The following is a 576,716-nucleotide window of genomic DNA, read 5'->3' as shown; positions in this document are numbered from 1 at the left end:
AATGGCAGAGAGGAAGGGACAGATGTTTGCATAACATGGCAACAGTGTCTGTTCTTTTTAATGGAATCCAAACCTGCCATTTGTTGACACTGATGGGAAGATTCATTTTATTCTCAGTGAACCTTATTGCCCACAATATTTGGCATCTCCTTTGTAATGTTTGCTCTGAGTTAAAACCTAAATCTGATTTAGACATATTGTTCAGATTTTTGCTTTGTCTTTCTGTTTCAATTACTCTTATTTTCTTAATTATATGTTTCTAAAAATAAACATTTTCAAGCTGACTGGCTCTTCTTTTCCTGCCCTCTCTCCCTAACAATTTTTCTATTTTCTACCTCCTTTTTTTCATGTTTCCTTGACTTTGACTTCAGATGTTCTATTTGCAAAATCACAGTTTGCAGTCAACATATCAGAACTGCCTCCTTTCCCTCTGCTCTTTGAATATGGAGATAAAGCTTTCCTAGTTCATGTGGATTCAACATGATTTTTTTTTTTTAACTTAAAAATGGAAAGAGATAATACGGAACCAAAGAATATTTAAGTTGGAAAAGACCTCTGAGACCATGGAGTCCAACCATACACCAGGAAAATGTCAGAGTTTTCAGGTGGATGTGGTTTATGGGATGTTTCCCCTGATTTCCCTCTGCACAAGGGTTTATACAGCTCCTAATGCAATGTTCAGCCAGAGCTGCTTCCCAGCTGACTCAGTCAGCACTTGGGCTGATGGATAACTCCTTTTTTCTTCGATTGTCCTCTCAAATAACACTGAAAGATTAGTAAATGTCTTCAACCTTCATTGATTTTTTGTTAAAGTGAGTTAACTCCTTGAGCCCAGCTGGGTTGGAGAAATAAAAATTCTTCAACTCCCAGCCATAATTTTCTCATCATGGGTGTTAAGCCTTGGCTTTAAAGTAAAGCATAGCTGTTTGAACACTTTCTCCTGAATCATTTTATTTCACTCTGAAGGAGGTGTTGGTTAGTTACAAAATGTGCACAAATAAAGTAAGAATGTGCAGCAAGAGAACTGCAAATTTCTGTGTTTCTTGCCTGACACTGATATTGCGTATCTTGGGAATAGTGGGTTAATTTTATTTACCTATGTCTAAGCAGAGCTAAGGGCCCTTCCTTCTTTGTGGTTATAAATCTGAAGTACTTTAACACTTACCTGTAAACAGAAATGATACTGGGGGAAAATGCATCAAGAGCACTAATGAGGCCTGAGTGGCTTGAGGAAATAAATATTTCATTTGGTTTGGGTGAGCCAACGTGAGCTCGTTCTGCACCCTTTCTAATTTCATCTTGGATGTTCTCGTGCTGAAAGCAATTGGAGCCCTGACAATAAAGAAGAGGCTCCTGATGCTGAGTTCCTGCTTTGGAAGGTCTCACATTTGAGTACCTGGCCCCCAGAGAGGCAGAAAAGCAGAGAGCAATGGGCCAATCTCTCTTTTTTTGGTGTGTATTTATTAAGTGCTGTCATTCTCTGAGGCAGCCTGGCCCTTTAATGATATATTTCTATATTCTCTTGTCAACTGCCACACTGCTTGCACCAGTAAGTAAACGCCTTCTAAAGGTGCCCTGGGGAGCTATTACAGAGCAGCACAAATAATAGAAATTTGATATTTTGCTCTGCTGTCATACATTCCTCCTGGCACAAAGGCAGGTTTAATACATCTGACTGCACACTTCTCACAGTGTGGCAGGTTCAGTTCAGTTTTCCTAAATCTCTCTTAATACTATAAATGCTTGTTGCGGCCACTGATTCTGAATTTTTAAATTAATTTTCTTGAAAATAATTTAATATCTAGTGGCAGTTTTTGGGACTTTTTTCTGAGTTTTGGGGCAATGTCCACTAAAAGCAAATCTGGGATGTGTGGGGTTTGCAATTTTTGCTCTAAAATAGTTTTAAGAATTGTTCTTGAGCAAGCAGGAACAGAAATGTGCAACAGCTCAGGGTTAAAACTGTTAACTAATAAACAGAGAATTTGCAGTGACCAGTTCTCAGCCAATTGAACTGAACTATACTTATGTAAAATCATTCACAGGATCATTAAAAATAATGAACAGATGCAGAGAGATAGTTTCCTATTTGCAGACCACTCTAGAATAGAGAAAAGCTTTAAGTATTAGTTATAGACTGCTGATTTGAGCTTTAAAAATCCCCCAAACTACCTCATACTTTTGAATTACATCATAAAACATGACATTTTTATCACTATACTAGCTTTGTATGGGCCATAGGTATAAGCGAATATAAAGCTGGGCACTTGGTAAATGAGCTTTATCTGTAGCATAACTTAGGACTATCAGTTTACAGAGTAAATAATTGGATTGTGTTGAAAGAGGAGTTAATTAAATGAAACAGCAACCTGTCCCCTTGTATTTACACACTGAGGGCAAATGTTGATTTATTTCATTCCATTCTTGTGTCATCCCAGTCCTTTTGTCCCAGCTGAACTCTGTTAATTGGGGTGTAAAGTGGTGACACCCAGCACACCCAATACAAGGTGTCAGAACTCTTTTTCTCAGAGGCTCTGGAAACTTGATGTGTGTTTGATAAGAGCTGTGTACAGAAATTATATTTCAAAGCTCTTAAATGCCCAAATTCATTATTTCTGTGGCTTCTGGATCTCTGTAGTTTTATGGATCTTGGATTTACTTGCATCACTGCAGGACAAAAAACTGAGAATCAGTGTTTTACTTTACTTGGTAGATGAAGTTACTGAAGGTGAATTTTGTAGATCTCTAGAAAATCATGTGCATGTCAGGTTTCTTTTGAATCTGGCAGGCTTTGAGGGAACTCTGAAGGACCTCATGTAGCTTTCAGTAGTAGATTCTTGTGTTCAACTCATTGTTCTGGCTGGAAATTCAAGGCATGTGTGGTTCAGAAACAGATTTGGAAGAAGGAAAAATCTTTCAATATCATTAATCAGTTTCTTCTCTGGTCTGAGAAACAAAGTAATCTGTTATTCTCACCCTATCAAGTTTCAGGGTAACATGGAACAATTCTTTGTGCGTGGGTAAAATTGTATTCTTAGTTGGAGGTGTTATAACAAAAGCATTTTTGTGTTGTATGGATTCAGAAAACTGGGTAATCTGGGGTGAGAATTGGCAGTGGGAGTTGCAGAGTGAATGTGGGTGGTTACTGAGCCTGAAAACTCTTCCTGATCAGGGACAGCCAAACTCTATGACCTTGAAGAGTCCTGGAAGAGTTACAGGAAGAATTTGTTCCTAATCATAAGATAAACTTATATTTAGGTCTTTGTGACATCACGAGAAAAAGGTTTTCTATAATGTCACTCTCTGTGCTGCTTTGTCCTTCCCTCGTCTCCATGAAGGTTTAGAATTACGACTGAAACATTTAAGAACGTTGAAAATAACATCAGTAATATCAACTTTTCTCTTCAGCAGCATGTGCTGTATTATGTAAATTAAATTATAATTTTCACTGCACGTTTTCCATAATAGCTCCAAGCAAGGAAGTACACTTGCATTTCCAAGAAATTTCTGTATTTGTGAACTACACAAATGTTTGATTGGTTTTCTCTCCGCTCTCTGAATCTGTGTTGTTGGCTTTTCTAACCAGGCCTTGATGATTGCCTTCAACAATACATCAAAAACTTTGAGAGAGAGAAGATCAATGGGGAGCAGCTGCTGCACATCACTCACCAGGAGCTGGAGGAGCTGGGAGTGACTCGCATCGGCCACCAGGAGCTGATCCTGGAAGCAGTTGATCTGCTCTGTGCATTGGTAAGTGATTCCTTGCATCACTCATCTTGATCAGCTGCATTTATAAATTTACAAACCAAACTAAAAATAATGTAGAGTTTCCTCTGCAGCCACACACTCAAACAGCCACTGTGGCTTTGCTTCAATAAAGGCCAGACATGTCCTGGCTTCTCTCAGCTGCACAGAAACTATATTTATCCATTTAATGATTATGTATGATGGTCTTTGATTGCTTTTCCTCTGACTTTCTTGGTCCTGCATTCAAATGCTGTTGACTATCATTCCTGGCATCCATATGGTTCTGTAATTATGTGCCATATGCCCTCGTATTTCACTGACATTTGCCACACTGCACTGAACCAAGTAGACCTGAGCGGTTTAACCATGCCAGCATTCAAAAGGATGGTACTACACAGCCAGAAGGTAAAGCTAATTAGACTGGAAGATTGTTTAAAATGAGCTTTGAGATGAGACTGGAGTGGTAAAATTGACTTTATCTAAACTGCAGACACGTGTGTCGACTAAAAGTAGGGTTTGGGTTTTTTTGGCAACCATTTGGAAGAACAGTTTTTTCCTATTATTAATTATTAGGTTATTAATTCAGTTAACCTATTAACAACATATTTGATATCAAAAAGTTCTTTTTTCCTCTGCTATTTTATTCCTGCCAGCTAATAAAATGAGACGTATTAAGTCAATGCTAAAGAAAAATTAACTTACTTTTGGTTGTGTAGGTGAACAGGTGAAAGAATATTGAAAATACTGAAAAGTGAAGTAGTAAAATTACACATGACAGTCACAGTATTTTACTCCTTGATCAGGAGTTCTGCTTTTGCATAACTGGGTTATCCTGTGGGATTTTGATGAAGATAAATTGTTTCCGAGAGGGAAACTGGTGCTCAGAAGTAAGATAGAAAACAAGCGAGGTATAATGCACTTGATCTTTCATCTTCTTGATTATTCGTCTTCTTCTTGCCTCTACCTCGAATGTCAAAACGCACTCAGTGTGGCTTTCATTTGGAGGGGCTTGAGATCTGCCCCTCCAAATGAAATAACTTCTTTGTCAGAGCAGGGAAATGCTTTAGGGACAGGTGTGTGCTGCAGAACCCAACAACCAGTGCCTTTTGGAAACCTCTGAACCCAAACTCCAGAGTTTTTCCTTGCAAACTTCGTGTTCCACACAAAAGGAGCCTGCAGAGCCTCCAGTGTCAGTTGTGTCACCCAGCGAGCAGAGCACGCCGTGCCCAGACACTCCTCGGGAACAGCAGCCCCGAGAAGCTTCCTCTGGAAAAACATCTCCCTTTAATGAAGTGTGTCCCTGAGGAGGACCCTGCTGACTCCTTTATTGTGATTTTTTTCTTTTCTAAGCACAGAAAATGTACCTCTTGCTGCTGGTCAATAGTGCAGCTCTCGCTGTGCTGTCTCGCGACCTTACTTTGTCTTTTGAAGCAGGATGGGGATTTTCCAGCTCCTGGTATCATTTATTTTGCCTCCTGCCTTTCAGCCCTTACCCTTCCTTTCTCACTCTGGCTCTAAAAGGCCTTTTTCTTTTTTTTTCCTGCTTCTAAATGTTTCTCTCCCTGCCTATTCCATGTGCTTTCTGCTGGGCGAGTCTGCTGCCTGCAGCTCTGCTCTTGGGGGTGTTCTCCTGCTTCTGACATTTCTCCTTGGCTCTGTGTACATCATCTTCTTCAATTCTTTCAGGACCACATAAAAGTTTTACCAGATTGAGTATAATATCTATTTTAAATCTCTACTAATTTATTAGGATTTGGATCCATGTAATCAAAAAGTATTATTAAGAACCTCACTTTAATTATCTTAAATAATGGCAATAATTGAATGAGAGGAGATCTGATGCTGCCTTTATTAGCTGAAATACATTTCTAAATTATCACAATTGTATTCTTGTTCCGTGCTAACTCTTGAAAATTTAATAGATTATTGCACTGACATCTGACTGCTGGCCAAGTGACCAGCAAAAATTGTGACTGGGAATTGCTCACTGATATGGATGTTTAGACCAGCTAGTCTAAAAAAAACTGAGGAAGCATCTTGTTTTAAATGTAATTTTTGAAGGGGCTACAGAGTATCTGTATTTTTTTAACGCCACCAACTAGGAGTTAACATATAGGGAATTGTTGAAATTAGAATGTCTTAAGGAACACATAATTTTGTCCCTGATTCCCTGAATTGCATTGTAAGCAAATATAATACAGTTTATAGGCAGCTAAAATATTTGAATGGACTCTGTGTGCGCTGGGAACTGTGGACAGGGTGCAGAGCACAAGCTATGCTTGTAGATTCATAAATATAAATATTTTCAACTTTTTTATGGAAAAAGGGGACCGGAAGAACCAATTCCAACAGTCTGGTCTTAAAATCCCACCCGTGGAGGGGAGGTACCAGCAGGAGTTTGCTCTCCCCCTCTGGCCCTCCCTCTGTTCATCCTGGTGTGTGTTCCCAGGCCCGAGCACCCAGGATGGATCTGGATCTGGGATAGCTCTGCTCCTGTCCATATCCACATCCACAGCCCTGCTTTTGCTCTGCCTGTCAGCCCTCCCTGGCCATGTCAATGAGCATTGATTTTTTTCCATGCATGGATTTCTGGATTGATTTCTGGTTGGCAATTGGCAGTGCCCAAGTTCCATGACCTATTTCTCTCAGGCAGCATTAGCAGGCTCTGCGCTCCATCCCAGAGGGCTGGGTTGTGTAACGCTGAGAGCAGGAGCAGCTCCAGTGCCTGTAGAAATCCCCCAGGAAACGCAGGCTCAGAGGTGATCAGGAAGTCACCTTGGGCAGGGGTTTACCTGCAGAACAGCTCTGCTGCTCCAGGAAACCCGGGGAAATTTGACTGCCTGAGCTCCAGCCCTTGGGACACGCTGGAATGTGCCTTTCCCAAGGATCTGGCTTTTGTGGGATGGTGAGTGGGGTTCTGGTGGGGCAACACCGAGAGTGGTGCCTTGGCTGCTGTTCCAGGGGTGCCAACACTGGACAGCCCCCCAGAACCAAATGCTGACCTATAAAGAAGGTTCTAAGGGCAAGAAGAAACTGAAAACAAAGGAGGAAACTCCTGAGTTTTTTATTCCCATTCCCAAACCACCTATTAGCCAGATTCCAAATCCAAGTTATTAAAGGCAGGGACAGTTTGCTATCAAGCATCAGCCCTTGACATGGTTTTTATATCCCCTTTTCTTCTGAAAGCAAGCTGAATTCAGAGCTCTCTTCAGCTAGGCAATGCAAATGAGAATCCTGGCAAGGAAAGATTGCATGCTGGAAGAAGATGACTTGCAGTAGGAGAGAAAGAAATATAAGAAATGTGAATAGGGAATAATAAGAGGATTCAATACACCCATGCAATGTGGTGATATAGAAGTGGATGTATTTTACCTGTAAGTTAAATAATTTCAAATGCTAAAATAAACTCATTTATGAAAGGGTAAATTCAGAGTGCAAAAGGTGAGAGGAACTTTCTGTGCAGGAAGGAAAGTACAGGCAGTGTCTTGGGGTTGCTGAGGGATGAATTCGTGTGCTGTGAAATGCAAAGCCACAGGTGAGCTTTACTTTCAGCTTCAGTTCTTTGACCATTCTGGAAAGACATTTTTGAGTTGTGCTTTAATTATGAAGAAAATCGGGAATGATGGCTGTGGGGAAAAAACCCAACCTGGAACATCAAAGTCCTTTCTTGCTAGGTTGGTCAGAAACTGCGCTGCAATTATTTATTTGAAGTGACCTAAATAACATTTAGGGACTAAAAATCATGGGACACTTGGATTTGGACTGTAACTTTATTAAAGTTGAAATATTAATTTTGATATCTATTGGAGGACTTGTTGCACAGAAGCTGAATCTGATGCAGTAGCAAGGTCTGGGAAAAATAACTTTTTGATAGAGGGTAAAATATACTGGAAACAAGAAAAAGGAAAATTTTTGAGGTCAACGTGGGTCACTGTTCAAATCTGCAAGTAAATTTAATTTAATTAGGCCAGTATTGGAGTCAGTATATTGTTAAAGTCTGCATGAATTAAAATATAAACAATCTTGTGGGAAGAAAGACTGATAACGAAAGGAAGAAAAATGAATGGGAAATGAAAAGAATGCTCCAATAGAGATTGTATCTCAAGTAATTAAAAGTACTGTTAATTCACAGGCATTCAACTTGTGAAATAAAGCCTTGTGCTGTGGAAAAATTTCAAGGAGAAATAAAGACTAGAAACTTTGTCTGCAGTTTCTGCAAAGCCACAATCCAGGCAGGGTGGGTTTTCCACCAGAAGGCACAATAAAGTCACCCGTGGTCAACATGTTTGTAACAGCTGCAGGAATTTAATTTGGTTTTATATTTACCCTTTTTTTTTTTTTTAAATAATGTATGGGACACAGCTACCAAACAAATTAGGTTTTTTTCCCTATAATTTTTCTAACATATTTCTTTATTAGGCACCTCCCTAACAAAATTACAACAGCAATAGGAATTTGTTGGTCAGGTGGAAAGCAGTTTGCAGTGATTTATTTTGATAAAATGGTGAAGGTGAAGGTGATTTTGATACCATGGTGAAGGTGAAGTCTTTCATAGCTCCCTCTGTATGATTGATAATGTTGTTCCTTCTAAATTAAAATTAGTCAAGTTTTTCCTAAATTAATACTATTTAATGGCCACACCTATAATGATCTCTCTCGAGATCCTTTCCATTCTTCATTTTGCTAATACACTTTTTGATTTGTCAGTTCTGTGAGTATAGTAGGAAGTATTTTTTCCTACTTTACCTGATTTGTAATCGAGTTTCATTTTTAGCAAGTCATTCAATGTGTCAAATACTTATTTTCCACCCATAGTTCAGGGGTTATTCAAAGGTAATTATTCTAGACTAAAATCTTCATTTTATATATATCTATTGATGCTTGAGTAGATGGAAAAAAATCCTATTTCTTTGGAATGGAATGCCATCCCTATTGGTGAGAGATGCAGAGATATTCCATCTCCTCAGTGCAATGAGGAACCTGGCACATACATTATTTTTGTCTTCACAAACATGTATGCATCCAGAGAGCTTTATTAATTTCAATTGGAAAAGAAGTTCAGCTTTTGGCAGTCCAGTGCTATTTATTATGCTGTGCCCAAACATTGAATTAATACTATTGAATTGAGCTGGTTAATTATTGCACATATTAGAACATGTGTATCATCTTCTGCTTAGTCTAATTAGCAGCTTCATTCTTTCTCAGCCTTTTAAATCATGCAATTTGGAAAAAGAATTGATTTTAAGGATTGTCTGGTTTTGTTTTTTTTTTCTTTTAAAAGTCTGTTGGCAATTTTGGCATTTTCAGATTTCTCTTAGGATGAGGACACTGAAGGAAGATAATTAAGTTTGTACGAACAGATCAGAGTAGCCTAAAGTCCTTCTGTTCACAGGGGTTTTACAGCTGTGTGCACGACTTTTGTCTTACTGGGGAGAGGTAAGAATTTCATGGTCTTCCTAAGCTGGTGTGCTGGAAAAGTTTGGATGTAATTACACATTATTTGTGTCGAGTAGTCACCAAAATGAAATCCTTCCTTCCTGAAATCACCACACTAAAGGCAGCTCTGGGGGTCGATCTAAGCAAAGAACAAAGTAAAGGGGAATTTTTCTTGATGTCTTCTCAGTGTTCTCATCAAGGACCACTGATTCCACACCAGTTGTTCCATGGCTTCCTTAGCACAGCAGGAATATTTTGGGATACTGTAGCAGCACCAGCAGTGGTGGTATTTAAGTTTAGGAAGCAAAATATTCAGAGGTACCCAAGCACAGAGCTGTTTCAAAGGGAATTTAGAACAAAAGTGATTTTTGGATTTGTGTTTGTGTGCTAAATTCATTAGAAACTTAGGCTTGGCCTCTTTAGAGAACTTTATCCTCTCTGAATTTGTCACTCTTGTGGAGCAGCCATGGCCACACAACCTCTGATGAAGGCACAGAACCCTCTGGTTATGGGATGTGTGTATATCCTGTAGCCAGACACAGATTGGAAATGGTCCTATTCAGGTATTCCAGTGAGAATTTCATCCCTTGCCATAATAAGAGGTGCATGAAGTAGAAATATGAGAGAATAAGTTGGCTGCATTCTACTCAAATTTCAGCTTCCTGCACGCATTCTGAAGGGGAATGCAGGGCAGCTGAAATCCAGGAGACCACATCTAATTCTTGCCCACAAACAACGATCCTGGGTTATCAAGCTTCAGATAAATTACTTCAGACTATATCTGTATTCTTTCTACTTATGGTTTTGTTTATGTTAAAAAAAAAAAAAATCAGGAAAAATACAAATTTGTTGTGCCGACTCCTGTTAACTCCTTGAATTTATGCACATCATTTGCCTCTGGAGCAAGTCAGTGTTAACAGGCAAATGAGAGGAAACAGACTTCTGTTTTTCCTGCCTTTGGACATAGCTGAGAGATTTCTTCTTGTCACACAGTAATTCTCTTTCACAAAATGGGGACAAACATGTTCTATTCGAAGTGTTAAACCTGTTCCAAATCTTGTAATTTTCTTCTGAAAAAGCATCTGTTTAAGTACCAGTGAGAATGAGCATCCTAATCCGTTGCAGGCTTGGCTGGTGAATAGGCTCCTACAGGAGCTCCAGCATGCTTCTGAGAAATAAATGTACTTATTTCCATTTAGAAATTTATAAAATAATCCATTCATAATAATCCATTACTGTATTTCACGTTGGTTCTGTCTGTGGGTAAGCCCGGTGGTATTCTGATACTGAACATTTCATTCCTTTTCATACCCTGAGTTCCTGTCACTCACTGGTAGAGAACAGCACCCCATAATAAGTACAATTAAATTGCATTGCTACTTATTATGCCAACGCAGTAGCAGAAATTTATGCAAATGAATAGGTAGGTAATGACCTGGGGTTAAAAACCACATGTATATAACACCTTAGGGCAGGGCGGGAGGGCTGAAATTCACTTCAGATAGTGCTGGGATAGTATAAAGGTATTATATTATAATTTCTGTATATTCTTCTACCCCTGGTTTAGGAGACATTAATGGAGCACTCATTTCTGACATCATTTTGGCTTCTCTTGAGGTTTGGAGCTGGAAGTCAGGGATTGTGTTTTTAATTTGTGTGCTTCTGGGTGTCTGGTTTCTCCAAGGCTGATGGTGGGATCCCAGTCACTGCTGGGGATAAAGGAATGGAAATTTTCCCTGCACAAGGATTAAAGCCAAACCTTTATAGCAACACCCTGTTCCGTTTCGTGGTGTTTCTGGTGACACCAGCTGCCCCAGCATGGCATGGTGTGCTGTTAAGGGACTGTTGATTGCTTCTTTTGCTTTGGTTTCTCTGGGTTTCACAGGCATCCTTTCCTGCACAGTAATCCAGTCTGCCAATACCTGTGGTGAGCAGAAAGCTGGAATGCCAACTTTAATGTTTTAACCTTAATTTTAACCCAAATTGCTCTGTGTAAGCTCTCCTGTGCCCCCAACCTCAGACTGGCCAAGATTTGGATACTTGATTCATCTGCAGCAACGTGGAGATCCCCTGTGGTCTCCTAAGGATGCTCACCCAGCCTTTGTGGAACAATTAGCACTGACATATCCAATTAATTTTTATGAATTACTGCTTTTCTAGAATCTCAGTGTGAAGTGTATGGAACAGCCTTGCAGTGACACATGAACAAATTGTGCAGCAGAGCATTCACATTTTCTTTTCCATCATTTTCTTTGTATACTAAAGGAATTAGAAAGAAGGATGGTTGTTACATTTGCATCCTGTGTCATCTCTTACTTGTGATAAAATGTGTTGCTGGATTTCTACATTTCTTTTAATCAAATACATGCAAATCCTACCAAAAATTTTCCTAGTAAAGCATAAAAATCCAGATGTTGCAAAGTTTGCTGTGGTTTCATAAAAATGCCTCTGAAACACCAATCTTTTGTGCAAGAGTTAAGCTGAGTAATTTTAAATTTTAAATTCTGGAGTGCCCAGTGGTAACTCTTTCACCCTGATCTTTTATTGCAAACACAGAAATAAGACTTCAAGCAGGGCATATGAAAGGAAAATATTGGTTTTCTAAAATCATGGCTTGGAGCACCGAGGGCTTCGTGCTTTCTGTCAGAAACTAGCAGAGGTTTGGGTCTATTGCATCCTAACAACCCTTAATTGTACACTACTGCATTAAACATCTGAATATATAATTTAAATCCATTAGCTAGCTGAGGTTGATAATCCTGCCTTGGCAGCTTTATTAAAGGTCTCTACCAAAGCTGTGTGAATTCCCACACTCATCTGGGTGGGAGAACCACCCAAATGGGAGCAATTCTCAAGGTAGGTGAGGTTTTCTGTGGTTGTGCTGCCCAGTTTATCCCCACAGCACCTCTAAGTTTTGAGAGTTTTGTCTAATCCCAGCCAAACTCCGTGGAGCTGTGAGTCCACGAGGATTCCTGCCAGTGCTGGGGTCCCAGAGTGACATTCTGGGAGGAAATTCTCCTCATCCTGGAGGAGAGGCATCAGCCCTTGGCCAGTGACAGTCAGAGGGGGCTCTCCCTGGCCCCAGGGCCTGTGCAAGTGTCCTGGGAGCCACGTGGAGAAAGGGGTGTGGGAATGAAGAGGATGCAGACCGTGGGAAATCCGTCCTTTTTAGTGCCACTGCTGCCTGAAGAGTTTGTTACCCCTTCCAGAGGGATGCTAAAGCAGCGTGGATGAAGATCTGTGCCTGAATCCTTGGAGCTGGAATGCTACAGGCACTGAGGGGCAGTCCATTGACTGCAGCTAGCTAATGGAATATTGATCCAGTCCTAGGTAATTATGTTAAATAGGAGGGCGAATATTAGATCATAGAGGATAGAGGATTCTATTTTTAGAACAAAAAGGAAGAATAATACACACCAGAGCAGGAAGAGATAAACTTCTCCCCTTTAAATGGAAAAACTATTGTTGCACTAACAGAAAATTTAAAGTTCTTTAAGATAACCTGAGAACTTGGTGATATGCAGATATTTTCTTGGTTTATTGAGGTGTTCAAAGTCTTAACCATCAAAGAAATTGCTGTGTCTAACAATCCACTTGAAACACACTGGTAATTCTTGGTCTTTAAATGAAAAATAATTGCACAATTACTCAAATATTTAGGTATAAACAATATTACGAACATTTAAAATTAGCTTTTAGTATTTTTCTATGACTTTATCTTTTTTTTCCACTGGAAAGGACTATGTTGCCTTTATTCTTTGTGTGTTTCATTTGCAAAATCTTCTTTCTCATGCAGAAAGAAATAATTCCCTTTTTTTTAGGATCCTGATTTGAGGTCTGTCCCATGCAATGCATGGTAGCAAGCACTATTCCATGGAGAATCTCTGTGCCAAGGAAATACAAGGAGTAGCTCAGTGAAAGTTCAACAAAAGGACATTTTCCCTACCAAAAAATCCCTTTTCTAATTTGCCAGGAGGGATTTCTTTAATAAATTCCTAGTAAGATATTTTTCATACCACCGTGTTACATTATCAATGTCTATGAGCTGCCTGAACTCCTGAGTAATTATCTGTGATCAGTTATTGTCAGGGATAAATTCATCTGCATGCAAATATCTGAGCATACACATGCATATTCATGTCACTGTTGTTGACTGAGTTGCTTGAGCAGCCTTCAGCAAATTCACAATCCAAATAGATAAATGAACTTTTTTCATACTCTCATTAATGCCCATTCAGACGAATCTTGTTACTAATTTAATTTCTATGTGCTGCTCTGAATTGTTATGAATGTGTGCAACATTCCTCCAGAACTGGTGTGGTTTTTACATGGAACTACCACTTCTGCAGGGATCTAAGTTAAACGTCTGACCCAAGTGAAATGGTCAGTGTTGATGTACTATTTCCAAGACCAGCTTATAATTTATTCCCTGAACTTTGAATAATTCACCATTGATTCAAATTCTAATTTTGTGTTATGTACTGAATCTTTTTTTCTCTGTGATCTTGCATTTCTGCCTTAAAATTCAAGAGATACTTAAAAAACAGGAAAATGAGGATTTCTAAGATTGGATGGTTGGTGCTCACACAAAACTATGAAATAAATAGTGAAGTTTAATTGATCACAAGGGTTTAGTAATAAATAATAAAATTTTGTGGTTACTGAACAGTGCATTAAACATGTACAGCTCCCTTAGATGCTGCAGAGAAAGGTGAATAAAGTGCACTTAAAGGTACAGCAAAGGCTTGAGATGCTTTATCCTTGCCAGTGGAGTTCCCTGCATTGGTAGCTGGGAGTGTTAAGAAGAATTTGGGTGTAGTTGAGGTATTTCTGAGACAGAACATGACAACAGTAGCATGGTGCACACTGGGGAGCAACAACAGCAGGTTGTTAATGACTCATGCAGGCAGGAATTGCTAATCATTTTTAAAAGTGAGCAGATCACAGTCCAATATGGTTTTGGAGGAAATATCTACTGTCAGCCTTTGCTCTTGTTTGTTTATCACAGTATCCCCAGTCAGCAGATTGCTCAGAGCTTATTTTCCTACACATATGGAAGAGGTCAAGCCACCCTGGCTGTCTGGCTTGCATATGTTTTGTAATTGAAGCCATATGCAGATCAGTCCATCCTTAATACTGAAATAGAATATTGGAAACAATTATCCCTGGGATGTGGAAAGAAGCCACAAAGCACCCGAAGCCCCTCTATCCTCCTGGGTCTCGCTTCTGTGCCCACCAGAAAGGAAATGCTGCCACAGCTTTATTTCCCTGCTGGTGTTTTCCTGGGAGTTGACACTGAAGCTGTTAAATGTGCCCAGATGTCAGCTTGGCACAGGACAAATGCTGAGTGGATGGTGCAATGCACCCACCACTTTGTCAGCATGGTTCTCAGAAGGTTGTTATGGTCATGAGAAGGTTATTACGGTTATGAGAAGGTTTTGGTATTTCATGCTGCTCTGATATTAAGGTCTTGCTCATAAAAATTATGAGAAAGCATTAAGTGCGTTTAGAAACAAAGAAATTTTTTAAAAATGCTAATTCACTTCCAGGGAGTTTAGATCTAAGCTCTTGGTGAAGACACAGCTGAGCAGAAAATGTGAATTAGAAGCAGAGTGGGAGAGCAGTCAGGAACAGCTCCAAGGGATGCTGCGAAGGTGCACAGGAAAAGCAGGAAAAGCATTGTCCCAGAGAAATTAAAGCACAGGTTTGGATCAATCTCTCCTGTTTCTGAACCTGATGGTTCATCACCTCTGCAGAAATAACTGTTGGTGGTTCAGATATGTGAATAATCATTCTCCACTTTACAACTGAAATGAGATATGAACTCTCTTCTCTTAAAATTTTCCTTTCTTCAAGCTCTGGTGAGAATGGGCACTAAACAGCCAAATAGCTGTGTCAATGTTTAGGTATTTAGATTCTTTACACACAGAATAAAATTCAAGGACTTGCTGAATGAGCCACCTAAAACTACGAGAAGTATAGGGAGGTTTCAGATGTTAAAAGAATTAAAATTTCTTCAAGGCGGGGGGGAAGGAAGAAAACCAAAAGATACTTGGGAAAAAATGTAATTAAGGTATTCCTCAAGCGTGGTCAGCAGACTCAGAGTGGCATGAACTTTAAAAATAAATGCACTTTCTTTGTACTTTACACCATTATGGCGATCAGGAGTCTGCATAACTGAATAGCAGATCCCACATTTTATAGATCTTATCCAAAACTGACATTGGTGACGTGTCCTGATGTGCTGGATCAAATTGTGTGACCATGTAGGACAGAGAGAGAACTTTAAAATGCATTTTCAGAACATGCACACCCGTCACACAAATATCTCTGTCAGGCTGCTCAGTGGGTTTGATTGATTTAATGCTGTAGGACATTTTAAAAGTCTCTTCTGTGTGTAATGAGTTCACTTTCCTCACACCTTTCTGTGGTTTAGGCACTCATTCCACAGCAGTGGATCCTCTCTCCAGAGATCCCTGGGCAGCCCTCCATAACCAAATGAGGGAGATGTTCCAGTTTATCCAAGCTCACCCTGTTAGGGGGAGTATTTGTTTATTCCACAATTGGAAGCACGGTGCTTCTTTTGGATTAAGCAGACCAAGCAGGCTTGGTGCAGTTTGCTCAGAGATCTGTAGCAAGAGCTGCAATGTAAATGTTTAGGCAGGAGATCAGGGATTCTGTTAATTCCTGATCATCTTAATCAGCCCAGGGCAGAAATTGGTGCACTGTGCAGCTTTAGGCTGGCCTAGAGCGGGGCAAGCCTTGCATAATCTGAGATCCTTGAGCAGAAAATCTGCACCTCCATCTCTGACCTCATCTGCTGCTTGGCTCTCACCAGGCTCCCAATTCTCTGACTCTGAAGTCTTAAACATAAAGTTAACAATTTATTGAAATACCTTATTCTGAAAAAAATACCTCTTTCAGTGGTTGGACTTCCAAACTTTCTGAGTCCAATTTCTAAAGGAAAGACTATCATGTTCTAAATCTTATCTGAAATAAAAGTCACTTTTTTTTTTAGTCAAATTATTTCCAGGGCACCTTAATTACTCTGGATGACGTTTATATATATATATATATATACACCTATATATATATATAACTACTGCAATGCAAGTGCTAAAGCTTCTTCTGAAGATAAAATATAATGCAAATGTTAATTTTTAAAAATAGGTTAAAATATTTAATCTTACTTCTAGATCTCCTTAATTTATCTATTTACAAGATAATAGGAAGGTGTAGGGAGTGCTTAGAAGCACCGTGACAGGTTCCAAATTATAGACTCAGGAGACAAAGAATTATGACACAATTTGCTCCAGCAAGGTGGGATAATTATAATGGAAGGGAGAACAAGGGGGAGGAAAGCTGCACATAAAAAAGCATCGAGGTGTTTCAAATAATAGACTCTAATTTGTATTATGATGTTGCATATTTGCATAGTATTACCATAGTTATTAATGAATTCCATACTTTTATTTTGATGAAATGCCACATTCTGTGCACATAAACTGTGCTGTGATCCTGCAGTTTAACTGAAATGATAGGCAAATGTTGTTAGAGAGGCAGAAGGATTGGGTTTATTTTATATTTATTGTGTATTTATTATATGTTATTATGCTAATTTACTGATTTAGAAGGAGAAAAGCTTTTAAAGAAAAAGCTGAACCAAATTTGGACCGTATTTTACTGGAGCTGCATTCCCCAGCCATAAAATGGAAATTATTTTCCTAATACATATATAGTTTTCAAAACAACAGTGCTAGGATTTTATAGATATATATAAAACATACATAAATTATTGAATATGTCAGTGTATAAACTGTGTGAACTACATCTTACAAAGTCTCCTTAATAAAACCCACAGTTTCTTTGATTTATTTTAACTTTTTCTCGAGTGGTATCATAACTTGCATCTGATTGTAATACCTGTCCCTTTTTTCACCATTCAGGAAATTTTAAGTTTTAGGATCCAGTCTCTAGACCTGAACTTGTGCAGTGATTCATAGGATCACTAATGAAAAAGTTATTTGGCCTTTTCCAAATTGCTATTCAGATAAAGGATGACCAGCCTGTAAATTCTTTTTCAAGAGGAAAACCAGACAGACCTGGTGGAAATGCACTGCCTCACCCACTTTGATTTTATGTTATTTCAATAGCTTCAGTTTGAAGCAGTTTTATAAAAACATCACCAGAAAATTTTTGTGAAATCAAAGAAATTTTTATGGAGACAAGTGTTTCAGAATCAGGTTTCCACTGTTTTAAAGGCTGTTAACCCTTAAAAACATCCCTCCAGAGAGGAAATTTAAAAGAAAAAAGTGTGTTTTGACAGTTTTCATTCTATGTGTGTGTCAGAAGTATTCATGGTAAAATCAGTGTATGATTAATTGGGATTTTTGCTTTTATTAACAAACAGGCTGTGTTTGCCTGGTTTTAGTAAGAGCTAACTGGCTCCATGCTATCCCAAAACCTGTCATTCCTGTGGCAAAGCCGGAGCAGCAGACAGAGCCCTGACACAGCAGGGAGGTGCAGGATCCCATCTGGCCCTCTGTGTTTTCCCAGAGGAGAATCCCAAACCCCAGAGCTCCTCTGGGGATTGTTCCCAAGTGGTCTCAGAGGTGTGAGGAACCCCAGGGAGGCAGGTGTGAGACAGGGGGTGGCTGTGGCAGCTCCGGGCCCTGGGGACCAGGAAGAGCCTGGAAGGGACCAGGGGGGGCAACAGAGCATCCCCATGGAGCTGCTTCAGCTGCTGCAGGTCCACAATAAAGCAATTTTTGGGTGATCTGAGAATGGGTTGAAAACGAGGCTGGATTGGGGAAGAAGTACCTGGAGATGGAGCTTTTAAATTCCCAAAAATTTAGAGGATTCCTAAAACTTGTGCGTGAAATGTAGAAATGGAAGTGCAGCACAATATTTAGGTTGTGGTGTTTTAAATGCCTTGGATGTGGTGAATTCCACGTAAGGTGCTTGAGTTTCAGTCAGTGCTGTTTCCTTTCATCTCCTCTGTCAGATCTCCTCCTCTGCCCTTTTATTTCTCTTTTCTATTCAGTGAAAATTGTAACAAAGTACCACCTACAGAAAAAGCTGTGTATGCATCCACGTGTTTATATATTTCTACATATATTTATATATATATATTACACTGACTACTCACACGAATGACAACATCAAGAAAAATTACTATAATTAAAAAGAAATCTGTTTTGAAGGTAAGCTAAATTCATTACTTATGCAATATAAACTCTTTAGCTAAAATTACACCTTGTGCCTATTAAATTTCCACGTGCATGCATTATTTTTATCTCTGTATGTCACATTACAGCAAAACAATTTCATTATGGCAGTACCTGTAAGAAAAAATGCTGGAGAGTTTTCCACAGAAGAAATAAACTCTTCATATATTGTAGGTATTTCTTGCTTGGTGTTTGATCTTCAGGTGCTGGTGTTTACAAAAAACTGATTAGCACTTGGCTGGTTTTTCCCCATTATATTCATTATTTTTTTCTTGATGTTGGCTACAATAATTTGGCCTATTTTATCTTAGTAGCTGCAATTCTCCCAGATTGCTTTATTAGCATAAAATCCTCCTTTGTGATGTTATTGCTTACCTGCAGTAAGGTGTGAGAACACCTTAAGCCATAGCTGAAGATTTTTTTTCATTCCACTTCTTTGAATATGTAAAAAGTTCAGATCTTATATTGTCAGATGGATATGGAATTTGCTCCATTATTTAAAAGTGGAACTTCAAACCAGAATGTACAAAACAAGCAGAGTTTTTAGCTGGAATTGTGACACAGACACAAGGCAGGAAGGTTCATGGTGACTGTGTGTTTAGCTATTTCTACATTTTGGGTTCCTGACATTAAAAAGAGGCATTAAATATCTATTTGGAGGCAGATTTCCTATATTTCAGCTTCCAAAATTCCAATTTTAACTATAGCGAGTATTCAACAACTTCCCTCTTACATCCTATCTTCTACTCTGCACTGGGAAAAACAGGAATCTGCTTCAGGTTGCTCAGAAATAAAATGGCATTTTCTCCTGTCACCTGAATTCTACCATTTCTGACAACAGCCACCTGTTTTCTGTACTTCAAAAAACCCGGTCAAGTGTGAAAGCCCTGGGGGGGATCTGTCCTGCCTGTTCCCTCACCACCTCCAATAACCCCAGCCACCAGCACAGCAGCTCAGACCCAACAGGGGAAGAACTAGGACGACAGAGAGCCTGGAAATGGGAGAATTAGAGGGGAAATAGCTGAATATAAATCTGTGTTCTGCAGGCAGCCAGCAGAGTTATCCTAAATCAGCTGCACACCTCACTAAGAAGTGTCACTGCAAGCACAGCTTCATCTTGGCATTTTGCTAATGATGATTCCATAATGAGCTTGTCTGCCTCTGATCTCACACTTGAGTTTAATTTCTGCCTCCTGAAATCCTCCTTTCCAACTCCTGTCGTGGAATGGGGCGTCAGGACTTGCTGAGCTCCAGCCTAAAACACGGGATCAGCCACTGAACGAGTCAGATAATCTGTGTAGCTCTTTAGAGTGTGTGCAGGTAATAAAGCTGTCAGTGGAGATACAGAAGTTCTTACTATTTGATCCATGCTTTTATATGAAATAACTTAAGTATTTAACAGATTTTCCAGTCATGTCTTTCTGTGTTCAAGGCGTGCTGTTACTTTGGCCCTTTCTGCAATGTTCCTGTCCGGCCCCTTCTTCTGAAACAGGGTGTTGGTGACTTTAGGCAACGTTCTATTCTCATTAGACAGTTTCCTGATCCAGATTTCAGGATAATTTGACTAATTATGTGGCGGTGTGATTTTAGCCAGGCAACATCTGGGGTCATTTTGGTAGTCAGGATTCATTCCCTAAACTTGTGTATCCATTTCCACTAATTGAGTCATTTGATGATGAAACAGCCTGAATCATCATGAAACAAAACCAGGGAATAGAGGAAACCTTTCTTGTTTATGTTTCCCCGCTCTTGGGATGGAAAATAATCCTGCCTATGCTAATGGCACCCTCTTGTCCCTTTTAGAGGCTTTCTCTTTTATTTTTCTGTCTTTCTTTTCAAACCAGAAATTATTTCTAGGATTTACAGTGCAAGAAAGAAATCACCTGAATCTCCTGCCAGGAGACAGAACTTTCCAGGCTCAGGAGCATCATTTCCATGGTGTGGCTCACAAGAACAGCACATATTTAACACAGGGGGAGCAGAATGTATGGCTGTGAAAACTGAAGTCTGGCTTGGCAGCTGTGATAATGATTTAGTCTGGCAGCCCTGGGACTCTCTCAGTTACAGCAAGTAGATGAGGTGCCTACAGGAATTAGAGGAGATCTGGATACTGGCACTGCCATCTATGCACCACAAGGCTCCTCACCTGCCTAGTCACTGCCATAAACTACAATTCCTTGTTTTGAAGCAGTTTAAATCTGGGGTGTACCCACTTCCTGGCTCTTTTCTCCTCTGGAACAATCTCCTCTATTCCCCATCCCCTTGGTTGCTGACTCTGGAAGCCCAAAAGAGGCCACAGCTTCCCTCAACCCTCTCCTAATATCCTGCCACAGTAGGGTTTGGTGTTATCAGAGCATCAGGATGAGGGGATACTTTCAAGGTTTATTTGTAACCACATTTTCCCTGTTTGGTAGTTGATTACAGCTGTTTGATTTAAAAATTAAAATCTTGGATGTAGACACGCTTAAATCCAGAACAACCCAATGTCTCTGTCTTCTACAAAGGTATTGATTTACTGTCACTTTCATAATATTTTTATCTTTTCCCCTTTATTGTGCCCCACTCAGTTTCAAGCAAACCACTAACTTGCATCAGCACTTCTACTGTGCTGAACAATTTCCTTTCATCTTCTGATTATCTTTATGGATAAATTTTATCTATGCTTTGCTGTATTTTAAATTTTATATTGACACTAATCGAGGTTGTCATTGGCATGTAAGCAATAAACTTCAAGATAAAGCAGAGAACTTGTTCACTAGGTGGATTTCCTCACATACATTTCCTGCTCAGTCCTCTGTGTTTTCCAGTGACTGGAGAAGATGACTGGCTGATTACACTTGCTGGGATCTAAAATACCCTCTGGTACTTATAGATTCAGTGGTCAAACCGTGTCCTTCCCTGCTTAAACTCTCTTAAAAGCAGTGACAGGTTTCCAGAGCTTTTATGCAATAACAAGTTATTGGGAGAGGGTTTTTTTCCTGCTTGTTTCCACGGGAATAAGCAACCAGGAGGATCTAGTTTATCATCCTTGTAATGTGTTGCTGAGTGTGCAGAATGAAACTCGTTCTGAGGGGAAACCAGGCCCTGCCCAGCTGGTTGATAGCTGGAAAAGGCATCCCAGTGCATCCACTTAGTCATCATCTTGGCATGAGTGGAAGTCGAGAGAAAAACAGAGCAGGGGAGGGAATTCCTTCAGAGCTCTAATAAAAGAAAGATTAGATGTGATATTAAACAGATGACACATTAATATCAAATACAGCTTGCTCTTTAAACTTTTCCAAAAGAGGATGGCTTTCTTTGGTGACACTGTTGCTAACTGCACAGTAGTTATTCTGGGAAAAAAGCTGAGGAGAGTTTTTTGTCATCTGTAGCACTTTAGTCTTGAACTGGATGGTCCAGCCCCCACTGACTGACCGTGGTGCTTTAGCTGTGATATGGGCCTAACAGTGAAATTAATTCTCTCCCTGGTTTTTAAATCAAATTCTTTGCAGTCAGCTGAGATAGCAAAGTGTTTCATTCCTCATAGATTTCCCTCCAAGCTGGAGGCAAGGCCTTGATTTATTTCTCAGAGTGAACTTTGACAGGGAGAATGGCTGGCAGGAAGGCACGGTCCCAAGTGCCAGCTGTCAGAGGTCCAAACCACTTCACCAAGAGTTTGTTTGTGCTTTGTTTCCTTTCCATACAACCCCAGTTTATAAGTTTTTTATTGGTCGGTATAATTCTCTTTTCTGGAGTCAAAAATTATTGTTCCTAGTACAAGTATCCATGTTAGCATCTGTCAAGACGCGTATTCTTTGCAATTCTTTATTCTCTGCTTTGAGGAAGAAGTTTAGGCAAAAATATTGATGTGTAGTATTCATGATCAGTCATCCTCTGTAACACAAGCATAGCTGAAATTAATAGTGGGCAATCAATTCAGACTCTGAGAGTTGATTTTGTTTAAATGCTCATTAAATTCTTTCATGTCCTACATCCTGTGGGGGCTGTCAGAAATCTGGGTTCAATTCAGCATGTTTGAGACTTTCTGTGTAACTTTGAATTATTTAATGTATTTGAGCTGAGATATCTCTGTGCTTGTTATCTGGGTCTAAGTGGGAAATAGGCCTGGTGATTAAAGGACTGAGACATGGATGAAGGAATGTGGATAAAGGATAAAGGGAAAAGGGACTTGTGTTTGGAAACCTTCAATTAGATTCAACCCTTCTCCCTCCATCAGAACTAGAACAATGGACAAAAATCCACTAAGAACTGTTAAATATGAAGCCCTGTCACTGGTTGGAGTCTCTGAGCCACAAGCAGCTGTTCCTGCATGTTCTCTGCTCAGACTCTTCCCTGAGCAGCCGTGGGGAGCAGGAGCAGCATGCCTTCGCTCTGACCTGGTTCAATGGTTCCGTGTTTCATTCCATGTGGGACAGCTGCTCTCCAGCAGCAGCAGGGTTCAGGAGAGGGTGTTCCTGTAAAAGCCTCTCAGCAAGGCCGTGTACCACCTTATTCCTGATCCACAGGGCAGGGGAAAGGGATGTTCTGCTCAGGTGAAGGTATTCCAAGGGCTGGGATCCAGTGCAGTGGGACTGCTCCATGCCGAGGTGACAGACACCCGTGGGCCACAGCAGGGAGGGGACAGTGCACTCCTCACCTGCACTTCCTGAGATTGGGACAGATCTTGAGGCTCAGCACATGGGATCCTTTTTGCCTGTCCCTCAGGGACATGGCTGGACACACGTGAGCCATGTTGGACTGTGAGTGCTGGTGATAGCAGAGGTTGTGTCACAGACTGGGCGCATCCCATGTGTCCTACCCCAAATACTCTTGTTTAATCTCGACCCAGGTATCCACAACCACCCTCTCAGCCAAGGCCAACCACGATGTTTCACTTCACAGTTTGGTTCGTGTAGCTGACCACACACTCTGTCAATCTTCTTTCCCTCAGAATTATGGTTTGGAGACTGAAAACCTGAGAACTCTGTCTCACAAGCTGAACGCCTCGGCCAAAAACCTTCAGAACTTCATAACGGGTAGGAGGAGGAGTGGCCATTACGATGGCAGGGCCTCCAGACGACTGCCAAATGATTTTCTTACCTCTGTAGTTGACCTGATTGGTGCTGCCAAGAACTTACTCGCCTGGCTGGACAGGTAAATAACTGTTCCTCCATCCCTTGTGCATGAGAATAATTCCTTGGGGAGTTTTCTATTTGTTCTTTCTTTGCCTCTTGTACTCTTTTATGCTAATATTAAAATGGCAAGTCTGGAATTCTAGCTCTAAATTTTTACAAATTTGTCAAATATTGGAAGCAAAATTTAGTACCCTTCTCTGTCAGGAGAGTCTTAAAATTTGCTCTAGTTACCTTTTGAGATTCTTTCAGCTGGATTTCATCTGAAATGAATATTTCTGTGCTCTTCTCACTGCCACACCTGGTAACATCATCAGAAATTTCAGAATGAAGGGCAAGGAAGAAGAGCTTGTGGAGTTTGAGCTGTCTTTCAGCCATCAAAAAGACAGAAAATCTGGAGTTGAGTAAATCAATTAAGAATGTTCAAAATAAAAGATAGCACTTGTCTGAAAATTAAATGTTCTTATTTATCAGGAGTAGGCTGGATGTGTTAGGTACAGGTGTGCTGGTTAACGCTCAACAATCAGCCACTGGTGTTTTATGTTTCTGAACTGAGAATTTGATTAAAAGTATCTCTGTGACTGTGGCAAGAGAGAAACAAAAACATAAATAGCAACAGAGCTTTTATGGCTTGTTTCTCTTTGGAGTTATAGCAGTAAATAGCTTTATCTGGAATCTGAATGCTCTGGAATGTATAAATGGCACCTTAGAAATCACAGTGAGAGTGAATCACCCTCCTTTACAGGATTTGTATAATCCTGGTGACATCTTCCTAACCTAATGCCAGCAGTCATATTCTCTCAGGCTATGACCTTGTCAGTTCTTATAAATTCAAATGGGGTCAGATTCAGCCAGAATTTGGAAAGCCTGAAGAAAATCTGAGCGTGCAGGAAGCTGTGACTAAGTAAGCATTACTGTGCTCTCTGAATTAAGGTGCTGATTGCTGCTGAGGAGTGATGTCATACCAGAAATGCCATCTTTTTAATGAGCAGTACAAAGGAAATCTGGGCTGCTTAGAGTTATTTGAAAGCTCCTATTTCTACTCTCCGTAAGAACAATAACTTCTGATGTTCTGACCAAAATCCAGTTTACCTCCTGCCTGCATTTTCTCTTGTTCCAAAGGTGTATATTACAAAAGTTGTGCGACTTGCTGCTGGAGATTAAAATGATTTGGTATTTCTGTGGTGTGGAACTGATCCCTATATGACATATATCTGCTTATAGAGTAAGTTATGGTCCTTAATGCTGTATAAACCTGTCCTTCCCCTGTCCCAGGTCTCCGTTTGTCAGCGTGACAGAATATTCACTGCTGAAAAACAACATTGTTCAACTGTGCCTGGAACTAACAACCATTGTGCAACAGGTAGGAGTGGCTCTCTTCTGCTCTGAGTCCTCTTCACATCACTGCTTAAAAACTGCAGTAGCAAAAGTAACTACAGCTTTTACATCACCAGAAAAGTTGTTACAGCATTACTTCTCTGTTCTTTCCATACTCTCATTCTCTGGGAGGGACAGGAAGATTTTTGGACTTTGGTGATGTTCCTGGATAGATTGAAGGACCCTGTGAAGTTAAAAATAATCCACTTTGCTCTTGAGTAGACAATTTCATGTCAGGTGATTTACCACCCTGCGAGTGTTGAACAAAAGAAAAGCGTTGAACACAGTGGGAAGCAGTTTAACTACTACTAACAGGTTATTCCAGATTAAAATATGAATGATCCAAAATGTTTCGGGGACAAATCCTTAAAATACTTACAAATATATCCAGAATCTTCACTGTGGCTTCTTCACTGAGAGGAGAGCCAGTAGCACGGAGGTTGTTTAGGGATGAACACGAAATATTCCTAACATTAAACCAACTAACTACAGAAGAGATCATGGTAGCAGCGCAATCATCACTGACACTCATTAGGTAATTGTGACAAGGTACAGTCCACCAGAACATAAAAATAAGTTATCTGGTCTTTAGTTCTATATAATATATAGAATCATAGACTGTCCTGAGTTGGAAGGGACCCACCAGAATCATCAAGTCCAATTCCTGGCCCCACAAAGGACACCCCGACAATCCCACCCTGTGCCTGACACCCTTGTCCAAACATTCCTTGAAGTCAGGCTTGGTGCTGTGACCTCTATAATAATATAATAGAACAATAAAATAACAGTGTGTGACAGTGTCTGCCCCAAAGTAAGACAAGAGGTGACACACAGGTACTGAAAGATGGAGGGTGAATTAGTTTTACAAATATTTACAATGAGCCACCCCCCTTGTGAGGGGCTAAAATATTGATGAGACAAAGGAGTGTTACTGGAATATGTGGAGAGGGCAGAGAAAAGGCAGGGCTGTCTGGGAGTGAATAAAAGAGGAAAAAGATGAAAGGGTTGTAGGAGGGAAAGCAAGAAGAAAGCTTATCTTAAGCTCCAGTTTTGTAGGGACTTTAAGCTGGGCCTGTCTCCAATACAGAGGATTTCCCTGCCTGCCTCTGTCCTGTGCTGCCACGGTTTTCCATGCACCCTCCCAGCAGCCCAATCACAGGACTCACTCAATTTCAAATGCTTTTTGGAGTAGTAATGGAGTAGTTGTTCTGAAAACTGTTTTTCCCCTCTGCTTCAATTTTATTTCAGTTCTTAGAGCTAAAGAACTAAGGCTAATAAATATGTATTTTACACTATTGTCCTTAATTTATAATGTTCAGCTTTATTCTTCCTGGGAATCTTGTCATTCATGCATTTTTGCAGCACAAAACAAAGATCATTTTTCTCTATTCTTAGTTTAGAAATTCCTATGTCGGCATTTAATTATTTATGTATCTTTATTAAGCTTTTTCTTACGAGGTGCTTATAGCACTAGGCTATTTTTGATTTACAGACTAAGCAAAATGAACTTCTCTACAGTATAAAAACTTTGGATTCTGATTCTGTCCTTCAGCTGATACTGCATTTTGTTTGTGTGAGTTTGATTTTTCCCTGTGGTCCAGGTGAAAATAGAGTAATTTTGAATTGCTGTCTCCACTTCTGTCGTTCACTTCTCAGCTTTTGGCAGATGAAATTCTGTTCTCCTCTGCCAGCAATAGTTTGGTTCTTTATTTTTTCCAGTTCTTCAGCTCTAGTCTCAAAGCTGTCCTCCTTTTGACAACTTAAAAACAATCTTTTAGCATAAATTCCAAGTCATTCCAAGAAGAAAAATGCTTGGTTGGTTCTTCAGGTTACGAATCAAGTTTTGTCTTTTCTTCATCTTATTGTGAGGTCTGACTTGTTTGATAGTTGTCTATTAAGATCTTTGATGTTTTATTAAACTTAGCACCAGAAAGAGCAGATAAAACCAAATCAGTCATAGAGAGACAGCTTTGCAGTCACTAAATCTGAGGAAAATTGACCTTAATGTGTGAAAGCAGAAATGTCTCACCTAAACAAGAACTGCAGGCTCAGCTGTTGGCTGGAATATGAATTAAAAGGCATAACTAATAGAAACCTGGGTCTCAGATCCTTTCAGATACTCCTTGTTTTATGAATTATATACATCTTAAATACCTCATTCAGCCAGTGTGAAAGCAGCAGTCAAGGGTACGGATTTGGCACATTAAGTGAGGAATATCTTCGACATTTTGTGCAAAATGAATGTGTTTTGTGTGCATAGCTTGCAGCTGCCACTCCAGGTGGATTTTCTTAACAGGGTTACCCTGTAACCTTAGTTAAATATAGAAAGTGCTTATGAATCTTCATGCTCAGATGTCCTGTGTGATCTGAGTGACATAACTTAGATCAAATTTATTTTAATGTATCATTATTATTTATGTACCATGCAAATGCTATGATGAATAGTCACTTGTTTATACAGTATCTTCACATGCTGGCTCAAAGAAAACCTCATTCTCTAATTTTAGAGGAGTTTTACAGCTGTCCCTTTATGTTTGGAAATGTACTTTATTCTGCCCAGGTTTCTTAACCCTTTTGATCACCTTCACTAAGCTACTGTAAAAGAATTATGTCATGCAGAGAGCTGCAGAAACATCCTGATTTTGAGGTGCAAAGTCCCATCAAAATGTGTCTACAATATGCAAAGAAGCAGGCTAGAACAGAGCATTGAGATATTTGAACTCTGCTGACTTCACTTTGAGTTGCAGCTCAGTTTCAAGGTGCACTCACTCTCCTTCCTGCTCTGAAAAGGAATCCACCAGAATAACTGAACTAAATTTGGGGTTGCTCAGGGCACCAAGGCTGCCCTGAGGGAAAGACAACTGGAGGAACTGCGGAAGGACAGGGTTGGATTTTTGTTCATAAAATGCAGCCATTGGTTAATTTTTCATTGAGTAGGAAGAGTTCCCCAGTCCTAGTGGCATCTGGGTTTCTAATTTTTCCTCATTATGTCAAAGATGCTTAAATCTGAAGTAGATGCTTCCAACACACTCATTAACCTGCATGAACAAACTTTCTCTCAACAAAAAGTCTCTATGTCTTACCAAAGGATGTCAGAACAACTCAGCCTAACTTTTTCCAACAAAAGCCAAACAAAATTTTGCTCGTTCTCCCCTTTCTTACTGTCTAATTAACCTCACTGAACTGAATTCAGACACCTTATAATGGATTTTTGCCCCATTTTTAGCCAAATAGAGTGTGTTTTGGATGAAGCCTGGCTTTTCTGGTTTTTTAAAGCCATCTGGTTTGCACTGCAATTGACAGGAATTGTTGTTTCTTAATAACTTCTGTACCTGGTGTAAGTTTTAAATTGGCCTCACCCGAGAAGGTGGTTAGACCAGATAACCTCCAGAGGCCCCTTCCACCTGAATTATCCTCTGATTCTGCAACTGCCATGCAAAACCTGGGTGTTATTTTCAGTTTGAACTTTGCAGACTTCAGCTTCCAGCCCTTCCATCTTATTTTGCTTGCATTTGCTGAAGAAAATTTCATCAAACATCTGTTCACTCTTTTCTAAAAATAGATTATGATCAAGTCTCTACCTTTGAACCAAGTAAAATGAGTCAGTTCAGTGTATTTGCCGTTGTAGATTTGCCTAATTCCAGAGCAATCTCTTTCTTTCCAACGTGTGAATTTCAGAAGTATTTAATTTTGTGCATGCAAGCAATGTATTTTGAAATATCCCTTTGTCATACCCACCACTCAAAGACTGCTGTAGAATTTTCCTACAGTGTTGTGGTGGGGAATGCTCCTTTATAGGGTCTCAGTTTCTTTTCAGTAGTTGACTTAACTCATGCTGTTTTATTGAACTAAGTTAATGAACGAAGTATTTTAAATTTTTTAATGTGTTAGTTAAGTGTCCTCAAGAACTTGCCATAAAACATTCCTTATGGTATCTGCAAATTCCTGTGGCACTTGCATTTTTTCCTTCTTTCAGAATTAGAAATTAAAATTTTGAAGAGGGTGTGGGTGGGCACGAGCCCCACTGACCTTTTCTCTTTATGAATATGCAGAAGAGCAGTTTCACTTTACCAGAGACCAAGGTGTGCTGTACCTTTCAATTTAGGATGTTCAGGACAGTGCAGACCCTGCCTGGTTTGCAACACTGCTGCTGTGACTGGTTTTGTAATTCCTGTGTTTTATCCTTTTACAGAGGGGAAATAGAACACAGATATTAATTTTAAGGTTATTTTAAACTCTAAGAAGAAATATCTTTATCATGTCATCTTGCTACTGGAGAATGTAGAAAGAATGTGACTATAACTATTATTTATTTTCTAAGAAAAATAGATCAACATTCTATAAATGGTACTCCTGGAAGATTATTTTTTTAATGAGATCCCTAGTGCATTGCTATGTATCAGAGAAAAATAAATCAGAAGAATATTGTGACCTACATATCTCAATATTTTAGTATAACATTGCAAGTGCTTTTAACCTCTCAGTTAAACTAGTCTGATGTATTTAAAAAAAAAGTCAATATGCATCTATTTTGGAAGGAATCCCAAAGCCATTAACATTTTTCATGCTAATGTAATCTTGAATGTGCAACATAAGTACAGCTAACATTAATTCTGCTCTACAAAACAGTAAAATTTCAGTTTTACTATACATACGTCTTCTATTCTTTGACCTGAAGTAATTAAGTTTGTTCAGAGGGAGGCTCATATTGTATTTCTAGCACAGAAATTAAAGGAATAATTTAGACAGGAACATTAGCTCTGAAGTCAAGCTGGAAGCCCTGCTGTGATCATTTTGTTCTCCTGGTACGTGGAGGGTTAAAAGGAGATGGCAGATGAGCTGTTTGAAGTGTGCAAAACTTGCAGGAAAAACTGCCTTGGGCATTGCCAGCCAAACTGACTAATTGAATTCTTTTTTGTGCTCTAGAAAATAACAGTATGAATACAGAGGAAACATCAAAGGGATACTTGACCATGAAATGCTAATATAAATTCTTCTGTGTTCCTTGGCGCTCCCAATCTTCTGATTTTGACTTCCTTATTCTGTAGCAATATTCTTTAAGCTGTAGTCACTTAGAAATTAATTTCTCCACAGAAGCAGCAGTCCTCCAAACTAAATATTGACCTTCAGAGCTGAGGGAGGCGCAGTTCCCTGGGCTGAGGGCTCAGAGCAGCTGCCTCAGATGGGCTCAGGGGCAAAATCCTCGAAGGGACACCAAAGGGAGGAGGTTTGGGAGCTGGATGGGAACAGCCAAGGGTTTGGGCTGCTGGAAAAGGGGAGCAGAGACCTCCGGAAGGTGTCCCAGCCCAAGCTGAGTGTCCAGAGTACAGGGAATGAGGGGGTTGGAATTTTGTGGGAGTTCTGAAGCACTTTACTCTGGTCCCTAATATATTAAAATCCAGTAAAAAGAGGAAATCTTGAGAACTATAGGGAATCTTCAGCTGTTTGAAGGGATAGCACAGAATATTCTGAGTTGGAAGGGACCCACAAGGTTTATCAAGTCCAACTCTTAAGCCCATACAGGTATCAAACCCACAACATTGGTGTTGCCATCACCAGGCTCTGACCAGCTGAGGGAATCTGAAATTACTTGAAGGGATATTTCAGGTATTATCAGTAAGTTAAATTTTACTTGAAAGCTTATTCAAGGAAAAAAACTAAATAAAGAAGACAGGTTTTTTCAACCTCTCCCATATCTTGCTCTGTAGAAAGCCTTTTCCAATGTGGAGTAGCACTTGGAGAAGGATTTAATAATTTCCCAGCATAATAAGGGGAGAGGGAGCCTGGCAGGGGGCTGAGGCCAGGCCAGAGCTGCCCTCGGAGGGGACCAAGACTTGAGGGGACCTTGTTCTAATCTCACTCTGCCTGGAAGAGTTCTTTTTTGTATTTTCCTTTTTATTTTATGTTTAGCAGAATATAGCCTGAGATTTGGAGTGTACCTGGCAGGAGGAAGTGGGGCAGAGCTGTAGGGGATGGTTAAAACTTTGCCATGGCTGTGTCCTGATTTCCAGAGGGTGGTACTGAGGGAACTTCCCTTCCCTCAGTATTAATAAGCAATAGATCCCTTTTAGCAATTTGTATGGTTTGTTTCATGAAAGAAAAGCAGTATTTTAGCCCCTGTAATAGCCCTAAATGAAAAAGCAAGGTAAGGGTGATGCTGAAATTATGGAGTATAATATTGATTATTCTTAAAATGATAGATAAAATAGAAAGATGACTACTCCAAAAGTAACATGTAGTAAGGTTTATCAGGAATATGTAAGAGACTGTTAACAGCATAAACCCTTCTTTCATTTCTTAATAGGAACTTTAATGTGACATCATTTAATTGGTTTTTTTTCTGTTTTACCACAGGATTGTACGGTGTATGAAACAGAAAATAAAATTCTTCATGTGGTAAGTAATTCTGCTTTGGTGCTCTCTAATCTTACCCCACACACTTAAATGATTCTGTAAAAAAATAAGGCTGCTAGAGGAAAATAAAGTTCCTTACTCTCTGGCATAATTTCTGATGAATTATATCAGTTGCAAAAAGCTAAAGTTCGCCCCACAGTAATGCTCTCTGTTATAGCTACAGTCAATTACAAATACAAAATTATTGGTTTAGGTTTAGAAGCTGCACAGTATTCTGGATGGTTAATATTCCTGCCAGGATTGCTGGTGTGGAATTCCAGCCATCACATCCATAGATCACTGGTTGTCAGACTGAGCATTTTGTGCCTTCAGCACTCAAAAACATCTGATGACAAAGGGGAATGGAAGAACCTTATTCAAGATTATTGACTAGATATTGGCCTTTAAGTTCAAACACTTTATATTTTCCTGGTACCAGCACGGAAAACCTGTACTGACACGGAGATAGAGTTAAAGCCTGTGGTGAAAGGGAACTCTCAAAAGATTTACAAGTTCAGATAAGCTTTTGACAAGCGCTGCCCAAGTGCCTGACTCTTTCTTTCCTCTTTTTTTCAAAGCCTTTTGCACATACTCTGCTTCCAGTGGGGATTAAAATCTGTCATAAAACATTGATGTGCTGTTAAATTTAGAAAGCATGCAGTGACTTTTAGAAAAAATAAAGCTTACTATTGCAAACCTGGGTATGAATAGAGCTTTAAAAAGCACCTGATACCTTCTGGGATTTGGAGTGCACACACACACATATATACACAACTTTTAGCCCACAGTTCTAACTGTGGCAGAGACACCTTCCGTAGACCAGGTTGATTTGATTGAAAACTTCTTTGTTGTTTATTTTACTAAAATAAAAAGTATTTTTATGACACTACTCTAAGGTTAAAGCATTACAGTAGAAAGTGCTCCCTCTGGGATTTAGCCTGCATCTAATCTGTAACCAATGCTCTCAAATTTTGAGGCTTAAGGACGGTTTTCTGTTGGAAACTTTGATATTTGAATATGAAATTTTTTTTGATATGCCAGTGATTCAAAAGCTGGATCAAGGATGTGCTCACACACAGTGCACCCACCACACTGGATTTTTGAGTTTCTCCATCTCTTCTGGGAGAAGATGAGACCCAAAATTCTGCTCAGGGGTTCCGGCCCCGAGCTGAAACTGCTTGAAATAATTTTGGTAATGGTGACCTTTAGCTGCAGTCACACACACCTCAGTGGGATGCTTTTCATCTTGCAGCTGATACAAAATCCGGATGCCACAGCCAGGGCTCCAGAGCTGTCCTTGGATTTCCAGATGAGTAACTGCACAGTGAATGGAAATACAACCTACAAATTCAGGCAGTTAACTTATTCATTGTGACAACTTTATTTGTTTAACTTCTATGGATAGTGTCAAATGAGATATTAGAAAGCCTCATGCTTTTGTGAATGCCTGAAACAAAACTTCCCTCAAGGGATTTCACTGGAATTTGCTATAATTAGGAAAAATGAGAGTATAGTCCCCAAAGCAAAATAGATGCACACCGCACAGCCCCGACCAGAAACCCATCCTGAGACTCAGCTGAATGAATTCTTTCACATTAGGTTCAAACATTTTTAGGCGTAGCCTTTTTGAAGGAGTGCTTTGAGCAACACACTGAAATTTGGGAATAAATCTCTCCACATGAATGTTGTCTGAGAGTTCAGCTCAGCTCCTCTCTGACCCACAAATTTTGCTTTCACAGAGGGATTTAATCTGTCAGACCCACAGCTACTGTCCATGCAAGGGGGCTCCTGCTTTGAAGGTGTTTGTGTGGATTTGCACCGATATTTTGAGATCTTTAGCTGGAAGACAGGATAACAAAATCATTGCATAGTCATAGTGATGTGGAATATCAGTTAAAGGATATGTTCAAAGATGCATAAGAATTTTACTTCAGGAAATGGGTTAACTAAGGCACTTCTCTGCCAGGGTAATTTTTAACAAAGGAAATTTTCCAAGTTGTAGAGCAGAATTCACCTAATTGTCACAGTTGGCAGGGATGATGTCATCATTCACTAGCCAAAATAGGTTATTCAGTTGCATAAGATATTTATTTTTACATGTTTCACTCAGCTCCCATTGTATTTATAATCATAAGGATAAACTTCATTGGGTTTGTTCTTTTGTTTTCAAAGTGCACATAGTTGGAGTGGAGACGATAGTTTACAGATGCAGATACCCTTCTACAGCAGAACTGCACATACAAGTACATTTTCTTGACATTTATGGATATTTTCCGTTCCCTTAACCACTTGCTCTTGACTTTCATACACCTGTAGTTTTTACAATGCTACGAATTAAAATTATCTGTTTATTCTTGGTTAGTTCTGAGAATAAGAACTTCTTCACTTGTAGTTCCGGTTTGATACGAGGGATTCTATTGCCTTGTTTTTCTTTGTAGTGTAAAACCCTGTCTGGGATTTGTGACCACATCATTTCGCTCTCATCTGATTCTCTGGTGTCCCAGTCAGCACATCTTGAGGTCGTTCATCTCACCAGCATTATGCCCAGTGAGGGGTTGGTAAGTAGCAAAGCAGTTTAAACTTTAAACTCTTAGAATGCAGAGCACGAGCCTCAGTTCTTTAGGGTGATTTGGGTTTTGAGTTTATCAAGAAACCAAGATGTATTTTTCTGCAGTGTCCTAATTTTTTGGTAAGCTGAATCAGATTTCTAAAGGTGGTTTAATTGACATTTATCTAAATAAAGGGATTGATTTGGGGTTTCTTAAATTAAAACCTGTTTTACCTAGGGCATCACGTGCAACTGTATGAGCAGTTAAACCTGTGATCCTTTGATAGCCAGATTGCTGTGTTTGGAATATACTGAAATAATCCCCAAATGCAAACACCTACAAATAAAATTAACTAATGTCATTAATGTTCTTCCAAAATGATCAGTGGAAGGTTTGTGTCTTGGACTTGCATAAATGTAATTATATGCCTCCCTAACTATCAGTTCAAATAAAACTTCCAGAAGTATCATCCCAGGAGCAAAATAAATCCCTTTTATTTGTAAATTGTTGCTCACTGAGCAGCCTGGTTGGATGGCTCTGGACATCCCAGCTGCTCTGCATTAGTGATGGGTCACAGCAGTGAAGTGTTCTGCAGAGATAGTTTCATAGTTATTTGGCTACAGCTTTTAAATATTAATGTACTGATATATTTTTTTGGATGGATTTTCGTGACAGCTCAGTGGTCAGTGGGTAAAGATTTCTGTCCCCCCTCTGTAGTCCCTTACTTTACAACCATTTGATGTTGGTGGGCTGTAGAAACGTAAGGATTGTGCTTGGGAACCTTAGATCCCAATAAAAGCTGGAGTGGAAGGTGGCACTGTGGGCGCTGGCCTGTTCTTCAGGCTCTCCTCAAGAGCCAGGCTGCTTTCCCCAGCACAACCTCCTAGACTGCCCTCAGCTGCCTTCTTAGAATTGTTTGTATTTTCTCCCTACAAGAAGAGTAATTCAGGAATGTTGTTTCTGGGTTGAAGGAAGCAGTTGGAGGAGGAAAAAAAGGAGGAAGTGGGGAGTGGAATTGGCAGCCATGAGGCTTATCCGCAGAAAATCCCATAACTGACGAATCAAAATCCATTTGAGTGTCACTCTTCACCTTGTGGCATGTTTCCTGTTTGTAATTCAGCGTGATTTACAGATTTTAAATTTCTGTTAGTTGAGACACTTTGTATTATTTTGACATCTTCCTCTTTGTTCTGACATTGAATAGCGACGAACGTCATATGCAAATACTGTCAGAGTTACAAGGGCATAATTACTCTGAGGTATGCATATTAATCTGAGAATGACATATTTTAATAGCATGAGGGGGTGTTGTGTGACTGCACAAGTTTACTTTATTCTTAGGCTGATTTAGTCAACAAAGAACATTACCACAGCATAAACCACATTCAATTTTCATTCCGTGGCAGCGCAGATGCTCAGCCCAGTGTGTAATCCTGAGCACAGATACAATTTCCTTGCTGTGCTGCTGCATCCTTATGGCCAAACATGTTCTCTTTATGGCCCAGTTTCCCCTCTAGGTCTGATTTCTGGGTTAGTGTAGAGTACCCCAGAAATACAGGTCAGTACTTGTGCAGGAGATACGCTGTGAATGTCCCAGTGCTTTTGACTTGCATTAAGATTACTACACCCTCCAGGCCAGCACTCTGCATGGCTTTCCTTTCCATGCAGAAATGTGATGTATTTCTGCTGGTCTAATTAGGGGGAAGTTCATTATCAGTGCTGGAGAGGAGGTGAACACAGAGATGCATTTTCCTCAGAGATGCTGGAGCACAATAAGCAGGGCTTGGTGGTGCTAATGCTTCCCATGCAGTGATGCCTCTGGATCTAGGACAGAGGGGTAGACTGGTGGAGGACAGGAGGAGTGGAATCTACTCCAAAAATAGCCTGTCCTGTGGGGAACTGAGACTTCCTGGTGTGCAGTCTGAGGCAGGTGTCTGTCAGGAGCTCTTGGCAGGAACTGCCTATAAAGTGTTGGAGTGTGATTTAAACTCTGGAGTGACCAGGATGAGAGGTATTGGCTGAGATGTTGGGGCCTTTAATGTGGTTCACATTCCCCTTTTTTCTGGTAGGACTTGAGGCAGCCAGGACCTGCTGGGATGATCCTGGTTGGGTGGATCTCAGGCTGGAGGAGCCCCTGTGTGGCTCTCCGTCCACAACGTGCCCATGAGTTAAGGTCCAGCAGAAGAGCAGTGAGTGGGCACTGCTGACAGAGGACATGAGACAAATACTGCAATCAAAATTGCCTGACAATTTCTCCTTTTTTTTTCCTTTTTTTCCTTAGATGAAGTGAAATCACAGTGAATGAGTGAGTTTTCTGTGCCTAATTGTGAAGGCGCTGTAACGTGTTAGGTTGGAAAGTTCCTTGTAATCCATTTTGCTGACACTGTGTTCTGTTTAGAAGAAAATATGAAAAAGGACTATAAATGGGAATAAAAGAAAAATCATGTGAAAAGGAAAAGAAAACATTAATCAGAATCAAATATAGAACAGAGTAATGAATTACAAATGACTTTCTCATGATTATATAGCGGATTTTTTCCACAGGATATCTGCTCCATTCAAGAGAAAAAATGAGCACTATTCAGTGAATGGAAAGTATTCAGAGTTCCATTTTTATCCTTATCATTCAGTGTAGGGGTTGAGGCCTGATTTACCACACTTCAGCTAAGCTCTGCAGTCCCTGGAGTTACTAATCTCATCGTGAGTTGTTTTATTTATTTTTGTATGGCCTTACTGAGTGCTTCACAGACACTAATTAATTCATCCTCACAACACACTTGTGAAAAGGATACTGTAATTTTAGTTTTATAGGTAGGAATCTAATGCACAGCAGTTGGTGTCAAAATCACCAAAAATGTGTTTTTCAAGAGCGGCTTACTGCACAATTTTTCAGAACATTTGTTACCTTTATAGCATAGATTTAAAACACAGTTTCTCTTGGGTTTAAGTGTAGCTCTGATTTTCAGAGCTACTGAGAACAGGGTTCATTCAAGGTTGGCACCTAGAAAACAAACACAATTATTTGCCATTGGTGAAAAGTGTGTTGTAAATCACTCAGATTTATGAAAGAATTCATTTATCTGGAATGACATTCAGCTGGCTAAATTATGAGTCTTCCTCTATTTTCAAAACTCCATTTGCAGAATTTTTATTATGTGCCTTCTAATTTCTTCCCCAAATGAGCCAGGAATCCTATTGACATTGCATAAGCTCACACATAAACGGAATTAATTTCCAGGTCCAAGTCCATGCAGTTCCTGCACAGAGTCAGAACTCCTGCAGGGCAGTGTCTGTGTGTTTAATTGTGTAAATAAATTCTGGATCATAAAGCATTTTCACAAAGGGACTCTAAGTCTTTGGAATGTGCATCTTCAGTTCTAGCATTTTCTAACTTTCCGGCTGTGCTTTTACGAGCTTGATAGCCACCCTTTGTTTTTCCCTCGCTAAAATACCTTCTTTTGCAGTCAGCTTTATTAAAAAGTGCCCTTATCTCAAGCCTTCCCAGGACACACTCTGTGCTGTGGTTTCCCAGCATTTTGCTGGACAAAGGAATTTGCATTGGGAACATGGTTTGGGTTCTGTTCCAAGTCCTGCATGCTCTGTTTGCATCCTGATCTCTGCGGGCATTTGTTGGCCTCCAGAAATCTATTGGGTTTTTGTACCTCTCCTTTTCCATTCCTTCCTCAGCTTCACCAGTCAAGCTGCTTCCTCCTTTTCCCTATTTTGCCACTGATTTTTCAGTGGCAAATACTGAAACACCTTACGTGTATTCTCTACTTCATTTTGAAGTAACTTTAAGGATTGTAAAGCACTTTTTCTCCTGAACTGCAGTACTGGGTATGGTAATACCATTTATGTCTGAAGTGCACAGCATAATCAGCTCTAACAAGATGTCTGGAAGGCAAAGCTTTGTTTCAAACAATCAATCTGACAAACTTCAAATAAATTCCTGTACTAAAAAAGTATTAAATTGTGAGAATCACCGTTAGCTCTGGCAGAACACACGCACATAAATCTGTATGAAATCGAATAGAATAAAATAACTTTGTGATTTAAGAAAATTGCCTCCCCACTTTAAATTTTTTGGCTTGATGGATCCACAATAAGCCCTTGAGCCAGGAGTTCGGGTTACTGTTGGCAGCTCCTGAGCTTGCTGCGAAATCCTTGGGGATGAAGGCTGATGAAAGGCTGGGAGAACCTTGCTATGATTTACCTCATTCTGTGCCCAGAGCCAGCTTTGGAGCAGTTTTGCTGTCACATAAGCAGCAGCATTTTATTGGAAATGGTGGATATAGAGATACAGAATGGGATCATAGGATGGTTTTTGAGGTTTGGGGCTTTTTCCCCCCCCCCCCCCTCCTGCTCTTGGATGATTGGGGATTGTCCATAGTGGGAGATTATTACAGCCAGTATTATTTCAGACTAAACTTTTTCCTTTTTTAATCTTCTGAACTTGATGTCCAGCCCGTATATTTAGAGATACTTCTGTGTAACATGCAGCTTTAATCTTACTTGATGAGATTAATGATTCCCCTTAAACAGGAGATTCTGAGCAGGGGGGCAGTTGGGGTTTTATTGTTTGGGTTTGTATCTTCTGATGTCTGTGAAATGTTTTCTTCTTTCCTTCTGGAATAAAAGAGCACTTTTATCCCTCTTCTTTTCACTTTTTTATTCTTTTTCTCTCTTGTGTCTGAGCTTCCCACTGCTGACAGAAACAGTGTAGTCTGACATACTTTAATTAATATGTACACTGCTAATATCCACAGCTTTCTTAATTTTTCTGCAGAGGGAACTTTTCCTGTTTCATTCTAAGACTTTAAGGACAGCAAAGATTGTGGGAATAAAAATTTTTATGAAACCAGCTGTGCAATGATGGAAAAACAAAAAAGCTGAACAAACAGCCAAGCTGCCAGATGAACAGACCGTGTTTTATTAAGGATTATTCATCTATCCAGTGTCCAGCTACCCTTTCAAATAGTGCTCCTCTTTCTGTGGCATTTGTAATTTAAGGTGATGGAACCCAATCTTTCCCATTATCACAATAAAAAAAATTGCAAGGAAGGCAAAAAGAAAAAGTAGAATATGAAGACAGTTTTTTTGTGGGAATATGCCTGGCCTAAAACTGTCAGGGTGTTCAACTAATTATTTAGAATTATTTTTAAAGGCTTACAGAAACTTGACAAATTTCCATCATGCTTGACATATAAAGGCTCTCATAGCCTAAAAGCCAAAACAAACCAAATTCTGCCCTACAGCAGAATAAAAGAAGTTACTATCTTAAGTTATTTCAAGAAGTGGAAGTTGTCTTGCAGGAAGAAAAGTAGAGGTGTTTAAATTTGGGCAAAGGACTTTAACATATAAGGCAGAAAAAAAAAACATTTTTGAGAAGGACTTTTTAATGGTATGAAGTTTTAAAAAAAATTCAGTCACCTTCTCAAAGCACTATCATGGTGTTTGTTTAAATGCATCTGTGTAACTTTGATAGTTGAAAAAAGATTAAAGAACCATTTTTTATGTTTGGGGCAAAAGATCAAGGAGTATAAGAGTTCCCTGGTCGTTTGTGGCATTACAAATCTGCATCTTTGCTGTCACTGCTTCCCTGTGCTGGAATAATTGTTGACACTTAAAAACACACTGCTGTCATTAGATCCTGGTTAATTAACCAGACGACTCTGCAAGAAAATTTTCAAGGAAATTCCCTTGACAACTGGATATGCTCTTTTCTGAGGGAAAGTCTCTTCAAAATGGGATTTTAAATGGCTGGTGCCTTCCCATGTTTTCAAAGGTCAGATTTTAATTAAAAACCTTTAATTCACTTTGTCACTAGGGGACAGGGACAGTTACTCAGAAACAGTCAGGTTCTTGATTTGATGCCTGAGAAGCATTTCCTTGTTCTCTAACATAGGTCAGTGTCATTCTTCAGAGTTTCATGTCTGACACCTCAGTTATTAAAGAGCCACTATTTTTTTCTAAGTGTTGACCAGTCTATGCCATCTTCACAGAGTGAGAGCCCTTGACTCTTGCCTTATCTTGAGATAAGGGGTACAGCATGTTACTGTTCTCTCTGAGGTCATTGTTGACATTCAAGAATAAACCAGAGAGACTAAAAAGCCATTCTTAAAAAAAAAAAAAAGTATATTAATCACTTTGAAAAAGGACTCCAGTGATATTTTGCATCTAAGGGCAGGAAACAGACCAGTAAGGGGACAGAAGAAAGATGAGGAACTGAGCTGCTGGGATGCAAAGAGCAGAGTAGGTCAGGGTAGGGAAGGATATGGTAGGAAAGGCCTGGTTAGACAGGAATGGACATTCCTGAGTTTGCAGAGGTAGACAGACAGCTGGATGGAGAGGGCAGCAATGGACACTGGAAGGAAAGAAGCAGGAGAACCCTCCAGAGTAGAACTCAGATGTAGGTGCCACTCCAGAAGGGTCTCTGTCACATTGGCCAAAGCTGTGCATGTTCCTGGTTACTCCGAGGTGACCAAACAATTCTCTGGGTACCACTGCCTCAGCAGATGAGTTCCACCCCTTCTGTCTGGATCCTGATCCTGGGACTGGATGTGAGAAGGAAAAAGCTGTGGGAAGGTTGGGTTTAGGGCACTGAACCCAGAAGGGGAGATGAGCTGCTGGGCACAGGGGGAGAAAGGTGCTGCTGAGGGCTCTGAACAGGCAAGAACACATAATTTGTCTTCCTATTTTACAGCCAAAACCTGTGAACAGTTTGTGATCAGTTTGTGTAAAGTTACATGAGAATAATTAGCTGACAGGAGAATATCTGCATTTCCATCAGACTTCATCACAGAAATGAATAGGGTCAAAATAGCAGATAAGTGGATACTCTTTTTATAAATTACTTTACAAGTTAATTAAAGATTATGCTTATGTAAAAATCACAAAATCACAAAATAGTTTGGGTTGGAAGGGACTTTAGAGGTCATCACATTCCAACCTCCCACCAGACCAGGTTACCCAGAGCCCCACCCAGCCTGACCTCAAACACCTCCCAAAGTGCAGAATATTAGAGAAGACTGTGACTCCTCGAATATGCTGAATCAACGTGATTGCTTTAAAACACAGGTGAAATAGAAAATAATTTTAAACAAAATATTTCCAAGAGTTCCAGTGTCAGCAGTTGTCACAACAGGATCTGGGCTTGGAAGAAAAAGGATTGCTGCTTCAGTTCTACAGCTGCAGCATTAAATCACTATTTGCCCTGAACTTATATTATCTAACAAAATTTTTCAAATGTGTTTTAATTTTTTTTTTAGGCTTATTAACCAAAAAAATGAGTGGATGAAACCATACTGAACATACAGATAGCCAACAGCCCATTACATCGACAGAAAGGTCCAGCTCTTCGCCTAATTTAGACTGTGAATACTTGTGTGCTTTTTCAGAGGTCACAGAGTTAGCAGCTCCAAAAATTGAAAATAATAATAAAAAATTTTTGCAGTTTTGGCTATTTCTTATAAACCAGAGTAGTTAATTTAAATTTTTCACTGGAAGTTTGATGAAAGTGAGCCCCTTAAAGCTTTTCATTTGTATCTATAAACTATTTTGTGTACAAGTATTTATATGAGCAAATTAAACTTTTGAAATACAAAATATGTATGTTTAAAATATATCTGTTTTATAGAAAATAATTTGAATTCTGAATCATTTGAAGCAAAAAATTAACGTGAGAGATTTTATATTTTTTTACCTAAAATAATCTTTCAAGCTTTTCAGGTAAGAGATATGTCAAGGGGATACTCTGCTGCTGTAATGGTCAACAAGAAACAAGCTCATTATTTTTCTCCTGGGAAAACAAGGATGAAAGCTCTTTGTAGGATAATTTGAAGGCTATGAGTCATTCACTAAATTTTTTTATTTTTTTATATATTCTTAAATTTTAATAACTAGGATGAAAGAGCAGATAGAAAAATGTAGGGTAATTCTATGTGGTTAGTCAGGTTTTATGTCTCTCCGATGGCATCTGTTAGGAGATAAAATTATAATTTGATTTTTTCTAAAAATACAGAGGTTAACAAGAGTCTAAGAACTTCAGGAAGAAAGAAGTGGTAAAATTTCGTGAAAAGTTTAGGACTCTGCCCTCTTTTGGCCTTAAAGATTTTGATCTGTTGGGTTTTTTGAGTGGGAAATGGATCTTGTCAAAGCAAGTGGGATGTTAGGACCGCAATACTAAATTTGTTATTAAAACTGTGGCTGGAAATGTGTTCCTGAAGCTCACCACATGCTAAAAGAGCAGCCTTCTGTGGGGCAGGAATGTTGTGTAACATCCTGGTGAAAAGTTCTCCATGGAAATCCAGCATACCTCACTCTAGATGGACAAAATCTCTTCTCCGGATTTTTAATGGACACTCTACATCCCATTGTCCATGGGAACCTTCAGTTTCTCAGGATCCAGTGCTCCTGTTTGTGTCTTTGAGCTGGCAAATAGAACTTTGTCAGTAGCTGTTGAAGGAACCACAGAGCCTACAGAACAGCAAACACTGACAAAATTCAACAGCTCTAAAGAGGGAAGTACTGAAAGGCCCACCAGCAGCTTCTTTCTCCCAAATAATCCCATGTTATGAAGCTGATTTCCAGACTGGCGAGATTTAATTTGGCCGTCTTTGGTTTTTACAAATGAAGTCATTTATAAAGCAGCCTTATTTAAGAGAACAGCTAAGCATAAGGAGTAAAATCTAAAGCAGAGTTTCCTGTGCAACAGAGCTAAGCAACCAGCCAGCAATCAGGTTTAGCCAGTCTTTATTTTTAAGATTTCAGTAAATTTTAAAACTTGCTGACATGGAATTAGTTTACAATAAAGTAGAAGTCACATTTTCTCATGAAAAATCCAAACAGCTCCCACTAGAGGAGGTTACTCAGGGCCTTGTCCAACCACGATTTGATCATCTCCAAATCAGAGATTCCACAGCTTTGCCAGCCTGTTCCAGGGTTTTTTCTTCCTCATGGTGAAATCGAAAAAAATTCCTTACCAGAGTTCCAACTTGTATCTCTTGCTTCTCATCCTCCCACTGTCAGGAAGAGTTTGGCTCCATCTTTCCTTAACCTTCCAGTTTAGGCAGTTGTGGACAGCATTATCACAACTTTGTAGGATTTTTAACCTTTGGGTTATTCTCGAGGGCATGGGAGGTGGTGTTTGTGTGACCCACCTTGCCTGAAGCATTCCAGAATCTGGAAACTGCTTTCTCTGAACAAAATGTTCTTGGTTATTGCTGAGGGCTCTAAATTTTGGGGTTGGCAGCACAAGGTGAAGCAGAACTATTGAAAGAATAATAAATCAGCAGCACAATGTACCAATTAGATTAATTAGATTTCAAAATGTGATGGATAACCATGCCATGTGAAGAGATGGGAAGCTCGAGATGACCTCGCTCTTGAGAGGGAAGCACACGAGCCACTGAGCCTCCCTGACATTTGAGGCTCTGAGTGTGTTCAGCTCCACAGATCCCTGCTCTGCTTGTCTCTCTCCATCTTGTCAGTCGCCTCCTTAAGCAGAATTCTTGATGGACTAATTACAAAGCTCCTGTTAGTTCACTAAGCTCATTTTCCCCCATAAACTGGCAATATGAGCACTGGCTCCTGTCTTTTCTGAGTTAGGCTATGGCTTCGTTTTTACTGAATCAGGAACTCTTTGCAAATGGGGCATTTAAGTTTAAAAACTACTCCTGCTCATGCTTTTGATTTCAATACTTCTTTTATGTCACTTGAAATAAAAAGAGGTCATGTTAAATATTTCAAATACTGAATAGGCACAGGTTTTTATGCTGATGCTCAGTGTTCAACTCTGTTCACTTTAGAATAAAAAACCATTAAGTGAGAAAACTCTGCTGTTTATAGTGGTCTTGATATAGATTTGTTAAACTTAGATTTGCAAATGTTGATTGACCGCAGTTCCTTCCAGTCTGCTCAAATGTTATGGTCCTTAGACTGGAGCAAACATATAATTTTAATTATCATGCAAATGTCATGTATTTGTTTCCTACGAATGTTAATTAAGCTTTTTGCTCTTTTTTCCCCAGGGAATGTATATTAAATCAACATATGATGGACTACATGTAATCACAGGAACAACTGAAAATGTAAGATTCTTTATTGTAAAATACTTTTATCATGCTTACAATTATTTTCTGTGTATCTGCAGTGCGTTTTGTAATCTGTTAGCTTGCTTTAAGCCAAGCCACTTTTTATTAATATCTTTTTTCCTTTTTTTTATGTACATGCATCATATTACCTTTTTAAAGACTAAGAACCCTTGAAAATAGATATAGAAAAGCAGCTGTGGTGAAATTATTAATAACTAACAATATAATAAATTAAATTCTCAAACTTCTTTCCTCAGTGATTCCTCAAATAATCCTCTCTAACAAAATTCACACACTTTCTCTCTGGCAAAAGTGGTTTCCTTTATATTAACTACATTGTATTTTATGTTTTCCATCATTTGTAATAAAAATACAGGAAAGATCAATTATCATTTTCATAGTTGTGCCAGAGGTATTAAAATAACTGAACCAAAATCACACAGAGTTCTGCAGCTCAAAGATCTGTGTGAGAGATCCCGGGGACACTAAGGAAGAGCAGCACAGCTTCTGAACATCTTCCTTTTTTACTTAACGTGCAGTTCATAATTATAAATTTGAAAAAATTAAATTGACTTCAACTGCTGCCATCTAATTACTGTGACAGACTTCATAATAAGACCCTTCTGGTTTTCGTCTTGTCTTTTAGTCACGCTGTTCCCACTCGGGCTTGGGTCTGTTTGACTGCTCAGAGCTGGGCAAGTGACAAGTTTAGATTTTATAAAGCTGATATTGAAATTATGGATTGCTGACACCCAAGGAACATCAAATGAGCTCTGTGAGATGTAAATCCTGGCTGGCAACTGCCAGTGCTCTGCTGGCCCATATGGGTGAGCTCCATGTGGGATATTTTAATTGATTTATATATATTGAGTGGTATTTATATGGGTTTTGTCAGTGCAAACCCATGGAAAGCCAGACCATTTGTATGTCACAATTTGGGAAGACAATTCTAATGCAAATTAAACTTGAGATTTGTTTGTTTATATTGTCACCACTGGCAGCATTTAGAAGTCTAAAAATAACTATGTGTGTATCTTGGGTCCTGAAAATTATGACTGATCCGTCTTGATTATGTTGGACAGATTATGTTCATAGTCATTGAATTACTCGTGCTGTAATTAATCCACTTTTTTACTGTAATTCTAATTCATTTCAGAAATATAATGCAGTTTGCAGGGGAAATATTGATATATTTACAATTGAAATTCACAGGAGGAGTTACTAAATTGCCAGACACTAGAATTTTTATTTTACCTACCAAACTTTTTGCCATGACACCACCAGAAGAAGTTGCTCTTTTGGTTTTGCTAGAAGTGTAATCACATGTGCAGATAAACCAGCTTCAAAGACCTGTAACTTCTGGTGTTTCAGCAAATTGATTTTTCATTCCTTTTGAAGGGATATTTGACCTCAGAGCCAGTGTTTAATTAGCTCAGCCTCATCCAAGTCAGGAAAGCAGCTAAAAAGAGAAAGAACCAGGCCTTTGCTTTTCCAAGTAACGTCAGCTGAAGTTAAACATTATGAATGGTGGTGGTTTCTGCAGTTTCCTGCTTACCTCTCACGGCCCATTTAAAGCCAAAGAGTTGTATTCTCATTGAATTCCAGGAATATTTCTGTTACATGTTTGCTACTGGGCAAAGGAGCAGCCTGCCAAAATTCCAGCAGTTTCCATGAAAAGGAGAAAGTGGCTCTGGAGCCAGGTAGTTCTTCACCTCATCCTATAAAGCGTGGGAGTAAAATCCTGCTTGTTGTAGTGCAGAAGGACCCAGGGGCAGGAGGTGAGGTCTGACTGCACTGCCCAGGGTTTAGCTCAAAGCTGGAGCTCAGGAGTGGCCAAAGCCCTGATTTGAGATCAGGCAGGTGAGGAGCTGGAACGAGGGCGGTGTTGGGCAGAGAAAGGCTGGGAATGGAAAACCAGCAGTGGGCAAAAGGTAAAAGCTGTGCTTGGAATAGCCCAGCCACACTGGGGATCACCGTGGCCAGTATTGGCTGTTTGCCCTATAGGCTGATTGACTGATTGGCTAATCAATGACTTTTCCTGCTCTCAGCAGCCGTGCCCTGCAGTGCCACTGTCAGCAGGGCCTGGCCCACGGGGGGCCATTTGGCCCCTCAGAGATGAGTCTCTCTGGCATTTTATTCACAAATAATTGCAGTCATTTCCTTGTCAGTGGCAATTTGGGTTTTTCTTGTATTGCCTCCTCTTCTCTTTGTTCCTTTTATTTGTTTTCCTCATGTTTTTAATCTCCATCCACAAAAGGAGTGAGTGGGACTTCTGGTTGAAGACAGTGCAGCTGAGGAGCTCTTGCCTGCAGTGAGGTCATGACCATAAAATTCTACAAATCACTTTCAGTTCAGATAAATCCTTTCTTCCTTCGCATTTGACACCTGGCTCCTGTGTTTATTGTGTTTAACAATTTATGTTTTCAAGAGATGTCCAGGAACTCAGCTACAGTTTGGTAACAGCTGTTTCTCTGTGCAGTTCTTCAGCAGGATTAGAGCCAGGACACTCCCTGTAGCTGCAAGGGGCTCCATTTCTGCCTTTCTTAGGAGTCTGTTTGCTTAGCAGGGAACTGAAACTGTTTCTTGAGGATTATTTTGCTTTAAAAGTTTCTGCACCGTTTGACAAGGGACAATCATTCCTCTCCTCTCTCTGACCCTGTATCTAATGAGGAGAATAAACAGCCCACCTTGTCCAAGTCTCCTGGCTGAACAGCCAATTTCCACTGGGATTTATTTTCCAAGGTGATGTCTGAGCTCTTTAATTCTTTGTGGTTATTTTCCCCTGGATGCCAGGTTGGTGTGCTCTGTGTCAGTAGAACACTCTTGTAAGCCAGTGCACAGTGCAAACGAGTTGCCTTGAATTCTCAGCTCTCTACTCCTGAGCCTGCTCATCTCCTCAATGCCCCATGGATTCCTCTCACAGATTTAAGATTTCATCAAAGCATCTAAAAATTATTTGTAAAGTAGTAGTTGGGCCATGTTTGAGTGGCTCTTCAATGGGTTTTAAGCCGTTTTCATGTGCTCAGAACAAGCTATATTTAGGATAAGGGAGTTTTTCAGCTCCAGGATCAGGAAATTCTGTGAACAGTGCATGTACATAAAATCTCCTGAAGAGCAAGTCCCTTATAACCATTTGTAAATTACCACATTCTGTATTCAAATAGTTCATTTAGCACTGCCTTGGAAGTGCTGGAGCTGGATTTGAAGGTATAAATACCCCGTGTGTGCAGAGTATTTTCAGTGCACTTCAGCAGTAACACTGCTCTGTAGAGGAATGAGCCCTGATTTATGTCTCACACGTGGCTGGTCCAGCCCTGTCCCGGGGTGTGTTGTAACAGATTTAATTCCATGTGATGTGAATTCACCCAGGGTATTCCCAACAAGGTTGTGACTGCTCAGCTAAAAACAATAGAATAGCTCAACCAGCCAAAAATGGCAGTGGAGTTCTAGATTACTTCACCAAATGTTATAAAAAAAAATTTTGTTCCTTATGAAAATGAACAATTATTGTTATTTGACAGCAATAAGACTTCTTCAGGCATGGCTTTCTTGCCTTCTTCAGCATTCATTGTTCAATTCCTGCTCTTTCCAACCACCTCCACACCCTCTCTGTAAAGTAATTTTTTCTCTCTTGTCCTCAGTCTCCTGCTGACCAGTGTAAGAAAATCCATGCTGGTGATGAGGTGATCCAGGTCAACCACCAAACTGTGGTAAGTACTTTGGAAATTCTGTGCCTCAGGCTTTGCCTGTTCCCACTGGTAAAAAGGTACTAATTCTTCTTTGCTCAGCTATATTATTATTATTATTATTATTATTATTATTATTGTTATCATTATTATTATTGTTGTTGTTATTATTTGTCTTTTCAATCATATTCGCTGCTTATTCTTAATAAGAAAAGACCCAAATTGAGTCCGTAATCAGTCCAGAAGGATTAAGCCAAATTTACATTTTGCACAGCTGCTGTTCAACATCATGCTCTTATTGTATAAGGAGATCCAAGAATATTTCCTTGAAGTTCTTAGACTTCTCATTATACACTTGCCAGCTGGTTTAACTTCTCCTCTTGAACAGGATTTTGCATTCTGTTTAATGCAGGATCCAGATTAATAATGCAGAAGTGCTGTAACAGCCATGTATTCTGAATCTGTTGGGTGGAAGATATAAAAATGATTAAAGTGTTGATAGAAATCTGCCAGGTTTGGGGTTTGGGCATTCTTAGATGGAGATTTATTTTTAAGATGCCCACAAGCATGTGCACGCAGAAGTGGATGCTGAACCTCAGTATTGCAGTATGTAATTTAAATATAATTTAAATAGCTCCAGTGTTGCTGGAGCTACAGGTGAAAGGAACACTGGTATTTATTATTTCTTAGGCATGAGTAGTGACAAGGACAATGAAAACTTCCTAAGAAACTTCTAATTTAGCTATTTCACTTTCTCCTGGTGAACCCCATCTCCAGACACAGCAGCTGCAAATTAAGAAATCTCTTTCTGTCTGTAATTGGTGTGAAGGGGAAATATGAAAGTCTGGCTCTTAAAATCTTACGATTAGAGAGCAAATATTTTCTCTTGAAAAGAAGTATAACTTACTCATTTACAATTTAAATGTTAATGCAACACAGAGCTCTTATCTGTATTAGAGAGTTGTCATAGTTACAAGTTGAAATATGTATCAGACTGGGTTTCTTCATCAAACACTCTCTTCATGTGACAGATCTGATTTAATCTTTACTCCCATAGGTGAAATCCCCCATTCAGCTTCTCAAGAACTGGCTTTTTTAGCAACTCTTTTTTCCATGTCTGTTATTGCAGCAGGCTCAAGGTGGTTGATACTTGTAATCCCTTTCCACCTCAGGGCACAGGACCAACAGCTGAGTCAAGTGCCATAAAAGACTTTTTTTTTCCTAAAAAATCCCCCATAATATATTAATTATTCATTCTGAAGTTTCTAACAAGCTAAGGAAAGAGATAAATGGCACTGGTTCTTTTGGAAATTTATTCTTCCTTTGAAATGGCTGGGAAAGTCTCACTACAGCGTCTTCAGTTTGGAAAATCAGGCAGTAATAGTGTGTGTTTGCATGTTTCAGAGGTGTGTGTCCAACTCTCCCTGCTCATGGATTAGAAGTTTTAATATTTTAAATATCCCTTAGATCTTCAAGTGTGTCCTTTAAGTCACTTCTGGCACTCCTTGCTGCAAACTACCCTTAGCTGTGCTCCTTCTTCACCTGAGTTAACACCTTATGACGATCCATATTTTGCTTATAATTAGTATTATTTCCATTAGTGGACTAGAATAATTCAAAGGCAACAGCTCATTAAATTTCCACTTAATCATTATTCTAATATTAGCACAACCAGATCATAAAAAGGGGTGTAACCCATCTGAAATTAATGGGGGGGGGGGGGGGTCAGAGAACTTGCATATCTCTGGTGTTCCCACAGGTTTTCCAGAGAAGATTTTATCTGGGTTATCCTAACCAAGACATTTGTTTAAGATTACATTTCTGCAGCATTTTGATACCAATGTTTTCTATTATATCAAATATAAATCCCCTTCAATACAATGTGTTTGGAAGAACCTGTTCTGAAGATGACTGGAAAATGTCATTTTGTACTGCCACTGGTGGAAATACTTCCCTGAACAGAAAAAGTATGGATCTCTTTAAACAGATTCCAATCCTGTAGCTGACTACCAGCACCATTTAATCTGATTTTGGCTGAGCTCAGCCAGTGTATTTTCTAGATAAATTCATATTCATTTAATATGATCATTTGAGTTTCAGAACTTTCACTGCTGTTCCCACAACCTGTAATAAATTGCTCCGGTAGTTAATTATTCTCATTGCTGGGGGGAAAAAAGTCATTTTATTTGTAGTCTATATTTGTCTGGCACAAGCTTCCAGTCCTTTGATCTTGATATATTTTTATCTATTAAATTGGAGAGCAGGTTTCTCTTTTAGGTATTTTCAGGATGCAATCAAATTAACTCATCACTTTTTTTTAGTAAGGCAGATAATTTGAGCACTTCCAGTTCGTCATCCTAACGCATGACCCTCCTCAGCATCCTCTTTAAATTCCCAACTGTAGCACTCTGCATTTTTCACAGGGAGCTATGGAGCTGTCCAGGGCAAGGATTCACTCATGGGTAGGGCAGAACTCTGGTGCTCAAAGAGTAAAAATGAGACTACAAGGCTTGGAGATGTTCCAGGGGAGGGTTAGGTTGGATTTCAGGAAAAGGCTCTTCCCACAGAGGGTGGTTGGGCACTGAACAGCTCCCCAGGAAATGGTTATGATTTTTTAAAGTTTTACTTTACTTTTTCAATACCTTTTCAATGGAGTTGGGAGCCAAAAAATGTTCAGGAAGTATTAAAGGAGAGCTGCTTCCAAATTATGTAATGCAACAACTGAAGGAGTGAGAAATAAAAGCCTTTCCATGTGGAATCTGGTCTAACCAAGGAACACTCTGTAATACAATTACAAAGATCAAAGAAGAAATAATAGTACTTTAAGCAAGAAATTAATTAAATCAGGCGATTCGATTAAGATCATTTAATCATTATCCAATTTCCTTATTTGCTTTTCTGCTTGTTCTTCTTGCTTATAAGATTTTAATAAAACAGCATAAGAAACTTGAAGAATAAGTTATACATTCTAAATTACTGCCACCCTAACTTTTTATTTTTCCCCTACAATAACAACAGGCACCAATTCTGCCAGTGCCTTATAGATTTTTACTTCCTCTCCAATAAAATTATACAGAAGTACTAAAGATGCCACTGTAACACTTCTTTGTTTGCAAAATTAACCATGACACCATTTTCCACTGCTTAGTTGAAATGGTAAATTTCATATTGTAATTCTTTTTCAGCATAAATTTATGAAAATTAAATTGTGTTAATGTTCCTTTTTGGATAGTTTTTCAGACAGTGAAAATATTGAAAATCAAATGATCAAAGAAATATTGACTCATCTACCTGACCACCTGACCATCTGTAAAATATTTGATCTACTTCTGGATAGAGAAGTGATTTGTAAACAAGGGAAAACTGAATTTCTCTGTCTTCTATTCTTTTTTTCTTTTCTTTTTTTTTTTTTTTTTTGTGAGGGTTAGGATTTGAAGGTTATATCATAGGACAGAGAGCAATAATAAGGCTTTTAGTAATTCCTGTTGAAAGCTCAATGTTACTCAGGAGCACCTGGCAAGACTCCAGGAGTCAGAATGTAGTAATTAATCCCAAACCAACTGAGCACCATAGAGCTGATGGGACTGAAAATGGCAAAGATGAACTTGGAATTAATCAGGAACAGGTTTCCAGGAGAAACTGAGTTTGGTTATCATTGTCTTGACATTAGTAATACCTTGTCTGAAATAAAGCGTGATTCTCAGGTCACTTGCAGGCATCAAGGGTGTTAAGTTAGATATGAGCATTAAAAAAATGTAATGGGTAAAAAGGAAAATGTGTCATCTGTCTCAGAGGAAGAGAAATTATTTAAGGATTTCAGTTTGGTTAACTCAGCCAGCTGGGTCTGAGACAGAATTCCTCTTTCTTCACGGACAGAGGCAATAAAGACCAGAAAGAGAAACAACTCCTTAAGGCATAAAACAATGCTGTGACAGAGCAAGAGGCCACAGAAATACCTGTTATTCTGTTGTGTTACGTGTTTCTTATACTCTCTTTAAGCAGCTGCTGGTTTTAGCTGAAGTAGTTGCATTTCCACACTCGGTGAGGTTGTTCTTTGGAATGATGGAACCTGTGCCTTCAAAGGCAGGGAAGAAAGATGGGGACAGACCTTTTAGTAGGGCCTGTTGTAAAGGGGCACTGAAAGAGGGAAGAATTGGACCAGATATATGGAAGGAATTTTTTTTACAGTGAAACACAGGCACAGGGTGTTCAGAGAAGCTGTGGCTGCCCCATCCCTGGAAGTGTCCAAGGCCAGGTTGGACAGGGCTTGGAGCAACCTGATCCACTTGACAGTGTCCCTGCTGCTGGCAGGGGGTTGGACTAAATGACCTTTAAATGTCCCTTCAAACCCCAAATATACTTTGATTCTAAATACATGATCAGCAGCCTAATGCCCTTTCATACTGTTCATTGTCAAATTACATGCTTGAAATTAAGTGTGTCAAGAGCCTGGCACAATGAAATCATTTCAGCACTAATTTATTTGTGTGAAGACAGTCATTGAATTAATACCCTCGGTGTCTGTTTGCTGAATTGTGAATATGAGTCCTAATGAGAGCTCATTTTAGGTGGAGGTAAATCTGTAAATGTAGTGCCAGGTCACACCATCTGTGTTTCAGCACACTCTGTGTTGGGAAATGCAAGGAGGGGGAAAAAAAGGACAAAAGATGTCATGAGAATTCCAACTTCTTTCCCCAAAAGACATCCTTCTGTTTCCAAACAAAGTGCCACATGTTACTTATTCTGCAGATTCTGCTTTTCAGAAGGGCTCAGTAAAGCCTCTCTTCCTGTTGTAGACCTTGCTTCTTCTTGGATTCTCGCTGTGTTTCTCCATTAGTTAATGAAAATAGCTATGTAAGATAATGGGGAAACATTTGGTTTTCCATCATCAATTATTGTTAGGAGCAGCTCGAATATTAATGAGTGAATCAGCTACAGGTGTTACTGACGAGCTTCCCGTTCAGTGACAGAAAACAGTCTTATGATCTTCCAGCACATTTTTGTCTAATAATAATTTCTGATTTCCATGTTAATCAAACCAGCTCCCTTGATTAATTCCCTAATGAGGCAAAGCGAATTACAGACTTAAAATACGAAAAGATGATAGCCTGCTTCCTTAAAAAATGTTGGGTTTACACAAGCTGGGGTTTTTTTTAATGCAAATATGAAGAGAGGTCAAATTTTGCAGGTTCAAGTAAATATCCAGATGGCTTTGCTTATGTATTTGAAGAGTCATGAGAGGAAATGTCTGTCCTGGTTCCTGTGAGGGGTTACTGCAGTCGGAGCAGAATTACTTGTTTTCAGGTTGTGTGCAATAGAGTAGGATATAAATATTTAGAAAATATTTGGCACAACTGATTTCCAGACCAAATGCCTGACATGGGAGCTTTTAAATTCCTGTTAGTTATTGCTCTGTGTCTCTCCACCCCAGGTAACAGCAAAGCTGGCAGGTGATACAGTGAACAGAACAGGCACAAGTCCCCCAAGCAAATTAAGGTGTAACCTGCCTTCCTTCTGTGAGGTGCACTCAGTGGTTCTGGATTTCTTAAAACTTTCCTGGTTTTCAGAGTCCTGATAGGGTTCGATAAGGCAGTGAAGGAAGTGAGGAACCCCATTCCTGCCTTGTCCCCAGAATTTTGAGGGAAAGCAGAGAAAGGAACAGATGCTTCTCTCCCCTGTGCACTCCCCACTATCTGAGCTAAATTTTACTTCTAAATTCCTACCACAACAAACACATATAATGTGTTTGGAGGAAATTGGCAGGGAGGTGAATAACTGCTGTGGGGCTTCAGACCACTGGAATCCTCTGATAAACTCCACCATGTTCAACAGTTCAGCTGTTTTCTCAGTTCCTTTTGATAGACAAATATATCATGCACTTAATGCCTCTGCAGACACTCAAAAATGCACTGGTTTGTTGGGGATTTTTTGTGCATCTGTAGCATTAGGAATTTTTTGGTATGAATTTTTCATACAGAACTGCAGTGAGTCATCCCCAGGCAGGTAGTCTTTATTTTAAAAAGGGAGAAAAGGTGCTTTTCCAGCATGAACAGAGCTTGGATTTATAGCAATGCTGAAATCCCTGCTGCTGGTAGGATGCATTCCAAATCCCATTCATGCAAATCCAGACCTTCTGAATGAGAAGGAGCAAAGTCATTATGGGGAGAGCCTAAAGAAGATATGGGAGAACTAAAACCACTGGTTTGCTGTTATTGACAGTGGGTTATGTTTTTCATGTTCATCTGAACATATTAGATAAGCAGTCCCAGCTACAAAATGATCAGGTTTGGGTCTACAAAATTACCTCAGCATTGTGAAATTTTCTGGTAAAGGAATTTATTATTTTTGGAATTAATATTTTTGGAACTATTATTTTAAAGTTGCTATATTCTTAATTTTCCACCACATAGTTTCTCTGAGGAAATGAACAAACTCTTCAATATAGACAGTAGTCCACAGGGGTTTTTTACCAGGAGGTCTTCTTTCCAAAAGGAGGATGTACAAACAAATAAAAATTAATGATTGTAGCAATCCTAAGTGTAAGCCACCAAAATTTTAAATATCTGCCTGTCTCTGACAATTTTGAGTAAGTTCTTTTGCATTCTTCTGGGTTTCTTCCATCTTTAGCATCTAAATTAGCATCCATTTTCATTTATGGAGGAAAATAAAAAGTATCCCATTAGTCTTTTATTTCATCATTGTTCTAATTTTAATTGAAATTTCCTTGCTGAAATATCTCAGAATTTTGTAGAATTTGATTGACTGTATGTGTTAAAAATCTTAAAGGAGAAAAATACCTTTCTGGTGAATGCATCTTACCAGAGCTAGAAATTAGTAATTGCTTTAAAGACTGATTCTTTAGGAGTAAATGTCAAAATCTGTCTCAAGGACTGGTTTTCAAATAAGATTTTTAATCCACTGTAATGACTTCTCTTTTTTCAAAGATATTTTTAGTAATACAATTTATAATAACTTGTCCAAATTCCTCAGAGCATTTTATCATGGCCCAGTAGTAATGACTGCAGACTGTTCTCTGATAGGTCTTGGTATTTAATGGTTTTGTCATTAAGGTTCTCATTGGAATAATTTATCGTTAACTTAATTATTTATCATTCTTTTCTAAAAGGAGCTCACGGAACTGAAAGGATTTCAGCAATCTGAAAATTGCATCAATCTATAAAAATCAAAGAGAGTTCCATTTGATTTCTGTAACTGAGTAAAAGAAAAGAAATGTGTGGCCCCTGTCCTTTCATAAACACAGCCCAAACCAGAGGAGGTTTTTGAGATGCAAGCTGCCACCCTTCCATTTGTTTGGATGTGAACCATTTACAAGTACTACTGTCTTCTGGTTTCCTGTGGCCAGTGCATTTTTAGAAGGTTTTCAATAGAACAGCAGCATTAAAAATAGAATAGAACTTTTAAAAGCTATTAAAATCCTGTCTGGAATTCCAACACATATTGCAGTTCTGTCCCAGGTGGATGTTCCCAGTGGGATCCTGGCTTTGGCCCACCGTGGAGACAGCTTGGAACCTTACAATCTGTATCCCAGACTGTATCTCTGTTTTCTCCAGCCCTTAGGAGAGGGTTTTAGTTCAAATCTCTTGGAGGTATTATTTTCCCTCCACCTTCTTGTGTAATCAGATATTATCTTCCTCTAAAAGGAAGTCATTATAAACTGCACCTGATGTAGCAAAGGAGGTGAATGTAGACTGCTCTGTGTCTAAGCACCTAAATGTTTTATTTTCTTGGTTTTTAATAGCAGTGGGAATACTTTGGTCAGAAGAGAAATTTTGATTAAAATGTTGTTAGTGAACTCTGACAGGTCAAACATGGCAAATATAAAAATATTTACTGCTTGCATATGTTGCTGCTGTTCCTGTTCTGGGATTCACTAAGCTTTTCATTCTTAGAAGGTCATTTTATGGCTGATGCAGTTGCCTTGGGAAGGTTGTGTCTGGAAATTCCAGCTCCTGCTCAGTGCAGGTCTGCTCAACACCCGGGCTCAGATTTGTGGCAGTCACAGCATTTATGGCAGATCTTTATTATGGCAATGTATTACTGCTCTAAGAATCTGCTCTGATTGGGACAGAAAAGGCAGGGGAGAAAGAAAAGCCCTAAAAATAATTTTTCTGTTTTCATGTATAAATAATTCACGGTAATTCTTATTTAAGTTATCAAGATGATTAAAAAATGTCTCTAAGTACTTTTTTTCCAAGTGGCACTTACTTTCAGCACCAGTGATGTCCTTTTTTAGGGGTCTGTTTGCAATTTACAGTGACTTGGAGCCTCAGCTGTGTCCAGGGGCAGTGGAGATAACCCAATAAATGATCATTTATGTCCAGTCAGGATCTTACAGCTGTTACATACACGCTACCTGTGATGTTCCAGCACAGTCTGGCTTCCTCCTCAGCACTCACTGTTGCAACTCAGAACCCAGATTGAAATGATTTCATGACTTCTAGGATCTCATCCTTTGATTTAAAATGTTCAATGATGTCGGACATTACTGAAAGGGTAACAGTGTTCACTTCTGCCTTATTTTGTTCAGGAGCATAGCTAAGGAAAAAAAATAAAAATCCATCTGCAGCAGCATGACTGCAGTCCAACAGAGTTTATAAAAACTGCGTATGTTTGCAAGGAGCAGGTTGTAATAGACCTTGTTGGTTAATAGAACATTTCCTTCATATTTCAAGTCAAATGGAAAGCTTCCAAAATTCAATTATGGACTTTTTCCTTAGGTTGGCTGGCAGTTAAAGAACCTAGTAAATGCACTGTGGGAAGACCCAAATGGAGTGATTTTAACCTTGAAAAAACGTCCTCAGAATACCCTGGTTTCTGCTCCTGCCCTTCTGAAGAATGTGAGGTGGAAGCCTCTTGCACTGCAGGTAAGGTGGCTGCTGCAATGCTGGTGTCGTGGTAAATCCTTTATTCAAGAGAAAATACTGGAATTTTTCCTTCCAGTGAAAGGAATGGGAGCCTGTCCCAAACTCCTTTGTAGCAGAGTGCTGAGGTAAATCAGTGTGGCAATGCTGTATGGGTCAATCAGATTGTTTTCTCCGTGTTTTTGTGACTTTGGGAGGCAGAGGAACTCAGAAAAGGAAAGAACATTTACAGATAATTTCATGAAGAGCAAGGTTCAGTGGCTGCTCTGACTGGCAGAGGCAGCAGTGCCTCCCTGTTTCCATTCTTTCACAGCCTGTCAACTACTTGTTTGTAATCAAGTGTGTCAGATCCATTACATTCCAGAACTCTGCTTCTGTTCCACGCCTCTCATGCAGCTGGAGTTTTTGGTAGCAGGGATAATAGAACCTCTAGTATTTTCTGGGTACTCATTCCTTGAAAACCTGTTGATGCAAAAATAAAAAAGGACAGCTGTGAGCATCACAGGTAGTTCTTCCTACAGCATCAACAATATGAAGGAGAAACTGGCTGAAACACTGAGCTCAAAATGTCATTGTTAAAGGAAAGGATTTCCAGTAAGTCAGTAACCACTGATGGTTGTCTTTAATGCCATTTAACTTCCTGTAAGAAGCTGATGCACTTCCATAATGTGGAAGCTTCTCAGAGCTGTTTTGTTTGGGTCACACAATACATGAATGTGTTTCTGAAGGATTTTTAAATTAATGAAACAAAACAAACCCTTCAAGCTTATCCAGGCAGGTTTCCTCCCTGCCTGGCATCTTCTAAATCTTTCATTTCTCAGAGTGCCTGAATCCTACACAGTGGCTTCACTTAAGGAGTTTGTGTAATCCTTGCAGCCCAGGAATGCTGACAGTGGGATTTAGGGCCACCTTTCTCTCTCTGTGACTGCCCCTGGGGCAGAGGAACGGGGCCCTGTGACACCCAGAGGGGATTTTTCTGTCATAATGCTGAATAGGAATAACATCCTTTGCTGTGACAAGATGCTCATGCATCCACTTGTGAACTTCAGATGGAGCCTTCAGGGGCAGCAAAATGGAAATTGCACTTGCACAGGGCTTCCAGAGAGATTCTCTCTTTATATTTGTACATTAAAGAATCACAATTCAGGAGCAGTGCTGGACCTGGAGGCTGTGTCAGTGTGAGCAGTGTGTGCTGTGTACACTGAATGCATGGCACAGCATTTTCCATTAAAAATGCCAGCCTTTGCCATGATAGCCAGAAAAGTGAAAGTGCACCGAGCTGTTTTTGTGGCATTATCAGTAGTTCTGGTTTTGTGATGTGTCCTCTTCTAATGAGCCCATGAGGAGCAAAGGGTACTTTAAGTGTCATCCTTCCTGGGATGTATTTCTTCCGTATCAGAGAATAGTGAGGTGAGATATTTAAATAAAAATATAAACCACTTTGGAAAACAAAATCAGCACTTCCAGTGTTACCTCTTAACAGTAGATTCTGTTACAAGATGTGGAAGAACAGATTTAGGTCTTTAATTCTTCCTGCCACAGAGACAAGCTCAAGTGTTAGGGCCTGGATCTGTTTCAGGAGGCAGGTTTTGGGTTTGCCTGTTTCCTGCAGCTCTCACCTGGATCTGGTATTATTTATTATTGTCAGTAATGACTTGGAAACAGCCTGATTAAATTTCAAGATGCCACTAAAGCCTGTGCTTCCTGGACAGCTGACACAACAGCTTGTTGCTGCTGGAAGCAGTGAGCTCACTTCCCTCTCCTGTTGGCTGCAGTGTCCTTGCCTTTTGTTGACTTTGGCAGTATTTAGACTCTAGAGCAGATTCATGTTGGATTGATAAGAGAATTTCTGGGTTTATTTGTTTGTTGTTCTGGAGTTTTCTGCCTCTGATGGATTAAGTTGGCTCTCAGAGAACAGGCTTTGGGGATAAGCAGAGAGCACAGCACCGACAGGATGGTTTACACCGAGACAAAAGCAGGGTATGGAACGACCAAACAGTGACAAGCTGCAGAAAAACATCTCAGTGAAAGCAGATTAAGAGAGAAGACAGTTCATCAAAAGTCAGGCTGACACAAAAAAGGGATGACACATATGGGTGTGCTCTATTTCCTGGTGTGTTCCAGGTACAGATCCATACGTATTAACTCTGCATGTGCTATTTTCACGGTGCACTCTGAATATCTATTTATGGATCCACATGTGGAGGAATTTTTTCATTCTGATTTAGTGCTGGTAAAGAAAAAAAAAACAAAACAAAAGCAGTAAATAATTAGGCACAAAGGAAATAGGATTTAAGATCTTGAAACCATATTTGTTACCTCAGGTTGGTGCATAGCAGGAAGTTTTAAATAAAAGTTGTCTTGTTTTCTATTGTTGCTTAAGGCACTTATAGATGTTATTAATATTTTTTTCTACAATAATTAAGTTTAAAATTATACCACATAGGTAATTTATGAATTATTGATGATACAGAATCTGTGAGGCCTCATAAAATTTATTACTTGGCCTTGCTGTAGTATTCCTTTGCCGTAGAGAGTTTCCCTTGATGCTCAATTAACAGCAGGAGAGTTTTCATTTGCCAGGTCTGTGCTCAATTATCTTTCAGTGAGATTTGTGACACCATTTTCTCCTTTTGTCTCTGGCTGACATTATGTGATAATGTAGAAGATAACTTGAATTTTTAAACTCTCTGATTATTTTCCCACTCAGGACGAAATGGATTTTTTTTCCTTTGCAATGACAAATAATGCTCTGGTTTTTGTTAAAGTGAGCACACTACAACTTCATTCAAATAAAATACAACATTTATTGTATTTTTTTCTTTTTATTTAGAGAACTTTTCAATTGGAATAATCACTCCTGTCACAACTAATTGATCCAGAATTATTATTTAGTTTATTTAGTTTAACAATAAGCATAGAGAACTAATATAATTTGGACTCCTTTGCAGACTGACATTCTTATGAAAAAACATCCTATTTTGGTATTTAGGAGTGCTTTTACTTTCTGAACTACATAAAAATAATTTGTGTTTACCTCTAGAGGATAGGAAGTTCTTATTTAGAAAAATATTGGTGTTTATAGGTTTCATCCAAATTTCAAGTTGCTGGGTTCTCCTTCCACCTGTAGAAAACTGGTTGTATCTATTTAAGCATAATTTTTATAAATAAAAATATTTTCTATTTCTTGAGTATCAACACAGACCGGATCTTGGTTGAAGAATATTCTTTGTTTATATCTCTGTATCCTGCACAGCATATTTGGTTATCATCCTTCTAGTCCTTGCAGACCATTGATTTGAGCTTCTCTACGACATCTGAATCAAAAAATTGCATTTAACATCATGTAAAAGTTTAAAAAGTAAAAATCTGAGAGGATATTTATTTACTGCTTAGGTTAATTTCCATTTCTTTGCTATTTACCATGGAATGGGTATTTGTATCACCCTGGCTATGAAGCCAAAGGACAATGAATTCTACCTTCTTAAAAAATCAAGATGTTCTGTCCTTACTAACAATAAATCTTCCACTGAAACCAACATGATCATTTCATTCAGTACAAATATTCCAGAGCTCTGTAATTAACTTCTGTATTAATGACATTTAATACAGTGTGTCCTTTCTCCTCATATAATTGATTTTCTGCATTGATTAAGGATCATATTTTGATTGAGTCTCAGATTTTCCCTTGAGGTGGCTTTTAAATTAATTTAATGGTCGTTTATTAGTTTCTTTCATAACTAGTCTTGAAGTCTAGAGTTTCACTAGACACCGTTTTGGAAGAAACTTCAGAAATTCAAAAAAATGGCTAATCCAAAAAAGACGTCAAAATTCCTAAAATTATGCCCATCAGTTTTGTTGTTTCTTGGAGCACAGAAAGCATTAATTTATTCTTCATGTGCCTTTTTGATTTTTACAGCCTGTGATTCCAACCAGCCCCACAAGCAGCTCTACAACCCCTACGAGTACGATGGGCATGTCCTCAAAGATGGACAACTCCGCACTCCAGGATGTTTTCATTCTCTCTCCTATGTCAGGACTTTATGGCCCCAGGTATTTATGTCCCAAGGAATTTGAGGTTTTTAAAAATAAAATTTTGCACTTTAATTTCATTAGATTAGTAAAACAAAACCAAAACAAACAGCCCCTCCATCAAGCTAAAAAATTAATAAAATTAAGAGCTAAAAATACATTAAGCATCATATCGTTGTTTTGAGTGACTTAACTTTCCCTTAGCTGAGCAAAACCTGGGTTTAGTCCTAAATCGAGGAAGTATTTAAAGTCTTTAATCAATTAGTTTTATTTACTTTTGTGTGTCCACTTCTATCTTATTCTTGAGCATTTCTCCAAGGCAAACCCTTTTCTGCTCACATTACAACAGTTCTTTATGTTCTCCTTCAGATCCTAGAAAACTTCTGAATATCTGTTTATCTTAGAATTCAAGTGGCACCTAATGATGGTTTTGTTAATTTACATTTGTTGAATTGCCTCTTATAAAGTTCTCCCACGCAGCATTTCAGTTGCAAGACTTTTTATTTGTAGTGTTTGGGAGAGGCAGTCGCACGCTTGAAGTTTACCTTAAATGGTTCATTTCTCCATCATCTTCTGTTTTTAGGGATGAAATTGGAATAATGTCTTGTGATGACATCAGCAAATTTGGGAAGTCTGGGATGAAGGGCTCCGAGTCTCCAAACTATTTCCTGGAGCACGAGAGTGGGAAATACTACACCCTGATTGAAGGGGAAGGCCACCCCGGGGGCCCTGAGTACGAGAGGAGCAGAGCCACAGGTGTGAGGAGAAGGGAAAAAACCCCCACTCATGGTAGGCTGGATTTCTTCAACCTTCTTCCACTTGGCCACATTTACAAAGGGTGCTGTTAACTCTGCAACACTCCCAAAAATCAGTCATTCTTTGTCAGACCGTGACCTGTTGGCTCTGAATATTAAACAAAAGTTGACATGAAGGAATAATTAGAAAAATTACACACTAACATTCTTGGTCAGGAGTACATCACTTGTACAGTTTTTTAGCAGTACATACTGAAATGTTGAATTGATAACTGAATTTGTATTATTTGGGTAGCCAGCATCTTGATTTCCAATTTCCCCTCCCAAACTCCTGGAGATTATTCCACTTGCAATGTTCTGGGCTGTTAAACTTCAGTGCAGGGCCTGACTTTTGGTATGAAAGTGTCTGTAAGATGGAAGGGCCTCCAAAATTCAGCACTGCATTAAATGCATGAGGAGTATCCTACAATGCACTCGTTAGTGCTGGAATTGTATTTCAAAATCTTAGGATGGGGACTGCTTAAATATATAAAATGCTATTAAAACAATGATTAACTCTGGTTTTCTATAGAAATTTTGTGTGTATATAAATCCCTATTGAGTGCACAGGTGTACAATCACATGTGCTCCTATATGAGTATATGTATCTATATAAAAGGTATTGTTGAAAATTAAGTGATAATTTTTTTTGTTTGTCTGTTTAAACTGAATTGCTTGGTGTTTAATGAATGTGAGAAAAATACTGCTGAAACACAGCAGTGTTTTGTCCGTGTATTTTCAGTGGCTCTATTTTTAAGGCAGTAGGATACTTTTGTAAAGCCTACAGATTTCAGAGAGGAGATTTCTTTTGAAAACTGTAATTATACCTGATTTTGAAACTGACATTATTTCTGAGCCTCAGAGAAAGAAATGACCATAGTGTTCTCTATGGGTACCTGCTATCTTTATAGATATATATACATATCTATTTATACATGGCAAGCCATCAGTAAGTACTTTATTCACCTGCTCTGAGACCTTTTTCTCCTCTCATTCTGTTGAAAAAACCCCCACAGCTTCCTAAGTTTTTGTCTTTGAAATTTAAGAAAGGGAAAACCTCTCAGAAGCTCAGAATAGTAAAGGAAAACGTGTCTGTGAAGAACACAGGTACTGAAATCCTGCTGCAGTTCAGTGGAGAGAATCCCAAGAGTGGTCCTAGTGGAAAATCCAACAGCAGCTGAAAGGGAGCACAGTGGGGGAAAAAAAGAAACCCGTTAAAGCTCTGCAGTCACTGATTCTGCTGCCACTTAGTCTGGTGTGGGGTTTGCTACCAGGAATGTTCTTAAATGCGGTTTCTCTGCCTCCTGTTCTTGGTATTTATCTTGTGTTTATCAGTTACACAGAACTTCCCTCCTGCTGTTGTAATTTGCTGACTGCAGCTGGATTTCTGGTAAAAATGGCAAGTAAGATGGACTTGATGGTGTGTGTGTGCACACAGAACCTTTTCAGAGTAGGAAATCTTAATAAATCTTTGTTTTAGGCAGGATATTTTTAGGAGCTGCCTCAGTCATATGCTTTTTGCTTGAAAGAGCTGTGACGTTAAAGAATAGGATCCCATCTTAAGACCAGTAATGTTCACTCTTTATCTCCTTGTGAGCTGACATCATTTTAAAACAAAATTAGAATGAAAGATAAAGAGAAATCTCAACTGTGATTAAAATTGGAGACAGATGGGTGCCTTTGGCTTGCTTTCATAAATTCTTACTGCACAGTGACTTAAAATATTGGCCTCTCTGCCTAATCCCAGGAGTACACAAGATTTTTTTTATCTATGATGGACAATTCTGATTGAAATCCAGAAGGAATTTGATTTTGAAATCTCCAAAATATACCTTTCTCTCAAAAATGACTGCTAAACCAGAATTTTCGAAACTACAGATTTAATTAATCTGTTGATTAACAGACATGAAAATTACGTTCTACTGTAGTGGAATGTTTTGTACTTTCTGATGGAGAGGTGACATAAATCACCAAAGTGACAATGTGTCTTTCAGTAAAAAGACAGGATTTATGCCAGCTCAAATAAACTGATGCTGGAACCACAGAGCCATGGGCAAAGAAAGGAAAATAAAATTTCTGAAGCCTTTCATGGCCGAGCAGTCACTTTCATTATTGCTTGGGCTGACACAAATCTCTGCTCCAAAATTCCAGGCTTGACTTACCAGAATTCCAGGCATTATTAGAAATAAGTCTCCTGTGCAGCTGGTAGGTGGATGGATACTCAGGCAGGCGATGGGTATTGACAGTACATGCAAAATCTAAGAAGGCGATTAAAACACCCATTTTTTCAAACTATTCGTGAAAATTAATCTTGTATTTAACAACACTGCAGTGCATTTTTTGTTTTACTTAACATTATACTCTATTATTTGTCTGACTCTAAAATGCTCTGGTCTAAAGAGCTCTTGTGGCAATGAATATCAAACCTCCTCTGTTTATGTGTTAGAGGCAAAAACATCATAAATAATAATTATTTTTTTCTTTCGCTTTATTCTGATTTCCTTGTACACAACAATTTTTTGCTCCTCAGAAAAATATCCAAGCTGCAATGTCAAAACAATTTATAGGTTACTTTTCATTGGGAAAGGACTTGGAAGTGAAATAAGGAGTTTACAAAATCACTTGTTCATTTGCCTTGTGTGATTCCTGTCCTAAATTTCTATTTTTGATGTCTGTTGTGCTGTGGTATCTGTACTTGTGTATAAATCATTTCAGAGCTTCAGACCTTGCTTTCTTTACAGAAAAACTGCTAAGTCTGGATATGTTGATCTTCACTTTTTATATGCCTTCCTATTTTCCTTTTTTTAAATTTAAAATCTTGTTTCTCAGCCTTTTTTGTATTACTGATTATGCTTTTTTCAATTTATTGAAGGTTTTTTCTTAATTGATATTGTTCATCTAAGGATTAGGAGTTGAAGCATACATTTGTGGTTAAAGGTAGTTTCAGCTGTGAGGCAGACAATGAAAGTACATATTTTTCCATAGGATTATTTATACTAAATTTCATGGCATGCACAAAAATGTAATATGGGAAAATCTCAGCACTCCAGATATTACCCCTCCACTTTTCAGAAGATCTGAGGGTGTTCCTGGTTTGGTGCTCTGCAATCCCTGCTCTCCTGATGCTCGAGTCGGGAATGACTTGGGCACATCAGGATCTCCCAGCCACAGTGCCATGAAATCCCATTGATTAAAACCCTAATGGCTGAATCATCTTTGCCATGGTTGTTGTCACCAAACTGTGATCCAGGTTTTCTTTCTGAGCCAGTGGAAATTAATGTTCCTTGAAATGAGATCCCCTCCTTATTCGCCGTGTGGTTTCCCAGGTCAGAGGGGTTTTACATTTCCCTGACAGATCTCTGTTGTTGTGTCTGTATTAATGTTCTCTCTACTTTTCCTACAGAATTTTCATCCACTTAAAAACTGCTTCTTACTTTATTCCCAACATGAGTTTAATGAGTGAGCAAATTTTTACAGAACAGAGTTTAAAAATAAATTTGTAATCTGCTTTACATTTACAAGGAATTTTACCAAAGTTGGTGGTGCTTCCCTCGAGGTCGGGGTGATGAAGAGGAGGCTCTGAGATGTTTCACTGACCCTGAATGCCACAGCCCTAATAATGGTCTGCTCTGAGGGGTCATGTCACACCTGGAATTTACAGACATTTCTGACTCTACAGCCTTCCATTCCTAGTCTTCAAAAATTATATTGGTTTTCCTTGCCTTGTTTCCAGGAGATTTGAGGCCAGTTTCGATGCCTACTGAGTACAGCTGGATAGGGGAGTCCAAAGAACAGAACATGTACAAGAGGGGAAGCAGAGGTGAGTATTTTTTTTTCTCTGCTGTTCTCCAAGATGTTTTTGCTTCGTTGCTTAAGGAGCATCACAGGAAAAAATCTCTCTTTTTTTTTTTGAGTGTCACAGAGGATACAAAAGAGCCTGTTGTGTGTCTGTGCTTTTGTGTTTCTATTTCTGGAAATTAAAAAGTTTGTATTAGTAGGAGGAATTTAATTCTAGTACAAAGAAAGATAAACGTCAAGGGAAAAAGAAGACTCAGACATGTTAAAAGCAACCGGTTCTAAATCTTCACAGCTCTACAAAACAATAAGTGATGTTACAGATGTAAGGTAACATCCTTTGAGAACATTTTGATCAGTATGAATTAAAATTTGGAACAGGAATCAGCAATTGTGCTGTCGGTGTTCAGACCAGCAGTTCTAAACTTCCATTGATCCCAGTGGGAATTATGAACTTTGCAAGAAAGAGGAGTGATTACACAGTTCCTTTTTTCCTTTATTTCCTCTGGTGAAAAGAAATCATATAATTCAAAAGAATATTCTTCAAATATACAACTGTATTTATTGTGACACCAATTGTTAAAGATTCTTGAATACTATTTTTTTAGAATCTTTTAAGCATGGTCTGGAAGCTGAGAGGAGTTCAACTTGACTCCTAAAAATGTGACAAAAAATGAATTACATTCTTGAAAATCAATACAGGATTTTAAATTACCTTTTTCAGTAAAATTCCATTCCAAGAGAAAATAAATTTCATTTAAGGCACAAGCCTTTTCTGATTTATCCCAAATCTGTTGATGTATGTTTAGCTCATATTTCACTGTTACAGACAGTAACGGACTTGTTGCCTGGCCAGCTCCCATTTTGAAACTGTGCCCAAATACACTTCACATCTCCTTAAAACCATTATTCCAGCTTGTCAAGTTCCTTGAAATTACAATCCTGGCCTCTGGAATGGCCCCAGAGATGCTCCCTGCATGATACAATCCAGTCATATTTTCTGTGTCCGCTCCCTTTCACCTCCCATGGCAGGGGGTGGTGTCAGTAAACGTGGGACGGAGTGCAGGGAGAGCCCTCACAATTCCCTGGATATTCACACGACTCTTTCCAGTGTAACAGGACCAAGTGATGGTCTCTGGCCAGCCAAAATGGTTCTCTGCTTGTTTCCTCTTCCTAATGTTTCTTTTTGCCTCTTTTCCCCTCCAACCACTGACTCTGAGAATTCACTCCTGCGGTACCTGAGCGACGACAAGATCCTGGTGATCCAGGAGGAGCCTCTGACACAGAAGGACAACAAGCGGGACACGGGCCGGAGGTCCAGGAAAAAGGGCAAACCCCCAGGGAACCCCAGCTACCCCCTCAGCCCCTCCGTGCTGGCCTCCACCATGAATGTCAGGCTGGAGCCCGGGCAGCAGGACGTGCTCAACTTCTCCCTGGCAGAGAACAACACAGTTCCACTTTATCATGTGAGTGCCTCACAAACACCTCCCTGCATGAACCACGTGGGAAACACTCAAATGTTCTCCTCTTTGCATTGATCCAGGCATAAAGGCACAGTCTTCTACTCCATGTTTTAATGCTGTGGTTTTTAGCCCAAGAAAGGTTGCTCAGTGGTGGTGTCGTGACAACTTTGTCCTAAGAGTCTGTTTTTCAGTGTCAGTATCACGACAACTTTCTCATAAAAGTCAGGACAGAACAGGAAACGACAAGGCAAGAATCATTTGCTGTCAGATGCTTTAATAAAATAGTGCTCTTAATTACTCAGTCTCACTGAGTTTAGTTTAATTTGACTGAATTATCTTTGAAGGTTCATAAGGATCCTGCACTCAGCCTCCGGTAATGGTTTATTAAACATTAATTTATAAGCTTTTGTATTTCCACTTTGATTACTGTGTCTTGTAAAACCAGATGGGTTTAATGGAGTTACTGTTTATTTAAATTTTTTTATTTTAATTGTGGATTTAAATCTCTCTGACAGAGATTTTGAGTATCACGAAGTCAAAGCAAAGGATTTCAAACCCAGAAAGAAAAGCAGCAGGCAACTTATTGGAATGAATGAGAAAATTACTATACAACTCTGCAACAACCTCAACAATATTTCATAACTTGGCAGATGAATCAGATGCTTTCAGACAGTTTTTGGAAGTCTGTTGATGATCTGTTGGCTCACCTGAGTTCTGATGGGAGGGAAATAGGTCATTTAGGGTAAGATGCAAATTCCACCCTCGATTTCAGGACTGAAGTTATATTTCCTTGCATGATTTCCATACCATCATGCAATTAATTGATGTGATAAATTAGCAGTATGATATTGTATGATAATAAATATTTTTAAATACCCGAATGACACAATATGTCAGCTCTAAAGGGTCTGAAGGAAAAGCAGGAAACTGGAAAAGAGGAGTTATCCTGGGAAGAGACAACTTTACCTGGAGTTGTTGGTCTACCCTAAAAGTCAGTGCAGTCCCTGTTCACAAACTGTTTAATGTGCAGTGATTACAAAGGAGGGCACAGGTAAAATGATTATTCATGGACTGACAGAGTGGTATTAATTCTTTTATCACCATAAATTTTTTGAGCAGAATTAAAAGAGACCTTTGCAGTCCTTCAGGAGATAATCACAGGAATCCGAATATCTGAGGCACTTTGTCAACTGCCTTATAAATATACAAGAGGAACTGAGTCGACAAATACACAGAGTTGCTGACACAGATTTTGTGGGTTCTTGCCAGCACAGAATCATTCACATTAACGTCTTTCCACTTGGAATACTGAAAGAATTCTGAAAAGCCAAGCAAAAAAATGGGCATGTTTATCTTGAAAGAGAGCTACCCAGAACAAAAATGTTAAATATCAAGGAACATTTCATGGCAGCTTGATAGCAAAAAGGAAGAGAAAAGTAACAGAGTTGTTGTGTTCTTAGATATAAATTTAAGTAGGTTAGCTCATTTCCTTAATATCTAAAGGTGTTACCAGGATTTTCATAGGCATTTTAATATATAAACTTCTTTTGGATAATGAGATTTTATCCTCTCAAGAATCCATTCTCCAAGGCTAAGGTTAATCAAAACAAGATGCCTCTAAACCTTACCTAATTAAATCACCTTAAAACAGCTTTTGCTACATTTGTATTAGAAAATTTGACAAAACTGGTTTAGCTTGTCTTCTTACTTTTGCTCTGTGTTTTTCAATGGAAGGCAAAAGTGCAGAACTGTTGGAATCACATTTCCATGAAATCCTCTCCTCTTAACACACGCCCAGTGCAACTTCTGGATATAGATTAAAATTTCAGCCCAGAGAAATGCTTTGGGAAATGGAGATGACAAATAGGATTTTCATCATCTTTAGCGAAGGGAAGGTGATAATGCTTTGTAATCAAACAAGTATGGCTTGATGGAAGGAGGAATCGAGCATCATTTAGCCATTGCTTAATTTTCTAAGCACTTACATAAATATGTGGCAGAAAAATACAAAAAGGCACTTACTTAACAGGAGTTTAAATTTCCAGACGTAATAAGTTTTGCAAAATTGGTAATTGCAGAGATTCACCACTAGATTAATGCTTTGGAAGGAATGTTGATTTGGAACCTAAAATTAAACAATTAGCCTGATTTCATAAGTTGCTGGGAGGATGCAGAGTTCCTATATAAAATGGATATTTAGGTAATGCAATATTGGCAGCATGCCCAGGATATAAAATGATGCATGAAGCCATGTTGCAGTAAAATATTCCTGTCAAGAAACACTGCCCCCTTCCAGGATATATTTATAACTCTAATTTAATTGATATGCAATATCACAGAACCTAAGCAAGAGTCAATTACAATTAGCAAGGCTGTTATAAATAATTATTAATTAATAGAGTATCTCTTGGAACATGGCTTTCTATGTTTACTAATACTTCACTTCTGAAGTGACATCATTTACCGGGTTGAGCCCAAATATGGCCTTACAAGGATAGAGTTAAAACCTGAATATGTTTTTATTTTGTATTACCAGAACTCATTCTGAAGAAAATTAACTTATCCCACAGGACTCCAGCTCAGTAGACCAGATGTACCCAGGAAAGTGTTCGTTTTGCATTTCTGACCATAAAACAAAACACAAAATGTCTTGAAAAATCTTCAGGATTTTACAAAAAGTTGTAGCAAACTCTGTATTTCCTGCTGCTCAGGTCCATTTTGCACTGTGGCAACCAGCTTCCATTTAAAAAGAGAATATTGAAGTTCTCATTCCAGATCCAGTCTGGAAATCCACACAGCATTCAACTCTGTGGTTTTATTGCCTCAGACTTGCACGACTTTCTGAAGCTCTGAAACTCAATTTGCTGGTTACCACATTAAATTCTCCAATTGGATAATGATCTCTCATCTCGTTTTACTTGGTGATAAATGTTCTGGGCCTATTATCTACAAAGTAATTGGATATTTTGCTTTGTAGTATCATATATTAAGAAACTGGAGAACAGATTTGAATTTCTATTTTTTTTTTTTTTTGGTGAATTAGAATTCATTGTGTAGAAAAGACTTAATTTGAATGAGTTTTAAGATCAATTCTTTCATTTCAATGTTCCCTTCACAGTAAAACAGGAATAATGGCTGCTTTAGGGTATTCGTTGAGAGTGCCAGGAGTCACTTTTTATTTTAAAGAGAATTTGAAGCAAGATGGTATTTTAGGGTTAGCCATTGTTACTCAGCACTTGCTTAACTTGCTTTTTATTCCCTTCTTGCTGATCCCAGGAAGCTGGTAACTCATCCCTTTGGCGCAGGGCGATGGAAATGCTCTTTAACTGTTCCTGGAGCTGCAGAGGCGGCTTGACAAACGATATAAAGTTTAACAGCACATGCTGAGAATTAAAACCTGTGCAAAACCAATGTAACTCTGGGTGTTGTGTAATGGGTGCATGCTGGGATGTGCCAGATGTTCCAGATGCTTTTTTGGGGTGATCGGCAGTCTGAGTGCTGCTGTGATAAGGATAATAATTAAGGCAGTCTGGGAGAATCACACATATTCAGCTCCACTGACTGAAGGAGGAGCTTTTATTGCCAATTTTGCAGGAAAAGTGCTCATGTTTTATTTATTCCTTCCTGCTCTTGCAGAAAGAAACAAAACTGTGCTGTCAGGGATGAGCATTACTTTCTTCGGAGTTTTATTTCCTTTCTGAATTGCTGAATAAATTCCACCTTTGCTTTTTATTTAAGTATCTGTAATATGGAAAAACCTTCTTCCCCTACCTTGCAGTTATGCTGAGAAATCACTCTGAGGAAGATTGTGTGGATTCTGCCTGCTCAGAGAAGCCAGTAGAAGTATTTCTGGCTTCTGTAGCTTCAAAATGAGCCTGCCCAGTTGTACTGATTGTAAAATAATACACATTGCGACTGTGCACACGAAGGCTTGAGCTGACAAGTATCTAGCCCATACTTGAAGATGGATCCTTGAGTAGCAATGTCCAATAATGTATTTCTTTCGAGTTCTGCTCAGACCTGATTCTCTAAACTACACTCTTCATTAATCTATAAACAGCTCAAAGGGGGGAAAAGGTATTTTTAAAAGGTATTTTACAGTATAAGGGAAATAAAATATTAAGGAAGGTTCTTTTAAGCAATAATGTCATCAGTCTTTAGGTCTCCACATTCATTCAGTAATCAAGAACTTCATAACTGACTTGGATCCACAAAAAAAAAAGACTAAGCCAGTGTTAGCCCAGAACTCTGGTTGTCCCTGATTTCTGTAAGAACCAGCCCATTGCAGAACCTCAGGAGAGGGGCTGGGATTTTGCTTGGAGCAGCCTGGTTAGGATGGATGTATTTGCACTGGCCTGTGGTAACTCCTTCAGCGATTCAGCCCCAAGACAGGCTGCTCATTCTTGCAGCTTCCAAAAGTTTAGGCTGCCTGCTTGGCCTAGAATTCCTTGTGTTTGTAGTTATATCAGGACACTTTGCACAAAGCAAATATGAGGCTGTCTTTATACAAACATATGCAGTGTTTTCATAAGTAATTTTGCTCTATTAGAGCATATTTAAATGCTGATATTCTGCAGTCTTCAAACAAACCACTACAAACTACCAATGCAAGTCAGCAAACGAAGCATTCATTAACCTGCTGTGACTTCATGGGTAAATTGCCATTTGTAAAACATTCTGGTGTCCTCTGACTCCAGAGAACCACAACACAACTAAGTTGTACTGTATTGTGTTATTTTAGCAAATGAATTTATGCCTCCTTTTTTATTCTTTTGCTGGGCTACCAAAAAAATGGTTTATATCTATATATAGCCTAAAGCCAAATTTAACAGCCATCTGTTAATAAATATTAGCTGCAACTGATATTATTGCTATGATAATTGCAATATTTATCCTCCAGAAGTTGCACCAAATAGAAATCTCTCCCTTACCACACAAATACCATGTCCTGCTGCTGAAAGGATCAGTGTGTAAGGAATCCAGCCGAAACACTTTGGAGACACCTCTGATTTCTTCTCTCCACTCATGGCTCAGCCTTGCTCCCTGTCCTTTCCCCTTCCCCAGCAGGAGAGCACAGACGGGGTTTTGGAGGACAGAAGCATTTCATGGCAGAAAGGTCAGCCCTGGACTGGGCAGGGCCACAGGTAACCTGTTCCCACGGGAATGGGGAAAGTGAGGAAAAGGTAGGGCAAGGAGTTGAGTGTTTTTCCTGGCCTCACCCTTTGCTGCCTCCCCTGTTCCCCACCCTGTGCTGACAATGCTCATCATCACCCCATAATTACAAATTCCAAGTGGATCCCTTCCCTCTGCCTTCAGTGAATTTTCTCACCTGCCCTCTTGCTTTCTTCAGCACAAATTTGAGTACCTCAAACCGTACACAAACGTAGATTACATTAGGTGATTTCCTGTCTGTTAGCTCTCCCCTCAACGAGGGTGAGCGGAATGAAAACCTCAAGGGCTGCTTTTATTTTTGGCTCAGCATGATAATTGTGAAAGTAGATTCAGTGGGTGAAGCATCAGCTCTCTGAGGCAGAGAGATGAGTAAAGCCCCTCGTAACAAGGCCACTGTTTGACTGATTTTGAATAGACCTGATATAAAGGAATCTTCAGGGTAATGGATGTGTGAGTTAAGGAAGCAGAAGAAGAAATTTCTTTTTTTTACTTTTATTAATAATAATTCAGTATCTGAGTATAGAAGAATGGAAGAACAGTACAACAAAGAATCTTTTGAATCTTTGCTTCTGAATAAATGATATATGTAGATGGAATGAATCTTTTGAATCTGCATCTGAATAAATGATATATCTAGCTGGAATGATTATATTGAATTTGCCCTTTGAGATTGGTAACACACAATATGAAACTATTCTAATCTCATTACTGACTATTCCTGTCTCTTGCTTTAGGAAACAACAAGTAAATAATGAGTGTTGAATATTTTCACATGATCTGTGCAGCTCAGGGTTCTTCTGGTCTCAGTGGTTTATGTGATTACTTGGGAGAAGAAATTCTGATTCAAAGGAACAAATTTTTTTGTTATAAGTTATTTATAGAAGTTTCAGGTAAATGGGACTTGCTACAGGATTTCCTTTGGGAGAGGAACCTCAGATCTGCAGGTGGGACCACAGAGACCTTTTGGTCCTTTCATCTCCACTCGTGAAAGGCAGAAGCAGATCCATGGGAATCCCTGGAGCTGACTAAAGAAGGCAGATAGGTGCCAGTGACCTGAATTTCACAGAATTTGTGCTTTATAGTCTCTGACAGCATGACAAGACTTGTGCCTCCTGAGCCTCCCACATGTCTGCTACTCATGAAAGTGGCCTTGTAGTAAGATGAAGTAAAGTTTTAGTTTGGGAACTAGGAAAAGGCAATTTCTTTCTTTTTTTTTTTTCAAATGTCACAAACTGCTAAGAAGCAACTACTCAAAAAAAAATTATATAAAAGGTTGCTGAAAATGCAGGCAGGAGCCTTCTACATGTAAGTCATTGTCAGCATTGTATGGGCAGGTAATTACAATGACACAAGGAAATTAATTTTAGCTACAGGTAGACATTTATAGAAATGTCAGAGTGTGGGGTTTTCTATGTATAGTATCAGAAATCCTTTATAAAGGTTGACATTTCAAGCTGGCAACAAGATTGTACTCCCAAGAGGGCTTCTTTGGGGAGAAAATCAGTCAAATAAAAGGTGATAAATACGTGACAAAGGTCTGTAGTAATCCTGAATGTTCACACTTAAATACTGGTAATAATCTCTGTGTTAGTGATGAGCTGGTCAGGAGCTGCGATTTTTCTTTTAATAAATTAATTATTGATAAAAACTTAAAAAGTAGTAATTATGGGTTTTATGTTTCAAGGACTAATATCAACAATTTTTTCTCCCTCTCTGTATTTATATAGATATTCTTCTTTGCTCTTTTCTAAATTGCAGTGAGTGAACTAATAATCAGTTACAATAATCTAAGAGCTGTTCAATGGTTAAATCATATTTTTCTTTTTCACACTGTTACAGAGCTTTTTTAAATTTCCCTGCTACAGACTATGCTTCAGTTAATTAGATTACATTATTCAATATCTTTGGAAATTAGTGCTTGGTAATGCAGAAAAATTCATGGTGTTGAAAGACTGACGTCTAGAAAAATGTGGTTTATTATCAGAAGCAAATTTCTCTCTAGTAAGACTTTTTTCAGCCTAATATATGCAAGTTCACATCACACTTATAATTGCTTATGAAATACACATCTGATCAAAAGAAATCTGGAAACCACAATCCAGCGTGTGATAGAGGTGGGGTTTGTGCATTTTCTTGGGAGGAAATAAATAACTGAGTTCCTACAGCAGTGAAAATTTGTAATCCAGGTGCTGCAAAGAGCAGCCAGAGCAGGGTGAGGGACGTTTATTTCAGCTTTGTCAGGGAAGGGAGCATGGGATGGGTCCCCTTTGGGAGAGAGTGATAAACCCTGACTTGGAAACACTTTGCTTTTACTTTGGGAGCATTTTCAGAAAAGAAAATTAAGAAATAGAATGGGAAACACTGACTGAATTAGTAGTCCCACTTTCAGTTGCTAAAATTAGAAACCTTAGAAGTCAGAGGGATAAGAGAAGGAAAGCTTTGAGCCTTCTGGTAGGAATAGACTCTATTTTTATAACAGTAGCACCAGTAGTGCTGCTGTCAAAGTTCTTTTGCTCGCTTGGCCACACAATATTTTCCTGGGCTGTCCCCAGTATTTTCCAGGGATGCTCAGACTGGTTCATTTGTATTTAGCAGTGCATTTTTAGCACCAAAACAACATCTCTCAAGCAGATATTTTGCTTTAGCTGTGTGCTGTTAACGCTGCCAGTCTGCTTCGAGAAAATCTATTTCTACAGGGTATTTCCATTTTTTTTAAGTTCTCTAGGCTACATTTCAGCATACTCTGAGGAGAATTGAGGCATTTATGGCTCTCAGGAAAGCTTGTTACGGGTTTGTGTACTCAATCACTCAGTGGGGAGCTCCTGCCTTTGCCTGGTTTCAACAAGGAATGTCAGAGAACTCCCTGCTTTTAGTGTAAGGGCACCATTTCATTACTTTTCATCAGATAAGGTCTTTTATTTGAGTGGGGCCATCTTTGCTGCTCACATTTGCTGGAATAGTTTAGCTGAAGCACACTAAAAGCAGATAACTGGTTCTGCACTGGGTTCCCCAGTGGCAAGGGAGACTTCTTGAAGAAGGAGGTGGCAAAATGTGTTTGTCCCCTGAACATTTTAGAGCTGCCTTAGAAACCCTGCTGCAGAGCTACAGTACCTGTGCAGAGCCCTGGGGTGCAGCAGCCCCAGCAAATTTCCTGTCTCTCCCATTTCAGGTTTGTAGCTGTGCTCTGAACTCATCTCTGATTAAATATTATCTGTGATTAAACATCTGCTGCAAGCCTCAAGTAGTGGCATTGAAACACAAACATTGCACTTACTAAAATTATCAGTTTCCTATTTGGTTATCCAGAAAGTCATAGTCAAAGATTTTGCAAGTGCAGATTTCTGCATTTATAAACAAATACACATTAATTTTACAACCTATTTGGGGGGTTTTTTTGTAATTTCAGTTTTTGTAAATTTCAATTTCTATCTGTGGGAAAAAATTCCCCATCATAAAACTTGTTTTAAAGTAACTTAAACTGTCAGAAGATTTTATTCTTAACCCTGAATCAGCTGCTACTTACTCCAAGAAGACAGGTTCATTTCCAGACCTCAGAGGAATAACCAGCGTGGTTATTCAGGTCATTGAAAATGGTAAGAATGCCATCAAAGAAAGTTTTGATGACAGTTTGTCCTTCTGAAGTTCTGTATTCTGTGTTGCAATAATTGTTCTTTTTGTTTAAACTCCCTGTCAAATATTAACACTTTTGCAAACATTCTAACAAATTTTAGCTCCCTTCTTTTAAAGAGCTTTGATCACAATTACACAGCATCTGAAATTAGTTGCTAAGTGCAGATGGAAGTTGTTTTAAGCATGATCTTCATTTTAAAATAACTCTTAGCTAGAAATTGAAATAAGTGTTCCATTTCCTTTGCTTTGAGTTGCAGAATGACTGTGGTTTACCTCTGTTGCTTGTTTCACTGTGCTGAGAGCACCAAGGAAGTCTGGTCTTTAGTTGTGCTTAATGCTCTTTATTTTTCTTCTGCAGAGAGCAGGGGATACAGTCAGTGGAGATACTGAAAGGTAATTACTTCTGCTATTCTATACGTAAATGTATACACAGTATATCTGTGAATTAAACTTATTTCTTTACTTTTAGAAACTTAGTTGCAGTTTTTGGAGAATAAATTTTTAGGTTTAGAGATATCAGCATCAATATCTTTTACTAAATGTTCATTTGCTAACATCAAACATAAATAGAGATTACAAAGGTTTAAAAAACTCTTCAGATAAAAGTTTATAAAATATTAGCTATGGGGAAAAATCATATTCTTACGTCATCCAACCCATTTTTTTACTTTTGAAATTCCATATTTCAGACTCACTCTGAGGATGAAAAATCTGATGTGTGTCTAACATGATTTTTGTGACAAACAGGAAGAATGTTTCAATGAACATCTACACCCAATTCAGTGTGTACAAAATTACTGCTTATATTTGTGGTTTGTATTGGAGAAATACTAAGAACGGGGTCTTCAGTTTGGCCTTTAGGTCTGAATTGAATCAATTTTTTCTAATGAAGAAAACAGCATTTTTTGTCTTTCATTTCTTTGCTATTTATCTGATTAAGTATCTTCATATTCATGTTGCATCCAAAAGTCACAGTAAAAGAACGTTTGAAGTAACAGCTACTTTGATTCATCATATATTCTGATTAAGTTTAATTGTAATCCATGATAATTATTCTTTTTTACATTTTTTCATCCTGTATATGGCCCAAACCTATTTAAGAAGCTGAATAATTAATTAGATTTAGAGTACTTTGACCAATCTAAAGGACTTACTGCTGCTGATGATTTCCTTCAGTGCTATAAACACCACTGAGTTACAGCTAAAATCTGAGGTACAACACTATCAGCTGTTGACCACCAAATAAAAGCCACCTCATGCTTGATTTTTCAGGGCTGTCACCATTTTTACCTCTTTGTGTTTTAAACATCTCAATGCAGTTGAAAGGCATTGTAGTGGTGACAATTTGCTGGTGTTTCCCTGGGCGTGTTGTGCGTGGTTAAAATGGCATTTAACCAAATGCAGCAGCACTGTTTTCAGAGATTAAGGTGAGCTACAGGTGAAATTCCACCTCATCTGACATCAGACAGTCCTATGTCTCCAGTGCCACCATGGCAGTAGTTCATCACCTCAGCTAAGTGTTGGGGTTTGCTTTTACAGGAGGTTAAATGTATTAATATTTTCATCTTAATATTTCATTCCACTTCACAGCGTCCATTCTTTCCAGAGCTGCCTGTGGGGAAAGCAGGTTTTTCTTGCTCTCTTTGAAGTAACAACTGCATTTCACCTTTTGCCTTTACCTCTTACACCTGAGTTTTGAAAACCTCCTGTTTTCTGTAAATCTGACTGTTTTCATTTAGTCTTTCAACTCTTTCACAGGTTCTCTTGTCCTCTTCTTCTCCCACGTTTGTTTCTCCTTATTTTTAGTCTGGCTGTGCCTTCCCTCAGGTCCTTCCTGCCTGACTTGCTGTGTAAGAAAAAAACCCCACATCCTTCCCAGAAACAGTCACGTCTCACCCCTTTTCATTTCCTTCTCCACACCCACATTTTCGTGCAGCCACAAGGAAGAGCTGCAGAGTTTTGTTCTTCCAAGCAATTTTGTTCTCCCCAGAGCGAAGGGTGCCTGATCTTTCCAAGTGGGTTGCACATGCTCCGTTTGGCAGGGACATTGCAATCCAGATGGAACATCCCTGGTGGACAGGACAGGGCATTTGCCAAGAGATACTTTCCAGGGACATATGACTTGATGAAACTTTGGCAAACTTTCGTAGCAAAAGGCTATGCTTTTATATTCTTTTGCAGAAGAATCCTTCTCCCACACATTTTAGATTTCAGGCCCAAAACATGACCATATTATATCTTTTCAATGTGTTGAAAAATATTTCAAGAGGCAGAATTATATCACCTTCTTAATACCCCTTTTTAAAGTGATTTAAACAGCTTAAACCAAAATAAAAATCATTTTTCAGATATTTACCCCCTAGAGTTAGGCTTTGGGGACCACGAGACAAACAGTGTAGATAGATAGACTTATTTGTGTGAAACACCATTATCTTCAAGAACTGAAAGAGGGGAAATCTAGGTCCAACATGTGAAAGAAATTCTTCCCTGGGAGGGTGGGGAGGCCCTGGCACAGGGTGCCCAGAGAAGCTGTGGCTGCCCCATCCCTGGAAGCGTCCAAGGCCAGGTTGGATGGAGCTTGGAGCAACCTGGGATGGTAGAAGGTGTCCCTGCCCATGGCAGAGGGTGGCACTGGATGATGTTTAATGTCTCTTCCAACCCGAACCGTCCTGGGATTCTGTGATTTTAACTGTACAGGGACCCATAGAGTTTCTGGGATCTTATTGTATCCTTTGTTCTTGAAAAGCCAAAGAGTGGGAAGTTGTTTCTTGCATGTAGTGGAGCACCCCACAGGCTGCAGGGAAGATGTGCTGGAAGCTCCAGCAGCTTTGTGAGAGCTATGAGCCTGCAGGATGTCACTGGGAACATGGAGCTTTTTTAACTCATTTGATGAGTGCAATGTAGAGCAAGCCTGGCACCTCTGTTACAGCCTGGAGCAGAGCAGAGGTCAGGGATCTCTGCCTTACAGCTCTGGGTTCTTCCAAACTCTTGGCACCTGAACACCTCATACCCGGCCCAGCTCTGCGCCCAGAGCAGGACTTTCACAGCACCCCTCGGCGTAGGGCACTGCCCAGTCACACACAAACCTGCCCTGGCTGACAGACAAATCTGAGCTCTCTGCACAGTTCCTGTGGCTGCAAGCTGGGACCTCACTCCTGAGCAGGAGTCGTGATTTAGGAAGGTGCAGCCTGCAGCTGGAGGTGGAATCCCTGGATGTGTGGGTGCACTGAGGTTTTAGGAAGGCAAGCTGAGCTGCCTGTTCCTGCAGCAGCAGCTGATTTGTTCCCCTGTTTGCCAGGAGCCTTTGCCCCGTTGGGGGTTGTTTCATGGATGAGGAGGAGGTAACAGGCGCCCAGTGTGGAATCACTGCTGCAGCTTTCCTGCAGACAAACACCTGACTCTGCTTAGCAGGGCTCTCTGTGGGCTTTGATCTTCATTTCACTTTAGGAGAAGTTTTTTCCAGTAATAGGAACCTTGATACCTGTGGATTCTGGCCACGGGTGTGTCTTGTAACCGTGACATCCCGGTGGAGACCTGGGTGCAGACCTCTGCTTCACTCAGCAGCCAGGCCTGCAAGGGGGAAGAGGCAGAAAAACGGCATCATTCACACGTGGCACAGCTCCTACTTGAATAAACACTTTTTCTGAATATTTGCTTAGTTTTTGTGTGAAAACGCTGCTCAGGGTCTTTCCCATAACACATTTTGTCTTTGTAAATTATGCTTAAAGATTATTTTAATCACAGTCACGGCGGTGTGCTTTGGGAATTACTTTTTTTTAGTTGTGGTTAATGCTGGAGAGATAAGAAGAGATGAAAATTTTAAAAATTACTTTCAGCCTTGACATTTTGCTGTCAACATTGCATGTTCAGATGCACCCGTACTGCAGAGGCTGCAGAGCTTTACAGGTGCACCTGAGTTGCTCAAAGCATCAATAGCCCAGGGCAGAGACCGGAGCCATCCCTGAGCCAGCGTGGAGATGAGGAGGGATTTCAAACCTCACTACAAAATACTCAATAATTAATCTGCAGTGAGAATTTACTTGTTGTGACAGGAATATGTTACATAAGAGATGAAAGTTCTACTAATCTAAATGTAGATCATAGACCAGGTAAGGTGATTAAAAATGGGTTCCTGTGACCAGGTAGAGAAATCCAAAATGCTACATGTGTGTATTAGTCCAAGTTCTGAAAAAACGGGTAAAAAGGAGACCTTTTTATCCACAGAAATTCAATATATGCCCCACGAGTAGGCAGAGCATGTCCAAAGTCACAATAGACATTGCTAAAGTCCTTCAGGTTTCTGCCAAACAGGACTAGCTCAGAAATCCATTCGAGGAAATTGTAGGGTAGAATAAGTATTTTAGAATGAGCCTGTAAACATAATTTAAATTTCTGCAGTTATTTTCTTAATGTTTTGCCTTTTCTACATGATATTATTTATGCAAGGAAGGTTTCTGCAAACATACTGAAATAATTGTTTGATTTGATTCTTGTTTTCTGTTTGTTTTAATTGGTATAATCTTTTTAGATCCTGCAGTTTGTTTCAAAAGCACAATTGTACATGAACAAGTATTTAGTAGATCAACTGTTTTAATTGATTTGAGAAATATTAGTCCAGGTGTCTTTAACCTGTATTACTGCACATCTTCCCTCTTCTTTTCCCTTCTGCTTCTGTAACAACAGCTTTCCTGAAAACAAAGCTGAGGAATAACTCAACCAAATATGATACAGAGTATTTCAACCAGAACACGCAACATACTGGGGTTCCTCTGTGTCTAAATTAATTAATTCTGCCGCTTTCATACAGAAAATTTACTGGTCTAGGGAGAAGAAAATATCAGTATTTCCTTCTTCTGTGATCTGCACATCTGAATACTTCCAGATTAATTAGATTTGGGGATGGGTATTTGATGAACATAAAATCTTTTAACAAACAAAACAAACCTCCTGCAGACTGTTGAAAACTGTTGCCAAGTGAAAAAATTACACTTGTTGCACACTCGAACAACTATTCCTGACCTGATTCCCTGGCCAAGGTTTCAAAACCCTGGAGCAGACTGCTCCCATAACTAATTCCAGACTGCTTCCCTCACTTTACAGCATTTCTGCTGCTGAGAGTCTGTGATTACTGCAAGGAGACCCATTACTCTGGTTGCACAGAGGCAAATAAAACTTGACTAAGGACTTTTTAGATACCACCACAGCTGCACAGTTCAGGTGGTATATTGACTGAGAGAGAGGGTGGAAGCATCAAAAGTGATGCTTTCCTGATGGGATTAAAAAGAACACCCCGAAATCAGGGGGAAAGTGCCCAGAAGGACTGGACAGCATTGATGGCACTGTCAGGGACAGGCAGAAATGGGGCATCAGTGGCACAGTCAGCCTTGCAGCACTTTGGGCATCTCTCCACTCCCTTCCCAAAGGTCTGAAGCTGAACTTGTTTGGTTTTCATTGTTTCTTTCAATCCATGTCACCTACAGACAGCTCAGCATGTCGTAGTCTTGCCTATTAACTTTTATGAATTTAATTTCAATGTTATGTGTTCCATCCCTTCACTGCAGCCTGGAAATTTCCTTTGCCTCAGGACTGATTTCTAACCCACAATACAGAAGTTGTTTCTGCTGGTAAATTTGATTCCTCCTAACAATGGAAATCTTCAAATGAGAAAATGCAACTTCCTGCCTTGCTGACTTAAAACAACTGTTGTTATTATGACCAACAGAATTTGGCAACATATTGAAAATTTCCACAATCCTTTTATTCCTTTTTCATTTTTCCCCTCAATCACCTTCCCAAATCTGCATTCCGTTTCTGTTTAGATGACATTTACAAAAACATCCACAGTTTTAAGGATTCTCCTTTTCCTCACTTTGAGAGCATGAGGCGAATTGTGTGTTTAAGAATTTCTGTGCCAGATCAGACAAATCTGACCCTGATTCAGTGTCCTATTTCCATCATGGCCAATCCTGTTTGCACTGTATGAGGAAAGGCCTCTGGTGCTGCTGCCCTGCTTTGTTCTCCAGTCTTTAGAGAACTCACATATATCAGAGATAGTATTTTTGCATTTTAAAGTGTCAAATTTTTGGTATCTGTAGCATCCTGCAGCAAAATGTTATAGAACTTTGTGCTGCAGGATGCTGGGGATATATTTAGAAATGCACAGAGTGTGTGCATGTAACTATGTAATCAGTTGGGGTTTTTTTCCTCTGGTTATTTGACATCTTTCTTCTCTCTGTCTTAGATATGCAAGTTCTGCCATTGACCATCCAGGAAACACATCCATGAGGAAGGTAATGATTTATAAATGTGCTTTAAATAAGCAAAAAGCTCCTCAACTGCTCAATTCACTGCCATATTTTTTAAAGATGCTTAAGATATCCCAGATCTTGACATTTGTCTGTGCTGTGAAAGGGCTGAAAACAAAAATCCAGGGATAATTTCGATGTTGAGGAAATTGGCTGCTGCAACCACACCAGGCCAGTGTGTCTGCAGTAGTTTTAATTAAGTTTAGGAACCATGGTGTGTGTTCTGAGGTATGTGCTCGTTTGGGGAGGAGAATCACACACCTCGTTAGGCTGGAAGGCACGTCTGGAGGGAGGCTTACCCTGAAGGTAAAGAAAAGTTTTAAAACTCTTAGAATATTTAAATAGTACCAATACAATGATAGGGAGATTGGGGATTAGGATTTTCAGATATTTTTGTGGTACCAACTTCAAGGCGCTCCATTTTCAATGGAAATAGCTGCACGTTGTTCTATTCTTTAGCATTTTGCAATTATTTGATACAAAGGACAAACAACAGAACCTTCATTTGTAGAATGTCAGTTCTTCATTCTGACTTAGCACTTTTTACACTGATTAGGTTGGACAGGGCTTGAAGCAAGCTGGTCTATGGAAGATGTCCCTGCCCCAGGCAGGTGCTGGAATGGGATGAGCTTTAAGGTCCCTCCAAACCCAAACCTTTCTGTGGCTGTAATGACTCAGTTCTAAGTAGTTTACCCTAAAAATTCCTGAGGTTTGAGCCAGTGGAGATACAAGCAACCCATTTTGCTTTCCATTTGGTGGTTCTGTGACAGCACTTCTCCTACCCACTGGTTACACTGAGATCTCCTTCATTTACTTTCATGTAGCATCCATTCAATTCTAGCACATTTTTTTAATTTCCACTGTGCTGTTTTTTGGGTGGGGGTGGCAGGGTGTGCATTCTCTCACTCTGGCCTTGTGTTGTGGTTTTGAGATAAGAATTGAAGTGCTGACAGCCCCAGTGAGTCCTCCCATCATCTGTCTGTCTCCCATAGCAACTCTGAGTCATTTGGAGTTGTGAGTTCTGACTGTTTTCTTACAGTGTTTGCCACCAAGTTAATTATATTATAGTGGTTCTTTTATCTATCAGAATATGGAGCTTGAATTTTTACGTTAGCACTGCTAATTAACTACTGATTCCCAAGGTATTGCAAACCTTTCACTTTCTGGTTTCCTTGTTTTGAATGCATTCTATGTGTGCATAAACAGAACAGTAAGAATAATTAACTTCGCTTTTTAGAAGAAAGATATTTTTTATTTCAGAAAGATATTTTCAGCTCTCCCTGATTTGTCGTGCTTGTTTTTTTTGTTATTTTTAAAACTATTATATTAAATGATGCATAGCAGTTTCTGGTGAGTATCTCCTCAAGATGTTTCATTTGTCACGCAGTTCTTTAAACTTAACCACATTTCATGATAAGGTTTTATTCCTTCACTACATTTCTCTAGCCTCAGTTGGGGAAAAATTTGGTGATGTCTTTTTCAGGAGCACACCTGCTTTACCCTAATGCATTTCTCTGGAAAGAGGAACATTGAGCAGATTGTTTCAGCCTCAGCCACCACAGAACTCCAGTTGACACAACAGGGATGATCAATATTGCTGCTGTGATTTGCAATACATCAACAAAAACCCCCAGTGTTGCTGTGCACATTTGAGACTTTCTCTCAGACTTTTGCTGTTTCATTTCTGTATTTTGCTACATTTCCTCCAGCACAGGAGCATCAATCTTTGTCTTCTCCCGTGCTCAGAACAAAGAGACACGTTTGCAGAGATGATGTTAAATGGGGGAGATGTGCTGTGTCAGTGACACGCTGCACACACACTCCCTGAGCTATCCCTGCCGGAATTGCCACTTTTGTGTGGGACATTCCTGTCCTGGGGCTGGCTGGGAGAGCAGGCTGAGGTCAGGAGAGCACAGAGAGCTGGTGCTCTCTGAGCCAGCTCCCTCGGGAGTCAGGGACTGCTGATCCCTGCAGTCCCCACAAAACCTTCCACGACATCAAGTGCCTAAATCACAAGAGGGTTATAAACAGGGCTGTGCATGTCCAAACCCACTCCTCCCTCTGCCACTTTCATTTAAAACAAAACTTTGTCTCTCTGGAGCTGGAGTCTTATTATCACCTGTTTATTTTCTAGAGTTCTTAAGCATTTATATATTGGAGGCAAATCCTTACCAGTTTTTGAGTACCATCCCTGTTTTAAGGTTTAAATAAAGAGATGCTTTTAGGGTTTTTTTTTTCAGAATCTGTAGCAATTTTCTAGTGCTGCCACAAAAGAAAGAAAGCATTTTTTTTTTCTCCTGAGACTTATTCTGTCAACCACCAACCCAAAAAACTTGTTTCTAAGGTAGGAAGAATGTGACTTCAACATGTCATTGAGCACAGGATTTTGCATATAATGTTTGTGGTGGATATTTCTTTTTGAATGCATATTTGTATAATTATTTCATTGATACAACAAACTTCAAATACCTGTCATTTTATTAGCTCATTCACGGGAGTTTATATCTTTAGTTTTCAAGCTACTGCACAGCTATTCATGCAAAGGATCCTTCATGGTTTCATTGCAATTTAAATTAAGATTTTTGTAAAACAGGATTTCAGTTTGCAGATCTAGAAGAGAGTTGTTTTCTTTATGATGTGGATGGCAGTAGTAAGAGAAAAATGACAGAAGGGAGATCCTGTGATAACTGGTGCTATGAGAACCCTGGAGATGGGAGTGAATGAAAGCTCTTACATGTTATTGCTGTTACCTTCACTGGTGTTTCATAATTGATTTATTTTTTTTCCTTACAGTCATTCCATTACGCTTCCCTCAGGGTAAAAAGCAGAAAATGGTCAAAAGGTAACTTCTTTCAGTTAACGTTTTGAAACTAGAAAATGAGGCTCCTTCTCTGATAATAAGTGATCTGTATCAATAGTTCAACTGAATTCAAATATTTCTGAATTCGATGGTAAACAACAAAGGAAAATACCAAATTAAAATACCAAAATAAATGTGTTATAGGTATAATATTGCTTGGGTGAGTGGTAAAATTTCCTCTTCCTTAGGAAGAAGGCAGGCAGTATCTATGAGCAAATTGATGAGAACTTGCTTGTGGAACACCGCAGAGCAAAGGCTGGTGTTTTATGTTCTCTAAATTTCTTCCCTGCTTCACAGCTTTAGGACAAATGTAATTCCTGTAGCATCATAAACTTGATTTTTCACAGAAAAGAAAATGTCTGATACGTTAAGGAAATTTCCCACAGAGTTTATTTTCAGGAAAAGAAATGATACCATATTTATTAAAAACGTGATTTTATTAATATTTACAAGGCACTCTAAATTTTTAAGCCTTTCAATTAGGATTCATTGAAATAACACCAAGAAAAAAACCCCTATACCTGGTGCCTTTAACAGGATGCTGTAAAGTTAAAAGATTGTTGTTCACTTCAGGATAAAAATCATGTAAGCATGTGCATTGTTATGGAAGTGAACAATCTTTCTTTTTTATTGCTTATAAAAATTTGGTTTAAAAATTCCCATAATTTGACAGGGTTTCTGCTGCTAAAAGGAAGATATATGGAAAAATGTAGTGTTTTCATCTGTGCACAGATTGTGTCATATTCTGAGTTCCTGACTGAGGCTAAATAAATACATTTTTGCTTTGGAATGATGCTGCTGATCTTAATCAGAAAAAAATGCAGCCCTAAGAGGAATGAACCCTCTAGAGATTAAATAAAGCATTGCATAAACCAGACCCTTTTCATTTTGTGCTCACGCTGAAACCAAAATTGCAGGGCACTGTTGAGTTTGGAAATTGTTCGTTCCGAATCTGGAGAGGATTTGGCTTGGAGGGTTTTGAATTAAAAATCAGTGGTGTGTTTAAATGGAGCAGTTTCCCCCCTCTCACTGGGTGTCTGTGTCACCCCCGTGGTTTTCCCAGGGAGTTCCCTCTCCAGCGTGAGCAGGAGGCGCATTTCCTGCAAGGACCTGGGCCACGGGGACTGCGAAGGCTGGCTCTGGAAGAAAAAGGATGCCAAGGGATATTTCACCCAAAAATGGAAAAAGTACTGGTTCATTCTGAAGGATTCCTGCTTGTACTGGTACACAAACCAGAATGTAAGTACACACCATGCTTGGAGAAGACAAAAATGAAACCTTAAGCTTTATAATTCGTTTTACTAGTAAAGTCTTTCTACTGTGTGGTCGGATGAACTGCCACTTTAATTGCCAAGTCTGGGGCACTCTGGCTGGAAATATTTCAATTGAAATTATTTTTTAAAGTCTCCAAGTCCATGTTCAAGCCTAATAAAACAGCAGATGTTCATGGTAGTCTTTAACAAGTGAGTATGTATGTAGTTAATCCTTTTCCACAGATTTATTTGGACTAACACTCAGCTCTCCCCAGTTTGACTTGGGGGGGGATGTGTAAAGTGTAACCATTTGTGTTAGTTAAGCGTTATGTGCAGCAGATGTGAAAATCTGAATTTGTAAATCTCTTTATCTAAAAGTTATTTTCATATCGATGTTCCTCTTGCTTTTTGAAGAATTAGTCTGGAGTTTGCAGTTTTTCATGTGTAAAATGCTGCTCTTGGTGTAATTTTCCTGAAAACCACTGGGCCTATGCTGGTGCAATCTGCATAAATGTAGGGAAAATAACAGAGGGGAGAAGCCCAAAGTGGTTCAGTGCTGCTGTTCCGTTTGTGTGCAGCAGCCCCAGTGCTTGAGCTGAACTCTGCAGCCTGCTTTGGTTACTGATCTTTTACTCCATGTCTCCCATTTTCTTCCAGAGGATGAGCTTAGTGGAATAACTCTCCTCAGTTTTTGTGTTTTCTGTAGCCCAAGCCAGGGCTGTTGAGGCTGTGGGTGATCATGGCCCAGAGGTTTTGTGCTGTTTGACGTTGCCCGTGCCAGGTGGGGGGCTCTGGGTGTGTCCCCCTGACTCTCAGGCTGTGGCTCACAACCAAGCCATAATTCACTGTGCTCTTGCTAATACCTTTCAAAAACCTGACTGGTATTTATATGTCTCCCTGCTTTTCCTGCTGAATTGCTTCAAAAGAAGCAAAAAGTGACAGGATACATTTCCTGGTTATTACCTCTCCATTTAATCAGAGGTGACCTCGCCAAGGAATCTCCTCAGGGGCTGTCAGCAGGGCACGTGGTCTGACAACTGTGACTTTAAAGAGAGACATCCACCAAACAGCTGTAAAATGTAGATTTATGATGAAGAACCTGAGACCTCTCCTCTGTTCAGGTGCTGTGTTTGGGGCTGGAAGGTTTTCTGTGATCTTCAGCAAAGGAAGATTAGGATGGCTGTGCCTCCTTTGAGAAATTACCAGTTTAGTTACCTCAGAAAGGTTACTGACATTGTGCGATGAATTGAATATTTCATAGTAAAAACAGTATGTGCAAAATACATCCAGTATTTCCTTTGACTGGTCTATGTTCTTTGTACAAAACCCAAACAGCTGTTGCTCATTTCTCTCTTCCTTAATTCTATGTTCTTTTTCAACATCACTTTTTTTTCCCCTCATTCAATAGGATGAAAAAGCAGAAGGATTCATTAGTTTACCCGAGTTCAGGATAGACAGAGCAATTGAATGCAGACGAAAACAGTAAGTGATGATGCAATTATTCTTATAAAGGATTGTTCTTGGAAGTTTGCTATACATAGTACTGAACACTTGTAAAGTCCAGAGAAGGAAGTTACTGAGAAAAACCTTGAAATCTGTAAATATATTATCATAGATCCACTTAAGCTTTTCCTCTTTACTGTAAAAGATACAATGTAATGTAAATTCCATTTACTGGATTAAAATGAATATAATAACTCTTTAGTCATCTTGCCAGATAGTCCAGTTACAGCTTCAGTTAAATAAGTAAATCAAAAAGCAATGAATACTTTAGTAAAGAGATAAAATTTTCTCAGGTTCAGTAGGGCCATATTTTCCCATAGGAAATATCATAACAAATATGATAGCAGGGGATGGTGAATATAATCTTAATTTTCTCTTTTATGGAGGAAGCTTTACATGCCCAGTATTGTGTTGCTCTCAACTGCTAAAATATTTAGGTTCCATATGCAAAATGAACACTACATAATGTGCATATTGCTACTTCTACATTCTGCTACACTAAAAAGCATATTGTAAGCTTTCCACAATTAAGGAATATTTAATAACAGACATTCTTTGGAAACTGCTTCCAACCAGTGTTGCAATTGCAATCAACAGGTTTAACAGAGCAATTCCAATGCTTTGAGAGTAGCACTTTGCTGGTATCTCCTGAATTATTTGCATTTGTCTTCTGTATGCTCTCCTACTTTTAACTAAGCATCCTGGATTTTTCCTGCGCTTTTCCAATGACTGAATGCAGTTTTGGTCTGAGGAAGCAAGCCTTACAACTATGAGCACATGTACAATAGAAATATTGAAGATATGAATTACAATAGAGACTGCTCATCAGAAAATCAAACCTCTTCAGTTGCCTGTTGTTGTCTGGGGATATTATTACTGTGTCAGAGAAGTACAAGACAGTGCAATTTATACTTCTATTTCTCCTTTCAGCTGAGGGTATCACTATAGAAATTAAACATGAGCTGAGCACTATAAATACCTGAGAGCGATGAGTAGATATTAATAATGATATTGAACAAAATACAGGAAAAATAATACCCTTTTGTTAGAATATAAAGCACTTAACAGATTTCAGTGAATTAACCAAGATCAAACAGAAGGTCATTGTGCACAGCTAGAAATAGCTTCCAGAGCTTTCCTCAAAGCATGAGAACACAATCCCTCAGAACTCAGCTTAGAGAAGGATTTCTGTAGGGTATATGCACAGGGAAAAGTCCGATTAACTAAAAGTTTGCACACGACTGAAAGCTGAGAACCTTCAGGCTTGGAATCCTTTCAAGAAGAGGCAGGTCCAGAGGTAAAAGTATAATGAAGACATTAATAGTATATTCCCTTTTTTCCTGAGCTGAATTTCCATTTGATTTCTTCCCTCATGGACTACTGTTTATATATTTCCCCCATCACAAAAACTGCACCTTTCACTGGCCACTGTTTCACCTGAAAGTGTGTGCAGTGAAATTCAGTATATCCAGCATGTGGGAATGCGGGCCCTGCCTGTGTCCAGCCAGCTCCAACCCACAGCCACTGTGAGCACATCTGGAAAGGACTCCCCTGTCCTCTTCTGGATCATCCTACAAGGACAGGAGTGAGTATCACTCCATTGCCTGATTCCACAGAAAAGCCCAAATCACAGTGTCAGATTTCCTTCAGCTCTCCATTTTGGAGAGCTAAGGAAGAAAGAACATTTTGGAACTGTTCTGGTTTGGCCAAATTTAGAAGTATATCCTCTGAGAGAAGGCAGGTTACAACCACACCTCCCCCACCAGGTTTGGGAAAAAATAAATTTTCTTCAAAGGAAAGTGAAAGAGATAAAAACTATTTATTTAACAAACACACAGGAAGAGGATGATGATGCTAAATAATAAAACCTCCCTCTCTGCTGAGAGAAACTTGGGAAAATTTCAGAGGCCTTCCCTAGATCTCTCTCTCCCCCTCCTTGGAGCTGGGAAGGGGTGGTGGGCCCACCTCCAGGGCCAAGGCCTCGGTGGAAAGTCCTCCCAATGTATTCTGATGTTGAAACTGTCCAGCAGAGAAAAAAAAAAAAAAGGAAAAAACAAAGTCCCAGGAAAACAAAAGTTCAACTCTCTGTCTCTCTCTGGAGAAAGAAAAAGGAGCTGAAAACCTGGCTGAAAGCAAGCAGGGTGCTTTCCCCACTCTCGCTCTGCTGCCGCAGCTGAGCACAGAGCCCTCGCTATCTCTGTGTCCTTGAAAACAAGGAAACAAACTGCTTAGAAAGTTCCCTCGCTTTTGTCTCTCCCCCCTCTCAGGCTCAGTTTAAAGGCACAGAAAGGCACAAAGTTATTTTCTGGGCGTGGGGCAGCGATAGGGGATACACATCACAAAGTCACCCCAAGACAGGAACCCAGTTTGGATTTCCTCTCAGATCTCTGTTCTTTTCAGAGCTATTGATGTGAAATGTTCAAACCCTTTTGAAACTAAAGGATTTGAACCCTTCCTGGGATAATTAATGGATTTCTCTCTCCCACTGTTCTGTTGGATGGGGAGTTCTGCTCCCCAGCCTGGCTGTTCCTGATGTCCATGGCACACAGTGATGGAATAGCCTTAAGAAAGAGTTCACAAGAATATATATAATTGAATGCATTATTCGGTATGGTTTGATGATTTGCCTCAGTAATGCATTTAATGAAGGTACCCTGATCATCACAGGAACCATGGCATTATCTCAGACTGGTTCAGCCCTCCGGGCTATAGGTGGACGTGCAATGACCTCGTCCCTGTGAAAGGAGGCTTTTTGCATTGGTGCTGAAAAACTTTCCACTGCTTTTAGGCAACACCTGCATCCTCCTGATTAAAAGTGATCATACAGTATGAGAAATTACAGTTATTTGACTTTGTATGCTGTGGCATGACATGAATATCATGTTATTTTCAAAAATACTGATAATCATAGGGCCCCACAGTGATGCTGATCCCCAACTATAAAAATTAATTGAGCTACAGGTATAATTAATCCTTATCAATTGGTGCTTTGCCTGAACCTTCAACAATTTCCACCTAGTGAAAATTTTCATTGCCTAGTTAATGCAAATTTGGGTCTTAAATTTATCAAGGATATGCCACAGTGTTGGCACTTCATATTGAAAGTGTGCAGTCAGAGCTCTACACAAATGTCATTGATGTAGTACAGGCAGACATGAAGGTATAGCTTAAATGTTCCTGCAGTTTCAGTAATTTTATTACTTCTGAAAAGATCTTGACAGTCTTTGCAGACAGCAAAGCCCCCTTGAGCCACCAGTGGGCCCCCACAGGGAAGAAACTTCCTGGGCTGTGTTAACTGGAGTGCAGCCAATGGACGAAGGGATTATCCCTTTAACTGGCACTCACTACACCACATCTTGATTATTGCAGCCAGTCTGGGGCCCTCCAAACCAAGCCAAATGTAAATATATAGATATCATTCTTCTGAATTATTCCTATTTATACATCTCAAATTGCTTCCCTGGAGACTCCAGTTCCTAATGCTAGGAATGTATCTAAACACTTCCCTAATAATAATCTTAGTGACACTGCTGGGAGATGAAGATGGATTTATTGTCATGTTTTGAAGCCCTGACACAGAACTGCAATACATTTAAATCACAAGTTTGCACAGAACTGGGATCTCCACTTCATACCAATAAAGACCTGTTTTCTGCAGTCTGCAGATATGTAACAGTGCAATACATTATTGCAGCTTTAATATTCACTACCTCAGGAAATTATCACAATATCAGGCAGAAAGACCTTAAGGAACATTCATATAGTAACCAATTAGAGCTGTTTGCAGGGACTTGGCACGTGGGAACTCCTTTGCAAAAGCAGCCAGACCTGCAGCATTTTACTGATTTACCCCTGAAAAATCCTTGCTCTTTCTGCATTTTATGACACTTTCACGAGTTCTGTAACAGTTGAGCCAGGAGCCCTGCAGACAGTGCCTGACCTGTTGCATAGCCCTGATCTCACCTCTCTGTGCTTTAACTGAGGCAGGGTTCCTGTGAGAATGTAATATTCTAATAATCATAGGATCCCAGCCTGGTTTGGGTTGGAAGGGACCTTCAAGATCATCCCATTCCACCCCCTGCCATGGGTAGGGACACCTTCCCCTAGAAGAGGATCCACTAATCATAGATTTTATCACACTACAAGAGCACAGTGGAGCCAAATTAACTGTGTTCATCACACTAACTTGAACCCATTAACATTGACTTGAAACCCCAATATTGGCATTTGAATGCCTGTTTGTATTTAAATTTCCCGTCTAGGAAAATAATCCTATTTACAAGCAGAAACTCCACCATGTGATATTCTCTCAGGATTAGCCAAGAGGATTAGGATCTTTAGATCCACCACATAATCCTCTCCAATCCGAGCCAATCCCACTGGGAGATGGTTGGGCAAGAGGAGCAGGAGAAGGTGCAGATGTTGCAGAGAGTTCAGACCTACAGTGTAACTATGCAGGAGTGTTTGTTTAATCATGATTTTCTATTTTGAGCGTTAAAAATGTAGTACTGTAAGGAATTTCTGTTGCAGGTACAGTATTTGCTTAATCCCTGTGTAATTAAAGATGTCATGTACTGCTCTAACGCATGTGTCTAAAGACAAACACAAAACTATTTCACCTTTCTTACCCTCAGGCAGGCATCAGCTCTTTCCATAGGATCAGCTGGAGTTGCTGGTACTCAGCTGGCATATGGGGTTTAAAAAGTTCCACTTTAAAAGCAGAAGACTAAGAACGATAAGAATTTGTGACACTAAAATCATATTATACTAATCAGTTAAAAGAAAGCATAAATTTGATCAGAGCATACCTAAAACTGCATTTATATAATGATCAAAAGAGAGATAATTAACAAGCTTGTGCCATCTAGTGGGCACCACGAATCCCTGGGTGGGATTTCACAGTCACTCACTGCTTTTATTTGCGAAGTTCCAGCAGCCAGGGCAGTGAGGCTCTGCAGTGGAAATTATCACTGACCAGATGCCAAAAGAACACTTACATACCTTGACAGTCTCCTTTTATGGAATTTATTATTTAACGATAACCCTCTGTGCAAAGATAACCTTACCCTCATATCCCTAATCTCATGGAAAAGGAAACTGCACGAAAATACAACTCTGCTGTAGGACTTTTGTTAGGAAAGCTGTTGCTGGATGCATTTGTATTAATGATATTTATAAAAAAATCACGTGCCCAGGTGACGCTTCTTCAGCTTTCATCTTGTCTTTGAAAACTGCAGTAAGTCATAGTAATTAATAAAACACTCATTTGCATTTAAGCTATTAATAGTGGAAACGTTGCATCACAGGTTCTTCATAATTCCATGTGTAATGATTCCTAATCTAGTTCTTACCTCTGGTAATTACCATACAAATGTCAGTATTTTAACCTAAATGTTAGGAATGATAGTGTGGCATTTGCCCGCTAATCAAATTAATAGTCTTTAATGCTGGGACCTTCTTGGTTTCCTGGGTAGCAAAACTCCTTTTCATTATACCCACACAAAAAATTCGTAAAAATTGTAATTATTGTTCTTAGCAGTTTTCAACTGCCCAGCCAAGGGAGAACTCAGGGATTAGACCACATGAAAGCATTAATAAAAACCATTATCTGTGAACTATAATCACCCATGCCATCTGATTATTATCCATTATTCCAGTGATTCTAGCTCAACTTGGCAGCACTCTGTATTTCTCTTTGTAAAACACAGAACAGTCATCTAAATATATCAGAAGGGGGGGGGGTGGAATCAAGCACTTATCACTTTAGCTGATCTTTGGAATACAACTAAGATGTACTTGAATATACTCAGCAAGACTTTCAAATTCACCCAAGAATTTTTTAGATGTAGAACATCAGTGGTTACCAAAAGGATTTGTATTTTTAAATCATTCAAGGGGTTTTTAAATTTTTGCAAAGTATGAGGCTCACAAATGTGGATGAAATCAGATCAGGAGGAATCCATCTATAAGTTTAGGCAGCAAAGCTCAGACTGAAGATTACAAATGCCTATGAAACCTGTAACATGCTGAAGACCATAGAGCAGGACAGTCTGGTGTATTTGCAGACAAATTGCTTGAAAGAAAAGGTGGGTTTTATCCTTTGTGCTCTTTTTATAGTGCCTTCAAAGCATGTCACCCCAAAATAAAGAGCTTCTACTTCGCAACCGACTGCCTTGAAGAGATGAACAGGTGAGTTATGTGTCCTCTTTGTTGTGGGATGTTCTTTATCCTGGTGCTTCAATATTTCATCTCACACGGGAATATTCTCCTGGAGCCTGATGAAGTGCTGGCTCACGGTGTTCTCAGGAATTAGTCTTCCATTAATTTTAGTTAATGCATTACATTCTGTGATCACTTTGCTGACATTTCCTGCCATGACACAGTCCTGCAAAGGAAAGTTACTTGTGTTGGTCTCATCAGTGTTAATTAGTATTTTTTCTTTTGTTAATGGCCTTAAGGTTTATCACCCTTGTGACATGTTGTTGGTAAAGCCTGGAAGTCTTAGTGGGATCCGTGTTTCTGGTATATAAAACAGTGTACCCATACCAAAGCTTGTAGGGATGGTGGGACATATGTGTGTGTGTATATATTCCCTTCCAATCCCGAGAAAAACCCAACACCACCGAGAATCAGCAGTAATTCATTTTATTCACCACATCACTGTCTCAACAAGGAGCAGAGGCAAGCAAAGTCCCTTTTTTGGTGTTGCAGTGAGCTTTTAAATGTCCTTGGATGTGCTGGGAGGACATTCCAAACTTCTGACTGGACAAGGCCCTGGACAACCTGATCCAACATTAAAGCTGGCCCTGCCGTGGGAGGGTGTGGGAACAGACACCTCCTGGGAGCTCCTCTAACCCAAATTATTCCATGCTTCTCCTTTGTGATTCCTTGGTGAAGGCAGAGGTTGGGTGAAAGTGGTATGGGGCCTTAGATCCCAAAAGGCAGAGTCAGATGTCCTCCCTCTTCCAGTTACATCAGAAATTTGTTTATTCCTAGCTGAGGTGGAAAGCACAAGGACACCTGGGACAAGGTCACTGGGAAGTCTTAAATCTTTTCTGGCACAGATAACTAAAACTTTGAGATGTTTTTCCTTACAGTCATTCTTACTGCTTGCCAGCTTGGAAAGATGGTTACATCTGGGTTTTTTTCTTTGGAATATTAAGGCCTAAAAATTGTTGTTATATTGAATGTTTATGTTCTGTGGCTTACCCAGCCCTTCAGGAAATTTTTGGTGTCAAAGCCTGGCTGGAGTGAAACCGTTCAGGCCTGTTTATCACACACTAATGAGGACAATGAGCTTCAGTTATCAGGAGTGGGATACTTTTAGGGTATAAGTTTGCTGAAAATTTTTTTTCAAGGTTTTTAATGTTCCATTGCTCAGTTCTGTAGTGTGGCTCAGGTTTTATTGGACATAACTGAAGTGAGGATGTTTTGCTGGTTTAACTCTGCCTGGTCTCCCTTGATTTCAGCTGCTGGGGTAGCTCTCGTTTGTTGAAGTGCCATTGATCATATCTATAAATTATACATAAAATGTTCTGACTCAAGGAAAACCAGGAAGTCTTGACATACATTCGATGAGCTGCTTTTACAACATCCATTGATTTTTCCATGGGGAGCCCAGGAAGCTGCCTGTATGGCAATGAGGCCTCTGAGCAGAGGAACAGCTGGGAAGGTGCCAGCACGTCTTTTCATACCATACCATCCTTCGCGTCACTTACTTTGGAATTTACAAGAGACTTTTTCCTGATTTTTTGGGTCTGCTTCCCATGGAAGAAGGTAAAGAGTAAATCTCTACTTGAAGTATTCTGGGCAGTATTTTCCCTTCAGCAATGCTGTCCCTGTAGAGCAATTGGAATTCACTCCCCACCCAAATGATGGATAACTCTACTGCTGCTGTAAAATCCCTGGGCATCCCTGCAGCTTTTACAGACTTCCTGGAATTCCTTCTCCCAGAGATCCTGTATGAAATTTGAAAGGATGAAGCAAGGCTCATAGATGAAAAATGTGTTTAAAATACTGATTTTACAAATCTCTCTCTTCCCGTCGAATCGCTAACCCTGTAATGTGAGGAAAGCCCTGTAATGTGGGCAAGTGCTTTATAGGGTTATCTCCCACTCCTGTTTTCAGCACAGAATTTAACTGGATTTTCCCTGCTGATGGAAGGGGGATCCCTTGTGCTGAAAACAAAGGAGTCCTAGCATGGAAAGGAACATTCTTCATTCACTGTGAGGGGAATTTTATCCTTTCTCCAACTGCCTACCCCAGCAACTTTTGTTTTAACAGCTCTTTTTAGAGTTCCTTACCTCAGATTCACCGTTTATTAATTTTTTTCCACTCCAGAATATTTTAATGTGCCTTTAACCCTGCATTGCTGAAGGAAGAGCTGGACCCCAGTGGGTAGGGATGGATTATTCTGCAGCAGACCGAGGCACTCAGCTGTGGCTGAGTTTTGCCTGCCGTGTTACTTGGGTTTGCAAAATTCATGCTTGTGCTGTTTTGTCAGGTCTTACACGAGCAGAGCCGTGTTCTTAGAAATGAATTAATAATGAACTTGATGAGCTCATCTCTAGCTTGGTACTCCGAGCTTGTTAAAGGCCTTATTTCCCAGAAGTGCTTCATCTCCTACCACACCACACATAACCTGTTTATGGCTTTAATTAGCATTGAATTTAATATTCAGTTGTTTTACAATATCTACTTTATTTAAAACTTATATACCATTGAAGTCTGCAGTGCAGTGCATTAACAATCTCATCATGGACTCTAAATATTAAATTTTTTAAAGTTTCTATTTTAGGCTGAATAATTTGATCACATTTGATTTGAATAGTTGGGTTAACTTTGCAATTTTAATAACTCCCATAAATCTTCTGCATTCATTCAAAAAATATAACGAATAGTTGTTGCTGAAACAGAATGATGATTGATTTGTACAGGGGTCACTCTGTGTATTTTTTTCAAGACATGAAAGATTATAGCACAATATTTCTCTTAAAATAGAACTGTTTGAAAATTGAAGTATTCTGAATTAAATCTCTATTGATTATAAGCAAATTTTATGGTGTCTCCTACCTACTTTTATGTGTGGAGTAGAGCCAAGTGAGTTACTCAAGACTTTCCCTAAATCATGCTGTTTATTACTAAAGTTAGTTCAGTTTTTTCCCTTTAATTTTGGGCATGTTGGTGTCCTTGACAGGTCTTGGCCAAATCAGATGGTGAGCCAGGATTAACACATCTTTTACAGTTTCAGTGCACTTTGACTTCACTTTATATAAAGTAACACCTAAGAAAAGCTCTTGGCAAATAATATTTCAGCCCTGAGCCCCTATTAGACATTTTCCCCCTTAAACTGGACAAGAGAGCAGGAGACTGTCAGATCTGTCTGGCCTAATTTAGCATGTCTTTATCAAATAGAGCTGAGTAAATTGTTACAGAGCTCTTACTCTCAGCCCCTTATCTGATGAAAATCCAGGAGATAATTCTGAAGAACATGAAAGGTGCTTTTCAAACAGAAATCTCTGAAATGGAGGTTCCCAATGGTGTTGTAAATAAACATAAAGAGCACATTTTCCCTTCTTCCTTCATGTTCCCATAAACTTGTTTCAAATTCGTGCCTGAGGCCACGTCAGCCCTCTAATTTATTGTTCTCACATAAAAGCTCCTAAGTGCAGCACAAGTAAAACAATTTTCTGATCAGAATTAGCTGCAGGCCCCAAGGACTGGGTGAAACCACAATGTTCATGGGAGTGAACAGGGTGATAGTGGAGCTGCGTGCCCTGTCAGGGGAAAATACTGCACCAGGAATTCCTGGGACTGAGCTGGAATACTCCAAACCTCCTTTTCTGGGCAAGTCACCCGGCTCCTCCTTTCTACAATTTCTGAATGATTTACTCTGGACCATTTCCCCCCTCATTCAATTGGAGCCCCACTGGCTGATGCAGTTTGCAGTGCACAACTGTGATTATCCAACCCCATCCAAATCAGCACTGGGGGGAGTTCATCCCTCGTGCAGGAGGCAGGATCTGCACTGGCTTTCAGCACCAGTTCCAATTACGAAATTAACTTAATCAAATTCTGCTGTAAATAGTGCCAGTGTGAATTGATAGAGTTCTTCTGGGAGCCAAGCAGTTCAGCTGCATTTCATAGATGACATTTAGTGATTCCAGCCCTGCACCTCTCTGAGATGAAGGCAGTGTCACAGTCCATGTTGTGATGTTATGCTGGAGATACTGAGTTAGCTCTGCCAAATCGGAAGATTTAGTGATAGAAATAAGTAATAAAACCAAGAAATTTTATCATAATGAAATAGCCAGACATTTAACAGCATTATATGGCCTATTTGAGCTGATTTTTTAAAAACTATGTGGAAGCAGAATTACGTAATTTCACAAGTAAATCATCCCATTTCTTTAAAAATTCGCCCCTAAACCCCACCCATAATTCAGGCTATGCTAAGATCAGTTCTCTTGTTTGTAAAGAATGTTTTCTTTCTCCAGAGCTTTCTTTTGGGCCAATCGTTTGGTGAAAGCTGGAGTAAAAGTTTGAATAAGTGAGGAAAGAGAAGTTCCAGTTGAGCGAGTTTATATAACTATTTTGGTAGATTTCCTTAGTGTTTCTTATTGGTTCTCTATCAAAGAGCAGCCTATCAGTCATTGTGTGCATTTATTCCCTGTGATACACGACTATATTTGTACAGTAAAGTGCTGTTACCTGAAGGGTAATTTATTTGCTACAAAAGCAGGGAATTTCTTTTGTCTATTACCCACTGGGGAAAACAAAAAACAACCAAAAAAAACCCACACCAAACCAGACTTCTGTGTGCAGAGGCATAATTGTGCATTTGTTTGACAGAGAAAAGTTAAAAACATTAAAAATAACTTTTAAAAAATCCCATTAAGTGCATGAAGTAGATGCACATGTAAAGAGGGCACAGATTGGTTCATTTGTCAATTCTTAAGCTGTCTCGGGCTTTTTTCCTGTTTTTCCAGCCTGACAAATCTAAGAAGACAATGCATGAAACAAGATCAACAGTCATGTCAAATTATCAAATCAGAGAGTGCTCAGAGTTTATCCCATGAATGATTTTGTTTAACAAATCTCAGCAACTGTGACAAATCAAACAGCAGAAACAGAGGCTGCTGAGGGCTGATACACTGGGAGAGATGAGGTCATGGGGAAGGATCTGCTCAGTGTTAAATTTCACTGGGAGGTGGTTTGGGGCTTCTTTTGTGTGGAGGAAAATCAAGGCATCATTACAGCCACTCCTATTGCAGAAACTTTTATTCTCTTAAACGAATATATTACCTGCATAATCATAGAAAACAGTGAAAATAAAGAACCTTAGGAGCCCAGATGGGAAATGCATTGTTTTTTCAGGTGTTCAGTATGAGAGACTGGTCAGAGAAGTTAGCATAACAAGTACAAAATCAACTTTTAAATCTACTTCTGTATTGCAAAGAATTTTACTGTGAATTCTGGAATCTGATTATCCCACTGACATAAAAAATTATAACACAAAGCTTTTTGATCAGAAATTAATTATAAACTGCACTGAATAAATTCTATGTATGAAATAAATGGTTCAAGAGAATCTCTGTTTTAATGAACTTGAAGATAACTTGATTCAAGTGAAATTTAGCTTCCACTTTCATTCTAGTTTTTCCTTTTGACCAAATAAGCTCAAGTAGAGATGCAATCTCAAAAATTAAGATATATTTCTGCACTGAAATATTCCTAACACAAAGCAGAGGTGACCAACAAGGGCAAGAATTAATGATGAAAAGATGCAAGAAAGACAGGAAATATATTTTCTTTATTCTAGGACATATATGTTATTTATTCTATCTGTTAATGCCTCAGGATTTCATAGACTTAATTTTCATTGGAACATTTAACAGAGAGAAAAGTGGATTGCCTTTTCTTGAATTTACATCTTTTCAGGATATATAATTCATTTATATTTTTATTTTAATTAGATAGTTTCTTCTATAATCAGCCACCTCGTATGTGCAGTAAGTGAGGATATTAGCAAATAAAACTTTTCTGAGCCACAAAACTCACTTTTTCCCGACCTGTTCTCTATGGATTTATGGAACAGTTCTAACTATAACCTAAAAATTGTAACTTTTCACCCCTTTTTTATAGGAAGTGAAAAAGGTTATCCTCTTGCCATTGGTTTCCATTCTCCTATGGTAAAGAAAATAGTTCTCTCAAATTTATGACAACTGAGATTGTCCAAGTTGTTTTATTCTTTTATTTGGTCTTTTTCACCCTGGGCTGTAGAAAGGAACACCCAAGGGGGTGAGTGGGATGCCACTGTGCAAACTAATTGCCTCCAGTCCCAGAACCTCCCACTGACCTTGGACTGGCTCAGGCCTACAACAGCCAGGAAACAGAAATTTATGTATTTGTACATTGAGGAATGGCATATTCTTGGTTTTAATACAGTGTTAGGAGAGCACAGCAATGTGCAATTGTTTCCCAGTTGTTTGGCCTGCTTTAATATTTCCCAGTGGTTGCATCAGTAAGTGAATGTGCTCCCAGCTCCTGACAATTCGGGGCATTTCAGGCATGATTCACTCTTCAGTATCAGGCTTTGACTCTTGCAACAGCTCCTCAGTTCCTCACTGCCCTGGTGCCTTCACTCATCACGGCTCAGTCCTGGGGCAGAATCAGACTCTCAGAAGAGGCCCCGGGCTGTAATCCCTGGGTGATAACCAGAATTATCTCAGTAAATTTAACTTAAATACTACCAGGCAGCTCTATTTTATCCCAAAGCAATGACAACAGTGCCTGTTTGTAACCAACAGAATTAATTAAAGCCAAGTCTGATTTATTTAGAATTTAACTGAGACAAAGTACAAAACTTACTTGTGCATTTCAATGACTTTACTTGAGGCTCATCTTTCCCTGCCTTTGGTTCACTGGAGCACAGGCAACAAGAAACAATTAACCCACTTCTTGGTCCCCTGTAGGTTGTTACAACGTGCTGTGGTAAGACTGTGATTACATCTTATGGGGATCTGTACAATACTGGAGGTAAAATGTTGTGGCAGAGGATCCGTGGGATATTTAGTGCTGCTCCATGTCATCACAATTTCCATCCAGAATGCAAGCCCTGTGCTCTGATGGGTGGCCCAGACTCAGTGAAACATGCTGGTTGAGTTGCTTAATTATCAACAGGAAAGAGTTGTTGAAATTATCCAAGTAAAAAGGCAGGATTTGTGGGGAGGGAGTCCAGCTTTCTGCCCCGGGGTCGGGGTACAGGGATGTGCCTGCGAAATCCCAAAGGTGCACCTGCCAGGGCAGCCCAGGTCTCCTTGTGACCACGGGGAAGTCCCAGAGCTGTTGGGGCACAGCTCTAGAAACCAATTTAGCAATCCAGCTCCAGGGGTTGTGCTGGCCAGGTGCAGCACATGGAGCCCTGCAGTGCCTGTCCCTCAGGGGGATGTTCATCCTCCATCCCTTGGGAGTCCAGCTCTGGCAGGAGCTTCCAGTGCCCACCTGGAACCCAATATTTGCCCTCAGGGCAGAGTTCAGAGCCAACCGCCTGTGTTTCCAAGCTCTCCACAAAGAGCTTTTTATAACCTTGACTGCAGTTTTCTGAAAAATGAAAGTGGTTTACTCATCAAGGAAATTCATCAAGTTTATGCAGGGTTCCTTTTGAACTGAGTTTGCATTTCCTTGGGGAAAAAAAAAATTAACTGTAAGAAAATGAGCTGTAATCTCACCACTTGTATACCTCCTGATTAACCTCAAAAACATTCACTCATGCTTTTTCTAAAAACACAAAACCTAAAATGGAGATTCTAGTTCTTTTATCAGAAGAGATTGTATCATGATAAGCCACTGAATGTCATCAGATAACCCTTTATGTTGGCTTGACAAAGAGCTGACTCTGAATTGTGGTAAATGAGGTAAGAAAGCCCTTGTAACTATAGCTGGGGATGATCTTGGCCTTTGGAAGAGAAAAGCCTGAGCAGCCTTAGAGAAGGAAGATTAACTTCGGCTAATTCCAGATTTGGCCACTGAGGCCATATGTGTAAAGCTGATACTCTGGGTATCCTAAGAACATCCCTGTGCTCTGGAAGGTTAATCCTAACACTTCAACTGGTGTCTATATTTGCTTCCAAGATGTGACACCTTCAAATTAACAATGAGCAACAAAAGAAATTTTGCAAGAAATTTAAGGCAATACAAATTTCCTTGCACTGACCACACAAATGGCTGAGTTGGTTTTAGCTTGGAAAATGGTAATTAGTCCTAATTTATCATTGGTGCTTAAGCAGAACCTCAGCTGAAGGCATTGAGCCATCCTGCTTAATTGCCAAAGGCATATGGCAAAGTATGACTAAAACTATTTTGCTCCAATGCTAATGAGTTTAGAAATTCGGGAACAACTGATTAAGAACTGGTGAATACAAATGCTTAATAACGAGCAAGGACTGATGTCATTGCCATTCCTGCAATGAAGGATCTGCCTTGCAAGGGAAGCAAATGCCAGGCAATCAAGGCACCGTGTGCTGAGGGAAACGATGCTGGTGAGCGCTGTGCAAAAGCTCTTCTGTAAATCTGTTAATCCATTTTAAATGTACTTCCCTCATGATAAAGATGAGTTATTGACATGCTGATGCAAACAACGGCTGGAAGCAGTCCTAACCCTGCAGCTGATATTTGGGAAAACTAATCATCATTTCCATTTTCATCTCATTTGCTCACTTCTGGCTTAATACTGAGAGGCAAAGCAATACAATTGTACGATTCTTTATTTTCATAGTTTTGCAAGTAAATTAAGCCCTCTCACAATTCCCTGTAAGAAGTAAATGTCGTTGTCCCCTTTGGATACTTAGGAAAGTCATAAGATCCATAGAAGGATTTGCTGCAGGCTGTGCAGTGAGTCAGTGCTGTATCCAATATTACAAATTAAGATCATTTCTCGAGCCTCTGCGGAGCTGCTAAGACCAGGAGATCAATATGTGCTGAACTGTGCACTATTTTTAGTGAAGAGTTCACTCTTCCTTCATTTTCTGCCTCCTTGCTGTGCCTACCATCTCCCACATACCACCCTCCTGGACAGTAACAGTCACATATGTCCTTAAAAGCTTTTTTTCTCTTCTAGTACAAGAGGGAAAGAATAATACTGAATAGTTTTCTTGTTTTAATCTGCAAAACAACTGTCCTTTTGATATTTCATGTACTGTTCACTAATGTCTGACTTGAGGCCTGTGAAAGATGTTTTTGCCATTATAATATTCGTTAACCAGGAACATAATTATTAACAAATTTGATATTGCAAATGTTCAAAATGGAAAAAAGAGCTGCTTCCAGATAAACTCTCACATCAACATACTGGGAAATTAATGGCATAATAAAGAATTCAGTCACTCAGTGAGGGAATGGTTAAATACATCCCAGTCATTATAGATGTCACTATTAGGGCTTTTTTTCTTCAGTTATATCTCCTTGTTGATGAAAATAAGATAATTCTTGATTTTCCATTTGCTGAACATTGAGAAGTGACTTTTCCCTCTGTGTGTTAATTTCCTTCTTTCCCCAGTTTTTCAATTATATACTGTATAAACATCCAGGTATCTTACATAAAGAAAACTCAAAAGGTATTTTCCCCAAAATAAATGGTAATATTTTCCTAATGAAGGAAAAAAATCGTATTTTCTATCAAACTAAATAATTTGGGGACAAAGAAAGAAAGCAGCACATCCAATGTGAAATGCAAATATTGAAGTACTTGCAATTTACCAAGTCTTGCTTTAGAAACCCAAAAATTTGTATTAAATCAAGGGAAAGCAGTGTTGATATCACAGCTCAACAAGAGGAAATGTTTATATCACCAGCATTGTGAATCCAGACGAGCAAACAACCAAACTGTCAATAGGCTGTTTTAGCTTTCTGAGGATACAAATTCAATTCAACTTATTTCCCAATACAGGTTTTCACACAATAATTATCATCATTGTATTTTATTTTCTAGTATTTTGGCAATTCAGCCAAGTTCTTGAAATAAATAGAAGAAACAATCAGAATAAATGTGATAAGCTCCTTTACACTGTGTCTCTGGAAAACCTTCCCCACACAGTCTTCACATGCAGCTTGGAGAGGGTTTGATTGTGTTTAACGTGGGGACAGAGCTGGACATTCCCTACAAATTTTGATTTATTCTTTGCTAAAGTGGGCATGTTTGGGTGTGTGTGTGTGTCACACTTTCCAGAGGACCTGAGGAGGATTGATGTCCTAATTCCTCAGATTTCTAGGCAGCAGAATAAAATGCCAAGGGCTGATTCTGCATGAGATGAACATCCAGAGGAACACGTGCAGTGTGCCTGGACTGGGACATCCTTCACTCCCAGTTATCAGCCACCCAACACATCTGAATCACTTTAACTGCCTGAACGGTGTTTTGTGCTAAGCATTGTCTCTGACTTTTCCAGATGACACGAATATGTATGCCTTCAGATTTATGTGAGATATTCCCTTTAAATACCTCTCTTCCTCATTTTTATCATTCTATTAGATGGATGAATCGTTTGGGTCTCGCAGCAATTGGTTACACACCTGATGACAAGGATATTCACCCAGATGAAGGTAATGCTTCAGTGATTATAATTAGGAGAAGAGAGCAGACAGTACAAATCTGTTCAGTATTTCAACAAAGCTGGAGAGGTCATAACTGACTTCTTTATCAACATATGGCCATATCTTTTCAAATATCAATTTTAATAAGAATACATTTCCTTGAAGAACTACATTTATTGGTGCCACCACTAAAGAAAATAAAATCCTGAATAGTAATTTTAAGGAATATTTTAAAATAGCGATAAAGAGAATGCGGGGTTTAGGGTGAGGTGTGATCTCCCAGATCCCAGCCCTAGGGATGCTCATTCCCCTAAAACCAGTGCAGACATCACAGACTTCAGGGCAATGTGAGCTTCAGCAATATTTGTTTGCACGTCCCGAGCTCAGGTGCCAGCTTTGCCCCTTCCCCATCACCCACAGCAGAACCTGTTATGCCCAGTTAAATTAAGTGTTCAGGCTTGGCTCTACTTCGGCATCTGGAATGAGGTTTCTGTTTGAAAGTCTGTGACCAGAAGTTGGTTTTATGTGCACAGGGAGTCAGGTGCCCAAGCTGCCTTCTGTAACACCTCCCTAAAGCATTCAGAGGTTCCTGCACTCCCTGTGTGATTGAGGTGCCAGACCTTTCCACCAGCCCGTTCCTGAGTGGCTGCCGAGCCCTGCGGGTGGCTGGGGAACGTTCACCTCGCCATGGAAGGATGTTGTTAAAATGTGGGATCTGCTTTCTTGTGGAAAAGCACCCGAGTGAAACGTGGAATGCTTTATCAGCAGATTACTGGAGTGAAAGCGATCAGGACGACATCGATGGCTCCCTCACCCTGAAGCAGGAGGGCTCCTCCACGCTGTGTGACACCTACCACCGAACACCCTCAGTGAGTCACACACACTGCACGGACCGTAGGTCACCAAAGGACATCTGTGTGCCTTGACTTGCACGTCCCTTGTTCTGGGATATTTAAATACCATAAAGGCAGTGGAACAAAGCCAGATGTGATTGTAAAAATGAAATTACTGCTGTTCCTCATGAGCCAAGACTTGGATTTTTCCATAGCAAATCAGTTAGAAAGGAAGGAGAGGTAAATGTGTCCTGACACAGATCTGTCACCAGACTGGAAATATGACCTTTTTTTGTAGGATTGGTGAAACTACACATCATAATAGGAATAGAATATTTTACCTTCACTGCAGAATATGAAAAGAATGTGGTAGATGGGATAGTTTGTATTAATTGAGATTGGTTTTCAATTATGAATATTGGATACTGGATGCTAGAGATTAAGATCAGCTCACATTCACACAGTAATCATGTTTTTGTTCTTTTTTGAAAAATAAATCTTTCTAGAAAGAGGTTTTTTTTACAAGACTGTGTACAATACCATAGTAGTGACAGTATTGCAAATAGAACATTTCTATTAGACAAAACACAGGCAATTATGATAATTATTCTATGATTCTAAGCACAGATAGGACTGTTCTCTATTTTTCTTTCAGATTTTTCTTCAGCGTGAATGACACGATCCTCACACAGCCAGAACCAAAGAAAGAGTGACTGAGACAACAGCATCACATGGGTGAAGTTCAGACTGATTTTCACCCATGTGATGCTGTTTTATCAACTGGGATACAGGTTAAGCCCCTCCCTTTCTGTTTTTCCACATTTTTGCCTTTCTCTTTGTTTTGAATTAAATTTGTACACAGACCCAGCAGAATTCATTCAAATCGTTTCACAAGTTCAACAGTCCCCCAGTCAAAAATCTTCCTGGGTGCTGAAGTTTTTGTTGTTTGGGTTTGTTTTTTGGTTTTTTCTGTTTGGCCCCTAAAAAAAGAAAAGAAATCCAATTACGGTTTCTTTTGGAGACTTACACTGTCCTCAGCTGGACTGAGTGTAAGCTGCACAGGTCTTCAGGAAACCTGCACCAGTGTTACACTGTTCTTTCCATCAGGAGTTGCTCGTGGGCAGAGAATGTGCAAAACAAGAATAGGGAGTGGTAAAAACAGCACTTGTATAAAAGTTGTCGCTGCTAATTCTCTTCTGTTTACAGTGGTTCATGTTATGACAAATCAAATCCATCTGATTACTAGATACCATAGAGTGCTTTACACTACAGTCTTTTTCTTGGGTCTGTTCAAAACATTGTCTTATGGGCAGATGTTTTTGTATCTTTCCAGGTGAATTCTTCAAGTCCATTCCCTGAAGCCAAACAAAGTCGACACTTTTCCAGTGAATCCACGTATTCCCACTCTTCTGCCGAGGACTCCCGGCAGGATGTAGCAGGCAGCACCCAATCCTCGGGGTGCAGACTTCCCTACCGAGAACGGCGCTCGTGGCAGGACCTGATAGAGACTCCCTTAACCAGTTCAGGGCTCCATTTCCTTCAGACTGTCCCTCCGGAGGCGGAGTACATGAGTGCCCGGCCCGGAATGTCCCCAGACAAACGGAGACAAGCCACACTGCCCGTCCAGAGGCGCCACAATTTTGAGCAGGATGGGCCCTTTCCCTTGGTGGAATGTCCGAGGGGACACAGCTCCTATGGGCGGCCCCAGAAACAACGCAGCCAAAGCCTTCCCCGCAACAGAGATGTCCGGGGGAAGGGACGTGTAAAGTCCATCGAAGGCACTGATGACAACCTGGAAGAGAAGGTTCCTATCAGAAGGCACAATAGTTTCTGTGCAGAAGGTAAGCTCTGGGAGATGTTCTCATCTCATCTGCCATCAAAATGCAGAGCAGTGCTGCCATTATTCTCAGCAAGGATTTTGTGGCTGAACTGCTGGATGCTGGCAAACACAGAAGTTTGTACTTGAAATGCCAGGATGTAGCACTAAAAAATTGAGCTTTGGGATGATCCAAATATTCTCATTTCAATCAAAACAAACATTGGAGAACTGAGTAATAGGTTAATATAGTATTGCAGTTGCAGTACTGCTGCTTTTAGAGACCTCATCTGAATGATCAGGTTTGTTGTTAGGTTTCTTTCTTTCCTTTCAGAAAACGTAAAAGAAATTGAAGAAACCCCAGATGGTCTGCAAGAGCTCTACAGAACTCTGGAAGAAGCCAGTCTGTCAGCTTTTGGAGAGCAGCGGCCCTCCACCAAGCAGGAGTTCCGCAAGTCCTTCGTGAAGCGCTGTAATGACCCAGTGATCAATGAAAAGCTGCACCACATCCGAGTTCTCAAGAGCACTTTAAAAGTAAGGCTTTATCACTGATTTTGTGTGTAAGGAACATAAACTAGGAAAAGTATAATCGTGGAATCACAGAAGGGTTTGGGTTGTAGAGACCTTAAAGCCCATCCACTGCCACCCCCTGCCATGGGCAGGGACACCTTCCACTATCCCAGTTTGCTCCAAGCCTCGTCCAACCCAGCCTTGGACGCTTCCAGGGATCCAGGGGCAGCCACAGCTTCTCTGGGCACCCTGTGCCAGGGCCTCACCACCCTCACAAGGAAGAATTTCTCTCCGATATCCCAGCTAACCCTGCCCTACAGCAGTGTGAAGCCATTTCCCCTTGTCCTTAATCTCTTTACATTTTCTATTGTTAATGCTTTTTTTGTACCTTACAACTAAGTTTTAAAGAAACTAAAAATCCTTGAAAGCAAACATGTTCCCACTTAAGAAAAAAAAGACACTATTTGTCACTCTGTGCAGGCAAGTTGTAGCACGTGCCACAGACTGAGCTGTCAAACAGTTTATACTGTAATAGTTCCTGAATTTAGGTAAATATTAAAGTTTCCATAGTAGTTTCCCCAAGACTTGGCATTAAAGTGAAAGAAGAAATAAGGTGCTGAAATACAAAATTTCATTTTGATGTGTCCTCTGTCTTTCTGGAATTTGCCAGGCAAAGGAAGGGGACCTCACAGTTATCAACAGTCTTCTGGATGATCCCAATTTAACATCAAAGAAGTTCAAAGATTGGAAATTAAAGAACTATGAGTTTTTCCTGGACATTTGTGAGTACAGTGCTGCTGGGAAGTCTCAAAATGGAGCCTCTGAACTGGCAAGCTCAGCCCCAATGCTGACACACACACACTCCTTCATCGAGACTCACGTGTGACAGGAGCCTCAGCCTGAGTCGCTGCTGGGTGCTCTGAAAGATGCAGTCAGAAAAACACTGGGTATTTATTGCTAAGGTACTCAGCAGTACTGTAAATACTTGGGTAAGAGAATAGTGCCACAGGATGCCTACTACATTGCATGATAAGACAATAATATTCTTTATGAATTCTTTTTGTTTGCTATTATCAACCAATGTCCGTATCAAGCTCTGCATTAGAAAGAAGTGGTGCAGAAGTGTAACTGAAAACAAATACCAGTATATTTAAAGTACTGTACTAGAACTCAGCTTATAGTATGAGCTCCTACAATCATTTTATATATTTAGATATATATAAATACATATCTATGTATATAAAATGTAACATGGTAGTTGACATTTCCTTTTAAAATGCCCTAAAGTTCACATTTTCACACAATTTTTCTTGAGAAAAAATATAAAAATGAAGACATAAATACATTGGCCACTCTTAGAGATGAACATTTATTTTTGCAACATTTCCAGGTAGTGACCATCTTTGCAAATAAAAGGACAGAGTTATCAAAATGTAAACTCAATCCCTATAGTGTGCCTTAAAATGTACACTGTACATCTAAGAAATAGATCCCAGTCTGGCCCTATGGGCACTCTGTACATGCCATTTAAATACTGTGTTTGTAATGTGCTGTGCCTGCCTTTCAAACGAAGGAACACGAGCAAGCAGGTTTGGCACAGAGGTAAGATACGAGTAGAACAATATTGGTTGTTCACTAATGCTGCAACTTAAACTGGTTTTAATAGAATTTGAAGTATTTCATGGTGAAAGAAAAAAAAACATCTGCACTGAGTAAGGTACATACTGCAGGTTTTCATCGTTTCTTCACTGTGAATTTAAGTGACACATGACTGTGAGTCACAAAATTCAAAAAAGCATGAGAAAAAAGCTAAAAAACCTCCTAAACTAATCAATTACATTCTGTGATAGACTGACATCTATAGCTGAGTTAATTATTCAAAAATTATGTAATGTCTGGCAATAATTTTTAACTGCTAGCAGTACATTTGCAAGTGGGTGAAGTTATTCAAAACATCATTCGAAAACCAATCTGTATTGATTGGTTTGGGAAGACACACAAGTCACACAGTGTATTTCACTTCCTTGCCTGGGTGAGAATGGTTTGTAAGAATCAGATTTTGGGCAAAATACTTGTATTCTTGGGGGGAAAAGAAGATTGCTCTGAATGCTACTGAACATAGATTTCAAAACCATTCACAGTTTGCTTTGACTCTGCTTGCTAGAATAGCTCTAAAAGGCAGAACGAAGGGGATGTGAATACAGCTGATGTCATTTCACTGAAACAGATTTCATTGAAACAGATTTCACTGATAATTTTTTCACAAGATAAACCTAATTGTCTCTCATACATCCAGGACTGTAAAATCCATGTAGTTCAGCATAAGAGAGGAAAAAATGTTATCTCAGTGAGGTCCTAATATCCAGGGAGAGATTTTATTATTCCCAAAGTCAAACCCATGTGAAGGTGTCCTGGGTATTAATTCCATCTCCGCAGAGCAGCTGAGGGGGGCTGACCTTGGCTGGACAGGGGGAAAAAATGTCATGGAAAAGCTCCCAGGTTGAGATAAAGACAGGGAGATCACCTACTAATGGTTATCGTAGGCAAACCAACTTGACTTGGGGAAAATTCATTTATTAACAATTTAAAATACAATTGCATAGTGAGAAACAAAGACAAAATTTAAAACACCATTCCCTTGCCTCCTCCCTTCTTTCCAGTCTCAATTTCATTCCTTCATTTCCAGTGAGCAACAGCGTAAATTATAGAATCCATTTGGAAATTAACTCATACTATACATGCAAGAAGTGACGGATGATCACCAAATTAGTTAAATAGATTGAACTATCTAAATTCCTAAAGAAATTTAAATATGACTTTGGTTTCAAACCCAAAAGATGGTTTGTGCTTTCATAATGAAAAGATCTATATTATTTTCAAATAGCTTTCCAAAAGGATTTCAAATGCCACTGTATTGTCACTCAAGACAGAACCAAGCATATTCAGTGAAGTCACAGGAAAACAGAGAATACTACTTATAGCTGAAAATGATAAATATAATTGGGAAGATATATTTCTCAGAAATGACACAAGTAGCAGGGAAAATAGATTATCTCAGTTTTAAGTTTAAATACAATTTCTGAAATATGAGTAGATGAGATAAATAGTTGAGAGTTCACACTTTCGCTCAGCTTATCTTTAAAAACCTTCCAGTGTCATGAGATCATTGTTTCTAAAATTTCTTGGAATTGTGAGTTTGCATTCTGCTCTTGCAGAGCAGCTCTCAGCAAACCTGATTTGCACTGAATAGGCCAAATAAATTGTCCAGGAGATTCATGAGATGAAATGAGATGAGATACACTGCAGAAATTCCCTCTAATGGGCTTAAGATTAACTGGGAGAAAAGTTTGGAACATTTGTCTGGCATTGCTTGTGCCTTAAAGCAAGCAAAATCAAATTGCTAAATTAAGCAATACAAAGACTTTATTCTTTCACAAATGTCAGCTGGCATTTGGAAGCCGTTTCACAACAACTTATCATACCCCTGGCACATGTACTCAACTCCACCCTGCAGCCCTTCCCTCCCTGCCATGGGTTTCCTCCTCCTGGATGTAGGTGCCAATCTATATGTACTGCAGAGAGTAATGTGCACAGTCACCACAGCACAATTATTTGAATTTTCACCACCTTTGAACTCACTGGAATGCAAAGTGCAATACAGATACTGTATTTAAAAATTCATGCACCAAATCCTGCTCATGTGTTAAAATATGTCTAATTCTCCTGGACCAATAGGTGCTGAAACACACTGTACAAAGCAGCTGAAATTGTTGTGGTCGTTTTGATGCCGTATTTTTAAATAAGAAAAGAACGAGGTTTGGCTGTTGCATTCATCAAGGGAAATAAATAGCACCAGTACAATAGATTTATTAATTTACCAGTTTTCCTGCCTGAATTCTCAGGTAAAACTTGGTTTTTAACATATACAACAACATGGAAATGTTGTTTGGATATGATTTATTTAACTGGATCTTATTAGTGTCTTCATTCAGGATTCCTGCAGGTAAAATGTCTCAGCCCATAGACTTTTTCTGACACCCTACAAGCTGAGTCTTTTTGTTACTGGCTATTTTTCATTACAACTGATTTAATGCTCCCCCTGAGCTACTGATTCCCCTCCTTTTTTAATACTGTTCTGTATTCAGTGACATGTCAGATCTTTGAAAGTGTCTTAATAGCTCTCTCAGCATCACCTCCTGAGAGAACTGAGACATTTTTCTTGGTTTCATTATTTTAAGTGAAAACTACCCTGAGCTTGCTCTAATTGACATGAACAAAAATCAAAGGAGGAGGAGGGGGTTCGTATCAGTATATTCAGCTCTCGGCTGCTGCCTTTTGAGCTGGAAATGTGGTGCTCCACTGGCTTTTTCCAAGGAAAAAGAAATGAGTGTTGCAGAGAATTGTACATGGCCACTTAAGTCTACTCTTACTCCTCTCAGCAGTTACAGCCTTCCAGACCAGAACACTCATTCTCCAAGGTCTTGTGAAGGACAGTACAGGTACCTTTGAAGGGGTTACTTTACAGCGGCTCTGAGAAGGGCTAAGCCTCCTCAAAAGTTGTAGAATTCTGCTGCTGACCTTCAGGAGATTTCACTTTAAATGTTAATAGGACTTCTGGGAGAAAAAATAACAATCAGGTAGAAATTGTTTGACTCAACACAAATCTGAGGAGAACAAGAACATTCTTCTTATTTTTGTCTCAAGTAATGCGAATCAGGCCAAGATTATCACATACCTTATTTGCCATATTCTCTCCTCATGTGGTTTTACTGTCTTCCAAAGTGGTAAAAGCATTCTTTTCTGCCAAAAAAATAGCAGTATTTATGACCAGGGTGATATAGCTGGGGGCTGTTGATCCTTGAGGAGGGACAGCTCTGCCAGCAGAGCTATTCTGTGATAATTCATCAACAGTTTGTACAAACTCTTCATGCAGTGGGGAACAAAGTCCTTCAAAGATGGTTTGTGTAAAACAACCCCTGGCTAAGGCATGATGCAGCACAACAAAACCAGCCCCCTCTGCAATGCCTGTCAGCTGCCCCTGAACTAGAGGATACCACCAGACAATTTAATTTACAGTTTAAACACTCAATTTGTCAGTATAAGCAAGTCTTGTGTCTCTACAGATATTCTGACTGTCCTAGAGAGATTCCTTCAGGAAGAGAGCATAGGCCTGTCTGTATCGCTGGGTCTCAGCTCGAACACCCCATTCAGGGCACACCCGGGCTCCCTACATTTAATGTTAGAGAAATAAGTGGTGGCTTGGTCTCATAGAGGATTTTATTCTCTCCTCAGTTTTCACAGTAGGGAAATGGTGCTTTTAGGGCAGCCAGAAGGGCACAGGTTTTCCACAGTAGATTTTCCATGTACCACATGCCTTAGGCCACCGAGACAACACATCACTTTCCCTGCTGCCAAATGATGTTTATTTACCACTAGGACAAAAAATGGGTCATAACAGGAAAGACTGGAGAAGCAATATTAGCTATTCATTTATATTCAGTATTAAAAAGCTCTTTTTCTTCCAGAATGTTTCCCTCACTAAAGCTGAGGCTCAGGGTAGGTTTTCCAGGCAGGATGGTGTGGGGAAAGGTTCTCCGTCTCCTCTCTCAGATGAATTCATACTGAGTGGCTGAGGCTCTCCATGGGTGTTATGTGGGCACAGATCTGAAAATCCCATCTAAAAATCGCACCTGAGCCACATCAGCTGATGTACGGAAATTACATGGCTATTTAAACCAAAACTAGTGGGTTCTATTTTCTTAGTTGATGTTTATAGGTATTTTCTTTGCTCCCATTACACACAAGCAAAATGTGATGTTTCCGATCAGTTCCACTCTCTAACGTGGGGGCAGGGGACTCTCTGCTCTGGATGTAACTAATAGTGAAAGAAACATTTTTTAAAGCTTATTTTCTACATTTTACGGGTTTTAACACTCTTGCACATCCAGAAGGAGGTTTATAAATAATATTGTTTAAGCTTCTATCAGGTTTGAAGATAGGTGATATACTACTGGGACCTCCTCTTAAAAAAAATAAAAAATTAAATCAGACAGAAACTGCCTTCAGGAAAAGAACCATATTCATTCTTAATGCAGGCCAGGCAGATATACCTTTATTTTTATTGAGCACATACATGCGTTAGAAGTGACAATTAGGGACTTTAAGCATTAATGCCACTGTATGAGCAGTATTTTAAAGAAAGCAATGTTGTAAAAATGATCAAATACGTCAACAACCTGCTGTTTGACCAGCTAAGCCCTGTAGCTTCTGTCCTCACATTTCTAGAATATTGTTCATCCTCAGGAGTTGGTGAGGGTATCAATACAGATCTTTTTACTAGCAGTAAATGCGTCTGTCCGAATGCTGCAGATTAACTAAGGATGTCACATTATACATATTAACTATTGCATTTTTTCACTAGCAACCACAAAACAAGTATGTCTTAACGAACCGTGTTCACTGGCCAAAAAACCAGTAAGACCCTGTTACCAGTTAAGACTTCTGTTTTACTGAGAAACAAGGATTTCAGCTTAAAAATCTGACGAGAAAACAGGTTAGGATATAAGAGAAATGCACTAGTATTGATGAACTTTTTACATTTGACACATACTGTATTGCAAAGACAATATCCTTGTAAGATCATTAATTGCTGGGCCATAGGTGACTTCTAGGTTACTAAATAGCTAATAAACCTTGTATAGAGCCTTTTTTAGATAACGCTTACATGTATGGAAATGTATGACACCCTTGTACTATGGCTTGCACTTTACTTGCATTAAACTGTGAAGTAGGCTGTAGTAATGTCTTTGTATATTCAGGGGTTGAAATACCAAAGCACTGGAGTATCGTACTGCTGGTGTTCAACCTGTCCAACATGCTGACAACGTGTATTTTGCAAACCCCACCAACTTCAGATCTTTGGCAAATAACGCTATGGGGTCTCCATGGTCTTTGTTTCTTTGTAAATATAAACATTCTTACCGTTTCTGTAGCAATAGGAGGTTATAAACCAAACTTTCACTAGGACTGTTTTCAATAACAAAAAAAAAGAAAAAAAAAAATCTATAGCGCCTTGTATAAAAATCATGGAGACTCCATGACCTGTGGGCATTTTTGTTTACAAGCAGTATGTATATATGTATTAGAGGCAGAACTGTTATTTATCACAAAGTTATATTGTGGATGATTCTTTCTTAAATAAATATATGTTTTCTGTCGTTAAGAAGAATAAGTATTTTAGAGCCATCTCGCGAAGTTTGAAGTGTCAAGCTTCACATACGAGTAATCTTCCATGTTTCAGCCTTGTTTTTCTAATCAGCTGGGAGATGAACTAAGAGGCAATGGAAAACCACCTGTCCATGCCAGGGAAAATGTTGGAGTTGTAAGTTTTTGAGCATTCTGCAACTTTTCTATAATTCCCATCGTGCTTAATGCTTTGATGAGCAGATGCTCCATCGGTACCACAGTAAATCCCTCAGCTCATGGATGCTACAGAGAGAAAACCAATGGTTCTAGACTAATACAGGTCAAACGAGGTTTCAACCCCTGGATAATACAGTATTTCTTCAGTTTCACAACAGTATTTTTAATTTTATACTTGTCTATGTTGAGAGATGATCCAATAGTTTCTATAGGCAATGAACATTAGGTTTCTTTTTTCCCTCTTTCCAGATGAGTTCTGTGTGAATTACTGTAACCGGCTGCGTTTTTTCTATCACAGATTAATAACTTGTTAACTTTTTGTGTGTCTACAATGAAAATTTATGAATGGAAAACTTCACTGTGTGTTGCTCACTGGGCATATACCTCATGGTACATTGCACAGACATGTAAGTTGTAAGTTGCACTGCAACATTTAAAAAAGGAACATATTGCTCTTTTTTCAAAGATATTAACTTATTTAAGAGAGATAGTCTGTACATTATTAAAAAAAAACAAAAACAAAAACAAAAACAAAAACAAAAACAAAAACATTTATTCTTCCTAAATTCAAAGCTTTTCTTTTGGGGGGGAAAAAAAAAAGTTGTAAACTTCAGTTGTAAATTTGGACTTCAATAAACGAATTATCTGCACTTAGATTGTGCGTTTCTGGAGGATTTTGTGTGTTCTGAGGGTGATCCAGGCTGAGTGCGATGCGGGATGAGGGGCATCCTTCCCGGTCTGAGGGCCATGCCGGCTGAGGGGGATTCTGCACGGTCTGGGCGCGATCCCTGCCCTGGCTGAGGGGGATCCCTGCCCACCTTGGGGCGATCTTGGCTGAGGGGGATCCATCCCTGCCCGCTTTAGGGCGATGCCAGCTGAGAGCGCGATCCCCCCCATCCCTATCCGCTTCGGGGCGATCCGGCCCCGGCTGAGGAACATCCACCCCTGCCCAGCTTGGGGCGACGCCGGCTGAGGGCGGTCCCGCCCGGTCTGAGCGCGGTCCCGCCCCGGCCCCTCGGCCCCGCCCGGCGCGGCCCATCCCGGGCGCCGTACGCGGCGCTGTCCAACATGGCGGCCAAGGTGAGTGTCCGCCCGCCCTCAGGCCGGAGCTGCCTCCGGCCCCGCGGCTCCGCTGCCCCTCAGGCTCCGCTGCCCCTCAGGCTCCGCTGTCCCGCGGGCTCCGCTGTCCCGCGGCTCCCGGGGCGGCTCCGTGCGGCCCCTCGGGAGCGCCCGGCCCGCCCGCAGCTCCGGCGGTGCTGGGGGAAGGAGCCGCGGGTGCCGCGGAAGCCGGGGTCCGGTGGAGGAGTGGGGCAATGAGGGGTCTCTGTGGTAGTGTGGGACCTGAGGGGGAAAGAGCTGGTTCGAGAGGTGGTTAAATTATGCAAAAGGAAATAAAGGCAGTATTTCTCTTCTGGTTATTCTGCATCTACTCACAGCCCCCGAAACACCTTCAACTCGAGGAATATCGAGATGATAGTTTGGTAGTAACATGATAAAGTGCTAGTAGTGCTGTACATCACTAAAACAAGGCTGTTAAAATCACGCTGTTACGAGCTAACAGGGTTACAAGTATCTAAAATAACTCGACTTGTAGGAATAATACAGTGTCGTTAAACAGAGAAAAACGTGCATGTAAAGCTCTAGGCTTTCTCACAAACGTTTAGACAGGTTTTCCAATGTTCACAGTCAAATTGATGAATAGGTTGCTCTCACATGAATCTTCCTATTTACTTTTGGAAAGCATTTAAAATGTGTGTATATCTGCAGAGAAAACTATGATGTCAACAAGGACAGCCAGAGAAATTAAAATAAAACATTTACCTTAAGTTTGTTATGGAAAAAGAAATTCTCTTTGGCTTTGCTGTCTGGCTGGGTGATCTTGAAGTAGTTTGGCTCAGTACATAAATCTGAATGATTCAGTACCTTTAGTGAAGTGACGTAATTTTATGTGTGTTCTTTACTATTTACTATGAAAGATTAATAAGAGTTTTATTCTTCTTAAGATTTCACTCTCTGTGGGTCACCATCTGGCAGACCAAGATTAAAACCAAATCCATGGAGGTGAACTGGGAGGATGCTCTGTTCCACTTGTGTGTGGGTTTTTGGTAGTTGTCATTAGAGATTTGTAAATACACACCTGAATTAGGATACTGGGTTTGGCCCCCAAGCTTCTGGCAATTGTCATGTCTTGTGTAACTTCTGGGAAAAATAAACCAAAAGGAGTGAGACAGTTTTCTGATCCACTGCAAGACATCTCAGCGGTAGGAGAAAGTCGTAAACCTATGACTCTTTATTCTTTAATTAACATTTTATCATGGAAAATATGATGTGAGGTAGGAGCTAAATTTTAATCTTATTTTAACCTGGCTAGTAGATTCCCGTTTTGTGATAGAGAACTCGTATATTTTTATATATAAATCCATGCATCAGATTTTTGCATATACTCCACTCCTTTGATTACATTTGTTTTGAGGCTGTTCCTGCTTTCAGAGCAAGTTTCCTGACTCATGCTCCAATTCTTGAAGCAAGTACACAGAATTTGTAGTTTCAGTGGGAAACAATGTCTTGGAGATTAGCATAAATTAACTATATGGTTTTATTATGGTTTAGTTTGTATTTTGCATCTTTTGAGTGCAACGTAGTGAATTCTTTGTAGTGATGCAGCTTTTTAACTTTTTTTTTTAATAGAATCTGTATTTTTTATCTTTGATAAGATTCCAGCACTTTGAAGCAGATTGTTTGAAATGCAAAGACTTAAAGCCAAAATTATCCAGGTACATTTGACAGTTTTATTATTATATTTTGATTGGTCTTACTCCAGTTCTACTATTAAGAGGCGTAGCTGTAACAATTTTCTGCTAGAGAGTGTATAATGCATTTCTTCAGAAAATAATTGCTGTTCAGGCTTCTCATCAAAAATAATGCCATGTCTGTCTTTGGTGGGCTTTTATGCCTAGGGGAAAAAAAAAATCCTTCAGTTGTAAGTACTGCAGGTCAGGAACATGGCAGTGGTGTTACAGGTAATATTTTAACTCCTGCCACTGACATTCCCTTCTGCTGGTGTTTAGCTCTGTGTCCCTGCAGAATTCATCTCCAGAAATGTCACCTGGCCTCATGGCTTTTGTAGCTGCAGCAATTTCCTGAATTCATCCAAAAGAAGATTTTTATTTCTATCTAAGTCAGTTATCAGCTGATGCTCTGAAATCATTCTACTGGCTGAACATGTAATTCCAGGGTGTTTCACAGCTCTAGCTTGGTGCAGGTGTTTTTCTCTGTGCTTCTTTCTTAGTGTTTGATATATCAATATGATCCTGCCGTTTCTTAATTCTCAGTGACTTCTGTAGAAGTTTTCATAGGTAAAATGCTTTTTGATTTCTTCAGCTAAACAATATATGATTTTCCTTGCTTAATACATAATGCCTCTTAAGAAACTTTTAATAAAATAATTTCGATAAATGAATATGAGAAACAGCTTAGCTAATTGAGTCTTTTTAGTGCATCTCATGATTAGATAAGGAACAGGATAAACAGCTCCATGCAGTGAAGCCTCTTTAATGCAGTCAAGGTGATGTTGCTTTTTCTTTCACTCTGGTTCTTTGTGATTTCAGTAGAAAAGGGTGAAACCCTCTTGGAGTAACTGTGCCAGTGTAAATGTTAGCCAGTACAGCTGTTTCCTTGGATCTTCAAACATTTATGTGTTTGTCTGCAGGCACACAAAAGTAAAGCAATTACTGTCAGTCAGGAGCTAGACCACTTTCATCATTCCCAATATAGCTTTCTCTTTTACACTGAGCACAGAACTCCATTGTGACTTTTAAAAATATATGAATTTTTTTAAGTGAACAGTACAGCTTTTCCATGCTTTGTCACTTTTAAATTCAGTTGTGCTTCTAGTGTCTACTGAAAATTGGTATCTTGTTCTGGTAGCATGCTGTACTGAAATAAGCAATCTGAATTATGATAGGTTTTAAATAGTTTTTCTTTAATAATTCTTTGAAAATACAGAGATTTTGAAGACACACACCTCTTCTAGATGATCTTCTGTAGCTCAGACTGTGGCATTTTGCATTTCTTATCAGAGAGGCAATTATTGTGCTAATTGGGACTTACTTTGATTGTCACCCTCCTCTCTCACGTGGTCTCTGTGTCCTGGGCCTGTTGGGTGTCACAAGAGCCACGATCCTGGGCTGGGCACATGAGCCAACAGAGCATCCCAGTGGCTTTTCCTGCTGTTGGGCATGGAAGGAAAGATGGCAAGTGGCCCTTGGAATGGCAGCCAAGAGCTCAGCTGTACTGAGAGTTTGATGTTGCTGTGTAACCTTCACTAACGCTGGATGTTAGATCTTTAGTCAGCGTGTGACTGACTGGATTCATGGCCAGCCCTGCTGGTGGCAGTGTGGCTGATGTTTATTTTTTGTATGTAAGGCTTTTCTCTGCAGATTCTGGCAGTGGAGTCACCTCCATCTTCCTTCTGCCCACATCCACACCTCCCCACACAGCTGGGGCAGCAAGGGAAGCACACAGACCTTTAATGTCACGAGTTTTGGTATCTCCCCCTGCGCCACTGCAGACACAGACGTGCTGTGGGCTCAGTGTCTGCTCACACACCTGGGGATGGCCCTCCCAGTGAGGAGAGGGGCAGAGCTCTCACAAATTCCTGCCCAGGGTCACTGCCCTGCTTGGCAGTCTCTGGGGGAAGAGGAGCTTGCTCTGTCTCTGCAGCAAATAAAATCAACATGTTTTTGCTGAAATGAGTCATTCATTGACTTGGAGTTCCTGCATGCTGAGTAAATTACATCTGAATTTATCCTAACAGGTGAAGGAAGCATCAGTGTGCCTTTGAGCACAAAGTTCTTCCTGGTATTTTAGACATAAAACTGTTGTCAGGGATCTTTAACTTTTTCTTTACGATTATAATTTGAGAAAATCTTCGTATAAGTCAGAAGGCATTTCTAAAAAGCATAAGGCTTAAAAAAGGTTTTAAAAGTGACTTGTTTAATCCCATATTTGATGAAGCCCAAGGGAAATTTTTATTTCAGCATTAAGACTCCCTTTTTTCATCTCTCTGTCCCAGGTGGCAAAGCTGGCAGCTGTTTGTTCTGGGCTGCCATTTGTATGTATTACTGTATATGCAACAACAGAAAAGGAGTCAAAAAGTCAGCTGGTGAAGCCAGATAAGGTATGAATCCTCCTTTTTGTTGGTCTTTAAAATAATACTGGAAAGATCTGCAGAATAGCAGCTCTTTCCATTGAATTATATTACTCAGTAACTAAAATACATAGCAAAGTAATACGTGATAATAAATAGCTGACAACTGTAGCTCAAATAAAGCACAAAGTGTTACTAAATTAGTAAAGTTTTATCTCATTGTCATTATTACAGTAGTTCAAAACTGAAGTCAGAAAAGGTAAAAATAGAATACTTTCTGATGCATCCTTTTGTAATGTGCAGTTTCTGGTAATACACACATCCATCTAATTATTCTTGCTCATGCCTTTGCTGAATGATAGTTTGTCATACTCAGTAATTTTGCTGCTTAGAATCTGTAGAGTTGCTTCAGTTTTCATTTCTAAAGAGTGAAGTCACACTTGAGTCAGTTTGGAACTCTAAAAGTTCATAATTCCATGTAGAGGTTTTGTTTGCCATATTGAGAACACTGAGCATTTGCAGGCTTGAAAAACCCCATTCAAGTGCAGCAGCTACTGAGAATAGAGAACTCTGTCCCTGCTGTACAGCTGTGCCTTTGTTTCCAGCTCCCAATTTACAGTGCACCCCCTCTGAAGTCGAAGTACATCGAGGAGCAGCCTGGGCACCTGCAGCAGCAGCTCTCGGCAGTGCGACAGACGACCGGCCGCTACTTTGGGTGGTGCCAGGTAAGGAAAGCCTGCACCCAAGGCTTCCTGCAGTTCCTCAGCACTCGACTCACCGCTGAAAAAACAGGTTACTTCCCCCTGGAGGATTTCTTGCAGTCTCTTGTCTTGGCATAAGATAATTTAGGATGGAAAAATGAGCCCTCCTTCTACAGCAGTAGTAAATTCGTGCTGGTGGAACTTGAGGACGTTTTGGAGTCTGAAATTCCAGGTGCAGTCCATGGAGAAGGAGCTGCTTTTAAAGGGCAGTACCTGACAAAAAAGACAGAGTGCCTCTCATGTACCTGTTGCAGCAGGGTGTTCCTCACAAGTTGTCAGAAATACCTCCCAGCTCTGTTACTGCCTGTTCCAGGTGGAGAGGGAACTGTGGGGCCTGTCACTGCTCTTGTACCTGCTGGGAAGCAGCAGCTTCACCCTGGCTGTTGGCAGGAAGAGATTTTATGCTTGTGTTTTGCTTTTACATAAAAATGTAGACCCTAATAGTTGTAAAAAAAAAATTCAAAACGTCTTCCTGTATTTTCTGTAAATTATTAATTCATTGGTCTGTCAAAATGTTGTCAGTGACTGCATGACTGAAATACTCTTGTTATAAATCTGTAGCAAACTTTTTCATGCCATTAATCAGTGAGAGTTCCTGACACTGAGTAGCAGTGACCTCTGGCGGTACAAATTCGGTGGTGTTCTTCCAAACGGTTTTCCTGAGAGACTCTTTAGGGAAGAGATTGTATTTTATAATTGAATTTTCTTATATTGTACAGTTGGCGTCCAGGTGTTTTCCTACTCTGCAGTTCCTGACATGTCAGTTTTGAAAGTGAGCTTACATTAGAGATTTTTTTTTTAATTAATTGTCAAGGTAAGTTTTAAAAATATAAAAATGTTTGTCACAAAGAGGGTAGATCTCTGAACAGCCTTTCTAGAAGGTCACTGATCTGGTTTGGGTTTTTTAAAGTTACACAATAATTCTTTGTCTCGTGCTGAGATATATGTGAACAGCTACTTTTGCAGAGATTTTACTTTCTGGTTTCATTTTTTTTTCTTTGTAGAGTGCTTTTGTCTTTGTTAAAAACGGAATAGTGGATGCAATTCAGTTTGGAAAAGGTAGGCAAGTCACATACTTGTCTCATTTCATGTATATTAACTCTCAGTAAAATCAAAGTTTTCATCTTTATTTCTTAAGTGGGAAATAAAATAAAATTACTAATATTGAATTTCCCTGCTTCTTTTTTGTCTTCTTTTTTTTTTCCATTTTGTAGATGCTTATGTTTACCTGAACAACCCTCCCCCAGACTTTCTTCCCAAAGCCAGTGTAATTACGGTGTCAGGCTTGGCTGGTGTAGTGCTGGCAAGAAAAGGTAGGGTTTGCTTCTTTCATTATTGGTCTGTGGGATATGGAGCATGTAACAATTTCTGTGGTCAGAGTACTCTTCTGAAACATTGGCAAAACCCTGTGTGACTAAAAGAAAAATCCTCCCTGGTAAATTGAAGGGACATTATTCATTGCTGTTAGAAGCTGGCTGAGACCTGACAGAGCAGGATTAGACAGACTAATAATACAATTGTTCTTCTCATTCTTCAAAATATTGGAAAACCTAGTTGGGGATTATTTCTCTTCCAGAATGTCAATGTCTCCTGCATTTAATTGCTACAACTATTTAGTTTGCATTTCATTATTGTCTAATTATTCAAAATACTTGGCTCTGTACAGGTTCTAGGTTTAAGAAAATTGCTTATCCATTGGGACTTACTGCTGTAGGATATTCTGTTTGTTACCCAGCTCAGTCAGTGGTCATTGCTAAGGTAAGTTTCTGGGTTTATCTGTGGTCAGTTCCAACATAGTGAGACAAGTTTGGATCCTTTAAAACTGGTGCTCCAGTCTACTGTGCCAGCATTGCCAGAACACTTTTTTGCTGATCAGGTTTTGATTTCATTTGGAGTAGGTGGATTTAGCATGGGAATGTTTCCTGTGGAGTCCTAATACCAATTTAAACATTATTTACAATTTGCTTGATGTAAGGGAAATATGCACTAGATGTTGAAAAGCCTTAGTTTGGGGTCAAGCATGTTCTCATGCAGACATGACTAATTTCATTTGAATGGCATGTGTGTCGATGTATTTTTAAAGCTGTTGTTAAATTATGTTTTTCTAAAAAAATAGGTAACAGGGAAAAAGTTACTTTGTGCGAGTCATCAAACCTATGAGGCTGTGAGGTCACTGTGGGCAGAAAAAGAAACTGTCTCCAAGGTAGGACTTGGGAAATAATGATAACTCACACATTGAGAGGGAGATTAGAAAGTTGTGGACTCCTCTGCTGATGTTGTTTAACGTTTACTGATTGTGTTAAGCAAGGCACAAACCCCAATCTGATCTTTTAGTCACTTCAGTGTTTAATTGCTCTTACACGTTTCACACCCATAGATACTGAGATCCCCTCTGTAGTGCACAATACATGCAGAGTGCACAGGAGAAGAATGAGTTTCTCTTAGAGCTCATTTTTTATCTTGACATGAAGGATCCATTCTGATTCAAGCTTTGGTCTTAAGCAGCCCCTGAGTTTAGGCTAAAGACACTCAGGATTACAGTAGGTATGAATGGCTTATTCTTCTACAACCCTTTCAGGAAGTCTGTTTGAATTACCCTGTGATTTATTTCTTTTCCTTGTCCTGTCCTCATTGCAACCATAGTAAATAAATGATCAGTAACCTCTTTATATTGACCTATTATGTATGAAAAATGTATCATGGTTTTTGACATTCTCTTCTCCAGTAATAACTTTCTCTTACAGAGCAGGCTTTCTAACTCTGACATAATTCTTGTTCTCCTCTGAATTCCCTCTAGTTTCTCTGCTTTTCCTGTTTTTAGGGGATTTTGTGTGTGGTTTGTGTTTTTTAAGTGGAGTGGTCAAAATAGGACACAGTAAACAGCTGAGGCCTTGCCAGCAGAGAGTAGAGGGCAATATGAACCTTCTGTAAATTACATATGGAATTTGGGTTAGTAATCCCGGAATGAAACACGGGTTTTATCCAACCTGAAAGGATTTTTTTCTCAAGTGGAAATTTATAAAACCTTGACAAAAGTAGCACTTCCTGAGAAAAATTTCAGCTTTGTGGAGTAATTTTTCCTTGCTCTTTTCAAAGAAAATTTCAATTTCTCAGTTATACTAACATGTAGAGGTAAATTTACAGTGCTCACTGGCATGCAGTCCTCACCTTTTATTTCCTCTGAGAAGCACAAATGGAATTCTGAGTTTTGAAACTGAGATTCAGATAACTGTCATTAAATAATAGCAAAACAAGAATTGATGTGGTACAGACACTTCTGCTAACTTCATTTTTTTCCCTGAGTGAAGCCTGTTCCCAAGATATATTAGTTTTCATTACTAAGGTGTTAGAATGATTTATCTTTCTATCTTCTGCTAACTAGGGGTAGTAAGTGTTCTGTAAACACTCAGTGCTGTTTCAGTCTTGTGTAAGGCTAAAGGCTCCTCACCTGGAAATGAACTTTTTGGAGGGTCTCAAGTAAAACCACAGCTTCACTCCTAAGTACATACTCATGTCAAATTCCCTTATACATGAATTTATTCTATTTGATCTGTGGGGTTTCATGAATTTTACTTTTTCCATCTGTGTCCCTTGTGTGCAGCTGACTAGTTGAATATCATTGTATGATGTCATATCTGAAAATAATTTCATAAAAGATAAGCTTCTAGACTTGAAAGCTTTATTTTGCAATAATGTATTAAGCATGTACCCATGTGCTTTCTTTTATTAATGTTTGGTTCACAGCTGCAGCAAGAGTCAAAACCAATTATGCAAGAAGATAAGAAAAAGAAAGGAACTTGTAGTACCAAACCTGAGTCTGCTGTTGAGTCAAGATCATTGAACAGAACAGAATCTTTGCCAGTAGAGTGTTGGAGTAATGAAAATCCAGTGCCATCATCAGGTGAATTAAACATTTCAAGTGTAAACTCAGGGCAACTTGCAAATCCAATTAGTTGACTTAATTCTGTACTTACTCTTGCTCTAAACTGGAGCAGACTGTCAGTGCATATTATTCTTGAGAGCATATTTTACATGCTGTCATTTAATACATATTTCAGAGCCTCAGGGAGGTGATAATTTTCTCACTGTGGGCCCTGTCGCAGTATCAGAATTATATATTGTCTGTTCTCTCTCAGTAATGTCAGACACCCAATGTTAATGTAAACCAGATTCCTTTGTAGGCCAAAATAAGGAGTAATCCAAATGCAAAACACACAAAAAGGTTTTAATTTTGATTATAATTAGAAGATTGAAGTCTCAAATGGACTTCATTACTTTTAGCCTCTGCTAGCAATGCAGAGATGATCCATAGTGGAAGGAAAGAGGAGTGAGTATATGAGAAATGAAGCATTGGATTTTATTTTCCTGGGTTTTTTGCAGTGGTTCCTTGTGCATCTTAAATGGTTGAGATGATCAACTGATCATGTAACAGCCTATTTAACAGATAAAAAAATTTGTAGTCCAATTTGTAAGAGAAAACAGTGGAATTACCTTATAAAGGACAACTAAATTTTTTTTTAAATACTGTTACTTTTTGTAAGGGCAATTTCTGAATTTTATTTGTTACAAGGAAATAACTTGGAAGGAAGGAATTGGTTTTTCTGGAAAGCAAGCAGAACATACTTGAGTGAAGGTTTTAATCTTTTTTCCCTTTATTTTCACTATAGTATACATTCACATCTTTGCTTTGCACCTGAATTTTTTCTGATCTAGCTTGTGGAATGCTTTGATCTGTTTTTACATTTGCTTCAGGCCAAACTGTCTTTATTGGGTTTGTGTATTTAGATCTGTCTTTGCTTTCATAGGTGGAATTAGTTCATGTCCCTAATACAGCCAAAAATATCCATGCCCTAAATGAATCTGTGTTGTCAGAGATGTTTATTTTCTCCTTCGAAATGGGGCAAAGTTTTCAGGAGAATGTAACACCCTTTGTTAGACCAAGTGATGTAGCTGGAAAAGAAGTAGATAAGGAACAGGGGACACAGCCTTGGAAAACCTGCCTTTACATTCCCTTAGAGCCTCTGGAATTGCAGTATCATTAAATAAGTCAGCCTGTGCACTGTCCTTCAGGGTGAGTGGGGGGGTTCAATGTTTTACTAAACTCAGTTCATGGGTTTTGGAAGTCATGAAGTGAAACCAGGTAAGAGTGCTTGTCTTCCTTTGGAATTGTTGCCATCTGGCAGCAGCTTCAGGGAAGATCTGGCAGGGTTGGTTTTGGGAGCCAGCTCTGCTCCTGGGAGCACTGGGGCAAGAAACACTGGAGATTTTTTTCCATGCCTCAAACTTTCTTGGGCAAAGCATCACAATTTCTTCTCTCACTCTGCTGTGTTAGAGGTGGTATTGGAGAGTGGGAGGAGGTCCTGCTCTCCATCCACTGCTGTGCTCAGCATTCCCACATGCCCTCATCCTCTTTTATCACATCTTAACACACTTTGAACTCGAACAGAGAGATTTTGATCTTTTCTTAGTGTTTGGTAATACAGAAATTCTCAAAATGTAACACTAAGCTTTTTTTCCCTACAGCTCAAATATATGCATATTTTTAAATGATATTTCTTTACTATCTCTAACAGGAACAGTGAAGACATCAAAATTTAAGCCTGATGCAAAACTTGTGGACCATGGTCAGTCCAGCCCAGAAGATGTGGACATGTACAGCACCAGAAGCTAAGCCAAGTCTGCTTTACAAACTGCAAAATATTACAGATAAGGGGGAGGGAAGAAGGGAAGGAATAATCTTTACAATACATACTCTGTGAGGTATAATTTAATCAGATATTTTCTTATCTCCCGATTTGTATTATTGACGTACATGATTCTGTTCAGTGCTTATTTTGTTCCTGACTCCATATAAGCAATGGGAATTCACTCAGTGTCATTAGTGAGACACTGAGAAAACAAGATTTGTCAGTGTCTTCTCCCAATGAGGTTTCTCTGTGCCAAACTTGCTAATAAATGTCACTTCACAAAGGATATTTGAGAATGCAAACATATCTCTGCTTTGGCTCAGATGTTCATTGATCTGAAAGAAGAATGTGGGGGATGGGGTTTGCAGAGGCTTCTTCGTCTTTTATCTTTCAGCTCTGGAACAAAGTGCAAGTTCCTGCTGGTCTGAGTAGCCTTAAAATATCCATGGTTGTATCATGTGAACAGCAATGGCTTTAATGCTTGTGTAGAAGAGTCACAGAATAATTTGGTACTGTTTGCCTTTTTCACAAAGGTGAATGGAAACAACTCTGTGTCCTGCACACCTCTGGTGTGTTCAAATGTCACTGAAGCTGGGCAGAAACATACAACTGATCTCTAAACGTCCTTTCTAGACTATGCATCAGTTTTCACCTACTTCCAATACTTGGAAGAACTGTGTATAAATTTCTTAATCCATGAAACTGATACTGAATTTATATAAAATCCATTAGAAATGTTTAGGAAGCTGGAAATTGGTAGTTTCAAGGTTTAAACTGCTGACAGACAGTAAAAACGCAGATGTGGTAGGCAGCCAACTTTTTCTTCTCACAAGTTTGTGTGCAGTACCCATTGATTTAAATTCTGTGTTTTTCCATAAGAATAATATTAGAAATTACATTTCCTAGGATGAAACTTTCAAACACTGCTTTTATCATTATGTATATCGCTGTACTTCTGTTCATCTTCCATTTCTCTTCATTCTGTTATCTTTCAATTAATGAAAATTTGCTTTGCTGTACAATTGAGGGGGAAGCAAGAGAAACCATATGAACAGGTAGTGTGATTGGAAGGCTAAAGCCTGAAATGCTGCTGTTCTCAGCACTGGGATGTGATGGGATATTTGCTCCTGTTTTCCTGAAGAAATTTCACAACCTGATTTGTTTTTCCAAGGCTGATAATGCAAAGGCAAATGACCAGTGAAATACAGGCAGAATTCCTGGTGTCCCTGTGGGATTAGCAAAGTTATGAGGAGATGCTACAGGATGGAATGTGCAGAAGGCACAAATGGTGAATGTGCAAAAGAAGTAAAGCTCTTAGGATGGTTCAGAAACAAACTGATATTTTAAAATCCAAATTTCAGGCAATGTTGGACTTCGAGTCCAGTGCAAGGTGAAATCAGAAAATGGGAGTTTAAAAAGAAGAGTTCTATCAGTTAAACTTGCCTGGGGCAGCTGACAGGATTTAATGTGTTTTGTTTCTTTAATCATCTCTTAAAGGCCCAGGCAACTGTCAGAATTCAGGCAGCTATCAGAGGATATTAAATCAATCTTCAGAGAGCTCCTGGACATGACACATTCAGTGTTTCATCACGGAGAGAGGAGTAGAAAAATTAGGTAGCTGGGCTTCATATACCATTTCCAGGGAAACAGATGAAGACGTAAGTGAAAATCGTGAAGAAATTATCATTTTCAAGGGCATGACTGGATGCCAGAAATTGTATTATCTGTCTCCCTTTGATAACATTCTGGATAAAAACATAAAGGAAAACCCATCTGCTCTGCTCCTAAATTGTTAAATATTAACTTTGAGTGATGTGCTACCACAGCAAGTCAACAGGAAAGGTAAGATGCTGCAGATTTGCTTGGATTTTGCAGGAGTTTACTGTGGTGAGATTTTTCAGGACATAGTGAAAACTCTGCCCAGGAATTGGTCTCCTGGGAGCAGGGAGAGGAGCGGCTTTGGATTGCTGTTACGGAACCAGCACATCTGCCCTTCCCAGGAGAGCAGGCCTTAGGACACTGGCGTGGTGCCAGAAACTGCTCAGGGACTTCCCAGGTTTTGAGGGCATTTCCACTCAAAGCTGGTGGTGTGGGTGGGGGTATCCGGTCTGCAGAATGTCCACGGGCTCCTTGGTTGGGCAGGCAGGAGTCAGGTGTCCCATGCAAGCCCCTTCCATTGCAGCCCCTGATCTGGTTCATGCTGTGCATGGCCCTGGTGTACAAAGCTGGGGCTGTATTTCAGTCCCAAATTACTCCTTAGGGCAACATTGGTAGAGAACTAAACTTCAGAGTTAAACATCTTCTGGGACATAACTTAAAAGTAGTGTTCCTGCCCACTCTGATGAATGAACAGGATAAGGGATGCAGTTCTGCAGCTCATGGAATGGAGTCCCTGTGCTGTGTCATTTCTTTGAGGTAGGTGAGAGGAGTGAGCAGCACAGGATTATTCCAGGTCAGGGTTTGCCAGGTGGCTGCCCCATCCCTGGAAGTGTTCAGGGCCAGGTTGGACAGGGTTTGGGGCAACCTGGGATAGTGGAATGTGTCCCTGCCTGTGGCTGCGGGTGGAACAAGATGGGCTTTAAGGTCCTTTCCAACCGTCACCAGTCTGTGATTCGCTGGTGATGCTGCTGCTGCTATTACTGTCACTTTTTAGCTTAGTGTTTTCATCAGCTGAGATTTCTCTTTCTCCTCAAGGTGGGGTAATTTTCTGTTTACTTCATTTTTATCACCAGTTTTTGTTTACTATCCCCACACAATGGGGTTAAAATTAGAGGGTTTATGTTGTGAAACAGGTACAGCTAAAGACAACTGTTCCCTAACTGCAGCCAAAGAAAGTGGGAGAAAAGTATGGGAAATTTTGTATTCTGGCTGGGTGTGCTCTCTGCTTTCAGTTCAGACATCTGAACCTCCAGGGGTTATATAATACTTTACAGCTGACTGCAAGGAGCTGTAGCCACATGTCTATATTAGTAATTTCTAGTAAAGGTGCTATGCAATGGCTTTAAAAAAGCAAATTCACATCTACATGATGCCATCCTGGGTAACCATGTGCCTGACTTGGGCTCTTGAAGATTTCGGACCCAACAGACAAATCTGCTACGGTGAAAAATTAGCATAAAACATGGGAAAAGTTTTATTGTGAGACATGGTTTTATTAATTTGTAGCAAAACACTTTGAAATGCCTCTCAAATGTATCCTTAAAAGTCACTTAAAGTTTATTTCACAATGCAATAATACAACAACATTATAAAAGTAAGAATGTATATTGTAATTTTTATATAAGTTATGTATTTGTGAAAAATTCAGTGTCTTAAAGAATGGGGTCACATGGTATTTTATAATACAGAAATAGGTTTAATTTGCTGCATGTTTTTTTATTTATGGTTGATTGTATTCAATATAGAGAGATTTGGAACTTGTTGATATTAATATTTTTTTTAGATAAAACTGATTGTGATACTTTATTTTGTCATATTGCTGTGAAGCACCTGGAAATAAAGGGTGATAAGATACTTTTTAAAAAGTACATTTAACTTTTGTCTGTTGTTCCATCTGTAGAAAAATTGTCAATTCCTTGCCTTTCTTTTTAAGAGTTCATTTCGGTAATGACTTTGGTTTATTAATGTTGGGGGAAAAACTTCACCCTTGAAGTACTGAAACTCTTCTGGAAGAAATTGCTGAAGTAACACTAAGGACAGATTAATGCTCGATGTCCTAAATTTTGAGAAGTGCTTCCATTTTCTTTTCTTTGGTTTTTTTTCTAAAGAATGGTATAGTTCAGGACTTGGAAAAACTGAAGCTTTTATCCATGCTGAAGGAATGACACTGTTCAAGAAGGAAACAGGTAGTAAATGTGTTTACCTCAGTGTGACTCTGTGCCAGTCTTCCAGGTAAAGCAATTTGCCAACCAAGAGTCATAAATTATGTAATACATGGCGTAACCTAAAGAGTAAATTACTCAAAAGGAGGAAAATTGTGTAAATGAGTGATGTGGCTGTTTTAATGGCAGATTGTCACTGTGATTCATGAACAGCTTGGGAAATACCGTAAAGGTATTGGAATGCAGCACTGTAGTTATCTTGTAGTGAAAGTTTGCAGTATTTCTGAACCACAGTGAAATGCTGAAAATGTACTTTGAATCCAAAATGATAGTGGGGTCCTACGAAGCCTATACTTTTAAAGGACAATCTGTAGGCACTGGACTGTGTGTGGTTTTTATTTTAAAGTGCAGGGATTCCCAGAAGCCAAGCTCAGCTATGTGCTGGTGGTAAGCTGCAGCCAAGAAAAGCTGTGATTGAAGCCATTCTAGAAGTCAGTGTTGCCTTTTATCCTGCCCCAGCATTGATGTGCTTTTGTTGTGGACCAGAGCTGGAGTACAAACCCCAGTGAAACCCTGGGTTCACAGTGGGCAAAGGCAGAGCACCATTGTTCAAGGTGCAGTTAGTTTACAGACATGGGAGATGGATTTTGCTGGAACAACTGAAAGAAATTCCATTGCTGTGACCAGGGAGTGGGTGTAAACTGAGCCTGTCATGGTTTCAAGCCTTGGTAACCTTTTCTGGGCTCTATTTGTAGCAGTCCTGATACCAGTGTTTGGGAAATCTGTAGCTCGTGCTCAGTTTGTGTCACTCTCAGGACCCCTGCAATGCTGCAGGAGGAGTGTTCTCCAAAGCCATCTTGAACCAGATCTGAAATGAATTAAGATTAAACATCATGAGCAGTTCCATCTTCCACCACTAATTTTGGTCAGTAACTTTGGTTTAGTTATATGTCTCTCTTTGAAGAAATTAAATTAGCCTGGATGTCGTTACAGAATGCATAACTTGGCACTTGATTCTGCTGAGTTCCAGAAACTCAGACAATAAGAGGAGGAAATGGGTGTGCTGTGGAATACAAATCTCTGAGCTGTTCAGGTCTGCTGGCACTGGGTTCATTTGCTGCTACCCAAGTGGGCACTGAAAACAGAAAACAACTCACAGCCTCAGCAGCCCTTCCTGAGGCCAGGTCCAAACCTGCTGCATCCAATAAATGCCAATGATGTAGCAAAGTCAAGAGTTTAGGGTTTGTAACCTGCCTCATTAAAACATCTCACCCAAAGAAAAGCTGCCAACTGCATTTCTGCATCCTTGAATCAAATCTGACAGCCCCAGGTAAAGGTGTTTGTTTATCACCCAACGTGAGGCACTGGCACTGAGCAGCTGGGAGCTGGAGCCAGAGGGGAATTCCCTGTCAGCCAGAAGAATGGAGCATCTGCAGGAACTGCTTCTTCACACTTCTGCCTTACATCTGAAGAAGGATGATGCAATTTCTTTCACTGAGGTAAAAATATTTACCTCATACCTTTGTTCTGGTGTGTTGTAAAGCAATCTTCTGGCAGAGCTGAGAATCTCTTATTTACTGCTGTAATATTAAGTGCTGTTGGGCTTTAGCCAAAACAGTATTCTCTCAAGAATTTGCTAGGCATTCATTTTAAGAGATCATTATTTATCCTTTGAAAAGCAAAGGTTAAAGTTTACCTTTTGCTGTTAATGTAACTGCGGTTGGCATGTTTGCATAAGCAGCAGCTCCTGTCAAATTAGGAAACCCATGTTGGGATTTTATCAGTTATGGCTTAATTTTGAAAGCACCATCCTAAGAACAATGCTTGTGCTAACTTCAATGCAGTTAAACTCCACAAACTTGGGGTGTAACCTGTGTAGTGTTCAGGGTGACCACACAGTCAGGATCTTCTTGTGCAGTGAGTGTTGAGAATTTTTCAGGACTCATTAAGTAATAAAGAGTCAAGATGACAGAAGCTGTGCTAAGGTGTGAGTTTCTGTCATCGCTCATCCTTGCCAGAGGGGTATTTTCTGTTCTTTTCTCAGAAAAATGAAAAATTAACGAACAAAACTTAACAGCAGATGCATCCAATTACAGGATTCCCTCCTTCCCATCTCATCTCCCTTAGATGGCTTCAGGACCATAGCTTGGTCATGTCTTTAAAAAACAATGTCTGTTCCAGGAAATTGTCTGCAAATACATTCCAAGTTTGTTATCTGTAAAAGGTTATGTAAGCCTAAAAGGAGAAGAGAGAAATGCTCCTGGCAGATACCTCAGTGTGTTGAAATTTAGGTCGTTAAATGAATACCTCACATCTGATTTCAAAAATTCAGAAATAGCAAGATTAATGAGATATTTTTATAGAACTACTCAGTTTCATAAAGGAAAACATGGTGAGTAAGTTATCGGGACATTGTATCAGTTTTAAGTTAATTAGTAATTCTTTATAGAGAAGGATGCTGTAAAACAAGCTCAAAATCCACAATCCACAGCAGCAGAAAGGGAAGTTCATTCTGCTGCTGGCAAAGTCTGGAAGAAAAGGTCTTTTGTCCCATTTGGCTCCAGGATGTCCATTCTGAAAGTCCTGCCGTGTGTCCTGGTCCTGGCCAGCCCCTTGCTGAGTGGAGCTTCACGACGTAAGGCCTGCTGGAATTCTGCTTTGTGACTTGTCAGAGCAGGGATGTGGCCATGTCCACTCCACTGGGGAGTGCTGCTGGGGCATTGCAGTCCCACTGGGAGGTATTGCTGCTTGGGAATTCTCCTTTGGCTTTAGGCTGGGTTTATTTTAAATAATGGGAAAACAGTGCAAATGTGAAAACCTTGGTGAGACAACTGCTGTCCTGTGTTTGGTGTCACAGGGAAAAGGTTACAGCCATATTAACTACACCTGAAAACTCAGTATCCTGGTGGGTTGGGATCATTTTGAGTCAGTCTCTGAATTTCAGAAGGGTATTTTTAAATAAGTTAAATGGTTTGGTTCTTTTTCAGTGGGAAAAAACACTTGGTATATGGGTTTTAAAAAATCATACACTTTTTTTATAGCAAGTGTTCTTAGACTTTTTTTTTATACTAACAGGGAGAAAATCATCAATAATTAAGAGCATGACAACCAGAATGCACTGAAAGGTTATTTTAAGTGAGAAGCTAAGTAATGGAATTGTCTCTGGTTCTGTTAGAGTAGACCAATATTAGCCTGCAATTATTTATTGGAATATTTCCTACAGATTTTATTGATAGATTTAATTTATTTTAGGGTATCCCTAAGCCCATAGCGATGTAAACCAGCTGCAGTTGTTATTTTTCTAATAGAGTTTTGGTTTGTGGTCTATTTTTTTATGCTACTCTAACCCTTCATTTGCCAAAAAAAGTTACCACTTGAAGGCTAACTTGGCATTTATGTAGACCACAGTATTTTGAAGGGCTCAGCAGTGAGTTCCTTTATCACATGGAATATTAGAGCATTAAGACCAAAGGACACACTCTCCCTCTCTCCCAGCAGAATCACAACTGGTTATTTTCTGCTGCCTTAATATTTTTTGGATCATTGCTAAAAGAATTGTAATTCTGTTACTCATCAGAGGGGTGGCTAAAAACATTGCTTATCTCCTAGATGAACCATGCCAAATGCTACTTGGGATTTTTCATTGTTCTGTACATTATAGCCATAACACGTGACCTGTAGTTGGGTTTCTTTGGAAAATGTTTCAGTGCTGATGCCCTCTTGAGAGGAGAGCGTGCAGTGTATGTAAATGGATTGGTACAATTGGTACCTTGATCACTGTAATCATTTAGATTTATCTCTGATAAGCAGCAAATGTTGGATTAGATGGACTTGGAGAGTAGAAAGGAAGGAGGCTTCCATCTTTTTCTGAAATGCAGACTGCTCCCAGCACAGTCCCTCTGGCTAATAAAGCATCAATCATGAGTTTGTTCCTGGTGGAAAGTCCCTCTTGCAATGGCAAGAATATTAATTCTGCTCTGGCAGCGCCTGCTGGGCTTGGAAGGGTCTGCTCAGAGATCTCAGCCAGTTCTGGCTCTCTGGCTTCGTTCCAAATGTGGATCTTCTCACTGGGAACAGTTGTACACAATTATTCTTGGTTCTATTGGCAGTTTGGGGGCTTTTTTGAGTGTTCAGGTTGGTGCCTGGTGTTGAGTCCAAGTCCTGAGCAGGAGAGGAACAGGTAGCAAAGGATGTAGGGTGGGAGTGCCAAATGTGCTGGCATTTGATGGCTGATTCAGGCTGCTGAGGGAGTTATCTTTAACCAGCCAAATACCTGTGAAATACTGTAAACACTCAGATTCTGGAACATAATTTACAGCCCAAAGTGTTTACACAGCAAAAGGGATACAGGAGAACCAACATTAATGCAAACCAGATCCTTTTGTAGGCTAAACCAAGGAATAATCCCAATGCAAAACATACAAAAAGGTTTTAATTTGGCTTATAATTGGAAGGTTGGAATCTCTAATGAATTTCGTAACTTTTAGTCTTTGCCAACAATCCAGAGATGATATATAGTGGAATTCAGACATAACCACACTTCAATGATATGATAAAAATCATAACAACACAAGCCATACAATTTCCTGGCCAACTGGAAGATGGATACACATTCAGGGTAAAGTAATTTAAGCAGGTAAATTTTCATTTCTTGAATAGATTCAAAATTTTCAAGGGACAAGTCACTGGAAAGTAAGATTTAGTATCATCTACAGAGTACATACGAAGCTTAAATTTCTGGTGTAATTAGCAACACAGCCCACTGACAGTATGTTACTGTGTAATTGCATTAAATACTTGTTTTGTCTTAATTCACAGCCAACTGCACTGGAGTTGGGGACTTTGAGGCCTGTCTGGGTAATACAGATGAATTCTGTCCTAGAAATATTTCTTGTCAGTGTAAAAATCAAGAACCTTTTTGCAGGTAGTGTGTGGGCTTGATTTGTTTGTTTAAATATACAGCATATAAATGTCAAATATATTCTAAATGATGAACTAAATTTAGACTCTGCAAAGTGATCCACGAAAAGAGATGTTGATCTTCATTCACAATCTGCATAAGTTTATAACTCTGGTACAAAGCATCAAATCCAGGATCTGGGCATAGTGTTTTCTTTTTAAAAATATGTGTGGGCCATGTAATTCCTAATGTACGTAATCACTGTAATCCTTAATTTTTACATGCTCCCTGTTCTTTCAGCTATTTTTCTTTAGAACTGAATTAGCTTAGTGTAATTGCAAGTTCATTTTTTCCCCAGGTTGATCAAATTTTCTTTTAAGTTAAAAAAATAAAAAGAAATTAGATCTCTTAATGTTCTGTTCTCCATTACATAATTGTTTTTTTTTCCTTTTAAAAAATCAATGTCATAATGACAGCTAGAAATGTGAGGTTTCACTTCCACTCAGCAGCTTTGCCATGCTCACAGCTGACAAAGAGATCTTTGACCTGAGCCAGGCCCTGACTTGGGTACTGAACCCTGTGCCCAGCAAAGCTTCTTATCTTGGACGCCTGAAATGCCAACTTGGACTTGGTTACCCCAAAGCCTGGCAAAGTACTTTTGCATCAAATCTGGAAATAGATGGGTGTAACTAAGATAAAAAACACCTTTAAACAAACAGGAAAAATAGCGAATCTCTTGGTCCCTGCAGTGTTGAATAATAAATAATTATATAGCAAAATATTATACATTTTGGTATTGCTTACTTTTGAATTAAAATGATGTTGCTGAAAATTAATATTTTTATTTGCAGATGTGATTACTTCAGAATGGGCTGGAAGGAGTACTGGTACATGGGCCCCAAATGTAACCACCTTTGGAACACTCTGGATTTCATTTTAGTGGCTACTGTTCCTGCAGGGATACTGATTATCATAGTGGTTGTAATATTTTGCGTTGTCTACTGCATGAAAACAGAAAAAGCTGGGTAAGTGACTGTGGGTGCACTTATAAGGAGTTTTATACTCAAAATGGAAGTATAGCAAAAGGAGTCTGGTATTCTGGTTAATTTTAAACCTCTGGTTGCCATACTGCCAAAATAATATTTATACAATTTAAAACTAAGTCAAAACATCTTACCTGAGCACCCAGCACTTACTCAGCATTTTACCACTGCATGCAGAACTTCACTCTCAGTCACTGGTTTTTTTTAGGGCTCACCAGGCAAGCTTTAAAGATTGATAAGTACATTTACTACTTAAATTCAACACTACCAAATGTGTATTTCTGATTTATTTGCACTTAAGGATTGGCTTTTTTTCCACAGGTTTAAAAAAAAAAGGAGTAAGACCGCTAACCATTGACAAAAGGCTTGGTGTTCCTCCCATTCTTCGGTCTCAGATATCAGCAATCTGAGCTCCTTTTTGCTTTCAACACTTTTTCCCAGTGACACCTCTCCCAAGTACACAGACAATATGGGTCTGTTTTCCTTTCACTGAGCCCCAGTAATGTGTCACTGGTACTTCCTCAGACATAAGCAAGCTGTAATAATACACAGCTCTTGTAAAGCCATTGGCATGGGACATCTATGCAGCACAAAAAACATTTTTCAAGACTCTCACTATTGCTAATGCTCTAAATTCCCCTTGTTCCCCTCACCAGGAAGCAGGCAAAGCTTCCATCCCATGGAGCACAGCAGAACCCTGCATTCAGTGCTGACACAGCTGCCAGCCTGGGGCACGGGCACCGTCAGCCACCCGGGGTAAGAGATGTCAGAGGGGGGCACAGCACAGCCCCAGGCCAGGCCAGGCCTGCAGGACTTAGTGATTCAGCACAATGGGATGTGAATAGCAAAAAAAGGGAATTCGAGCTTAAAGTCGCCCTAGCATTTGATTTCAAAGATCAGCTGAATGCATGTGAGAAAGTGAAATTCTTCATCAAGGATTAAGTGAATCTAATTTGCATAGGAGAAAACAAAGAATTAGGGATTATTTTAACAGAATGTTCAAACAAGTATTTCAATTTTTGTCCTGTTAGAAGACCAGCATTAAAAAGAGATTACGCTCTGCTGTGCCAGTTTTCTCCATTAGACAAGGTGTAGTAGAGATCATTGCTTGAACTAGTGGGTATCAAGAGAAAAGATGGATAAATAGCGTTAAAAACCAATATGAAATACAAAGAATCACTGAAAGGGAATATTTGTGTGTGCGTGTATTCATTTCCTCATTTGGTACTTCAAGGGATTATTTTACATATTAAGGAGCACACAGTGTGTGAGAAGGAGACATTGAATGCTGTCTGAGGAAAGGAAGAAAATAATCTAGTCTGCTACATTATTTTCTGCTAAATCCATCTGTAAAGTGTCAATATCTTGGCAACGCAGCAGGTCTCAGCCTGCCTTTACCAGGAGATGGTGCTGTTCAATTTTTAACTAACTTGGAATTTAGTCCTGCTGATGCTGTTGTTCCGAAGGTGTGAATCAGACCCAATCCTTCAGTTCGGCAGGGAAGGAAACCCTTTATAAAAGGAATCTTTCTGGGTCAGGGCTGCAGGACTTAAGGCTTCTCACACCCTAGACTGTGAGTTGTAGTTCAGACATTATATTTTGTAAGTGAAAAACTGGTTTATACCTTCTAACATACTGTACCTGGTGAGCTGGTTATTCTAATTCGTTGTCATTTTGCTCTGTGTAACCACCTGATCCCCTACACACAGGTTGCCTCGGTTGGGCAAATTCCAAAAGCTGTACTGAAAAGACAAGATTTTAATGATGCCTCAATCCCAAATCAAAGGGAGAATTACAGGTATGCTGCTATTTTTCTGTCTTTTGTGCTCATTTTCACTTTATACCCTGGTTTGGAGACTCAGAATGACTTTGCAGCTTTGCCAGTGGCACAGCAAGGGACAAAGGTCCAGTAAATGGCAAAGCTTAAAGCTTTTGACTGGATTATTCACATACGAAATCTAAAATACTGCTTTATCCAGAGGCTTCTCTGGTTTTCCTCTAATCCCAGAGGCATTCATTTCATTACTGTTTAGAAACGAAGCTTCTGTACTTGTGCTTCCTCACTTGACCCCCCCCCCCTCAGCACCCAGCCAACTGCTGCAGTTCTTACTGCAACTTCTGCAGAGAACTTGTTTGCCAGGGTGCAGCTCAGTGAGAGCAGAACAGTCTCCTCACATGTAGCAGGGCTCTGCTGCAGAGACAGGCTGGAGCTTGCTCATATTTCAGTCCCTCAAGGAGGTCTGGTTTTTTCTAAAATAAATGTTCAAAATGTTGAAGGTATAGCTATCATGAATTTAAAATACTTTGAAAATAATTGTAGCAATATAGAAAATTACATACTGTGGCATTGTTTGTTGTGACAGTGAAAAGAAAATAAAAGCTTAAAGAGAATGTTGCTTCTATAAATCCACTCTTCTCTGTTTGCAGGATGAGGGCTTGACAGTAAAATGAACTTAAAAGACCTTTTAGATGTTGTTGCCTCAATGCCATGCATCCAGTAGTGAGCTTTAATATTTTTATATTGCAGTTTAAACTAACCCTTTGTGCAATTTGCAGTATATTATAGGGTTTTAATAACCTTTTTCTCTTTTGCATAGTCCTGTGTATGTTCAGCCTCTAAGGATGGCAGATCCAGCATCAGACTATTTCCCTCACTCCCGAGCCCAGCGAGATGGGTTTGACTATCCCAGGAAGGATTTGCCTTATCCAGTTTATCCAGAGGCGAGACAGTACCGGGTATGTATCAATTACATCCCTCTGCATATTAATTATATCATCTATCCTGGTACTGAATACAAATCATCACTAAATTGACTGTGTTTGTCACTAAGTAAAGATGTGAGCTAACAGAAAGCCTACAGCCACCTTTCACTATGCAGGTGTTTTCTTCAGGAATATTATAGAGCCTGCTGAAATGTTTTTAAATATTTCCGAAGCTGTTTCAGTTTGTGTGCACACAGTGCTAATGCTTTCAGTTATTTGCATGAAAATCATCTCCCAAAGCTCTTGGTGAGTGCACACTCAGAAGCAGCACATACTAACAAAACAAATATATATAAATGTAGTTTGATTAGATACAGATTATTTTAATAGCAAGCATACTGGGGAGTGTGTGTCATGCTACTGATTTAATTCTAATCTCTTTACAGAGATACTAAGAACAAGTGCTTCCTATATCAGAAATGTCTTGGAAAGCTGCATAATTACTGGGCAATCCAGGTGCTGAGAGAGCAGCGAGACCCTGGTGGGACACAGAGGAAATTGCCATTCTTATTAGATAGCACTAAGTTATTGCAAAGAAAAGGTATAGAGGATAATTGTAAAAGAAAACCTGATATAACATGACATTAACATCTGATTTATTTGCTATGTAATTGGTGACGGCTTCCTGTGAATCCCTGATACTGGAGTGCACAAGGGTCTGGCCCTGGTAGTGTGGTACAAACACAGCCAAGGATTTGGCTTCCCTCTGTCTCAAGATTTAGCAAATATTTACAGGCCCATTCCCTGTCCTTTGTCTTTTTTGCTTTGTCTTCTTTCTGTGCTGATCCCAACAGCTGGAACGGTTTGCCTTTAGTACTGCCCTGGCTTGCTTTGTAACTTTTTTGTAAATGAGGACAATAAATGAAGCTATGGAAGATTGACCACCTTGCCACTAAGTAACAAATTAAAGACACTGAAGGCTGGGATTTATTTCCCATTTTCCAAAAAGTCTGAAGCACATTATATTGCGATTTATATAAAATGATTTTCATTAGTATTAGGTAATATGTGAAACTATATGACAAAACTAGAATATTAAGGATTTTAGAAAGGATTTTTTGATGCTTGTTTTCCCCTCAGTGTAACAAAAACTTCAAAGTGGCCAAATTTCACTGGGTTTACTTCTACTGCTGCAAACTCTGTCAGAAATAAAAGTGAGACTCGTTCCCTCTCTTATCTTCAGAAACACACAGAAATGGTGTTAGCACATTTATTTAGATTCCAGACTATCAGTTTAAACCATTCTGACCTCAGAAATTCAGATCCAAAGGTGTCAGAAAACTGTGTCAGTGAATTGCTTTTTCTGTCACTTCTCAGCCTCGGGTAGTGCCACAATCTGACAAACAGTGGTGGTTGTTGACCTCAGTCCGGCTCTGTTGTACCAGCCTCAGAGTGACCACAGAATCTGAGTGTTCAGTTTGATATTCCACCACTCCTCTGAAAAGGAGTAGGAGGCACAGATAAGGCAATGCTGTCAATATCCATGGTGCTGGCAAGAGCAGAGCTGGCTAAACTGAGTCTCTCTCACTCTTTGCCCAAGTGTTCAGTTTTGTCGTTACCTTTTTCTGGTATTTTTCCCTTCATTCCTTACTTGTGTTGGGCAGTTTGAAATTATTTTGTCATAAGAATGTCTGTCTCTTGCTAGAGCTAGACTAAACGACTGGAATGTTTTTCTTACTGAATTTACTTTGGGGTGTGCTGTGTTATGTGGCTTTACCATTTAAAACAAAAAATAAAGGGGAGGAGGGTCAAATATAAGTCTCCAAATTCTCTGCTAAGGAGATGAAAGTCCAGGAGGATTAATCTTTTGAGAATTACAGAAGCTCCATGGCTCTCTTGTCCTGAGGAGCCCAGAACTGGACACAGCACTCCAGCTGTAGTCAGTAGGGTCACCTTGGGATGCCCCATCTCAGGTTGTCCACCCTGGGTTGCCCACCCTGTGTTGGCCCAACTCACAGACCCCAGGTTGCTCTGGCCTCTAGAACCCCCCAGACAGCGGGACCCCCAGACTCCCTCAGGTAGCTCTGAGCAATCCCCTCTCAGCATCTGAAGGTTTTGGGTCACATTGCTCTGGAATCTGCTTTTGCCTTTACACTTTACTTGGAAGCACAGCTCCAGCTTTTGATTCCTCTGAGGAATAGAAGGCATGGAACAGGCACCAAGCATTGCCCGAGTCCTCCTTTGCTCCGATTTGTAGCGTAGGCTCTTAATGTTGTAACAAAGAGTAATGCAAAGTTTCCAAAACAAGTTATTATCCTTGTTATGAGAAGGTTCATGTCTGTATCCTAACTACTTTTATATATTTAAATACTGGTTCAAGTTTGTATTTACCTGTCACGTTTAACCAGGTAAGTCGGGTTTTCACGCTGGCAAAAGAGACCCACAGAACTGAAACCATTGTCCGAGCTATTTAAATGTTGGGTGTTTTATTGACTAGATTGTTCCACTGCCCTCACGGGGACGGGAGCGTGGGATCTCCCCTCACTGCCCTCACGGTGCTCCGGCCGGGAGCGGGGTCCCCCCGCGGTGCCCTCACGGTGCCGGGGGCGCGGGGGGGTCTGAGGGGGCGGCGGCGGCTGCGCCTGCTCGGCGCGCGGGGGCGCGCGTGACGTGCGGGGGGAGCGGAGCGGGGCCGCGCGCGCTCGCGGCCGCCGCCCGGCCCAGGCTGCGGGCGGAGCGGGCCCAGGCCCGGCCCGGCCCCGGCGCGTCCCGCGGGCCCGGCGCACCCCGGGCCTGCACAGGTGAGCCGGGGCGCGGGCACGGGCACGGTGGAGCCGCGCAGGCCGCGTTCCGGTACGGCCGCCGCGGTCGCTGCGGGCCGCGGCCGCCCCTGGGCGGGCGGGCGGGGGAGCCCCGGCCGGGCCCGCCGGTGCCGCGCCGGGCGGGCGGTGCGGGCGGGCCCGGCGGCGGAGGGGCCGCGCGGGCGGGCAGAAAATGGCGGAACACAAGATGTCGGCCGGGCTGGCGGGGCGGGGAGGCCGCGGCTCGGGGCCGTGGGACGGCGTTATCCCGGCCGAGACCGGGTTATTCCCGCCGTGACGGCGTTATCCCGGCGCTGTCCCCGCCTCCCGGCCCGCACCGCCGCGGGACACTCGCTCCTTTGTCCCCGCGCTCCCTCCGCCGCCTCCCCCCGCCCCGGCGGCACCGCGGGCGCGCCCGCGCCGGGCACGCGCGGGAGGGAGGGAGGGAGGGAAGAGGGAGGGATGCGCCGGGAGCCGCCGGGATGTGCTGGGAGCCGCTGGCGCCAGCGGGCACCGGCAGCCCGGCCCTTGGGCAGCCGCCGGCCGGCTCTGCCCGTGATTTTTACCACGGGAAGTTTTGTTGGTGCGACGCGTAGATGTTATTTTTTCTCCTATTTTATTATTTATTATTTTGTATGAAGAGCCTTTAGCGCGTTTCAGGCAGCAAGACAAAATCTCCTTCACTGGTTTTGTCTGTGGCGTTTTAAATGGATTTGGAGTGTAAGTGGTCGTGGTGCTTTCTAGGTGGACACAATAAAGGACTTTAAAATGGATATGCTGGTTTTTCATACCCAGTCTGTTCTCTGCCCAGGGTCTGTGTTAACCTGCGTTAATCCGTTATTTTATTAATTGGGGTTTTCTAATTAAGATTTCTGCACAAGCAGGACGTTTCTCATTGCGTTTCTGTCAGTTGCTGCATTAAAATTAGGGGGAAGAAATGAAAGCCGTGAAGTGTCATCAGGGGAGGATAATGCTTTTTTCGTCTTCAGCTTGAATGTTAAGAAATTAAATGATTACACAGCATCTGGTTTGTATTTTTCAACGGCGTAGAAGTTTATTTGTTGTTACATTGCTCTATGTCTGAGCCTGGTCCTTTAGGTTTTATGCAGATCTCATATGCAGCTTATGAATATCCAAAACACCAGCAGTGCATGATGTTGTGTTTTCCTTTGGAGCATGTAAACAAGATGTAAATTATTTAGAAGAAATCCTCTATTTTGAAGGAGACATTAAGGTCTGACCATGCAATTAAGCTTCATGTGAAAATGCACCACCTGAACCTACTGAGAATAAAGGTGTGTGTAAATTGGGGAGATGCTTAAGGTTTGCAGGACCACACAAAATGTATTCCTAAAGCTACATAAATAAGGAGCATGTATTTAAGCTGTAATTGGCATGTTGTAATTGTCATTCTATAGAAATGTTGTTTATGTTATACACATTTTAAATATGGCAACAGTGCCTGGAAGCCAGCATAGGGATTGGGAGTTTCCTCGTCCCCCTGGGAACATGAATGACACCCTGTTTTTCCTGGGAAAGGTAGAAGTGCTGAAGCATTGCTTGCTATCCCTCCTCCTTAAAGTGCTTTGCTGAAGATCTTTGCACTTGGAGTGTTTTCTTAAACTCTCTCTAAAATGAAAGTGTTACTGGTTATTTTGTGATACTTTTTTTAGGAAGAGTAAGCTAAGAACAGATCAATGTGTATCCTGGGAACTTCCACCAGTTTTTCAGTTGAGATTTGCTATTAGGTCATCCCAAACTGCCAACCATTATCCTTGATTTTAAAAAATACCATGTGCAGAAGTAGTTTACAGTTGTCAGAGAGGTCAGATATCCCTTCTTCTACTCTGAAATTCATTGCTTGTCTCAGCTGAGCGCCATCTAAGGAAGAGCTTTGGCATAAAGAGCTGAAATAGGTTGAAATGAACCTCAGGCTCATTAGAAAGAGAACGGTTATTTTTCAGAAAAGCAAAACTATTCCAGATACAGACATGTTTAAAAAATTTAGCTGTGAGACACTGCTCTGGGAATCTTGGTGTAGGTTGGATGAAATACTTCATTTTGGGATCTGATGATAATGTGCTCTTTCCTGGGCCAAGATAGCATGCTGTAATGAAAAAAAAAAATCAATGAAAAAATTAATGGAATGTTGTAAAGTGAATATTTTATTGGCTGATGCTAATAAAACATTTTCACTGTCTTTAAATACCCAGAGGAGAAGGGGAATTAAGAGGAAAAACTTGAGATGTTACAAGTCAGAGGAAGAGAGGAATGGATAAGTTTGGGATTGTGACAGGGTGTGGAATTGTGGCTTTCTGCCTGATTTCTCCTGTTGCAAACCCGTGATTGGATCTGCCTGTGGTGGTGTGGGTGTGTTACACAGTGTACTACAGGAGGAAGCTGAGAAGAACCACAATTAATCACTGCGCTGCATTTTTTTTTGCTGTTCCCAATAACAAGATTTGCCTGCATATGTGACATGTGAAACTGCATCATCTGCACTGCTGCAACCTGTGAGCAGAACCACCCGGTTTGGGGGGAGCTGTGCGCCTTATCCATGGCTAATTCTTCCAGCAGTAGCAGGAAGGGCTTTTCCTGCTATCAGTGCATTCCTTTAAGATTCCAAAGTTGATATAAAAAATAAATTTGTGATTGTGGGGTTGATTCAAGTCCATCCTTTGTCTGCAGTGAGGGTTTACAAAAACATTCTTCATAGGGTTGGTACAGCTTCAGCAGGGTTGTCGCCTGTGTGTCGTTATCCATCTCTGATTTTAGGGGAAGTTTAAGGGATTGCTGGTACTCCATGCACAGAAGGTGCCATTCCATAACTCTGGTTATTTTTCTAGTCCTGTTAACTACCAGGAAAATACTTTTTTAGTGATAAATTGCTTTCCCTGCAGAAATTTAAATTATAGTCCTTCTTTGTATTGAATTTTTCTATGTACCACAACATGTAATATGTGGTACACCTACTTATTTAATCTGAAAACAAGTTGCTTATTGAGAAGGAAAAAAAGTCTGGCATATTCTTCCTGTAATCTCAGATTGATTTAAATTAAGATAATTTTTCATATCCATTTACACTGAAAAAAGGATTCTCTGAATGTAAAGCCTGTGGTCAGGAAATGTTAGATACTGCCTTAATTCTCAAATAGTTAAATGAGCCATTTATGGTCTAGAGCTGCATCATATTCTGTACTAGCAAGGATTCATTAGCTACTGTGAGAATTTTGGATGTCTGTGGTGATAATTTGGGAGTGATGGAGCATTGCATTGAGGTTCTGGAGCTGCTCTGTGATCCTTACAATGCTGAAAGAATTTGATTTTGGAGTGGAATTGAATTAGTAAAATCCTTGACAGCTTTCCTCATGGATAGTGTTTGAGTTTTTTGGTAGTCTTGAATCCAAACCTCTTGGGGGTGGATCAGTGGTTTTTCCTTGCAATTGCCATCACTGGGCACCTTTGCTGGAGTAGCTCAGGAGTTACGTGAGGTCCTGGCTCTTCCTGGCCCCTTGGCTCTGCCTTGGAGGTGTCTCAGATTTTGGGCACTTGTTCCTACAGCTTGGCTTGTTTCATTATTCACCTTCCTTGGCTGTGCTGGCTCCTGAGGTGGAACTCACTGCAGTGGGGTTGTCAAGTGTGTTCTACCACAAAGTAATTGGAGTTTCCATCGAGGTTTGGATTTAGATGCTGATATTTAACGAATTCTTGTGGTAGGATACTGGTGATTTCTTTTATGAGATCTAGGAGAGCAAAACCAAGGTTGGTGCTGCAACAGGAAAGCACCATACTTTGGAGACTTACCCATGAAAGATTTGTGCTCCCTGCTCCTCTCTGCACCACCCAGGTCACGTAGTTCTGAGCTCTGACCCTGCGGTCGCTTCCCACAACTCCTAAAACTCCTCGTCTGCTCTGTGATAGTCACTTTTTCTGATTCTTGGATACGAGAGGTCAGGAAAGTACAAGATTTTAGCCTTGTGCAAGAGAGATTTTTTTAGGCTGGAGATTTTTCACCTGTGAAAGTCTTGAGCTCTGTATGATCCAGTATGTGCTTCTGTGGAGTCACTTTGTCTGCACTGAGAACTCGTGTAAAGTCTTTTGGGTTGCAGCAAGTTGCAAAATAATTCAGAATCCCCACATTTCAGTGTTTGGTAGCAATGCAAATAACTTGCTGGAATGCTGATTTTATCCTTCTCTCCTGTGTTTTATGGGAACAGTCTGTCAAATGATACATCCTTTCTCCTGCTCTGGGAGTGACTTTGTGTAGCTGTACCTTGTCAAAGAGATTTGGCATCCCCAATTAAATTTACGTGTTAAAATTGGTTTTGAATGGTCTCATTTATCCAAATTTTGAAAGAATTGGAAAAAGTGATACTCCCAATACTTTCTTCTTTGTAGCTCCAAACATCCAGAATCACCAGTCTTGATAATTAGTTAATGAAGCTGTACAGACAGGGGCAGAGCAGAGGTGATTGCTCTGTGCACAATTGCTAATATTTATTGTTATGCTAAGGTCAAAAAAATAGAAACCAAAATAATGAAGTTAATTATATGAAGTATTGCTGATGTTTTTCTTGAATTTGCGGGTAAATACTTCTCTGTGTTTGTCAGTGTAACACATCAATCCAGTAAAGCTGATCAACACAAGAACACTGTTAAACGTAAGTTCTCGGTTTTGTTTTATTGCAGTTATTTGTGAATGAATTTGGCTGAATATGGATCCAGGTGGCGGGAGTCTTGGATTGCAAACACAGGAATCCAAAATGCCTCACACTATGATCATGCAGGATTTTGGTAAACATTTTAACTATTAAAAATAGTGAGTAAAATCCAGGAGATGGCCTTCTCAGGTATTGGGAAGGACCATGTCTTTATACCAGGATATTTGCATTTGAATTACAACTGAATTACTGAGGAATGTTAATTTTTTTTTTCATTCTGATAAGAACCATTTCCTTGAGTGTTTTCAAGATTAAAACTGCTGTTTGTGTGTTAAAATAGTTCACTATGCGTTCTTGGTTATGTCTAGAAAAGTAGTCTGCAAATACGACTGGCCAGTCCAGTCTGTTGATAAAAACCAGGTTTCTACCTCCAGCCATTCCTTGTGATGTGGCAAGTTGTTGGAAATTTTACTAAAAATATTGCATACAACCGAGTGTTTATTTTTAACAAGGCCCATGCAGTCCAAAGGATGAGTCCTTTTACTGTAACAGCAGTTAATGGTTTGTTCCCACACTTTCAGTGTCACGCAAGAGTTCTGTGAAGGTTCACGTTGCTGCTGCAATGAAATGTTTGCTAACTGGGAATTTTTAAAAAAAGAGACTGAATTGTAAACTGGCCTTTAGTTTTTAACAGATCCTCATTGTAAAACCTAAGTTTGGGACAAACTCCACATTATGTCTTGAAGTGGTATGTTTTGTTTATCTTGTACAAAACCGGCTGCTTTGGACAGTGTTTATCAGGTGAAATGCAAAATGTGGACGTTAGGATGTAACAGATTTTTACATCTGTGTTTAACTTGTCTGTGTGACAACTCTATTCCTTAGATAAACCAGTTGCTGGTGCAATAATTGTAACATTTTTCTCCTGGTTCATGGTTGTTCCCTAGTGGCTGGAATGGCTGGCACTGCTCACATCGATGGAGACCACATTGTTGTGTCAGTCCCCGAAGCTGTCCTGGTTTCTGATGTGGTCACGGATGATGGGATAACTCTTGATCATGGCTTGGCAGCTGAGGTGGTCCAGGGGCCCGACATCATCACGGAAACGGACGTTGTCACGGAGGGCGTCATCGTTCCCGACTCCGTGTTGGAGGCTGATGTTGCCATTGAAGAGGCTTTGGACACCAGCGACCATGTTTTGACTTCTGACCTGATCACAGAAACCGTGCGAGTTCCTGACCAGGTGTTTGTGGCAGACCTTGTCACAGGCCCTGAGGGACACTTGGAGCACGTGGTGCAGGACTCTGTGGCCGGGGCCGACTCGCCCACCATGGTCTCGGAAGAGGTGCTGGTGACGAACTCGGATTCAGAAGCCGTCATCCAGGCAGCTGGGGCTGTCCCTGGCTCCACAGTCACCATCAAAACCGAGGATGACGATGATGGCAAGAGCACATCTGAAGACTACCTGATGATATCTTGTAAGTTCCACAGAGGTAGATGGAAGCAGGAGGGAGCTGAGCTGGAAGTGCTCTGGTGGGGAGAGCTTCCTATAACTGAACTCTTGGAACACTCAGGGAATAGGCTGGTGCCCAGTTAATTTCTGGTGTCTGAATTTGAGGGTTTTGATGCAAAGTCACTGCTACAACAAGAAAGAGAAGGACATTGATGCTGCTGAGTGAGTGAGTGTGTATGTTTGTGTTTCTGAAACTAGATATTCCAGGAAATTTGAGAAAAACACCTTGGAAAGTTAAACATTCAATTAATTTTGAATATACTACTTTTTTTTTTTTAAAACACCTTGGGTATATTACAATGTTATGCAGATTCGTGTAAAAATAATATGTTGGGCTTAATCAGGAGAATCCACAAGGAAATAGTTTTTTTAAGATCTCTAACTCAAAGTTTTCTCAATGTGTCCACAAAATACAGTTTGTTTAGTGTATTAAAAATTATAATAGGCATTTCATTGTCTGTTGTGCTGTTCCGGGCTGAACTTGGAAATAAGGGGTCGTGTGCTTTAATGGATTGGCTCATTAACACATTTCAGTTCCCACGCAGCATCCAGCTCCATATGATCCTGTTGACAGGTAGCTGAAGTTGGCTGCTGAAAGAACCTTGGGTACTTTATGTTTCTTCAGTGGTTACATTATACCCAAGGTACCAGTTGTTGCTGCTACACAAATTTGATAAAATATATGATAGTTAATTTAAATTTTTTGACTTGCCCAAATCACTTACTGAAATGTGAGTAGGTCAAAACAGATTTTATTTAGTCAGAAGCAATATGTTAAAAAAAAAGTCAATGCCAAGTGTGTCGAAGTGTCAGTCTGTTACAACGAGCTGCATTTATTAAAGATTTCATGAGAGAGGACACAACTGATTCATGATTATAATGATTTCACTCTCTTATAGTATTTATGTCCCGTATGCAAGGTGTATTTTGATATTTATTTTCATTCAGTCTAGGATGAACAGCAATTATTTTTAAAGCTTTCCATCATTACTGTGTCACTAGCAGAAGTCAAAAAGAGGGTTTTTTGAAAAAGAACTTCAAAAATGAGTCTATAAATCAAATTAGACCTACAATAGAAAAAATCCTGTGTGTTTGTAACTAAGAAACACCATTTTTACAGTCAGTTGTTTCACTGAACAAATTGCTCCTTTCTGGCAGAGAACTTAGGATGAGTTTATTCTGTAACTGGTGACTTCCCTTGTCATTTTAAGTGCAGTCATCTTTGGGATTCCTTTTGAGACAGAGGAGTGTGATTGATGCTGATGATACTGCACTTAGACCAGAGCATCTGAAGCTTTCACTTACCTGATGGCCTCACGTGTGTCTGACACATTCATGGTTTTGTCAGGTGCTCTCAAGCTTGGCTTTCACAATGTTTCAAAGCCATTTTGAGACCTAGTTTTCAGCAAATTAAATTTTTATATATGTATAATCGTGATGTGCCTGAATAGTCACAGTTGAAAGCTACATTATTCATCTAGGATTTTGTTTAAAGTAATCATTTAGATAAATTAAGGCAGTCATAGAATCTGCTAGGTTGGGAGAGAGCTGTAAGATCATTGAGTTTAATTGTTCTCCTAGCGCTGCCAGGGCCATCACTGATCATGTCTCCAAGGGCCACGTCCATATGGCTTTTGAAATCCCTCCAGGGATGGGGACTCCACCACTGCCCTGGACAGCTGTGACAGGACTGGACAGCCCTTTCCATGAAGGAATTTTTCCACTAGCCAAGCTGAGCCTCCCCTGGCCCAGCCTGAGGCCGTTCCCTCTCATCCCGTCCCTGTTCCCTGCGAGCAGAGCCCGACCCCCCCGGCTGCCCCCTCCTGTCAGGGAGTTGTGCAGAGCCACAAGGTCCCCCCTGAGCCTCCTTTGCTCCAGGCTGAGCCCCTTTCCCAGCTCCCTCAGCCACTCCTGGTGCTCCAGCCCCAGCTCCTTTCCCTTCCTTGGACACGCTCCAGCCTCTCAATGTCCTTCTTGTCCTGAGGGTCCCAGAGCTGTCCCCAGGACTGGAGGTGCCCCAGCAGTGCCAGCACAGGTGATGGGCACTGCCCTGATCCCACTGGACACACCATTCCTGATCCAGGCTAGGTGCCATTGGCCTCTTGCCCACCTGGGCACCCCTGGGTTCATGTCCAGCTGTTGGCATCAGCACCCCCAGGGCCTTTCCCAGCTTTCCAGCCCCTCTGCACCAGCCTGGAGGTTTCCATGGGATTGTTGTCACCCAAAGGCAGGACCTGGCACCTGTGAACCCCCCCAAGTGGCCTCAGCCCGTGGATCCAGTCTGTCCAGACTCCCCTGCAGAGCTTCCCAGCCTCCAGCATCAACACTCCCCCAATTTGGTGTCACCTGCAAAGCCAATCCCCTCATCTGAATCGTTGATAAAGACGAGCTCTGTTGTGTTTCCTAAGTTTTGAGCCTGTGTTGTGCCGGGAATGCCAGCCTGACCCTACAAAGTGTCTGCTATTGTGTTTTTGTCAGCAGAAATGAATCATTCTTATGCAGTTTTTAATTTTTTTTCTTACTGTTCAAATATTACCCTTGAATTTGTTTTGTTTATGGAGATAATGTGTTGTGTAGAATAGATAAAGGCCTCAATTTATCAAGCAGGTCAAAACTTCTTACTTACATTTTTTCAATTGTCAAATGTTGTAAATAAGTAAATTTTACAGTATTTCATTTGGGGTGTATACAAAGGACTGTTGAACTGTTTTATAATGTAAATCACACCAAAGTGGTACTTTTAAAGAATTTCAGAATACTTAGTTGTCTTTTAATGAAATTTGGCATCTGAAAAGGGGAGATTTTACATAAAATGCCAGATATACCCTTAGGGAGTACTTTGAGTTGTTCTGTGGAACACATGTGGGAACTACCAAAATACTACATTTTAGGGTATGGAGCTGACTGTGGAATTTTAATTTCCCTTATGCTTGTTGGGACTTACAGCTTAAATGATAGAACCATAGAATGGCTTGCATTGGAAGGGACTTCACTGAAAGGTGATTTTTCACCATTTTGAGGTGACGTTCCCATGTAGATACTTCATACACTTCTGGTAATTACATTTTTTGGGTAAATACTATTTGGACAACAGTAAGTTCATCTTGATAGTTGTGTGATTATCTGTGTATGATTTTGTGATTGGAAATTTTCATTGGAAGATTATCACCACTCTGCAGATAAATTCAGCTTTTTCAAACCAGCTTTATAAGCATAGGACTTTAAAAACCTATTTTTGATACGTTCACAACACAGATACCGCAGGGTGTTCACGCTCCCTTGCTTTAAACCATCAGAACACCTTGATAAAAAGGAAATGAATCCCAAATGCGGTGGTGGGCCCCTGACCCCAGCCCTTGTCAGAGTGAGATGGAGCTGGTGAGCAGCACATCCCGAGGTGCAGGGGCAGTGGGCAGTGGAGCTGAAGCCTCCCCTCTTTTGTTTTTCAGGTTTGCGATATTCAGACCCACAGCGGGTTGCCAGCCCCCGCTCCGCGTGCCGGCCCCATGCACTATTCTGGTGACCTCAAAGCCACCACTGACCCACACTGGAGCTGGCCCGGGGGTAAGGTACTGTGCCACCAACACCTCCTTTTTAGTGTCTTACACTGTTGCCTCATTTGCTAAACATTTTAGGATTCCTACTCCTCTATTTGAACCTATGGGACTTAAGTAGATCAGACATTAGAAAAACCCGGAGAATTGTCAAAGCATGGGACTTATCTTGCCCTCGTGTTGCTCCTCTGGTGGCTGTGGTATCACCAGCATAGTGCATGTGAGGCATCACATGGATTGGGAGCTGGCAATCCACGGTGAATCTGGACATCACACACCTGAAAACAGCCAAGCCAGGTAAGTTTAACACTGGGAGTGTGCTGAGTTTTCCTTTAAAGCTTCTTCACTCAGGAGGATTCAGCATCTGTTTCTGCAGGTTCTCTGTTGTGTTTTTTCAGTTAATTTTAAGGGACGTGATAATAACATGTAGTGCTTCTGGTGGGTGAGTCAGAGCTGGAAGACACTTTGATATTCCATTGACAGAAAGTAAGCATTCCCTGTTCCCAGGAGCTATACCTGGGAAAAGCAGCAGAGAATTTAGCACTGATGGGTTAGCAGTGATTGAAGGCATCTTACCTAGACAATAGAATGTTTTCATGAACTGTTTTAAAAAACAATAATGTTTTGTAACAAATATTACTTGTCCTGCTGTGGTGTTTTTCTCTTACCTAAATCTGTTTAAAAGGTAGATGGAAACCATGAAATTTGCTTCATATAAGACAGCAATTTAAGCAAAAGCAATTGCCAGTTCTGTGTGTTTTGTTGTATTTGAAACAAAAAGCAACATCTTACAGATAACAGTCTATATTGGTATCATTTTCTCAGCCCAGTTGATATTTTCCAAATTTTGCTATATTACACATTTGCTTTTTTAGAAAAGTGATCCCAGAGGCCCTGGGTACACAAACTCCCTGATAGGTTTCCATTTTTTTAGCTTAAATTGTAAAGACTGAGTTTTTTTGAAAATACACAGGATGGTTAATGGTGTGGAAGTAACCACAAAAGTTAAAAATACTGCTGTAAGTTTGCCCCTCTAAAACAGGACTCCCTATTTTTAAAGGATATTGAAGATTTGAGGGCTTTACCTGCAATATTAAAACACAGTATTTGAGTGTACGTGCTGTATTAGTGTTTTGGGGTTGGTTTTTATTTTTGTTGAAAACATTCTTACAAAAATTGAATAATTCCTCATGTTTTTCCTTTATGTAAAGTTTATTGCATTGCATTTGATGTCCTGGTAACTGTCTAAAATTGTGGGATTTTTTCTTCCATTATTTCACCAGCCCCATAGTGGTGCACAGTCACTGTCACACAATATTAGTTAAATAGTTGGAAATTTTACCATAAAGAAAACTTCCTAGCACACCTGTGAAAACTGCCCTGTCCAGCAGGGAGTTGCTGTTGTTCAATAACCTCCCAGGACAAGTACTTATTTCTGTTAAACTGGTAACATGTTATGTTTATAAAATGTATAAGTTTAGAAGAAGTTGGTGTTGCTTGAGTTGCAGATTTGAAAAGAACTTTATTACCACCTCGCAGTTCTAAATTTACAGGACAGATTACAGTTTGAAATACTCTTTTTGGCAGTATGTGTAGTCATAGAGCTGGGTGTTTAATCCCTCCTTGTACTGGGAGTTACCTCCGGTCCTTCCAACACTCAGACATGCAGTGGGAGTGGTCATTGTATTAAATTAAACTCATATTTATCATTTTTCAGAACATGAATAAAAAACCTTTATAAATGTTAAAAGCCTTGCAGAAAGAAAAAAAAATAGTCTTTAATAAATTCATGCTTAGTAAATGTATAGAAATACTTATTCCAAGATAAGGGTATTTCAGCATCCCCACTTTTTTCTCTTCTGCCAGCCCCATTCTGGCAGCATAACAAATGTCAATTAGCAGGTGCAGTAATGCTCACACAGTGGATATAAAGGGGTATTAATGGTCTGCTGCTGGGAAAGTTGAGTGTCAAAGGAATATTGCAGGTCCTCTGTTGTGGCTCCCAGTGCTTGTGCTCTGACTGTTCCCAGTGTCCTGCCAGGTCACACGACCATCATGCAGCACGTCGGACTCTCACTCCTTGAGGTGTTGATGTTGCTGGCATAGATTTCAGTAGAGATTTAGAAAGGTTTTTTAATTAAAAAACAAAAACTCTCTTCCTGAGGAAATTTTTTTTCCCTGATCCATGTTTGATACTTTTTTAGCAATGGAATTAATCTGCTAGTTACAAAAAAATCCCCACCAAACAGCTAAAGCAGCATTTTTAAGATGTTTTCCTAGAGGTTTCAGGTTATAGAGCCTGGTGCTGATAACAGCAAGGGTGTGGGATCAGTCCCCATATGGACCATTCTCTTCAGAGTTGGACATGATGATCCTTGTGAGTCCCTTCCAACTCAGAATATTAATTTTCATCAAAGTATAGGCTTCATAGAGGTTCTAAAATGAAACCACGTATTTACTTGTACTTACTTGCATTTTATCTAGTTCTGTCCTCAGTAACTTCTGTACTCACCTGATGCAGTCCAAGATTTGTGAATAGACATGACGTTTCCCAGTGCTGTGAGCTGGGTAGGTGTCCATGGAATCCTGTCCATGAGTGGGAAGAGCTTAGCTGGGGATTGCTGAGAGGTGGATTCCCACTGCCCTTGCTGCAGGAGAGGCACCCGCTGCTTCCCACCTCTCGTGATTGCCCTGAGCATTAAAGGCTTAAAGGGACTCCAGTTTAGCCCGGGCTGGAGTCTCAGGGGGTTAAAGCAGCTCTTGGGAGCAGCCACCAGTGCCCTGGGAGCAGGAAACTGGGAGGGGCTTGGGGACCACTGCAGCCATCCCAGGTAAGCTGGCCTTTCCCAGGGATCAGAGCCCTCGGCATCCCTGTGGAGTCAGGAAGCTCTGCTGTCACTTCAGTGTTCCTTTTAAGGACTTCTTTTTGCTTAGTGCACACATACTTTAATGTTATGTGTGCAGTAAGATGCTGTGTCCCTGGAATGTGTTTCATTCAGATTTTGTCTACATTTTGTGGAATTCTCCTCTATTTAGAGGACTTCCGTGGGTGTTCAGCACTGCACAGGTTTGTGTTGATCATCTGCACAGGAGCTAAATTTATCCTCAGAGACAAGTGTGTTGGTACATGTGTCAAAGAGATGCTGAGTTCAGTGCCCTCTGTGCTGGCAATATGGGGTGTATCTATGGACATCTCTGTGAATGCCCTTTTTACCAAAATATGTTGATTTTAATCGTTTGAATGTCAGGGGTTTTTTTAGAAATTAAATGAACATTTTGAATGTATAGGCCAAATAACCAGAGAGTAAGTTGTGTAAAGCATGAGGAGTCAATCTCTCATAGTAGTATTTGGATTTATTGTCACTGCATCTTTTAATCAGCTGTCTATTATGCATTAATCTTCATTATGTGTATATTTTCAAGTGGTGAAGTGGATAAAATCATAATTTCTTTTAGGGAGAAGATACAGTCAGATTTTTGATGCACACTTCTTTAGCTGGGAATATACTCCAAGTCATCGCACTCCACAAGAGTTTCAGCTACTAAATTTTAGTCACCAGTGTGTTGGTGAAACTTTTGAGGACTCTTAGACTGTGACAGGCAATTCTGGGTTAATTTTTAACACTTTGGTATAGATGTTTAATTTTAATTATTGATACGTTTTTGCTTTCTAAGGATAATAGTTTCAGCCATAACCAGTTACCTTATTCCCTTTGATGACAAGCTCCCTCTTGTGTCCTCCATTCTGTAATTCCTGCTATGTTTCCTGAGTTGCAGTAAAATACTGAACTTCTGGAATCTCTTTTAAGTTTCTTGAGATGAGCTGCTTTTAAAGGGCACTTTTGAATACAAACCTTTCCTGTACATGGGGAGAATAGTGGAGAAAATCATGCTATTGATTGCTTTGACTTCTAAAAATGTGTTTGAACCTCATTATTATTCTCTTCTCTTTGCAGTGGATGATGTTGGAGAGAAATTGGACCATATAGGAAGCACTCCCTTGAAGATCAGTACCGAGGTGGCAAATGATGATGTTGCTAAAGATGATGGCTTTGGTTCAGAAGTTATCAAAGTGTACATATTTAAAGCTGAAGCTGAAGATGATGTCGAAATAGGTACTTTGATATCCTATTTATTCTTCCAGTTTCGAGGTCTTTCTGTTTGTTCTTAATTCCACGTAATCCAGTGACTGGAGTGTTTAGTAGAACGTGACATTTGTGGAGGCTGCCCAGATGCAGCAAATGCTGGTTGTGGATTAGTCTCAAGTTCTTTTTTGATTAGCAGGGCTATTTTCAGGCAGGCAGAGCCCAAATGTAGAAGTGGCTGTGTGTCTGCAGCTGTTTTTTCAGCTGCTGCTTTTCTCTAACTTTGCAAGACACGAGTGTGTCAGTACAGCAGAGCCTCTGGAGTGGATCCCTTTTGTTGCTGGGAGCCTTTGGTGGATTTTGGTGATGATTGCAGAGAGAGGGGAGGATTTCTGGGGCTGCTGGTGAACCAAGGCACTCAGAATTGCTCTGCAGTTCCCTTTGCCCACAGATAGACCAGCACTCCCAGTGCTCTGAGGGGATGCACAGCTCACCTGTGTGTGTTCTTGAAAAAGAGAGTCCCCCTCTTGGTTGTCCTTGGAGCTGGAACCTCTGGATCATTCCCAGGCCCTGTTCCCAAAATACTGTGTGTTTCTCTGGGGATGGTCTGTCAGTCTCCAGGGACAGAAGGGACAGACCTTCTGCTCATGCAGCAGCAGGAAGAACCAAAACCTCTTATGGCTGAGAAGTAATTCCCAGCAGGGATGTTCTCTGAGCTGCTCTCAGGGAGGTGGTCCCAGCAAATCATCCCATTCCCTACTTGGGAGCACTCCCTCCCCTCGGCAGGGCTGCTGCTGGCGGTGCTGAACCTTTGCTGCCCAGCATGAGGAGCACATAGAGGAGTCTTGACCAGGAATCCGGGAATATCCACGATTCCAGGCTGTGTTTGGGGCAAGGTTAGGGTTGCAGTCAGGTTTTGGTGGGCATGGACAGCTGTGTGTCTGCAGTGGCAGCCGAGCTCCTCCTGGCACACATGGAAGGCTCGTGATCCCTGGGCAGGGGTTGGTCAGGCTTGAATTTATCAGGACATGCCCAGAGACTTTTTTCCTCATCTCTTCCAGACTATTAAACTTGCATGATTTTATGACAGACCTGGATGTAAAAACACTTAATTGGAGTTTTATGAAAAACGGTTTTGTTGTAAATGAGAAAAAAATACTGAAATCTGAAATTAATCTTACCAGTGGCTTGTTCACATTGACTTAATGTGTGTCACTTCTTTTTGTTCAAGGTGGGACAGAAATTGTCACTGAGAGTGACTTTCACAATGGCCATTCTGTAGCTGGAGTCATTGAACAAGGAGGTGTTGGGAGAATGCAGCGAGAAAAAATGGTTTACATGGCTGTTAAGGACTCTTCTCAGGAAGATGAAGATATTAGTAAGCATAATAAGAAACATTTTTGTTTCTCATGCTGTTTGTACACCCATATAACCATCATTCTCAAGGACATTTTTAATTTTTTCTGAAGAATTCTTCAGCCTGAAGTAGTAGAAAACTAAGCTCATCTTCCCTAAAAATAAAAAACAGGCTATAATTATTATAAAGTGATGTGGGTAATGCACTTTGTGCATACTGTGTGCAATCATTTCATTATTTATATTAAATTTAACATGTCCATGGATGAAGTTAATGAGGTTAGTCATACTTCTTCTTTTTCTATTTTCCTACTGTGAATTAAGCAGCTTTCTGACAAAGAGGCAAATGTCATCAGTTGCAAGTTTATGAATTTGTATATATTGGAAATTTTGTGGGCATTTGTTTTGGATTAGTATTTATTGATACATGTTTTCTCTCTTTAAGGAATGTCTGAATAAGCAATGAACCCTTAAATGCCAAAGGAAGAAAATTAATTTATAATGAGTATCAATCAGAGCGAGAGCAAATTAAATGAAGGAAAAGTTAGGACAGGCAGAATAAAATTAAAGATTTATTCTCCTCCCTTAATCCAGGCTGTGCTGAAATAGCAGATGAAGTTTATATGGAAGTTATTGTAGGGGAAGAAGAAGCCACATCCCTTCCAGACACCCAGCTTGAGGACTCTGGCGTGAATAAAACGTTTGTCCCCGTTGCTTGGGCTGCTGCTTACGGTAGGAACCTGTGCTTCTTTCCTGACAATCCCTGCCATTATTTCCTCCCTCATCCAGCTGCCAGAATCTCTGGGATGACCTCACTTTGTTCTTGGGGTTTGGAAACAGCTCCTGATCTCTGCCATCCAATGATTGCTGTGTGTTGAGTTTCATGGAGTAGAAGGAAAGCTTGTTAGGAGAAGTTTTATCTTGTTTCTGATCCCAGCTCAGATGTACAGAGTGTGTGGGGTTTGATGCTTAATATTGAAGATCTTAAACAAGAACAGACTTAGGTATTTTTCATTAGCTGGGAGGAAGGGGGAAAGACTTCAAAAAGGGAATGATAGGAATAAACATGTAAATATGTTCCTAATAATTTCAGTTTATATATGTGTCTTAAGCCTGTTAGTCCTTCAGGTGAGAAACAAAAAAGATGATTTGTTTTCAGATAGCGGAAGTGTCTTAGGATATATTGAGAATCCTGTCTATTCTTTTCTATTATTTCCTTGGATTTTGGTGTGTTAAATGTTTGTTAAGGGGGTACCAAGTTATCCATAGTTTCTGTTACAATTAATTAAGCAAGTTAGTGAAAATTCCTTGGTGTGGTAATGAGAGCCCAGCAGCTGGGCTGGTAAAGTGCTTCAGAACCACAGAGCTTTGGCACATTACAGCAAATACTTCCAGTGCAAAATGAGGAATGTGCTCCTGAGGTATTCCTTGTGCATCTCCCAGAGCTCCGTTGTGCTGAGAGGCTGATAAGGGCCAAGTCCTCTTATCTGGCTGCTTTACTCCAGAAAGATAAGGTGCTTCCATCTCAGGAGCAAAGTGTGCCTTTCAGATAACCTCTGCATGGGTATCTGAAGGGATAGATGAGGTTAAAAGTTTGCAGAAACAAGCATATTAATAATGGAAAGCAGGAGAGCCAGCAGGGTAAGCATGCAAACACAGATGGGGTGGATAAACCCTCCCAGAGATGGGATTTTGTCTCCTGAGGCTCAAGATTACACAACACTGAGCTGCACATCTCCACTTGGATGGTGTTAACCTGTTACTTATTAGCTAAGTTAGTTTTCTCTCATTATCAGGCTTTCAAAAGCATCATCTTTAAAAAGAATACTGTTTTATAATGACTAAAATACCATTTTCTGCAGGAGATGAAAGAAGGCTTCCCCGAAGATACGAAGATGGTCAAGCGGCAGGTGAGAGCTTTTAACAGCATTAAAACTATAACTGTTTTTGAAAAAATAGACATTTCTGTGTCAGTGCTCCTAATCAGAGATGCAAAGAATGAGCCATAAATTAGATATTGAAGGACTCTACAGTCTTTCTCTACTATTTTGAATTTAAAACAGTTCTAGATGTCTGTAAGCCTTCGAAGGGGGGTGGGGAAGTTGGGAGGCACTGCCAGATTTTTATTGTAGTTTTGCAGACAGAAAAGAGATAATGCAGTTGTTAAGAAGTAAAAACAAATTTAATAAAAATCAAAGAATATATTCAGAAAGGAATCAGTGTTTAAACAATCAGACCCTTGACTTTTGCCAGGAAAAGATAGATAGTGGTTCCTATTAGCACACTTCTTTTTGATGTATGTTGGTGGTAGAGGAATGGGCAATGCTTGTTTTTAAAAAGTAGATAATGCTGCTGTGCAATTCCAGTCGTCAGTCCCAAAGAAACAAGTTGTTTAAGGTTTTTTATGGTGTCTAATTTTTGTTTCTAGGAAATAACTTGGATACACGATTAGAAAACAAAAACGGTAATGCAACACAGTACCTGCAGATTTGTGATAGCATTAGCAGTAATAGAGTGCTCAAACAAAAAACCAAGAAAAGGAGGAGAGGAGAGGCCAGGCAATGGCAAACAGGTAAACACTGGATGGTTACGGTATTGTCATGGAGTGCCACTTACTCCTGTACTATTCCTTTTCTCTTTTTTAAGCTGATGCAGAATTAAAAGCTATAAATGATGATTTGCGTATTTCCTGTGTCCTTCCCCCCTCCAGTTCTGTGCCTAGAAAATGTCATATTTTGCTATTCAGTTAGTACACTCAGGGCTGATGCAATTCATTGGAATGTTGCAAGCTATTAAAAAGTACCCATGGCTATATTCAGTGCACATGTGATATTCCTGATCTGTTTGAGCAGTTTCTAAAACAGAACTATATAAACTATAGGTGCTGTGGATTGGTTGTTTTTAAACTACTGAGCCACTCTCTCTCTGCTGCAAGTGTAAGTGCATGAATCTGAACAGCACTTGGATGATTGAAAACTTCTTAATCAGTAAATGTGTTTCCTTCATAACTTGTTTTTGTTTGTTCAAAAACAGCTGTTATAATAGGTCCTGATGGACAGCCCTTAACAGTTTACCCTTGTCATATTTGTGGGAAAAAATTTAAATCCAGAGGATTCTTGAAAAGGCATATGAAGAACCATCCCGATCATATGATCAAGAAGAAATACCAGTGTACAGACTGTGACTTTACAACTAACAAAAAAGTAAGTTTCCACAATCATCTGGAAAGCCATAAACTTATAAATAAAGTTGATAAAACGCACGAGTTTACAGAGTACACGAGAAGATACAGAGAGGCGAGCCCGTTGAGTTCCAATAAACTCATCCTGAGGGACAAGGAGCCCAAGCTCCACAAGTGCAAATATTGTGACTATGAGACTGCAGAGCAGGGGCTCCTCAACAGGCACCTGCTCGCAGTCCATAGCAAGAACTTCCCTCATGTGTGCGTGGAGTGCGGGAAGGGCTTCCGCCACCCCTCGGAGCTGAAAAAGCACATGAGGACCCACACGGGGGAAAAGCCATACCAGTGTCAGCACTGTGTGTTCAGGTGTGCTGACCAGTCCAACCTGAAAACTCACATCAAAACCAAACACGGCACCGACCTGCCCTTTAAATGTGAGCACTGTCCCCAGGCCTTCGCCGACGAGAAGGAGCTGCAGCAGCACACAGAGCTCTTCCAAGGACATAAGACTCACCAGTGTCCCCACTGTGATCACAAGAGCACCAACTCCAGTGACCTGAAGCGACACATCATTTCAGTGCACACCAAGGATTTTCCCCACAAGTGTGAGGTGTGTGAGAAAGGCTTCCACCGGCCCTCGGAGCTCAAAAAGCATAGCGAGACCCATAAAGGGAAAAAGATCCACCAGTGTAGGCACTGTGACTTCAAAACGTCCGATCCTTTTGTACTCAGTGGGCACATCCTCTCCGTTCACACCAAGGACCTGCCTTTTAAATGCAAAAGGTGTAAAAGGGGCTTCAGGCAGCAGAATGAACTGAAGAAGCACATGAAGACCCACAGTGGCAGGAAGGTGTACCAGTGCCAGTACTGTGAGTACAGCACCACGGACGCGTCGGGCTTTAAGCGCCACGTCATCTCCATCCACACCAAAGACTACCCCCACAGGTGTGAGTACTGCAAAAAGGGCTTCCGCAGGCCCTCCGAGAAAAATCAGCACATAATGAGGCACCACAAAGAGGCCATAATGTGATAGGTGAGCTCCAGAAGGAAGCGATGTAGAAACTGTGATATGCTAATTGGGGAAAAAAATAAATCTCACGAACTGTTTCTCCTGGTTTCAAAGCTTGATATTAAACCATAACTTCACATTCTTTGTATTAAAAGTCTTAAAAAGTATTAGGGTTGGCAGGGGATCTCATAGCCCTATGATTGTTGCTTATCAGAACCTAAAGAGCACTAGAGAATGCAGAGGATGGATGAATGTCTTAAATTTGCAGAAAGATGGATGAATGTCTCCAAGTGAACAGTATTTGCCATTGCTAAGTCTAGAGGACAGGGCAGAGCTGATTGTGTGACCCATTCTGTCAGTCCCAACGTGTGTCTCCAGTATGGAAACAGATCCCTGGTGGGGTGAGCTGCAGAGGCTTTGCAAAGGAGCCCACTCTTCACTTCTTGTGCAGGTTGGAACAGGGAGTTTTAGTCAGACACTTCATCACAACGTTTTCAATTGTGCCTAGAAATTGAATTCCAGAACTGGCGAAATTTGGGGGGTGTCCCTTGTTTCTTTTGGTTTGGGGTTTTTTTTTTAAAACATTTCATAGGGAAACTTTTTGGTTTCCTTTATTAGTTTAGGTCCAAGAAGCATTTTTTTACTGGTTTTCAAAGCTGCTAACCTATTTTATTGCAGGATATGATGTTTAAAATAGAGCATTATGTTATGGTCTCAGAGGTGGTGTTCTGGTGCTAGGGTTAAAGATATATATGTATATAATTTCCCTTTTTTTATCTGAAACTACAGTTGAATGTTGTTCAGTATGGCACATATAACAAAATTAACTTTGAATTTGACTTTTTTTTTAAAGGATAAAAATGGATGCAGCTCATAGTGTTGTGACTCAACACTAATTTTTTTCCTCGCTACTTTAAAGTCTTCTCTAAAAAGAATATTAAAAACAGTTGAAAACTGTAGGGGTTTTTTTAATTAAAATTCAAAGTACTTAGAAGTTCTTTAGGACAGTGTTCTTAACAGGTATGACAGTTACTGTCCTACCTCCTAATATGAAATTTTCCATATAGACATAAAATAGCACCTTTTAATCGATTCTTTTAAAAAAAGATCTATACCATGCTATAAACATGCATTTTCAATCTGTAAGAAAGTATATATGCAGTATTTAACCAGAAAAATCTGCTGCCACTAGAGTTTGGAGGTGGATCTTGAGTTTACAGTGTATACATTTAAAATATGCATCCCTTTAAAAATGCTTTGTGTTAGCATGCTGCAAATCCAATGGCGCTTATATAACGAGCTGGTCTAGGGCTATTTAATGAAAAACCTGGTCATAAATGTTATGCATATAATGTGTATTTTTTACTTTTTAGTTGCTTCATGTTTGCACACAGCTGTTCACATGAGAAATTGTAACTTCATGCTATATTGTGGCTTTGTGTTCCAGATAATGTTCATATTTTGTTTTTGCACCAGATGAGAATCAGTTCCTTGAGAATAAATTTTTTTTATATTTCTAAACTTCAGAAAGTTAAAATTTGGGAAATCTCTTAGACAAATAAGTGTTTTATGTGGCTGTAAAAAATGATGTACACGCTGTAAAATAAGATTGTCACTGTTCTGTGGGATTATTATTTCTAAATGTGTTACTCATCGTAACGGGCATACAATAAAACGCATCTCTTGCACTCCAGATTTTTTGGAGTTTCCTTTTCATTTCTGGTGTTTAGGAAAGTCTCATTCTCTGTAAATATGCCTAATATTTTTAATTGCATTATTCACTAATTAATATGTGATCATGTTTCAAGTAAACAGGTTACTGCAGGTCTATTTATCAGGCTGTTTAGGGGAGAACACTGGGTTTGATTTAACCCTTTGAATGTACAGGTAAGGTATTTGTGTTTGTTTTGCTTATTTCTGAAATACTTATCAAATGTGATACTGACATTCTCTTGAAATTTTTTTTTCCTTTAAGAGCACAAAAGACTTCTCACATATTTTGGGAAAACCCAGGTACGTTTTGTCTTTTTATCTGTGTAATAGAACAGCTTGCAGAATGAAATGGTAAAAACGCTGCGATCCTAAATTCCCTCTCTTTTTAGAATACTTGAATTACAACATCAGTAACAGATTAAAAAGCTGAAGAAGAACATGTGATATTAAATGAACCCTTCATCGAGGATTTCCAAGGGGCTGTGAGCCACTGAACTCGTGGGTTTTGCACAAAGAGCAGAAATTAAGCAGACAGGAACGACTTCATCTGGTTTTTGTTGCTGCTTTTCCTTGCATGCCCAGCAGTCAGAAGGGAAAAAGTCTTAGTGCTTTAAAGCTGTGGATTTCTCACAACGTCAATGCTTTGTTCCTGAATGTTACGTTGACTACATGGACTGAAGGAGTTGTTTCTTCGTAGCAGCCTGAAGATGATCCCTGGCTCTGCCCATGGCTGTGCTGGCTCATTTTTCCACCCTGCAGATGGACCAAATAACCAGGTAATTGTTCTGTATCAGGAGGTCGATTGCTGTTCTTGACATAAGATTTTACTAGAAAGTGGCATTTTAAATCTTCGGAAATGCAAGGATAAAATGTCACCTGAATCCTCAGCAGTTTGAAGGACAGTTCCCAAATCGTTCTCTGTGCCCTTTCCCAGTAAATATTTAAGAGCTGTGACAGACAGGTCAGGGGTGCTTGAGCAAGCAGAGCCTCACACGTGTGCAGGGCTTGCTCTGAAATGTCAGATCTGTTTGGTGCAGCTTTTTATTGGGCTGACAGGTGCAGTTAAAAGTGATTCACATCCTGATCATTAGCTGTGTTTTTCTTTCCTCAGGTTTCAACTGCCCACAATGAAAGGTAATAAATTTGAGAGAAAACACGGAAGAGCAGCAGCAGAACTCTGGAGGTAAAGGTGAGGTACTGGGTGTGGGCTGGTGGCTGCTGGACTTGTTAGGGACTTCCCAGCCAGGGCCCTCTTTGGCTTTTATTTTACAGCTGAGGCAGAGAAACTTCAATACTGCAGAAAGGTCAGTTAAAAAACAGAAGGCAGTTTTCTCCTTTTCACTGCAAAACAAGACTCTGCATTCTGGCAGATAAACACAGGGCAGAATGTAGATTGTTGTAATTATATGAAGTTAATAGTGTCTGATTTTTTTCTAATTTGTTCCTGAAGAAAATGTAGAAGTCTTGGTGGACCTGCCTGAAATGGAGGTGGGAAATGAGCTAAGGTAAACTGCTTCTAACCAGCACTTACAGAGCTGAGTAAATGAGAAAATATGTTTTTATAAACTCCAGCAGAAACCACCTTAGGTAATCAGTTCCAGTTCCACAGCACAGAGGGGACAGCTGAGCCCACAGTAACAGGTACTTTATAGTAAAAAACACTAAATTTGCTTTTTAAATAAATATGGTCTGAAAACAAAACCAGCTCCTAAATAAATGGCTATATGCTTTATCTACTACTCTAATTCAGCTTTTTGACCATGTATTTCTTTGTGTTTTGTGTGAGTACAGTGTGTAGTTACAGCCTCTGCTCAGTAGCGTTTACAAGGTCTGGTGATGTTCAGATTCTTTGAGGAGCTGTCCTTGCTAGGCCAGGACAGAGCTGGCTGGCCTGAGCAGGAACCCAGGCTTTTTTCTAAGCAGGCTACAGCTCTCCTGGCTGCGTGAGGATGGTGCTTCCACTGTGATGGATCAGCTGTATTTGAAAACAGAGCATTTGCCTGATGGTGGCCTTTGCCACGGAATTGTGTCACCACACCCAGCAGCTCCTGGTCTGAGTCCTGTCCCTCCTTAAGGGAGTTCCCTGCATGTCCTGTGCTGTGCCACGGAGTGGAGGAGACACAGGTTGGTGTCACTGAGGGGCTGGTTGGGAAATCCATGGCTGGGATGAGCTGTCATTAACTGTGGCCATTAATAACTCCCATTCCTGCTCTTTGTAGCTTCGTCTGAGCTGTGGGAAACACCCAGTCCTGGTGGGAGCACAAGGAGCACCTGCACCCAGACACCTGCACAGGTAACTGATGGCATTAAACAAACATGGTGCTGTTAGGTTTTGTTTTGGTTAAGATCAGCAAAGGTGAAAAGTCTTCTGCTGACAGTATAATGTAACTGAAATCACTTATTACACTGACCCTGTCCCGTGGCAGGAGCACAGTAACTCTGAGTGTAGATGTACCTTTTAGTCACTGCTCTGCAGAAAGAGGGGTTGCTTTAGAATCTGTTCTAGAATACTTACTGAATTCAGAGGGGCAAGGCACTCCTTGTTCAAATGAGGGTATTCAATTAAAGCCTGTTCTTGTAAAGCCAGGCTGAAGGGGTGGCCCAGGCAGGTGAAAGTGCAGGCCCCTCTCAGCCTGGACACACTCAAAGAGCAGCAGCAGGTTTTAGTTGTGGCTCTTTGCCCAGTCCTGAAGAGCACAAGGCCAGCTGGACATCCAGCATTACCTGATGGAGGACTGGGGGCAGCAGCCAGAAAAGGGACGCAGCCCTCATCCTTCACTTGTGAAGATTCATAGAGAGGAACAAGACACCACTTGCTCCCCCCTCACACAACATGGTTCCAGGACAGACAGACAATGACCCAGAGAGTTAAACTTGGCTTTATTTCATGGTTACACATAGTCTCCAGCATTTTTTCCCCATTAAACGTTGCCTAGGGTCTATAGTATCTGGGAACAGAACTACATGGCTGCAGCAGGAAAGCAAAGCAAGAACCCCACGATAAAAGAGCACCTTTGGATTGCAGCGTTCAAACTTTCCCTGTGATTCTCTGTGCTGTGTTGCTCAGACAACTGCTGTATCATGAACACCAAATCAGTTTGAAAGAATTTCTGTGGTCCTGCAAGGAGCAGAAATTGTAAATGGCAGGTTGGTCTGATAAGGAAATTTAGTCCATGAATGAAAATAGCTCAAAGTTCTTCTATATAAAAATATGCCAAGTTGTTGAAAATTTGAAGCACAGCAAATAAATACTTACAACTGGTTTGGGGCTGAGAACACATCACCTCTGAGGTCAGAAACATTCTCTAAAATGAGCCTTTGCCCAGCCTTCACTGAACTGGGTCCTGCTGGCATTTGCCAGGTCAGAAGCTGGGTTTGCTGTAAGTTTTGTCCTTTGTGTCCGAGCTTCCCAGGCAGAGGCAGGTGTAAGGTAAGGAGCAGGTCCCAGTGAGGTATTTTTGAAGTTTCCATGCAGCCCGTGACTCTGCACTGAAAGCAGCCGTGGGAGGGGTGGGACTGACATCGGGGTCATTCCCACTCTCAGCATGTGGACACAGAACATGGCTACAAGGAGGAAAAGGTTTCAGGTGTCTTCCTTTTGTCTCCTAGACTGCCTCAGGACTGGCTGAAGAACAGGAGTTAGTCAAGAACAGCTGAAGTCCACAGAGGGATGGCATCCCATTCTTCCGAGGGAAAAGTGAGTCCTTAATGTTTTCTCAGCCTTCCTCACTATCAGACTGAACCTTTTTTTGGATGCAGAAGAGCAGAAAGTAAAGCAGTTTCAGTGGTTGTGAACTCCTTGGAGCTCAGAGGTTTCTTTCATTCCTAAAAGAAACAAGCAACTTGTTAGAAGAAATACATAAACCTGTTTCTGTTATGAAACCAAACTACCTCCTGTAAAGCATCTCATTTAATTACCTACTTGTTTTCTCTTGTGAAGGGTCCAAGGGGACCAGTGAGCCGTTCCTCTGTACCAAACACTTCACTTTTTAATTTCTCTATTGATGTTTAATTGCTTGACATTTCACTAGGTTGCAATGCACCTGGGTGAGTTTTAGGGCTCAGTAATAAAACTCTGCTCTTTGCCAGTGACCTGCACTTTCTACTTTCCTAATCCTGCTGCAGGCAAGGTCCCCTTGGGGAGCAGGCCAGATGTGCTACCTGCATCTGCTCAGGCTGTCACAAAACTGTCTCCTGGCTGTGTCCCCCCCTTGGTTGTGTCCAGGTGCTGCTGTGACCTTGTGCCTGCAGCCACCACCACCCCTGCCTGGCCACCCTGCTATTTCTCCAGCCTTTTCCTTGTAGCCAAACTTGGCACCACAAGCCACTGCCTGTAACAGAAATAGCTTCTGCAGCCCTGTTTTCTATTTTTATTCTGAATCACTCCTTAAAATGTCACCACTCTTCTGCATTCCTGGGTTAGTCACTGCCATAGCTCAAGGTGAGTTTCAGGGATGTGCTGCTTCGTATGTTTTAGTAATAGCTTGGAGTCATTAATGCTCCTAATGCAGAGGGAGCACAGCCCTCCCAAATCCCTCCTCACCTGAGAGCACAGCAAGACACAGTCCCTGCCTCCCTGCCCAGTACAGCAACACCCCGGGGCCGGTGTTAGGGCAACGCTGCTGCTTTTGTTCAGGGCAATTACGTGCCAGAGAAAACAACAAAAGGTTTTATTTGTACCACACCCACCAATTACTGCCTGCTCGCAAGAGCCAGGACACTTCCCTGGCTGCAGTCAGTCACTTTGCTTTTTGCAGCGAGTTAAATTACCACGAGGGCATCCCTGAGCTCTCAGTTTGGGAAATACTTGCTTTGAAGTTAAATTGAACGCTTAGGGAGTGCAGAGGGAACAGTCCATCTCCAGGTAAACTCACATGTTTCCAGATCTCTCCAGTCCTCTCAATTACAATCGTTTGTGATTTATTGACAGGTGATGTGACCTTGTAGTCATCAGACAGGAGACCCAGAATAGGATACTGATTCCTATACCTGCAGAGAGTTGAACAGGTTGTTTAACAGAGCCTAAATAAAGGAAATCCCAAAGGATGTGTTTTTAAGAAAGGTGAATAACACATTACTTTTTGGTGATGATGGCTGTCACCCCAGGGGACTGACTGCCGGATAATTTCTCGTGCTTCAGTCTGAAGAGCTCCTGAGAAAACCAAAAGCAAACATTGATTTGAAGTAATGTTTTCTGAAGTATCAATTCAATAAAGTCACAACAAAATACTTGCAGAACTTCATCTCAAAGAACAGTCTGAAAATCTGTTCTTCCAGAAGGCTGGCAGAGGAACAGCATTCAGTTAAAACAAATCCTAGCCCCTATTTCTGAGCCAGGAGAGGACAAAGGACTTCCTGGTAAGGTTTCACCTGCACAGTACATAGAAGTTTAAACACAAAAACCCTTAGAAGAGAAATAACTTGAATTATTTTACCTCTTGCTGTTGTTTAATAAAAGCCTCTTTGTCCTCCAGCAGCGATGTCAGTTCGTGCAGCCTCATTTGCAAGTCACTGTTGCTCCCCTCTCTCCTGGTTATGTCCTGCTGGAACTGGCACAGCTGAGACTGCAGAACAAGGCAGGAGCTCTCAGGTGTGGGGGGCTCTGGGCAGGGCCCCTCAGCACCCACCCGGGCTCCAGGGCTGGCATTTCATTAACACCATCAACAGTGAGACCCAGGCATTTTCAGATCAGGAAGCTGAGCCACACAGTAAATTCAGAAAGTGCTAATTGGACTGAATTCTACCCAGTATTAATTTAATTCTTTTATAACTCTGTAAAGCTAAACCAACACTGAACCAGTTGAATTGGCTTCCAGACACTTTTATTACTGATTTCTATGAGAGACATTTCCTACATACAGCTGTCACTGAGATTTATTTTTGTTTCCTATTGAGCATCTTTTGACTAATTTCTTATGTTACCAGGACACATGAAATATCCCTTTAGGACAGCCTGCTAATCAGATTGATCCCTAGTTTCTTCATGTGAAGAACCGTTGGGGTGTTTTTAAAATCACAGCTTTCTGTTCTACTGTAAAGGTTTTGAGCCATCACCACTGTCTATGAGTAAAGTAACTGCAGAACCCAAAGACACCCAAAAAGTGCTTGCGGTAGATCTCTGCTGTTGTAACTGCAAGAGCAGCTGTCCCTGCACACAGCCAGTGCCAGCAGCGCCCCTTACCCTGAGGCTGCGGATCTCCCTGTCCTTGTCCTCCCTCAGGTTGTTGATCATCTCCACGTAGCGGCTGGAGAGCTCGTCCGTCGTGGTCTGCAGGGTTGGGCTGGAGCAGCTCTGCAGCAAAGAACCAGTTTTTATTTTACAAAGAGTTTTCATCATTAGTTTTCCTGCACTGATCCCTCCGAGTCTGGGACCCAGACTGCACCCAGCCAGGTGAGCCCTCACCTGCAGCTTGAGGCTCTGGATCTCCTGCTCCAGGGCCCTCTTGCTGTACTCCAGCTCCTTCAGCTGGCAGTCCTTGTCCCCCTCACTGAGCCGCAGGGACAGGAGCTGTTCCTCCAGGGAGCGGCATTTGGCAGTGCTGTCCCTGAGCCCTTGCTGGAAAGTACAGGGGGAATGAGCACATGGAATTCCCCAGGGGAGCAACAGCATCATACACACAGCAGGCAGCAGTTACTCAGAGTACCCAAAAGTCAGCAAACTGCCCCTATTTTGGCTGCCTGGAATGACACTGAAAAGGTCTAGATTCACCTGCTGCTGACGATTGTTCTCCCTCAGAGAAGCCAACATTGTTTCATATTCTTTTACTTGAGAATCCTTAAAAGCCAAATCCTTCTTCAGCAAGACATTGTCTGTTTCCAGCTTCTGCAGGACAAAAGTCAAAAGCTCACAGTCAAAAGCTGCAATTTTTCAGTAAACTCTTCCCATAAAGTACAACACATGCAGTTTTTAGTAAAGGGATGTTTTACAATCAAGAGAATGCTCAACTTTCTTGAAAGTCTGAGGTTTAGGTACACAGCACACACTGTAGTGCCTGTGGCTTTGTGCTGGGTGGTGAGCGCTGGGATCCCGGACACTGCCCTTCCAGTCTGTCCCAGAAACAATTTAAATAGAAGGCAACAAAAAAAACCCCAAACAAACAAAACCCACCACAAAACTAAGCCTACTGCACAGACTCCTTGTTCTGGGCTCAAGTTCAAACTCCTTCTCCCTCAACTTTGCATTTTCCAGGACAATGCTGTGACATTCCCAGCAGTGCCAGCACTTGGGCTGGTGTGAGAAACACTGCTGCTTCCCCAACAGGAATGATTTGCTGCCTGCATCCACAGCCACAGAGCTGGGATGGCTGGAGCCCAGAGAACCCCTGGAGCTGCCCAAACCACCCGTGGCCATCCAGGCCCCCCGAGGCACTGACAGAGCAGCCACTGCCATCAGCGCAGCCACAGCCTGCAATGCCAGCCCTGGGCTCCTGCTGCCAGCTGGGAACAGCTGGATGAGCCGTGGGCAGTGAGGAACAGGACTCACCCCCAGGTCATCCTGCAAATGGCAGAGCTCCTCACGCAGATTCTTGAACGTGGAAAGCACAAGTCTCAGGGATTTGTCCGATGTCACTCTCATCTGGGAGGGGAGAAATTGAAAGGGTAATTGGGATTAATTAGGCAGCTTTGTTTACAATATGCCTGACAAGAGGTAGAACAGAAACTGCTTTACAGCTGACATAACTTCTAAAACCATTGCACATCCTTTGAAGTGCCCACAGTTTCTACAAGAAACATTTTCATTGCACTTTGTTCTGCAAATGCCAGTGTTCAATTTCTGCTTGTAACACAGGAGAACGTTGTTAACGTGGAAGGAACAACAGAGTAAGGAACTGCGCCTTTGTACACCAATAAAGTGAAAAATAAATTGTTAATATTGCACAATTACTGTGTGAGCTTTCAAAGCTTTGTGTTTACACTGATTTTTAGAAATTGCTGCCCTGCCTGAAAAGGGGAATGAGTCATGTTTGAGATCTGGCAAAGCTTTGGGCTCAAGGGTGAGGGAACTTAATTAACATTTTTAAAAATTTAAATTGAAAAAGCTCATACAGCCAACTCCTCCCTTTAAAAGGAAAAAGATCCCAAAGATGAAAGGAATCACCTGGATGAAAGAGAAAACCAGAAGTGACCACAGCCCAACACTTTTCTCCTTTGGAATGTTAATTTCAATGTCTCTAATAGCCGTGTATTGATTCAGGTGAAAGCATAAATTGCTGCATTTCATGATACATTTATAATATTTAAAAGAAGAAGAATAGACTTTGAAAGGACACAAAATAACTCCTCAAGTTGTGACTCTCCTGGAAGGGCTGAATATTCTGTGCAAAAACTGTGGTTTTTTACTGTCTGGACAAAAGTGAAATCCTCCTGCATGTTCCCTTAACTTGGAAGAATGAGCTCTCTATCCGTATGGGGATTGGCCCTTGCCCAGTTTTTTATCCCCACTGGTGCTGTGGTGTGACTGAGCCTTCATTCCTAGTGTAACTCAACTTTTTGTTTGTTCTATAATTAAAGTGGAATTTCACTTTTGCTGTATGGTTTTGTTGGTTTTATTGTGTAATACACTACAGGGTAGTTTGAAAGAAGGAATTGAGTCAAATGGTGAAATTTAGACTATAAAAGTGTACGGAAAACCCCACTCAGCAATTGCTTTGTGCTAGAGGTTGCTAAAGCCCAGAGGTGCCATGTGCTTTTCCTGTGGAATTCTCTGTGTCCTTAGAGGAGCCTCTGGGCATTCCCAACTTGGGATCCTGGGCTGTGCAAACCCTTCCCTCCCAGCTCTGTCCCAGTGGCCAACGGGTCTGGGAACACTCTGGGTGTATCCTGAAAACACCTGGTTCCCCAAAAACCATTTTGGCTGCATTTTTTAATCACAGCTGTGTGGGTATAAAACCAGCTGGACACATAGACAACAGGAAATGCCTGTTCCAGCTTTTTCACCTGGAGCTGAACCAGCCTCCTGGGACAGTGTGCCAGCGTGAGGCCATGGAATATTTGGGGGTTGATGTCCATCTTCCTTGTAAGAGAAGCACAGAATAAGTCCAGGTGGAAGGGACTGGGGAGGTCAGAGCAGGGCAGCTGCAAACTCAGTCCAGGCTGCTCCTTCACAACTCCATTCCAATGGATTTTTTTTTTCCCCAGGAAGTAATTCCAAGGTGCAGCTCCCTGGTAGGATCACCCTCCCCCTACCTGAGGGAGCCCAGATCAGGACGCTGCTGCTGAGGCTGCCCTGGATCCTGCTCTGACACTCCTGCCTGGCAAAGGCAGCTCTGAGTGCTGAGCTGTGCTTTTGGCATCTGGCAACAAACAGAACCATTGCTGCTGTGGTTCAGGTGTAAAGGGTTTTGTCCTCCTGTCTGGTTCTCCAGCTCCCTCCCCACCCCTCCCTGCCTGCTCCGTGCCCAGCCATGGGGTTGGGCTGTGTGCACATGGGATTCAGGCTCTGCTTCTGTTTTTAGCACCTCCTATTTGTGTTTGGCTTTTAAAGTAAAGCCTTAATACACAAAACAGAAAGATGAAAGGTCTCTGTTCTCTCAGTGGTCTAAAGCCAAGAGTTTCCAGTGAAACTGCAGGAAAGCCCCAGTAAAGCTCAGTTTAAAAGACACAAGTGGACTGTGGGTCCAGCTGGCACTTCCCTTAACACCACCATTCCACCCCCTTTACTGTAGAAACAGTGGAATGAGGGAATGCAGAGTGAAGTGTGTGATGTACCAAGTCCCATCTCCTTGTGAGCCAACTCCTACTGCACCCAGTTCCTACAGGCTGCCATGCTCCCATACCTGGAGGAGATAACGAATCTGCTGCTTTGTTGCCTCAGACAGTCCTTTGGGAATTAATTCCTCAATATCTTCAGTCTAAGCAAAGAAGGGAGGAAAGGGGAGACATCTTGATTAAGAATTTTGCCTGGTAGATAGCAATGTGGTTTCTTCATTAATTACACAGCTCTGCTATGAAAAACATCCTTAGTACAAGGCAAATAAGAACAAAAATAGATCAAAGTCTATCCAGAAAACTTCCAAAGTCTTTTATATGTGAGGCATGTACAAAGTGAGATGAAGTGATACATGAAGCATATATTCAAATCCTTAAATTTAAAATTTATTTTAAAAGCAGTATTCAAACCAATCCTCTCTCAGGGATTAACAGCTGATGCTACAACTCCCAGCAGTTCATGGTGGGGAAATGCCTTGTGTTTCTGACCAGTGAATGGGCTGCCAGTAAACCCCAGATGACCAACAGGAGATGCTGCCAGGATTCAGTGGCATTTGCTTCCTTCAGGTGAGCCCTGAACAGGTATTTCTGCCCCATTCACACTGAATGCCTTCAAAGGTGCAGCACCTGCTGCTCAGCAGCACTCACAGGCCAGGGAGTGATGGAGCCCTTGCAAAAAAAACATTCTGAAAATACAGGTACCTGTGCAAGTCATTTTCCAGTGAAACCATTATTGGCAGGAGAGACATATTGGCAGGAGAGACTTCCAAAATTTGACGCTCATACTGGAATAATGCGAATTCTTCAAGTTTCCTTTCAGTTATTATCACATTTATACCTGCCTGGCAGTAGGTTTCAGGCTCTGAATGTTTTTTGCCAAGCAGGAGCCATTAACTAACAAAGACCAGCCTCCTTCATTGCAACTGGCTTGGCTAATTTGCTTGAACCCCCCCACCAGTGTCAGGGGACAGCCTGGGCCTTACCTGGCATGTTAACTCGATGTCGTGGTTCCTGTAAAACACAAAATCCAAGGATCTGTTAACACAAAGCTGCTTGAGAACTTTCAAGATTCAGGCCCACATTCACCACTAAAAGATTGATGGACAATACAGAGCAAGGAAGGGCCTTTATCAGCTCAAGAGTCATTACCTTCCCTCTGTGGTGCCAGGCAGTGACTGTTAAACACCACTCCAGCAAGGAATTCCCAGGGAGACCGGAGTCCTACAGCAGCACAGCTAACACAGGCTGACAGTCCCCAGTTCTTTGGGCAGTTATCCAAATTATGGTCAGTTAACCCAATTACTCCCTTAATTGCCTGGATAATGGTTTGCCCACAACTCTGCTGCAATACCCTGCCCCAAGTGTTGACTTGGCACTGTCAGGGTTTTTGTGGTGGTTAAATTCCCTTTTTCCCTCTGCTACAGGACCACTTTCCTTATTCAGTAACCCTTGAAAGCACCCATCGAGACCAGGAGTGAGGGGGAAGAATGAGGGCGATTGGGAGGGAAGGGGGAAGGTTGTGCAGGCTCTGAATCTCACTTCTTCCCACAGATGGTCTGCAGAAAACATGCTTAATGTTCATTTGGGTGTAGAGACTGAGCTTTATGCCTGGTGGCTGTCCTTTAATCCATTAACACATGTGGAAACAACATTTCAACGGGACAGAGGAACTTTGGACATTTGGGTTGTTTCTTCAGGACACAGCAATTGTATCATGAAATATATGTCAGCATGTGCTGTAAGTACTTGTTTGCTCAAGTGTACCAACACGTGTGAGACACAATTCGTAAGCATCAAATTCAATAAATTTCCTTGGCTCACAGCATTTTTATGTCCTCAGTTACTTGCAAATCAGATGAATGTGTAAAACATCCAGTCAATTCTAGCTGTCAGGAAGAAAAAAAAGAGTACAACCAATCCACAAGCACCACCATCCCTGTCAGCTGTGCAGTGCTGGATGTCTGGGACACAGGCATGACAGATCCAGTGGCAATACCTTGTGCCAATCTTCTCCACGTGCTGCAGCAAACAGCTGTACAGGTCAGTGCTCTTGCGGTGCAGCTCAGCCAGCAGCTCCCCGAAGAAGCGACAGTCCAGCTGCTCGGGGTTGTCCTGGGGGCAGCTCACCTGGCAGGAGACAGGCAGGAGATCAGAACAGGCTCCCTTCTTCGGGAGGAAAGCTGAACATGAGAATGCTACAGGTAGAATGGACTTGGGTCTGGCTGCTCTTAGACATTTGCAATTTGTTTACACTTTCCTTGGTGGTGAGTCTTCCATGTCTGCTGGCTTTCAACAAACTGTACAGAGAGGAATTACTTCCTTTAGAACAACAGGCACTAAGTCCTGCTTCCAGAGCAGTGCCATCATTTGTCATCAGCTCTATAGGAACATCAGCCCAAGCTGAGTGTCCCAAGCTGCTTGATGGGAGTGTCAGGCTCTGGAAGGTTCTGCACAGGTCTGACACTGAGGTCCCCAGGGTGTTTGTCACCCAAACACCAACTGGGTGCACAGGAGGGACCTGCTGCACTCCCTCTCCAGCTGCACTAACAGGCTACAGCTATACCAGGAAGTTCCTTTTGTGCTTCCAGTGAATCTGTGTCAACAACTTTTGCATCAAATTGAAATATATTTGAAGCCCTGGTTGATCAGCGTAGGAGGAGAGGAATCCTGAGCTGATGTTTGTCGAGGTTATAAAGCAAAGTGTGTTTTCTCCCAAACTCGAGGCAGAGCTGTGCATCCCTCAGTCTGTGTGTACAGACTGACAGGTGGAACCTGACGGAATTGATGGGTAAAGAAAAACAAAACCAAACAACCCAGCGAGACTGAGCACAGTTAAACACCATGGGCTGACCTCAGTCAGTGCACACCTGAGCACAGGTCTGTGACAACGAGAAATACAACACCTCAAAGAGCCATTTCCCCCCTCAACAGCACATGACAAAACCTCGAACAGTTCCAGACAGACATACAGACCCTGCTTAGTTCCAGGGCTGTGGTGCTGAGAGTTCCAACAAAACCTGCACAAACATAAAACCCTTCTTTCCCAGAGTTTTCTCCCTGCCTAAGAACAAAGCAAGAAGCTCTCACCAGCTCGGGGGCCGTGCTCCTCCTCACGGCGTGTCCCCGGCTCTCGTCGCTGCCCGGGCACAGCTCGCAGGCGCTGCCCGTCTGTGTCTGCTGGCACTGCTGGGTCACCGGCACCGGCAGGGCGGGCGGGCACTGCGGGCACTGCTCCGCCTGGCACACCTGGAACTGCCTCTCCTGCGGACACAACCGGACTTGTTAGTGCTGGACACGTCTGGATGGGGTGGGAGATGAACCTCAATAGCGAATGAAATGGGTCTGTGACTGGCAAGGCTGGTGGTGGTTTCAGATGTTTTAATAATCCAAATAATTTTTTTTTTTTTTTATTCCTACCTGAAAGCGAGTTTGCCTCACACTTTTATGCTGCAGGGTCATAATTCACCATTTTCCTCCAATTTTAGAAGCTGCCAGTGAAAAGCACAGGAGAGACACCTTTCCCAAGGTGGATGTCCCATTACACATGAAAATTTCCTTCAAAACTACACTCCTGATTTGACCTAAATCTAAACATACCCCACTTAACAAAAACCAGAACTATAGTTTCCAGGACTTCCACGATTTTTTATTCTTTTCTTTGCACATCATCTGCAGAAAGAAAGAAGCTATTACTTATAATTACTTTTTTTTCCTTTTTCCGCTTCAGAGACTGGACGTCACAGATAATTCACCTGTCTAAAATCCAGAGTGCCATGAATACTTTGGTTTTTTAAACTGAAGTTAAAAACCCCCCAGGTAAATCACTCTGAGATATGCTAAATTTCAATTTTTTTTTTCTTGTTGGAAATACTTCAGAGCAATAAAATGGAGCAATATTTTTGCTATTGACAAAACACCAGTTTTAAGATGAAATTTCAGACAAGTTTGCCAAATATATATTGTTTCAAGAGTCAGTAAAAAAAAAAATTGTCTTTTTAACTTTTTTTTTCCAAAAATTTATCTTGGTTGTTCTGTTGTGAAGCTACTGCAAGAAACTAATTCACAGTCACTATTCAGATACAGACTGACAGTATTAGAGATACAAAGCAGTTTTCATTGTTAATAAATAAATAAATTCTCAGGAAAAATATGGCAAACATTCCACCTTCTGCTCTCCTTAAATATTGTTTCATTTACTCTGAGAATGTGTCCTAGATCACAACAAGGCAGTTCTCAGATTGGCAGCTACTCCCAACAAAAACCCAGAACCAAACCAACCCAGAAACATCAATTTCCTGCTACCACCTCAATTTTCTTTTTGCAAGAGATAATACAAACACCCAGCTTACTTGCAGGGGATTTAATAGTTCATATTTTCTTATTGTCTTTTCATAGATGACATTATTTCCAGGACAGAAGTTTGCCCCTCTAAGAAAAGGAGATAATGGCTCCTGTAAAACACATAAATAAAAACATCCTTAAATCTTGTCAAACAGCAAACTCAGGATTAGTGTAATTTTGACCAAAACCAGGTAATTTAAAGACATGTGAGATGTCCTTTAGGATGTGTACATTTGAGTGCGTGTCCATTTGGAAACAAAGTGGCTGTGCTTGCATAGGGACTGTGCGAAATAAATACAGTAGAAGCAGTTAGTAGTTAATCAATATTAATGAAGACTTAGGTGCTGAGAGGTGGGAGCCTGACCGGCCATTCTGCAGTGTTTTCAATCCCTCATAATTCCATCTCTCACCCTCAGAGGTGTGAGCTGTGTGCTTTCAAAGTGTTTATCATGCCCCGTGGAGGCAGCTGGGGAAGGAGCTGAGGGAACTCCAACACAGTTTCCCTACCTGATCCGGGTTCTCGATAATGATCCTGCGAATGGTGCCCTGCAAGGAAGGGAAAAAGGTTCAGAGATTACTGCACTTCAACCTCTAACACCTTTCCTGGCAGAGCTCAGGCCTTCACAGATTCCCAAAGGAATCTGATTATGGACATTGGCAGAAAATACTTTGGGATCCACTGGCCACAATCACCTGGAGATGTTTTAAACCCAGGGCCTTCCCACCCCAAAGGAATTGGCCCATGTGCAGCATGGCAAGACACAACCCATCACTGCATTTTAAGAGTTGGGTTTTTCTCAGTCCCCTCTTTGCAGGTCTGAGGTAATTAGTCCATATTTTCTGTAAGTGCAGCAGAACAGGCACAAATCAAAGCTGGATAAGGCTTCCTGGATCCCACGTCCCTGTTCCAGTCCATCTCTTTTACTTTCAGTTTTTCATGTTACACATCTAACTCAGTGGTGTAGATGGAGATACACCATCAATTCTTTTTGTTTCACTAAGGCATGAAAATTTGGATTTTGCTTAAACTCAGAAGTGGACAGAGAAGCCACCCAGCAACCCACTGGGTCACATCCAGTTCACACAACTCCACAATTGCCATCTATGGGAACAATGCCCACACAGAGCATCTGCACATTCCTGAAGGAAAAATGAGATGTACCTTTTCAAATTACAAAAATCTGTCCCTGGCAGCAGCTTTGTTTTCAAATAGATTTCTTCAGGTTTTGCCCCAGTACTGTCTACAAGCAACTGTAGATGCTGTCCTCCACCAGTTCCAACAAATCACACATTGCTTCAACTCTTCACATCCAGGCCTTTACCCAAACAAGCAGAGTTCCCACTGAATCCAATCTAAGGACTGGGCAATTTGTCAGTTTGCAGCATCCTGTTTATTCTCCCTCACAGCACAAACCTCCAATTTTCATAATGAATCATTTCTTCCCCAGACCCAGGGGGAAGTTTATGTGGCTGCAGTTCAGTCTCAGACACATTCTCAGCCAGGTGAGAGCAGCTCTGAAGTAGGTCAGGTTTCCTGACAACTGTTGGATAAGTTTAGGAAGCCTGGAGCACTTTTCCAAACTTCCCAAGGGTGAATCATAACAGCACCAGGAAAGAGAAACAAAAGTAGAAAAGAAACTGTTTTTGTAGCAGTCAAAGTAACTAAGAAATTTCAAAATTAAAAGTGCTGCAGAAACTTGGGAAGCTGCTCAGTGCTGCTCCCACCCCGTGTGCCAGTGGTGCCAGCAGGACTCTGAGTGTGGGGACACAACACCGGGAAGAGGCAGCAGAGGTGGAACCTGCAGCCCAATCCTGCATCACTGACACCTGCAGAGCTGGAACTAAAAAGTGAGATACTCAACAAAGGGATGGCCACTGGTCCTTCCTTCAGCCGAGTCTCAGAGCAGGCATAGCTTGATCCCAGTGTCCGTGCTGGAGCACAGGGAGCTGTGACACAGGAGAGCCGTGGGATGGCAGGGAGTGCTTCATTCCAGCGCAGGGACACCACATGGCCGTTGTGTAACATTAAACAACAGCTTTGGAATTCGCTGAAAGGTTGGAGAAATGTGCCAGGACTAACTCAAAGTCCAGAGAGGATAACACATCCAGGGTGTTCTCAGAGGAATAAACCCACAACTGAGGAGTCTGGAGCATTTTAAGGTGTAACAGACCTTTATCATATTCACGAGGACAGCCTCATTGTATATGCAATATTATACAGAACCTACAAATATTTTGCCTGGATAAAATTATGCTTATTTTCGAGATACCCAAACTCTTTCATTTTCAAAGAACTGCTTTACAAACACGGATTTGCCTGCCCTTTCTCCCGTTCCAGCCAAGCAGGCTGGACTGGCACAGGCTGGGAGGGAACCAAGAGGCAGAAGCACTGTGCCTGTGCCAGCCTGCGCTGCCCACACACAGCTCCCGGCTCCACACAAGGAGGTGCCACCTCCAAGGCCTCTGGAGCTGTCCCCCAGCACTGGGGAGACTGCCATGGAAAGGGATCTCGGGCTGTTTCCATTTTCCAGCATTCCCAAGGGGCATAGCTCAGGACACTCTCAGTGCAGTCACAAGATGCAGTGTTTGGAGATACAGCATTTTCTAACTGGGAGAAGGAAGGGGAAGGTGGGATTCCAAAGGCAAAGCCCAGTGCTGTTGTGGGTTTCAGTGGCATGACTGGGTTTGGAATTTATAATAGCCTGACCAGTCAGTCTGGGTCTATTTTACAGAATCACAGAGTGTTTGGGAGGGACCTTAAAGTTCTTCCCATTCCAACCCCTGCCATAGGGTTTATGAGGAGACTTTCCAAAGATAACACTAACACTTTCATAAATATTTTTTGCAGTCTTTAAGATTTTTAAATATTAAAATAAGCATTTGATAGATTTATCCTTACTGTGAGCCAATTTTATGTAGAAGCAATTGGTCTTCTCACTTTTATTTCAACAGGTTCCCCTTGGCTTCAGCCAACACAGAGATGAAAGTAAGAATTTCATCTATGTCAAAGGCCTTTATCCACAACACATTGTCTTGCTAATGACAAGCAATCCAGTCATCTAATCATAATTTATGAGTTCCAGTTGGCAGGTGAAATGGGGAAATGGCAGGCTGTGTTTGAGGCTGTTACAACACAGACCAGCCCTGGAGCTGGTTAATATTACACCATTTTCATGGGAGCCCTTTGCACGTCACAGAACTGAGCCCAGCCACACAAACACCTGACTCCCAAAATTTCTCTCATGGACAGAAAATCCCTACAAGCCCTGTCAGAGTTTTGGCCTCTGCAAACATCTTGCAAGTGTCATTCCATATATTATCTTTTCATGACCACGGTGAAGGGATTCATACACATAAACCACACTGGAAGGGAATTTATTCTCAACACTTCTCATTTAGATGAAGCAGAGCAAAATTTGCTGTGAATTACTCCAAGGACAAAACCAAGTTACATCAAGAAAGTAAAAAAAACCCTGAATCCTGAACCACAAAAAGTACCAGCACATGTACTCTCCCTCTCTCCAGCTTATTGAAAGTGTACATAATAAACACAAGAGCACACCCCAGCCACATGACTGAAGACTAGCACTGTATCAACAGGGATGTAGATGTCTGTTATTGTTAATCCACAAAAGCTCTGCAGAAGCAAATTAAATATTGCTCAAAGACAGTCCTTTGCTTTACCAGCAGTACAGAGCTGAAACTACAGCTCGGGGCTGCCACTAACCCCAAACTCTCGTGTTACAACAAACACAGATGTGAGCTCAGTATCGGTCCATTATTCACTTTACGTGGCCCTACAGCTCAAAGGGCAACTGATCCACTCTTTGGGAATGCCCTACACCCCTCCCAGGGCTTCTCTCTGGCAACTCCCATTCAGCACCAAGCATGCCACTTCTGCCTTCTCCTAGCTGACTTCCCTGTTACTGTTTTCTGCTTAGTAACTTCCTAATAATCTGTATTAGGCGCCTTCCTTCTCCACCACTGAAACTGCAACCCACACAGAGCCTGACTGAGCTACACCCTCTTGTTTTTAAAGTCTCATCCAGCAAAACACTTCAGCAAGAAATTAGTTTTCATCAGCAGGACATAATGGATTCAGTGACTACAACAGATGTTGAAAATGAAACATCCTCCATAGAGCAGCGACAGCATTTGAGCCTGTAATCCTTGTTCACATACTTATCTAGGCAGAGGAAGCCTGGGACTGCAGGGTTTATGCCAATGAATATTTAACTAATTAACTGCAATTCAGACTGTCATCCAGCCTAGCTGAGCAGATCACTTATCTGGGAGGTGAGAGACCTGTGTTTACACTCCTGCCCTACATCTTGCAAAAGAGGATTAACAACCTGGATAGAGGGAATGGCTCTGCCATAACCAACTCCTACAAAGCCATGACGATCGCAGACTCATTCAGGTTGGAAAAACCCACCAAAATCATCGAGTCCTGCCACTCCCCAGCACTGCCAAGGCCACCACTTGGCCATGTCCTTAAGTGCCACATCCACACATTTTTGAACATTTCCAGGGATGGTGACTCCACCGCTTCCCTGGGCAGTGTGCTCTGATGTTTAACCACCCATTCCATGAAGAAATCTTTTCCAATATCCAACCTAAACCTCCACTAACACAGCTTGAGGCTGTTTCCTCTTTGTCCTTGTAGTAGCCCAGCCGCTTGCTCACTTCCCAGGATTTACATAAACCATGCCGGAGAGGAAGGCAGCCCTCAAACCATGCAAATACTGCTTTCAAAGGAATTCAGGTCTTGTATTGGTCTTCATCCAGATTTTTTTTTGACAGGTAAATATAACACGGGAAAGAAAACTCAGTAAGAGTTCATCTTGAAACAAATGTACGTTGCCGTTTGAGTATAGCAGAGCAATCCTATCAATGTTAATGATATTCTGCTGTATGAGGAAAAACGTGTTGAGAATAAATTCTGATCTCCATTTCTGGTTTTGCAGTCAAATCTGTTCTTAAACTATTGGTTTCTAGTTTCAATACACCAGTTGCATTAAATTCCACCGATACTTTCAAGCCATGCCTTGAATACACTCACAACAAACCTGCTGAACTGCATTGTGAGGGCTTTCCAAGCCCAACTCCAACACTTCAGTCGCGGACCTTATTAAGCACCATCGATTCAAAGAGAACTAATAAGCACACAGGCTTCGTGTTCTATTTACATGAGCAGCCCCAAGTCAGCAGAGCCGCGCGGTGACATCCCGGCGTGGGAAGGGAGCACCCGCCTGCGGCGGGATCGCTGCTCTGCCGCGATAGAACCGGCAAAAACAGCGTTCTGCCTTAAGAGGGTGCCGGCGCTGGGCGGACACGGGTGACACCGCGCTGGGGCCGGTGCCACTGCCCGCATCCCTGCCTGGGGACAGCCCGGCGGAGCTGGGGACGGTGGGGAGCGGCTGCGGCGGCTCTTCCGCCGGGAAGCGCCCGGGGCGGGCGGAGGGGGCCGGGGCTGGACCCGTCCCACGCCCGGGGGAGCCCGGCCCGACCCTCCGGGCGCACCCGCAGCTCCCAGGGTCGGGTTCCGGCTTCGACGGCGCCTCATCCAGGCCGGGAGCGGGTCGGGAGGGGAGCAGCGCCCGAGGGCCCGGGCAGCAGCCGGGTCCCGGGTCCGCGAGGGGAGCAGCGCCCGAGGGCCCGGGCAGCAGCCGGGTCCCGGGTCCGCGAGGGGAGCAGCGCCCGAGGGCCCGGGCAGCAGCCGGGTCCCGGGTCCGCGAGGGGAGCAGCGCCCAGGGGCCGGGCAGCTCAGGGCTGGTCCGTGTCCGCCGTACCTGTGGCGAGTCGCAGCCGTGCCCGCTGTCCAGCGGCGAGGCGGCCCGGGAGGAGCAGGAGGTGCTGACCCGGCGGCAGCCCGGCCCGTAGGCGCGCACCCGGTCGTAGGCCACGGCGCCGTCCTGCTGCTGGTGCGGAGCGGGGTCCAGGCAGGGCAGCGGCCGCGGCGGCTCCGGGCACGGCGGGGGCTCGGGGCAGGGCGGCGGCTCGGGGCAGGGCCGGCGGGCGGGCAGGGTGCTGTAGTGCTGCTGCCGCCGGTAGTAGTGGTGCTGCTGCTGCTGCTGCTGCTGCTGCTGGAGGTGCGGGGGCAGCGCGAGTGGCTGCAGCTGCTGCTGCGCCCCGAACATCGCGGCGGGACTGCGGCGCTGCGGGGCCGCTCCGGCTTTACCTGCGCGGGCCGCGCCTTGGGCGGGCCGCACCTGCGGGCGGGGAGCCCCGGCCCAACCCCGCCCCGGGCAGGGCCCGGCTGCGGCACCGCCGCCTGCCCGGGAACGGGCTCGGACCGACCGCGCTCCCGGTATTACAGCCCCGCAGCCAAACGTCACCCAGCGCCGCTGGCAGAAAAGCAAAGCCCTGTGCTTTCAGTAAAGCCCTTTGCTGTCGTTCTCTTTACAAGGTGTGTAGCGGGAGTGTAAACCCATAGTTATCTGCTACTCGAATGACTTAAATATTCTTTTCACGAGAGGTTATGAACTTCGCCAGAAAACCTTTCACACCTGCAGGAGCCGCGGTCGCCTTTGCCGGCTCGCAGGAGGCTCTGCCTGGGGCAGCAGCTGCCAGGGAAAGGAGCACGTTCTGTACCTGCATCCCTGCACCGCAGAGCACGGGCTGACTTCAGTGACCAGCTGATCTGAGCATCCCAGGATGGTTTGGATTGAAAGAGACCTTAAATTTCCATCCCGTTCCCACCCCCTGCCATGGGCAGGGACACCTTCCACTATCACAGGCTGCTCCAAGCCCCGTCTACCTTGGCTTTGGACACTCCCAGGGGAGCTGGGCACTCTGTGCCAGGGCCTCCCCACCCTCACAGGGAAGAGTTTCTTCCCGGTATCCTATCTAATCCTGCCCTCTGTCAGTGGGAAGCCATTCCCCCTTGTCCTGTCATTCCCAGTACTCATCATTACAGATGGAACACCACGTGGCTCTTATCTAGAAAGGATGGGGCTTGTTACTTATTCAAAATCTCACTCTGCAGAGAAGAATGTGAACTTCGTTTCTCAACCCAGCCTATTTTGCGTTGGATTCCTCTGGCAGTGTCAGGCAAGCCCTAACTGAGAACATTAACTTTGTTCTGCAAGGTCATGTTGCATTAACATAATTGTAGAATCTTGTATAATGAATATCCTTCTTAATGATAAACCTGAAATTCTTAATTTTGTCAGTTTGTTTCCCCAACATGCTTACTGTGCTGTAAGGCCGCATTGCACAGTCACACAGAATAAAATTTCTATAGTACCATGTTAGGGCAAAACACCTCTGAAGTGGTGGAGCAATACCTTCTGCACTGTTCTACACTGGCCACTCACTGAAAGCTCTGTCTCTGAAATTAAAAAGTCTTCACCAATTCTGCTCAACAGGCATTTGGGAAGGTATGGATTTTAGGGTGAGTGCCCACAACAATCCCATATTTTAAGGCACTGTGACATCTAGAGACATATTCATCACATATAAAAAGTTTCACTTTTCCTCCAGGCATTAAACCCAAACAGACACCCTGATTTACATAGGAGCTTTTATAAAAAGCATTTCTGGTAAATTCTATTCCACTGGTTACAAAGGAACTAAATGCAGAGAAAATGTTGCCTTAAAACCTCATTCTTGCTTCACCAGCTTGGAAGAGCTGTTAGTTCCTTCTCACAAGCAATTAAAAAAAGAGCATTTCTTGGAAAGCAGTAAAATATGATCACAACAGCCTCTGTTTTACACAGACCATAAGAAACTGTTTATGTTTCAGTAGGAAACTACAGAAACTGCAGTAATACTCCTCGGGGGTAAAAAGGTGCTGTAATATAAAATGTGGAAACACTGTTGGGTTTGCCAGCTCAGGAAGGTTACCTGCATGCAGCACGTTGCCCTGGTTAATAAAGAAGTTTCTACAAGGGTCAGCAGAAAGCAGGCCCCAAGTCATCCCATTGTAATGGAAATAAGGAACATCTTCCGGAAGGCTTTGTAGATGTGGTGAGGATTATTGGAGTCATAAATAACAACAGTAAGCAATACACGCATGGTGATCTGTACCGGCTAATGAATAGAGCCTCAAACAAAGCTTTTGAATTTTAATGTGACCCAAGTTCCCTGTAGAGCCAAATCCTGGGATGGTGCTGCACTGTGGCGTGCAGGGTGTTACCTGCTCTGGAATTCGGCTGTGACAGCTGGGGCTACAAGGAATAAAACTGCTTTGATATAAAATAGAAAAATACTCTCTTGGGAAGACCACGACAAGAAACAGTGTTTACAACTTTTATACTTACGTTATTTATGGGCTTGGGAAGCCCTCTGAAGGACTGAGGCACAGAGGGTTAAGAAGCCTGGCAGGCAGCAGCACCCCAGAAGCAACTTGATGAGGCAGAGATAAAAATCTGCTTTCAGCTGAAGGAAGGCTTTAGAGCTGGAAGTGAAGTCAGAACCAGCTGGTGAGCAGAGGCTTTGTTTGTGTGATCCTCCCTTTGAAGGCAGAGCCATCCTGCACCTGAGGTTTGGTGGAAGGTGCCTGTCTGCAGAGATAGCCCAGTGCACCCACTTCATCCCTACTGACCTGATCCAGATAGCTCAGTGCCCCCACTTTGTTCCTATTAACCTCTTAACCCTGGGCTGCCTGGGTCAGGCTGTGCTGACAGTGGGACAACACCTGGCAGAGGAAATCAAAGCAAGAAGACGTCTCTCTCCTCCTTCCAAAGGCCGGGACAGCCTGGCTGCAGGGCTCTGCTCTTGTACCAGCTAGAGCTGAGCACCAGTAATTGCCATAAATATGATGCAAGGCATTTTCAGACAAGAGACCAGATGTCTAGAAGTTGCTGTTCAAATCACAAGTATGTCACTGGCTTTGGAAAACTGAGCTCTGTTCAGAAGTGTGTGTTTATAGCAAAAATCATTCAGGATGGTCACAGCCCACTTTATGCAGGTCAGGCCTTGCCTTGTACCAGCAGATTCTGCTCTCTGGGGTCCATGCTGGGGCAGAGAGGATTTAGAGGGGCAGCAGGAGGTGAATGGGGAGGGGGAAAAAACAGATGAGCACTGAGCAAAGGTCTGGCTGGGGAACATCTAATGAGTGTTGGAGTGTTGGCTCTGCGACACCTGGAGCCCCATCTGCCACGGCAATTCTGGGGTACAGAATGCTGAGGGAAAGGATGGCAGGCTGGGTTTGGTTCTGCCTGATCCTTTGCCCTTGTGGTTCGTGGCTCTGCAATAACAATGTGCTCTACTTCCCACAGGAAAAAAATTTAAAAGCACAGGGGGTGAAATCCCTTGAATTGTTTTAGGACAGCACTAGTTGGCTGTCCTGTCCCACACTAGAGCAGCTGCTCAGAGCCCATCATTCCCACTGTTCATACAAGCACTGCTGTGGGCTCACCCACAATGACTTCTTATCTGCTGTATCATTTTATATTTTATTTAGAAATGTATTTTAACAAGGTGCCTCACCATGCATAACTAGCAGGATTGGATCTGAAATGCTTCTTGTGTGATTTTGGAATTGTAATTTTCTTTTTACATTCAGAGGTAAGAAAATCCAGTGAGCAGAAAGGGTTGAACAGAGTTTAGGGTATGGCTTAAAGATTCTCATTTACCTTGCTGGCACTAGCTCATGATCAGACCAAAAAGAGTGAAGGAAAGCCTCTTATCCCATTAATATGTTCCTTATAATAAATTGTGATATCAGTTTTAGTTTATACACTTCAAAAAGAAATGGAAATCCTTGGAATATGAAAAAGAAAAATCTAGATTTTAAAATTGCATTTATTCATTAGTAGCTAGGATGATTTATAATCTAAAATTGTCAAGGAACATGCAAATACACTTCTACTTTTGCTGTGCCACTAGAGAGGAAAAATAATCTTTGTATTATAGTATAACAACAGTACATGGGGTACGAAAACAGAATAAAATGACTTTGTTGTATAAGGACGCTGGGTTTGTGATGGCCCTCAGTATTTTCAACTACTCAGAAGATTGTACTTCATGGTATGAAATGAAATAATACAGTGCTGCACTTACCCTGAAGCAGAAGTCGCTTCTTTCTTCTAACCATTTTCCTGTTTGAATTGTTGAGGTTATTTAACAGTCAATTTACTTTGTTTCAGATAATTAATACTATGCAGGAGATTGGTGATCAAGCAAAAAAACCCTCATTGACCAACTTTTCTCCAACCCATTAAAGACCTTATTCAGCATGCTAAGGAGTGAATGCCTCAGTTGAATGAAACACTGCCAGTTATCATTTAACAAACATCAATCGCAAAAAAAACCCTTCAGAGCATAACATTGTATGACAAATATAACATTTTACCCAATGGTAAGGCTTAGTACAAAATAAAAAGATGATGCTAAACTTTCTTCATGATGCTGCAAAAGTCCTCTGAGCACCATCAGTGATATCTGTGTTATGCTGCCAGTTCTAATTTATAGTTCAGGGGTGCTGGAAGAGAACTCATAAAGGAAAGGGCCTGCAGACACGTGGAGCACACGGAGCAGCTGATCTGTGAGCTAAACGCTCCGGAGTTCCACGCCAAGGAAAGATATTACATTCATTATGACCAAAGAGCAGGAAACCAGTTCAATTCCAAAGCAACAATTTGCATTTCCCTCTCCTGGACAGACTGCGGGAGGAACAATCCTCCTTATTGAAGGAGATAAAGGAGCTGTGCTTGTGACACACTGAAATAAGTGTTGGTACCTTGGTGGTTTTGGGGAGAACAAGACAGGGATTTGGGAGTTTATCTTTGCTGTTACTTGTACATGACTAAAAATGTGTTACAGACACAGCTCGACTGTGTTTAAAGAAAATCTGAAATTATTAAGCACGTAACACAGAAAAGTGTTCAGAATATAAAACTATTAAAAAGTGAGGGAGTAAGTTCTTAATATCTGTAAATAAAATCTGCTATAGATTAGAAACTGTTTTTCTATCCGAAAACCTCTCAGGATGAAAGAATGCCTTAAGATATACTTAATTTCTGATGCATCATCATTTCCATTATTCAACTGCTATGAAATTTCTATGGCTGAGGATGAAGGATGATTGGAATTTAAAATAACAAGTGTAGTGAACTGTTCTTTGGTCAATGTGTATCACAGGCATACAGAGACTAGAACAAAATACCTGAATATCTGAGGAATCTGGGCACAGAAACTGGAACAGGGCTATTTTAACCTGCTTCTACTACTAGACCGTAAGTAACTACTAACTACTTAACTACTAGTAGTGAGATTTTAACTACTCACTACTACTGCTGATGTAGCAGCCAGAGAGGCTGACTGAAATACGTTGTCTCATGTTGGGACCTATAGACCTTTTCTTCTCCACCATAATATTTGGCTAAATATATTATCTATTATAACATATATGTTTTTGTCATAAAATTTGGGGGTTTTTTTTCATAGTTCCTCTCTCTGGGAGTGACCTAAGTTTTGATATATTCCTACAGTTTATGCCTGAAATTTCAATTTTCTGTGAGCAGAGTTTATGCTGTTTAATTTTGATGCAACATGGAAAAGTTTCCAGGTTATGGATGAATTTAACAAGCTATTGGTTTTGCTGAAGTGAAACATTGTGCAGAATTTAATTTTGAAAATTTATTTCTTTTGAGCCCTTCCCACTTTTGAGAAAGCTTATGTTTCTGACTTGTCTCTTACTGGGCAGGTAGAAAGCAAGAAACCAAGCTGATTTTTTTTTTCTATAAAAATCTATAAGATCGATAGTTGCTTCTCTGGGATTTCAGAACCAGAGCTCCTGACAATCCTCCCACATCGGTTTCATCAGCTGATTAAAATGCAGATCTCTGAGGAGGTAACACATTTTTGGATGCTGGGCGTTCCTCTACCCAGCTCATTATTAAGAGTACAACTTTATGCACCGTCAGCAACTTGGCAGCGTAAACATGAAACAGTTCTTTTAAATAGGACTTGGTGTTTTGTTTATGAGAACTTCCATTTTCTGGGAGGCTTTATGGCTTTTATCGCCCATTTGAGCATAAAAGTTTTCGTTATCTTATAAAACCTTTTAGCACAAGAAAGAATTCAGATAGGAGCATTATGTAAAGCCATGAATATTTGGTTTCCTGATCGTGTTGTATGATTTTTGGTGGTTTGGATTTTTTTTTTAAGCCCACAAGCCACCTGACAAGTTCTAACTTATTCTTCCAAAAGTAAGATCCTTTTGCTGATAGGGACAGCGTGTGCTGTTACACTTAATTTTATAACTACTCTTTATTTATGTTTCAAGTTGGAAAAGAGTCAAAATCAAAACATTCCAGCCAAATGTGTATTTTGATTTTATTTTTGATTTCACAATTAGAACAGTTGCAGTTTAAACCCAGAGCTGCTGGATTTTTTGAGGACGGAATTTTTATTTTGACACAGCTCCACCTGGCTATTCTCTGACTTGCTTTACTCTGCCAGCACAGCAACTATTTTGCCCCCAAACTAGAATGTAAGAATTAATTGTACCCCAGTAAAGCTAACCCTGTGCAATGCTGCTGGCAAAACCAGTCACTGCCCCGAGCCAGTAAAATGCACCCAGTTTTAGGAAGCACAAACATTTATCCCACAAGTTTTTTTACTTCAGTATCTCACCCTGATTAACATTTCAGGAGTCATGTTGGCACACAGTGGGGTACCATACTGCTCACCATTTTGGGGATTATTGCCACTGACTCAAAGCACTTTGTAGTTTTAACCACTCCTTCAGATTACTCTTTTCTCAACTACTATAGATTTCCTCCTGGATCAGACAGCCACATCCAGCTGGGTCGTAAATGATGTTTTAAAACACCCTATGGATATGGAGGGTTACTTGTTTATAATGAACAAGGTTATACTTTGCACCTTCCTCCCAGGTAGGTCTTTATACTCACACAGTCTGTATAAAGCTCCAGAGCAAGAACAAAGTCCACGGAGCAGTGCGAGATTAAAGAGTCTTGGCTTTCACTAATTGCCTTCTGTTTCCTCATTTACAGAAGCGTAACAAACGAGTGGTTTCCAGTCATCCCTGGATATTGGCTGCTCTGAGCAAGCAGCACTCGGAAGGGGTTCCCTGTTGTGGGACTGCTGATGATTTCCATAGGTATGTGAGTCTACATGTGCACAGTACCAACATTCCGTGTGTTGCTGCAATCTCCATTAGCTGGTGCTTTTATGTTTATATCAGATTATGTACTTTTTCCTTAAACATTTTTCCATTTCACTAAGATGCCACCAGATTGTGTTTTCTGCATAACCTCATTCACACATTGGTAATACTTCAGCTTTCCTGCTCTGCTTTCTGCTGTCTGGTTCACACTTAATTGTTCTTTTACTATTGTTACTGTATTTACTATTCTTTTGCTATTTTTATCTGTGCATTATTACATTTGTCAAGAAGAGTCTTCACTTGCATAATTTGTCAGGTATACACATGCTAAAAAGGCACCTTACCACCACAGAGACATCAAACAAGCCTCTCTCTGCCTGATGTGCTATTGCTGCATTAGTTCAGTGCTAAAGAGTCTGCTTTAACACTCGGTTTCTCTTGTCCTGAAACAATGGAATAACACAAACCCTTCCTACAGCACCTTCTGGAGCTTATTGGTGAAATGTCAGCTCCATTCTGCCTGAAGCATCTTTTGGTGTTCAGAAAGACGCATTTTCCATCTCAATTTATCTTGAGATAAATTATTTTTATTATTAAACAGGAATTAAGTTGCATCTCTTGAGAGAGGAGTCATGTTAGACCCTTGTTCTCTCCATCCTGGTGGTTGGAGCAGTGCTGAAAGAGGTGAGGAGGTGTCCACAGGCCTGTGCATGGCCCTGACCTGAAGGCAGCTGAAATTTGCAGCAATGTCTGCACTCCTGTGGAGTCACTTCAGTCCCTGACCCTCACAAACCAAGACAAACAGAATATTCATCAGCACCTCACTTCCCTACTTTGTGCTGCTCTTGGACCAGGGAGCAAGTAGGACCTTCAGTCATAAACAGGTTCAGGCTTTAGGACAATTAGGAGAGGCTTAAAAACTTGAAGCTAAAGGAGGCTGTTTCAAGACTGCCCTGTTTGCATAAAATCTTAATGGCAACATGAGATATTTGGGAATATCTGGAAGTGAGAATGGTCCTTACTTGAGACACAGCTGTAGATAATCAACCTGAGATGTTTTTACTTCCTTTGCAAGGCAGGTATTGCTCTTCTATGCTTCCATACCATCTGAAAAAGAAGATGTATTATTTTAAGATAAGAATATTGGATTTTTTTTTTTTCTAAATTAAAACCAGAAGGATAAATAAGAGGTGGCATGTTTCAGACACCAGCTCTGCCCCAGGGGATGGTCTGTGCCATACCTGGCTTTGTTCACTTACCAGCTCTTAAAGCTACTGGTAAAAATCTTGCCTAATAATAGTAATAGTAGTAGTAATAATAATATTAGTTTTATTGTTATTATTATTTTAATAGTAATAATAAACAACCATATAACTGTATCTGAAAAGATGTTCCCCCATTCCCTGCAGCCTAATTTCTCTGTCTCTAAGGAAGATTATCCACAAAGCAGGATGAAAGCATTTTACACCACAGAGCACGGGGCTAAAATAAACTCAGTGTAATAGAAAGAGGCATGTGCTTTACAGACAGTGAGAGTGAAGAGAGAGAACTCTGCTCCTCACAAGCTCCTAATTCACAAGCTGCTAATTCTGTGGTCAGTACAATTTAGACTATCACTCCCAGAGCTCAGTGATTGCCTCATTATTTTAATTGCAAGTCAGCTGCTAACCCAAGTGATCAGTCAGAAGGACACAGGACAACCTTCTACCTGTGGCCAAAGTAGAAGGTGACATCAGGAGTTCTTCCTAAATGATCCATCAGCCCCTCATCCATCCACCTACCAGTGCTGTTCCAGAGACATGGCTGGTCTGTGAGTATCCAGCCTGTAGCTTTAGGAACTGGGAAGAGTTCTGGAAAATCATCAACTATCAATAATAAGTTTTTCTAATGACAGGAGCAGAAGAAAGAATATTCTTCAAGCAGGAGAACTAGTTCAAACCAGTTCTGCAGGAAGCGTCACGCACCAAAGATCAAGAAGAATGCTAATGTGCAATCATTGAACAGAATAGGAGCCAAAACTTGATATAAGGCACGTAATGAATAATGCTATACAATCAGCTTCTCTACACCCACAGCCTCTCTAAATTTATAAGCCATACATGCCATTGGATGGAATTTGAATGCATTTCCCATCATCGAAGGGTACCATCCAATCTGCTCTAACACAGGACCATATTGGGGCTGAGCAGACCATTCTGTTTGTTAGAAACCCACCAGAATGTGCTGGTATTTATATCTCATAAAAGCTGTTCAGTAAACACAGTACAAAGACCTCTGATTTCACCGAATGCATAAACACGTGCAAAGAATTTCATTCTAGGATTTGAACACGAGAGAGCTCTCTGTCAAATGAGCTTAACCATCATTCCCCCAGCCCAGTGAATTAAACACCTTCCCACTTGGAAAAACTGTCCTGGCTTCACCGATTAGAATTTCTGAGCTGAAATTACAAACTCTGAATTTGCCTATCACAGTTATTTCAAAGGAAAATGGAGTATTAGTGACAACAGTTTGGGGGTTTTTTTCTCCAACATCCTGATGTTGTCTCTGTCCTTTAACATTTCTGTGTGGGCTTACATTTATTAGGGTGTTTTTATGGATGGGACAGCTCAAGCCTGTAAGAATGACTGTTATAATTTCATTTATATTGTAAAGATTCTTTGTCAGTCTTGGAAAAAAGAGAAAGAGGAAGAACTACAAAGCACCATGACAATCTCTGCTGTGTACAATTGCTAAACCTGCTTCTCCCAGCCACTCAAACTGAACTGTAATAAACCAATAAACCAAGAGAGCAAAAGCATGTCAGGGTCAGAACTCCTGCCTTGACAAGGAAAGGAAAGGAATCTCTGAGGCTGAAAAGGAATGAGGCACACTTTATTTCTGTTCCTGATTCACTGACAATGGAAAGTGGAAGGACCTTGAGGGATCAGCTACACCTAAATGCATCTTCAAGTCTGTCAGTCCCTTTCTAGCAACAGCAGAACCTCTGTAGGCAATCTACCTCATGGCTCAACTGTTGTCATCAGTCTCCTCAAGATTATCTTAAATTTCCCTATCTGCCTCTTAAGACCATTATTTCTAGAGCTGCTTGTGGTGAACAGAGGAGAAAATGCTATTTTCTCTCACAGGTTAAAGACTGTAAGATACCACATTTAAAAATCTCAAAGACATTTGCACTGAAAAAACTCAAACCAAAAGAGAGTCTCTAGAAATACCTGACAGAAGGAGAAATCAGCTCTCTTGGCAGGCTCTCGCTCTCTGGGCAAACCAAACACATGCAGTCAGAAATAGTCAGGGGTTGCAAAATTACTCCAAAGAATCCCCAAATCTCTTCACTTAGCCTGGAAGGTGTTTGGGTTTGCCCAAGGAGTTACAAACTGCCCTTAGGCCAGGCAGGGTGTTTGAGAGCTGATTGCAGGGCCAGGTGATCTGGTTCCCTGGATGTTCCCTTCCTGCAGGACAGACCTCCCCAGGAATGTCAAACCAGGAACCTTTGCTGTCAGAAACCAGCAGGAGCCCAGCACAGCATTAAAGCAGAGTGATTTACTCCAACTTGCAGGCTGCAAAATGGGAAAGAGCATGACAGTTCAGATTTAGGATTTGAAACCTTCATAGAATCACAGAAGGGTTTGGGTTGGAAGGGACCCTAAAGCCCATCCAGTGCCACCTCCTGCCATGGGCAGGGACACCTCCCACTATCCCAGGTTGTCCCAAGCCCCGTCCAACCTGGCCTTGGACACTGCCAGGGATCCAGGGGCAGCCACAGCTTCTCTGCAAACTAATGACCCTCAGGGTGTCATAATTATTTTTATAATTATTTCAGAAGAATCTTGTTGCAGGACACAGAGTTGATACCTCAAAATCCGTGTGTGTAATAATCTTACACAAACCCACAGCATCACTGTAATGATGAGAGATTTTATTCTGTTTAGTATTTGTAGACAAACAATAAAATATAATGTCGAGAATCTTCAACTTTTTTCCTAAATTTTCCCAGTTATTGATTACGATTTATGTTCTGTACCTTACTTCTCTCACGGAGATTGAATTTTCATTACAATATCCAGAAGTTGCCTGGTTCTGAGATTCTTAAAATATGAGCAACACTTGAAAAGAACTCTTGAATTTGGAGTAGCTTTGTCACTACTCATTGAGCCAATGACTGAGCAGAATACAGTGCAAAGGGAAAGTGAGCGAGCTGACAGAAATTGCCAGAAAAGTATTTATAGAGGAAAATATAGAACATTTACAAAATAAAATAATATTTCACATAAGCGATCCAGCTAATTTTAATAAAATATTTGGATGTCATTTAGTTTAATAATTCAAATGTTTATGGTCTGGTAACACTAGGACAACAGAATGGAGCAAGCTGTGCAACTTTCTTCCTAGACTAGAGCAGAGATGCATTTCAGAATCATCTTAGCCCAGTGCATTGGGAAAGATAAGTGACAAGGCAACTTCACAGTGGCTCAGACTCAGAAAATTTTGGTTTGTTATCTTGGTGTTGTTTTGAGTCGATGGCAACAAACCTCACTCTTGTGCAAGCATTTTAGAGAGAGAATTATGGGTATAATTCAGAAATAAGGTGCTTTGTAGGGTGGAGTTAAACTTCAAAGGCGGTGAAATAAAGGCCAGTCATCACTACACTCACAGCTGTCCTGTTGTAATTAAATAGCACATTAATTGCCAAGTGTTATGACATTTAATCAGCTATATAAAAATAATAATAGTATAAAAATGATAAGCATCATCACCAAAGTTATTATGAGAATGAGCTGAGATCCCATGCCCAGTGTTTCTAAAAGTTCTTACAAACAAGTCATTCCAGAGCGTCAATACTGTCCAAAATATTTTCTTGCAATGTATCCTGATCAATTTCTTTCTTTAGTGAGAATTTTTGCAGAGAATCCCACGGTTCCTACTCACCAAATGAAACAACAGCTATCCTCTGCCATTGTATTGGATCTATTTATCCCTATAAAGATGTGAAATAGGTTTTTTTTCTCTTTAGTCAGGACACATTAATGAAAAATTGTAATTTTGCACCGTATTAGAGAGGGCAGGCCAAGTAAAGGGATGGCAAATGATTCATCACAATGCATGAATAATATTGCAGCTCCAGACCCCAAATAAGATTCTTGACTTTTATTCTCTGATTTTTACATCACTTTCCCACATAAGAAACTAGATTACATGTATCCATTCCTTTCTTCTGTAGCACAGGAGTACATAAACTGTCTTTCAATAAATGGGTGTTTAAATCCTATCCTCCAGGCGTTTGGAGAAAACATGAAAACAATGAAAATACGACAGAAATGTCAAAAAATCAAAACCACCCCCCCCCCCCCAAAAAAAAACCCCGAACCAAAAAAACTCCCAAAAAACCAAACAAATGAAAAACCCACCAAAAAAGCCAAAATAAAAAATGTGCATGTTTTGAAATATTTGTGGTGAAAAAGACAGGATGAATCAATGGACCTCAGCAGTTCCTCCTGCAGGTTTCGTACCTTTTCCTTGTGCATTCCCAGTTCTTACAGCTTAGGCAATTCTTACAGCTGCTTATTTGAAGCAAATCTCTTTTGTTGTGAGGTTTTGCCTGTTTGGTTTTGAGCGAGCCACTTCCAACAAGCACCAAAACCACCAGTGAAATGCTTGCTGCTGGTTAGGAAAACCTTCCTGGGCTATTACCAAGAGTTCTTGGAAAAGGAAGGTGCCCGTTATGTTCCAGCCACATTTCATAAGGATAAAAACAGGAATGGGGAAGCATTATTAGAGGGAATCAGCCATTTTGAATGCATGGATACAATGTCAGCCAATGCCTGGACTCCAGGAGCCACCCTGCCAGGGAGAAAATTCCCTTTCAGGATAACGGGAAGGAATGCAGTCATGAGGAGCCACAAGTATCTCCCAGCTGGGTCCATGTAACCACCCAAAAATGCCCCTGCATGTTCTGCAAACATTCCATCCCTCCCCTGACACATCCCCTCAGGAACACTGCCGGCTAGCAAGGAGGTGCCTCCACAAAAAAGAAGCTTTTTCAATTATTTTAAAGAGCAGCCAATTAACCTCCCTTTATATCATATATTCATGCCAAATAGTGACAGTAAGGAATTTTCTTGTGAACTTGGTCCTATCATCAAGACTACTAATTTGGCAAAACAATTACTTCCAACCATTTCCTAACACTTCCCAGTTAACTGATTTTTTCTTGTGTTCTCATGTGCATAGCAGCCAAATGAGAGTCCTACCAGCAGGAGCGTTTTTACTGGATGTTATGTGCCATTTCCCACACTTTGCACTGGTGCTATATTTGTTATTTAGAACAAGCCCAGATTGTTCCTGGAACTGTGCCTATAGAAACTCCTGCTGTAATGTGTTTATATGATCTATAATTACAGGCAAGCTGCAACCTGTCCACAGCCACTGCAGAGCAAGCTGCATTATCAAACACATGAGCCAGTCCCTGGATTAACTATTCCATCTGATAAATTCCCTTTCTTCAGCAGCTGATGCCAGAGAAGTCAAAAGAACACAGGCTGCATTTTTGGGATGGCAAATATATAATATTCCAATATATAACATTCCAAGCCAGTTAAAGGACATTCAAAACTACCAAATTCTCCCCAAAGCCACAGGGATGTCAAGGCACCAGGCTGAGGATTAGACCAAGATTAATTAATGTCAGGCATTTGCATTTGAAAATACTTGTCAAAAACCACAAAAAAGATGTAGGGACAACCATGGTCCTCACCTGCCAATAGAGCTTCACGCAGTTGAGCCTGTGCACACAAATATAAACTGTAAAATCTGGTTATAATCCTAGCAAACAACAGATTATTACAGGCTTTGATCTAAATACTGCGTCAAGATAAATAGTTAGGACAGTCTCAGTACCTGCAGGGAGAAAGATCTTTCTAGAAGTAACATTTTAGTTAAACAGAAGAGTGGAGTTGAAAGGTTTAATTACTAGAATTATTTTGATGTACTTCACATACATACCCTAATACCTTTTCATACCCAATATTTTATATTTTTCTGACACCAAGCATCTAAACAAGTATTTTTTCAATAAAAACTGTAAATACATGCCAGTAATTTTCTGTTCATTCATTCTGACTCAAGGCAGCAAGTTATCGGGAAGAATTTTTAAATCATCTTAATAATTATAAACACTTTTAATCCCATCTATTAAATATCTCTTTCATATGTGATGTCTGAGACAGATTTATAAAACCTTGCTTCAGTACTATCTAATCTTTTGCTCACATGCCATTGTCTAACCTGTTGCTCTCTATGCACCAGCACAACTCAAATAAAAGGCGTTCTGATGGTATTTTTGGTATTCATTCCCATTAGCAGAGGAGCTGAGGCAGAATATGACATGGAAATCACTGCATCCAAAGTACAGAGGGACAGGCAGGGCAGGGGCTGGTGGTGCAGTTTGCCATTTTATATTTTTTTCTTTCTTTACAAATTTTGAGTGAAATTCAAGCCTAAAAGATGAATTTTGCAGTTATGAAATGGATGTGGCCAAAGGACCACCAGCACAGCTGGTGTCACTGAAACGAGGTGCAGATGGCAGAAATCTTGCAGCAGCAATCTTACAAAATTTGGTAGGAAAACCGCACAATCTGCTTTATCAACTCACCAAGGGCATTCCTGCACATGTGGGAGAACAAATTCTGCTCTCTCATATCTGACAATTCCCAATTTTCAGCTCCAGCAATGGTTCTTTACATGTCAATGAAACATTATTTTGTTGGTTTAGTCTTTCTCTATACTTGTAATCAAGTGCAGGAAATAATTCCACAGGATTTTGATGTGGAGTTCCCATGGTGGTTTGTGTTTCTATTGCATATGACATTATTAAAGATTGTATAAGAAGTTACCACATGCTGGTACCTCTGACACTGTGGAAGAAGGAGAAAGTAAAGAAAAAGTTTCTTCCTGAGGTCACTGTGATTGTAAGGGCATCACAGACACGTCTGACATTTAATCTCCCGCAGGGAAATTCCCAAAGAGTTGCACATTAATACCTCAATTCTGAGCTCTTACAGCTCCAGCTCTTCCTTCCCAGCTCTCTGCAGGTACACAAAGCTACACGATGTTTTAGTCAGGAAAATAGCCCCACTGTAGACGTCATTTGTTTTTAAATTAAAATTTTCTACAGCTGCCTGATGTTCCTATGAAGGAAGTCTGTCTTGTATGTATTATTAATGACATTTGAATCAATATAGAAGTATCATGCATGTCATTTCACTAGAGAATGGTAATTACAAATACACCCCATTATCTCTTAATGGCAGGAATTTCTGTTTACAAACATGGCTAATACTGTGTATTTAATGCATTTAGGTTTATTCTAAACATTAGAAGAACCTCCATATGAATTATTATAAGCCATTCCTACAGAAAACCCCACTATCTGAGTGTGCCAGGTGGTGTGCCAGACCCATCATGGTAAGGCAGTGAAGATTCTCAGCTGATAGGAAAATGTGTTTATATGGGATCAGGCTTTTTTCTCTCGAGTTCTGTTATGAATTTTAGGTTATCCAAGGTAAACCATCTCTACCTCTTGCCTGCACTGTACTGCAGAATTCCAAGTCCTTGTAGTAAACAATCCCTTCTCACATCAGAGGCTCCAGGCAAAGCTGATCCAGCTCATCCCAGCAGCTTCAGCTGGGGGACTTTTGATGTCCCTTTTGCTACGATGTGTAAATACTTAAATATAAATGTATGGATGAGTGAATATGGATTTATAAAATAGATTAGGCAAATTATTTTCTGCAATATTCCTCCCCCTTACAATCTCCTGGAGCATGATCTTCTCGCAGCTGTTTTCTGAGAGTTCGCAGATCCACAGGGGCACTTTGTGACCTCAGTTACAGGGCAGTAAATACAGAGTAACTGCCCTGGAGTTAATGGAATTACTCCCCTCAGAAAAATGTAAGTTAAGAATTTTTTCCCTTCTCCTTTACAGTGGCAACTGAATTTCGCTGATCCAGTGAAGACCGGGAACTGTTTCTGATTAGATTTTATACCAGGAATACAAATGTCGTGTTCTCCTTGTCTACCCAGAGCCATTAACACTAAACTGGAGCTGGTAAATGTGCTACAGAAACCAGAAACAAATACAAATCCCACCTCCCACGTTCGGGCACACCAGCAGCTCAGCAGTGCCAAAGCTATCCTGACTTCTTGGAATAATTGTGCTGATGTGCTCGGAGGGCTCCCAGGGACTGGGACAGCGAGTGCCGCCCTTTGTGTGGAGGCACATTTAGATAGAGAGGAGGTCATTGAAGATAATTCTGCTTATGAAGATGGCTGCTCCTTTGAGTCAACCAATTTTTTAATTATGTGTTACTCTTCAGGTGGAATTTTGGATGTTATTTTCTTTGGTATCTTTATGACTCATGCTTCAGTTGAGCAAAGCAAGCTTCAATTTGCTAATGCAAGTGTGTACAAATTTGAAACTGGTTAGGTTGGGTGTGTCTGCCTATAGAAACACATTTTCTTATAGTTTTCAATGGATGTTACTGGTGCAAAATTATCTGGCTACATCTTAGCTGAATTTAAGCATTTCATAGTTTGAATACCATTCTTTCAAAGTTAATTCAACTGGGTAATTGCTGAGGTTCAGAAAAGGAAAACTGCGTGAATTGTGAAAAAAAACAGTAAGTGAGTAAGAAGTCATCTATCTTGATCAGGTCACAGGGGTTATACAACCAGTTGGCATCACCTCACATCTGCTGCACATGCAGGCCAGCTTCCCTCGCACACCCTGTGGAAAGCAGGGGACAAATGAAATGGTTTTCATTGAGAAAATTAAGAAATCATTCTTTTTGTTTTCCTTCAGGCTGTAGCCCATTGTTTGCAAGGCTTGGAGCAAGCCTGCTCCCTCTTCACCCTTCTGCAAAGAGGCGGGGGAGCAGAGCCCACAGCTCATTCCTGTTGGGATGGGAACATTTCCAGCATCGTTAGCAGGGATTCACAGTCCCTTTCATGCAGATGTCACAGCACAAGTTAGACAAACCCAGCAGCAGGGAGCAGTGCTGCTCATGGCTCTGCTCTCCCATCTGTGCTCCTGAGCTGTGGTGCAGATGCTCCCACCCTGGCAGGGGTGACCTGTGCAGTGCAAGAGGAACGGCTCAGGTTCTGCTCCCAGCCAAACAAGGCATCAGCAAGCCCCAAAAGAAGGGAAGGAAAAAGGTGGTTTGATCCAAGCCCTCTGTGTAATCCTCCCGCCCTCCCCTCCCAGCTGGTCCAGCTGGGACCATTACCAGCTCCTACTGCTGTGGTCAGCACAGTACAAAAAACAAATTCAAGCCTTCTTGAGGAATCTTACCAACACAGTGGGGCTTTTGGGGAAAACCGCAAAAATACAGTTTGCATTTAAATGTAGGTCACTCTCCCCGGTGCATTTCCTGGTACTGCAGAAGTTCTGATTTATCACACACCTGCACTGTGTTGTAGGAGAAAAACAAGGCTTACAAATCAATATTTCAATGTATTAACTCACTGCTTTGCAATATAGTTTGTTTATTATTTGTAAATGTACAAATATGTGAAAATTAATTGTACCATTTGCTTTCTCAAAATAAATATGTTTTTTTATCTACCAATCCAAATGTTTCCAAAGAACTGAGTGATTAATATCGTCTCTAAAACTGTGATTATGTCAATAAACATAAAGCAAGATATTGGACTAAGTATGACTCCAACTGTGAGTGATTTATAGTGATAAAAATACACAGATGCCATCTGTACCAACAGAAGAACACTCATCACAAATTTGTCTGATGGTAACACTTCTCTCTCATTTATACTGAAACGAGCACTATTTCTTTTCCAATGGTACTGACAGTAAAATATGGCCACTTTTCAAGTGAGTAACCTACCAGCAGGGGAAATGCACTGAAAACTATGAATTAAACTACTTCTTTGACTCTCTCCAGGCCTCCAGGATGTATCATTGAATGCTCACCAAGTATTAAACCCAGTTAGCCAGCCTAGCTCTGCTAACTCAGTAGCTGCTTCCACCCTAAGAGGTTTTCTGGGGGTAACCTCTTACCTTTTGCAGAGAAAATCAAAACAAAAAAAAATTCCTCAACCAAAATAGTAAAAGCTTTAGGTTGAGAAGCCAGTTTAAGTCATTAGTCTGCGTGTCTGATGCTTGCCAGCATCTTTGCCAGTTCAGCATTAAGCAAGAGGGCCATGGGGTATGCACTGGGGAAACCAGGGCAGGCAGTGAGCACTCTGTGATAAATATCAGTCAACTTCAAATGCTGACAGAGACATCAAAACAAAAGGAGAATTTAAATAGAATCTGCAGACAGAGAGCTTCCAGTGGCAGCAGTTGCAGAAACAAAGATACGATACCCAAAGCAGTATTAATTTCTAACCATGAACCAGATACCGAGACTTTGAGAGTGGTGAGGGGTTACATCATTATTACCATTATTACCATTATTACCATTAGTACCAGGTGTAATAAACCCATGGCAAGTGCAGGGGAAGTTCTGGCTGGATCCCCCTGAGGATGCACAGCTCAGCCTCATGTTCCCAGTCCTGGCCTGACTGTGACCGTGCCCAGACGTCCGGAGGAAGGGAGATTACAAACGCCCACAGCCTCTCAGAAATATTTTTCACTAGCAGTGTCCTAAAGTATGTCTGCCTTGGGATCTAAAATATGGCAAGAATGTAAATTAAAGTGCAAAGTAAAGCTGTATTTATTTCTGATTTTTGTTCTGTCGCTGTGCTTCCACCCCCACTTCTGTCAGTGCTCCAGCCCCGCAAAATTTCCTTTGTATCAGAAAGCTGACAGATTTAGCTCCTGAACACTTCCAACTACTTTGCTTGCTGAAATTTAGGAAAACAGAACAGCTGTCATTCAAACATACTTTGCAAGTAGCAAGCCTGTTCACTTTCTAATGTTTACTGCCCAAAAATCAACACTTAAATGACATGTCCCACTGACATCATAAACCCCACACTCTGATCTGACAGACACGTGGAACAAATGTGTGCCAGGGCCTGGGGTTCCAGAGTTCTCTCACAGCTGATGTTGGGGATATGTGTAATAACCTTTTCTTTACTGTTTTGAAATGTGCAGAGCTTTTTGGCGCAGTGGTCACTCTTGGTCACGTTATGAATTTGCCTTCTTGGCGTGAAGGCTTGAGGATAATTCCACCTGGAGCAATTCACCTCACAGGCGCAGCCAGAGGAATGCAAAAGGAGCAACTTGCCACAAGCCAAATGGCTGAAGCTGCTTGTTTCATGTAGATTTAATGGTTCTGGTGTCCATCAGGACCACACCAGGGAACTACAGTCAAATCCAAGATCTTTTTCTCCTAAACAAGCTGTGAGATCAAGAAGCCTCCCCCGAGCAGTGAGCATTTGTTCATGAGCTCGCTCATTCATGATTTCACATCACAGTCCTCACCAAATCTTCTGAAATGAACTGCACTGAAAGCCACACATAATCCCATTTATCAAGGACTACGGAAAGACGCAGTTAAATCTCAGTTCTTGATAGCTTTTCCTCTAAGAAACAAACCAATTTTTAGATTCCATAGAACTTTCACAGAAATTAAAAATAAAATCATTGACTACACACTAGACAACCCCCAGCAGTTTAGTTTCCATCATTTAAGACTTGCTGCTCATTCTAGGGGGTGGATTTTTAATTCCAACTTTGATGCTGCTCTGCTCATTAGCAGACTTTCCATACCAGCCAAATGCCACTTATGTGCCAGCAAGACATGCAAAAATAGGTGATCTGAAATTATTTTCCCTAATGATGTTTTCTTTCTGGATGCAAAGAAAAATTGTGTCTGAATGTGTATCTGTATAATGCAGTTACATGGCTTGACACAAACAGACACAATAACTACAATCCTAAATTAAATAACTGCACATGAAAATTCCATGAAAATTTAGTCCTGGAATTTAATATCCCTTGTTCACCTGTCAGCAACCAGCTTCATGGGCATTTCTCTGCTGGTTTGTAAGACAAATTAGTGCAATGTTCATTTTAAAGCAGTAAACATTCACTCTTAGCATGGCTGACTGTGGATTTTTACTAAAGTTAATGCAAATATCCCAGGAAGCAGTAGACACTGTTCTATTAATGTGCCTATAAATATGTGCTACTGATTAAAAGTTGCATAATTTTTTATTCTGTCCATGCTGCAAAATACTTTAATCTAAACCTTTTTCTTGAGAAAAGTGAAGGAAGACTGCTTCAGGTATCTGCACTTATCAGTACCCCCATCCTGAGAACAACACAGCATGAATAAATTAAAAATGTGACTGAAGACTGGAACAAAATGCTAATTTTACATTGTTATAAACCTACAGAGATAAACTGCATCCATATACCAACAGTACTTTTACACCTCCAAATTAGCAGAACAGGTCCTAAATACCTTTTTGCTTAAGGCCAGGTTGGACAGGGCTTGGAGCAACCTGGGATAGTGGAAGGTGTCCCTGCCCATGGCAGGGGGTGGAACTGGATGAGCTTTAAGGTCCTTTCCAACCCAAACTATCCTGGGATTCCATGATTCCATACAGGAAAGAACAGACACATGAAAATAAATGTCACACTGCAATTTGGATATAAAACAACTCAGAGCATGAAGAATAAGCAAGGTTAACAAAGAGTTTGTTTCTGTCTTCTGAGGAAGCAGAACAAAGGTAATCATTCGATAATCTGTAAAATCCCATCATGGCACTCATTGTGGGTACCTAACTCTGTGCTGCTGACAAAAGTTTTACTGCTGGGTCTCAAATCTTGTGCCCATTTTATATCAGCTTGTACCACTTGCTTACCTCGTGGCTCCTAAAGCCTTCACCTTTCATCCACCAGTGGATGCTCCTCGTGCTTCTGTCAAAAATCTGACAATTTCCAGTTAATTGAAAGAAAAATGCCTAATCAAAGGCCCGGGTTTCACAGAAGCAATGGTGACATACGGCTGCCCAGCTGGGAGCATGCCTGAGCACTGTGGCAGCGACTGCAAGGCAGAGACAAACAGCCCCATCAAACACCTTCAGCAGGGCCAGGTGCTCCAGGAGGGAGCCAAAAGCCCAGGCTTCAAAGACCCAATTATTGAGCAAAACCACACGAAGGCAGCAGGTATTGTTCCCCCGTTCTACAAAGGAGGTTACTGGGAGGCTGGATGAGAACCCTTTTGGAAGTGGCTGGGAAGGAATCCAGTTTGGTGTGACAGGCCTGGTTTTCATCCCGACTGACAGAAAAACCTCGTCCCACACGCGGCTGGGGCCACGCGGGGCGTGCAGACACCGCCACCTCCACCACCAGCCTTGGCGTAAATATTTGGCTTATCACAATCTGTGACAGGTTTTCTGTGAGCCTTTGGCTCGGGGGACGTGCCTCTGTCCCTGTGGTTTTGTTGGGACTGAGACCACACAGCCCTCACCAATGTGATGCTGTTTCCCTCAAGGTTCAATAAAAGCAAAGCTGTTGTTAGGAAATATGGCAAGGAGAGGGTAGAGAGGAACATGGAGCTGGATATGGAAGTGGAGATGAGAGAATACGCCAGACTGAGGGTCCTTGTGGGTGGGAAATGGCACAGAGGGCAGGGACAGGCTGGGTGAGAGAGAAAGAGTCTGAGCCCTGAAACAAGGGGTGTGCAAAAGGGAACACCACGTGCAGATGAATGCAGGGAGACTGAAGAGAAAACTGTGTGGGCAAGGTGGGGGAAAGGACGTGCTGGATTGCTGGAACAATGAAAGAAAAAGGAAACGGAACAGGAGAGTAATAAAGAGGAGAAGGAACTGCAGCTCAGTACATCCTGATTTATGTGAGTACACAGAAACCAGCCCTAAGAAGCTGCAAGGGTGTCAGAATTTGGAATTATGTTTTAAAAATTAATCTGACCTTCCAAAGTAAATTGAAAAATAATCACAAGGATCACAATTTTCAAGATAAGCAAAATCCATAAAACATGCTAAAATTACTTTCATTCAAATGTATGTCTTAAAGTCAGTCTTGGTGGGATTATTTGAATTTACAGAAGCAGAATTTCTGCCTTTGAATGTATATAAAACCTCCAAGTGTCTGAGTAGTCACGTTCAAATTCAATCCCGGAGCAAATGCTGAGTATCCTGGACATTTGCAACACTCTTCCACGCCGTGCTTCCAGACACAAAACCTCTAAAGCGCTGTAGGAGCCGCTGGAGTCAGAAATCCATCAAATCACGTGGGAAACCCCATTTCCATGGGTGACGTCAGAATCGCCGCTGGTGGGAAAGTGAGAGAACAGCTCTCTCTGCTGGTGCTTTCCTGAAAAAATAGTGCTGGAGGAGGAATACATCCAGGATCATAAAGGACATCCAGGATGATAAAGCACAGCCCGAGGGGCCCCGCGGCAGCTCCGCCTTTGCTCAGCCGCAGGGTCCGCATTCCCCGTTCTGCTGCTGGCCAGGGGCTGCGGAGGAACCGAGCCCGGTCAAATGCTGCTGCTAAAATGCTCTCAGCTGTACGAGTGCAAGCAGGCTGGATTTTGCTGGGAAAAGTACTCCCCGAAGTACTTAAAAAACGAAGCAAAAAGAAATAGGATGAGCTCCGTACCTTCAGGGGAGGGCGGTGGCTCCTCCACAGGAGCGCCCTCAGCGCTGGTAGAGGCGGCTCTCGTCGTGATTTTCTGCTCCAAATAAGCAAAACTCCACCTCTGGATGACTGAGAGGATTCCTGCTGTATGTTATTTTAAAAAGTTAATGAGAACAGAAGGTCAGCAGCTAAACTTTATCTAAATGCTGCAAGCAGCGGCTTTACAGAGTGAGAGCACTTTGTAATCGCTCCGTGATCCGGGAGATGACAAAAGCTAAACCCGAGTGCTGCCTGCTGGTTTTGGTTCTTTGCTTTGCAAGTGCAGGATAGAGAGAGCTGTTCACCATCCTTAAGGAGGCAAAGAGACTCTGATACAGGAATTTGCAGTATTTTATGGTTCATTTGTGGGTGCAGAGCACAGTGAGGAGCTACTGCAAGAGGGGTTGGCATATTCCCTATCCCTGGAAGTGTTCCAGGCCAGGCTGGACAGGGCTTGGAGCAGCCTGGGGTCGTGGGAGGTGTCCCTGCCCATGGCAGAGCGGGGCAGCTGCTTCCCTTACACAGCCTGGTCAGAACTCAGCGCTGTGAGGAAGAAGATGAACAGAAGAAATTAGGAAAAAGCATATAAATAGGGCTTCCTTCTTAAGCTGTTGATTTCCTTATATATATATATATATATTATTATTATTATTATATAATCAAGATTAAACCCCCATGATGTCAGTAAATATGATTATAAGCCAAATAAACTCACTTTTACTAAAGCCTTGGTTCAAGCACATCATCAGATGTTGAATTATTATATCAAATGAAATTATGCTTCCACTGACTACAGATTTTTTTTCTATAGGGTTTTCATGCTTATATGAATTAAATATATTGCTTAATAAATTTTCTTTTAATACAAAATCATGGCAATATTTTAAGAATGTTTCCATGCAAGGATCCCTACTATAGTATTATTTTTCTTTATATGTAGCGTAGAAGGAACAAAAGTAGTTCCAATTTTGTGGCCCTATTTCTACGCAAAGATAGAGTATTTATAGGATTTATTAAGGCTATAATTATCAAAAACTCAAAGCAAGTTAAATTTTCATCTGTCATTAATTTGTGGATTGTGAGCTCACATTGCCTACAGGTAGCCCACAGAGAAAGGTTTATTTTGTGAAACCTGTAAGGAGAACTTGGAGTTATTTCTAAATGCTAACATCATACAAAATTTACATTTCTGCAAAGGAAACTATTTTTTATGTCATATCACAATAAAAATCAAGACACACTTTGTGAACAAGACTTTCAGACCAATTAGGCATACAATTACATGTGCAGGAGGCATGCACAATTGTGCAGCTAATTTGTGCATGAAATTACTTTGATTGCACATCCTAATTGGATAAATGTGTGTGCAAATGCCAGCAGTCATTGCTGCTGCAATTATCCAATGCACTTCCATAGTCATGGCAACTGCCTGCAGAAATGAGATGCAGCCTTGCATACCTAACTGGGCTTGGGGTTTCAGCAGAAATCCTTTTTGTTTTCTCCTACCAGGTCTCTTGGGCATGGTATTTCTGGAAATTTCACACTTGTTTCCTATCCAGATGAGGCAAAGTGATGGACATCAGCTTTGCCAAGGAATCTGATTGTTTAATGAACAAGAAGAGGAAAAACTGGGAGTTCTTGTCTAGAGGTGCAGCAACTTGAGTTTGCCTTTGATAAGGGAGAAGATTAAAAATCTCCAGCAGGATAAAACACAGCAGGAACATGGAAATTTATTTTGCTGACCTGAATTAGAATTACAAAATGTATAGGTTGTAATTATGGGGAATGGGAAGGGTGGGATCCCTTGGCCTCAGCCCACAGAAGGTTCTGGACCATCACCACTGGCTCAGTTTGAGCTTTTTGTGGAGCTGTTTTCATGACCCTCCTTGACAGTAATTTATAGAATTAATAAGTGTGAAAAATCTTCTGTCTTCTCACAGATGTTTTCAGTAATTCCTCCAGACATGACAACCATCCCTGTACAATTAACTTCAATGGTCACAGTATTCAATATTAAAATGAAAATAAAGTCTTCCATTTGAAAGCAATGGAGTTAAAGTACACATCCATACTTACAAGTAAGGGCCCAAATCCTGAATGAATCCTTAAAAGAAACAGTTGTTTACAATATTTCTTTTGAATTTAAAGAGCTCTCTAAACATCCAGATACAGAAAAGTGCTTTTCAATAAGAATGGGCTGCTCAAAGGAGTCTGGTGGGGTTTGAAACTCGGTGGGACAAAGGTTCCATAAAGTGCTTTACAGCCCTGGAAAATCTCATCTAAACAGAGACCAAGCAGCTTAGGAAAAGCAGAAGGGGAAGGGTGAAGTTAATGCAAGCTCTGCTGTCAACCCACCAAGAGCACTAACTCAAGCACTTCCAAAGCACTCTCAGGAATTTTAAGGATCTTCCTCAGCCAGGTGAGTTTATTTTGCTAGAAGATATGTTATTTTGAGTCTATCTTAGAAATTAGTGAAACAGCTTCCTCCCTCAATTGTTGCCTGCAATTCTGGTCACACTTTTTGAAAAAAAAAAATGGACAGAACAGAGCAAAGGGCTCTGCAGAAGAGCAAAAACCAAAAAGATCAAAACTATGAAAAAACAGGAGTGAAAAATAGGACATTTTTCTTTAGTTGAGATGTGTAAGAAAAGAATGATAGATAGCATAGGGAACATTTAAGAAAGTAAATTGTGTTTACTCTATTCACTCTCATAACAGAGGCAGAAAATTGAAGTACATTTAAATCTAGAAAACCCCACTCTTCTTAAAACGAAGGCATAAAGAATCTGTGAAATGCCCTGCCAACAGAAAGCACAAGAAACAAGGATCCTGTCAATATGGACATGGAACTATGCATCTCTATAAAAATTGCTAGTATCTGCAATTGTACTGATTCACTTTTAGGAAGGTTTTAGATAATTTCTCAAACTCAAAAATCCTACATCTCTTCAAGGTAATTATTTTGGTTAGAAAAGCCCCTGGCTGGCCTGATGTGTTTCTTTGGCAAGCAGAGGTCTGCTCTCCTCAGTCTGTCCTTGCAGGGAACCTGCCCCATCCTCCCTTTATTTCACTGTCTCCTTACAACTTTGCTGGCTTTGCAAAATGCCTTTGGAAATAACATTATTCCTGAGCCAAGACAGAAGTGAACTCTGTGAATTGTAAGGCCTGCCTTGAGCAGGAGCATCTTCATTTTCTGTTTTCTGTCTCTTAAATGTTTCTCTTTTTGAGTGCTCCCTGGGCACAGCGGTGGCACTGAGCTGAGGGTTTCAAAGCAGGATGAAGATCTCTGCCTCGAGGCTCCGACCTGAGTTACAGCCATCTTCCTGAACATTCACATAGTTTCCCCTCCCACAAACAGTTTTACTTCCACAGTTTTTGCCTTAACTTGAGAATTCTTCATTTTATGGGTTGTGCAGTGGTAAATCTGATCCCCAAGACACCTGAATCTCATGTGATTTTGGGCAGGTCACAGCCTCCTCGTGGAGTTGTGTTTCCCCCCAAAATGGGGTCTCAGCCCTGTTTATGAGGTTTCCAAGTGTGCAGCACCGGTGCCAGCAGCAGCATTCCACAAACACCATCAAACTAACAAACGAGGCCATGTATTAAGCCCCATAATGTTGGAAGGAGGTGGGAAGAGGAGAGATTTGGGTTTTGATAGCTTTTACATCATAATAAAAATGGAAGGATAGCAGTTTTGGAACTTGTTGATATGCATGGAACTCCAGAAGCTCCTGTTCTTTCACTGCAGTGCATCTATCATGGCTATTCTCTTCCAGGACATAGAAAAATGATTCAGCAGAAATTGAAGTTCCTCATCTCTATGCTGCAAGGGCTCATATTCATTTTCAGGGCAGTTGAGAGCCTCAGAAAGATAGTTATTGTTAGCATGCAGCATCCCTGGCCCCCGAGATGCCCTGCTGAGGACACTCCATCAAGGAAATCACAGCTCTCCTGCTCGCCTGTAAGTGATGCCCTGCTGTCCTCACAGCCCATTACACTGCCCCTGGGAAATGTGTCCCTTGTCACCTGAGGAATTCGGAATTTTCAGCTGTTTGCTGCCTTCAGGTGTAACACAGCTCCCCTTTTTTCTGCAGATGGCAGTGTTCTCTATGTACAGGGGAGAAAGAGGACTCGAAAATGGTCTGTTACATCTCTGCTGGGAGAAAGAGCCTTTGAATATGTTCCAAATTCTTACACCTCTACTCTAAAATCCATGTATTACAACTACTGTCCAGTTCTAGCAGGAGTAGGAAAGAAAAATTCATTTCTCCAACACAGGTTACAAAAACTTGTGGGGCTTTTTTGTTTATTTGCTTTACTTATTTTTTTAACATTCTTCCCATGGAAATAATGTGAAAAAATAGATGCAGTTAAGATGTCACAGTCAGATCTTGTGATTATTTAGAACTAGAGCTGCAGTTGTTGTTTTCTTTTTAATTTTGAACTTTAAAAGTGCCTGTACAGAAAGGCAAACCAAGAACCTGGGGTTCCAGAATTATGTTGTCAGTCAAAAAGATCAAGAGTATGGACAATTTGAAAGGGAAATGACATAACTGACACTGGACAACTGCAACCTCTATTCCCCCATTGTTTCATATTCAGAGAATTTTGCATTTCTCTCTTAAGTTTCAGCCCTGAGCCATAATTTTTTACATATCCAGCTTCAGGTGTGACAACATCTCATCATTTGAAATTTTTTCCTCTGGAAATATGTACTAAATGGTGTAAAATGACAGCGTAGTCCTCAGAGCGAAAACACATCGTCAGCAGTAGATAAAAACCTGCTAAAAATATTAATCCAATAAGTGATCTAAATGCATATATCTCTTACATTCCAGTTTCAGCAGAGCTTGCTCCTTTTGGTGATGTCAGTGGAAGGACAGGAAGGAGAGGAGAGGGCTGTGTTTCAGTTTAGCTTCACTTCAGTGACTCCTGGTTCTCATTTAACATCAAATCTCCTTCAATGCTGCTCAGTTTCTTGCACTCTTTTATGTCCATCAGCTCTTCCCCAGTCTAAGTAAAAACAGTTTTGTAGGTTGTTGGGAAAGAGATTAAATCACCTCAGCAAACAGTTTGGGCATTTTCCCTTCAACCCCTCCAATTTCTCCCAGGACCCCTCTGTCTGGGGGCTCTGTTTTTCTTATTACTTTGCAGCAATTTAACCAATTAAAACACAGGTCTGTAATCACAGCAATAATATCCAAGAATTACCACACACTTTTAACTTTAAGAGCAGATATTCACTTTAAATGAGCTGCTCTGGTTTCTGTATTGTAGTCATAGAATTTCAGTCTTTAAGTGCAGCAGTTTGTTACTGCCTTGTCTGGACTCACCTACTTCACAGTATGGCAAAATTCAGACTTGAGGACTTTTTGAGAAAGAAAAGCCATCACTTTCCCTGGTTGCTTTCTTCAGAGTTTTCAGTGATGGGCTGACTTTGCTGGAGGTTCTAGTCCTTGCTGTGCTTGCATCAAAGGGGCTTTAGCAAACAACCCTTGATCCAATGAAGTTATTTGTAGGCAAACAGTTTATCCTATGAAGTTCTTTTTCAGATGTACAGGTGTTTCATTAGCCTGACTTACACTTGAAACTCTTCTCTACACCCTCCAAGTTCTTCAGCACTGTTTACAATTTAAATACCAGAATTAATGAGAAAACACTGCAGAAAAGAATCAAAAATTAAACCTCCTTGGCCTCGCCAGGGCCCAACACAATTTTCATATTATTATTTCATTTATCCTACGTTGCACAGCATTCCCTGGGAGGTTCTGTTGAGACAGTCAGTACCATTGTTTTTAAAGCCCTTTCAAAGTCACTCTGTGCCTGGGCACAGTGTCCATGCCGTGGTTGGAAGCTCTTTCCCTGTGCTCCAGAGGAGCCTGGGCTGCAGCAGCATTAGCACATAGCTCACTATAATGGCCATGCTCCTATTACCAGTGTATTACTGAGCATAATGGCCCTGTCCTTGTCGATGCTGATTAAGCCATAATCATTTTGTCAGTGGCAAATGTTCGGAGTGGTATTGCAATATTTATGTTACATTATTGATAAGAATATTGAGGACATTATACTTTTCCAGCCTGGCAGCAAAGCTGCCTTTCCAAGGGTATTTCTCACTGTTGGCTCCTGTGTGAGGGCTCAGAGCTGGTTCAGATCCATTTTACACACTCTGTTCCTAATCCTCTGCTCATTCGTTGTGCTGTAGCACAACTTGCACCTAAAATACACATGACACCTGTGCAAATGTCTTTATGAACATGAATTTTGAAGAGTGAGATAAAATTCATCTAATGATACCTGTCATCCACAATGCAACACTGACTGTCAAAAGGACTGGAATTCCCTACAAACCTTTTCTTTTCTATTCTTTGCCTGGGATTCCTGAAGTTAATTAGCCTATAATTAATTCTCATAAACCCTACTATCAAATAAAAACTGGAAATTGAGTCTGGTAGGAAAAGAACAAACACACACTCGGAAAATTCCTAATTTACAATGATGAGACTCATGAAAAATGGAAACACGGCTACTAATATTTATTTCTCCGTGTCTATTAAATTTTGAACAAGCTGCATAACTGAGTGGATCCCACTAAAGCTAAATTCCATAGGCTGAGCTTTTATGGGAATAGCACTTAAGAAGCTGAGAATGCAACAAAGTATTGTTAGAAATACTGCAGAGAGGACAGGTTATGTGAAATTAAGCAAGGACAATTTGGTAAAAAGTTACAGGAAGATTTGGAAGCATTTCATGACTAGAACAAGCTTGTTCCTAAAAAGTTGCACACATTTCAAGAAAAGCTCACTGGAACCAAATTCTCTGAGCTTGTGCTAAAACCAGAATTGTATAAAGATAAAATGGGTACTATAAACGAGTTATAAATGGAACTACTACAGCACTTGTTTATGATAAATGAATATTAACAAATTTTAAAAAATAAAAATAATCCCTCCTTTTATTTAAGAAGTACTTTTCTTCTTTGACCAGCTTTCTGTTTCTTATTACTCCTGTTAAATTACTGCCCCTGAAAAGGCTGTGTGTGATGGAGCAAACCTGGTGCCTTGACTGAGAGGTAACATTTGCAGCTAGATAAAAGTCAATAATGCATTTTAAAGGCTGAGAGTTTTGTGGTATTTTCCTGAAACGCCTAAGTTTTCTTTTTCATTCTGTGGATACCTACAAAATTGCTGCTGAAAAGCAGAGTTACCCGAATCCTCCCCAGCTGACACGAGGCATCCGTGTGTTTTCTCCCTCCCTTTGATGAACACCGAGCAGCCAACGCAGCCATCTGGTCAGGGAGAGAGAAATTGTGTAAAAATGAGATATGCGTGTGTAAATAAAAGATTGATGAATGAAGCCCTGAAAGCTGAGATGAAAGTGAAGCAGAACAGACAGGTAAATCATTCTGATACTTATGTTAGTGCTGAAATTATGTTCCTCTACTTTCTTTTTTTTTTTCTTTCTGCTGACAGCAGTGCAGGTGACAAAAAATACTTTCAATTTTGCTGCTGACATAAGTGCTGGAGGTTAGCAAACTGTTTGAGTTCTATTGCTGAGGAAGGATGCTTTAGTCAGGAGAAGTGACCAAGTTTTGTGGCTTCATTTTTAATTACTTGGTTCTTTAGTTATGAAGCTCCAACTTCAACGTTACCTCCAGAGCAGCCTAGGCTGGCTTGCCAAAATTGAAGCTGTGTTTAGAAATAAATATAAGTTCTGTATATGTTCTGGCAAAATTTGAAAGCTAAATTCCTTCCCCCACAGGTCTCTGAATTTTTAATAAATAAAATATTAATCTGAGCCAAAGTAAAATGGAAGTAAATTCCAAGCAATTCTTTACAGGCAAACTTCACTTAGGAGCCCATTAGGCTGAAAATGCAATTAGGATGTGTTTTTAATATGAAAATTAAGCTGACGTTTTAGCAATGAACAAAAAAAGATGGTGATATACAAAAAACCCACTGCAGCTCATTTTTCACATGACTAATCACTGTCTGACATTACAGAAAGCTTACTGAGTACACCTACAACTTTTCCTACACTAAGGAAAAGTAACTGATAACTCATCCAGCATCTGAAATATCTGAAATATCCACTGCTTATTTCTTGGTGCATTGGGCATTTTATAAATTTGAAGCCAGCAGCAGCCTCTGTTCACTAATATTTTGCATAACTTCCATGAAACAGACTCATTTTGTAGATCACCATTATCAGTCTTATTTCTGAGTTTTGCTAAGTACAGTGCTTGATATTTAATGTAAATTATATAACCATGCACATCAGCACATTTAAGAGGTTTGGCCTTTTGACTGACAGTTTTGTACTCTGTGGCTCTTGGTTCCCTGATAGCTTCGGAGACCCACACTGAGATGTAAAGGACTTTCCCCACCAGCTGTCTGCAGAAGAACATCTGCAACTGAGCAGCTCTGAGTCCATTCAAAAAGCCAGAATTTATCCTGTGTTTATCCCTTCATTTGACAGAATAATTTTAGGGGTAATTTTCAAAGGCAGATGCAGGCATTTGACCCCAGCCTCTTCTCTAAATCACAACTTAAGAGTTCATCCACATGTAGATGACAGAAGTGCTGTCCCCACAAATATATACAGGCATTTACACAAAACAAAAAACAATCCAAACCTTTTTACACTTGCGAATATCCGTTCTAGATTCCATCTCAGCATTAACATCCCTGGGAATGGGAAGTTTTTGAATAAAAAATACTGCAGACTTCTTGATAGAGAAATGCTGGCAGTTCACACAAATTACTATAAAAATCAAAGGTATAGAGTAACTTATCTCTAATTTGAGCTAGAAGGATAAAATGGGAACAATGCTCTAATCTGTGCTCCACCATTTGTTCCCTAGGGAAATCAATCAACTTCTTCAATTTGCTTTTGCAAGTTATAAAATAGAGATACTAAATATCAGTCATCATATCAAGCTAAAAATCAGGAGAGTGTTAAAGGTGGCAAAGAAACAAAATTATCATGAATCCCATAGAAAGAAAAGGGAATACTCTCCTGACATGAGAAAGATTATTTCCTTTGAGAAAAGGCAAGATTAAGCAGGAATAACATGCAAGTCCTGGCACCTTATTTAATATAATATTTATTAGACATTACTGAAACAGAAAGAGACACAGTCGGTATCTTGAAGGACACAAGACAGCAAAAGAGCCCAACAAGCTGACCCAGCCAAACTTCACTGCCTTCACCTGCCAGCCACACTTGGGAATCCAAAGGTATGGGTGGAAAAGAATTGATTTTGGTAAACAGAATTCTACTTCAGTTGTATTAAGTTCCAGACAACAGCAGGATCTCCAAGACACCAGCTCTTAATTCAATCTTTGCTTCTCCTGAGTCTCACAGTTTGAGATCTCTTCATACAAGAGAGGAAATTTGCAAGGAGGATGTAGGCACAGGCCAAGGGAAGAGCCAAGTGAAGGTGACTGCAGGCAGAATGAATCCCTTGGGCTAAGGGACCCTGGGAATCCTGTGGCCAGACAAGGCCTGGGCAAGGCTGATGGGATTTCTTAGGCCAGCCTGGTGCTGGGGGAAGGCAGCGCCTAAAGGCAGCAGAGCTCAGCACTCCCCATGCTTCCTCTCAGTGCTGTGCTCAAACATACACTAAAAACAGAAATCAGTGAGGAATGAAGGTGTCCTCTTCCCTTGCTGGGATTTCTCTTTCCTATGAATCAAGGAAAATAAAAATCCCCAGTCAGAACCACCACCTTGTAGAAAAACGAAACATCGTCATCTGATGCTACACAACAGTCTCAGATAAATCTGTTTTGATGATTTTGAGCAATTGCCTTCAAAACAGAACATGGTGTTGAAAAGGAAGCCATAGGAACATATTTTACATTGAAAGGCTTTGTGAAATTATATAATGTGTAAAAACGGAGAGATTTGGCCTCTGTTCGCTTTCCTTCCGTTCCTCATGGTTATTATTGCCTCATTATACAGTCGTTTGTACAATGTTTTGGCAGACATTCACTATTGCATAAATTAAAGTTGCTGAATCTAGTCATGCCTACAGGTCTTTATGAAAATACCAGCAACATTTTTATTTGAATGTCAAAGTTTGTCAACCATTAAACTGATTGATTTTTCATTATGCAATTCAATAGAAGAAGCAATCTCCAGTCTGTATGCAACACTACTCAGAGAAAAACACCCATCTTGGAAAAATCCTTCCTGCTTAAAGTCGCTTCACAAAGGAACTGTTCTTTAAGGCTGGCTTCAGACATTTTATTAATACAGTAGCAACAGATAAGATGTTGTAATTCAATTCTGTGACTGAGAATGAATTACTCTGTGGTAATCCAAAAATTCCAATAATCTTTTAAAAACCTTTCCAAGTGGCTTTGTAAGTGAAGTGTCTTGTTGGTGTCAGGAAGAAGAGGTTTAAGCCCTGCAGTGTGAAGCCACCAGAGCACCCAGGACCCCAGCCAGAGTCAGCACTGTGCCTCAGGCTCCAGCAGAGAATGAGCTGTCCTGGAGAGCCCAGCATCAAGGGCACAGAACAATCTCCTCACCTTGTTTAGTGTTGGTCTTTGCAAAATCCCCAAGGATGACAGAAGTGCCCAGAAGGAACTCAAAACTCACCTCGTATTCCTCTGAACTCCACAGAATTCTGAAACTCACATCCAGAGCTGCATTTAGTTGTCCCAGAGCAAGATGAGGTCAATGTCCCAGCAGCCCCTTCCCCTTGGCAGTGCCCAGCCGTGGCCAGAGAACAAATCATCCATAACTGCAAAGCTTCAAGCAGGAACTATTTCATCACCTCTCACATTTTACTCCCCCCACCACGCACTCCCCATGTGCATGTGAAGGAGGGGACCAGCAGGACTTGCAATTTTCCTTATTTTCTCTTACTTCCCACTTATTACTTCAGTATTATTCTTGGCCTGGCACCATTAAACCTCCTTGATGATGTTTGAATCAAAGATTAAAGAGTGCAAAGCACGCAATAACAAGACCCATTGAATTAAACTGGGACATGTTACAAAGCTTACAAAATGAGGCCCAAATACACAGAATTCAAGCTGTAAAGAGGTGAATTAAAATAAGAATGTGCAAGATCTGGTCACTGTATATAAACTGCATTTAGAAGTTAAGGACTTAAGGACAATGGTGAAAAATTCTCCAAAACAGGGCTGTGCTTACTCAGTCTGTGACACGTATCCAGCCCACAGCTTTTATTTGGAAATCTCCCTAGAAAAGATTATTTATGCAAATAATATTTTACAAATGCTTAGAGAAATTCCATGAAGAAATAAATCCATAGAATTCATTATCCCTACTAAAGGGATTACATGGAGTACAAAATCTAGCAGTTATTTTGCACTTTATAACCACAAATAAAGCACACATCCATATTTGTGGTAAGAAACTGAGAGGTGAAGTGCTGTCTAATTACTTGATTTACAAGCAGTGTCACAGAATAAAATTTGGACAAGCTTCCAATTACCTAAATTCAGTGTTGCAAATCCCAATTCTCTTCAAGGATAATATTTCAAACTTCTGTTCAGAGTTTTCTGAGATTCTTGCTTAGTTTAGTCTATTTCCTTTTTTTTTTTCTCTCAAAGGAAAGGATGAGTTAAACTCTACCAAAAAAATAATCATTAAAAAACCCCCATGTTTAGTGCATGCAGCAGCATTTTTCAGACTCACTGGACCATGGACAATGAAACTGAAAGCTAATGTCAGGTTAGAGTAAGTTTATTTTTAATTTAATAGCACAGTCAGAAGCACTTCACTACCGAAAGTTATGACTTTCATTACGTCTATAAATAGGCAGCCTACTGAATTATCGACTAGAATGTTAATGACATTAGCATTAAGTCCTAATTAAACAATGAAGCAATACGCATTACAATCTGCCAGCAAAATACGCATAATCAGAAAAAGATTTCAAAAAATAAGGATAATTTTGTTATTTTTATTAAGCAGTAAACAAAGAGTTTGTGCTGATTGGAGAAACCTCACTTGAGAAACATGGGAAATGTCAGGGATGGAACAAGGGATTTGAATAACAAAACATCTGCTACCCCTGTCATGTTACAAGAGTTACATTGGATTTTTTCCTCAGATCATTTGCCCCTCAGATATTCCTGCTATCCATTTTTACAGTTATCATTACCACTGTTCATTTTCTTTCTCAAATACATTTACTTTTCTATTTCATTGACCTCCCAAAAGGCTTCAGAAAATACCTGTCACCATTTTACACCTTTTTACTACAAGCATTAAAGGGAAATGACTCAACCACGTTCAGTGAGGAAAGCAGTGTCAGAGCCAAAAAAATATATCCATTTCTCTGGAGTGCCAAGTGCATCCACAACCCACTGCTGGTACTACTCCTCATGGGAGTCCTGCTCTGTCCCCCCATGACACTTGTGCACGTGCTTTCAGACGTGTGCATGTCAAGTGATCCCTCGGCAGACAGGAACAGCCTCACAATGCAGCTCAGAGGGCTGCTGGCTTTTACCATACTCATATTTTCACTTAGAATCAGACTGAGAGTCTGGCAAGGAATCAAATGTTTCCTGGCTTAAAACTCTTGACAGAAAGAAAATACATCATGTACAAGTGTCCCCAAAATAAGTCATTTTACAGTGGCTTCCTTAATAGTAGATTTTAAAATATTTACCATGAAGTCATTTTTTCTGTCTTAAAAATGTCCAATGTGATTTTAAAAATGGTGTATTCATTATTATGTATTATTTCAGCATCCAAATATGGAGCAGGGGAATACTGCATGACTTAAGAAGTTGCCGTAAGAATTCCATAGTGGATTCTCCCTGGATAATCTACAGTCTAAAAATGATTCACTGAATGTACTTAGCTGGGGCTTACACAAATTTTGCACAAGAAAAAAAGGCTGAATCCACTGGATAATTTATTCACAACAAAGGAATCAACCATGACTTGCAGTGACTTTCATGCTAGGGAAAAGTTCCCAGAGCAGGGAAGTGTTTCCTTGCACTGGGCTGACAGCTGGTCCCTCATCATGATTAAATGGCTTTCCCTTGGGTGAGCTCCAGAAATATCTTTGGGTTTGAGGCAGAATAGATGCAGAATTCTGCATTAGCCATTGCAGAGTTTCTTATGCACACAGAGTCTAGAACAGCCCAGGAGGGTTTGGATCTGGGATTTTTTTTATATTTTGGTTTTTCAGAGAAGGCTCTTGTATCCTTTCTCAGACTCAAATTTCCAGTGATTAAGAACTTGTTCCCCACTCTGCACATCCAGCTCAGCAAAAACCACACTGGTTTTATGGCTTGTGAACTGGTTTTGAGGTGCCGGTGAGCTGGAGACTGGTACAGCATTACCCAGATGTTTCATCATTACTGACCTCAGCTCCAGGATTGAGCCAACAATCGCTCCCAACAGAGCAGCATTTCCCAGACCAGCTTAGACCAAAAGAAAAGGAGCGAGATAGAGCTCATGAGAGCTTCCTGAAGCTGGAGCAGCACAAAAGCACCTCTAAAAGCCAAAGGTGCATTTGTTTGACAACAACTGCTGTCATGCCAGCAGAGAAGCCTGCTCTGTTTCAGAGTGCAGATGGAGGGTCCATAGGCTTGGCCTGCCTCACTTCCTAGTCTTAACCCTACAGAATGTAGGAACAGCACTAAGGCCTTCTCCAGAGACCCAAATATAAAATGAATTATGGGGTGGCACTTCAGAAGGAAGTATGAGATCCTGAAAATCTCCATCTAAAAATGTGGGTGTTCTAAGACTTCCTGAATTGTTTAGAATACATCTGGGGTCTGATAAACACTCAGGTTGATACCTTCCATCTCATTTGTCAATGTATGCAAGTAGTGTAAAATAAATTGTCTGTTGGAATTGTGACAGGAAGAGTATTTTCTGTTAAAGTCCTCTCTGATCAGAACTCCCATGCAGTCAACAACTGCATCTTCCTGATACTTCACTGTCAACTTTCTAAATCTCAGATGTCAGTGAGATTTACAACACTCCTGCTGGGCTCTCCAGTCAGATTTTGAAGAACCATTCACTCTTACAAACAGGAACTGGCAGCCTGTAAATAAACATAATGGTGGAATTGCTAATAAGCTCTATTTCCACCACAAGTTATTTTGTTGCTGGAGATAAGGCTGACAACATGAATTCCACATGGCTGACCATTTCCTACCACTCACCTCTACAGCTTAAAGAATCCTTCTATGCCAACCTCTCACCACATTAAAAAAGTTCTTGAAATCCTACACCTAAGCTAGCATTTCCATCTGATCACTGCAGCAAGCTTACTGTTAAACTGGGCTGCAATAAATGAATGTTTGATACCAGTGTCTCAAACTTCCAGAGTCACAACCAGTTCTACATCTTCCCACAGATACTTGGCATTATTACTTAGCCAAGGAATGCAGGCAATTGCTCTGCCACCACAACTCTCCCACATATTTTTGACAATTCTGGCAATGCAGGTAATTCTAACTTTTGGACATTCTATAGGGGGTGGTTTCTGCAAAAGTTTAAGTGATAAGCTTCCATGAATTAATATTTCTGTCATACAATACACACATATACACACATTGAAGTAAAAGTGTTAGGAACTGTAGAGAAACACACAGATCAACTATTTCATGATGTGATCTCAGCAAATTGCTCCCCTTGTTGGAAAATTGCATTAATGGCAGGCACAAAATCCTCAGAAATAATTTAAAAAGGACATGAACAGAAGACAAACCACCAGAATCTGCAGAGCTTACTGATAATTAATCACTGAGGAGAGCACTCATTATGGCAGAAAAGCCAGGAGAGATCTCTGGAGCAGTTTAGGGTAGTTCCACAACAGACTTTTTTATATCCAAGGACTGACTTGCTACCGATATAAAATCACCAGGTAAGTAAAACCCAAAAATGCACTGCAGAGATTATATGAAATATCTACAGTAGTAACTGAGTAACTGTGTATGAGCAACAACATACACAATACAGAATGAATAAACTTATCCACAGATAAAAAAAGTAATTCTCATTTGTACTGCCAAGGTATTGAAGCACATGTATGAGTGTTAAGGAAATTAATTTTATCCTTTCTCCAGAAGAGATTATGGATTGTAAGTGACCCAGTCTCTTATTGTGTGAAAACAGAACATTAATGCGTCTCACTTGTCATTAATCAATACATCACTAGCAAATTATACTTGAAATTAAGCTGTTGCAACTCACACTGCTGATGCAAAAAGGTTTAGAGGAGAGAGAGGGGGCTAAAATAAAATGAGATCCAAACCAAGGAGCTGTGCAACCTCCTAAGTATGGAATGGGAAACTTCATTTCCCAGCTACATAAAGAGAATCATTGGGGGAACTCTGACAAGAATCAGTCTACAGAAAATATAAACTACAATGTAAAAGAGAAAATCTTGAAAATTCCCCAAATCCTCTCCAGAGCATTTCAGTGAAACAGCTCATGCTCCAGCACATTTCCACACAGGAGCTGGCAGTGCCTGGATGTTTCTGAATCAGCAAGTCTAACACGCAGATATTTTGTTTCAGGGGTCAATTTTCCCATTGATGCAAGGAGGATTTACACATGCAAGTCCCATTAACATTAATAGGAGTTGCCCACATAAATCCCCCTGCAATGATAGGAGAAAAGACCCCATAGTCTGCAAGCATCCAAGTTCTAATGATTACCTGTCAAATGGCCCTAAGCATCATCATCACCAGAAAAAGCAGACGAAGCAGCTTCATGGCTGAAAATACCTCCAAAGGAGCAGTAACCACCTGCAGTCCTACAGCCAAGGCAATGCCACAGAAGGGAAAATGGCATAAAATGGACTCTTTGAATATTAAGGGTTAATCCAATTAACCAACTTAAAAAGGAAGTACTCATTAAAAAGGGAATTCAAACATATCAAAGCACTCCTTAGGAAAAAAAAGGTGTGAATATTGTATGAGCTCCAAGGTGCTTGAAGGATAATACAGCTACTTGTTTAAAAATTCAATTAACCTTATCTTTCTTTAACTTGATTTATTAATAATCCTACAGATAAATTGCCAGTTTTTAAAAAGTCATGTTATCTTTTGAATACATCCTGTATGACAAGCCTTAAAAACGACTTCAAATAAGCCTAACCCTCACTTTGCATGCTTACATCACTTAAAGAAAGAACAAAAAGCAGTTCAGAGCGTGATTTCTGTAAAATACCAAGATCAACAGTCTGATCTACTGCTCCTGCAAGTGAGCTATTGGGTACTCAAGTACCATAGGAAAAACATTTAATGTTTCCATTCACCCTATGAAAGAGACATGAAAACAGTTTTTAAGCAGTCAATGTAGTGTAAAGCCATAGCCTCCAACTTGCACATCATTCCATCGGATCTCAAATCAAATCTGCACTATTTCCAAACCTGGCTTCACGTGGACATAGAGCACTCAGATATGAATTTATATAAACTTGGTAACTCAGGTGCCCATACTGGCAATTACAGGTGTCCTTGTGCTGAAAGCAGCCAAGAGAATTCTCAGGAAATCCCAGATAACAAATGAAGTGCTTTTCTTTGAAAAAAATGTTGAAAGAAAACACAGGACAATGCACTTGCAAGCAAACCTTTAATTTTCATCAAGCGATTTCCTTGTAAACAGATGAGAGATTCATCTATGATCCCTATTTCTAACAGACAAACAGGGATAGGTCCCTCCACTTAGCTCTTTTACAGATCTGTAAATGTTAAATACAATCACCATACACTCATGCTTTCCAATACACAGAGAAATTACAGCTAAATGAAGAGGCAGCCTGCTAATTAATATATATATATAAATAACTGCTAAATCACAGGCATCCAGAGGTTACAGTTGTTGAACATTGGGAACATTCCAGCCACGTGTTTTTCTGAGGACTTTGGGATTATGCACACACAGACACATGTACTGGTACCTATCCAACAAAGGGTGCAAACACTAACCCTGAAATGCAAACTGGACAGTGGGTATGATGCAGGACAAAGAGAACAGTATCAGTTATGCTGTAAAAAAATAAATAAATTACCCTTTCTGGCCTGGAGCCAGTTTCAAGGCAGGCACGGGCACCACGGGACTGTACAGAAGCCTGGCTGTGGCATGGCCAGGCAGAGCTCAATGTTCATGACTCAACAGCATTTTTTATTCACTTACAGTATTTAAGCACTGCTGGAACCATCTCTACCTTCCTGAAAAACTTTAAACTCCAACTCATCAACTCCTGCTGATCTCTAGAGATACTACTGATCTACTGGGTGTGCATTTTAAAGTAAATCTTTAAGTACATGATAAATACTTTTCATATCTGATTTCAAGCATGGTTCAGAAGTGCAAGTTTAACATGGATATTTACAACAACTTTCTCATTTTGTAGTTTTTTCATACAAACCAGGTTTATAAATACTTCAATGAATTTTATTGTATAAATGCTTCATGATTTATCATTACAAAATGCATAGTTTACAGCTATCACACTAATTTTAATCCTGTTAACTGGGATCAATACAAACCTTTGGAATTATCAGTTGAACCTTCTCTCCACCATAACCCCCTCAGGTAATGGTCACTAAATTTCTCAGACCCCAACCTTCAAAAACGAACTATTGGCTTACTAAAGGCCCAAACAGTGCAACAAATCCAGGAAAACTAATAACAGGAATGCTCCATTTATGACTTTGGATTTTGTTGGGAAATCTGGCATTAAGTTTAAATTCTGCCATTTTCCTGTCCCCAGTAAATGAAGTCACTAGTGAAAATGTGTCTCTGTTAGGTCTTATTAAAAAAACTAAATGTAAAATAGTTCCATGTGAGGAACATCTTCTGGATTATATTTCTTACTTGATTATGGCATCAGTTCCAAAACCATACAAACAAAGCCACTCCAGAACTGTCAATATTATTGCCTTTAAATTCCATTCATAAGATCACTGTGAAGGACAGATGGTGAGCCTCACCTTCAGCTGTTTAATTAGCAGAGATCCAAGGATTTTTAGTAGTAGATCATCTTCTAACTGGTAAAAAAACTTGCACTTTTTTCTTTTGCTTAGTTTTGACTTGTTGCCTCTTTAAAAAATGGAGGGTTCTTTCCAAGTTGTAAAACAAAACCAAATCATCTCAATAAATCATGAATCCTATTTTAGCACTTTAAATTCAGATGCTTCATTCTGTATTTTTTTGTTTAGCTACAAACCCCTTTGGATCTGATGGACCTATGACTGCTTAGAAATACCTCAGCTATCAATGAAACTACTTAAAAAAGATGATTCAAGCCAAGGAAAGTAAGGCAATGGCAAATAACTTATCTCTGGGGGTTTTAAACCTCTTTTTCTCACCCTTCCTCCCTTATGTCTTAGTTTGGGTCAACCTCCTCTTCTACTAAGAGAACACTGTTCATTCATTCATTCATTCATTCTTCCTTTTTAACAGCAGCACCACCTCCACTACTGCTCTCCTCAGCTGAGGATTCAGGCTTTGTCTCTGGTGAATTACTCACTCCAGCCTCTTCTGGCTCAATCTCATCTTCATCATAAATAATATCTTCTGGATTTGGTGGTGGTGGGCAAAATTCCTCTGTTGGAAACATTTCTCGGAAAATAGTCTCAGCCTATTCAGGAAAAAGAAGAATAACATAAACTTTACCTTGAAATGTAACACCCTGAGGCAATATTTTACAGATATTTAAGATTAACCTCCGCTCTTTCAAATCAATAGTGATTTAGTACTTTGACAGTATTGTAAACACATGGGAAATCCATTCCTTCTTGCGGACCTCAAAAGAGAAAAAGCAATTCATCTTTTTACATTGTTCTACTGGGAAGTCACAGCATGGGGCTTTGTAAAAAATGCTGGTCATTCTGTGTTGTACTGAGAACAAGAAAGAGGATTTTTTTTGAAGCCAAGTGATCTTTTGCACCATAAAACTATCCCTAGCTGCAGTCCAAGGCAAAGCATAGGAAAGATCTTGGCTCTTTCCAGAGACAGGGATCCACTTCACGGAACAAGCAAACCCAGGGATTGTACATATGTACAATCCATATCATGGCTGTATGGGTTTCCTTCTTAAATTTAAAAATAGCAGAAGAATTTTTATTTCGCCTTTTCTGAACAGCTTAAACATAGCTCAGCTGAGAACTGTTCTCATCCAACAGAATATTACCACTGAAAATATATCCAAATACATATGTGGTTTACTAAAAACTCCTGTCTATAATTCCAAGGTATTACATGCACAGACCTGTGTGCACACAGAATTGTATGTGTGAAAAGAACTGTATTTTAGATAAAAAGACAGATCTAGTTCAAGGAATGAATTTATAATGGCACTTCATGCCATCAAGGTTTAGAAATTAAATACACACCACAAGTTTTTGGCCACTGCAATGGAAGATATTAAAAAGAAACAAGTTCTTGGAACACCAGTGTGGTTGTTATTATGGCATGGACAATACAGCTACAAAATCTGGGAGAAAATAGAACCAAAGTAATACAGTCACAGTATTCCAGACAACCAGGCATTTTATACAAGCAGAGGCCAAAAATCCTTTAAAACCCTGCAAGGATGCAAGAAGCTCTATTAACTAGTGTTACAAACTTTTACATGTACAAATAGCCCATCTATAAGGTTATCTTATAAATAAATTAAAAATACAAAAAACCTGAGACTTTGGGAATTTATTTACTGGATCCACATGCCCTCCACATTTTCATCAAGGCTTCCTTTTCCAGGTCCTTAAACTTCCAAGGCAAATGCAGATACCTGAAGCAGATCATGGTTCTGTTTTGGGTTTCTAAGAAGGCAGAGGAATATTCCCTTTGCATTTGTCTGCTCAGTAACCTATCCCCCAAAGGCAGCCTGTGAGGAGAGCTCCCACACAGGCAGGAATGCATTTCATCTTGATATTCCTCCTGCTCCAGGCCCTGCCCTGCAAAACTGACAGGGGGTCACTTAGTGCCCATTACACCATGTGGAATCCTGGACAAGAGGGAATTGTTTGCAGATGAATCCATCACTGAGCTTGTACCCAACAGCTCTCTGTGATGAACTCCACTGCCCACTGGCACTGGCTTTCTATCAGCAGCACTGGATGCAGGACTCTGTTATTAACTGCTTAAACGACCCTGTCTGCTCTCAGTTCAATTTCGTTTTTCATTCTCCTTCCTAAATTTTACTCTTCCATACCCATGCAAAACTGTTTAAAACTTTTTATATTAGTATAGGAAAAAATGGACAATTCTGTTCTCTACTTCAAACCCACAGTTTTTTAATTTGAAATAGTAAGTCTGGGGAGCAAGGGGGTACAGCATCCTAAAAAGCTGGGGTTTAACTTTTCGAAGGTAAGAGAAAAACTTTTAATTTCAAGTCTGCACTTGTCCTTGCTACTCCAAAAATACACTTCAACTATTATTGTATTTAATAGAAAACTGAGGGAAGATGTCGTATTTTGAATTAAATATATGAAAAATTAGAGCAGACAAACATTTCCTATGCAGTTCTCAACAATTATTCAGTCCAATCAGTCAGCAAATATCCACTCTAAAAATGGTCAAACAATTACGAGGTTGAACATGGGAAGAAATTCTCAGTATGTTATGTAGGACATCATGACACTGATTATAACTTAACAATTTAATGGTATAGAGCACTTTCAGGTCTATCAAGTTCTTAAGTTAACCTTATCCAGCTGAAGCAATGCAGAATAAACAATAATAATTTAATGACTCTTTCATTATAACACTTTGATATTTAAAGTAATTAAGGTAGACAATAGTGCCTTCAATATTTAGTAGTAAGAGAAGTGTGTGTCCAATTGAATCCAGCATTAAGACACAGGCATGTAAAGCCCTTGCATAGAAATTCCAGTAGCTGAAGTTGAATAAAACCAAATTCTGTTCCTGTTTTACTGTATCCCAGCCTGTGGATAAACTGTGTGGGCTTTCACAACAACTTTTACAGGGACCACTACCAAACGAACAACACTTGATTAACTCTGAAATCCTTCCAGAGATAGAAAATAAACAGGTTAAAGCACAAATATTGGCCTGACAGTTTTAGTACATCCTCTCATGACCATGAAGATGACTCAGAAGCCTGAAATATGTCAGGGAATATATTACTTTGGCTCATAATAATTCATGTCAGGTTGCAGGAATGAAAACACAGAAAACTGGAAGCCAGATGCTTTACTGGATCCACACATACAGAGTTTGAAAGGATCATAAATGGCATCTACATTTCATTTAGCCTATCCTCAGGGCAACTAAATGCAACCATCAACATTAATTCAATATCACACCAGGAACTGAACACAGAATTACAATAAAACAAGAGTGCAGTAATTTGTATATGAGGTGTAGATGGAGAGTTGTCTGTAAGAGCTGTGGTCTTGCCTTCCCAATAATGTATCAGCAGTGCAATCACACAGCATGACAAACAGAATTCAGCAATACTAACAGGAATGAAGAAATAAATCACAGCAAGTATCACTAAAACACTAATCCCAAAATGATTAGAGAAATTAGATATAATTTTCCAGGCTATCTTCAAGACTAATACACCCACTGGGTTTTTGGCTGTTTTAAAACTGTTCTGATCCATGAGTTTGCAAATATCTCCTGTTTGGAGATTCCCATCCCATTCCTAGAAGGATGAGGGTGATTTGGGAGAGGAAGACACACCACCAACTTAAAACTATTTCCCTCCTCCACTTGTCCACAAGGTCCCTGCATGGTGTGACTTCTGCTTCATCTTCAGCCTATTCTTCACTTTGCTCTCACATATGACTTTGAATTAGAAACATGTTTACAGTGTAATATTTTCCATTTTAACTTGAGACCATTTGTTTCAATATTTAAATCAGGTTCAGAAAAACACAGGCTCTATTTTTGTCTAAAAGACAGCGATTTAGGCTCTTGATGGCTCCTCCTCTGAGATCTGCTTAGCATCTCTCTGATGGCCAACAGATTGAACACAAAGGCTGAACTACAGCACCAAGAACCGGGCCTGATCTATCCCACCATTATTCACTGGTAAGAAAAAAAGCTCTTAAGGGAAGACAAACCTGAATGTTAGAAAAGGTGGCTATCAGAATCAGAAATAGGTGGGTTTCAAGTGTATTTAATCAGTTTTTAACATAGCCTGTTTTAAACAATAGTTTGAAAAAATCAAATTTAGAAGGGAATACATTTACAATTTGAAACTGCGACCATAATAATTGTCTTGCATTATTTTTTGTCTTTACAGTTCTTTATCCCTCTGGGAAGCAAATTATTGCCTTGTAAAAGCAAAATGAAGGATACCATTAGCCCTTAATAACACTGTTCTGACCCTGCAGTTCAGGCTATGTCAGCCTTTCCACTTCAAAATCTTATTTTTAAGAGTTTTATGACTTAGTCATAAAAAATCCTGCAACTGGTTAGAAGATAGCACATGCACATTGTCTGAACATGGCCATTAAAAACACAGCTTTAAAAATGCCTAGTGACACTTAATCCTCCAAAGCTGTGAAGTGTTCTCCTGTCTTCAAAGTGCCCTGACACCACAGGGGCTGCTGGGGTGGATCTGCCTCAGAATTTGTGCCTTCCTTATCCAGGGGATCTCTGAAAAGAAAATTCTGTATTACAGCGATACCAAGGCAAAGAGAAGGAAAACTGAGCCAGGAGGCCTAATCCATCACATTAGGAGTTGTGTTGGGTTTTTCCCCAGTAAGTTTTTGCTTTGTGACTGTCCTGCAAGTATTAAACTTCTTCGGTGATCCTTCCAACTTGAACTGTAGGCTGGATTTTCTGGCTTTGATTTGTACTGTACCTCCTCCTTTACCTTCCAGGTGAAAGACTGTGGCTATTTCCTGATCTCTCCACCTACCTAGTTTTTATAATTTTGCAGTTATCATGTATATTTTTGCATAAAACAGAATAACCCAGACCGTGTTGGACTTATGTCTTTAAAATTAAACTTCTGCAGCCAAGTCTGCTCTGCCCTACCTCTTTGACAGCACAGTCGTTTCCTAAAGCAGAGTCTGGCCCAGAGCACACAAAAACATTGGAGGGTAAGCCAGCATAGGAACTCTTCTCAACTCCTGAAGAATCTCTCATGTTGAAGTAGACTGCCCAGAGGACTCTAGGTTTCTCCAGTTCTTCATTTTCAGTCTCTGAAAAGGAAAAGGAGTGTTTGCAGTAATCAGTGTTGTTGTGTGATAAGGTAAATATGTAATCTAGCATACTGGAAATCAAATTTTTAACATGGAGTTACTGTAATAAAGTATTTTTGTTCTTTAAAAAGCCAATTACTTAACTTTCTGTGATTCTCCTTCATCATACTTTTCCTTTCCAACTACAGCTATAAAAACTCCACTTACTCTGCACACCCTACCACCACACCAGCAGCAGTTATCACTACAAGCACCCTACACCAAGAAACCTGGTCTAAATTTAACACCTCTCACATTATCTCCTTCACTGTGGATAAACTCCCAGAGCACATGACAGACTGAGCAAGTCCTCCCTGGGCTCTGCCAACTCGAAGGCATTGCATTCCCTGTGTACAGATATTTCTGATGTGACATTTCTTCCCCTCTCATTTCACAGTTTATCTTTGTACCTAGAATCTCTAATTGTGGCAGTGCTGCTAAATGAAAAATAAATGCCTAATTTGTATTTATCTTCACTTACTGACGGTTGTACTGTGCTGCAAGACTCATCAGGAATACAAAATCATCACAAACTCAACTTACTTGCTCATAATCTGTCCCTTCCTGCAGTAATTTGCACATTCCTATAATCCCTTTGCACACAGGCAGAAAAACCTCTGGGAAGATGAAGGTCACTTTTTAACAGTCCAGAATGCAAGGGAGGAATACACAACACAGATTTTGAGCTTAATAGATACTATTTGTTTAGAATATTTGCTGTCCCCTTTCTTGTATTTTACTTCCTCTAAAATAAATGAAGCTTGTAAAAGACCTTGTGAGATTTACTTCTTTCCAAGGAATAAACTTCTTCATAACCATGGCATTCAAAACAGTATTTTAAAGCAGTTGAATTACAAAAAAAGAGATAAATCTATGCTATTCCTTCAGTATCTTTTAAAAAAAAATAGGTGCTACCCATACTGAACAATTTCAAATATAAATTAAATTCATCAGCCTGTGAAAGTCTGAGCCTTAATACAGGGCAAGATGCTCTTTAATATATTTAAAAGTTCACATTGCTCATAAAAGTTACTTCTTCCTCATTTAGGCAGGAAAATGAATGGAGTCCTCTTCTCCAGGTGACTTTGCCTCTTTGACCTGCCATGGCCCAGTGCTCACTTTATCTGGTGATTCATTTTCAATAACTCCAACAGTATTTGTTCTGACATTTTAATTAAAATACGACCACTACCTCATCCTGATGATAAAAAGGCCTATGTGTCAGGGAAAACTGGCTTTTCAGTGCCTCAGTGCACCTGAGGACCCCTATGATCACAGAGTTTCTACAGAAGAATTTCAGTCAGCTTCTAAACAATCTATCATTTCGGAACTGGATCACTTTAAACATTAAGATTAATGTTACCCCTCCCCAAATGATTAGAAGACACTAAGCTGATCTTCTCTTCACCAAGTCTTTCAAACACATGGCACTATCTTGAAAATTGAAGATAGAAGTTAAATACTAAAAGTTGAAAATTAGCAAGCTTTAAATTAACAAATAAACAAATGAGAAATGTTTGCAACTCTCCAGTCTAATAAAGTTTTCTATTTACAAACCCAAGATGTTTTCTACATATTAAAAGCAAAGCAATTATGAATATTATGAAGTACTCCCACATCTTAATAACTTGCATTTACACCAACAAAACCCGTCACTGAGAGTTGAGCATTGTTTTCTCAGAAAAGGACTGTGATTTACTGCCTTGCAGCATGGGCACACTGTATTTAAAATGCTTTTGCCAGGGCTAGAACAGAGCATCATCTCCCTTATGCACACTACCTACTCTGTGAGCACCTACCACAAATATGGTTAAATTCAATATCTCAGGACTAAAATTTCAAAAACTTGTGTGGAATTAGCCCAAGTATTTCAGGAACTACTTCCTTCTAGACAGCAACTGCTCCATCAGCAGCTGCTTTCCTCTGAGGTGTGGAATTGTCCATCTCAAGGCCAAAGTTCATAAAATTAGCCGGCAAGATTTCTTCAATTTAGGGCCAAGTAGTTCACTATTGGAAATCTATCTTTGTGGTAACAATACAGAACAACTTTAAGCTTCCACTGCTTACAGCAGAATCCACAGAATTTCAATTCAAACAGCAAACAAGGAAACACTTGAAGACAAGAAGCTGAGCAACAGCCTGAGAATAAGAGGAGGCAAAAGCAACCCAAGCAGCTCCCATCACTGAGCACACCTGGCAGCTGGAGGAGAAAGGCAGATCCCTAACTTCTGGGGTTTTGGTAACTTTCATAAGGGACACCCAGGTGACAGAAATCACTAAAACCAGGAAAGTGTGGAAAAACAGCTTCACAAACATTTCATTTCACTACTGCACCTTTCAAGGATGTGCTGAACAGCAAGTAAGTTTCATGGAAAAAAAAAGTGTGAAAATTAAGAACTTCCCAGACACTCATGGTCGTGTCCTTGCATACTGAAGTTTAAGCCACAGCTGAAGAAGTCAGTAACAGATACTTTACTTACAAGGGTAAATTATAATTATGTAAAATAATATCATTAATACATCATTCATTTATTTTTACCTTTTTCTGTATTTAGATTAAATAACTTCTGTACAACAGGCTCTAAATCTTCCCTTGCAGTTTTAGTTGATGGACAGGTTAAATGGACTAAATCTGTGAAAAGAGAACACAAACTAATTCCAGTCACCAATACACAAGATATATAAACAACATTTAGAATTTTTATAAAGCACAGCAGGCTTTTAGAAATCGCAATTCTTCATAAAATCACTTCCTTTAAGCCAGGGAAGTGCTGTACTATGGACATACAGTGTATGTACAGCACACAGAAATTCTCTGGAAACACCTCAGAATTCTCTAAGTTACTTCTGTGATGTACACTATGACTACGCAATCCCTTGTACAACATTTTATTCCTCCACTTCTCAGATGGGAGGAACTATTGCTGAACTATTCCTTTATTTGTTCTGTTTTGCAGACTCTGCAGTTGCTGCCTCCTTAGAGAATCACTTGATGTGGCTCCCGACCCTTTTCTGTCCCACTGGCCTCTGGTCAGGCACGGAACCAGCTGCTTTACCCCACCTGATTTTCCAGCCATTCATTCCCATATTTAAAAGTCTCACCTTAAAGCTTTTCATAAAACCACTTTAATGGACTCCTGGAAACTTCTCACCAGAGTAGTGTTCATCAGCGAATCATGAAGAAATTTAATATAACTTTGTATAAACTGATTAGTTTTTTCTTCATTACTGTAAATTTTTGATCCATTTAAAAGCAATGCAGAGCCCTGGCATTATTTTGAATCTAGATGACATTTTTCTCTCTTCTGTCTGAAGCCTGGCTGTGTTTCTTGTCATCATTTTCCTGTACATCACACAGCTCTTGACCCTGGTTCCATGAGGAACAGAAATTTAACCCTTCATGCTCCTCTACTTTCAGGTTGCACACATACAGAGTCTATTCAAACATTATTTCATTTTTTTATTCAACCCAAACCAAACCTTCTGTCTGAAGGAATATGCAAGAAAATAAGTAAAAGGAAAAGGGTGGTGATAATCAAAGTCTCCCCCTAACCTTAACTAGATGTTTCCAATCCCAAACACTGTAATATAATCTATTCTTTCCTCAAAAAACTCAGCTATCAATCACTAAAGTTCACATCATTTACTTTCTATAAAATCTTTTTTATTATCTTTAAGGTTATGGTTATGAGTCACAGTCATCAGTATATATTTTGATTATATTTGATTTACTCAGGTATAACTGCATTAGTTACAGTGGTTGCCAACATTTGTCTTCAAGTAATTCTCCCAGCAAGAACGATGAGCTCAGTTCCTGATTTCATCATTACAGTCTCCATTTTTAGGGCAAGTGAAGGAGTTTGGTTCCACTCAAGTGGCAATACAGATGATGTGCCTGTCATTTGTGCAGTGTGATCAAAGAGTAGATGTATTTGTATACTTATCTTAAATAATTGTTCCAAGGAGAAATCAGTCAGGTTAAAACCCATTTACAGATAATGATGTAAAAGTTTTTTAAAAAATTATGAAATATATCCCATAACTGGAACTCAGCTATGCCTAATACAGAACTTTATTATTTCAATATATGAAGACAAATTTCATTAAGGAAGGCAGTACCTTCTCTTCTGAAATGAAAGGAATTTATGGAGAAAAGTAAATAACAGAAACCTTAATATTTCAGCACCATAAAAATTCTCTTGAAACTAATACTTTAGATCTATTGAACATCAATCCTTCATTAGTTTCGCTTACTGCTATATATATTTTGTGGACCCTTAATAAAAAAAAATCAGCTATTTAAATGATAAATATTAACAATATGCTTTATAGTGCTAAGTTTTTAATTAATTATAAGCTTATATTTTTTACTATTATTTTAGTAGGAAATATAACTTTGAGCAACTTAATCGTTTACTTTACTCTTCTTTCATATGCAAAGAACTACTTCAAGCCTATTTAACAGCAAAATAAATTGGTTATTATTGCAGTTACTTATTTCTTGTTAAAAAGAATTGGGTAAGGTAACCTCTACTTCTACTCTAATAAATACCCTAAATGAACATTTTATCGCTCATTTATTTCAAGTTCACACAAAATGCCAACAACAGAATCCTTTCAGAAGATAAAAAGCTCCCAAATACAGTGTATTTCAGGTATTTCCATTTAATAGTTCAGCTAAGGGAGCTCATTTTCAAAAAAACCAAATGACAAATTGTCAGTAAGATTCATGTGCTCTGGAATACTATTTTTATCTCCTGAAGAAGGATTCATTCCTGTGTAAGTGAAAATGAGTCCATGGAGCTCCACGATCCCAGGAAGCCACCACTCCCTGCGTTCTGTGCAGCAGAGGAACAACACAGAGATTTTCAGTTCTGTTCCAGAGCTGACAGAGCCAAAGGGGAAAATCTCCTTTACTTACAGGTGTCCTTCATGCACGTCATGGTGGAGGAACACAACTCAATGACACAAACTGCTGCTTTGCCCAGTTCCAAGGGAGGCACTGTCAGGATGGAAACCTGCGGAGCAGAAAGAAGAGCTTGTGGGAAAACAAAGTGTCCTGGAGGATGTGGCAACCAGCACAGTCCTCGCTGAAGGTGAAAAGAAACTGCAGACAGTTACACAGCTTGGTTTTCTGGTTTATTAGGTCAGAAGAAACACAACACTGATTAATATCCTCTAAAATTAACGACTGCAAAGACTGACAAAGCAGACCCAAAAAAGGGTCTGAAAGTGTGCAATGAGAACTTGAAACTGCAAAAATGAATGTTTAAAAAAACCAAAGGAACTTTGAACAAAGTTTAGACAAGATAAATAACTAACAGAATATTAAGGGTAACAGTTTATTAAAAAGCAAGCAAAATTAAAATTAAAGACAGCAGCTTAGAAACTCTATTAATTATAGTGTGAGCCAAACAGGAAAACTGCAGTCACTGAACTAAACTAAACTAAAATTTGTAATAGTTTTATAGAGATTAAAACAGATTAAACAATTACCAGTACAGAGAGCTGACTACAGATCTTGATTCAAGCACAAACAAAATTGAATTAATGAATCAATTCCTACCAATAACTAAATATTAACACATGCAATACACAAAGGGACAAATGATACAGAATTGGTGTGTACCTGCTGCTCTGAGTCTGTGTTCAGTACAGACTGATCTGTAATGAGCACTGCCCTGGAGATCTGCCTACAATTAAATAAAAGAATGATGTAAAAATAATGATACAATAAAAGTAAACATGAAAACAAAAAAGAAAAGTAAAAAATGAAAACAAAAATGTAAAAAATAGTAATTTAGAATCATAGTTTTGGTAACACCAGGGCTATTTCACTATATAATCTTTATTACTATGATTCTTAGTGGGATATTTTCCCTGTTGCTGAAGCAGAAACACATCTGGAATATCAGTGTAGTATTTTCAATGGCCAAAATAGGTGATGAATGAGTCAGAGCAGTTGTATCAAACAGCCACCTTCTGTTTTTTAAAAAGTTCTTTTGTTTATTTGATCAAGATTAGCAGCAGCACATTAAGGACTTGTGATGCTCCAAAGAGCACAGGAGCCTTGGGATGAAGGGGAAATGCAGCAGGGTGGAGTCCATTCATCACTTGCAGTTTGTGCTCCTGCAGTGCCCAGGGTTATTTCTGCTCTGCCCTCACCACCACAGCTTTGCTGATCCCTTACCTGCACTATTCTGAAGACAGAGGCAGTGCATGCCAGCTGCTTTCGGCAACAACAGTCAAATCACAGAAAACAATGAAATTTAGTACTTGCCTAAAGCTGAACAAATTTAAAGCCAGGACAGCAACTGGCACCTTCACCTTCCAAACATTTTTTAGCAAATACGGAATTCCTATCACATTTAGAGCTCCTGGATCTTTTATATGGAAAAAGGGAATATTATTTCAATGATAATTGAAGAAAACCTGAATATAGAAAGTACACAGTATATCCTCCAGTTAATACAAGAGAAATACTATGCACTGAACTGAACTGTACTGCAAAAATGAAGGATTGGACAGGAGGCTCCTCAGTTTAACTTGCAAGGTACTTTACATACTTATTTAAAGAAATGGACTGTGTTTTCTGTTTTACCATGTACCTGTAACACACATTTGTGCATGTGCTCTCTGAGAGGTAACTATCTTCCACAATAAAATAGTTGGCACTTATTCTTTGTCCAAAATGATCCACAATAGCTTTGCACCTGTTTAAAAAAAAAAAACCCAACCCACAGTAAGAAATTTTGCTGTAAGGTAACAAAAGAATGCATAAGTTTTAAAAATTGAGTTATACAGCACAGTATTTACATCTTTCAATTAATTTAGCTATGTATTTCTTGAACATGTGAACCCCTAAACGAATTCAACTCAACTGATCACTAAATCCTAGACTGCCACACTCTACCTGGTATATGCAGTTTTCCACATGCCATGCCAATACAGAAAATTATATCCCAACTTTAATAAATTGGCCACTTTTCACAGAAAATATAAGCTTACACTTATATTAAATACTGGCATTTAGTTGTACATTTCTTACCTCATAATACCTAAAAAAACAAAACTGTGAATTACTTGGTAGGCACAACCCTATTACAGTGGGGTTTCGTTCTGAGGCAGACACCTTTACCAAAACCACGTTTATTTTGACAATAATATTTGCAAATTAAATAGAAAATTAACTTAAGAGATTTGGGAAAGATTCCTGACAAATGAGTGCATCAGACTGTTCCAAGAGTGAGTTGCTCTATTTGTGACTAAATATACCCTTTATCTCTAAGCTACACACAAAGGGATTAACTAAGTCCTGGTGTTTTAAGAACAACACAAATGTTCTCCACAGAACAGGGGCAGAAATAGAAGTGGGACAGAAATGCAAACCACAGAAATGAAGCCATTCAGTGATCTTAAATGAGAATACAAATTGCAGATTTTAAGGGGGAAGATTCTCTATGAAAGAACAAACTTCAGACGTATATATGACATATGAAGCTACATCATATATATGAGGTGAAGAAAAGGGAGGCTGCACACAGATACTCACTAAAGTAACCTCTACTGCTGATTCTACATCCATGGTCTGTGTTCTCTTCTACACTATCAGAACATTTACTGTATAAATAAATAAAGCAAATTAGCTTTACTGAACTTTTTCTTGGGGAATGAAAATTACTTTTTCTTAAAATTTCTTAAAATTAAATTCTTCTGAATTACTTTTTCAATGTTTCAACAATTTAACATACAGGACTTAAACCAGTGAATTTTTTCACACACACTTTCACACGTGCATGTACAGGGAAACATCCAAAGGAACACAATGCCTGAGACAGAGATCATGTACAGATTTACCTGTGTTTTATCACAGTGCAACTTCATCTGTGGAGTATCTGACATGCAAGTTATGCCTTAGGAATGAACATTTCTGTAACTTGAAGCTATTTGTCAGTTTCTGTGATTAAAATGATCTATAAACCCAAACCTAAACAGGTAATAGCAATCAGCTGCCACTAGCTCTGGTAAACCAGTTGTTCCTATAACCTGAGAACTGAAAAAGGGTGAACACACAAGCCTCATCTATAAATGTAAGAGATTTATGACTATTAAACATGTTTTTGTAACACTAACTTCTAATGCTGACCTCACAGGCATATATTCCTATACTCAAATTCAACAGGTACCTTGACAACAGTACAAGCACTGTTTATCATCTAACATTCTTCAATTTCAAATTCTATCTAACATATGTTTCACCTGCAACTTTAAGAAGTTTTTCCTGTTAACCCCATTGATTTTATTCTTGAGCTCTCATTTGAATACTGCAAATAAACAAGGAAGTCGAGCTGCTGAAGCTCATTTCTAATTATAACCTTTCTTATTGTTTATGAAACAATTTCCCTGCCACCCCCCAAACATTATGGAAGGGGAAAGGTTGATTAAATGTCATGTTGCATCACTCAAAGCCAGCAAAAGCAACGACACGTTTTATTTTCCTGCTAAGTGCTGTTTCCTCTCCTTTGTTCAGGAATAGCAGCAGGTCACATATGTGATAAGATTTTAAACTGAGAGAGAGAGAGCGCTTTTAATTTCAGTCCCACTTTACTTCAAAGGGTGATGCTCAGAAAATTTCTTTCAAGTAGTGCTTCCAAATGCAGCAAACACTCCTGCACTGACATTATCAGGTCTCTGTCATCTGATCTGTGTTGCGACAATGAATCACAGCGAACCCTCCATTGACCTTCTTTCAATGTGTCTGGATAAAAGGATGAAAATTAGAATCCATCTCCTTGCAGTGCCACGAGTTATAAATGTACTTTATAGGGCTCATTATCCAAACTAATGGACTAAGGGCGACATCCTTGAAATGGACTCAGCAGCACTGACAAAGCCAGTCTGCAGTATTTCAGCAGATATGTAAATTACTGGCTGTTTGCTCTATCTTTTTATCACAGATGTATAAATGTCCATTTATCACATCTCTTCCATTTTGAGGCAGAATTATGTAATTGGAAACATATGTGAAGTGTGATCAATATAAAATGCCTACCATTATGATGAAATTGTATATGTACCCCAAAAAGTGACATAAACACAGAGAAAAACAACAAAATTATCATTCATACATTCAGTACGCATTTTTCCTCAACCTTATAAATATGATGTGTTTTTTATTTTCCATCAGAGCATCACAGTTCTACCAAGAACTCAGTATGTTCTGCAAACTTATTAAAACAGATCCAGTACAGTATGTAAAAAACAGGTATTTTCAAGTGCATTACTAAAACCTTAAAATAGGGATGTCTGATTTCTATTCTTTCACCCTGTCTTGCCTGAATCTTATTTTCAAATAAGAAAAAATCAAACTATAAAAAGGACTATAGAAAAAGCATAAAAATAATTGTAGAGATGGGTATAAAATCTACTTGTTCTCTGTATATACAGGTATAGGCAGGAAAATGTGAAAAAGCAATTAGCCATGTCTAGAAAAAAGTTGGAATAAACTTTGGTGATATTTAGAGACTAATTCAGATTAGATTTAATTAAACTCTAACCTAAAAGTTTTAGGAGAAAATCAAGGCTGTAGATAGAAGTATATATTTTCCTTACATGTACTAAACCAGGAATATTAAAAATAGAGAACAAATCAGTGCCTTAAGGCATGGATGAAGCCTGGAGGGCTGTGGAAGGTGCTATAAACTGGTAATGACCACTGCACAAGGCATTTCTGCAGTGCTGAGTGGGAGCCATTTGTAACCTGGGGAAGCTGCCTCTGCAAGCACAGAGCCAGCTGTACTGACAACCAGATATGAATTTACCTCTCACCAATTACTATGAATGGTCTGTTGACTCAAAAGCTCAGTAACTCATAAATAGCCTCATTAACAACTTGATAGCTGATTTTTATTAGGCAAAACACTGAAGCCCAAAGTCAAGAGGAAGTACAAGCTGGTGCAGGGAGGGAATACACGGTGAGGAAGGAGATAACAGCCAGAACGAAACAGAAGATAAAGGAAACAGATATCCTGGATGTGTTGTCCTTCTTCATATTCACCATCAGATAATGGCATTATTAGAAGCTCAGTGTTTTTGGAATAATGAAAGTCTGGTAAAATCTTTTAAAGTATTTCAATAACTCTGCTCCTCATAAATCTATTATTTAAAATGGCACAAGTGAACCACAAAAGCAGTGTAAAAGCCTAAAAAAGACACTTGACACCTATGCTGAATCCTGGTGAACTTATATTAAAAAAATAGAAGCAGGTAAATGGAAAAGCTGCACTCCGGCTTTTCTGGAACACACATAACCTTATAAAGAAAACATTGATTTCAAAGCTCTTCAGGATGTGCCAAAGAAGCTGGAAACTGGGGCAACCAGTACCACTGACCAGCTAAGATCTGCACAGAGTGGGGTTTGGAAGTTGCTACCAACTGTAAGCTTTGTACCCCTGCAAGAGCAATTTAACTGTTTAAAGATTATTGGAATATAAACCTTCCTATAGTAACAGTTCAAGTATCAGTGTTAAAATAAATGACAGTTTCTGAAAGAGACAGTTTAATTTGCACATGAACCATGTATTTGGAACAACACACATGATGAAATACTACCACATTTACATCTCAAAGTCTACAACTGTGAACTCCAGAATCTTCAGGAACTGGCAGAAAGATAAAATCTGGAGTTTATACAATTTCAGGCAAAACAGCTACTACTTGACCATGTCATCACAAATGCAGCTACAAGGACTGTGCTCAAGGAATTGCAGAGCAACTGGGAAGTAAACACACCACCACCATCATTTAACTACTCATTCTCCTAATAAATTGGTACTACATAATTTCTCAATTAATTTTCTAAATTTTCTACAAAACATCCTGAACTTTTCAATTATAGAAACTAAGCTGCAACCAGAGAGCCAAAGTCTGCAGCTAGACTAATATCTGATAAAATGTGTATCATAGAAATATGGCAATTTACAGAGGTGTGAAAAATGCCACTATGGAAAAAACTCTGGGTTGATTTTTCTTAGCTCAACTTTAAACCTGCCTACAGGCCTGATATTTTTGTAAAAGAATTTATTCTGGAGTAAGAGGGCAGCATAGTTTATGACAACAATCTACCTAAAAACTCATTAAAGTCTTTTCTCTTGGAGTGACATGCATTATCAGCAAAGATTAATCTGATGAGTCTTTAGGTGAGCTCCATTTTTAAAAATGCAATAACAGAGGGCTTTGTTGTCATCTGATGAAAATCAATTAGAGTAGGTAAGGCCACAAGGAAAACTAACATCACTCATCACCAGCCCCCCGGCAGCTGAAATGATTTGTCTTCCAAGCTTGGGTGATCAGGAGCTGTAGTAATATCACAGGGAAATTAATTTAGTTTCTATATTCTAGAGCCACTTTCCTTGTTCTGGAGGACCTATACACAAATTACTTTTAATCAAGGTTGATATGTTATTAATATCAAGGAGGCTCTCTGAAGAATCTTTTTTTTTTTTAAATTGACTTAAGACATTTTTCACCTGTGTTTTGTGTATAAACAGAAGGTTCCTGATGTCACCCTTACCGTCCTGAGGCTCTGTCCAGCACCAGGCAGCACACGGCGTGACGGAGGCAGTAGATCCCCCCAAACACAGCACACAGCCTGCAACACAGGGAGCACAAAGGTTACTCCAGCACAACTAACTGCAATCAGTGTGGGTGGTCAGCAAGGCAAAGTACTGAGCATGTTGGTAATACTGACTTACTGACAGGATGGGCCCCCCAAAAGAAGCAAGATGTGGAGCTGTTGGGGGTCTGGAGGAGGCCACTGAGTTATCACAGGGCTGGAGCCAGGCTGGGAGAGCTGGGGGTGTTCACCTGGAGAAGAAAAGGCTCCAGGCAAAGCTTAGAGCCTCTTCCAGAGCCTAAAGGGGCTCCAAGAGAGCTGGAGACGGGCTTTGGACAAGGCATGGAGGGACAGGACAAGGGGAACAGCGTTAAACTGAAGGAGGGTAGGCTTAGGTTACATATATGGAAGATATCCCTGTGAGGGTGGGGAGGCCCTGGCACAGGGTGCCCAGAGAAGCTGTGGCTGCCCCATCCCTGGTAGTGTCCAAGGCCAGGTTGAACGGGGCTTGGAGCAGCCTGGGATAGCAGAAGGTGTCCCTGCCCATGGCAGGGGGTTGGAACTGAATGAGCTTTAAGGTGTCTTCCAACCCAAAACATCCTGGGATTCTGTGATTTTGAAGTGAAAGCATTTTGATATCTCCACAAATTACGAACTTGAAAACTTCCACTTTGCAAACCTAACTTCCAGAAATGGCAATAATTTTGTCATTCTAATGTCAGATGAGCCACTGCAGAGACAGTCAGTCCCACGATCCCTTCTGAACTGCAGGACTGGTGCAGCCCCGCCAAGGCCTGCAGTGTCACCAAGCCCATCTCTGCACTCGAGGGCAGCAGCCCAAGGAGCTGTCAGCACCACCACGTACCACACATGCTGGAATATCCAGCTCCCTAAAAACACTCCTGCTACTCATGGAAAACCAGAGATACATCCTATGAATCCCAGCCTTGGCTGTTTGGAGATTGTTGAAGATGACACAAAGGTTAAACATCCACTGAAGAATTATGAGAGACCCTAGAGCTAGGGGTTTATTATCTCTAATGCTGCAATCCATGGCTTCCTGCCTGACACAGCACACATCAGGATCTTTCAAACCAACTCAGAGGAGTTTATTTCATATCTTGCATGTAAGAATAGTGCTATTAACTTAACTAGAACTGGGATTCCTTAGTTAAAAACATTAATTACAGTTTTCCTTTAACTTCAACCACAGCCAGGGGATTTTGATACATGCACTTTATTTTTCTAGCATACTTTGAAAGAACTTTGCTGCTTGGCTGCACAAAAATGTGAATTACTTCTTTCCAACAGTAACCTGCTATCCAGGGGAGGAGGGCACAACCTGCTTTCATAGGCCAGGAGAAAACTTCTCTTTTTAAATGGAAATAGAAAGGAATTTTGATTGTGTTGCTAAACAATCACAAACAGCCAAAACACCTATTAAAACAGCCTAGCATGAAAAATGACACAATTAGGAAGAACTTGCCAAAATTATTTAAATAGAGAAATTGAAATATTAAACTAAATGGCACCCCAACAATTTATGACAAAGTAGAATCATTGTGCTGGCATTACTTTCATACAATGGACTATTCAAGATGATTTGACTGCACTTGAAGTACAAGGCAACTCTTTGATACCATTACCCCTAAATGACAGACATTTAAACTGATATTACTCTAATTAACTGGCGACTGCCTCCACCAATAATTCAAGTTTTGCTGAAAGATAGCAACAACACTGTACTCAGCTTCAACTTTGCCCTGGTGACATCAAATCATATTACAGCTAAATTAACAGTTGTGGAAATTTTTGGCCTGGTAGCCCTCCATCATACACAGCCTTTAAATGCCATTTCAGTCCCCATCGAGGCAGAAATCAGCAGTTGCAATTTTTAATACAGCTGTGAAACAACAGGACATATTAAAAGCTGCGTTTTTGACAGAACATTCCCAGTGATTTATGAGTTTGTATATAATTTGATTATTCTATTAATTTTACTGATTACTGATTCAGCTAGTACAGTGAAGGTCACTTACAAAATAAATCTTCATTACATTTCACAGAAAGTAACTGCCTCCAACTAGTTGTTTTCTTTAATTAAACACTAATGTAACAAGAGAGAAAATAGGCTTCAGGGTTGCTGCATCTGTTGATACAAGAGGAGTTTACTGCTTTGATGTAATGCTCTGTGATATTAATTGAACAAAAATAGAATGTCTCTCCATTTGACATCTCGATTCCCAACACAGAGATACCACAAACACACTCAAATTACAGACTTAGCCTTAGTTCACTCTGAAAGAATTTTAAAACTGTATCACATAATTTTACACCAAAACCTAATTCTTATTTCTAGAATGTAATGTGTCTTCTACTTTCTAAAACGCATGTCGTGATTAATTTAAAAATTGACTATTTTTTAACTGTATATTTTTCTACAGTAAACACTACTTGCTTCTCTCCTTAAAGCTGAATACTCCATGCATAGCCCTGCAAGCTTTGGAGAAAGATCAAAGAAAAACACGGCAAGTGCTGAAATAATGAATTGTCCTCTTTCAATTTATTTTTACACACAGAACAAGCTGTGACCTGGTTCTTATGTTAAATTCTGTGTTTCCTGAAAGGCCCCTGGAACATCAGCCTTTCCTCCAATATTGTTGTGTTCTAAAAACTTTAACAAGTAGAGTCCAGACAAATCAAATAAATAAAATGGCTACAGCTACAAAAATTGATGGTTAATCTTCCCAACACAGAGTTCCCATACCAAAATCAAAACTCAGTGTGTGCATCCACCTGGGTAACACCAAAAATTCCCCCCAAAAAACAGCATCAAAAAAACTAATCAAGAAAATAATCAATGTCATCCTGAACTTTCCTGGCATTTGGAGAGCTATGGAAAGGAAAATATGTGACATAAATGCTTAAGGAAGCAGATGAAGAGTCAAATATTTTGACTTTTTCCTGCAGGCTGTGTTCATTATTCCGGTGAAATTTTAAAAAGTCCTGTAAGATTAAAGAATCAGCCTATATTCTAAATTCAATTAGCAACATGACAATTCTAAACCAGTCCCAAAGTTCCGGCACAGTTACCCACCAGCACTCAGTTAACTCACAAGGGGTACTTTGAACCTCTCTGACTCCCATAGTAAGGTGATTTCTTTCCCCAGATCTCCCCTTTTGACTTAGTGTGGAAAACCAGACTGTGACTGGGAAATGCTGCAGGAAGAAGAGCTGGAATGGTAGAGCTGCCCATCAACGCCCTGGGGTGGCAGGGGGGAGAACGAGGACTTGGGCTCATTTCAGCTCCAGGAAACTCCTCATGGGGAGAAACCCAGCAGGCAGGAATGGTGGCAGCTCCAGGGAAAAATGCCAGGAATGAGAGAGGGGTTAGGAAAAATAAAGTAGCCCAGTCATAGGTCACGTTTTAGGACATTTCGTATTTCACAGCTTTTCTAGGGATTTAAGAACCAAATTTAACATTTAAGAAATTGCTCCTTTTTATTGCATGGAATTTAGACTGGATATATAGAAATACACATTCACATCCTCTGAAAAATTCTAGTAGTGAATACAGTATCTGCCAGTAGAAGTGACCAGATAAAACTGTTGTGCTTGATTTTGTTCAGAGCACAAAGCTGCACCTACTTATCACTGACCCTAAATAGACCCTCTGTACACTTTTCCCCATAATTACAAAATAGGGGTAATTAAGTCTATTTCATCAGAGTCTGCCAAGGATTGGTATTTATTGTTCACGGATTCTGAACAGACACACTGCACTGAAGTGCAACTATCTCAGGAGTTTTAACATTTGAGTTCCTATTATGTGATGTGCAAGTTTCAGGGTTTGGCAAGTCATTGCTGCCTTTCATAGGCCCAAGATTCCAATTCTGTTTTCCCAAATTCAAATGTTAGAAGATGACGCAATGAAAGTCTTAATTCATCATACATTTCTATGCTCCTACATGTCAGCCTTGCTTTGTGCCAGTGTAGATTTCTTAGGCTGTTTCTAAACCTGACAAAATTGTTGAAAAAATAAGACCATGTTTAATCTCTCTTTTCATTTCAACTGTTTGTAATTTAAACAACTGCAGTATTAGCAGTTAATTGCTGATAAAAGTGCCATGTTACTGATGACTCTTGTACAGCTGTTCAGAGAGTCCAAAAGTGGTACAGAAGGAGCTTACTTGTATCCATTAATAAATGCGTAAAAGAGAGACCAATTTTTCTAATAATGCAGTTGAAAGTCATTAATACCACTGAGATTTCTGTAGTTATGCCCATTTTTAGCTATCCTTTTCTACAGGTGTTCATCTATGAAACTAAACTCCCATCCTCCACATTTAAAATAACCACAGAACAACAATCCTTGTTTCAGAAGCACTGGAGTTACAGCACTGTGAAGCTGCAGAAGGAAATGCTAACACATATAGGGATGAATCCTACAAAAACCTGCCTTGGAAGAGAAGCTGCTCAGCTTTAAAGGCATTCCTGAAGCCCAAGTCTCCTTCTGGTGTAGCATTGACTGTCAAGGGAAGAGCCTCCTGTGGAAGGATCCAATTTTGTGGTTTATGAGAAAACAAATTAAATGTGACTACAACATGGAACGCCTAGAGAGGGAAAACAGATCTGTGCAAGAAGTGCATCTTCCAAAGCTTCTGAAAGCAGAAAACGCCAAGTTTCACCATCAACTAACTCTTCATTACTGGATTACTCCATGGTAACAGGTCTCTGGATCAAATAAATTCTAGCAGTAATCAAATTTCTGTCCAGTTTTAGATTTGCTTTCTCAAACACAACTGCTTTTTCCAGCAGAAGTGATGTTTCATTTGGTTTGTTGTTGTTTGTTTTCTTTTAAACAAACAGTCTGGGATTTAGCCTTCATAAATAAAGTATTTAGAAAGAATAATAAATCAACCTAGCAAGTTATTTACAAGAAAATCTTGGAAGTAAAAATTATTATGCTTTTAGGAAACAGTTATAAGTCCCAAAGAATTAGGTAAATTTATCTGTCTAAGACTACAGTCTGAAAAAAAATCTCGTAAAACTATTAAGAGAAACATTGCCACTTGTTGAAGCAAAAAAAAGCATGAAAGAGCTCTCTTTGAGAACGAATTAATTTTATTTCCAGAAACTGCAAAGTAAGTCCACAAACTGTTCAAAGGTAACGATTGACATGATAAAATATGAGGCTAATGCCAACAAAAACTCAAAATTTGAGGCGAAGAATTTGAGACTACATCTAAAATAAGTTGCTCCAGAGCCATGAACTTTGTAAAGACTGTGAATGCCCACAATCAGAGTATAAAGGTGCTGTTTCTTAAAATTAACCACATTATCAACCTAATTTTGTCGAGGATATTGCAATTAACACTACTGCTTTATGAATCAAGGTAAGGAATCATTCTCTGGAATTCTAGACTTAAGAAACAGATGATTTATATGAAAGTTAGGTGAGAATCCATCAGGCAAGACATTGAAGTGGCCTAGAAATTATGGTTAAAGCATTGTGGCAATTGTAAGAAATTGCCACAGAGCTGGATAGGGAAAAAGGAAAAGGGAAATAAAAGAGTCCAGTTGTGCCTGTGCTGCTGTGAGGGCAGGGAAGTGCAGAGGCACTCCCAAGGCTCCTCTCTGGGGGCGGTGGAAGGATGGGGCCTGCCTGGCTCTAAACCCCATCGACCTTGTTGGAGAAGCAGCTGCTCCTCACCCAAGGTCATTCAGCTCCAATTACACAACAGCTCTGCCCTCCCAGAGAGGCTGGAGAGATCAGGACTGCAGGGCAAGGCACGAAAACCAAGCACTAGGAACCAGTCACTAAGCATTAGCTCATCTATAAAACCCATTTATGTGTTCTCTGCCTCCAGAAAAGACACAAAAATTCCAGTTCTCTTATCCCTCAATGAAATTCAAGGGCTATTTTAGTAATTCTGTCGTGGTTTGGAAGCTACCTTTACCTTTCCGTGTTTCCTGTGTTTTAATGAAAAAGGACTCTGCTAAATGCAATTTGCCTCCTCGTCTCAGATTTGCTCCAATAATAAACAATCCTGTCATTTGCACAGGTCACCTGATAATGCTGCAACATATGAATATGCCTGAGTCAGAATTCTCAGGAAGACCTTGTGAGGCACAATCTGCACATCCCCACACAACCATGGAGGAATTTACTTGCTAAGGGACAGTTAAGAGGCAATACCAAATGAGAGATTAAGATACATTTCCCTCCTATTTTCACCATTATCCTAATTATTAAACTCTGAAAAACCACAATAACACTTGTATTTTGTGCTTTTAGGTTCCAAATATGCTTTTAAAATGAATCAAGATGATCGAGAATGAAGAGTAGGACAATGTAAGTCTGACCCCTCAATACAGTTTCTTGACTGAAAACTTTTCCATGCCTAGTTAGAGATGTGAAATCAATACACTTTGACAACATCCACATGATTCAGAGCATCCCATGTGATATATTCTAATGGCTGAAGGCCTTCACAAGGAATAAACTCCTGCAGAACACAATTTCTAGTCAGAAATAACAAGGAGCAGAAAAGCTCTCATATTTGTAAGTAATTTTTTAAACAAAGAATTGACAATCACTCACTGAGAAGATAAAATCTAAAATGGGAAGGTATTTTCCAAGTTTCATGCACTTAATGCATTTCACAACAAAGGTTATTTCCAAATTAAAAGTCTTTTCCTGTCAAATTCTGAGAAATAATGTGGGCAAGGACACAAAAGCATTCCATAGCTGTATTAACGACAAGGCTCACTGATCTGTGAATAACCTGAAAAAAATGAAGATTATTGAGTTACTTTACCAATCTATCCATCCATCACTAGTGAACAGGTCTCAGAATGATGGATTATCTCACTTCCCTCATGTTTATCCCAAGAAAGAGTTTTTCCTTAGAGGGAAAAACAAACAACTGATCCTACAAACAATCCTGCTAACTCTGCTCGCCCATTTTGCATTCATCTGCCAACAAAGTGAGGAGAAATATATCAAGTTTGTCTTAAAGGCCAAACTACATTTGAAGTTTTATTATTTCCCTGAAATGCAAGTGAAAACAATTAAGCACTGCAGCTACTTGTACTATTCAGTATTTTAATACAACCCAAGGAATAGTGACAAATTGTTAGTAATTTCAATTTCATTTTCTGGTCCAAAGAAATGGAATAATTATAAGTGGTAAGAGATAGATAAATATGAAAATTAGGTATTTTAAAATGGAGGACTGAACTCATATCTCACTATGTTTTTAAAATCAATCCTGTGATTGTTTCACACTTGCATGGAATTGCACACATGCAAAGACTCAGATCTGTCACACCTGATTGTCACCAGGAATTAACATTGTTTGAATTTCTCATTAATATGCTAAATCATACAATTCACATAGAGGGAAGTTCTGCATCTTGCTAACATGTAGAGACATGATACTCATGTAGAGATTTAACTGAAAAAGATGGTGCACCCAATTTTTAATAAATTATTGCAGTTAGGTTTCCTGAAGTCCTGTCTTGATTTCAGATCACTAAAACCTTCCTAGATCGTAACAGGGACATAATTGGGTATTTTAAAGAACTTGAGACTACCCCAGAAACTCTGACATCCGTAGCAGATAACAGAGCACATGTAAGGGTAAAACTTATTATTCATTTTTAAATATATACAGGAACCCTCGGAATCAATCACACTATCCATCTTATCTCAGCCTGGACTCTTAATCTTCCTGTAAATACGGGGACTGAAAGAGATGGAACTGTCTTAATCGGATCTTTCCTCCATCACAGAATTACTACTGTCACTGTCACAGAGACAAAAATTACAATTTCAGCCAGAATCTGTAGGAACTACTACAAAGGGTGACACTGCCCACCAAATACACAATGGAAAAGTTCAAAATCTGTTTATAAGAAATGCACATCATTAACCAACTACCCATAAAAGTCAGGGAATCACCAAGTCCTCTGGCAAAGCAGCTGAGGACATTCCAGCACCTACTGCCACCCCCACATCCGTCAGTTTTTGGGTAACTCTTAACAAAGAGACAAGAGACACAACATGTCACTCACAGAACCTTTGTGAGACGACACAGTGGACAGTCACCAATTCCCTCCAAAACTTCACATGGGAAAAAACTGCTGCTTCTCAAAAAGTCAATTCCATTTGCATGTTCATATTTGCAAGAGTCCAAGAATCGGAAACCAAACTGAAGAGAAACTTTGCCTGGTCTGCCCCAAATTCAGTGTGTTCACAAGGCAAACGCAGTATCCGATGTAAAGGCTTGTTTGGGTTTTCCTCAAGAATGAGATATTACATATTCCTTTTTACTAAATATCAGACTATTGCTACATCATTAGAAAGAAGAGCCAGAACAGTTTTGTACCAAGAAGGAAGCAAAGAAAGCTGTTAAGGGCCAGTAAAGTTTTGCTGCTTGTCAGCTCAGGAGAGCAGGAGGCTTCCAATGACCTTACTTGTTCCACGACTCCAATTTATGGAGAAAGAAATCTCACATCTGTACCTCACCATATTGGGATGTACATTACAGTGATATAAAAGTTTAATTTTCTCTACTAAACCATCCCTGCTTAAACCAATAAAGAGCAAAGAGCGCTTCTGCTCACTCGAGTGTCGTCAGCAGTTATAAAAGGTTGTAGTGTTTATGCAGGATTCATTTGGGATGCAAGGATGTGACTTACAAATGTCTTTGACTCATTCCCATCAATATGCATGTGTGCCATTTATAACAGTAGCCTTGATGAGAACACACAGTGTAACTGGCTGCAAGAAACGCTTAAGAGGTTTACATTAAAACAGAATATAGAACAGTGGTTAGAAATCACAGGCCAGGTGACACCTTCCTCTGATAAGCTGGTGATAAAAGCTGTAGGCTGTGATCTATAGGCTCTGGCGTTGCCTCTTTACTCCACAGCCCCAGAGGGATTCTTCAGATATGGCTCACTTTGAGCAAGACACAATCCTGAGGGCAGAACACCTTTAAAAATTGTGGTTAATCTCAAAAAATATTGTGATTGCCTCCTAAATTGTTCACTTAAAAAAAAAAAGACAATTAAAAAAATAGTTTTGTATTAGAATATTTGTAATACAAACCTTTTAAAAGTATAACTACTTCTTGTTTTGACAGATTAATTTGCTTCAACTATTAAAATACCCTCTTTGTTGTAGAACTTACATATTTTAGCAAAAAAACCCCCTAAAATGCAGCAACCAATGATCTTAAATAGAAAGTTCAGGCCATCTGAAGAACTCCTGTCATCATGGAATGATTTTCTGGTAAGAATATTTATAATACTTCTAGACACCTCTACTGCTAACTCTTGAAATATATTGCTGGTAAAGATCAGAAAACTGCATGTGCTGGTCATTAAATAAAAAATAAAGCCAAAGGGATTTAAAGAATGTAAAAAGAATTAGATAGAGAAGAATCTACAGGAGAAAAAAGCAAGCAAAAGTCTAATTTTAATTATTGAATTTACTTTTCCCCTAGGTATTTGAAGCCAAGGAAAGTTGAACTGCTGAACTTGTACCACTACAATGGCTCTGAAAATATTCTGATTCATTAATCTGCTGGTCACATACAGATACCTGGCCTCATATGAAGCCCTATAAAGACACAAAGATATCATAAAATCTACAAACACAAGTTCTGTTGCACGACTGTATCCAGAGTAGTTACCTGCACCCAATTCTTGTTCACAAATTGTCTGTCCAATCACCTAATTATGTAGGTCTGCACTTTCTAAAATCATCGTTATAAACACCGCTTAAAGAACAGATGAAAGGCTATTGATGAAAGATGGTAGCAAGTTACATTGCTATTGAATGGAGCACAATTATTCCAGAATGTTTCTATCAACGTATGACTGCATCCATCCTATAAACAGCCAAGTAGGCTCAAGCTGCTAAGGCCATTCTTCTGGCAGTAATTTAAGTACTGTTCTGGAGAAGAGAAACAGAATCTATCACAGAGACAAACAGGAAGATAATACCCAACGATGTGCTGTAAACCACAATTTCATAGTAGCACACATGTAAAATGCAGAACTTGTCCAGCACCAAACAAAGCAGGTAAGACCCTGCACTGCTATTTAAAGGACTGATGTACAAATATATCACTCAGACAAACTGGCCTCACCAGGCAAAGCTGCTTTTTTTAAACAGAGCTAATGTTTACTTCAGACCTACAGGTTACCACATTAAACCCACATTGAGCAGATGGAAAGGCTGCTTGCCAGCAAAAGCAAAGATGAAAAAAATCCCTCAGCCTTTTAAAAGGCAGTTGAACTGTTGGAAACAACTGAAATTAAAACCGCCCACCCTCTGCACACGGATCCTTGATGGTCCCCAAAAGCACCAAGCACCAGCTCCTGTGCCAGAACCACGGGCCCAGGGACACCTCAGGAGCCAGGGTAAGGACTACGCTGTCACTGCCCACAGTTCAAGGAAAGGAGCTGAAGTGGATCTTGTTTTATCCTGGAATCAACTGGGCTTTTTTGTTTTAATTGCTTTCTAAGGCTCAAGGAGTGGAGAACATATGGCTGCTGTTTGAGATGTCAGAATGTAGAAGCGGCTCAGTGAAACGGGGCTGCACGGGATCTTCTCTGCTGTTCAATTCATAGGAGTTGGAACCTTGTGTTCTAGAGAGAGCTACAAAATGATGTCAAGAGCATAATACATCATTTTACATCAATTGCCCTGTTTGTGTAAATCTGTGATGTAGAAAGGTGAAAGAATTAGGTTTTAAATCTAATTGTAAACTGGACACATGGCACCATTCTCCTCTTTCATAATAACCTAGTTCTTTATTACATATCTACCTGTGAATGGCAGATGCATTCTCAGCATTAATTAGTAACACAAACTGACAACATGAATGTTCCTTCAGCTTCAGAAAGACACAAATACAAATGTTTTCAACCAAATGCAGTGTCACCCTTTTGGACAGATACCACTCTAAGTCTCCTCTGTCAGATTTAGAAAGGGGCAGCTACATATGGGTTAAATTATGGCTTTCTCATTTCCTAGCACTTATTAACTTACTATCACAGGCAGCCACCACAGCCACCAGCTACAAAGCTGAATTTGTAATACAATGGAAATTGTTGCAAAGTATTACAGGAGTGTGACGTCCAAATTCTTTTTTTGTTTGTTTTGGTTTTTTTTGAGTGGGGGAAATTTCATAGCCAATGGAAATGTAAAGTGAATAAAACCAACATGAAATTGTTAACAGGTTTATTCCTATCAAATGACATCTCTTACACTGTGAAGGGTTTCCTTTAGGGAAGGTATGTCTGGATAAGTGGGGCTTACCTGCAGAAGCACTGTGGGATCTCTCCTTGCCCATACAGAGGGAACAAAAACGGGGTGTTGCCATAGCGGCCAAGGCACTGCAGGAATTTTTTTGTTGCCTGAAGACCGTCCAGAGTGCTGCTCTCAGTCTCTGAAACCATTGCAATGGAGTGAAGGATGAAGTGCTGCAAGCTGGGGGTCAATTTCCGCGTCTGTAGGAATTGAGCAAATGTCCTGTTCTCGTAGTCTGAGGGAAAAGCACATGAGGCACTGAGCACATTGCAACACCTGCATCATCTCCTGTGCTTTTGGATTTCAGTAAACAAAAGCAAGTGACTTTTTCAATTAACACCTTACTGAAAATGGACCATCCCAGTCAATGAAAGTTAGAAAAATTACTCCCAGAAAGTGAGTTTTCTCAGAAGACAGAAATACCACTCCATTAAAGTATTTCAGAATATCACAAACCCACTCTATGGGTCTCCAATGGCACCACCTATTCATTCTGTTAGATTTGATCTACCTCCATTTCCCAGTCCTGAGAGAAAAGTGAGCAACTGTGGACAAAAAACCATTGAAGTGCCTTGGGATGCTGTTTCCTGTAAATTACCCAAAATATGACCCCTGAATGACACCCATGCCAGAACAGGACTGCTGGGTCCACACTGCCAGTGCTACAGTGGATATTTATGCACAGAGAAGCCACTCCCACAGTGCCACAATCCAAAGATGAGAAGGTGCAGTATTTATCTCAATTTGATGACTTGCTGGCAACAAACAAATGTGGATGAGACAGAGAGCAGACAGGGATGAAGGACTCCATCTTCCCCTTAAAATAATATTACTGCTGACACATTTTGAAATTCAAAGAAACACAAGTCTTCTAGGAGATGTTTAAAGCATGTTGGCATTGATACATCTCTGAAGAACTTCAGTTATCTTCATAACTGAAACATTTTCTACAGCAAAAGACTGTATTTAAGCAATAGCATACTTCTATACAATTCAGAAATCTGCTGTTAAGCTTATTTCAGTCCTGGATAAATTTCTAACTAATTCATAAACACTTCCATCAGTGCAGAGACCAGCATTATCAAGCTATATATTCTGGTCAAGATTCAACCACTGCTTTATTACAAATGTATCTTACTGCTCTTTGTACAGCCATGCAGAAAGTCCTAAAATGACAAGGATTTTTTTTTTTTGTTTTATCATTCTAAAAAAAATTCTCAAGTTTTCCTCACTTCAAACTTCTTATATAATTCCATATTTTACAGAAAAAAGCTTTAAAAAAAATTCATCACTCTCATGAACTCTCCCTATTAAAAGTCTGCCTTCCCACGAATGCAATGATCTCATCGAGAGCAATTTTAAATTTCTGAAGTTTTTACATTAGCCTAATCTGACTCAAAATATTCTCAATTACTTCTCAGGCTATTTTAAAATGTAGGAACAAAATCTGTTTAACTGTCTCTGGAAGTAAAATAAATCTAATGTTATTTAGGTACATGAATCAATGGATTCATTTAAAATTGATGTGGCATCTCCTTTTTTTCTTAATAAATTTTCTAAATACCATCTATACCCTCACTCTGAGCACCTCCCTTTCTCCCAGCAACAGCAAACTGAGATCACCAGCAATCAATAAACCACTGCAGCCTAATGAGTTTTTCCCCCTTCAGGATTTTCTGGAGTTCATTACAGACTCTTTGTTTCTTAATCTTACCAGATCTTGATACTGACTATTTTTCTCTTGCTAATGTTTAATAATTTTCTCTGATGTTTGTACCTACTCTAAGAGTCTTGTTCAAGTAATCAAACCAGCACCCAGCAACCTTGAACACTGGATTCTTACAGAAATACTGCCTGGTCAAGCCCCTGCCAAGCTCCAAAAGCACCGATATGCTTTGGTCTGCAACTTCTGTCAGTACTTGAACTACTCCTCTTTCCTCGCTGGTTTTTTTGGCAGATTTTTTCTTTTTGCCTTAGTTTACTTTCAGACTCCAAGAACTGAGGACATCACTTCATTCTTTGTACCCTGAGGAGCACAAACCCAAAGCATCTTCCTCCTGTGAAGCTGATTTCCCTCTCTGACCTGATGCACGTTACACTTTGCACATTATAGCTCAAATCTACTCTGATTTCCTCTCATCTAAGTAAGCCAACAATTGATAAAAGCACTTTGAACTTGCCCTCTACAACTAAAGAGCATTAAATTAAATTTACTTTCAAAGTTAAAAAATTCCATTTTCTCCATTTCTGATTTTGTGGTATCGTGTTGTGAGGATTTACACAGTATCCAAGAAAACAGAGAGAAAATTCAGATACATCACATTATTTTAAAAAATACCTGGGGGAGGGGAGGAAACACTTAAAAATGATAAAAAGCATTTTGCAACCCTGCTGTAATATGTAATTTTGCTGTTAAAGAAAAATGTAAATAATAAATGATGTGGGAACTAGAAGAGCAAGTGCTTAAGTAGAAGAATTTAATGCTGAAGTGAAAAGGTCATAAAAAGGTCAAAGCATACCTTAAAAATGAATCTGTAAAAATAAACCATGTGAGAACACAGGAGATCTCTCAGAATTGTGCCTCCCTGAAGGAACTCCTAGGAAGGGAGTGTGCCCTGTTCAATGAGACACTACCTTGGTATTCCTCAGGGTGCTGTTCATAGTCCAAACAAAACGTCAGAAATTTCATGAGCATTCTCTTCTCCACCATAGTGAGCTGTCTGCTGTTGAAGACATCTGCTCTAGAACAAGGCACCTGCAAAATATTTTTTAATAACTTCAGATACTTTCCACACTCTGAATGTAAAAGCATCAAGCAGCAACAGTCTGATTACCTAACAAATACTTAAAAAATTACTGTTTTCTATTATAGTTATTTTCTTACATATTTTTCCCCTATTTTTTATTGTAACTAAAGTTACCAATTTTCCACAATAAGAATATTTTTAAATCTTTTTCAGCTTCTTCCCCTTTTTATTTCCCTTCAATTTCACTTGCATCTCTCATTGCAGAGTTAATCAATAGAGGTTGCATTAACTGTGCCAATATCTCCTGTTGCCATTAGCACACTGACTTCTCTTGTAAGTAGCAGAGAGACAAATCAAGTCTGTTAGAATCTTAAAGCCTAAAATCAGTGAATTTTCATCTTCAAGAATTAACTGCCAATCAAACATTTAGCCTAAGGTAAAGATTTATGTCAATATACTGGACTGTACAACCTTATTTTAGTTTGATTGTTTTTTTAGTATTTATATATAACACATGCAAACACCTTTTCCTCTGGAAATTAAAATCATAATTAAGGAAAAATACCAGCTTCTTGTCACAAAATTCTCAAAAAAACAATTTCAAGCTTCTTGACTTTAAGGAGATGAAATACATGCACCACATTATTTTCTGATACCTGCTCTACTTTCCCTTCTCGGAAGGCGAGAACTCGCGTGGCGTTTTTGAACTCTGCGTATCGGCTCACGTTGGACTTAATGAGAAGGTCAATTAGCAGGCCCCGGGAGTAAAGCAACTGCGCAGGGAGGAGAAAGGACGTGGTGGGTGAGGAGGATCAGTGAACTACCCAATACTGCTCATGTAAATCCTCACCAGCTGCTCCTTAAATCACCTGAACTGAGAGTCACCTTTTCCGCAGGAAAATTTCATAATTTTCCAGTTAAGGTTTAGTCATACATAATTTAATCATCTTTCTATAAGCTACAAATATATGATGAAATACAGAAGGGACAGAAATTTAACTATGAACTGAAAATGTTTGTCTGTACTGAAAAGTCTCGTGGTCCTGAGGAACAGACTTTACAAGATCACACAGGAATTTTCTGGATAAAGGTTTCCTGGGACACCAGTGAGGACACTACAAGGAAGCCAAAGTTCCTGTGCCAGGGAAACCCCAGCACAAACTACTGGCCTTGCCCTGCTGACCACTCTTGTGTCTGAATTTCTGGGATTTTCTGCAATTAACACCATGTCACACAATAGGACAGCAAGAATATAAAAAGGATACAAAATAGCATTATCTGCTTAACCACCACCCACTGACTGGTGTTCATGATGTTATTGCAATGATGCTTGAAGTGGGGTGGACATTTGGAACTCCAAGTTTGCAATAATGCGTTTTGCAGTATCTTCACAAAGAATTGAATGAATTATTGAAAAAATTTTCTTTTTCAGTTCACAGAAGTTTGAAAAATCTTTTTAGGCAGAATATGAAAAGTGAAGCATTCAACTTTGAAAAAACTCCCCTATACTGCAAAACACACCTATTTTAAAAGGATAAAAAAACCTGCATGCCGATTGCTTTTTCTTGCTTAAAAATGTAATTTTTTAATGGTACTATTTAAAAGGAGAGATTCTGCAGGTATTACCTAAGTGTTAAATTTCATGAAATGTACTTTAATGGCGATATTTCTGAGCTGTGTTTTTTGATCTCTTTGGTTATAAAACACTTAAGGACACATACTAAATAGCTCATGTTTGTTTTAGGGGTAACAATTCTTACTTCTCAGGAGTGGCTATTTTGCCTCAAAGGTGCTGTCTCACCCTCCTCAACATGAAAGGTTTTAAAACAAATGTCAGCATTTTAAGCAAAGTAAATGTACTTACACAAAAAGAGTCATTCAGTTCCTACCTTGGAAACTAAATCAATATTAAACCTTCTGCCTTCTCTAACAATTTGGGAATAGGTGATTTTCTTTGGTTCTTGGGCAGCATTTTCGGAGGGTGCAGCTTCCATCTTGGCCGGTTCCAGAGCGGACTCTCCGGAAGCTGTGCTGGGAGCAGCTGCACTGCCAGGGGCTGTTCCTGCCCCATCCCCTGGAGCTGCCCTCGCTGCCTCAGTGCCCACGGCCTGCCCTGGCTCTGGGGTCTGTGGCTCCGCTCCAGGGCTCTCTGCTGCTGGACTCTCCTTCCCTGAGCCCGCAGAAATCCCCTCTGCTGCTGGACTCTCCTTCTCCGAGCCCGGAGAAACCCCCTCGGCAGCAGGGGTGCTAAACATGGGCAGCTTTGGCAGTGCACCAGCTTCTTCAACACCTTCAGCCGAATCCTGACTGATTGAAAACACAGAGGGGGAAAAAGAGGGGGAAAAAGTCTTTTCAAAGAGTCTTAAAAACTTGTTTGAAGTTTTGAGTCGGTGCCCGAACAGAAACCTCATGCATTTCTAGAAAAAGCATTAGAATTTCTTTATCCTGGCCAAATCAGGTGTTCCACCCACTAACAAACTCTGGTTCTTTGGCTGCAAAGCTATAATTCAAGAGGACTACTTTTACTGAGGAGAAAAAAACCCCAACAAAAATTTGGGTTTTTATTTTACATGTACTCAAGAGATGGATGGATCTCAAAATGAAAATCAAAACCCTCACGGTGAAACAATACACAGCTACAGAAACAACAAAAATGGAGTATTTTAAAATAAAAGCAGTAATTTGATTAGGTGTTCCCTATGGATTAAAAACCATGAAATTGAAATGCAAATACACATTAAGGTCATTAAGCTGAGCTACTGTCCTGAAGAATACAGACAAGCTTTACACAATGAGCTCTTCTGCAGCCATGATCCCAGCAGGTCCATTGACAACCAGACCACTTTGACCCGAAGCTTAAGTCAAACTTTCAAATTACTTTTTCAACTCTGCCCTTGCATTCTAATTAGTTGTTCAAGCAGCAATGTTGTTATGCAAGTGCTCCAAATCCATGCACAGGCGATGAAGGCAGCCAGTCACGGGAGGGACATTCCCACACAACGTTTACTCTGCACAGCCCATTTCCTTTCCACAACATTTCTTTGAAATTCCCATTATAAAACAGCCCTCCACTTTTAATCTCATCTACTCGTTTTATGTCGAACTTCAGTGACACCTACCTTAGAAAGCAGGACTTTTGAACTTGGTTTAGTTTACACTTACAGCTGAGATGAATCAAATCAGTGTCATTGTAAGTGAAAGGAGTTCAGCAATAATTCCAAACTATCTTTTTATATTTATACCATTTATATTTATACCAAGCCATTAATGCCCTGAACAAACAATTTAATCTTGGCTGAAAACTAATGAACTATGATTTTAAAGGTGACCTGCAAACACAAGAGTATTAACAGGATGGTTAAAATCCACAGAACAGCAAGGAATTACTCAGAATCCATACCAAAATGCTCCCTCACACACCTGCAGCCTTACAGATGGAGGCAGGGCAGGATTTCTGTTCAAAAAGGAACATAAACCTGGTATCTTTTAAAAATTGCTCCTCATTTATGAACTCATTCAGTTCACATGGACTCATGAAAAGTTTGGAAGCAATCTCCCAGCTTGGGCACAGTCACCAGGAAGCACTTAACTCATGACTGGGGTAAAATATTGCCCTGGGAAATACAGGAACTGCTACAAGGAAGCACTAATGAGAGAAGGCTGTTTCTATACATTAATTATGTCTTTTTGCTTCAGATTGCCAGCATTAAGTAACTATAAAATATCAAAGAAAGATAAGTACTTTGACAAATGTTTTTTTAAGAAGTAATCTCTACTACAAATAGAAATGGAAGTCAATTAAATTTTGGGGTTCTATTTGGATTTGGGGGGGTTTTTTTAGGATTTTGGAACATGGTGTTTGTGAAAACTGCAAAAACTCGTGCCATTAATGCAATAAACTAAGAACGAAGCTTTTATTTAACTCATTCCAAACATTTTCATAACACAAAATTTCAGATTAAGGTTTTCTTTCCGCATTCTCCCAATCTCAATGAACAGTTGGTCGCATTTTAAACATACTCCATTATTACTTTTTAGAATCAAAATAAACTTGGATTCATAAACACACTGTATTTTTCCGTATCACTCTGAAAAGCAGTGTAACAGAAATATTTACATATTTTACATCTCTGTTCACTTTCCATTAAAGAATACCTAAATCTCCATGATTTGCAGCACACTTTTTAAAATGAAAGCTTAAAAACTGTATATAATCTAAATTCATGACATCCTTCCTATAGGACCAAATATGCCTGAATAATGTAAGAACTGTCTATAAAAATGACTCAAATTGAACTTCTGTACAGACAATTCTTCTCCTAATTCAGAAAAAAATAATACATCTGCAGACAAATTGTTGTGTAAATTTAGAATATTATCTTCCACCATTCATCAATTAATGGTACTAACAAAGGAATATCTTAAAATGAATGTGTCTTATTAATGCCTTGTAACAGCAACCCCTTCAGATAGGTCAAATGAAAAATTGCCAACCAGCTGGTTAATTTATTCAGCACAGGTGTTCACTATTTATTTTTCAGCCATTTGCCTTTTTTCAATACAGCTTATGTAGACACAGTATTCTTTCCCTTTGATGGATGCACTTTGTTCTAAGGCCATTCATTTCAGATTTGCACTGTGTATATTATACGGCTACCCAGCTGTTTATTCTTTCAAAATAAATGTTTAATGGTTACTTCATAGGAGTTACAAAAGTTAAGCAAAAACAACAGAATCTAGGCAGAACACGTAAATTGTCAGAAACACAGTAATTGACTCTCTCAGGAAGTTTGAAGCTCTTTTGGAGAACTTTTTCTTTGCCAGGTTTTCTTGTTGGGGTTGTTTTTGGTGATGACCAAGACAGACAGCACTGTACTGAGCTAAGTCAAATGCTTAAAAGCATAATTTTACCCAAGTATAATCTCACTTCTAAGTGTGAAATCTCAGTGCTGGGGGACTCATTTGGGAGCCAGCTATCAGTCAAAAATCATATGCAAAGTTAAGAGACTACGAAACCTTTCCATCTGATTTAATCCTGGTTCTGAACAATATTTATTATGACAATTACAATATTCAAGTGCTATTCCTTTAAAATAAGTAGTACATTTTATCTGCAATCCAGTCAAGCACTGTTACTGTGCAGCACTGAACCTTGGAACAGTTTCAGTCTGCGACCTTCAGATTGTATTCATGTAATTCACACCTTTTTTCCCTACTTATGTTTATGGAAAGAAATATCTATTTTTCTTTGACTGTGTGTCAGCATTTCATTTAGCTACCTATGGTATTTTCTAAGGGATTCAAGGTTAAACTTATATAACTATCTCAAAGAACCTCTCAGGAATTCTGGAGAGTGTTCAGTTCAGTGCAAAATCCAGAAGATAAAAATAATAAATAAATAAATACACAGTCCAGTTAGTTAAATTTATATTCAGTGGATTTAACTTCAGTGAGTTAAATTCATTACATATAAAGAGGACAAAGGACAAATACTACTTTATCATTTTAGCATAATGAAGTATTTAATAGTCACAGTACTGCTGCCCATTTGTGTTCCTGTTCTTTTGTATCTAGTTCATTTTACATGTATTTAGGGGTTTAATTTTTGTCTGTGAGAACAGCAGCTTTTAGCCAAATTAAGAATGGAAAAATTTAATTGATGGCAGTGCACGACTGCCTATTAGTACAACTACCTACATACACAACATTTCTGTTCTCTATGCAGAAGTAAATCACCAACTCACAAAGTTGGCCAACAAATTACACTGCATCCAGAGAGGTCATTTAGGAAGGATCAGGTTGTTTCAGTGAAGTGATTTCAACAAAGCACAAGAACATGAGGAACATTTCAGAGGCCAGGGTTACTTTTTGAGACAATGTGCAATATGGCAGTGTGGTGAAACCCTTAAAACCAAAAGCACAGCGTGATCATTTACCTCTGGGCATGCAAAATTGTTCATGTATTGCTACATTTCTACTTACTCGCCAAAACAGAAATCTTCTACATGTTGAATAGTTTTATCCTTGCTGGTAAGAGGAATAGCTTCTTCATTCTCAAGGATCAGTTTTCTCCAGTCTTCACATTCATCACTGAGATCTGTCTTTTGCTTAAAAGAACAAGTATAAAATTACAAATTGTACTGTGCAAGCTGTTCTTGAACTATAAATCTCCGTAGTCACAAATAATTTGTACCATCTAATAATATAAGAAAAAAAGCCATCTTGACTGTCCTAATGTTTTTTTCTATTTATATTTCTTGAGTTAAAACAGTTAGAGTTGGTTACTTTATCATAGTATGCCAACATTTGTACTACAGCATTGGCTCTGGTAATCTGAAATACAGTGTTAAAAGAAACTTAGTAGAGAGTTGAATGTAACTTTGAATACAATCTCCTAAAAGACAGGTTTGCCACAGCCAGGATAATTCCAGGTTCTATGATAAAACTCTTTGAATGGAGACCATATGGAAAAACCTGGTGATTTGGGGAACTGTATTAATCTGTGCACAAAGGAATCTCTAAAATCATACCATAGAACACATAGAATGTGAAGCTCTGGCACTGAGCAAGTCCCCTGATTATGCCAGGAGGCAGCACAGTGTAAAGAACAGGCATGAGACTGAGCTGAGAAACTTCCATCTTCTACGGCCCAACAGGCTCCGAGGATTTCCGTAAATAACAGAGCAGCCATTTGCTAATCTGGTCCAAGTGCTCCATCTCCTAAAAAATATCCTCCCCGGAAGATTTCTGGTGGACTGTCATGAATTAGATAAACTTTGGTCATTGAAAAATACACTACCAGCATTCATCTTTTTGTCCTTCAGTGGAAGGATCCAGCACCCACCTTCCTCCCTGTAAAGAAGAATCAGCTGAATGCAAACGAGAAAAACAAGAGTTGAAGTATCAGAGAGTGGAAAATAATCAAAGAGAAAATGGAAATGACCAGATTATCATTTACAGAAGGTAAAGGAACTGAAACAATTGTGTAGTTGCTTCTCTTTAAGCTCAAGAACCCAGAAGTGTGGCCGAGCACCAGGCTGGTCTCAATCAGATTAACGACCCAGGCACATCAGAGCCTCAGACTGCCAGGCCAGATGGGTGAGTCTCAACCAGTAAAGCTGGGAACTACAAACCTCTTTGATCTGTCAAATTACCAAAGAGCAAAAGCAGGGTGGTAATTTTTCTTGTAATAAATCATGCACACAGCAGAGATTCAATGTTAAGGAGGCCTAAAAGAAGCAATTTGGGAAACTTTTACCTGATTTTCTTTAATCCAGGACAATAATCCTGAAAAACTAAAGCTGGCCCAGTTTCCACCATAGTAATTTCTCCTGTAAAGAAAAAACAAAAGGAAAACTTGTTGGACAGGTCAAACCTAGCTTTTTCAGATTTAAAGAAAAAATAACCAAGCCCAACACATTCAAAACATTTTCCATGGCAAGATTTTTCAGATGCAGAATAGATAAAAATTAGTATTTTGCAACTCTTAATGAAATGCAAAATTTCCGTTTTCCTCACTGTATGCATCTCTGACCAAACAGCCTATAATCCAAAATCAAATATTTGGAGGGTAAATGGATAATGCTGAGAAAAACACATGGGATGGTGTGAAGAAAAGGAAAATAGAGATAATACTGCTTCTTGGCCAAGACTGGCTCTCTTATCCATCGTGTCAAATAAAGGGAAGTGCAGTTTACTGTTATCCACTGCTTACACAACATATTATGCCTATTACAGACTGTGAAGACGCTCTGGCAAAACTCTTACTGAACTGCATGTACTGCAGGTGGAGCCAAAGGAACTGATTTGTACATTTGATCATCCCTCCCTGAGCTCTTACCAGTTTCTATTTACCACCTTCTTGCTTGAAAAAGATTATTTACCATTTTTAAATCACAGAAAATTAGTAGTTCTGCTGTTAATCAAAGAAAATTTCTGCTCTTTCTTTTTAAAATTTCTCTACCAATATTTCTCTAAACATCAGTCGGATTAGTTGGCTTTTGTTGTCGTGCATAGCACATCTTCAGTACTTAACAACTCTTGAGAAGAAAAATAATAGAGCAATTACATTTTAAAAAGTCACCAGTTCTTGCAAAATAAAACAGTTATTTCAGGATTTAACTCCGTTTTCTGGCACTGTGTACTGGCACTTCAGAAGCCTGAAGGATACCAGAAATACCCTCCTGAACATATAGCTAATGTTATTTCATACAGTAAAAAAATAAAATAATATGTAGGGAGGAAGACAGGGTTTGCATTTTAAAGAATAATGTGAAGGCTGTTAAATCAATCTTATCATAACCTCCTCCACTCTTAAATTGTAGAGATCAGTGTGATAACAGTGAAAAGCTAAATTCAGGTTAGATTCTCCTGACTAGATTTACGATGGGATGCTTTTGACAGGGCTTATCTGCACTGACAAAGACTTCATTAAGAGTGTCAGCCCCGCTCCAGCACCAGAGGCTGCTGCTCTGGACCGTGGTGCTTACTTAGCATATGAAGGACAGATGTCTGCTGAGCAGTGCCTAATTGCTCCTGACTACAAACTGACCTAAAAAAGTCTTTCAGCTCCTGCAAGGCAATAGTGAAGAACATAAACAGGACATCTTTTGCAAAGACAACAAAATTCAGCATTCTCTGAATAAAGGTGGCTCCAGCACCGGATCGTGGTGTTCCAGGCCCCAAACTGGGGGGACTGGGCCCACACCCTGCAGTGTGCTGACTCTGAGAAGCAGAGCTCCATCTGCAGATGGTTTCCAACCAGGAATTCCAGTCCTCTGTAACAGGAGTTCATCCTTACTTCGTGTGAAAGACATGGATGAGCTCCAAAAGTACTGCTGTTTGGTATCACATAGAACACAAAGCAATGAGGATTAAATCTATTAAATGCCCAGTTCTGTGAGATTTCTATCTGTAAAAGACACTGACAGTTGCATGTGATGATAACCTCCATCTTTGTTTTAGCTGTCAATGGTGAAGGGTAATTTTTTCATGTTTCTTCAGATTCCACTGAATAAAGAGTTAAATATCAACATACTATCGGTCACTTCTGGGATTTCCAAAAACCATGGCCACAAAGATTTATTTTTAAGGAAATGTGCTGCTCTGGTTACAAGTTTCTTGAATATGGAATACAATATATGGCTGTCAGAGCAAGCAATGCCACTGATCACAGAAATCCCAGAAAACACCTGCCTAAAATTAGGCATAGGTTTCTTGAATCTACACCAACATAAGGTCATGCATATTTAGACTATTTAAAGTTAGAACTTTCATTAAGAGAAATGAATGTTATTTTCACAGAGTTACAAAAGTTTATTTGTGAGCTGTCAGACACTTTCATGTGAGCATTCCTCTGTTCATCAGCTGAATTTTCCTTTGAAATTATTTTTTTTACCCAGTGTTGAGGCAACCCAGTGTGTGCAACAAAGCACTGCATGACCCTGCTGTGGAGCTCCATCCATTCTGAGGAGGCGGTACTGCCCTTCTCCAAAGGAAAATGAACCACAGCTGTCCCTCCTTTCCTCTGCTGTCTGAGCATCCTTCCCAAGCTGTGTTATGCCACCTCAAATATTCATCTTCTCAAGTAGCAACTTCCAGATTTTTTTATCCTGGAATTTTAATTAGTTGCCCTGCACTACATGATGAATCAGGATTGCTTAATTTTCTCATCTGAAAACACTACAGAAAGAAGAAAGACCAGACATGATTACTGACATAATGAGCAAAGTTTATAGCAGAAGTCTTGAAGAGGAATTCTGAGAAGAGCTGACTAATGGTTTTACAATTAGGACTCCTTTGTAACCAAATATTTTTGTTATAATTGCCCTGAAGATGAACTGAGGAATTCCTTAAAGTAATGGTCAAGATCAAAGCCTAATTAAAGCTAAAATATTGTCCGAAAATCTCAAGGCCTAAGCTCCCCTCTTCTCTTGCTATATTAGCAAACTACAAAGATGGATATTCTCTCCCTTTTTTAGGGTTATAATTCAATAATCCCCTAATTAAGAACAGGAAGCATTTTGAAGGTATAACAGCAGAGGTGGAAAGTACTTTTTCTACCAAGTTAGAGCATAGATGTTTTCCTTCCTTACCATACATTATTTCCTAAATTATATTTGCTCAAAACTCCTCCTGTGTTACCTGGATTTCACCTGAATTACAACACTGGTCCTTTTCCTTCATATTTTTCAAATCTCTAATCTGCAGTTCAGAGCTAACAGAAGAACTGCTGAAGCCATTTTGCAAACTTTTGGAAATGTAGCTGAAGTACAATTTTACCTCTGCAGAAAGCTTGTCTCTTCTCCTACATTAGCTTTTTTTTCTTCAGTTACTAACACCATTTTCGAAATAATTGGCAAATTCCAATCCAGAACATTGAAATCACAAATTGTTTCTGACTGACTAACAATCTGAATCTGAACCAAGAGAATCTCTAACGTGTTCTTTTGCAGACAGACTGCAATTTGAGAAACTGGACACTTCCGAAAGCAGAAGATTCACATTTAAAACGGGACTAAGAACAGCAAAAGCATTTGATGGCCTGTGCCTGCTCAGGAGCTGGCCCTTCCCAGGGCACAGCCTCCACAGTGACACTCAAAGCTGGTGCTGGCTGGACAGAAGCTGCTGATGCCTCACAATTTCCCCCATGAGCTGCCTTGATTTGTCTGTCCTGCATCTGATCTTCCAGAAAGAAGTCCTGACCCATCAGAGCAGCTGTCTTTTGCACAGGAAGTTACTGCCACATTGATTTTAAGGATCTGAACACAAATGACTTATGTTTCAAACCCATAAAGTTTCATGCGCTACCTATTAGTACACAGGCAAATGTATTAAAGATTCCCATTCTGGCACAGTGATGGTGTTTAGGAGCTTCCTGGCCTTCCAAGAGGAGGAGTTTAACTCAAACAGCTCCTGAGATCCTTCAGCCCAACAAAAGGGTGGGTGATGGTGGCAGTCACTTGTGCTACATCGCATTATATCCTGGGATATGGACATGACCAAAGGGAATTACCACGGCCCAGCTGAGACCATATTTTACTCTCTACTATCTTTGCTGTGAGATTGTATCCTAAACCAAAGTAAACAGAAAAAGAACTTTTCAAAAAAGCTCAAAAGATACCAGAATGAAGAATTTTTTGCCTAGTTTTCCTTACTGAAATTAAATAACTTCTTTATTTTTCTTGCAAGAAATTGACCTGCTTTGAGAAGCAACTTTTTTGCTCTCTGGCTGCTGGACTTCCACAGCTCCCTCATTTCCCTCTTCCAGAAGAGGGCTGTATAAAGACACAGGGTCTATTACCACACATATTTTACAAGTTCTGAAAAAAAAAGTGAGGCAAATTGCCTAGCTGAAAGTGCAACAAACTACAAAAGCAGGGATCTTGGACTGGGGAGGTACAGGGAGAAGGCCCAGCACACTTTTGGATGCTCAAATAAAAGAATTTTGGACATAAGGAACACTCAAGGGCTCTACAGGCTAAGTATAGTCAAAAAATAAGATACCAGGTGTCAAGAAGCAAGACACGCCCAGCTTACTCTACTTCTCACAGAAGAGAAGTTAAAATTCTGCATCTTGACCCTCCTTTGCCTTTGAATTAAATTCTGTGTGGAGAGATAAATAAACCAATAAGGAAGGATGTAGACATTAAAACTGCAGCCTACAAATGCTGTATTCCAGATGCTGAAAATCAAATACAAAAGGTAGCTAAACATGCCTCACTCCTAACTGCCCCATCCTCAGTAACCAAACTGGTACATAACTACAGCATTAAAAGAGGCAAAGAAGCAAAGGACCAAAAGCAGAAACTTGGGCAAGTGGTTAGGAGAAAGTCCTTTGCATGTGCACAATTAGTAGAGGAAGCATATTCACTTCAAGTAATCCACTTTTAGTCTTCATCTACCTTTCTCCAGCAGCTTCAAATTTAAACTAAGTGCCAATCTCCACGTTTTAAATTGCAAATTACTTTTCTAAATCATTTAACAAATATCCTTGAAATTTCACATGTCAACAACTCATTAATATCTACAGTAAATGTAGCTCTCTGAGAAGAACCACAGATTTTATGTTTATTGAGACAGATAGCTGGCACAGAGAAATAGAGCTCCTTCAATTACTAGTTGGCAGAAGCTAACTTCAGTTTAAAATCAGTCTACAGCAATTTATGGCAACACTGCAGTGAAGTGACTATTTTGAATAAGATTAGCTACTGCTGATGGCAATGCTTGGACAGTGTTTATAAATCAAACTCAGAACTCAGTATTTTATACTAGGCCACTTCAAAACTATCTCCCATAATCACCTATGCAGTATATTATGATAAATGCAAACATGGCAGGAGATTAAAATTAATAAAATAAGGTACAGAAGGTAATGAGAGCAAGTAAACTGTAAACAAAGACTTTATGCATATATGTTTTTAATACCTGGTGCCTGACTTAACTCAGGCCTTTGTAGGGAACAACAGATTAATCAAAGTAGCACATCTAACAGAGGTATTTCAGTAACCCCAAATCTCATTTTTGAACACTCTGAGAAAAATCTGAATTCATAATTCTGATTGTTAATGAACAGAAAAACATACATTGTTAAAAGGTGATATTCATCATAGCTAAGAACAGGCACGGATAACAGAAATCAAAGTTCCAGTGACCAATACTATTACAGACTTCGATAGCCAATGAAAACAAAAAACTGAAATAACACGAGTCATTGTCACCAAAGAGAACGGGATAATTACTGCCAGGAATGAGAATGAAGGGCACTAAACCTGCAGCCATTCCTGCCTGTAGCAAAGAAGGAGCCATCACAGCATCCTTACCACAGCACTGATGTTCCAAATTCCTGCGCTAGCTTCCAAAAACTGCCTACTCTATTGATGGAAATAACACCCCCAAAATAAGGCAGAGACAGAAGCATAACATAACTTGGTGCCAGATGAAGAGAGAAAAGTCCTGCAGCCCACAGTGACAGAGACACAGAAACCCTTCTAGTCAGTTTAGCTCTTAAAAAGGGAAATTACTGGAGTAACTTACGAATCCACATGAAGAACTCTCTGGCCACTTCTGGCACACGCTGCTGCAATAATGGACTCAGGCAAACCTGCAATGATACATGCAGTTTTTAGAACTTACCATGCTGTGACATATTAAAAATTGCAATAATGATGGAACTTGGTCAGAAGCAGGCAACTTAAACACAAGAAATTTTACAATGTGAGTCACTGAAATTTTTAACAGTCTCATGCTACTAAAGCAATGAACAATATTTTGTGCTCTTTAACATTTGGTGACCCTCCTGAATGCAACTTTTTTTTTTTTTAGCAACTGTATGGCACATACCACTTGCAAACACTACTGAGTTAGAGCTTGGCACCAGTGTCTTCTCTCCACACGCTGCTATCATAACCAGATTGAGTAACTGCCAGCACAATGATACCCAAATCTTAGTGGGATGCTCTGTAACAACAATCCTGGTAATGTACACAGGTATTACCTGAAGGCATTTTTGTGTATTTCTGTTCACTTCAGAGACTGACATAAAGACTGTGATTGTCCTTAAGAGTGGTATCCCTATCAAAATCTCCCACGTTATGCAATTACACTCTACCAAATCAGTATGTTTTCACTATATTTAGAAAAAATATGTAGCACAAAAGCACACCAAAAGGCTGGTGATAACTCTACCAGCAATACATGCTTGGAATGGCACAGAATCCTGACTGGAGTTCAATAAATAAATAAATGAGGTTGTTCTGTAATGTCTGCTCCCACTCACCAGATTTCACATGCCCAGTTAGATGCCTTGGATTCTGGAGCAGGTTCAGAAAAGCAGGGCAGCTCACCAGCTAAGCAGCTCTGTGGTACTAACTTCTCTGAAATCTCATTTTAAATGATCTGTTGGCTCTTTAAGCAAGTAATTCAGGAACAGCAATTAAAATTCGAGGGACTGGTATTAGGAGACACTTAGGCCATGTATTCAATTAAGGGATGAGATTAAAGAAAGTGAAAGGAGTGTTTGGCTGATCTGATTTACAGCAGCACCAGAAGCAGCTGCACTGGTACAACTGCAGAGACAGAACCGGAAGGGGAAGAAGCAGCTGTGGAAGGGCACAATCTACTCCGGCTCACTTCATGACAAACACAATCTCCAGCAGAATTCCAGGCCTGCGCTGTCTATTCCTTACAGGCAACAGTGCCTTCACCAACAAATAAAACCTTGCATTTTAGAAAACACCCCTTGGGAGCTGGGTACACCAGACCACAGTTTCACCAACTCTTTAAACTAGCAAAGGCCAACACAATCATCAAAATAAAGAGGTGCAACCTCTGCCCTTATCTTCTGCCACTCCTGACCTCCTTCCAAACCAAATAAATGGTCAGTTTTTGGGACAGCAGTTCCATGGTGATGTCCAAAAGTACAAATGTTTGTATCAAAACACAGAAAGAGGTTTAAGACAGGCATGACATATCTTCCAGGAAAATAGCTACAACTTCCCTGCAAATTTTCTGGTTTTAATGACCACTTTTTTGATGGATTTAAAAAACAAAATCCTTTTCTGAATTGATCAAGCAGAAAAATGAAAATAGTTTTGCATTGCTGACCTTCGACAGCAAGTGAAAGTTTAACACAGAATTAACCTCCAGGGGTAGAAGGAGGGATGAAGAGCTGCAGCAGTTCTTTGGACATTTGTTTCACAGCCTAGAAAGGCCAAAAGTCTTTTGAGTTGAATTTTTGAAAGCAAGACCTCAAAACACAGACCGTTGGGACCACGGAGACAAGGAGAAAATACATAAGTGCAGCACACACTTCAGGACTGACATAAGATCCTGGCTGTACACAGTCATTATGTGAAAGCTCCACACTCAGCTGTCCCCCCGTGTTTATATATATGGTTCATTTCGCTCCCTCTATAAACTATCTGGAATAGAATCTACAACTACTCTTTGTTTGGAGTTCCCAAAAAAGCTTTTCTTTCCCTCACTGGGGCACAGACAGTATTACTCTAGAAATGGAATTGAGAAACTTGTTTCTCCTTCCTTATTGATAAAAGCCACTGAGAAAGTGTTGTAAAACATCACCAGTGCTGCCTGGCTGACCTGGGCCGAGTTATAGCTACCAGGGCATAACTGATTGCTTTAAGCTTGATCCAATTGATACTGTGTTGGAGGTCTGTTCTTCCATTAACCTTGGATGAAATTGTTCCCTGAATTAGCTTCCTTGCTTTTGAAAGCTGGCATCAATTTTCCTCACCAACCCTGTGCTTCTAAGACATAGTGGCCCCCCACATACCCACTGGTAAGAGTGGGAGTGTGGCCGGAAGGCGAAGCCTGCGCATCTCAGCTTCTGGAGAGGCCCTGGACAACCTGACGGAGCAGGACACCCTTTGTTCTTGGGTGACAATACCTCAGGAAACCTAAGAAATAAGACTGTCCCATGGCACCTGTTTCTGAATTCTCTTCTCCAAGAGAAACGAGGGCACAGGGAAAAGAGGTGGCTTTGTCAAATGCGAGTTACTCCTACATGTGACCTTGCACTGCATGGTGATTACTGAACTAAAGCCTTTTCCAAGAAAGAGGGTTCTGGACAATTACAATATAGTTACAAACTGTCCTTCTTTATCTAGGAAAAAACTAACTTGGAAAAGCCTGCTTACAGAAATGGCAATTTATGAAATGGTAACATGGAAAGCTGAACTGTCTCCTACAGGATGCTCAGACAGTTGTGCAAAATAGGTCCCCTTCAGATGATTCAGTAACAGAGAAATATGTATTTTTAGAACCTGTTCCTATATGGAAACAGCTTTATGTTCTGAACTTTGATTTGGCAAAAACCTTAAGATGGATTATATTCAGATTTTGAAATGTGTTTGGATCTTCACTACAGAGCAGACTCTGGATTCTAAAGTTTCCCCTATCCCTAATGAGTAGATAAACCTGAATATCTCTAGGCTGTTTTCCTCATGAAGGATCACTCTAACACTTCTTGCCACTCATCCCTCTTGGGGATCACTCAGCTGCTGGTTTGGCCAGCTTAAAGGATTAAAGGACATGTATCACTCCTGATGTTTAATGTCTTTGAACAGACAGTTGAGTAATGACCTGGATCCAGTAACGTCGATCACCAAGAACACCAAGATTGAAAAAAAAAATTCTACATCTCCTTTTAGATTACCGTTAAAAAATTCTAAGCCTGTACTACCCAACTCAGCAATCGAATTACCGAATCATCGTTACCCTCTAGTACAACTAATAGTAACCAATGTTTTCCTACTAAGTTATTACACATACTAGTTATTATGAAAGACAGCTCCCACTTTATTGTATCTGAAATATCTGAAAAGGGCTACTGCAAAAGAACATTTTCTCAAGTAAGGTTTCAAATCCAAACAGTTTTTAGATTTGCAACGGTATTAGCAGGAAATAATAAGTCTGAACAGGAATTGCATGATCCAACCACAAGAAAGCAGCAACAGATCCAGACTTCAGTGTGTTACACATAAACATCTGGCAGCATAAAAGAGATTTATGTGGAAGAATTAGGAATCCATACAAATTCTTGTATCTATTTACCGTGCTGACTCAGAAGTTCTTTGTATTTGAGGCAGAAACAATTCAGAAATAGCAGAGCTTGTTACCAAGAAATATGAACATTTTCTGTGCTTCCTGGCCCTTTCATATCCCCCTCTTAGAACACTTACATGTGAAATATTTGTATTACGTTAAATTGTCCTGCACCTCATTTCTCCTTCCAGGAAAAACAAGGACAAAGAGTTTTCCTTCATGAAGGACTGGTTAGTACAAGCTGGAATCTCTACTATCATTCCTTAAAGCCATTGCCTTCTTTCTCCACTTACTAACTCTCCATTTATCAAATGCAGTATTAAATCAGCCTCTCTGGCCTTCTCAAGAAAACATTAAAGTTTCAGTGAGGTAGGACATTCCATCTGCACACAGATATAAAAATAAGTACAAAATTAGCAATTTTACTCATTAGTGATCTCTGGATTGCTAACATGTTCTTCCAGGTAGAATTTCATAGGTGGTACTTGCCACCGACCCATCCAGCAGGCAATGCATTCACTGCCTCACTGCAACACTTTGCAAAGTCAAAGTGAACTAACTCACGACTCTTTCTAGTGTTGCTCCAGGAACAATGCTGACTGCACACTCGTCCTTCTGCTTGGTTCCCCATTGGAAAGAAACAAAGTGGCAAGCAGACTAAATTTTAACACTAATTAGGCTCTATTAAACTAACTAACATGGTGGCATGGCCACTTCAGCACTCAGTAGAAACTGAGGGTTGTACCAACTTTTCTGTACAACGCCCTGGAAAGTGCTGAGAGACTGAAGGGCTGCCTCAGAACCAAGTGCAGACAGAACAAGAGTACCCAGCAGGCAGGCAGCAAACACTGGTTTCAGGACAGTCCTGCGGGGAACAACACCATTTATCTGTACAGTCCCCTCTGACAGCACTCGCTCTCACTGCCACTGGCTGAGTACTGTCTCCATCCCAGCCTTCTTGGATACATAACAGGCAGATTAAGCTCAATAAATCTTACAGAGGTGGCTGCTGCAAGCTGACCTTGAAGCCTGCATCTGGTTGTTTCCAGTAACCTCTGACCAAGATCATCTCCATTACATGAATTTTTGGAGCTTCCCTATGAAACAAAATCAGGCATACTCTCATTCTCAAGAATTGCGTTTTAGAAGTAAAAAATAAATAGAGAATTAGCTGCACATTATTTAGTTATCAAAAAACCAATTCTATTTTTAGTTTCAATACAACAAAATTAAAGTTTCAGATAACTGCTACGGTGGAAAACTTTTTTCTTCAGTTTTAAAAGCCAATTAATTTCTAAAGTCTTACAACATAATGAAAAGTTATAATTCACCTCTGTGTGATCAAAAATTAATTTTAGGATTACACATTGTGTCTCCTGCTTAGCAGCTGTTACTTGCTGCTCTAGTGCTGCACCGCCTCTTGCAGTGACTTGAAAAGGATGCAGTCACTGCCTCAAGCAATTTCTAAACTAAACAGCTTCATATCTGTGGAAGCATCTTGGTTCCTGAGCTGTTCACTGCAAACTGTTTTGCAGTCATCCAGATGATAAGTTTTTACTGAATTACACAAGATTCATCTTGAAAAGGCTTAAATGTTTAATTTGCTTCACTCTATCTACTAAATAAATCACAAGTGGCTTTTTCATAATATAAAATGTTGAAGGGAAATATATTAAAAATGTTGGAACATAGACAATTTCAAAACAATCTTCTGGAGTCAGACAGTTGACCAGCTGCAATAAATTTTGTTTGCATCTGAACTTCTAAGTAGAGAAGAGCAGCTGACTCTGGAGGAGCTCACTACCAAATACTCATGGTGTGTTTTTGGTATATGTGAAACTTTAAAAGCATTTCGTAATTTAATTGCAAATTAAAATACTTCTTGTATATAATATTTTAAGTTAAAGATGATTAAAATGGATTCATTTTAATATATGCCCATATTGCAGAGCAGTATCAGAACGTACATTGGCATTACAGAGCATGGCATAGAAATGCCAATCCACTAAAAAAAGTAAGAATATGTAACTGGTCAAGAAAGAAGTCACAAGTTAAAAGTTTCTTCTCCTACACTGTAATTGCATATATTTATCTGTGTCTCATCAGAGAAACTTGGCAATGAAGACCATGGAATCTCACAGTTGGTGTAAATCAACATTATTTAGAAAAGGAACACAAGCACTTAGGCTTGAAATAAAAATTTAACTTCTTACTAAAAGTTATACACCAAGCAGTGTTCTCTGAAAAGTGTTCTCCAGCACATGCTACAGCTGAGTCTAATCTTTGGTTTAATGCGATAGCAGCAGATAAAGCAAATCACATGCAGTAAAAGATCTGTACAGCCAGACACACATTCCGTTTTATTTTCACTTGAGTCTGCTAATATTTTCATTCCTTTTCTGCTTCCCCATGCGAAGAGACCTTGCACTCCTTGCTCCTCATACATTTTTAAACATTTCACGAAAGGATATTTAGGAAGTTTCTTCTCTTGCACTAGCAGTTCCAGGTAGATCTGTGGGTACCACCAGGATCTCTCACAGGGTGCTCTGGCACAGCCCAGAGAGCAGCTCCTGCAGGAGGGCTGAACCCCCAGCCCTGTGGCTGTTCTCCAGCCAGTGGAACCACATTTCCTACTGAGATACACAAACCTGGCGTTTCAACTGTTCCTCATTCAGAGCAGAATCTAAAAGTACCTTGCTAAGCCTTTTTCTAAAGGAGTTTTTCACCTTGATATGCAGATGACCTACTCTGTATTTTTCACAGTAGGGTCACAGGAGTCCTACAGGCTCTGATTTTGTAAGATCAGCAATATAATCTGGAAAACCTGCAGAACACAAACGGGCTGAGAAGGACAGCAAAGGGTTCACAGAACAATGAGTTTGCTCACAAGAGCAGTCAGGGACATTGCACAGTATCTGGGAAAGAACACTGTCTGAGGTACCAGTGGGAGCCTAAACCTCCCAGGCAGCCATCACAGCACCTCTGCTACACCCCAAAATCCAGACTGGAAGCTAGGCCAGGACACAACCCCTCAATTTTAGTCAGGTTAAAAAAAATCAGTAAACAAGATAAAGGTACATTTACATTTGGAGAATACAGAAAAAATGAAAGGGGGACACACACACAGGACAGGACTGGGAGTCAGTGTTCATTTTGTTTGACATTCACATGGACAGGCAATGACTTATTTACAAATGATTATAAAAACGTGGGTCTATTTCCTCCTTTCAGACATCAACACTACAAGTCAGTGCCACTGTGTTAGTCCACAATGGCCACTGACGTCAAAAAATATCCATCTTCAGCTGGTTTTCCATTGAGCTTTCATCAACTCTAAACAGCTGCTGATATAAACTGAAGACTGTGCAGTTATATAAGGTAATGTAATCAAAATATCAGCCCAAAAGATGTATTAGAAAACATTTTTGGCACAGTCTAAAAATATCCTGCAACAATAAAACCATTAGGAGTTATTATTCTTTTTTAAATCAATCTTCAGTGTAAACTTTAAAATTCACATCTGTAATATTTGGGTTAGTTTGTCAAGGTATAGTTTTAAAATTGTGTTAGTATTTGGAAGTGATTTTTCCTAACACACTACACTTACATAAGATAAACATAAAGTACTTACACCACTCCCAGCATATCGAACAATAAATAATAGATTCTCCTGACAGGACTTTGATGACCTGGCAAAGCCCGAGTGCTTTCAGCCAAAATCATATGAAACCATAAATCACTCTTTATTTTATAGAATATTTCAAAATGGATTCCTGCTTTCTACCTTGAAAGTCATTTCATGTGTTATTTATAACCACTGAAAAGCAGAATGGAAAGAAAATTGCATAGAACTAGAATATTTACTGTGACTGCTTTTATAAAGAATAACTCCTTTTTAGAAAAAAATTAGAATTACTGGCAGACAAACTTGTGAATACAACACCTTTTAAAGAGCCATATCCTTTACAACTTTCCCAGCAGCTAACGCAGGTCTTGGGGAGTGTCAGAGACAACAAGTCAAGACTCAACACTATCCAGTTAACTGAAGAAATTCCAAGGTAAACATGACCCTGCACCTGTATCCACACCACTTTGCACAGCCACAAAGTTGCAAATCTTGGCACTTACAGGGGTTTCTGCCCTAAACTCAATACTGCCGAATATTTTGCCTATGAATTTTCCTATTTGACAACTGCCTGAAGACAAAAGCTCTGCCGCTGACTCCCAGTTCTGAGTCTCGCTCTCAAAGACTCCTGTTTTTTTGGACTATTTACCAAAGAACTCCTCATGGGCCCTCTGGCTATCACTGCACCACATTTAATGCCTGCACTCATTTAAAAATGACCCCACAAAAGCTGATCAATAAGGAACTCCCTTAAATGAATGACTAAAGCCCACCTTGAATTCCTTGGGCAAGCACTGGCAACAGCCCTCCAAACCCAGATCCTACAGGCTTTTAGACCAATAAAAATCACCACAGATCACTTCACAGAGAAGAGACCTTCCCAAATAACAGACCTGCTCTGATGACTGATTTCTTTAGTACTATGGATGTAAATTCCATGGTAGCAGTGAAACTGTAGCTGCTGTACTCACCAGGATGAGTATTTCTGTACCCACGTCCATCTTGCTCTAAACTTGCTCATGCAAGAAAATGTCTGAATTAAGGAAAAGGAATTTCTTCAAAAAGAGAATTTCCTTTTCCCATAGCACTATTGATGAAGTAACTGAACCTAGACATTAACTGAAGCACTGATGACTAAAATTTAGTTGAGGCTGCATTTGCGTTAACCTTAATACAGGGAAACAGTTAAATGAACCTGAAACAAAAACAAATCCAAATCTTATGTTATAAATCAATCTAATTACTAAATTTAATAGATGTACAAGTTATAAAACCAGGAAAAGACCACACATACAGAAATTAATGCAATTACTACTATGCATTAAAAGTATCATTTAACACAAACATTCTAGTTACTACAATTAGATATTCATAGGTATGCTCAGCACTGCTTACACCATTAGAAACTAGAGGGTTGAAAACTAGGCTAAAATATTCCCTCAGGAGTCAATTTCCAAAGGGAAGACAGATGAAAGTTCTACTCCAAACAATCTTCCATAATGGGAAATTTAATACAGATTAAAAAACCCTCAGTCAGTCACCAGTGTTAATCACCACTTATGAATGTTCTTAGTAAAAAGGAATGCAAAGAAAAGACAAATAATTCCTGAAGTGCAGAATTCTGAGAATCCTGGAATTAGTTAGAGCAGTGCTCTCTACAGGTGGGCAAAAAGGCATCCTGGAATTCAAATCAACACTGCCAAATGCAGCGATATTTCAGAGAACTTAGCTCAGAGAATTTCCCTCCTGCAGCATCAAAGCTGTAATCTCACACCTCGCTCCAAAGCAGGGAAGATTGGGTTTGATGGCTGCACACGACCTGCTCTCTATGGCACAGGCAGTTCTTGTTCCCTTAGTGGCTAGAATAGCTAAACAGCTTAACATTCATATCATTTTCATAAACCTCTGAGTTTCTGCATTGGCTGCATGAACACTATTTACTCCATGGCAGTAAAGAAAGGATCATCCCCAAAAACCACAGAAGTTACACAATGTTTAATATTTCACCCTTACAATTTGATATTTCAGCTGTTCATTATTAACCAACCTTCTACACACTCAAAATGTTCTCAAATCTGAGCACATAAGAAAATGTCAGATTCATTACTACATACCATTCCACAGAACAGGGTTAAGACACAGAAGGGATCTCTTAATCTGCTCAAGAACTTAAATTTTGCATTTTTAGCAGAGTTTTGGTCAACAACGGGAGCAGCATGGTTTCACAATTACTTGAAAACTCCAGATATAAATCAGAAATCTTTTAAGCAATTATACAAACACTGTATGGTGATTGGTTTTTTTCTGCTGAACACTGAAATCATCAATTTCATTAAGAAACTCATTCATTCTATTCCAAATTGCTAAAAACCTTAAATCCCACGGACGCAGTTTGACAGATTAGTGAACTCCAAAACCAGTTACTAATTTCACATGGAAAACAGTAACATTTACAAGCGTCTTCCCATTTGTGCTCCAAACAACACCCTGAGCTCTTTACAAAGGCGAATAAAATCTGACTGTAAGTTTAGGACCTATAAACAGTGATGCATTTTAAGACCAGACCTCAATGCTGAACTTAAGGTGTGGGGCTCACCAAGACCAATCTGAACCAGGTCATTGTCACCGGGTTCTACAAACAGAAGTCTATTTCAGTACTTCAAGATTATTTTGTTACACAAACAGCAAGAATCTTAGTTCTGAAGCAGTATTTAAAATTTTCTCTTGGAGTTACATTGTGGTAAGTTACAGTGAGACACTCCAGGTCTCCATCATTATTGACCTGAACAGGATGAACTTGTACAGGATAGAGAAAGTGCAGAAGATTAGAATTAAGTGTCTGGTATATGCAATCATTCACAGACAGAGAAATGTGCTTTAATGAGAAAGACTCAAAAAGTTTTGTGTTACTTATAAGCAGGCATAAAGATTAGAAAAACGACCTTGAAGATTTAAAACCAGTTGCATTACAGGATATGATAGAAAATGTATTTATCAGCCTATAGCACATATACTGCAACGGGACAGAAGTTCAGCTCTTCAGAGCTATTTTACGTGCACAAAAATAAACCTCACCAGCAGGATGGTATTTCGGGAATAAGAACTGGCAAGGGAGTAGTCAGGCAAGGCGTTCTGAGGCACCAAAGGAGCCCCGGATCTCAGGTGTGGAGGCAGTCACAGGGCCGGGGATCCTGGCAAAACCCTCCCAGGGCTAGCTCCACACGGCCCTCCCCGACAACTCCATTTCTAAGCAAATCTGGCTATTTAAATGTGAGCAGCAGCCCTACAGCGGGCTGCGAGTGGCCGGGACGGGATGTCCCCGCCGGTGTCACGGAGACGTCCCCGCAAATGTCCCCGCAGATACCTCAGCAGCCACTCGCACACCCTGCCCACCCTCCCCAGACACCGCTGACGCCCCTCAGCCGGGCGGCCCCCCGCCGCCCCTTCGAGCTTCGGCCCCTGCCAGGGCCCGGCGCTGCCCCCCGCGCCCAGCCCGCCCCGTACCGGTGCCCACCACCACCACATCGAACTCTGTGGGGAGGTTGTCCGCCATCTTGGGAGGCGCCGTCACGCGCGCGCCGCCGGCGGAAAGGGCGGGAGCGGCTGCCGAGGTTCCGGCGGCGCGCGAGGGGCGGCCCCGGCGGCGGGAGCGGAGCTCTGAGGGGCCCGCGGGGAGCCGGGGCTGCTCCTGCTCCGTCCGCTTGGAACCCGCCAGCTCCTCGGCTTCAGCATCCCTCACCGCTCTGCCGTCCTGCCCAGCCACAGAACGAGTCCTTACCTGCTGTGCAGGAATGCTGCGGGATACATAAATATACAAGCACCTACATCCATCAGTAAGCTTCTTAAATACAGTTACATGGCGGCATTCCACCTACTGAGCGAAACGTAAATCGCTTCAATGCAAGCACGCGTATTTTTGTATGACTTACGGGTCTATTTGAGGAAGAAATTCTTAAATTCTTCCCTGTGAGGGTGGTGAGGCCCTGGCACAGGGTGCCCAGAGAAGCTGTGGCTGCCCCTGGATCCCTGGAAGTGTCCAAGGCCGGGTTGAACGGGGCTTGGAGCAACCTGGACACTGGAAGGTGTCCCTGCCCATGGCAGGAGTGGAACTGGATGGGCTTTAAGGTCCCTTCCAACACAGCCCATCCTGTGGTTCTCTGAACTCCACTGAAGTTCCTTGGATGACCGTTTCCCCAGAAACAACAAATTTCACTTTTGTTATTTTCCCTGCATATTCACTGTTTCCAAAACAATTTCTATTTTTTCTTTAGTCTTGTTGCTCACTATTCCTTGTTAATATAGCCAAGAAAATATTTCCATCATTATTTCAAAAAGTTTCCTTCCCTCCAATTGCAATATATTTCGTTTAGCCCCCACGTTGAACACAGATTTAAAAAGAAAGTTCTTAGAGTGTTAGTGTTAGTTAGAAAGTGTATCAGTCATTAATCTTATGTCCTTTCTTGTTAATTAACAGATACATTAGACTCTACTATGTTCTCTGCATGCAAAACCCTATTTTTCTCAGCTCATTAATGAACTCTTTCTTTCCCTCTGAAGCCCCTCTTCCTTCACCTTACAGAGAAAAGAAGGTGAAAACAGGGATAAAACCCAGAATCTCCTGGTTCAGTGTAGCGCCTCCCGTAACACCAGTCTAAGAACAGCAGGACTAAAACCACAGATTTGGAAGAGCCAGATACAGCAATGTAGGCAAAATAACCCAGCACAGAACACCTGTGCCAGAATATGCTAGAAATTTCTGGAAAGTTTTTATTTTGCATTTAATGGCTTATATGGCTTTAAACTAATCTCTTAATATTATTCATGGTGTATGATTATATTAAAGTCTTAGCACCTTAAATCAATAATAACAATAAACCAGCTAGCAGCCTGTTAACACCTTATTACAAGCTCCTTATTCACATAGCAAAAGAATAGTGAAAATAGTAAAAAGTGACTAATGGAAACCAGAGGCCACGTTGCCCCTGTGGTACTGCCAGACGTGCTAGAGCAGAGTGCAGCACAGAAAACAGTCTAGCAGGAAACATCCGACAATGCCAGAACAAAAATAGAGATTTAAACATCAGCACTTGATTACTGTGCTGACAAATATGTAGCAGAGAAAATGACGAGTTATGAATTCAGATAGAAAAGGGGTAAGATCAAATCTTACGTTCCTTATATTTATGTTTCCAAGTGTCCCATAGAGATTTTGATTAAAACTTCCATTCTGCAGCTCCCGTGCAATTCTGCAAACGGAGCTGTCATTTCTGCTTTTTAACGTGTAAAAGAAATATAGCTCCAGAATTCTCACAATGCTGGATCATCCCTGACCTAAATGTCTTGTGCTGAGGAACAAAGCATCACTATATTGGTTAGATAAGACAAACTCCCCTTGCACATCCTTTTCCTACTGAGGGAAGGCACACTCAGGGAAGTATAACATCATCATGAAACCCTTTTGTTACTGTTGAATATAATTCTAGGACTGCACTGGAGCAGAGCTATTTCACTGTCAATGTCTTACTGTTTCTCAAGTGCTTAAGTATTTATCCCACCACAAAATGCTGTTGTTTGGTGTTGTGAGTTCCTGTTAGCTTCATTCATAAGATGCAATCAGTGCAATCCTATTTCGTGATGACAGTCATTATCCACTGGACCAGAAGTCCTCCTTAGTACTATTTATTTGACAAAAATGATTATTCAGGATCTTTAACTGCAAGGTTTGTCAGTCCCACACAACACCAAAATATTTCTCTGTAGCTCTATCAGCAAATGTAGAAGTGAAATATGTAAGTATGAATAATTTTTATGAAAATTTCATGGACCTTGAGAAAATGTCTTGCCATGTTTTTCTCTTTAGCTATTTAATTGCAATGTCATATTAACAGAAAGCAGCATACCCAATTCTGCATGGATGAATAAGCACATTCAATAAAGAAGATTTAACAGAGTAAATCAAACACTGGATTAAACATTTTCTGCATAACAGACCACAAAATGGGCATTCATTTTACCAATAGATCCTCTACATTAGAAACAAATAGAAATGCACACCAACGTAATTAAACTGCACATCCTGTGTCCTGATTACTGAATTACCCCAATATTTTGTTAAACTAGGTCTCATCAATTAGAATTGCCAAAATGCATTCCAAAATGCATGCTGAAAAACTGAGCGTAATTTTTTTAAACATTTGGATTCAATAAATTTTTCTCTGTTTTATGAAGTAATTCTTCCGTATGTAATCCTACATATTGCAGAGGATTTATACAGAACGTTTAGCAATACCAATTCAGAAAGGCATACAAAGATCCGTTTTAAGATCTCACTTTTAGCAGTTTTAAATACTTTTTCTGACAACTTTTCCACCTTTGATTTCAACCAAAACATCTCTCATAAAAACATGGTGTTTTACTTCATAACTTTTATTTGGGATTTTCACATGTTCATAGAACTACCGTTGTTACTTTAAAGTCTGTGTTGTTAATATCTATCAAAACGCTTTTCAAAGTACAGTAATCTGAGCAAAATCTCATAAGCTCTGGAAGCGTTTTTATTTTCCCAGGTAGGAACACTGAAGCCCAAAAGAAAATCAGGAAGAATCAGCATTAGAATTATGGGGTTTCTAGTTATCTCAAAATCTGTCTCCCACCATTTGATCAAATGTTTCTTCCTCCTAAAACAAACAGCAAATGCTTCATATTCACTATGATGAATTTTAATTTTTTTTTGAGTTATGTAGTCTCTTTATCCTGCAGTGATCTCATGTGTGACATCTCATTATTCATTCTATTATTCCCTCAGTGGATACAGAATTTAATTCTCCTTGAGTACCAGTTTGAATAAGGATCAGCAGCAGGATCGGGCCTATTAGCTGCTTTAAACATCTAGTGAATAACCTGATTTATCCCAACTAAATGGCTCATTAGTTCAGGCAGCAAGGCAGTGTTTGTGTGTTGCTGCAGTTGTGCGTGGTTTTCCTCTGGAGTTTGCAGTTCCACAACTGGCACTCACTCACGCATGCACCACCCTGATTGTTGATTAACCACAGGAACAGCCTCGCCACACTCAGGCATGTTTGGGAAAAAATTATTTGTTTCCAAATTTATTCTAAACTCTCAGACAACCTTTATTCCAACTTCCTCTTTTTTACCACTGGCTGAGTTGTTCTTCCTCTCACAGCTTGCAGTGGTCAGTCCCAATTGTGCCCATATAACTTGTGTGATATTAGTGGCATTAGACCCTAAACTGCAAATTCTCAGTCAGATGCGGACACTCAGTTCCCATGGATGGATGAATACTCCTGTGATACAGGCCTTGGTAGATCAGTGACCTGAATATATTTTAAAAACTCTGAATAATTAAACCCACATTCTCTACCTGAAGAGCACTGAAACTCATTTTGAAGTTGCCCTTTTGATTACTATGATGTGTGTAAATTATAGGATTGCTTAGAGAGACTGGAAAGAGAATTACATGTCACTTGACTTCTGTAACCATGCAAGGCAAAGAATCTATTTTTTCAATCTTTATTTAATAACATTCTGCAAAAATTCTGTAGATTTCTCATGGCAATCAAAATTATCTTGTACAAAATGAGCACAGAGGAGAAAACCCAGGATCATAGCTCTGATCAGGCTGCTCTGCCCAGAGTAACTGGCAGAGTATGGAAAGAAAGTTCCACTACAGCTACATTAAGAATTACCTGTAAGTTTTATGGGTTTCCTAAAACTACAGGTGTCCAGGAAGAAGGAGAGAGTCCTTGCAGCCCCAAAATTGAGGTTGGTTCAAAATCCAGGATGCTACAAAGCAGAGTTTAATGCTTTCTGTCCTGGTGGTGCCACTATTTGTATATTCCAGCATCTAAAAGTCTTGGTCAATTATGATACTTCAGAAAGTGTCAGTAAGCACCAGAAAAAAGACATGGACTGGACATATAAGACTGCTGTACGAAGTTGTGTAATAAATCAAGATTCATTAAGATTACGATTTATTGAGATTTAAGGAGGATGAAGTAAAGATGGACAAGTGTGTCTAATGACATTCAGTTACTGCCTTACTTCATTTGCAATATTACTTGAAGCAGTTTTATTGCATAGTAAGGTTTTCAGTCTTGTGTTCTCTGAGTTTAGGAAAATTGTACCTTTTCCAGCACATCTGGAGACTGTAGCTTATGTAAGAAATTAATCTCTTTTCTCTGGAAATATTCCCATTCTTTTATATATTGCATTTCTTTTATTAATCTCTTTTGACTTGTTGCCAGTTTATGAATACAGGTCCTTCAGCCATTAGTGCATATTCCTACTTCATTACAATCAGCACAAGTTCTACCATGCAAAGTTCAGCCTCTACATCCTGGTCTTTTCTGTTTGATTAACAAACCACAATTACAGCTGAAGGTGAAATGTATATTGCCTTAACCAGGAGATAGGAGCAGTTATTTCATTTCACCTAATTTGTATATATGTATTTAAAAATGTGCCCATACAAATACTGAAAAAACCCCAGGAATTAGTCTGGGAGATGGAGGATACAGAATATGAAACAAAATAAAGCAGCCACAGATTGGAAATCTTGCATTTCCCAATTTGAAGAGAATGACGTGCAAGATTATTGAGTATTTTTTAAACAGCAGCATTCTCCAGTCTTGAAAATCATAAATGGCATCTGGCTGAAATGAAAAAAGAGGATAAACCAAGACTTTAAGTTCTGAAACTGATAAAGGTCCCTTAGGAAACTCCCCATAAATATTATGATATAATTAAAAGGGTTTAAAGTAGTCCATAAAGTAAAGGAATTGATGTGTCTCATATGCAGTATTTTTGCCTAGACTTCACCAGAGAAACCATAAACAAAAGACTATAAAGGCCTCAGCTGAAATGAGTTCATGCCAGCTGGGATTCTTGTGAAGACATACGTGTCACCAAGGACTCCAACACCAAACTGTAGCCAAGAGACATCTGAAAGTTAGGAATGAGTAACAGCCAGGGACCAACTTTCAGGTAGAGCAGGCTATTGGTGATAGCACTGGTAAAAATCAAATTAATAGAACAACTACGTTGGAAATTACGGAAGCAGGTGAATAAAAATGGTAACACAAACACTATTCTTACTTTGAGAAAGTCTCTGTTGGAGGCCGATTTGCCTCAGTTCCGATGCTGGCTCTATCAGGGCTCCACTTGGAGCTCTGTGTAAGAGCAGAGATTTAGTTTGGGCTTTGCTGTTGCAGTGGTGGAAATTTAACATTATCTGAGGGTACACACAGCCAGGGAGGGGCTGCCAGACCCTCTTCATCTGTTTCCTCTGAAAGGGCATATATGGAAATATCTGTCAGCTGCAGGAGGGTGACTTGGGGACAAATTTAAGTTGTGAAAGGGCTGTGGCTAAAACGAAAGCTATCAGCTTATAAACCAGGAGTATGTGTAATCACCTCTTTAATAAGTGAATTTACAAAACCCATATACAGCAAAGGGCTCCTTATTGAGCATTTCCCTCCCAACATTACAGTTCAAGCAAGTTTGGTGTTTAAAATACTCTGTTTAGGATTCGAAAACCAGAGAGTAGCAATAGTGGTGCACTGAAATTTTTAAGGCATTTGAAATGAGATTATACTCAGCTTGCTTACAGAAATGAGAATAACTCTTGTTTTTCTTTCAAAAGTTGTAAACTGGTGCCAGACTGTATGTATGTGTGATGCTTTTGAGAATTCAGGATGGACACTTAGGATTTAACATCCATTTTTCATTAATCCAAACATAGTACACTCCATTTAAATGCCGCCTTTTCTTCCGCAGAAGAGAAGACATCCACGTTGCACTTATTAAACTTTAATTAAACTATATGTCTAGGAAAAGAATGCTCCTACTCTAAACACTATGTGGACCAGCTACATTGAACTATTTAATGTTTTTATAAGATGGTTGCAGTTTAATCTGTTTTCAGGGGGCAATGCACCTGAGCATTGTAGCATATCTGCAACCTGAAATTCAACCCCATTGCCTTGATAACAGGGTGTTCTCCAGGGTGTGTGTCCCCAGAGTGATAACGTGCAAAATGAAAACAATAAAAGGTCAAATCTTGTCGTCTGAATGAGAAATGTAACAAATCATAATGTACAGTTCTCATTAGAAAGTTGTTTGTTTGTTTGTTTAGTCTTAGCATCATGTTTTTCAGGGTAAGATGTTGACTGAGCAGATCCCAGATCCATGCAGTACTCCCAGTTCTTTGATAAGGTTACTTCTCCAGGAGCAGAGTAGTTATTCCTAGAACTACAACCACCTCTCTCAGGCATTCTGCACTGCAGACTCTCTAAGGGCAGCAAGGAGACTTTGAGCCATTATACTTCACTTCAGCTCTGTGCCTGAAATGATTCAGAACCCAGAAAGCAGAACTAATGGAAGCACAACATTCCCTCCCCCTTTTTGTACCTCCTTAGCACCTAAGGAGCAGCACTTCCTCCTCTGTTTGATGGAGTAAATAAAGGAATAGGCTGTGGCTCCTCACACTGGGAATATTAATTCTATATAAAGACCCTTATTTTGGCCCTTCCATTAAGCCAGAAGAGACAGAATTCCCCCCCCCCCCTTCAGAAGAATGCTGTGCTGTTGTCAATGTTGAGGCAGATTATTAGGAAGATTTGCAAGAGTAACTACTTTAAATGGCCACATTCATTTTAAAGAAAAGAAATATAATTGGTATTTGCATAGAAGAAAATGGATGAATTTAAATTTTAGTTGATTATAATTATTGTCATCATAATCATCATCATTATCTTTGTATGTCTAAATGACTGATTCAAAGAAGAATTTTTAACACATTTCACATGTCAGTGCAATTCTTTTCTGTTTTGTGCTTTAGTGTTTGGGGTTTTTAATTTGCTTTTTTCAGTCTGAACTTTTCATGGAAGCTATTGTAATCTTCTTAAAAGGTGGAAAAATGTTTCAAAAGAAGTCAAATCAATAAGTACTACATACATCCTTTTTTTTCCCAATAAAATGTAATCAAATTGTACAGAAAAACAGGTCCATAAATACTGTGGGATGGCACTTTGAAATGCTCTTAAGAAAGAGATTGTAAATAGTGAGGTGCTACCTAAATCTGGCCTTTTGAGCCAGACAAGGGATGTTAAACAGGGATAGTTGCACACAAATTAGTAGGTGACCTAATCGAAGTGGTAGTGCATCCAGATGAGGGTAGCATTCCAAAAGTCCATTAATGAACTGGAACTGTATGTAGACACTGAGCTCCTAAAGATTTTCAACGTTACTAATAATTGTTTATATCTCAATACTATGGATACTGATGCAGCTGGGATTTAATTCTGTATTCCCTGGTAATGTTGCTACAGTAAACTGTGTGTATTCAACTAGTAAATCTATATTGTGTGAGTTTATCAGTATTGGCAGTTATGAACAGTTCAGATCCACAATATTTGTTGGTGAAAGCAGTTTCCTTTTTACTGAGTTTATATCACATCAAAACAGAGATGAGCAATCAAGACTACAAAGGCCGTATATTGTGCATAGCAAAATAAAAGTTTCATAATTTCCATTTCCCTGATGACTTTGAAATGACTATGAAAAGCATTTTGCCGCAGAGGGATCATCATAGCTGGTGTGATAGCTGCAATTCCTGATACCTGGCATCTGTGAAAAACAGGGCTTGATCTTCCAGAACTTAACCTTTCGTGTTACTTCATTTTATTTTGTCCCTTTACTCTTCCATGAGGATCAGTGAGCCAAGTGCTAAAATCCTGTTTCTGACCAGGGTTACTGTGACTTGTGGAAACAGCTGCTCCCTGCAGTCTTGCAGATGGCAGTTTCCTGATAGCCTCTTTTCAGATGGCTTCCTGCATGACAAGGAATTCCCTAAATAGGAATTGGTAAGATGGATTCTATGGGAAGCCTTACTTGTCTTTGTTCAATTAAGTTATGGTGTCTTTTTTCCTATTTTCTTGGGATGAATAGAAGCATGTTCATGACACTACACAAAAAGATACCTTAAAAAACATGCTTGGAGCTGTAAATACTCACAGATGAGATGCCTCTGCCCAAGAGAAGGAGTGAGAGAGAGCCTATTGGAAAGATTTTCCTGAGTGGCTGCTGTTAGGCAGAGAAATGGTCAGAAGGACTGACAATTGATGAGCTGCAGCACAGCTGTGGAAAACTTCTGGCCAAAAGACAGACTTGAAGTTTCCTCACTTTTGTCCAGGAATTTGAATTTTTAACATAAATTTTGTATTGAAAAGGATTGCACTGAAAGATGCTGGATTCAAGTAAGTTTCACTTAATAGAGAATACCAGCAAACCCAGGATTCCTGGCTAATTTCATGCACTGAAGTGACCACAGTGTGTTCAATCAACATTCATTACTATAACAGCAAAGAAAATTGGTGTCTGAAGTTCTATCACTCTAAGCAAAACCATTTTTTTATTTTCAACAGTTTTCTTAAATTCTATTGATTATATAAAATTAAGCACTATCTCAAATAGAACTCCCAGTTCAATTTTTAAAATTTAAACTACACTGTACATTTACATTTTAGGGAAAAAATACTTACATTGCAAAGTCTCTATTAAACCTTGCTTTATTCTATATTTGTTGACCTTGTGAGAAAAAAAAAGGGGAAGATCTTGTCATATTTAAAATCATCATGGAATTAAATTGTAAGACATCCCTTCAGAAAAAAATTCCGAAGAAATACTTTTGGTTGACAATGCTCCTCAATGCAAAATACTCTAAAATTCATAATAGTAATGAAAGATACCAGCCATGGTCTCCCAGGATACTAATAAGTTTTAACATTATAGATATGGGTAAGGAGAATTTTCAAAAACTCAAACTACAGGATGGTTGTGCATTAAATAATTATGATCACAGGTGTTCCAACCTGTACTTTTAATTCATGGCCTGATCATCTTTATGCCTCCACAGGTCACTGGTAATTCCATCAGAAAGTCAATGAAGTTAAAGCATATAAAGCCAGGTTTATGTAAGATTACATATTTTTTGTGGGTTATCAGTGTTTGTCACATCAACTTTGATGTGAAAGTAAAAATGGAGGAAAAAAGGAAGATAAAGTCAATAATGTCTCCTGAAGATGAAGAAAGACATTTCTTTTTTCATGTGATTTTATCACTTTATCCGAAACTCACAGAACATACTGAGACACAGAGATTGGTCAAGTTAAAAACAAAACCTGCTCTTAAACATTTGATTCTCATCTCACTCTCATCTCCTTTAACTGAGATTCAGAGAGACTCAATTCTACTGTGGATTCAGCCTCACCAGGTCGGGCTTTGTGATGGGTAAAACAGCAGAATGAGTCCCCAAGGAGGCCTTTCCCTCCACTTCCTGTAAAGAACTGTGGAGTGTCCTGTAGCTAATTTCATTAAATAGTTACTTCTATTAAAAAAAATTAAAAAAGAAGGTTCATTATATTTTTTTCAACCTCTTTCAGAGCTGTGAAAAGGATGACCCAAGAGCTGGCAGAGTGGCAGGAAGGCCTCAGGACCAGGCTCACTCCTCATGGAGTTAAAAAATAGATGAGAATTCTGAAGGAGAGGCTTTTGCAAGGTTTGTGTGAAATCAGGAGCCAGCAGTTGTGTAGATCACTGGCCTGAACTTCCCTATACCTGTCTTCTATTCTCTCTAGACTGTCTTCCTATTTCCCTATACATCCCAGACCTCGTATTAGGTAGGATTTTTATTCCCCTAAGGGAGTGTGAGGTAGAACATCCTGGACTTCATCAACTTCAAACAGTATCCCAAATGAAAGTATTTATCTATTTTTAAATTTGCATTCTAAGTGAAATGCTTCACACCTGCCCAGGCACCTGGTCCAGGGATCAAAGGGTCAAAAAGGCATGTACTGCCTCAACCAGTTTGGACCAGTTCCATTGATTTTTACTCTGAACTCCAGACTGATTTCAGTAAGAACTGGCAGCACATATTGATATTACCTTATGGATTTCAGAAGAAATTGTAGTGTTTGAAAAGACAGTATCATAAAATTGATGTACAATGCAAAATACCCATTGATCCCCATTTGTGTCAATAAGATTTCTATAACTTGAAGATGGTAAAACACTGAAGTGTCTGGTCGTATCCAAGGTAAAAATACCACTCACTTCCATGGAAACAGAAGCAGGCCCAAATTATGAATACTAAAATATTATCTGAGTAATGAAGTATTTAAATCTCTATTATTTCATTACTGGTTTGGATATTAAAAAGTCAAAGTATCTATAGAATTTTAATATATGGTAATTTCTTAATATTTACGCTCATGCTTATAAAAGATCTGGACTCCTGAATGATGTAAATCAATTATCCCTGTGTGTGTGAAATGCTGTAACAAGATCAATGAGACCTGAACACAAGGAGGCATCTTAGGATAACAGCTGCAGATGCACACATTCTGTGGTAGAAACCAAACAAATGAACACACACTGCTCACCCTGATGGTTCTCCCTCCCCCACAGAAAATCCCTGCCATTACCCTGCCCAACTGTAAATGCATAAAAGGAAAACCAAGTAAGAGCAGGTAGCAGTCAGGATATCAGCACAGGCAAAGTGCAGTAAATGGTCACTCCTAGAGCCGAGGTAAAAGAAATGCTTTGCATTCAGGTTGGGAATTCACTTTAGATGGGACTTAATGGTCAGACTCTGCTTACAACCAAAAGCTGTACAGTTAATGGCTCTATGGAAAACTGCAAGGATGGATCTTTACTGCCTAAAATACATATTGGTTTTAAAGATGAGCTCAAGATGATTACTTTCACAATATTAATAATTCCCCTAATTGGATTTCCACAAAGTAGATTCAATAAAATACTGAAAATATTTAGTCAATAAATCAATTTCACTTCCACTGAGTCTGGATATCTATAAATTTTTTTCTCATTGATAAAATTATGTTTATGAAAACCTATTTTCAAGGAAACGACTCCTAAGATTTTTATTGGAAAATGCTTTGCAGTTAAAACAGAAATGAGAATTAATGGAAGGGCCACATGAGCCTTACATGTATTTAAAAAAAAAATCCCACAAACTGTTTTTTTGTTACTTGAAGTAGAATGTGATGTCCATGTTTAAAAATACCAAAAAAATGTAAAGAAAATTAAATACCTTCTTATCCCACTAGATGGTGGTGCCTTCAGATTAGGGCTCAGATGCTCAGACAGACAGAGCCGGAAAACTTTTGCTTTCTTTAACTGACCTGTAAATGTGGAGAGTGAGAGATGAGGTTAATCATGTTCCTCTGGGAATAGTAACAAGCATTTGGGTATAATGACTTACTGAATATATTGGAGTACATGGATTTGTGTCCACAGTGCTTTGCTATGAAGTGTGTTTTAACTTCAATACACATCTAATAGTATTAACTTTTCTTCCTGAAGAAGAAAAGGTGCAAACAATATTGAACCTTAATGATGATTGTATCTTGTGTAAAACAGCTTTGTTCCACCAAGGACCTGGTCCTTTTGCTGCCCTCTCTCCTCAATCGAAATCCAGATTAAAGTGGGGGATCATTAGCAATGACTGCATCTTGTATTCATGGATTTCATGGGAATAAGTTTAAAAGTAGCACTCACATTTTTGTATGACAAATGTACGGCTAGCTTTCAGAAAAGGTATTTACACATCCGTTAGACAGAAAGTGATAGTGCCAAACATGGCAGGTCACATCTCTGCAGTGATAACACAAGTGACATTTTGATGAATAGGAAAAGTAGATGGGACCTTGTTTGAGAGAGTATGTTTGTGCTTTAGTTATCTCAGGCTCTGTAGTAAATGGTCACATCCTTCATGTCTCACATAAAGCTTGAGCTGCGAGCTCAGGGCAGGTTCTGTGAACTGCAGAAATTATCTCAAGGGCTGCATTTGTCGAGGGCTGTCCAAGAGGAGGCCCCAAGTCGCGCTCAGTGCATGGAGGGAGCCTGGAGGCGCTGGCTCACGCCAGGCTGGAGCGAGGTTAGAGCACACAGAGTATTAAATGTGCAACTCTGCCAGTGAGCAGCCAGCAGTCCTGCCCACACAGGCTCTCCCAAACCAGCCACAGTTCCCTGTGTCCAGAGCAAGCCATGGGGACAAACTGCTAGGTGCACACGGTTGTTCCCGAGACCACCCTCCCAAATATGTGCAAAGTAGCCAGTGATCAGTCAGAAGCAATGTGTGAGACTTGCACTGGAAAAAATAAGTCTGGACTGTTTTCATTTTGCTTAAATATCATGATGCCCATTGTTAGTATGAAAAATTTAAGATTAATATTAAAAACTGTTTTGTGGATGAAGAACACAAAATTCTAGTTCTAGTCAGGTAAGCTCTAACATTAAGCTTTCCAATTTTCTTTTTACAGATAGTGTGATGGTACAGAAAAGTTAAGGATGACCGTGTGTGTCTTGGAAAAGACAGCATTAATCAAGAACCCCAGACTTCTTTTGTTGTCCATAAGTGTTGTTGCTCAGGGGGTTTTACTCACATCACCCAAGTGGTCATCCCATTTATAATACCTGAAGTCATCTAGAAACCAGCCCTCCTTCTGGCACAGTTTGATCTGTGCTTATTTGCTGTATGTTCCATTCCATTTATTCTGTTCCTCCCAGTCTACTCTTTCACTTTTTGATTCCCATGTTTGCAACATCTCCTCAATTTGCCATTTCTGTTGCAGGTAACAATCACCAGCAGCACAATATGTCACATTAGTGTGACCTCCAAGAAAGATTACAGACCCCATAGTCCAGAGACTTCCACATAAGAACGTCACAGCCAAAAAAGGCATAATCTGAGACTTTTTAATGAGCACTTAGCAGGGAATTCCTTTCTGTATCTTAGAGGACTGAGGCAGAAAAATGGATACAGAAATGGATGTGAATACCTCGTTCTTCTGCAGAGCTTTCCTTGTTTTGCATGTTGCATTTCTCACATGCAAAACAATGAAATCTTCCCAACTGTATTAGGGAGAAAGGATCAGCTCTTACTTTCTCTAGAAAGGTGGGCAGGATTTTCTGAAATCCTAAAGAAGCAAAATTCACTCCAATCATTGTTACATGCTGCCATTAAGGGTTGAAATGCAGCATTTGCCAAGAGTGCAAGTTCCTTTATTTGATCCCTTTGACTGTACCAGTATAACTGCCAATCACAGGAAATACCTCTAATAACTCTTCCTTTTACTTAATAAGGAATACCACATCTTTAAAACATTAGAAACAGATGTCACTGCATTACTTCACTGCTGATGTATGTAATAGAAATGACACACTAATTAATTTAATGCAGTATAAATGTACTGATTATTTATCATGGCTGACAATAAAATTATGAAAACATTCAATTACAATCAGTGGTAATTCATTATTTATTGATTCTGCGTTATGCACACATTAATACAATACATTTAATCACCTAAGAGAAGGGATCATTTTTCTATTGATACTTAGACATTTAGATTCATCAGTTTTATGTAAAATCCTTGATGTTTAGGTGGGAAGTTTTAATCCACAATTCCAAAAAAAACTCAGCTGAAATGTCAGAACTAAATTGAATACAAGTGTCAAGTACGAGTGCGTCTAGAAAAATGTGGGCACAAAGAATGACACACTAATTTCAGTCTCTTTCTCACGTCAGTGGCCTACATTTGTTAATGTAATTGTGGGTACTCTTTCTCAAGGAATCCAAGGCATTAAACATTAACCCAGCAAAAAGCTAATACTGTTTTTTCTTCCTTTTCAAGCCGTTACTCAGAATTAGCACCATCAGGGCTTTGCATGCTCAGGACGTAAGCTCAGAGCTCACTAGGGCAGGTTACCAGCCTTCGACTGGGCCCTGCGAAATTTCATTGTTAAGGATGAGAAGATTGTTGTGACTCAGACTCCAGTTGTGTTGGAATTCAGAAAAAAAAGGTGTTTCATTTCGTTACAATTAGGGTGCATTGCAAATGCATCTTCCAGTTATTTTTTATCCTTTATTTTGGACCCGAAGTTACCTCTGACCTTTGTAAATCTATGTTCACATTTATTCCCTCCCACTTATTTTAGGGGCAATCCAAGTTCTTTACTAAAAAGTAGTATTTTTTTTCCTATAATCTACCCACATTGGACATACCTCTATGAAGTCCGTAAAAAATATATATATATATTAAAAAAAATCACATTGTGATATCTATGGAATTTCTATTTTTATTGTCCTCCCTCGTGTTCGGCTACAGGAAACTGAGATGAAGCACAAGTATCACTATTGAGCTCTCCAGTCTTCTCTAAACAAAATTACTATTTTTAGTTAATACCCTACTGCTTCACTTAGAAAGCTGTCATTAGATTTTCTCAGTATCTCCCCCTCGTCAGGTGTGTCACCCACCATTTTCTCCCTGGATCCCATGGAGAGCAGGAGCCATGTTCATGCCAGCTGGCAATAAGTAATTTCCAGAATGCTGTTGACTGGGGCTTTCCTCTCTCCTCCTGCGTCAGGGAAGAGCTTTTTCCCATTTCACTCCAATGGGGCATATGCAAGGATGATAAAAACAAAAACAAACAAACGGAACCTTTGCTTGACATCTTGCCATACAAACTCAGCCAATTTTCGTATAGGATCAATACACGATACACCAATATTTCTGTAGTTGCCAGTGTAAGAAAACAGAGTGTTCTGCGCACCAGTCAAAAAGGAAGAAAAATAATGAAACCTTACTTTTAAAATAATATTCTGAAATACTTATTTCAGCTATAGGGAGGCTTAGTAGTTTGTACACATTCAGATTACGTACTGCTGGACTCCATTCAAATAAACCATCTGGATACTTTATAACTGACAAGATATTACTGTATGATTGTTAGGCTTTAGTAACTCTGCCTTGTCTTTAACAAAATTACAGAGAAATAATAATATTCATAGCTATAGTTGATTTGTATATGCTTAGTTGAACTGGACAGCTGCCTGGCATTAATTCTCAAACCTTGAGCATTTTCTAAGTTTCAGAGCAGTTCTTCTCTCCATGGACAGTCACCTCTCAAGGATACTGCTTTTACTACAGCCTTTATGATTTTATATTGCTTCATGCCACTCCAACTCGCTGGGTGTTGATGCGCAAGGCTTCCTCTGGCCTTGCGAAAATTCGGTCTTATTTAGAAATATGTTTAGCTTATGGAAGACATTAAAGTCAAAAAGGGAAAGGAATTCTCATGGTGGATTTTGATTGTCGCATTAATCTCAAAGGGGAAAAAAAAAGTCTTTAAAAGGGCAGTGTTTGAATCTGATTTATTAAATCTCTTAATAGCAATTATGTTCAGAAAATTAATGCACCAAAGTTTCTATCTAAGTCATTTATTTGTTATTTCTATAATTTCCAGTGTATAAATATCTCAGATGAGTTCAGAGCTTGATTGTACTGAATATTTTGCCAAAGTAAGTAGCTCCTGCCCCTCAGAGCTTCCGGTCTAAGATTTGAGCCTAAAAAGGTGTAGAAACTAGTTCAGAAAATATGAGAATTCTTATTGAAAGTATTAATTTAAACTAAGTTATGTGAAAATTCTGCCTTGGTTTCAGGCAGTGAGACCTAAAACCAGTGGCCAGGCTTCTCAGAACACATAAAATCAATGGGGAGAAGGGGAGGTTCCTCTAGAGTGTAATTTAAGATCATTTATGTTCACAAATATAGCAATTTAGTTAGCACACAGTCATCTTCTTTCATCTAAAATGGGATTACTCATAATGCAAAAACATTAAACTTCGCAGAGAAGGTGCCTAAAGAAGCAAGCCTAACAAAAGGAAAGAGAAGATGGCATACACAGGCACTGGAATCATGGAAATAGCTGAAATGCTCTGTTGGTATTGCTTGCTTGGTATCCACTTGAAAAAGTTTTGTTTATTCTCTTCTGCTTGCTTTGTTGAATGCCTTAGGAGAAAGCTAAAAACAACAACAGAAAAGGAGGGGAGTGAAAAAGTTAAAGGACCAGGAAAGAAGGAAAGATAAAGAATAAAAACCAGTGGGAACAAGCAGGCAAGAGGGATGTTGAAACACAGGAAAAACGGGAAGAGGGTGGGAAAAGAGGTGTGATATAACACTGGGAGAGGGTGAGAAGCAAATAACCAATGTAGCCAGCGTGCCCTGGGTCTGCTGGGTGTCTGATCATCCTTCGGTTCCACTTGTTCAGGGACAAGGGACGCACAAGCCTTGGGAGTTCTTGTGTCACCTGCCCTGGATCAGGTGGAGGAGGCACAGGATGTGCCCGGCTCCCAGGATGTTCGTACACCGAGGTACCACACGGTGTTCTGGAGGCTGCGGGAGGAGAGGGCCGAGCCCGTTGAAGCTAAAACACAACCGATGCCGCACCGAGGCTGGGCTTTTCAGAGAACTGCGTGCCAGACCTCCCGAAAACGGCCTTTGCCTGGTGCGAGTGACCACAAACTTCCACATCTCTCACACCTCCCTCCGTCCTGCTTGTGCCCGTCTCTGGAGGGGCTCGGCTTGCTTTAGGCCTGACTCAGAGGCCGCGGACCCGCACTCCTGTGCTGTGCCGGTGCCACGGCGCTTGGTGCGTTCCCGGTCCGCGTTTGTCTCATGTACCAAACGGAACCTCGCACCGCCACCCCCTCTCCCCATTCCCTTCAGCTGTGGCGGGGCACAGGTGTTTTAGCACTTACAAACGTGCCAGGGCGCAGCGACCGCTCCAACCCCCCGGGGAAGGGATGGGGACGGTCCCAGCGCCGCCTCCCCTCCGCTCCCTTGCCTCAGAGCGCGGGGGAGCGCCCGGGGGACCCCCTCCCGGTCCGGGGACCGAGACCCCATCACAGCCTGGGGAGCAGGACCCCATCGCAGCCCGGGGAGCCCCGCGGGATCCCGTCACAGCTCGGGGAACGGGACCTTCTCCCAGCCCGTAGAGCAGGAGCCCCTCGCGGCCCGAGGGTCCCCCCCGAAACTTTGCCCCGAGTTGCGGGCGCAGGGACGCGCTGCCCTCGCTCTCTCCCGCCCCCCGCCCCAGGTGCGCGGCCGGCGCTGCCCCGCCCCGCCCGCGCCCGCAGCCACTCGCGGCGGTGGCGCTGGCGGCGGGCGGGGCGCATTGGCTGGAGGGCGCCGTCACTCTCCCCCGGCGGCGCTGGGGAGGGGTCTGGGCGCTGCGTGCGGGCGGCGGGAGCGCGGCGGTCCGGCGGCACCGCACGGAGCGCAGCGCGGGGCTGAGACAGCCGCGGGGAGCCGCGCCGGCCATGGCGGTGTCCGCGCCGCCCGTCATCGCCGCAACTTCCAGCGGCGGCGGCGCGGGGGGCTCGGCGGGTTTGTTCCGGGCGGACCCGCTGTACTCCAGCCCCGCGGAGTCCCCGCGCCTCACCAACAGCCTCGTCAACACTTTCCTCTCGGCCGGCGGCGGCGGGGCCGGCGCGGGCGGCGGTGGCGGCGGCGGCAACGAGTGTAAGATGGTCGACCTGCACGGGGTGAAGGTGGCCTCGTTCCTCGTGGAGGGGCAGGAGCTGATCTGCCTGCCGCAGGTCTTTGATCTCTTCCTCAAGCACCTGGTGGGAGGGCTGCACACGGTCTACACCAAGCTGAAGCGGCTGGATATATCGCCCGTGGTGTGCACGGTGGAGCAGGTCCGCATCCTGCGCGGGCTGGGAGCCATCCAGCCCGGCGTCAACCGCTGCAAGCTCATCACCAGGAAGGACTTCGAAACTTTGTACAACGACTGCACCAACGCGAGGTGAGCGCAGGCTCCGCTCTCGCCCCCGGCCGGCCCGCGGGGAGCGCAGCTGGGGGCGGGGGCGCGGGTCCTGGGGGAGGGAGGCGTGGGGGGCACCGAGGGGCTGAGGGGGAGCGGGGCTGGGATGCGGCGGTGCCGACATGGAAAACTTTCCCTGCTTCCATCAGCCCCACGATGGCCGGCACCGCCGGGCAGCGGAGCGGCTCCGCGCGCCGGTCTCCAAACTTTTCTCCAAGCAGGGAAAGCCGATAGTTCCCGAAAACACTCCTTAAAAAAACCCCCGAAACACACAAGTTTCCTCCGTTATTGTTGTCCCGCTGAAAGCCGCGGCTGTGCTCCGGCCCCGGCGCTCCCGCGGGCGGTGCGAGCCGGGTGCCCGGGCAGGGGCTGCGGGTCCCGGTGCCCCGGAGCGGCTCCGCTCCCGCACTCGCAGCTCTGGAGCGGCCGCAGCCCCTGCCCTGCCCGGCTTCGGTCACCGAGCCCCGGATCCCTGCTGGGTCCTGCATACTTGGGGTTATAATCGTGGTTTGTGACCTCATGGCTGCTGCCTTTAGAAATGATAATGATCTAAATAAACACAAAACCCTCTCGGGGCTCGGCAGGAACACTGGTGCCGTGGGGCAGGGTGTAAGGCAGGGACTTCGGAGATGACATTCCCTGCTTCAGCAGTTGGTGAGGGACATCTCCAGAAACATTTGCATGTCAGTGTGCTGCTGCTTTCTGTGGCAGCAAACTTTCTTTACAGACGCTTTCAGCGAGCTTTGGGTACGATATCCGACCTGCAGCGTGCAAATGTTCAGTAACTTTGGGCTTTGTGTCGCTAGTTCGACCTGCTTAGCACTGAGCGGGGGTTTTATTTTTTTAATAACAACTTTCTTAATTTCGTGCCAGTTCGGGGCCTGATCCTGCTCTTGCTGCTGTGAGCTGAAGCAGGAGCAGACCGGGCGTCATTCTTGAATGCAGTATTTGCTTTGTTTCAAATCGCTTTATATTACAGGTGACGTTTTAGAGATTAATTCCTAGATATGTTAATACGAACTATGTGCTTTTTTTTTCTTGCTCTTGTTCTATGTAACACCTTCTCCCGCTGCCTATTTCAATGTGAGGCACCTCGATGACATCACACCTACTGCTTTATTAAAGTGATGGGTTTGGAAGTAAGGTCTGAGACTTACATTAATTTTATTCATATACGTTAGATTACTAAGGGGCACATTTAACATGTAAATGCTTCTGTGAAGTGTTTCTGAGACTCGACTAGCATGAAAGTTGATGGTTAAAGAAATACATCTCGTTAATTTCTGTGACCGTGCCAAAGTTTTCCATTAGGGAAATACAGGATCTGATTTGATGATGCAGCCTGTAGATGCAGTCTAATGATTTCTGCTCTCTTACAACCAGTGATTTAAAGTCTTGAAATGCTAAAGTGTTAAATGTTTAAAACTTGTATTTCACAACTTTTTTTTTTCCTTTTCTCTTTGATAAAGACTTATGGGCGTGATAGGATGAGGGAATGGGTAATGCAGGGAGCAGTGGGAAGGGTGGCCGGGGGAGCTGTAGGTGAGGAGCCGAGTGATGCTCCAGGAGGGCTGAAAGGAGCAGTCAGTGGAACGGAGCCCTGGTGAAAGGCTGGAGATCAGGCAGAGCAGTGTGAGGGGGCTCTTGCAGGGCAGAACCGCGTCTGACCCCTGGCAGAGCTCTCAGCTGAGACTCACACGTGTTGAATGTGCTTAAGCACAAGCTCTCCCCACCCTGCTATGAAAACATTTTATTTTTATCTGTTCAGGAATAGCAGATCCCTTTACATTTTGTTTGTTTATGCCTCATGAAAATGTCACTGGTTGGAAGAACCTGCTCACATCAATGTGTTTTGCATTCACGGTTTCAGGTGTAAGGCATGAGGAGTGTTATCAGCACACCTGAAACTTTGCTCAAGGATTGTAACTTAATGTTAATTGTATTCTGCCGTGCTAATTAAATGCTTAATACCTCATTTTGTTTGCAGATTATTATTTCCCTTGAACAGTCCATACTTACTGGAGAGAATGTTGGGTAAAAATAGTTAAATACATGAATAATCTATTTATTTTTGTTTGCTGTGAAGTGACCTGGGGAGCACTGCAGTGCATGTTATCAAATCAAAACAAATCAAATACAGTAGAACTGTTAAAAGACATGCTCACAATATTTAGTTCTGTACCTGGAAAGTAAAGGCTTGAAAATACATGGTCTTTTAGAAATATTGCTCTCCACTCAGAAGACTGTGCATTGCTTTTCTAGTTAATAGTTTTTTTTTTTATTTGATAGGGATTTATATCTGTATTTGACTACTGTAGAAATGCTGCAGTACACTCAAGAGCTGCCAGAAAAAGCAGTAAGAAATGCTAGGTATTATTATTTTCACTGGTGGTTGACTTGTAAAAGTCGACGTCTCTTATGTTAGTGTGCACTTATAGTAAGTTTTTTAATTGGAATGCAAACCAGCAATTATAAATAACTAAAAAAAGAGAGAAATTCTATTTCTGCTGCTTACTCGACTGCATTTTTTTAGTAGAGTTTGTCTACAGAGCTAGTAAGAGCTGCAGAGAAATACACTCGTGGGCGAAAGTTTTTTGGTGTTTGTGTTCTGTAACAGGAGTTACTATGTCCAGCAGTTTTGACCTGTGTCTTTTTGTAGTACATTCACCTGTAATGTTTAAATTTTCATCAGCATGTTTACAGAATGTTCCTAAAATGTTTGTTGTTAGCCAGCACCATGCACTCTAATTTGCAAGCAACGTTTGTGAAATGAAACTAACTGCTCATTTCATTACAGGTCCCACCTTCAAGTGAGTACAACATAGCGACAAAATCTAGCTCCTGATGGGCAATACCTTAGAAGATCACTTAAATTATGGAGGCATGCTTAAATTTAGTAGTAAAGCATAACATTTACTTAACTAAAAAAAGCCAGCAAACTGTAATGAGGATTTATTTTTAAAATGAAATTTAAAACTGTAGTAAGAATGTGTTTATGATGGTGCATACGTCAATCCTGAAAAACAGGATTGTATGAGTATGATCACAACCTCTTCCGCAGGGTTCTATATGTGATGGATGCTATTGACCACTAAAAAAGCATAGTGTTGGTCTGGATTATTCAGTGAATAGTCAGAACACTTTCCAGAAAAGAGCATTTCAGTGCATGGCATATTTTTTGTGATTTAAAGTAACCAGTTAAGCTAATATTTTGTATTACTTCGGCTATTCACAAACAATAAAAGGCTTTAGAAATGAATTTAAGCAGTAAATGCAGACATTTAATTTTATGAGATAATGAGGGTCTAGTCATGTTGACTATTAAAAGCTACCCTATAGTCAGCAGTACTCTGTCTTTTATTAGGAGACTGATGTCAAGATTATAATTAAAGCAATCCAGCCATGTAGCACTGCACACAGCTTCCTGTATATTGATGGGAAATGTGGACATCTGATTGTCCATAAACTTCTAAGTGGATGTTTAGCTTGCATTCAGACTTGGCCAAATTTGTGAATTTTGGAGGTGTTAGCATTTTTAGATACAGAAAGATCAGTTTTTCAGTTGTCTTCCTTGGAGAGGAGGCTCACTTCAAACACTCTGGAGAGAGATCACTGGCAGAGTGCATTCTGCTTGAGATGGAGAAAGGAATTTTCCCACTTTCTGAGCAGTGCAGTTGTGCTTTTGGAAAAATCCCTCTTTCTTTTTGGGTATCTTTAAAGTCTGTGCCTGTTCAAAACTCCTAAAATACTTGAATATTTTCATCAGATGCATATCTAATCTGGAGAACCCTTGATTGAAATTCCCTTCTTTCTTCATAGCACTAGAGCTCCCCATTTGAAGTATAACATGCTTTTCCTCTAAAATGGAGTATTTGTATGATTCCTGCATGTGTATATGCATAATACATATGTAATTTTCTACTGAGACTTCTACAACTGAAAAATACTGTGTTTGTGTAGCGAAGACAAAAAAGCTAAACAATTAGGTATTAATGATATTCTTGTTGCATATTCAAAAGGTCTTTGCAAGCATTTCTTCTCCTTTTTTTCTTTTCACCATTTCAACCTGCAGAACTCTTCACTGTCACTTCAAATCACACAATTCTACAAAGATAAAACAACATTTAAACTCATTTGCTTTGGGAGGAAAATTGAGCATTTGCACCCAATAAGCCTGATTGTGGAACTGCATGCAAATTGTGTTTTGATTTATCTCTTTTGCACTTTTTTCCATTTGAATTGATCTTGCATTAATTTCGCCAAGCGGCTCTGTGAGGCTGCAGATGTTGCCCTGTGTTTAATAAATCAATGAGACAGATCTGAATGAATCACTTCAGATGGATTCTCTGCTCGGTTTGATGTCTAGATGTTATTCTTAGCTTGTTATCATGACAGATGCATTAATGTTCCCATACACTGCCAGCAATGTCAAAGAGATTGAAGCTTTTAAAGTGGCGGTATCCCCTTTTCCCCCTTCTGTTGGAATAACTAAATTGCCTTTAGGAATAGGTCAAAATACAAATTTGATCTTGACATTATTGTGGGGAAGATGCTAAACTTCTGATTGTATTATAACACAGGCAAATGCAGATTCTTACAGAATGATTAATTATTCCCAAATAGTGGAGATCAATATTAAAATCTAAACATAGGATAGCTCCTTAATAGAGTAACCACTTTCTCAGCATTAATATTTCATTGTAATAGAAATGATACGAATAAATAATATAAGACTATAACATGTTAAAAGTATTGCTATAAATAGAATATCATTGTGTCTAAATTGATTACAGCCTGAAGTAAGGCTTTTTCTCTTTTTTCTTCTTTTTTTACCTCATTAAGAATTTTCTTTTAAAGTTAATTATGTCTGCATTCAACATCTGTTGGATTTAAAATACTTGTTTATTATGTTTCTGCTACTACTCCCCATGTAGGGCCAGATATATTGGAGAAGTTGTTGGTCACTGTTAATTTTGGGTCAGTTCAGTCTGGTATCCATTATCTCAGAACCTGTGGAACGCAAATCATAAAAGAGGCTGGAATGTGTCTTTGTAGAAAGGTTTTAAATTCTGGAAAACATTGCACAAAGTATAAAGTACTCTGCCATGAGTAATGAAGATCTATTTCCCACATAGGCTATGCACAGCTTTTATTGGCTTTTATGCCTTAGTGTTTACTAAACCACTCGTGGACATCTTTGTTTTTCTTTAGAGGGTAAAATAGTATCTTGAGCAATCATTTTGTTAAACCTGGTCTCTCTCTCTGTGGCACTTTTATTTTAATTAAAAAATTATCAGGAATGTTCCTTTTCCTAATCTTTCCTCCACACTGAAGAACTTTGACTTTTTGTCTTTTAGGCTTCTGAGAATAAATTGGAGAAACTGGCTGTAACAGATCTAGATTTATGTTGGCATTCTTGGTATTCTTGCTCCAGTAGTTCCAATTTGATAAAGGAAACAATATATGTAATAGAAATTCACAGTTTATTCAAATGAGTTTAAGCTTTAGCATTGTTATATTTGCCTTTCTCTCACCAATATATCAATGTGTGGCAATAGCATTATGCTCAGAGAGCCTCCAGAAGGGACCAGCTCTGTAGATGGGGAATTATTCTCACGCTGGGGCTGTGGCTGCACACGCAGCCTCCGTTTGTGCGCTGGTTTGAAAGGCAGGGAAAATCAACTTTGGTAGGACTGAGGAGCACAGCAAAACCCACTGAATTAAAGAATAGTGTTTTGTTGTATGGCAGTGGCCTCAGAGTGAGAAACTAGTCTCTACCTACCTTAGTAATTTTGCAGAAAATATTTCAAATGAGCCTTGTGAGATGTTTTAAAGAATTTTCTTGTCTGTTTCGCTGCTTTCAGGCAGGAATTGACATTTTGTAAGGGCTGTTCGTCAGGATCAATATTAAAAAGGTGTTGAAATCTGGGCTGTGGGGTCCCTGTTTTTGACTTTGCTGAGGTGAACCTCCCTTTCATGTCAGGGGCCATTTGCCAGAACAAGGGCAAAGAACTTAAAAATGTTTCTAGGATCTGAGCCCTTCTTGTCAAAGGTAGAACATATTTACCGAATCCTGCATTTGATAGAATTACATGTTTCTGTTTTTTTTGGGTTTGATCTTGTACTTGCTGAATGTAGGATCTTGAGTCTCTTTTGTGCCTTTCCAGGCACAAAATTATCCACATCCTTACTTTAAAATGTGGAAAGTTCCCAGCTGGTTGCTTTTGTAAGTTCTTTGTGTGATTATCAGTGTAATAAAACCTGTAGCTGTATGGAAATGCGTAATTTCAATGATTATTTACATACATGGTGCTAATATCAGTCCCAAACATAATGAGGCTACTTCAGGGTTAACTGCTGTCTGGGATGTGTTCCTTTGGTGTAAGCCAAGGCAAGGTTTTTATATGTCCCGATTAAACCTGCATTCCCAAGCACAAGTATGTTAGTTAGTAATGATTCTTAGTGATTTAGATTTATCCTGCTTGATATTAGAACTGTCCCTCAGGGCTACATGCTTTTGATCTTTGTTCCCTCTTGGTAAAACAGGGCTATCCAAAGTGACTCAGTAATAGGGTTTCCCCTCTCTCTCCATTCTACAACCTGTAAGAAACACCAATACCTATTAACTAATGTGCTTTGATACCTGCCCCAGAAGGTTCCGATATCCGAATCCTGTAAAGCAGAAATTTCTTTGCTCGCCTTTAATTTTTGGTAGCGCAGCCGTGTTGTTGTTTTGTGTGTGTGTGTATAAAGTTTATTGTCACTAGCGGGCGTGGGGAGATTATATTCCCTTGTCAGTACATTTTGACCCGCTGAGCCCATTTTGCTCATTAAAATAGATTATGTCAGAGCCTTTCTTGACTCACTCACAAATGCCACTCCTCCAGAAAGTAAGAACCTAACCCAATTAATGTGCTCCCTTTATTACTGTGCAGTGGCTTAAGTGTGATGTTTAGCAGTGTATATTGTTGCTACGATAAGGTATAAAATGTTCGATTGCAATTGTGCCTGATGTTATCAAGTTTCTGGAAATTGATATCTGGTACCGGCATTTAACCTACATCCACTCTGTCTGCTATCTATGGGATGGGTTAAAAAGAAAAAGTAGTATTGATCTGTAGCTGGATTAAAGTTTGAAATCGGCAACAGCATGAGCACAAAAGGCTTTTTTATGATTTCTCAGCTTGCCATTGATCTACCAGTTTTATTGCATTCATTATTTATTAAAAGAATTTGCAAGCTAAACATAACGTTAAGCTAGTTTGCACACGGGGACTGCACTTAGGAAATTGAATGGAAATTGCATTAGAGATGAACATCTGTGCTATTTTTCCACTCGTGTGTTTATGGGTTTGTATAAAAGGTGTATTGGATTAACAGTTATAACCATTATAGCTTGCAGCAATATGTTAGAACCCCAAGCATTCAGTAGTTATTTAAGAAGGAGACTCCTTTTTTCTTACACTAAAAAGTATGGTAATGCCATGACAAACAGAGCTTTTATTGGATTATTCTTTATTAATGGATTTTTTTACTACTAATGTGTAAAACTTGAGGTATCTTGCTATATTATGCATGTGCACTATTATCTATGCTACATAAAGCTCCATTAATATTGTCATTAATTGAAAGGCTTACAGTGACAGTATTGGTTAAGGATTTGGCATACAGTCACCGAAGTATTGAAATGTATTTTATAGGAATGTAAGTATTGAAAAGATCCTTACTATATGTTCCTTCAGATTTTTCCCAGCAAGGCGACTAGTTTTCTATGCTCCTTGAGCTGGGTGCCTTCTCTGATGTATCATATCAGTGAATCAGGTGAAATCTTAAATATTTTGAAATATTTTTCCATTTCAGTTAAATGGTTCAGTTGCCCTTAACACTGGCTGTAGTTGTGTGTGACATACAAAGTGTAGGGTAGACCTAGAATTTTGAGGTCATCTCCTGGAATGATTTTAGTTTTTTTCTTGTTTGTATTCCTTCTGTAAGACAGAGGGAAAATTACTTCAGGGGCTTTGAGTGAAAAGTGTTTGTATAATCAAGATGTTACCTATTTATTTGGTCTGAAAGTAAGTCCAGTCTGTTTATGACTAAAATGTACTGAAATATGTCACGTTATGCATCACCAATGCACTTGCAGTTACTCAAGACTCAACCTGATACATCTCACACCTTGTGAGACTTGAGGGTTTCCTGTGCTCAGACACGGAAAATGAGCTTCATACCAGGAGGTTGTGCTGCCTCCTTTGAGTGCCACCCCCGCATCCTTTTTGTCTCTGGTAGGACGGCAGTATTTTGAGCAGAGGTAGCTCTGATTTTTCCTTAAAAGAATCTCAGGGCTGTTTTTCAGCAGCATTTTGCTTTCACTGTTCTTAGTCTTCCTCACTGTTGTTCCCAGCCATAGGCTTGTATGATCAGGGTTTCATATTCTATCAGATAACGCATTTCAGCTACCCTGTGAATGAAAGTGGCAGTTGTATTTAGTATAGGACTTACGCCATTGATATATACCCATAATCATTGATAAAATGTTTACATACATGCACATTTATATATGATGCAATTTAAACTAAACGTCTGGATTTTTCCAAAGCTGTCAACTACGGAAATCAGCCTTGATTTTTGGAAAATTCGCTGTACACGTTTATAGGAGAGGGAGACTTTAGAGTAATTGAGAAATTCAGTTTAAATTGCATTTGCTATGGGCATGAACTAAAATTGCTAAATGAACTTAGGGGGCTGTATGGGCCACCTTGGTGTCCTTACTAAAAGTCTTTACTTTCTTTTTATGCTTGTCATAGTGTAAGTGGCTAACATTCTCAGCATGTAATGCAATTCTGTCCAGTCTGAGGCAAGAGAACTTTTAGCCTGGGATGCCCTCGTGGTATTTCAAATCAACAAAGCATCAAGACTTTTTTCTTTCCTGTTTTTAAGTCTGAATGGACAGTGGAATTAAAACAGAACACTTTTTATTTTAAAAGGTTCATCAGAGTTACTTCATGCTGTGTGTACAGTTCCAAATCTAACATATTTTGCAGAATCACAGGATTGTTGAGGTTAGCAGGGTCCTCTTGAGGTCATCTTGGTGCATTTTGAGATCATGGCTATCCCTTTCTGTAAACTGGAGAGATGTGGGCTGGATGGATGGACCATGGGTGAGGAATTGGCTGGATGGTCAGGCTCAGAGCTGCGATCAGCTGCTCGATACCCAGGTGGTGCCCGGTGGGCAGTGGTGTTCAGGGTCGGGTTTGGCACTGGTGCTGTTCAACATTGGTGTCCGTGACAGGGACAGTGGGATGGAGCCCTCAGCAGCAGCCCCAGGCTAGGTGGGGTGGTCACACCCTGGAGGGAAGGGATGGGTCCAGAGGGGCCTGGGCAGGCTGCAGAGGTGGGACTGGGCAAACCTCATGGAGCTGGAGAAGGCCAAGTTCAGGGTGCTGGTTGCCCAGAGAAGCTGTGGCTGCCGCTGGATCCCTGGAAGTGTCCAAGGCTGGGTTTGACGGTGCTTGGAGCAACCTGGGATAGTGGAAGGTGTCCCTGCCCATGGCAGGGGGTGGCATGAGATGAGCTTTAAGGTTCCTTCCAACCCAAACCATTCAGGGGTTCTGTGGTCTAGATTAATTCCTCTGTCTCGGCAGGGTCAGCTGGAGTTGGTTGTTCTTAGCTCTCTCCATTTAGATTTTGAATATTTTCAGGGATTGACGCTCAGCCTTTCTAGGAGACTTATTTGCAGAGTAGAAATAACTGTGCTGTGGAAGAAAGATTTTGTTGGGACTGCTGGATTCCGGGGGAGTTGGGAGTAGATGTCACAGGCAGCCACTGCTGGGGTCATTGCCCTGCTGATGAGTCACTCAGGCAGGTCAGTACAGACATGCTGCTGTTGTGTTTGTCCTTCCTGGGAATCAGCCATGTCATCTTGTGCCATCTCTGTCTCACAAATGATTTCCTGAAATCCTGTGTGTGTGCTGAGGAGCCGACTTGTCCTATTCTGCACTGCCCCTAGAGAGGAATATTTGTATATTTGTAATTAAAAAAAATGCACATGGCTGTAAAGAAAGCTCCTGGCACAGAGGTTGTGCCAGTAGGGGGATTTAGTTACTTGTGTGTTACAGTAACTTAAGAGTTGCTAATTAAGAAGATAAAGCTAGTTGAAAGAAGAAATATTTTGAGCTTCATTTAGAACCTCTAATCAGCATGTTTAAAATATTATGCGTTATTCTTTCCTTACGTGTGTAGCGGTTGTTTTTGCCTAGTGCAAGTTTTACATGCGGGCTAATAGGCTGTTTTGATAACAGTTAATCAGAGAATGTCCTGTGTCTGTGAAATGTTATCCCTGTTGTTTTCTGTGGGGCTGATGAAGGCATCTCTCTTCGGGGCCGCAGGTGTCTGCAGCTGCCTCCTCTCCTCCTCATACTTCTAAATGTTGTTGTGTGCTGAAGGAGGGCAATTTTCTAAAGAGCTGCTGTGATAATACAGGAAAATAGAAGCAGGAAAAACGTCAAGTCTTTCCAGTGAAACTTAACATACATGTCTAAACAAGAAAAACCAAAACCCCTCCTCCAAACACACAAAAACTCCCCAAACCAACAATAAAAAACCAGAGCAGAGCAAGGTAGTAAAATGCTGGTAGTTAGACAAGAGCAGATTATGGATACTGAAAAAGGACCCAGGGTAATGAACTCGGTGTTCAGTTCCCACTGTTGTATGAGCTTGTTGCTGAAAGATGTATTTGTAGATTTGGGGAGCATTTTTGCTTGTAAGGCTTTATTTGTTGGGCTTTTTTATATGGGAGTTCATGTATCTGATAGGTGATGTAAAATACCTTGAGCTGAGCATCCTGCCATTACAAAATCATTTTTATGTCCTCCAAGGCTGGCTGACTGTTTGCAGAGAGCTCAGTCCAGGCTGGCTGCACCTTTTGCTCCCCTGCTGCATTCCAGGTGTGTGCTGTGCCCGACCTGTGCCTGTGTGCCAGGGCGGATGTGCTGCTCTCAGCAGCCACAGCCACCCGGCCTCTTGCAGGAGCCTTCAGCAAGGGTTTGGGCAGAATTGTTGCTGGAACACACTGGAAACCTCACTTGTGCTCATGGTTAGTAGTGCTGAAGGGCATTAATTGATTCCACTGTTGTATGAACTAAGATTTCTTGTCTCAGAACCAGAATCGCTGTCACTTCTTTCTGCTCTGTTTTTATGAATTGCATTACTTGTTCCACAACTGATTTTTGCTTCAAACAAATCTGTTTCTTCTTGCTGGAACTTACAAACATTTCTGTCTTGTAATTTCATGAATGGCTTTCCTCTTGCATGTTAAGCTAGAAGGTTTCTGGTCATCCACTTACCTTGCCCTTTTTTAATATGCTTTCTTCAGAGTTTTAGTTTGCATGTCCCTCTCCCACCCCACAACCACAGCCTTCTAATAAACTGCTCCATCTTAGTTATTTGTCCTTAAAGGAGAGAATCTCTATTCATGTTGGTGTGAAAGCAAAACAAAAAATACTGGTGAGACATTTATTGTAGTCATCTTTCCTGAATAATGCAGAGAGTGCAATAGAGTGTTTCAGATTATGGCTTTAGACTTCTAAAGACATTTTTAAGAACTTGTGTTCACTGAGTAAACGTCAGTTGAGTGACTGAGTTCTTGACACTGGTATATTCTGATCTGGATAGAAACTCGTCATAAGAACTTTTTTTCTTCATTCATGTGAAGTTTCTGATAGTATAAATGCCATAGTTTTATTGGTTTTTTCAAACTTAGGTATTAACAGAAAGTTAAATGCCTGGCAGGGTTGAGCTTCTCTGCTGTTCAGTCTCACGTGTAAGCCAGCTATGTAAGGGGCTTTTTCTACCAGCCCTGCATTTCATTTAAGTAGTGTGTTGTATTTGGGTCTGGGTGTGCCTGTTCTGTGATGATCATTTGCCCCCATCTTTTGCCGTCGCAGAATTTCTCTTTGACATCTTCAGGTACGTGTGGCCACTCAGCCTCATCTTTCCTGCTCATCTAGATTGACCTGTCATTCATGAAAACAACACAATAACTGAATACACAAACAGCAGACACTGCTTGCAGGTTTCATTTGTTGTGTTGGTCGCTGAGTTGTCTTTAAAACTTTAAAAGCGTCTTTTAAGGCCAAAAAGTTTAAGGTTTTCTTGACCATGTTTTGATGTTGGTGTTTGTATTGCGGTTTTTGATGCTGCTGTTCCCTGTTCTGCTTTTTAGTTAGAAGCTCTTTTTAGCTTCTTATGCACATGAAGTAGTTTATCTGATGATATCAGATTGTTGCCAGAATAATTCCCTGTAGTGTCTAGTGCTATGAGAATTTGAGTGTTAGTAAACAAGTTTACAGACAGTAGGTGGGCAAAGAGTATTTTTATTTAAGTGCTTGGGTTGATTGCTTAGTTTGGTTGTATGACTGTGGGCAAAATTTGAAAGTTCCTTTTTTGGCTGTTGATTTTTTGTAATGTCCTGACCCTACCATTGCTTTCTGTGTAAGACTGCAGAGGAGACTGAATGAACACAAAGGCTTTGGATCTCTCATGAAGGAGGAGATTGCTTTGCTTTCTTTTTGACTCACTGCAGGTGAAATTCCGTAATGGGACTGTTGTAGAACCAGAGTCTTCCAACTGATTTCAGTGATTTTTGGATCGCCAGCATAGAAAGCATCCAAACCTCAGTGCATATCCATGAATTAATCTGTAAGTTATTTAAGGTCCACATCAGGAAATGCTTTGTGCAAATTTGGAAGTGGTATAATGAAGCAAGCCTTGGGACATCAGTTCTGTCCCCTGTGTATTTAGCTAATCTCATATTTGGATAGATTTTTGTTAATTAAGTCCATGTACTTGTACAGGAAATAAACATAGAGAAAGTTCATTACAGAACCCCACACCTTTCCAGTAAAGAATCCGTGTATCTGCATTTTTGTGATGAGAGGCACTACATGGGCTAGGAGTAGTGAGAGCCAAGAGATGTTTGTTTGCATTGCCTGGTAAACACTTGTCAAGAATCAGGGATTTCAGGGTGTATAGGAATATTCACTTTTTCCATTGAGGGAAGTGTTTACCAGTGGTGATAAATAGAAAACATTTTCATTGGAGTGAATACTATAAACTTGTTGCTGTGCATATACTGTACATTGCTGATATTCAGAAATCCTTACTTGGAGCATAATCATATTTCATATATTTGAGACTATCTGGATTATTTTTAATTGAGGAGTGGGTTTTAATATTCTAAGTGGAGGTGACTGCATGTAAAGAACAGTGAAAAATAATTTTATGTACTTTAACAGTTTAAAAAGTAGTAAACTGATAATTATTATGTATTTAATTAACAGGTACATTTCATAGAGGTAATGGTATCATATGTAGCATCCTGGCTATTTAGCCAAATCTTGATTTATTCTTGCAGAATTCAGAAAAGACTGAAAACCTGATGAAGGGTAAACCACCAAGTCCTTGTATTTGTGGATACTCTACAAGCCCGCGTGGTGGTTGGAAGCCACATGCACCTGGCTTTTCTGGGAAATCCTTTGCACTCTCTGAACAGGAGTGGTCATTGGTGGGCTATTTATGACTCTGGTTTTGGTGGAAAATTCGGCCTTGTGTGTCATTTAGACTTTGTGACACGTGTAGCCTCCCAGGGCCTAATGACTTGTCTGCAGATGGGCTGTTATTTATTACAGTCATGTAGAATAAAATTGATTGTCTTCTAAAATTAATTTTTCATTTGCCTCCAGCTCTGCTTTAATAGAGGACACACAGTTGCCTGTTTGCAGAAATACTGTTTAATCACATTAATATCTCAGCCCCCCAGGCTGGTGAAGATAATTGTACAAACGAACAGCAAAATCTGTATCTTTAACTTCTTTTTATGATTAAATTATGCAAATGACTTATCTCCTGCCCTTCCAAGCACTAATCATCTAATTAGGAATGATGTGTTAAAGGGATGGTTTTGAATCAGGAGAAGGGGAGAACGGAGGAAGCAGAAAATGGGACCTGACAATGAAACTGCTGAAAGTACTATAGCGGTACAAGATAAATTTGTGTATGTGTTCAAAAAGCAATAATAAAGGCTTGCTGTGCTATTTCTAGTCCTGTTTTAGTGCTGTTTTTCATAAGAGGATAATTCTTCTGTCTGATCTTTGCCCATAATTTTTCATATTAACTTTAAATTCTATATTATTGTTGTTATTGTTGACTTAGTACTTTCTCTTCCAGTTCTCATAAACAATGGGTGCAAGTGTCTCTGCATTTGGCTTTAGTAATGGAATGATTTGAAAGACTGAATATGTTTATTTGTAAGTTTTTTCAGTCAAAGTGCTTGTCATTGCACTGGTAGATGTCCTGAGCCTGTTAAATACTTCACATATCTCAGTCTCTCTTTTTTTGAATACTTAACTGCTGGTTAAACATACCAACAGCTTTGCCTTTTAATATAAAAATACAAGTGTCCAAGTAAAGAGGGTCCTCATCTCTTCAGTGTGCCTAGTTTATCGTTTCCCTTTGAGTGAAAGCTTTTAAATTTAGATATTTAGGCGATCATAAATTTATATTTTAAGCATATTTATATGAAAAATCATGCCTTGACCTCTCTAAGAGCTTACAGCTCAGTTTGCTGCGTTTCTTTTTCCTATTCCATGAGCAAATTCTGTTTTTTGTAAGTCAGGCCTTTATAAGCAGATGCTCCTGCTTGAAGGCACATTCCCACATTGGGTCCAAACTATCAGTGTGTTATTACACCTGATAAAGTTAAAACAAACCAACTCACACCAGCCCTGAGAGCTTGGTAATGTATTTGTTCTTGTTTTCCCTTTACTCAGTTATTGCTGTACTTTCCAAACATGATTAAAGTGCAGTTAACCAATAAAATAAGAATATTCTAGAGACTAAGTGAAATTTCAGGTATTCCTCTATGAGAATTCCTTTATAAATGTGTGAGAGTATTCATGCATGAGAGTGTATGGATTCATAGGATGCTACATGTAGGTAGCCAGTACCTTCCAGTCTCCCTGAGACATCTTCCAACCTCTGCCTCATTCATTAAGGAACCTCAGCTTCCCTGCCTGTGTGCCAGGCTTGTGCCCCTGTGTCTGTCAGACACAGCTTTACTGATACAATCTGAGAAGTTTAACTTCCCAGGAAGGTGTGAAATACTTGTACAAAGGTAGGTAATCCCCCAAGAGAAGCCAAAAGCAACGATGTCAAAATAATCTTTTTGTTAGTGCTTAGGTGGATGTCACATGGATTTAAGGAAGATGAAAAACCTCACACAAACGTATTTTGAAAAATTAAAGTGCTGACTGGGGCAGATAATCTGGGTTTTCTCTGTTGTTTTTGGATGGTTCAGCATAAAGGATGCAAGTTCTGACACCTCTGCCATTTGTCTGACACAGACGTAAATTGCTGGTGGAATGTTTTCATAAACACTTGTGGATGGGGAGGCTGCATTTCTTTCTGTACCTTCCAGCAATAGGATTGAATTAAATCACATCTATCTTTGTGTGTATTTTTGTCATTATCCCCCCAAATTCTTCTCAAAGGGAAGGATGAGACCACCTTGTTGAAGAGGTCTTGCACAAAGTATTTGTGCTGGAATATTTGTGTAAATAATTTTGGTACACAAGGTCTAAAATACATTTTGTAAGAATTATAGGAGACTTAAAAAGAACATAGGATTACTCATTGGATTAAAAGGTTCTGGAATCCATCAGGGTTCTAAATTGCAGTGAGGGCTTTGAGCAGAACTGTTCTTCTTTGGGTAGGAGATCTGTGGTAATCAAGGAGCAAACAATCCTAGACTGCTTTCTTTTGTTTCTTTTAGATTGGCTGGATCCAGATACTCACCACAAGAAGAGATAAAAATAGAGGCTCTGTACTTAGGCTGATAGTGTGTGATAAGTCAATGGAGAGAGTGCTGGACAGCATCCAGCTGCCATTCTTTACGTGGCTGAATTTCCTAAGCCTGATGGCTTTTGGCAGAGGCGTTTTAGTCTGTAGGACAGTGGTACTGAGGTCAGGATGTCTGAGATGGGCACCTGCTGAGAGACTATTTGTAGATGGTTTTAACATCAACAAGGAATCTAAAAATTCCGGTAGTGTGTAGCCTCCATTTCCCAACTCTTAGGCATAATCGAAGAAGGTAATCTGCAGTAAGGACTTGGATATCTTTTTCTTTTCTGTGTCTGCACATGCTCAGGGCTTTATCTTACCCAGCTGCTCATTGAGATGTTTTTCTTATCTCTCCGCTGGGCAGTTTGCACTGAGTAATGATATGTGACAACAGATGGTAGATGGTGAATTGTTTTATGAATTGTTGGTCTTGCAAGGAGTTGAACAGGAAAGAATTTTTCTAGGACTTAGCGATTAATAGGTACAGTAGAGGAGCCATCTCATTATTTTTCTTGGTGTTCAGAAAGTGTTGTGTCATTTAAGTTTACTCCCATGGGTTCCTCCTCTTGGTGGTTGGAGTGCTGGGCTTGCATGGAGTGACCAGTTCTCTGTGCTGAGATAAACGATGCTTGGCAAAATATCCTGCAGCCTTTCTTAACACAGTCAAATTGTGATGTCTTTTAAGTGTGAGAGAATTTAAGCCAGTCTTGACCTCTCTGATTACTGCCCATGCAGGGCACAGTGAGAGAAGTGGAGATGAGTGTTTCAATTACTGGTCTTGTACTTCATAAAGGAAAGGATTATATACCCAAGTAAACAGCAGGAAAGTTAATACCTACTACTTTTTTCCTCCTTTTTTTGTGACTTTTCTTTCTCTTATAATCATTCAAGGCAAAGACTATTTCAGTATTAATCAACTTAAATATTAAAACAATTATTGCACAGAACACTAAACTCTTTTATGCCATTCCTCTAGCATGATCTTAGAGTAGATTCCTGTATCAGTGGTAATGTCTTGGCCAACTGTGACATTTAGGAGCAATGAGAGTTCTTAAAGAGAATGGTCGTAGCTATTGATTTGTCTGCTAATTTCAACTTAATTTAGTCTAGAAATCCAAATGAATTCCTTTCTGTGGTCTTATTGTGGGTTGGGGTAATTGAATATTTTTGAAGAAACACATAAGCCTGTCATTGGGCCGAGGTTTTGGCAAATACTGAGAAATAGTAGAACATTTAAATATTCAAGGCTGCAGACTGTCAGTGTACGGTACATGATGCACAGTTTCTGGAAATACAGGTAATATGGAGTAAAGCCATGTTGGTGAAGTTTCCTTGAACTTCCCAAGCGTAATGTAAGATCTTTCTTCACCCATATGGTTGAAACTCCAGCTTGATGAACAGAAAGCAGTAGTTTCTACTTCCCACAGCAGTAGGGTGCCCACTGCTTCATCTCTTTCTCAGTGCCTAACAGTGCATGAGCATGAAATGACACACTGAGCATATTTGTGTGGTCAATTCAATATATTCCGGTAGCTCTCCTATTTCTTAAAAGTTACAATCTTTGATCTTGGTTTTTCAGAAATTGCTGAACTTGTACTTCTGATGACTCACAAATGTTACAGAGGTCAACTTTCTTCATGGACCTGTGGTTAGCTGTCCATGACTCAGTGTTGTTCAAGCTGGAATATGCAATGGTTTTCAAATTGCAGCTGTATGAAAGTGTGTGGAAAAACCAGTGGAAATATTGGGAGGATGCACATCCTCCTTTAAACTGTGGAGGCTGTGCATAGGTTACTCTTGGAGTGTACATTCTGCCAAAGTAATCTCTCTTGATCATATTCTACATGTTTTAAGAGTCAGGAGAAGTAAGCAGTCATTAAAATAATTAGTGATGCGTAAGAAGGTGAAGTTGGGATTTCAAGGCTGTACAGACATGTGGGTTAATACTTCTCTAGGAATTGCTCTGGTTTCTGCAGTCTCTGGAGTTGACAAATCCTTGTTGTCAGCCGTGTGTTGTGGGAAGCAGGACTGGGGAAGGGTTAATCTTGTATTTTTCAAGTGGATTCTTTGGCCAGTTTTGTAGTTGCTAGGCTTCTATACGTGCAGAACATATTTAGCATTGTTATTAATATAGCAGGACGTTAATGTCCGATTTTGGCAGTGGACAGAGCAGTAGTTTGGGGGTAGTGAGGGTGCCTAAACTGCATCCCCCCTTCATGAAGTGTGTGGTACACGTGTCTTCTCTTCACTTGGCTCCTAAGCTTCAACCCCCTGCAAATAGGGGGAAATAGTAACGGAGCACATCAATTCTGGATCCATTTAAGTATAAACAGATTGCCTGAGGGCTCTTTATGTAGTTACTTTAACTCAGAAAATACTAATATTAGACATATCACAACTGGATCTTGTCTCTTTGCCTTTGAGATCAGAGTCATATCTCTGTGTCTCTAAACCTGTACAGGCAACCTGCTTGTAAAATTGTATATAAATATGTACAATATAGCTCGCAAGGATGTACATTACCTGTTCTAGCATTTCTTAGCATGGAGCAGCATGATTCCTAGCAAGGGATTGTTGGAAATCACGTGGAAGAGTCTGTGGGACACACAGAAAGCAGTGGTGTGTGACTCTGTAGATTCAAGTGGCACTTTCATCTTGGAAACTGTCGGGGGAAAAGTGAAGGAGTGGGAGCAAAGGTATCCAGGAGCATTGACCGTGTGATTTTTTTTTTTTTTTTTTTTTTTTTTTTTAAACCTCCCAGCACTGAAAAATTTTTACTTAATGGGGTAATAGATTCACCTTGGGTAAGCAGTTAAAGTTAATTAAAAAAACAAACCAATCACTCACTTTGTGTGTGAATGCATAGTATGTGATACACATGTAATAATCTAGAAAAGTAAGGTATGTATTCCATAGTGCAGTTATTTTGGGCTGGAAGGTTGCTCAGCTCCCTGCTTTAGATGTTAAAAATGAATTTTTAGGAATGGAATCATTTTTTTGTATGGCAAAATACAAACTTTAAAGGGAAGAGCCTTTCCCTGTAGCATATTTTAAATAAATTTCTTCCAACTTATTTTACTGGAGACAGTTGGAGAGAATAAGTCATGAGTATAGGTAATATGAAAAGAATACATTCCAAAGCTCCTTTGAGTACAGCAGCTGCCCTAGAAGACTCTGGGAATCATTTCTGTAGACTGAACAGCCTTGGGTTGTTCCACAGTTGGTCAGGCAGGAGCTGGTTCCATTCCTGGTTGGAGCCCTTGGACACAGGTCTGTGCCTGGCAGGAGGAATTGGTTTGGTTTTTTTTGAATCCATCTCACTTGGTGCTGTGAACGAGGCTCATGTATCTTCTTTTGAGATTTGCAGAACTGAGGTTGCATTTGATTCTGGAAATCAAAGCATTTTTTAACAGGTGAAAATTCCCAGAAATGTATTTTGCCTGGACAAAATGATGTGGTATGGATTGTTGCATGAGAAATCATTATTTTTTAGTTCTATTTTTCTATATATGCACTCTGTTTATACTGTATATGTATAACTCATAAACTAAATTTTCAAAAAGAATGTTCACTAATTGTAACTAAGTGGCATTTGCATTTCTATGGCACTTAGTGTTGTGGTAATCTCAGGAACTCCCCAAGGTGTTAATTCTCCTGGGTACTGCATGTTAAACTGCTCCAGCAGTTTATGAATCTCAGATCTTGATTTTCAGGTGAAAAAAGCATCAAGAGCAGATATATCCACAGGATTCCCTGAAATTCTCTTGGTTACTGGGGCAAGATGAATAATTCAGTGGCTGGTTTGGAAAACTTCAGCCAGAGTCACTCAAGGTCAAAGGAAAGTTGGACACATCCAAGCAGCAAAATCTAGAGAGGCAACTGTTCCCCATACCCTGAAAATACAGCGGCATAGAAGCTGCAGCTTTACAGAACTCTGTAATAGTAACTCTATTTTATTATGGGATGAAGGTGAAAAATACTTTCCAGATTTTCCCCTTTATGTTTTCAGCATAACAGCAGTCTTAGATTTTTCTATAGGAAAAAAAATGAGGCTTTTTATCTCTTTATTCTCCTAGCACCAACAGTCTATAGCTGGGGGTTTCTTCTTTTTCAACCCCTGTTACACTTCAGAATCAAAGTGTGAAGTACAAAAGATTGATAAATTCAGTCTCTGGATCTTTGTCCTAAATGAATTTATCTTTTCAGACATTTATATGCAAACTCAACTGGAATTAAGATTTTAAAAATCCAAACAAGTTGAGCTTGTCACATCTATGATTGTGTAACAATAGGAATTTACTTCATGGTATTACAGCAACAAATTACTGGTTTATTCCTAGAACAGGCAGATCATCTTTCTTAGTATAGTCTGATTTTATCATTTATAGTTCTGTGAATATCCCATATAATTTGCACTTTGTAGATAATGTAGACTTCTGAAGATTTTCATCCTGGAATTTTTATTTTGTTTTTGTGGTAAGAAGCAGAGAAATAGAGAACAACCCTCTCATCATTTATGTATCATGACCCAGCATCTCAGAGCCTTGGGCTATTATTTCAGAATCCAATATATTCAAACTTTGGCCTCAGAGAGCAGTAGGATCAGTACACAAGAACAATAGAGTGATAAATATAGATTTTTCATTAAGGAAAAGACTATATCCTGTCATTTTTGAATCAGTGTTGGAAGGAGGATCTGAGAATTCATAGCCTCCTGTAGGCTTGGGTGTTATTTTTGTTCCGAAAAAGAACTTCTACCACCAGCCTTTCCATGTTGCTGGGAGCGAGGCACCGCTGACACACAGAAATAAAATTTTAATATATGCTGAAGGAGGGATCCACTAACACTGTGACAGTAATTTAATGCAAGTCAATTTTGAGCCGTGCATAACGAGCGGCGAGATGTGGAGCCCCGCTCATTCCCAGGGTGGGATCGCGTGGAGCGGCGCAGATCCAGGTGCAGGGCCTTGGCTCGGGGTAAGCTGCGCTTTGGGAGCTGGGCTGCCTCTCCTCACTGCACGAGAAATTTGCTTTTGTAGTCGGATTATACACCGAAAAGCACAGAAAGCCTGGACTACTAGGACGAAAGGTGGGCTCCTGGATGGATGGCATATGCTTTTAAGGCATCTCCTGGATGAATGTCCATATGTACGTGGAAGCACACCACCCCCACGGAGGAGGGGGATCTGCTTTAGTCCTAGAAATTGCTGAACTCCTCAGAGCTGTTAACACATGTTATATTCTGGGAGACTTTCTGATTCTAGGAATGCTTCTGCTTTTCATTTCAACAGATTTTCACTCAATTTCCTTAAATAGAGCAGCTGTGATAGTGTACAAACAGTCAAAATTTATGCTGAAAAGTAATCCTTGTGCTGTTTGTTTCATTCTCAAGGAAACAATTTATGTTCTCATTTTGAACCCAACAGTCTGATGCTTGTTACTGGAGAATGCGCCAAACAGTGAAAAGTTTTGGTTTGTGCAGTAAATTTAAGAAACCTGTGATTTTTTTGCTGGGCTCAGGTGCCCCAAAAGCGTGTTTGACCTCATCTGTCACTATGTGTGTACCTACTTAACCACACGTATTCAGATTTGAGTGTAAACAGCAATGCTGGGGAGGGCTTGGAATGGACTTTGTATGTATGTGGAGATTATATATTGCTGTTGTACCTTTTGGAAGTTTACAGAGGAGACCTGTGTTTGATTTGGTGGGAGGGAGGGCGGAGGTGGAATGATAAATTATGGCCTTGCTTTCCAAGCCCTGACAGGGAGATGCTTTATTCTGTATTGTTATCAATGAGAAAATAAAATTACAAAAATAATATTATTTCAGAAGTTTTCTGCTTGCTTTTAGCTGACAGGTCTCAAAGTGGATATAGCTTTTTCCACCTGCAATCAAATGTAATAAACCATCTTCACTGCAGAAGTCAAATTCCTGGAAAAAAAGAAGTTGGAAGCTCACACTTACACCATAAAACCTTGTTTATTGCGCCCATCAGTCTTGGGAGATATGCCCCACAATGGGGTTTGGTAAAGCCATTACAAGGTGCCGTATGAGTTCCATTTGCCTACAGTAAATAGAATGTCAGAAGTGTCAGGGGGAAATAAATATCGGGCTGGTTAAAAGGGAGCAGAGATGGCTCAAAGCATCATTGAGAGGATTGATTTATCTGGCATGCTGTAATGACTGCAGATGTGGATCTGTTATTCTAGATGAGCAATGAATTTGATGAGCTGATAACACAGGGCCAGAGAGGCCTGGTTTTAATTACTGATGAGGAATTTATTTGTGAAGCACTGTGATTTACTGAGGGTTTGTTCTGTTATTGACAGGTGACCTTGGGGCTTTTTTCTTTTGATGAATAAAAAAAGCGGCATTTTTTTAAAGGAAAACTGTTTTATCAGTGCTGTGAATACAGCGAGGTCATTTTAGATAGAGTATTGTCTTTCAAACCATCTTTATATATAATTATTTTTTGCAGCAGTTGTTAATTGCCTCTCTCATTGAGATTGTTGTGTATGCTACACTTGCTACTTGAGAGACACTAATTCTGGTGCAGATTGTTGCTAGCAAGAATATGTTGAGCAGAACTTTGTGGTAGAGATCTTAAAGCAAATAACAAAAAGTCAAATTAACCAAGTGTATATTACTGGGTTGTTCAGCTTTTCAGCTGCATATCTTATCCTGCATGTATTAATTTTACTGTTCTGATTTTCCTTATAGACCACCAAAGAGAAAAAAAGAAAGAATTAAAAGGCTTTTTGTTTGCTTATCTGTCTGCTTGGGTTTATTTTTTTTAGTAAACATATTGTGTTAATTATTTTAAGCAGCCATTTGTTTGAAGTTGTGTACATCAGGATACACTCTTTTGTTAGGCAGTAAGTTACTGACATACCTGTTATTTTTATACACTTACTTTACTTCATTTTCTCCCATAGAATATAGTTTTCTTTTTGATCTCTACATACAATGGGAATTTTACTTTTGACTTCTGTGCTTATGCTCTTCGTTCTGTGCTGCCCTTGCAAATTAACATCAGGATAAATCAAATTGCTTTCTGTCTGAACTGTGTGCAGGTACTGTAGATGTTTCCCAGTTTGTAGATACTGTTTGCTCTTAATTAAGTTTTTTTTAACAAAGCAGGAATTAATTTGGACTCAGCCTTTTGTAGATGATGTCTTGATGAATGTATCTATGGTTTTGGACATGGAGGAAGGGTGAGAAGAATTAGGAAGAAAGAAGAGAAGAACGTTCCTTCATTTTTTACGTGAAGACATAACTTCTGCAGATATTAGAGAAGGGAACAAAGATCACTTGATTAAATGCAGAATGACAAAACCCAAACCAAACCCACCAAAACCCCCTTTGAAGCAAACACCTCCCCTTTTCCCCCGCCCCATAGTGCAGTTTTGTTCCCTTGCTTTCCCTTGCTTTTTCTGTGGGATTTTCAATGGAAAGGGAGCAGTTAGCTAATCTTGAATAACGTGTATCTTATTATAAACACTCGGTGTTTAGCTCTAGGGATGGTATTTCAATTAAATGCGTCTGACAATTTTAGATCTACTCATGACTTAAATATTGCAATTAAGCAAACTGCAGTTAATAAGAGTATTAAAAAGTGTTCTGTTTTACAGATTTACTGGTTTTAGGTCTTTCTTGGTAAAGCCAATGTGTTCTTTAAACCAATTATTTCACCCATAAAGGTGAATATTTGCTTAAGTAACAACAAAAATCTGTCTCTTATCTTTTTCGTGAGACTCAGTTCAGAATATTGTGTAGGACTTGCCTGATACAAATAAAGTGAAGAGAGGTCTATTGCATGAGTTTTCAGCAAGGGTTTGGGTGTTTCTGTACAATAACTGCCAGCCCAAATTTTGGTCTGGTCGGTGACCTGCAGCTGCTGAGCTCGCTTGATTTTTGTCATTGATTACAGCAGGGGATGGCTGCAGGCCACAATTCAAAGCAATTGCAATGCTATTTATAAAATTTGGGTTTTTTTAAAATCACTTCTTACGTAGCATCTTAACATGCACAATAAATATAACAGGATTAACAGACTTGGAATTTTTTTAGCTTCTGTGGGACTGGGCTGAACTTGGAAACAATGCTCCAGAAGACACATTCCTTATTGCTGCTTTCCCGAGTGCCAGTCTGTGTTTTGTGTCACTGTAAGTAGCAAGGATGGAAGGGACAAATAAGCTGTTGTATAGGAACTCTGCTTGTTTAGAACAGGGTTTACTTTTTTTCTCCCTCATGGATAATTAATGTAGTTCTTATTTTAAGGTTACAGTCTGCTGCTGAATTGCTTCTTGCTCTTGTGGGAAGGTTCTGTGATAGTTGCGTGCGTGAAAATAATTTCTTGTACAAAGTTTGCATTATAAATTAGCTGTGATTTTTCCCAATTTCATGCCCTTCTGTGAAAGCCATTTTACTCTGTGGATCCTGTGATTCCAAGCTGTTGGTATGAGGGAGTTGGTGCCTTAACTCCCCTTTCATCCCTGCGTGGCCACTTTGTGATTAGTGTTAATGCCTCCAGCTTCATTGTCTGGATTTAGTGATGCCGTCAGGAAGGAGTGAAACTTGTGAATTCCAGCCCACTACAGGGAGCTGTCTTTGGAGAGGAAAGTGCAGCCTTGGGTCTGACCTGGAGTGGCTGTTCAGGGAGGGCTGTGTTTTAATTTCTGTGTGTGCTGGCGTGACGCTGAGGTGATCCCTTGCTGCTTCTTGGCACTAAAATCTCGTGGTAGCCCTGAGCTACCTGTGCTGTTCTGGGCTCCAGAAAGGGACACTCTACCTGTGAATCTGTAGCTGTGGAGATAGAGAGGCATCTACTGAGTGCTCTCTTTCTGGGCTGTGCAGGGATGTGCAGCAATATCCAAACTTACCTACTTGAATTGCCTCTGCTGTCACTGCATGGCGACGTGCAGCATGCAGCAGATGCAGTAGAGGGCCTGTGAAGCAGATGATCAAAGTTATTTGGAGTATGAATGTCTCTGTAGCAGTACCATACTTCAGGACAGTCTGTAAACAGACATCAAGGCTCTATTATGAATTATAATTTTTTTTTTCAACAATGTTCTGTTTGCTGTTTGATTTGAGTATGTGTAACGTATTTTGTTAGATGATTTTTCTGATGTTTTTATGCAGTCACATACATGGGTGTATATATATAGATACCTCCTAAAAGCAGTCTAGAGATGTAAAAGGTTTTGGACTTTTGGAGTGTTTAGCTCACAAGCACTGAGGTTTTGCCTGGAGCAAGGTGGATCATGGTGCTGTCTGTGCCTCAGTGCTTGCATGCAGCCAGTGGAGTGAATTACTGCCTCTGTCCTCATTAATGCTGAAAAGCCTCAGAGCAGGAATTAAGACATGCCAGGTGTGTTGAAGCTGGAGCTGTTAAAAGGTGTGTAACTGTTGTTACCTGGCAGGTTGCACAGTGCTGCTGGAAGGTAAACAGCCAGTCTGTTCCAGGGCGAGTTATTCCTGGCCATCCCTTCATCCTGTGGGATAGAACACTATTTCAATTTAACAGTTCTCAGTAGTTGTATGAAAACTGTGAAGCTGGAAGCAAATGGTATTTTCTCCTTTTGAGAGTGGTGAGAGTTTAGGTAGTTGGAATGAAAAGTACTGATGCAGCTTGAAATGCAAATGATGTCCTACAGAGCAGGGTGGCACAAAGGTGAAAAGTCCACATCTAAATAAATGTCAGGGAAAGGATTAAGTGTTCATTTGAAGATGTGTATAGCAGTACTTCCTTTAAAGAGTTGCAATTAATCTTGCAGTGTTAACTTTTTGACCATATGATGGTGCAGTAAGGCACAAACATTCTAATTTAGTGTGGTGCCACGTGCTCCAAAAGAGCTGAGCTGTCCTGTCACATAAAGCTGGTTCTGGACTGGCTCTGAAGTTACTGGTGTCTCATCAAATCCACAGCTGTGTAGAACAGAGCAAGTATGTCTCATGTCTGTGGAGTTTTACTAATACAGGAAAACTTGTCTCTTCTGTTTCTGTCAAGATTTTTGGTGACTTCTGAGAGTGGTGTAAGTGGAAAAGGATGCAGGAATGCTGCTTGCTTTCCAGCAGTACTTGATGTCCTGTTGTGTTCTATTGCTCTGTAGGTAGTTGTTTTGTAGAAATTCCCAAATACTTTTATTTACACAGTTAATAAAACTAGATACATTCTACACTTGGGCTGGAGCTCCTTTCTTGTTTCTGTTGAAGGTATTTTCTTGACTTGAAGTCCTGCTCAAGTTCTCCTCTCATGGGGCCTCTGTTTTTAAATACTATAGAGCCCTGTATGTTCCACAGGAGTGCAGACCTGCAGCTGGTGTTTTTTCTTGGTGTTTGGATTGATAATTGATGATGTTAGAAGCTGTGTAAGATCACTTATCCCTTCCAGTGTCTCTGTTTTAAAAAAAAAAGGAAAAGCCATGCCTTAGTGACTGTAACTTAGTGTTGAGGGGACATAAATGAACATTCTAGAAGGTGCTGGGTGCCTGTATGTTTGCCATTCTGATCTGGTGTTTCTCCCTGTGAAGTTTGTATTTACAGATTTTTATAAATCTGTCATATGAAAATGAATTATAATTGTATTAGGATTTATTTATCAGGCTATTTTACCAAGCGTACCTCCAACAAGGTATAGTATAATGTGGTGTTCATTTACATAATTTGGAAGTGAGTAGTAAAACATGCAGCTTTGCAGAGTTCATCTTCAAACTCAGATTATTGGCATCACCAATAACAGCTCAGATGGGATAAAGCAGCTCTGTTTATAGACACTCTCACACTCAACATAATCTCATGTTCCAAGTTTTTTGTCACTACATAAAAAGTAATTTTTGGCTTCTATCATTACTTTGAATTACTTTTAAGTAATTTTTTTCCTGTGGTGCGATGAAATAAGTACCAGTGGATTAGTTAGTCTTTGTCTTTTCTTGGAAGAGGAAAAAAAGGTCCAAATTTCAGGAGCAGTTTTGAGACCTTGCTGTAAGAGAAGACACAGAAATCCATTCCTTTGCTTTTCGAGCTCGTGGTGTTAATGTTTGAGCAGATACTGGATATTTGTGGAAATATCTGTAAGTCTTGAAGGTTTCACAACTTCCATCACAAAACCGTGTTACTATGGAAAAGTGGCGTTCACTCTTTTGACAAGTGTGACACTTAACGAGGAATAAAAATAATACAAACCACATAATACACAAACTGAGGAGGGAGTTGTCTGCACAGACAGTTTGTTGACACTTTGTTGGAAAAGATCTCTCTGATCTGTTTGTTGGGAAGGATCAAAAATACATCGGAATTGGACAGGGTTGTGAACGTTTTGTGGGGATGTTGCTACATATACATACGTTCTAAATTGGGGCAGAGCTGTTACGGGCTCGGGGCCTTCATGTTGAACAGAGAGACTGTCCAGGGCTGGGGAAATGCCACCAGCTTGTTAGAGAAAAAAGCAAAATCCAACACTTGAGCACTTTTTTAGAATGAATATCTTTCTTCGCAGCTTTCCATGGAGATGCTAAATGTAAGGTGTGCAGCTCTTTACAAATTGGAAAAAATAGAATGTGTCTTTATTTTTTTTCTTGTTAAGATTGTTTTCCAAACATGGATGCAGCGAGACAAAAATGTGCAGCTTTTTCTTGGCGTAGGCTGTCAGAAATGACACTCATGGAGGTTTATTTCTGCAAAATACAAAAATGTGCTCATAATTGATGCTTTTTTCTCCCCCCCCACCCCGTGTTTAGAGTTGGCTGTAGTGGAGTTGAGCATTTGGTGCTTCCCCCCAGCCTTTGGCAGAGATTTGAGGGCAGAGCATCGGTGTTTGCGTGGCATGTCGGGTGGGCTCTGGTGCACCTCGTGCACAGAATCGCCCGGGAGATCCATCCTTTGTTGTCCCCTCCCTCCTCACGGTCTGGGCTTAGGGCTCCGAGCCAGCCCAGCTCACTGTGGATGTTGTTTTGGAGTCTTTTGAATGTGGATGTGAAGCAGTTTGTCTGTCCTTTGCTTCGCAAGAATTCTCTTTTTAAAAAACAAAGCTGTGGCTATGAAGTAGCCTATTTGTCCTAAAACTTATGAAAAGGAGGGGGAGGGAGTGCTGGGACCCATCTTTATAACAACAATCAGCCTTTGTAAGGTTTCATTCCAGGCTAATGGCTGGTGAAATTGTTCTGGGTAGTTAAAATGAAATGAAATGAATTAAAGAACATGAAGGAGAGCAAGCAGAATGGTTTATTGCTTTTCTTTGAAGGCACAATAGCTATACTCTGTCTCTTTTTGTTACTCATATCTGTGTGGCGGATATTTAAAGTCAGGGGTTTGAATAGCATGATGGCTAAATGAGGGCTATAAATCGAGGGCTATGGTGCAAAATTCTAGTGCCAGCAAGTACTAAAACACAATACCAAAGAGGCTGGGGTCCAAAATTGTTTTAGACTGATGAATATGCAGACATAAAAGCAACAGAAAACAGATATTCCCTACCAAAAACCTCCAGAAAAAACTAATGATCAATTATTTGAAAAAGGAAAACAAATGTTTTGAACACATTAATGCTTTCAATTTATCCTGGAATGTTACTGGTATTTCCTTAAAAGCCTGCCAGTCCATACTTAATTTTAATTAAGAACATGAAAAACATGAAGTAGTCAAATATTTTTGTTAATGGCAAGATGTGGAAATGTCAAGAAGTTGGTGTACAGGATTTAATTTATAAGCCTACAAATATAGGCAAAAAAATAGATTTTTTAATGTGTTACCTTACTGATAGCAACACAAAAGTTTCCCAAAATGGGATAATGCAGCTTAGAAAGCACCTGGTTTAAGACTGTTGTTTCACAGCTGAAAAAATAAAGTGTCATATCAGGTTGGGGTCACGTTTGTCTAAGAAAAACTAACAGGAGGATTTCTATTGTCAACACAGGAGATGAGCAGTGCGATAACAGCAAATTATACTCTCTGATCCACCCCCTGTTATAGAAGTGACTTGAGATTAAAGCCTCAGCCAGGAATTTCATTACTCTTATACATTTTTCACAAAGGCAGTATTTGCAAAAACAGTGGTAAAGAATGGTCAGAAATTTTCATGAAGACATGAGATGATTTTTGACTGTGTGTTTGTGGGCATACATATATATGTGTGTGCACCACTATAAGCACATTTAGAACCTCAAAAGATACTTGATACAAAGTAATGTAAATATAAAGTTAACATGCTCAGGCCTTGGGCTCAGAACTTGAGAGTGGATGTTGGCTCGTATTTAGTTCATGTCGTGTTAAAGGTCTGGGGTTTTTTGTTTGGTTTTCATTTTTTTGGTTTTAAAACTTCAGCATAAGAATATAAACTAAAGTTGAAGATAATTTAGAATATTATGAGTTAATAAAAAGTAAAACGTTTTTTAGAAGGTGAAGAGTACATAACTTTGGTACTTTCCAAACAAAAAAAAAGTATTAACAGTTCTGGTTTTATTGTCATTCAATTAAGCAAAGCCCAGAGTCTGGGAATGTCAGTTTTCAGGCTTTTAGTGAACAGTGGCTCCTCCAGGGTTTTTAGTTGAGTCTCCATGGGGGGGGTTAGCCCAATGCTGTCCCTCGCTGTCCCTGTCATTTTCCCCACTTTTTCTTCTTGCACTAAAAACCAAGACTTTTTTCCTCACTCCAGGGAGGGGACAGGTGTGTAGGAGAGAGATCTCCCAGCTCATGGCTGTTGGGGCCCTGGGGAGCTGGTTCCTTTCTGGGGTTGTGCTGCTGTGTTTTGATGTCCAGATCTGCCATCAGTGTTGGGAGAGTTGTCCCATGGGACTCTGCTGTGATGGGTGGCACCAGAGAGGGATTTTTCACCTCCAGAGTGTGCCAGTACATCCCTGTGGGGTGGAGAGCCAGCCAGCCCCAAACCCACTGCCATATCTTCTGCTGAAGGAAGATCAAGCTCCCGAGTCAAACTTGGGGCCCACAGAAGTAGCATATGTGGAACATGGGACCAGATGAGAGCTGAGGTGTGCTCAGTTGTTGTTTAACTGGTTTTAGCTGCTCACTTAGAGGCAAAGACTGCTCGAGGATGACCTATCCAGTTCTATCAGCAGCAGGTACAACAAGCCTTGGAGCTTCATCAAAAGAGGAATTTGGGGTCTATGAGCAGGAATCCTAGTTGTAACCTGAGCATTTCACAAGCATGAAGCTGCTGCACAACTTCTGGTAGAAAGCAGCACTCATATTTTTATCATGTGTTAAGGAAGTTCACCTGTCAGATTTAGGAGATGGATTAGCTCCAGCCCTGTGGCTTGCTGTGAAATTGCTATTTGGCACTGCCCATCTCTTGTTGCTGAGCGCTTAGTGCTGCACGTGGCTTTGTTTGTAGTTGTTCCCTTTCTTAATAAGACAGTGTGGAAGGTATTTCTTTGCAGATGCTTTGCCATCCATAGGGAGGATCAGAATGTGACTCCATAGCAAGGCACGGGCTTTGTGCTCAGTTGGGAAGAAGCCTGCACACACGCTCACTACCTTATTACCCCGTTCTTGTTTCCTGTTGGGATGCGTTTTAAATGTCTGAAATGTGGTGGGTGACTGACATCTGCTTAGGCAGGCACCAGGAAAAGCTGTTTAATAGTTATGCATTTAAAACTTCGAAAGAACAGTAGATAGGTGTCCGTGAAAATATTTATTACATCCATATGAAATGGCCCATTTTTTAGCGGCTGCCGGTGTATTTCCATAACGAGCATGTTCCACTGGGATTGTGTTTACTTTAATAAAATTTTTCTCTGCTTCACGCTGATCGTATCTGTTCTTGGATAAGAATAGTTTGCAGGGCAAAATGAATGAGTGGCTTTATGCATAATACAGGAGTATCAAATTAATCAAAATGTAAGGTGCTTTCTGCTTTTTAATACTGTCTAAATGTTTTTCTTGCAGAAGTTAGTTGAGTTGGCTGCAAAATAGATTGTTATATTAAAATGTCTTGTTTTTCTCTTCCTGTAAGAAAGATTGACTTTTTCTTCATAAAAAGGTCCTTTTCCCACAGCACATGTGAGAAGTACTCTAAGAGTTGGCTATGGGAAGAAGGAAGTAGTGGAGTTTAAGAGGCTGAGCTATAGCTTTGGGAAGCTGGGACAAACACTGAGGGATACTGAAAGTCAGAGCAGTAGCTCATGAGTTGGGTTTCTTGGGTTTCCAGCCTGACTTTTCCTAAGTGAAGGATGTTTGACCCATTGAGCCAGATTGTTGTCTTCCAGTTTTCATTGCCGTGGCTGATGTTCTGAGCAGCTCGTGGTGGAAGACGGGAGCCATTTCATACTTGGGGTGCTTTTAAAAAAAGGAAGTGGATAAAAGCTTTCTGCAGACTTAGCAAGCCCCTGGCACTGCTGCACACCCCAGTCAGTGGTACCAGACTGTTGTGTGGCACCCTACAACTGGCACTTGGATTTTGAATAAGTAAAATGCTTGGGGGGAAAAGGCAAATAGTGCAGTGATTAGGGTCTCCACCTCTTTCTACTTTTTCCCCATATACTTTGGATCCTTGGACAATTGTTCTTTGTTCAGAAGCAGCGTGGGATGCTGCTGTCTCTGCTTCCCTGAAGCTGCTCACAGTGTCTCTGGTACAGCTGTCGTCTGCTCATAACCAGCAGCTTTGAGGTGAGAGACTGGTCTCTGTTCTCACTGCCCTGAGCCTTTTGGCCTTTTCAGCTGTTTTGGTGTGGGATTTTGCAGAACAGTTTGGCCAAAACAATTTTCTGATGTGTTTTTACCATCGATGTGCACGTTTTGCAGGAGTCTGATAGTTCCCAATTAAGGGATGTGCTGTTTGGCATTAACATTTTTGTGCTATGGTTAATGCTACTGATGAATTCTGTAAAAATACAGCGAATAGGCAGTAATTTAACATGGAATAAGAAACTGATGATATTGATCTTTCTGGGTTATTACATTTGCTTTTAAAGGTAGATGAAGCATTAACACCTGAGACTGCAGCATTGATCGTGGCAGTGTCACTGTAAAAGCCTGACAACTGTCAGTTTACTTCAGAGATAATATAAAGAGCAGCCTACCTTTAAATCAGATGATTAACTTCCTTCTCTGTGCTGAGGCTGGAAGAGTTTTTCCACTGAGTTTCAACAAAGGGCAGATTCACAAATTCTGTTCTGCCCAGACAATGGGAGTTTGCAGTGATGGTGCTGTGGATTTTCCAGTTGCTGAACGCTTCCCATGAAGTGCTCTGGCCTTTTCTTAGCCATTGTGTTGGAAACTCAAGTCTGAGGTATGTAGGTGTAGAGGTATTTCCAGATCTTGTTTTAGGAAATATTTGTGGTGTTTTGTCTGTGGAAAATTGCCTTGGAAGCGTGATGTGTTGCCATGAATCCCTTTTGTTAAGGAAAAGAGCAGTTGATGATGATTTTGGGGTATCCAGTTGGGCACCTCTGGGGTGAAAAGTGCTGCGAAGAGATCTTTCAAAAGGCAGAAAGTCTTACTTTGGTGTTGCAGGTTTATTTTAATGAAAAAGAAAATCTTTGTTTCCAGGTGGAAACCTTTGTTTTAGCTTAATTATAGGTTTCTAATTCTGCAATGACTGTTTCAGTTTTGATAACCTCAGTACTCTATTCAGTACTCCTTTCAGAAGTTGTATGTATTAATTTAACAAGAGCAGCTTGCATGTGTCCTTTTTTGATTCCTGTGTTTTTGATAAAATACAAAAATTTCTGAAAGCCTTTCCCAGCAGTTTGAGATTCAAATTTAAAATAAAAGTAGTCATAGAAAACAGTTTTAAAGTGATTTTTGTCAGAAGAAGTAAATATGAAATGTATAAAGTGTCTGTTCAGGAACGCAGAGAGGCTGTGTATTAATGCAGGACTCTCTAAGGCATCTCCCACTCTCTTCTGCTATTTTTTTTTTTTCCTCCCTGCACTATGTTTGCCTTTTCTGATAAGTAAATACATAATGAATTTAGGGAGTGCTGGCAGACAGGAAATGAAAGGAGTAGCTATTTAATACTGGTAATAATATGTATTTTGTACATCAAACTTTGAATTAAGATGCAAAAAACTAAAGTAGATCGCTGGAAGAAGTTCGTGTGATACAGGATTTAAAATTGCTAATGAGCAAATGCTGCTGAGGATTCAGGATTTCCCCTCCCTTCTTCCTGTTCCTTCAGAGCCCAGAGGGTATCTGACAACTTTTAATGTTGGGTTTTGGTATTTGAATGTAACAACATAGTAAAAGTCTAATAAAATAGAACAGGTTGCGTGGTTTCAATTTCTAGGAGTGGGGTGGGTTTGTTTTTTTGTTGGTTTTTTTTGGGTTTTTTTGGTTTTTTTTTTGGTTTTTTTTTTTTTTTTTTTTTTGCTTTTAAGCAGTTTAGCAGAAAGCAATTAAGAGAGCTCATTCTAGTGGCTAATCAAAATCATAAGCCAAAACACAAAATAAAGGCAAAGTATAAATTAGTGCTACTGAAAAGATGTTCCCAAACCAGCTGTGCTTACATACATCAAGTTTACATTATTAACTGCACCATTTCTCCACCAGTATGTTGTCAGCACAGTGGAATGAAGCCTTCATCTTTACCCATTATTTCCTTTCATAAAAACTAAAATAACTTCATCATAAAATAAGACGGAAAATAAAGTCACATAAGATGCAGAGTTGGAAATGTGCCGTTTCATTCAACGTTTTGTTTAAAAAAAAAAAATAAAAGTGGTGAAGCTGCACGTGAAGAGTTTGAGAGGAGCTGCAGAGCTGGCTGAGATAAAGATGACAAATGGGTGAGGGGGCTGGCGGGGCCGGGAGCCCCCCTGTTGGGGCTGACAGATCCGTCCAGCAGTGGCAGCGGGGCAGGGAGGCATCAGCTCCAGTAATGGAGAGATGTCTGCTGGAAAGATTGCTCTATCACCGTGATGGGCTCCTCACACGTTATAAATCTGAGATTGTTCTGGGCTGCCGCGGAAATGAGCAGCTCCTTCTCCCTCCCAGAATGAAATGTCGGGCAGAGAAGGGGACAGAAATGAAAAGCAAAAGTGAGGAAAGTTATCTTTTTAACGTAAATCTTTTGTGGAAACAATATCAGACCCATTAGTGATTTGAAAAAGAATGCTGTGGCAATCTTGTCCCTACGCAGGGCAGAAAGGAGCTGCTTTATGGCCTCTCCTCCCTCCCCTCCTCGGTGCCTTTAATCTGGATGCTGGAGTGATGGGCTGCTCTAAATTTCTGTGTGGGAAGTGAGGTCCAAGGTGGTGACAGCTCATGGAGTCCCCATCCCTGGAGGTGTCCAAGGGAAGACTGGATGTGGCACTTAATGCTCTGGGCTGGGTGATAAGGTGGGGATCAGGCACAGATTGGACCTGATGATCTCAGAGGTCTTTTCCAGCCTAACTGGTTCTGTAATTCCTGTTCATTGCCTTTGGATTGTGATACAGAGCGAGGAGGGTGTGGTGATCCAGGCCCTCCTGCGCTTAGAAGGGAAGCTAAGGATCAGCAGTTTCCAAAGAGGTCTGAAGCGCAGTAAAAAGTGATTGTGGGGCATGTGCTTGCCTGGGACTGGCTTGTCTGCTTGGGTGTCTGAGAACTTGAAGGATCAGTCCCTGGCACACAGGCACTGTCTGTGGAAGCTGGCTGTGGATGCAGGTGTGCTCCCCCTGCCTCTTTCTGCCCTTGCTGCCATTTCTGCGTCCTGTGCATAGCTTAGTTTCATCTTGTGACTGGTGTGAGGAAGCTCTGCTTCAGGGTTTACTTTGAATTCCTCTGCCCTTGTTCAGAATGCTTTGGGAGTCCTGAAAATGCTGCCTGTGGTTTTCCTTAGGTGGAAGCAGACCTGGTGAGCTGCTGCAGGGTTTGGTTGCCCTGGTGGGCAAATACTGTGGATCCCTCTTATGCTCCAGTAAGGACAGATATGTGAACATAAGTTAGTTTATCTTGGCAAATTTATATGAGCTTTTACGAAGCTTAGGTAACTTATCAGTATAGATTTCATAGTAGGGAACATGGAAAATTTAGAGGTAATAATTTACCTAATTCTCAAAGGGGAATTTGAAACACACTTTCTTACTAAATATAATTCAATCCAGGCAGAAAAGTGGATAGTTAGACACAATGTTCTTTGATTTTTCCATGGGTAGATTGTGCAAAGATGGCTCAGTAGCTGTGTTTGCTAAGATTACTGATTTTTCTAGACACAGGAAAGGCTGCCACTGCTGTCTGTGCTTCTGTAGAGCATGTAGTAAAGGAAATTCCTGAACAGGTTGGCAAAAATGGGGAAAACGACTTAAGCATGTTCAATGTAATTTGAAATTATCAGACTTAAGAAAGATTACCTGATTGAGTTTGCAAGAATGTTTTTTGTGTCTGATCTTCTAAAATATTTTTAATGATCACCCAGACGCAGAGTGGGTGTGTGGCAGTAGTTTGCTGATGACAAATGGAAGAAGATACTGTCAATATATAGAAGAATAAAGATGACGATTTGTTAACTTGACGGACTTGAGTAATTGAAATGGGATGGAAACTAGTAAATTATAGGGCCAATAATTCACTTAGGACGACTGCTAAATCTGAAACACTAGGCCAGACAAAATAATGGGAGTTGATGAAAAGAGACTGAGAAGGAGTGGTGTGGGCAAGTGAGGGAAAGCTCCGGTTCCTTTTGGAACTCAGATCAGTGAAGCTGCTCCAGGAAGGGCCTTGCCTGTCCTGAAGGTATCAAAACTTGAGTCTTTGCAAGAAGCTGAACTCTTACCCAGATAATTCCTGTTTCCTGGAATTAGATGTGGCTCTTTGTGCTCTGCTGTTGGTGGCTTGCTGTCAGGGCAGCTGGGAGCAGAGAGGCTGCTCCTCCAGGAAGGCTCTGCTGAAATGGTTGTATCTTCACCTTAACTGCATTTATCCATCTTGCTAAATGTTTGCAGATATGTATTATTTCTTCCTTCTGCACTACTTAAGAGGGTTTTCTGCCCTCCCTACACTGTACCATCTCTTCTGCTTCAGTCTCTTCATCGACTGCTGTTTGTCTCACCAATGATCTCAGAATCTCATAATCATCCCATTTCTTCCTCCCTTGATGTCTTATTTGTATTTGTTGTTATACATACTTTACATTGTACCTTGCCTTTTTGTTTGTATAATCTCTATGTTCTGAGTCTACTATGAGTAATCATTTGAATCCCTCTGTTGCCCAGTGGGATGTTGGGTTGTGTTACGGGTCACGCATACACGGTCTGCAGCTTCCACACTGAACCTCACAGTCCACAGTGACCTTTGGTTTGTGAGGTTGTTTTTTCAGGAGGGGCAGAAATCTTTCTCTTTTTTTCATTAGAGGAGGAGAACAAGCTAAGCTTAATGGACATTATTGTATTCGTGCTCTGTTGGTCATAGTTCCTTCTCCTTTCTACCTGCACAAGAGAGGAAGCAGCATTCAGGTTGCAATCAAAAAAAGAACAGTTTCATTCAAATCAGGCAGCATCCCAGGATGGGGAGGCTGTGCTTCAGCAAAGTAGCAGACCTCATTTTAAAGGGATCCAGGCAATTACTTGCAATTTAGGGAGAGTGAACTTAAAAAGTTTAGTGAAAGCCACCCAGCAGATGAATTGAACGATAGGGAATGGAAAAAAGAGTCACAGAAAGGGTGATGTTGGAAAGGACGTCTGGAGTTCATCCTATCCAAACTCCTGCTCAAGCAGGGTGCCCAGAACCATGTCCAGACAGCTTTTGGAGAGCTTCGTTACAATATATCAATGTATTATTGCTGTAATTTCCTGTATTTATTTATTTGACAATATAGTTCAAACACTTCATGAGAGAAGAACAGCCCATGAACAGAGTAACCTCTCTACCCTGGTTGGTTTTTTTTTTCATGTATTCAAGGAATAGCTACGCTGAAGTATGTGGCTTTTGCATTTTGTACTGAATGTTGTAATGATTTGTGCGACTTTTCTCTCAGTAAAAAATTTGTCAAAACCCCCTGTAATAATGATTTGCAGTTTGGTGACTGGCCCGTGTTGTCTTCCTGCAGCTCTTTGTATTCTATATTGTTTCATCTATCTACTGTGAAAATATATGAATATTTTATTTATTTTAAAACTTAGGAAAGTTGCACTTGACTGCAGCAATTTATTTATCATTCAGAAACATTCTCATAGTTTGTTTAAACTCTGTTTTGGAGCAGTCTGTGTGCTGTCCACTGTTCTCTGGCCACTGTTCCTTTCAGCTGTAGCACACGGGGCACAGGCTGTTACTTCTCTGTGTGCCCAAAACTGCTAAAAAATATAGAAAATAGATGGATAAATGGATAAGAAATAGTAAATAGTAAAAAGCAGTATTCATGTTTTATCTTTATAGACAGTTGTTCTTCAGTGTAACTTCTGAGATTTTCTCAGCAGCTTTGGGAGTTTTTCTTGTTCTTTCCCCCAAGTTCTCAGGTCTGTAATGAAGTGTTGTCCTCCCATAAAAATGTCATAATCCTTGAGTGATTTAAAGTGCTTCTGGATCCGAGATTGATGACACAAGGAATAGTTTGCTGTAATACACTTAAAGGCATCATGGTCTAGTTGCCCAGAACCAGGAGTTGAGGAACTTAAGTCTCATTGCTGGCCCTGGAAATGATTCGTGTTGTGACCTTGGACAAATCACCTCATCTCTTTGTGGCTCTGATGTGCAGGTTGTGAGATGGGGATCCTAATGCTCGTGTAGCCTCATCAGGCACAGTGTGAGGAACGCTGTGGGCAGGATGAATTTGCCATGAGGGGACAGCTTAAGTCTATAAATTCCATATGAAGTAAAATTTATCTGCTTTATCCGAGTTCATCTTTGCTAAAAGCCTGGAAACAAGTGCATAAAATTCTGGGTGAGTTTTCTCATCAGTCTTGGCTATTTTAGGATCTCACCCTTTTTCCTGGAATGAGACACTTGCTTCCCTAGCAGTGTGTGTGCATTTTCCATTTGAATCCACTGGAATTTACTCAGGATATTTTTCAAATTTATAGTGCCTGTTAGGAAAGGAGGTTTGCCCAGTGGGCCAGTTGCTGTGTTTTAAAGTACATATTTATTATATAATTGATTTCAATTTGCTGTTCTAATATTCAGCAAGGATTCATTTTTCCACAAGTTATGAACCTGCCTTGTGCTCCCATCCTGCTTGGGAATTGCACATGTAGGGTACCTGTACTGACCTGTTAAAGGTACAAAAAGCAAAGAGGGCAGGTGACATATGGCCAGTCTGATTTCATAGACGGCTAAAATTTCTTCTATTTTCTGGTGATTCTTATGGTATTTGCTCAGTCTCAGCAGCTGAGGATTTTGAGAAGAAAGGGTTAATATTAGGAATACCACAGTGGAGTTTGTGTTTGGCAGCAGTGGGTACTCCTGATGAGCATCACTTACCTTGTGCCATGGGATCAGTCTTGGCTGCCTGAAAGGAGAAGTCTTCCTTCCCTTTTGTTCTGTGTCAGTACCTGACTGACTGTTGGGAAGCTACAAACACATTTGTGCAGGTACTTTCATCTAACATCTGTTTTGATCTTATATGTCTTAAATACGTAGCAATTCTAGAACTGAGTCACACTTAGGAAGGATCTCTGTGTTGGTGCTTGCAGCTGGGGACCTTCCCTGATCATCGAACTGGTGGAGGTGCCTTTTGTTTATCAGAAAGCACTGGAAATACATAGGAATGAAATTAGATGTGGTATCTTTAGGCTTATGTTCAGTTCTTTATGTATCACAGAAATAAATAACAGCATTTAGCCTAATATAAAATTATTTTTCTGGTCCTTTGAGGGCGTTTGTCTAGACTGTAGGAAGATTTTATAACCGTTTAACCTTACTGTTTTCTTCTTCACGTTTCCTTTTAAAAGACATATTAGAAGGAACATACCAGACTGAGAATGGACATGACATGCAGGTTTAAAAACGGAGGGTTTAATGGAATCATGAATAAATGGAAACAGATTTGTCTGTCAAAAATTAAATAGGAGTATTCTTTGATTAATATCAAAATCTAATCTAAAATAGTTTTCGCCATTTCATACAGGTGACATCTGTGCTTAAATATAATTTCCTCTCCCTGTTCTGGCATGACTGTTAATTACTTACTCAATGTAGTTCAACATTTAGTTAATAAATATGTCAAGCTTTTACCATGGTGTTCTTTTTGCAGAGTTGTGAATTTGCAATTAGTTTTAGATTTACTACATGGTGACAGACAGTGCTGTATAAATAGAGGTTAAACACACAATTTACATATTAATTTCATGATTCATTTATTCAATGATTTATGTGGATATAGATTGTATTTAATCTCTGTGCTGTAGTTGTTTCAGGCATGACGAACAGAATCACTACACTGGTGGAGAAGTAATGATGTCTGTATTGTGCCACAGCAGCAAAGAGGAACAATGAGAGATTTGGAAACCCAATTATTCATTAATCTCAATACTTTTTGAGAGGCTGGTGAAAAGCAGTAATAGGTTTGTAAAGCATGTATTTACAGATGTACATGTGTACACATGCACATACACGCTGGGGAATTGGATACTCCATCTTGTCTCTGTAATAACTCACATTATCATTAGATTGTGCTTTGTGCCCAGTCCTGTTAACCCTGGAGGCCAGATTAGTCACCACCTTCCCATTCTGGACCTGCATGTGTCACAGCATTGTTTTCTGGACTTACTGTGCATGTGTGCTTCATTTAAGTGTATGCTGATTATTGTGTTCCAGAAGTCTGGATCTCTACTTCTTCTGGTCAGGTCATTTGCAGTTGCTGTTCCTTCATTTATTACAGTTTTAAAAAGGACCTTAATGGATATTATTTTGTCTGTAAAAACACTTTCTGTATTTTTTTTTATCCATAAGTTTTAATTTTGTTTTATTGAAGAAAAGAGCGAAGTATTCATAGGTGAGATGAGAACTTGAGAAAATGCATGCTCTGATTTAGATATGCCTACTATACATACATGGATATAAAAGTAGCTAGGGGAAGTATTTTATAAATACAGTTAGGGTTATAACTAAAGCTCATGCACATGTATCTGCTGTGATGAATGTACTAACTTAAAGCATATTTTTGGTTTAGCACCATTTTCCTTCCTGCCAGTTGTGAGTATAAAGGTCTCAGAAGTGCAGATAGATCTTTGACCTAATTTAGCAGATTATGGCCTTTCAAAGGACTTGATACACTTAGACAATGTTGCATTACAGTATATATCTGATTTTGCTGGGTTCTTGTTCCCTTGCAGTACTGTGTGTGTGAATCCTGCATGCCTCTTATTCCAAGTCTTTTGTGATGAAAGGGGAAGGCTCCACCTTCAGTGTGTTCTCTGAATCTCTCCAGACAAACACTGAGTTAGCACAAAAAAATAAATTATAACTGAAACAAATAAACCAGGGTGGTTGAAAACCGATTAAGAACCTGAAACAAAAAATGTATTATACCTCTAATTCATTAAGGGAAACGGCACGTGGCTATTTGCTTTTTGGAAAGACAGTGAGGGACCTTTTCTCTGGGAATGTTCTGGGTACATCCCTGGCTGTGTTTTGCCATCCTCCCGGCACCTTCACAGCTGTTTCACATGTATAGTCTGTGTAGATTTCAGGTGATCATTTTTGGAAGATTTTTCTGGTTCTTAAAGGACTGGAAGAGCCACTCATTGAGCCACTGGTGAACATAATGTATGAATGATCTTTTAATTTCAAGATAACTTTGTGATGGAGTAATAACCACTGTCAGTCAAAAGCACTTTAACTCCACAGCTGGGAGAGGGGGAATCCCACTTTGCTGAAAGGAGTTGTAGCACTGTGAGTTGAGCATTGCCATGGATTGGGTTTACGTGGCTGGGTTTTGGTAGTGGGAGGTGGTGAGGCAGCTGTGCCCCTGCAGAGCTGGGGTGGGAGATCCACCTGCAGCCCCTGGAGGAGCTCATCCCAGAGCAGGGGATGCCTGAAGGAGGCTGTGACTCCATGGGAAGTCCACACTGGAGCAGGATCCTGGCAGGACCTGTGGTCCTGCGGGGGACCCACGCTGGAGCAGCCTAATTCTGAAGGACTGCACCCCATGGAAAGCGATCCACGCTGGAGCAGCTTGTGAAGAACTGCAGCTTGTGGGAAGGACTCAGGTTGGAGAAATTCATGGAAGAGTGTCTCCCATGGGAGGGACCCCACGCTGGAGCAGGGGAAGGAGCAGCAGAGACGATGTGTGATGAGCTGACCACAGCCAGCAACCCACCAGAGCCATCTGGAGTGTATCCATGGGGGAGGATCCCGCAGAACTCCTGGGACACCTTCTCTCCTAGACATGAAGGGATGAAAAGTAATCTGAAATAATTTGGTTTTGGATTTAATGTCGCGGAAGCTGCACGGGGACGAGTTGAAAATTTCAGCCTCTTCCTTAGGTCCTGCCTTTGCTCACACGTTTGCTCTGTGATTTTCCAGGGTCCCTGAGCACGTAGGTGTGTGCAGCACGTGCGTTCTGGTGGTGTTTCCCTTTATTTACCTGGGAAGAATTGCCAAGTGTTTCTTGAAGCTGCCATTTCTACTTAAATCGAGTCCCTGAAATATGTTAGTAGATGCAGTAGAGCTGGAACCTCACTCCAAACCCCTTGAAAGTGCTCTGTGCTGAGTAGCTGACTGCAGGGAGCAGGTGTCAAACAATATTTAAATGACATTCTCAACAAAATAAATATTGAGCTGCCCTGTCACTTTGGTGGGAGAATAATCTGCTCCAAAAAAAAATCCCATTCATTGTAAACTGCCTCTGACATTTGTTCTTCAGGAATTATTTGCAGTTTATCTTCTGAGCTAGAGCCTTTATCAGCACAGCAGTTGAACTGCAGTGCAAAAAAAAATGGTAATTGAGTATTTTATCAAACGCTTCCAACAAAACGGACTTTGCAAGTCGTAAATGAAGATTAAAACCATTGTTGGCAGGGATGAACAAATTGGAATGATTTATTATCCGAAACATCAATATGTCACTGCTCAGAAATAAAATAAAAAGAAACAAACAACTGCCCCCCTCCCTGCAAAATGTGCACTTATTCTCAGCCAAGCGATGGAAGGTAAATACATGTTTTAATTATTTGTGCTAGAGAGGCTGTTTAAAAAAAGAAAAAGAGAGAAGAGAAAGCATCATCATAATGGCACAGCTGCTGTGGGACATTATGTGAGGAAAAGAGACAGTAATAAGAGAACTGTGTCAAAGGAAAGCAACTCTGAATGTGTACTTCAGCTCTCCTGATTACAGAAGGAAGATTAAATATTATAAATGGGGCAATTTGACAGAGTGGATTTACTACTTGTGTTTAACACCTAAAGAGCCAGGATTTTTAAAAGGAACCTTATCTCACTTGTAAAATATCTTCAAAAACAATATGAGAGGAAAACATATTGCAGTATTGTCTTACTAACAGCATATAAGAAATGGAGTGGTCAGGAACAAAAGAAGTTAATCTGTTGTGAGCTCTGTATCAGTTTCAGATTAGGAAACAGAGGGCATGAGAGGAGCCTTACAAGGACTATAGGATTTAAAAATTGTATTTTCTGTATTTGTCCATAAGCCAGGAAGCCTTCTAGGCTTGACCTAGGGCCTTGTTGACCCTGGTTGAGCCAAAGTCTCTCCCTGTGGCAATGCAGTCGCTCTCCCTATGGTGAGAGCCCAGGAGGCAGCAGTAGTTTGCAGGGTCAGCAGCACTACCCCACAGTAGTTTGCAGGGCCACTTTGCTACCATTTGCCCGTGAGAACTTCTTTATGTAGACATGGAACCTTTAATGTTGGAAGAGACTTCCAGGATCACTGAGTCCAACCTTCGGTGCCTAAACCATGCTGTGGAGTGCCACATCCACGTTTCTTGAGCACTGCAGGGATGGTGACTCCACCACTTCCCTGGGCAGCCTGTTCCAGTGCATGACCTCTCTTCCAGTGAAGAATTTCTTCCTGATATCCAGCCTGAACCTCCCCTGGCACAACTTAAGGCCATTTCCCCTTGTCCTATTGCCAGTTGCCTGGGAGCAGAGACTGACCTGAACCTGGGAGCTGGCAGGTGCAGACACATTGCAATGCTTCCAACCATTTCATCCCTGTTTTTTACATCAGGCAGGTTCAAAGGGTTCTGCTTGGATCCTTTGTTTATGAAAAGATCAAAATGACTGGGAAAGACTTTCCTGGTAGCTCACCAGCTGCTGTTCCCATTTCTGAATTAAGGTAATCACTGAGTTGAAACTTTTCTGTAAGTCAAAGGATGTGGAACTGTACTTTTAACATCCCTGCATCTTTTCATTTTCTTGCTCTTCTTTCGCAGTAATGTGCTTTTATCTTGAACACCAGGTGGAGGAAGGAAGCGAAAGGTTCTGTTCTGGGAACAGATTTGCCCATTGCTGCTGTATTTGTAGCATTTAAGCAGAGAGAAAAACTTGTGTGTTAATGTTCTGCATATTGCAAATTTTTTTTCCCATTGAATAAAGGAAGCAATTTAAAAGCAAAACAAAGTCAAAAGCAAAATGTGAAGACCAAAGCAGGTAAAGTCTTCTCTCATCCCGGAGAGCCGGCTCCAGCAAAATCATTCTTGGTGTTCTTAGTCAGCCTTTGTGCTTTGCTAATGTGTTCAAGAAATGAGTGAGTAATAGAGGATTAGCTGAAAGAAATACTTGCCTAAGCTTGTGGCAGTTCAGGTATGATAAAACCCAAGAGTGACCAGTGAAACCTTCCTGTTCTTTCTCACAGTACAGATGTTGCTGTTCCTCTGTTACTGAAGTTTGTGTGTGTTTTTCTTGTGTGTATTCAAGAAACAGACTTGTGTCTGTTCACCAGGACTTTTTGCACCCATTTAATGAAATTTAGATGTATTTATGTCCAGGAAACTGCTTGTTTTATTTTGTTTGTTCTGTGTGTTATGTGTGATATATTTGGGTGTTTGTTATATACATTACTTAAAGAAGTTGCTGGTCCCTGTGAGCTGAAGGATCTTTTCTCTAGTATGAAAGGAATTATTCATACAGACTGGGAGTGGGCACCTCCATCCACAGTTGGACCTAGACCCCATCAGAACTCATGAAGCATTAGCAATTTGTATTTTCTTACAGAATATTTAGGATTCTGAATTTTTGTAACCTTCTTGCAGAATTTGGGTGTTCTCCTCTGAGGTGGTGTCTCTTGGCTTAAATACCTGTGGTGCTGTGAGCTCTGGTTGTGCCCCTGGCATGATGGAGCTTCCCTTTACTGAGGGAAAGTGGTTCTGTGGAGTCAGGGCACTTGGGTGCCTTTTTGGATTCCTCATGAGTTCCAGGAAGAACTGAAAGGGCATTTGCAAACATATATTTTCTTTTTATTCCCCCATCTCTTCCTTCCCCAAAGTGTTTAAGAACAGAATACCAGAGTCTCAAGTTTTGTGGCAAACATAAAGTAAATTTATTAATTTATAGATTTTTAACTTGTGGGTGTCAGTTCCAGATATGTCTTCAGTGCTGTTTTTAGCTGAATTACTGTTTTCTGCCCTGTTTCTGTCTTGAGGAAAGGCAAATTGTGTATGCCAAACCCAGGCATTATAATTTATGAAAAAGCTAATTAGTATTTCCCAATAAGTGGGTTTTTCTGCCACGATGTGCCAGTATAATCTTGAGTTTTTAACGCTCCTCTGCAACCTACAGAAAATAGTTTTTTCCATCTGCCTACAAAAACAGGTTTTAGAATTTTTGTATTTTGGAGGAGAAATGTCCACCCTGTTTTGGTTATTTTCAAAGTATTCCGTAATTGTAACAGCTGTGGAAATTGATTGGGGAGATACAGAGCTTGTTTCTACTCCAAAAATTTGGGTTCCCTCGAGTTTGGTACAGTATTAATGTATCTTCTGGTCATTGTTTTCACCAAAAAACTTGAAGAGATTTGTTAGAGATTTTTTGTTGTTACTGTACATTGGTGAGGATACAGTAAGAAAGTAATTTTTTAAAAAAAAAAAAAAAAAAAAGACTTTCCAGTTTCACATGGGAGCTTCCAGCTCATTACTGGTTTGATTATTGTACATCCTCACCATTAACTTTGCATAACAACTGTGAGTTGTTGTATCTTCCGTGTTGTTGCTTCTGAGTAAACCTCCAGCATCATATGAAGAGTTCCAGGCACCTTTCAGCACCGTGCAGTGAAGGTGATACCTGGCATTTCTGTGCTGAACAACTCCTCAGCACACTGTACATCATTTTTATTTGTTGTAATAAAGGTGGAAAGGCTTTGTGCCATCTGTACAGTGTTGGTTGGAAGTTTGTTTAAAACATTATGTTCCAAAGCGATTTGGAGTTCAGCAGAGATAATATTCCATCTTCACCAATTAAAAAAAATGAGCTTCAGTAACATAATATTGAGGTTGGAAAGTAAAGCTCTTAGTAATTGGGCACATGCCAAATCTGGGAAATAGGACCCTTTCCATACACTGGTTACATAACTGCGTGATCCTTTTCTTAATGCAGCTGCTCTTCCATGGATTTCTGACGTCTCCATGGATTTCTGAGTTACACGTGGTGTGTTTAGGGAGACTGTGTGTTGCACTTGTGCTGCAGGAGAACTGGCTTAGGGTGTGTTCTGTACAGCCTGGAAGAGAGGGAGGGCTGTCCTTGGAACCAGCTCAGGGATGGGGACAGACTGGGAGTGGGCACCTCCATCCACAGTTGGACCTAGACCCCATCAGAACTCAGGAATCCCTTAGCAAGCATCCTGAACATAATTCTTGTGGTATAAATCCTAACGAGGTCTGTGCTGGCTCAGATTCTGTCCTGCTTCGTTGTTCAGTTAAAGAAACATCTCTGAGCACTGGTGAAGACTTGCTGAGTAAGGAACATTCTGTGTCTAAGCCAGTAAATTTCATGTATTGTAGCCATTTTTGCATAATAAATTCATGTTGTGGAGTTAGAGGAGTCTGACAGGCCTGTATGTGCTGATTAATCTCAGCGTCACCTTTGTTCATAAATTTAGTGTAACATAGTACATGGGTTGGCAGAGCTTTAGTTGTTATCCTCGAGAAATTAAAGTGGTGTAATTTCTATCCCACCTATCCCAGTTTCTTGTACCACAGGCCTAAAATATATAGGGAGGATAATATCAAATTAACAAGGCTAGGGGCATTCTATGAGCAGCACTAAAATATGCTGAATATAAGGAATCTTTTGGTTGTATTTAGCTCTTCCTAATCAACATTTTGCATCAAGTTTTAATATAATACGTAATAAAGGAAATGCAGTTACGATAAATTGTTTATGTACTTGTTTTTTTCAATCAGCAGGTTTTTGTCTTGGCCCCTGATCTCCCAGAGACCTTGAATTTTGAATAATTAGGTAATAGTATCCATTAAACTTTATTATCTTCTGCTGCTCTCCAAGCTAAAACAGTACAGGGCAAAACGGAGATATTGTGCAGGCTGAATTAAATACGGAGAGTGTTCACAGTTTTTAAGAAACCTTCCTTGTGTATAAAATATACAATAATTAGACCACACTTGGAAAAAAAGTAGTATTTATGTCCTGGCTTAATCAATACTGGTCTTTTGGGACTGCGCTGTGTGATTAGAGGAAGTTAATTTGATTTTTTTTGAGGTGGCATCAAGAATTATGTTTGTCTCTTCAGAGAAGACAGATATTCAGGAATTCTCTGCACGGTCTGGTCAGCAGCAATTCCTCACCTGGAAGAAAAAGCTTCATTTGTGCTTGAAGAGGTGTGATGCCTGTAGTGAGCTTTCCCTTGGTTCTGTTCAGAGCCTGCCTGCAGCAGCCCTGGGTTAGCTCTGCTGGTGTGAGTGTGGAAGCAGCTGGACAGGCCCTGTCAGGTTTGGTGTCCCTGTGCTCTGCGCTGCTGATCTCCGTGGCATCCTGCAGAGTCAGTCCAGCAGGGATTCTGTGGCAGGGAGCAGGGGCTCTGAAGCAGCTCTCCTCGGGCTATCCAGGAGGATTATCCTCCTGTGCAGCACTGCTTGCATGGGCCTTTCTCTGGATTTCACAGCGGAGCGATCTCCTGGAGGCAGAATTTATGGTTATGCTGTTGGGCAGAAGGTGTCCAAAGCTCTCTGGCTTCATTTTACTAAGCAATCCTTGGACAGGAGTGACTCATGCGCTGACAGGTTTGATACTGACCTGGTTACCAAGAGCTGAAGTTCTTGTATCTGCATCTGAGCCTCATTTTTCCAAACCCAGCAGATTTCTTCCTAAAAAAACCCACTTCTGTTGTAGCCTTAATCCAGTGGACATCATGGAAGAGAGTTAATGTAACAGTAAATTTTATTATGCAGTATATGGGTGAGATAAAACTCCATGTACCATGTTGAACTGCATTGTATAGGTGCAGTTTTTACCTTTTTTTTCCTCTTTTAAGGTAGCCCTTTATTGGCTGCAGTAGGAAAAGCAATACCTGCTTGAGGGATCAGATTTTCATGCAAACTCCTGTATCCCAATGGGAAATGCATAGATAAATCTGAGACAACAGCATCTGGGATGATACCATGCAAAATAAAAGGGTTCTGGCTCTCCTGAGCCCAAATAAAATGCACTTAACAGAAAAGCTCTTGTGTAATTGCCATTAGATGCTCTCTGTGGTGGTGGTGGTGTCTGTGTCCATCCTACCTCAGTGTTCAGGTGGGGTTTTGGTGGGAGATATCAAAAATATTTTTCACAAGTTGGATGTAGCTACAAAAAGACTCTGCTGCTATTTTACAGCCCTTTTTTTACCCACTTTGCATCCTGGCAGCTGCAAGTGGTGGGAGCATATTTAAAAAATACCCCAGGTTCTGAATTGGAGGAGTTGGAGCATGAGTTTCCTTCTCCCTCTCGAACAACAAGAGCTTATCAGGTCAGTTAGAAAGAATAATGCTGATTCTGTTGATTCAGGCTTTTAGAAAATAGAAAATTCCAGACAGCCAGAAAGCTGACAGTTATGAAATCTGTGGTGAGGTTGGAAAATAATTTGTAAGATGTGGACATGTTTATTTTATGCATTTGGTAGCTGACTCAGGTCACATTTGCACTTGAAAATAAGTTACTCCTTGTTAACAAAGTGTGAAGTGAGATGGTTTTCTTCAAGTAGTTACTGGGTCTTCGGAAGTGAGGGAGGGAGGAAGGGAGGAAAGGGGAGGAAGAAAACAAACTATTCCTTGATGACAGTGGTTTAGGGTGTTCTTGTGCACTGATGTCTCTGATGCCACTGATCAGTGTTGTGGTAATGCCCTGGACTCTCCAGAGAAGAGAATGGAGGAGCCTGAGTGAGGAGAGTAGTGGGTATAAAAATCTAACAGACTGTCTTTACTGTGAGTTTTTAAATGGTAATTCTTTCAGTTAAAGCCTGTAAATAGCTCAGGTGGGTCACTGATGGATGGTGTAGTTCCAGTTTGAATTTGAAGGATTTTTGTGTTGGTTTTGGAATGACCTGAAGAGAAGTCAAGCAGACAACTTAAAGACTTTGGGTGTGCTTTTCTTTTGGGGATCATTTTATATAATTTTACGTATGGAGTATGGTTGTTTTAAGGCTGGATGTGAAACTGTGTCAGTATATTCTGTGCTCAAAGCCTCCTTCTGATGATTCTCATCTTTACTCCAGCCACCTCCAAAGAGAGTTTTGGCTTTCTCTTTGGAGAAATCATCTCCAAAAATATGCTTCAAAAAACTTTGCAACTGCTCCTGTAAGGTATTGGGTATTAGAAAAAGAGAGGCCCAAGGGAGGGTTCATTTTATGGTACCTGTAGTACCATAATATTTTTGATTAATGTAATTGGTCCTGGCTGCTGTTTGAATCTCAAATTGGAGAGAAAAGTCTGTATGAAATGTGAGGGCACAAGTAACTGGGACATTACAGGAAACCAACCATTTTATTTCTTTTAATTTTCTGCCTGCAGCAAAGTTGCAAAAGGCCAAGGCCCAGGGTTAAGACTTCGTGCTCTTGCTGTTCTGCATCTCTAGAAGATGAAGATGATTTTGATTTACGAGGCTGTCACTCAGACATTAAATTAATTACAAATAGGCAAAGATTTCACAGTGAAACAAACAAGGTCTTTGACATAAATTATATCCTATCATTAAAATATTTAGAAATGTGTAATTATGGTATTTAGCAATGTTATTCAAATTATAATTAATAGGAGTCTCAATAATATTACCTCATCTTAAGCGACTTCACATTTTGAAATGCTTCCTTTTATCTTTATGTGCATTTTGGATTTAGATATCCTATTTAGGTATTTTTATACTCTTCCTTCAGGGATCGTTATTCTGGTGCATCGTGTGCAGAAGTTTCAAGGTCAGCATTACTTGAACAGTTGTAATAGTCCCAACAGAAAGATAAATATATATTGACTGAGGCTGGAGCTTCAATTCTTTCAGTTGCTGAAGGTCAACAGCCCCTCTGAGGTGCTCTCCAACCTTCAAATGTCTATAGGTTAAATCACTGATGAATTACTGCACTTTCCTGAATGAAGGAAACATATTCTAGACAGAGGCAGCTCATGGTGTTGTGCCTGTTGACTGACACAGTCTGGAGGAACTGAGAGAAAACGCTGCTCCCAGACTCGTGGAAATGTGTAAAAACCCAAATGCCTGAATTTGGTGTGTCAGAGCTGGAGTGGAGAACAGAACTCCCACTCTTTTCTCTGTGGAAATCATGCCCCTGGCACACCCCTCCATTGAAAAACAGGGAAAATAATTTTCACCAACTTTGAACTAATTGGTAGCAATTGCTGGAAGCAGCAGTGAAGGTGTCCGTGGGGCTGCAGTGACAGAATTCCAAGGGGAATTTCCCTGGCACACTGTTCCTCTCAGGACAATACACAGCCATGCCTCACTGTAAGCAGTGCTGAATTTTCTTCCCAAAATATTTTGAAGGCTGGAAGTAATCCTCTTACAGAGCACTTCCAACTCACTCAGGAGGGCAGGGGGGACTAACTGAGGTATTTGGCTTTGCACATATTCCCACAGTATTCCAGAGAATATGGTCTGCAGAGGTCAGCTCGAGATTGCCAGGGGGGCAGAATAAAGAATCTTGTGTTGTACCTCTGGATTTTACATCTTAGCCTTCTATATAAGCAAGCACTGCAACATCCTTTGCAAATTTAAGTGGCTTCAAAATATCTTTTCATTTAATGTTACCTTGAAATGTCTTTTGCAAAATCAAATACTCTTAAAAACATCATTTTAGAGTGTCATTTAAGGTGCATTATTCTAGATATTTTCAGTCTTTTTAATTTGTTTGCTCTGTAGAATACATGCACAGAGAAGCGTTCTTACATAAAATGTAAATTAAAACATTACCTTTTAGAAGATCTATTATTTTACAATGACTCCTGAAGTTTGCATTGTCCACACAGGTTGTCTGCTCGTTTGGTATATCCTGTATCAGGAGGTTCAGATAAAGGTTCTTGACCTGTAGCTGGTCTAGAATAAATAGTTTTATTTTTTATATATACCTATATATATGTGTGCGTATATATGTTCCAATTTTTAATACACAGAAAACCCCTTTATATTGGGATCTTTTTAGTACAGTTTTGATAGCAAACGTCTTTGTTTCTTTCTACAAATGAAAAAGCTGATCTATTTATCAGTAGTGTTAATGTATTACCAATATAGACTGACTCAACTAAGTCTTGTGGCCAAAATTAGGGAAAGCATTAAGCAATATAATGTCTCTGGTACTGTACACCCCCATAACTTGTTTGGTGTCTGATTTTCACAGGACATAGTAATTATTAGCAAAAAAATTGCCACTGCCGTGTCGCTAAGTAGCAGTTTCCCTTGTGCAAACAGAGCTATTTAGTGTCATTTCTGCAAGAACAGGTATTTGTGAAGTAAATCACTTTAAATATAAATTTAGGAGTATGAAATACAAGTCGAGAAATCCAGGTGTCCTGAAAGCAACTGAAATTCAACCCAAAATAACGGTTAAGTGTTGCCGTTGTCATTATCTTTAACAGTTCAGAGAAATTACATGCACAGTATTAAACCTCAGCAGTTTATTCCACATAAATGACTTTAACATGCTGGGCAACATTTTTGTCATTTCAGATTTTCATCCCAACTTTTCCTTGTGCTGTTATTAAATGCCCTCAATATCTGAATAAAGCTCTTGGGGTCCAACAGTGTGCAGGAAGATGTGTTGCTAAAATGAGGAAATGTGAGAGAAAGGAAGGTGAAAAAAATTGGGTATCAGCAAATAAATTAACACAGTTTTAAAAAATGCATAAATTTCATAAAAATTAAGATTTTATTTGCTTTCAGCCTTCTGCTTTTTTCTTTTTCTTCAAATGAAAGCTGGTTCCCCGTACATGTGCATGACTCTTAGTGCTGAGAACTCTTAGAGAACATTGCAGAGTGTGAAATCTATGAAAAAACTGAACATTGGTAACGTAAGTCTTCGATAAGATTTGGATTTCAACAGCGCAGCCGTGGGGGAAATGGGGAAATACCGAAACCAGAGAGTGCATCAGCAGATAAGGGCAACCTTCTCCTTGTGCTTGTGACCGTGTGTTGTTGTGTCAACTTCTGACTCACTGGATTCTTCCTGAAAGGTTAAACCACAGGCCTGGCAGTTTAAGTGACAGTGACGTGCGAGTAATTGCTGCCGTGTCCCTGGAAATAATTTGATATTAATTGTAGCACAAATGGGAAAGAAATTTTGTCACCACCGGCTTTGTTGAAGACGTGCCTCAGGTGCACCAAACCTGTGTGACCTTTATGTTGCTGTGGAAAGCCCTTGCTTTATTTTATTACCATCAAAATTCACTATTGCTACCGTTTTCTGCATTTCAAAGGACTTTTACGTTTTATTGAGATTGTATTTGATGTAGGATGTGTTTGATGTCAAAATCTGTTTGGAAAGGATGTCGTTCATCCTTTGTTCGTGTTGAACTTAGACTGGTTGGGGATGGGGTCCCATTCAGAAGGAGGAAAAATTGATCTGGGCACCTCTAATCCTCAGTTTGCTTCCTTTGTCCTCCTGAGCTCCAGCAAAGGCTGCCAGGGTAGGGAAGGAGCAGTTTGGATGCACAATTCCATGGGAGGGCAAGGCTGTAGGTGACAGTGGTGGCCAGGGATGTTCCTCACAACGTACAAGTGCATCCTTTCGTGGGGGATTGTCAGTGAAAGGTGGTTCCATCCTCCCTCCTTCAGAAAAAGCTGCTCTTTGGAGGGGACATCAGGGTTGCTGCTCTGTGGTGTGTCTCACTTCTCATCTGGGGATCTTTTTGGGGTCTTTTTGGCGCTGATGCTCCTCCAGCCTCAGTTCCACTGAGGATCTGCTGTGGCAAAAAATCATGTTTGAGAGGATGGATGTTCTGATAGAGGATAGTTTATGTTGCTTGTTCTTTTAAACCCATTAAGAACCGAGTTTCTGTTGAGTTTTGTGGGTCTTCTACATGGTCCAAATCATCAGAAATAAACCTTTATGAGTATCTCCTAAAACATTCTTACTGATGGGATCTCCTCATAGGTATCAGTATTGACTCTAAGCATTGTTACTATCTTACAAATTAAAAATTAATGTGAAAGGGGAAAAAATGTAAAATCTAAACAATTTATTTCTTTAAAGACCTAAATGCTAATAAAAGCATAAACTCCTTTAATCAATCAAAGTTGTCACTGAAATGCCGTAGCTTGGGCGGAGGATAATGCACTTTGGTGGAATTTTTACTGTCTTATGAGTACCAAATATAGATTAATATATAGTTCAAAACACTTTAATTTTTAAACTCTTGTCTTTCTTCTTCACTGCTGAAAAATTATTCTTGAAAAATAAAGAAACTGCCCTGTGGTCAAAGATAGTCTTAACTACCTGTCAATCAAAAGGAGAAGTTTGTTGAGACATTTAATTACAAGATAATGTAGTCATCAAAATCTCGTTGTGGTAACTGACAGCTCATTTTGGACTGAAAGCGTACAGCTACCTCCCCTGAGGTCAGAGATGTTCCGAGGTTAACGTAGTAATGACAAGTCCTTTATTATCACATTATGACATTGAAAAAAATTGCAATTATACTAATAAATTAATAACAGTAATAAAATGACAGTCATAATTGCATAATATACATGTTGTCAGCGGCATTTTTGTTACATGGCTGGAATTCATATTTTATCTGCATATCTTACACGGTATTAAATTTTCCTAATTCAGTCCAGCCATGTAGTGGCTCCTGAAATTTCTGAAAGCCTGGGCAGTTAAAGTAACTGCTGGAAATGAGACTTGGAGGCAAGAGTTGTATTTTACATTTATAGATTAAAAAAAAAAACCAAAAACAGATAGTGAAATTGAAGAATTTTGCACTCTCTTAGAATTTGTTTTTTAGCCATATCCCTAAAGAAAACACAATGTCTGTTATCAGATATAATAATGGATAAAACCTGAATTAGACAGGAACTCTTAAGCTCTCCAACAGACAAAGAGTGTTCATTTTTCCCTGTAAATAGGGAATTCCATGGTGTTTTTTCCTTCAGATTTTCTTTAAAGCTTTGCCTTAGAGTGAGGTAAATTTTGTGTGGACAGGACCAAGGAAAGAGGATGGGATCAAGATACCACTGCTCTTATTTTGCTGCTGAATTGCCATGACACTGATGGAAATCAGAAATTTTCCATTCTGGTATTTACCCATACGTTTAATTTACATACACATTCACTAGGTACAGAATTCCCAGGGTCAGCCCAGAGTTTCACCCATTTATCTGTCAGCAGTGGGTTTCCTTCTGCTGCTAATGCAGCTTTTTCTGATGGTTCTGATGGTTCTCTGTCAGCTTAAAATGAATAAATGTCCTGTACCTGTGCCGTGGGGACAAGTGCACTTGGGCCTCTGGTGCCCTTGGTCCTCTGGCCTCGGGAGGGGTTCAGGTTCATGCCTGAGCTCTGGGCTCACTCGGGATTTTGCCCACGTTTCCAGCCTGGCTCTGCTGCTCCGGGAGCAGCTGGCAGGGATGTGCAGCTTGAGGCCTCTCATCTCTTCCCAAATACTGCTGAGAGCATTGTCCTGATGTGCAGTATGCCATTTAAAGTAGTTTAAGTTCCAGCTTCTGGTTTTTTGTGTGGGTAGAACTCTGTGAAATTTTTATCTGCAGACTCTTTCCTTGTTTTATTTTCTTTTTCCAGTAGAGTGTGAAAACACCATCAGTTTTTATGACCTCTGGTGGTTCTTTGATTAATTAGAGTTAATTCTTGCTTCAGTTCCACCCTCCCTTTTTCCTTCTGCTTCTTATCCAGATTTGATGTCTTCCCCAACACAGCATCATCAGCACTATTGGGGAACCGTAAGTAAAAGCTCAGGGTACAGTCAGAGTGAGGCACAGTTCTCCTAAGGAGAAGTCCTAAATACTTCTTTTTTTCCTTTGATTTGAGTTCCTTTGGAACATCCTTGGAAGGAAGTGATGCTACTGCCAGCACTGCCTGCTCCTGTACTCCAGCCTGGTTGTTCTACAGGACTCCCTCAAAAAAGAACCGTAATTTGGATTAGTTTTTTAAAATTTTATTTAGAATTCTGTAACCTAGCAAGAAAAATGCAAAGGGATTTCTATCACATGGAAAATTTTGATAATTTAGATACTGCATAATTAACATTTACTACATCAGATTTACTTAAAGGCTTAAAGAATTTGTTTATGATGAGGAGGAGTTGACATATTTTCATTACTCCAGAATTTGTTTCTTGTAATAGTCCAGCCCATACTTCAGTGTGTGGAGGTGCTAAAGTTTTTCAATAAAAGACTGGTATTTTATTAATAAAAGAGCAGCAACCTGCCTTCCCGTATTTCCATCACAAACTTAAGATGGAAGCAGATAGCAGATGTGGAAGACTTCAGTTTAAATGACTAGTAATTTGCAGGAATGCAAAACACTGACTTTGATATTGCTGTCTCTCTAAAAGCAGTTGAGAACAGGGTTGTAATAACATCATTATCACATAGATGTTACACCAACACTGCTATTGGGCAAGAAGTGCTAACAGAGAAGCTGTGCAATGGATGTGTAGCCTGTGTGGAAACAAATTCTGCTCTTGACACAAGATTTTAGTTTCTTCCTTTTTTTTTTATATTATCTAGAGCAATTTTGGAATTAGGTAACATCACAGAAACAAAAGAATTTACTGTCGAATAGTTACATGAGTTGTAAGTACAATGCAACTGATAAATTCCATAATATTTAGCTCAACAAATTACAGAATGCAAAGAAAAAAAAGGCACAATTTATATTTCATTAAATTAATAATCTGTATGAGTCATATATTTCAGCAATTCAGGTAGTGTTTGCTCAGTGCAATTATTTTAGTGTTCATGTGCACGTCAGTTATTCTCTGGAGATAGTGATGAATATCGAATAATTAATACAGTTGAGAATGCTTCTCTGTAGCAATGGGTAATTCGTGAGATTAAGAGGAAAGGGTTTTTTTTTTATTTTTAATTATACCCTATTCCTCAATTTACTCTGTAACAGTGACAATTTCCTGTTCCCACTAAAGCTAAATGTGAAAGGTCCTTGTCTTGAAAGATGATTTGGGTTCAAAGGAAATGGAGCAATGCAGTCATATTTACAAACATGTACACAGAAGTTTCAGTAGAGTTTTGCAAGTAAAGAAGTGTGTTGGATCTATTGAGATTTATTTCTGTCTGAAGGCACAGTTTTTTTGTCAAAAACTGGCTGTTTCTACGGTGTGCTGTGTGCAGGACTCAGCTTTAGATGAGGTGGAATTTTAGTTGTTATTACATATCCATTGGTTTACTTGTGCCTGATTTTATCCTTGTTACTTACATTCCTTTCCAACTGATCCTAATCTTCCAGCATCCCCTTTCATTTTGCTTTCTTCCTTTCTCCTTGTCCCATTTGATCCAGGTAGTCCTTTATTTAGTGGACAAGTTTTGATGAGAGTGTGTAAACTTTGGTCCTTGGAGTACACTGAGGGCGTAGAACTCCTCAGCAGGATGCTCTGCACATCGTGTCACCATCTTCCTCATAACTCTGCCAGCTAATGTGTATATTTTTGTTTCTGGAAGGAAGAAGACACAAAAAAAAAAAACAGAATGTAAAAAAAATCCTTTTGTTCCCCCAGATCTACACTGCTTCCTCCCTTTGCTTTTTCCCCCAGACATCTGGTTTTGTGATTGTAATGCTATCTCCATCTCCAGTCAGTTTCCATTTGAGTTTGAAGAGGAGGGTATTAGATGCTTTCAAGTCATTCACCTCTAATTTCTGAACAGCAATTAGAAATAAACTTTTTTCTTGCCCCTACTTTTTGCATCCTAGGGTAGCAATTAAGAAGAACTGGGTGAATAGGTTACCATTTTATCCAACTCTATTACTCTGACTGATGGAGCTATTAGGTAAAGGCAAACTGTAATTCTTTATTACCTGCCTGGCTCATTTCTGCACTTTGCCCTGGAGAAGAGCTGCATAAAAGATCAGAGTGTTATTGAAAACTCCTGAGCAAATATTGAGCAACTTGCTCAGTCACTCAGGTAATGACAGAATTCCAGGGAAATGCAGCGTGCACATGAGAGTGTTTGGGTAAATATGTGGTGAGAAACTGCTGGATGGTAGAGCTGGAAGTAGGATAGCTTTGGGAAAGAATAGCTGGGAACACTTTGTATATGATAAATACGCTTATAATTAGTGAGATCATTAGCATGGACACCATGTACTTAAGTATTCACAAAGAAGTCTTTAAGCTAAGCAGTTAGCTTCACAATGAAGGAAAGAGACAAAATGAATTATATACAGCTGAATAAGCTTTTCAGAATCTCCAAGGAGGTGACTTGTCTGTTGATGGCCAGTGGGGGTCGAAGAGTGAAATAATTACTTAACAGCATGTAAACAATGTGAGATGTGAAGTGTGCATTTTTTTCCTTTTCTTTTTCTTTTCCTTTTTTTTTTCATTGAGAGAGTTTCTTGTTGCGATGGCTCCACTGGGACAAGCAGCAGAGAAATTTGATTAAATGGATGCCTGGGGTCACGACCCTGTCTAAACATGCTGCAGCTCTCAGCATTAATCAAAGAATGTTAAAAAAAAAAAATTTCTGACCTTGCTGCATATGAGTATTGGTGAGCTGTGAATGCAGGCGTGGATGGATCGGGGCTGTGTGAGCGCCCTGCTCACAAAGGGGACGGAGGAGGAGGCAGGTTTCAAGGACAATGGAAACCCATCATGTTGTTTCAGTTCTTGTTCCGGGACTTTCATGTGCTGATAGCCCAGCAGCAGCACTGGAGTTGGGAGATCCCATTAGGATGCGGTTGGGAATGCAGCTTTTTGTTACGGGCTGCTGCTGCTTGAACCCTGAGCGTGGAAAATATTTATAGCTCAGCGCTACATGGGAGATCCGTGGGTTCAGAGGGATTCTTGGCTGCCTCCCCTCAGTTTAATGGATCTGGAAGTACAGAGGAAGCAGCTCTCCTCTGTAGGAGTAGCCAGGATTAGTATCACACTTATTGTTTAAGTGTGTATTCTTAGAGTTCTGGTAGTAGCAGGGTGAAAGGTCTTGAGTTTTACCGAGCGAATTACCTTGTAATAGAGCTTACGGTAAGTCAGAAAGTGAGATGTAGCCAGAAGTCCACAAGTGGTTTTTTAATATTTGCAGTAGTCTGGGTTGCTACTTGAAACTCCTACTCCATATGATTTAGCCCTCAGTACCAACAAGTCTCATTGCAGGCAAGAATATTTTGGGTAGACAGAATTTTATCAAGAGAATCAAGTTTCATTAGTGTCCAGTTTTGAAAACAGTCCAAGACAGGGATAGATCTTTTATCTATTTTTATATTATTAACTGGGAATTGAAGTAGTATAAATACAGGGGCAGACAGGTGTCTTACCTGTATTTTTGAGGAAAGTGAGAGAAAAGGGAGGTGATTAATTCTGTGTTACAGGAATTTGGTCTTTCTCTCTGTTGTTCTCCCTAAAGAGTCACTTTAATGAAAGATTCCTGATCCCATTAATGGAACCAGCTCCATACATTTATATGTTCGATTCTGGTCAACAAATGAACAAATTAGACATTATTAAACTATTAACAAATATAAACAATGTGAATATTCGTGTAGAGAATCTGTCTGAAGGAAATATCCCAAAGTTTGGAAACACTGCAGTAGCTGGATGGCAAAAAGACGTAGTGGAAATCTCACTCAGTGCTGCAGCAGGGACAGCAGATCCCCGCTGTAAGCTGTAGAAACCTTCAGGTGGAATTCCAAGTGTATTTCCAAGTGCACTGATTCATCATGGAATTCATCGTGGAGCATGGATCTGCATTCACTGCTTTCAGTGTCATAATTGCAGGAACGGCCTACCAAGCCAGTTCTCAGTAGAGCTCTACTCTGCATGTCCTTGGGATAGAAAAACCTTACAAAGCAAGCCAAAGACCTGAATTCCAGTATTATGAACTAATGGTACATGAAAATCAGTTTAAAAGGTCTTGCATGAAACCTCAGGCGAATTGCCTCTTGTGAGAGCTGCAGGAACCCCCAGTTTTAGAAAGGTTTGGAGTTACAGTGTAAATCACTGAGGGTAAAACCCAGACCTGGGGTAGCTGTCCCTGGCTCCTGCATGGCCGTGTCCCGAGGGGGAGCAGTAACACAGGGCTGATTGTTACCAGTATTTTTGTTACTCTTCTTGGCCTTCCTGGTTTTCACTCCTGCCTTCTTTGAAATTCCTTCCTGAAGAACAGAATAGCATTATCTTAGCTCTGCACCTTCTCCTAGGCAGTAATACCTTCTGGAAATTCACTGATTGAAAGAAATGTAATCTTCAAAAAATAACCATCAGTACTAAGGAGTTGGTTTTTTTGAAGTGGAACCACGGAAAACTTGAAGAAGCAGAGGCGCAATTTTTGGCTGTGATCTTTGCTTGTTGATGCAGAATTGAGTCAGAAATCACCCCAAAGAGCCTTGTATTTTCTGAAGAAAACCCATCTACTCCCACTGAAACCAGAGACAGTATTTATGTGACTTTGTTCAGTCTTGCCTTTGTAAAGAAAAGAGTTAATCCAACAGCAGGTGCTTTTCAAAAACCAGCCTCAGTTTCCCACCTCCTGAGCTTTTGAGCTTTTTTGAGCTCCTTGAAGAGATCTGGCCAAGTTAGGGTGGAAAAAGGCAAGATTTGGGGTGTGCCACGATGGTCCCCAGTACTTACTCTGTGATAGAGAATAATGAAGTTTCAAAAGTTTCTTTTATACCAGCATCCTAAAATTCATTGCATCTGCCAAATGCATGATTGCCTTCGGTGTCCTGAGGGTCTTTAGGTCTGAGCCCTACAGGTGGGGCACAGGATTAAGGTTGTTCAGGTACTTACACTGCACTTTAATGTGTTTGATTTGGGTGCAGATAATCCCTGAATTTTGTAAATGACAGCGCTTCTAGGATAAATATTTCATAACTGTAGCTTTTGAAAAGTTCCAGGTTTTATGAGAAATTGTAGCTTTGGAAAAGTTTTAGGTTTTTTGATAAAACATTCCTGATTTTTTAGCTGTATTTTGTGCTGGTTTTTGTCTGGATTTTGGCTGGTACTCACCATGTATTTCTGTAATTGCCTGCATTTATCTTCGAGAAATGACGCAGAGGGTGGCTGCTGTTGGACTGAAGGTGATCCAGGTCATTGTGCTCATGCCAGGCTGTTTGTATTTTTATAATTGCAGTGCAGAAGAGTTGTTTTATTCAATACAGAGCAAGTTATTAATATATTTTCTGTGAATGTTTCTGAAATAGAATTAAAAAAATCACCGTCAGTGTCCTTTTACCATCACCCTGTGACAATTGTAACACATCCTGCCATAACTAACTCTTACTGGCTTTTTCACTAAGGATGGTTGTATTCTAGTAAGACTTACATAATTTTAAAAAATCATTTAAAAACCCCATTTTCATTCACTTTGGAAGCAGCATTTCATGCTGTAAAATATAAATGGTCAATGACTTTTAAATACCTTTATTTAGCTGTGCTAAATGTAACTTGTGTTATTGAAGTTGAAAGTTCCTTTATCTTAACACAGAAATTTTTTGTACAAACACAAAAATGATTATTTTTGTGTAGTAAAAACAGAAGAGTAGAAGATGACCAGGTCTCAAGTTATGCACATGCTTTAAAATTAATTTAATGTGGGTTTTTTTTAGCAAAATGAGCAGCTTGAGTAGGAGTTACCTGGTTAAAAAGAATATATTTATAGGTAGGTTAAGAAAAAATGCAATAGTGATCAGTAAAATGCTGTAGATAACAGAATGTTTTAGAGTCTGGTCTTGTGTATTCAGTGTTCCATTGGGCTTTGAAGCTTTATTGTAATTTGTGTTTTCTGTAAAAGTGGCTGTGGAAGTGGAGTTGACACATCTGTAGTCTGCAATTCCCAGCTTCTGCAAGGGGATCCCTAAATCCCTGTGCTTGAGCCATGCTCTAGACGTACCATGAGCCATTCCAGGAGTAAGAACGATTTTTTTCTCTTCTGCCTCTGCAATGCTTGATCTGTGTTGGTCTGCCTAGCTCTGCTGGTCATGGCTGCAGGACTCCTGGGGGATTGGTCTGTCCACTGGGCTGCACTGACAACCTCTGGTGATTCTTCTCTGGATTTTTCACCAAATCTCTGTTAGATGGTACATTTTTATTTTAAAGTTACACAGCTGACACTGACTTAAGTGGTCTCATGTTCTTTGCTGTTGATTTTATCATAATCTTCCCCCCCCTTTTTACATATTCCCTACTATTTCCCTCGATCTTCCAGTAAATAATCTGAGTGACAGAGGGGTAATTTTTTTGGATATACAAATAAAGACGATTGAGCACAACTATCTCAATTTATTTTCATGGAGGTTTTCAACCAGGATTGGTGCATGTACTTGGGCTCACCAAAGGGAAGACATTGTGTGACTGTCATTAGAAGGGGATGGGGACTTACAGGTTGCAGAATTTGATTAAAATAAAGTGATTCCTGTAAAATGCATAGTTTTAGGTTACAAACAAGACCCACGTCTGTGTGTCTTTGTAATCTGTGTGCACACGTGCAAATACAGAGCCTGGAAGTCATGATTCTTACAAGTGATGTGTTTATTCAGATATTAAAAGGAACTTCATGAAAAGCATACTTTCAACAAAATATTTTGTTTAAAACAGTTAAATTTATTCATTCTCGCTAAAAACAATTCTACAGTAAATATTTTAAATAAGTTTCTTAGGGAACACAATGGGCCCTCTAGACTCAAGTCACAGTGACAGCACTAAAAGGCATTACTCGATTTATGAGAGCTCTCTGTTTACCCAAGAATGTAGAAATTTCCCTTTCTAAATGGGACAGCCTTATCTTTATTATTCCAGTGCCTTTTAGTTTACAGTTCTGCTGTAAGCAATGTTTCAGGAGTCTGCTTCAGGATTCCTAAATAAATGAGTAGACAAAATTAATGCTCAGTGCTAGCAATCTACATTTCATATATTGTGTGATTGAAAGTAAGCCTTGCTGAGCAGCAGAAAAGAAAAATGGTGGTGGCACTTTATTGATACAGAATTTATGTGATAATAGAAGGTAAATTGAGCTTCTGAAAATGAACCTTGTTTACAAATCCTAGGTTTTCTTAAAAACAGAAGCAAACCGTGATGGCAATGAAAATCCAGTTCCAGGCACATCCAAGAAGCCGTCTCTCTTCACCAAATAGGTGTCAGAATGGATATAATTGTGCATCATACTTGCTCACTGCATGCAGAGCAGCACGAGCACCCTGCACACAGTGTGGATGGGTTGTGGCTGCCTGTCTGTCACGGGAATGGAAATAAAGCCAGTTTTTTATTTGCAAAAAGCAGATTCCAGTGGATAAACCAGTGCTAATTGCGTGGTCTGTATCCGGATGTCCCCAGGAAGTGTCACTTCCATGCATTAATATGGACCAGGGGCTTTGTGTGCACAAGAAAAGTTTTCAATATGTCCTGTCCAGAGTAAGTACAAAACCAGCTGATGGAGTTCCAGCCCAGAGCTCTGTTTTCTCCCCAAGATAAAATCCTACCAAGTGTAGCAGCCGATGGGAGCTGAAGGGATGTATGCTGTTCCCATCTTCAGATAAAAATCTGATAAAGAAAACAGCTGATGGAAGTTAAAACACAGTGTACTATTTATATGCTAAAAATAACATTTGGAATGCTTTTGTGTTGAGTTATCTTGGCTGTCTAGAGCAGCAATTAATAATTTATTCTGCCTATCTTAATCTGCTTTTCTGTCTGTTTATCAATGGACCTTCACTGGAAAAACCACAGTGACAAGTCAGTAAGATCCTGGGATTTGATATACTTCTGTCTTTAACTGTGAGGTGTCTCTGTCTTTTAAGCACAATGCTACTGCAGCTGAAATTTTACTTAATGTGCTTTTCCCAGTTCTGTTTTGTTTACTCTCGCATGTGACTGCTTCCCTCTCCCACCCCCTTCTTCATCAAACAACTCAGCGTTCTCCAGGGTGAACTTTAAAAAAACCACTACACCCCCATCCCCCCGCCCCCAACCAAAACCCCTAATGCTTGCTGAACTAAACTGATGGTTTCTGCTAATTTAGGGGAAGATTTTAGCCATGGAATAACGTATTAAGCCAATAAATAATCTTCCAGAAAAACTATCTGTTGTTTTTATGTACAAGGTAGGCAGGTGCCTATGGTAAGTTTTTATTTGTTAAAATTATTTAAATAAAACAAAATTACTTTTTAAAATTGATTTGATTTTTACCTCTTTAGTAATGTTTATTTTTCCTCTACATTTTTGCTTGAAGTCTTGCCATGTTATTGTAGAAATTTAATATTGTTTTAAGGTTGATGAGAGGCCCATGGTTCAAAAAACTCGAATCCGAGCATAGTTTGGAGAACAAAAAGCAGTGATAACCAGGTTGCTGCTCTTGGGAGGCTGAGACTTAACATTAGTTTATATCCTTAGCCACACTTTGTAGTGATTAAATACGGAAAAGCGTTCACTTTTTAGTTCAGTAATTTTGCGCATTTTCATGGATTTTTAGGCTCTGCATCAACTGTAGAAAATCAGTAAAACATTCCTTATGTTTGCTTAACTTGGCTTTTGTGCTGGTGCTGCATTTTGGCTTTCCCAGGCTGTGGGCCCTGGAGCTGGCCGGGCCCTGCCGCACCAGGCCAGGCGTTTGGGGCCGGCCCTGCCTGCGTCCATCCCGCACGGGCTCCCTCGTTACAGCCCCGCTTCCCATGTTTGTCTTTCCCTAATTAGATCCAAGTAATCCATTCAGCCGGGCTGTGACGTCCCAGTCCCTTGTCCTGGCTGGCTTGGGCCAGACAATGAGCACAAAGATACAGTCGGACTCGTTTTCTCATTATTGATTTCACGCACCAGCTGGCAGCTGTTGGAGCTTGCTCGTTTTTATAACCCTCTGGGCAACTTTTTAAAAGTACTTTTCTTTGACCATCTGCTAAATGCAATTGGTTTAATAATTAAAGACTTGCCATCCCTTTTTGGAGAAATACAAATGCTGTTTCTGCAGCTGAGAGTTGGCTGGTTTTGTTTTAAGCATAGGTGGGATGATTCCTGTCAGCGATGGAGCCGCAGCTCCTGGGAGAGTCCCATTGCTCATGTTAATAAGGGAATGAAACAAGGGAACTTCTCTGTGGGTTTGTTTCACACCAGCTGAGTGCAGGGTGTGGGGAGGGGGTGTTGTGTCCAAGCTCTGCCTGTTCTTAAGTCCTGAGAATTCCCAGTTCTTGTGTTTGCAGGAGATCAGGAAAAGCTTTTTGCTGGGTGTAAGCAGTGTATTCCAGCCTGAATTGTGCATCAGGGGAGTGAGGACGAGGAGCATTTGGAGGTGTTTCTCAGTGCTGGCTGTGGCTGCACTGATAACAGCAGCCTTTGGGACCACCATCTGCCTGTGGCCTGCCTGGGGTCAGGGTGGCACAGAACCCTCAGCACAAACTGGAAACCAGACTCCTGGAAACCATAAGCACTTCAGTTGATGTTCTGTTACTTTAAGCTTTTCTTTCTTTGTTTCCCTTTGCTGAAGTGATTGCAAGTCAGACACCAGTGTCTGTCTTACTGGGACTGATTTGAGATACAAAATTATAAGTAGCATAATAAAGTTCTTCCTAAGAAAACCAACATCCTTGCTAAAAATAAAAGCAGAGACAGTAGGTCACTGGTATGAATGGGTCCCTTGGAGTCCCTGGATTTTCCATGCAGTATGTTTCATAGGCAGGATGTGTAAAAAAGATCCAACCTTAGTTTGAACTCATCTTTATGCTGTGATTAGATCTAAACTTTCCCATGATTCCTTCAAAAAGGGCTTCTGAAAAATCCTTCTGTTTACCAAACAGTTTACCATTTGTTTCAGATGTACCTCAAAGCTGACCTGGAGGATTACTCTCATGAGAGGTGAAAAAGGGTAATTCATTTTTTATGTTCCTTTAATCTTGGAATTCTTTCAAGAACTCACTGTGCAGGAATCGGTGCATTTTATTTTGCTATGGCATCATTTATTCCCCAAACATTCTTTGCTGCGCAGTGTATGCTTAGAGAATTGGTTAGAAATTCGTGTGGAAGAGGAAAGTCTGTCAGAATTTGTCAGGGTTTTTAAATACAATTGAATAAGACTCTTTTGTACAGAATGAAAAAGGAAATAGTCATGTGTTTTCTTAATAAGATGAAAGATATCTGTGTTTGCTTTGAGATTTTTATGTTTGTTTGTTTTAAAAGTATTCCCATCTTTAATATTTTTGTACTTTACAAACATAATCTTGTTCCAGACAGCTGTGATCTCTGGTCCCCTCTAATTCCTAAAGTAGACAAGAGCAAGGCAAATTTTCCAGAGTATTTGGCTAAATATCCCCTAAAATATAATTGAACTGAAAGTGAATGCTTACAGTAAAAGTTCAGATTAGAGTGCAAAGTTTGCATGAGAAATTCCTTTCTTGAACTTAATCCTGTGGTGGTTTTTATACGGAGCATTCTCATCATAGATTTCATGGTTGTATTATTTTTTTAGATTGCAACAAGTCTGCCCTAAGCTGTGTAAGCCTGTGCTTTGCGTAGGTATTTCTCTTTCAAACAAACCTCCTCACTTCTCTTCATTTTCAGCTGCTTAATTTCAGGAGCTGACTCTCTCTGAGGCTGTTAATTACGAGCCTGTCGAACTCTGTGTAAATGGGAAACGGGCAGAGGAGATAAATACAATTTCTTGTATTTGTTGAGCTCGCACAGTTGACAAAACCAGTGACAGCCGCACAAAGCGCGTTTGGGTCAGTGATGTTTCTCTTTAGGAGGTTGGAATGATTCTTCCTTGAATGCCCTAAACCTCTTAGAGTGTTTCACAATACTCTGTATAGTTGCTTTGAAGTGTCCTTTTCCTGTGCTAAGTTTAGTTCTAAATGAACTGCAGACAGATGAATGGCTGATAGGCCACGGGAGGGAATTCAGCTCGGGATCAGGCACGGGGAATTCAGCTCAGGATCAGGCCAGGAGCTGCAGTGCAGGCTCTCGTGGGCACAGCTTTGCTGTGGGTAGAAATCCAGTCAAATCCTTGGTTTCAGGAACCACTTTGTTTGGTTTTATTGGAATACAGTAAATGCTCCTTGGTTTGTTCCTGGATAGTGCTGGCATTCACTTGGGAGTGTGGGGAGAAACTGCTCATCCTCTTCCTCTCAGCCCTGGTCTGTGTAGGCAGGCCAGTGCTTCCTTATTTCTGGAATCTTTGTGGAGAGGTTAGGAATGAGAACTCCTGAAAATATCTCTCTCCTTACCCTGCTGACCTTTCCTTACACTGGAGCTGTGCACCTTTCCCAGAGAGAGGAGGGCAGAAACCCTGGAGAGGTTTGGGGTGCAGCAGTCTGTAGGGCTGAACCTCATGAGCAAGTGGCTGTATTGGGTTATCTGGTAGCATTTTACACCCAACTTTTTTCCCTGCACAGAAGGCACATTCTTCAATGGGAATAATAGAGGCCAGAAATAAGCTCAGGGTCTGTAAAGGGAAGTCGTCATAAAATGCATTCATGTGTTTGCAATCCCCAGGATAAATATTTTTGTTCGTGCTGAATAATGATCTGACATTGGTACAAATTCTGAAAGCAAGAAATGGTGTTTCATAAGTTATTTTTTCTTGGGTTTTTTTTGCCTTTTTCCTTCTGACAAAACTTCACCCAGATTTTTTTTCCTCTGAAGTGGCTTTTGTGGTCACTGGGCTGGGGGGGGGATGGGTGTGTGACAGGCAGATTTCTCTGGGATATGGCTACAGACAGCTGTCTCCTTTTGGAAATGGACTTCTAGCTTTGAGGGGGTGTTTGAAATGGATGCTGACATGAGGGAATTAATCCAGTTTGTCACATACATTGGAGTGTGGCAGAGAGTGGGTTCCCCCCCCCGCCCCCCAAGCTTCAGGCTGTCCCCTTACAAGCAAAAATACAGGCAGAGTTTTTCTTGTGCTACAGCTACAGTCGTCATGTCATTCCTTAATTGACCCCTTTTGGAGATGCCTCACATTCTGCTGCAGGGCTTTCCATCGTGGTTCCAAAGAAAAAGGTGAAAGGATTCATTCTCCCCTAAAATGTGAGGGTTTTGTCCCATGCCATTGATTGCTTTCAGATGGTGACCGGAGAGGATTCGTGTCTCACCACACGTCTCTGTAAAAGCTGTCAGTAAAAATGGACTCTGCCTGCAAAATTTTGAGTTCTGAGTAATTCCTGGGCTTTTAGAACTGGAACACAGACTTCTCACTGGAGCAAACCACAGATAGTGCTGTAGGCAAATACACTAAAAATTTGGTATATCTAGTTTTGTCTGTAATCTGATAATAACTGTGGTGCTTGGAATGTTTAATTTACGGTATCAAAGGAATTCCACTCTTTAAGTGGTGGTCTGAAACAGGTCTGATTTTGCCAGCTTTGGTCCTTCCTCCATGAGAGAGCAGGACAGTGTGTATGCCCTGTTTGTAGTTGCATGGAATGACTGATACCCTCACCTGTATATCAAAACAGTCAAACATTTTTTGCAGATATAATGAGCTGGATTTTCCAAATCTCACCTCTGGCTTGTGGCATTTGTACAGACAATTTGTGCTGGTCTTGGTGATGTTTAATTGTGCAAATAATTTCTGTAGGACAGAAAGGGAAAATAAACACTTTGAACAGGAAAGGAGAAAACAAAGGTGGTGGTCAGTACTTCCGTGCTATAATCTTTAATTACAGATAATACAAAATAAATATTGAGGGGTTTTCTAGGGAATATTAACACTACATTTTCATCTTGTTTTTTATTGCTTGCTGTGTAAAATGTTACCTGCAGTTAATGGTGTTTGCAAAGGGGGATTCAAATCAAGCTAAAAACCCACTGCTCAGAGTACTTCCATGTAAAGATTTTATGATACTTACATCGAAGCATGAAAGCTGCTTTTTTCTAAACATTGTAAATGCTGATGTATTATTTCAAGCAGTTTTATGCAGGATCAGTTCAACTAATATGAACTAAGTTCTGAATACCCTTTGAAAAAAACTCATGAGCACAAACACTGCTGGGAAGAAATACAAATAAACCATTCCATAATCTTTTGGACCAGAGTAAACAGCTTATTTGTAGATCCATCATCTAGGTTCTCCAAAATGAGGAGATGAAACAAAAACTGTAAAACAATTCTGAGTAATTTATTGGTATTGTTGATGCATCCAAGTGAGTGAAGTGCATAATGATGATGTCTAGATAGTCATTATTTGTCTTTTTTACATACTTTATAATTGAGCAAAATAGCTTCCTGAAGATTGTTTGTATTTGTTTGCAAGTTCTGTCAAATCCAGCAAGATGTATAGGTGCCATTAAAAATCCATATTGATTTCCCACACTCAGCTGGGAGTTTACTTGAAAAGCCAATCATTAGTTGAACAAGTGTCCAAAGCATGTTCCATTATCTCCTGGTAGTTTATGTTTTTAAGCAAAAATGACTATTTTAAAAAGAAATGTTGGTTCTGGGCTCTTGATATGTGAAGTTTTGTGTTTTTCACCAGTGCTCCTGTGCTGGGCTGGGCTGTTGTGCCCTGAGTTTGCACCTCTGATCCCTCCCATTTTAATTTATTTGGATTCAGCCTTCGAGCTTTCCTGGTGTGCAGTCCCTTCCAGTCTGACCCAGTGGACATTGACAGGTGTGTGGCTGGATTTGGGAGACTGAAGGAGCTAAAGCTTCACAGTGTTCTCTGCCTGCTGGGGCATGATCCTGCAGCTGGGCCTTGGGCACTCATCATATCCTGGAGCTGAGTAGGATTTTGGCTTTTCCCCCTCTTTCCTTGCTGTTTCTTGTTTCCTTTCTTACACTCCAGAGGAGAGGGTTTTGAGAGAAGAGGTGGCAGCACCTCCCCAGGTCGAGTGGAATGGTTATAATTAATGGATGATACATTCTCTTTACACTTACTTTCGTGGACAGCTTATGGGATATCTGCGCTAATGGATTGATCCTATTTAATGTATATTAGTAATTAAAGAAAATACATTTTTAAGAGGCAAGGATATATTTAATTTTAATAACTATCTTTCCCTGAATCAAGAAGTCTTTGCACAGAACTCTAATGGGTAACATTAGTCAAATGTGTGATAGATCAAATTGTTAAGTATGAAGGGTGTTGTTAATGTAACACAGAAGAGAAATCTTGTGAGGTAACTCTGAATAACACCCAGGAAGAGTGCATTCATCATGGTGTGCTGACAAAACATCTGAGTAATGATGGCCATTAAATCTTTTGTCATGGCTAAGACATGAAAAAAGAAAACAAGTTAAAGCGTGAGCCATTTAGGAAAATTGCCATTTGACATGTAAACCTTTCTGCCTCTGTGCTTATTTTTATATTACGGAATGAATATGCATTTTAGGAGGAAATTTGATTTGCCTAGCAATTTGGGGGGAAAATGGTGAATTTCAATCTCTAGTTAGTCAAACATTTAAATAGAAAGGGCAGAATTGCTTTTTTCCTTTTTTTTTTTCCCCCCCCTTGGAAGGGAAAAAACGCAAAATCACAGCAATACAACTAACTCGTGAGGTTCAAAAAGGTTTGGTTTATTGATATATTTATTTTTGGACAAGTTCTCAATGTCTGACAATCTGCAGTGTCTTTGCATGAACCCTGTGTGTGAGAAGATGTTAACTGGGCTGCCTTAAACCCGGGAGAGGGGAGCGATTCCCAAACACTCAGCACTGCTCATGTTTCCTGTGCCATGAACTTGCTGCATTCTGTGTGGTCAAACATGGCAATAAAGCCATGGATTTGCACAGTGAGGTGACTGGATTGCAGTTTATAAGAGTTTAGGAATTGATGTGACAGAGAGGAGAGGCACTGGAGAGGTACAAAGAGAACTCGGAGAGTCCCTGGTTATTCTGAAGTGTGGCTGAAAAGCCACCTGACAGTTTCTTAAAATTACTAAACTCAGAAAAAATTGGTTACCAGTTTCAGGACTTTGATGGAATTGGCATTTCTTAGCAGCTGGTTCCAGTATCACGTTTTTGTAAGAAGACAAATAAGAAGAAAATGGTGATGTTGAGATCAAGAAAAAGTTTGTGGTGAGACATTTTGGAGTTGCTGGAAAGGTCTGTCAGGTCACTGGAATGTATCCACACAGCAACATTCTGTTGTTATATTAGGAGGAAATGAGGCAAATTACAATAAAAACTACATTTAGCCAAGAAAGAATTTGTAGCAAAATTGTCCAGATGGTTTATCTTAACCCTGACAGCAAAATATGTTAACCAGATTAGTAATTTAGACACCAGTGATATAAGAGGGACTGTTTGGAGCAGTAGTGGTTTGGGGTTTTTTTTTTTAAGTTCGTTTCTTGATTGAATTTCTTTAAATGAGTGGTCAAATTTTAGTGGTTCAGGTTGTATTTTAATAAATGTGGCTTTTTATAAAACTTGAATTTTGATATATACAATTTGGAAATAATGGCAGATGTAACTCACACAAGTTCATCGAGTTTGTTTTAGTGTAATCCTTTCTAAAAGTAAACTTCAGATAGCTTTTGAACCATCAAACAGTGGTATTTCATCAGCAGCATTTATGGGGTAAGGAAAGGGCCTGGAAATTCTTCTGTAAGTTGTTCCAGCAAAGTAGCAGCCCCAAAAGAACTGAAGGGGATTGGATCTGCATATAATTTTAAACCATGGAGACATCAGTAAAATAGCTGAAAACAGACATGAGACATGGAGACAGGAAGAAAGGGGAAGGAGAAGGGGTACAACAGCCAGTAATGGAATAAGAATGCAAGGAATATATGTAAAGGTTAGGAAATCTTCTGACCTCACTTAGGATATTGTTTTTGTTCTGGTTACCATATTCTTTAAAGATGTAACATTTGAAAAGGGGAATTTGATTGACCTTATGACTAAAGATAGGAACTCTGAGGAGAGGCTAAAATCATGAATTTCTATAACCTTTAAAGAGCAAAGGTTGAAAGGCATTTAATTGGAAAATATAAAATCTCCTGAATTATATATCGATATATAACTCTATTTCTTTTATATCAGAAATTATTATAAAAGGGTATCTGTCAGTTGAGGGGCAAGTAACTGAGCAACCTCTGTGCACTTGCTCCTTCTGCTGTTCTATTCTGAGCACAAAGAAACCAGGCTTCCCTTGCACTTCTAACAATACCTGAGCTGGGAAAATACCAAAACATGTGAAATGCATGTGGGGAAAACCCATCTGAAAAAGTGTGAAAATACTCCCAGATATTCAGTCTTACTGGTCATTGCTGGAGGGGGTTGGGTTCACAAATAAAGGTTGTCTTCTGGTCTTGGACAGAGACTGTGGTGTAACTTGTCAGGAGACCTTGCAGGATTTGGTTCCTCCAAGTTTCTGAGGCAGGGAGGGGTTCCACACCCTCTGGATATCCAGATCCCACCCTTCCCTCCTCAGGAGAAATCCTGCACTCCACACATCGTGGCTGGATCTGTGTGCTGGCAGAACTTCCCCTCTGCTATAGGAGTGGGAGGTGAACCAAACGTGGGGGACGCTGTGCAGCACAATTGTAGCCTAAAACGGCTCTGGAGTTACCAAAATACAGCGTTTAATTTAAAACTCCTTACAGGCATAAACAAGGCTTAAAGATTGTTTTCAAGATTAGTTTTTAAAATTATCCTATTCAGGAAATATTTTGTCTAATTATGTAATATTTTAGCTTTATTTAGTCATTAAAGAGATCAGACGACAGTCTGTACAGTAAAATACCCAGGTCAGTCTGCATCTGTCTGTGACAGCTCATCCCAGAACCATGTTTTGAAGTAGCTGGTAGAAAGAAGAAACTGATAAAAAGGAGATGAGCAGCAGCAGTGTTGCTGCTCATGTGGGTTGGTTGGCTTTGCTCAGACAGTGACACCAAAAAAGAAGTGAATCCCCTTTTAACTCTGCTGTTAACTTGTAGAAATGGAGTCATTTTTCTAGGAAACAAAAGGGATAGACTTGGTATTCCCATTTATCTCTGATAAATGTTGTTTTTTGTACTCTAGATCTAATGGAGTTTTTCCCACTGTTCAGCTGTAATGATTTAAATATGTTAATTGAGTTGAAATCAGGCAGCTCCAAATGCAGTTCTGGTGTGATCCAGTGCTGCACAGTCACTTTATTTGCCTCGTTCAATATTCAAAGTCGTATCATTTAAACTTTCTATGCCAAGAACATCAGGATGTTTTTATAGTTCTTAATTCATAAATAATTGCCATTTTGGGAAAGATGCCTGGTCACTCGAGCTCGTGCATTGATTAAATCTTACTGTGGAGCAGGATCCATGAGAATGCTGAAGGTCCTGTTAGAAAATACACAGCTTGATTTATACTTGATGAGAGCGACATTGATCACGTTCACATACTGAAACAATTATTGATGGAATCTATGATGAACAAGTCATTCCAGTTGTGATGAACATTGGCTTCTAGCAGCCATTTGACACTGAACCATGAGATTCTTTGTTTTTACAGCACATCTGAGAAAATCATTAAGCTTTTTGAAGCCTTTACAGGCTGGGCCTGAGAGTATTACTTGCATTAAGTTCCCTTCACATCAATTTTGGTTTTCTTGCAGTAATACGTTAGCAAATTTGGGGTTATCAGTAGCCACAGCAGGTATTACAGGCAGAAGTGTAAATGTAGCTCACCTAATTATCAGCATGTACATGTGTCAAAGGACCTTTGAGAAAAAGCAGAATTATGTTTAAGCTGTTAATAACATGGTAAAGGCAAACTGCAGCAATTCTGAAGAACTAGAAATGTTTGCAGTGCAAAATTTTTTAATTCTTATATTCCTCTTGAGGAAAGAAAGGTTGAAAATCAGAAAAGAAATGTCCTTCATGGTTGGTTCAACCAAGTGTATGTGAGTGGGAGGAGAGTATGGTACCAGTTAAACCACATTTTTGTGTATTTTTCACACTGGAAGTTGCAGGATCTAGTTGAGAATTTTGAGAGTGCAGCTGGATTTCCAAGAATTGTAGTGGTTTTTACATCTGAATTGAAGCAAGCTGCCTGTTCAGGTGTGCAGACGGGAAATAGCCTCCATTGCTGGTCACACCTTTGAAATGGTTATTTGCTGTTCTGTACATGAGATCAGGCTGCTCATGAACACTTCCTTACAGCCCATTTCATGTCAGGGAGCATGCAGGGGGGAAAGTTGTGCTTGGGTTCTTGGCCAGTTTGTTCCTCTGTCCATATTATCACATATACTGGGGCCATGAAATCTGCTCCCAGGAAAACAGGAAGAAATCTGTGATTCCCCCCAGACTGCTTGGAAACAAAGCCAAGGAATACAACAACACCTTGTCCAGCAGGATCACACTCTGTCTGCCTAAAGATCCCAATTGATTTGTGTAACAGCCTGAATAATGAATGTGGATTTTTAGTTCAGTCCCCTGAGCGAACGATGCTGTTCCACTCCCTGTGAACTCTTCCTTTCAGCTTGTGATCTTTAAGTTAAATTCTCTCAGTGTAATTTTACATTGAGAAGAAGGTAAAAATTAAATTGTCTTAAGAATACAAGATTTTTAATTGTCTTTTTTTGAAAGGTATTGGTAATTAGTCTAATGTCACATGATGGAGAATAGCTTGCAGATTTACTGTCATCTTAGTATTTAAATCTTCAGAGATCTCTGACCCAGTGTTCCCTGACCCGCAGGTTTACTGTCAGTCCTCTTGACCTTCTTTCACTCTCTATTTTCTTTGGGGTTTTTTCAGTAAACTGGTGTTACTCATAATGAGATAGATATATTAAGATTAATACTCCCTTCTTTCCAAGCAGAGTCACTTGATATTTTGCTCCTAAAGTGCATTTAAAAATCTCCATGCAAGCAAACCAGGATCATATTTTGTATTTTACATGCTGAGTAGCTGACCTGCAAAACTGCTCAAAGGATGGTGGACAAGCACAAACTCACTGTCCTCTATCTTCCAACTTCCAACTCACACACACAGAGATACTGTTTTTCTAATATTCTTGAAGCCCAGAAGTTGGAAAGTCTTGAAAAAGAGAGTTTAACAGTCTTAACACTAGAAAGTTTTACATTGGCCTACCTCAGAAATTCACGGGGTGAAAAACGTTAAAAAGCATTATTCTAACCCACCAAACTTTTCCATTAAAGCCAATGTGTCCAGCAGTGATTTCTGCTCAGCATCACTTTGATTAGGAGACCTCTGGGAATGTTCTACATGCAGAAGAATCAGGCAGACAGAGCTGACTCGCACTTGGACTTGCACAGATGCATTTGCAGAATGTGGTCCCTGAATAATTTAGAAAGCAATAGTCCAGAGGAGCTGCAGCTCAGTGTTAGAGCATGCTGAGAAAGTTGGTTTGTAAATTACTGTTTTTATTTTAAAACTGGACCACTCCAAACTGTATTTTTCTGTGTTCTTTCCATTTTCTGTTCTCTTAGAACAGATGCTCTTCAGAGGCAGAAAAAAAGGTGGAAAATTAATACTTAAACGCAGAAAATGGAGTCAAGGAATGAAATACCCATTTTCCTTCACATACTCTGAAACTTGCTCCCAAATAATGTTTAAATGAGATTGTTTTGCAAAACTGGTTTTAAAAAATATATTATTAAAACAAAAAAAAATTCAATGCTGTGTTTTCAAAATACTTGGGATTTTGCAATAGCTGCAGTACTCACAGGGAATTTGGACACACGTGGTGGTGTGTGCCTGCCATGGGGGATAACAAATCCATTTCTGGGTAGGGAGCAGCTTCTTGTGCTCATCTTGGATTGTATGAGGTTTTCCTGCTAAGTTCTCAAATTTGCCCCTTCCCCCAAGATGTTTGGGAGTAACTGATGTGAAATTCTCAGGGAAGGCTGCTTTGGTGAGGTATGGGATCATTGCTAAATGCATCTCGGTCTGTACAGAGCACCTGCTAAAAGGAGGATAAAAGCCAAATGGAATTGCCAGGCTCTTTGGGAAGAGGCAGCTTTTCACACATGGTCACTCAACATTAAAGAGGTCTGGAATTCTGATATGTTCTCACAAGATAAAAGTTGTGGGTTATAATCACATTGCAGGAGAATGGGTCTCCATTAGAGTTTCCTGCACCTTGAGAAAGGACTAACTCGGTGACACTTGGCAATTAAAAAGTGAGCCTGGATTTATTACAACACGTTTTTTTGTAGTGAGATTTGCCTCAGATGAGTGTTGCATAAAGAAATTTTCAAGCATGTGTGCAAAAAAAGTAAATGTCGTGCTGTTGCTGACATATCTGTAGTAGAATTGGTAAGAAAGTTATTTAAAAAATGAAGAGTGGCACTGGCGATTTTCCACATAAATTAAGCATTGTTTCCTTGCTGCCACACAGGCTCTCTCTTACTGCAGCTTGTTTATTTATTCCCCCCTCAAATGGCAAGATTACACTTCATTCCTTCTAGATGCAGGACATCTCTTTCCTAATTACTTAAACTCTTCTTTTTTCCCTCCTTGCATTCCAGATGCTCACAGATGAGAGTTCTGTTATGCTATCAGGAATATTTGTTAATAAGAAAGTAACTTAAGTAGTTAACATAACAGGAGTTGATTTGACCTGCTGATATGCATTTTTGCAGAATAAACAAAGCCTGTTATCTGAGATTTTATTTATAAGGATCTGCTCAAGTGATCTGAGATCCCCCTTGTTTGCCTGTCCTGCCCTAGACCTCGGCACATAATCTCACTGTACTGCTGCCCTTTTGACATCTGATTGCCCTTTCCATCAGCATCCATCCAAAAGCATATTTGTCTAAAAAGGAAACAATTAAATTCCAATCTCATACAGAAAACCTTTACTTTTCAAAGAAAACATACTGAAGAAGTTACAAAGTCGTACATGACGGGGAACCCTCACTAAATCAGAACCAGAAGTCATTAGGCCAAATTCAGCTCCTGCCAAAATAGACACCAAGCCACTGATCTTGGTGATATTTTGCCTGTTTACATTAGTAATATTATAGGCACTTACTTTCTATTTGTTTTTCCATTAAATCCTGTAGTAAGACTTAAGTTATAATGTATGTGACAAGTATCATTGACATGCAAGATAAATAACAAGTGTGATTGGGGAGTACTGAAATATTTCAAATATGAAATGATTTACTTGTTTTAACCACCTATGATAGTGGGCTAAAATGGCTGAATGCTGTGAAATGCAGTTTAAATGATGTTGCTCTCCTCTCATATGTGGATGTCCTATTGCAGAAGGGATCTAAGAGTTGCATTATGGTGTTTTTTCAGGGATAGCAGTGAGTTTCTGTGGTGCACAGAGCAGATCTGCTGCTCTCAGTGTTTGCACATCTTTTCTGGTTGTATGTCTGCAAATGATCCCACCTGGGAAACATCTTTTTGCCTTCACAGTGAGCATCGTTCCCTGACTTTGTCCATAGTCACAGGTGCAGAGTTTTGGATCACAAGTTTGAGCTGTGTTCGACATCTGTGGCTGCAAACAACTGTGAAAAAGCTACAAATAATTCATGCTGTATAATCAGTGGTATAATTGAGTTACACTCTGAATTTAGGTTTGATGGGGAAGCAGTGCCAGTGTCTTACCTTCAAAGCCTTTCATGCTGAAGAATTTACTAAAGGGAGTTTTGTCACTGGTGTCTCATTGTAACGTTCTCCAGGAGCAACCAGGTAAAGAAATACCCAATGTGGTGTTTTCAGAAGTGAATGCTGTGGGGGCATCCTGCTTAACAGCTGCAAAGAAGAAAGATAGGAGACATACTTCTGTGTCTTACACATGCAGTAGAAGGTGGTCTAAAGGGAAGAAGACTTCTTTGTGTATTGTTTTAAATTAGCTGTTAGTATTTATCTGTCATGTTTATGTCATGCTTGATTATACACTAGAGCTGAAAGGTCTATTATATCAGATTATATTGTATTTGGAGTTTTGGAAGAAGGATGCGGCCTGGATGGCCACTAAGCACATCATGAGCTTTGGTGTTCATGCCCAGCCCAGTGGTTCTGCAGCAGGACACAGTGAGTGAGCTGGGAGCAGGCTCCTGGCTCTTCCTGGCAGCCCCATCCCTGACTGTAGCAAGGGGAGAGCTGAGGTGGGCAGATTTTACTCCTGTAGCTTTTTGGCCGAGGTTTTTATCACTGAACTTCCAAATGTAATTCCTACCTAAGAGAACTTGAAGCAGTGTAGTTTTGTCATTAATGAAATTTCCCACAGCTTCTGTTCTAGATAGAAATGGCTGAAATGACAGTTCCAAGGATCCGAAATGTCAGTGACATGTCCCTGGGTACCACTTCTCTGCAGGTGGAATTCCCAGGAATTATTGAAGCCCCGCTACTGATAAATCCCAACCATCCCGATTTTGTTATGTCTCCAAGTACGGAGGCTTGAATGCTCATGGATTTATAATGTTTGAACAGCTTTGGAAATGCTAACAAGGTTTCTTCTGCTTAGTGAGTTTTATGGTGCAGTAAAGGGGTGAGCTGCTGTTTCCAAACTTGCAGAGCTTATGGATTTGTAAGATGTTACCTGCTAATTTGAGGAGTGCAGCTTGCTCACCTGTGCAGTCCTTTTGTTCAGTATGAGATCAAACTAAATCTTGGGTGGTTGAGAACTAGACAAGTCTTGGTGTATATATATATAAAATACTTACATATACACTGAAACATGTCTGTGTGCTTGGAGTTGGCTGTGTACTTATTAGGATAAAAGAAATTCAGCTGCAAGTTTGTCTGTTTAACAATCGAAATCACAAAAAAGACACTGAATGCTTTCCTATTTGATATTCAAAGGTAAAGCAAGTCCGGCTAAGTGAATTAAAAGAATTGTTCTTAACAATGAGGTTAATATTTTTTCCCAGCTCTCTTGACTGACAGTTTAGTGGAGGTTTTATTGTGTTATGTTAATGATGTCAGTGGAATATATATTTCTTTGTTTGCATCTGTCACTTATAGAGTTAATTAATATTCTGTTGGTTCCATATAGCTTTTTGTTCAAAATCAGTCCTCTTTTACTCTGTGCATTTGTTTGGCAGCCCAGTCCTTACAAAAGGAGAAGTTTGCAGAGTCCTGAAAAGCTGAATGTCCCTACAAACAGAACTGCAGTTTGCCAGTGATACCTTCTACAAACCAGGACTAAAATATCAGTGTAGTACATAAGCCTTTTACCACCCTTGAAAACCCAGCTTGAACCTTGAGCAAGTCATTTACATGATGTTTCCTTGGGATTACCTACATTCTTGTCCACTTTGACCTTGTAATTTTGCTCACAGTTGGAAATGTAATGCAGAGTGACTAAGATAATGTTGTTTACACAGACTTTAAGTGGAGTGACATTATAGTCAAGCAAGTGTCACATCACCCAAAGTGAAGGAAGACTTAATTACCATAATCCTGTGAATACTAAAATTCCTTAGCCATGTGCAGCATAATAATGCAATGTTCTTCTTCATGTTCCATTTAATAACCCGAAGGTGCTGTATTAACTCTTGGGGAACTTTTAGTTATCCTAAAGTGAAAGCAAACAGATTTAGAGCGGGTTGGGAGAGATTTGTGCTCGGTGGAGATCCTTGGTGTGTTACATTGCTGCCAGTACATCCCATCTTCCTTTGAATTTATACTTTGGCAGGTGAAACAGAACTGAAGCGACTGCACCAGCGTCTCTGTCGATCCAGTGGGTGTAGTTTGGACCAGGGATTTCTGCAGGTGATGGAGGCTTAAGTTCACTAAATAACAGGACTGAGACATTAATAAAACATAGTGTGTCATGGCAAACACACCAGTAAGTGGAGTGGAGTGTTAAATCCTGCAAGACTGGAACAATCTGTTCCTTAAGTGTTCGAGCCATCCTACCTTCTTGTGGATAGTCAGTGCACCAGCCTTAAGGACTGAGCAAGTAAGTAGATTTGAATGAGGATATAATCATGAAAAGGCAAATCATGAGCAATTATGGTGCTTCACAAAGAGCTAAAGTATTTGTCGTGTTCTCTTCTGAGCAGCATGTAACCGTTTTATAGAGATGGAGTGATTGTTCTTAATATGTTGTCTTTATTTGAGTAACCCTGAGTAGTAGTGCACAGCCTCCTGCATGCCTTAAACACAGTAACAGACTTACTGAAACAATGAACAGTCTACCTAGCAGCTGAGACAATGCAGTGTGGATAAAACAGAGTGCAGTGAATAGCTCTCTTCCTTTTCCTGCTTGAGAGCCCAGAGAGTTCTCCAGATCCTGCCTGGCCCATGGTCCTGTTGTCTGGGTTCTGTGCTGCTGTGGTCAGTGGCCAGCAGGGAGAGATGGACTTGAAAGCACAAGTGGAGAACCCAGTGTGATTTTAGTGTTGTGTGAAATACAGATTTTGGATTTGCATCACATTGAGAGCAGCAGATACCATGGTTCATCTTGGGAGAGGTTATGTGCTTTTATTTGGAACTGGTTTTGATAACTGTGTGTGGTGTGAAACTGTATGCTAATACTGTGTGCTAGGATGTAGTTCAAGTTTAGAGTGTAAGGCTTGGTTCCCTGAGGACTGGAAAAGGTAAGTTTACAAGAAAATGTTAGAAAGCTGGACATTAAAAGGCATGTGGTGCCAGTGGGTGATTCGGGTGTACAAACAGGCAGACACACTCAAGCAGTGAGTCAATAGCTGGTGTTGGTTTGTGCTGGCACAAAAAAGCTTTTCTCTCTACTTACACCAGTGTGATGCAATTGATGCAATTGCCTTTAATGGAATTGAACTTATTTGTGGAGAGGAGAGGGGAAAGGAGGCTTTCTGTGTGTTAAAGATTTTAAAGAATGGATGTCAGCATTAAGGATACTCTCTGGAAGGAGGGTGCAAACTGCCATTGCATGGCCTATGCTTTACTGTATTACAGGAGTTTTTGAAAGGTGTTCCTCAAAAATGGTGCTTTTCCCTGGGAATTGGACCTGGAGGGAAGACAAGAGGATATTCTGCTCCAAATCATCTCAAAGTTTTGAAGACTGAAATTAATACAACAAACAAATTGTTAGTGCTCATTCTTCAGAGGGCTGTTCATAGTCATACACATACACTGTGATAATATGGAATACTTTTCAAGCTATTTCTTCTTTTCTGTGGTGTTTCCAACCATTTTGTGTGTTTAAAATAAATTCCATATCTCTTATCAGGGCAAAGAACATAGACTTGCTGTTTCTTGGGTTGTTTTTGTAGAATTAAGCTGTCCTTAATGCTGCTGCTTGCCAGGGGTCTGGCCTTGCCCTGTAGTATTCACTAAGGGTATTAAGGGCTAAATAATAGAAGACAAAACAAATGCAAATGACAGAGAATGTAGATCCTACATGAGAAAAGTTTAGTTGTTATGGATGTATTTTTTTCTTTTTTTAAGAAACAAACTTCCACTCTTAGCAGCAACAGCCTCGGCTGTGCTGTGTTCTCATTCCCGCATCCCTGCGCTCTCCCGTTGGCTGTGGTAGAACAGGAGGATTTGGGGTGCCCTTGAGTCTGCAATGGGACTAAAGCTCAGTGCAAAGCCGAAGCAGCGTTTGCTCAAAGCCCAGCTTTGTCCCCCCGTTCAGCCCGAGCTCAGCCGGACAGGCTCCGCTCACGGCTGTGGTGCCCAGATCGCTTCTCACTGCTCCGAGCTGCCCCTATTCCCTTGGGAATGGGGCACGGGGCTGTGCCCTGGGCGCTGGGGGAGCGCAGAAATCCAGGCTGGTGCTGCCAGCCCGCAGCACCTGTGAGCACAGGCTGGGCCTGGATGTGCCGCGGGAGCGCCGCAGCTGCCGGGATGAGCAGCAGTTGGAAGCGCTGCCTCGCCGGGCCCCCCGAGACCCACTGAAGGGTTTGCACTTTCTGTGGACGTATAATTTTTGTTGATTAACAGGAGTTCTGGGAAGGAGCCCTTTTGTAAAACTGATGACAGGGAGGAGCTGCCTGGGGCAGAGGCTGTCAAATGATCTCCTTTGTGACTGCAACAGTGCAAATATTACCAGGGAACCAAAATCCCTTCCCTCATGCAGGGCTCCCTGGGGGAGGCAGTGCTCAAACACAGAACTCTTCCTGTTGCCAGAGCTGAATCTTACAGGTTCCTTACAGATTTTTTTTATTTTTTAATTTCGAATTACAGAGTGTTTTGGAACATGGAGAGTTTATAATACCATCCTTGAGAGCAGAAATGTCAGAGACTTTTCCAGATATTAGGACACCAGAGTTTGGCCTTTGTCAGTGCTGGCTTCCTTAAGTAGGTTTATTTTCCTAGATGTCTGAGCAGTTACTGCTGTCGTGACTGAGAGCGTCTTGGGTCCAGCACATTTTGGTTTTTCTTGTAGAGATTTCGCACTCTTTTCTGTGTTGTTCTGGAACGTAGAGGGTGGGGAAGGGTTTTCCAAGACATTTACAAGTGCTGGTTACAGAGATGTGGAAGAACATTCTGAGAGGCCTGAGTTTGGGAAGCGATAAACGCTGTGTTGAAACACATATTGAAAGTTCAGTTTGCATAAAATCTGGTCAAAATCCTTAAAGGAAGCAGTAGAAGTTTGGCTGGAAGGACAGTCAGTGGCCAAACTGTGTCCAGTTTGCAGGGTAAATCAGCAGCATTTTCATCTCAAACTTTGCACAGGACAATATGAACTATTTTACTATGAAACTAAACCAGGTTTTCCATAATTTCTTTTCCATTCCCATAAAAGGTCTCCCAGTCACTTGAAACATTATTGAAAATAAGAAGGATATAAATAAATAATATGTTGATTGTGGGGGTCCTGGGGGGCAGAGCCTGGATGTGGCATGGGGAGGGTGACCCTGTGTGTCCATCTGCCCATTCCCTGCCCGTTCCCTGCCCATTCCCTTCCTGGGCATGGCATTCCGGAGGGGCAGCCGCCCCCTTGGATTCCTGCAACTGCAAAAATAATTAGTGAAATTAAGTTGAAAACGCTGTAAACAAGTGAAGTTGTTATTCATTCTGTGCGGCACTACAAATGTGGGAGGACATGTTAAATGATAAATTAGGCATGAACTGCTTTAATCTGGAAGCTGAACATGCCAGCGAAGGGCCTGCATTTGTAATTAGCATTGGGGGCCACAGGAGAGTGGTGCCTCTTTTAAAACAGTGACAGGGAATTGATCAGTTTAGGTTGCCGTGGCAACCAGGAGCCCTCCATCGCTTTCCCTCGTCCTCCTATTATGCCGTCCCCACGTTCAGAAATATATTTATGAACTGTAAAGATAAACTACTCAATAATGCAAAAGAGGCTCCGATGCTCAAATGCCAAAGTGATGGGGGCCAAGCGGCTGCCTGACTACCCGATAACAAGCTTAAGTGTTCTCTGGTTGTCATGACATTTCTTTTACAAAGCAAATGATGTCTGCAGGAAAAAAAATCTTAAAATTAGCCGAAAATGCAAATCTCTTTATGAGGCTGTCACCTTCATAATAACAGACAATAATTGATGATTTATGAGATGCCACCATAGCAACCAAGTCCTTCGGCACCCCCTGGTTCCTCTCACACAATGGCTTGGGCTCCTGTGGAAAAGTTTCCAGCGCGAAGCTCAGGAGGTCTTGGAGCCTCTTGTTCCATGAGATTCAACATTTGCGGGGATTTTTGCAGTCATCCTACATGTGAAGGGACTGAAGTCCCTTCTGTAAAAGCAGTGTGAAGCATTATTGAAATAGGGTGACTTCAATCTAAGAAAACAGATAATTTTTATTTGCTATTCAAGTTGGAGCAGGAGCTGGGACACCCAGATCTCTGCTGTCCACTTGGCTTTTCTGAGTCTGCCATCTAATAACTTGAATTTAAAAGTGTTGGTTGCATAAATCAGCCCTTTCTGTGCCTCCTGGTGTATAAGTTAAACTGACTGTCCTCGAATAAGTGATTGATTTGGATTATAACTTAAATGACTGCAAAAGAAAGGCTTTTATTTGCAAATGATTCATTACATAATGAAGGATTTTTTTAAAAAGAGTTTTTTAGATTACTGTCTTTTCTAACTGATAAAATGGACTTCAGGAGAATTAAGGTCTCTAGACTTGGTTTAAGGTCATCCAGCACTAGGAGGAATCAGGTGAAGTAGTGTTTGTATCTTCATGCCCAAGGACCATATTATTTGCTCTTCTGAACAGGAGTAGGGGGCATAGAAACCCTCATACCCCAGTTCTGCAACACTTTGTCAAACTCAGATCCCTAAATTTGGTACCTAGAAAGGCCAATTTAATGTTGAGGAAGAAGAACTGTCAGTAGCAATTTCTGCTTAAGGGGGTGTCATTCACCTCCTCCCCCATTCCTTCCCCTCTTCCTGCCATTAATAAATGGAGATTCTAAATGTGCCCTTTTACTGCAGTTCCCTTTTAAAAAAAGTACTGTAGTAGTAGGAAAAATCCACAGATTAGAAAAAGCATTCTGAGAGTAATATGTTAATTCTTAGCCCGTATCTTAAGATCTGTACTCAGACAGTGATTCCAAAAAAAGTAATAGAAACCTGTTTGAATTAAGAATTCATAATCTTTTCCATTCTTTTTTGCTTCGTCAAGTATGACAGGTAGAGCTGTCAGTTCCAGAAAGTGATTTCTGGTAGAATAGTATCTTTCAGTCACCCTGCCTGGCATAGAGAGGAAAAAAAGAATAAAGAGATGGAAAAGATGGAAACCCTTTATATTGTTACTGGCTATAGCCAGGCATTTATTTTTCTGCTCACATTTTGATTTTCTTTTTTTTTTTTTTTTTAACATCGTCTAATTTAAACTCTTTTCATAACTTCTTCAAGAGTAGTTTTTATAGGATTAATTAATTATATGTTTATGAAAAACAAATGGAGATTTCTTCATGTGTTTACGATGAAAACAAATAATCTTGGTGGTTTTCCGCTCCATGGCTGTGTCGTCTTTCCATCCTCACCTCTGACTTCAGCAGAACTTTTTTCTCTGCCATTGACTGTTCCAAAACCACAGACAGGGGAAAAAAAAAACCAAACCCCATAGCATCTCTTGCCTTTTTATGGATAACCAGTTTTGAATACTGTAAGGAACACACACAGGAAGAAGAGGAAGGAGTAAGGGCTGGTGGTGGTGGTGGGCTGTACAAAGTGGGTATGATTTCTGTGGCCAGACCCTTGGAAACCCCCTCCTCTTCTGTGTGTTCTCCTCCTCTCCCAGTGCTGCCCTGCTTTCAGGGGTATGGAGGACATTCCCTGGCTTCCTCTGGAGCTGGGCTGGGGGGTGTGGAGCTGTTCTCATCAGCATTTTACAAGCTCTGTGTGTGCAGCAAGTGCAGAAACAGCAGTAAAATTTTTTGCAGTGTATTGACCTGAAGTCCATTTGAAGTTGATAAATACCAGCTGTTCAAACAGAAAATTAAATAAAAGCAAGTCAAAACTTACTCTGAAGTAAACAGGTGAACAGTATGTAAGACAAAGCAGTTCCCCAAAGGCATTTTTAGTACATGGTCATTATTTAACTCCTGACTGAAAATAAACAATGCTGACAGAGTGTGTGTTGGGGGGCTGTGATATATGAACTGTGTCAGTTCTGTAGGCTGATAACCTATAGCTTGACATCCTTATCTATAAACTTTGACAGATACATCAGTTTGTTATTGTCACTTTATTAACTTGCTTCTATGATAACAGCAGATAATCTTTCTCAAAGCCTAACTCAGCTAATACTTTATTAGGTAAAACAGTTGGAAAAATGTCAACAAATTTTGTTCTCCTCGCAAAGAAAAATCCTTTAGAGTTCTTTACATGTTGAGCCAGTATTTCACAATATGGAACAGCATTGTTTGCCTATCAACAGCAGACAATAAACTGTTTTGTCACATTAAATTATTTATGCCAGAGACATCCCGACAGCCTCTCTTAAAAAAAAGAATATATTCCTCAGAATTGTAGTTGTGGCTGTGTGAACTGAATGCTGGCTTAATAAATTAATATTTTGGTCTTGTGATTTTTAATTGGAAAATAACGGCGGTTCCAAGTTGGAGCTGTGTCTACTTTGTCCTGTGGTGGTTTCAGCAGAGCTGCAGCACAGCTTTCACCAGCCCTCGCTCCAGCCCATCCTGACCCTGCCGGTGCCACAGGGCTGAAGGGACATCACAGAATCTCCAAAACCAGGGCTGACTTCTTCTAAACTTCTCTCAGTTCTTACTCTGGAATCTGGTATGAAGTATGCTTCCAAATGAGCATTTTTCTCCATCCTCTGAAATAGTTCTTTAAGGTTTGTTTGAATCTGAAACTTTATCCAACATCTCTTGCACCACTCTGTGCTAGTTCCCCATAACTTTGTGCCCTGTCTATCTTAGGTTTAATGACACATCCTATATTCCAGCCTGTGTATCCATGTGTGTGACCAGTGGAGGAGCTGGGAAATGATCCTGTAAATGCTCATAAATGCTTATGTTTGTGCAGAGCAGGGAGGTGAGGCCAGGCTGGGCTGCTCTCCAGCTGCCCCAGCCCGCAGTGTGCCCTGGATGTCCATCCTAGAGGTGTCCTTTGGGATGGGTTGGCTGGGAAGGGCAGTAGTTGGGCTGTAACAGGACAGCAGAACTCAAGCTGCACAAGCAGCCTAAATTCTGAAATTGCATCGTTTTGGGTGCTCGGTTGTCTCCATGGTGGTCTTTAAACACAACTCTGGGTGCGTGCTGTTTACTTGTGATCTTCAGAAACGCAGTCAAACCCCCCAGAACTCCTGTAATGTGCAGCCAGTGCCACCCAGAAGGGTCCTGCAGTGACTGGGCTGTCCAGAGCTGCTGTGGGGACTGATGGACTAGCTGTGGCTGCAGCAGGCTGTGGCCATCCATCCATGTAAGCCGGCCCCTGGAAGAGCTGGATGCCTTTGGCAGAGCTTGTCATGGATATGTGTGTGGTGCAAATACTGAGCTGCACTTTTGTTTGGGGAGTGCATGAGCAGCTACAAACTTCCTGCTCGTCTTTCACAGCTCACAGGACAGACTTTCCCTCCCTTTTCTGCTCTACCCCACTTCTTCACTCCATTCACAGACCCTCATCTCTCTTCTTCAGACTTGCCCTCCAAGTCTCCATTTTATCCCCACGCATCTTCCTTCGGCTGCTTGCCTTGAGCACAATCCTGTTTTTTTCTTGACTCAAAAAGATTGGCAGGAGTAGGAGATCATTCCCCGGTGTCCTGAAGTGTTCCAGTTCTTCTGCAAACTGTGTTTCAGGCAGGGAGGATCTACTGAGGTTAGTGCTGAGAATCCAGAACAGATTTGGAGAAAATGGGAAGGCAAAATTCAAGTGACAGTGGTTGCTGTTGCTATTAGCAGGAATTTAGGAGAGGAGGAGATCCAGGCAGGAATTAAAGCCAGTTTGAGCAGAGGCCTCAGTTGGCTTCACTGTACAAATTTAAAGGGAGTTGACAGTGCTGATTATCACATGTGTAATCCTGGGAGTGGGAAAGGATGTTCATAAAAGGACAGGTTTATGGCATCCAAATTAAATTTGAGAAAATACGAATTTTCAAAATTTGACAGCTTTTCAAAAAACGGGTATTATGAGGGTGCCCCATATCCAAATCTATTTCTGCTGCATAAAAGTCAGTGTTATGAAACATGGGAGTGTTAAAGGATTATCTGTAAAGAAAACTCTGTCGTTGTAATAGCAAATCACAGTATTCATCTCTTGCTGTTTTCCCAGAATGATCCAGTGAGGTCTTATCAACAGTTTGTGTTTGTATGATTTCCAGAAGAGACTCTGCAGCTGAGCCCAGGAGCTCAGTGTGTCACTGGAGCTTACAAAGATTTACTGTTTGGTTTAGTTAGAGTAACAGTATTTTATGTAATAGCATTATTACTTCACAAATAAAATAATTTGTGTTTCAAGTCAAAGCTCTATGGAAAATAAAATACTAACTTTATAGACAGTCCTGCTTTTTAATGGAATTTATTGATGCATGTTGGTATGTTTTTGAAGAGATTATGCAGAATAAACTCAATTTTAAGGACATATATGTGGCATCAGAGAAAAATCTTGCAGCATAACATTTGGTCTCTTTCTTCTGTTCTTTACTTAAGTAAAAGTAATGTTCCTAATTTAACTGCGCACAAGTTTAGCATGGCCTAAAAAAGTAAACCATTAGAGAAGAGAAGCTCAGCTCCCTGGCTGAATGGCTGTAATGAAGCACAGCTCGAGGAAGACAAACTCCTAATTCCTGTTAAACAGAATTCAGCAGGAAGGTGGGAGCCAAACAAAATGGTCATAAACAGAACAAAAAGTACTTATTAGGAAAAGGAAAGTGTTGTAGAATTGCTGTTGTTCTCCTTCGGGATTGAAATCGGGGTAACTCTCACACCCAGTGCTGCTCCAGTCCCTTGGCAGCTGCATTGCAGGCAAGCTCCGCACATTTTTGGTAGACCCTTGCTGACTTTGACCACTCCATCACAGTGGCAGCTGCATGACAGCAGCAGTGCTCTGGGATCAATGTTGTATTACGTCATTTTGTGCTCTGAAAGAGCTGTAGGAAACTTCTGGGTGTGCTGCTTTGGAAGTGTGCGGCTGGACCTGAAAATGGGCTGGGACCAGCCTGTAGTGGGGTATGGAAATGGGGAGGGGTGGGCGGGGGGAGTGAGTGTGCAGGGAAACAGAGTCAGGCTTTGAGATGCAAGATGAGAAAGGTAACTCTGCATTCACATCGTGGGTTACATCACTGCATTCAGAGATTTTAACAAACTCTGGGAGAGTTTGGTGTACCTTTGAACCCGCTGGATTTTGCTGCAGTTCCCAGGTGGGGTACACAGGGAAATGTGCATAGGCTGTTACCAATAATTCCTGCAAGAAACAGGGTGGTTATACCTCCATCAGTGGATCAGGAACTCTGCTGATGGTGTGACTTAGGAACTGTGTTTTTGTTCTTCTGGTTCCTTCCTTGTGTAACCTGTTCTGAACAGGTGGAAGTGTTAATACCACAGGGAGATAAATGTGTTTATCAGAATCCTCAATCTGAAAAAGTTTCGGTATGTGTTTACATATGAAATTGGTAATTAGGCACAAAGACTCTAGATTAGAGTTAGAGTGGGATGGCAAAAACCAGAGATACGAGGTTATTGTTAATGTGTTTAGGGTGGGTACAAGAAACAGGGTGGTGAGTTGGCTCCAGATCACCTTACAGTTCTGTTGCAATCTCAGTAGGACAGGGAAATAAACAGGAAAAGCAGCAAAAAAATTAGTATATGATCATAATTTATGGTTGTTATGTAAGAGAGTTGATCAGATAATTCACAAAGCTGGAATGTTATTGTAAAGGATGTGGCTTGTTTGGAAAGCAAAGACAACTAAAGAAGAAAGAGATGTTGCCTTTAAAACAGGGCTTGTGCACTTGCCTGAAGGTCCAACCCCAGAGGGAGATGATGTGGGAGAAGGGCACTGGATGTGATGCTGGCTCCTCTGGAAGGCCACCAAAGCGGGAGGGATCCCTGTGGATTCAGGTAGAATCATCTAAAGCACAGGACTTCGTGGTAATGTAAATATTTTCCAGGCCAAACATAACCAGCATGTACTGGAATGCTTTATATAAAATCCCCAAAACTTAAAGAAAGAAGCTTTAAAGTAAAGTTTATGGAAGAAACTAGCTGAGAATGTCGAAAATGTAATAGAAATAGAGTGAGAGGGTTAACTAGAGTTAACAAGCCATATGACAAGTGGAAGAAGAAATAAATAAAGTGCCTTAAAATAATGCAGACTAATGTATTAGGATGAAGGAGTAACAACTCCGTGGCAGTAGAACGGTAAAATTTTCAAGAAACCTGAAGTTCCTTAAAAAAAATTACTGTGGGCATAAATACAAATGATTCCTTTGCAGAGTGAAAATAGCAACTGTGGAAAGAGGTCAGATTTGGGTAAGTCAGAATCTCTCTCTGACAGTCTCGGGCGCAGTGTGGCAGTGAGGGAGCTCAGGGAAGGAGTTTGGGATAGGGCAGAACAGCTCGAGCACGTGGGACAGGGTGGGAAAGGGCAAAGAACAGCAGGAGATGCCATCAGAGGGGCCTTCCAGAGTGAGGGGAAATCATTGCGTGTGTCCATCTTGGGAAGAGGAAAATGAGGGGTGATGTGCTGCAGTGAGAAGGGAAGGGGAGCAACAGATGGTGCTGGAACATGGAAGAGTTTCATGGCTTGAGGTCACCTGCAGTGAGATGTCTGACACAATTAACAGCAGTGACAAGTGCAGGAGCTAAACTCAAGTGAGAGAACAAGTGTGACAGAAAGCTTATTTAGGGTGGATGTTCTCAGATCAGCTGGGTCTGGTGCAGTGGAGTTAAGGAATGGTGGATGAGGTGTTGGAGTGATTAATGACTAACTTGGGAAAGTCATGGAGGGATGAGTGAGGGACCAGGAGAGAGGAGGGGGAGGAAGGAGGAGGAAAAGCTGGGAAATTTTAGACCACTCAACTAGAAATCCACTGTGATTAATAAACAAACTGTTCATGAGTGTCCAGGAGATAACAGACAACATGGAATTGTCAGGGGCAAATTATGTCAAACTAATCCAGTTTTCTTCTGCAGAAGAGGGGCAGTCCAGGGAGGACAGAGGTGAGTGAAGCAGTCAGTGTCACGCGTCCTCACCGGGGGAAGGTTTATGACAGTGTCTCACAGAGAGTGGAAAATGCAGTCGAGGTGAGGCTTGTAAGACACAAAACAGGTTTGGGTTTGTACTCAAATACTGCTATTTGCATAGAGAGGGCAAAAATGAGTTCTTAATGAACTTGATTTGAGAAAAGCAGGGTATTACATCACAATTACTGGAAATTTGTCTGGGCTTTTGTTGCCTCCTGTGCAAATTGTATCAGTTACATAGGATTAAAGCACAAGGATTATGATCCAGCACCATAGTTTTGCACATTTGTTTCCTGTCTTCTTCCATATTACAGCAAATATTTTTAAGTTTAAGTGCTGTGTTGCCCAGGACACTGCCTTAGACCATTTCAGGTATTTTTTTAAAATACTTACATTCTGGGTGTAAAGTCTGGTCTGTGGAAGATGTAAAAAGAGCTGCTCATTTTCCTTTATTCCAAGGGAAGTCGTAGAGGATGGTACATGTTAACAAAAAAAGAGTCTGATTTTAAGGGCTGCAAATCAATCTGTAGGATGGGATTTGAATCACTGTCAGTGGAAGGAAAGTGTGTTTATAATAACTGAAATCCCACGTGCTCATAATTGACAAAATTAGAGGCTATATGCACAATTTCCCTGTAGAGAAGAAAGATAATGATTTCAAAACCTTGTTTGTTCAGGCTTTTTAATAAACTTCTATTAAAAAGGAAAAGGAAATCTGGTATTTGCAGCGGTCTAAACTCTTACTCATGTGGGAACTTCTGATAAAATCATGGCTTCCTTTACATGATTTGTACATCATTACAAATCATCAGGCTGCATTCTGTGGCATGAGGGCTGGTTGGAAATCATGGCTTTTTGTCAGGATTTATTTGGATAGCCTCTTGATTTATCTCCCAAAAATTAAGTTGGTGTTGCTGGAAGCACTCTCTTTTTGCCAGGAATACATATTCTAAATGTAATTTTATTGACTTATATGCTTTTGCCCTAAGTTTACAAATCTAAGCTAAGAGAGCATGATTTCCTCAATATTTAGCATAGGAAACCCAATGTTTTCTAAAAAGTAGCCTGTCAATAACTGTTACATTTTTATGTTCTCTGAAGAGATGTACCTCCTGCTGCCCAGTCCTAGGAAAATTTTAATTTTCTAGACTTCTATATCCTGCTGTTGAAAGCACTAAAGGAAATGGTGTCATCCTGGTGCCAAAATGTTGGTTACAGGGTTTGTGTGAGATGGCCATTCTGTAGTTACCAGGCCACAGAGAGGCCAAGAATGGGTAGCACAGAGGTGCTGAAATAATGCTTTTTTTATATATTTTCAAGATCCTTCTGCAACAGTCAACTCTGGTAGGAGTTGATTCAGCAGGAGCCATGAACATTTCAATTTGCTCTCTCCATCCAAATGGTAGTTTTTGTAATAAAAAGTGAATTTTAATGACCAGGGAAAGCTCATTTGAAACAAAGAAAGCCGTCTGTTAGTTTTATTTTGATTGACAAGCGTGCCAGGGATAAACTGTTGGCTGACACTGGAACATGCCTCATCAGAGCAGTCTACAATGTCCCCAAAGTCAGCTGAAAACGTTAAATAACATAGAGCATCAGGATCTTGGAACGGCTTGAGCGACAGGAAACAAACTGTTTTTTGTTTTTCATTTGGTTTGTTTGTAGGTACAAAAAGGAGTCTGGTGAGTGTTTACATCTTCCCATGACATTTTGCACTAATACTGTTGCAAACAGATTACGGAGTAGAATATTAAATAAATACCACAAAAGGAACTCCTGGTTTTCAGTTTCCCCCAGTGCTGAATGACAGTAATCCTCTCTGACAAAAGAGGGTTATTGCCATTAGTTAATCCTGTTATGTAGTTCCCTCAGCAGCCTGTAACACATGTTGATAAAGACTGGGAAAATCTAAAATGTCAAACTAAGAGGCCACTGATCATCTTGACCATGAGAGGCTGTAGGAGCAGCCCAGAGCGGGATCCCTGCATCTGCAGAGGATTTAGCTGCTACATCTAAGCTGGAATGATGCTCTTGGGCTGAAAGGTTGTCAGTGGCATTCCCTGTTTGCCCAGCAAAGGGACGGGTCAGTATCAGCTTGGACACAGGTAGGCGGCAACAGGCAGGATTTGAACCTGTTTATATCATTTTTGATGTGCCAAGCCCTGCCAGAGCACATGGAGTGCAATGTGCAGGCAGTTTAGCCAAATCCTTGCTGGTACAGGAATGGTTTTGAAGACTGTGCAGTTCTTAAGTTTTAATTAAGTCCTCCCAGTAATACCGAAGTTGTAGAAGTCTGGGGTTTGTTTTAAAAGGTGTAACCCAAGGTTGTCCCTGGAGGGTCAGTCAGACTGTCGAAGGTGGGGCTTGTGGTGAAACAGTCAATGAATCCTTGGTTAACTGGGAATTACGAAAGGAGGGCTTCTGTGCATTAGAGTGGAAGGTCTGTCTGGGAAGTAGAGCCTTGTCTTTCCCCGGCAGCAAAGACTGTGGAGTCACAGCAGCCAATGACTGTTAATTGTCTTTGTTACCATAATGAACAGGAGCCAGTTGCTTTCTCGGTGTAATGCTGCTTCACACGAATATTCTGTATTAAATCAATTGGCAGGAGGGTGGTTTAAAGCATATCCTGTGTGTCTGTTCCGGAGACAGACGCGTTAATTCCGTGCTGGGAGGTTGAGGATGCTCCTCCGCTTCTCTCGCAACTCTGAACTTCATTAGAATGTGGGTGATCTGTGTGATTTCCTGTTTCAGAGCATGTGACAGTTTAAAAGTTGTTGCAGATCTGAAGGAAACTTCAGCAGAACAGCTCACAAGTCTGTTGTCATGGTGAGAGACTAATTTCTCTTTTTCTGTTAGAGCTTTTCACTGGTTGCAGGGCAGTTAGAAATGTTGGGCCCTCGTGTCATCTTTTCCTATGCACATCCTCCAGGAAAGTATTAGCTAAAATGTTAGCTAATAATTTCATATAATAATGGTAATTTCATAATGTAATTTTCATTAGTCACAAATGTGACTTGAGTAATTTTTACACAGTAATAAAAATAATAGAAGTTATATATATATATAAAAAGTTACATAATTTACTGTCTCACACAGTAAGCAATAATTAGTATATGAGCTAAACAATTGAAAAGGCGTCTAGTTGTGGCATGTTTGAATGCATGTAAGTTATTTTCAAGATACTTGAAAATATTGGGAATATTCATTTCAGCATGAAATATATCTTTGGACCTCAAGTGTTGAACCTTCAGGGTCTCTTGGGGATATCCCTTTGGAAGGTTTCCCTGGGTTAGGGTGTTGTTTTTCCTGAAGATTGCATGGTGTGGTAAAAGAGAGACAATTTTGTTTTAGTTTTCCAATCCATCACATCACAAACTGGTATTTTTTCAGAATATATAGGAATTACTCTAATTACTCTGCTTTTTCTTTAACTGAGCCTCCACTGAAAGCCTGTAGCTCACAGTGCTGCTGCTCAGAGAATGGCTCCCATTTATTTCTAGTCATAGCAATTGAAATCCAATATTTATTCATTTACCACTCAGTAATATATTTGACAGATGTGTTGAATAACCGAGTAAATTGCTGCCTTTAAACCCCTAGCCTTTTTTACTTGAATTCACAGTATCTGGGAACACTGCTGGTAATGTAGTAGTTACAATATCTACAAATTAATGTAGTTCAGTTCCCACTTACTGTTGTGATTTGGCTGCAGATCGGATTTGTGGGGTTTTTTTTTTAAACACCGAGTCAGATTCCCTCTGAATAAGTGACTGCTGAGAGCAAAGTCAGTTCAGCAGATGCTGTAGAAGGCAGATCCATGGTGTTCCCTGCATGGAAAGCAGGTTGGGGTGTTTGGAACCTGCCAGAGATTTAGCTCTGGCTGATGGGGCTCTGTGGCACAGAACAGATGCAGTGTGTGTCTTCCTTGTTTCTGTATGAAAAATGAATGGATGCACCCCAGATATCAAGGTGCTCTTCCTCCAAATGAACTCAGGGTCTTCCTTCAGACCCCAGAAGGAGCTGTGCAACCCAAAATTCAGTCGCTGGCCCTGCTGTTGATGGAGTGGGGGATGGAGGAATTTCTGGGCTGGAGGGTGGAGTGGTGAGGGTGTTGGTGTGTGTGAGGTCAGCCCTGAGATGCCAGGTGAACAAAGCAGTTTCACTTTATTATTGTGAGGCAGATACTGAAGATACCTGTGTAAAGGTCTCAGGGCCACAGATTTTAAGATAATCATAATGTAAGGAGAGTGCACTCTTCAGTGTCCAGCTGGATGTGAACTTAGGCCATGAATTTTGTATTTATGGTATTGATAAAAAAATTAAAAGGTGGAGGAAAACAGTGAGGAAGAAAACCTCCAAGGTAACTGTGTAACACTGATGGAAAGGATTTTGACAGACTTGTGGGAGACTGATGTGCTGGGACAGTTTGTTGAGTGCTTTATACCTGCAGCCTTTTGATCACAGATATTTTGTAGGGGATCCAGTATAATTAGAGAGTGGGTTTATCCACTACTGACCTTTCGTGTGACACTTTTGAGATGGGATAACTACGTGAAGAGAACAGGTTGTGACGGGGCTGGGTCATGAAGCATCACACACAAAAGTGCAGCGCTTCTTGAGGAAAGTTTCATGTTGCCCCATTGGTTGCAAAAATTAATGGTCTTTAAGAGAAGTGAAAGATTCCTTGTCTTGTTATTTTTTCTGCAAGTGTTAATTCATCACTTGTGGTTTTTCAAGCCTAAATGGTGAAGTGGAGAGAAGTCTTTGCACGTTGTATTCCTGGCTGGTGTTCCACAAGTGGAGCTGCTGGAGGAGCAGAGCTGACTCTGCAGGTACCTGGAAGGTGGAACAAAAAACTGCTTTTGTAACTGGATCTCTCAGGGTGGAAAACTGATGAAAAGTTTCATCAAACTTTGGTTCTTCCTGGTGAACGAAATATGATTAAGGCCCTCCCCAACAGTGGGACCGTTGTTCCCTGCTGTCAAATATTAAATTGGTATCAGACAGTAAAGTCTGAAAATTTTAAATACACCTTAATGAGCTGCTCTGGCCACATTTGTCTGAAGAAGGGCTTTGAATGAAAGTGTGCTGCTTGTCTGCAGTCCCTATTTTGAGAGGGAATTTGGGAATATCAGTTTACCATCAGTAGAGATTTTAATCTGAAGTAGAGTGTTGGGGTTTCTTTTAATCTGGGGGCAATTTTTGCTCAAATAATGTGATAAGACCATGAATGGCTTCTTCCAAGCATTGGGAGAGACAACCAGAACACATGAAATTGGATGAGGTTCCTTTTCCCTCCAGGTGCTCTGTTCTCCCAGTGTTTTGTAGAAGCACAAAGATGCAAATAAGCGGTGCTGATGAAAGAGTGCATTTTATTTTCTCACTTCATCTCCTGCCAGAAAAGCTTAATGGTATTTTAGAGCTGATATTACACCTCAGAAAAGGGGTAATGCATCTTTAAAAGCTAAACTACATCTTCTTTACTTTTATCAAATTCTCTATAAATCTTTCATGACAGTTTATTTAACAAAGTGTCATTGAAACTGTATAGATGATTGATGTGACCCATGTAAGATCAACATGAAATGTTTGTAAATGTCAGCAAAATGTGACCATCTAGAAGCAAGTAAGGATGGTGTTGCTGTGAAAGTGAAAAACAAACAGAAAATGTTTATCTTATTCTTTACTTTCTGGGATGAAATTACAAATTCATAGAAGTAGTATTAAATGATTTTTCTTGGACATCAAGCCGTGAAGCAGGGAGGAAGATCAAAATTTATCTTGACATACTCTGCTTTTATTACTTGCTTCTTTTACAGTGGATAATAGTTTCTCACCTATTAAAAAAATTCTTTTTTCACTTCTCAGAAGAATGATTTTAATTTGGATAAGAAAAAAAATAATAGAAAATCAGTCAGAATCTGAATAAAGTAGCTTTATTCAAGCTGTCCCTGTCGTCAGAGGAGCTGGAAACAGGTCAAGATTAGCTTAATTTACTACTTCTCTGAAGAATGCTGATGTTGGGAACCCATGTCTGCTTTTACCTGTTCCTCATCACCATCTTGTTTAAGATGTTGACCTGGTAACTCCGTATCAGTTCATGCTCCTGGCCTCAGTGCAGTTTATATACAAAGAAGAAGAATTCTACTGGAATCCTTCTGATAATTCAATTTTTGGGATCATCTTTTTGATCTCCTTCATTCCTGACTTACTGTTTGCCAAGACAAGGAAAAAAGCGACTTTTGGGGCTCTTTAGAGCCCTTGGAATGCCTTGGGGTGTTGCATGTGGGGCTCACCAGACTTGAATGGCTCTTCTTTCATCCTGCAAAAAATTGCAACGTGGAGCATCATATGCCTGCAGTTTATAGTCCTTTGTGCTCATGGGTGTTCAGACAGAGAATATTCTGGCTCCACGATGTTTGCAAGAGTAAGTTTCTGGCTTGTTATTTGCAGCAGCTGCCCTGTCCTATATGCTCTTCATGCAGGTGTGACCAGCCACCAGATTTTAAGGGGGAAAAAATAAATCATGAATTAGGATAGATATATGTGTGTGTGTGTGTGTGTGTGTGTGTGTGCACGTGGTTGCTGGTTTGCTTCTCATCCCAGTTCAGTGCAGAGCAGCAATGTTACAGCTCGGGGCCCAGGCAGGGTCCCCTCTTCATTCATAACCACCCAAGGCAGCTGCAATCCTTGTGACCAAAACTCCAAAGGAAGTTCGTGAGAGCTGGAGATAAAAACATTTTTGGCAGCAGCCAAAGAGAGTCTGAGCCTGAGCCCGATGGTTTTTGTAGTATTGCAAAACTTCCCTGTTTGCCAGGACCTTCCCTCACTGCCCAGAGATGAGGTACTGCAGCTCATAAACAGACTGAGAAAGGAAAAAGAACCCGAAGGTGAAAATAAATCCTTTCTGGTATCAACTGGGACAAAAGACTTTGCAAATTACTCTAATGAGGTGATAAGATACTGTAGTGATAAAAATCTTGTAAATCAGACATGTTTGTATTGCTTTTAAATTAAATTAAAACAACATCAAAGGAAGATGATTGGAAAATTTAATATCTGAAGTGGGAGACACAAAACGAAACTGAGGGAGAGAACAACAATCAAATCCTGTGTGCTGATGTGCTGATGCATTTCCAGATGTGATGCGATGAGCTGAGTGTAGCACAGAGGTTGTAGTTGGATTAGCCAATTCCCTGGAATTCACTGGAGCTGATTCTGCCATTCCTGGTTCCCCTCCCTTTTTTTTTTTTTTTTTTTTTTTTTTTTTTAAATTCTCTATGGAACACTTTAAGTTTTCAGATATGTAGATAAAAATATCACATAGGCTGTATGTATTTAAAATGGGTTTACTGGAGATGCAGTATTGGCTATTTACAGCATAGTGCAGCAGCACCTCAGTGATGTGACATTGTCTGGGAAATGGAGAGTGTTTGGCATTTCTGTGGGAATACAGGGTTTTGTGCTCTTACGACAATAACACTGACATCAGCGCCTCAGGAACAGCCTTACTCTGGGACCAGGAAGCACTGGGGTTATTCTGGTATCTTTAATAACCACAGTGCCCTGATCTAAAAAGTATTTCTTCAAATACACTTAGAAGATTTTAAAAGGTACTTGATCGTTTTGGGAAGAAGCAGTGTATAGCTCTGGACCAGAGTTTAGTTCTCTATGAAGGGGTGTGTGTGTGTCTGAGTAAACTTGAATATCGATGACACATTGCCTGAGTGCAGGTGACAGGAAATGCTGAGTGAACCGTGAGAAAAGCAGCAGGCCTGAGTTATTTGTAAACTGCCTTCATTTCAAAGTAACCTACATGTGGGAGTTTATTTTTTAATCATAATTAAATAATAATCCAGCATACGGTCATCATAAAAAATACAGGAAGTAGCTGGAAGTTAAAAAGCAGAGAGTTTGTGAGTTCACGCTGGTGTTGTTAACTGGTGACAAAAAAGGCATAAAGAAAGCAATAATCAAAGGGGGCAGGGTTATATAACAAATAATTTTTAGGTAAATATGGATTGCGTGTTTCTGGGGAAGTGTGCACAGGCAGGCAGAGGAGCCTTGGTGTTGCACAGTTGGTTCTAATTCCTTGGCTCCCCTCAGTTTTCTCCCAGTCCCGGCCTGCCAGACGAACGCCCCTCTGCGCCAGTTGGATCCCCCTTGCACAACGAGAGCACCAGTGTTCCTTATAACCATGGTAATGAATATGCAAATATCATTACATTAATTGGCAGTTACAGTTCTCTGTGCTCTCACAGCACAGAGGATTCTGAGCTGTTAATAGAACAGCAAAGAAACTGTGGCCCGTAGGCGACCAATATAAAATTATACTTTATTTTCCCTTCCTTCCTTGGCACTGCAGTTCCTGGGTATGTGTTGCACGTGTCATTACGGTCTTCTGTGAAACTCTAAGAATCTCTCTTAGCGCAAATTCACTCTTGACACAAGTTCAAATCAAAATCCTTCAGCAAACCAACCCTCTGTGTGTTGCTGGTCTGCAGGAAAGGAATAATGGAAGCAGAAAGGGAAAATCAAAAACATTTTCTGTTTTCAAACGCCCTCAGTATATGGATGATTTTGCTTCTTCTGTGGCTCCTCGTATATTAATGTGAAGTATGGGTTCAGAGGTTTAAGGAAGGTTTTCCCTTCTTTCTTGGCTAATTTGGGAGGAAGATAAAGTGTGCTGTGTAGTGCTGGAGCAGTGTTATTTCTTGGTGTTTGACCATACATATTTCTGCTACTTACAGCACAGATAAATAATGGGAATTCCTTTTTAACATGGATGTGCCTGATCCTGAAAGCCTAGCCTTTTCTAAGGAAAAAAGGGACTTTGATCTCTAAAATCCCACCTGAGAGGTGGCTTCTTACTGCACTTAATTTCTGTAATTATATAAAGCAAGTAATTTTCAAAGATAATGAAGATGAGTTTCTTCAGTTTTCTCAGCTAAAGGAATAAGTAAAATGAATGTGTAGTTGTGAGTGATGTTTAGTTCTACCGTGTCTTCTGATCACTTTCTGTGTTACCTCTTTTATGTACATTAAACATTAAAAATGTAGAAAGTGTTCTAAAAATGACTGGTCAGGCTTTTTTCTTCAGCAGAAGGGAATACTGACGGCTTGAACTGGCAGCTGACCAGTCCAAAATCTCAGTGGAAATCTATAGCTGGCTTAGACTTTAGTCTTTAATTGAAAAATGAAAATTAAAAGGTAAAATTTTGTTTAAATGTAGGGAAAATTGAAATACCTACAAATGTACTTCCTTGTCACAATTATAAAGGCAAAATGACACATTTCTACCAATTGCTGTTGTAAGAGACACACATAATTTAGTGACAAGTAGCTTGGACATCTGAGGTTAAAGACTTCCTTTGAAGGGTACCCACAGGGGGTTGACCATTAGTTGCATGTTTTTTTCCTGAGAGAGAAATATTGAAGGTGAAACCCAGCAAGGCTTTTCCTGACAGAACTCCAGGATGAAGTACTGGAAGAACCAGAGGAGCCGTCTTCTGATGGGAAGTTATGGCTTGAACCATCTGTCTGTTCCAGCTATCAGAGGGAAATTGTAGATGTGACTTAATATTATTTAAGTTTTTAAAACTCCAGTTTAATGTATATACAGTAAAAATCCAAGGTGCATTAACGTATGGAAGACCATTAATTTAGAACAGTTTTCATTTTCTGTTTTGAAGCCAGATGTTTGTAGGTGTCACCTTCCAGTCTAATGATGGTTTAAATGGCATTCTCCCCCCTCTCTTACCACTGCACAACTTCATGTGAGGAAAGATCAATTCCCAGAGGCCTGCGACACGCGGCCGTGCTGGAGGAAGGAGAAGTTGTCAGTGCCATTTGCTCATCATGCAGCTTCTGTGAGGATTTAGGACAAGCAGGTGTTGTTAGCAAACGGGGATACAGATGGTAGTGAAACACCAAACTGACCTGTCCTCAGCAACAGGACAGGGCAGCCAAAGCAGAGTTAGTGAACGAGGAGTGGGTGTCCCACAAATCCGTTATGTTTGGTTCGGAGAAGATGTATTTTGGAAAAATGGCAAGAAAATTATTCTGTGGTGCCGTAAGTCAGATCTGCGGGCAGAGTGTGGGCCAGGCCCTCGGGAGTGCTGTGGTCAGAGCTGGTGGTCAGAGCTGGCCGTGTCCAGCTCTGTGACAAGCCTGCAGAGCTCAGTGTTCTGCCAGAGGCTCCTGCCTGCCCAGGAAGCTGAGGGGTGATGGGCAGTGATCTTTCTCCACAGTTTTCATCTTGAGCATCACTTGAGAGCCCCTGATTTTCAGTTTTTTCCGTCTGGGCTGTGGGCACAATGCAAGTCCAGTCACTCTGTGCGAGGTGAACGGAGCTCTCTGCCAACTTCCCACGCACTCCAGAGGGTGCCAGCTCTAGAAACTATGTCAAACTTTAATTAAAATAAACTAATTATTTATCAACTACTGTGGGACAGATGTTCTCAAGGTTTTTTTGCAATGAGCTGTACAACAGCAAGACAGGGAAACTTTCAGGGCGGTCAATATTAATAATTCAATTAATGCGTGAAGTCATGTAGCTTTTAGTGCTGGTTTTGCCTGTGGTGTACTTGTCACCTCTGTACATTGATCATCTCACAGATTCATTTTAGAACATCTTTTGTCTTCTTTCATGCAGTATATATAATTGCATTTGAATAGTTACACACAGAAATAATACCAGTAGGTTAGAAAATTACCTGTCCGTTCCAAGTTCCGGAGTTTTTTCTGCGCGGTGCAGCTATTCCACGCACTATTTCTAACAGAGCAGCTATTCCCTGAGCTGCTTGGGAACCTCTCGTGTGAGGTGGAGCTCTGGGGAGGGTTGGGAGTGTGCCTGTGCCGCTCCTGTGTTGTGACAAGGCGTCACAGAGAGGTGCCCAGCCCCCAGCGAAACGCCGTCATTACACAGCGTGTTTATAAAACAGCGGCAAGGAAAACGTGTCAGTCACTGCAGCAGCGGTGACAGAACTTCTGGGATGAATGGGCTGGGAGGATGTGATGCGAGGAGCTGAGCACCTCCCAGAGTCACGGAGGCACTCGGCTGCTGATGGGATTCCAAACCTCTGGTGTGCCACAAGTGGGAGATTTCACGGGCTTGTGGTTGCTGTGTATTGACATCTCATATTTCATGGACTGTTAATACTTTAGAAATCTGTAGATTTTTTTTTTTCTGCGATATAATCTTGAAGTGATGACTGACGTTGAAACAATTCCTTTTCCTTCCCTTCCCACCCAATAGTTTCTCCTAAATTCAAGTTAAAAGAGAGTTAAGAAAAGACAGAAAGTTAAATCAATGCTAAAAAGTGGGAACTCAAAAATCTCTTTCCCAACCAATCATCTCAGGGTCGCTTTCTTGTGATTTTAAAGAATCCCAGTAATTCTTCAGTTATCAAAAGATCTCTTGGAGAGGCAGTTGAGTGTATGAGAAAGGACGTAACCCATGTCTGGTTCTCCTTTGAAACAGACAAATCTCTCAATCCACAGGGTGTATGGAATTTTGAAGAGGGATGTCTTTGCATTTTAAAAGTGAATTTAATGCTTATGAAAATGCTGGAAGCATAGTGAAGTGTGCTGTTGTTAGAGGGAAGTTAATAAATGGATGATGTTGTGTTCTGTGGTTGCTTCAGTACGTCTTAACTCCTCAGCAGAGGTAGAACTACATCACCTCTCATCATTCAGAGAGTCACTGAGAAGTTGGTGCTGACATCAGCTGTGGTATTTATTCTTTATTCCATTAACTCCATTAATTAATTCCGTTAGGTTATCCTAACTTACCAAAAAATCATAAGATGTCCCCAAATTGTTGTGCATTTATATTTAGCAGGAGCTTTAATAGCAGCTCATTGCTAAGTGGAAACCAACTGTTGAAAGTAATTTTTTAAAACATTTGGTGGAAGAACAGAAATAATAGTCTAGTTTTAATCATATAGTACAAAACATAAATGGAGCAAAATCTCAGTGAGTGTACGAGATGAGCATTAGCTCAGTAACAAGACTGTAACAAGTGGTTATTGCTTAGCCTTTCCCCTTTGGAGATATGAATTTAAGACCTGCTTGAGGCTGCAGTTAATGAAGTCGAGTGGTTTCACACATCGTGCTTGGTGCAGTTACCAGAGTTGGCCCTAACAGGTCTCAGACTGGGCTGGCAGATGTGTGCCAGGTCAGTGCTGAGTTAAGAGCTGTGGGAGGGAAACACCACCTTTTGCTGGGATTTCTGTTCCTTGGTGCATTTGTGATCAGCATGTTAGTGCAGTATTCAAAGACGAGCAGCCAAAGAAGGACAGGACCTTTTGCTGTTGCACTTCCATGCAGCACTGCTGTGGTTGTTGGATGAGCAGGAAATCACTACCACTGACAGGGACGTTTGTTCCAGAGACTCCATGGTCTAAAATAGCAGAGCAAGATGAGTGAGCAAAGAAAATGCACAATGGAGATTTTACTGAGACTCCCACATCCTTCTGAAAGCTGTTGAAAAATTAATCTAATTACAGATACATATATTTGTTTCACAGATTAATTTTCAAGTCATGCACTACCTTGTCTTCCCAGAGTTAGATGCTTTAAGATCATTGTCTAAGCCCCCAAAAAAGATGTAGAAACAGGATATGTGAATCAGTGTTGGGTTTGATACTTTTTCCATGTAGTTTCTGAGCCTGTTGTTTGCATGTTGGTCTGGTTCTCATGGTTTCTTGAGTTCTTTGTTGAATCTGTGCCTGTCCTGTCATCAAACCACTGCAGATGTGGGAACAAGGAAGGTGATACTGGGCTGTGGACGTACAGACATCCATGAGACAGCTGTGGGGATGAGGGTCCATGGTTCAGATAGGCCAGGGAATGTCAGATGTGTGTTTGGGCACGTGGATGTGCCAGCTCTGCTCCCCTGCTGGACCGGCTCACACAAATACAGGAGTGTAAAGCAGTTATGGATATATTCTTATTCAGGTAATGATGCTCTTAAAAGGAAATGTTCCACATGTGTATATGAGCTGTGCGTATCTAAGGATATGTTTAAAAATGTTAAAGAATTACTGGGAAAATTTCCTAGGTCTGAATACGTTGAAACATGTATAAACTCAGATAAATATTTTTGAACACTTAAAAGGATATATTTTGTTCTAACTTAATGGGGCCCTTAATGCTACAAAGAGAGTCTTGTGAGCAGTGAAGGAGCCAGAAATGTCTCCAGGCAGTATTTATTACTTATTATTAATCAGCAACCAGAAGCCATCCCTGGAGGGATTCAAAAGCCGTGTGCATGTGGCACTTGGGGACGTGGGTTAGTAGTGGCCGTGGTGGTGCTGCTGCTGGACTGGATGGATCTAAATGGATGTGATTCTGTGGTTCTGTGATTTAGTTTGAGAAAATCCAGGAGCGGGGCCTGGCTTCCTGCAGCAACATCAGGTGGCTTACGGCTGTTGGGTGACACCTCACGATGCGAGGAACATCGGCTCTGCTGTGGTTGCTCCAAGACTGCCCAAATGTTGGTCTCCAGCTGCCAGATTGGGCTGAGCAAGATCCATCCCGCTGAGGGGAGGTGTCTGAGAGCTGGGGGCGGTGTGTGACGGCAGAGGAGGATCAGCCATATGGAAGTGGCTCTTCCCGGGCCTGCGGGCGCCGCCGGAGCGTCGCCAAGTGCCTGTTGGCAGCGGCGCTCCCCGGGAACGGCACTGCCTTCAAACACCAGTAATTGATGAATTGTATGTAATATGCAAATGGGAATGCATAAATCTCCTGAATGACAGCTTAATTTATGTGAGCCCTTAAGAATGTGGGATTAGATTTTAATTAAATATCTTCAAAGGCACCCTGACTTACTCAGTGTTTTGGCTGCTGTCTTTACGAGAGTTTAGGAGGGGACAAAATCCAAATTTTAAGTACATTATTTACTGTATTTTCTAATAAATTGTCATTGCACAAAAGCAATAATATGTATCTTGGGTGCATATATTTCAGGGACTATTAGATAAATCCTACAATAATAATAATAATAAAATCAAAGTACCGTGATACTTGTTTGGGTTTAAATAATTAGTGTCACTGGTTCACTTCTTCCTTTATGTTTCAAAAGAGTGAGCATCCAAGTTAAAGCTGCTATAAATGTTTAATGTTTCACATTTAAGAAGTACCTTAACCTTCTAAAAACAAGAGTTTGCATTTTAATGGTTACTGTTGCTGTAGCTGTTACCCCAGTTGTGATGAGCTGATTGTTTGTGCTAAGGCAGTGAGAGCTAAATCCAGCTTTGTCTGCCTCAGCCAGTCTGTGGCAGCTGTGGGAGATTATCTACACAGGCAGAGCACTTTGAGGTACCCGAGTATAAATAGTGGATGTCTAATTCCCTGGCTCCTGGAAGGAGCAGGTTATCCTGCCCTCGACCCAGCAGGTGACAGGAGCAGTGGCTGAGGTGGGAACAACCTGGGTCAGCAGAACCACGGGGAGTATTAGTCAAGTGCATATTTTGGTGTTTTGCTGGACAGAGCTTATCAGTCTGCAAGAAGCAAAACCAATGGGATGGGAAGAGGAGGTAAGAAGAGAACAAGATATTTCTGCTTGGAACGTTGGTATATGTGAAGTCATAGTTAGACGTGAATCGTGTCATAGTCTTAAAATCCTTTTTACAAAGATGGAGTTAAGTTTAGCAAAATACTTCCTCCAGCTTAATTAGTTCGTGGTGGCCTTGGCAGTGCTGGGTGAATACTTGGACTTAATGGTCTTAAAGGTCTTTTCAATCAAAATGATTCTACGATTCTATACAGGAAAAAAAAAAGAAGTATGTTACCCCTTCATAATAACCTTTCATTTAAACAAGAAAATAGTTAATGAGGGTGAGGAAACACTGGTACAAGGTGTGCAGAGAGGTGGTAGATGCCACATCCCTGAGAACATTCAAGGCCTGTTTGGGTGGGGCTTGGAGTAACCTGATCCGGTGGAAGGTGTCCCTGCTCACTGCAGAAGGTTGGACTGGATGGCCTTTAGAGGTCCCTTCCAACCCAAACCATTCTTGGATACCCTTTCTGCATTATTTCTGTAGTAGTACCATTTGTATTGTCACCCCTGCTCACACCCACTGAGCTCAACCCTTGCAGTGAAGTTCCAGCTCTCTTTTCTGGGTGTTTGCATTGTCACCTGCCCCACCCTCTGTGCAGGTCCTCGCTCCCAATTCAGGGGCAGAGCAAAGATCTCCCATTTTCCATCAGCTCCCATCTGGGAGAACCCCTGGGATGGTGTGAAGGTGTCAGCGCTGACTCTTTCCATCCGGGGAGAAGCAGTGAGAGGGAAAGGGCAGGAGCTTCATTTCCTCCTGTGTTCTGGCTCATTCTTTACTTTTGTGGTCTGTTTGATACCATAATACTGGTCCAGGGAAAGCAGCTGGGATGAGAAATTTCCCACAGTGGGAGAACAGACCTGGGGCTGTGGGACAGATTTGGTGGATGTGAGGCCAAGAGCAGAGAGTTTGGGGGATATTCTAGAGGCAAATCATTGGGAAATATTGAGCAGTTGGGATAGATGTTGATTAAAAACGTAAATGTGGAAGGAAATGGATTTTGTATTGCACAGGCTTTTGGTTGGAAACAATTTCATTTTTATCTATCTATCATTTAAATGTTTGCTCCTAATGTAATACAGTTGCAAAATAGGTCACTCTGGTGAATACAACACACAAATTAGGCTGCCTTGTTCAGTTTTTTTTGGTGCAAGTCCTTAACCACAGCCCTGGTGAGCTGTTCCTGCCGGGTTCCTGTGTCCGTGCCGGCGGTTGGGAGGGTGGTTGGTTATCAGGATTGGAGCTCCCTGTCTCGAAGGATTGGCTGTTGCATAAACCATGATAACATGTGAAAGAACAAACTTACTGTTGCTGTAAGGGCAGTATTTTTTAGTGCCAAAAAGTAAATAAAATCTTGAGATATGATGCTTTTTTATTGTCGAAAGTAAGGACTGAGAGTTTCTTGAAGTGGGATTGTAGGGGTGGATATAACAGTGGGAGATGTCTGAGGTTCAGCAGGGAAACACTTCTGGGTCAAAGAGAAACAAAAAAAAAATGGAGAGGAAAACCCATCGGCTGAACAGGGGACCAGAACAGCACTTGGAAGGAATTACTAAGAATTTGAGAAATACTCTCATCAAGTGGGGCAACATCTAAGTATAAACATTTAAAAATATTTTTTTACTGCCCTTTTTTTGTAGGCAGAACTCTTCTATAGGTGACCACTTTTTTGCGCCCTCATGGGCCTTGTATATTTCACAATGTCTCTGTGATGTGGGGGATCTGTGGGAATATGTGAAGGCAGAGTCTTTTCTGTATGTTATTAAATCTTCTTCATTTGGGCACTGATGGATAATGTTTGCTAAATATCTTATTACTGCCTTTTTGAATTGTGTTGACCCATCCCTATTAAATGAATGTTTCCTGTAATTATGGCTGCATTTAAAACTGAAGCCTTTAAAACTTCAAAATTCCAGTAAAAATTGGTGTATAGATAAAAGCATGGCAGTGAATGCCATTTATTTCTGAGCATTTTTGTTTGATGTTGCTCATGCTCAAGAACTGTTTTAAATCATGAGATTGAAAAAGTCAATTTAAAAATAACTCTAAAACACATAAAGGCTGGAGATGGAAAATTTAAATATATAAATATAGAATTGTTAAATATCAAGGTAAAATTCAAATGTGGAAAATAGAACAGGCCAGTCCATTTTTTTTCTGAACAACTTCATGTTGATTCTCTCATTTTTATTTTTGCCCAGTTTCAAGTTTGGAAGCAGTTTAGGTAAGGGAAACCTGCTTTGGGAAATCTGCAACTGAAACCTGACAATTAATAGAAATTTTAGACTCTGGGGCAGTGTTGACAGATCTAAAGTCTTTACTGAGACACAAATGCTAATGATAGATGTCAGAGGTTTTCTGGACTTGAATGTGCACATCAGTCATTGACAACATACTTTTTGGCTGGGAAGTTAGAATTGATGCCCAGTTTTGTTTTTTTAATCATTCTCAGATGCTCTTCTTTGAACTTCTCTGATAGTAATACACTGTGTTGGTAGGGCTGCTCATAAAACAAGGGCAGGCACAAGTGCTCAGCTCTTCCAGAGACTTTGAAAAACTGAGATCTGATGCATTGAACTGGTTCAAGCTCAGCAGCAATTTAAAAGGCAGTTTGAATGTGTTTTAATTAGGCCTATTTGAATAATTTGTGATGGTGCTAAGCTTAATTCTATTAAGAAATGCCCTCAAGGATTATCCTGGAGAATTTCTGTGGATTGGGTCGCACATGTTGTAGGCTCAGGCTTGTTCAGGTAAATGATAAATAACCCTGCTATCCAGCTGTACCTGAGAAGGGATTCACAGGGAGAGTAGGAATTGGTCCCTAACAGGAGGAAGATGCTCTCTGAAGCATGTGATTGCACCCAATCTACTTCGAACTGACTTGGAAATACATGGTTATTGAGAAATTTAAATTTGGGTAATTTCAAATAATTTTTACACTGTGTAAATTCACTGTTATCACTGTTAGAAAGTTAAAAATGAGCGCACTCCAGCACTGCAATATTAAAAGGGAAATCTGTTTCACTTCTTTAGGAAAGCATGTTTTAAGAAATTAAAATAGGAAAAAAAAATTAAAGTTTTATGATTTTATTTTTGTTTTTCTCAGGAAATGTCTACATCCAATAGCAATAAAAAATCAATGAGTGAATAAACACAGTGAGAGCATGCTTACCAGGCACCAAACTTGGAGATTTCACAGAAAAAAAATCGGGCTTACAAGGAATTACTGAAAAAACATTCTCATACGTTTTCCTTTGAGATTTCATCACTGCAGCCTAAGCAGAATTTCAGCCCAGACAGATTTTGTGTGGTTTGAAAAGAAATGTCTTCTGTTGTATTTGAAAAAGAATCAAGTTATGTACTTTGCACTTCTTCTAATGTCAATTAGTCATGGTAGAATAATGCTTTGGAACAACTGGGCTCTTTTAAGTATCACTAGAAAATAACCTTTTCAGTTAGCTGAGGAATTTGTTCTGTTGTTAATATTTGCTTAAGGAAAAGCTGTGCAATTAAAGCTGGGAAGCAGCAGTGAGCAGCACCGGAGGAGAAAACTGAAAGTGCTTCAGCATCGCTGCTCTCAGAAGGGAGCCAAGGGTGTTACACCAAATGATGTTCCTGCACAAGGCTCTGCCCTGTGCCTGAAATCTGAAATACCTCTCTGGATGTTCTGAAATAATCCCAAATAACAAAGCGTGGAGTGGGGAAATTCTGCAAAGGCTGGTGAGTTCCAGAGCTGTGTAATCAGGGCAGTGAAATCGTAACTGGCTATTTCACTGTCCCAGCTCTGCCCCACAGGTGATCCACAGGAAGCTGAGGAATTCCGTGCCTTTTCACCATTTCACATTTAAAAGTTGTTGATCTCTGCAGTGCCATTTCGGTGAAAAAGTTGTGCTGGTTTTGCTGTATGTGCAGAGATCTGCTTAGATGTGTTTTATGTTGAACATTCCTTTCACATCTGCTGTTTGCCATTCAGAATACAGTGATGTAAATCTAAATATTTCATTTGAAATCAGCCTATTCTTACAACTTAATCATTTTGACTGCAGTGCTTTCAATTCCCTCTAGCTGGGGAATATCTTCCTTGTAATTAGGTGGTTTAGGAATCCACGTGCAGTTCCAGGTACAGCCATGGAGGAGCAGATGAGTTTGGGCAATTTCTGCCTTTCCTGACATGATGCTTCCCGGCTGCAGCCCAGCAAAAAGTTGGATATTTTCCTTGTTTTATCACATCTGCCTCATTTGCAGTATTTTATAACACCTAAATGTCTCTCAGCATATTAACGTTGCAGATGTTGCCTCTCTTTTGGAGGGCTAAATTTTCGTTGTTTTTCACACTTCATTAATTTTGCTTTTTGAAAAAATGGAATTAATTTTAAAGCTGCTTTTATTCACTCAGATCTCGCTGAAGGGTTTTGTAATCTTTCCCCTCTCCTGTCGATGCAGTCTCTTCTTTGAGCTGTTTTAAACTTCCCTGCTTTCTTTTCAGAATGTTTATGAAGATATTAGAGCTAAATCACTTTATTGCTGATTTTTCAAGGCAGCTCCTCTCCTTACCATAATTTGCTGTTTCAGTCCATGAGCGCTCACATTCATACTCATCTTTTATTGGAACAAGGCACTCTGTTAGTTGATTTTTCTCATTAAATTAGGGTCTAAATGTACTGCATCTTCCTTTTTCTCCCATATATCAATTAAATCTGCAGCTCCCTTTATGGAAAGATTTTATTCTGCCTAATGGCAGCACCACCCTGGGCCGTCATCAGCCTGAGATCATTCTTTTTATGGTTGTTTAAGTATTTATCAGAAGCAGAAGTTATTTCTACAGGTCAGTAATTACTGGACCTACCTACACTGGACACAAACACAGAACAGATTTTCATGCTTCTTTATCTGTGCTCCTTTGAAGGGTTTTTTTCAATAAAAGCTATTTTTAAAATTAAGGGAAAACAAGTCATTGACCTGGAAACTAATTACATTGCTGGAACTCAAGTTTTGATTTTTGTTTGTTTTTAATAAAAGGGAAAATTATTAGTTAAAAATACTACTTAGAAACAATTACTTGAGCAGCTGGAAATTTTGCATGGAGGTGATGGGACTGTGTTAATGTATTGTTGATGCAGAACTGAAGTTGCCCCCTCATTTCAGTGCAGTGCAAGGTGAAGTTTTCTGGTTGTAGTTATTTAAGTGTCTCTAATTTGGGCTTTGAAGACAACCCAAATGATGCTGGACAATGAATTCTGTAGGATTATTATGCAAGAAAATGATAACAACCTCCCAGAACTGTGGGGGGGTCCCACAGGTTGTAACTGCTCCAGACCCTGCCCTACAGAAATACCCTGAATTCCAACATACTCTGCTATATGATGTGGCATATGGGGTACAATTAAAGGCTTTGTTGCCTTTTGTTTGTTCATATTTATCTGTCTGTATCCATCTCTTGAAATAGTGCAAGTCTGATTTTGTGTTCCATATCACTGATCATGCCGAATTATTTGCTGCTTCTAATGACATTGAGGAAAGATGCTTCTCTTCTGAGTATTTCCAAAAAATCCCAACACTCTGAAGCTCTTAAATTTCAAGGAAAGAAATGTGTATCTAAAATGATAGAAATTGTTAATAGTGGAACACATTAAATTATCTGAACAAGAGCAGGCCAGATGTCCATCACTGTAGAATTGAGTTAAGCAGTTGAATTTATTGTCAAATCAGTCAGTTTACTGTGTGATGTATTTGATAATTCTCCTAAGTTAATTAGTTCCAAGCAGATATTTTACGGCACTATGGCCTGGCTGTAAAATAATGCAGCTGGGTTGTTTTCAAATGGGAGAGTCTTCTTCTGTCATTTCTCTACAGCTTTAAAAAATAAATCTTGAGTGTTATCTGGAGTAAGGCTAAGCTGGAATTTCTGTCACCCCTTTAGTCCAAGGTGATTACTCCAACTTGAGAATGTCAACAATTACCCAGTGGTCATGTTTAATTAGTAAAAGGGGAAGCACCTGTATTTTTAGAGGAAAAGACTCCGGGATTAGACTGTACAAATTCAAGTTGTAACAAAAGACAAAAATGAGCATATTATTCTTCCTTGGGGAAAATCAGTCACTGGATGGGCTCTGTTCACGGAAAAAATGCAGCAAATAATTCTTTTTGCCTCTGGTCTCTGTGCTTTTGTACTGATGCATATCAGTAATGATGTTTACAACTGCTTGGTCTGTCCAGCAGCAAAACAAAAGAATTAAGAGCACTTCTGGTGATTAGACAGACCCGCAGCACTCCAGCTTTAATACCTCAAATTTTACACTTGACGTATCATTGCCGACTGAAAAATGGGACTTTTTATTTATTTTCTTTAAATCGCTTTCTTTAAACCACCATCTGGTTGAGGCATTAAAACAGGCAATATTGCTGTAAGATTTTTCTTAAGACCTTTCTTTGGCTGTTAATTGCACATTTATAATTATGTTCTTACAAAAAGATAAAAGAGTTTTGAAGGATTATTCTTGGCAACAGACCTGAGGTGAAAACCTGCTGGTTTAATGTGTAAATTATAATGTGTGCAGTTGTGAAGAGTGGTTTTGTGAAACGCTCGAGTAAGCTCAAGAATCTAAGAGAGCTGTCAGAGAGTTTGCACTCGTAAGGGGCTAATGTTCATTGCAAAACAACTCATAATATGCTGTGCCTGAAGGCTCAATGAGTAGTTTAACTTAAACACAATCACCAACTTTCTGGAAGACAGATAAAGGAAACAATTGTTCCTCCAGCAAAGTTAGAGAAATGAAAAAAACAGCCTCACTTTGATGCCTGTTTAAAATCATTAATTTTCCTGTAAGTTAATGTAAATCGAGGATTAAACAGAAACTGTTACCATCTGACCCTTATAAACGAAACTTCTGTGTGGCTCATCTATTTGAAGTCAAATCTGTCCATACATCTAAACAGGAAACTAAATGAAAACATTTTTTCTTTTCATTTCCTATATCCTGCAAACTTTTTCAAAGCCTATTTCCTTTTAAAAGTTAGGCTGCATACTTATAAAGCTCTTTTTTTTTTTTTTTTCTCCTGTGGTCATAAACTTAACCACCAGTTGCTAAACAGAGGATTAGGAGAGGGTGATCTCTGGGCACTGAAGTTTATCCATCTGACAGTGTTTCTGAAGTACCATCTTTGCAGATGGTTTTGGACTGTGTGAGGCATCCATGCTCTGGGATAGTTTACAAATACTGTAATTATGATCAGTTTGATTTCATGACTGAGTGGCAAATACTGGGGATTCAGGATTACAACTTCTCCCTACAGCTCAGGGTGATTTCCTCCTTGTAAGAACTGTATTTCCCTGTCTATAGTGACATTGATCTCTAAAATGCTTTGCACTCTAGAGATGAAATTACTGTGTATTAGATTATTGTTATTATTATTAATAATAATTGCTGTTTTTTATTTACTGCAAGGATAAATGACACAGCTCTGGTGCTCAGCACTTAGGTCTGAAGATTGTTGGTGTTTAAAAAGGTGGTAAATACCAAACAGGGATGGTGTCATCCCTCATGTTTCAGGGATCCAGAGCACGTGGTGGTAGGAAACTCTTCCTTCAGTGAATGAGTTTGGGTTTTTGTGTGTCCATGCTTGACAAAAAGCTCCTCATCTGAACAAACTGACTTGTTTCATTATCAGATGTTCCCAAATCAAAATAGCATCATTTTGTCCCTGGTCAGTTAAGGCCCACACGGCACAGTGAGTTTGAAGGCAGGTCCTTCACTCAGATAGTGTGGCTGGAAAGGGCAGACACTGACAGTGAAGGATTCACAGCCCTGACCCTTCCTCTTGGTCATGGCCCTGCCCTGCCTTCCTGGCCCTGGGAGCAGGATTGCGTCCCAGTATGAGTTGCTTTTTCCTGGGTAACAGATATGCAGCCATGTCTGGTGTTGCACTGTGGGGTACTGAGTTTCCAGAGTGGGCGCTTGTTTCCTGCAGTCCCGAGTTACCTGCAGAGCTGACACGAGTGCTGGATGCAGGCAGATGCGAGGTGTGCAGTGTTCCCAGATGTGTGACAGGGTGCAGGTCATTGCTTTACACACCTTTCAGGTGTTTATCATTGTTTCTCTTCCCTCCTCACATGTCTATAGCCTAAAAAGAAAGTTCTGAGTGGTTTTGATTTGTCACAAAATCAGTTCGAGATGATGCCTGTCCCCTCCCAAAGGTGCACCTGGATCTTCAGCTGTCCTGGTACTTGTTCTTCTGCCAGTTTGGCCATGAAATGTGAGCTCCCACATCTCTAATTGATTTGAATGCATCAAAGAATCCTGCATCTGCTGATTGGATACATTTTCCTTCACGAAAACATCCCTCCCTAAACAGAATGATACATTCAATATGGGAGGTGTTTCATATAACTGGATCCAATAACTGGATCAAGAACATGAAGCCCTTTGCTTTTGGAAAGAATTCCCATGCCTGAGCAGTAGTGTGCAAGGTTTTTCATTAAAGAAGTGATGGTGAGGAAGATGATGTAGGACAGCAAATTCCTGCCACTCAAGGAAGGTCTGTTACAGCACATGGAGGAAGAAAAAGTACTGGGCTTCTGGTACCCTAATAATTGGCACTTGGTAATTTGATTTTAGCAAGAAAGATGGCAAAAATTCTGCCTTAATATATAGTATAATATAGTACAGAGTGTCTGTCTGCTTCCCTACGGTTTTTTTGCCTTAGTTCACTGGAATTAGTTAATAAGGATGTTGGAGGATTGAGAGAGCAAAGAAGCTCAGAACTCTGGGACTGGCCCTTGTCGAACAAACAGCATCCAGACAAGACGCTGCACATGTCACAAGTGTCATCTTCTGCAAAAACTCTGTTTCCCTTGGTTTTGCAGTTGATTAAATAGTAATTGTATTCCTTGTTGTATAAAATGAGTATCTTGGACTGGTCTGATGGGAGAGGACAGCAAACTTTGTCATGTTAGAGCATGAGCCCACTTGCATTGAAAGAAAAAAAGGATTCTTTTAACAACTTTCAGGGTAGCAAGATAGGACTTAAGTGAATTTGGCTCTGGGCCAGATAATCCTGTTTTGTTGATGTTAAACCACTGGCCGTAGCAGTGATTACAACATAAGAGTACAAAAGAGGCTTTATTTATACTACACTTTTTCTTTCATGTTTCCAATCATAAAAATAAATAGGTCTTGTTAGAAAAGAAAAATTTTACTTATTTACTTGTTTGCGTGCTGGGAGGCATTAAGTATTTCCTTTTTTTTTTAGGGGAAGTGTGTCACTTGCATTTAACTCAGATGAAAATAAAGGAAGATAAAACTTACTTAATTTTAGAACGTAATTTTTTTTATTTGTTGAAGAACTGTTGTTTTAAAATGGATAGCCTGCTGCGAAAGAAACAAAGCCACTTCAACAAAGCAGGAAATCAATAACCACAAGAAAGCCTAAAGAAAATGAATGCATACAGGGTGAGCGAGTGACACAGGAATTATCTTCTGGTGTAAGAATGGTAATAATAGAATGCATATGGAGGGGATGAAAAACATGATAGAAATATACATAGAAAAGACATGTTCTCTATTTCTAGTTATAAATAACGACCCCTGTGTTACAGTATTTAAACTTTGAAGGGTCTAGATGGTGGTTTTCTTCCTGATTTCCCCACCCCCCAGTCCTAGGTAAATATTTATGCTTGCAAAATTTAGTAGGCTGGCAGCCATGGAAACGTATGTCTTTCATTTATCTCCAGGAAATCTGGTTACAAACACTCCTTTACTTGAATTCTTTCAGTCTTTTTCAGCAGCTTTTAAAACAACCTCTTGAGTAAGGAGCAGGAGTTGTGTGTGTGTATGTGAGTGGGATTCTGTGGCAGTCCGTGGCAGGGCTGTGTTTGCCCAGAGGTGGATGGCGCTAGGAAGTTACACCACAGAATTTTTGGGAGAGTCAAACCCTTGGGTCTGGAGGAATGTCTTTTAAAGACATCAACAGCAGGTACGACTTGTCTGCTCAACTGTTGTATCTACTCCAGGACATACTTGAGTTCAGGAAATCCCTGAACTTGGGAGTAACTCATACTGCTTTTCAGTAGTCTGAGCTGCTTTTTCTGGAGTTGGCTTCTTCCAGTTTTTCCTAACTGTATGTGAGAGAGACATTTATAAAATGACATCGTGTTTCTCAGTGGGAATTGATCTGTGGCTGTGGTGAGAAGGTTCCTTGGTGTAGCTGTCGATGGAAAAGCAGACAAACTTTTGGTCAGAAAAGTACCTCAATGTATAAAAAACCAAGTAGTATTTGAGGCTTGTTATGAGCTGAGAATAATTATTCCCTGTATCTGTTACCCCACCTTGGGGGAAAGGGTAAACCTGACTTGGAGGAGCAGAGGCAATATTATCAAGAAGGGAAAGAGTGATGCTGTAATCTCTTAGGGGAGGGAATGAAACCCAGTGCTCACGTGCAGTGGGGAGAGGATTGAGATACCATAAACTGGTATCTTTATGATTCCCTGGTTTTGGTACCCAGCTGAGATTACAGAGTTACAGATTCTGGTTGAAGCACACTCCTCTCTCAGTCAGCCCTGAGGTTGGCCACATTCAGAATGAGAGTGCAGTGGGGTTTGCTTTCACAGTCATTTCAATTATCTGCTGTTATGGAGTTTCCATCAGGTAGAGTTTTTGTGAGTGTGTGCATATGTGTGCACAAAATAGGGAAAGTCCCTACATTCCTGTAGGTTAAATCTCACTTAACATAGCTGATAATACTTACGTGGTTTTATATATTCATATTGGCGTATTTTCAAAACAGGTTTTAAAGACAAAATTTAATGTTAATTTTGTAAAAGATTTCCTTCTTCCCTTTTATTTTCTCATGGTCCTAAAGGTTTGTGTTCTGTTGTTTGAAAAATCCTTCTCCTACTGTACATTTGCAGTAGAAATAATAGCCTTGTCTGTCTCAGGAGCTAACAAATGAAATACCAACAGTCACAAAATCTGGAAAGGTAAAGGTGAGGCAGTGGAGCTACGTCCTTACATTACTGCCTGTTTAATTTCATACTGGCTCAGGACCACCAGCAAACTGAAAGGTATTTTCTGTGTAGCGAAGTTCAGCCCTCAGATGTTTACTCCTGGACAGAATCACCTAATCATAGAGGCTCCTTTGGATTGCTGGGAACAATTCCTCCTTTCAGCATGGACGTTGGTGCAGAGGACTGCTTCTATGTTCTTTCATTTATTATTCTTCGAAAGATGAATTTCTGTTTTCTACCTTTGAAGAGTCTTTGCCAAGATTGTGAAAACACTGAAACTTGTAGTGCAGAGATTAAAAACAGTTAAGGCAGGAGCAGTTTCCCATTGCATCAGCCTGCAAATTGCTCTGACAGCATTGTACCACCACAGCACAATGCACCCCTGTTAAGGAATTAATATCAGCTCCTCTGGGTTACATGATGCTCACGGCTGTAAATACGTCAAGTCTTGCTCTTAGGTTTCTGTCCATAGATAATAGGCTTAAACAGTCACATTTTTTACAACTTTCATTGAATTGAGACTTACTGAGACACAGCTTAGTGGAAACCAGCAGTATTTCAAATACCTTTTCTTGTAATACGTTCCTCTGAATTGGCATTGAATTCAGATACAGGTCAAAAATAGAGCTTGGGAGGGTCTGATACAATTCAGACACATGCCACGAGTGTTTGTAATAGATGGTGATTCCCTGCTTGGAAAGTTTCCATGCAAATATTTGTAGAAGTACGTGTAAAAATAAAATAATTCTTAAAAAAATTTGGGCTAAATTAACTTGTATGAAAGGAGATTTATAGCTCCTCAGTGTCATGGCATATCTTTGCTCAGGGTTGGACTGTGCCCTGCATTTCTGTCTGTGCCTTGGCCAACATCAGCTGTTGGGATGGAGTTGTGTTGTTCCTGTGCTTATCCCAGTGCCTGCCTTGTCATCTGCTCACATCAGTGCTGAGCTTTCACACACAGGTAGAAAAATCCCAAAAATGTGTTCAGTGGTTTGGTTCTACCTGCAGAACTGTCAGATACTTCAGGAGATTAAAACAAAAACCCAGTCCGAAACATTTAAGTTGCATAATAATACTGGCTGTAATGTGCAGTGGTTCCCAGCTCTGGCTGGATCCAGAAGCCAAGCAGAGCCATCCAGGCAGCTGAGCCGAGGTTTGCAAGGCTCGTTATAAACCTGGCCTTACATATCTCTGGCACTTACATATTTGGTTTAGCTGGACATCATGGGGGAGCATTGTCTCGACAACAAGTCTGTAATTTGAATTTGTGGTCTGGGTGTGTCATTAGTGGCTCGATTCCATCCTGGACAGGCCCCCTCCTGCAAGGTTTGGTGTAAGCAGAGTGTGAACAGTGGGAATGAAGACACAGCAGCAGGAACTTTGTCCCACTGGCTGTGATCCACAGCTAAATGGACTGTGTTTTATCTGTGCCAGTGCACCTTCACTGCCACGGTTACTAACTTCATGCAGTTCTATTAAATTTCTGTGTGTATCCCTACATCTGCTGGAGTCACACTTCCAATTTCCTTACTGCCATACCCTTAAATTGAGCTGGGGCAGTGTGGAACGTGGATCAGCCTCCCAGCTTGTCTGCAGCCATGAATCACCACCATTCTGAAATGTGCTGATTTATCCCCATTTTTCCTGTGCTGTTACTTGACAGGAAAAAAAGTAAAACCGGGAATGTTGAGGAATTTTAAATCTGCAGGTATACTCATAAGTAATTAAAGAGTTACTTAAAGTTTTAAATCTCAATGAACCAAAAAGCCTTTTTTGGTTTTAAACTTATTCTGTAATGCCTGATTTCAGAAATAAGCAATTAAACTCCATTAAGTAAGAACCAATCACTTGTTCTCTATTGCAACTAGGCTATAGTGACAGTTGAATACAAGGAATTCAGGTGGTATTTCTGACTGTAGACCCCAAGTTAAGTTTTAAATAAGTACCTTAATCAATGAATAACCGAAAGGTCCTGGAGACCATCATGGGAATAAATCTGTAAGATAAATCTGTAAAGCATCTGTATATGGATGGAATAGTTCTACAAATTTTTACCCTAGTGGGGCTTTTTAATACATTTAAGAAATTTCTAGAAAGCTCATTTAAATTGTTTTATCTTTTATCTGTTCTATGTTTCTGCATATGTTTCTTTTATGTTTTATCTGTTTTATCTTTCTGCACAGTTTTAAGTAGTCCTGAATTTTTGATCTTTGTAAAAATGAAATAGTACATAATAGACTGCATGGCAATATATTGAGACAATGGTGTTTTGCAAAAAAAAAAAAAATAGTAGAAACTAGATCATTTTAAGCTTCTCTATACTGCTTCACTATTTTTGCAGATAGTTTTATTGAGGATGTTTTCATGAATCAGACCCCCATTAATTTTTTAAAGTAAAATAGAAGCATTTTCTGCAGTTCTCTTGTGGTATCTGAAGACCTCTTTAAGTAGCAGGCAGAAAAATAGCCACCCTGTCTCATACAGTAGTGAGAGTGTCAGACACAGATACCTCCTAGAGATGGCTCAATCACAATTATTGTGTGAGGAACTTCTACTTTTGCACTTCCCATAGCTCTTAGTGCCTTTTCGTATTTATTATTTGTTTTAGGACTTCTAAGTTTGCATATCAACTACTTAGAGAATGTCAGCTTTCAGTGGTGAAACCTCAAGGAAAATAAGCAACACCAATCTCTTCAGTGTCCTGTGGCCCTTAATAGAGGAGGAAAGCTGGGAAGTGTGATTTGTAGGCATTCTCAATATTTCAAAATTAAAAGCCAAATAAAAATGTGCATAATGGAACTTCAAAAACACGCAAATTTTATTTATTCTTATGATAATCAACAATAATAAAGCATGGCCTCTGCCCAGGCAGCTTTCCAGTGTGCCAGGATATACAATACAGAGCTGGCATCTAGAATATCCTGGTGTAGTTTATGTGTGTGTGCCTGGGAAACCATCCATGGGCTGTGAGCTGGGATACCTGGAGAGAGCCATGTAGGGGGGTCGTGAGTGGGGGAATCCTGGGGGAATTCTGACCCAACCAACCAAGCTGGTGGTAAGGGAATCATGTGTGGTAATTAGTCAGATCTCTGCTGGATTTTCACTGATTGAGATGTTTCAGGATGAACACAGTGATCGTGTGCTACGTTCCATTCTTAATGGTGAGGTTATAAAGGTGTAATATTCCACTGGAGTCCCAGCTCTGAGCAATTCAGTGCTGTTGAGGAGTGGTTTTTTCTGACGGAAGCACCAACCACAATGACAGAAAAAGTTCAGGTTTGTGATGCTTTAGAACAAACTTCCACTGACGTTTTCCCTGAGGACCTTCCTCACTGAAAATCCCCGGGGAATTGGGTGGGGAGATTCCATTTTGGAGTGTCAGAGCCTTTCTGCACAGGTGCTGTGTCCCCTGGCAGGTGAGCTGTGCCTGGGCTCTCCGGGTGCTGGCGTGGGCACTGCCCCGAGCGTTGCCATAGGGACCAGGTTCTCGTTATCGGCTCCAACAACTTCATGTATGATTAATGTTAATTGCCCATTTTGCATGGATGACTTTTTTCCTGCTGCTGAATTGGCTCCTGTTGCCTTTGATGTGGCTGGTGATCCAATGTCCTGCCATGGCCAGACAAGTGATCAGTTTGCCAGCACCGAGAGGAGACAGAATCAGGTTGCTGCCGGGGTCAGGGTTTGCTTCTCTTCTTAAACACTGAAAGGTCAAGCAGAGTTTAACTACCACTGGCATCTTTGAAATGTTGTAATAAATGCCAAAGCAAGGAGATTATTTTAAGTCCGTGCTACAACTAAAAATCTGAAGGTAACGGAAGAATTGTAACTCATCAAGATGTTACATTTATTGGTAAAGACTTCAAAAAGTACCTTGCACAATCACTAGGGGGTATTTAATGATCTTTGAAGAGGAGAAAAATTTTAATTTCTGGTTCCTGTTCCAGTTTCAGGAAAGTAACTAAAGTTGAGGGGGGGGGTGTGTGTGTGTGTTTTATTTAGCTTTTTCAAGTGTTATTTTTGTTGTGGGATTTTTTTTTTTCCCCCTTCTGAGCACTTGCACCACTTACTGCCACTATTACCAGGGCAATTTACACAGCATGTCATATAGCACTTCAGTATTTCTCCTTTAAGCCTAATAAAATATGTTGCTATTGAAGAAATCTGTGATACATGTGAGAGCTTCCTAAATCACAGGTCTAGCATATTTTTGTGCCAAATAGCTCCAGCCTCATGAAATCAATAATTAATTTATTAACTGGATCTCTTTTGGAAAAAACAAAATCAGCAGTCCTGGCAAGGCTGCCTACTGCCAATTCATAAATAGTTGATGACAAAAATGAAAAGTGTAGAAGTAAAATTCAAATCTTAACGATCAAAGTATCGGGTACCTCATCTATCACAACTTGGAATAAACATATCACAGAAAGTGTCATATCTCATTGACACTGCAAAACATAATGCTTTCCCTTGTTATCTAGCGAGCTGCCAAGGCTACAGAGTTTATAGGCTGCTAAGATAATGTGCTGGTGGTAATCCACTTGACTTGCAGAAATATGAAGTACTGTTGAAATGTATTTCTACTTGGTTTATTCTTTGCTCTCAAGAGGGTAGGATGCTATTTCAGTTCCTCTAAAGAAGCTCAGAGAATGAAAAGCAAAACATCAGGATAAATTATGCTAAATGGTGGACTAGACCCCAGAGGAAATCATGCTTCTGTGGTACAGTATTCCTCCATTTATCTTACAAATGTTACATCTAATGTTAATTTTGTAAAGGGAAAGCATTAAAAGGTTCATCTGATCCTTTTAATAGTAGTTTTTAGTGCTGTAGTGTTATTTGTCAAACTCCTGCCATCATAACTAACTTGCCTAGTTTTGGCAGACCATTCATACAGAAAATATTTTGGGCTACTAATACATAACATTTTATTTCACAAAACACAAATAACCTAGTAATTACACTCCAAAACCTAACAAATAATTGCCAGCAAGCAATTACCATTCAATTAAAGAGTAATTACATGGTTATTTGTGCCCTGTAAAATAAAGCATTACTGAAATCAGTAGTGCAATCAATATTTTAGCAGAAACAGGATGCTGCAGTGATGGACCTTTCAACCTGTGCTGATTAAATTGTCATCCAAATAACAGTTTCCTAGTTAAATCACCACATGTTTATTTGTCTTGATTAATATGCAAATTCTCTTCTGATTCTAGTAAATCTCCTATGTTTAAAAGCACAAAAGTAGAGCACTGTCATACATCAGCAGTGATATGCTGCATGTTTCCACTGATTAATTACATTTCACAAAGCATTGATGAATTAGTGGGTTTTATGAAATACGGTTGTCTATAAGGAGCATAAAATAGAGTTACAAAAGATGGAGCTGATCAGTAACTTTAAGAAAATCACAAAAAATAACCTTATTTCATGTATTGAGTCAAATTAAAAATCTTTGGGATATCAAGGGAATGTATAAAACTTTGAGAGAAAAAAAATAATAAAATTAGCTCTCAACAGGAGTGGAAAATAAAGAAGAAAAGAGACATTAATGAACAATTTCTCAACATTTTACTGTATAAATTTCAACTGTCAGATATACTGCTCAAAATGTAATTTATTTTCTGACAAATTTAATTTCAACCAAAATTTTAAAAATGAACAACATTCAGATCAGTTCATTTTGCTCTTTCAAGGATTAGTGATTTTGTGGGGGTGGAGAGGATGACAAGAATGACTTTATAACCATGGTGTAAGTGCAGGTAAAAAACCAAAACCTCCAGTCCTCCTCACTTTCAAGTAACTGATGACTCAAGGAGTTCTTGGGTTTGAGAAATGCCAATAGAATGTTAATCAGCAGAGACTGACTTTAGTAAAAATAATAAGATTCCTGAAGGTATACAGGAGAAACAATACTGTAGTTCTCTTTTAGCCTCCATGGTCTTCACTTGGGACCATAATTTTTGTTTTTTAAGAAGTTTCTAAAATATATCTATAAACTAGCAGTTTCTAACTGAATTAATATCTAATTTAGATTTGGGTAGCTTTCCATTTACGAAGATCTATTGACGGCAAGTACAAAATTTGCGTAGAGATTTTAGACCCTCAAAGAAATGCATTTAAAATTGTTTGAAGGTGATTGTTCCTGTTTATGCCTCCTTTGTTACCAATGAGGAAAAGATTTTTCTGCACTTCTTGAATATGTAACTTTCTTGAGTGAGAGAAAGGAAAGTGTGAAAAAGAAAATGCAGTAAAAGGGCAGGGTGACAAAAGATGAGAAATAATATGAAATAAAGTTAATATTTATATGCTAATGCTATTAGCATTTATATGCTAATACTTACATAATAACAAATCATGTTTTACTCTCCCCAAGTGATAATTCTGCTTGCCTTGGGTTTGCTGTTCAGTGCTTGTATTAGCAATTTTTTCTGTATTGTGGAGGTTGCATACGTTTTAAATCATAAATGTGAAATTTGGTGGATTCCTAGGCCATGTGGGACAATAAGAGGGGATATTGGGGAACTGTTGAGACACAGAGCAGTGACATTCCATGGCTTGGTGGTGCCAGCAGCAGGTTCACAACGTAAAGTAAACCCCATAAAAACCTTACATCTACTGGTCCTTTGTGCATATCAAATTAAAACCCCAAGCAAATGTCGAGCAGACATTTGTATCCTGTCTATCTGAAATTCCTGCTTTCATGTTTAAACAGAAATGCCAGAAAATGTGTTTCTGGCCCAAACTGGAAGCGTTTGGACTCAGGTAACGGCGCTTTCTGTGAGTTCTGGTGTTATCCCAAGCTAAAGGTGTTCATTCCTGATGGGTGACATGTCTCTGGGCATGTCCAGGTGATGCCATGAAGATTTTTTGCCTTTTCTTTTATACCCCCGTTATATCTTTTTTGCAACTTCTGTATTCTTAGTGCTTTTTGCCTACATTCTTGGACTTGTTTGTCAAGCTGAGAGACTAAACAATTTAGAAGCTTTGTAGCTAGGGATCAGTGTGCCCCAGAGCCCAAGGTCCTCTCCAGAACACATTCTGTAAACCAAGATAGAACCATCCAGGGGAGGGCTCCTTGGGGAGGGGGGCTCACTTGAGGCTCTCATTGGGGAATCTTTGATAGATCTGCTAATTAGTAAAACCTATAATGTTAGACCAGATCTTTTAGGGTGGGCATTTGGTGGGGTGCATCTCGATGCATATGACCTGGACGTGTGCACCTAAGGATCCTTAAAATAAATACCAAGGTAAAATCCCTTTTCTCCTTCTAATCGTGTATGACTCTTGATTTTAAGACCAGGAAAAGGCATCACAGGGAATCCAGCTGGAAGTGTGAGGTGTCTGCTGCAGTGCTGGGGGCTCTGGGATTCCTGTCCTTGGCTGGCAACCAGACACTGGGCACAGAAAACTGCAGAACTGGGTGTTACAGACCCAGACAGGTCCTTGCAGGTGTGTCACAGTCAGCTGTGAGCAGCATCCAGCCTGCAGTTTTTCATTTAAAAGCTGAGATTAAATTAGAGACAAAGGACTTAGATTTTATTTGAACAGATTCAGCTGGGAACAATTCCATTCAAATTATCATGGCTACAGCTGTGTAAGTCAGCCTAGAATCCGAGCCCTAGGAGTTACTGCTTTATAGGAATACTCACTAAAAGGGCTTTCAGTAGGGTAGAAGTACAGTTCTTTTTTTTCAGTCTATTAGACTGAAAGGGGTCCCAAAAGGACCCCAATCCCAGACACTCCCAAGGGCTGTGTTTTTGCAGTGGAACTTGCCTTGCCTGTGTAAGGGGGGAGGAATACAGCCAGCAGGACCCTGAAAGGGAATGGAGTAAGTTTTTGATATGAACTTCTCTTTCTTCATCTCTTGGGCTTTCCATGTGGGTCAGTGCTGAGGCACAGGTGTCACATCTGCTTGTGGTACGTGCTGGGAAACAGCTAAAGCTGTGCTCTGCTGAACCTGTGGGCCACGGGTTGTGCTCAGAGCCACCAACATGAGCTGCTGTCAGGGCAAAAACTGCAGAACCAGCGCTGAGACTCCACAGCCCCATCTCCTCGTCCTTTGGAAACACAAATCAGAACTAAAATCCTCTTCATAAAATCTTTTAAAGCTGTTTGTTGTATTTTGAAAATGTTTTGCTTAGATTAATACCAACATATGGAGTTTTCCGCGAAAGATTTGTTAGTATTTGAGCTCGAGAAGAAAATGTTTTGTTGTTTCGTTGATTGAGCTCTTCCACTGGAGAAAGCTGCTAATTTTAGCTGGTTTGTAGGGTTTTTTTTCAGAGACAGTAAGTGCCAGCTAAGCACTTACACATGCCTGTGGATTACAGGCTCCTGTAATTCAAAAGAACAACGATTCCTGTTTGTTCAAAACCCCCACGTATCAACCTAACACTGTCTGTTAGACAATTTTGTTGTGCAGGGGATGACTTCAGCAGGTGATTTTAATAGAGAATGCATATGTGCATCAAACTTCCCGTGGAAATCAAATGCTCTTATTTTAGGTTTACTTTGTTATAGCCCAGTGGTTCTTGTAGCAAGCTTTACTGCACAGCCATCATAGTATGATAAACAACTGAAAGCATCAAAAAGAAAAATGGAAAAAATACTGAATAAAATGAAATTCAAAATGGACAAACCCGAAGCTAAAAAGAGGGGGGAATGTTTTTATAGAGATAAAATAATAAACCAAAAAAATGATTTTGTGCTACTTTGATGTACAGTAAAACAAAATAACACTAGCACCGTGTGAAAAATGAACAGGTTAATGGTACCTCTGTGTAGTGCTGCTGGAAGTTGTCTTCATTTAAATGCAGAGTTTGTCATACATTGATGGAGGGCTTTGCCACTGTAACTTGATAGAGTGAAGTTTAACTTAAATTTCTTTGTGAACTAGGAGTCATTTTGGAAATGCTTTCTATTCAAACCTCATTCATTGTTGCAGCTTAGTTATTTTATACAGTGTTTCACTCTATGTTGTCAAAAGCTCTATTATTCAACAGAGTAAAATCTGTTTTGACCAAAGAGAAGCAGCAATACTTTTCCAAACATGAGGAAGTTGCTTTTTTATTAGATGGCTTGGGGAAGAGTCGATTCAAATGGGTTTTTGGCCTGTAAATCTGTGTTGTTATGGCTGTGCAGGATGGGACATGTGCACACACTGATGGAAAGGGGGGTGAAGGTGATAGTTGAAAACAAGAGTTCAATGGAACCAGTCTGGAAATGGACCTTTGACATTTTGGATTAAAATCAGCAGCCATAATTCCTAAACTGGTGAGTTTTTTGGCAGGTTGGGCTTACACCTGGTTTAATCAATAACAGTTAAACCCACCAGTCAGTCTGTGAAGGTAGCTGGTGAGCTTTGCACAGCTCAGGGTTAAGTTAATGCTGCCCTTCAGGAGGAGGCAGGTACGTGCCATGGCCCAAAGGCAAGGTTTGAGGTGATCTTGCATTCAGGGCTTCAACTCCTCATCTTCAGGCATCACAGCTTGCAATTTTCTGTGGTTCAGGTGCATGGCACAGACTTTGGAGCAGTCACTGCTATGACCCCTCTCCACCAGCCACCTGTGAGGTCATGGAAGCCTTGGATAATGGAAAACCTTACTCTTGGCTCACATGAAACCTATGAAGTTCTTCAGTGTTTAATCAAACGATTTTTGGCTTTTTTTCCTAAGCAACAATTTCTAATATTTATTTTCGCGTATCACTGATGGTTCATGCATTTTATACAAATTGATGCCATGGGAAGGAAGCAAATATTCCCCAAAGAAAACGTTGTTTTCATTTCTGCTCTTGTCCCACCAGCTCCCGCCCAGGAAGACCCCCCAAGCGCTCCCTGGGAGTGGCGATCCAGGAAAATGCACGGCTGCTGCCCCACGGAGTTCCAGGCCTCTTATCACCAGGGCTTATCTCTCCGACAGGTAATAAAATCCATCAGATGATCAGGCTCATCTCTTCATACTGCACAGCAGTTAAAATAAACTAATATTGATCTAACTGCCTTGTCCTTCAGGGCTTTTGCAGGCTTTACCAGAGGTTACGTTATTGGATTTTTTTGAGCGTTCATGAAAACTCTGTTTGGTTGCTGCAGTGACTGAAATCTAATGGATTTGTAATTTAGTTCTTTATTAATTGTAATTTCCTTACAGGAAATTCCATTAAATGTGTTATTTTAGTAAAAGCAAAAAAAAAAAAAAAAAAAAACCAACCTGAGAAGCTGAACTATTGTCTGGGAGGCCTGTAAGAGGCATTTCTTCCTTTGAAATGTGTGTGTGTTTTAGTTCTCGTGGGATCCGAGCAGCGTGGCTAATGCCTGGTGTATTGTAACCCCATTAATGTGTGCTGGGGAGAGGCAGAGATGCTTGTACAAATTACAGAAGAAACACTTGAAAAGCAGATAAGTCCACATTGCCACTGCGCATTGTGCTTTGATAATCTGCTATCATCAAGTGAAAAAACTAGCATGCAAATATGTGGAATTATAAACATAATGTAATGCATAGTATTTAATTTCACTTCATTAATTTATTAATAGGGTTTAAATTAAATCTTGTGCTATCCTGATGAGTGTTTTAATTTTTTATTAATTGCTGTATGCTAAAGGTAAGTTTGTTTTCATAATAAACTATATTCACAGGCTGTATTCATAAAAGTAATTGCTTAAATACTCAACAGGCTTAACAGTTTTAGGACTGCTGTCAAAGTCCGGTCTAAATAAATTGTAACTCCCTAATAAGCAAACCTAGTGAAGTGTTTAGGAGAGTATAAAGGCATAGAATATGTAACAGGAAAAGCAGAATTAAAAAAGATCCTTGCTGGGAGTAGAGTGCCATCTCTCCTGATCACTCTCCTTGCAGAACCTGGGCACTGCAACCAAGTAACACAGCGAGAGCTTGAATTTCCCTGCAGCTCCAGGTGTCCCCAGGATCTCACAGGGAACCAGCACCTTCCCCATGGAAGGGGGGAAAGAACATTCCCAAGCAGTAGGCACAGCAGCCGTAGCTGGAGCAGTTAACAAAGTATGAAAGCGTTTGGCCAGAGCCACGTGCCACAGTTGGGCTGCTGCAGCTTCGTGCACAGCTCATGTTTGTGACAGGGATCCACAACTGTGATTTCCCTCCTAGAGTTTACAAATGAGGGAGTTTCTAGTATCTCTGTTGTGTTCTCAGCTCAGGAATTTCATGGATTCGTGTTTATGTTGTTACTGGTAGTCCGGAAGGCACAAGAGCCTCTTGCATTGAGAAGTTCTTCCCTGAAATCCAGAATATTGCATCTTACTGTTCCCCTCTGTGTGTGTGTGTGTGTTTGCAAATAGGACACCAAGTTACGCAGACTGCCATGTTGCTTTAAACTGGGAAATATTTTGGGATGCAGCATGCTGGGGATGCACAGTGAAGTATCACAGACACATTCTGTGTCTCACAGATATTTTGGGTAGCACACAGTTTGAGTAGAAGATTATGAAGTTGAATTTCTGGGCTGTTGGGAGTTGTCTGGAGCCTGAAGTGTGAGTGGGCTCCAGCCCCCTGTATTTAGCACACGGAGGGAGGGCTGTCTTGGGGGTGTCACCTCCCTGACCTCGGAAAAACCTCGGCATAACCAAGTGCCACAAGTCCCAGACAGTGTGCCTGGAGAAGCTGACGGGGGTTTGGGAGCAGCTTGGAGGCGGGGGAAATGCCCATTTCCAGAGCCTGGCAGTGTCACCGGAGGCTGCAGACGAGGAGGGTCCCCACGGCCGAGGCGGCCCCGATGCCAGCCCACAGCTCCCGGGCACTGTCACCCAGGGCCACAGCTCCCCAGGGGCTCGTGGGGCCTGTCTTGTTCCTAAGGAAGGGACAGAGCAAGGCTTGGGGGAGTTGCTGAGCAAGGAGAGGCCGAAAGAGCCTCTTGTAAACTCAGTGGGCATTTGAGCTGTTGTGGCTCTTGACAGAGCACCCCAGATATGAAGCCCCCATTAGCTTCATTTATACCTCTTTACACTTAATTACTGATTGCTTTGCTCTGGGTGCCTTCAGTGCTTTGGGATTGGATTCTTTCCTTTGGCTGAAATAAGAATGAAATGGGTTTTAACACTTGTCACAGAACAGAGGTTTTTCTTCCAGATTTCCGAATGGTGGGCAATAGACTGGAATAAAAGCTGCTCCCAGCTCCCATGGGGATGTTTGGATGGCTGTGGGAGGGGAGCAGGACGAGGACTGAGGAGAGTTTGCAGCATGGTAGGGCTGGATCCATCCCTGCCAGAAGAGCAGAGGCTGATTGGGAGGCAAGAAGGAGTTGTTACATCCTGGGGGCTTCTTTGGTTATCGCTCCCTCTAACTGCAGTGTAATTGCCCACAGCATTTCTTCTGGATGTCTTCTTGTCCTTGATAATCCTTGTGTCTGATCTTGCCCATTCGTCCTGCAGCACAGATATGCAGATGTTTATGTTAGTCTGCCTACATTATTGTAATTTAAAAAAAAAAAAATCTCACTCTCATGTGGCTCCCTCATTTGTCCAGCTTAGCATCTGAATTTTCTTCAGATAAGCTCATTTTAGTAACAGATTCCATATCAGGAAATGCAGCATGATTCATCCACCATTGCATGTTTTCATTTTTACCTCCTCTTCAGCCTGCTGTCAAGTTAAAGTAGAGGCACTGGCGTCCAGGCTGGCTCCTGGTTAGATGGATGGGTCTCGAGAAGTCACAGTTGTGGCTGCAGAGCTCGAAGCTCTGTCTGGAGGGGGTATTACAGAGTGATGATTAGTAACTTCCTGCAGACTCAGACGAGCCATCTGTGTTTCCACTCCTTGAAATGTGCTGTTATTTTCATCACCCATTTGGTTTGTGTCAGCTCGGTTTACATGGTCATTTTCACATAATAAACAGGTAGTTAAATTAGGCACACTGCATTTCCCAGTGTGGAGGGGATTTTTTTGACCTCTTGGCACAGCGAGCTCCATCTACTCTTATACCTTAGTAACGTGTGAAGGAGCTGCAAGTGAAGCCTCGACCTTTTTAAATGTCTGTAGGTACTTTCCATCTTGGGGGAATGGGAATATTTGGGTTACATCTGGGTTAGTGCCTGAGAAAGATGAGGTGGTGTGTGTGGGATGCACGCCACTGGGAAGGGCTGTGGAGGCAGCACAGGAACCGTGCCCTGACTGCATCCTTCAAGAGCTGGTGTTTAAGTACTGTCCATTTTATGTTAACTTAGGAGAAAGTGTTTTTGTATTGGTGTAGGAAATGTGGGAATCAGCGTGGTGCCCCTGACTGCTGTGAGGGCAAAGCTAAAAACCTGCATATCACAGAGGGATGGTCATCAAAGGCTCAGTCCTTCAAACAATGCCGTGTGATGAAGTGACATGAACAAAAAAAAGGCTTTATCTCCTATTAATGTACAAGTCTTTATCATCAGTGTATCTTAACAGGACAGCTGGGACTTATCTGTGGAATAGATTCTCAAGGAAGTTTTGGGGTCTGAAGCACTAGTTTGCTGTGTGGAGAGAAGCTGAAATCTGTTACATGATCGAAGCCAATGGTTCAGCAAACTGTTCATATGGAATGAAGCTGAAAGAGTAGTTGGATCTTTTGATAGTTTTTTGTGCAACTCCAATCCTCCTACCCCTCATTTTGGTTGTCCTCAAAAAAGGTTAGAAAACCCCTCTGCCTTCCTTACAATTTTTCTCTACTCAGTCTGTAGAATGGCTGCTATTACTTCAATAAAAACATTTTGGGGGCTGCTTCATTTTGTCTTCAAGATATTGCAGAGGGTGGCTCATGGAGAAAATCATCCCGTCACTAGAACTTTGTCAGATTGTGGTACAGGGCACACAGCTGCTCTGTGGGGCAGTTTTTTCAGGATTCCAGTGGGATGGGATCTCTGTGACTGCACATGGGCTGGGTCCTGCAGCTGGAGCTGGCAGGCCTGGGGAGGGTGGGTGTCAGGGGATGATGGGGCACGAGCCTGTTTAAAACATTCCTGTTGGCATTTTCTGGGCTGTGCTGCCCAGAGCCGTGGCAGCCTGGCTAGGAGGTCAGGAGAGGGATCACAGTGAGGATTTAGGGCTGGGAGCTGCTGAGGGCTCAGGACAGGGATGGGAGGAAGCCTGGCTGGTGGGGAAATGCATGAGAAGAGGAAAACAAGGCATTTTCAAGTGGATACTCAGACAGAAGCAAACCACCTGCATTGCCTGTGTGTAAGATAAACTGCTATTTTCATTATCAGCTACGTTAGTTTCACCCCTCTTGAAATGATTCTTTTATTTCATAAGCGGTTAAAATAGACACTGTTTGTCTAGAGTTTTTAAGAATGCAGTGTTTAAAATATTGACTCGTTTGTACAGATACAAATACTTTTTTCAGAACAGTTTTGTCTTATTAATAGTTAAAAGAATCTGTTGTGAACTTAATAGTTTCAGGTAATTAATAATTCAGTGGAGTTAATATTTTAATAGCTGCACCAAGTCACATCATTGTGGGACTCAAATAGAGCAGCTCACAGGATACGGTAACTTCATGTGTTCCTTCAATTCAGCAGCGACAGCAGCAGCCACTTCAGTCTTCATCCAGAAAAGGGAGGACAAAACAGGATTTGCTGCAGTCTTTAGGCGTTTGGATGTGGTGTCTCTGTGTTAGAGGAATGAAGGAGACTGGAGGCTTTTGGGGTCTCCGGTGTCCGGTTGTGTTTATCAAGGCGGGCACACATCAGCCAGCACAGCCTGTGGCAGCTCCTGCTGCCAGCGATCCCACGGACCCTCTCCTCCCTTCCAGCATTTAACTGAACGTTTCTGTGTGTTTACATCCCATTTCTGTGGCTCATTTCGCTGTTTACAATTACCCTTTTTTTTTTTTTCAGCTGTCATAGGTGACATTTGAAAGTTCCATTTATAATGAGAAACATATGCAGGACTTTGTCATTGTTGGCATTACCTGGCTTGGTAGAAATTATTATTTTTAATCAAACGCAAACACATTGATTAAGGATGCCACAACACTCCTCTGCGTATGGGGAACGTTAACAGTTTATAAATTGTTCTTGGTGACAATTCAGTAGTGAATTACTTTGATATATATGGCTAATAAATTAATATGATTAAGTTAATGAGTAGTACAAGTGTTGCCAAACTCCACTCGTCGGGCTTTTAATGCTGCTCCACATTTGCAGCTCGAGCTTCCCCCTGTGGTGAGAGGATCAGTGCTACCTACGCACTGTCATTGTGATAAATGGCATATCCCACAGTGCCCTGCACTCCATCTGCTGTGTCCCCAAAATGAGAAATATTTTATACAAATCACACACTCAGAAGCTCAAAGGACTGTAGAAAGATCTATTTTTTCAAACAATAATAAAAATGCATACGTCTCTTTAGCAACTCTTCATTTTTACTGTCATAATGAATGCAGATAGATTTGGGAAATGAAAGCTTGTGTGAGTAACATAGGAAAGTTATCCACTACACAGTAAAGCTGACAAGTAAGTTACATGTGCGCTCTTTCATTTTATCATGAAATGTTCTTAGATAAAAAATGATGTTAGAACATCTATTTAACTGGATTTTAAAATTAAAGACCATGTGTGCAGCATGATTGAGTACCACCCATCTCATGCCAGCAGATTTCTGTGCTGAAGGGAGCCTGAATTGGAGTGAATGAGGAATGCAGGATCATATCATTACTCTTTTAATACAGCCATTCAGTAGAGTTCTGATAATCTGGGAACTGTACTTGGTGGCTGTGAGTCACTCAGTTCCTCTCTTTCCTTTTCTCTTTGAATATTATCTTTCTTTAAGGATCCATTTTCAGTGTCTGCTCTGTCGGGTGGGACATTTCGTTTTTGACAAATGAATAGATAAAGCTGTTGAGATTTTGCTGACTGGTTAACCTTGTTGTAAATTTAATTTACACTTAGCCTCAGCTACTAATTACTGTCCGAGAAGTGTGAAACTCAGCAATATACTTTGATTTTTATGCATTTGTAAAAAATTTTTTTTTTATATTTGATCCCACTGAGTTTCTACATCTTTAGAGAGAACAAAGTTCAACCAGAGTGGTCACACTGAAAGAGTTAAGACTGTATCATCTTGACACTCAGGGTAGGGCTGCACTGAGCCTGTCTTGATTTGCAGATGGAAGGGGAACCGTTTGAAAAACCTGGCTAAAGTGTCACAGAGTTAGTAAAACCGGTAAGTTTTCATTTCTCTGTTTTTAGGATCCATGATATTCTTTTCCACCAGCTTTTCTGTCAGTCTCCCGTCTCATGGCACTGAGGTCTGTAGTGATCATAAGAGCTACCTGCTTCTCCCTCTCTTGTCTTCAGCTGGCTTTGAAACCTTTTCAGCTCTTTGAAGTTATTGTTAAGAAGTGCCTTAAAGTCATAAATAGCATCAGGAGGTGTGAAGGATTTACCTTCAGCACTCCCTGTTTTTTGGAGGACTGTCTTGGCAGTAACACTATTGTAATTGAGTCGGTTTTGTTAGGTTTTATTTTCCTTTACAATGACTTTGATAAAGTTGAACAAATAGTTATCAGTATCACAAGCAAGCGTAGTTAAATGCCTCAAGTGTTTGTGTAAGATTTGCACACTGACTGCATTTTGTGTGTCCAGAAGTATTTATTTCAAAGACTTGTTAAACTCAAGTTATCTACACACACTTAAATTGTTATTTCTGGGACCTAAAACTAAACAGGAACAAATTTAACACCTCTGGTTGCAGAAAAATACTGGTCCCTCATCTACTTGCAATGCTAAAGGCTGCTATATTTACATAAGTAATACTCTCTTGAAATACAGCATTTAGATCTGCAATAGATTGGAGTAGTGTGGTTTCCTAAAGGAAATTCTTATAAAGCTGTATTTTGGCAAAATTCTTGGCGTAACAGCACTGGTGAAGTTATGGAGGAAAAAGAAGAGAACAAATCTCACTGGATTAAAAAATAAGCATGAAGTGTACTTAAATCCAGGTAGTTCCATAGTTCTGGTCAGGTCTTGAGTACTTTCATGGTGATTTAACTGCTTTTGTGCTCTGGTCCTTGTCCTGCAGTCCTGGAGTCCTACCCGAGGGAAATGCTTCAGTGTGATTTTAAGATCAGGCAATCAAATGATCCCATTGATTTGTCTTGGATTGCTTGGTGTCCTAAACAGAAGTGTTTTCCTACTTCCCACAGAGTTTTGGAGGACAGGTTCTGTAAGGATTCTTTTGGAAAATTGCATGTGCAGTTGGTGCCTGATCCCAGGATCACACCTTGACTGGGGTGGTGTCTCCTCCTGCACAGGAAGAATGTGCTCTTCTCTCAGCCCTTCCCGAGCAGTAAAACGTGATGCCAAGGGCTGCAACAAATTAGGATTTGTGATGAGCAGGAAACACCTCTTCCTGAGCAGTCTGAAGAGGTGCACATTTTTATTTGGAATAACTAGAACAGGTTCATTGCCTGATCGCTCTCATTAAGTGACTGGGACCGTAGCAGGATTTCACTGGAAATGTATTTATGTTGTATAAACTATTTCAGTTGTATAGTTTTATACAAGTTGTATAGTTGTATAGTTTAGTTGTGTAATTAATTGGTGTAAAACAAAACGAGCAGATTTAATGAGTGTAGTATTGTGCACCATCCTCTGCTGAGCAGAGAGGCCTCTTGGTGTGCTGGTGGCAAGTGGTGTTGCTGATCCTGGATTGTACCTGTTTGAAAGATAAATGTAGGGCTGCAGTTCTGGAGGATTCGGTCTAGGAACCAAATTCATCCTGAAAATCCTTTACAAAAAAAAATAGAAATTCCTGCAGCTACCAACCTCCTGTGACTTGAATATGAAAAGCTTTACTTCAGAAAGAGAAGCATTTTATATAATACACGTCTGAATATAAATGACAGACATTTTATTAGGAAAGGAAAGCCTTTATTAAAATATAATGATCTACATTGTTTTTATGTAATCTAATGAATTACAGTAAAAGCCTGAGAAATGAGCTGGAAAAGGTAGAGTACTTTCCCATGAAAGCAAGCTATGATAACCTTTTTGTAATTCTTTAACATGTTGAAAGAGTATTTCTACACAGACTTATTAAATTAAGCAAGGTCACCTTTTCATTTTATTAACAGAATTAGTTTGCCAGATCGTGGACTTTGATTCTGAAAAATGTAGATGAATCATGCTCTAACATATGTCAAGTAGAAGATTGGTTATAAAATGTTAAATCATTTTGATGCACATTGCATCTTTGTTTTTACTGTTGAACAATTGTAAAAAATAAAATGCTTAATTACTGGTTTTTTGCATTTGCATATTGATTGGATGTGCTTTAATAATAATAATATTTCTAAGTGGATTATCTCTCCTGACTGGGGCAGTCTGAATCTAATATTTGCATAAAAGGAAGAAAATACTCTCTTCAATAGCAGTATAAAATTTTGTTCCTTTGACATGCAGTACACAGTCATTACCCTGAAAGGTTAGCTGTAAATAATAACCAGGGAAACTGGCCATGTGCTTAAAGATGAGCACATATATTACATTTACCAGCCTGACCCCAGTTCAGCAAAGGAGGAATAAAACTGACATCATGTCATGCAGGTTGTTTAGATGTGTTCCCAAATCTCTGCCTGTTTATTACAGTCTTTTTATATAAGATGTGTGAGGAGGAAAATTACATTTAACAGATGTTTCGTAATTTTAATATAAAATCTGCTGTAATTGTTTATAAAGAATTTTGTAATCATTCCTAATTAAGAAAAAATGTATGTGTTTCTAGTCACTTGGACTTTGTTTTCTGTCTCTGCCTCCTGACACCTCCTTTGTTAAAAAAGAAGCAAAGGCTCTTTGCTGGGATATGCAGCAGAACTGAGAGAACATCCCAGCAGTAGCCCCAAGCTCTCTGTAAATAAGGGACTGAATGGAGCAGGTTATTTTCATGGTGCTTGTGTGGTTTCAGATGAAAATAGGCAAATGTGCAGCTGTAGCTGGATCTTACAGGAGCAGGAAGGCTGGTCCTGGTGCTGCGGGTGCGCTGGGCTTGGCCCTGGCAGTCGTCACAGAGCAGGTGACTTGATTACACTGAAATCAGGCAGAAAATGTCCTTTTCTGGCCACTCGAGTGAATCAGTCAAATTATCGAGTGGCAAAACTAATTCTATGCCTTGGGCCATCAGAGCTGCCACTTCCTATAAGTCAAGCCTTCCCTTAGTGTGAAATTGTTTTTTATTTTATTCTCTTTCATTTATTATGCTTATTTCAGCTAATCCACTCAGTGAATGTGAATTACCCAGTACACCAAAGCTGTTTCAGATGTGCAGCCTTCTCATGCCTTGCTGGTGAAACAGGACTGGTTTCTTTTTAAGGGACTCCTGACTCTGTTATGATCTCTACATTTAAAGTAATAGTTCATTTTTTCAGATGAGAACTCAAATGAGGAGAGTTTGAATATGGTTTAAAATTAACTAAAAGTGCATATGGCTGAGCTGTTGTTTTAAAAGCACTTACAATTCAGATGGGTCACATTTTTAAGGACTAGAAATATATCTGCAGTGAATTGTAGGCTATTAAGTACTAGTTAATTTGAATGACTTTGACAGAAAAAATACTCCTTTGGAAAGCACTGAATATTGTTTTCCAGCAGTAAAATATTGCCTTCAATTCTGGCAGAAACAGAGCTGAGATCTGCTCAAAGCACTCATACAGGTGATATACCCTAGGCAGTAATTGGGTGTATAATTCTGTCCAAATGGCAGTCCCTCATCTGACTGTGCCCTCTGGTACACAGCATTAACATTTTCCAATAGAAGAAGAGCAAAACATATGGAGTCTTTTATTTCAAGCAAAGAAAAATCAAAAAGAATAATGAGGATAAAAAGTAAAGTGCCTGTGGTGATGGGCAAGGCAAGTTACAAGGGAGTTGCTGCAGCAGAGTGCTTCAGAGCAGCAAAGCAAAAAACAGCCTGAAGGCACCTCCCATAGGCATCCAAATATAGGCTTCCTGTGTGTGCAGGACAACAACTGGTACATGCACGTGTGTCAGATGCTGAAACAAAGAGGCATCTAGCAGGAGAGGCTAGAGAGGTTTCTTCAACTCCTGGTCACACGGAGCTTGGAGCTGATGGGTGGAAGGAGGGAAAAGAAAGGAAAGTTGAAAGGCTCATACGGTGATTAAGATGGATGCGTTGCTGACAGTGTCAGAGCAACAGCTGCTAAATCTAGGAGGCACTTGAAAGAGCCTCTCCATTTTGTTAGGTATGGAAGTCAATAGGTTATTTGGGCTAAGAACACCCTATTACTCAAATTCAGCTGACCCAGAAAGCTTTGCCATCTCACAGTGGCAATTCGGAGGGCTCTGCCCTGGTGGGTTTAGTACTTCCCTTGTCCTGTGTAATATATGGATATATTGATTTCGAGTTTTTGTCCTGAAATTCATTAGATTAGTCAGTGTAAAGCTTCAGAGGGCTATTTTGTGTTTGTAGCTGGGTTAGATCGCCGAAAACTCGTCAGCAGAATCTCTCTTTCAAACCTATTAAACGTCAAGGAAATGCACCATGAATTGTTTTGGTCTTCCTGTTTGGGAACTGGTTCATTACAAATTTTAATTACAGATAATATTTCTTCAGAGTAGCTTATCAGTCTACATTAGCTAAGCATGAGTCCTAATCCTGTTGAGAATTTTTATTCCTTTGTGGCAAGTTTTCACTGTAGATGGCACTCAAGAAAATATCCTGGGAAGAGTTTTTTGCCCATTGATAGGGACCCATCCTCCCCTTTCTGTTGTGTTATGTCTCTCCTGATCTCCATTTTTCCTTGCATCATATTACTCTGCCTTTCCTCTTTTATTTTTTTGCCCTTGACTTTTATGTCTACACCACAATTTGTGTTGACCTTGAGGTTGCCCTCAATTAGCTGAGCCATTCCCGTACTGTGGCCCACTCCAAAATCCTCTGCACCCAGCTCCTGATTGGAAAAGCAGAGCCATCCTAGAAGCTGCTCCATGACCTTTTTTCTTTCCCTTTAAAGTTAGTGTTTATTTCCAGGCAATAAAGAGAAGGAGTGATACAAAAGAGATGGAAGCAATAAATCCTGGGGTCGCTTTGGGTGGGTTTCCTGTGCTCAACCCAGGCCTGTCTGTGCCACCTGGAAGAAGAGGAGGATTGGGAAGGGTTGGGATGAGAGAGAAATCTCATCCATGAAAGTTCAGCAAAGCTCTCGAGATCCAGAGATGGTCTGCCAGGGGTCAGGAATCTGAGGAGGAATGGTCAGACAGGTGTTTTGGTTCTGATCTCTGAAGCAGCACGGGTCTGAAGCTGTGTTTGTGTGATGTCCCTGTAGAACCTCTGTGCTGATACAGTGAAAATGACACTGAGATCAAAACAGTTTAGTAGACAGTAAAATATGGGTTAGTTTTGGGATTTGCTGCCTGTGTATTTTTCAAGGCTAAGATGATTAACCACTGTGTTAATTGAGGAACTGGCTAGCCTTGGTATGGAGCCGACTTTCTGTTTTCCTGTTCTACAGCTCAAGAAGATCATATTGGTCTCCAAATAATGGGTGAACTGTGACATTTAATGTTATCACCCATGTATTTTTGCTAGGTGATAGCCAGTAATACAACTGCAATACTTGCACCATCTGCATCATCGAATTCTGGTCTTGCACATCTGTGAAGTTACAAATGGAAATTTTGCGGTGGATTTTCTGGGATGCCATTCAACTGTGATTGGGGGAGCAGTTAAATATTATGCTGAAATTATTTTTCACAAATACGAAGTGTCCATAACCATCCCTTTTAAAACCTGCTCAAGAAACTTTGAACCGTTTCAGCCTCACCTTTAATTTTTTTTCAAGTTTGTGTGTTTATTTTATGAAACAGAATAGAAGAAATTGGGTTTGTGTGTCTAAAAGGAGCTACCAAAATGAATTTCATCAAGCAGTTGGAATAAAACACAGTAACTTTCTCTTAGCTTTTATATTAAATCTCAGATTAAAATGAAACTTTTTGAAGTGCAGAAGGTATGCAGTGCTGGTTGATCTTGGTTGAACTGTGGCTCTGAAGATGCATGAGTTAAATTGATGAGCTAGAGTAGGTTGACACTGATCTTGCTGTCCAGGCTTGTAGCCACATTAATATTTACTTCAGTGGAGTTATCTGTGTTTGCCTATTTCTGCACATCTAGAAGAAACACCAAGTGCTGCTGATGCTTTACTGCTGGTTGTGTCATTTTGTGGTGGAGGGTGTGAACTTGTGCTGCAGCTAAATGTTCCCTCAGTGTCTCCCACATTCACATGAAAGTACACTGGAGTGGCTGATTTTCTCTGTTCTTTTTCATTCTTTGCTGGGCATTTCATTGGAGAGAATTAGCTGTGCAATGTATGTATTAATCAGATTAACTCCTGATTTTTCCTTTAGGTAGGAATGTCTTCCTTTCTCCATTGGAGACATTCATTGTGTTGAATACAGTGTTATGATGAACAGTGTCTTTAAGTGAAAGGGAATTGAAATATCTTCACTGGGTTAGTTTTAATTTTACTTAATGGGTGAAGGAAGATGAAAGGCAGCCTCTTCCCCAGGGTTAGTTAACATTAGAACTTGAACCTAATGAAGGGATTCGAGATTTTTTTTTTTTTATTAGTCTCAAGAAGTGAGAATGTTTAAGGCACTCCAAGGTGTCTGGCTCCTGGCACAGGGATGGTCTGGGGACTCACTTGGCATCTTCTGGTGCCCCGTTCCCCTCGTGCCATTTCTGTGTTTGGGTTCTGACTGGCAGGTGTCTGTCATCCTGCTTCCACTCCTCCAGAATGATGCCAGCAGTTGTATTGTGCCATGTGGGGACTGACGAGGTTGATTAGTCAATAGATATAAAATATTTAGATGGCAGAAAATGTGTGTAGTACAGTGAGGCCATGATTATTAGTCATGTCTTTAAAAAATTCTTGCACTCAATTTCAGGGCATTCCGCCTACAGGAGAAAAGTGAGAGCAGATTCTTGCAGTGAAATTTCAGAGAACTGTGGTAGATTAATTGAAGCTGCAGTCCCTCAACATTTGTATTCTATTTGGGATGTCACTTCCAGTAAGCTTTTTAGTAACGTAGTGGTGCAAATGGAAAAGTTTCAGCGAATATTAAATGTAACAATGAAGACTTTTGTTCTTCATTAAACCATTTCTTGATGTTTCCCGATAGATTTTCATCTAAACACTTGCTAATCCCAGAGCTCTGACAGGCAAGGCCTGCTGAATTAGGCCAACTTCTGCTACAAATAGCTGCTGCACATGAAACAGTAATCATTGCTTTCCAGTCTATTATTAGATTGACTTCATAGGGATTGCTTTTTTCTCCTGTGAGTTGATGCATAAATGACATGCTTTACCCTCCACTAAATCTAACAGCAGAGTGGCTCTGACATGATGTTCGTACCCCTTAGTCCCATGACAGATTATTTTTGATGGCTGCAGAAGTTTACAGCAGCTTGAAACCACTAGAATTTAAAGGCATCATTGAAATTTTACAGCGTACCTGCCTCAGACACAACAGGGCTCGTGCCGAGCCGGGGCTGCGGCGCGCTGGCTCCGCGCTGTCACCGCCTGTCACAGGAGCCCTTCCTGGCTGTGCTGATCCCCAGCTGTCCTGGAGAGGGGGGAAACTGTGCTGCAGCTCCTCAGAGAACGTGTCCTTCTGTGCATCCTCTCCCTGTGCCTGAAAATCCACCTGGAGACGGTCCTAATGCACGGGGAGAGCGTGTGGCACACACAGGACCTGTGTATGTGGGTGAACGTGCTGAGAACGCTTGAACCTTTGTTTCTTGTTACCCTCTTCAAAGATTTTTATGTTGTTAGTGGTCCCTTTATTCCCACCTTCTCAGTATTGTTAAATTCAGTTTTAGTAGCGTATGTGTGCTTTTAATAGAGTTCTTTTTTTCCAGGTTTAAGAACTTTGGTTTTTTTCCTGATGAAACACAGACAAAGTTTGCAAAGCTCAGGACTCCTCAAATCCACGGTGTTTACTGCTATTTATATCTCCTGTGAATGAATGGCTGGTTTTAGCTCTGGTTCTAAGCCGAGTTCAGCTGGTGTTTCATACATCTGTCTAAAATTTGCTGCTTTTAGACATAAGAATCACAACTATAAAATTGCTGTCTGGCTTAGCAGGAAGATTTGTGCTGATTTCCATTGATTGGTGTGTGTTTGTACGTACCTAAAAAACATCATATCAAAATGAGCCCTACAGATCCCCATAAATCTCTCAATAGATTTCTATTCTATGAGGTTGTAGAAAAAGAAATGAAAACATTTTCATCTAACTGCTCTGGTTTTGTATTCTGGACAGAGTGATTGAACCTGCTCATGTTCTTAACTTCTGTCCTGTAATAGTTATGTCAAGCAGATTCAGGTCGATGGATCTGGCATGGAATAGGGAGCTAATCTTAACACAGATCTACTGTAGCCTGACAGGTTTTTATTTGACAAATATCCTTTTTAGGGAATGCCATCATGGAGTGTAAGATACAAAGATACTACAAATGATACATATTGCTGATTGAGAAACAGAAAGTTCTCCAAAGAAATCTTTCAGGTATTTGCTTTAATTAGGTTATTCCCTTTCCTTAAAACAATCAACAAAAGAGATGTTTAAAAGTTACATGGATTGAATCCCTTAGTGGGTTTGGAAATGGGTTCTAGTTCTGCTCTGTTGTGGTCACAGGCTCCCTTTTTCTGAGCATCCTTTACCATAAGTGTTCTTCTCTGTTTGAGAACATAGAACAGGAAGTGACAAATAGATTTCTTTGTGGAAGTCGTAAGCCCTATAGTTTTATGTATCAGTGTGCTTACGTTGCAGCCTTTCTGGAAATAAAATTGATTTTGTTAGAGTAAATATTTATATCATAAGAGGAGGGTAATTAAAAAAGGTATTGAGAAGGTATTTGGAGTTTCCAAACATGAACTTTAGCTACCAAACTGCAAGCATTAAAAGCTGTGCTCATTAAGTCAGGGAAGAGAATTAATACTTGATGTACTCAAGTAGGTATTAAATTTGGTCTTATTAGACCACCTTGAAATTCGATTTTAGGTGTTTAAAGCATTCTTGAACAGGGTTGAATCTCTTCTCTGTGACACTGTTCACTTGAATTACGTGAGCTGCCTGAGCTCAGTCTTGTGGTTGGTCAGTGTTGTGACAGTCCTGCAGGAAAGGCTGAGTGCGTTTTATAGGGCTGGGTTCATCCACGTCTGCAGCAGTGACCTCTGTTCTTTCTCTCAATATGGATATTCCTATCTATTTTGTGATCTTTACTTTTATAAATGATGATGAAATGATGATCAGTTGGGCTCTGTCTCACAGAACCTTCTGCAGATGAAATAAAAGGTGTTGACAACACAGGGAACCATACAATTTCAGAATTAGGCCATTTTTCTTCTGACTGGGAGAGTCAGAAGTGAAGGGACCCAAGGATTAATCCACTGTTTATATCCATACAGAACCTCACAACATGTGGATTAAATCTTCCCTGCACCTGCAGTGTAACATTTTCCTCATGCTGTAGAGTAATACCTTAACTAAAACCACCACAGCTTTCTGATGGCTTCAAAGACATGAAAAACCACAGTCAGGATGAAAGCGTTTTATTGTTTGTAATTTTTAGCATAGTGCATATTAAATGTAATAACCGATGAGTTTAGTGGGATAATCTATTACCATATGCAAGAACCATGCTCCATAAGTTATATACATCTTTAAGAACTGTTAACTTTTATAGAATTTGCTGTAACAAATCATTCTGGGAATGGTGTGTACTTGTGTTTTCAATTGAGGCTCTTACATTCGGTTGAAGTATCTTCTGTACTTCTATCATCCCATAATTTCCTTCAGAGCAAAGAGAGAACAATCTGCATGTTGGGTGGGAGGATGAGGGAATGCTAATTGAAACCATGTAATAAAAAGGTAATTTAGCAAAACTATTAGTTTCTGGTTTTTTACTATTTTAAACCTATTATTTTTAAAATTACATCTGTATTAAAAAGGCTGTAAAACTCCACTCCATGTCAGCACATTGCATCTTAATTCTCATTTTCCTTTGCATGAATAGTAAAATCTTTATAAATTGAGAACCAAAATTAATTGAATAAACTTCAGTTGAACATTTTTATGTTAATGTTTGGATTAAAAAGAGGCATATTACAGAGTTTTTGAAGAACATTTAATGGCTTCTAACGTTGACCACACCTCGAACGCAGCACGGGGAAGAAGTGCTGATGGAGGGAAACAAACCCCAAGAACAAATGTTAATTGTGTTGTGTGGTTATGGCTGGTTTTAGGCTGTGATGGAGTTGCTTACACCCATATTTGTTGCTAGATCATGGTTTTCCAGCCACAGCCATTATCAGAAGATGTTCTTGGCAGCCTGTGGGTTGCCCAGTTCAGCACCTGGAGATGGGGCTGTGGGTTGACCCAGGTAAGTTTCCTTTTCCAGGTCACTTTTGAGCTGAATTGTGTCTTCTGTGTCTAATTCCTACAAATCCTTCATGAGGAGGGAATTTATATAAGAGTGAGGACAATACAGGGGACGTGGTGAGTGGGGACAGCAGTGGCGAGACTGGAGCAGGGCAACAGAGAGCTCAGAGACCACCTGGCCCTTTGCTGAACGTGCTTGGCCCTTGTGATGATGTGTTTGTGTGTATTTGGGTGAATTTGAGTGTGTGTGTGTGTGAATTAGAGTGTGTGTGTGTGTGTGTGTGCACCCCCAGGGTCGGGGCAGTGTTGACACAGCTTTTCCCTTTGCTCTCACTCATAAATGCTGGGATTACCTGGGCAATTGTTTTCTCAGAATGCCATAATGTAATCTCAAACCTAATACTCCAACAACCATGCACTAATTAAAACTGCAATTATATTTTTGCTCAAACAAAACGACTTAATAAACATTATCACAAACTGTTTACCCTTCCCAAAAACAATTTATGCTCACTAATACAATTTCCCATTAAAACTGCTGCCAGGTAAATTAAAAACTCTTGAAATAGTAAGTAAGTGGGAAATTAATTCAACAGTTTAATCTAGAGCTAATAACAGTTGCAAGCTCAGAAAAAGATTGCTACAGCAGGGAGTTAATTAACAGCTTATTCCCCATTTGATGAAAGTAATCCACTCTAATTCCAGTGTAATTTACCTCAATGTAATATAAAACCACAAGCTGCTTCTGGTGCTGGTAATTATTAGCCTTGTCCTGTGGCCACATTGACAGTAAAATTCAGCAGTATCTTAATAATAAGAGGCAGTCTGCTAAATGCCCACAATTAAAGATGTAACATGGAATCTTGAAGCTGCAACAATCATGTGTGAAGCTGAAGGGACTGGAGGTACAGTTGTGACAACCTCCTGTTGCTGTTTCTCCTCCTCCTCCCCAGGTGTGCCTTTCCTGGGCCAGGTTGTTTTTCTGCATGAATTTCTGTCTCATAAATGCACCGAGGTGCAGGGAGCAAACAGGGCTTGTGTCTTTTCCAAGTGAAACACAAAGTTTGGAGCTCTTAACCTGAAATACCACACAGGGGTCATAAATGCAAGGTGGCTCTTAAGACCTCAGTTACAATGAAATCTGTTTTCCTTCCATTTCTCTTTTTGTGGGCTTAAAACCAAAGATCAGATTATATATATATATATATATATATATATATATATATATATGCATACACAAACAAAAATGCAAACATTAGTCTGTACAAATGCATGAGAAATAAGTTTTATAACAAATATTCTTATTTGATCCCAAGATAGTATTTTCTGATAATTATTTTGATTTCCTTTTGAGCAATCATGGCAGTCTATCAGCAAACTCAAACCTGATATTTAAGTATTGCCAGGTTTCCTTAGTTTGGTTTCTGGCTGTTGGGCAGCCTCCCTGGTTTGTTTGCATGATGTGCTCTTAGCACTGTCACTGATTTAGGGATGTGATAGTAAGGATAAGAGCAAGTTAGTGCGCTGTAATCACAACTCAAGTGCATGAAATTAAATGACCTATTTTATCATGTAAAAACTCATACTTGAAACAAAAAAAGAAAAGTGGTGTTATTTGAACCCAGTGGTTATTAACGAAGGGTGAGTTTGATTTTCTGCTGTCACCTAAACCATTTGTGTACAATATTCATGTACTTGAGGAACTTTCTTCTGGGAAAGGAAAATAAATGCCTGGAATGTGCTCATTGGATAACAATTGCTAACAAATATGTCTGAAGTTACAACTGTAGGGATTTTTTAATTGTTCTGAGCAGAGGAAGGATTAACTTCAAAGGTTGACTTTGAGAAGACAAAGCACAGGTTCTGGGATTGTGCTCTCCTGTCATCATAAAGGTGACAGAGCTGGTGACAGAGATGAAGGCAGTGATGGCTCAGTTAGAGGGATTGTGTTCTTCCCCACATGTTCCACAAGAAATCTGCATTTTTTTTGGTAGAGACAGGCAGATGTTTAGAACTGAATTAATGCTTTTAGTACAGGTGAGATCTGGTAGAATACTCTCCATACTCTTGTTTTTCTGTTAGTGCTCATTAGCTAAACCAAAGCGCTTTTTTCTGCATAAACGTGGCTCTTCCTTATTTATAGTATTTATGGTTTTGCCTACTTTCAATGCTGATTTTTAGTTTGACTGAGTAATCAGCCCTGGGGCAAGCGATGTTTTCCCAAGGAGAGCTGGGCAACACCACAATTGCAGCTGGCTGCGAGGGATGGGTGAACCCTGAAGCTCCCAGTGGGGTGAAATCTCCATCCTTGCACGTGCTGAGGCTCATCTGGACGCTGTCCTGGGAAATCTGCTCCAGGTTATCCTTCCTCAAAGGGGAGTGTTGGGCTTACATGATCTCCAGAGGTCCTGTCCAACCTCAGCCATTCAGTAGATTTCTTGTGGTGCTGTAATTTCTCCTTAATTTAATGGTAATTTTATCATTTTAAGGTTTCTCTTTTAGGCTTTTTCCATCAAACAAAGTAGGAGCTGTTAACTAAAAGAAGCAGGAGAGAGGAGTAGACTGAACATGTGAAATGGCAGGTTTTTATTTCTGATAGAAGAACTCATAGGAGACACTGTTGGTGTCTGACTATAACTATACTTAAACTCTGCTACCCATTCCCGCTTCAGTTATTTATGTACTTAACAATCAGTTCTACCAGCTTTAAACTTAATTTACAGTTGAGTTGGGAAGGATTTTTTTTTAATTTTTGTTGTTAAACAAATCTTCAGTAAAATAAATAATCTTGACTGTAAAGGACTTTCTTTGCTCCTGATTCAGAAGTCACCCATAATCTGTATTTTTGTCCATATACAAAATCTCTAATATGAGTGAAGTGATGCTTAAAATTCTATAGGTCAAGGATTGAAACCCAATCATCTCCAAGTAGATCTCCCTGGAAATGAATCAGCACAGCTCATCAGCTGCTCACAGCCTGGCTAATGCAGTCCTGGGCCTCCACTGCCATCCCTGTGGCCACGCTCTCAGAGCCTCAGCAGGGCTGGGGCAGGCTCAGAGCAGCTCTGGCACAGCAGCTTCAGCTGAATTTGCATCAAAATTGTGCAGGTTAGGGAACTGCTCTGCAGTGTAGCTTGGGCTGAAGTGTTTTAACAGCCAGAGAAAGTCTTAGATTTAAATACCATTTCACAGTTGAATAATTTGTGTTTTTTATTTCGTTGCACTTGACAATTGAAGGAAAAACATTTGAGCAATATTTGAAAACAGTTTGGTATTGTCCTTGCCTGTTCTTCAAATACATCTGCAAGGGTATTGTTATGAAAAGTTACATATAAATCAGTAAAACGTTCTGCTCTAGTTTGGTAGCTCTCTAGAAACAGAATTCATTCTTGTTTAGTACACCTGGAGCGTGTGGGGTGTAACTGTGCGGGGCTGAGCCTCGTGTGTCTCAGGATGGAGCTTTGGATGAGGAGGCTTCTCCCACTCCGTGTGGAGATGGCCTGGACAGTTCTGTGCCCTCAGCAGTGCCAGAGTTCACAGAGTGATGGAGTGCAATGGGCTGGCGCCAGAGAGCTGCTGTGGTCACTCATCCCCCGGAAGGGGAGCTCTGCTCAGCCCCACTGGGACGGGAGGGGTGGTGGTGGCTGTGGAACTGTGCTCTCTTCAACACCACCAGTCCCACTCGTGATCATCCTGACGTGCCCTGTCAGGGCACCGAGGGGCAGCGGCTGCTGGGTCAGAGGGAGTGCGGGATCCTGCGGGACACGGGCACGGGAGGTGCCGTGGGCACATCCAGGGGATGAGCCCTGGATGCGGAACGTCACCTCCCTCAGTTGGTGATTCACCAGCAGCATCAGAGTCAGGTTCAAAGTACATTAAAATAACCTCAAGGACACAACTTGAATTCCATATGAGACACAGTTAAATTTATTAATACATTTTGTATAAACCAGCCATTGGGGCACAGCTTTAAACCCTCTTGGCTGTTCTAGGTGTGTTTTTCTAGAGAACAGATATGTTTGGAGAGGACACGTGCAACTACATGGACAGAGCATTAGGATAGTTTTTCTTAGAAGTTTGTATTTTATGAAAATACTAAAACCATAAAATAACCATCTGCATATGTAGTTATTGAGGTAAACAGTCTGTTTACATCCATGGTACACAAGTTGTGCCATATTCTAAGGAATGAATCTGACTTTCCCACAAGGAATTCTACGCTCTGGGGGATAGATTTGCAGTGCAGGGGGCAGCCTATGGACCTGCACTGCTCATGGGTTGCACACTTGAGCAGACAGAAGTGTGTTAGAGGACCACAGTGACCATGTGTAAAGGCCTCCTGTGTCATCAGGGCTGTGAAATTTCACCTGGGAGAAGCCTGCACTTCCCAGCAGCATCTGAGGAGCACATCCAGGCCCAGCTCAAAGATTCAGCTGATGGGGAATTTGTCCCACACCCAGTAAATTGTCCCGGCAATTATTTATTTGTGCTGATAAAAAATGACTTTTCTGTTTTGCTGTTTATGTTCAGCTTTCTGCCTACTGCTGCAAATCCGTTGAACTTTATTTCTGTGGTCAAGCACTTGCCATTTTTCTTTCACCTGTTGCCTTTTTTCCTCCCTCGACCCTGAGTGCACCAAGCTGGGAGCAGCTGGGCCCGGTGACCGGGAACGTGCAGGTCCCTGACACAGGAGCAGAAGTGGCATCAGTGATGTTGGTAGCAGCAAAACTTGCTGTGGAGTTGCTCTGCAGGAAGCAGGGCAGGGATTGGGATTTGGGCAGGAGGACTGCAAAGCTCAGGGAGAGCTGGGCGATGCTCTCCATGACTTAGGTACACTTTAAGCTCGTGTTAGCCGTCATGTAACTTGTGAGCAAGCACATTTGTTAGCACAAGTCATTTATTTTCTTCTCGTTTTGTATGGCCTTTCAGACAACTTCCATTATGCTAATGTAATTAATAGGCATCCTAAAAAGCAGGATTAGGGCAGTTTATTTCAGGAGTGTCTGCTTTGCTTTTTTAGTTTCCTTTCCCATGCTGCCACTCCACATTTCACCACTAATGCTAAAAGAACCTGTTTTTCTGCAATTCTTTCTGGCATGGAAGGGCTTTTCTGTATTTCTCTGCCTCATTGACTCTCCATCTCATTTAAAAATCTTTGCTGAAAATACATCTTTTTCCCCTTGCATGACCCTCATAATTTTTATCTCTCTCTGCTGTTATTTTAGTATGTAATTTTACTTTTAAACTAGCTGATGGCCCTTCACTGGAGAAGGGGCAATCAATAAATTATGTGCTGATTGTGTATATTCTTCAACATATTTTTGTATTTCATTGTCCAGACCATAACAGTTGATGCATATTTTTGTTGTACTTTTTCACCTTCTTTTGAGTGTCATTATTCTTGGCTTTTAATAATTGAAAGAAAATTCGGTTCTTTTCCATCATGAAAAAGAGAGAATGAAGGAATGAATCTCTACCTGCTAAATACCATTTATATCAGTAAATGGCCTCGCTGAGGAAACACAAGCTTGAGCAAACTCAACAAGGGTTGAGCAAAGAAACTGAATGGTTTTCCTGAAAAATTTTCAGTTCATCTCACTAAATGATCCAACCAACAGCTTTTTGAGGTACTAAACTTCAATGAAAAACTCACCAAGAACTTCTGAAATACTTCTTTTTGTGATAAGAAACTGTTTTGAGGGGAACGTCTGTAACAGCTCTAACGAGAAGTTTGTGAGACTCACCTTGATCCTTCTCAAAAGATGTCATGGGGAACTTTGCAACTTTTTCTACAGTTTATCATTAATAGCAAATTTGCAGGAGTGAGGTTTAGAGACAGAAGATCCCACCTGTGGTAAATATGGTCATTTCTGGCACACAGAGATGTGGGTATGGGTGCAGGTAATTTGAGCATAAATAACGTCATCCTTTGCTCTCAGATATAGACAGATATTTCTTGTGGGTTGGTTCTGTGGTCTCATTACATGCTAATTAAGGGGAAAAAAAGACAGGACTGAGCAAGTTCTGGTAATTTAGATAGTTTTTTGCCCATGAAATTCCATCTTTAGCTTTTTTGGCAGCAGCTGTGTTGCTTCAAAAAGATGATTGTAACACTTACGATTAAAAAAGTCTGTCTTCCTGCTGTTCTGTGGGGTTTTTAAAATTAATTTAATATTAAATATCTGCCTAAAGTAGCACCACCCATGTGTGAGTTGCTTTCCCAGCTTTCAGGAATGGTTGGTGCTGGCACTTCATGCTGTTACTGGATAACTAAATTGGAATATGTAAAAAAGCAGGAACATATTCTTAGGTCATCTCAAAGCATGAATCCAATCTCATAAAGATTTTCATTATGGTGTGAGGGATGGGATGTGCATCTTACTCATTTGCTCACACAGACCCTTGCTGCTGACCCATTCATCAAATGCACCAGTCCAGGCCAGGAGGAATGATCTCTCCAAGAAAGATAAAGAGCAGAAATCTCAAATGAAAGACATTGTTCTTTGTACCGGTTCACCTCATCTGCCATCACCTGTAATTGAGATTATCCAGCTTCTCATCTGCCCCTGTACCAAGGTGCTGTGTGGGGAAAAAGGGGTGAAGAGGAGCCAGAGCGTTTATAAAACAAAATTAGGGAAATTCCATGTCCTGAGTGTTTCATGTGGTGTTAAGACAATGCTGGAATATTATTTGGAAGCCTTTCAGTTATTTCAGTTTAATAATAATTGAAAAAAAGAGCAAAGCAGTAACACATTGTTGGCAAAAGAATGTCAGCCAGCCAAAAACAAAGAGAGACTACCTTGCACTCTGAAAATGCTGATTGCACTTTCTGTGAAGCCAACAGCAAAAATATGCTTGTTTTGTTTCTTACTTTTGGTAAACAACTTAATTAATTAATCTCTCATTGGCTAATGCTGTGCCTGCAGCGTTGCAGATGAATGTGTTCACGTTCAGCTATCACAGCTTCCAAAACTCGGAAGCTGACACTCAATTTTGTAAATGTAACCCAGCAAGAAGTTATGATGCCTTTTCAAACTCCTCAGCAAATTAAAAGGGCAGTTCTTACAGCAATAAACATTATTTACTAACTTGTAAATACCCTCAGCAGTGAATTGTTCTGTGAAACGTGTCAGTATCCAGAGTCCCTCCAGCAGTGCCAGGTGAGTTGGAACCCGAGAACCTGTGTCACTCTGATTGGGCCAGGAATTTTTGCCATGAAGGGCCCCTGCTTCAAAGATTACATTCCTGGTGAAACAGCAATTTGCTTATTACAGTTTGGAAATACAGTTGGTCCCTCTGCTGGAATTCCAATAGAATTTGGTAAGGAGTATCTCAGGAGTGAGCTGGGTGCTGCCTTGTCTGTGCCGATAAGGTTTGCAGGAGATGTGCAGAATTCCTGAGCTCTGCTCTGCTTTGTTAGGATTTCTTACTTGGTTACTGATTTCAAGATACCTGACAACTTTTATTGCTTGTTTCCTTTTTAAAAGTGTTGACATTATCCTGATAAGGTAGGTTTCATTCCTCTCTAGGAGAGCATGGGTAAGCAAGGAAAGCGAACCAAGTTGCTGTTACTGCAGCAGTGCTGTTCTCAAAATGTACTGCAAACTATCCCAAAGGGTCTTCAACTTGGTAATAATACAGTTTTGCAAATTCCTAAAAGTGGATAGCCAAAATATTTATTTTAATGGGTATTTTTATGAAACTAGACAGCATTATTACTGCCACAGATTAAAGACCTATAATGTGACTTTAATACTGTTATTAGATGTTAATGTCTTAGGAAAGCACTTTGAAGATGAAATAGTTCTCATTTACTTTTCCCCATAATTAATCCTAATGTGTCAGGGGACAGCACATCTTTACATCTTTGCCTTCTGTTTGGTTTGGCCAAATAGAAGAGAAAAGATGTAAAACAGTCACCTGTGAGCGAGTGCAACTGGAAGTTGCAACTAAATCCACTCAAAATCCAGGTGTGCAGATCTCCCTCTTAATTTTCTGTTTTCGCTGCGTAAAACAAGAACTGGCAGTAGGTTGTCCAGTTTCCAGGATTTCTGGTGGGAATTATTCCTAATAGATTTGTTATTTCTGCAGTTTAAAATACCATTTTGTCACATCATTGGTGATGTTTTGCTCATCATATTACGAGTTCTTTCAGGAAGGGAAAAATAACTCATTTCCTGCTGGGAGTTTGTTTTCTGCACTTAAAACTGGAGACTAAATATTTTTGCTCAAGGACAAAAATATTTAATCATCTGGACAAAAGCAAAGCAATGAGGTCTTCAGTAAATGTGTCTGCCCTTGCCTGTCTGCAGGGTCTGGGCAGCAGCATCAGACTGGGGTGGGAACGCTGTGCCCCTCCAGGGCTGGGCTTTAGTCCTGCTGCACCTTCCTGTGCTCCTGTTTTTCACTGGGAAATTTCCATGGTTAAAAAGAAAACAAAGGAAAACTTCGCAGTGATCATTTTTGGTCTCTGGCTGTTATTTTTTAAAAGGTGCAGTTATTGATGTCTCCATACCAGATGGTGTGATCCCATGATGCTTCTTATAAAATGTGATATATAAGCAGATACCTCAATAGTTCAGTGTTGGTAATATAAATCAGTCTTATGATATCCTCCACAGGCTGGTCTTTTTATATTCCTACTAAGGACCAAATTAATCAAGCACTATTTTGTTTAATTTTTGCTTTATAGTCTTCTGGTTTTTATTTGGTAGAAGTTAATATTTATCCATAAATACATTCTTGTTTTTTCATAAATTCCTTTTCTTGCACAGAACCAGACACAAAAGATTATAAAGAATTTATTTTGTTGTTTAAGAAGCAAAATAGTTTGAAACTTGAGCCTACAAGCAGAACAATTGGAAGACTGAAGATACAACTTTGTTTACCATACATCTAAATTACTTGTATAGCATTCTGCTAATTGATCTAATTATAATTTTTTCCTGTCATTCAGCACATTTCTAATATACCATATAAAGAAGCTTCCTGATTCCTTGTTTCTTTGGAAATGCCAGTAACCAAAAATTCCATAGTTTAATCTCTACGTAGATAAACTTACACCTTCTTTGGGAAATGTGTAAAAAGCAAGATGCAGATTTGTGCTGCTGGACAGTGAAATGGATGAGACCTGCTTTAGTGATGCCTAAATGTGCTGTATCATTAATGTTGTAGGGTTTTGTATCCTTCAAGGGATATGCAGAATAGCAAATGTTCAGCTGCTAAAACAAAGGAAGTTTTTATTGAACTTTGGTGAGCTTAATGTCACAAGGGTAGAGAAGTGAAAATATTCCTGGCTTCAGGAAGAATCAAAAATTTTTAGTGTCTGGAGAAATATAACTGAGGAGAAGCAGGAATTCCACATTGGGTGTTTGTTGATCAACAAACTGTAGAGAACAAAAGCATATATACTTCCTTACATATATTATAAATATTTAAAAATCCCAACCCTCTCCATGCAGGGCGTATAGCAGCCTCTCTCAAATTGACACTTAAGATAATATCCAGCTTGCTTCCATGGCTTCCATCCTTGTTTTCTGTCCTTGAAAACAAGGTATTTTAACACTGATGAACATCTTTTCTGTGTTGGTGTAAAAACAAGTTCTCTTCTTCGAGTTTTATTATTTTTCTGTCAATTACTAATCCTTCTGGTTTAAGGCAGGGATTTTTAAGCATCAGGTTTGCAGTAGTGTGGATCAGTATTGCCTGTCACTTGAAGCTGGGCGGGATCTGAAGGCTGAGGGTGTAATATTTTCGGTGACAGTGAACTGAGGTGCTGAGGAACAAGCCGGGTTTATTGGTGGTGCGAGGGGAGGTCCTGCCAGTAAGTTTAGTGAATAAAGGGAGGTGCATATTTGTAATATTTGAGAGTGACATAGCTAAAATATTGCTGGGAGCAGGTGTTCTGTGCCTGGGAGGGTCAGAGCTCAGCTGGGTGGGGTTTCTGGACTGCAGAGATCCTCAGTGCCCAGGTGGGCTCAGCAAATCACTTACTGCCTCAGCAGCAGAAATGTGGTACAGAAAGTAATAAATAACAGAAAAAGGTGTAATAGGCCATGTCCTTCTAAAACAAAAGAGGGGAAAGTTTGAGATATTTTCCCTTTTTAAGAAATAAAGCGTATAAAGAAGGAAAGAACCAATTGCTTGGTGTGGTTAAATTTGTGGCTGGAGAGCAAATGGCCGAGGTGTCTTTGGGCTGGGTTTTAAGTGGCCCTGGAGAAAGGTCTTGAGAGAAGTGTGTGGGGAATCACCTCTTCCTTCCCTACTTTACTTTTAGGGCTTGTGGTCAGGAGTATTTCCTTTAATGGTGATAAATACCTGGCTTTGTGTCTTAGGAAATAGCTCCTTATCAGCTCCTTATCACTGCTGTAATACAGTGATAGAATAATTTGAAAGTAAGAGCAGGAAGTTCTTCCCTTTATATAATTTCTGTAGAGTTTCTGAGGCCAAATGTTTGCATAACTTGGATGCAGTATTTTTTATTGTAATATAGTTCATGGTGCAAATCATTAATTTTCATCAAAACTCTAAAAAGGCAGTTTTGAACCCCGGGTTTGGGGCATTTCCTGCCATCAGTGATTTTTGTCAGGGCTCATGGAATTCCTTTGGAAAGTTTGCCTGTGTAGCCTACTAAGTGGTTTAGAGGTTTCTGCAGTTCTTCTGGTGGCTAATGATAATTATTTTTTTCTAACAATAGTAATGATTTAAGCATATTGCTTTAATGAGTGTTATCTCATCTTTTTCCTTAATTAAGCAACTTGTCTTCAGTTAGCAAACACCATTATTGCTGACAGATTTGAAAGTAATAGTTTGTAGATTGTAATCCATTCCTCTCTTACTCCTGTTTAGATTACAAGTGTGGATGTCCCCAAGAACTGTGAAATAATTTGGGAGAAGGATCCGATCTGGGCTCTTGGTTAGGGACACAGTTGCATGTTTTAATTGAATAATTCCAATACCTTTTCTCAGTGCTCTGCACTTTCCCCTGGAATTTCTTGCTAGAAGTACCAGTGTCCTGATTTTACAGCACCAGTGGATAGTAGTTCTTAAATCTGCCTAAGGTTAGGAAAATATATTCTTAAAATTGTTCATATACATCTGGCCTTAACAGTGATATTTAGACTTGACCTGATGTCATTCCAGTAAGAAAAAAATCTGGCCAAATACTTCAGATGTTTTTCCAAATGTTGGTACTTGTTAAAGTCTTACCAAACTAGTGAAACCTTCAACCAATTCTTTTTAGTCATGATATGACCTAAAGTTGAAGTATTTTGTAAAAGCTAAACAATGCCAAATGCATTTGGCTGAGATCAAAAACCAAATCTATTTGTTCTCTTTCATCTTCAGTGTTCCATTTCCTAGGAGGGTGACCTTAGTCAAACATCTATTAAAGTTAGCTTTTGATCTTACTCCCTTTCCAAAAAAAAAAAAAAAAAGGGAAAAAAGTCAATCTTTAGAATTTTCTTCCAGAGACAATCACAGTATTGTGTTTTAATGTTCCAGTAGCGTGTGAGTAAATAGGATTCTCTGATGTATGTGATAGAGCAGTGGCTAAATGGGACAATCACTTTTGTGTCAGAGACAAGAATCAAAAGGAGCATTCTTCAGAAGCTGTTAACTGGAAAAACCCCCCCAGGTCAGTGGAAACATGTTAACTGGTCAATGTGCTGCATTTTTGGGTCCTTTGATGAAAATGCCTTGTAATTTGATAACAGGTAGCTGTTCATTTGTAATACAATTTTCTCTTCACCAGTCAAAGCTACCTAGTGATTAATCTGTAAAGAGGTTAATTTTCTTCTCAAGTATGAGCAGTTTGGTGGCTTTTTGAAAGAAATAAGGACAAATTATTTATTTCCTGAAGAGAATATAAATAAGTTTCTCGGTCATCTGTAAGTTCATTCACGTTAGGGGAGTCTGTCTCATATCCATCCTGAGCCCAAGGGAAGTGAGTAGGTTTTCTTAAATACATACCAGTTCCTAAAAATATACAGGGGAATAAAATTCCAGTTAGGATTTGTGTTTAACATACTGAGCTGCTCAGATACTAATTGATAAATGTCTATTAGATCTACTCTTGCCAATGTCGTGCTACTGTTAGGGAAATGTCAGTTAAAGGATATAGTAGATAAATACTGAAAAGATTTATTTAAAAGAAATATCTATAGAAGAAGCAGAATTTGTCTTTTTAATGAACTTCAAAATTGGCATGTTTTGCATGTTATGCTTGTAAAATCAGAGTTAAATGCTTACAGGGACCTAAATGCTTAGAGGGAATATTATCTAGATAACTTTATAATAATATATAATACTGAACTTAGCAATGTGGGAAAGGCCTTAAAGTACATTTAAATCTCTCAGCTCTAAACAGATAGCTACAAAAAAGTACAGTATTAATACTGAGAAGTAGTTGAGGACTGCAGAGTACAATAATGGTAAAAGGAATTCTTGAAGTGGTTAGTTATATAATGTAGAATACTGGAAAAGCAGGATGAATAGATACCTGCAGTATTTTTCTGAATTGGATAAAAATATCTCAGTACATCTCGGCCATCGTTTATATTAAATGCAGTTTTATTTTTAAAGTAAATTTATTTAATTTCAGTTTTAAAATCTATTTTAAAATCTGAACATACTTTGACTACTGACATAATTGCACAAAACCTGAGCTAAAAATGTTTGTTGCCATAGTTCTAGAAGAAATGAAACTGCTATACTGGTGCAAACTCGGGAGTAAAGACCAGTAGAGTTCATATGTAAAGATTTGCAAGGGCAAAGAGAATATTTGCATAATTTTAGATTACTCAGTGTTTCAATTCAGTAACTAAATTATTCCTCTCCTCCTCGAGCCTGCATTTGGCTTGGAGGCTGCAAGTTAATTCAGCTTGACCAATGAGTAGAGACACATCCTTTAAGATTTTAAAAATGGTGTAGTTCATCTTCTAAGTGTTATTTTTATTCATCACCTGGAACAAGAAAATAAGCTTCCAGTCAGTGTCTTAGCTTTGAAAAATGTTCTTTACCTTGCACAGCGTAAAATGGAAATAGCTATTCTGGCATAACTTCATAAACAAAGGTGATATTAACCTATTGGGACTAAATTACTTGTCTGCCGTGTTATTTGTGCAAGTAAATGTGCACGAATAAGCTTCAGCAAAGCTGTAGGAAAGTAACTGAAAAACAGAGAGATCAGAATGATCAGAGGTAAAAAAATGCTTAAGAAAAGAAGGTAAAGGTACCCACTCCTCCATAATCACATTCCTCACACTCTGGCTGTGGGATCAATAGTCATTCATTTATGCCTCAGAGGAAAATAGGGCTCTTTTGTTTCTTTACCTGTGGTCTGAACATTCCCTGAAGTTAAACCTGGTTTCTGCAGCCTGTGAGCAGCCTCCTCATTTTCCCTGTGTGGTTTTGGGACTGCACATATCCATCACCTCCTCACAGAGGTGCCCAGAGCGCCAGCTCAGCTGTGGGGAGGCGTCTGGGCAGCTCCTGCCACAGGAATTTGCTGTGCAAGCTGGAGCATTGCATGGAAGCTTGTCCTTCCTCAGGCCCTTTGGATTGTCCAGACCCTGCTGGAACTGAAAGGAACTCATCCCGAATATCTCATTTCCTTCTTCCAGAGGAGAACCATGCGGTTCATACCCTGAGTGCCGGGGCACCACGGGGTCCTTCTTAGCACAACCAGCCCTGGTGGGAGGGACTTGGTGGCAAAAGCTGCTTTCCTGAGCACTGTGTGAAGATCAGGCTGTGACTGCCTTGGAGGAATGTGGTTTTCCACTCCCTCAAATGAAAAACAGAGCAGAAACCCAACAGGTTTTGCTAAGCCGAAAGTGTATAAAGAGCTCATCATGTGGCAGTAGGTGGGGTCCTCATTTGAAGAGGTAGATGTCCCTGATCCCCCAAGTGTTGCTTTGTTTTGCATTGTACAATTAATGGAGTATTCATTTGGGAGTTGGCTATTCAAGAAAATTACATTTGTGCACTACATTCTACGTCTTTTGTCCGATTGCAGTAATTGTAAACGAGGTAGGTTGTGCTTGAAGCTGGAGATCCCCTAATGCCATTCCCAAATATTTTTCACTGTGAATAAGTTGCGGGTTTTCAAATGATCTCAAAGCACTAATATTTTGCTTTAATTCAATAGCCAGAATTGCAAAGGGGTTGTAGGTCTCAGAAGAATATTCCGGGAATTTTTGTTCCTAAGTGATGCTGCTTTCAAACTTGAATCTTTTGAGGTTGTGTTAATTAAGTGTCATTTGGAGAGGAGTGTCTGGGCTCTCTCTTTTCACTGCTTAGGTTATTGTGCTTCAAATAAGCATAATTTTTTTGTGGGTTTTATGAACTGGCCACAGATTTCTCAGCCTTAAGTAACTAAGAGCTGTGTGTGTGATCAGAGCATTCCATTTCTGTTCTGGCAGAGTCTTGAAAATGGCTTTTGTGGAAGCAGCAGCATGTAGGGGATGATTCTACAAATATGCAAACCACAGCTTAATAATCCAGTCTCTGCCAGCAGTGCTGATCCTGGCAGTGTGGTGAGGTTTTTTGTGAAATCTGGAGCATGATGAGTTTATGGAACTCACTATTCACTTAAAATCCTCGAAATGCAGCATTTTAAACTGGTGGATTGAGACGGCTGGGATGTAGCTGCCATGTGTCATCTGATACAAAACAAATATTTTTGTATGGTATTTTCCAGCCACAAGTAGGAAATAGCTTGAAATCACTCACAAAGATATCCTTATTCTCAGAAGACCTTCCAGCCCAATTAATTTTACAAACTCAAGAGATTTGTGCCAACTTCAGATAAGCTTTCAGACTTTTTGGTACTTCGCTGAAAGGACTTCCAAAAACTTCGGCAATTTCCATGTCATTACTGCTTATGGAGAAGTGCTTGAAACCCACAGAAATTGACGTAATGGGAAAGGAATAAATGTGGAGAAAAAAGAAACAGCAGCAAATTCTGATTTCAGATGGCAGCGCGTGCAGACTTCTGTGATTATAGTGAAGTAACAGAACGTGGGTGATGAATATGAGCACTGTTAGGTTTAATACACTGATAACATAACCTTAGGTTCCCAGGAACCCAAGAATATTCTAAAAAGGATAACAAAGTCCTGCACGCAGAAGCAAATGCTGGTGGTAAGCCCCGCTTCTTTCCTGTGACTTCTGAATGTTTAGCACTTTGGAGTTAATATTTTTTTCTGTAAATGGAATTTATTTTGTGTTGCTCTCAGGGAGGTAATTTAACATGCTTCTGGTTTAGTTTTTAATTTTTCAAGTCCTTATCGCATAGAATTGCAATCTTCATTCCGTGACAGCATTATGAAAGCATAAGCAGATAGTTTGAGAGTTTGGGTGATTATGAGCATTAGTTTAACTTGTCTTATCCTTAGTGAAATCAGAGTCCTTGTGCATGAATCTGTCACTTCTTGATGTTTGAAAACGCTGCTTAAATACACCCCATATTATAAGTTTCCATTTTGTGTCGAAAAGTTTCAATGACACATCTAAAACTGCATCAGATCTGCACTGAAGAATGTAAAAGTTATCAAGGGACTGTGATTTTTTCAGTGGCTGCTGTGTCTGGCATGTGCTTCCATCTTCTGAAACCTGTACATCCAGAGTGGGGTGGTCAGTCAATCAAATACACAGAAGAAGGTAAGGGTCACAGTAGTGCAGAATACTAAAAGTATTACGCATTACAGCCTTGACAAATCATTCTCATGACATAGATTGTAAAGAAGAGCAGAAAATGTCACAAAATTAATCAATTCTCACGAGACCCACTGTAAGAATGAAGGAAAGAAGTAATGTAACCCTCTCAGTGCTTTTTGAAGTTCTGATTTTCCCATTTCCCTCCAACAGGGGAAGCTGCAGTTTAGTTTGACGTGAGATGCAGGTGGCCTTTTTGGGAAGGAAATCAACTGTAAAATGCACAGCTGGGTTTTGCTGTGCATCAGCTTGAGCAGGGGTGCTCATCTTACAGATCTAGGTACATATCTGGGATTAAAATTTCTGTGTACTTCAAACTGAGACCCTGGGGTCTAGACAGGAAATCTCAGAGCTCTTGGGTTGTCGTCTCCTCATGTGGATGGCGGATGTGAAATGCCTCAAGTACTTGAAGGAAGATGTTCACATTAAAAATGTTTCCAGTCTTTCAGATGGATGTCAGGAGGATAAGATCAGGACAAAGGTTATGAGTGGGGTGGGAAGCTTAAATAATAGAGAAAGACATGGGATGAAAGTATCTGGAACTCTCCTCATGTTTAAAGTGGACACCCAGATTTGTGAGAATCAGGACTTTTGCTACTGTCCAGATATGTGTGAAATTAGAGTGACAACCTGTTGCTTCTGTAACTTGTTCCACAGAGTGGCAGGGATGTTCTGATGTTTGGGGGTTTTAATCTTGTTATGCTCATGTGAATTTTTGCATGAAATTGTATTTTAAAGTAAGGCGAGCAAGCACAGTGTGTTAAACAGAAATTACCAGGATTGCAAAATCAAGCCATCAGAAACATTTGTGCAACACTAATTCTGATCCCTCGAGCATTTGGCAAAGTCTTTAAATTACATTATCAGTGTTTTCCCCAGCATCACTGCCTGGGTGATGATAGAGCATCCCTTGACCTGTGTGGGAACTGAGGTTGTGGGATGAAGAGACCTGCCTGTGAGCCTGTCCCTATCCAGCAGCTGCAGAAAGGGAAGTTACCTAGGGAATATTTAGGGACTGCACAAAAGCAGAGAATCAAGTCCCTCAAGAAAAGACTGTGACATTTTCAAGCTGACTGGAGCTTCTTTGTGAAAGATTAATTTCTCACAATTCCTGACATATATGAGTAATATTTGTTTGGATTTTTTCCCCCTCAGTAGGACTCTTTTGCCATAGTATAATGTTTTTTTGACATTTTAAAGTGGTGGTATTTAAAAATGTTAGGCCACTCCATATTTTTAAGTATTGTCTGAAATGTTTTGGTATGGATCATCTTCAGTAGTTTCTCAACTTTGCTTAACTCGATGTGGTTAGAGAATCCAAGAATCTCAGACTGGTTTGGGTTGGAAGAGACCTTAAAGGTCATCTCATTCCACCCCCTGCCATGGGTAGGGACACCTTCCACTATCCCAGGCTGCTCCAAGCCCTGTTCAGATAAAGCAAGGAGTCTTTATTTTCTCTTTTGCCTTGATCATGCAGTGTGATAAATACAGAAATTCAAATTTTCTACTCTAAAAATCAATACTTGCTGTCATTTGGAGTGTTCTCCTGTTGCAAAATGGGAAAGAATGTATTTGTGAAATATGGTTGTAATATCAGAACAACTGGCTGTGTGTAGGAAGAGCTGAAAGAAGCTCCAGCGTTGTGATGCATTTCTTGGCTGCATTTCAGCTGGGCACTGTCAGGTGGATGTCCTGGATTTCAGCCTGGGCTCCAAGTGCCCTCCCAGTCCTGGGGTGATGCTCCCACAGCCCAGCCCACGACAGAGTTCTCGCCAAAATCCATCCCCTGCCTGCAGTGCCCAGTTACTCACCAGTTACTCACCAGTTGTTCACCAGTTACTCACCGAGTTCTGTCCTTGGGGCTCTCAGACAATTCACATTGATGGATTATTGTGACCATTCCCACGTGGTAGCCAGGGTACCTTTGCAGAGCCATTGAAAACTTGACACGTGCTAGAGCTGAACCTTCCTACATTTCTGGTTGAGTCAGTTCACAAACACGAAAAACATCTGCAGTAACAAGACTTTCGAGTTTGGACCCGTCTCCAAACTGCTTTAAGACTCTGGGCATTTTACTGCTCTTACCAGGAATTTGGTTTCACTGTCCTTTGTGTAGTAGCTGAGTTTTACCTCCCTGTTTATCACTCAGCAAGAGTGATTCATTTCAGCTGCAGAGAAGCCTTTACTATCTAGCGTCATTTTAAATTAATTAATAAAATTTTGCAGGCATTCTGAAAATGTAAAGTATATTATATCTATTTACTTATTAATTTTAATTAAAGTGAGCATATCCTTTTCAGTCTTGGAAAGCCTAATTTGTCAAAGGTTTCAGGATTGTTTTCACTGTTTGCAATATGGTCTCTCATACTAACATTTCATAGTACCAGATATTCCATCATTGCTGTTTCAGCACAGCATGCTTGACCCTTAGCAGCTCTGAATGCAAATAATAAACAAGCCAATGCACAATGCTTGACTGTTACACTGAAATAGTATGGCACAGCTAAACTAAGTTTCATTTTTCCTTTTGAATATTATTAATTGCAATGTGTTGACTGTTAATTTAATTAAATGTTTTGTTTTAATATAAAACCATTTTTCAGTTCACTGACTCACCATTTCATTTAATTAATTGCAAACCTCAGGATTTGATTACTCATAGTTCTCCTTTAGTTAATTTACTTGTTCACAGTTTTGACAGAAAAGCTTTCAAACTAATATGAGGGAGGGGCACAGTCTGACTAATCAGGAAACTGGAAAAAAAAAAGCTGTAGCTAGAGTATGAGATTAGCAGATACTCAGGGTCACCTGAAAAGCTCGGAGCCCTTGTATTCACCATCAAAATCCAATTTCCAGTGACTGGACATTGGTTATACGTGGAGGGGTCACTTGCACCCAAGACACCTGTGGTACCTCAGTGCAGGAATGTAGCTGAGTCTTGGATTCTTACCCAAACACCAGAAAATATTTGCTAAAGAGTAAATTGTGATGTTACTGGAGGCAAGGGACACTGTCCCCTTGTCCCCTGGTGCTTGGGGTGGTTCAGCACTGCCCTGTGATGGGAGACTGCAAACAACCTGGGGCTGTGATCTTTGGGCCGTGCAGTGAAAATGCTGCTTCTTTTGAAATAACTCCTGAGACTTCACAGAGGAATAACCTTCAGTAGTCTTCTTGTCTGTGTAGGGGACATGTGAGTATACAACTAACCACTGACCTAGTGGGATGCAGACAAGGGCTGGAGAAGCTGCTCTGGCGCTCACAGGTACCTCAGGTGCCGTGGCTGTAGGAGCAGAGGACATGCTCAGGGGGTGCAGGAGCAGCCAAGGCTCCCAGGATGTGGGGCTCTGTTCCATCTCCAGCACCCCAAGCCCTGGGATCTCCCAGAGCGGTGCTGTGCCCTGTGCAGTCAGCTGAGAACAGTCCTGATTTGGATCCAGACTCTTCATCTGAAAACTCTTTGGTTCTTAGGCCTGGCCTATCTGTCCAGAACACAGTTGCAGAATTTTCCTTCAGTGCAACCTGTGCATGAAGTATGTGGTTTGTGTGTCCTCGAAGGGTTATTTTGGTTATTTCAGGGCTAAATCCCTGTGCTGTGCAGCGGAGTTCTGCAGACTCCCAGAGGGAAGGTGCAGTGTCCTGACAAAACTGGGCTCACGGAAAGCATGTTACAGATGGCAGCTGCTGTTCTGCCATGCACACCATGGTGCAGGAGTTCCTGAGCAGTTGGGATCGGGCTCCTGTGCACAGAACACGGCTCCCAGATTCCATTGTCTGTCTGAGAGATCCCTACTAGGAGCTGCTCCCTGCCAGCCCAGGTAACTGGGGATACTGGAGCAGCACCAGCCCCATCAGCCACATGGCTGTGGGCAGCCTTGCCAGGAAACCATCCTGTCTGTGCTGAGACAGCTCCTGTGGTGTTGTGGAGGATGTCCGTGTTTGACAACAAACGTGCACAGTTTATTTCCTGGGGGTTCCCTGACTGGTCACAGCTGGCAGAAGGTAACTTAAGGAAGGAAAATTTAAAGTGTAAATGGACAGGAAAAACCAGAAGCTTTGAAGTATGTAATCCAGCATGTGGGTTTCCCGAGTGATTCTTTTTTTTCGGGGGAAGTAGAGGGATAGATATATACATTACAGCAGTGTCCGGGACATTTTTCAAAGTGAGGTGCTCTAAGTGAGATTCTACTGCTGATAATGATTCATCCAAGAGGATGGAAATGATTCTTCAGTTCTTTGTAGATCCTTAGCTAAGTCAGTTGAGGAATAGCCCTCTTTGCCACAGCCAGTCCGAGCTGAGTCAGTTGTAGAAAGGAGTTTTATTAATAGTTAAATTAATAGCTCCAGTAACGTTAACCATGGTGGTACCTTAATTGAAGATTATGCCAATGCTGCCCATTTTCTGCCATCATTTCAATCAGCAGCACCCTCTTACTGCTGAACCCATTTGCTTTAGCCTCAGTTTTATTACCTCTCAGAAATGCTGAAGGATTAGTATGTTGTTTTTAAACTGCCTCAGACAGATCCTGTGACTTTTAGTTCAAGTAAGAAATTACATAGACTGGGGAGTGAACGACAGAATAAAGACTTTGCTGACACTGAGCTGAGGGACAATCTCAGCTGTATCTTCAGGCTTGTGCCTGGCTCTGCAGGACCTTGGTGCTTTCTGCACTAGGGCTCTGTTTTACTCTTGAAACTTTCGCTGCTCAAGTGAAGTGACTTTGGTGTGGCAGATGGCACAGCACAGTTTCTGATACATCACTGTTTCTTGGCTGCTGTCCTTATGGCAGCTGTGTCTGGTTAGGGAGCTCAGAAACGCCTGACAATAATTACCTTTAATTTCTGCAGGCGGCATCGTGGTGATTTGGGGACTGTGTTTATTATTTTCTGTTTGTTCCGTGGTACCTTTCTGCCTTCATTACACTTCTGGTGCAACTGTTCAGTAGAAGGTTTGGGGGGATTTTTATTTTTCCTTTTTTTTTTAAATACAGCGCCCTGGACAATTTTTTATCTTGTCTTTTCTCTGAATATTTTGCTAAAGATCTGAATTTATTTTCCATTCCCTACTTACCTCCTTATAAATAGTTTCTTTACTGTTTTGCATGTTTAATTAAATTTTATTACTTCCAATCTGTATCAAGGACCTGTATAAATACTGACCCTGATGAAAACACTGGAATACTGGTTTATCTTTACACCCCGGGTACATACAAATGATAAAATGTTAGAATAAAAAACTCCGTGTTCAGACACTATATTTTTGTAACCATTAAAATGAATGTGAATTCTTTGCAAATGGTTTAAAAATATAAAGTGAAAAGGTGCTTGGAAATCTTGAAAACAGTCAGTTCCTCAGAACTGTGATGATGCTTAGTTTTTTTTTAACTTCCTGAAAATAATGTAAAATACACTCAAAAAGCAATCCCATTTCCTTTCCCAAAGAAAAAAAAAGTGAGAAGTTTGCAGACTATTTCATCTTCTCCAGAAAGTGTGTGGAGAGTTTTATCACTGAAGATGTATTCTGTGATGGATTAAGTGAGAGTATGTGAGATAAAAACTGGAGTTTAAACATCAGGATTTTATATCTGCTTGATAAAAAACCTGTAGCATTTGTAAAAGAACTTTAAAGGGTGTTGAAAAAAAATTAGAGCGTAGTGGTCTTCTGTATGAAGTGAGGGCTGCGTTAAATACCCTAAAAGACAAAATTATTGATGATGATCAGAATATCTTTGCTGAACTTGACGAAATTGCTGTATCCATGTGTGATAAAGGTGTCCCTCTCTATGCAGCTGGAGACTGGATTGCTTCCTTTCTTAAGTCTTACTAAAATAATGAGAAGCCCATTAGAGGAGCAGCAGAGCTAATCTGAATGTCAAATTTGTAGCAGCTTTTAGAAGAGTGTTGTAATTTATGGATGGGGTGTGAAAATTATTAGTTCCCTTTAATCAGTGTCTGAATCTGTCAGTAAGCAATACTTTCCAGAAGCAAATCATTTAATTCTGGTTTGATGTATGATACCTGCATGGGTTGGTAGAACATGCACTACCACCAAAAAAGTCTTGGGTTTTAATAAATGTAATTCAGTGATTTTGTGGAAGTAGGTAGCAAATAATAAAAGCAAGTTCTGCTGTTCTGGGGGGGAAGAATAAACCCATTTAATCCCTGAGTGAATAAACAATTGTACCTGTGGAGATATTTTTGGCTATGTGGCAATATCTCTTGGACTTTCCTGCAAGAACTTCAGATTATTTTCAGTCACATCTTGCCCAGAGTAAAAGTAACTTGGTACTGTCTGGAAGACAGTCTGATTCTTTGTTTACTGACCAAGTTAAAGTCATAAAACTTAAAAACTTTGCACTTACGAAAAAAAGGTACTGGGAATCTAAATAATAATAGTAAAAAAATCATGATTATTCTGGTAACCTGTAGCCTGCTGTTGCTCTGCTTCTTCTCTTTTACTACTGGAAATTAATTGGGTTTTAGTAATTTGAAAATCCTCTACCAATACCCCCCTTAATTCTGTAAATTTCTGCTGGTCTTAATGGTCTCTTAAAAGTGGGATTGATTCTGTGGTTATCCATATTGTGTTTTTCTACATATTTCCAATGTAATATTTTGCAGTTACAGTAATATTAATCCAAACCAACAGATTCCCAAAAGGACAAAACAGTATTTGGATGCATAATAGAACAATAAATGCTGTACTGTTACATGTTAATTGGCTTTGAACTGTTGAAATTAAGGAATACTATATCTTAGTCTGTGTGTGGAAATTTTGTTGCAGCTAAATAAGTCAAGCAGAAAGTGATCGAAGTGACAAGGTGATCAAAGTGACGGGAAATTATATTTAAAAGTATAATCAAAAGGGATACCATTAAATAAATACTGCTTTATGCTATACGTGTTAAAAAGAAAAACAAACATGAAGGATTTATTATTTTTTAAAATTCTTAGAATGGTGTAGGATAGCATTACTTAACTGGACTAAGAATGGGCATTGAATTTTTGTGACTTTTTCTTACTGAAAAGGAATGTTCTGTTCATACTTGCAGTGCCACATTGTATAATATGACACTGCATTTTCCTTATTTATATTTTTCCAGGTCTGACAGCAGCTGCCATGGCAGAGGCTATGAAGCTACAGAAAATGAAACTTATGGCCATGAACAGCCTTCATGGAAGTGGGAGTCAAAATGGAACCGAGTCAGAAAATGAAGAGCTCAATTCTAATGCAGGTAAGGGATGCTGTGCCCCTGAGCTGCCCTGGAGCTCTCAGCACCTGGGTCTCAAATTCTCGGGCTCTTGTATTTTGTAAGCTTTGCTCTACCAGTGCTAACTCACAATTAGTGCTCTCCTCCATATTCCTCCAGTTTTCCCCCCAACAGTTCCCTTCACTAATTCTTTGAAAAATACAGGTGAAAGATCATCTTCTTTAGGGTTGGATACAGACCTTTTAAAGTGCCCCCTAAATACATCTGGAGTAACAAAGGATTGCTCTGCTGGCAGTAACACTGTCTAGTTGTCCAGTAAATGATGGAAAGTTTCCAAAAGGTCAGGTTGTTGGAATTCCTGAGTTCCACAGGTCACTGGAGAAAGGTAAGGTAGGGAATGCTCTAGCACCAAGCTTATGGCTCTTCTGCATTTGGTTCTTTCCTTGAAAGGACATTTGCAAAGCACAGCTATGAAGGGGAGTCGTGATAATCCTTGGCTGTGGCTGGAGTCACCTTGGACAGGAGGCCCTGGCACGGAACACATTCAGTCTGTGCTATACAAGCATTAATATAAATGAGAACTGAGCTCCCCAAGTCCCAGCTCCTCAAGAATAGGGTTCAAAGGTGAAGTCAAAATGGATCCTTTGGGGAGGAAATCTCTGTTTATTCCGATGTCCTTCCAGGTGAAGAGATTTTTACTTGGACAGTGTAGAGAGCCACAAGACAGATCCATTTTGTCTCTGATACCTGTTACAATCAGGGCAGTTCCCCTTGGCCTCACTTTTTACTGAATCCTAGAATGCACTTTTATCCTTTGGGAACACATTTTGTTTGTTTCCATTACCAATTTGGGAAGGGAGGGACAGTGTGATCCCCGTGGATCCCCGCTCTCCCATCGGCATTCCTGCGTCTCCAAAGGCAAAGCCTGGCTGGTGGATGCTGCATATGCATCCTACCATCAAAATGGTAATTTATTAGACCAATAAAGCGGCAGCTGGGAGGTCTTAGACTCATTTTCTAAAGGAATAACTTTGAATTCATGACAAATTATGCACAAAGCAGTCTTTCCAAAAGCGGTATTGCCTTTTGCTAATTTTGTGTACTCATCTGTATTTGAAGAAATCTGGCTTCTAACTCATGCATTAAACCTTTCCCCAGCTTCCTGTTCTGTAGGATATGTATTTCTTATTCACCTCTCAGATCCTAATCAATTAGTGCATGTTGAATTCAGAAAAAAAGCACTGAAAAAGCCTATTTAGTGGTTGTAACTCAAATAGTTTGTGTACAGTTCAGAATGAAATCTGAAGGTTCACTGAATGCTAAGAAAAAGGACTGAAGACAGAATTACTATGAAAGAGCAAGGAAGCTTCATACAGAAAAGATGTAGGGTTGGTATGGGGGTTTTAAAAGCTGCTGTACTGAAGTTTCATTTGAATGCTCATGGTTTTGTGTGTTACCTGATAGGGCAAAATTTGTGTACTTTATGTGGGGAGAATCTACATTAATGTGATTATTTTAGGTACTACATGGAACAAGAAGTTTTTTAGGGGACTGTCACACCAGCCTTTGGGCAGAGCATCAAGTGTGTGCACTTAACAAGGGAGTTCTCTGTGGTTTAGCAATTCAGCGAGTTCTACAGCCAACTCAATACCAATTCAAATATTTGGAAAAATTCCCACTGACTTTAGGTACAGTGGGATCCAAGAATAAAAGTATGGTGGCAGTTCCATAAAGATATTTTTTCAATTCTTTCCCCTTTTCACTGCCTGATGCAATAAAATTGCCAGGAGCAAATTTTCTGGCTCAAGTGCCAGTGTTGCTTGCAGACAGAGCAGTAAGTCCTTATCAGACAGAACTAACACTACTCCTATTAAGAATCACAATTTCCCCTCCTTCCAGTATGTGCAATGTGAGCACTGGGATAATTTTTATAACGTGGATTCCTCCTTTATTAGTGGGTCAAATTACAAAGATTTACATTGAGCAGGATGTTTCAGAAAGGAAAACCTCCATGAAAGGAGTGAGAAGTTGGCTGTGCATTTCACCAAATAAAATAACTGAAGAATTACCAAACACTCCCTACAGAAAACTCCTTGATGTGGCATGAAGAGAGTGGGAATTTTGTTTAGAAGTTAATACAGACGTTGTAACTTTGATCTGCTGTGAAGGGAACACCAGGATAATTCCGTGTGCATGAAACTTTCACCAACTGTTTGCTTTGCTCTAGACTTACAGTTTAAATGACTATTAAAAATAAAATGGGGATGTGAAATGAGGAAGAAAATTGAATTTTGAATTTCTTTTTACTAAGAAGAGGTGGAAAGGAACAGAGGAAAGGAGTCAGAAGCCTCGTAAGTGAGGAAAACGTTTTATTTTAGGAGAGAGACCTACAGTTTCTTTGATTTGGGGTTGTGTTTAATAGCTTCTGTAATGGCTGCAACATGACACTGCATCTAGATTTCAGCATGAATAACAACCTGTTCGTGTTTCATTTAGCTCCAAATGAGAAATTCTGTGTTTTATTGTTTTAGGAAATTAGTCTGTGTACTATTGCTCCTGGAACTTTATAATTAATCACTAAAGGTTATGGCTGTGGAGAGTTTGTGGGAAATAGATGTCTGAATGATTATAATTGTGGCTGTCAAATCAGAAATATGGTTGTACAGAGCCGAGGACCTTTTGCTTCCTTTGATTTTTTTTTCTTCTTACTGTAACAAAGACTCGAAGGGTTGCAGTTTTACTTCAAACAATTAAGTTGGGTTTTTACCTCAGTATTACACATTGACTTCCTACAATGCCACTAAATATTTCAGTTTTGGATATGTGCCTTCCTGCTCATCCCACAGTCTGATAGATGAGCGGAATACTCTCTTTTTGCTGTTGTTTATTTTAAATTAAAAATGTAATTGAGCAGTATTAAGTCCTGAAGCTTTATTGCCAGATTTTTTGCAAGTGTGTCATTATACACAGGCCATTAGTATAATAAAAAAAAGTGTTGAGGATGTCTTGGCATATTCATTTCAATCCCCATCTGTATCTGTTGAAGTATGAAATAATTTTGGGTTTGCTTCTTTTTGATGCCTAGCCTGTCACTTCCATAGTTTCTTCCTCTGTGCATCATTATGATGATGGAAACTTCTAAGAATTCTCTCTCTGAAGCCAGAATTTGGCCTGTCAGTTTAAAATTTGAACTCTAACTCAATTTAACATGATCACTGACTAATTACTCAGATATTATATTGTCCTCCAGCAAATCGCAGGTGTGGAATTGAATCTTACAAGTATGTCTAAGGAAGTGGGGAATAAATGTGGCACTTCTTTTCCTGCTTCTAGTCCAGCTGGTGTGCTTTTGCCACCAGGTCCTAACTGCCTCCTTTTCATGAAGTCACAATAATCTCAGTAGTGGTGGAGTTTGGTACTGGAATATTCTAAATAACTAATTGAAAACAAATGCTACAAGAGTTAATACCGAAGATACAGGGAAAAAAATTCCCCCAAAAGTTCAGTTTGCAGATATTTTTTAATTGAAGTAATGCTTTAGTTCACAGTACTGTGAAGAATGCTGTTACACATTTGAACATTGATGTCCTCCTTCCACTCTCTCTGCAGAAGAGAAAGAGATTTTTTTGCACCTTCCTACTCATCATATGAAGTGTTGAAGCAAAGCTTCTCTGGCAGTTGAAAATCTCCTCTTTAATCTGGCACTGGAGGCTCTCTGGCCCCCCAGCCCAGCTGACCTGTTCCTTGGGCCTTAGTGTCCCTCTCCATCTTCTGGTAGGACTGGGGCAGGAAGGTTGAATTTGGAGAACCAGGCAGTTGGGGACAAAGGTGTGTGGATGTGGGAGAAATCCATCCCTCTGGAGTCTGAAATACCCGGTGGCCATAAATCTTCTGTGATCCTGTTCCTCCTTTTTTGGCTCCTCCAGGTGGGTCCCCGGAGAGGAGACCTTTTGCTGGTGGCACTTGAGGGTTGCCAGGAGTGACTGTGGCCTTTCCTATTCCCCTTGGGAGGTGAGGAAGGTCTGGAGCGAGCAGCTGGCAGCTGACTCCTGCTCACTCCCAGCCCAGCCACGTAGCCAGATTTGTTGTTCTGTAGAAATAAGGTAAATAGAACAAAAGCTCCCTGGTTGCACAGAAGTGTTTACAAAGATGAGCTCCTTCATCATTGTGCAATGCTAAAATGCTAAAATCAGGCGAGGTGTGTTCTGGAAATTAGCATGTCATTGCTTAGGGAGATTTGGAATTTATTTGAAATCAGAGCTTTTATTTTTAATGGCATGGCAGCAGGTAATTTGTACAAGTGTAGGATAGATTGTAAAATAGAGAGTGGGTAATGCTACCTCGACGTCCCTCAAGCTGCCTGAGCAAAGAAGGATCAGTGCATGGCAGTCGTGACAGGAGCTGTGTGTGCAGAACCTCAGAGCGAAGAATAAAGCAGGTATTTCCTTCTGGTGGCTTTTGGAGTTAGCATGCATGATTTAATAAATGTGTTTTGCTTTCCCAGGAGAGATATCAAACAGTACTAAGTGTTTCAGTGGTATTTCCTTAGGAAGTCAAAATGTTATTCTGTATGTAGAGTCTTGTTGCTTAATTTCCAGACAAGGAGCTAAGTTAGGCAGAAAAGAAAGGAAAAACACCCAAGCTTTTGGCATATGAGGATCAGAGAAAAAGCTCTTCATAGGAAAAGAAAGTGTTATCTTTTTATCCTTCTTTCCCTTCAGTACCTGCCATGCAGTTTTCTCACAAATGCAAACATCCTTCACAATCTGTTTAAAAAACCACAAATACATCACTCGGAGGAATATTTAAGGAACCATCAGGAGGGAAAAAACTCATTGGTTTAATGGAATGCTGTCAAGGAAAATCAGCATCACAAACGACACAGGGGCAGAATTGATACTTTTGCACTGACATGTTAAAAGAAAATCCCATGCATTATTTAGAAAACCCAGAAATCTGTCAGCTGTATGATTGCCGAGTTAGCAGAAGCAGGAGGATGCTGCTCAAGTTGAAAAGAAACGCGTAGGCACAGATCCATATTGTAACCTTTCATGTTCTCCACCCACCATGAATACCCAGCTATTACACGGTCAGCATTTTTTAGTTTTTCTCTTTTAAAATTTTCAAGTGCTTGAAAAGTCAAAAGAGGTAGGTCTTTTCTTCTGAAAAGCAGGATGCCAAGGCTGTTATTTTATTGTAAGAATGTAAAAATGACAGGACCAGAGAACAGTTTTTTTTAATCCTCGAGTACCATGTAGATTTCATGAAGTCATTTTTCCTGTTGTTAAGGCAAATGTGTTTTTGTTACTTGAGCAGAGAATTACGAATTTTCTTAAATAGTTACGAATTTTCTTAAACTGTCCTTTGGCCAGGAGGGATGTGTGCAGTCTTGAAGCAAGAGAGAATTTTAACATGTTTTGAGTTGTGTGCTGTCTCGTCCAAAAACTAGACTTGACTCCAGCCCGAGCAGACACATTAAAACATTTTATCCTAAAAATTGGGACTTCTGTGCTGTTTTTGTAGGCAGTACCTGTGCTGGTGATGGTGAGGGTGAGGATGGGAAGGTGAAGAGGCACAGAGGGGATGTTTGGCCCCTGTTGGTGGGGACAGGATCTGCGCAGGGGGGGTTTGGCCCAGGGACACCACCCCCAAAGGAGATTCAGGGAGTGGCGACACTCAGTGGATTTCAGGATGTGCTTCCATACATTGCCTTGGAGGTGTGGTTTCGTGGAACTTTGTTGAACCCACGTGGAAGTGATGGTGAGGAAGTTTATTTAAGCTTTTTCAGTGAAAGTGGAGTGAAGGAACTCAAACATTCTCATAACATGGGGGCTTTGAAAAGCTTTCCCCACCGCTGCTTGTCAGAAAACGTCTGTGGTTGGGGAATGACACGAGCAGAGAATTCCCTATGGATGATGTAAGTGAGGCCTCCCTGGGGCCAGGCGCTGATAATCCTGGAGGAAGAGGCTGATGTTCCGTTTTATTTTAAAGTAACAACTCCTCAAGCATTAGCCAGGAAGCCAAATGCTGTTTGTTTGGGTCAGTTGTACCTTGTTGGCACCGTGCTGTTTTCTGTCCTGTTCCCTCCTAGTGGGATACTCTCAGTTATCCCAAGAACCCAGTCTCCATGTGGGAAGCTTGGAAATAAGATGCAGGTATCTATTTTGGTGGCAAATTGTGGTTTTTTGGAGAGTGAGTGTCAGTGGATATTTTGTGCTGTGTTACCCCAGCACTGGGCAGGGTTTAGCAGCAAGAATTTTTGGAGGCTTTAGTGAACCCCAGTTTCAGTGGAGTGCAAAAGTGAATTTTTTATCTGCAAACTTTTTTGAGGTCCCATTTTAGGTACATTCTTAAGCAGTTACCTATTGAATGCATGTGAATAATTTCACTGTATTTTTTAAAGTATTCATTGAAATACGAACATAAATACTTTGTAGTAAATGTAAATGATTCACACATAAATGTTGGTACATCAGCTAATATTTACATATTTGGGTTGACTGACACCCAACTGTGAGAAATGGGAAGTAGCTCTGGCTTTAGTTTTAAAACTAATAAAGGAAATATAACTCCAGACAAGCTTTAAAAATGAAATTCTCTGTGCTCTTCTCTGTAACTCTGAGGCATCTTTCTCTGTGAGAGGAATTCTCTTTCAGGTTTTTGATGCTTATCATGATGAAATTGACAGTGTTTATATAGCATCATGAGCTAATGTAAACTGGTTTAAAGAACAAGCAAATTTTGGTTTTATCTTATATTGGCCTCTTTTTAGAAAAGTTGTTATTAACTCTTGAAGCTCTGGCTTGTGTGAATGCTTTTTGAGTGGGAAATTCTCAAGGGTATATTTTAAATGGATTCATGACTATTAGATATTAGATACTGCTAAGTGTTTACAAATGGAGAATATATATACTTGTAAGTTTATATTTCAGCAGTTAAGCATCTCACACAGTCTGTTTCCTCATTACATTTTGGTTGTTATCTTATTCAAAGTCAAAGAACTGTTGTTCCTTTTTATCCAGAGCATAAAGTAATTGTTTGGGTTTTTTTTAAATAAAGACAGAATTCCTTGCAATGATTTCTAACTTTTGCTGGAACAAATTTAATACAGAAAATCAAGATTCATATCTATTAAAAAGCCCTGCCTAACGCCAAATCAAATACCTCTGGGTGCACACGGCGTGATCATAAACAACCTCTCCAGATTCTTGCCATATCTGCTATCAGAACTAAGTGCAGCAAAAGATAAACTAATGACAAAATGCAAATGGTATGGCTAAACGGAGGAGAATTGAGAGCTTTCACAGGTCTGTCACCTTTCAGATCCTTTACAAATTTATAGTCTCAGAGTGCAGAGGTCTGAATCTTCAAAGCTTGAAAAACAGAGGTGCAGCATGAACTAATCTTCATTTTTTCCCCTATCTTCTTACAGCAGCACTAATGGAAATGTATTTTGTTTAATGACTCTGAAATCCTGTTTGTAATTAGATGTGGGAATTGGTCTTACTTTGTAACAGATGATACTGGAATAATAATATGAGAGATGCTACGCTGAGACCCCTATCCTCCTAAATCTATATCATTTTTCATTTTATTGACAGGAAATGTGTTCCTGGAACAAAGAGATTGATTTTAAAGAGTGGAAAAATAATGTCTAGTAAAAACTCAAATGAAAACATTTTAGTATTACTTTTAAGTGTATCACAAGAGTATGTTAACCCTTTAGATGTATTTTTAATTTTAGTAAACAATCTTCTTATAATTGTTGCTTTGTCTCTGATACAATCTTTGAATGAATGCACCAAAAGGTAGAGAACTTTAATTAATGATGGGGTGCATACAATTAAAATGCATATCATATTTCAGAAGGATTATTCGAAATAATTAATTTTGTCTGTTAAAACACTTTTCCAGTCGTAAATGAAGTAATTAGGAGTGGGCACAAAAGATGTGAGTGCGCTCTGAGCTCACACAGTCCCTTCAGAGTATTACTCTCTTTACTAGGTCTTGATGTCATAAATCATTTTGGTCTCTCCAGAGCCAAGGCTACATTTTTTTCTGTGGTTATAATTCTCGTTTTTGTTGGTGGTAGCTGAAGTACTGGCGTGCTGAAGGAAAGCAGGTGACTCTAAAGTGTCCCCATAAAGACAAGATCTCACGTTCATCTGCAAGGTACAGGGACTCCACGGCACTGTGGGGAGTGATACTTACCAGAAATGCACCCAATTTAAGACTTCTTGTATAAAATCTTATGAAGACCAAGGCAGATTGGATGCCCCACACCTGAGAAGGAAAACCATTCCAGTTTTGATGTTTTAGCTGGGTCCTGTGGCTGCTGAAGGACACAGTGTGGAGAGGTTGTCCTGCTCTCCACGGCAGGAGGAGGAGGCACCTCTGCCTTCCTGCCTGGGGCTTGCTTACAAAGGCAAGGAAAGGGAAAACAGTGATCCAGGTCTGCCCCTCTGAAATGCAGCTTGAACTTGATGTTAAAACATCCTTGGACAAAGCAAAAGCAGACCCAGGAGCAGGCAGCATCCACTGACCAGCAGAACCGTGGCAGTGAGGGGTGCCAGGAGTGCTCAGGGGTTGCAGGCTTTCCACAGTGCTACCAAAGAACAGGAAAATACCAAATGTTTGACACATCCTTTTTTTTTTTTTCTTTCCAGGTCCTTGTATGTACTCTTGTTTCCACAGTATCTCCTCTGCTAATCATTTTGGCACAGAGTAACATGTTCAAACTCTGTTGGTTTAATTTCCCATTGCAGGGTGTGAGGATGTGAGGAATCCTGTGAAGAATTCAGTAAAAGCAAGTATTAGTGATAGTTGCCTTTGTTAAGTAGTGAGTGCACTTCAGTCTCCCATCAATGATATTTTAACAATAGAAAGTACTTCAATATTTTAATTACACTGTAAAGTCTGGAACATTCTTGTTCTTGTTAAGGCACATATAAGTTAGGATGAAAACTGGCATATTACCTTTGATGTGGGCCACATGCTGAGAGTCCCCCAAAGGATGTCATTGATGGTGATACAGCTGCCAACAGCAGGAGTCTCATGAATTGCAATTTTAATCAGATTTTTAAAAAAAGTCCCCTAACGTACAGTTGATTTATATTTGAGGCAAGAAATGTTTGTGGTGTGATTATTTGGAATATTTTCTCACTTAAAGGAGTAGCATTGATCCCCCCAAAATTTTAATAATGTGGGTTTTTAGTTAAGGATTCAGCACTAGATTTGTGTGGCGTGCCCTGAGCTGACATTTCTGCAGCTGAGATTCGATAGCAGTTTTCCTTGCAACAGTTGGTGCTGTTGAAATGTCTGGCTGATCTGTGAATTTGATGAGACAGAAGTCACCGTGGTCTCCAGTAATTTTGCCTTTCCTTGCACCCACAGAGTACGAGGCATCCCTTAGTTGTGGAGCAGGGGCTGTGTGGGTAAGCAGGACACACACAGATCAGAACCCTACTGCTTTTTATAGAATACCTTGGCTCTCTTGAGCAGTTAGATTCAAGTTTTGTTTTCCTTTAATGAAGTTTTGATCCATGAGAAAATCAGGAATATGCATTTATTTCTGTGATTTTAAAGTAAGCATCTGACAGTTTTGCATAATAGGTTATGCTTTCTGCTCCATATTCTGTTTAAAAAAAGCTGGAATCCAAAGCTGTGAGTGACATTTTGGTAGAATTTTAGCAAGTACAGTCATTACCAAATTAAAAATAGATACAGGTGGGTAGTCTGTGTTTTTAGCTCCTTTTAAAAAAACCCAACCCCTGACTGTATACAAGAGCAGCAATTTATCAGATCATTATAGTTACAATTAGGAAGGACCAGCAATGTTGTCTCGGACCAAGAGTAAATTTACCTTTATTCACCAGAGGCTTTAATTTCCATGGCTGCGACATCTTTTCCTCAAATGAAGTTCTTATTCTTAATTTGTTAGAAGGTTAATTTAAATTAATAAGATCACTGAAGAGTATTAAAACCTGGTCCGTTTAGTCATGGAGAAGAAAATGTTGTTGGCACCGTATAATTGAAGCTACTAATTTGTCCGTAATCTAAAGGAAAAGTGCATGGATTTTTAATACACATTTCAAGTGCTTTATTATTTTGGAAACTCAACCAATACTATGCTACCTGGGAACTAATTAATAGGTATTTCAGGTTGGCCAGTTGTGTGTTGGAGGCAGGCTCTGCAGTGTAGGAGCTCTGCAGGAGCTCAGTGCAGTGCTCTGCTGTGGGTGGGCACTGCAGGCTGTACCTGCAGGGTGGGGGTCACGTTGCTCACAGCTGGCTCGGGTGTGAGGTGCAGTTCTGGGGTGGCCAGGTGAGTTCAGGACAGTTCCACCCTGCAGGATGGCTCTGCCTCTGGGTGTGGTCTCTGTGTTGCAGTCTGTGGTGTTCAGGATCATCAGAACCAGCGCTTTCAGACTCATTTCCTTACCACACTCCAACTCTGCCAGCCTCCTGTCTGACTGACAGTTGCCCAGCTTAATTTTAGAAATTTCATAGGCTTGCTGATCATGGCCATTTTTCCTAATGCTTTCCTGAAGTCTTCCTTGTTAAGTCTTTCCTTGCTGCATCTTGTCCTGTAGTCTGTGGCTGCAGAGAACAATTTATTCCTCTTTATGACTGAACATGTTCTTTAGCTAGTGAAGACAATTAGTGAGCTCCTGCCTGTTGTCCCTTCCCTCCACTGAACGACCTGCTCTTCTGAAGACTCACACTGAGGATTTCCTCATCCCTGCTCAGTTCTCCGTGTGCTCCCCTGGCCTCTCTCCAGGTGATTCAGATCCTCCTGGTCCCCAGCCCAGGGCAGTGCCTCGGTCAAGGCCGGTGCTCTGGGCAGGAGTGTGGGACGGGATAGAGACAGAGAATTCCTCCCATTGTACAGACAGTGATCTCCTATAAATGAGTGGAACTCATTCTGCTGGCATTTCCTGGCAGCAGGGTTTTGCTGACCTGTGTTCACCTGCAGTCTATTACAGACTCCAGATATTTTTTAATTCTTATTTTTTAAATTTACCCAGGCAGTCAAACCCCATTCTGAGTTGAGGATGGATATTCCAGCCTTTCCTCTGTCCTCACCAGATTTTCACATTGTGTGCTCTTAAATCTTAAAGAAAAGTTTAGACAAATTCTAGTAAAAGATCCAGAATTTTGGGTAATTTTGCTGTGTATGCCTAGGACATAGACTAGCATGTGCCCTTGAATGCGGAGCATTTAGTTCAGTTGAGTTTGGCCATTTTATGGTTCATTCTCTCTGTACACATTGACTGAAGGTGCATTCTGAAGGTAAATTAAAATTGATAGTTGAAACTGAAAATCAGCATTTCCTGTCTTGATGCCATGCATTTTTTAAGCTGTACACAGCCATCTGCAATTAATGCTCTTTGTTGTATATCTTCTGTATTTACAATATATTTGACAATAAAACCTTTTTTGACATTTAATCAGTAGCAGAGTTGTTCCACTCTCATTATATATTCATGAACTTTATCACCAAGACAAGGCATAAATGTTGAGCTTCCCTTTAAGATCAGACAGGCATTGATATTTAAAACATTGGAAATTGGGGGGGTTTGTGACTGTTCTACATTTGTACAATATAAAAATTAGAATAGATTCTTCTTTTTAAGGCTGTTTTAAAGATAGAGACAATGAAACTTCGGGACTAGTGAAACTGTGTAAGAGCTGTATATTCAATTACTGATGTCATGGGCCATCAGAAGCTGCTTTTTTTTCCTTTTCCTGTAAAGCTTATAATATTAGTTAAATTGTGATTCATTTTCTCATATTTCAGATGGAAGTTGGAAAGGCAGTAGGAAGAAGTGTCTTGCAAGTTCCTATAGATCTGTTTGTTGATTGACTGTCTCTAAGAATTTGATGTGAGGGGGATTTTGGCATTTCATCCTTAGAGAAATATTCCCCCTTGTTTGCAGCACCTCTTCTATTTTTCTGGATTTTGACAAAGTAGATAGTTTTTGAAAGCTGAGTCCAACTTTATTCTCTTTCTCTGTAAAGTCTTAGATCCAGGAAGAAAAGTAATTTAGAAGAAGCCAGAGTAGCATGAATAAGATCCTTAATTTCACTTTTTAAACACCAAGCATATCTGGGTATATCCTGTGTGTTAAATGGCATTTCTGTGTCAGTGATAAATTGAACTTTAATACAAAAGTACTACTGAAACGAAAGGGAATTTGCATGAAACTTGCAGGTATCTTATATTTGGGAGGATAATCTCTAATGAGCCTCTCTGAATTTAAACTCAGTGATTCTGTCTGTAGAAGAAATATTTGCATTGTCCTATTGCTCACAGCTGATACTGATTTTCTCTCCAACTAACTAACAGCTCTTCTTTCTGCCTCGAATAATTACAGCCCAAACCTTGCCCCTGTACTATGTAAATGGAAAATCTAAGTCATGAGGATAGCAGTGTATCTTCAGTTTGCATTAAAAATAAGTATTTTATTTATTAGATGCAGTTATGGCACTGAAATAAATGGTTGGTGCAGTTATGCAACATCTCACTTTCAAAATTTAATCATCTACAAATGCAATTTATTTTTTGTAAGCTCCTTGCTTTTTAATATAATTCATTAAATTTTTTTCCTGTTGTTTGTTCATCTCTTTTGGATGGAGACTCCAGACATTTGTTTTTCCTTTTCCTTAACACTTGGTGTGGTTGATGTAAAAATATTTTACAATAATGTTTGTATTATTTAAATAATTTCATATTTAAAAGTCTGAAGTTGCCCAGAGAGGTTGAGAACTCCCCATCCCTGGAAGTTTCCAAGGCTGGGTTGGACGAGGCTTGGAGCACCCTGGGATAGTGGAAGGTGTCCCTGCCCATGGCAGGGGGTGGCAGTGGATGGGCTTTAGGGTCCCTTCCATCACAAACCAATCTGGGATTCTATATTTCTGTATTATTTGAAGCACATGAGGTATGTGATGATAGTGTGGTCACAGCTCCCCCAGTTTTAGTTATCTTAATTGTATACATGCAATAACTTCTAATTCAATTAAGACCAGCAATATTCCACATTAGCCTGTGTGTCAAAATCCATGCAGTATCCTATAAAAAAGTCATTAGTTTGGTAATATCAATTTAACAAGTTTTAGCTCATTAACCTTGACACCAGCAGTGCTGGAGAGAGGAACCTTTTGATATTGTTGTTCTCAGCATATAGCAGGGAGCCCTGGAAATGTGCTGAAATCCGTGGCCATTATCCCTGATCATCAGTTACGGCTGTGTGCTGGCTCTGCTGGGCAAACACCACAAATTACAGCTCTTCAAGTCAACTTAATAAATGGTTGGTGCCGTTATACAACATCTCACCTTCAAAATTTAATCATCTGCAAATTGCAGAAATACTTCTTCAGTTACTTCTTTTTTCAGTTCTGGCTTTGCATTTGAGAAATTACAGTTACCTTTGTAATAAAATTCTTGGTTTAGCTTATAAATATTATTTAATACTGGTGCAGGTACCATTATAAAATGGGAAAATGAGCAGTTTAGGGTACAAAGAAATGAAGAAGAAACTCCAGCAGTCAAAAGGCTGTTGTGTGCTGTATACTTTCTCTTATAGAACCACAAAATCCTCAGTGTTGGAACAAGACCTCCAAGATCATTGAGTCCAAACTGGTGTTGTCTGATTTGATGCCTCAGCTTGGGTGATTCTTATTTTCAGAACTGAGAGAGGCAAAGCTGAACTCATGTTTAGCCCCATTGTTAACCACAGAGGCATTTGAACAGCAGTGAGAAGGGACTCTATAAAAATACAGGGTATTTTCTTAGGAAGAGCTTCCCCTAATCCCTTTCAGTCATCGTGAGTCTGTCACTTTGGATGATTTGAGGACAGGATTTGGATGGAGAGAGAAGGAGCACTCACCTCTGAGGAAGGTCCATGTGATAAGGGAAGAAGAGGGAGTTACGGCAGTGTCTTCATGTGGAAGTGGGGAAACCAAGCAAAATGAACCTGGAAAACAGAGTATTTTATTATCAGCTTTTTGTCCTGTTCATGCCACTGTCAATTTTTTCATGTGTTTATTTCAGCTTCCTTTTTCCTTTTTCCTTTTTTCCTTTTTTCTTTTTTCTTTTTTTCTTTTTCTTTTTTTTCTTTTTTCTTTTTCCTTTTTTTTCCTTTTCCTTTTTCCTTTTCCTTTTTCCTTTTTCCTTTTTCCTTTTTCCTTTTTCCTTTTTCCCTCCTTCTCCTTCTCGTTCTCCTTCTTCTCCTTCTCTTCTCCTTCTCACTGCCTTTTCCTACCTTCTACATTGTGGGAGTTCTCTTTACCTCACCACTCTTTCTGTGTAGGAATCCATGGAATTTGGGGAGCACTTTGGATACCTTTTCTCCTTTTGCCTGTGCTCGAGTGGGTCATGGCCTGCTTTTCCCTCTCCCCACCTCATTCCCTTTCCTTTCCCTTCCCTTCTGCACCCCCATCCTCCTCCCTTCCTGGCTGAGTGTGGGTCTCCATCCTGAGGTTGTTCCTCCAGGGCAGCTCTTGCTGTACCTGTGATGAGGAATGAGGTGGGAGGGATCAGGCCAGGCTTCCTGGAGTTCCCAAAAGCTGAGGAGAGGAGGGTTTTGGGAAAGACCGGGCTCTTTACATGTGTAATGTATGCACTTGGAATATTGCAGACTAACAAAAAAATCACTGTTCTGAGCTACGTGCTAAAACCTGGTTTTGCAGAAAGGAACAGTTTAACCTCAGCCAAATTTACAGCCTCACTAAGGCAAAACAAGGTCGATTTAAATAAATGTAAGTATAATTTTTTTTTTTCATCCTGGCATGTTTGTCTCATAAAAAGTGAGCTATTTTTTTTGGCATTTGTAGAAACCTAATCCAAAATGAAAGAGTACATTAGGTAGAGTTAAATTGAAATGTTGGTTGACCTCCAGGTAGCAGGGAAGAGCACACTGTTGAGGTTGAGCAAGGTTTTTCTTCTGCAGAAAATCACTGGATTTTGCAGGAGTTCTGTGAGGCTGAAAAGAGATAACTTCAAGTGATTTTAGCTTTGAGAATTTACAAGAAACACTGTACTCTTTGTATTGTATAATAAAAAGCAGCTATATTGACAATTCATTACAAAATAAATCTACTAAATTGTTAATCTTTTAAGATACGTAACATTTGGCTTCTAAAATCTCTTCTGTGCACTGATACTGGGCTTTTGTCTTTATCTAAGGAGCATTTTTCAAGTAATCCATAAAATACTTTTTTTAAATAACTGGAGACAGCATGGATGCAGAAAAAAGTGCAGTTTCATGAAGCCTTTCATCTAAGACCTAACTAGGATAGAATCACCTGTACATGAAACCAGAAAATTAACATGTGCTGGGTAGTCGGGCAAACATGTCTGTAAGCCAAAGCTGCCTCTGCAAATACTGGATTTCTTTCTAAAAGGGATCTTGCATTATTTGACATTTATGAAAAACTGTTAGAGTTTTATGTGAAACATGTAGTGGCATTTCTTGTGGCAAATGTATGTTACTTTACATTTATGTTAAACCCCATATGGGTGCATTTCTACATGTTTATGTATGAACGTATCTCAGTATATTTGAAATAAGAACTGCAAATCAGACTGCAGATTTGTGCCCTCTAATTTGGAGGTTTGTAGTCTGACCATGTTCACTTGAGATTTAAATATCTTCCAAGATATTCAAGCTTGATTACTTGGCCTCACCTGAATAATGTAGCTTAGAACTAAGGCTTTTATCTGAGTAGCTGTCTTTGTATTATGACTAAAAAATCTTACCACTTCCAAGATGTTTTGTAGAGGAAAATGTGTATTTTAGAAGTTTCAAAGGTTTTTTGGACCAGTATTTTTAAAAACTGGCATCATTTATAAAGTGGAGGTTCAGCTGCAAACTGTGGGGCTTGGCTTTAGGGGGGATCATGGTTTGGGGTTGTTGCTTGACCAATTATGTGGGTAGAGGATATTTGCAGAACAGAGGTAATGAAGACATTTGGAGCTGTGGAATGACCAAGGCTGTCTGTGGCACTGAGGGAGCAGAATCCTTCACTTTTTGGACAAAGCCCTGGGCTTTGGAGCGCTGGGAATGCTGAGCTGGAACCACAGGTACTTTGCCATAGGTGTGCTGGGACAAAATGCATCTCTTTAAAAACCTCAGCAGAGAGTGGGATCCTCTGTCCTTTTTCTTTTTAAACAGAAAACTGCCCAGAATCTCAGAAGTGAAAAACAGATCTTTAAGCTTTGCAAACTAAAGAGCTTTGGGAAGAGTGTATTTGTCATTACATTTAATTTGCACGTACCTCACCAAAGAAAAGGCCAGGGGAGCCAGGCCGAGAACACAGCTGTACAGGCAGCTCAACTAATTGCCTCTCCATCCTCAACCTCATTTATCTTCATTTCTTCCCAATTATACCAAATTATCAATAGTCTCTGTTGCATCAGAGTCTTAATCCCCTTTATTCAGGCAGCATTAGATAGTGGCAGATGAATTCTTGGAGGGAGTCAGGGTAAACAGCCATGAAATGCCACCTCTGGCAGATGGCATTGCTCACAAGAAATGTGACAAAACATTTGGAATTTGTTACCAGGCATTGGTATGAGAAGGCAAGCTGTCAATATTTTTTTAAATGATAATCAAGGTGGTGCATACTTATACCACAAGCAGAAATGAATCCTGTCCAAAACCTCAAGCTTAGTTAAGTTTAGCTTGGCACTGTGCTATTCTGTTTTGTTGCAGAAACCTCTCACTTTCTCTTCTTAAGAAGTATTTTCACTTTATCAGGTATTGATATCAACATTTTAATAATGTTTGTTCTGATAGTAGTTGTTATTTATTGTTTTGTATAGCTCAGAAAGAAATGCTAGTTTGAAGACAAGAGTATCCTTTACACAATAACAAGTTTCGGATGTATTTTCTTGAATGGTTTATTTGACATTGTTGATCATTTCTAGGGGTTTGATCTTCTCCTTAGAGAATCTAATGCAAAACTCCCACTGGTATTCCTGGAGGAGATGGGAATACCCAGTGGCCAGGCTTGCTGAAGGAGAAAAATGCTCTGAAAAACAAAGATGGATTGAATGTGTGGGATGTCCAAGTGCTGTGGTAGGAACCTATTCAGATATTACTGTGAGCACAAATGAAAGTGGTTGGGGAAGGAAATACAAAGTTGGCTGCTAAAGTAGTTCCAGGGGGGTTTTGTGTGTTATTTTTAGGCTGGCATTAAGTGGAACACAGTAGATGTCCCTGCTGACCTTTTGTGTGGATTGGGTTTCTCACGGGCTCTCTTGGTTCTGGCAGCGCTCTCAGTTGTTTGGAAATCAGAAGTGTTTAGTGCAAGGGATTGACTGTCAGGTGTAAGAAACAGAGCACCTTCAGAATGGATGTGTACCTGGCCAGAGGTCCCATCCTGCCACAGCTTGGTGGAACTGTGCAAGAGGCTGCACTCACTGATCCTTTGTAGAAACTGGGACTGTGGCACTAAATCTCACTAGAGCCCTTCTTCTACATAAAAATGTGTTGGGCATCCCTTGGCAGCCTCTCATTCTCTGGTAAAATCTCCAGTGAGTTTGGTGCAGATGCTGGAGGTTTGGAAGACTGTCCAGGTGTGTGTTAAGGCCACAGACTTTATTCTATACTTTGTATTATATGTAATTTTTTAGTATTAGGAGATTTTGAGAAGATTATAAATACATGATCCATTTATGTCACTGCAGATTAACTCAGCAGATTGCCATCTGTAACTTGAACTGTTCTTAATAATTATTTCAAAGAAATAGTAAATGGTGAATTGTTGAAGCTCAAGTAACCTGGGTTTGTAACAGTTACCTGTCTGCCCTGGATGTCAAGATATTCTCAAAGCCTCTCAGGGTCAAACTAAACTATCTGCCTAGTTACAGTCATGGTAAAAATACACAGTAGATGTATCTCAGTGGTTCTTTCAGTATGTTCTTAAATATGGGAGAATATTAAGTAATTTGAAACAAGGCAGAAAATTGTAAATTGTGGTGAGTGAGGCTATGGGTGATGATCATCACTGGAATACAAATCCTGGTTCCCCGCTTGCTGGCTGCAGTGGTGGAGTTCAGAAGGATGTATGTTTTATCCTTTCTGGCAGGCAGCCCTGCAAACTGTATTCAAGATCTGAAAGTTAAGCTGTTTTATTTCTGGCTTGTGCATCATCAACAGTAATAAAAACATGACAGACCAGAATTTTGACCTTCTTTCTCTCTGTGAAATGAATGTGTTTCTGAAGGCAGGCTGTGGTCCTGCAGTAGAATACAGGTTTTTTGTTGATGGTCCTAAACCAGAAGAGATACCATGTTCTAGTACGTCATTCTTATCTTTGTATAGAAAAATAAATAGCAATAAAGTCACGCAGTTGTTACTAAAAATGTACTTCACGTTCTATAGAAGAAACTGAATAGAGTTTCATAACTTACTATTTAATCCACCACTAGAACTAGGAGATGTCAGGGGAAGACAACAAATGCCAAGTTAATCCTCCCAAAACACACCTTCAAATAACACAAGGTGGTTTTTCATACAGTGCAGGTACAGGTATCTAGCTCTGAGAGGTGCTTGTGAGTACCAGTGCATTTTAGTGACAATTTTTATAGGAGTTCATGTCTAAATTTCTGCCAATCTGATGTTTTGTCTTGTTAAATGTAACTTTCACAGGGTGCTGTGGTTGTGGAAGTTGAATCACTGAGGTGTATTTGGTGTTCCAGAGTACAGCTGCCGGTACTGAAGGTGATACTGAAGTTGAATTGCTGCAGCCAGTTGTTCACCTACACTGGTCACAGAAAACAGTAGAAAATTCTTGGTTGTGTTTTAGGAGCATTTTTGGGAATACAGTTTGCAGGGATGAATGGCTCTGTGTGGTGTGAGAGGGAGAACAGGTTTTCTGCTGTTCAGAGCCTTGGACACCGAGCACCTGGCTGTAATGGTGAGATTTCGTTTTGGCTGGAAAGGCCCATGCAAGGACAGCCACAGCTGCCAAGGTAACTGGCACTGAGGAGGCTCGTCTGGGGCTGTGCTTCAGCACCAGAATCATCCATCAGCACGTTGAAACCTCAGAACGCATTTCATTTACCACCTTCTTGTTTCTTTGTTCACTTTAAAGGAGGCAGTCGATGGTTTGAGAGGGATGGTTAGGTTCCTAGATAAATATTGCAGCTCTGCTTTTATCTTCTCAAAAAGTATCTTCCTGGAATTAATTGTTCTTAATTAAATTGGCATCAAATATTCTGACATATTCCCAGTTACCTTCAATGTCCTGTTTGCTGTGAAATAAACTTTGATTTTCCTGTCATCAAGACTTTCCGAGAAGTTTAGAAATGATATTCAGATTTCAGATGCCTTCTTATTGTGTAATTATCAACAGATTACTTCACCTAAGTCCTGACAGACATATTTTTTAAGTATGACTGACTGATGGACAGATTGGGAATTGCTGAATTAATGGGCACATTTCAAAGCCTTGGCAGGGCTAAGCAGTAATTACATCTGCTGAACCACTTGATAAGTTTTTGGAAGTAGCCCAGTAAAGCCATCACTGGATTTCTTGAGTTTTAATATCCTACCCTACACACTTTCATGGCTCTCTTGTAGGGCACAATCCAAAAGTTGATACAGCCAAATAGCCACAGGCAGACAAATCCATGGATTAAGGCTTTAGATGCATTGCAGATCTGCCATTCAGATTTTCAGATGGGTGTAATGATTTTGGGGGCTGATTAAAAATCTTCTTCCCATTTTTAAAGTCAAAAATTTCATTTGGGAGTAATAAGGGACCACACAAAGTGTCCACACTTGTGTGGCCTCTGTAAATAACATTATCTACTGCCAGTACAAGGGACAGAATTTGGGGTTAAATGGGTCATAATCCTGACCCAGAGCAGTTTTATGGTTTTCTGACAGGAAACTGACAGGTGACCAGGTATGAGACCTGGGTGGTCTCTTCCTGACCTTCCTGCAGTGAGATTCTCAGTTTATCAAATATGACAAAAATTGTTTCTGACCTAATCTTATCTTCCTGCGACACTCAAAGGTTGATGCCACGAAAACGTTGACTGAAAGTTGTAGGCGGAAATGTTTGTGCAGAGGATATTCTGTGTAGACCAGAAAAGTGACCATTTTCCCTAATATCAGGGTGAGAGATTGGGATATTGGTAAAATAGTCTGGAACACCAGAAAACACAGGGATTAGGAGTGCTGGCAGAAAGGCCTGTGTTGTTTTGAGAGTAATGGGGTTCTGTATAATCCAAACATTTTTAAAGGCCCTGTATGTGCTGGACATTTAGGAAAGAAGTTAGAGGTGAGAAATACTTGGAATTACCAGTGCTGAAATATCAGTGCACTAAATACTTTTTTCTTTGCAGCTGTTGTTACGCTTAATATGCCCAACAGGATGAAAAATGTGTTTAAAAATAATTGGAGAATAAAATTGGCCACTGAAGATGGTATTGCTTTTTACAATTGGAGTTCAATTTTTCAGGAATGTATCACAACAAAAAGTAAAATGACAGACATAGATTGAAACAGTGTGGTTGTGGAATTCAAAGGTAGCTCTGACAGAGAGGATTTCATTTAGCTCAACCAGACAGATTTAAGGCTGATAAAATGAATTTGAAACCAAATGAAAAGAAACTGTCACCGAATTGAACTCTGATTGCTTTCTGGAGATCTTTCAATACCTAAAACCAAGACACTAATTTAATCACTACAGGTATGTCTTCACCAAAAAAAAAAGAAAAAACCCAACAGATTTTGGGGTTTTGTTCTGAAGAACAGAAATGCACAGAGAGGCTTATTGCTAGAAAACTTTTGGCTTTAAGAGGTACCTTACCCAAAGTTAATGATGGATGAGTAGCAGCATTTTCAGAAAAAATGAAGCTGAGCTTATCACTCGCATTTCCTTCCAATAAATGAAACTTAAGCAGAGTCACTTCACTTACAGACCTGTATGTGATGGTAAATCACCTTCCAGTGGGGTTGTGGGGGTCTGTCACTGACAGCAGGTGTATGTATTGCTTGGGCTGAATTTCCCTGTTTATTCGTGGTACCTCTGATTTAACTCCTAGATTCACCTGATTTCTGCTTAGATTAACATTAGTGAGATTCATGCACTGGTAAATAACTTAGCTCAAATAACCTGTTCAGACTGGTAAAATACCAGGTTTAATTTATGATATAATAAATAACTGCCCACACCCACATGGAGTCCATCTTCATCTGTGCCCTGCACTGCGTTTCCCTGGACAGTGCAGGCACTCAGGCCTTTCTTTAACCCATACTGTGCTTTTAGATGCACATCTGAGAGCAGAGCTTGCACCACACCTCTGCTGTGTGCTCTGAACTGGGTGGGTGAAGCAGCCCAGACTTGTCTTCCCCTTTATCTTGGCTGTGGTCAGGTACCCACGAGCTCTGTGCGTGCACCTGCGAAGCATCAGAGCTCTGGGGGGGCAGGTCCTCGTCTCTCTTTCCCTTCTCTAATGCTGAGTACAATCTGTTCTGGGACAAGATCGACCAGAATGCAAACAAGATAAGGAAAAATTACCTTTCTGTCCTTCAGTTTTATCTGTTGGAGGCAAGGTCATGTGGGTAGTGGGTAAGAGTGTCAAACGTAAAGCTTTTGGTAAAGTGTATAAATGATGTATTGGCGTTTTGACAAATAACAGACTTCTGGGTGCTCTAATAATATTCCTGTGACACTCATGTATCAAGTTACTACTATTTTAAAATGAAATATTCTTTCTCATGTAAAATAAATAAAAAGTTGTATTTCTCTTCATATAAAAGAGGTAGGTCCCATTGCTCTTCTATCTCATTTTTCTTAGTAGTGTATGTTTGCTTTTTTCTATATATTTTCCCCCTTATGTTTTATCTACCTAAAAGAAATCACTTGAAATAACATCTCTGTATATATTATAAGCTCATCATACAAAAGACAGGATTGAAAATTAGAAAAAAAAAAATTAAAATCAAAATGTGACATCTTTGCTTTATGGATGGCACCCATTTGGACAAAAAATGGCAATGAACAGAAATCTGAAAAATTGTGGTTAAACACGAATTTGAAGCATTAAGAAGGATTCAGTTTTTCTGGATGTATTCACTTCTAATTGTTATGGCAACAAAGAATTTGAAAATACACATTGATATGTTGCATGCCAGCTATATATTTGCTGATCAAACATGCTGACAACTGTGTCACCAAATAAGAAAATCGTGTGCTCAAAAATAAATACCTTTTTTTAAATTGCGTGGCATTTAAAGGACTGAGTATGTCACCACAGGTTTGCATGTTACATACTTGCTTTACACGGTGAATTTGGTTCTGGCTTGCTGAACATTTATATGTAATCTTTTTCTTACCCTATGGGCATAGATGCTCCAGGGAAGAATGCAAATTTTCTTTTAAAATGGTTATTTTTTAGCTGTGCAAATGGACTGTGGGTAGGATGAATCAAAGCTCTGTGTGGTGTAGGGCACAGGAACAGGACCATGAGCCCTGACTCGTTTCCAGTTCAGTTTCCTCACTGGGGAGGAACTTCCTGATTCTGCCCCTCAGGTTTCCCAGTTGCAGCTGATCACCCTGCCCTGATAAAACACTCCACACCTGAGCAGTTCTAGGTAAAACTGTTCTAATTATTATTTTATTTTTAAGAGACTTCCTACTCCATAGTAAATGCAGTCCAGATGGAGAGATGGAGCTGTTATCTGTGGGGTACTGCAGGCTAAGGATGTATTTCATTTAACACCCACTTTTATTATACATCGTACACTTGGCTGTATTTTTTTCTTTCTCTAAGGAGAAGTGATAGGGAACATAAGAATACAGGAATGGTCTGTAGAGATAAGTGTATTGCAATTTATTCTTGTGTTGCTGGCACTGAATACTGGAGCAGATTTACAAGTGGAATTTGCAGAGGGAAAAAGTTATTATTGTCCCCATCTGTAAGGAGAACTGGTCCAGTGATTTGGACTGTGTGACATAATTTAAATTTGGTTTCCCCTTCCATTGCAGATTTCCTGGGTTTCCTTAAGCAAGTTGTTTTTCTTCACAGGGCAGTTCTCCATCTGTAAATTGGGAATAATGGAATTTTCCTCGGGAATGTGCAGTGGTTGTAGAGCTGGGCTCAGCGAACTGGTGGGGCTCTGGTACTGCAGCCTCAGGGCCACGAAGCTCTGAAAGTCAAGAGAAACTTCCAGAATTAACTAAATGAGCTGAGTTTAGACCGTCTGTGTTCAGGGCTGGAACTACCAGGGGCAGAGGAACACGGGGAGAGGGAAACTTTCTCAGATGCAGGCTCAGTTTTTTCTCTTCATTCAGAAATCTCCGTCAGACTGTCTTGGGCCTGATTTTTGTGGCCAGTGCCCTGATCTGAGAAGTTACAGCTACAAAATCTGTTCCTGAGCAAAAAAGTCATGGAAAAGTATGTGCATTTTTTGAGGAAGAATAGAGTGTAAGTGTCAAATTTGTTGACAAATCATATGGAGAAGATTAAAACTCACTAGATAAAATCAAATGCTTGACATTTCCTCAGAAAGTCCTTCGTAAATTACACATTTAACTTGTGAAACACACCAAATAATACCACCCCAGATTCACGATAGTCAAAGTGAACGACTTCTACACTATATAGCAGTCAAATGTTATTTGAAAGAGCTGATATACAGTATATTAAATAACAAAGATGCTGACACAGCCTCAACTGTAGTAGTTCTAATTACTGCACTACACCATGCTATATTATATCACATGGCATAATTTAGTGTATCTTTCTTTGTCAGTGTATTACTCATCATTTTACAAATTACAACTCTTTTATAGGAAGGTAATTCATACTTGGACATAGTGCTAAAATGATGGAGTGTTTTCCTTTTTTCTCAATCACTGATCTTTCAAACTTTTGCATTTAGCAGTATTAATCATGTTTATTAGCCAAGTGTTGTCATAAAGAATGGAATCTCTCTGTTACTTTCATATTCAATTAAAATGGTTTTTTGCTTTCTGCCTCTATCTGCTGCACTCCAGTAATCTATTTACTTACTCTAATTGAGATTCTTGTTCATAAATTCAAAACAAAATCAATACTGCAGTTACATGTTTTTGTAACGATCTATAATCTAAGTGACAGTGTGGGGTGTACCTGAGAGGGGGGTGATCTTAAAATACCTTTTAACTCTAGAAATGTTCAATCTAACTTTTTTTAGGTGTTCCGTTTTGTGGACCAGATGTATTTTGGAATTCACTAACATGCTCTACTTAACCTGCTGTTTAAAAGGAATTTATTATGCAAGTGTGTAATACTGAAAAAACTACAGTCTGTAAAATTGCTGCAGAACACTGTGTCTTCAGCAGACTAGACAGAGATTCGAGACATCAGGTGCTCAGTTTTCTAGACTTTGTGTTTGCTGTAGACAGTAATTACTGTGCATAATAGATATCTGGACTCCTAAGCTGAAATTCCTGAATATTGATGATTTCCAAGCACAGCCTGTGGCCGGCTCATTTAACCCAGCCAAGTGAAGGATTTCACATGGGGCATCCCCAGGGTCAAGCCCAGCAGTGGAGCGGGAGCTACTGAAGCTCAAAGATAACAAAGCTCGAGGATAAACTGTTGTAAGCTCTTCAGGGGTGAATTTCAGCTGGAATGTGGTGCCACTGGAGGGAGGGAATGGCCGAGTGCCTCCAGGATTGGTAGTGCAGAGACCTGATGAGCAGGAGGGTGGACTCAGATGGGTCTCTGGCAGGGACTGGTGGCCTCGTGTCCTATGATAGCCGGAGATTGTGACTCAGCCTCTCAGATGTTCCTGTTCTGATAATTTTCTTAATCATGACTGATGATTTCATCCTCAAACATTTAGCTTTTCCTGTTTCCAGAAACCGGTGTTTTGAAAGCTGGTGATGCTGAAAGCATCTAAAAATATTTTTTTCCCTGGTGCTTATTTATTAATTTAGCTTTTGAAAAATTCAGGTGTAGGTTCCAGGTGCTGTGCCTGTGCCAGGTGCTCAGCTGTGGTAAGGAGTGTTGGCTCATTGCTAACCAAGCAAAATGTCTCTAAATAAACGTACATGCCACTCATGGTTTGTTGTGCCCTGTTTTGCAGGTGGGAGTGAATCCTCCTGGGATAAAGACAAGCTTCAGTCTCCCATTACGACAGGATCCCAGCACAGCATTGGCCACCCCACACTGTCAGGGCAGTCGAGCCTTGGGAGTGCACACCCGCTCAGCCCTCTCCAGCAGAACCACCTGCTCACCAACAGTACGTACTGGGATCCTGCTGGGAAAAAACTGCCTGGAGCCCCCCTGGGGCTGGGCTTGCCTTCCTTCCCAGCCTCAGGGAGGGGGGGAAATGATGGGAGACACGTGAGTGACAGGAGGGTCAGTCCTTCCACTGCTGGCTGCACTTGAGCCTCATGTCCAAGCCACCCTCTGGGATCAGTCCAAGTCCAAGTGACTATTCCCTCTTGGAATAGTCACTCACTACTGGGTTTGGGACTGCTAATCTTTACTTGACATTTCCATGGCCTGGAATGAAAGGGAAAATAATCATAAACTTGCTTAAAATTTTAGCTATGTGAGAAAATTCTCTTCCAGATGAAAATGCTGACCCACCAAATAAAATAGGAGAGCAAGGAATAAATGCAAAATGTCCAGTTAAAAAAGGTCATCCACTGAACCCAGCTATCCAAAACAACTGGAATAAAATGACACAGGTTGGATTTGGAACTTACAGCTCCCTTTAAAGCCATCTCTTTTCTTTCCCTTAGGAAGGGAGCAGGTGGGAAGCCATCAGTTCCCCTTCTTTGTGCCCAAAGAGGGAAGGAAGGGAAGTAAAAACTTTTCCAAGAGAAACGTTTGGGATTAACATTTTAAAAATTAGTGAGGAATAAAGTTATTCCAGTGGTTGACGATGGATGAAGAATGAAAAGCTCATTATTTATGAACTCTTGTTGCTTGTTTAAGCTCTTCATCCTGAAAGTTCTGAAAGCTGATTTTTGGTGTTAGTTGTAGTGGATGAGTGACATTTCTGGCTCCTTACACAATTTGAGGAGTAGTCGGTTCATTGTTACCTCTGTCAGGCCCCAGACTTGAGTAAATCAAAGCTATTGAAGTGACTCCTACAAAACATGTCTGCTTTGTTTGTGGGAAGGTATGGACCTGAGCATTTTGGGTCAAGTGTCAGTAGTCAAAAATCACCAGGTCCTAGAAGTCCAATTCTCTGTAGTTTATCCCTTCATTTTATATTCTTGCATAAGTCAATACCTGGATTTCTCTTACAGACAGGCATGCTATGTTCTTTGCTCTTAAGGATATTTTCCAGTGGATTTTGTAGTAGTAGGTGAATGTCTATAGGCTGTTAAAAGGTTTACTGGATGTCAGACATTATGCCCAATGATTTGCAAGTGCAGGATATATTTTCCTCATAGTCCTCTGAAATGTTTGACGGATTGTGTCTTAAAACTGGTGATGTGCTGTTAAATTCTGTTTGTAGTTTGCATTTAGTTTGCATGTCAATTGGACTTTAAGTAGACATACAACTCAATGTGGCCAGATGGTGTCTGGGAGTTTTGGAACTCTATAGAGGATGAGGAAAGATTATTGGGCTGTTAAGGGAGATCTGCAGGGGAACAAAGGCTTATGGATGCAGGCACTGGAGGGGATTTTCAGTGTGGTTTGAAGTGAGGGGAGATGTATGTGGGCCTTGCTTATTGCCTATCATAATTAATATTGGCGTGGATCATCATATAAAATAGAGAGTGAGTCATTAGACATCACAGTTGTTGATCATGATATGCTCATGTTAAACAGAAATAGTGTGGGAGCTGGGAATAGTGCAATTCTGCCTTTCCTGGTGGGCACCGTGGTGTTTTTATATCACTGGAGTCAAATTCTATAGGAATAACATAAGATATGTCAGTCAGTGGTATTTTTTATTGTTAGTTCTGTCATACACCAAAATGATGACTGGCCTTCTCCTTTAAAATAGTTAGGATAGAGCCAAAAGTTAAAAACTTTTTAACAAGAAACAATCTCAATGGTAAGTGGTAATGACTAGCTTTATGTTTGTGTTATTTAATACTTACACCTGAATTTTTTTGATGAGGATTTCTAATCTAAATGTCATTTAGAAAAATGGCAAGACATTTTAGTCTGGCAGAATGAGTCATCCTATTCTTTTTTCTGAGAAATTAATTTTGGCCCTAAAGTAGCTATCTTCAAGTGGTTCCTCTAAAGAGCTCTTGAATGCACAGTAACCTGGAACAATTTTTTGAGTCAGTTGGTGTCTTGGTCTTGCTTTCCGGTGCAGTCATTACTAAATACAAGAAGTAATATACATGCTGAAATGGATATTAATGAAGTATGAGAATCCAATTCTTGCTAGCAGTAACTTCACCTTTTTGGCAATGTCAAGATCTGCAAGTTCGTCCAAATAAATTTCATACCTTCTTATATTGGTTTATATCCGTAGCAGAAGACAATTTAAAGTGACATTTTGAAAATTAAAACCTCTGGCAACAATTTTAACCTCTCATTACATGTTGCAGTTCACAGACCTTCTGTACAATCGTTCAGTGGTGTCTGTAGTCCATGCCACAGCCTCCTGGATTCAAAAAAGAGAGTATAAGGATTTAGTGTGACATTGCTGAGAAGTAGTAATAGGAAGAGGAGTTGGTAGGAGTGTATGATCAGATAAAATTATTAATAAATTATCATCTGATGTATTGGAAAACACGCAAATTATATGCATGTTTTGTGGGGAGTTTTTTTCTTTATTTCTCTTACTAAGGAGATCACTGAACTGGTACATTCATTTTGTGTCACTCCCCAGCTGTGTGTTCCTCTCCCCAGCACAAACCAGCCTTTCCTGGGCTGCACAGACAGTTATCCCTACAGAACCCTGGAATTGTTAGGATGTACTGCTGTTGGGTGTGAGTGATGGATGTGGCAGTGGGACGTGGGCCCTACAGGGTGTCTCAGTGACGTGGTGGATGTGGCAGTGGGACATGGGCCCTACAGGGTGTCCGAGTGACGTGGTGGATGTGGCAGTGGGGTTATGGGCCCTACAGGGTGTCTCAGTGACGTGGTGGATGTGGCAGTGGGGTTATGGGCCCTACAGGGTGTGTCAGTGACGTGGTGGATGTGCCAGTGGGGTGTGGGTCCTACAGGGTGTCCGAGTGACGTGGTGGATGTGGCAGTGGGACGTGGGTCCTGCAGGGTGTCTCAGTGACGTGGTGGATGTGGCAGTGGGGTTATGGGCCCTACAGGGTGTGTCAGTGATGTGGTGGATGTGCCAGTGGGGTGTGGGTCCTACAGGGTGTCTGAGTGAAGTGGTGGATGTGGCAGTGGGGTTATGGGCCCTACAGGGTGTGTCAGTGATGTGGTGGATGTGCCAGTGGGGTGTGGGTCCTACAGGGTGTCTGAGTGAAGTGGTGGATGTGGCAGTGGGGTTATGGGCCCTACAGGGTGTGTCAGTGATGTGGTGGATGTGCCAGTGGGGTGTGGGTCCTACAGGGTGTCTGAGTGAAGTGGTGGATGTGGCAGTGGGACGTGGGCCCTGCAGGGTGTCTCAGTGACGTGGTGGATGTGGCAGTGGGACGTGGGCCCTACAGGGTGTCCGAGTGACGTGGCCGTGCTCTCCGCAGGGATAGACCTGCCCTTCATGATGATGCCGCACCCCCTGCTCCCCGTCAGCCTCCCCCCGGCCTCGGTGGCCATGGCCATGAACCAGATGAACCATCTCAACACCATCGCCAACATGGCAGCGGCGGCGCAGATGCACAGCCCCCTCTCCAGGGCTGGGGCCTCCGTCATCAAGGTAAGGCACCTCTCCCACCTGCTCAAAGCTGCTCCTCTTGGCTTACAGAGCATTTGCAGTGACCCTCTCAGGGAGGAGAAGGGTGGGGCTGTGAGGTCACACTGCTCCAGCTCACCTGGGCTGCTCCCGACACTGAGCAACACCCACCACTGCAGCCAAGAGGTTCAGCTGCTCTCATCTGTCAATAAGTCTGTCATGTAATTAAAAATGGACACTAACACTCGCTACAGGCTAGACTAAGATCTGTGAAAGCTCAGTAACTCCTCTAAAACGTTGTTTGAAGTCAAACTTAAGAGAAAATACTGTACGACATGACAGGAATTTTAGTGCACTGCAATTCCAGAGCAGGTAAATAGCAGAGAAAATCATCACAAGTACCGTAGCGAGGCTGTGGAACATGACAGGAACTCCAGTGCAGTGCAAATCCAGAACCTCAGAAAATTATCACAAGTACTTTAGTGAGTAGAGTCTCTGGTAGGCAAAGCTGAACTTCCTTCTGGTTGGTTAAAACATGTTCGTATTTTGAAAGGCTTGTTGTAGTCTCTACCAAGCAGGTTGTTCAGAAAGTTTCTTGCCTTTGTGGAGAGCTGCTGTCCCGCCACACACTCAAAAATGCATTAAAAACAAGAAATTTTCCAAGTACAAGTATGTGGGCTCAGTGCATGTGAAGGATTGGTGTGATGGGATTCTCTAAAACAGTGTGTCCACTTACTGAGCAAAAATTAAAGGTGTTAGCAGTCTGACTTGTGTGTGTGTGTCCATGCACATGTGGGTTTCTTGTTGACAAAGTAAAATGTTGTCAGCTTTGAAAGTTCATTAGTTTAGTCCATTTTTCTTTCGGTTTAAATACATGAGTCTACAGAGCTATCTGTTCTGGAAAGTAAATGTCTTCATTTCAATATTTGTGCTCATTTACAGTCATGTATCCTTGTCACTCTGGAACCTGAGTTGCTTTATTCTAACAACTCACTGATGTGCTGAACAGATCTTTATTGTAAAACATATTAATTATAGCGATTCATTATTTTTTCATTGAGCAAGTTCCTATTTCCAACATTACAGGCCAGTTGTGAGGATACATTAGTGAGGGTTGTGTTGTACTTCCTTTTGTCACAGGTTGGTGCTGCAGGAGATTTTGTTTCTAGATCAAGCAGGGAAAGAAACTCACAGTACCCAAGCACATTTTTCTTGTTCATGCCTGTATGTTCTGCTAGCAACATCCTCTCAATGGGGACAGCAAATGTCTCTCATCACATCCCTGCAGTAAAATACTGCATCCCTCTGAGGTTGCTGAGGTTTTGGAGAGGTTTGTTTTCCTTCTGATTTTCTTTCTGGCCCTGAGCAGCTCCAAAATTGCCTCAGGGTGTTTTTCTTTTTTACTGAGAGTCCACTTCCAGATTAGGGCAAATGTTGTTCTGAATGCATTGGTTTTGTTGACTTTTTTTTTTTCCCCTTGGATTCTGGGGAGGTTCAGAAAATTCAGGGGTGACATTTCTCATTAGGATCCCTACTCAGGATTAAGATCTGTAAAAACTTCTCTTTATCATCAGTGTACCTGAACAGTTGTTGGCTGGGTGGGGAAAACATCTCTTTGTGATGTCCAGCTGTCCATTAGGCAATGGAAGTCATTAAATTGTTAGATACTAGTTGAGGTTCCATTAATTTCAAACCATAACCTTTTCTTTACCTGTTCAGAGACCTCTTGACAAAACCCTAATTTAAACTGCAGTGGAATATTTGTAGAAGTAAACTTGCAGAAGCTTTGATTGTATTCTAAATGTTACCAGTATGTCAAAATGAAGATTAAATACATATTTGTAAACAATGCTAGTACTTTGTAATTTAAACTGCAGTTTTTGCAGGCATTTGGGTTTCAGGGTGTTATTTAGCAGGCCCTTGCTGATGTGAGTTACTCATTTACAGCAATTTTTTCCCCCTACACCCGCACTAGAGGATACACAGCATCTCCACAGCAACACGAGGTCTCACCAGCACTCTGGTGGGAATTATTTCCTCTCATTTTGCAGAGGAAAATGCACCAGTAGCCAGCATGACAGAGGCAGAGTGTGCATCCTTTGCTGTGCTACTCTCACCTGTCAAGCGGTGCTGCACCTTTCTCTAGTTTGTTCCGAGTTCTGAGACTGTAGATGAATTTTATTACAGTGTGAAGCTCCTTTTGTCCTTCCTTCCCTTATGTACAATCACCCAGCACAGAATGATGACCAGTTAACATGAAATTCTTGTACAAAATGAAACGTGTAAACAAAAAGCATTGCTGCTCCTGCTGTCAGTAATACTTTTATTATAGGACATTGTTGAAGTGCATTTAATAAGTACAAAACAAGGTAAGTTTTCAGTAGAATGCCATCCCAGCATCATGTTTTTACTTAAAATAGGAGAAAGGAATCAAATATATTGAGTGTGTGTCTGTTTCCATAGTCTGATGACTAAAATACCACTTGGCCTGTTTTCTATAGGTGTGAGAATCAGCTGCTTTATAAGGTTTTGAATGAAGTCATTATGCTTTTTATATCACGTTTGCCATTTAGAAATAAGCTGTTCTACCAAGATATGCATGATCAGCAAAGTTAACATTTAGTGCTCTAGAAAGAAATGTCATAACTATGAAACTTGATTTCTCCCTGACAGGAACACCATAAATTAGGGAGGCACAATGGCCAGGCTCACAAAACCTTCTTAGCCGTCTATAACGTGATGTGATGTGATTATAGCAGCACCAGCAGCACTGTGGCCACAGTCCTGGCAGTGCCCCTGTGATAAATCCAGCCTTACAGGGATTTACTGCACATCTGAAGGAGCTTGCTGTGTTTGAAACTTGGCTCAAATGGCTCAGAAGAATCTCTATTATTGGGGGTCTCATAGGGCAAAAGCAAAGTTTGACAGCAACACTGACTTCATCACTCTCTCTGTTCTCCCTCTTGCATCCATTGTCCTGTTAGTTCTTTTTTTTTCCCAGAGCTGTTCTTCAGCTGGACTTGCTCTGCAGTCCAGAAATGGTGTCAAATGAGAACCAGTCTGGGGTGGAATTTGGCTGAGTACACTTGAGTCATGGTTTGGGCTAGAAAGAGCATTGAATGCTTAAGGCCAGGTTGGATGGAGCACCCTGGTCTAGTGGAAGGTGTCCCTGCCCATGGCAAGGGTGGGATGAGGTGACCTTTAAGGTCTTTCAAACCCAAACCTATCTGTGATTCTATGAATAAATGCAGCAGTTTACTATCATAATACCCTGATACTCAGTGACAACATTTTCAGGTGTTCAGAAGGAAAGTTTGGATGAGCACTTTACAGAAAAGTGAAAGGATTTTTCACTGATGTTTGTAAAACACGCAGCTCCAGAGAGCAGTAGCTGCAGAGTGTGAAGATTTGTATTTTACAGTGCACCTGTAACAAATATGACCTTACATGACTAAAAACATACTGGTTTACACAAGTTCAGCCAAAAAGCAGGGAGAGGTCAGGGGAGAGGTTTGGGGTTAGGAAAGTGAAGGGAGGGCTGGCAGGAGCCAGAGCTGGAGCTGTGGCTGTGATAATCTTTGTTCACTGAAAAGCCACTTTCCCAGATGTCCTTGGGAACAGGCTGGTGGGAAATACCGTGGTTAGGCTGAGCTTGAAATTGTGGGAACCAAACCCAAACCAGGGGCCTCGAGCTGCGCCTTTTGTGTTGGATATGCAAAGAGTACTGAGAGTAATGAGGCAAAACTTCATGCCAGAGATTTGGGACTTGTTTTCTCCCAAATTTTCCTTGCTTCTGGTTTTAGTTACCTGACATATTTTACACTCTCCTTGCTCCTCCTGCTCATGTCTCACCCTCTTCCTCCTCATGCTCCCTCCCTTTCCTTCTGGCAAACAGCCTCTTTGGAGCTGCTGAGGGATGTGCTTCTCCCGAGTAGGAGTAGTTCTGAAAATTGGTTTCCTGCTGTCCATTTTTCTTCTGTTGTCATCCCCTCATGCTTGCTGTATTCCTGCTTTCCTCTCATTCTTTCTTGCTCTCATCAAGGTCCCAGCTATGAATAAATGGTGCTTTTCTTGAGTGCAAATGGGAAACGCAGAAAAAAGGAAAAGTAATTAAAAGGCTTTTAAAAAAAAATTAAAGCATTTTCATATTTCAGAATTCCTTGAGAATTTCAGCCCAATGTACTTTAGAAACTAATCTGACAAGCAGAGCAAAGCATTATTTGGACAATGGGATCTGGACATGCAGTAGAGATTTTTGAATCTTCTTCTCTTTGAGTTTTGTTTTTCTCCTGATTTTATGGGATTTGTAAAGGATATATATGACATGATTTTAAATTCCCTGAAGAGAATACAGATGGGCTGTGTAATTATTGCTGAGAGGTGCTATTTTCTGTGTGCTCTACAACTCACATTCATAATATTTACCTGACAGCCAGAAAAATGTGGCCATCTGAGAATTCTCTGAAACACTTCTTCTCACAATAGAAACATTTCCCACTACAGGCTTTGTAACATAAGTAATTTCATATCTCTCTGTGCATTCAATCCATTATGAATTGTTTTCAGAATATTGCAACATCTATAAAATAAAACTTCTCTACAATGTGTGTGATTTTTCTCAACGTTAGATTTATTCTGTCCTGTTCCATGGCACGTGTTCATTGCTGGCAGCTGATTCCTGATAGCCCAGGAATGGGACTGGGATATGTTAGGAGAGTGCCGTGTGAGTCACAGGAGTTTGTTTGTTTCTTATAAGGTTAATTTCTGTGGCTGTATTTGAGGCGGAGGAGAAGTGAGTGTTTGTATCTCTTTACTCACTGATTCAGAGAAATTACTCTGTTTAGGGATGTTCAGATCCTTTCAAATGGCATTAGATACCCTTCTCATCTCCTCCTCTGGAGGGAGGCTGTCCCTCTCCCTGCAGTGCCAGGAACGCCTGCCTCCTTACCACCCTCATAGGGAGGTTTTAAGCATTGAATACTTATTTTAAACTTCCAAGTGGAAAAAAAATCCAATCAGAAACACCTCTTTTTGCAGAGCTTGCAAAGGAAAATTGTTAGGCCAAGCACATTTAAGCTCTTAGTTCTGGCTCAGATCTTTTTAGTATTAGCTTAGTCATTTGCATTTGTCCTTAATAACTAATATGGCTCTCACGTAGATGAGGTAGAGCATTATCATCATTAGTCCTGCCTTTCCTCCCTTCCATGGCAGCCCTGGGTGAAACAATTCAGGAGAGGGGCACAAGTACCAGGTTTCCACTGTGAGATCCTTTCCAGTTTCAGGCACTGTTGTGCTCTCAGATTCAAAGTAAAATGTCAAGATCTTAATCCAGGAGTGAAGGTTTCCATGGCTGTCCCAGTGACTGCTAATTTAAGAAATGGGGAAGAAGGCAGCTCCTGTTTGGCTGTTTCCCAGCACCGTCTGATTAGCTGCACTTCTCTGTTTGGCTGAGCAGCTGGCAATTAATGGATTGATAGGAAGTAGTCACAAGGTAATGGAATTAGTGAGTGAACATCTGGTATTAAATTCAGTAAATGTAGGAGTTTTTATGATTTCTTAAATTCTGTGAGAAAATAATTGCCAGTTGACTACAACTGAAACAACTACATGTACACAGTGAAAAAAAATCACATTTTAAATGGCAAAGTACATATTTTAAGCGAATGACTTCCCAATGCACTGCAAAAGATGAATGGGATCCAGCTGGCTTTCAGACACACAGATCCTATCTTGGTTTTTAGACCAGCTGTTTACCTCGTTCATCTCCAGTACCTACAGCAATCACAGGTACTCTAGGTAGCTCAGAAGACTAACAAGTCAGCCCCAGTCTCTGTGTGCTCATTTCCAGGGTGGAATGACTCAAAATCCAAACCAAACTGCCCTTCTCTAGCCCGGAAACAGTGAGTGTGACCATCTCAGTTCTTGTTGGCATCAGTTCAGGTGTAGCACAGCTCCAGCTTCCTGTGGCAGGGCTGGTTTTTTCCTTAGAAAAGCCTAAATTCAGGAGTCCATCAGTTAAGGGCTGTAAAGTATAGAAAACTATTAAAAATGAGCTGGTTATTAGAATTCAGACAGCATTAGTATCAACTAAGGTCAATTGGAAAGAAATAAGTCTTAGTGTTAACTACAAAAAGGAAGTTTTAGCAATTCAGGTCTTTGCTGACTGAAATTGTGAATTGCATTAACTTTTCTTACTCTTCTCACTTGCTGAGGATGGGATTCAGCCAGGGAGGGGGGAGCAGAGGTAGCTCAGCAGGGAATTGGGGCTGGAGGTGGGGAAGGCTGCAGGCACACTCTGCCCGCCCGTCCTGGCTTCACAGACCCCTCCAGAGGAGTCAGACTCTGGTTTCTAAAATTTTTTTATTACTGTGTTGTCCATTTTGAGAATATGAATGGAGATTTTGCGACCACTGGGAGGTCGAGGTGTGGCACAATAAACATCCCAGTGGGGAACCAGTGTGCAAATTAATGCTGGGATTTTTTGTGCCAGAGCCCATGAACTCTTTTCTTCCAACATGGCCAACATCGGCTTGAAGTCTTTCTTACAGTACTTGGAAACTCTAATCTAGGCCTAAAACCAGTAGAATCTCCATTTTTCCTTTCTTTCCATTTCACTAGAGAGGGTGAATTCCAGCCACTGCAGAGCCCTGTAGAGTAGAACAGCAGTAGCTCAGTTAAATATGAAATATCAAGATAAATGTCTGAATAAAACATCCAGGACTCAGACAAACTTCCAAAACCTGCTTGTCAGCAGTGAAATGCCATTAAATCCTCCAGGAACTCATTAATAGATTATCATTTGGAAGAGTAATTACAACTACATTACAACTAAGAATAAAGAAAAATAAAAAGGAAAACCCAGCAGCATCATTTCTGTAAACTCTTGACATAAAATGAAGATCAATACTATAAAAAAATCAGAGGTAAGGAATTAAGGTCAAGATGATTATGTCAAAAATAGGTAAGCTGTTCATATATATTTCAAATAGAACTTGTGTGGATGCAACTACTATGTAGTGTTTCCTATTAATGGTGTGGAATACTCCCTCACAGGGGAGAGAAGAGGGATATTGAGCTGAAATCAAGGATCTGTCTGGAAATTGGGTGAGTTCATGACTTCAGTGCCGTTAAACTAAATCACAACTAAAATTAACAATGTCAAGCTCTGTAGCTACATTTTCTGAGGCAGAGAAGGACACTGATCTTTAGTGAGACAAATATATTACCCTTCAAGAGGATTAAATACTGGAAAAGTCCTTTTTGAGAATTTATGTTACAGCTCTGTAAAGGAAGGAAAAAAGATGAGATAAAGTAGGTACTGTAGGTAGATAAATAGGGGAGATCTTGAGAAATGTTTTCATTTTTCATAAAATTCTCACAATCTGTAGAATCCTTATGTATAATTCATTAAATTATAACCTGGAATATTAATCTTGCAAATTTATGAATAGGAAGAAGTATAAATGGAGAAAATAGTACTTTATTTAGGGATGTTCCTTTATTACTGTGAATTTGCCTAGCGTGGGACCAGGCTGCCCTGCAGGGTGCAGGGGAACAGAGCCATTTTCAAGGGGAAAAAAAGTAGAATATATGAAAAGGAACAAGGTTGTGAAATACATAGATGAATAATGGAATGAAGTCATCAATGTGTAAACCAAAATGTTAAGGTTTTAGATTTGCAATTTTCCTATTTAAATGCCCTCATTGATTTGTTACAAATACTGTTAACCCTGTATTTGGAAAATGGTGAGGACATTATCACTTGTGTTCTCATTTGTAATAAAATAGATTAACTTGCTGTGAAATTTTAACTAGGCTGAGACACAACAGTAGCTACCTAATGAACCAGAGCACATTGCTGTTAAGTAGCTAAATAGATGCATACTGATTACAGGACTGAAAAATGGATCTGTTTACTAGCAAAAGAAGAGTCTGCTCACAGCATTATTCATTATAGTAGGGGAAATTCAGCACATTTCCACACAAACATTGAGAAATGGACAATTTCTTGATCCATGTGCAGGCTCACATGATGATACTCCATCCTCATTTGGAGCACATATGATACAGAGGGAATTTCAGCTCCTTTGTTGCTTATAGGGAAAACTCTGCCTTCCCTGTGCAGGTAAATTGGTGTAACTGGTAAGACATTAGGTGGCATAATCAACTAATTCTCTTAGAAAGTGACTCACTGTGTGATTAAGAATGACATTACTATTTGACACTTCTGCCTGAAGATTTCAAACCAAGACCCTGAGTTTGAAGGCAAATTATTCACAGCAGAGATTATTTCATAGTGAGAGACAATGGGAAATGCAGTTACCAGAAGGAGCCGGAGTACTTTGCTTTTCCAAATCATCAGCTTTTGAATTACTCAAATAACTCCCATTTAAGATGACATATATGGCTGTTTGTGTGATATCTAAGTGTTAATTCCTAGTCATATTTGTTCATAGGGTTTTTTTGCAGAACAGTTGGCATGTCCTGTCCTTGGCTATTCATTTTCATGGTTGCAGTAGACAATGAAATTTACTTAAACTATGCACTCCTCTGTAAAATGAATCATTTCAAAATGATATCTTAATTGTAAATGGAGTGCTCTTTGCGGTAAAAAGAGAGGAAATAGTGCCAAAGAGGACTGTTCAAACTGAAATCCAGGCAAATGAAATTGCAGAGTTGTAACCTGTTAGCAGGAACCTATTTGGAAGCTATTACTTGCATGAAGGTAAAAAACACACAGGACTTATGGACAGGATTGCATGTGTATGAGTCATTGTTATTTAGGACAGTACTTCTTGGGGTAAGAATGTGACTTTTAAAAGCAACTCAGTAAGCAGCACATCCACAAAGTCTCTACTCATCTGTTCATCTCAGTAGCCTCTAAATGCTCTCTTTTGGAGACCAAAAGGAAGAAAACACAGGAGACTTTAAGATCAGTGACTTGGGCTTGTTTTTTCCCACAGAGTTTGAAAATTAATTTGTATAAAACCATTCAGTTTTCAAAATTACAAAAACTTGTGACTCAACGTAATAGACTGATATCTGTTAAATATTAGCATTAGAAGTCTCCCTTTAAGATCTATTAGTTACTGTATGTTGGTTAAATAACAGATAATTAGTGAAACTGATCCATTGAGGATTAACAGCTATGTAATAGATACACATCTGCTACATGGTTTTGAGGCTGGGTTGTTACTTACTGTGCAGTAACAATCCTATTAAAACCACATCCAGTACCACGTTCTCAGCTGCTGTGGTTGGAATAGGGAAATGCCATCCCATGCTCTGAGGAGGATCCAACCTCATGTTCCCTCTGCATAACTCTCAGAAGTGTATGTAAATACAAAGATGAGTGTGGCTTAGAGGGGTGGTTTTAATGAGTAACAGAATATTCTTGTTGATCTGGCTGGCAGTGCAATTAATGAATTGCCCTGATACATCCGAACAGCAGCTTTTATATCAGGTATTTATAATGGAAGAATTTCTAGGAACCACCATGCTCTTCCCAAAGCTACATTATTGATTCAGGCTTCCACCTAGAAAATTGCATTAAAAGTTCGGATGCTACTGAGTTTATTTTCCAGAGCACACAGTAAATTGGTACCAAGCAGCCAGACTGACTATTCCTAATGAAACATCTTTAGAATAGGTTAGACAGGAGGAAAGATTGCAAAGTTCCTTTGAGACAACTTTCCCAGATGAACTGTAATTGTGATTTTTAGTGAGGTAGAGGCAAGAAAAATCTTTTTTTAAAAAAAAGAAAGTAATATTTCAGTTCTGGGTTTCCACAGGAAGCAGCTGAAGGCCAGGGATGAGGGCAGCTCCAAAGGTTCGGTTTCTGGAGTTCTGTAAATTCAACCATTTCTTCTCGTTAGTGTCTCTGCCTTGGAACTACACCCTCAAGGACTTCAGCAGAGGTTTTAAGACAATAAAGGCATTTTAAGAGAAGAACATCTGAAGTATCTCAGGCCCTGATTGTCCCTTTCAGAAGATTCTCATTTTCTGCTGGTTCTGGTAACAAGAATGAAGGGCCCTGGAATTTCTAATTAAAAGTGTATGTGTGGAAACACTGGGTTGGAAGGATCTCAAGTGGTCTCACAGTCTCTTGTCTTAAGACAGGATGAATTTTTACTTATGCCTTGCTTGTTCCTAAAGGTTTTTCCTGATGAAAATTCCATAGCATCTTCAGGCAATTTGCAAGTCTAGATACACAGAAATGCAGAATTTCACTTTGCCTTTTTTTTTTATAATTTTTTTTTTTCCCTTACCCTTTTTTTTCTCCATACCTCAGGTTCTATAAATATTTAAATTAGAGGTTAATACCAAAGTTTCATGTGCAAATATAAACATAAGAACTTGCAAGCAGACTCTTGTTTTGGTTAGCCAGTGATGCTTTTCATGCAAGAGGGGAGTTCTTACCAGTGCCATAGCTTTTGTCATTTGTCCAGGTGCTACCCTGAGAAGATACTGGTGTAATTTATTCAGGTACAGATTCTAGTTACAAATTAACAAGTAAGTACAGATTCTAATTACAAATTTGACTGCATTTAGTGATAGTTCAGTTGAACGCTGGATTGTTTATTTGAAATGTGACTCACATGGCAATATTTCTACCTGTAGACTAAAAGTAGTTTGTGAAAGCAACATGAAAGGATATTCTATATGTTCCTACGTGTGAAAAACTTAGAACATAAAAAGTTGCCAACAAGAAAAAGGTGGCAAATGATAAGCTAAGCTCAGACACGTTGCTTGTAGAAGCCTGTATTGGTTTTGGCTGTAGATGACTATAGTGCTCTTAAGACATGAGTTCTATTCACTGTTTACCTCAGAAAGACCATTTGTTATCATTACTTTCAAGCCTCATTTTTCGTTTGAACTCTGGTGAAGCCCGTGAATGAGATGTCACAGGCCTTGCTTTGCTTCTGTTTGCAGGAGAGGATCCAGGACAGCCCTTCCCCGGCGCCGTCCCTGGAGGACAGCCAGCGGCCCGGCAGCCACGCGTCCTCCCACCCCAGCAGCAGCGTGTCCAGCTCCCCGTCCCAGCTGGACAACACTCCCGACAGGATCGGTCAGTGCCCACCCACAGCCTCGCTTCCCACCTCAGCCACTTGAGAAGTTTGTTGAGGCCAATATTTATTTGCTGGGGGACTCGCAGGAAGGGCTCACTTGCTGTGAAATACCCAGAAAGTTCCATTCCTGTGGGTTTTTAATTAAGTTCATCACTCAGCAAAGCCCAGCCCCTCGGATTCCCCCGTACCAGTGTCCCGTGCACAGAGGGATCACCCTTGTACCCTTCCCTCGTACAGCCAGCTCCTCTTGCATGCTGGGGTAGGGAAGTGCTGCTCAAGGCACCTGCAGTTGAAAAAGAGCAAGGTATCTTTTCCTTCATATGTGTGTGAGGAAAGTCACAGATTATATGATGACTTCTTTGTTCCAAAAACCTCCTTGTGCCCACACATTCCTTCATCACCCTGAGGCTGAGGCCTTTCTGACTTTTTTGGTCTCTCCAGCACAGCTTTCACAGCCTGTGCACTATCGATTAAAATGCTAATTCAGTCTAGAGGAAGTTTAGATCCTATTCGTGGTGCTTCCAAGAGGGATCTAGGGCAAGTCAATTAACATCTCTTCACGTCAGTGTGTGTCAACACTGCTGTCTCCTCATGGCCTGGAGCCCGTGCAGACATTGCTGAGCCAGATTTAAACCACAAAAGCCATGCACTCTGTGTGAGTCACTGGAGAATTCCCTCCCCTCCACAAACTACTCAGCTGCTTCCTGGGATTTTGCAGTTCTGACCCTGGTTCTTGCAGCAGCACCAGGGCACTGCCCAGCACAGTGGATAGAACCTGAATTCTTTGCCTAAACCTGTGCACACACACAGGGCAGAGACTGTGGAGTAGATTCCCTCATCTTTTTCCTGTGTAAAATAGGGCTGGAAATAACACAGGACAAGAAATTTAACTTCCTGTAGCAGCAGTGGAAAGGGAGTGTTGCTGTCTCTGTGTAGAGGTCTAGTGCTTACTATTGTAAAAATAGGGATAAATATTTTTTGTTGATAGAAATACAATGTTTTTACTTTGGCAATTAAAAAGAAAAGCTTTCCCTAAAGTATGGTGATGGAAGTTTGTAACAAGTGTCCTCCCTGGAATAACTGTAAAGTCTGTAATTGGTTGATTGCAGAGAAGGAAATGTTTTAATCAAGTAAGAACAAAGAAAAGAGGCATCCTGAAGTCATAAACTGCACAGCTCTCGCTGAGCTTGCAGGTGTTAAGTAAAGAATTCCCTTCAGCACTAAAACGTGGGGGGGGTTCACTGTCACCAGTCAGTTTGGGCTATGATCTCTCAATCTGTGGTTTTTATTAAGCTTACTGCTTTATAGATAATTACTAATACTTAAATCCTTCAATGTATTTTTCCCCAAAATGGTTTTTGTGAAGTATTTTTCCCATTAATTAATTAATTTGAGCATTTCATAAGAAATCACATTCACCTCAGCAGTAATTTGTGTTCTGTTTTGGTGTCCTTGTGTAATAAACTTGAGCAGATTCGTTTTAATTGCTTATTTTGCTTGGCTCTAAGAGTTAAAATACCAAAATATCGACCAAGAGGAAATAGAATTTAATATTTTCTTTTCTCTTCACATTTTTTTACTGACAGTGTTATATAACTCTGCCCTCTGATTGTTTTAGCTATGCTGACCAACAGCAGGGAAGGAGAACTCATTGACCAAGAAACTGGGACCAGCCTAAAAAAAATACAGAAGGAGAAAGGTAAAATCACAGACTGTTTTCAATCTCAGGCATTTAATTCCACTTATTACATGTTTTATTCCTTTTTCTCGTATTCTGCATATGCAATGACATTATATTATTAATTTAAGAGAACTAAGTGCCTAATTGCAATGAATAATGTATCCAGTGAACTCACATGGAAGTGTAAGCAATCAGAACTTTGCTTCTCTCTGTTTATATAGCATGAGGGTAATATTTTGCAGGTCTTTTGGCTCAATTATTTATGAAGTTCTGAGCAAATATTTGATCAGTCACGTGGTGTTGTTTGTTTGGCTTCAGGGGATGTGTGTGCAGAGTCTCTGATGCTCTGGGTGAGCAATATAAATTTATATTGTCTCACCAGTGAGGGGCAGCAAGGGGAGAGGTGATGTTTGGCCTTGGGGGATTCTCCTGTAGGCGGGGAAGTGCTTCCTCTGCCGGGTTCTCTGTGCAGTGGTTCTTGGGTGCTGGAGAAGTGGATACTCAGGGATTTATTCTGGGAAAATACTGCAAAGAGATACTGAGGGGGATAGTGAGGTTTTAGAGTGAAAAAGATGTGAAGGAAAAGAAACATAAGGGAGAGACAACACAAGCTAAATGGACTTGTAAGTCTACTGAAAATGTTCATATTTATCATCATAAATGAAAGCACAAAGTGATTTACATTTTGGCTGAGGTGATTTTCATGTATTTGCAGAGAAAACTAGAAGGCAGGTATAGGCAATTTTATGGGCTACTCAGAAGAGAATTTGGAGCCCTTCCATGCCCTGTGGTTCCAGAGTTTCACAAAATTACTTGAGCAGTGTCATGATTTTGTATGATCAGCTCTATTCCTGAGAGGTCTGTGATTGATCCAGTCATTCCTCCTTATATTTTGTATTTTCATACTCAGCTCTCCTTGAAGACAGAAGCTGTTTTCTATTCACTGGTTTTTCTGGGCATTTAAGCACTTTCTTCATGAACCCCAAAAGAGCCCTTGTGTGCCATTCCGAGATAATTTTCTTTCTGGATCATCCTGCTTAAATCCTTCCCTCTTGACTCCTGTTGACATTTACAGACCAGCAAAGTTATCAGCCATACCTTCATTCCTAAGATTTAAAAATTACATTTCTGTACTAATTGCATAGTGAGTGTTTAATGTAAGCCTGAAAGTGTAGTTGATTTTAATTCTATTGAACTGTGCATGGTTTCTTGCCACATGTTCCATCATTTTTCAGTGAAACAATTCAGTTTCCTATGGGGTTCAAAGATGCAAATCATGTACTTCTTGGTAGTAGCAGTTCTGTCACTCAGGAGGGATGAAGGAAGGTACAATTTAAGAATCTGAAAAAATAATTCAGAAATCCCCAAAGCGAAAGTAATTGAACCTCCACCACCTGTGAACCCAGTTCCCAGGCTCCTGTGATCATCCCTTGTAACATGGATGAAATCACAAAGATCTGATGCTAACAGTTTGTGTGCCATAATTCTCCTTAAGATTAAAGTTGTATAGGCTTATTCATTTCCTAGTCTACATTTTTTGCATAATTTCTGTAATTGATTAAGTACTGGGAAATACGTCTTTATACATGTGTTAGTTCTGCATGCACTTAGGGGACGTTTTTAGAATTAATTTAGTGTTCAGAGATCCACCTGCATCAGAAATGAAGTGCTTCAAATTCATGAGACATTTTAAAATATCATTTTAGAGACAGAACAAAGTTTCTACTTTTCTGCTTGGTCTGCAGAGGTCAAGTTTTTCTAAGGAAATATGAGCATGAGAATTTTTTTTTTTTTTGTCATGTACAGATGTAGTTTTTCAAGTCATCCCATGGCTCCAGAACTGGAACCTTTTGATGACATTATAGTGGGACTAATACAGAAATTGTTTATCCAATCATTCCAAGCTGATTTTGCATTTGTCAGTGGGAGAGACCTTATTACAGTTTCTGTAGGAACCACTGGGGTTAGTCCTCAATGATTTGTCCCAGTCCAGTGTAGATTCTTTGTTCCTAATACTGTTACTGTTTTCTTCTGTTTAATTATTTTGGGCTCTGGTGCTGCTCAGTTCTGTTGAATGTTTTAGAGTCAGATGTGGACAGTGTGAAGAGTGGGATCTGTGCTGCCCTGCCCTGCAAAAAACATCCATGTAATTTGTATACAGAGCAAGCTTTGTTTTTCCAAACCTGCCATTGCTTTTACCAAGGTAAAATATATTCACCGTGGAAAAGATTTTCAAAGTTATTAAGAAGGAATGTAGTTAAAATAAAAGTATCAACATTTATTAAGTATGACAAGTAAGCGGTTTATACAACCGTGGCAAACATATGTTTTCACATCTGTTTTGAGTAATATCATCATGATTTTAAAAATGATTTATAGCTCTGCAGGCCATAAAATGCCAGCTTTGCTGTAAGTTGGAAGTTTTCAAACAACAAAGACATTATTGAAGGCATATATTGAACGTGTTTTTGTGTTACACACTTTGACATAACTTCACAAAGCCGAGCTCTCTGTAACAATTAAGGTAGCAACAACTGAAAATTAAGGAACTTAAATTTATCAGGAGTACTACTAATGTGAAATCTTAGCATAAAACAAATGATGAAAGTTACTGTACTGATTATAGACAAAATACCCCTCAGGATACACAGTTTTTGTTTTCTGTGTCCCATTTTAAATGATCTCAACAACAGACAAAAATATGCCACTTTGTTCTCATCAAAGTAATTTCAAGGTAATTAGGGCTGAGGAGAACATGCCTTCACAACAGTTCTTCTTTAAAAGACAGTTAGTATCAGGTTGTTGCAATTGCTCTGATCTGTTTGATTGTGTTGGTGGGGCAGAATTTCCAGAACTGGTGTCTGTCTCATTGCAGAGGGGTTGGAGCCCAGTTACGGGCCACACCTTTAAGCTTTTTGAAAGAGAAATGGCATTAAATCTCAATTACTCTGCGTCCTTTCATCATCCTTATAGAGGAGCTATGGCCAGATTTAACATTAGAGGACAACAAATCAAACATCTTTGGAAGTCTGCAGGGTTTGGGGTCTTCTCATATATATATATCTAAAATTATTTTTACTGCATGAATTACATACAGTACTACGTTTTTGTCAAATGCCTTTTTCTATCATGTTACACCAGCATTTTGCCTGTGCATCTATTTCTGAGTGTAAACCACATCAAGAATAATCTGCACTTTATTTTGAAATCACTAGTGCCAGGAAACAGTCACAAAACCCCTCCAGAACACAGCCTCACATTTTACCTGCACAATTACTCACAGAAACTACATTTTGAATTCATCAGCTTCAATACATATCCTGGAAAAAATCTCTATTGTGTGGGATAGGATTGTGTTTGACACAGCCCTGTATAGGTTTTACAGAAACCTCCATATGAATTCTGGCATTAGGAGGGTGAAATGAGCCAGAAAAGAATTTGGCCATGCCTTCCAGCCGGATTTAGATGCTGGTACAATTATTCTGTTTGACTGCATGACAAGAAATATTTCAAACTCCTCACATAGGCTGGAGCAATAAAAGGCACTGGCCCAACTCTCGCCACAGTGAAATCAGTGGGGATGTACAGGATGTCTTCAGTGGGAACAGTTTGGCCAAAGCCTGGTTTTTTGGAAGGTTTTCTCCCCCAGCTCATGCTGCTGGTTGTTATACGGACATGGATAACGTATTCACTTGGGGTTTAGGGTGCTGTGCTTCACCAAAGCAAAGCAGAGGAAAATATTGTAGGAAAATTCCATTCATGCCCTGTATTGTCAGACTTAGGCACTGTTCAAGCAGGCTGTGAGTACAAATAAAGATTATTTTTGCTGAGAAGGGGGTTTGCCCTGCACTCCCAGAGCTGCTTGGGGGCAGTGCTCCCTCCTTTAGCCCATTCTGCATCTCCAGAGCCCAAATCCAGGCTCTGGGGCTGTGTCCCACGGCCCAGCACACGGTAGTCCCCAAACTCTGCATCTGGCAGCTATCCCTTCCCAGTTTATTAAAGAACACCTTTCCCTTTATTGCTTCAAGGAAAGGGGAATTTTGCATCATTTGTGTCTGCTGAGTGAAATATTTTCAGATGGCCAGAGACCGCAGTAATGAAAGAATAACCATATTTATTTATTGTATTTCATTAGCGGAAAAGAGGGTTTATGCTGTTTAAATTAATCACTGCCAAAGGACTGGGCTACTCAGGATGTGAGGGGAGGAGACCGAGCAGGTGCAGAACACCTGAAACAGCAACAGGCTGGTGGGGGCTGTGCTCCAGAGAGGGGACTTTCCCAACAATTAATCTGAAAGCATCCAGATGGAGAGGGAAGGAATGAGAAGGAGAACAAGGAGCTTGAAGCTGAACCACACGGTGTCTGTGCAAAGTGTGCAATAGGTGCCAACACCTCACATGGTCTCCGTGCTGCTTGTTTGACACATCAATACTGGCATGTTAAAGGTACAATGAGAGAAAAACTATTTTCTTCACTAACGTGTTCATGAGTACGTGAAAAACTGCCCAAATTAGGGGTGAAGGCATGTTCATTCTGGTGTCTGAGTGTGTGTATCACAGACCCTGGGGTCGTTTCATCAGCAGTGAGTGCACTAGTACATGAGTTCAAGAGTTTCTTGTTCCCAAAACCTTGAGTGACATGCGCAGTGCAAATGTTCACTGGGTAAGTCAGAGATATTTTTACATTTTCTATCCTAAGAGAATACTAAAAGATAAGAAGCACAGTGCTCTATTCTGGGTAAAGCCATTTTCCACAAGTGTTTTTTTGTTGTTAAATTTAACCTACAAGTGAACTGATGACTGTTAAAAATGTGGCCTAATAGTAGATGTGATTGTCTGTCAGTCAGTCAATCCAAAAAAACCTGAACCTGTAAAACCAAGGCAAACTGTATGAACACTTAGATTCACAAAACGTAAATAGGTAATAAAGGTAAAGCTTTAAATTTTAAGTGTCTGTACTCATGTCGTTATGACTGTGTGCTTAACCATTGCTGAAAGATTTATAAATGTAAAGGCAGTTATGCAAGAGATACTAGTGAAGTACTCCAAGGCCACACCTTTTACATTGAGTTTATATTAGAGCTTTATTTGCAGAATTATTTTTAAGGATGCTTTGTTCTGATGAGTAAAATACCTACTTCATAGTTATCTTGGCAGATGGGCTAAGGCAGTTTCTTACATTGATATATAATTTATTACTATGTTTTATTTATTAGATTCAGTGACTTTAATGTATCGCTGTCTAAACACTACAAATTACAAGTCTGTATAAACATGGTGAAATAATGAAATTTTCTTTACTGGAAAGGCTTTGAAACAAATTTTTAGTAAGGTATTCATGTCAGTCTGTGCAATAAAATGGGCCAATAAGAGGGAAATCAGGTAGCTGCTCTTCAGTCAGTTGTCTCTTCAGGGACATTCCCACTTTCCTTCCAGTACTGTGAATTTTTTATGTAGGTTCATCTGAGCTATAGCAGATCTTAAAAGCAAAAGAAGAGGAGAAAAATTGTTGATTGGCACCCAGTGACCTAAGAGAGCTTTTGGATTAGGCCCAGGAATCTTTTCCTTAGCACTGTTATTAAAACTGACCCATTGGATTCTCTGCTTGGTGCTATCTCTGGTGCAAAATCATTAACCCGAGACCTGCAGCTGGTGTGACATTCTTAATGTCTATGAGTTATTTAATAAGTTTACCTTCAATCCTCGATATGAGCAGTAAGATGTGGAAAATCTGTGTCCTGAGAGGTTGCTGAATGTTTTTGTCATGTTACAGAAATCCTTGGGATCTCAGGGAATGCACCAACAGTGGCTTAGCCTGTCCTGCCTGAGCACCAAACCTGCTCAGGGGCACTGTGCTCCTGCACTTGTATGCCCAAGTGTGCAGCTGTGCACACACAGAGGAAGAAAGGGATAAAAGTACAAATGAAAATTCAAACTAGTCATAAAAATTGCTGATTGGTGACTTTGGAAGTTTTGTGGGATTTGTGACTGAGGAAGACCTTGAAGAAACTTGCAGAAGCTGCACTTCATAAAACACAGTTCTTTCCTGAGGGTTCCTGCCAGTGAGCCAGAGTTTGTCCTGCTGCCCACAGCTGGATGTTCCAGATCAGTGAAATACAGAGCTCATGATTGTGACAGCAGTGTGTGCTCCTGCTGTCGGAAGAGCAAATCCAGCACTAGTGGATGGTATTTTGTGTAGCAGTTTTTTATGTACTCAGGGACTTCTTTTCTAATTTGATCTTGAATGTCTAAGATGGCTCTGTGGAGTGTGTCTCCTGTGTAACAGTCACATTAAGATGGCAATTAAGGGCTCTGCCTTCCCTTCTGTGGAGGACTTGGTGCCCAGAGGCTTCTGGGGGGGACAGCCAGGCTGAGGCAAAACTGCACATTAAGGTTCCTCTCCAAAGTGTTTGTGTACGTGCTGCATTAGAATATTCCTGATAATAACAAGTGATAAATCCTTAGTGAATTTCTAACCCTAACCAGTCTAGGATTCTATGCATAAGATAGTGAACTAACCTCAGACTGGAAGTAGAAAAAGATTGTTCTTGATGCGTAGTCATGAAACCAGAGTAAATACGTTCTTCATTATATCTCAGACATTGTGTTGAATTCCATTGATAAAGCTACATGAATTCTTGTTAGCAGAGCTGATAATGACTGGGGCTGCAGATTTCAGGAAATCAGATTTCATGTTTGATTGTTGGGGCAGAAGGCGCCACTCCAACGCTTTGGACTGTGTGTGGTATTTGTGTGTTACAGCCGCAGTCGCTTCTGGGGATGGACAGTTCTCCCAGTAGGTTTTTCATATTCTCAGCTGTACTTTGGAAATTCATCCTCATGCCTGAAAGAGCAGGAGCCCACAACTGTAATCAATCAATATAATTTCAACTGGATTAGCTCAGTTTGTTACAGCCTGGTGCTGATAATGCCAAGGTTTTAAGGGGGATTTTATCCTTGTGTGGGCCATTCACTGAAGAGTTGGACTTGAAGATCCTTGTGGGTCTCTGCTGAAGATTCCCAGCTGTGAATATCCTTCTTGTAGTAGGATTGATAAAAAGATGGAAGGAGAGACAGCTGTGAATTTTGAAATTAGAGGCAAATGAGTACAAACTAGAAAGAGGGACTATTCCCGTACAAAATTCCCCAGCACACTTCTTTGGTCATGCTTGGCCTTTCCATGTTGGTGTCAAAATACCAACTGATTTATTTTCTTCTTTTATTTTGTAGTCAGTGTGACAGTAGTTTCCAAAGCAGATTTTTTTTTTAGTTGACAGAATGTGACAGGCTATAACAAGCAGTTTAATAAATAAAATTCTGCTTCCAGGTGTATTCTGAGATGTTACGATCCATAAAACATGGTGCAGTTCTGAATCTGTCTGTTTTACCCGTCACTGGGGCTGCTCTGTGATATTTCGATAGTTACACTTGGCTCGTGTGAATTTGCTGACATATCCCGTGGCTTTTTCGGGTGTGTGCTGTCAGCAAGGGGAGCCAGAGCTGTACAAATTTTACTGACGGTTCAGTGGAGAGCCTCTTGTGGTGTGGTGGAAGATGCCTTTTTGATGTGGAATATTTTGGATGATGGAGCATCTCTGGGAGATGGCTGAGCTGGAGCAGAAAATGGAATTTGTGTGTGTACACGTGTCTACTCACAGAAGCCAGAAAATCAGCATTGCTTAGAAAATAACGTGTTATTTATACATCTGTAACCTCTGGAGACTTTTTAGATGCTGTCGATTAGGCCTCTATTTGTTATTGTTATCCTGGTTGTTGCTAGTTTGAAAATCTAGAAAGTGACTGTGACAATGGTGCCCTCCAGGCAAAAGTGTGGAGAAATTCACACATTAAAGGAGGAGTCACCAGAACTGCTGTTTGACTTTTGACATTATTGTCATCTTGCCTTCGGCGCTGGAGGCAGGAGGGATTTAGGCAGAAAGGAGAGTTTGGAATTGCTCTATAAAAACAGTGTATTTATACATACTGATTTTTGTTTTACCTGATATATTACAAGGAAAGCATAATACTTCTGTAGCATCACCAGCAATAGTAATAACCATAATAAGGAATATCTCATGACATAATTTCTTTCTTTGGACGAAGTTTTTGATATTTTAAAAAAAAAAATCCACCAATATTCAAAAACTAATTAATGAGTTCCTGAGAGACAGTTCTGTTGTTTCAAGAATGTTCATTATTAATTTCTCTCCCTACACACATGTTGAAAACTCAGCAGAGAATGTCAGGTACTTCTAGATTAGAGTCTGATTCACAGTAAGAATTCTCTCTAATACACAAGATAACTTTTCAGTACTGTGTGTTAGGATTAGGATGAGTGTTTTGTAAACATCACTTCCTATATGGCCCATATTAAATATTGTATGGAGCTTTAATTTTACACAGCTGGCAGCTCATGTATCATCAGTCACGTAAAATACTGAGGGTCAATGGTCCTAAGTATCTGCAAAGTATGATTATCTTTCTGGAAGAGCTGTTGCTAAATTGGCAGAATTAATGTGGGGTTTTTTCACCAATGAGGGCCAACCTACACAGATTTGGGGGTTAATAAATTGTCATGGCAGAACTGAAATCTCAAAGTTTGCAGTTTTTACTTTTTGCTCGATTTTTTTCTTGTCAGTGTTGCTGTTTGGAGCAGCAAAGTGGCTGGGCTGGGGCCTCCCTTTTTGTCTCCAGGCTGACTTGGTGAAAGTGTGTTCTGATACTCCAGTGTGGAAGTTTTTGAGGAACTGTTTTCTCTTCTATGACCTACAGGAACATCTGTTCCCACTTCTGTACAAAACTTACAGTCTCCAGGACCGTCGTTTATTCCCTAATATTCCTCCTCATCAGAAAAGGAAAATCTCAGCTCTCTATACACCAAGCTGGCTATTTTTCTTTTTTTCTTGAAGTCTACACATAGAAATAAAGCTACAGAGAAATTCCTGCTGGCAAAGGACCAGCAGTATCCTGCAGTATTCTCCTGAAGGAATTACTATGGGAAGTGTCTGTAGCATAGCTTTAGAATGTTTGCATCTCTAAAATGAGACTGTTTATCTAAAAAGAGAGATTATAACAGAAGAAATCCAGAAGGCATAATAACACACATTAAACCTTGTTTTCCAGGCTGTTGAATCGATTTATAGGAATATGTGAGTGAGCAGGAAGGTAACAGCATCTGGTAGCAATAATGGTTTCCCTTCCTGAGTTACCAAATTAGCTATGGGAAGGTGATTAGAAATAAAATATAATGATTTCTGATAGAAATAGGTACCACTGCATGGGCTTTGAGATAAGAACTTGACAAATGTGTAAAATAAATGCAAAACTGGTTTTGAAAAGGGGGGAGATTACCATTTTCTGTGTTGTGTGCCAAGGCTTGTGCATTTCAAATGTTGGCAGTTGGCTCCTTTTCAAAACTGATAAATAATGATGTTTGTTGTGGAAACAATTATCCTAAAAATAATTTAAAAGGATTGTATCCCCTTTTTGTTTGCCTATAAAGACCACATTCGATTTATATATAGACAGAAAGAGCTCCACTTGCATCTATAAAACAGTTCTTAAATCATTCTAAATTATTGATGTGCACAAAGAACTCTTTCTGCTTTTGTTTGAAGTTTTATTTCTGCGGCGTTGTGCTTTCTAATTGTACTTTCAACTGCTATGACATCTGTTATAGTTGTTTCAAAAACTTTCCGTACTTTTCTTTTTTAATGATAGACAGTCTTTTCAAAGACAAACTGTCTTCATTTTGAGCAAGAAAAATAATTAGTTGAAAAAAGATCACTGATTTGGCCGGGGAACTCACTATTTTACTGTGTTTTTTTCACGAGTTGCTGTTTTATATGATTCCAGCACCTATTCAACAGAAAGCTGGCCAAGAGGAATTCATCTCTGCAGTAACTCAGAAACCATAGAGCACCAGCATATGTCCCTTGCTTCCCCGAGGAAATCCAGGACTTTATTCTAACAAAAAGAGTACCAAGAAAGTACTTCACAAACTGATAGTCTCTATATGTCTAACAGATGGAAAAGTAAGCTCCTATTCCAAGCTGCTGTGCCCAACGATATAGGAATAAAGCTCAGCAATTGGAGATGAGATTAATGCCTAAAAGTCTGCTTAGAAATCCTGTTGATCATAACTGGTGATACGAATATGTGGTGCAGCAGTAAACAGGGTTCTAATGATCTGTATCTAATGCAGTCTTACCTCTGGTATAAAATCCAGGAGACATTTAAAGTACCCAGATTAGGAAAGCACAATGTAAAGACATTTCCTTGTCTTTTTTCAGGAGAGAGGATTTTTGCCCCTAAGGTAGAATAGGCTTTTTGAAAAATTTAAGCCCTGGACTCTGGTCCAGTTGTGGTACACCATAACTAACCTTTAAATTAGAAGTTGCCTAGAATTCATATAATAATTAATACCACGCTCAGGGATTTAATTGACCACAAGATTAAACTATTAAGGAAAAAACTTCATCCTAATTGAGAATTGAACCCCTACCCTTTATTCATTGAGTGTCTGCTCTGCCACTTGAGTCGTGAATTGGGGGTTAATTGACTGTCTAGAATCTCCCAAGGAACAATTATTTCATGTAATGGTGCTAACACATGCTGGCATAAGGCATTTTTATGGGCATCCTTTTTCCCCTGGATTTAGAGGGATGTCCTGAGTACAGCAAGGAATGGTGCTGGATGTAGGGAAGGGAAGAAAGATGGAAACAAAAAAGGGATTTGGGGCTTTCTTTCCCACTCAATCCCAGCACTCCTCCTGTTTCTACTCAGATCCAGCAATGTAATTTTGCTGCATATTTAAGTGTCCTCTCTTTTTCAGTGTTCAGGGAGTATAAATTCCTTGATAATAGTTCAAATTCATGGCAAAATTACACTTCCCAGCTCAAGCTGTTGCAAAGACTTAGAAATGAGCACCCTGGTCTTGTGGAAGGTGTCCCTGCCCATAGCAGGTATTGGAACAGGATGGTCTTTAAGGTCCCTTCCAACCCAAATCATTCTGGGATTCTCTGAAATAACCTGTAAGTAATTTAACATAAACTCCGATAAAAATGATTAAAAAGATCTAGGTGTACTTAAATTTTTAACATTTTTTACTTATTTGCTTGCATGGTGATTAATAAAATTCATTACTTCATAGTAGATTTTTCTGCTTCATTAGTTCAAATTTGCAGAACTTTTCTAATTACTATTCTTCTTTGAAGAATAAATAATAAGAGATAATATCAAAAGTTTCTAACTAAATGAAGACTTAGTTATGGATACAGTTAGGCTTTTTTTATATTTAAGTATATTCTGGTTTTTAGATGCTTTTATAAATGTGCCTTTCGTCTTTACAGAAGAAACTGTCAGAATTTAGGAGAAACTATTTTTGGGTGGTATTATCAAAGGTAAAAGGAAATGCAGAAAAGTTTAGCTTTTTAAACTTTGATTTTGAAAATCAGTCTTAAATCCTATGGGCAGGAAGGACCAAGTGTGGGTAATTCATGCTTAAAGCTGTGTGAAATCACTCCATGCTGAGTGGAGGCTGAGATGTGGTCTGGGAAGGGATGGCACCTCACAGGTCCTGATGGAAACGGGTGCTATGCAAAAATCTCTTTGGTTTTGGTGGGGTTTTTAAAATTTATTTATTCTTTTTAAATAAGTACCACACTTCAAGGAAATCTTAACACTGTTAATGTCATGTAAGCATGGTAAGTGTCATTGATATTCTGTAATATCTCTCTCTGCAGTTGGTTCAGATCAGGATGCTCAGAAGCAGTTTAAAGATGATTTATGGACAGGTACTTTTAGTGTAGAGCTCTTTAACCATGTTCACATCTAAGAGGGGCCTTTGCTGTGGTGCTGTGGTTTGTGATGCTCGAATGTGGTTCATGATGATCGTATCACAGCCCCGTGTTCCTTGGGCTGTGGAGGGAGATGTGCTCTGCACATGAGGTGTGTGAGAATCCCCTCGGGGCAGGGGTCACCCCAGCACACCCAGGACCCCATGTCCTGGCCTGTGTGGCCACAGAGATGGGAGAGGTGAGGTGGACAGGACTGGCTTCTCGCAGAGCTGCTCTGCAGGGTGATGCGTGGCATTCACAGCTTAACTTGTGTTTCACATAAAAACAGATGTGCCCGTGTGCCTTGTGCCTGCATCAGCATCCTGCTGCCATCCTGCCCAGCCCTGGGGAGCACAGCCCCAGGGGGTAAGGCAGTGCAATCACTGGCACAGCAGCACGGCCACAACATCCAGGTGACCCCATACACAGGCACAGAAGAGCTGCTGTTCTAAAGGTGGCTTCACATTTGCATTCACACTTCCTAACCTCTGTCTGCAAAGGAGATTGGAAAGATACTCTTGTGCTTATTCACTACCGCAGAAATACCAGCAGCATCATCTCTCAGACTTTCTGTTTTTTTAAGGGATGTGTTTTAGAAAGCTGGAAGCGTGGAGGGCAGGCATGGCTCAGACCCTTCAGCTGGAGAAACAGTGTTTGAGACTAAAAAATCATCATTTCTTGTGTGTAAACGTCAGAGGTGAACAGGTAAAGTAGATAGACATGAAAGAAAGAAAAGTTTTTACAGTGTTACTCAGATTTGAGTTGGGTTTCATAGTCACTCATTTCCAGCTGCTCACTAAAATCCTGGAGTAAAGAGAGGAAACATGATCTGATATTTCTAACAAGAAAAAATCAGCAGACCATTTCTTGCAGTGTGAGGAAATAGTTATCCCAGGTCCCATAATAACAGTTTAGGCTCCCAAAAGCTGCCAGCATCTGAGGAGAATGGTGCCCTAGTGAGAAATAGAGTAAGAAAGAACAGCATTTCCCATTGCTAGTGACTTGGAAGAAAAAACCTGGACATGTTCACAGTATGAACTAAGTGACAAAGCAGTATTTTACACTCTGAGTGTGATTCCTTTACTGTTCTCACCTAGTTCTAACTTCTCCCCTTTAAATATAATTCTGTTCCACAGTTTCCTCCACCTGCTGTTTTCCAAACCTCGCACATGTCCTCAGTCCACATATACCATCATTCTTCAGCTACACTCCCCAGCCACATTTTCCACTGCCAATTCAAGCTCTCTCCAGCACCCAGCTTGCCTGCCTGCCTGCCTCCCTTCAGTTTTTTTTCTCTTTATGTCTTATTTTTTTTTCTGTAGGAAACAAATGCATGTATTGACAAAGAAACCTTCAGGGTAAGAAAGCTTTTTTGTTTTGATGTTTTGTGGTTTTTCCTACTTTATTTATTCTTTTTAAGGAAGTACCACACCAAGAAAATGTTAACACTTTTAATGACTTCTGAGTGTGTTAGGTAAGTGTGATTGACCTTGTGTACTATTGCTCTCTGCAGTTGGTTTAGATAAAAAAAAATCCATAGTCTGTCACATAGAAGAACTGCTTGGGGTGAGTGGGAAGCCCTCAGCAGTGTAAGATCTAAAGCCATGTCCTGCTCAGGGAGTATTTCTAATTGTGATTATGGTCACACAATATTCCCTGTGGAATCTTGCCTTTAGCTGGGCATGGTCTGGCAAGTGTTTTAGTTAACAAGCAAATAAAAGCCCCCACAGCCCCTGCCTGTGCTGCCATGAGGAGGCCTGTCCTGGAATTCCTGTGGAGCTGTGGGAAGCAGCTGTGCTTGGATTGTGCCCTTGGAGCAGCATTTGCCTTCACCTTCCCTTTGCTGTTGCTGGAGGAAGTAACTGATAGGGATCGACACGATTTCCTGGGCACAGCACATTCAGATTTTTATTATGATATTACCAGGACATATGTTTGTGCAGAGAAGATATATATGGATATATCTCTCTGTTTAGCCTCGGAAGAGAAACTGTGTAGAAATAGTATATTACCTGCATGAGACTGGAAATATGGGTGCCATAGGGTGCAGGAATTGGGCCCAGCTTTGCTTACAAATCAGCTTGATGATGAGGCTGCAAAAGTTATATTTTCACTGCTTTCACATACTGAATTTATTAGCTTCTGGAAATTGATTTTGGATGCCTTTCATTTGCCATTGGGCTGGAGTCAAAGGCAAAACGACGATATACCACATTTTGCTCACTCATCTTTTTATTGCCCAAGTATTGTTATTGAGGAAAAGACATTTGATGTGTTCCTCAAAGGAGACAGAAAGCACATTTCATTTTCTTTTAATTGGTGAAAGTTTAACTGAATGCAAGTCCCACAGTCCTCACCTTCAATATCCAGGAGGAGTTATAAGGGATAGAGGGAATGGCACTGGGATTCAGTTTGGATCAGGGCTGAGAGCAGAAGCCAGCAGGGCTGTCAAACTTTGTCCTGTTTTATTTGCTTGGAAGGAATGGTGCAAAGTTAATATCGATGCAGTGCGGTGAAAGTGCTCAAGTAGTTATCTCTGGGAAGGTAATGTGAACTCAGCAGTATCATTGCTTTGATCTTTGGTTAAAGTCTTACAAAACTAGATTGCTGTGTGATTGACAACCTTGTCAGAGAGTGAATGAAGACTGACACTCTAATATTGAAAACGCAGCGTTTACAAAACTTAAAGCCTGAGTTTTCTCATGACACTGCTGCTTTTGTGGAAGACTGAATTTCACATTTATTTTTAAATAAGTGTATACCTTGCTGTGTGCAGCTAAAACTTATGATTTTAGACTGCTGGATCACAAATTCTTCTCACCCTAATAATTGATGCAGATATGTTTATAGCAACAGCACTGTCATCGTGCATTTCAGGAGCTGCTGTTTGAAGGCTTGAACATGGTGGTATTTATCACATCTCAATACCAAATAATGATCAATCCAGCACAGGGTGATGGATGCAGGAGTGGCAGACTGAGCTTGGGTTGGGTACTGGATCTCACAGTGTCTGGGTGGGTCTGATAACACAGGTTAAAGGTTTTCCAGCTTACAGTTCTCTCTTGAAGGGTTGTCTTCAGCTGCTGTTCCTCCAATTAGCCCCTTTAATACCCTCAAATGAACAGAGACTATTAAAGGGAGACTTAATTTGTGGAGTAGACTTCTCCTTTCAAGCCAGAAAGTCATGACTGCTTTTCCACATGTTCCTCAATTTCTTCTTTAAATTGGGCAAAATAATACATTTTGCTTGTTCAAAAAATAAAGGGCCTTAAACATCTCTCACTCCTGTTTTTATCTGACATGACATTAACTGCCATGATTTAAATAATGTGTAAGAATGAACCAGATTGTGCCTATTCCCACATCAAAATACCTTAAGCAAGTAAACATCTCCCCAAAATAATAATCCCGCATCATCCAGAGGTGTTAGTGAAGAGACTCTTTATATGACACAGTTTAAAAATAGGCATCCAAAAGATTTTCACAGAAGGGGCTGCTGAACTGTGCTGTGGGGCGTGGGAACTACTTAAATTGGCTTTCCTGTCAAAGCCAGTGTTTGCTGAGACTACATCATCAGTTTTTCCTGACCTTCTGGTTCTCAATTTACTTCAGGATTGCTGAATTCCGTATGCAGTTCTTTCCTTACCTCTTAGGTCGTGTATGTCCTGTATGGATGTGTGTGTATTCAGCATTTAGCATCCCTAGAAATCTGCATAAACACTTGCAGATTGATACATGTGCAGCACAATATAATACCTTTTCTAAAATATCCTTCATGAAAAAATATTAATTAAAAGCGCAGATTAAAGCCACTTTTATCAGCAGTGCAGCTTTGCTGAAGAAACCCTAAATTTGACTGTATTTTCAAAGTGGACATGTATAAGTCACAAGGATAATTAACCATTTCATCATTTGAGGTCTGCAAATGAGTGATTTCAGAATGAAAAGCATATATAGCTGTGTTGATTATGCAGAATAAATTCTTTTCAAACCGCACATTTAAAATAGTATGGTTTTTCATTGTGTGGAAAATGCATGTCCACAAAAAAACCCCTAATGATCACCTAAATTTTGCTGTAAACATTTTTAAATATATATATGAAATTCCTTTGGAAATGTCCACAATCTGCTTCCATATTGCAACACATATGGTAAGAAAGTCTTGCTTACAAGCCAGTGACTGTTTTTAAACAGTTTTCAAAATTACACTGGATAACAGCTCATGCACAAAAACTGGTGTGTTTTGTATTTATAACAAGCAGCTTAACATTTTCTAAACTATGACAAATTTCTCCCTGGATATTTTTTAATGTAATAATAGGATTAGTATAGCTGTCCCTAGGTTTTTTTAATGTACGTAGGCACTGGTGGTATGTTAGGAATATTTCTGAGTCATTCTGGTTCTGTCTTCCTCCTTTCTTTAGAATTTAGAGGCCTCTGTGGCCATAAAGGTTGTTGCTGTTGATGGCTTTGATGTGTGTGTACATGACACATAATGTTGATATTTAGGAACCAATTCCCTTGCTATGATTTTGATAAAGCAGTTTCTGGAACTTGTTGTACTTCAATTAAAGATTTACGGCTCTCCTTTCTCAGCAGACCTCATTTTTAAAGGTCAGGAGAGAAAAGAAACCCCAAACCATAAACATATTAAGTGAAATATCCATGGTACCTCCAGTTAATGGTATTTCCTTAAAGCAGATAAGTTACTGAGCCCCCTTTTAAAACAAGAGTGTTAATTTACTGTTTCCTTTCATCTATTGAAATAATTACTTTTCTTCTTTGCCTTCAATGGTTTGTTCTGGTCGTTAACATTTCTGTAAAATTAAGTTTGAAAGGTGCTTTTAATGTTCACGTAGACTGCGGTGCACATTTGACTGTTAAAATCAACCTACTTAAGGCAGAACTAATGTTTAACACTCGCAGCTATTTGAAGTAGTTCACTGCCCAGTTTAATGGTGCTGCCAAGGGCAATGGTCACATTACTCGCTGCTAGGGGGGTTCTTATGCTGGCAGTAAAGACAGTCCACGAGGCTCCTGAAAACATTGGCTTAGATCTTAAAGACATCATTTTTCTCCTCGCAGAGATGTAAACTGGAATTTCGTGGGTAGCAATGGACAAGAAGCACTAACCCTGCTCTTGGCCATGTGCTCTGTTTAGGAGTCACAGTTTCTGTGTCTTAATGACCTTTCCTGCAAGCTCTGGTTAAAAAAGATGAGATCAAACAGTACAAAACCCATGCTGATGGTGGGAGAAGTGATCTTATATAATGGGAATTGGGGTTTAATGGATCAGGTAAGCTTTAAGATGTCTGCACAGAAGAGTGATCCCAGCCTGGCCTGGTGGGCAGGAGGTGGGAGGGACACATGGGGACACCTTGATTGCATCATGAACCAGCTCTGTTGTGGTCACAGTCCAAGCATCACTTTCTGTTCTCTTGTTTTCTGTGGATTTCCCTGACTCACCTCCTGCAGAAGTGGATGTGCCTGCCATGCCCTATAAAAGTGGTCCTGCAGCCTCGCACTGAGCACAGACCTTCCCAGTAGCCACATTCTCTTTAAACCATTCCCCTACTAACGCTGCCTCAATCTGAGGGGTTTAGAATGTAGGTCAGATAAGATTATTTATGGGAATATTCAGGCAAATAGCACAGAAGAAAATGTAACTATTGCTTTGTGTAGTGGAGTCGATGGGAACTGTGCTCGAATCCTCAGCACATCCAGTGGGAATTGCCTGGTGTAGGACTGCCCCGAGTAACCCACAGCCCAGCACATACATCACATTACTCCTGTGTGAGGTCACAAATTATAACCAAACAGCTGCTTTCTCTCCTTTGATAAGCAGGGGCAGGCAGAGAATTTAAACAATACATCTTCTCAACCAGAAAAAAAAAATTATATATATTTACTAAACAGTGAGGGAAATTTTCCCCTTGGCTGGTCTAGTGCAATTTTGCAAGCTCCAACAATGCTGAATGGATGTTATTGAGAAGTGAATTTGGCTCATTCTTTTTATGGTTTTAATAAATACCCAAGGGAAAGGCAGTTGTTCAAGGAAAATGAAATACAAATAAACATAAAATTTATTCTCAGTAGGCATTCTGGGGAACTTGGGGCTTGAGTTTTATGCCATGGTTTTTTTCCTGTTACTTGCAAGCAATGCTAAAATATTCATATAAGCTGTCAGTTCTCGAAAGCAAATTCATCCTTTTTAAAAAATAAAACAAAATATAGATTCAGTGTCTAGAACAGAAACAAGGTGAAGCATAAAAAATGTTATTTCTGCTCCAAAGTACCTCATTGTAATAGACCATATTATTCTGGACTGTAGATATAAATGTTGGTTTTTTTGCACAGCATCCTGTAACAATTCTTGAGACAAAGTCATGCACAAGACATCATTTGTAATTATAGCAGTTTGCCATTTTCAGGTGCTCTCTGCTTATTTCTCATTTGATTCATAATTCATGTACTTCAAGCTAATGAAGACTTTTCACGCTGCCACCTAATAAGCATTACCAGTTTTTCCTACCTGAATTTCAGGACAACGTGGGTAGTTTTGTTGGAAGGAAAAAGGAAAGAAAAACTTAGTTGCTTTACAATGCTTTTTTTTTTTACACAGATTCCTGGGGTGCCACGGAGAAGTAGAGTCAGTGGAGAAATTTTACTGAGATAAGGAAGACTTTAGATTTTAGATGTCATTTCAGACTAATCATTGCCCAAACTTTCAAATAATCCTTAAAATCCTTTCAAATAAATCCTTTCAAAATCCTTAAATCCTCCCCATGTGTAGTGTCCTGTGGAGGGTCAGAGGCATGAGTATTTTGATTACCAATTACTTATCTTCAGTTTTCACTGTTATTACTATTTCTGACATTCTGAGTTCAAAAAAATTTTAGTTGCACGATCTGATAGTTGTTGGTTTAAACAAATCATATAAAGAGACTTTTTACAGCTCTGGACTGCACATCCAACTTGGATACCTTTGTCTGATGCAATGCAGGTTGGTTTGAAGTCAGTATTTACTATTAGAGAGTGTAAATCCAGACTCTCTGCTCGTAAAAGGCAGAGCAGAATTTACTGTTCGAGACTGAGCTGCAAAGGCTCCCCAGCACCTGGATTGACTCGGGAAAAACGTGTGGTTTATTTTCCTGGAAGCTATGTGGGTAAACACCTTCCCAGGTAAGGTTTGTGTTCATTAATATTTTGATCCACTGCTTGTTTTTCATCAGCCACAGACTTGGAAGTTTGCACAAACCACCCAGAAATAGCTCCATCCCCAGCTCTGTCCTCTTGGGTTGCAGTCACCTCTCTGAGAACCCCAGGGCTCGAGTGGCAGTGTGTGCAGCATCACTACCTTTCAGAATTGTACAAAACTAGCTGATTAAATCTGATTTAAAATACTGCTTTCAGCCCAGAACCCTGCCTTTTTAATAATCAATTAAAACATTGCTTCATTGTGTTTATTCAGTGTGTATAAAGCACTGCTTGACATGGATTAGACCTTACATAGCAGTACACAGCTGTAGCCCATCCAGCATTTTCCAAATGAGTTTGCACAAGGAATAAAAGATTGCCATCTGAGCAACACTGGAGGGAGACAAGAGCAGACAAAAGGCAGTTAAATGCTACAAAAAGAGAAAAGACCCTGTTGAGATAGAAATTTCTGAGCAAATGCCTCCATTTCACAGGGAGACACTGTAGCAGGCAATGTACATTGATTTTAGCACGTGAAGTACATTGCTTTGGGGATTCATTAAGCTTCATTTTGTGCACTATCATGAATGGGGATGTCAGCCACTCTCTCAAGTAATGCAGGGTTTCAAAGTGAGGAGGTAGAATAAGCCAAAGTGAAAATATAATGTGCCCTGCAAAGAGAGTGAGGCAGTTGGGAAAGGAAAATGCTTTGCTTGCTAAAAGCCGTACGTCACAGGAGCAGTAATCAAAACCTAAACATTTGTAAAGGGTTTTATGCTTATAGAGTTTATAATATGGCTTAGAGCAGTAAGTCCATGCTCCTGTCTGGCCTGTTGGGAATCCCACTGGAAGGACAGATACACTGATGGAGTGCAGAGCCTCATTCCTGTCTTTTGGAAGAAAAATTGTTTGATACTTTTTAGTTGCTTGCTTTTTTTTAACTGAATATGGGCAAGGTATTTCTGGTTTTGGTCAGGGTTGGTTTTTCACCTTCTGTATTTGCAGTGGGAGGGTGCTTAAGAAGGTGCTGTTTTCCTCCCCTCCACTTTTCCTTGGGAGCCAGTGGCAGAGCTCTCTGTGGCCCCTCAACCGTCTCCCGAGGCATCAGCTGCCAAATCCAGAAGCCACAGAAAGTGTCAGGTCCATAAAGTTGGATTTTTCAGCCACCAACCAAATCCAAGGCTAGTTTGAAACCTGTGCATGCAGATTCTAGGTTCCTGTGTAAATTGTTTTGCTTTGTGTCTTGTTTTAGTTTTAGAGAGGCATGTAACTCCAAGGGATTTATCCAAAAATCTTTAGTAGGTTTTATTTAGTAAATGTAGTGATGTAGTAAGTAGTGATGACACCACTGGCATTTTTGTTTGTCTTGCCCTACTATGTAAGTTATAGTGATTCGGAAGCAAAAGGTTCACATAGTTTCCTAAAGTTTTCCTAGTGATGGGATTGCAATGCCAAACCACCAGAAGAAGGGAATTGTACCTACACATGGCTGTGAGGGGAAAAATCCTCATTGCTCAGTTCTCCAGCTTTTGTGCCCTTTCCTTCAGCAGGTGTGACATTGTTTTTAATGCAATTAGCCCAAGCATCAGGACTCTACTGCCACACTCTGCTATGTGCACTTCATAGCAGAGCATGGCTTTATGAATTTTGCTGTTCCAGGCTGGTGGCACAGCTGCTTGGGCAAAGAGGAGTAGAGAGAAACTGCTGAGCACCTGGGAAGTTGTAATCCTGCACTGTACTGGTGACCAGTTAGAGGGAAGCAGACCCTGGAACCCTGGAGTGAAATAGTTCACTCATTGTTTACAAGTGTTGTTTTGTCTTAGGTATGTGCCGGGGGTCGCTGTGAAGAAGGTGGTCACTGCAGAGGTGCCACGGCTGTGAGGCTGAGGAGCTTGGAGCACGTGGCAGCACAGCATCCCTGGCAGCACAGCATCCACCTCCCCAGCAGCTCGGGCTCATCTCAGGGAGGAACACAGCAGATTAATGTCAGATAGCTGCTGCCTTCTGCAGAAAGTTCTCCTCTTCCTTTCCTCTCCCCAATATTTGATCCTTTAAGAGTGCTCAGGACAAGTGACAGCAGCAGACTTCCCAGTTATTAGGCTGCAGAGTAGTGGATGTGGAGTACTTGGTGCTTAGCTTCCATTTATACCCTGATCACAGCTGCCATTTGGGTCAGGAAGAGGTTTTCCTGTTGATAAATTGGCTGTATGCTAGGAAAACTTGTCTTTCCCCAGAGCATCATGTAATTGTTTGGTGGTGAGGAGTTGCCATGGACAGGCAGCTCCACACGGATTGCTGCTGGAATATCCGTGAGTCTGGTCACTCTGTCACTGTGGTGTCACAGCCACACACCAGGGCTGCATTGCTGCCAGAGGGGCTTTTGCTTGCCCTCCTAGCTCACCAGGGGAGGAGGACGGAGATGAGCCAAATTCTGGCTGTTTCTTAGCCCAAGAGAGAGTTGGTTGTGTCAGGGTTCAGCTCTGTGACCTGTAGTCCCGGAGGAGATACTGGCACTAACTGGTGGCACTGGGGAGTGGAGATGGGCTCACAGGAGGGATCAGGGATGTGCTCTGGGCTTTGTGGGATGGATCAGGAGCTGGGGCAAGGTTAAAGGTTTCTGGGGAAAAGTCAGATTTAAAACAGGTGACCTAAAAAGGGATGGATTTCTCATGCTTAATCAGGGTTTATAAAATCAATGTGTAACTGAACTGAATTCAAACACTGGGATATATAAGCAGAGTCCTTCTTTATTGACATCTGAGGAATTCATAATTCATTCAGAAGCAAACCTTTCAGGTGCTCATCTCTCTGGGTATATTTTCCCGTTAATCATATTTCTCCTAACGATCAGTTTTGAAAGTTGTCTTATTTCTGCAGTGCAAAAAACCCTGCCACTGAACATTCCCCAATTGCACTCATAATTATTTCTGATTAAAAGTGCCCTGGCCTGACAGCACCAGGGAAATTAATAGGAGAAGCTTTCTACAAGTTTTAGAAGACGAGCAAAGACGTACTCACTCCCTCTTAAAATTATTTAAGCAGGTGCTGTGGGAAGCCATTGCTTTTATAATGCTCTTCAGATGTTTACAGCAAAACATTTTTTCCCAGTGATTGAATTTTTCGAAGTACTAAAATACCACGGAGAAATATGTTTCCCACCAGTTTTATGGCTCCCTGGATGCATTCTATACAAACCTTGTATCTGCCTGGACACAAACACTCTATTGCAAAAAGATATCTTGCCATTTTAACAAGCTGCGCTGCTCTGAAAGGATACACTGCATCACCAGTGGGAATGTCAGTACCTTAAGAGTAATACTGCTTTAAGGGTACTATTTTATTAAAGCAGACCTCAGTAATTTGTTCCTGACTGTTATACACCCTTATTTTATTAAAGGTATTTTACATCTGTGGAGGAGATTACTACCACTCCTATTTTCTCCACTGCTTGGCTTTAATGGATGGTGTGGAATATAATATTTATTAAGCCTAAGCAGGGGTAGGCATAATAGCAGAATTGTCCTTTATAACCTATTTTACACAGCTGTAAAATAAACCTTAATAAAGCAAGAATAATTATCCAGGAATATCCAGGAAATGGAGTATTCCTTCTGTTTCAAACATTTGAAAGGCTTAACTGCCAGTTATATGTGTACTTGAAGAAATTGAACTCAATAGTAATAATATTGATATTAGTTTGATACTATTTTAAAATATATTAAGAGGTTAAGTATCTTGTGTGTCATAATTGCTATGTTAGCATAAATCAATACATAACTGTAATCTCTTCATGCTGTTGGCTGTATATGATCCTACAAGATTATCCTGCTTCCTGCATAGCTTTGTTTTCCTGTTTCTTGGTATGATTTCTCTTGGTGACAGTCACTGGAATCTGTCCCAAAGGGAGAGATTTTGTATTAAGGACCTAATGTAGCTTTGCAAACTGATTCCTGATCAGATATTCCAGCAGAACTGCTAAAGCAATTCCTCTCTTCCCTTTGCCTTCTTGATTTCTTCCTCCTGTTGTCCTATTTATATATTTTTTTCATTGTGGAAATGATTTGGACTACAGTTATTACATTAATTATCCAAACTGACATTTTTGCAGTGTGTGAAAGGACAGGGTGGTATGTAAAATAGATGCACTAAGAACACCTACAGTATGACAACAAGTAGCAGGGTAATTGCTGAAAATGAAGTCTTTTCTGCTATCCCTTCTCTTCAACATCTGTTGTTCCATATGGAGTCATAAATATTTGCAACAAAATAGTTGAAGAAATAATCTCAACATTAATAGGGAAAAGCTGAATCCGCGAAGAAAATTGAAGAATCTTTTTTTTTTCTTGGCAAGTTTCTCCTACCCATCCTCATCTGACACTTTAAAATCTCAGTGGAGGAATAGTCAGACTACAGTGATGCTTAAAAATCACCATGGAAAAAAACCTTTGTGAATGTTAATAGGAGAGTTAGCTGAGAAAAATTTTATAACCTGATAATGACCATAGGAGGATTTTGTTTATTTTGTTTAATTTTCCTCCTCTCTTCCATGCCACAGTAATTTTACTACTAACCTTTTATTGAACAGTTCACATTTTCCCTTCTCTCTGTTGTCAGTAGAAATAATCCTCCTCATCGTACTGAGGAGTGACAAGGTACTGTTACTGCCTGAACACAATAGTTACTTCAAATTGCCATATGGAAAATGCAGATCAATAGTATTTAAGCTTCCCTCTAGATTAAGAAGCAGCTTGAAGCACAGAACAACTTAAAATATTTTGGAATCGAAATTACCAAAACCTGCCTGAGGAGCAGCTCGTAGGAGAAAGCTGGGATAATAATAACATGGACAAACTACAAATTGTAAATAATTCTGAATATAAAAAACAGCCTTTTGAAGGCTCTTTATATATTTATTAGGAGCCTTAGTGGGAGTACTTAGGCTTCTCCTTAATAAACAGAATTTAGCCAGGTGACATAGCTGTATTTGTTTTTCTTGATCTGTATATTTTCTTAATACTGAACTTTAGATTGAAGTTACATGCAGTGAAACTCTCTAGTTCTGATGTTGAGCCAGTGAATTGCTGCACTTTTTAATTCCATTTTTTATTATTGCAAACCAAGTATCTCATCTAACGCAGGTCTTTGTTTTTAAGGCTTGAATTAATAAAATATTTTCAGGTGTTTTTACTGCCAGTGGCATGTGAACATCAGAGTATATTGTAAATATGTTGCAGTTATAAATAGATATAATTTTCTGTGTTATTAATGAGAGTACACTGATGAAAATGTCAAAGCTGTATAATCATGCCCCTCTTGATAAAGAGTGCACAGATAAAGGCAGTTTGTAAACTGTAATTTCAGCCTTTTCTAGCGAAATCTTCATTTCTCTGCTTTTTGCCACCTCCTCCTATTCAAACCCCAAGTGGCAGCTCTGTGATGTCCTTTGGGAGGACACACCCTGGTCATTCCTGAGAGCAGGAATGGTGTGTCCAGTGGGATCAGGGCAGTGCCCATCACCTGTGCTGGCACTGCTGGGGCACCTCCAGTCCTGGGGACAGCTCTGGGACCCTCAGGACAAGAAGGACATTGAGGGGCTGGAGCGTGTCCAAGGAAGGGAAAGGAGCTGGGGCTGGAGCCCCAGGAGCGGCTGAGGGAGCTGGGAAAGGGGCTCAGCCTGGAGCAAAGGAGGCTCAGGGGGGACCTTGTGGCTCTGCACAAGTCCCTGACAGGAGGGGGCAGCCAGGGGGATCGGGCTCTGCTCCCAGGGAACAGGGACAGGATGAGAGGGAACGGCCACGAGCTGTGCCAGGGGAGGTTTAGGTTGGATACTGGGAAAAATTCCTTCATGGAAAGGGCTGTCCAGTCCTGTCACAGCTGCCCAGGGCAGTGGTGGAGTCCCCATCCCTGGAGGGATTCCAAAGCCGTGTGCGTGTGGCACTTGGAGACATGGTCAGTGGTGGCCTTGGCAGTGCAGGGGGAGCAGCTGGACTCCATGATTGTCCAGCTCTTTCCCAACCTCAACAATTCCATGACTCTATGGCCTGCATTTTCCTGCTGTGTTGTAAACAGTGGAAAAGTTTTATTACACACTTGTTCAGGATAAAATCGAGTGATTTCAGAGCACACAGGTGAGAACCTGCCTGGACACAGATAAGTGGAGCCTAGTTGATGGTAGTGTTCTCTGGTTGTTTCTAGAAGCTTTTAAGGCAGTGTGGAAATGTAGGAAATGTATCTATAATTGTTAGACAGTGTTCTCAAAGTGAAATTTTCTCATGGCAAAGCTCAGTAGTGAACAATGCCTGTATCAGTCACCGGAAAACAAAATGAAATCTGATTTAAAGGTACTGCACTGGATTAATCAGCTACTCCTCAATTGCATTCATTGACCCTGTTCATTCAGGGGCTGTAATTAAGAAAAACAGCAGTGACTTTAAATCTGGCACCTGAATCACAAGGTTAAAGCAGTAAATTTCTAAGTCTGATTGGTGCCTGGTTTACAGGAGACATCTCTTTTCTCACTGATGATCAGGAGTCTCAGCTCCTGGCAGAGCAACAGTGAGTGAGGGGAAAAAAAGGCAGAGGGTTACGGAGGATTTTGGAATTTATTAAGACACAGAAGGCAGGTAACCCTGTCCTTGCAGAATTAGAAACACAAGATATTTGAAATAAACAATGCTTCAGATTACAGGTTTTCATACTTACTTTGCTGTAAAAGAAAAAAAACCAACCTCATTTTTAGTTAAGCAATACGGAAGTTGCCAAGATGTAAAATTATAATAAGAAGTCTCATTTTTTCAGAAAACTGATTTTGCAGTCAAAAATTAGAATTTTGGCCCTAATTCTGTAAAATACCCACATTTGGACACCACGTACCCCTCCTGTGAAGTAGATGTAGAGCTGGAAGTCAGGGATCCTCTTGCCACTATGAAGATACATCAGTTTGGATGATTCTGTCAGATCTTTGGGCAAATGATGCTATTTCAAATACAAATGTTACTTTCAGGGATGAGTCACACAGACAACCCAGCTGATGTTGCAGATCCTCTGCTTTATTTTATTAAAAGTCAAAGGTTCATTAGAGTATCCAGCCTGTTCTGTAACTATGGGCCATTAAATGTAATCCCCATCACTCAGGTATGAAACTCAAAGAATTATAATTGTAATAAACCACTTCAGTCCTTGGGTTTCTGAATTTTATGCCACAGGCAGGGGAAAGGAGTGATCCAGCTACCATCTGTGTCCAAAACCATCTTCTTATCCCTGGCTGAAGGGTTTCTGAGATCAAATGTCTTGGTTAGTAACTAACAGGTTAATAACTGTAAATTCTGTATAAATTGTTTCTCTCTCCTCCATATGCCACGTATTTATTTAATGCATGAGTTACATTCTATGAGTGGTTGGAGGTGAACAGTGCTCACACAGCTCCAGGTAGATAGTTTTTAAGGACATGGGAAGAAATAACTTGGTGGTCTAACCAGTGTAAATTGTACCTTTAATTTTTCTCCCTTGTTTTGAGAGGGAATGTGGTGTGTCAAGTGGATCAGGGATGTGACTGATGGGTTTAAAAACATGCCTTCTGAAAGAAAATAAACCAGCTGGCAAATAAAAGTGCCTGTTGGTTTGGGCCGTGCAGGGAGCAATTCACATCCCCCTGTTCCCAGCGCTGTGTTCAGTCTGGAGGTTGATGCTTCATTTGCCAATCCCTGTTCCTGCAATTTAAGCAGAAGACAGAAGATGAAATACTTAAGCATATTGAATTAAGAGCAAGAAACTTCCTAGCAGATTTCTGTGTGCTTTCCCAGGATGATACTCCATTCACTGTTAGTGTTTACTGTGTATTTCTTTGCTCTGCAATATAATTCTTGCTTTCATCTATTCATCTGGATGTCAGCTAGAAATTAAAATAAAAAGACTGCACTCTAAATGGATTCCTGAATGCTTTTATAAAGCATGGCAGGTTTAACAAACAGGCTCGATAAAAGTAGTTCCCACTTTGCTTCAATAATCAGAAAGGTTGTTTGTGTCCTTGCTCAGACTGGAGCTGTCTTGGCTTTATTTCTTGCTTATTCTGTTGTATTGTATATGTGAGTGCAGCTTTTAGCATTTATATTTTTAGTGGTGTTTAAAATCAAAATCCTTAAATCAACACTATTTTTTTTCCATTAAAGAGGTGCATTTGATATAGTCCACAAGAAATGCTTCCAGCACATGCCATTTTTAATTGCTTTACCAATTATGATTCCTCAAGTCTAGCTAATAAATTTCTGCCTAACTGTGCACTTACTCAGAGTATGGGCAAGATGTAGACACCGTTCAGATGTGAACACCTATTACAAGATTGAAATAGATTTCTAATGCATTTATCATTCATCTTTGCAGAGTGTGATTTCAATCAGAAAAAAAAATGATGAATGGTTTGACAGTTTCCACCCATATACGCTAAAACATAATATGCTGCTTCTAGTTTCAGCTATTACAGACTTTAACATGCAATGTGACCTTGGTCTGCAAAGCATGTTTGGTTAGCACAAAAACTTAATCATAAGAAGTCATAAGTAGAATCCTTCTTCTTTACTGCCCTTTTTCTGGGACTTGGAAATTTATTGCTTCTGGGACAGGTAGGATATGAACAATGGGCCAAATAGAGTCCAGGGTTATCTCATCTGTGTGAAAACTGCTGCTGAAAATCGATGTGACCTCTGCTACACTGTCATCCCAATTCCCACCCTCTGTGTCCTATTTGTCTTTTGGTAGAAGCTTAGATCTGTGTGCTGTCTCTATGTGTCTCTCTTGGGCCAGATTATCAAAATGAATCATTGCCTGCATACCTCTTATATTTCTATTTATTTTCCTGGTGTTGACTAGGTCTGATGAAATACGATTCTTTTTGCATTTGATCCTCACTGCAGCAAGCAGCACCTAATTTAGCTGTGTCTATCTCTTTAAAGAAGAGTAATACTATTTTGAAACTTCAATCTGCTGTACAGTAGCATTACAAACCATAGACCATGCAACCTGTCTTCACAGTCAATAGTAATTTTCCTTTCGGCCAATTTAATGTTATTACTTTCATCTCCAAATAGCAGAGATTTCTAGAGGTGTTAGAGCAGCTCCAGTTTTGTTATGCATACTTCATGTATTGCTTTCTTCTTCAAATGCCACTTCTGTTTAGTCTTTTGTGACTCTCTGGCTTAGCTGTTATTTCTGTGCAGCATCATGTGTGACAACTAATCAGGTTATTTTAAAAACTCTGCCGCTGATATATTTAAATATGAGAAATGGTGTGTCTGAATCAGCACAAACTTCGTGGTCTGAGTTTGTTACCCGAGCTGGGATTTTTTAAATGGATCACTTAAATTCCATCTAAGATGCTGGCTCTGAGGACGTGTAGAGGTTACTGGCTTTTGTTATGAGTCCTGAAAAATCATTAGGAAGATGCTCCATTTAATGAACTCACAGAGCAAAGACAAAATACTCCCAAACCAGAGATTTCAAAGAATACTTGAAAGCTGCTAATGCTCCTGGTTTGTTGTTAGGTGGATGTTTCAGACACATGGCAAGAAGTGCAGCTCGATGGAGGCTTCTGGAGTGTGTTACACCAGAAAATAGTGCTGCTGTGGAGCTACCCTGGGTTAATTAGTTGTCAGATTATTTTTAAGTTGTTTATTCCTTAAAAACAGGAGTGGGAGAAGGAGACCTTTGGAATATGGTGTGGTCTAATTGTAAATCCAGGCTTTAATATGACCAAGGCACTTGACAGATGAAACTCTGGGGGCTGGCTGTGCAGCTTCCCTGAGTGAGCACTGGCATCAGGAGCTCATGGCCAAGGCAGGGATCACAGGCTTCACTAAAAAGGAGATACTCATCATGATTTCTGCAAGTGCAGGATCATGAGATATATATGTATAGACTGGATTTTCATGAAATACTGCACAGAAGTATTTTTTTAGCATTTCAGAGTAAAAGAAATGTACCGAATTTGGCTTTAGAGACAGCTAGATTTTAATTGTGTAGTTTTCAGCAATTAAAATGAATACGTGGGAAGAAGTACTCACAGGGATCTGAGAGAAGGAATACATCTACTGTCCTAAAATCTGCTTAAATTATTCTATTCAAAAATGGGAGTTCATTGGTGATAGTACTGATTCCTCACCAAATTGAAGGGATTCTTGAAAAAACCAGTTACTAACATTGTTCCTTTCTGGGTACACATTTCTGCCGTCTGTGCACAGCTTGATCTATAACCACACAATGTATTTGAAAGAAGGAGTGAAGGGGCAGCTGCCAGGCCCCAGTTTGCTCTCTGGAGGGGATGCTCCAGTTCCGTGCAGTGCTGGCAGAGCCGGGAGGGGATGGGTGGCTCAGTGGAGATTATTTACTGCTGAGCACGGGAAGGGGAAAGGTAAAGGAGTAAAGAGATGGGATACATTCCTTGATTAGAATTTTGCCAAGGTTATAGCAACAAAAAACGCACATCACAGAATGGCAAACATGATAGAGTGAAGACAGGTCATTCAGGTTTAATGAACTGCGTAATACTGTTATAATTCTGTAGTATAATTCTGTAGAATTTGAAGTATAATAGTCTGTATTCCATTACAGCTGTGTTATAGTCTCAGTGTATTGATTATTGTTCTGTACTATTTTGCAAACTTACCTTGGCAACAGTCCCAGCTGCCCAAAGACTGAAACAATGTTGATTTTACTAACTCACTTGTATTTTGACTTCCAGATAAACAAAATGCTAGTTTCTAGAAATTACAGTCACCTATATTTCCAATGCTTTCTGATGTCGCTTTTAAACCTATCTTTACAGAAGAGGTCCAAATTGCCATTCCAATAATGAAACCAACCTTAGATAAAGTCCAACTGGCTGGACAGGCCTTGCCTCCTGGATTTCCGGCGCCATTTCTTTTTGCTGATGGTCTTTCATCAGTAGAAACACTATTAACCAACATTCAGGTAAATTCTTCTCTACAGGGCCAGGTTATGTCATGATAGATAACATGTTTCTTTTTCACTCTTAAAAAAGTTTCAGAAACTATTATGTATCTGCAGTTTCTCATCTCTTTTATTTAATGTCATGCTTAGGTTTCTTCTCTCTCTAGTCTCAGCAGTCCTGGAAGGGTTTCATACATTGTATATTTGACTTAATAATTGGCAGTAATGGTCATATTGAAATGCACCATTCTCATTATTGCTGCAGTGTTTCTCTCTGCAGTTCCTGAGGTCAGCAGAGACATGGCACTGTGTGTGTAACAAACCACAGCAGCAGGATGAATTAGCCAAAGCTGTACTGAATCATCCCATGCCACAAAATTCCTCATTTTCCTACACCATTGGCTACTTCCAATGCCCAGTTGTGCTCCAGGTCTGTAGGTTCCTGCTTCTAATCTTTCTGTTTTCCTAGAGGGTGTAAAAGAAACAAATGGATGAATTTTGCCACTTCTGAAAGAGAATGGTGTTTTCAGATCTTGCATTTATGTGTGTTTTAGGGCCTGCTGAAAGTGGCTGTGGACAATGCAAGAGTCCAGGAAAAGCAGATACAGCAGGAAAAGAAAGAGCTAAAGATGGAGCTTTGTAGAGAGCGAGAACTACGAGAGAGCTTGGAAAGGCAACTCACAGCTGAGCTGCAAAGCAGAGGTGAGTGAATGAAAATGGAGTTTAGGTATCTATTAAATGTGTAACCCTTTGGCATTTCCAGCTGGAGCTGTCGAGGACTCAGGGTTAGCTGACATCCATACTCCAGTGTAGTGCAGCAGTGGAGCAGCACTGGTAATGAAAGATGTAAATTTCACAAAACCAGAACGAAGCACACATTTCTATAAGCAGAACAGTGGCTGAAGGATTATTACCTGGAGGGCAGCTGGCCTCAGAGAGCTTTGGCAGGTTCTGAGGAGGGAAGCTGGTGCAGTTCCATGGCTTACAGGTGTACTAGCACCACTGTGCCCAGGTATTCCCAGCCCGATTTCTTCATTTGACAGCTTTAATTTCTTTTTGTTTTTGCTGTTACCCTCCAAGCATTGAGAATCTGTCTTACTGTGAGAAAGATATGGCTGTAATCTGGGTATTTAGGTGATTTTTGTCATTACTTCTCTAGCCCACATTTCTACAGCTTCAGTGCTGCTCAGTTTCTCTTGTGAAGAACTTCAGCCCAACAAAATAGAGCTGTGAGAAATTGTCTGCCCAAGTGCAAGATCTGAAGCAGATAACCCTATATATTTTTTAGCATCAGGAGAGTGAGGTACAGTAGCACACCCCAAATGGGTCATTCTGAGACAAAACCATGACTGGTTAGAAGCTTTTGATAGTAATAGGCAATTAAATTGGTAAATCTGAATTTCTCGCTGTGCCGTTCCGAAGGAGGCAGTATTCTTTTTAAAATTCAGATCTTCATCTGAAGGAAAGGAACAGCACTTCATGTGCCAAAAGCTACTTCTAGATTACATCCGTGAAATCAGGAAGATAAAACGAGATAAGACCAAAAGTGTAGGTGCCAAGTCCTGTCTTCCTGTGCTTTTCGAATGGAAATTGGGTGTGTGGAACTGTCTGGAGTGCCAGATCTCGCTCAGGGCCACCAAAGGGCACTTCTCAGTCAAGTTGTGAAGGGTCAGTAAATACTATTTGCAGCTGTTAAATTGCAGTGGGTGTCCAGAAATGTTGCATCACCCAAGTGTGGTGGGACTGTATATTTCTGTAAAACAAAACTTCAGCTCCCTGTAGGACAGCCCGCTGTGCCCCTCCTGAGTCCCAGTTAAGTCACCAAAAACCTCAGATCATTCACAGATTTGATTGCTCCTGACTTGAAAGAGAATTTCACCAATAAGCAGCATCCTCTGAATTGTTTGGCTTTCAGGTCATCACCACATGCACATCTTTATTGTTACAGGGGTCTCAAGCTAGAACTGCACCTTTGAATATCAAAAATAAACTAATTTTTTACTGCCTCCATCATCTATTAATTGTGCCCTAACAGCCATTCTTACATTGTATTTACATTTCAGCCACAATTCAGAAACGCTTGAAGAAAGAGAAGAAGGCAAAGAGAAAATTGCAGGAAGCTTTGGAATTTGAATCCAAGAGAAGAGAACAAGTGGAACAGGCGCTTAAACAGGCCACATCAGGTGACGGTCTCAGGATGTTAAATGGTAATGTCTTAGTCGGCCTTTCACAGTCAGCTTAAAATGATGTTGATTGAGTGAGGAAAAAAAAAAAATCAGATGATGCACAGAGCAAATTTCAGAATAAACCCCCACAATTCTTTCCTGAAATAATGAAAAATCTATTTCAGGCCATGTGCTCTGGGTCGTGAATTAAAAAAATAAAGAAGTCTGCAACTAGAGAAACAGACAGAGCAGCTTACACAGAGATGACAAGAAATGCTGAATATATTACAGAGAAATCTGTTACAGTGCCAGCTAAGACAATGTGAAATTTGGTTCCTATAAGGTTCTCTGAACTCTTCTCTCCCAGCAGATTCATTTTTAGAACTGCTGAGCTTCATGTTAAAAGCCGTTTGGCTGAAGTTTGCTCAGCCTCAGGACCTATTAAGTTTGTTAAATATGTATCAGCTTTCAGAGCTGACTGGGTTTTGAACATTTCCCAAATACTCTTGTGAAACAAAAGCAAATCAGTTCATCTCCTAAACAGTGATTAAGTTCTGGCTACTGGGAGAATTTGCCTTTTGTGCTTAAGATGGTTCTGACCAAAGTTTAGAGCTTTGGTTTGAATCTTCAAGACTGAACCTAGTTGAGATTTGATTAATTTCAGGTTCTGCAGCTCAGGTTTAGTCTGTGCATCTGTACCTGAAGTCTGTGCAGAGGCTCAGGAGTCAGAGTGACGCTCAGTCTCTGCTGCATTCTGGTGTCCTGTGGTGTGTTAATTTGTGCTGCCTGCTTTGGGCACTGCTAGAGACTGCAGAGTGCAAAAACTGCCTGACTGCTGAGCAAAAATAATGAATTTGGCTTGTGTGGAGTTCTCAGCTGTGAGAGCTGCCCAGACTGTTCCCTAAAGCCAGGGCAAGGCTGTGTGTGTGAGCTGCCACCACAGTGCTCTGCGGGACTGTGAGCCGTGATTTATCAGGGCACCCAAGGGATATAAACCCTGTGAGGATGAGAGCAGCATCTTTCAGAAGCATCCTCTCATCTGCTGGTTTATAGCCCTGCAGAACCCTGGAAGCAGGGACTGGCTGGCGTCCCTGGAGCACTGGCAGTGGCCAGGGGGGATTCAGATGTGGATTTGCAGCCGCAGTCGCACCATGATGGGGGACAGTGACCAGGGGAGAGTGGGTGGCCAGAGCCAGCAAAAACCTTCTTCACCACGTCCACTGGATGAGACAAATGCCCAGACTGGATCCCATGGACAGAACCAGCACCTTGAGATGAATGTCAGAAAAAACCTAAAATCCTGATGTGCTGTAAGGTCACTCTCCTGGGTGCTGCCACTGCAGGGAAGCACCTGCTGCTCACACACCAGCCAGGAGCACCCAGCAGTTCTGGAAGCCACAAATTCAGGGATACCAGCGTGCCAACAGTGTGATTAACACACCTTTACATCTGCTAGTGTGGGCCTGGCTGCAGCAGTTTGATTTGCAGGCACACTCAGGTAGTCATATATATGTTAGTGCCTGCAAGAAGCTGATATTTACATGCTAATCTGATTGCGCATGCAAATCAGGTAGCTCATTAGCATCTTAATCCACAATTTAATTGCAGGTACAATTTTATGACAACAAAATGTGAAGGGCTATTCTGAGTATTTTTAATTTAACTCTGACAGTCTGTCTCATTTAACAGATGCTGTTACTAGTTACAGATGACTTTGTCATTTTTGGTATATACAACATGTACTCTGAAGGGTTTGAAAAGAAAGAACCTTTTCAGATTGATAGGTCAGTGCCCTGCACTTGCCTTCAGAACAGGAATCTGAGTAAGGAAAACCCTGCAGAATAGCAGTCACTTGTAATTTTATAAGTAAAAAGTTGTATCTGTGAAAATACTGCTTTTTTTGGATCATATATACATTTATAGTGCTGTATATGCACACACGACATATATTTCATTTACACATTTATTGCTGAGCTATTGCTCTCCTGTAAGGACTGTACTTTGCAGGGTTGCCCTGCTTTCACACAGAGCTCCGTTACTGCAGGGTCGCCAGCAAAGCATCACCTCTGTGACAGATCCTGACACTCCAGCTGAAGGGATCTGTGAAAGCAACAGTGCAATTATTCTCTATTTGAGAAAGTCCAGAACAGGCATATTGCACAGAAAAACTCCCAAACTGCGCACACAGCTCTCTTTCAGGTGTGGGTTTTTCCTTCCTGCAATTCCTAAGTGCTGTATGATAAGGGAAGCAGATGTTTCTTCAGGATTTGAGGTGCCATGGATTCAAATCACATCCCCTTCATGCTAATCCTTGTTGGCACAAGGTGGATCATGGCATCTGTTATCGTAACACCCTGGGGTGTTGGAGCCCCCGCCCCCACCCCAAGGACTGTGCAGACAGAGGTATCACCAACATGAAATTAAATAGGTCCAAAGTGAGTGTCATGAAACTCCTTCTCAACTTGAAAAAAAAAAAAAGAGCACAGTCCTCTTTGGAAAGCTCTTCTCAGAGATCTGGAAATATTTCACATAATATGACAGCTGTAATTTTGGTTTGGGTGGTAACACATGCTCACACATCCCGAGCTGAGGTTTGAAATGCAATTTGCACAGTTCTTATCTGTAACATGCACTCACACAAACTGATACACACACCCCAAAACTGTTGTCTGGCCCTGGCTGTATTCTTCAACTCTGTAATTTGGAGGTATTTGGCTATATACAAGAGTCAATGTAGTTTAATATTATCGCAGTTTAATTTTGACTTTTATTTTTCATGTGTCAGATGCCCTCATTTTCCAAGAGGATTTTGTAGACATATTATTACCACGTGTTGGTTATTATCTGATCGTCAGACAAATGTGAAGCACGTTAAAAATAATTCACTGTGAGACCAGTAATGTTTGCACATTTTGGAAACAATTTACTACTGAAAATTCTATGAGGACCAAATGTTTTATGCAAGACCAATGTTAACTTGGAGAGCACCCTAGTTTGCTATAAATATTTTTCTAAAGATGCCTGAGAGAGGGGCAAAGGGGAATGCATTAATCTTCAGTCTCCCATCTTTCAGATGCTGGAATCCCAGACATGGAAATAGAACACAACGGAACCCAACATGACAGTGCAGCAATGCAAGGTGCAGTATGTACCACAGCTTCTCACCTGTGTGCTTGTCATTAAAAATAAGTGAAATGCAGAGTCATTTTTTTATCTGTTTTCCTGCTTTAAGATAAATGTGGATTACAGAACTTCAGTTGGTTTTGCTGTTTGATGTAGAAAACCTTTGTAAGAACCGTACTTTACAAGATCAGAAATTAACTTTAAGTAGACGTGGTATTTATCTGAGGTGATATTTAGAGGTGATACTTGTATTAAAACTGATATTTATCTACCAGGATAACACCCTTAGTTCAAAAGGGATTTTACATATGATTTACCTTTGTGAAATATTTTACCTCTGGTCCTTACCTACCTGTTAAGATCGCAGGTGTTTTCAAAAAATACATGAACTATAAGTGAAAAAGAAAAGCCATGTTCACATTATGGACATCTATCTGGTGCTGCTTTTCCCTCACTGTTCAGTGGCTGTGTGTGAGTGCAGCACCTCCAGGTATGGTTGGAGTGCTTCCCAAAGAGCAGTGAGTGAGTTCTGGCTGCAGGTCTGAGACATGAGGAGTTGTGAAATCCTTCTTTGGGGGAGCCGAGGCAGGGAGCCCCAAGGGATATTCCCATGCCCCTTGGAAGCCTCTTCGAGCCACACAGAAACTCCACAGTCACCTGTGATAAAATTTGGTCTGAACAATTTGAACATTGAAATTCTCTGATTTTGGTGAAAGTCCACCTTGTAGAGTTTTTCTCCCTTCAGTCCTGTGCCATGTTCATTCCAGACCCTTCAGTTCTGTGCTGGCTGCTCTGGCAGCCTGGAGACAGCTGCCTCTTCCATAGAATTGCTGCTTCTTAGGGCAATTCCACCCTTTCTATTGCATCATGTAATGGTAATGTGCAAAAATCCCCTGTGCTGAGGTAACTAAAGGCAGTTTGTGCAGACAGGAGAAGGGCTGCAGTGCACTTAGAGACACAAACCTCACTTGAGCGTTTCTCTTCAGCTGGGGAAGGTTTGACTTGCATACCTCTGGTATGCATCTGTTGTCCATCTGTCATCCTTACAGGAAAGCTTTCAAATATTTCTACTGCTGTCTCTTCTTGTGATTTTAGGTTCATATACTCTGTATTACAGAGTAGGAGAATCACAGCTTTATTGTAATGCAGATAGATACATCTGACATATGTGTGTGTGTATACATGTGCACATCTGATTAGAGCTGTGCTCTAAATATTGCAATTGGAAAATCGCTGCTGCCAGAAATAGTCAAAATATTGCATGAGCACTTGGGACACATGTATTTAAATTCAACAAGCAAAATGTTCCTAATATTTGTGATCTGTTCATGGTATCTGCTGAGAGGAGTGTTCAGTGCTCTTCCAAACAACTCTGCGAGTCAGAGGTGCATCTGGGCAGACTCTAGTAAAGAAAAGAAAGGAAATTTCAGTTTTCAGTTGAGAAAAACCATTACACTTGGCTGAAATCTGTCTTTACATCAAAAATTATTAGGAATACTGTGAGGAAAGTGATGCACAGCCACTTCAACAACTGTTTACTCCTGGAAGGAGTCAAGAGAACTTTCTTACATTACCTGTAATTTATTAATACACAGTAAAACCTTGTGATTTTACCATTTTTATTTCAGGTTGCGGTTTTTTGGGTTTTTTTTTCTTTTAATCTGATCCCAACTACATCATCCCTTCAGTTGAGAGACGTTTTGGCTCAGGAAGTTTTTGTTCGGGTCAAAAGCGTGGCCCCAGGGAGAGCTGGATATTCCCTGTGTTCAGTGTCCCTGGGCTTGGAGAGAACAGGACATGGCCTGAGCAGCAGGAGCTGCAGCCCTGTCCCTGTTCCTCCATGGCAAAACCATTCCCTTCCCTTTCTGCCCCTCTGGCTCTGACCTCCCTGGCCTGGTAATCCTGCTTGTAGGGAGATGTGAGGAGCTGAGCTAAAGTGAGGTCACTAAACACTCTCAGCTGATAAAAAGCTTTCTGGAGAGCTCTCCATGGAGCTTGTTTAGATTTCAAAGTGTTCCTGTTCTGTAGCACCGTCTCTTTCATTTTTATTTATGCTGATACTGTAATAACTTTTTATTCTCTTTCCCTTTGATTACCATTCGTGTTCCTGACAGCTCCTATTGCTGCTGCAGCTCTAACAATTGGAGCACACTCCCTCACTGCCCCTGTCATTTGCTGCCTTTGTTTTTTGGGCCCTGGGAGGAGGAAGGGGCAAAACACATGTCCCTAATACAAAGCTGTTTCCAAGCTTCCAAAATCTCTTTCTATTGCTCAGAAAAAAAGCTTTAGCATCAATGCAGAGCTTTCTTTTTCTGTTGTCAATAGCTCTGCTGGACAGAAATCTATCATTCACACAGTGCTTTTCCTTTGAAATTCAATTAGTTCCACTGCCAGTATCTCCTTAAGACGGTTTAAAGGAAAATTACAGAACTACTGCACAGCCACCTTTCACAGTGATTAAGTCATATCATATTTTATGCTCATTTCTTAAAATGATTTTATTAACACAAGCTGTTCATGTACTGCGTTTCTGATCTGCATTATAAATCTTTTCCATTTAGTTGACTCATTTTCCCTCTGCTTTGTGTATTAATTGAACAGAAATTTCATGCAGACAAGACTTACAACTTTTTTGAACTTTACAGTCTAAAGCCTCCATCCTCCATATCCCAGATCTAATTCAGAGCTGGAGCTGGTAGGTTTATAGCTGGCAGAAGATGTCAGTCAGTGGTAGCTGCAGTGGAGCAGAGTAGGGGATGAGCACACAGACACCCTCCTGCTCCTCCTTGCACTGCTCACTCCTGGGCCGGCACCACAGTGCATCAACCATTTTATCAGCCAATCTCCCTTCCACATAAAATAAACATACTGGGTGTCATTAAGTGCACCTTCAGATCAATGATTTTTGCAAATGACATTCAAGTACCATTCGAGTAGTGCATTTTTGCTGATAAAAGCAAATTAAATTAGCACAACTACAAGTGTGCTGATAAAAACTAAAACCGAACAGCAGCACCATTAGCTAACAAAGTAATATTTTCTCTTTACTGCTTTCTGCCATTTAGTTATTATCCTATTGGAAATCTAATTATAATCCTTTTACTCCCTAGTCAAACTTCACAGTTTTTGCAAGCTTAGCACTGACAAGTGATTTCATTACATTTGATTGCCCGCGCCCAGATTGACTTAACTTCACTCCGAGACCTAAAAGCCCTCTCAGTTTCTCAGATTCCCTGTTTGCACATTACAGCAACAGCTCCTTTAATTAATTAGCATGAACAGCAGTAACATGAACTGCTGAACAGAAAATAACATCATTTTATGATCGCAGGGAGACTTCTCCTTTCGCATGTTTATACCTTAGTTAACTTTTGTATTACAATATTTCATTGTTAGGGGATATTGGAACAATCAGCAAAGCAATGTTAGCTTAAAATCTTAAAAAGTAGGTGTTACAGTAATACTTGATAACAACAATTTACGAAAAAATAAAATACTCTGAGTTTCAGGAAGGAGGCAGCAGCATAGGCAGGCAGGCCAATGTGCTTCACTGTGCCTGCAACAAGAGGGTCACCCAGGGCTGCTGCTGCTGCTTTTGTTTGTGACATAACCTGGCAGAGATTTGGCACAAAGACTCTCAAGTTACCATGAATAACATTTTATATTTATCTGTTTGTCAAAGATGAAGGACTGTTGAAGTTTGGAATGTATTTTGGGTTTGATCATTTAGAAAACTGGGCTTTAGTTTATTAATAGTCTGATCTAACCAGTGAGTTTTCAAATCAAACCTGCTATATCTGTGTCTTAGGCCTGTTTTCTTCCTCCTGCCCGAGCTTTGTTCTCTCCTTCGTGCATGTCCTCCTCTGGAGGCTGTGAATTATTAAACCCCTGGTAGTTAGCTCATGCTGTGTCATTGCAGAGTCTCTAGAAAAGCTCTTCTAAAGCTCCCAGCAGTTCCCAGATGCAACTCCGTGCCCACACTGGCCACGTGCAGCCGAGAGCTGCCCCATCAGCTGCTCACCAGGAACGGGGCCTTACAGTGACTGAATTGAAATCCTGGGTTTAGTACAAGTTTCTTTAGCTCTGTTAACATGGATGAGGAAATACTTGACAAGGTTGACTCAGCAGCCAAAGTGGGGAAGAAACTCTTAACCCAGCAGCTCTGTGAGTGAGCAGCCCTGGAGGGTCAGGCACCACGGTCCTGAGGGAAGGAGAGGTTTTGGTACCAATCTCAAGGCATCCCCAGGGGCTCAGCCAGCTTGAGACATCAGAGAGGGCACCTCTGCAGGGGTGGAGAGATGCCATAGGGAAGTGTGAGGGATTAAAACCAACCAACCTTTGCTGGTTGCTGCTCACAGAACCAGCATTTATTGACCCTGTTCTTCCTAGGTCTAGAGAGAGCCATGCCCTGCTCTTTCACTGCTCAGTTTGAAGGATATTTGCAGATCAGAGAGGTTTTGCTGGACGACTAATAAGCAGGCAAAGAAGTCATTTTTGCTTGTCATTCAGCTGAATTGACGGTCAGCCCAGGTCCATCTTTTCTTCATGGCAGCAAAGGGATCCTTTGCTGTGTTTTGGTAATTGCTCTGGTCCTTACCCATGATCAGGGGCCTTCCATGCCTGCAGTACTCCTGTGTCCCAAGGGCTTTAGGGAAGGAGGGTTTTTCTCAGGGGTGTGATCCACAGTAGAAGCAGACTGATTTTGTCTGATTTTTCCTTTGTACAAAGACACTGGTTCAAACTAATTAGCCCCAGCTTTGCAAGTTAATTTATTGTTACAGCATTGCATTTCCCATGTGTTGCTTCATCCAAAGCTGGGCTTGGCTCTGATCTAACTGAGCTGGTGTTTACCCGGTCTGGGAAGGGTGGAGAGCTCAGCTCCTGTGCAGTTGGACACTTGTGGGGTATCCTGTAGGATTCCTAGATCCGAGCCCTGGAGCAGGAGCTGTGCAGAGGCTCTGAGAGGGCCCAGCCTGGCGCAGGGCTGCCCTCGCCTCCCCTGCCCCTGCTCTGGCCACACAGGCAGCTCTCAGCTCCACCTGATCCTGTTCCAGCTGCTCTCCCAGCTCCTCCTCCAGCTCAGCTGGCAGAGCAGGATTCCCAGTTTATTATTTCATCCCTGCTGCTCATATTCTCTGCAGCCTGTAGTGCTGGGTTGTATCTTATGAATTACATGGATAATGTACAATTATTGATACAACATATTTATCTATTTTCTCACTGTGTAGCAGATCCCAAATTTTCATTCCTCCAGTGAGTTTCTCCACAGTTCACACTGTCTCTCAGATCCCTGGCAATCCCAAGGTGTAGCTGCAGCTGGAGTTTCTTCTCTGCCTGGACTGGATTTGCACACCAGCATTGCCAGGGCACATTGGGAGGGTACATGTGAAAATATTGTTTTAAAGTAGTTTCAGGGAAATAAGGCTGAATTCTAAATTTAAACCAGAGCTCTTACAAACAAAGCCTCACAAAGGATTCAGAAAATTCAAAAAAGAAAGCAAAAAGTTGGTGAATAAATATGCAGATGATGATTATTGCCTTTGGATTCATCCTTTCTGCACCCATTAAAACCTTGAAAGAAAGAGACAAATGGTAATGCTGTGCCTAAAAAGAGTGCAGGAGCTGCACCTTCCCTGGGCTACAACACGGGCAAGAGAACGCCATCCTGAGGGAAAATTCCAGTTATTAACACAGACTCTGGCTCACCAAGAAACTCGGAAATCTTTACTTGTCTTACGCATTGTGAAGGGGAAAAAACCTCCTTTCTAAATGTCTTGCTTATTAAGCCAGTCATGCATTGCTCTGTAGGCTGTAAAGCAGTGTAACATGCACAGGGGGCTCATAAGCATATTTAGTGTTAGGGAATATCATTTATACAGTTTTTATATTGTCAGTATTACCCCTAGAGAATGAGATTAGGCTTTAAACTACTGTAAATCTACGCTTTTGCTCACCTTTGTATAATTTCATTTTTTAATAGAATGAAGCCCACATAAATGAATATTTGATTAAGGGATAAACCTGATAAAAGAATACATTTATGGCACACGGATTTATTCAAATCTTTGCTATATAATACGGTAAAGTGCTATAAAATGGTCTGTAGCTTGCAGTCAGCTGCACTGAGGAGATGGTGAATATTCTCCAGAAAAGATTAATTTGACAACATCACATTGTCTTCCCTGTGTAAGTGGGGGCACAGCTGCTCCCAGCACGTTAATTCCTCAGAGGTGGTTGCTGTGTGACGTGGTTAATGCCATGAAATTCAGTTTATTGCACAGCAACAAAAAAGTATTTTAATTTCTGGAGAATAATTGAGGGTGTTATAAAAAAGGAGATATTTAACTATGCACTTTCTGTTCACTGATCAATGGTGTCTCCTGGGTGGCTGCGCTGGGTTTGAGCTGTGGCATTTACTTTTGTCTCTTAGAGGTATTCCAGATACCTCCACTGAACTTTGCTTGAGAAATAAAGGGAATTGGAAGGAAATATGGAAACCTGTTCCAAAGTTTAGTCAGCCCACAGTACCCTCAATGTCTTCATCTTACCTTAATTTAAAAAATAATACTTAAAATTTAATAAGAATATAAAGAACAGCCTCCACTGGGAAGAAGCCATGTGCAGCTTCCTAATGATCATGAGAAAAAGAAAAAAAAAAACACAAACAAACCCCACAGTGTTCAATCCTTGCATTTCTGCTCACCCCCCCAGGCTTTAGCAATTCCCCACTAGGTTTAAGACAAGCATTTTCAGCAGCCAATGGCCTGAAACTAATTTTAGTCCTTTCTTTGGAGGCTCCCAAACGTTCCTCTGGAGTTGTTACGTCCCTGGCTCTTGTGATCTTTATTTGTGCTTACATCCAAAATACATATTAAATCATGTTGGTTTGGAGAGTCTGGGCCTCCTTAAAACCATGAAACATTCAATTACTAATTAGCTGTTTCCTGTTCCTAATGAAGTGAACATGTCGGATTTGGATTAAAATTCAGCTACTGCTCTCCTCTGTTTATGGTTCCAGATGTTTTTGTTTTATCTAGGAGGTTACTTTGACAGCTACTGCTAAATGATAAATCACTCATATTATAGCTGAAATGCATTTTGAAATTGAAATGTGGCAAACTTGGAGATTGCTCCAAGGATCAGTGTCAGTTTGCAGGTCAATACTTGTTCGTTCCTTAGGAGTGCTCAGTATTGGCATATGTAAAACAGTAATGGGAGAGATGTCAACATTATACAAAATGCTGCTCCATATTATCATTTTGCTATCATCTTCCAGATCAGTACTTGCGGATTTAGCTGGGTGGATTCATGATTCATTGTATAATGAACAGGAATATGGATTCTTGTTAGCTTCAGTTTCTGTGGGCATTTCAATACTTATTTTTTCTCTGGGCTTAAAGTTGCTTAATGTGAAAAATCACAGTTGATAGGTACTATAACTAGGAATATTTTTATGAAGTGCTTTTCTGCTTCATTCTCTAAATAAAGAAATAGAATTTTAAGCAAAATGTGGTGGTTTCTGAATGAAAGAACAGTTTTCCAAGAACAGATCCTGATTTACATTTTTTGAAAGCAATGCAGTTTTGGTTTAACACCCTGTTCCCTGGCAGGTTTTGTGCAGTGACAAGGGTGTGTGGTAAAGCTGGTGCCTTGTCCCTGGGTCTGTCCCAGGGAGGCAGCAATCCAACACGGGCTGCCTTTGGGAGAAAAAAAAATGCCTTAAAGAAAGGAAATCTTAATCAGAGTGTTCATAACCTGTCCTGAGCCATTGCTGGCAAACACCAGGGCAAGTGGTGCTGGGTGTTTGTCATTTCTTGCGGGCTTGACCAGGTGTTGTCACCCAGTGCCTCCTTTCCCTACACAAAATGTGCCCACGTGCTGGACAGTTCAGTTCATATCACTTCAGTTTATATCACTTGTAGATCTGGTCATTTGAGGAACAAAAAAATCCACAACCAAGTGAAGAAACCACCTAATTGTCAGTTAATTATGAAATGTTCAACTGTGCAATTGACTTTTTTCTTCTTTTTTTCTGTTTCCTCCAGAAAACAGAACATACATCAAGCCGACCATCATGTACTGAAGGAACCACCTACTGCTGAAAAATGTATGATGACCACTATTTGAAGACTATATAGTTCCTGAGAAATGTCCCTTCCAACCTTTGATGCCTTCAGTACTGTGTGAGGAACAGGATTTGTAGCATGAAACTTGAAGGACAATTTCAAGCAATTTACTGTTGCTGCATTGAAAACTGCCGTATTAAGAAATCCTGAGACTTTTTACAAGCTTACCATACCAAACCAAGCCTGTCACAACAGATCATTTTTAGGTCCCCGGAGATAGAAAGGAGTTTTAGTATTTTTAAGCACATACATGAATTACTTCCCCTCTCCACCCCGCCCCAAAAAAGAACTTTTTTTTTTTCCTTAGGAGGTGGCTATTACTGAATAGCAATGGCACAATGATTTTAAGCCACAATGGTCCTCACTGGCTGTACATCATACAAGTCCAGTTTATCACTGAAACTGTTCAACATGGAGCTGTTTCGATTGTGTTTATAAATTAAGCTTTGTTTACTGAAGCAGATACTCGATATATATTACGTTTTAAAAAGAAATGTGTGTACATTTTTTAAAAGAACGATGTAAAAATTGTCCTTTCATTAGATGACCAATTCAAAAGTGTGAGCTAAACCCTAATAGCTGACGTAATATGAGGATTATAATTGATGCTTTTTTTTTTAATGCTCAGTTCAGCTTGGCTTTTGGTCTTTTAAGATGGAAAAATGAATATGCAGTAGAGTGTTAGATAATGGAAACTTTTAAGTATGGTTTCTCTGTTGTACCATATTAAGTTAAAGTACACATTCTTTGTTAAAAATGTTCTTGCTAAAAATACAGTATTAAAAAGTTTTTTGTTTGACTTTGGAAATCTTTTAAGATTTTTTTTTGGACTGTGAATTCCCATAGTAACTGTACTAATGCAAACCAGTGTTTTGCACTAATTAAAATACTTGAAGAAATGACTTAATAAAGAGGGTGGGTTGGTATTAAACATTTTCCTAATTATTGTTATGTTCCAGATTCTGAACTTTGCAACTGAAACGTTCCCTTCTCAAAACATGGGACTGAAAGCTGGTTGGAGTCAGGTGGAATTAAGTGATCACCTGTTCCCTCTTTACTTTCATTGCTGGGTCAAAGGCACGGTGCTTATTTACTTACAAGAAGCTCCTGTTGATGTACACATGGTTACACACATGCGCCCTGAATATAAATCACTGTCACTTAAAAACAAAAAAGACCTTTAAATAGATCTATGAGGCATATATTTCCTGTGATTATGTTTACTTCTGTCTGCATCTATGTGTGGAGTGTTCACAATTTCTTCCATTTTTAGCACTGCGTTTTTTTCTCATTAGCAGGCTTTTGTAAACAGGCTCTGCCTCTGTGACACAGCAGAATGGAATCACCTGATTTTTTTGTTCATAAAAGAAATGTTTTAGCTTACCCAGTGTCAGTTCAAAGAAACATGTTGCCCTCTGTTCTACAGGTGATCAGGTGACTTACCAGAATATTCTTCCAATGTACAAATTGGGTTTGTTCCATATTATTTTTATAACAGGTGTTCTAATAACTGCATTAATCATGCTGCCGTTGATCAGTCAATCAAAAGTTGAATGATACAAAGAAATAGGAGCATTAGGAATTGAATTCAGAGTCCTCCTGATTCTTAATAAATGCTCATGTGTGAATAAAACATTGGAGCACCAGAACTTAAATTGTACCTTTAGGTATTATATTAATTTTAGTTTCAATTCCAGTGGGATTTTCTGAAGTGAGGGCTGGACTTAATTTCTAAATCTTATTTTTAAAAAGGAATTGAAACAGCCCTTGGGGTGCTGCAGCATTTCTGGCTGACCCAGTGCTGGCAGTGCTCTTGGGAAGTGCACATTTTGATCTTTGCTCAGTTACCCACTATTGTGTAGTTTAGAAAGACTTAAAGTAACTAAATAGCTCAGTCTTTAAAATACCAACGTTTTTTTGCACTTTTCTTCAATTTCTATAAAGGCTTTTTGAACATTTTTCCCCTCAGTGGCTGATGTACACACTCCTAAGGCAGCACTGAGCCTGGCTTGATGAGCTCGGGTCGATTCCTGGTCTGCCCATCCCAAGATAGTTTTAAGTGCCAAAATTCTGACAAACGAGGTTTAGGAGAGTGATAAACTTGAGAGACTGACTCTGTTTTCAGTCCTTCCTAGGTGGCTCCTGGTAAGTATTGACAAAGCAAGAGGCTGAGGGATTTGGGTGTCAGCTCAGTCTGACGAGCACACCTTGCGTGGGAGAGAGGTGTTAAAGCCACCCCGGGGTGGATGAGGGCAGGAGCAGCCTCAGCCTTCACCACCACACTCCTCCTCACCAGAACAGCCTCAGCTGGCACGCAGAGAGGGACAGCACCTCTTGGGGTTGGGGTTTTTGGGTGGTTTTGTGTCTGGGGGTGGGGCAGAGGGACACGGGTGGCCCCTCCTGCTGCAGGGGGGGCTGTGGGCAGTTCGACTGGGCATGTTTGGGGTGCAGCACCCACGGCCCCTCTGCCAGTTCTGGGTCCCTAAGAGCCTCTCCAGGTGTGTGGCTGCCCTTTGGAAGGGCCATGGGGCTGGTGTTGGCTGGACACAAGGTGATCTTGCCTGAAGGCAGGCAAGGGCATGGCTGGTGGATTGCAGCAGTGTTCTGCATCCTGTGCAATGCAGGCCATAATGAACCCCAGAGGATCAATAGTGCCCAATCTCCATTTGAAGCCTGGATCTATAGCAATCCACAGCGAGAACACTCCTTTGGAAATGCACGGCTGAGCATTAAAACCTGAATGCTGCTGTAAGTAGTTGCTGCCTACAAGGAAGTGGCCCATAAATGTATTTATTTACAGGCTATTTTTGGTAACATAACAAAATGTGGGCTAACCTGAATTGTTATAAACTTCCTTTATGGCCTCGGCTGATCTCCACAACCCCTCCTATGGCTGTGCATGGACTGAGCCCTAAATACACGTGGGACAATTCCCAGCCTGGGCTTGGATCTGGGACCTTTGGCAACAGCACTCGTGGAGGCACTTCCCACCTTCCCACTGCTGCCTCCTGCTGTGGTCCAGCAGCATCCGCCTGCCCAGCTGTCCTTGCTGGGGTGGATTGAGGAGGGACAGAGAGGGGAAGGAATTTTCAGAGGGTTTTTTAAAGCCAGGTTGTGTGCTATCATCATTTCTAAGGTGTACTGCAAATGTTCAAGCACTTGTAAAACCACTATTAATAAACATTCTGACTGTAGCTCTGTCTGCTAAAGGGCATCTTTTGATGATTTGAAGCTGTGATGGAAGGGCAGAAAAAAAATATTTTTATAATGATGTATTATAGATGGATAATGATTTGCTACTGCTTTATATTTGTACATCAAAGAAATCAATTGAAATGAGCCAGTCAGCGTCAGCAGAGCACAAGTGCTGCAGTTTTTGTGGGTGCTGCACCCACCCTTGCCTTTAGCCTGAACCTGTTTGGGTCTTCTGCTGGAATAGAGCCTCTAAGAATGTTTGGATGTGGGCATCTAAGGCAGGGGAAAAAATCTTTTTGGAGCTCATTTTTTAAAATAAAAACTCAATTTTTCTGAGTTTCCGTTAAAAATGCAGTAAGATTTTACTACATCTTCATTATATGATTCTGTTGACATAACCCAAAACTGTGAAAGCAAATGTAGCACCATACATTAAAATGTTCTTACGATAAGTGATGCTTTAAAAACAGGATGATTTATAATAGTTAAACTATTTTAACATACATTCAGCCTAGCATGTTTGAAAATGCTTTCACAGCTCTTTCAGAAAGGACACTGAAATGTGTGTTCACTGAGCAGTAGATCCCTTTCACCATCTATCATTTTTTGTATCCAAGAGGGGTCAGTTGTGAGAAAAGGAGAGGGGTTTGCTGTGTTTGGGAGCTCCAAGCTCTCCACAAGTTTCTCCTGGATGTTGTACCAGTCCCAGGAGCCACTGACCTCACATATATACATATGTACATGTATATATACACATACATACATATATCTGTATATGTATGTATATATGTACACCTGCTGCTCCTGGTACCAGAGCAAGCATTCTGGAATAAATTCTGCCTGGTCAGAGGGAAGATGGAGATGAAGCAGCCAGAGAAGTGACATGTTCATATTGAACTATACAAAATCAGTCCAGCTCTAATTAATCACTGTGTGCTTCAGTCTGCCCCCAGTGAGCCAGACTCACTTTTCACAAGAAAGTCCGAAGTAAAACAGTGGAGACAAATTCATTTTGGGTTGTTACCTGAAGATGGTTTCATTGTGGTAAGTAAGGTTTGTGTCACAGCTCCCTCACAATAAACATTGCAGTACACCACCCCTCTCACTGAGGTTATTAAGAGAGTTTTTGCAGTGCACAGTCTGATTTAAACACTCTGCATTAAGCAGTTGAGTGTCCCAGCAGGACGTGGATGTAGCAGGGCACCTTTGGGACTGTGCTGCAGGAGGGGCAGGGTGTTTGTGGTCACACTGCTTTGCCTGTGGAGAGCTGAACACGGCACAGGGAGCCTGCAGAGCGCTCCTTTAGGGTCGGGGCTTTGACTGAAGCTTTAATCTTGTTACCCAAAGCCACGTGCCTAAAGTGAATTGTCCCCCCCATCCAAAGTGGCCAAACGGGAAAAACCACTGGCATTAAATGAAACAAGATGAATTAGCTAAAAAGAGAGGAAAGAATTAACAGGAATGAAAAATAAACCTTAATTCACTCCAGTGCTGGTAGGATTTGGCATTTAACTTTAATCATATGTTTCATTCTGTATCAGGGAGAAATACCTGTTTCATATTTCCCCTGACAATTCCTGCCATTAGCTGAAAGTGTTTATTCCCAGAGCTGTGCTGCCATCAGTTGATGATGCTGGGGCACTTACAGAAGAGAGGTTTTGGCAGGAAAAATTCTTTAACATTTGGAACATTATTATGGAACATAATATTGTTCTTTGCAGGTCAGTCCAAAGCTGTTCCATACAAATTGTTGCACTCTCTTCCTTGGTGTCAGCTGGAGCAGAGGGGGAACCCACATCCCTAAAAGCAAGAAAACAGACCAAAAAGCTTAAATAACAAGGAATAAACTCTCTATTGGACTTTCTCTTGATAGTTCTGTAAAACTGCTGAAGACAGAAATGGTACACAGAGATTTTTGGTGTCGGATCAGTGCTTTGCATTTTATGTGATCATTTACACCTGTGCAAAGTAAGGGTTTGATAGCATTTGACAGCTGATTTAGTAACGTTTGACACCTATATTACAATGTTGAAATGACTCTACAATGTGCAAAGCAGTGGAAAAAGCTCTGATTCTTTTCATGGCTTTTTCCTTTTAGTTGAATATTGAGATTCCATTCTGAAGGAAAAAATATAACTCTTGACATCCTCACTGTAATTCTTCATTTCTTCTGGTATTTTATGTTCAGCTCGTACTAACTTGGGGGGAAAGAAAGAAAAAAGCATAAAGGGAAAAGAGAAAAGCCATTGTGTTTAATCCACAGCCTGGATTCACAGGTCCTGACTCTTACACCAAACCAAACCCAGCTGGAAGGAGCCACAGGAAAGTGAGAACTCTGCCACTGGAATGAGAAACTCTGCAGGACAAAGACTGCTGGTTTGTAAGATCTGGTGAGTAAATTGCATGGTTTTCAGGGTTACTAGGTTTTTTTAAATTAACGGAAATTTTCACCAAGTGAAAGTGTGTTTTCACTTAAATTGGTTTTGGCTTCTTCAAAGCAAACCCTCAAGAAACTCCCAAGCCAGGTTTTTTCTTTTTTGCTGCCTGAAGACAGGCAGTAACAGACTGTTCAGGATTCCTACAGGAAACAGGGGGTTGATCAGTTTGATACTTTGCACCCATTGAAAAAAAAAAATCAATATCAGCAGTATCACCTCTGTGCATAAAGAGTTCCTGCACTTCTGAGTTTACAAACAGAGCTTTTCCCACTCCAGGACAACAAGCCCAGTAAGAAGGATCATGGACACAGCAAAAACACTGTCTAAATTGTACTGTACAACTTGTCAAGACACAGTTATTTGAAATACAATTGCCAATGTTGTGTGTTGACAGATGTGATATCTTAATGAAAATAGTAATATTGTTTGCTCGTCTGGTACCAGCCCGATTTCCAAAGGAAAAGCCTCTCAGACTTCACACATGAAGTGGCTTTTCCAGCTAAACTGATGCAGTAGGCAGTGTAGCATGAGTAAGTTAAGTATCTGTGAAGTTCATGGACTGGTGAGGAGGCAGGACCAATTTGCCAAGCCTGGAATTACTGACAGGCTGAATGACCCATGGCTAGGCTGTCACGTTACTTTACATTACACTTTGCAGCACAGCCCAGCGGAACAGAACCTGGGAAAAATGACTCCAGCAGGAGATTGCAGGATTTTCAAGGTTACCAGTGCTGGATTGTCATTTCCTAGATAATTCCAGTGGCCTTTCGCTGGCACCTATTGATAATGCAGAGAGCAGCCACTTGCTTTGCCATCACTCAGAATTAAACTCCCCCACATTCGCCGGTGTCTGTCTCTTGGTCTACAGCACATGCACAGAAATCAGAGCTCCCCATGCCCACTGCAACTGCCCTCCCTGTGTTCACAGGGCTGCTTTCACCTGCACTCCCTGGCTCAGAGCAGCCCAGCCAGCTGGCATGAGTGGAGAGCCTTAAATGTTAGCCAAGGGACAACAAAATTATTTATTTTAAACAAGAAAATAAAGCAGGTCGTTTAACTTCCTCAGCATGGCAGCTGTAGCTGAGGGGGAGAACAGAGAACAACCCAAATGTTTACTGAACGGGTTTTGTACCCAGTAAGGGTAGTGAGGGGAAAGCGCTGAAGGATCACATGGTCAGTCTCAGGGAAGATTTCCAAGGAGAGCAGTTCCAGTGTAGTGGAGCCCCAGAACCTGAGCCTTCACTCATTTTCTCACTGTGGCTCACAAACAGGAATCACCACTGCTGAGCTCCGTGTGCTCAGGCATTCAGGACAGGGAGGGCTGAAGGGTAACAGAGATAACCTCAGCTGCTGCAAATGGGCTCAGTGATTTTTGACTTAAGTTTTATTAGGAATTTGAAGGTGACATCCCCTCCTGATGAGCACATCCCCAGCCCGTTACTGTCAGCCAGAGTTGTGCTTACACGGCACAGAGAGCTCATCTCTCCCGTGTGTCTGGCCAGGCCCCTGACACACAGCCCCTGTCCTGGGCCTGACTCAAACAATGACAAGTTAATGAGGATTTACTCTCTGCTCTATGTCTCTATAAAAGTAATTTTTAAATAGCATAATGGAATAATATTTACTCGACAGCCTCTGCATCGTTTATTCCCCAGAGTCTATCTTACAGTCTTGTAAGATAGAAATAAATATTTACTCTCTTCATTCATGCAGTTTATTCTATGTAGAACTGCAGCCAGCTCTATTCATCCTATTGCCTTTCAGCTGGATGCTATAAAGAAAGGAAATTAATTGTTGTTAAACTTAGGTATGTGATAAAAAAGTTTCTGCTGGCTCCTGTCTGCATTTTACTGCACGGGCCCCCTCCCACCCCATCCCCTCTGCCAGTGTGGGGGAGTGGATGTGTGTGTAAAAATCAGATTACCTCCAGCTCATTACTGTCCACTGACACAGTCCCTCTGTAAAAACTTTTGATGAATAGTCAGCATCTAATTCCTCAGTAATAAAAAACCCTAAGTTGCTTGCAATCATTATTCCAAATGGAAAAATTAATTGTAAATAACTGGAAGTCAATTAAGGCTGGGTTCTGCCGGGTAATGCAAATCTTTTATAGTTTTGTTTCAGTTAACTGCCTCATTAATGATTTATAGATGTGTATACAGCTGTGGGAACCATAGCATTATCTAATGCACTCAGAGAATAATTTCATATGAAAAGAACTACACAGCTCAAGGGAAAAACTCAGAAATTACTTACTGCCTTAACTTCAACCATATTAAGATGCAAAGCATTTAGAAACCAACTGTGATGTTTTATCATATTCTTGAGGTTTCATATGCTTTTTAAAAAGAGAAAAATAATTATTTCTAAAATAATATTTGCACACTTCAGTATTACACAGTATGCAAAAATCAAGATGTCTCAGCTGAGAATGTCAGCATTTATTTATTACTTAAAAGCCTAAGTTATAAAACATTCCCATTCCCTTTGTGCATCTGCTATACAGGAATAAAAGACATTTCTACAGTTAAACAATTCATGGGCATATGCATCTATCTCCCTGAATTACACAGAGCCAGAAGTAATTTTGGGAAGACTTCCTGCAGGAGTCATTTTCCTGAATATACAAATACACTGGTACTTGTTCTTTGGTGATGCCAATATTGGAAGTTTGAGGGGTTTTTTGTAAAATATTATTTTCACTCCTAAATAGTGCACTAATTTGCACCATTTGCTACTTCTTTCTTATAAATTCTAATCCAGTGATCAACTGCTGTTGGATATTTGGAAGCACCATAGAAGATCTGTTGCTTTTAAGTCTGCTTTTCTTCATTCTGAGAGCAGAGAGGGGGTCAGGGTTTTCCTCCCCAAACCCAGACATGTGATCTGCAGAGCCTGCCCTGACATTTTCCATGCAGTTGTCTCCGTAACAGTGCAGGTCCCCAGAGCTCCTGCCACTGCTCTGGGAGAATTCCCTGTGCCAGGGCAGAAAACACAAGTGTGCCCGGCACACTCTGTGCCCCAAATCAGCCTTCATCTTCAGGCTGAACAAAGTCATCATCCCATGCTTTTGTCCACAAAGTGACTCCAGGAATATCAGGCTGTTCCTGGCCAGCTGCTGCTGCTCTGAGCTGTTCCACAGACCGGTCACTGGAGCATCCTCGCAGCCACCTCGTTCCCCATCACTGACACAAGTCCCAGAACTTTCCTCCTCTTTCTTCCTTCACCACCTTCCTCAGGCCTCTGCTCCCAGCTCTCCCCTCCAGCCCAATGCTCTTGCTTTGTTTGCTCAGTCAGGTGTGATCTGTCTGTGCTCCTTCCCACGTGTTGTGTGATTTAGTGCCTCTTTTTGCCGTATATTTGGTAATATTAAAACCCTGGCACAGTTGTCTATTCGAACGATACAAGGCCAGGGGGAGACAAATAAAATTTTTTATTTTGTCTGCAGATGTTCAGCCTCGTACATAAAACCTGTAACTGTCCTGTACCACTTACTCACTGCACAAATAATGGCAGCACGTTCCACCAGGTAGGAAAGAAAAACATCCAGCCTGATGTACTTTTGGGGGGAGGAGGAGTGGGGAAAGGACACCAGACACTCATTCTAGGTTTTCCCAGCGGCACTAAACCACAAACACTGCTTGGCCACCAGCCTGCTGCTGCTGGCCAACTGGCTGTGGGATTAAATGGAGCACAGAAATGCTCAGCGTCCTGCTTGCTGTGCTAGAGAGCTGCTTCCATGGAGAGGGAGGCTCAGATGAAAATTCACAAGTTTTTTCTGCGCAGAAAATCTGTGGTAGCTTTTGCATGCCTGTTAAAAACAGGTTTATGTGTTTGTAATTGTGCTTGGCACTGAAGGAAATTGTTGACTCTAGATTGTATTGACTGATAGAATAATTCGGGGTGACGAGGTCTCAGGAGGTCATTTGTTCCCACCTCCTGCTCAAAGACTTCTGCAACCACATCAGTGGCCGTGTGTGAAATGGAAGTGAAGGCAAAGCATGGGAATAATGTATTTGGAGATTTTATTGCCAGAGAATAAAACAAATAGACAATTGAAATTGCCATAAAATATTTGTAACTCTACGGTGGTGTCTTACTTGGTAATGAAACATGATGTTAATCTCCAAGGACAAATTAAGGACTGCAAATCAAGTCTCATTTAACATTAGAAAAATGTATTTTTAACTCTAAGCTTTTGAGGCTGTACAGCATAACCTGCATAAGGAACAGCTAAATTAATCAAGATTAGGCTGTCTAGGGTGATTAAACACACAGAGACAACCTTTGGCTTGTGACATCCTCACAGACATCCTTATGGAGCTGTAGGCACAGAACTATATGGCCTTGATGGCACTCGAATACGCCTTGGAATATTCTTGTGGAAGGCCTGGGCTTGACACCTTTTTGTTCAACACAGTATGGCCATTCTTACCTTCTGCTATCTCTGTTTTTGTATTTTATTTCGGTGCAACCACTGCAGGTCATTCCATTAAGTCTTCCTGAACAGCAGCCAGTAGTTCTTATGGCCGTTTCTTACTTGCTTTTGGAAAATAGAATTTAAAAAAATAGGTAAGATGTTTGGCAAACCATCTCCTAATTAGCAAAAAATGTTTGGTAATTGCTCTTGTTTAACTGTAGGTTATCACACATCGCCCTGTGAGCTGAAAAGATTTTAAGGCATTCTCAGTTCTGGTTTTAATGTTCTTAATAATCAAAAGGGTAAAATAAAGGCCCATCACCACGATAAGTGTGTGGTGGGAGACAGGCAGAAAAGCTTCCCAGCCCAGACCTGCCAGCTCTCCCCATGCCTCTGTCAGAGCTGTGTTCCATAAAGATGCTCCCTCAGAGACAAAAACAATAATGCACATCCAATTTTCATCTCAGATCTTCTGCCCCCGAGAGAAAAATGGGATCACGGAATTGTAAACTGGAAGTAACATTGTATTGGGAATTCCTTTGCCTTTTGTAATGTAACTTGGAGATGGGATTGCTGCTCTCAGTGAGCGCCATTCTGCATCCTTTCCTTTCTCAGTCCCACACTCAGGCTGTAGGTCAGCTGTGAGAATGAGCCAGAAGCCACAATCATTGTGGTGGGACAGGGGACAGGAGAGGAGTGGGAGAGACAGGAGACCTCTGGGGACTCCCCATCCCACCAGATGGCCAGTGGAAAGTTCACAAGGTGACAAACTCATCCCTTCAGCAGGCACAGCTCAGTTTCTCTCCTGGTTTTTTTCCCCCCAGTTCTGGTAAGTTCTCAAAACCAAAAAAACACAGCCAAGGAAGCATTTATTTTGTTTCCACACCACATTCTCCATCTGAATGATTTGTAAATCAGGCCTGAAAGTCACTCACAGCAGGTTGAAATCTGATGTTACAAAGATTAAATCTGGGAAAAAAAGATAAACCCACCCCAAAATAAATTCTGATCCATCATATTTACCAAGAGTCCAATTATGCCTTTCCATTTTACACAATTCCTGTGGAAGGCAGGGGGAAATGATGCATATTTATCAATGTGGTGTTATTCTTTATTCTGCCTGTATGCCTTTGGCACTGACTTCAGAAGATGAATGCTGAACTACCCAGCTAATAACTCAAGAGCTGTTGCTCTGAGTTCCAGATGCCCTGAAGGAGAGTAGCCTCAGTGATCATTTCTCCTCCTGGATCAAAATGTTGAAGTGTTCCCGTTGGATCAGTGTTTGCAAAAGAATTGTTTCCTCATGACTTGTGCTGTCCTTCCCGTGGGGAGCAGAGTTTGCAGGAAATGTGTGCCCTGAGCCCTCCCTGTGGGGTTTGCAAATATTCAGGCAGAGGATGGAGACCCAGGGCAGGCTGTGCTGCTGCTGGGGCAGTGTCTCAGGCCACTCCTAAACAACTCTGCTTTAAAAAAAAATATTTACCCACTTCTGACTGGAGGAAAAAGTGCAAAGTGAGACTCTGGAAACTGTGTACCAAAATATATCTTTCCCGTGGTGCACATGAGAATTAAGTCTGAGTCTTAATTAAAATTAGCAGTGAATAAAACATACTCACTTTAATAGGCTAATAGTTTATTATTTCCTCACTGGATGTGTTTTTCTCACATCAAAATGTATTCATACACATTTGGTGGACTGTAAATGTGATTAGCCCTTCAAGTTATATTTAGGGCATTTTTAAATTGGCTACGTGTACCCATGTGCCACACATCTCATCATTGCCCCTGGAATCTCATAAAATCAGAGAAATACTGAGAACTTCATCAGCACTGTGACCTCATTTGAAGAGCACCTAAAAATGCACTTACTTTTATTATTTAGCTATATACAATAGAACTTTACATGTGATAGCTAATTTTACAAACAATATATGCCATTTCATGTTCCTGTGGGTGGTGAAATAAGTGTTATTTTGTCCTTACAGCTGTTACTCTCTCTCAACATAATAATACACGAATCAGTAGCAGAGAGACAACATTTCCTAGTCCTTACTTGTGCTATAAAGGTGATGCATACAGACTTTATGGTTGGTACTGCTATAAAGGGTACTGGTGCAGTCCAAGATTTGAAGTGCATCAAACTATAAAGTTATAACAGAAAGTACCAGGATGAGAAGAATTTTGGACATCTGGGAAGACTTTGATGCTATAAATTGTACAATAAATTAGTAATGCCAAGTTTTCATATGGGCTCTAAAAGGGTCTGAAGTATCACAGTTAACCACTTTTCACAGCAAAGAAGAGAAATTTTGGAAGTTTGAGCCCTGATTTTGTCTGATCTAAAGAAAGGATGCACAGCCCAGATCTAAGCTCTGCCTTCATCCCCCAAACCTCACCCATTCAGTGGGATAGTGCCATGTATAAATCCATATGTAGGGTGGGAGTGGGCACACAAAGACCCTCACAGGAAAGATCCACCTGATTCTCATTTACAGATGGGGAAAGGGATGTCAAATAAAGATTAAAGTGACTTGTTGAATTCAATATATGAATCTGCAGAGAACTGGCATTTCATCAGCTCCAAATGCAGTTACACCCCTGTGCCCAGAGCCCTCCCAGCTGAGCAATGCCATTAACTGACTAATAAACCTGGAGGAAGAGAGAGGCCATAAAATTCCACAGTCTCTTCAGTCTTGCTGATTTAGGAGGGTGGGGGAACCCTCTGGATGGACAGTTGATGAAATCTCCTAATTACTCATGGCCAATAAAAGCTGATATCCCTGCACTGGCCAGGAAAATTATGGATGCAGTTTAAATTCCACAAGAGGGTCTCTCACTCTGTGCCCTTGGCCCTTCATTTTGTGCAGAAGTGAAAGAGGGTCTGTGGGTGTCCCTGTGCCCCAGAAATCATCAGCAGGTGGAAAGAGAGGATGGCAACAGTCTGTGACAGCCAGGAATGACAGGAGTGCAGATCCAGAGTGATTTTAGTGTTTCACTGGTAACATTTCACTGAATTAAGGTGAATTTTTGTGTCCTACAGGCTCCAGACAGAGCACACACATCTGCCTATGGAATGGGAAAGGTGAGGCTTGTGTGGGTTCTGCTGAGGCAAAACATTCCAGGTACTCCAGTGCTCAAGCACGACTCGGTCTCCATCCGAACGTTCCAGGGAGAATTGCTCGCCCCGCCGGATCCTTCAGCCTCCCAGGGCACAGAGACCAGCTGGGAAAAAAATGGATGAAGATGTTTTAAAAAAATCCCCCCAGGACCACCTCCCGTATTTAATAAGGAAAAGCACCTTCTGTGCAGTCAATGAAAGTTGAGTCTCTCGTGAAGATTCATACCATATTACACGCTGAAATTCAATGTACAACGGTACCCTTGTGTATACAGTTGTCAGAATAATAATCTTTGTCTGTCTGATCAACTTATATTTTATGCCAACAACACAGCATTTAATATTATACAGTTTCAGAGGAAGAAAATAAATTTATTCATGCAACAACTTGCCCAGTAGCTTAAACAGACAAAGTGAAAAAAAAAAAATAGCTTGGAGTTTTTACATTAACTTGTGATCCACAATACAGATTCCTATACAATTTTAGCAATTTTATGCAGTAAGATAAACTCTGATTCTTAATCTAGTTTCTGAATTTGTCTCACTATTTTATACTGTCATGAGGAATAATGCAGTTGGATCTGACTGCTGAAGTGTGCTTTTGGCATCCTCCTGAAACGAGGAGTCTAAAAATACAAATTGTAACCAACAGCTTCTTTCTATATTCTGCATTGTCACATTCTGTGCTGTATTCTTAGGCTTTGTGTCTCAAAATATACATCAAGAAACACTTATAGAGAAGTTATACATGGACTCCCCCACAACCAAAGCACTCCTTGAGAGAAATCAGTAGAGTCTTCCCACGATACAGGGCTGGTTCCAAATGATGCAAAGCTCTGCCAGATAAGAAAACAAGCAATATAGAAAATCTCTGTTGTATGTAGATCCATTAAATCTATTCTTCTAGCAGCCTGTGCAGAAAACTGACAGACTTTGAATGATTTATTGGTATCTTTTTAAAGGCATCTACTTTTTACCTTACATTATATTTTCTTTATATAACAATACCTGACAAAAAAGGAGCCTGGTGACACACCACCCCCACCCCACCCCCCAAAAAGTTAATGAAAAGATTGGATATAGGACTGAGAAGAGAAATAAAATGGGATGGTTAGAAATGTATCTGTGCCCCAAGATGCAGCCCATCAACCAAAGCTGCACACTCAGAAAAGAAAGGGGTGCCACAGCCTTAGACCAGACCACTTAAACCTCACTTAAAGTGAAGCTTATTATTGGTGAGGCCCTGGCACAGGGTGCCCAGAGAACTGTGGCTGCCCCTGGATCCCTGGCAATGTCCAAGGCCGGGTTGGACAGGGCTTGGAGCAGCCTGGACACTGGAAGGTGTCCCTGCCCATGGCAGAGGGTGGAATGGGATGGGCTTTAAGGCCCTTCCAACCCAAACCATCCTGAGATTCTATGATTGCAGAGGAAAAGGAAAATTCTTGTGAGAGTGTAATAAAATGGGCGGAGTTCTCCATTTTTCTCAAAACCTCCAAACCCTGTGGACAGGCCGTGATGCCTTCAGGGAAGCATTGCCTGATAATCCATTGGTGGCTATCACTGAAACCTTTCCAAAACTCTGTATTGTTGCACCAAGACACAATTGAATTGCTGCTTCCTCATAACAGGATGTGCTCAGAGCCTGAGGAACGTGACTGATCCCAAAGTACACACACACACACGTGCACACACACTCACACACAGACCATTCCTGCGTGGGAAGGAGCCACAGGGATGTGCTAGCCAAGAGTTGGCCATTTCTTTTGCAATCAAAGAGAGGAAACAGCCATCTACTGTCATCTTCATTATCAGAATCTTCCTATTTGGGCTTCTGTGGACCAGTCTATATGTGAGAATTCATTTATGTGAAATAAAATACACATTTAAGAACAGAATTAGGTAGCTCATGGCAGAAATGCATATTAGAAAAACACCTACACTACAGGAGTAGAAAAAAAGCTGAGAGAGGACACAGATTAAGTGCAGCTTTGAGATTTATAGGAATTTGTTTGCATAGAGCACTTTCAGAGCACTTTGATCAGATTAACTACTCTATATAAAAGCAAACCAACACTTCAAACCTGCACCAAATTGCCCCAGGAGAAAAACAAAAAAAAGTCAGTTACAAATGAGCTGTCCCCCAAAATAACTCAGACCTTCATGGATTGATAGTCTGAAACTGCTCCAGAGAGGTGAGAAAAGGCAAAGGAAAATCAATGCTTCACAAAAGGGAATTGCCTAAAAGCATAGGAGAGCTTTGCACAAGGCCAGCTGAGCAGGGAGCAGGGAAGTTCTGCTGACTGACACCAGCTGGGCAGAGTCTGGAGGGCCTTGAGGCTCAGACTTTGGAAATACATTCAGTGATTCATGGCACTGTCTGAGAATTAGCAACCCAGAGCCCAAAAATAGGTGTGATCTATTTTTATTGGCAAAAGTAATCAGCAGAAATCTCCCAAATCAGATCCACAAGGTAAAACCAGAACACTTTAAACCTGGAGAGGTTTTATTTGTAACTTGGTCAAATGCACCTTGAAAACTGCTCAGTGCTGGATTAACACCAGTTTAATTACTGTTAAAGTAGGATTATGACTTGTACACACAAAATTTGAAGAAAAAATTAAAGATTATAATTCTAATAAAAATAATAGATTCTTAACTGAAAAACATTTTTCATCACTTAACAACTATCATTCCCAGAATACGCTTTTGTTTGGAAGTAGCTTAGTTAAACTAACATGTAAAAAAAGCAGATTTTTTTGTTTGCTTCCAAAGTATTCTACACATTCTAATGATCCCTTTCAAAGGTTTCATACCCTCCAATTACCTTCCAAATATATACTGTGTAGGCTACTGTGACACGAAAATATCTACGTGCAGCAAATGCGCGGCAGAGGAACGTTGGTGCTTGTTTAAGCAGGCACACTGAACTGAGCTACACAGATTTGTGTCAGGTACTCCCTCGGATGGTTCAACAGTGCTGGAGCTACAGGAATGCATCACCTGCCACTATTGCTCCAGGGGCCCAGTCCTGCTCCTGTAGAAGTGGAATATATATATTGCTGTACATAGGGAAGAGACTCAACAAACAAAAGTTGCTGTTTGTTTGTATTTAGACTTCTTTAGACTGTCTTTAGAGTTTTGCATTCACAGTATTTATCCTTCTTCACATTTTTTGTCATACATTTGGGGATGGTGGATTTCAAAACAGTCAAATTTTGCAGCTGGTGGAAAAGAAAATTTCCTTCTGTTTTCAATACAGATGCATTTTAGGTTAAACTGTGTAAACAAAGTTTTCCTGAGAGATTCCTTTATCCGCTGGGAAAATTTTGGAAGATACCTAAGAATACGTTAAATATTCCAGCAGCTCAGACCTCACAGAGAGTCTTCTTTTCTAATTTAAATTTCACCCCCTTTTCTTTTCGTTTACCAGTTTGCTTGTCCCAGCAGTGTAGAATGAAAAGCTACTTATACAAAACATATAGATGTTATATTTAATGCAAAATGAAGTAGGTAAAAACAGCTCCATAGAATATTTTTGCAGGGCTTTTTTGCTGTAAAAGAAAGCAGGTATCCCTGTTCCCTATTAATCTTTTTTGATGCATTCCGTTCAGGGTGGCCAGCAAACTGATAAGATCGTTCCTTCAGATTTCAAAATTACTGAATCTGGAAATAGTTCTCATTTATCTCATGCACTGCTGAGAAAACAATCTCAAATCGTTGGTTCTACTGATGAAACTTCCTTAGCAACACAAGGGCTCCAGAATTATTTTTCAGACCTTGTCAATGCTTCCTGTGAGGTTTCCGTCACTGTCAGCATTCAACACCTCGCAGATGAGCGGGGAAAAAACCCACCCAGCCCAGAAAGCTGTGATAAATTAATAGAAGGTAAATTAATAGAGTAAATGGAATTAGTAGGAGCAATGATAAATCTAGAATTCCCTAACAATAGTCCACTGAATTATGTTTTAGATTCATGAAGTGTTTTATCACGTAGATGAGAATCTGTAGGGAAGGGACCATGTCTCAGTGGGGTTAGAAAAAATCAGGAAGGCTGAGCACTTGGACCTGTGCATTTCTTTGGGACAGCACCCCAGGAATCAAGGCAGGAGGACCCTCACTGCCTTGGCTTTCGAAGCCTTGATGTTGGACAGGACACGCCAGCAGGAACTCCTGCTTTCCCAAATCCTACCAACTGCCCTCTCTGCCTTGCTGGCACTTTAAATAGGACTTTTCAGCCATAATCTCTCATGGTAAATTATATTTATTCAACAGTTTAAACCTTTACCATCTTCAGTTTATACTGATTAAGTCTCCAGTGTGCAGCCAGTCCCTTAAGCCAGATTTCAATAGTAAAGTCTGTAAAGTGTCAGCAGTGCAGGATTTGGCTTTTAATGTAATTGGAACAGACTAAAGTTACTTTATTTCAGGTACTCCAGTCTCAGGTTAGAGAGTGCTTTCTGCTGAGAGGATTTTTTCCTTCCCTGACACAAACGTTCACCCCAGTTCTCAAATTCACCAGTGCTCATCTGACACTTCACAAGTTGCCAAATGTCTACTCAAACACTGAAAAACCCGGTTTCTGCTGAGTTCTAAGCTAAGTGTTATAGAGGAAGGCTGAAAATTAGCGGGCACATGTCTATCCAGGGCTGAGCAGAGCCACTGAACATTAACACTTCACTGACTGCACTGGGTGTTTTCTGCCCTTTGCTCAGTCCCTGCCACCAGGGAACAGCCTCCCCTTCCAGCTTCCTCATACCCTGACTTCTATTTTTACTTTTTTCCCTTCAAATTCCTCAGCTTTTTTTTAAAGCTACTTTGATTCACCCCCTGGTTTGCAGAGTGGCTGTGACCCAGGGCTGTGTTGCCCGAACTGAGGTAGAGATATGCTGTGGGCATGAAGTGGTCAGGAAGGGAAAGAAATCACTGCTGAGACTGTACAAGACAAACCTTAATATTCTTAAACTATCTGGCTTCAGCTTCAAATCTTCAACTTACTCCTTGCAACACTGCAGTCTAAGAAAAGCTCCTTAAAATTTTAAAAATAGGTTAAGTACTCTTAAGAATAACTCAAGAATAGCTTCTTAACCTCCTTCTAAATGAGCTGAGTGTTCCCCTCTTGATCCATTCTGCAGTGACTTCAGGCAGACAATTTAAAGCCAAGGAGATTAAATCAGCCAGAACAGAATGGTAGATAAGATTTCAAATGTTCAACATGGAAATATCTCCTGCACAAGAATATTCTGTAGATACAAGCTGGTAATGTATGATACACAATGAAGTTAAATGGCATCAGCATTGTTTGGATCAAGAGCTTTCTCTAAAAAGTGGTAAAAAACGACACAGCCTACTCAGTGAGGAAAATAAAAAGGTGGTGTAGTTTATATATTTATACAGGTTGGTGTGTGTATCGCTGAGTAGAGCAAATCCATTTTGCCCTCCTGCCCCATCCCATCCAAGGGTTACCTGAGACAGTTCTGAGCAAACAGCCTGCACTGCTTTCACCTTCAGATCCAGGATTAAGAATTCCAAATGAATGAATCAATGTGACAACAGAAACCCCTGTCACTGCTTGGATGGCCTCCAGCAATGTGACACAGGGACACACGTGTTCCGCAGCCGGGAAGCACCAGCAGATGGGAGATTCCGGAATGCAAGCCCTCAGCAAAATGGGCTCAGGAGTATCCTCAACCTGTCCTCCACTTTCTAATTCAGGTTTAAATGTCTGATTCAAAGGTTTGTCCATGATGTCAGGAATGTTGGTCAAAGCAGTAGATGGTCATCTCTGTGCCTCTGACAGTTTAATGTCTCCTAAACCACAGAAAATTTGCTGTACTGGGCCAGGAACAGGGGAATAAATACCTACAGGAACAGCAGAGCAGCACAGGCTGCACCAGGCTATTCCATGTTTGCATTTCTGCTGTATCACAGACACACGTGGGTCTCAGGGATATTCATTGGGAAAGATCCTTGTCCACTGATCCCAGTCTAAGTCAGAAATAAACCCTCAAAGTTCAGCTGCACAAGATCTCTCTGGATAAAGGACATAAGAAAAATAACACCCCAGAGGTTGTTGTTCATACACGTGAGGTTGCTGTGAAAAATCCATTGTGTGTAAGATAGGAGAACCTGCACAGAACAAAATGTGCCTCAGAACATGGAATTCTGTTCTGCAAATGGCTCTTAGAGGTGGTGCTCAGCTGACAATTTGTCTCTCAAAAGCTTTCACCAGGATCTCAAAAGCTGTAGAGGTACAGAAGTTGTAACTCACGTTAAGAACATGTGTACTAGATAATAAGTAGCATGATTTGTACAATAGTTTTAGTTTTAGTGGTAGCAATGAGTTTGAGTCCATTCTAATTACATAATAATGGATGTAGTTTATTTTCTATACATTAAATATACCATAATCTATAATCCCTATCAGCCTACTATTATCCTTATGTTGTACAAGTATTTTAAATACTCTTCCAAGACCCTCATCTACTCCACGTTGAATGACAGGCAAAAATATCTCATGAAAGTGTATAATCACATTCTTTTGTAGCATATCAGCTGTCCCTGTAAATGTCATCTAATAATTTGTATAATATCCTGAAAAGCCTTTAAAAAACTGTGCTACAGAATTGAGAGGTGTAGAACATATCCAGAAAGTCAAACTTATTGTAAATAGGGTCAGACTTCCACAGTTTAAATCTCTTGGAATAAAAAGAATATTAAAGAAAACAGGAAGAGTGAGAGTAAGCAAGTGAGTTTAACAACCTTCCTCCCTCCTCCTAAGTGCTTAGTAAATGCTATTTATTTATTTGAATAGTTATGAACTATGGTACTGCTGCTGCCAAAGAGAAAGATTTTCCTCCCCATACATAATTTAAGCAATGAAACATGGGAAACAACGTGTGAAAGGTACATTTTAATATTAAATAAATGAAATGTGGACTCCTGAATATTATACTAGTCAACTATGTCTTTAAACTAAAGACAATTAAAATTATTTCCTATAGAAATGAAGGATTTTAAGTGACAAAGGAACTAGTAGTTCCTGACATTAAGCAGGTTAGTTTGTTAGCTGACAACCAGAAAAAATTAAATGCAAGAATGTTCAACGTTCAAGGGGATTTCTCAGCAGAGAGAAGATACTATGTATCATAGATTTCAACTTTTAAATATTTGGTATATTCCTACATTAAATAAATAAAAACTCATCCTTTAGCATTCTGTACTAGAAATACATTGCATGAATTCAAATAAATGTTTTATGTTGTTCCCTCCCTCATTCATACCTTTAAAAGTGTGCAGCTATGATTTATGCTTTTGAGGATGGCATAATAGAATTTGACATTTTCCAGCTGAGGTGTGGCCTAGTTCCAGCTCCATGCTTCATTACATTGTACTCCCTTTGAGAGGATGAGAAGAGTAAAAATAGCCAGGTTGTTAAAAATGTAAAAAGCATAAATGAATTCTCACCAGATGTGCTATTCTATTGTCATTTTCATAAAATTATGGTTGTTAAACTTTTGCTTACCGTGATGTGCTGGAAATCAATATGTGCTATGAACAACACGTCTGGAGAGACTGTTCCCTCCTCATTAACAGCTCTCTTCTTTGGCTTCTCCCATAATTTAAATGAGAGCAGATTGCCAGGGTCCACTCTCTGCCATGAAGCACCAGAGCATCCCCGTACCCAGACACAGGATAGAAAGGTTACAAACAATGCAACCCCTAAGTTAGAAAAGTGAATAGTTTAGAAGCTTTTAATACACTTTCTTTCTGGCAAGGAACGAATGAGAGTGTGAGCAACACATAAAATGTGTTTTCCTTATCCTGCTGGGCAGATTCAGGATGTTTTTATCTTAACATCAAAGCAGTTGGGTTTGGCACCAGGTAACAGAAATGCCTCACAATTCACTGAAATCTGTTTTGCTGAATGCTGGAACAAATGTTCAAGTATGGAGCCTTTTTTAAGCCCTTTTTCTCACTGTAAAATGAATTTTAAATAATTGTTTGAAGGGAAAAATGGGAATTATGCCGCTTTCAACTCTGTGGGCTCCTGCACACAGGTGACTTGCTCGCTGAATGTCAGGAAGTTTGGGATGAAGATTTCTGCTGTCTGAAGAAAAAGTGCTGTTCTTTGGTCAAAAAAGTTGTTACAAACAAGATAGCCAAGAAGAAAGATTTGTCAGCTACCCTCTGAATGGCAAAAGGTTGAGTAGATTACTCAATATTTGTCAGGCTTGAGGTGATTGCCTGTCACTACACAAGAAGTAAATAATATTGACAGCTTTATAAGATCAAAATTCAAAGCCTGCAAGGATATGTAGCTGCATCACACAGTACTTTGCAAAGACTTTCTGTGTCAGGAACCTGTTGGGCTCAGTTGTGAGGAGTAGAAAGGGTGCAGACACCAGCAGATGAGAGCCACAGGATGGTCCCTGCTGTGGGGCCACATCCGTGTTCTCCAGTCACATCACCCTGCCCTGCCTGAACACCTGAACGAGGTGCTCAGCAGCTCCTGAGGACAGCCTGAGTAAATTCTCTGTGTGCTGGACTGACATCCCAGCTTGTCCTGAGCCAGTGGGGACACCTGACAGGAAGGTCTACACTTGTAGACCTAAACAGCTCAAAAAACAAATTAAAAGATTTATTATTATTTTCCCTGCGCATCCTTATTCACGCTCCGAAAATCCCTGAAATGCTGACATTTATGAGCAATCCCTGGTGTAATCCTGCTCTGGGCTGCCCCAGATGAGGGTGGATGCAGCTTTAGGGGAAAAGCCTGGATCTCCTTTGGAATCAGTGACCCTGTTCCTAATGGCTCTGGGTTCTGAATGGAGAGGGCACCTGAGCTGCTGCAAGTGCAGAGGGGTGAAAACAGAATAACAGGAAGGGTCAGCAAACCCTTGATGGGGTAATCTGGGAAATGTGGGCCTGAATGGGAAGGGAACCAGGATTAAATACAGAAAGAAGATCAGCTGTGAATGGAAAGGGGAAGCAGAAATTGAGGGGATAAACTGAGCTGCAATCAGAGAAAGAGGACAGGGTGGAGATTGTTTGATTAAAACAAAAGAGGTCTGGTATCAGGTGAGGGCTTGGAAATACTCAGCTGGAAGGAAACCAGGTCTGATAAGAGGACAGTTAGAGTGTGGTTTATAGACTGGGACAAGAGGCAAGTCTGGGAAAAAAAAAAAACAGAAAAGGATGTAAAGCATATTTAAGTCTACTCAGCAGAGGAATACAGCCACTCATCAGGTATTTGTCTTCATCCCTTGTCTCCTACATAGAGATTTGGCAATATCAAAAATACAGATGTTTTTATTTCTTATTTAATTTAGGCTTCAGCACGAACTTCCTCTAAGCATAGAGGTCAATGGAAAGATTCAGATCTTTCTGCTAAAGTCATAATCTTTGTAAAACTAAGGGGTGTAAGCACTGCTGAGCAATATCTCGCTTCAGGAAACCACTCTCAGAGATTGAATAATTTGCTAGAATGTTAGAAAAATGAAAAAAAATGGTGTAAAACAATAGCAAGCTCATAAACTTTCAAAATGCAAATACTAAGTCATAAAAATATCCATATTTTATCAGTGTTTGCACCACCAATGTGCAGCATTATTCTGCTGGTTTTAGAGAGACTGTTTGTTACCTTATCCCATTAGTGAATATCTTAATTAAAAGTGTACCTGTGTTATCATCACTTCCAGTCATTAGCATGAGAAAAATGACCTCTAAGATTTTAAATACTATATCATAAGCCATACTTTCAAGGATATTTATGACTTCAGAACTGAGTATTAACTCAAAAGCAAAAAATAACTGGTTCTGTCAAAATAAACCTCAACTCCCTCAAGGTTTCTTTCCAACAAAAAACCCCAGATCCCACCTACCTGTTTTTAACTGATGAGAGCTTTCACTACAGCGACAAGGCAAAACACAAATGCAAACCAAAATACATCCCACAAATCTTGCTTTGGAAAATATTACTGAAAAAAAAAATCATACTCTTAAAAGGGAATTAAAAATTTCCTGGGAATGGCAGGGACCTCAGTAAAGATATTATAATGTGGCATTTGATGTTCTAGGGGGATTTCAACAAGTTTTGCATGGTCAAATTCCATTAATAAGTTGGCTTTCTTCCAAGGCTGTGTGTGTCCCTCTCATCTGCCATAGTGCCCTCGCTGTAAGGAAACCTCACCTCACCTGCTCAGGCACATCTCAGCAATTTTAATTGCTTTTTCCTGCTCGTTACCGTACCAAACAGGCTTAGAAAAATCCGAGTATCTTATAATGTAGATTATGGGGGTTATGAGTAGAACAGCAAAAATTTTGGTGGTGTTGTAAGAGGATTACAGAGCGTGGCGGTGGGAAGTGCCATGTGGATGGATATTAATGATGGTGTGAGGGGGGAATAAGAGACAATCAATGGAGCTGGGTTTTGCAAGGAGCTACTCAGGGAGAACCACTGTTGCCAGTATTGTCACTACAGAGCTCTGTAATGGATGGGTTTTATTCTCTGGCTCTGCTAACATTTGAATTAGAAATACATATTTACTGCTGCTTTCGTTTTGCAGAGGATGTGCCGGCTCAGATCAGAGCCCGTTTGAGCCAGCCTGACTCACAGTTTTTAGCAGATGACCTTTAATTAGTGGGAAGATATTCTATCCATATCATACTCGTTCACTTGTCTTACTGGGCATTAGATGGCTGCTGTGAAGCATAAAGGATTTTTTTTTTGTCCTAATCCCTGTGATGTGACATGATTAATGAGATGAAATTCCCATTTGGAGTTTCCTACCAATCAATAGGCAGATGGGCAGTAGTGGATGTCGAACAACAAGACAGCAGGAGTTGCTTAAGCTCTTGCTACTTTCATAAAGGAAAAATATTTGGAGACATAACTTAAAGGAACAGATATTATCCATTTTTCACATTTCTCTCCTCCTTCAATACTTTTTTCTTTGTTTTCAATGTTCATAGGTAAAAATGGCATCCTACATATAATTAACATATTAGACTAAAATATATATGTTGGAAAATCTTATGGATGTCACTTACGCCAAGTGGGTCTAACATTGCATTGACATTGTAAAAGCATTTGCAAAACAGTGAGTTTGATTTTTCTCCACATCCATGTTGATATAAATAAACATATACATCAGAGAAGCCAACAGAATTACAAAACATCAGAATGAAGCCCCTGTGAATATAAAATTAGGCCATTTTAAAAATACTGCAATGGAAAAATCAAGTGCATTTTGCATATTTTACAAAATACATCCTTTTTCACCAACTTCAACGTTCCACTCTCTGACCTCATTGTCTTTGGTACCTAGGAACTGACATGTAAAGTGATTTAAGGAACAATCTTCTAAAGGTTATTCTCAGCTGTGGAAAATTTTGAAGTTTATAAAATCGGTAAAAATCATGTCATTTTAAGTCCTTACCATTTAAGACTTCATTTTCTTGCTAGTAGAATTTATTTATGAGTAACTATTAGAATAAATTATATTATACAATTACACAATTTATATGTCCCAAGATTAAAATTACCATATTGTGATAAAGGAAATGATAAACCAAAAGGCAAAATATGGCAGACTGGTGGATCTCTGCCAAGCAGATTAAATCTGAAGAAATGATGCAAATTTCCAAACAGAAGTAGCAACAGGTTTCAGGAGACTTCTTTCACAGCTCGTGTTGATGTTTATTTTCTTCTGGGCAATACTTTAATTCCTTTAAATAGAAGTATTTCTGTTTAGTTGTTTTGCAGATTTAAATGACTGATCTTATACTTTCTTCTCATTACCTCGTTCTCCCTCCCTCTCTCAGACAAAGATGCTCACAGAATAAAATTCATAACACACTCTTCCTGATGAACAAACTCCCACCGAGCACCAAAGTGCTTAATGATGCTCAGCAGGCAGAGTTCTGCAGTTCCCCTATGTGAGCCAATGTATAATCACACCACAAGTTAAAACAATATTTAGGTTGCCAAGAGAAACACTGGAAATGTAAGACATGCTACGTTTAAATTTTTCCAAACTTTAATTCTGTTCCTCTGTGTGTTCATCCATTGTAATTGGTGGGGGAAGAAGTACACTGGATAAAGTATTTGTGATTATGAAATTTAAATCTCTTTGCAAGGCAGCCAAAGTAAATTTAGGCAAACTGTTTTTAATCAGCCTTCAGTAGCTTGCAAAATGCTCTGTTTCAAACAGTTTTATTTGTGTAGTGCATACTGTATATATTGATCCCATCTCCTTTTCCTTAGCAATGTCTACAGACTAAATTCTGCAATTAATCAGCTCTGCAATCAAGTTAACAATTATTAAAAAAAAAAAAAAGCTTTTTGCTGTGGTTGTTTATTAGGGCATTCTTAAATTAGAGCTGGCACTTAGAAACCCAGCTATCATGGCCCACTCATGAGTGCTTTTAGGAATGTTCTTTAAGCATGTATCAATTTATTCTTGGGATATTAAAGCAAGGAGATCCTTAAACTGGATGGTGGTAGGCCACTGCTTGTTCCCATCTGCTGGAAGGGTTCCAAAGACACTGAGTGTGGCACTTGGGAACATGGTTAACAGTCAGACTTGATGAGCTTTGGGGTCTTACCCAACTTACACATCAGTATAATTCTGTGATTTTGAGACACTGCAGGTGCCCCTCATGTCCTCAGACAATCCTGTTCTTCCCTGGGTGGGGGCAGCTGGTGAACAGGTAAATGGACAGGTAAATGTGTGCACTGCCCTGGCTTTTTCTCAGATCCATATCCTCGTGTTCCCTCCCTGAGTGGGATCCTTGTTTGTTTTGGTTTGTTTTAGGAGAAAAATCAAGAGTCCTATAAAAATTTGGCAAAAATCCCCATCAACAGAGACCAATCCCTGTCACTGCTATGGTGCCATGCCAGGGATTATTGTCCTTATGGGGAAAACCAAGGGCACATCTGTAGCTACAGTGATTTAAAGGAAAATACATAGGGCTATTATAGGGCTGCCGTGTTTAAAACACGGCATTTCTTCATCTGTTCAGTGATGCTCCCGAAAGGCAGGCATGGAACACCCCTGTCCCTTTTGGGCTGTGCCATTAGGGCGGGCAGGTTTGGACAGGATTAGGAACAGGGCAGCGCATCCTGCAGCAGGACACCCAGCAAAGGAGCTGGTGCTTTGTTAGGGGGTTAAGAGATTATTGGATCAGGTGGCAGACAAACAGTGAATAAGGCACTTGAAGAGATTTACTTGTACAGAACTTCCCACCCAGCTGTAGGCTTCCTTGAAATCTCTTAGCCAAGAGCAGAATTTCCAGTTTCTTCTTTGAAGTCTTGCATCATGCTCAGGATTTTCTTCATGAAAAGACAATAGTCATTAGTGTGTTAGTTTAGCAAAACAATTAAGCATACTAAAAGGATGTGCTTACATGTTTTATTTATTTATGGTAAGGCTCACCTATAGGCATGCCTACTTAGTCTGATATTTTCTTTTCCCCTTGGTTGCTGGTGCAATGCACGGCTGCAAATTGTTTTGCACATTTCTCTTCTCTAGATTCTTGACCACGGGTGACTATGCAGCAAGTTCTGTTGAGAAAGTGCACATTAAGAAAGCCTTGCCACTTCATAGGCACCAGGGACTTTCTTTCCTGCTCTAAAAACTACTTTAATCAACTAAATACTGCAAACTTTTTCTATTTCACATTGATTTACTTAAAACATTGCAAGAACCACAGAGGTGAAGAGCTGAATGTAGTAGGCAAGGATGCTTTTCTGTTTCCCCAAGGAATGGCATATTCAATTATATATTGAGGGTCTGATTTCCTAAAAGGTTAAATTCAGGAAACACTGGGATTTCAGTCATCTTTGTATTTGACCACAGTCTGAAGCTGGATGGGTTCCCAGAGCCAACAAATGCTTCTACTGCATTGACCACCCGACCTCCTAAAATGCCCCGTTAAAGGCCAGTGCTTATTATTTATCCAGTGCTCGTTCTCTGCGCAGCCTCCAGTTTTCACTGTGGTAAAGCAGACAAGCCTCAGCACAAATAAACATTGGGTATTGATTTTGTAATTTACAGGGGAAACTCGGGCTCAGTCCTCCTCCTGCTTCATGATCACTGCAACACTCAACAGAAAATAAAGCATAATTTCCCCACTACTGATTACATAACACGCAGTGCTGATATAATTCTTATCATAATGGCACTGCTCAGTGCTCACATGGGAGGACATCCTACAAACACCTTTCAGAAATTCTGTTTCTGGCTCTACACAGATTATTTCACTTAAGTGAGGAGAGGAGTTTTAGGCATGTTCCAACACAATAAATTTTGACCATAATGGCTGAATGAACCCAATGGTTTGGACAGACAAGTTCATAATTATCTTATCAATAATTCTACATGTGAAAATACATCTCTGCGTGGAACATGGATTTGTTGAGAATGAGGGTCCATTCATACATTTCCAGAGCACTTATTTAAAATACAAAGCTGAAAAGCCTGAGTTTGAATATTAACTATAATGCCTCAGGTTAAGATGAATATTTATTGCAAACTTCTTCTGAGAAATGGGAACAGTCTAAGCCACGTCATCTAGATTAACTTTTTTTTCCCACAACATAGCAGAAAAATACTAAATATTTTAAGGTACTTCAGTAGGCAACAGGAGTATTTTTTGCTATGCAAATATATTTGGAGAGATAAAGACTCTTGTGTTCGAAAGGGAATGTTGCTTGAGAGAAACTTGTACTTATCAAGTTCTACTGTTGTAAGGGAAAATGAAGGTAGTTATAAAGAGAAAAAAGGATGATTGCTCTTAACTCCTGCTCCGTTAACATTTGTGCTGTGTGGGAGGAGGAATAAATAAGGTTTTGTTTTAAAGAAGCTACTCATGACCTGGCAATTAGAGCTCCTGCCTCGGGCTCCTGAGGAAAAAAGCTTTTAAGTGCCAGGCTAGCTGAGGTGGTTGTATTAAGGAGTGGGTGAGTGGGAGGTGTTTCACAGGCAGGAACAGGCTCTGCCCCTGCTCGGCTGGGTGACGAAAAAACACTTTTAGTACAACGCTGGACTGACTTAACAGAGGTTGTAAAAGCCGCATGAGCTTGGGCATCGCATCACCCTGAGCTTTGGCACGGACTGGCCGTGCTCAACTTGCTCTGCTTCCCTTGGGGCAAGGGCAGAGCAAGAACTTCTGCCCACAAAATCCCAGATACTCGTGCTGATACCCGAAGTGTGGCACCAGCTCCTGCAGGGACATTCAGGAAGCCTCTGCGCCCCACAAAGGTCCTGTTCACCCTGGAACTTCCAATAAAGCAACACAAAATATCAATGGTTAATAGATCAGAATTTTTTTCAGGTATTGAACTGATGAGCAAAGCAATTAATGTGGAAATTCCTTTGCAGCAGAAAAACTTATGCCTCTGTTCCGCTAAAAAGAAAGACATTTAAGATTTGCTTGCATTAATCTCTTCTTAAATATAGAGCAGTTTGCTTTAGATCTCTGGTATTTCCCTTCCAAGTAGAGGCGTGACTGGAAGCCACAGCAAACCCATCCCATGTACTCTTTTTAACTTCACCACCCAAGAGCTGAAGAACCAACAAGTCTCCCAGCAAAAACCCCCCCTCATTCCTTTAAAATGCAAATTAATACATCAGGCTTTATATCTCATCAAATAAAACCTCTCCACTGAAAAATTACAACATAACTGATTGGCCCACTTAAGACTGTCCATGACTTGGGAAACAGGAAAATATCAAACCCAGACAACTGCAGAAGTTGAAATTGTGTGCATCCAGCCCATTTCCCACCAGGCTTGCACACGCAGAGTTGCTAAACCTCATTACAATGTAGCATAAATGGAGGGCTAATTAACATAAGAAACTGATCCAAAAGAAAATCCCATCAACATACATGAAAACGAAGTTGATGTGTTTGAAATTCAGCCAAGTACAAATTAATTCAACATAGATTACATATACAGGGAGAGAGAGGCTCCAGCAGAGTAACTGGCGTTGTACGGGCATCTATGCCAGAGAGATTCCCCTTTCCCCTGTATCCCCTCCAATCACAAAGATGAATTATATTTGTGCACCATATGCTCCAGCATGAGACGAAGCAGTGGTCAACCTCTTCGTCTTGATAGCTGTAATTTCTTTATAAATTAATTTGTGTTATGTCTGTTTTCCCCTTTCTAGACAAGAGGTTCTGGGCCAAACACAGTCATATTGTGGCTTGTAAAAGACTGAGGTGTCTAATTACTGCACCCCTGCACTGTCACTTCCATGCTGGTGCCGTGGCATCCATGCTGGTGCCGTGGCAGAGCACATGGTGCTGTGGGAATACCTCTGTGGCAGCAAAGCAGGAGAGAAAGATGCCTGAACTCTGTCCAAGGTAAGAACAGCCTGAGAAAAGCTCTGGGCTGGTGTTTCTCTGTACTCCGGGATCCAAACTGGATTTACTGTGAGCTTTGCTCTGTGCCATGGAGCAAACAGTGGAGGTGAGAACAGATCAGAGCTGGCTCCAGGCATAGCTGCAAACTCTGGTCAGGCCAAGGTGTGCCTTGGCAAGGATGCTCTTACCACATCGTAGCTGCTGGTGTGAGCAATTCACGTAGAAAATTCACACTGAAGCCACCGACAGCCTCGTCACACCAAAGATTTTCAGAAACATCATTTTGCCCACCAGATACAACTATGAGCAGACCACTCAGTCCCACTGGCACAGTGCAAGCACCTGAACCACGTTATTTGGAGAAAATAACTTCGGAAATCCTGTTTCTTTCAAGCTGCTGCTGTGTGGCTGATATTTGTGAGCAGTGGATATTTGTGTCTTCACACTGGAGGAAGAACCATTTTCCTTCTCTTTATTGCTCTGGTCCCTAGATCTCAAATTATCTGAAATACTGTCTTAGTTAAGTTCATATGGCTCTGCCCTTCAGGTCATAGCAGATGCCAGGGCCAGAATATTCTCTAGAACACTGGCAGGTGTTTGTTTGAGTGGATTTTTATAGGTCTGAAGCCTCATTAGTTGTTTTCATGACCTGAATACTAATATAGTAGTGTACTTCTTAGGCTCTGGATCTGAATACTGTGGAAATTCAAATTAATTTCAATCTATAGGTAATAGTTATCCTTATTTAGAACAATATGAATCGGTTTGATAAGTACCTTTTACACCAATAAAAATTCTGTGTAAGTATAGCAGATGATTAACAGAATCCCTGTAATAAAGTATTTTATGTCAAGATGTCCCACGTACAGCAAAAAATAAATTGTTGGGTCAAGTGGCAAGTGAAAGATATTCAGGATTGGTAACACCTCATTAAAAACCATTTCAACTGCCCTAAGGCAAGATGTTAATACACAGTAATTGTCTGCCCAGAGCGAATCTTTTTGCAGTTACATGAATAATGCAAAGTAACTAAATATGCTTGTTTATGTATTTAACAGATTCACTATAACTTCAAAGCTAAAAACTCATTTTTTTAGTGTTTTATGCTACAATCACAAGTTCACAAACAGCAGAAAGAAGGATAAAAACACTCTCTTCTACAACTGCAAACTTCACTTGCAGAAAACAAAGTACAAAAATAATTTAATTAGGGTGTCTGTGAATCCCGAGGAATTAGTACTGCTGCTACATCTGCACTCATCTTGTTGCTCCAATAAGACTGTAAACAAATAATAGGACACCAGTAATTGTAATTTAAACAGTGTAAGTGATGCCTATTGCTGCACAGAAAATTACAGAGTGTTTTCCAACTGCCTTTGTGAAATTGTGTCTGTGTTTTTAGCATTTTAGCACAGAGTATCTGTAAATAGTGGGACAAAATTCTGGTAAATCTCAAGTACCCTCACAAACAGAAGACAACCTCCATTTTCAATCTGCCTTTAGAGAAGGAATTTGAGATTTATCCATCTGAAAATAATATTTTGATCATATGTTTCAGACTTTGAATGTCTGGAAAAGGGAGTTTGCTTTTCTGCTGGATTACTCTTTTATGAACTACTACCCAAATTTTTGGAAGGCTGGAATTCTTAACACTAATCTCTAAAATCAATGCTTTATAAGATATTTTATGAAAGTAGATGTCTTGATATGCACAGTGTGTTTACAGCTTGGGCCAAGAAAATGGTATCTCTTATCTAAAATCATTTTTACAAAATCTTTTTCTCTGCAACTTCTTGATCATTGGTACATAATTTGTGTACTCTAATGTTGCTGTAAGATGTAAACAAGATTTAATCGGCTGTTCCAGAATATTAATGTCCCATATGAAGATTTCACTCATTATTCGTGCTTAGAAAGTAGCCAGTGTTACTGGTTTTGTGCGTCTGCTCTGCTGCAAACAGCTCAAAGACATGATCTGGTTTTCTATCTAGAATAAATGTTCTGTTGCAGTTGAGCAAGAACTTGTTACCACTGGACTGAGTTTTTCCATTAGCAGGAGACAGTGAGTGACAGACAACAGCTCATTCCCCACTCTTCAGAATTAAGTAAAATTTCCTGCTAATTTCTGGTGTCTATCCTGAAAGGCTTGTATTAATTAGCACACAAATACAATTTATGTAACTGTAAATTGCGTCAGTACAGAACCTTTTATGCTCAGGAAAGAGAATTTCCTTTGGTAACTCTGTAACCCAGTGACTCGTATGGGTCCTGTAAAAATCAACCTCCCAGGACAGGAATCCATGGTGTGGGACATGGGGAATTCAAATCCCTGTCGTCTTAGCAAACAAGCTGCTCTTTTAATTGGACATCTTGGGCCATATTTTTCACTGTCTATATTCTGAACTTACGACCTAATCAAATCAGGAGAGAAAAAATAATAGGAGGAGGAGCCACGAACTTAGAGCAATGAGACTGATCAGAATCCAGGGAAAACCAACAGGGTTTGCACAGATTTTTCAAAATGTAGCTCTCAATGTCGGGAATTGGTATCAGGTACGTTCTGTGCAGTCTGAAGCTCCCTGAAGAAATGAGAAGGAGCTGTGCTCTCCCCCCCACTGATGTGTTTCAGCCTTGATTTCAAAGGTCTCTTTTTCAGACAAGCCAGGAGAGTTCATGCCTACTCTACGCTT

General features: G+C 40.4%; 6 protein-coding genes and 2 long non-coding RNA genes across 14 annotated transcripts in view; 6 read left to right on the top strand and 2 right to left on the bottom strand.

Moving 5' to 3' along the window:
• LOC116450923 (connector enhancer of kinase suppressor of ras 2-like) overlaps positions 1-115,130 on the top strand; it is a 174,507-nt gene extending 59,377 nt beyond the window's left edge. The window contains exons 3-25 of the mRNA XM_032123908.1: positions 3,584-3,747; positions 23,338-23,540; positions 24,794-24,881; positions 31,250-31,291; positions 33,727-33,846; positions 43,866-43,925; positions 47,570-47,638; positions 56,353-56,499; positions 60,416-60,549; positions 61,112-61,317; positions 65,056-65,142; positions 66,330-66,583; positions 75,741-75,775; positions 81,624-81,672; positions 84,481-84,529; positions 85,611-85,786; positions 87,209-87,282; positions 93,421-93,492; positions 103,832-103,902; positions 104,659-104,762; positions 106,060-106,567; positions 106,877-107,076; positions 107,723-115,130. Of these exons, the coding sequence (XP_031979799.1) occupies positions 3,584-3,747; positions 23,338-23,540; positions 24,794-24,881; positions 31,250-31,291; positions 33,727-33,846; positions 43,866-43,925; positions 47,570-47,638; positions 56,353-56,499; positions 60,416-60,549; positions 61,112-61,317; positions 65,056-65,142; positions 66,330-66,583; positions 75,741-75,775; positions 81,624-81,672; positions 84,481-84,529; positions 85,611-85,786; positions 87,209-87,282; positions 93,421-93,492; positions 103,832-103,902; positions 104,659-104,762; positions 106,060-106,567; positions 106,877-107,076; positions 107,723-107,938 (3,128 nt within the window). The 3' untranslated portion in view covers positions 107,939-115,130. The remainder of the gene's footprint in view (positions 1-3,583; positions 3,748-23,337; positions 23,541-24,793; positions 24,882-31,249; positions 31,292-33,726; positions 33,847-43,865; positions 43,926-47,569; positions 47,639-56,352; positions 56,500-60,415; positions 60,550-61,111; positions 61,318-65,055; positions 65,143-66,329; positions 66,584-75,740; positions 75,776-81,623; positions 81,673-84,480; positions 84,530-85,610; positions 85,787-87,208; positions 87,283-93,420; positions 93,493-103,831; positions 103,903-104,658; positions 104,763-106,059; positions 106,568-106,876; positions 107,077-107,722) is intronic.
• A 376-nt stretch (positions 115,131-115,506) lies between these two features.
• APOOL (apolipoprotein O like) lies at positions 115,507-129,605 on the top strand. 2 transcript variants are annotated; one of them, XM_032124023.1, is made up of 9 exons: positions 115,507-115,554; positions 119,549-119,653; positions 120,229-120,348; positions 121,389-121,443; positions 121,599-121,697; positions 122,051-122,142; positions 122,501-122,587; positions 124,129-124,285; positions 125,958-129,605. In XM_032124023.1, the coding sequence occupies exons 1-9, from the start codon at positions 115,543-115,545 to the stop codon at positions 126,053-126,055; spliced, it is 825 nt and encodes a 274-aa protein (XP_031979914.1). In that variant the 5' UTR covers positions 115,507-115,542; the 3' UTR covers positions 126,056-129,605. The 2 variants fall into 2 exon arrangements, with proteins under 2 accessions (XP_031979914.1, XP_031979913.1); XM_032124022.1 differs by lacking the exon at positions 115,507-115,554 and adding an exon at positions 117,169-117,248.
• Positions 129,606-136,931: 7,326 nt separating this feature from the next.
• LOC116451078 lies at positions 136,932-140,338 on the top strand. Its single transcript, XR_004243084.1, has 3 exons — positions 136,932-137,633; positions 138,433-138,571; positions 138,985-140,338. It is a non-coding gene; the product is annotated as an uncharacterized LOC116451078 (long non-coding RNA).
• A 944-nt stretch (positions 140,339-141,282) lies between these two features.
• On the top strand, positions 141,283-170,943 carry ZNF711 (zinc finger protein 711). Of its 2 annotated transcripts, XM_032124433.1 has the most exons (13): positions 141,283-141,339; positions 146,029-146,133; positions 146,948-147,478; positions 155,024-155,182; positions 156,384-156,530; positions 157,103-157,240; positions 158,371-158,418; positions 158,937-159,080; positions 159,542-163,187; positions 163,523-164,535; positions 164,631-164,704; positions 166,021-168,802; positions 169,601-170,943. In XM_032124433.1, exons 2-9 carry the CDS (start codon positions 146,055-146,057, stop codon positions 160,717-160,719), a joined length of 2,424 nt encoding a protein of 807 aa, XP_031980324.1. In that variant the 5' UTR covers positions 141,283-141,339; positions 146,029-146,054; the 3' UTR covers positions 160,720-163,187; positions 163,523-164,535; positions 164,631-164,704; positions 166,021-168,802; positions 169,601-170,943. The 2 variants fall into 2 exon arrangements, with proteins under 2 accessions (XP_031980324.1, XP_031980325.1); XM_032124434.1 differs by lacking the exons at positions 163,523-164,535; positions 164,631-164,704; positions 166,021-168,802; positions 169,601-170,943 and having other exon boundaries at positions 158,937-158,972; positions 159,542-162,393.
• On the bottom strand, positions 165,274-182,628 carry POF1B (POF1B actin binding protein). The gene is made up of 15 exons (XM_032124435.1): positions 182,253-182,628; positions 176,968-177,006; positions 176,469-176,570; positions 175,207-175,380; positions 174,116-174,246; positions 173,103-173,130; positions 172,188-172,262; positions 169,895-169,987; positions 169,121-169,234; positions 168,815-168,967; positions 168,593-168,703; positions 167,847-167,975; positions 167,490-167,563; positions 167,286-167,400; positions 165,274-166,236 (listed from the first exon to the last, which is right to left on the bottom strand). The coding sequence occupies exons 1-15, from the start codon at positions 182,598-182,600 to the stop codon at positions 166,231-166,233; spliced, it is 1,692 nt and encodes a 563-aa protein (XP_031980326.1). The 5' UTR covers positions 182,601-182,628; the 3' UTR covers positions 165,274-166,230.
• A 34,453-nt stretch (positions 182,629-217,081) lies between these two features.
• CHM (CHM Rab escort protein) lies at positions 217,082-277,814 on the bottom strand. Of its 2 annotated transcripts, XM_032123740.1 has the most exons (16): positions 277,717-277,814; positions 267,060-267,126; positions 261,283-261,355; positions 260,007-260,131; positions 255,914-256,331; positions 254,681-254,797; positions 253,912-254,032; positions 251,287-251,512; positions 239,907-239,984; positions 234,943-235,047; positions 233,964-234,027; positions 233,256-233,352; positions 230,874-230,966; positions 228,129-228,295; positions 223,584-223,752; positions 217,082-220,917 (listed from the first exon to the last, which is right to left on the bottom strand). In XM_032123740.1, the coding sequence occupies exons 1-16, from the start codon at positions 277,763-277,765 to the stop codon at positions 220,823-220,825; spliced, it is 2,064 nt and encodes a 687-aa protein (XP_031979631.1). In that variant the 5' UTR covers positions 277,766-277,814; the 3' UTR covers positions 217,082-220,822. The 2 variants fall into 2 exon arrangements, with proteins under 2 accessions (XP_031979631.1, XP_031979630.1); XM_032123739.1 differs by lacking the exon at positions 217,082-220,917 and having other exon boundaries at positions 221,720-223,752.
• Positions 277,815-277,836: 22 nt separating this feature from the next.
• Positions 277,837-291,554, top strand: LOC116450858. Its single transcript, XR_004242989.1, has 3 exons — positions 277,837-278,045; positions 287,673-287,788; positions 290,574-291,554. It is a non-coding gene; the product is annotated as an uncharacterized LOC116450858 (long non-coding RNA).
• A 3,792-nt stretch (positions 291,555-295,346) lies between these two features.
• Positions 295,347-545,415, top strand: DACH2 (dachshund family transcription factor 2). 4 transcript variants are annotated; one of them, XM_032124108.1, is made up of 12 exons: positions 295,347-295,902; positions 420,047-420,162; positions 459,454-459,585; positions 484,656-484,811; positions 488,197-488,369; positions 499,278-499,413; positions 501,033-501,113; positions 530,946-531,091; positions 531,625-531,772; positions 533,134-533,253; positions 536,309-536,374; positions 544,404-545,415. In XM_032124108.1, exons 1-12 carry the CDS (start codon positions 295,415-295,417, stop codon positions 544,439-544,441), a joined length of 1,800 nt encoding a protein of 599 aa, XP_031979999.1. In that variant the 5' UTR covers positions 295,347-295,414; the 3' UTR covers positions 544,442-545,415. The 4 variants fall into 4 exon arrangements, with proteins under 4 accessions (XP_031979999.1, XP_031979997.1, XP_031980000.1 ...); XM_032124106.1 differs by having other exon boundaries at positions 533,134-533,277; XM_032124109.1 differs by lacking the exon at positions 295,347-295,902 and adding an exon at positions 383,481-383,548 and having other exon boundaries at positions 533,134-533,277.
• Positions 545,416-576,716: the final 31,301 nt, after the last annotated feature.

Source organism: Corvus moneduloides, chromosome 14 (genome assembly GCF_009650955.1).
Source record: "Corvus moneduloides isolate bCorMon1 chromosome 14, bCorMon1.pri, whole genome shotgun sequence".
NCBI lineage: Eukaryota > Metazoa > Chordata > Aves > Passeriformes > Corvidae > Corvus > Corvus moneduloides.
Note: the sequence above shows the minus strand (reverse complement) of the source record. Positions and strands in the feature narration are given on the sequence as shown.

What these genes read in the sequence shown, in the direction of transcription:
- APOOL (XM_032124022.1), top strand. Translation starts at nt 117,219, where the DNA reads ATGCAAAGACTTAAAGCCAAAATTATCCAG. An exon ending in AGCTGGTGAAGCCAGATAAG is followed by an intron (nt 119,654 to 120,228) that starts GTATGAATCCTC and finishes CTTTGTTTCCAG; the next exon opens with CTCCCAATTTACAGTGCACC. An exon ending in AAATCCAGTGCCATCATCAG is followed by an intron (nt 124,286 to 125,957) that starts GTGAATTAAACA and finishes TATCTCTAACAG; the next exon opens with GAACAGTGAAGACATCAAAA.
- ZNF711 (XM_032124433.1), top strand. Translation starts at nt 146,055, where the DNA reads ATGGATCCAGGTGGCGGGAGTCTTGGATTGCAAACACAGGAATCCAAA. An exon ending in TGCTTGGGCTGCTGCTTACG is followed by an intron (nt 157,241 to 158,370) that starts GTAGGAACCTGT and finishes CATTTTCTGCAG; the next exon opens with GAGATGAAAGAAGGCTTCCC. An exon ending in CGAAGATGGTCAAGCGGCAG is followed by an intron (nt 158,419 to 158,936) that starts GTGAGAGCTTTT and finishes TTTTGTTTCTAG; the next exon opens with GAAATAACTTGGATACACGA.
- POF1B (XM_032124435.1), bottom strand. Translation starts at nt 182,600, where the DNA reads ATGTTCGGGGCGCAGCAGCAGCTGCAGCCACTCGCGCTGCCCCCGCAC. An exon ending in GGAGCACGGCCCCCGAGCTG is followed by an intron (nt 174,247 to 175,206) that starts GTGAGAGCTTCT and finishes GTCTCCTGCCAG; the next exon opens with GTGAGCTGCCCCCAGGACAA. An exon ending in TTATTAAACAACAGCAAGAG is followed by an intron (nt 167,564 to 167,846) that starts GTAAAATAATTC and finishes TGGTTTTCTCAG; the next exon opens with GAGCTCTTCAGACTGAAGCA.
- CHM (XM_032123740.1), bottom strand. Translation starts at nt 277,765, where the DNA reads ATGGCGGACAACCTCCCCACAGAGTTCGATGTGGTGGTGGTGGGCACC. An exon ending in CCTGGATTAAAGAAAATCAG is followed by an intron (nt 260,132 to 261,282) that starts GTAAAAGTTTCC and finishes TGTTCTTTTAAG; the next exon opens with CAAAAGACAGATCTCAGTGA. An exon ending in GAAGATTTCTGTTTTGGCGA is followed by an intron (nt 256,332 to 260,006) that starts GTAAGTAGAAAT and finishes GTTTTCAATCAG; the next exon opens with TCAGGATTCGGCTGAAGGTG.
- DACH2 (XM_032124106.1), top strand. Translation starts at nt 295,415, where the DNA reads ATGGCGGTGTCCGCGCCGCCCGTCATCGCCGCAACTTCCAGCGGCGGC. An exon ending in AACGACTGCACCAACGCGAG is followed by an intron (nt 295,903 to 420,046) that starts GTGAGCGCAGGC and finishes TTGTCCCACCAG; the next exon opens with CTCCCGCCCAGGAAGACCCC. An exon ending in AGGGCTTATCTCTCCGACAG is followed by an intron (nt 420,163 to 459,453) that starts GTAATAAAATCC and finishes ATATTTTTCCAG; the next exon opens with GTCTGACAGCAGCTGCCATG.